The following is a 576,716-nucleotide window of genomic DNA, read 5'->3' on the forward strand; positions in this document are numbered from 1 at the left end:
TCCTCCGCCAAACTGAGCTGTGCCATCCTGTCGTCACCAGGGGAGCGGGCCTTGGCCTCCCTTGCCATGGCAGGCAGTGGGCAGGGGTCTTGCTGGGGAGGAGGCTTGCAGTCAATGGGGATGTGGAGAAGAGGGCTGCTGGCCACTCCTGCGGGGAGGATCCCTTGCAGGCTGGACATTGCCAGCCCCTCCAGCGGTTGCTGCAGTCAGCCTGGTTTTCCAGGGCTCTAGAGCCATCACTCATGTTGACCTATGTGCTCCCCTGCTATAAGCCTACCACCAGCTTTACTATGCGCGTGAGAGCTCCCTATTTTGTTTAATTCAGGACCTGTACACCCCACAGTGCAGAGATATCTGAACTAGGTTGAAACCAGGCTAGCACAATACTGGAAGCAACCTGGCTCTGGCCTCATAGTCCGTGTAGAATAACTTAACCAAGAAGACAAATTAGCCTACACTGAACTTCAATCTGTATTACCCTGTACAGGACCTTTACCTGTAGGCCATTGGCCTGAATCCAAACTAAGCTGATATAGTCTTCCCTGTTATTAGTATGTTGACTGTTTGTGGTAAATGTATAATACAGTAATTTTACTGAACTCACAGTTGCTTGGCAGGCTGTGATTGCTTTTGGCTTGCTTGCTGATGCTCAGGAGAACCACGTATGTCCATATAGTATTCTGAAGGCAGCTGTAAATGAAATCTAGTCACTTGGAGTCAACCAAAAACCTTGTAAGCAGAGTGGGATGAAATCTCTCTTCTTGTTTCTTGGGATGGAGAATGAGACTCCAGACATGGCTATCTGGTCACTCTTCAAAGCCACAAAAAGTGGAGAAAGTATCATCTCTCTGTCTCACATCAAGCAGTATAGAGGTGCAGACTGTCAGCCTTGCCTTTGAGTTGGAATGGATATGGGAAGTGCTTTACACACGCAGCATCATAGGTTGCTATTAAAAATGTCAAGAAAACAATCCTGTACCTTAGATCCATTGCTGTATCTTGATTTTTTTTTAAAAAAAATACTGCTTTGGAAAAAGCTCTTATAATACTTTATTACAGAAAAATAGGAAATGAAGACATGGCTGGATTGATAGGAGGATGTTCTGATCTCAGCCTCTGAATAAAGGAAGTTTAGAGTTAGAGTGGTATCTGGAAGCTGCTACTGATAAAGGTTTTGCTATGGTGGCGTGCAGGGTTGCAGTTCGGGGGGCAGATTCTGAGTGTGCAGAATGCTGTAGCAGTAACTATGGATAATGTATAACACAGAATTGTTTTTTAAAGAAGTACAGCAAATATTATGGAAAAAAAATTGAAACAGTGTTTTCTTTTTCTTTAGACCTTGGTAGAAAAATTGTGGAAAGGGAGATTTCAAATTGTAAATTTTGGCACCAGTAAGAAACTGAACAGGAATGCTCTCCCCCTCACTGTTTTTTTCCCAATTCAAAGGTATTTGGCTTGGCTCTAGCTCATTTCAGAAGTTAGATTTTTAACCGCTGTTTTACCATTCTCTGTGTAGGGGGAAACAGAGCAGACATCTCAGTGCACATACCAAATGGACACAAAATTGAAATGAGTATTCCCTAGAGCGCCTCACATCCTCCAGTGGAAATGTCCCTTCAGACTTCCTCCAAAGCTCCAGGAATTCTGGTCCCATCACTCCTGATGTAGAAATACCTCTTTCATGTATCCTGCCCGGAGAAATAATCTTTAAAACTAGAAGTGGACTTTTGGGACAGGGAGTGAACAGGACTGCTTGCTTTCTGTTGCAGTGTGCCTAAGACTGTAGATTCACACAGATTTTTTTCTGATTTGTTGTTGCTGACCCAGACTCTAGCCAAGCTTTGTTGTTCATCAGTTTTACTCTGCTTCTTTTACCCCTTCTTCCCACCCCTCAAAATCATACTGAAGTGAGATGGAATCAGACTGACACAGATGCTAAGCAGTTAGTACTGCTGTTGGCAGTGGATTGAACACTTCTTTAATTTGAATTGAGTTCTAAATTAGGCCCTTCAAAGTTGAAACCCTCCGATACTGTTTCCTCTAATTAGAGGGAGGAAAGCTCAAAAAGTGGCAAGGTTTTGAGACAAGAACCATGTAGATCAGCAGAAGCCCTCAAGTGATTCTAACTATGAGAGACAGCTGATGATCTTAGAAAATCCTGTCAGAGTAGATAACTTGTATTTTGCTATACCAAGTCTGCTTTTCAGAATGAATTGCATGTGTTTTTTGCATGGTCTGACATTTAAAACTGAATAAATACTTTTGACTTTCCAGCCTAGTCCCTGAATATGCGCTGTATTTGCTGACTGATCTTGACTAGATTTGAACTTTCCCTTTTCCCGCAGCAGAACAGGGAAGGTGCACAACCATTTTGACAAAGAAGTACTGCAAGAGGCTCAGTTAGCTGGAGCTGTTGTTAAAGTGTTCATAAGCAATTCAAGTGAAGAGGGAGTGGGGCGGAAGAATTCACATCTTCGATTTTGCATACTGCAGGGCTAGATGTTTCTTGTATTTTTGTTGGGTTTTCTTGGCCCCCCCCCCCCAGTGATCTGCCAGATGAAGTTTTTCATGTTATAAAATCATCTTTTTGCACGCAAGTAATTCAACAGGTAGGAAGTTTCGTTATTTGTTTATGGAACATACTGGTCAGCAAAGCTTGCCAGGTTTTTATATCATGATGTAGGACACTGTTTGCAATGCTGCATCTGGAGAGGAATGGCTAAAGATTTACAAGCTTGTTCACAGACTTCTGAGGGTGCTTGCTAGAAGACAGTTCTCAAGTAGGTGCTAAGCAGAGAAGCTGCAGAACCTTTGCTACTCGGACATGCACATCTCTCACTAATATTTCCATAAGAAAATTTTGGCCTCGTCCAATTAAACTCCTTTGCTAGATACATATTCTGTAGTTTGTCCTTCCTTCCTGCTTATCTGTGGATGTAGGAGTTACAGGTTGCAGAGGGCCTGACTGGGCAAAATAGTTACTGTTTTTCTCTCCCATCCTTAAATTGACATTAAGGATGCTTAGCCAGGACCAGTTTATTGATTTTAATGTATGTCAAACCAGAGCACTTATGGGATGCTTCTCCTCTTGCATAGAAAAAGGTAAAAGGAATGAATTGTCAATTTACTGCATAGCTCCTAACCCTACTTTTTCCTCTTCCTTCCAAGGTAAAGAATCCCTTTTTTGGAGATGGGTTTATGCTGCCTGCAAACTGTGGACTGGTTCTGTACTCTGACAGCCTTATTACCAGCTTCATTTTCCTTTTTTCTTGGCAGGTAAGTGCAAAGATTTTCTGTGGTTTGCCATTTTAAAAAGTCAATGGAGTCATGTGGTGTTCTGAAAGATGGTCTCAAAACACTTAATGTCAGCGTACTCTAAGCCATCTGTCCGCTGATTCTGCTTTCTGTTAGCCTGGCAGACAGTGCCAAGTCTAGTGTGTATTGCACTAGACACGTCATGTCCCATCAGGAGCTGTATGCGTAATGCAAAAGATCCAACCCTTTTGAAGGGTCAGTCACTACATATATGAGGCTCCTGGTCACTGCAAGCTCTGAGAGGATGCTTCAGTGTGGGGTGGGTGAATTGGTTGATTTGATGTTTTTAGAGCAGGTAAGTATGAGTTTACATCAATGCTAGTGTGGTGGGGAAAAGGGCAAGGTGAGAACTCATCCTGCAGGGACCATGTAGAGTCATGTTGCATTCCCACCAAGGCTCTCTGGGGATTTGGATCCATGCCTAAGGGGAGCAGATGGAAAGCAAACCTTAAGCATGTAGTTGCGGGAAGCTTTTGTCCACAACTTTAGACAGAAAGTAATGAAAGAGAGAAAAGCTGCTGTGCAGCAGTCTCTGGTTTATAGAGGAACTGTATAAGGCATATCTGTTAGTCAGAAATCTCCCCTCTTCCCATCTGCAGATATGGAAGAGAACAACAGCCACTCCCTTACTGAGCAGATGATTGGAGATGCAAACAGTGCACTGCAGCCAGCATAGGACCTGTAGGTCATGCTAGCAAACTCAAGCCCTGAGCCGCTGCTAAAAGTGCTCTGCACCCCCCTCCCTCTCTGGGATGAGAGGTCATTTAATCTCTGCGTAATCCTCTTTGGGCAGAGCTTGAGGGAGTTTTCTTGCAGTTGTCTCCCCTGAGCGGATGGAGGTCTTTCACTCTTGGGATTGCTTGTATGCTCACTGCTGGGAATCTGCCTCTTCCCTTCCCCCTTTTATTCAGCCACGTGCCCACATTACTGCATAAAAGATTTGATATATGGCTGTATCCATTATTGTTACTGCTTTCATTTCTGTTCAAAGTACGTCAACCTTTCCAAAAAGACATAGTTTCCCCATCTGGTAATCAGCTGTGTAGATGCAATAGCAACTCCAGTTAACACTAACTTTGATTTGTGTTTAATGAGAGACTTTTGCATAAAGTTTCAGCTGCCTGTGATTCAAGAGAGGTTGTGGGTTTTGGGGTGTTTTTTCAGTTGTATAAATGAGGCCTAGTGAGGTCAAGCTTTAGTGCAGTTGATTCCAACTTATATATTTGATATGTAAATGGAGTCCTTAGATGCGCTGACAGTAGAATTGACAATGTAAACAAACAAAAAAACCAGTGGGCACATGTCCTGCGGAGTTACAGCACTGGGGGTATTTTTCATCCTGAATCAGAGTTGAAATCAGTTTTCTTGTTGAATTGGAAACATGGGCAAACTAAAAGCACAGGTTTTGAATTGGTGTTCAGCTGGGTCTTTCTGAACAGCTGTGGCACCTCAGGCAAGCTGTCACTTGTGTCCTGCAACCTACTGTCCCCCTCTAGGTAGCACTGCCTGGTGCATGTGTGTTTCCCACTGCGAAGTGCAGTGTGTGAACCAGCAAGGAGGGCAACACGCAGCACAGGAGAGCTCATCCACAAGGATAGACAGGACAGAACTACCATTCGGAGCAAGGGAGTCAACCAGTGTTGAATGTGGCCAAAACAAAATTTCCCAGCTTGGACTGACAGATGAAAAAGTAGCTTTGTGATTTTTTTTTTTTTTTTCCCCTGAAAAAAAATTTTTTTAATTGAGAAGCCAAAGCAAATGGATGAATAGATCCTGACCTTCAGCCTTTTCTCATATGATGTAGAACGTAAGGCTTCTGTTCTCAAACTGGATCAAGTAGTGGAAAGATAAGACAGAAATGCTGCTGGTGTTTTAGTACAGTTCAAGTAAACAGGAAGTGCCATGAACTTGCTGCATGCTCACTACTAATACTTAAATGGTAATAGTTCATATACTATATAAAGTCAGTCTGTGTCTGTCCTTGAGTGTGCTTACAGCTAGATAAGCTGGTATTGGTGAATCTTTTTGCTTTGATTGTTAATAGGATATGACTGTGTCTGTCCCTGCTCTGCTGCTTTAGCACCTTGACCTGCCACCTGCCCCCAAATTCAGTGTGGAGGAATACTCAGAGTCATTTAACACTCCTTTTGCTGCCACTCATAACAAGCACCAATTGCAGCAGATCTGACCAGAAAAGTGAGCAGAATTCTTGAACTTCCATGTATTGTTACAGGTTTGTGAGGTTTTTTGTTTGTTTGTTTTTCCATTTTAGCCATTGATGTATAAGTTCTTAAAATCTAAACTTTTTATCTATGTTTCCCAGTTTTGGAGAGGATGGGGAAGAATAGCAGTTTCTTCTGCTTCTGAGGACCAGAAGAAATCTGCTGGTACTAAGACTAGGACCAACTTGTCATGCAGTGATACCTGAAGTCTGGCATAGCTTAGCCTTTTAAGAGAATACCTAAAAGATATGGAGTAATAGAATATCTTTTTGCTAGGCAAGACTTCAGCCACTTGCTAAATGGCTGTCAAACGAAATGCAAGCACATAGCTGTGAAACACTGGCTGTCTTACAAGGTGACTAGGTGCCTTGAGATGTAGAAGGGAGGCTCTTCAGAGCCCCCAAAATAGACCTATTTGCCTTTTTGTGAATTGGCCAAACCTCTACCCTGTGGTTTTTGCAGTACATGGTGCTCTGGTCCAGAATGTGTTGTCAGATGTTTGAGATCCTCTGTTAAAGTGGCAGCTGATATTCCTTTCCTGTTCAGGGCTTAATTTTCATATCTGTGCTTCAAGCCCCTGAGGGGGAGCAACAGAATTAATGAAACTGTCAATGTTAAGTAAACAAAAACTGCTTTTGTGCCTTTTCTTAAATTAACCACATCATTCAGACCTGGGCTTTTAACTTTTAGCAAGTGAAAAACTTTATTAATTAATAACCAAGTACTGGTAGATTTGTATATAGAGCTGCTACTTTTTTTCTTTTTTTAATTAGGATCCTTAGAGTTCATTCCTTCTGCCTTTGAATGAGAAAGTATCAAATAAAGCTAGCAAACTCATTAAGTCCTTCTTGATATATTGTAAGATGCATCATTGAATAGTTTAGATGGAGAAGTTTGAAGGGGGGTTTTGTTTGCTTGTATTTTTGAGACTTCAGGTTCACCTAAGTAATAACATGTTTTGGTTCTTTGATTAGCACTGTAACAAATATGTGCTTTCCAGCATGGATTTTCAGAATATAACCTTGCAACTGATAATGAAATACATTTGGCACTTTTAACAAATAAGTTTAACAGCTTAATCAGCTCTGTTTAGAAAAGAAAACTCTGATTCTACATGCACAAGTCTTCATGGCTGATACCTACTCTCTCCATTTCAAACTCATAGTCTCTACATCAATTTTATCAAAAAGAGAAACTTTGGAATTTTTTTTATTGCAGTGAAAATAAGATACCATTATATTCATGTGTATACTCCCCCCCACACACACAGTAGTAGTTCACTGTATGTACACTAAAATACCTCATACTCAGTGAGACCAAGACTCTCCTAAGGCTTGTACACAGCAAATACTAAATACATTTATGATATGTAAGAACCCAGCTGACACACACTGTTTTGATTTATATCATACAAAGGGCTGATACAGTTCCAAATTCTCCACCAAACCTAAACCTTAATAACATACAAGTATGCAAATTTCCAGTTTTAACCAAGCTTTTTTTCATGCTGTAAATGGAGCAAATGGGAAGACATGGGTGGAAGGGCATAGCCTTCCTCCCCACACACCGCATTGAAAATGCAGCAGTTCTTAGCAGAAGCAGCGCAGAAGCAAGCTAGCCAAGCTGCACAGAAACAACTCTCAAATACGTTTCTAAACCATACAGTTATGATGATCACAAGGCCTTGGTGTAACAGGACAGCTCATTCTTGCTGTTGCAAGAGCAGGGAGGGACTGGGGTGTGCTGAGGACTTGCGCTGCAGCAACAGTCCTTGCGTCATGGAGCACCCTGACCTCTGTCTCACAACATCTGGTCACAGTGATATTAAGCAGATATTAATTATGATTACTTTCCACAGTCTTGTGTTATTTAGGCTTATTTACAATGGTCCATATATAAGCATTTGTTTGACAGATGGCTCTGATCCCCATTCCCTGCCACTCAAGGCAAGAGGATGCTATGCAAGTGATCCAGTGAGGTCCTCCAGAACATGTAGAAGAACTCAGTGAAGCCTTAACCTGTTTAGATCAGCAGCCTGTGGACAGTAAGTAGTTCTTACTATCACTTAACTTTAAAAAGTATCAGGTGACTGTTGGTACATGCAGGCCAAGGACTGTTGACTACTAATTATCGTTGTAAAAATGAATAACTAAGCCTTGGTTGCTAGTAGAGGCAATGTGAGACTGTTAGCACTCTAACTGTAGCAGCAGTGTTAATGCCTTAAATGAGAGATTTGGTGACTGGCCAAAGCTCCAGCATGCCTTAACATGTAACCCCCACTTTCTTCATAACTTCAAAACAAAATTCAGTTTTTGAACCTCAGGAGGTCTCCATATCAATTCAGCTATTTTAAAATGCTTCAGGCTGGCTTCTGCTGTTTGAAGAATTCTACACTGGCTTCCACTAAGCCAAGAGGAACCTCAAGGTTTTTCCCTTCCCTGTTAAAAACTGCTGCCATCTACTAAATATGCATGCACTTAAATAACACAACCTGATTTTGAAACAGAGCTGATGGCAGGCTATTGCCCAGTTCAATAAAGAAAATTCAGATATTAATTGGCTGAATTGAACATTGAGTAAACAATATATATGTTTTTAAAAAGTTGGCAAATGCCACTGTAGTATTTCATCATTAAATTATGCACCTTTTTATTTCAATAATTAAACCCATTATGAAAAAGAGGGAAATGGACAAGAAATAATTAACTTATATTAACTTATAAAAATCCAACACATTGTCTACATACAAAAAAGTCAATGTTAGTCACTTAATTTTTCCAGAACACTGCTAGAAGAGGCCCTTTTGTGCCCCAGGTTATGTGTCTGTCAGGAACAGTTGGAGAACCAACCATCCTGGTTTTAAAAACTCTGTATTGTAGAAGTACTGCCCCACCTTGCTAAGGTGACAGATGAGGTCACTGAGAGTCAGAGGTGTTGCTTATTTTGGGGGAGAGCATTTAGGAGAGCTGCAGGCTCAATATTATGTTCTATTTTGCTAATGTCAGGTGACAAAAGTTAAATCAGGCAGCTGTGCAAGATAATTTTTCCACTGATGTTATGTTTGTGTTTATAACAGGAACTCTTTAAAATAATACTAGCATTATAGCAGAATAGTTAAATCCTACAAATTTTTCATGTGCAAACCAAATATTTCTTTCCACTAGAACTTTATACTTGTGAAACCATTACAGTAGCTTCCAGTGAGGGGAAAAATGCCAGACAGGGATTTTAAATGTGTATTTTATTTTTAGTTTGTGCATATGTCTTCTCCTTTCCTGAGGAGATATTTTGCCTTGGTATACAAACTTTCACTGTCCATTTCAAAGAAAAATGAACTTTCATAACCTCTGCCACTTCTGATCACCTCTTAGGAATGTCTCTTTATGCAGAAAAGCCAGAGGTAATAGAGATAAACAGACATTCATACATTTTAGCCATTCATTTAGAAAACATCTGTATCCATCTATGCAATGTTAAGACTATAAGTAACTTTGCAGTTACATCTGAGCCCATTGCTATGGCAACAAGGTAGTCTTTATCTCCCACATGCTTTCTACTGATTTTTTTTTTTTTCCTTAAAGCAGCTTCCTGAAATGAAAAACAGAAAAGCAATGATTAAATTAGTCTCTTTCAAACTTTGGATTCAAGGCTTATACTAGGCAGCCCTTACTGCTTTCCAGCTGCAGAAAATTTAGAAGCTGATCCTTTTCAAGATAAAAAAAAAAAAGAACAACTGACACTGAAAAATGCAAGCTGCAGTTATTTTCAATTAAAAAAAAAAGTATAGTTGATGATCTTGGACCATGAGGTTTTTGCTACTGTAGCTATTTTTAATCTGCTCCCAAGGAATTGTACTGCAGTATCTTCCAAACCAACACAGCTATCTCTTAACTTTCTGATTGCTACACTGAGTACAGTTCATAGGAATGTGTACTGCAAATATAGAATTCTATTATAGCCTTTTTGTGGCTAACTTTCAAAGCACACAGCTCAACTTGGTAAATTATTTGGAAATGTAAGCTTTCAATTATAACATGCACCCACAATACCAGACAATATTGTGCTAGTGACCTCCTCGTTTTTAGTTTGCTGGCAAGCCTTGAGAACTCAAATTAGACCAACATGCTTTTAAAACTTCTATTTTAAATACAACAACATGCAACAGTAACTAGCCTGAAGGAGAGGAGAAGGTTCTATTTATGCTTTAAGGACCTAAATTGGTTTCAGTGCTTCTCTGACACCCATTAACTTTAGGATTCCTTTCCACTGCTTTTAACATATCTTTTGTGAGCATCTAGTTTGACACTAGTTATTTTAACTACTTTAGAAGGCTTGAATCTCTTCAGAAATAATGTTGAAATCTTAACCTCTAGGTCTCCCTAGCATTTCAAGACACATCACGTGAAGAGTATAGTAATGTAGCAAAGGTCACCTGAGAAAACATCAAAAGAATTATCCAGACAAGACATTTTACTCACATTTGATGCTGCCTAACAAATTCTGCAAACTGACGGTCTTTAGCATACAGCTCTATAATTTGAATTCTGTCTTGAATTTCCTAAAACACAAGAAACAATTGTAGGTACATAAAAGAAAAGAAATTAAACTACTATGATAACTGGAAAAAAACTTTTATACTTCGATATTTCAAGGAGAAGACCTTGGATTTGGGCACTCCAATACTAGAAATATGTATTTACACTCGTTTTTAAAGTGAAGCATTTCAGTTCTGGAGTCCAGTAATACTTCACTGCTAAAACAAAACCAGAGTTGGGAGAGTGTGACATTTCAACAGGACTTAACAGAACCATTTATCTCTAATAGATACTTTGCCCACAACCCCAGTTACAGGCTGGATTCACACCTCTTGCAATTGTTCAAGGCTTTATCATTAGTTCCTGGATATAAATCCCTTCTCTTCAGCCTTCTAGAGTAAACCCTGGATACTGTGTTTGCAACAGGAAAGGAGAACAATGATGTGATTAACTTGCAGGTTATAAGAAGATCTGAACTTTCAAAAACCTGTATAAAGGCCTGGAGACTCTGTAACTATGCTTGCAGATGCCACTTGGCCTTAAAAACCAAAGGCTATGTCTAGCAATACTGGGGCGGGGGGGAGTTACTTAAGTGGTCAGCTCCTTTATCATAGAGAAAGGACATATAATGACTTTCATATGCCCAAGAGCAAGCAGGGGAAGAAATCCTTTCTCTCTCCTCCTAACTAGTTGCAGCCAGAGTTGCAACTTGTCTAGAGTATAGGCTCAGGGGAAGATTGAGCCCACATCTAGGATAATAATTCCTGAATAAGCTGATTGTTGTTTGATATTTTGCACACCACTATAAAACCAGAAGACACTTACCTCCTTAGTAAGCTCGCTGTTTTCATAAATGTGCCTTATCTCTTCACTGCTGTACTCAGTGGATGTCTCTGCACTGGTCAAACTGTAGGATGTCAGCTGGGGGTATCTCCGATAATAGTGGCTGTAGCTGCCAGTGGTATCGCTTTCATACATGGGGTTGTGTTTAACTGCATTCTCAATGGACGAGAGGCTGTCACCCTGCCTGGAGGAGCAATAAACAAACAGTGAGTTTCTCTGCAGCCTGGAACAGCAGCAGATGGATAAGGAAGCCCACCATTTAGAGGTGTGTACATCCTTTTGCTCGTCAGCTGCGTGATGCAAGACTTAGGACAGAATTGTACTTCTTGTAGCAGATGTGCTTTAAAACATTACATGTGTCTTTTACCCCAGTGAGTCCTCGGTGTCACTCTTTGTGTACTGGTCTCGAAGGGTCCTGGCCAGAAAGAAGATTACAGCAGACGCCACAAGAAGGAATCCTGCCACCAAAGCAATTGCAATACCCACAACGAGTGGTTCAGACACATACTCTTCACAGTGCTCCCCCCTGTACCACCAGTTCTCTCCTACACGACACCTGCAACAAAAAAAAGTGGGAAATAAAACACCAGCAAAAACTGTCACTTTGGTTAACGTAAGCTTATTTAACTTCCTGTTATGACATGCCCTCAGTTAAGTTACCTTAATAAACACCTCTGAATTTTCAAGGACCAACTTTTTCTTTCTTGTTTTTTTATTATGAACAGCCTCTTTAATATTATTCAGTTGAGTGAATATTGGTAGAAGGGTACATGAATAATACATTTGTGATGGTAAAGGCTTGTGACTTTTGCTATTTAGCAAATAATCTTGTGATGGAAGGTGTTTAGACTAAGTAAAAAGGTGTTATGCCTTGATTCAGCCTTGCACAAGATGTATCAAACACTAACAAAACTACATTCTACCTTTAATGGTATTGTGATATAAATGCAAATGAAGGTGTGTTAAATGAGCAGAATGTTTTTAGAGTGTAGCAAGCTCCATAATGTTTAGTTAAATAAATATATAGAATAGATGACTAGAAACAAAGAGGGTGTCCAAGACTGTATTATTGCAACTGTTCCCCAAAACAGAACTCATTATTTTTGCCTTGATGTGGTTTTGAGCATGAGACTTTGTAATGTTAATGCTGACTTTGAATTTGCCAATAAAAATAATTAATCTGCATTTTGTTTGTGTGTTTGGGGCTTTTTACTATAAAAACTTGAACTGTAAGGTATTATGACCATTCACAGGAATGAACCTCATTAAATAAGAAACATCAGTCTTTTAACATAACTATCTGCAATAGTTTCTCAAAGTAGTAACCAGTGCTTAAAATTTTTCATAAAGTTCTTTATAAATATTGCCTAGAGCATGCTTACCTGTTTCTCATAAACACTATTATACAAATATGATAAAATCTGTATTACACCTGTGATATTGATTTTTCATAGCTTTAAAAACACTCTCTTGTTTTTCATGTTAGCTGTTAGAATGCTTAAGACTGACCTGAAAAAAAACAGTAGGCAAGCCTTTTAACAAAAATCACTTGAAGTAACATAAATAACTATTAGTAGTGTCATGCTTTTTTGCAATAATTCTCCCTAACTTTGTTGATAGTTATACTTTTTTTTAAACATAGACTGTTACGTGGAAAAGAGAAAAAAAAAGAATTAAGTGCAGTACCAGAAAGAGCATATATTTAGCTATATCTTTTAGTATGTCTTTTCAACTATTTGCAAAACAGACATCCTGTTCAAATGCATCTGTAGGTTTTTAAAAGCAAAAGCCAGAGTGCCTGCATCTTGATCTTTATGAACCATACATGATTCTTCTCAAGTGGCCAATGATTTATTTTACTAATTTTTCTTAACCAAGAGCACCATTTCTAATATTTCATGCTGTATTAGTATGCCTTTCAAATCTGAATTTTTGTGATGGAATTAATGTCATAAAACATCTATGAGTTTATCTAAAATTTTAGTACTTGAGAAATTTTCTGGAGATAAATTCTGTCCCCAAAGATCAATGAAGTGATTTGAACAACTGAGTATGTTCCATTGCTACCACTTTTCCTAGTTAGTTTTCCTTCCTAACATTTCCATTCTATTGAAGAAACTTGCTACGCTACCTCATTCCTGAGCTTTACGTAAGAAAACTAACACTGGGACCTCCAGTCAGCAGCATTAGGTGGATGTTGGTCATTAACATCTCTCCTATTACACATTATCTTACAGAACTTGCTAGGGGATACGGTAAAGGAGACTATAAGAAGTTTTAATACAGGAAGCACATACTTCAGACAGAAGGATGACCTACCTACATATAGCCCCTTGTCCAGGGCTTATGTCACACTTCCCATCATTCAGGCAGAAGTTGGGTTGCAGATCACAAACACTGTTGCATGGCAGCCCGTCAATGCTTAGGTAGCCAGGATAGCAGACACACTCTGCTTCCCCACTCCAGCGATTTACTAAGCATTCGGAGAACTCATTACAGGCCTGGAATTTGCAAGGATCTGCTTGATCGCCTGAGAACAGACAAGACAGAAAATACTAATGAGAGCTAATAACTTTAATAGAGGCAAAGCACTGTCACTCTCTTGCCCTGGAAAGTAGCATCTCTAATGATCTCTTAGTTATAATATTCAGCAAAAATCCAGCACGTGTCACTTGTGTTGCAAAGGGATTTGAAGAAGCGCTCATCTCTGTGTCTGTAAAATGGGTGTAAGTGGTATGGCCAAGACCACCCAGCAAGACCAAAAAAAAAAAAAAGTATAAAACATTCTTTTTCTTTCTGGAACAGGCAGTGCCTCTCCTGTCACCTGGGATGTTATTTTGTAAATGAGTAAAACACAGCTGACCTCCAGCATTCCTCCTGACAGAAAAACTAGGCAGCAACACAGGGAAGGGCAAGGTGACTTCAGGCAGTCAACACTTAATGAGGTGATTTGTCTTTGCAAAGAACATGAGAAGCTTGTAGCGTTTGAGACTTCTTACTTGTACCAAGCTTAAGAGGGCTAGCATACAATTAAGTGATTACTATCAAAAGATTTTCTACACTACTTAGACCATCTTTGTAACAGAGCTATCTGAGAAGAACAGCTCCCACTTGTCAATGGGTCAGCACTGTTATTTTTCTCTAACGCTATAACAGAAAATACTTTTGGGTTGCCTGCATGGTAAACTGCTGGCTGACTTAGGGGAAAAAGCTTTCCCCCTATATCTCAGAGGAGCAAATTAAGTGGGCATATAACTTTTTACTGCTATCAAGTCCTGAACTCAAGAATGAGGCAACAGCTGCTACCTGTGCAGATACCTTGTTACCTTGCAGCTAAGCTGGCTGCCTCCTGTGGGAATGATTACATGGAAAAAGTTGAAAACATGCATGAATATTATGTATGTTTTGTATGTATTTAGATGCAAAAGAGAAATGGGCACCACTCTACTCACTGACCAACCTTCCCTCTTACTCCACAGTAAAAGTGCAGTGGCATTACACAGAGTATTACATGAGCCAGTTGTGTCCCTGTATTTCTATAAGCACCCCATATAGTTTGCTCAGTCTGGATTCATCTGTTTACTCCCTAAACAGATTTTTTTTTTTTTAAACTCTGTGAAAGACTGTCTTTCTAAACCCCAGCCTCTGAAAAGTGGTGGGCAATCTCTGAGATGCTGGGATTCTAAGTTCTTAAAGCAGAAGTTGCTCCTAAAACCCTTGCTCCAGCAACTGCACTTCCATGCCTCCGTACCCGATTCCACATCCAGGGAGTACTTATCAATGGCCAGGTTCATGGTGTGATATGCAGTGTTGCAGAAGTCTTCCAGGATCATGTACACAGCGTTGGTGACGTTCCGAGGCACGGTTTTGGCAAATTTCATTCGGCTGTTCACCACAATGCTGCCATTTCTGAAGTTCAGGATTTCCAGATTCTGGAAGCCCGTTAGATTTGACTGAAGGTAGGGGACCAGCTGCAACACAGGAAACAATGACAGAAAGGCTGAATCTTTCAATCTTCTACTCAAGTCTGTTATTGCATCAAAAACCGAGGGAGTCTGAATTATTTTATCCAAATCCCATAGCAAGAGTATCAAAACTTTACGCAACTGAGGCCCATAGTGGCAGCTTGCCACGAGCCAGAGTACTCCACACAATTCTTAGAGCAGATCAATTTGCAGCCAGTTTCCTGAGCTATCATACAGAAATATAATTTACGGGATATATATGGTGATCTAAGCACCAGGCATACTCAACATCTCACAGGGTATTACCTTCAAGCATGTCCCCCTTCTCTCCCTCTCCTTTGCTTCCTCCCTCTTTCAAAGTAAAATACTCATTGCAAACAGGAAAGGGCATTTCTAGGTTAAAATTTGATAATTGGTGTTTATTACTTTTACGAGACCTTCCTTGCCATTGGCTATTTAAGAGATCAGCCAGTTTAAGGACAGTTTAATTTCCTAAATTGCCTCTTACTTAGGATGGGCTGAATGTGTGCAGAAAGGTGGCTCCCCACAGTTCCAGTTCACTCACTTCTCTTTCCTCACAGAATAAATAAAGAGCACTCAGGAAGCAAGTGAAGGGAATGTCCCAGTGACTTCAGCTACGCTACATCTACTGACACCCACTGAGCATCTGGCCCATATTGCTGAAAAGTGAAGATAATGATTTCCTCAGATTTTGAGAGACTACTGACTGAATTAAAACTGTTTCCTGACAGAATTTTACCATGGAGGAACCATAATAATAATAACTGTAACACCAATCTGAGTTACACTCTTCAGAACAGAGCAAACAAATTAACTTATTTACCAACAGTTTTTGTCTATCTGGTAATGGATATTTAGCATAGAAGTAATTACCAGTTCCAAGAATCGTTGCTCTAATGCTTTATATTCAGGAGAATTTTTATTAAACAAGTCCTCTGAAAACATCATGTTGGTAACCCGAAGACTGAAGAACACCACCAAAGCTCGCAATGGGACAGGAGTACTATTGTGATTTTCATGAGTGGGCCAAGCCACGCTGGCCATCTCTGTGGACTGGACATTTGTTGTTAGCTCCACGTGACTCTCCGTCATGCTCCTTCCCTCCTCACTCAGCTCAGAAGAAGAGTGGACACTGCTCACATGATCCAGCTCCACTGAAATATCCAAGATTGTTGTCGTTTCATCTTCCAGATTTGTTGAGGTAGCCATAGACAGTGATACCGTGGATTCCGTCGGAGGAAAATGGGATGGAAGCTCAGCAGTATCTGTTGTTACTCTCACTGTTGCATACGAGTTCATAACAGTGCTAATGCTACTGGAAACATGTGTGTCATGGTCCGTATCACCCCGTCCAGTGAAGTCCTCTAAAACAGTGGTCTGATCTATTACAGAAGGAACTACAGTTGAAACTTGAAGTACAGTTAGTATTACTGATTGCACTTTGTGATCTAATGTCTTCTCCAGTGCTCTGTCAGTAGGCCAAATGTCAGCTGGTTTCTTCATCATTGATCCAGTAGCTTCTTGATCTGTCAAGGGTGGGTCTAGGATTTGCTGCTCTTTTGTAGAAGTATCAGTATTTACTGTGAAAGGATCTACAGTCAGAATAGTTTCTGAAGAGTTTATGTCCAGGTGGCCTATTGTAACAGCTTCAGCTACATCCAACTGCCCTGCTGTGGATAATTCTTCTAACGTTGGCCTGTCCTCATTTTGGTGTTCAACTGCTTCAGAAGTGATCTTCCAACCCACACTGAACTCTTCAGGTTGTTCCACACTGAGGGTCCCTGTAGATACAAGAAGATTTTCTTCAACAGTCATATCTGTATCCTGGGGTGAGACAGGGGCCTCTACAGTTGGCAGGTCTACAGAGGAATAATCCACTGAAGGCTCCAAAACAAAGGATGGTTTAACAAAAGAAGAATTATACATGGCCGCTCTTCCCATCTGTGTAGATGATTCCACAAATGATGGCTCTTCTGTTTGTAACAGAGGTACAGGCCAGGTTGTAGTCTCTGAAAAGACAAATATTTCAGACTCATCCAGGAAGCCTTCTCTTATATTGGTATTGGTCATACCTTCATTCTCATCTGCAGAAGGATCATCATCTAATTTCTTCCTAGAGTTAAGAACATAATCCAAGATCAGGCCTTCAGGAATATCCTCAGTTCTGATTAACAGAGACTCGTTGTCATCATCAAGCCAGCTATCAGGACCAGGGTAGAAAACTGGTTTCAGTGTTGCTACTCCCCAGGGCCAAGTATTTGATTCCATTTCTTTTCCCAAACCATCAAAAGCTGAACCAGACCCATCATCATTTATAATTCTATCTCCAAGGTATATATCAATTTCACCTTCCATAGGGTCTACTTCTAAGGGAAAAGGAACTTCTTTCACAGACTCATGCAACACAGAGTCTGCATTGTTACTGTCTGAAGCACTACCCTCAGCTACTTCTTCCTTCTCAGCAGATACTGTTCGTTTAGTATCAGTCTCTGTGACTGATGAAGAGGCCATTGGAGCAGAAAGCAGAGGAACTACATGATCATCTGTGGATAAAGGTTTCTTTGGCACGAGGTGAGAAGGGACACTTGAAGGCAGAAGAAAGTCTTCAGATAGTCCAGTATCTTCAAACCCTAAAAATCAGTTTTCAATTAGTTTTTAATGCAAAAAAGTTTGCCAAATTAATTTCATTTTATTGTCCATAGATCTATATTCAGCATGTATCATGCTCATCAGCATGATTCCCATGCTATATACTGGCCATTTCATACCACAGTCAGAAGAACCCATGGTGATCTCTCTATTTTTGATTCTGATATTCTCTGGGCTAAGTCAAGACTGCAGAACAAACAATACAGCGATAGCTGTGTGGCACATCCTTAGGCTAATTAGTCTGCTTCAGAGATCAGTTATCTCTGCATGGCATCACTCAGACATGCCTCATGTGAAAATATTTCTGTGCAATTAAACAAGTGTTACATATATACAATTTCCTTGGGGGGATAAACAGGCATTATTAGCTGTTACAAACATTTTATCGTAACATCTTGTTCTTGGGTGCATGGCACACAAGAAAGGTAAAAACAATCCTACAGAAATATATCCAATTTTTAGACCTAAGTCGTAATTTTGGTGAATTATACCTTTGGTGAATATCAGGAAATACTGGCATCCAGAATTAAGCATTAGTCAATGGCATTAACTTACCATCTGAAGAATCCAGGACTGAAAGCCATTCCAGAGAGTCCACAGAATCGTGCCCTAATACTGATGGAGTGACCAAATGGAGAGTCTGAGTCCCTTCCTCTAAATTCAGCCCATCAGGCAAAGAAGTGACATCAGCCTCTGGGGAGAGTGGAGCTTCAGGTGTCAAACTGACCTCAGAGTCCAGATTTTCAGGCGTTGGCCAGATTTCATTGTCATTGGACTGTTCACTACCTAAAGTGAAGTCTGGTTTGGTGAACTCGAATGGCAAGGTATTGTTGGCAGTTGATTCATCTGCTGAAGGCCATTCAGCCACAAAGGTGTCATCCTGAAACATAAAACCATAACTTCTATTACAGGGGAAGCATTGGCCATCCGCACTGGGGTGAACATATAAGAGTGTTAACCATAGGCCAGCAGCAAAATTGGGTACTATTTATTGCCTTTGTGAGGACGTAATGCATAGTAGCAAGACATGCCAAACTGGGAGGATTAGCAAACATACTCTTTGTTAATAATGTACCATAATGTACAATGTACATGTAAAATGTATGTCCTGGTGACCTGCATTTCAAGTCCGGCCATGTCCATTAAAAAAGGAAAGAAGCTATACAGATTCTTTGGAGTGCAGCTTCAGTTATGATATTAAGAGGTTTACCGTCTATACTACATCACCTTTCCTTTTCTTTACTGAAAAATGAATCTATCCATTTCTAATTAAATAAAAGTTTTATGCACACAGTAGTATCTTCCTACGGCATGAAGAGGTCATATCAGCCATTATTTATCAACTACATAATTAATGCAGTAATTATGATACTATTATAATTACTATGATAAGTAAAAAAGCTTAGAAACTGAACATGAATGTATGCATGCCCTCTTGTGATTTATTGCTATCTTCTGGTATGTGGGAATTAGAACCCAAGAAGGAAACAAAAAACATAATATAAACAAGAAAGTTTAGAACATAGAACTGAGATTAAAGTCATTCTAAGAGACACATGTATAGAAAGAAAACTATCAGCAGTATTGATGAATAACAAAGAGCGTACATAATGAATCTGTGGATTGCTTGAACTGTGAAAAATGAATTTGTTTTTAAATCCCTCTCCAATTTGCACACCATTTACTTTCTACTATATACACCAATCATTATTTGGTATACAATCAGAATACTTAGCACATTGTATATGTCTTAATGTTAATCTATTTGCAGTGTCTCATGAGGTAAGGATATTGGTAAAAATCAGTGAAGAGATTAAGTTATTTGACTAAGACTGCAAAAGCAAGCTAACTGCTTAAAACTCAGGAGTTCCAGTGCTTTGCACAGACACCTGCCCAGATGTCTATGCTGTGCAATAACCTGGTATGGACAAAAAAACTTGAGGTGTGAAAAACTGCCAAATAACCTAAAGAACCACTTTACTAAAAATTAACCAACTGTTGATGGTGACCAGTAAAGTTAAGTGGGCAGAGGTTCCAATAATACTTATTACAGCTCAAAACTAAATACTGATTTAACCACTCCTGTGGCTCACTATACCTGTCTAAACTATCTGTTTGATTTCACTAGCATGAATAATCAGGACAAGTTTAAATATTTTTCAGTTTTAAATTCTGCTTCTGCCTGAAACACATGGGTGAGTTAAATTTTCAACTCCACTCAAGCTGCATTTGAACAATTTTGAAACAAGCCAATTAAGGTATTTTTCTTCAATTATCTCTCCACCTGTATTGATCATGTTTTTATAGCCAGTCATTATTCCATCACAGTCTTCTCACATTATAGCATTTATATGGTAATGATTAGTTGAAAAGTACATATACCATATATACACATGTGCTCCAGCAATTATCTTTTTGGCAAAATTGACCACTATAAGTAAACCTGTGAAAAAAGCTATTGTGCAAGATTAGAAAGAAACTGCACATATAAATTCCATAAAGAATGAATAAGGACTAGCAGCAATAGCTTCTCAATACAGTTTTTTATGTGAGCATTTAGTTGCCAGGAATTGCACTTCATCATTTATTTTAATGTGGATAGATGTTCCTATGACAACTAACATTATTCAAAGATTCTTGTTACAGTGCAATATATTATATTAACAAGTTTAATATTGTATTGGCAAGTTTAGTTCTTGCTAATGTCTTTTGAAAGACTTACAAATATGACAGATGACTGCAAACACAAAACCCCACAAACTCCCTGATTTTCCATTTTCTGCTGCCAAAAAGACATTGTATTCAATAATCCAATGCATTCTACCTGCTACAACTCAACAGAAAAAAAATACAGATTTCAAATACTAAACTTGATTTTTTCTTTTTTTTTTTTTTTTTTTTTAAGAGAACCGTAAAACTCAAGGAGAAGAATTAATGATTAGTTGATACCATCTCCTAGTGATTACATCGGAAAGTCATGATAGTGCCACATTATGCCATGACCCTGTAAGATAATACAAACCCAACCTCTAAAATCAGGCTAAGAAAAATAACAACAAAACTCTTTCATAGGCAACAGTTCTACTTAACAGTATCTACTTGAACCATAAAAGATAGACCGTGCATCTGTGCAAATAATCATGATTAATCATTTCAGTCTTGTTTATTGTTTGTCTCTAAGCAGTTTATGATTTTCTTAAATGTATCCAAAATTATTTCCCCAAATTATCTGTGTATTGTAGATTGTACATAGTGGCTTTTTGGATATACTCAGTATCTTTAATTTTTATATAATCAGATATTTTGACTGAAGATGTAAATGACATATTATTCATAGTCCATGATTAGAAAAAAGTAAATTCCAGTAATATTTCTTCTACAAACTAGTCCCTAAAACTGACTTAAGATGAACTATCACCTCACCTATAAAATCTTTTTGCCTGCATATCAGTTAAAGCATCCACAGAAAGAATGTAAAGATGGCAGAATCCTTTCTCTTATTAAAATAACTGTTTGCAACATTAGAATCTAGTTATATAGCTCTAGTAAATAGAAAGCCCTACCTGAAAACTAACTCAAACTCATGTTTCTCCACACCATGTTTAACCCATTTATGACAAAACCATGTGAATTTGCATTTTAGACACCATTGGTTAGTTTTAAAAACTCAGGGGACACTGGCATGAACATAAAGGGACTGTTATAACAAGAATCTTTGCCTCTATGAAGTCGCTGAGAATTTTGCTTCTATAAGGATTTTAGGAGTTGGCCTGAAATTTAGTGTCTGTGTTCACAACGTACGTCCATCAAACACAGGTGGGTCTGGATTTTGTGGCATGAACTGATCTCATTTCTTCTTGGAAGGCACACACTTGTGTTACACAACAGAGCGCAGTGCAGACAGTGCTCCACTGTACAGAAACTCTGGCTGTCAGCAGAACTAATTAACTTGATCTCAGCATCGCTGGCTCAGCAGCACCTGCCTTGGTATCTCTGCTTACAGCTCCACTGCATTGCACAGGCATGTTCAGAGGTACTAAGCCTCCTGTCCAATGGGAAACTTCACCTTCGGAGCAATCCAGGACACAGAGAAATCAGATGAGATAATTTATATGTTTTAAAAGAAGAAAAAAAAAAGAAACCACTGGCTAATACTATTCTGCGTTTCCTTTGTTGACACTAAGGGGATGGACACCATTTAAGAAGTGAACTAAGAACTTTCAGTGAAAACAGTAACAAAAGGAGCATAGGAAGCTTACCCTTTTGTCTCATCTCTTCTAACAGCCAACTTTACTGCCTACATCTATTTCTCTGTTTCCAAAGAAAGGTTGTATTGTGGGGACAATCAAGTCTCTTTAGAGCAATTTATGACATAAACATTATGAGAAACACAGTACTGCCACGTAATATAAAATGACCATAGAAAACTGTTGTGCAACAGATACACAAATTATCAAAAGATTTCACCGGAAACCTTTTACTCCACTCTACAATGTGCCTTCATGACTACTCATTCTGTATGATAGAGAACCTCTGGGTAATTCCATCTTGCTGAATTAAGCTGCTTAAATATGTTTGAAGGACACGTGGCAAATTAAAAGACCGCTGCTCTGAACCATACTCACATCAAACTCCGGGCGCTCCAGCACAACGGGATGCTCAGTAACCCAGGATGGGTCTTCTGTTGCAGGCTGTACGATTTCTTTCACTGCGAAAATAAAAATACAAGGAATCTGAAGATTGCACTAGCAGTGTGAAGAAGTTGTAGAAGACTGACTGAAAAAAAATCTTTCCTCATCTCAGATTTGCTAGTAGGTTCTTCTCAGGTTTGCCAGGGAGATTTTGTTTCTGGAAGTCCCCCCGGATCACTCACAGGAAGCGCAAAGGAAAGCTGGAAATGGGGCTGGACAGCACTCGTCCACCAACTGTGCAAGGATGTCTGAGTAGGCAACAAAAAAAACAGGGGGTTCCTTTGTGCTGCTCACAACCAATGCAGAGCTACTAAACTGAAGCTCATCTTGGGTGCTGAGGCAACATGTATCATGCGAACCACATTTCACCATCTATTCCTTTTAATTGTTGAAGTATTACTGAAATTGCATACCCCAGATCACAGTGTGAAAGAAAAAAGGGAGAGGCTAATTTAATGGATTAGGAATGGGATCTTACTGCTAATGACCTGACCTGGTTAACATCAGAGCAAAACAAACTACAATCCATTCATTTTCATCATTTGTTTTTAATTATTCAGAGGGCAGCTGAATAATTCACCTGTCCCTGAGAGTTATCTTATAAGGCCTCAGATGTATGGCCCACTGATGTGTCTTAAGTAATACTCACTATTAATAAGTTGGAGAGAGTTAGGGTCCAAAGTCAAGGAAGTGTTTTCAAGCAAGGCATTTTTCTGGAGGATTTCAGCAATATAATCTTGGAAATCACTGATGGTGTAAACARCTGTTGGATTATCCTCTATGCCCATAAAGGAGTTGTCCTCCACCTTGTTGGAATGAAGGTTAATCAGGTCCCAGGTGGCATTGCTGATGGCTTTTCCATCAAATGTAACAGCATAGTGGACTTCCACCCCACTTCGGTTTTACAAAGAGAAAGAGAACAGAGATTAGAGTACAAGGTCTTCAAGGCATAGCAAACACTGTCTTATTTATTTAAGAACCTGGGTCAGTATCCTTTTTTGAAATAAAAATACAATGCTTTAAAGGAATCAAACACAATTTAAATCAAAACAAAGACAAAGACCCTTTAATTCTTTTTACACTTGTATCTGCTTGTGCTTTCCACCACTGCAAAGATCCATATAACAAAGTTCTCCAAGAAAAGGCTACCAGAACATGACATCTGGTCTGGTCATAGTATTGTATTTCTACTTGTGAGTAGTAGAAAAACCATATGGAGAGCAAAACGTTGGCTTTCTGCCAGCATTACTAATGAGCCCACCAAGATGCAATGGCGCGAATGATGCTTTTAGGATCATGGCAATGATGGGGATAGCTGTGAGGTAAGAAAACAGCATGGAAAACAGATACAAATATATAGTAGCAAGTGGGAACCCTGATCACTGTCAGTGTGCAGTGTCAATCTGCTTGAAATAAAGCTTTTGACAGCACTAAAATGGTACTTAATATAGCTTGTATTCTGGAAAAATATTCCCAGTTACTGTATCATTTGGTCATTTACTCTTTAACAAAATGTGTTTGCTTTATACCTGTGTACAGTTGAGCTTTTTTGTATTAACTCCCCTCTATTTTCTTTATTTTCCTCTCCTGATTATTTCTGAATGTCCTTTCCCACATGACAGCGTAGCAATCAGATTTACCATACACTGGGCATAAGCACAAGGGAGCTTTAGAAAATGTAACATACTTTGGCTGTACACAGAGCACAGCAAGAAAATGAAGTAATCTATGAAGTGTTAGGAAAACCTGCTACAAAGATAGGTTTTCCTCATTCCACAGAGCTGGACTGTATTACTAAAGTAATGGCTCAGTTCAGAGAAGCCTCCAAAGCCCCAGCACCAGATACAACAGAGACATAATCAGCAAACAGAACTGCACTAAAACCATGAGCCTGCTGGAGTTTTGCTGCTGGCTCTGTCATGGAAGTGAGCCCACCACAGGTTCATCATGGGCATTGAGTGTCAGTAGAGGAAATGAAAAAGGAGAGCAATAGTGAAAAGGCACCGCTAAGATGGAATACAGCGGGCTAGTCAAAAATAACATTTAGATTTAATAAAACTGTGCTGTCAGTTGCAGTTAATAATTGCTAACTCATAACTACAACACCATCATCTGTCTGGAAGGGGCTAAAACATCTGGAACAGAACCTCTTTGAACAGTTGGATGCATCCTGCCATGCAGAAGTGCAGTGTGATAGAGGATGGCTTTGAGTCACTGTTGTTTGTAAAGAGAATTGTGTTTTCTAACCTTTCATCTAAAATTAAAGTGCTCAGTCTCTGTAAGACTGGAAACTGGACATTACTTATACCCTTGCTGAGAAGCAGACAAAAGAAAATACTTCTAGCAAGTCTGAGGCTGCAGTTATTTTTTGTCTGTGATATTCTTAAAATATATCAAAGGAGGAAAACTTATGATCCTGAGCCTAAATATGTCTACCCAAAGACAGGCCCATGCTGATCCCATCTTCTGCAAAGGAATGTTTGTAAAACTTCTGCTAAGGTGTGTAGCAACTCTGGCCTTGAAGTAGCTATGCCAACTGTCTTTGCTGGAGACCTATGGTTTTCTTATCTATTTGAATTTCCATAACAATCATCATCCAGACTGCTGCAAATTATAGAGACCTTGAGTCATCATTAAGTAATTTTGTTTTCCTCACCAAGAGACTCCTATACAATACCTAGTTTAGTAGCTGACTTGTGTTTAGAAAGATTTTCCCCAAGCAGTTCTTTATGATTAGCATTTAAATAAGCAAATCAGGTTATCTGTAATCAAAATCTGTAATCAAAAGAGATCATCTACTTGCAGTTTTTGGTACAACCCCCACCTAGCATATTTATGCTGGATAACTATCTCACCCCGGAGCAAAAACCACAAGACCTCAAGACAGTGTCCTACAGCTAATGTGTATTTTTCCATCTGTATTACAGCAATATGTAGAAGGAAGTTGTCTTTACCTGTCCTCCTCAGGAGAGCTAAATATAGAAACAAACAAACAAACAAAAAAACCAACAAAACCTGTTAAAACAATTTTAGCTTTTCCATTAGGTCTTCTAACTTAGTTTTAACCAAAATGGCCATGGTATTCTACAGGACACACAAATTTGAAGATGCACAGAGAAAAATGCTTATAAATTGCATAGTTATTCTGTTAATAACAAACTATGTTCTAGTTTCACTGAACTAAGTGAAATATTTAGTATTGATCACTAGAAATCAGCAGAATAGAGCCATCTCATCTTATTGCAAATAATGCAGTTAAATTACTGTCAGTGCCAAGAGAATCAAAGCTCACTAATTCTACCTAAAGATTAGTTCATAAACACATCTTCCATCAGACAGAACAGAGCGCAGCAAGGAGCTCTGGTATTTTGTCAGGAGTATCAACCTTTTATTTCTCTGTTGAAGCAAAGCTGAGAGCTTGCAAAAGATACTAGACTGCAAATAATGAGATGGAAGGGTTTGCTACCTCCCAGGCAGAGCTTTGGCAGGCTTTTCCATGTCACTACACCAGTTTGCTGTGGTTTTAGCCACAAGTGAAAGTGGGAACTGAAAAGTCAAACCTGCCTCTGTGCTTCTGCAAGGACTGAAGTTTCCCATGCTGAGGCAGGTATAACTATTACGTATCTATGAGCCAAACTACCAGATCAGATAATTATACTGTATTAGCAGGCCCCAAAGTGGAGTTTGTCACTACGTTTGGGCAAACAGCACCAGGAACATTTCTGCCATGTTCTTTTGAACATTTCATAATTTCATTCCTATACCATTCTTTTCTGGTACCTCTGACAACATCGTTTGAACAGTCTCACCCCTCCAGGTATGATATTTCATCCTTGTCACCTGCAAGGAACTGAAGCACGAAGAGGACAAACAGTTTGCCTGCAATAATGAAGTATTTCATGGCTAAGCTAGAAACTGAACCTAGTCTAGAGCTACAAGTATAAAACCTACCTTTCTCCCTATAGCTGCTTTGTTATCTGCATGTATCCTAGCAAGTACACTTATTGCCTGGAACATTCTAAGAAATACAGATTACTAATTCTCATGGAAAACACAGTTCAGGTTCACTCACAAGCAGCCTCACTGGATTCTGAAAGTTATGTCCAATCCATTCAAGAAGAAGAATCACAGTTTTTGATCCATGTATCCCAAACCTCAGACACCAGATATTTGATGCATAATACTCAGGATCCATTACTTTTCCAAATTAATTTACGGCATCATTCTGAATCCCAAAGTAATTTGAGAAAACTAACCTTTTTCAACAATATTCATGAGAATAAAGAGAGTTAAAACATTGTAAATAATTTTCAAAAGCTATCTACCTACATTTGCTTTGATCAAAGGGAGAAAGGCCTCTACATATCTCAAATGATAACCTTTTGAGTCATCCCAAATTAACATTAGAAGTTGGAAAGCAATTTAAGTACACATTTCTCCAAAAGAGTTTTTGTGTTCTTCACTCTTTAATACTATGACATGTCAACAGTATTGAAGAACTAACAGATACTGATCTTACATTACAAAAGAACTCTTTTCATTTTAAGACAGAGTCTTAAATAAGAGTGCCTTGCCTTAAAACCAAGGCAGGCATATCATGCAAGATACTCTGATGGATGCCAGAAGCAGAAAAGAGGAAACACAGTTCTGAATTTCTATTTTAACCTCTGTCTATATATGTATATGTATATATGTAACAGTATGGAAGTATTTGTCCTTTGGTTAGCACATCCTAGAAACTCCTGTGTACATTTGACATTCTATCAAGCACGAGGCTAGCACAATGCACTATCACAAATAATTTTCAATCACTGCATATGCATCCATTCAGAGAACATTATTGCTAGAATGGATACATTTTTAATGCATATTTTATTATCTCTTTTTACCTGTATTCCAGTACATGGATGCTTTTGTACTTAGGTAATCCTTCAAATGCCTTTTGGATCTATTTTGATAAAAAGAAAAAAAAAATTAACACAGATGTCCCCTCCTTTACTCCCTGTAGTGAAAAAAACAGGAAGTATTTTCAACATTTTCTTTAAAATAAATAAATAAATAAATAAATAATCTGCATCTGAGCTGTTATTTCTAACAGGGAAAAATGCTTGGATAGTCTCTTTGTGGAGAAAGTTTTGGTGGCATCTTTTCACTACTATAAAGGTAAAAGAAAAAGCATGAAGTACAACATCCCCCAAGAACTCTATAGAAACATTCAGTGAGGGGGGAATTCAGACAGACTCTGCAGAGATCTGCACTGCCCATACCAGCCACCTTTCTCTCTCTTACTCATGCAGCACAAACCCTTCTCTGACCCAGAGGTTTCCATTACCCCCCAAACCTCTTTGGATTAAATTCAGGAAAAATTATTTGGAATTTAGCAACCTAAACGAGAGGAAGCAGCAAAGGCTGCCTTAGGAACAGAGACCTCCTTGGCTCCAGAAAGGCACCAATGCATTATGCCGTGCAGAACAGCTCATCTGGGCTGCCCTAAATGGCAAAGTAGAAAAGACTCAGGAGTGGTTGGCAGTGCTGCTCAAAGAGGAAACCAGGGGCAGCAACATGGTAGCACATCCAGGCCTAATTCAGTAATCAACTGTGTTGCACGAGACATAAGAAATAAATCCTGCAGGTTCACACTGCTTTTGTTTTTTTTTCCCTCCCAAAAGATTCTTGCCAGTTGAGGATTATTTTTTACTCCTCAAATTCTCTTTTTTCTCCACAATCTCCCTATTTTTAAACTGCCTCTGGTAAGACTTAAACAATCTGAGTGATGCCAACTTTTTTTTTCCTTCTCCTCCAAGAGCTTCTTTATCCAAGCACAGAGGGAACCAGGCAAGGGATCAAAGGAGTGGAACATCCATGTGCCAGGTGGACTCTGTCCCATTTGACATTTCTTACACACACACACACACACACTATGGTATTGCTACTTGGCCACACAGCTAGGAAAATTAAGATGTCTAGCCTATGCTAGCCACTTGTGACAGTTGTAGTGATGCTTTTTGGCTACAGTGAAGAGTACATCTATTTCCCATCTGGCCCAGGATCTGGCACTGGGTTAGCCCCAGTGAAAGAGATTCAGAGTTTGCCAAGGAGAACCCCAAGTAAATGGGACTAAGAAAGGAAGAAAGCTAAAGAAAAGATGACTCCCATGATGTGTTGCTCTATGGCCCCCCCCAGAGATGTAACAGATGCCTCTCCCAAGAAGAAGACAAGCTCTCTGCCCCAAGAAGATTATGGTAAAATACAGAGAAACAACAGGGAGAAAGAAGTTAGGAGACAGCGATTTGATCATACTTTAAGTAGGCATTTATATATTGTTGGGGCAATAATTTTATTTGTAGCGTATAAATTAAAACATATTAAACTTTGATTAAAATTAAATTAACTTTACAATAAAATTCTAATAAATCATGTATGATATATATTTATACATATTTATATATGCACATACGGTTTGGTGTGTTTTATTTGTTTTGTTTTTTACGTTGGTGCCTAACAGTCTAACCAAGCTTCATTCCCACTGACTCCAGTAGGATTCAGGCATGTGTTTAAGAACTTTTCTGAGGTTGGAGGGTTTTAAAACATGCTCATATGCACTGCTGATTCTGGCATAAATGAGGAGCAAGTGTTGTCTTGGCAGTCTTGATTTCAGAGAGTATCTCACTTGAGTGGGCAATGATTCACTCAAAGAATTACCATGCCTGAGGAGAAGTAGTGAACAAATTCTGTTGTTCGTAACTTCTTTTTACTTCCCCCGCTTACCACCTACTCTCTATAGAGTCTCTACTACAATCCAAAATTGGGACACTTCTTGTATTCATTAAGAATTCCCCAAATTTCATTTCAGTGCTCAGCTTTGGTAGGAGATCCAGAGCATGCCCACATGGGCAGACCCAGGTGGACCTGTATGCCTTCTGCCTGTGCTCAATATTAGTGCTGCGGTGTACCATACCTCAGCTACTAGAGCAGCCTCCCATCACTGCCCCAGCACAGGTTGGTGGCTCTGAACCGGAGCTGACTCATATCCTGCCATTTGAGAGCGTGGGCAGGCTGGTCTGCCAAGACCTTCAAATTGTCTTTTTTACTCCTCAGTTTCAAACTGACTACAGTCTATAAGAATTCAAATCTGGACAAACAAGATTAGCAAGCTCTGAAAAACCTTTAGGCAGGCTGGCCACTAAAGAGATGTTAAATATACCTTTAAATATGAGATTTCCAAGATGCAAAACCTTTAAGAGATAATGAAGTTCCATCTAGAGGCAAACAAGATCCCTGTCACTTACTTCTCTGTGACATCTTTAAGCCCTGCCTCTGTAATGCTGGCAGGGAGAACTACTGAAAAATTCAAAAAGGACAGTAAGGCCAAAGTTAGCCCTGGTAAAAATAAGTGCTTAAAAGGACTAAAAGAAGTGCAGTTGTCTTTCATTTACTAATAACATCTGGCTTAGCTTCTTTTGCTAATATGAAGCAAAGTAAAAGAATGAAAGCAGAACAGGAATCAGTGTCCCTCAGAAAGGTCCCCCATTCTGAGTATGTCCCCATGCAGGGCTTCAGCATAATTTTTTGATCTCCCCAAAAGCACGCTTCTACCTCTTTTGCCTGCAAAAATGATAGCATACTATTTCATAATAAACAAAAGGAGGAAACTAGAGTAACGGCTGTTTGGCAACTGGTGTGCTACACACAACGCTACTACTTCAAAAAGGCAGCCTGTCAGACAAAACAGGATATTCTCATAGTGGATGAATATTTTCCAGCCTGCCTTAGGCAACGAAAGCCCTAAGCTGGTTCTGCAGAGCCCCTGAGAAAAAAACCAGTACTAACACAGATGCTGTGAAAGAAAAAGGAAGACAGGGAAGGTAAATCACCTGTGCAATGAATCGTTCTGAGAGCAGCTGATGTTTTGTGGTGGCTGGGTCCCTCAGCTCCTCACTGTACTTCTGTCCAACGATCATGATGCTGAACTCAATGATCTGCTCAGTCACAGGTTTCAGTAGCTGCTCATCCTCCTTCTTTATCTCATTATTGATCTGGAGAAGAAGGGAAAAGGGAGAAAACAAGAGGTGATTTAGTGCCTTTTAGGTTTGTTTTGCGCTTTGACTGTTTCTTTTTTTTCCAGGAAATAAATTGTTACTCATTACAGACCATAATCCTATATATCCTGGGTTTATTCCATGCGAAAGGCATATAAAAAGCATCCCAGATGTCTACATGTACATATGACCTGCTATCTGTCAGCACGCTACATTTGTCAGCATGGGTCCAAACACATTCTTACGTGGGCTAGAAATTTCTCCAGCCCCTGGAGACCTGGAGGTTTCTCTGGCCCACGATGTGCCAGAGAGCCTAAGCCCTCTTGATAAATGCCATATGGATATGAACACATCAGGGCACTACTGGTGGGCCACAAAGATGGTCGTGGATATATCTGATGACATGTGAAAACTGCAGTTCAAAGCACAGTACGTTACCTGAGCCATCAGCCTACCTGTTTGCCTTGCACTATAACGGAGGGCTCACGAAGCCTCAGGGACAGAGACGGCAACTAATGAGGCAGTTTATTAAGACAGCAAACTTCTGACTATTGCTTTGTTACTGGAAATCCTGTTTTCCTTTTGCACATCTTCCATCTAGTGCAAGGCACATCTAGCTGACCACAGCTACAAACAGAAATTCAGCTGCGTGGGGTGTTCATGAGGCAAGTTTAAAGTGCACCACCAACAGCTCACGAGCCCAATTGGCAATATAGGTACCCATTTACCACAAGGCTCCTATTTATTATTCCACTTGGAATGCATTCAGAACAACAAGCTGTGCAGTTCAGCTTGAGTAATTAAGGATCCCAAGGGATACACTGTGGTCATCAGGAGATTTGCTGGGACCTCTGCAAAACTAAACTGCTGGACTGCAATCGATAGGTCTGCAGTCATCTGAGCAACCCTGCAGCAATGGCTGTGCAACTTAGCATAGGAGCTTGCAGGTATCACAGCAGCCTTGGGCAGCAGTGAATTCCGGTCCAATTTTAACCTAAGTTGAGTGAGCAGGACATGAAGAGCACCTTCTGCTTAGCTCCCTACTAATTTACAACCAATTCACTATTTTTTCTGGTATACTGAAAGACATGAGAAAAAAAGATCTAGTTTCATGGCTTTGTTCTTGAACAAAATTTGGGGATATTTGGGGAAGGACAGGTTGGCTTAAGTTAAATAACAAGTCTTTTGTTATTTACCTGTGATTGTTGGTTTTTCCCTATTAAAAAAAAGAGCCAAAACCCCAGACCTTTCTGGCAAAACTGCAACCTGTGCTATGCATGGCGTGGGAAACAGAAAAACCTTTCTCCAAATAGCTTAGCTGCCATCAGTGAGTGACTTAGATACTGTATAGGGCCCCTCTATGTATTTTTAGTTAAATTCTCTTCCTCCCCCACCCCTTTTTGAGGGGATAACTCTGTTGAGGTCTAGAATGAGTGGTACACCACCTAAAGCTAGTTGGCATTTGAGAGCTATATACTTATCAGGTAAATATATGCTGTTACTACATAGCTCTTTGAAGCTCAGTGTAGTTTGAATCACACATCAGTCCCCCCCAAAATAAAGGCACAGTCAGCACGTAAGTGCAAAAGATGAGCTTTGCTGGCTCTTGGTCTTGTAATTCCCAACGCATTTTGGCTGTACAGAGCCATGATGAGGTGTGATGTAACTGTATAAAGAGTGAAAATACTGTTGCAGCAGCAGCAGCAATCTAATTCTAGTTTCTTTCTGATTTACTGAGTGGTCTCTGCTCAGGCAGAAATGCTCCAGGCAGTTCTGTTTCAAAAAAGAATAATGGTGTACATGGGACCAAACCACAAGTGTTCTTGGTCCATAATATAAAATCAGAGACAGGACAAACTCCTGGACTTGAGTCAGAAGTTGTCTGCCTGTTTCATATTGAGTGTTTATTCTTGGAAGCGCAACACCAGAGTTCCACAGTCAGCCCTAGAAGAAAGCACAGAGTTTGGCCCAGCTTTGTTTCATGGCCCTACTAGGTTACAGAACTCTGCAGAGTTAAACCCAGCACCATAAATCAGCTTCTACTCATATGCAGCACAGGCAACTTTGTAAGCGTCTCAATAAATCCAGTGAGAGGTTTGTGTTTATAAGAAAACAAAAGCCAGCTGATTCATACTACTGGTTTGCAAAATTTTCTTCAGTGCTCATGTAGGCCAACATATACTGGAGTTGGAATCTAGAGTTTGGGCTTAATTTTTAATCCAAAGGAGCTCTGTCCTGGAACCAGATATTTCCCTGAAACCTGTGTACCGGTCAGCACTTCTGAAAGCCAGCTCACTTTTACAGTGGCATTTAAGTACTTGTGGTAGGCCTCCCTGTGCGGAGAGTTTTGCTTAGATACCATGGTGAGGGTGATTGTAAGACCATAAATAAAAATCCATACATGTTGGCAGGGGAAAAGGAGAAGAGAACTGGAAGGAACTTTCAGGGCTATCCAGGCCACCTCTCTGCTATCCTCGGCAATTGTACCATGTGGACCCTTGCAACATTACTACGGCAATTTAAAGTGTATTGTGTTTTCACAGGAATAATGCTCCACATTCTTCTCCGAGCTTTCAAAAAGCCCTAGGCTTTCACTGTCTTGTCTTGAATCACTAGCAAAATGTCCACTTGGTAGCTCAACTGATCCATTCTCTCTCTCTGTGGGGGCGGCTGTACTGCAGAGCCACTGCAAATGAAAGAGTATCTATCCAGGCAATTATTTTAAAACTTTCTAAAGGTCATGCCCAGATTTTAAGAAATCCTAATCTGTGTTAATACACTATGCTAGCAACACCTTTAAGTACAAGGAAATGCAAATGTCCATAAATGATATTATTTAGGAAAGGCAACAGAATGCTGAACCAAAGGAAAAAGCCACTCACAGAAGTGTCTGTATATTGGATCTCATGGATGGTACTGCCCAAAGGACTCTCAATGGAGATCCCATGAGGGGGAGGAACGTTGGCAGCTGCATCTGAGTTTGAAAGAGAGCAGTATTTTTTTTTAATCCGCACACATGTTATTTAGATACATAAGTAGTTCAGCAAGTGTAAGCTAACTAACTAACAATAACACTTGATTTCTGGTCCCACCATCAAGACAGAAACAACAAAGGAAGAGCAACTGAAACAGAAACAATACATGAAGAGCCTGAGGAAAAGTATCAAATACGCTAATCAGAACCAAATGCTAATGTTCTGTCTAAGCAGGTGTTGTATTTTTGGGAACATAAAGCAAGTTCAGTAAAAAATGTGCGTAGAACTAATTTCTCTAGTAGGATTTTCCTGATTCATTTGATAACCTAATAACATCAGCCCAAAACCTGATCTCCAAATCACAACTGGGATTACTTGGAGGTGGAAAAAAAATCTCAAAACCACAAGCCATCACATTTCTCAATTTGCTATTAATTCAGAATCAGCCTGCACAGCAGCTGGATGGAAACTGACCTCTCAATGTGGTAACATCAGTAGTTGAAGCTGGAGTTGGAGTCCCAGTACTGTCAAATATAAATAAATAAATAAATAAATAAATCAGAAATTGGACATGGTGATATAGATGTTTTAGTTTGGGGTTTACATGTGGTTCTACTGCCACACCAAAAAACACATTTGCAGAATAAATTTGTCATGGTACTACTTTGCTGATAACTTTATAAAAATTAGGCTTCACAGTATTTCAGTTATCCATGTCAATTTAGATGTGAGGTCACTTGCATCTCCACTAGGCGTCCTGTGCCTCTCTCGGGATGCTAACCTCCTCATACCCAAAGGACATGGAGTCACAAAAGTAATTCTGTTTGGCCTGCCAGCGGTTCTGCAAATGAAGCAAGTGTGAAGACCATAGAGATAAAACACAAAGATACCTGTAATATTCTATAAAATGCTCAGATTTATAAAATACTCTACAGAGCACTAAAAATCATAACTGTACTGAAATCACTGCTACAAGATGGGTCCTTTTTACCACACCTTTTACCCTCCTTATTTGGAGATCTTTAAAAGGCCTCAGTTTCAAAACCCAATTATTGCATTCACACGCACAGACACATACACACACAAAACACCTCTAGGCCAAATGTGAAGAAGAAAAACATTGCAGACAAAATCAGATGAAAATAGTCGATCTGAAGAGAAATCAGCAGCTTTGACATGGCTTTAACAGTAAACCCAAGCTCCTTAGGACCAATTCTGTGAGTCCTGAGCAACTTTAAGTTACCAAGAGTGGGAGACATGCTCTGACAGAACCAATTCCTTTCTGAGAAAAATTGACTTTTCAGGTTTGCCATATTTTTAATACATACAGCCCAATCTGTAAGACTGGAAACTTAAGTGCTGCAGAGAAAATGAACACTAAATTTGAACCTCAGAAAATCATTAAAGTTCATTGCATTAAGATATTTCTCTCATTCCTAAAGAAACTCCTTTTTTATTGGTTGTCATACTTGTACCATAAAATAAACATGGCAGAAAGGAGGCTGCACTACAATATTAACAAGAGCTCGTACCACCTAGCCCATGCTTTGCTAGTCTTGCCAGGTCTGACTTTTGATTGTCATACTCAATTACTGACCCTGCAGTCTGCCCTCAAGCAAAGCTCCCACCAAAGGCAAAGGATACTCTGTCTCCATCAGGATGTATAACCAGACTCAGTGTCACTCCTAAAGCAAAGGGCTCCAATGCCAGGCAGACAAGCACATCCAAACTTATATACTAAGATACCTGGGCACAAGGCTAAGATAAAACATATGATAGTTTCAGTGAGTTAACGTGTCTCAGACTCTCTTTTTCCCTGTGCCTCTCACAGGCTTGCACTCGCCAATGAACACAGACTTGAAGATGAGTCTGCTGAATTTTCTGTTCAACCCAAGAATCATTTCACCCATCTTTCCCAGGAGGCATAGGCTAGTCCTGTGCATAATGTTTAACTAGGCCAAACTGGAGTAAGTTTAGGGAATGTTAAATTGCCAAGGGGAGAGCTATGTAAGTATTACAAAATTTTAATAAAAAATAAAATATATAACATCCATATGAACAAAGCAGAAAATACTGATTCAACAATTTAAACAGTACGTTTGTGTACAACTAAAACCTCTGAGCTCTGTGCAAGCCTTGAAACATACAGTTACTTGTGTCTGCTTCCATCTCGTGGACATTATTACCTGTTTTCAGCCAGCACAAGGCAAGGTAATCACTGTCACTAACTATAAGCACAGCAAATATTATCATGATAATTAATGACTACTGAAATATCATGAACTGTTTAAAGAGATTATCATTTGGGGGGGGGGGGGTGTCACACAGCTTTCAGGCATCAGCCAAAACAGTCCTCCGACAATTAGATGAAATTCACTGAAATCCAAACCCACCAGGGACGATGACAGTCAAGCCAGTCGTTTGTTAAGCCAGTCATTTTAATTCATCTCTAGAGAGGAAGAGTCAGGAGAAAACACAAACTAGAGACATTTCCTGGACCTTAAGGAAAGGAGTCACTAGGAACAGCTCGCTAGTAGCGAAGGTAACGATTATAGTAAACATCAAATGCCCTTGTTCCTAATGTGGACAGAGGCCTGAATCCATCTGTCATAATCCAAGGGTTTTAAAGAACATAATGTCAATAATTTCTAAGTCTCTCTGCTGCATCTTTTGCAATCTCAGTAAGTCTTGGCCAGATTTCCAAGAACTGGAAAACAAGTTACTAGCAAGCAAGTAGAATTCAGACATGATATACCTGTGATGGCAATGGCAGAGGATAGTCACGAATAACTCATTCAAAACCATCCATTTCTTTCTGCTAAAAATATCAGTACAAGGATTTAGATTTTCTTAAGAATGCTGATTATATTTTATAGAGATTTAGTTTCCCTGTTTGTTTCTCACCTTAAAACAGAAGTCAAAGCTCTTTCTTAATTATTAATTGGTCAGATGACATATTTTCCAGTTAAATTTACTTAGCTCTAAAGATGCATTACTCTTACCAGTTTTGATAGGCATTAGATTACATCTGTGCCAGAGTCTTACCAATTTAAGGCATCAGTAACTAAAGCATTTACATGTATTATATTTAATAATGGTATGTTCACAGGAAGCACATATGATACTAACTTTTCAGGAGAGGTGAAACAGAATCTGAGAATTCACTTATCACAAACCGCTAACGTAACCAAGGTCACAGAATAAAAAGCCAACAAAAGCAAGATGATGTGCAGTGAACAGCTTTGTTACAGGATTTGTAATATTCTGTTCATCTGAAGTGCTCAAAGCCCTTACATAAACATTAACTAAGCCTTGTATCAACACCCTTTTATTTAGAAGGGGACAGAGTGAAAAATAACTTACTATGGCAAAATAAATTAGGTTCTGAGCTCAACCTAAGACTCATAGGACTTGATTCAGCTACCCACACATAGATGGCCTCTAGTACAGTTCAAGAGGCCTTCAGGTACTCCTCTGGGCTTCCAGCTGCTGTCCCTGAAGGGACAGATCTCCCACAGATCCTGTGTTGTACTTGCCAGCTCTCTGCAATGTGTTTGGTAACTTAGTCATTTAGATCTTTTTGAGGTGCCCTATCTGTGAGCAACTGAATTGAACATCAGATTTTGTGTTTTGTTTACCAGTGTACCACAAGATCAATTTTAACTAAGCTGCTTGAGTTTTTGAAGAAAATAATCCTCAAAGTAAACAAGAAAAGCAAGAAATGCTATGGTATAAACCACACTTTCAGAAGAGGAGCAGTTTCTAAATGGAGAGGCCTAAAATAAATTTTCCAAGTCAAATTACTGCTTACAGATTAAATTATTGTTTGTACAGGTACCAAAGAAAAAATGTCCAACTTTTAAAGGTCCCAGAGCTCTCTCACTGACTTAAATGACATTTGCTCAGCCCTCCAGAAAAATCAGGCCACTTATAGTACCTATATATGCATTAAAAAGTAAAGGTTGAGAAGGTGACAGCAGCAGCAGCTCTTGAATCTTTGCACTGTTTGGGAAAGTTGGTCTCTGGCAGAATGCTTTGCAGGCCTGTAGATCTTACCGACGTTCTCCAGTTAGTGACATTAACTTCTGTGTACAGGGGTTCCTGCATGGTGGAAACCACAAACAAAACTGGGCCAGTGTCTTGTATTAGACAACTGTCACAGTGCTGAAAAGCAGGGTAAGAATAAGGCCTTTGACATTTAAAGCATACCAGACTGATCACCTTAAGCATTACCTGGACAAATTCTTTATCAAGGTCAGGTAATAGACTCTTACTGGTACAGCGTTTTTAACACAAGCTCCCAAGACCTAACCACTTTTCTTACAAAATTCTGGCTCGTATCTGGCTGAAAATTAAAAGCCAAGGATTTAAACGAAGCCTAGTAAAACCTTAATCAATTTATTCAAGCAATACCAGTGAAGAACTGAGCTTGGTCAAGTTAAGAATTATCACTTTCTTCTTAGGAGGACAAAAATACTGGTTTAAGAAACTGTGTTATAACCATTTTATGCAGCAATTTTTGTTTCTTCATTGCTTCACCAGAATTGGGGCTCAGAACTGTGAGGTTTACTTTCTTTTTGCATCCATAGCCTTCTCCTTCCCCTTATAATTTTAATTTTTCAAACGCCCATTTTATTAATTCCTAGAACAGGAGCAATAATACCAGATATTTCTAAGGAAACCATTCAAAATGCATGTGACAATGCATTGCTGACTTCATCTCATAGTGACTGACTGAACACATTGCTTTTAAGGTAAACACAGATTCAAATTTCACTTTAGTTACTGAGTTGAAAATAGGGGGGCTTATTTATTTATTTTTTAACCCCAGCATTAATCCACAGGCCAGGCTTTACCTTCAGTTATACTCACACAGCTGAGTCACTCCAGGGTGGAGGACAATATTCCAGCAAGAGCTTTTTGTGACGTTGAGACAAGTACATATGACGGAAATGTAATTTCTCTTGTCCTGCCTGCATAAGTGGAGCCCTGGACCACCTTGGCTGAGCAGTAAGCAAAATACAAAAATATACACGTGTATGGAGAGGCAGGAAGCAATGGGTACAAGCAGATGTCTAAGCAGCAGAATGAACAACACTACACTGTGTTTCCTTGGCAGAAAGCATGGGTTTCAGATCACAGAGTCTGTTAGACACCTGAGCCTAGGCAGTGGTAAACAAGACCCATAAGGGTCTCAGAAGTTGATCTGAAGCAAACAGTGCTTACGGACAGCCTATACATATTAGTACAACAAACAGCTCCTGCTATATTCCTCTCTTTCAAGTCCCATATGTACTTTTGTGTGACATCAGTCACATCACGAAGAGATGACTCCAATGACAGAAGAAGAAAAATGACTTCATAGGTTCCAATCCACCAAAGCACTTAAAGAGTCGCATTAAGGACACACAACTAAAGAGCCTAAATAAGTGCTTAACTGCAGTCATGACATGTTATTGAGAAAAAAACACCACTCGACCTGTCAAACAATGCCTCAGTGATACCACTTATTTTTCTTCCATGAAATTTTATAAATGTTTTTCTCTGCATTTTTGTGCAAGATTTAACTACCTCCTCAACTCCATGGTGGAAAAAGGTACCCTTTCCAGACTGTACAGGTTCCAGATGTCCATCAGTTCATTTATCAATTTGAATGTCCTAAAGGCTAATTTGCCATGTCAGGCATTTCTTTTTCTTAAATATTATTATTTCAATGCTCATATTGAAGAACTTTGCTCAAAGAAGGGAAAGTCATTTTTATGGTCTGAACTCACTCTTTTTAAACATCTTAATCATGAGTTATTGAACTAAGTGATATGCAATATCAATAGTACTTTTATACAAGTACAGAAATGCAAGACTGAACCTTGCATTCAGATTCTTTTCTTTTTAAATTGTCCTTACATTTATTTTAATTTTCATGTAGTCACTTCTTGAATATTGACCTCTTTTGTTTTTAATTAAAGCAGGGCAGGACAAACTTGACAGTAGGCAACACAGAAATAAATGCACAGCTAAAAAGAAACAGTGTGAAACTCTTCATTTGGGGTAAAGCTGTGCAGATACTCAAAAATATCTGAAGCCAGAGCAATACTGTTGCCAAGTCCAATGGCAAATAATAAAGGAGCTCAGGTATGTTTCTACTCCACTGCAGGCAGAAGTGACTGAAGTGTTGAGATGATCCCAGCATGGAGGACACAGACTTGTCTTTCATGCAGCACATTTAGATAAGAGATACCAAATTTGAGTTGATACACTAACCACCCAATGCTGATGAAATAGAGATCCTAAATTTGCCAACGCATCTGAGAGTAGAGAAGAGAGGAGCTCCAGACATGGTTTACTGCAACTAATTTCAGTGAGTCCAGAATCAGAAACTATCACTCAGAAAGGACAATTGCTTTCATTTCTTACTTCATCTTATTTGACATTAAGAGCCACTTCAGAAGAAATGCAAAAGCAATGCATAATTATATTCACCCTTCCCAAATATCTTCACTCCTTATGTTTTCCTCAGTATGCTATCATGCATACAGCATTCAAGCAAGGTTATGACATAAAAGCTACAGTTTTCCCCTGCAGCATTTTTGTGCTACTCCTTTTCCTTCAATTGATTCTCAAGATCTGATATTTGACCCTGCCAGAAATTAGAAAGGACACTGCCCCATTGTCATGGGACATACTCCAGTATTAATAGAGCAAACTTCATTATGAAAAATCATAAGGGCCTATTGAATAAAGAAATGAATAAAAGCCTTTAGCTGATATAATACTCACACACTTCTGACCCAGGCAAAACACCACAACTTCTATGAGGCTGCTGTATAGACATCTGCATTACGTCCCATATATTACTTTTCCTTTTGGTGAGCTGCTCTCCTAAGTGGTACTTGTTTAATCCCTCAAGTCCATAAAAGGCCAGGCTGAGCGTTTAACCTGTGTGAATGCAAGCACTGGTCTTACTGGAACAACTTTCATCCTGCTGTTACGTAATTGTCAGTAATGCTGGATCGTGAGTTATTCTGGGATGTAAATTACACAAGCGCAAGCCACCTCTTCACAGGCTACGCTAAAACCATCCTAGTGTTTAACTAGTTGAAACCAGCTTTTTCCAGCTAGGTGGAGACACAGTATTGACATCTAGGTAGGATTATCTGATGTGTCTTAAATGATTTAGGTCACAGCTTCAGTTCTACAGCTGTTTATAGCTTTCAGCACAGTTCTGTTTTATCCTAGAAAGGTACTGTCATTAAAATGACCAACAGACATCAAAGGTCTGTCTTCACTTCCAGATCAGCCCGGAATTAAAAAACTGATACCTCAATTGTTTCATAGGAAAAAAGATTGGTCAAAGATGGTAAAAAGAAAACACTCTTAGTTTCTTGTACTGGCGCTACACTCTAGAAGATAAGAGGAACCAATTGCAAAAATTCCTATGCTCCTAGCAGTGAGAAAACAGCCTGGGAAAGAACCCTAGTGTTAGGCCTCAGAACTGAAGTAACTGCTTCTGCACAGGGGTCAGAGAAACTGGTGTTCACCAGAGCATCCCTGTTAGACCCCTGCTCCGAGGCATCCTCTGGAGAAGCCTCTCCTTCCCCGGCTGTGCAGAAGCCTCTCCAGGGCATCATTCAGACATCTGAAGCTGGTGCCGTCAGGGCTCCAGGCTGAGGGAGAGAAAGGACAGTGCTGCCGCCCCTTGAGAAACAAGGGCAGGTCAGATGCGCAGCTCGGCGGTAGACAGCGTTGTTCACATCACTGCCCTGCCCTGCCCGACATACCCTTCTGTAGGACCAGTCTCTCTCTCAGCACACGTGGGTCAGCCCCTGCCTCAGCAAGAGCTGCTGCAGGAAAGCCAGTGGGCTGGCGATCAGAGCACTGCCCGGGAAAGAGCAGAGCCACATTGCTCCTGTACTGGGGCAGGCAGCTGGATTTCGCACGCTGTGCCTTAAGCGCAGGACAATCCTGGGTCAGGTACCTACTCTGATTTATTACAGCAAATTTTAAAGAGGTCTTCATTTTATTCTGATATGTATTGGCAGGTCTCGTACATTATTGCAGCAAAACCACATTCCATCTAGCTCTGGAGATATTCTTCGTGCCACACAGTATATGTATCTCTCTCCTCATACAAAACTGCAGATTGAAGTCAGAACCCACGCAACTAAAAAGCAAGCCAGAATATATGGTTTCTACCCATGGCAGCCAATCTTGGCTTTATTTTTATATAAGCTTGGCTTACAAACTTCATGTCTTAAACCATGTCCGCCTTGTGGTGCACAGGTGTGCAGAACTGCCCTTAGAATAGAGGTTTTCTTAATATTGCCAGAGCAAATTATGTGTGTTTCTTCCTGATGCTCCATTATCCAGAGCAAATCTGCCTCTTTCTATCTCACTGCTTTAGTCCTGTATCACTCGCTCTATGCTGTAAAACACAATCATTTCCAACCACAAATCAAAAAACAACATATAGCAGAAAAGAAATGATGTAGTAAAGCTAAACTGTAAACAGTAAAGCTGTGATAACAAAGATCCTATTTTAAAGCTATGAACAACCTCAAGTAACATATACTGGAATAAAAGCAGTTTAAGAGAGCATTTTAAGAGAGATGCAATATAGTCATGCAGCAAATTGAGTTAGGTTAAGCTTGCCAATTGTCTACTAGCTTTAGTAGATGCAAGGCCCTTTAATGCCTGTCACAAAGCACTAGGTAAGGTGTTCTTTATATAAGTACATAATTTGTATCCTGCATCTCTACATCTAGCAGTTTTCCTGAACGATCACACTGAGAGATACCTTAGATTTTTCAAACTCAAACTTCTTCAGAAAGATGATTTTTTTCAAAGCTTCCAACATTCAAACTGAAACAAACTGCATCTCTGAATTCACCTTTGCTGATAAATAAGATGTAGTTCCATTCATGTCAAGAGCCAGCCTACAGAACAACTGATGTTAATGAGGAAAAAAAATCAGGCCCATGAAGTTTACAAGGACAAGATTTCTATTTCTGTGATTTTCTCTTTAAAAGCAAGAGCATATAGAACTTTGGCCGATGTTACAGGAAGGAAGCTGAAGAGATTCACCCTCCCCAATTTACCTGTGGGCTTAGAGAGTGCTCACATCAGAGAAAAGTTCAGCTCAATGGCTGAAATATAAACCAATCTCCAAGGGATCAAGTCTGCCATTACCTTCTCATGCTATTAATTTTAAAATATAATATCGTGGTTATGAAATCATTATCAGAATAATTAATTTGTGGTTTGAGCTTGCCTTTTTTTTTTTTTTTCTAAGCTTATTAAGTGACTCCTCCAGTAAGTGATCTACTCATATTTATCATGGCTTTATATGGCCTGTAAAGCAGGGAATTGAATCAGCCAATTTTTCAGATGAGTTCAAGACTAAGTTGTTTGGGTTTGAATTGCTCTAAAAACAGTTTAGATTAATTTCTGTTTGGGAATGGAGTAATAATGACATTAACTGGTTTTGCTTCTAGTTCAACAAAGACATGAAAATACTGATTCAAGTTCAGGTCTGCTTTGGTAAAAGGAATTGCAATTCAGACTAGTTTCAGTTTGATTCCCTTGTTAAAAATGTGAGGAGCCCCTGCAGCTGATCCCCTTGTAACAGTGTTTTTAGAGCACATCTCTCAAAAGTTTTTGAAACAGCATTTTTATAAACATTCCACTTTTCTGCTTTTGGTGATGATGACCAAGCCTGATGACGACCTGAAAGCCTTTGGGAAAGGTTCACAGAATAGCCAGAATACTAACACAAGTCACTGTGGACACATCTCTTTCCCAAAGTAGCTTTCCCCTACTAAACCTCTTCAGGTAAATAGCCCGCATCTATGCTCAACTGAAAACAAGGAAATGATGGACTTAAGCAAAAGAAGCAGTCCTTTACCAATCAGCCGAGATATTTTCAGCATGCCAAGGCTGCTGGGACAACCTGCCAGAGCTTTGCAAACAAGATGCACAAGATTTCTTCATCACATTGAATCTCTTTCTGTAGGCCCCTTTGCACCAAGGTGAATTTTGTTTTTTACTTCTGTTATTAAAAACAAAATCTTCAGTGCAAAAATCAACTCTAGCAGCAGCAAGAGCTAGAGAAAGGACTGATCAAGAGGTTTTAAAAAGTGAAAATGACTTACCCACATGACCAATCGGTGCAAGAGCTGACAAGAGAAAAAAAATAAATAAAGAGAGAGAAGGTGTTACAAAATGTCACAACTCAGCCTTGCTGTTATCATCAGACAGAATAAAACACAAGGCAAATGCAGATACTTACCCATCCCTTGCTTCCTTTGTATAGGACAGTTTCTGGAAAATAAACAAACAAACAAATCCTAAATATATTTGAGAAACATAAGATGGAAGGAACTGAAATGCAGTTTATACCACCTTCTTCCCTCCCCTTTGCCAAAATAATTCTTTTTTCTTTGTTCATATATTTGCTAAGTTCAAAATCTATTAGCAAAGCCCCTGGTGAAAACAGAACACACTCTACATTTCCCAAATACAACTGGTGATTTTAGAAACTCAGCCACAGACACCAAAAAGAACAGTAGGTTTGTCAGAAGATGCTCTACGTTTCTGCATTGACAGCAAATGCTCTGCATTTTCTGAAAATCAAGTCCCTCTAAGTGTCTTCAGCTGAACACCCAACATCACTATATACCTTTGAAAATTTAGGCTTAGAGCTTTTTAACTTTCTTCTTGTACAGATCTGAAGGAAATATACCAAACAGGTCAAAAATGGAGCCAGAAAATAGTGACCAGATTCAACCTCTCTTATCTGAGTGCAGGCTAACAATAAGATCCTTTTCAGTAACAGGTCTTAAGAAATACAGCATTTCTTCTGCTACATGTCCGTAGACTTAAAGCATTTTTTTTAAAAATATAGTTACAGCTTAAATCATGTAGTAGGATTTATTTGATGTCTTTGCTTGGGTTATAAAAGTGACAGGAAAGATATTTTTTCATTTATTAGTGTATCAAGGCTAGGGCAGGGCTACACAGGTCAGTATTTTCCAGATTCTTAATCAAAATCCTCATAATATTAGCGAAATTGGTTCTAGAGAGCAGTTGCAAGAGTTTCTGAGGGGAACTTCAGAAGAAGTGGAGGAAATCTTGAGCAGTTTGTAGCATACTGATAGCTGTTGAGGAATAGCGCTATATCCTGGTGCTACACCAATGTAGGCAGAACATTAATTATTTATGGAAAAGTGTTGTCTAGAAACAAAGTTTGTTTTTCTCCCTCTGTTTTTTTTGGAAAGGGGCTTGGGGGTTCATCTATTGGGTTGGCTTTCTTTGCGCAATCAATGCGGATATATTTTTCAGTAAAAACACAACCCGAAGTGGGTCAACTTAAACGCCTACTCTGAAGTCAAATTACAATGAACTTAACACACAGTATTTCCTCTGTGAAAACTCCTCTGCAAAATATCCACATGTGTTTAATGACCTAAGGACTGACACTCTAAGCATCCCTGCTAATTCTTTTTGTGAAATAGGAGTGAAAAAGGTAAAAGAGACTTTCCAAGCAGGCTAGCCTGCTTATTCTTTTAGCCCATATTTCTAAGGAGGCACAGGGGTTTAGTCTTCTATTGATTAGGAACCACGGCAATGTCTTTAACTTTCTCTTCTTTCCAGGACATCAGGGGGCAGTAGGGGTGATCACAACTGGAGAAGAAGGGCTAGAAGGGCAGCCTGGACATCAGTCTGTTGTAATGCTGACTTTGGTCAGTTCACTTTTCTGTATGTTCTTTGGCCAATCTTAAATGTATGAGTCCATCAAATGAAGTATTTGGAGATACTTTCATATGAAGAACCCAGACACAGCGAGACCAGTTTTAAGTGACAAATGAAGAAACCAGCATGACCAGGTAGTCTAACAGTGGCATGTCTAACTCAGGGTCCATAAAACTGTACTGGAAACTTCAGATATTCATTAAGGGGTTGTTATATTGCTCTATACAGTGCCTGTACTCAGCTTCAAAGCACTGTGATCTGCATTAATTCAGAGGCTGATTCCCCCTCTCTGAGCTTTCAGAAATTTATATTCAATAAGTAACCCTTTTAGTAAGCGGTATTTGCTTAGGAGAAGAGAGGCCTTCTTCAGTGTTTAGTCATAACAGTTTGTAGGTGCTATTAAAAACAAACCTGATTATCAGGAGCTCCATATATCTTTTTAACACGGCTGCTAGTCAGTACCCAGCACCTTTACTCACGAGGCCCCAAAGGCCACTGGCTGCAGCGGCCAGTATAATCACACCCACTTCACCGAGCGAGGAGATGGAGGTGCCTCAGCCAAGGCTGCACCGCATGGCAGCGCTGGAGAGCTGGTGGCACCCAGTTTTCTGAGCCCGAGGCCCAGGACCTACCCACTGCATCTTGCTATGGCCAAATCTTGTATTCCTATAAATTGTAAGGATTAAGAACTGACCAGACCTGAGATGCCATATTATTACTTCAATGGCCAAGGCCTAGAAATACAAACGTGACACACCCTGTCTCCATGTCTACATTTAAGAAAGCCTATCAAATTACTCAGCTCTCATCCAATTTTGTAGTAAACTAACAAAGCCTAATACTGCATGATTGGCTTTGAACGACAGCCTCTGCAAGGGGTAGCTGGATTACTCCTTAATTCACCTAATTCCAGACAGAATATTATCTTCTCATTATAAATCAAGACTTTTGCAAATGAAAGTAATTTTAAAGGAATATGTGCTTTAAATGAATGTTTAAATGACCTGACTTCACCGTTCTTTCTCAGACAAATAATATCCCACTAGATTCAATGGAAGTTTTGTTTGAGAAATAAGGTTTGTATTATAATGCTGAATGTTTGTTTCAGCTGAGGATGTGAAAATGAAGCATCCTCCTATTGCTAAGCTGATACAGTCTGCAATATTTTGTAGTGTGATCGCTCTTCTTTCTCTTAAATGTCTACTTTGCATTCCACTCTGGGGCGAGGACAAGTACTGACATGCTGAATTTCAAGGCAAACAGACACCTTTTTGCCCTAATTAAAAGCCAGGGGCTCTAGAACTCTAATTTTGGCTCTGTTCCTCATTTAGTACAGAATAGCCTTTGCCAAATCATCTCACCCCTCTGACTCAGTTCCTTCATTTGCAAGATGTAGTTATAAACATGTTCCTACCTACCGCACAAGGATCTGCAAGTATTAATTAACATCTCTACCCTTTGAATACTTGAAGTGATCTATAAATAGCTGTGCATAGTAACCTCCCCAAAGCCAGAGGCCATGGCTTTCACTCAGTGAAGCTGCCTCTGCAGATGCTTTGTATAAAATTAGTTTAATCCACTGAAGTGAGACTTTCCTAATATTATTATACCAACTTTTCAAAAGCTGGCACTTGGCACTAGTGTCTCCCCTTTTCAACAGACTGCACTTAGTTTTATATAATACAAAATTATTGCAAATTAATAAAACTCCACAGCATTAAAAAGAAACTACAACAATCACTGAATCACAAATAGTTCTGACTGGATGCATGAGCTTCTGCCAACACACAAACCTGCAGAAAAGCAATCAGGATACTTGTCTGATCCTCAGAGATGATCTTTATGCACAGAAGACAAAATATCTTTCTTGGAGATAATTCCAGACAGGGGAAGAAGGTGGAGGAAATGTCAAGGAGATTTTAAATAATCTCATATTAGTTTAATCCCATGTGTGTAGGACTGTATCAGGTATGTTTGATTTAACACAGCTGTACACATCATTTCCAACAGGAAAATCATATCAAGAAACAATTTCCTCTTTGCCTGCCCTGATCCCCCACCTCAGTGTGCTGCAGCAGCACAGTTCTTACAGAGGCAGGGCCGAGGCCCAGAGTGGGGGGATTCGAGGAGGCAACAGGACAATATCCAGACTCAAAGCTGAAGGTAAAGGCCAGAATGAAGAATGGTGCTCTGAAGGACAGACTGGCAAGTAAGGTGACAGTGTGGTCTACAGGGAGCAAGAGGAGGGTTTAGAGGAAGAGAGATTGTTTTAGCCACATTTGATTTGAACTGAAGGCTAGAGATCCATGGGAAAGTGTCAGAGACAAGCCAAGGGTCCAGTCTGTCCAGATGGAATCAGCTCCACAGCAGCACAGAAATGATTCCTCAGTCTGTGTCCGTAGGCAGTGCTATGTAGAAATGAGGTACACAACAGGGAAAGCAAAGAACAAGATCTGCAAAGAAAAGGAGCTGATCAGACAAGGATGATGAGGATGAAGCATTGTTTCTGAGCTCACTACTGAAAGTTTCTGTGATGTGCCAAGAGTCAGAGACTGAAAAGGAAGATTTAGGCTGGAACTGGAGGAGAGTGAGCAGAAAGAGAATTAACACAGAAAGAACTTAACGGATGAAAGGGAGATAAGGCAAGATTTGGAGAAGCAACAGGGTTTGGTTAATTTACTTGCGTATGTGTGGTGTGGAGACTAAAACACACTTCCAATGCAAAAAGAAAGAGCCAAAGTCAACAGGACAACAGTAAGTGCAGGGATAAGAAATGGGTGAGGGAAATCTGAAAGAATGGTTCAAAGGCGGACAGCTGAGGAAAATTTTTTGTTCCTGTAAGCAAGCAGGGAAAGAGAAAAAGAGAGAGAGTTGAAAGAGAGCAGAAGAGAAGGTGACATTTCTTCAGATTTAGTAGAAGCTGGAGATGTCCTGTGCAAAGAAAAAAAAAATTAAGGTCAGAGTAATCAAAAAAGTACTGGAGACTGTGAATAGGACATTCGATTAAACCAAAGAAAGACACATGCTTAGCAAGGAAGATCACAGAACAGGAGGAGGAAAGACAGTGGCTTTCTGCCTCACAGAAACCTTACAAAGACAAGATCAACTACAGCATGAGGTGGTCAGAAACTACTGCATTGGAAGTTAATGGTTACAAACAACTCCCTTCACTGGGGTGCTAGATCCTCCCTTTGAACACAGCTCAGAATTCAGGCAAAATCATGTTATTTTACATTGCTGAGTGCCCACTTCAGCATGCGAAGGTGGTATTTTGATATGCTATCCATCAAGGCAGCCTAAGGCAGAGCTGCCTACTACTCCTTTTATCTTAGTCTCCCTCACTGAGCAGCTAGGCTGTGCTCTGAACACACCGAAACAAGCAGAGCTTCTGATGGACTGAAAAGTCAACACCAAACAAATGTACTGCTGAGTTAATGCAATTGCAATTTTTGCTCCTTGGTCCAGCTGCTTTTAAAGGTGTCCTTTCGTAGGTAAGTACCTCCTATTACTGTCCTGGTGATTCCTTGTTTTCTTGTCTGTGTTTTATTTCTGAGACAAAGCTGTATTACAAACACCTTTCAATGGCTAACTTAGCTCACACCCCACTAAAAGCACAGCTCACAGATCTCCCTCTTACCAGCATCCAAAAATCACACAGCTCTGCTTCCTTTGGAAGGGATTCATAACCTAACCCATGTTGTCACATGTCTCATGCCCAGCCCCATTCAGATATGCCTTGCTAAATATGAGGCTTTATATGAGCCCTCAGCAGATATAGCTGAATATCTGCTCAGTCATTTAAGTTTCATGAGCTCCCTTAATTCTTCATTTCTTATAACATCCTTTCTCTGTGTGCCTTGTTGTAGATTGTCATTGAATCTACAGGGGAACAGCAACTCATTAAAACTGAAATTTGACTGAAATTTGGAGAAATAGAATTTGGGACATGCAATCTGCCATAAAGGCCTCATTCATTCTATTACACGCCCATGCTGAAAATACAGGATGCAGACAGGACATTATGATGGGACCACTGCAGCACCGTGCTTTGGATGCATTTTACTGTGGACTCGGGAAGGAGATTCTACTTCTATTGGAAAGGCAAAGATCCACCCCAAATTTCCATTAGAATCTCTTGGTAAAACCTAAATTTCCTAAACTTTCCGGGACTTGTAAAACATCAAGTTTCAGAATTACAATCAATTTTAAAATGTTGCAAAATTAACAGATGAAACAAAACAATGACAAAAGTCATGGAAGTCAGGGGGCTTCTTTGCTTGCTTTAAGTGCCCTGCTGAACAGAAAGGTCCCAACAATTACCTTAACCCACCATGACTGAACTGGATGTGCAGGAGTTGAACAGATGATCTACAACTGTCAGTATTTGATGTCCTAGCCACCCCCCAGGAAATACTCTTAGACCTATTTCAAGCTGTCCATTGTACTGGTAAGTCATACAGGCTACTTCCTGTAACTCTCGTCATCCATGGGGGAAAAAGCTCTATGCAGACAAAAGTAAGGTTAAGCCTGAGGCACGGCCCTTTGTGCTACATGGAGGAAGGATGTATGTCTCTTGCTCCAGCAGGAAAGCTCTCTTCGCGATTACATACTTTTCCCACCTTGGCTCAAGTCTTTTCTCTGTCTTTTGAGAATAAGGACTCTGACACCACCACAAACAATAAATGCCCAAAGGGCAAAGTCATGGGGTTACGAGATCCTCTATGTGCTAATGAGACAGGCATTTCTTTTCTTTGGCTTCGCTGCTTCACATGCCAGCAGTAGCTTGGCAGCTATACAACAATGCTGTCACTAACGCAGAATCAGTCTGCCCTGTATTCAACATCCTGACCATCACCCGCCCCTCCCCCCCCCCGGCCTGTATATGCAGCAGTCTATCTATTCGTTTTTCTGGATAAAAATGTATTTTATTTGATAGACATATCAGTGTGGGTTGGGCTCAGAGCACACTGGGAATCAAAAGGATAGTAAATGAGAGGCCGTAAAACCGCTCAAAGTAATCACACCACAAAATCTCCAACTTTTTTTTTTTTTTTTTTTTTTTAAACACAGCCAAAGGCAACCTTCAAAACGTCAGCGTCAGCTGGATGTTATAATGTGACTTCTATTACAACAACAGTAAAAAGTCTTATACCAGGCATGCACGTGTTCTGTTCCCCTGTTTGTTGTGATACAATGTCGGGCTAATGAAACAAATGGGAAGCCAAATAAGTTTATAAACATTACTTGATAAAGGCTGTTTCTTATCCCCATTGTTTCTTATTTTTCCCTCCACTTCTAATCACAGCACATATATGGATTATATTCATAGCGAGACCTGACCTTGTGTCTTGGTTTATGATCACATACGCTACAAGTCACTCACCACATTCCTAATGTGAAACCATCTGCGGCTCCATCAAAAATCTAAGTAATCACGGTATTTGCAAGGTATTTGCTATAAAATAATAGGTACTCACCAGCATCTTTCAACAGATGCTGAGTGTTTACAGTGTATTCTGCACACTGTTTGCTTTTAAAGAACTGCAAACTATGCTTGATTTCACATCTGTTTTTTTAACCTCTCGAAAATATCTTTTTTCCTACCACTCTTCCAGGGCTTTCATCTTCAGTTCTTTTAACTTTCTACCTTCATACTTAAACATTCTGTGCAGCATTTTCTCATACAATTGGTACAAAGTGTTGCAAGCAACTTCCTATATTAATTGCTCTGTATACGCTAGAGGTGGGTGAGCCCCAAGGTGTGCAAATTTCAGCTGAGAACACCACAAAGCCCCGGTTGCCACCAACCTTCTGAACTTTTCACATCTCAAGCGAGTACTTTTGGAAGAGCACCTGGTTGATGTGGTACACCTTCTCCAGGTGCATCCTGCCTGAAACAATAGCAGAGTTTCGTGTGGTTGAAACTAAAGGGATTAATAAAAAGGAAAATAAAACCCTGTTACCTGAGACTTTTATTCCACCTAGCTCAATGTCTTCTTCCTAATCACAGTAAGCACAGAGGCCTCAATGAATGTTGTATGAAGCTCCAAAAAATGGACAGGAGTCACAGCCTTAAAAGATCCTCAGTGTGTTAAGGAGAAAGGGTAGACAACTGGTCTACCAAAAGAAGTTCCTCTGACTCTAGTTACTTGTTTCTCAATTTGCAACAGGTCCATGTCTATACATATTGCAAACAGAAAAGAAAAACGCAAGTTCGATCACCAACAGATTTGCTCAGTCCTAACACCCTGCACAGGAACCAGCTGTTCGTATCGCCCTGTTGAGCATCTTGTGTTAGAGGAGGGGGCGCAGGCAAAGCCTGGCTGGGGAGCTTGCTGCACACCCGTGCCACCTGCTGCCTGCAACCCCGGCAAGCAGGTCCCAGCAGTTAAAAGAAGAAACAAGGGACGTACTGGCAATTAGCTCTCCTTTAATCTTCTTATTACTACAGGAATAGATTGCATATGGACATTCAAACCTCCAGTTTCTTTTCATTATGATTAACAAGTTGCATGGAATTAAAGAAAATTCGTAAGAAAAAATAGGCAAGGAAGTCTTTTTTTTGTAACTAAAAAGCCCACTTTTTGAAGAATCTCCAGAACACACAGAAGAAAAGGAAAAAAAGCGTCTTCTCTAAAGGAGAAAAACAAAGCAGGAGAGCAGGTGTCAAAACAGTCCAACCGGTTATTCCAGAAACGTTGCATTATTTCAGCAATTTATAAAGCCAAAAAATATCTCCAGCAGCTATGTTGGTACCTTACAAAAAACTGTCACCTGGCAGCTGTAAACGTTCATTTGAACAGCACACAGATTGTGCTGGTTTGGCAGCAGTGTTTCAGTCTCGTAGCAGAATGTCCAAGGCTCCTGTGGAAAACTTTAGTCACTTCTGTGTTTCTCCCCTTTTGCACCTTTCAAAAATTATCTATCAAGAGTGTTTTAAACAGCCATAGTCACAGGGCAGAGCAGGGGCAAGTTCTGGCAATACTAGAATTCTAGACATGTATCCAAAAGTGTAAAATGACTGTGTGAACAGGAAAAATTCTACATTAGAGAAACTTATACTCCAGATGAAATACAACTACATAGCAAGGCAAACAAGATGTGTTAATTTATATGAAACAAAGTTTAGAAGAAGAAATATACTGCAAGCAAAAATTCCCTATGGACTAGAAGTATCTTCTCCCTTTCCATTTCTGCCAAGATTTGAAAAGGTGGAGGGATAACAGAATCCCACGCTTGATAAATCTACTTAGTCACCAGAGAAAATAAAATTAGGCTAGTATTCATCCCATGTAAGGTATTTTTATTTAGCATCATCACACAGAACATGAAATGAAAAATGGGGAAAAAAAATACTTAAAATCATTTTTATGGCTGACAGAAATCTGTACAGCTGCTAATCTGCTCCTTCTGAAAATCTGGCAGGTGGTTTGCTTTAAAAACCTGGTGAAAACTTAGTATTATTATATAACATGCATATATACATACACACACACAGATACACTTATAGGCAACCATACAGAGGCAGGCCTCAGCTCTCCAAGACAATATATGGCACATACCTTGCTTAATTAAAGAATAACAAAAGCACTGCCTTCTGAGGCCCACTTCCCTTACAGGTGGGAGCCATCTGATGGCTAAAGAGCCAGTCTAGCTATGCATGCCTTCACCAAATTAGTCAGGTCTCTTTGACGGACTTGTAGAGCCTGAGCAACGTTCTTCCTGAAGAAAAAATGTTACAGTTGGGTACAAAAGGACCAGACCTCCAGCTGACATCCAATACAGAAGTTCATTAACAATGAGAGAAATAGCGTTGTTCTTTATATAAACTAACCCACACTGGAGCAGGCATTACAATATCCGTGGGTGTGTGACAGGGATTACCAGGGATTAGAGGAAAGGGTAAGAAAGAAAACCAGGAAGGAAGGCTAATAAAGTGTCATTTAGTTACATTGCTCAAAACAAACTCCGCACTTCTACAAAATCAGCATGAACAGCAATCATTTTGCTGAACTGTTATTTATTGAGTGCAAACCCCACTGAATAATCTTACCTACTTTTCATATACACTGAACTCATTTTGAGGGAGAGGGAAAATTCATGCCATGAAGCACTTTTGAAAATTGAATTTCATGTTGTCATCCACTGAAAAGTATTACAGAGAGATGCTCTAAATTAAGGCTGCCAGAAACAGCCAACATGCACAATACAGAAGAGGTGGCAAATCAATGCTACAGCAATAATAGCCAGCATATAACAGAAATAAGTAGAAAAACTTTCATCAGCTGCAGGCTCTAAACCCAACTGTTGAAAGTAACCACAGATGATTCACAAAGTCTGGAGAGCAGAGCAAGATTAGAAACAAGTGTTATTTAATGAGACACAGAATGGCCAGACCAGGAATTTACAAACTGAACAACTACCAACCATGTATGCTGCTTTTCTACCGTGCAAGACGGAAGTGATTCTTTCTTTCAGACAACTGGGAGTGTGGATTATTCACATGTGTCATCCTACAAGGTGCCGTGCATGCTGTGAAACGATGGCAGCCTTCACTGTTAGGTGAGAAACGCTCAGCACTTTGCAGAATCAAGCCTAAGGAACCAAAAAATAAATGGCAACGGCTGACCCGGAGCAAATGAATGGACATGTTGTAATGAGAGAAAAAAAAAAATTCCAAGTAAGCCAAACGCTTAGCCATGCAACTTAGAGTAGCTGGTGAAAGCGGCAAAAGCAACAAATTAGTACACTGTGCTTTAGAAAGTGTGCTCAATCCCACGGGCCAAGCTGGTCTTCAACTCATACCATCAAATTAGACATGAGCAAGCAAGTCACAATGTGCCTAAAAGCAGAGTCGTAATACCTGCATCTGGTTGAACTTAACTTGTAGAGCTGCCTTAAAGAGGTTCCACACTCTGAAGACCATCTTGTGCATGTGCACATGTGAGAAAGAGCAATTAAATCCACGCTCTGACCTATGTATTAAAAAATACACCACTAGACCTTTTGAAGCTGGCTGACCAGGGAAGGGATAGAGTGTTCTCACCATCATTTTTTGGTTCAAATTTAAATCAAGTACAAGCTTATGTTTCAAAAAAAGGCACCTGACAGACATAGGACATTCACACATTGGTGACATCAGTCAGTCCCTCTGAAGACAGACTGGTCTGCCATCAAATGAGCCCATACAACTGTCACCTTTTACTAGTTGTGCTGAAAGCAAATAGGATTAACAGTCTCTTCCTGGAGGAAACCTAAATTACACATAATCCATCTGAATAAATCATCAAATATATAGCATTTTATCTGACTCCACTGTAATGGTAAAGGGATATACCCAAAAGGTAAAGCAGGAGTGGGAAGTTAGATGCACCATCCCACATCTCAGAATCCTCCAGATTTTGTTTAATAAATTGCAAAACATGAAATCCCACCATACATCATCTCACTACCAAAATTTTACTTAAGGCAATGATACATTCACTGTGTACATAAAAAGTCCATGTGGATTTTGTTTGTCTCCATCTTTTTGCAAAATCTTCTAAGGACAACAGTACCCTGAGATATCACAGAAGCAGACTTTGGCTAGCATTCACCTGTGAAGACTAACATGCAAGCTCAGAAAAAAACTCTCTCTCCATTATCTTCAACAGTTCATACTTGCATTCTCAGCGCGTACTACTAGCATAGGAGTCCGTAAAAAAGCAGAGAGGAAAAAAGGCAGCACATCCATACTAGCATAACTTTACTGATTCTATGGCATCAAATATTTAAGATTTCTCACAAGTTTCATGAAACTATATCCACAGCTTGCAAAAATACAGACGTTAATAAGTAAGGTGCATATGCCACCAGACATGTTAAGACAGTCTTTTAACAAGAGAAAATTGTTTTGCACTGATGAAAGATCTGTTATACTTTAAATGTGTACAAAGTTAAGTACTTAACTTTGTATTAAAGACTTAATTTTAAAATTGGTACAAACTCCTGAACAGACATCTTCATATTTCATTTGAGATAGGCTTATTTAGTTTAATTTAATGCACATTTTCTTTAAGTTAAAATAAGTTTGTTTCAACTGAAATAACAGAGATCACACCCAGGTCTTCAGCAATTTTTTTTCTCCCCTCGCATTCCCACTCTAGTTTTAAGCCCTATAACTCCTTGTGATGAGAAAGTCACCAGCTGTCCTGATAAGTCATAAAAGCCTTTTATATTTATAGCTCCATTCATTTCAGTAAGGCTACAGTGTGCAGACATGGCAAACGTACGGCAGTGTAAAGCACAGAGTAGGTACTTCTGCCATACATCCTCGAGAGAAGCAGAAGTACAGCTCAGAACTTCCTGCTTCAAAGAGTCATTCGAGCTGAAGGGCTCTCCGTATGCAGTTTGCCGCAGGGAGTCTGTCATGCACCGCAGAGGGCAACACATCACAGCCTGCCTCATGTCAGGCTGCCTTTTCAGACAAGGGGTCTAGACATCCTTTATTCGTCAGGAACGTACCTATTAAAGACAACACTCTCTTCATCATAACTGTGTTTCCTTCCATGAGATTACTTACAACTTTGCTTTCAGAGCCTTTCATCTCAAAATGAGCTGGAATACATCACGTGTGTACACTTTAAAATCCTCACGCATTACCGTCTGCCGCATGCCAAACTATATATTGCTGTGGGAGGTTGTGCCCTTGTTCATGAGAAAACACCGTCCTGGCACTGCACCTACCTTCATGATCAGACTCCGGTGCTCTTCTGATTGACTGAAGTTGGTGCCTATTTCAAGAATACTCATCGTTCCTTCCTCGCACAGGCTCATCCAGGTATGATACTCTTCATGCTCTGGCAGTCTATCCCAGAATGTCTTGAAAACCTCCCAGACTGTTTCCTGACACGCTGAAGGAACAAGAAAGGCCCAGTGTTAACACAGCGAGAGGGCTGCTGTGGCAGGGGTAGCCAGGAGAGCATAGTCCAAACGCTGTATGCTTTTCAGTGCATTAATGTACAGAATACAATGACTATATATATCTACATGCAAATGCGTAGGATATTAAATGGACTGAAAATGAAAATCTCATGGATCTTCCCCACTCATACAACTTCCCTTCCTGAAAATTTTATTGAAGTAATTAATTTCTTCATTAAAGAAAAAAAGAGAGCAAGAGAGGAGCACTTGCTTCCTAATAACCAAGAACAGCAGTATTTTGACTGAATGAAACTGTCCTTGATCAATGGGTCCAACTTTTAGAAAATTCAGAAAACCAAAATGGTATGGCAAATGTCTTCGGGAAAAGGAGAGCTGGCATTCAATTTATAAGAATGATGGTTGCACTGAACAAACTTTTAGAACCCCAATCAGTAACACAATTTCTTGGGATTCAACTTCACAAGGAATTTAAATAAGTTTCAGAAATTATAATTTTATTAATCATTTAAAAAAACAAGGTAGGATAATGACACAACATAATGTGCTAAGAAACAAATCTGTCTCCAACCCTACTGCATATTTGGACTGTTAAAGGACTGGACATGTGTGACTGAACAGAAGGCCTGTGAATTGAGGGTTACATTATCTCCCTCTCCTGTGTGTGCTCTTTGCCAATCAGAGCAGTTGGTCACAAGGCCCAGGCAACAACCTCTCTGTGACCCAGGATAACTGGAGGAGAGGAAGATTTATGGGATTTTCCTTGCCTCCTGGAAGATACCAACCTTATAAAGAGAACAACTTTAAAGATCACTGGCAGCAGATGCTAGCCTAGAGTAGTTGCAGACAAACCTGCTTTTCGGCCTTAATCTGATTTCACTAGCTCTAGACAGCTCGGCAGAGGAAGGCTATGCTTTCAGGGAAAGTCTTAACATCGTAAGCAAAACCCTACAAGGGACTGACTTTGAATCTTTAAGAAAGTTATTTTCTTCAGTTAGCTTAAAAATATGCTCCAGGCTGCCAAAAACAGTTTCTTACTGGTTCTGTTTCTTTTTGTGTCAATTCCAAAATCTTGTATACTCGTGTAAAATTTAACACACAGATCACACATGGAATTGTCTCTTCCTTCAACCAGGAGATGGACATTTTTCTTAGATGCTTAAATGCTTTTCTTAAACGTTACTTTCTAAGTAACAACCTTAAGGAACTATTTCAAGTACACCTTTAACACTTAGCTGATTCTGGTATGCTGATTGGAACCTGAAGAAAAAGCTCTTTCCCCCACCCCACATTTCAGTCTATCAGAGCAGTTGAAACCATTTCTCCACTGTAGATCTCACTACAGATATTTGTTATTTCCACACCACATTCCTGACAGCTTTTCTGCAAGGAAATTAGCCTTGTGGTTCATTTGCTGTGTGTGACTGGAGCAGAATACAGTGCTCAAACTCTGTATAATTAACTGTATGTATTTCTGTGTTCTAGCATCCCTTCAGCTTCCAGGTGGCTAAACTTATCTGTAAAGCACAATAATTTGGTAAGGAGTATGGAGATGCTTCTAATCAGTTTTGCTTATCCACCTTCACTAGAAGTAAATTAGAAATATATTATTAGAATAAATTATTAAGAATAATTAGAAATAAACAGCAAATCTACATATACCCGTGCACCCTCTCACCTTCCCCCACACACACCTGTAGTTCCTTCCTCAGCAACCAAGGAAGCAAGCTCCGAAGCAGGCACCACATCTCCCTATGAGTTTGCACAGATCTCAGGCACTGAAGCCATAATCTTGCCCTGGGGTTTCCAGATCCTGCTGGAGTTTAACAAACTACAGATGTCATTCTGCTTCTGGGAGCATCTCCTTTACCATCCCACTGGTAAGAGCTATGTGGCTGGGGAAAGACTGAAGGCTAGTTTCAAATCCAGAAGCATAAGTAGAGAATACAACTTGCTCTGATTTCTTCAGGTGGCAATTGTATCCTGCATTATGACTGACGGACCCTTCACTCCAGGTGCAACATTATACAGCAGTTATCTTGAAATGAGTTTGGGGCTCGGATGAGTCCTCAGCAGGCTACAAGTGAGAGATGGAGCTATGGCAAGGGTGTGCAAATTTATAGCAGCGGCACTGTCTAATCCTACAGTTTTCAAATGGCAACAGACAAAGGATTGGCCTTCCAGTTGCGAGTAGTAATTAGCAGTAATAATCAAGGCAGTTTTCCTTAATGCTCTTAATTAATTTTAATCTCTTTTTTAAAATGAATTCGATGGGACAGTGTCTTGCCTGATTACAAGCTGCTGCTCTATGAACAGTTGCCCCAGTCACCTGCCGACAGATTAAGGATTTGTTGAGTGCCTTTTCATTTGGGATTAGACACCACCCTGAACTCCAATCCCAAAGGTTTTGTGCCATCTGTGGGCTCCAGTCCCATTAATCAAACCTAAGATGTCAGGACAGGGTCATATGTTCTGTGGAAAGAGGAAAGGGGATGTGGATAAGTAGTCACGTTCTGTCCTCCCCACCCTCTGTTATACCTGGCCATTTCTATGCAAGTTAGAAAACATGATGCAAATTGCTCCCATATTCAGAAACAAAAGGTTGTTCCAAAAAGTTGACAAGAAAGCATTTCTACCTCCTGAATGGTCTGAGAGTTTGTTAATTCTGACATACGGGGAGAGAGTAAAAGCCCCAGACAAACATATGCCATGACTGCCATTTAAACGCTGCTGTTAGCCTTGCCCAGGAAACTGCATCCTCAGCCCTGGTGAGCTGCTTGGGACACACAGCCATCCTGCAACCTTCTTCATACACAGCTCACCCTGCTGTTGTCCTCTTTATGCCAACTGGCCAGTTTGTAAAGCAGGGGACTGCTTTGCAGGACAGCAAATCCAGGCCGTAGGGACTCAACCCAAGACCTATCCCTAGGTGTGCTTAACTACATGGTGTCCAAGAGCAAACCCACAGGCTGGCTAAGAAAACAAACAACTTTGTTCCAGTCTTCCCCATACACCTTTTCAATGTTTTATAACTACATGAGAGTTGCCACTCCAAGCACAAAAAGAAAACAGCACAGTTTTCAGTGTGGCTCAAATCACGCCAATGAAACATGCTTCTGTCTCCCCTCTCTCCTTCAGGCATGCCAAAGAGGGAGCCCGTTCTGATCACGGCATAATTCATGTGGCCACCCAGAGGAATGAATGGACACCACCTTCACACCGCATTCAGTTTCATAAAAAAATGTGATTAACCTTCTCTTAACTTGAAGGTGGAGCCCATCCCTATAATGGGTGTTGGAGCACCTACTGGCCAGGGAGGTTTTTCAAAGTGTTCTTGCCAACAGATTCTTGAAAACTTCCATATAAGAAAAATGTATTTTTCATAAATAGATTCCAGGCATGCTAAGTCCATGTAGACAAAACTTGGAGCCATAAAATTGTAAACAAAAGTTTAACAGGACTTGAAGAGAAGCTTCAGTAAATAACTGCATTTTACAGTATAAAAATAATTCCCTATCTTTCCTTTCTGACCTTCCAGCAACTTCACAGTATCTGTGCCACATACACTATCTACATACTCTGACAATAACTGGAGCAATTTTCAACTAATATTTAAAATAGCAACCCCTTCAAAACAGAAAACAAAAGAAAATTAGAGTCTAGGAAAAAATAAAGATTTGCCAATAAGTCTTTTGACTAGAAATGTAACTTCAGATTTGAAGTGTGAAATTTTTAAAGGCAATAGAGAATGGAAAAAATATCTATATCTATATCTATATAGATATAGATATATAGATATATATATCAGAGCTTAGAATAAATTGACAGGAGCCCAACAATTCGGAATTAAGACTGAAGCTGCCTGCTTAATATGCCACAGTGTGTTGACGTATTGGAACTATTAAATAAAATAAGAGAAAGCTGCTCATAGTACAGTCCTTGCATGATGAACTGTAAAACCCTTAAAAACAAACCAACCAGCCAGCCAGTCCTGCCAGTACCACAAAAGAAATGCTGACCAGACCCAGCACTGCTGCCACTTGCACACCAGGTCAGCCCTCAGCGCATGTGAGAAGAGCTTGTCTTTATGGCTAGATCCTGCAGTCCCCGCTCCAAACTTTCACCGGCCTGCAGTGGGGGCAGCCACAGTCACAGACTATGCGGGACACTATCAGCAACATCGGGCCCCGGAGGAGGCAGGATTTGTGATCAGGCCTCTAATCCCTAGCAAACAATACTGATAAGAAGCATCATAAAATCGAGATCAGTCTTTTAAGGCAACGAGCTAAGAGCCTTGAAATTGTGTGTGGGTGGAAAGGTAAGCTCCTCTAGAAAACGACTTCCTTCATCATATGGCTGTGATAATAAATAACTCTTATTTTAGTGTTAACTAATCTCTCAGCTACTTTGCAACTTGCCTCTGAAGATGTAAAACATAAAAAATTGAGAGATCAAAAAAAAAAAAAAGCTCCCTGCTACAGAGATATGATCATTGCAGCTATTTACAGGTAAGTGAGCAGGCACACACAAGCTATGTAACTAATTGACATGGCAAATCAGAATTCAAATCAAGAATGGAAACCAAACGGCTTGCTCTGCAATTTCTCCCCAACATCATTCTGCATGCACATACTACATTTTGCACATGCTCCATCTCCTGAAAGAGAGCCTCAGAAACCAGAAGTCACTTCACTCATCACAGAGATATAATCACCTTCAAGGTGAGAGAGAGATCCAAGGCACAGGAAAAAAAAGGGGAAGAACAGCACATTTGGCCCATACCCTTGTGTAAACTTCCACTTGACCAAAGTGTCACAGGCCTTTAAAACAGCCAAGGTTTTGATTTTTAAAGGCTGCCTCAGAAAGCCTTACATGCAGTAAAACCATGCGAATCCAAGCACATCTACTCTGGAGGCTGAAAACTCCAGCCTTTGGGAGCTTAACTGCTTCAAGTTTGAGGTTTACCCTCAAATAATACTTACAAATAATAGAGAATGTCCTGAGAAATTTAAGATAATGTTTCATCCAAAAAAATACCCACATAGGCACAAGTGCTTTTGAGTCCCTCTCAATTTTTAGGAAGGGACTAAAAAAAGTTTGTTTAAAGTTTCCTTTCCTAAAGGTTTTACTGTTCTTTTCAAAATCTCCAACCAAGATTTGTGATGAGATCATCCGTCCCTCTCCGAAATATGACCACACGGCTACCTCTCATGCATCTGGATCAGATACGCCATCTCTCCGGCTCTAGCTTTACCATTCAGGATGCATTCATCCTTGAATGAGCGACAATTAGCCTATTACGTCTGAGAGCCTGCTCAGGGATTGCTGAGGTGAACAGGAGGGGCACCACACGACGGTGCTGTGCCCCTAGGAGGGGGTAGGGTGGCCATTTGTGTAAGTGGGCAGTGCTGGAGTTTAATCCCCGTTAAATCCCATTACTGCTTCTTAAGAGCTGAATCATGTAGAGTGGCTAGCAGCACTGAATCAGGCACAATATTCTATTTTGAGGTAACATGAGGCCAACTCCTCCTCCTCTTTCTGCAGAACTGAATGGCTTAACTGCAGTGGGTTTCGATAAAGACTAGGGCAATAGGGAGACTGACAGGCACCTGCTAACAAATCCTTCCTCCAAAGACTTCATTAGCACCTGCCAAACAAATTAATACGCACACATGCATAGGAATTACTTATTACCCTGCATAGACCCTCATTCCCCAAAACACCTTTATTCTTTTCAAAGTACCAAAATGCAGATGTCTTCTTTGTCCCTTATTAACTATCACACCCTACAATACTGTCTAGTTCCTTCTTTGGTCAGTATCTTTAGATGCTATCTTTAGTCTTCAGCTTTATCTGAAACTCTGGCTGATAAAAACAGTTCTGGCAGGGAGACTATCTGCTCTATTCATCTGAAAATAAAATGCACTCACTCAACATGCATACGGTGAGTTGTTTAAGAAAGTGGATCGCATTAGGAAAAAATGCAAACAGAATTTTAAAAACGTGGCCAGAGTGACTACATCTCAGATATCCCAAAGACAGAAGCACTATTTACCCTGGACCACAGTGTGAAAACCCAGCATCCTTTGTTTTACCTGGTTAACAGATACAGAATAGGGACAACACTGCAAGCTTCTCCATGCTACCTTGTAAGCCTTACCTTGTTTCCATTTTACTGGCTAACTCAACTTCCAAAACTATTAAAATCCTCAGCCATCTACCGGCATTTTATACCAAGGGAAGTGGACAGATACACTGAACTGTCAACACAAGGTGACTGGTCAATCCCAATAATAATTTTTATTTAACAGGGGCTTGGGCTATCAATTCCCTGTGTGCAGTACAAAACATCATTCAGAATTAACATTACCTTATACAGTGCACTCACTGTCTGAAATTCACACTTTCACTAAAATTTCACTAAATCTGTTTTGTGAAACCTACAGCTGTCCACTAGACACACCAACTCTGTGCTCATCAAAAAAGCCCAGCTACAAACTAGCACTAGATTTATGAAAATCTCCAGCACCAACAAAAGTGTTGTTACCATTTTAAAAAGACGTGTTAAAATAGTCTACAGGACCCAGTCCACAGGCTTTGAGTACACAAATCTACAACTATCTATGACTGATTTCCATCTTTATGTTCTCTGTCTCTCCCTCGCTCTCTTGCTCGCTCCCTCTCTGCCTCTCTCTCGTGCTCTCTCTCTCTCGCGCTCTCTGTAATGAAATACAAAGTCAGCCAACAGCAGTAATTTCCATATATAGTTACAAAAGATGCAGGCAGTACTGAAGACTGCAGAGATAATCACAATCCCAAATTCGGTTCAGAAGAGACAGAAAATAATGCCTATTGCTTAATGTAAAACTTGATCTGCTCTGCAAAGTGATCGACTGTAGGAATAAATCAGGACTCAAGAAACCTGTCTTCTAGACAACAGATAAAACAGAAACAACTGCAAAAACATCCCTACCCTTGACTGGTACTTCTATCTACTACAATAATCATAATCACCAATGAGCAATCATACCATTACTTAGACTTTGAAATGCTGAATGTTGCTACTGCTACTTTAGGGAATACTGATGTTTCTCTGTACCCCTGTATTCTGCTGCCCTTTTTAAATTGTTTATGATTCACTGTAAATTTTTTCTCTCTCTTAGGATTATCCATTTGAATAACAGATCTCTGGATTTGCAGGTCTGCCAAACAGTACATGTCATGAATGTGATTGCTTTTAGGAGAATTTAGCCTTAAAAAAAAAATCCAGAAGTTGTACTTGGGGGGGGGGGGGCAGGGGGAAGCAGTACACTTAAGTGTACAACTCTAGGACGTGAGCACTTGACTCAAAGCCTACATTAGAAATGCACACCAGTCAATCTCTACCACTAACAGAGGCCTTAGCAAGCTAGCAAAAGTAAATAAAGCTAGGAGCCACAGATAGATAATTACAGTCCTACCTGTTTCCTTCTAAGGTAGATACAGATAGAACAAATGTCACCTGGATAACCAGCACATGCAAGTCTTTTCTTTTTTTCTACCAAACTCTTCTGACAAAACAGCAATCAACCTTTCCTTCCATGGTAGTGGCCACTGTTTTTTATTGATAGTAAAGTAAAAATAAGGAGAGAATAGATTTTATTGAAACCATCTTTTAAAGAGAAAGTATAGGATATTAAAGTCATTTCTTCCTTTAACAGATATAGAATAAGAAGAAGATTCTTAAAATGCATACTAAAAATGAAAGCTATTTTATGAATCCAAAAGTTCTGTGTACTACCATATTTATTCCCTTGCGGGGTCAGTTATTTTTCTAATCTCTAATACTAGCTGGTCTCTGAGAACCAGACTGTGATGACACTCTTTCTTAGGAATATTTTGTTGACAGTGCACAGATAAGAGAGCTCAAGGAACAGTTTTACTGTGAATGAAAAGTAACAGCATCATCAACTCTCACTTACCCCAGGCGCATTTACTCAGGCTGCGATTAAGTAAACCTCAGCAAATACTCTTGATGCAGCACAGGGCTGCCAACCGAATGAAGAAGGCAGGCTGCTTGAACCGGACCTTGCTCTGGCTGCTGCTATTTAAAGTCATTTCTGCTTCTTGCAGAAATCTTTTTCAAAAATTTAACATGCTAAGGGTGGACATACCACCTCTGCTCAAGAAGTCCTTGTGGACTGTGGAGACCAGAACAGTCCAGCAGGGAAGTAGATGGATTCGGGCAGATGGACCTCTAGTCCAACCTAGGATAGCTAAGTTCTGAATATGATTTTACAAGATAATTTACAGATTTTTATTCTTTTTTATCATTCACATTTTTGCTTATGCTGTATTGGCCCACATTACCCTTATCACAGATAAGAGGGGTGACTGCAGTTAAAAGCACATAACATGGATTCATTTGGAGCAAAACAAAGAGCAGTCAAATGTTACCGGTTGGATGTAAGCAAGAAGTTCGCGAAGCCTGCCAAACTGTGTGATCTTTAAAATGTCTGTCTGAAGCTGGGCACAATTTAATATTTGAATGAGGCTCTGATCCTACATAATTCCATTTTTTTCTCTAAATACATTCTTTAAATTTACTTTCACACATACGTTCAGTAACTCCAGGTCCTAACTGTTTTTCACTGCTCTGAAGGAAGTACGAACACAGAGTACATGATCTAGACCCACGCGAAGCCAAACTCACCAACTCCAACAGGCTTTGGAAGTGGACCCTTGTCTGAGAAAAAGCAGAATCCTGACTAAAATACCCTTGCGGGGCTTTGAGAAGCAAGGGAGACTACTGAAATGGTTTCTGAAGTAATATGTATGTAGCAAGTTTCCTAGATGCATACGTTGTGGCTGGAGGGGGAGTTAACTAGACCAAGGTAAAACAAATCACTAGATGGTGGCAATAGAAGGGAGGTATTCTTGGTACAGTGCAAAAAGAAATCGTTTCCAGAAGAGGCCTCCATATGGACGCCTTATCCTGATAGGTGACCAGTCAGCCCAACTGTCATTTTATAAGCAGAATTTCAAGAGGGGGCCCCTACATGATCAGAGGAGTGCAGTATCATTAATATGACTGGAGAGCAAATGTATTTGAGCTGGGGAAATCAGCCTCCCTTTCCTCAAAACCATTTCTTTAAGTCCCTGTATGTTGGTACTCTGCGACAGAATAAGTCCTCAGGAACTTTATTAGGAAAGAGAAATTTCTGCTGAGAGGGCAGCAGTATTACCGCAGCTATTGCTGAAAAGATGAGACTGAAAAAGGGGCTCCCACAGTCCAGAAGTGAGAGAAGGGCCTTCATCTTGTGACTGTTGAGAGAGAGGTATTAACCTAGTGAGCAAACAGAAAGGCTGATCCAGCATCCATGGTGGATGTCTGGGATTTGAGGGGTTACAGGCTCAATACCCTACCTTGTCTCAAGCTTTGCAGGACCTTATGTAAGTTATCTAAGGTAGAATTATTCATCACAGTGATGTAGGAGCCTGCTGTTCAGTTTATTCATGACAGTTTTACCACTTCTATTAGTGCACGATACAAGCATAACTACCATGCRGACAGAAGCCAGTATGGCCTTCTTACTTCTTTTTTTAAATTTAGCCTAAAGTCCTTTCCTAAGCCACATAAATAAATAAATTTTAAATAAAAATGTAATTTTTTAAAGTATTTAATTACATTCTAATAAACTTTAAATAGAAATACAAAAAGGCATTCTTATTCTGGACAAAGATGCTGAAAAGGGAATTATAGTGACTTAATTATTATTTTAAAGTAGGTACCTAAGTGTATCGCTGCAGTTACCAGTGGGACTTGCTTGTATAGGTAATCAAAAAGTCCCATTAAACATGTCTCTGAACATGTTTCCTTCTACTTGATAGCAGCTGTGAGTGATAGCAGCTCTTTTTGTTGTTTCACTGATAGATTATGTGGAAACACAGTAAGACACCATGAAGTGTTTGGATGGTACAGTAAGGAGAGGCACAAATACCAGAGAGAAAAGCTGCTGGACAACCTGTTTTCTATTCCAACCTTTTCACAGACAGAAGTATTAAAATACAACACATTGCCAAAATATTTCATCACACAAAATAAGTTACTACTGAGACTATTTTAGATTTTCAGAGAAGACTCTTTTATACTGACTTATGCCTCTTAAAAGAAAGGCTTCAACTCTTTCTATAGTGTCACAGTCTAATATGAAGAGATCAGCTCTTTTCCTGAAGATCCCTCTGTGAATTCTGCTAGAACTTTAAGAACACTAAACAAAAACTAGATCTGCCGCTTAGCGAACCTGTGCGTAACGTCTATTATTCTGACCAAATTGTTCTATGAGAAAGGATGAATGTGCTTAGCTCAGTTAATACCAACTTTTTAGCTCAGAATAACTTGTCATGAGGAAGGTTATCACAGAAGTTTCTTGCGTAACAACACATTTCCTATTGCATGGTTCCTATTCCTACCTTTAAAAGCTTCATCTATTAATTTCTTTTTAAATAGCTATTCATCAATTACCCATGAACAGCACACTGACTACATTGTTCATGCTCACTTACCTCTGAGTCTGAAGTATTTCAGATGGTTGGCAATCGCCTGCTCAACAGATTCATCAGGGCAGATCTTAACTCCGGGAAACAGAATGGATCGCTTCCTTCGGAGCAACAAACGGCTGTTGGCCTTTTCAGGCTCTGAGATGCCGTTAGGTTTTTTCAAATCAGGAGAGAGAGAAGGGTTTGCTAATTGCCAGCCACCGAGTTGAGGGGCTGGTAAAGCATCTTTAGCCTGTGTTTCTTCCGCAGTTGAATAAGCTTCTGCTGTAAAATTAAAACCACACAAAAATTTCTCAGATGAGATAATGAGACATTCATACGTATCTTAATGCATCTTAATGCCTTTGTTCTGATCTCTGAAGGACACAACTGTGCTTTCTTCTGTTAACAAGCCACTTACCTCTTCCCCAAAACCTGTCTGTATGATAACAGTACTATTTTAAACAACCATAAGCTCTTTACAGCATCCTATCAAATGATAACACAACCCAAAGCCCTAAACCTGTAAATGCTAATGTTTTGTGCTGAACTTCACTTCTGTGATTTAGCTTCTTTAAGCCAATGGGACTACACATGTGAATAAACAGATGTGCTTGACAGCTTGCAGGACCACTAAACTAATCAATTAACAATTCCCCTTAGTCCATACAGTCTTTCAGCAAAAAACATTTAATTTTCATATCCCTTGCTTTAAGCAAGCTGCCTGAATCAACACCTAGCAAGTACACCTTCTATCACCACCAGATGGGTCCCCCCTTGATGGGAGCGGGGGAAGGGGAAAAAAGAAAAAGCTTATCAGCTTTAGCTTTTAGCTTTTTTATTTCCTCTTATGTTAGTTTGTCCACATCACTGCAAATGAAACCTCACAGCTGAGGGAAGAATGCGTCTATTCAGGTTTAGCCTGACAGTCTAATTCTCTGTCCTCCACAGGCAGGTGATTTGAAGTTAGCTAATYCCACTTTTTTCTCTCTTTCTCCCCCTCCTCCCAAAAACATGACTAAAGAAGAATCACAATGAAGTCATTCATTACAGAAATAACAGTAATACATCTATAGCATTTTTCATCTCATAGGTTACGACCTCATTCTGCATCGTCAAAATCAATAGCACCTTTGACTTTAATGACTGAAACATGAGGAACATGGTTATTTTGATGGTATGCTAATAGTCAGCTCTAGAACAGAAGACCACTGCCAGATGGTACATCAGAGGGAGAAGGGAACATCAAACAAGGTCACTACGTCAAAACGCCAATCTTTACCAAAACTGACACATCTTCAGTGCCCATATGCAGAAGCTGGAAAAACTAGCATCCCTTAGCTTCATTCTACTCTGTTAAAACGATACAAACTAACACCGCCTGGAAATCACTGCAAGTTCTCCATGTTAACACTGATACCACAGCACAGATTCAACACAATGTTTTTCTGTATTATTCTACTTCCCTTTGTTCTAACTAATACAAAGACATATTTATACTTCTACACACTATCATGGGTAAAACCTTCAAAATGAGAATATAAAGAAGAAAGAAGAGTTCTGCATTACCTGCAACAATCTGAAGATCTTCAATCATTCTCAAAACCAAGATGCAGAAATAGATTTTCCAAGGGAAGTTGAACATACTTACTGCGTCTAAAATCCAAYATGCAAAGAAAAAAAGGAAAAGAAAATCCCTTTTAGCAAGAGAGCTTTAACGCATCCTTGAACCAACCAAGAGCATCGTCCTTTTTGAAAATGTCTTAACATCACATATTATCTTTGAAAAAAGAAAAAAAAACTTCAGTAGTTTTTTAAAAAGTCAGCCAAGATATCCTAGAATGATCTTCCCTTCAAAGAGAGTATTCCGCTTCAGTGAAAAAAAACAAGGTGATGAAAGAAAGCTCTTGGAGTTAGCAGATGGACTGAGACAATTTTTTAATTTTAATCTGGCCAGCTAAGCTCTTTACCAGTGCTTGTCATACCATTAACAGTCCAAGCAAGGACAGCACCTTTCACACTTAATTAACCATGTTTTTTCATTGACCCTTCAATTTCTACCCTTTTTAAAAACCATGCTGCCCATTAAACATCAGAGGGAGCATGCTAATCCCCAGTAGAAGGTCTCAGTCTGCTTTGTCTTCTTCTGCTTGTACAAATATATGTATCTAAAAATGCACCAACTGGCTTAAACACTGATGTAGGTAGCATGGAAGCAGTCTTTCTTTGGTGTCCTGTTTCTTCTCGTGACAGAGTTAATGAAGTCCTGCTGCCTGAGCCCGCGCTAAAGCAGAAAATCTTGCGTCATTACACCACTGTGCTTCACATCCCAGAACAGCTGCTTCCCCCAAGATAAACCAGGGCAAATCTATTTTTTCATCTCTGTTCAGGTATCATTTGACACGAGCATTAGGAACAGATTTGTCCCGATACCTGAACAAGTGATCTGGTAACAAGAACTGCAGTAAGGCCTGAGTGCAGAAAAGCAGCAGCAGTCTCAGTTCTCCTCCTGCCTGGGGCTGGCTCACGGTGGAAACATGTGTGGAAGCCCTCCTGCAACAGCAGACCCGCATTCAACCTGCTAGAGCAAGCCTGTCAGGGCTGCCTCCTGGCCAGCACTATTCAGGACTTGCTGGTGACTGTGTCCAGATGGATCTGAGCAAACTGCCGGCTCGTCCAAGGTGACTAGCTTTGGTGTAGTGGTTTTGCATAAGTATTTCAAGGCTTTCCAGATGAAGGTCTGCAGAGCATTTGCTGGGGGACTTGCACAGGGCTCGCTGGGTATGCGGTGCTGACTGCTCTGTTACAGCTGCTCTGCTGACCTCTAGCCATACAGATAGTAACAAAGAACTTCCTGGTATCACAAACAGGACATTCACAGGAACCAAAGAAAATCACCCTTACTTTTAGGCTCTGTCTTCTGCCGTCTAACAGACGCTGGCTAGTATTTTCAAAACAATGACAAATTTTCCTCCCTTTTTTCCATAAAATTACTAAATCACAATTTAAGCCACTGAGTTGTTTTGACAACTAACCTAAACAGGTTTCTTAGAATCAGACATTTTCAATCTCTCTGAGGTGCGCAGTTCAGGCACACCTAGCCTAGCTCTATTACACAACTGGCAGCAGCACAAGGTGTAGTACCCCACAGTGAAGCTGTAAACTGAATGGTCCTGATGCAGCAAGGCACAGGAATGATGCTGCACTCATATCCATGTACTGCTTCCCAGTCCCACTGAGCACATCTAGGTCGACAAGCTTCTGAGGCTAGCTTGGGTATCTTTACCACAACGCCGCATTCAGCAACACAGACTAACCCTTTTTTTTTTTTTTCACCCAATCCTCTGCAGAGATGGATGCCTTCAATCTCATGAGCAACTTTGCTTCCATTACCCACCAAGAATGCAACTAAAGCAAGACTAGAATTACCATCCACACTAAGAAAGACCACGGCTCACTTATCTCAAGAACGTACAACAACAAATCCATTTAGAGAAAATTCTCAGAATGCACAAACTTGAATAARAGCTTGAAATCCAATTAAATGTTTTCCTGGACAGTTCTCAAATTTAGAGTGGTGATTAAAAAAAACCCAACAAAGTAGTCCTCAGTGGAACTGAGAATTTGGCTAGTACAAAAAATACCTGTTTTTTATCTCTGTCAAAATTTAATCGTTTTCTATGGCTATATCAGCTTCTGGGTAACAAATTATTCTAAACATTTAAATACAACATTAATAATATTAGTTCAACCTATAAATTTTAAATTCAACAATGATTTCAGCACTGAAATTTAGACTTGCAACAGCTGAAAGTCTCTAAGCATTTATGATAGCAAAACGCCTAACTGAAAAAGCACAAGCATCATTTGAAGTGTTTTAAAACAAGCAGAGCAAGTCTTGTAATAAATTTTCAAAATAACCTTTGAAAACTAATTTCTCCCTTGATTTCACTAAAGCCTTTACAGTAATGTTTTGCACCAGAAAATGTATGATTCCTGATTTCCAAGATACGGACAGATACGATTTCTGTTCAAAAGTGTTTAGGAAAAATGATTTTTGCTGGTGAAAAAGGCAAACATAATCCTAGTGAAGGGACAGGCCAAGGACATATAAGCACCTTTCATAATAAAAAGCCAGTTTTCTGGTATTTTATATTTCTGAAGAGAAAGCATATGCTCTTTCATACAGCAAATGTAAATAACTGAATTAGTTTTCTGTAAGATAATCGCCACTGGAATTCTGCTGTAGTGCAAATACTGTTTTTAAATAACTTTGCCTTTCAACCACAATTTATTCAAAAAGCTAAATCCACTCACATCTGTAGATAAGCAGTGCAAAATAAAGGTATGCCTTAATGAAAGTGCCTCTAATGAACAGTCACATGACGGCAGGCGCTCCTTATTTTCAAACTCACATGACTTAATATTGAGATTATAAACTGTCTCCTGTGAACGGACTACATCAACTGACTTTATGGTATATGCCATGATTCACCAAAAAAATTCCAGATCAGTTTAGCTGAGACAATTAGGTTAGATGAAATCTTTTCACTTGTTTGGTTTTTGTGGTTGCTGATGCCAAACATATTGCCATGGCTGTTTTTCGCTTGTGCTCCCGGCAGTGGGAGTTCTCTGGGGATCTGTCTCCCAAGAATAAGCAAGACCTGAGGCTGTTTAGCCTTCCAAAACAGAAGGAAACCGAGCAAATTCAGCCCAGCATGGCTCAACACATTTATAATTACAATAAAATACCTTGAAAACAAAATTGCACATACTTGGAGTACATAGCTTACAAAGAATGCTTTGAAGGATCATGTCACTCCCTCATTTCAGTTAAACAGGGACTGATACAGGAAATGGAGATGCAGGACAAATGCAAAAAGGTGCCTGATATATGCTAAGAGTTACCATAGGGGAGCTCTAATTTACACCTGTAGCAATAGCCCCCAAAGAGCAACTGATGCAAATGCTAAATGCAAATGGCTGGAATGGGGTGGACRGCATCTGGTAGACTCTTCCAAGCCAGTCATTCAGGCTGTCAGACTGTTAGCCTAACTACAGAAAGCAACTGTAACACTGTGTTACACCCAAAAGCAGCCTTGCTTGTCACAAGAAGCTATAAGCTAGCTGAATGCTTTTTTAATAAATAATTACTTTGATACAAAATTAGGTTAACAGACACATACTTGTGTACGTGACTAACAGCAGAAGGACAGTCTATCTTATGCTTACTCTCCGGTAATTTGTGGCAGCAGGGAAAGGAATGGTAACAATCAAGTTCAGCAATGTTGGGAGATTTTTTTTTTAATATCAAATGTATTGGCATTCTCATAGCACACATCTAGCATTAATCTACAAAGGTAATCCTTTAAAATAATGTTATAAAACCAATTTAGAGAAGTTTACACATGACTTTTGCTTTTAAATATCTACAAACCAGCCAATCTAAAAGAGAACAAATATTACTTTATAATGGAAGCCATTTTTTACAGTAACAAAACCCCAAACAACTTACAATACAAATTTGAGGGAACATCAAAAATATTCATCAATGGAAAAGGTATAGAGAAAGGGCACACATTTCTGAATTCATTCTTTTGTCTATTTTATAATAAATACACAGATTATCCCTGTAGTAGTGCTGATGATGTGGTTTATGTGATGAAAGCCACAAAACACTCTGGGATGATGGGGACAGAAGCTGGGGAGGAGGGTGATGGGGGTAGTGACAAACTACAGAACTGAAGTGGAAATGAAGTCAAACACATGCATTATTTGCACCAGGCTGCCCACAGTTATACAGAAGGTAACTGTGACCAGCAAATAATTTTGTTTTAAAATTATCTCTCTTCTCCGGAAAGAATGCTTCCTGCTTTGAGAAACAATGGTTTTTGGATGACTGCACAGAACCTTAAGAAACAACCGGATTCTGCARCGCCAAGTTTCAGAGTTGCCTTGAGGGAAGGGGCCCTGAGCATTCCAAGACACCAGAAAACTGACCATGTCTTTGGGTTGCCCTCTATTTCCATTTTAACTCTCTAGACTACTTGCAGCTTTAAGAGTTCTGGTTTTGTAGACAGATTTATGACACGTGGTTTTGGTGGTTAGCTGACACATGGTCCTTCTGAAAGCTGCTAGGACGCATGACTTTACTTACCCCAGGAACAGGAGAGCGCCTCCTTCTAAACACAGCCACCTCACATTATGCAGTGACCATAGCAAAAAATGAGCACATACGAAAAGGCTATTAAAGTTTTCTGTGATCAATATCTGAGAAAAACTGTGTCGATACACACTTAGCCAACTTGTGCTAGTTTATCAAATCAAGTCCCAAGTTCAAATACTCACACATGCGGGCATCTTTACTCAATTCTTCTGAGCAAAGTATAAAATCTGTTTGGCTTGCATGTAAATTACATATTCTAAAGACATATTACATATAACAATGACCTTTATGAAGGAAAATAAGGGCTTACTTTTCAGTAAAACATCTCAAATAAACTTGCTAAAGCACAGCCTGCTTGCTTTTTTAATGTAAATGATGCCATAAGATTCAGAGGCATAACTTCCCAAAATAATGTGTGTAGGATTAAAAATCTACTGCCTACATGYATTGTATTGGCACATACTTGGAGAGCATGTTTTTTTCTAAAATCTGGTTAAGAAAAAAAAAATCATTTAAAATATAGGAAAGAGACCACTTTTGAGCTTAAAAGGTTTCAAAATTCACTCTTAAGCAAATGGCTTCAACTCCCATGAAAATAAATTTTTATGATGAAAATGCTAGGGAGGAAAAAAAAAMCCCACAAAATCTAGCAGCCTCAAATCTCAGCAGAATATTCTGACAAATACAGACTATTTCTGTACATAATCAGAAACAAACAAACAAAAAATCTCTGAAGAGAGTCAATATTATATCCTTAAATTAAAACAATACATAGTATTCATTCTATGTGAACTGCAAAGTAGAAAGAGTCACAGCATAGGGTCAAAATCCTGTCTTCGGGCCTGACTCCTACATGCTCATTCAACTCTAAGTTATGTTTATACAGAATTGTAGAGAACAGGCTCCATAAGATCAAAATATTTTTACATCTTTGTGGCACATATCTGAATGTAGCTTCCATATTCCAAGTAAAAGTTCAACAAATATGAACTAGCTTTAACTTACATATTTACACTTTTATCTACAGTCTTTTCCTTTCCCCCCACCACTGCATTCTAGGACCACACAATCCAAATGAAAAAAATCTTTAAATAAAAGATTCAATAAACAAACAAAATACTTCTTGTGGTAATTTTTTTTTCAGCCTTGTTAGGCTGAAAAAGCCCAAATGCTGCTAAGCAGAGTTCCAGTTACTTTACACAGCAATGTCTTTGCCAGGTCTGGCTGAGCAGATTTATTAGCTGCTGCCACCACTATGCTGTTGAAAGTGCAATTGCAAGATCAGGTCTCGAATTTCTTCTCGTTTGCTTCTGATCACCTGACGAGGAAACCACTTCTCCAGATGCATTGGCTGTTCAAAGTTATCTATGGGATTCTGGTAACAGAAAAAGGAATATTTATAGCATGAATTTCCTAAAGCAACCTTCAAAAAAATTTCAACCCCTCCCCCCCCATTATTGCTGAAACCACAGATGTACAAACAAGTCACCAAGAGACACAGTGACAGACTGCAAAGTCAAATCCACTTCCTCCATGGTAATCACATTTACACATACACTTACCATGAGCTACTCATGGTAAACACAAGACAAGTTATCATCATTTCCCTGAGAGATACATCAGTATAAGCATACATTCAAAGCACAGTCCACGTACTCTTTGACACAATTAGACACAATCCTGCTACGTAATGGACAGGTACACTTTGGTCACAAAACACGTAAGTACGCTCACACTGTAAGGAAGGATCAGGCATACAGCAACTAAGCGTAAGAGGTTCTGTGGCCTCAGGCACTGTGGTTTTTTTGTTTGTTTGTTTTTAATGTTACGGGCTGGTGTGTCCAATAGAAGAGAGCAAAGAAGCAAGAACATTCCCACAAAGTTCAGCAGGAAATGAGAGGGGGACAGTTCAGGACAATACAGGACAGCAAATGAAATGGCCAAGACACTCTGCCAACTCTGTCAATAAGACCACACCACATCTCACTTGCCTAAGTCCTTTTTTTTTTTTTTTTTTTCCTCTTTCCCTCTTCATTCTTTTGCAATGCTTACACTTCACCTTCGCCTTGCCATGAATGAAGAAGTATATGGTAAGTGGAAAAAGCAAAGTGAGAAACCACACCATGATCTGTGGTCTATGAGCACTGGGTATGTTTAGAACAAACTACATCTACCTCGTTCAGGCCTCGCTTCTGCAAGCGAAACATGACCATGTCAGAAAATGGTCATTTCAGAAGCATTGGTAAATAATTTCATCTTCCACCTACACAAGAGCTCAACCCTTCTTTTCTACTATAGAAGAAAAATCTGTCGACTGGTCAAGGTCCCACACAACCCTTCCCATGCAAAGGACTCAGAGTGTGGACATGTATGAGCATCAGGCAAACAAAGCCAAGGGCAGTGCAAGAGCACTCATCAGGGTGAGGGAGAATTGGGGAGACGCTAAATGTCTGAAACCCAGCAGCTGCAGATGTTTAAGGCAATGTGCTGGACAGGAAGGAAACAGAGATTCCCCCAGCCCTGCACATTCCCTTTAAAGGATCTCCCCCTCCTTCTCTTTGCAGAGGATGCTGCCTGCACAGACAAAACCACAAAAAGGCCAATGGACAAGCTGAGCTAACTTTTAGCGACCACAAGAAGAGATGACCTGCATGGAAAAAGTCCCTCTGTACCACTTGTAGGCCAGAAATGTGTAAACTACATGGGCTTCAAATACACCCATATAGTTAAGGGCCTTCAATATGTCAATGTAAAAGCATCATTAAACCACAAGGCCAGAAACGTCTGCCCAGGAAATGCAGAGCAGAAACTGCCTGTGCTCCAGGCACAAAGACCCCTGCCACTACATGAAGAAGGGATTTTATCTCCTCTTTCTCAAATGGCTTTGATACTTACAGAGGCTGAGCACYACAGGCTTTTCTGTCTGGATATTTCACTCGGAAATAAGGTTTGGGGTTGTTTTGGGGAGGGGGGGAGATAGTTTCCATYTGTACCTGGAAGAAGCTTTCCACATATTGCAGCAAATATACACCACAATCACTGCTGTTATCCTGTTTAGGCACTCTGGGACAGAAGTCAATCATTGTTGATTTACTGAATTCCCGGTGTGTTTTTCGTTTAGCTTCCCATTCTGCTTCCAGGTACCTATAAAGAAAGCAAACAGAATAAATACTTAAGAAATAACTCCCCAGCTCAGTGCATTTTGGGATATTACTCAATATTGTTCTGGAACTGGTCACAATGCTGTAACAGCCTTAACCAACTTCCTTCACAGAATCTGTCAAAGAAATTCATATAAGGAAATAACACAGTTTCCAATATCCAAAATTTCAAAATGTTATTACATCGAGATGCATCTCTACTATATAATGCACACTGTACACAAAATAGGAAAGATACATGACTTCATTAAAAAAATTAAAAAGTCATTGCACTGAGTTTCTTCAAGCTGTTAGGTCACTTTTTTAAAACTTGAGCTAAAGGAGGAACTGAAGTAATCCTTCATGACTATCACACAGATTTTTTCCTGGGTTCATCCTGAGAAAGCCAGCACTGCTTTTTACCTTAAGCAAACTGTAAAACAATTATTAGAATTCATCTTATGAACAACTTCAGTTACAATCACACAGTATAGCCCTTGCAGTCTACCAGTGTATAGGGTAGGTAAAGACTTACAACCTTAGGGATCACTTCTATGATATGATTATGACTTATCTGGCGTCAGGCTTTTCTACTGTTTTCTTGCTTCAGTGGAACCTCACCGATCCAGCTTTCTAAAGTGGCCACTGATTTTGAACATATGACTGAAGGCGTAAGGGTCTGATTTTCAAAAGCAAAACCTCAGGGCTTGGGGGAAAAGAAACACACACACACACACACACACACACACACACACAATGCCTGACTTTAGAGAATAAAAATACACAAGTCAGACCTTGTGTTTGACTTCCACAGGCCCCAAGTCCTTGCAATTCTGAGAATAAAGATACATACATAACACCCAAAACAGCTTTTGAGAAAAGGGGCACTTCTGAATAGAAGACAAACATGAAATTGAATTCAAGATGAAGACAGATCAGTGAAGCACATTTCCTATATTAATGCTCTTAAACTTGAAAATTAATTTATTTGGGCCTGACCTCTGCCCAAAGACAAAGCAAATTGGTTTAAGGAAAAAAGAGATAATGGAAACCCTGTATCATAGTTTCCTTAGACTTCTACTTTCAGGGTGCAACTGCACGGTGATGTTTCCCTCCCCCAAATCGAAGGAATAACAGGTCTGCTTCCCAAAGTTCACAGGTCTCAGGCTTCCACAAGTCACCTCTTTGTTTTCTGACTTTTCATGGCATCTCTCTGATGAGCTCCAGGAAACCACCCTCTCTGGAATTTCATCCTCTGGAGCAGCTCAAAGTGTAGAGCACTATGCTAATATATCCCATAGAGACATGAAAAAAAAAATTTTTTTTTTTGCTACTTCATTCTTTCTCCCAAGACAGACATGCTAGGAGGCCTCTCTCTCTAGGGAAAAGATAGTGTCACAAAATTTACCAATTATAATACTATATTAGGAGTGGATGATAATGAATTTACTTTTACATGATCTAGATTTTTGTTACTTTCAGTGAAGTGAATACAACAAGGGACAAAAAGAACCATTAATTTTAGCTTCAACTATTTAATATTATCAACTTTAACTTCTATCAAAAACTTTTTACAAATTCATTAGCAGTGTGTTCAAGTACTGAAAGTTTGAAGACATTCTTCTAATACTTAAATACTTATCACATAAAGACTGTAAATATATTCTTATTCCCACTTTTGAAAACACGTAGTAACATTCCCATATAACTATACCGATACATCAAACTTTTAGGTTGCTTCAGTTTAGCTACTACACTTTTGCACATATGTAGGAGCAGATTCAACGCAGAAATTCTGTCAGCTACATCAGGATACTGAAGTCAGCACTTTGGAAAACCAGTCATTTAAATTTCAAAGTATTCTTTTTAAAGAATCAGTTTTTCTGCTCTTAAAAATACTTTCATTACTGAACTGGAGGGGATAAAAAACAAAACAAAAAACTCTAGAAAACCCTCAATCTACTTTTCAATGTTTTTTCAATTTTAAAAAGATATCTACTTTTCAATTTTTACATTACAGTTAGGTTGCAGAACGAAAACAGTATTGTCATCCAAACCTCCATACTGCCATTTTTTTCTGTGGCTGTTTGTAAGTTCTCCTTTAGGAACAGAAATGAACACCTTTACAAGGAAAAGTATTTCGAACATTAAAACCTGACCAAGAGCAACCCTTTCTGGTAAAGGAGAACTGCAGTTACTTACTCTCTCAAAACCTGAACTGTGTTCTGCAAGGAGCCAGCTTTCAAAGAATCTAAGATGAGTATACAAGGCCTGTAAACAACAAAAACAACAAAGAGCAGTTTAAGCTTTCATTGCCAGTACTACCTGAGCAAAGATTTTGTTTGAATCCAGCTTAACAAGAGCATCAATAGCTGAATAAATGTGAAAAAAAATGGACAAGCCCCTACAGTTGTGGCTTTATAACAAGCTGGATGTGACAAATAACCGACTCAATTACTGCAGAATTTCTTAGTATAAACCCTTTAATAATACAATGTTAGTACGAAAACAGAAACTTACCTTTTACAAATTTGCCTTCTTGAATTACTTGGAGAGTTCTGGGAAGAGAGAAAGAAAAAATAACCTTAAAAAAAAACTACAACAAGTAAAAACCCAAATGTCTTTACAGATTTAAAGGCAAAGCAAGTCAGGCTCCTATTCCAGAAAGGGAGAAACTGATAGGAAATTTTTTAAAAACTGTGAAACTATAGCATAGGCAACTTAGGTAAGCAAAGAAAGACTTCAGGTAACTCAAACTGCCTTGCACATGCTGCAAGTTGCACAAACATCAACAGAAAAGCTGCAGAAAAGATAATGCAAAGTAATTTGTTCAAGACTTGGAGCCRTAGGAAGTAAGTTAATACAGGTCTCCTCTGTCAGTACAGAAAAGTACTTACTTTAGAAATATCCAAGTGAAGAACTGCAGCAACATGGTTGCCACCTAGAACAAAAGAAAAAAATATATAGAAAGTCTTAAGAAAAAAATATAGAAAGTGTTAAGAATTTAAGAATTTTCTAACTATTTTCATGATTCCTGATTATTAGTACTCAAAATAAGATAGTCCACACATTGCAATAGGATCTGGGCCACTGATTTTACATGTCCCTTCCATTAATTTCCAAAGAGTTGCAGAAAGCAAGAATGCAGTGCAGTCTTTACTATGCATGGTAAGACAAAAACATGTTACACTAATCTTTCATTTCAGGATATTTTTTAAGACATCACATCTCTCCTTCAAGGATTAAGACACTATCAGAACTGTATATGGCTTGATGTAGTTTCTTCTAAGTTATCTACCTTTTGAGAACAAACTTCTGTTTGCATCCATTTCTTCATCTTTGCAGTTATTAGGAAAGGCCAACACTGAACTGGTTCTAGTGCTCTGACTCTCCTTCTCTGACTGAAGTGGAGATTGTTGAAGCTGGTGATATAATGAAGTCTGATTGGGACATTCCTCATATACAGCTTCTTCTAGCCACGGAAAACAGATAACTGCAATGTACCAATGAGACCTGCCCAGCAGGGGGAAACATCAAAACTGTAACATTTGGTTCTGAAAAGCATATGAAAAGTTTTTATAGCACTGAGAGCTCATGGACAACTGTTTTGTGGTATGTAACCACTGTTGCCATTACCATGCTCCTTCATGGCATCTTATACAAATCCTCCCACTCATTTGTACTTTGCATTTTACTTGGTGTAACTGCAAAAGTAAGTATCAATTCCTTTAAGAAACAAAACAAGCCCACCACAGCAATTTATCACTGTCTCACCACCTACCCCACACTGAAAAAATAATAAAGTAATAAAAYAATTTGTGACAACGATCCCAATTTTGAATATAGCTGAGGGTATATCATGTCTCAAGCCCAATCTCTTTGCATACAYAACTCTCAATGACTATTCAGCTTTGCTGGAGCTTCCATGTGCAGGGCAGCTATTCACCTAGGACCAGGCACAGAGAGTGAAAGTACTACTCCTGCTCTTTTTACCAATAACACTATGCATTGCTGGGATTTCTTCACAGAAACATTACTTAAGTGCACAGGAACCATCACAATGATACATGTAAATTCTTTTGAAATACATAAAAACAATTTTCAGTACAACTAAGGAAAAGAAATGCAAAGCCTGCTGAAGACAACTACACTTACAAAATGCAATTTTTGAAGAGGCTTAAAAATTACTCATTCCACTCCTCACTATCACTTCTTCTTCAAAATCTAGTATGTTCATTTCTAATATATTTATTTATTAAGGTGTACAGCTATAAATCTTCAAATTACTAGAACATTCAAATATTTAAATTTTAAATACCAGAAAATGTGTCTAAAATTGCATAGACTTACTCCTCATTCACAGGCACAAAGATATAATCTTTACTGAAGATGTTTATATGACGAGTCCATGTTCTTACTCTTTTGTGTCTTCTCTGTGCTGCTCTGTGGAAATCAAATGACATTTACTGTTTGGATTTGCTCTTTTTGGTTAAAGTAAGGGATAGGGATTAGTAATCCTATATTTTCCCAGTCCCTCAATGGATTTTTCATTTATTCATGAAATTTCCCAACAGAGAGAAAACAAACCAGCAGAACATTAAGCCCAAGTGACTTACAAGCCAAGTGGACTGATATGAATGTTTGCATTATCTGAATCACCTTGAACTCTTTTGGATGAATTATCCACAGATTTCAAAGTCAGGAAGGATTTGTTACAATTATTTAGCCAGGGTATCAGACTACACTAAAGGCAGAAAAGCCCACCGAAATATCTGTCAGTGTAAACATCAATCTATACCAACTTCCAAACATCCATGTCACAGTACCACTTTTGAACGCCTGCCTAAGCAACCTTATTTTTTGGAAGGAAAAGCCAAATGCCTTGCATAGGGTCATGCAGCACACCTACTGCAAAGCCAGAACTAAACCACAGATTTCCTCCAGTCCTGGGCTTTAACTGCTAGATCACATTCCCTTTCCAGTCCTGCAGACATAAAGCATGAGGACAGGATTATAGGAGACTAAAAAAATCTGAGGAGAAATTTAGATTATCCAGCTTTCTTATTTTACAGAAGATTAAATGGAAACCAATGGTTTATAAAGTTTGCTCCAATGTCAACCAAAAGCAAAATTCACTCTAATCAGGAGACACCCTCTGTTGCCATTCTAATTAAATCCTGATCTGAGATCAAGACATGTAACTTGAATATGGGGGGAATGGGAGAAAAGGGGTAGGGAATGGAAAAGCAAGCTGCTGCAGGGCTCTTCAGGGGCAGTGTGAAGAGAAGACTTGCTGCAAATTTCCTCTATTACATGATTCTAGAAGCACAGAGAACGTAACAGGGGAAGGCACTGTTAAAACCTAGAAAAGTGCCTATGAAAGCACAACAAAACTTAATTCACTAGCTGAGCTGTATGGAGAAAAGGAAGTAAAGGGACTTCAAGTTAAGTAGCCTACATCAGTAGAGATTAATTTCATTTATGACAATAAGGAGCCTATTTTTCCACTATCCACACTTCAAAAAACTGTATTCACCAGGTAAGTATCTAACGTTAAACAAAACTAGAATTGCAGCTGCTACAGTCCTTGAAATATGATGCATTAAGAGTGCCATTCTTCTTCCATGAAAAGGTTAAGGACAGTCCAGCCTTGCAAAAGGAATCAGATCAAGGCACAACAGCATTCTTAAGGATAATGGTGCCTCCACCTCAGAACATTCATGGTCAGGAGACAGGCACAAAAACTGACAGAAGACACATTTGCTCAAGCATAGCTCCTTGATTTTTGAGGATCTTTTAAAAATATCACAGAAGTTGCATTTTTCTCTAACTTTTGCCCAGAAATGTTTGACTGTAACACAGAAACAAGATGGCACACCTGTACGTGCAGGTGGCCCAGTTGGTCCAAAGAATACAAAACCTGGGGACTTCATGAATAACAAAAGAAAAATCACTTCTGACAAACAGAAAAAACTTCAATAAGCTGAGTGATGATAACAGGTTGAAAGCAGCTGGCAGATAACTCTAAGTGAAGTGGTAAGAAAGTTCCACTCAAACATCAGTGTTGAGAAGGAACTGAGTGTGAGACAGGGATGGTCCTACCCTTTATACAGTCTTGGCTGCAAGCATGAAGTAATAGAGGGATCATAAGCTCCTAATGACACTGTCTGTGAAACTTTTCAATTTCTGTGTAATAGAGTGTAAAAAACTCATATGTGTGAGCTTGGTGTACACAAATTTTCTTACTAAAAACCTGGACAATAATTTATTATTAACATATAACATGAAAGATGTGGTAAATCTAAAAATAATTTTTAAAAAGACTTAAAATAAAACATGCCTTAGACGACTCTTGAGTTTGGGGGGGAAAAAAAAAGAGAGAGAGATATCAAAATACATGAATAATTGTTTGAAGTGCAAATTCATATAAAGCTGGAGAAAGGTAATGACACTTTCATTCACAGCCAGGATCAATTACATGTAAGCTTTAATGAAAAAATACCATTATGCTTAAATTGTGAGTTACAACATTGAACCACTCCTTTGGAGAATACCAATTTATTATTTTATGTACCAATTAGGATACAATCTACAGAACTTCTGAATAGCAGCAACAGATTCTCTAGTTCTGGTCATTATGGCATCTGAAGTGAACTTACGTAACTTTGGGATCCCCCTCAGAGTTTTTTTCTGTCCTGGTCAGGCACTTATAGAAGAAACTGCTAAAAATATGTGTACGGTCAGCAAGATGTTTTGGAGCTTTCTCCAACAAGAGGTATCTACCAAAGAAAAAAAACAAAATTAAATTCCCATTCTAGAAACTACCATTCCTAATATAAAAGAAGCATAATTATTTCCTGATTCATCATCCGCAGGTTATGCTTACCATCAGCTACCTTCACAGATGCTAATCATGTCAAGCTTTTCTATCTACTGCATTTTAAATGTGCATGTGTGGATGGACATCACCATAGTATGTAAATGCCAAACAGTTACTAAGAACAGTCACATTACCCTTTATCTCAGATTTTTTGCTTCAGTATTAATGCTTTCATTTATCTTTAGAGTTACGTTTCTAGCCCTTGCAATTAAGATAAGTTTGAAAATCAGGCCAAGTACAAGCTCATGCAGTGTCAYATTACTGAGTATGCAAAAAGCAGAGAACAGGTCAGTAGTATAAATTGCCCCTTTTACTTCTACAGGTTATGTATGTGAAAGCTAAAAGAGACACTCTGGAGGTTTATGATTTTAYTGTTGATCATTTTACCCTAAACATCAGCTTATGTGTTTATTCAACAATCCCAGGCTGCCAAAGCTCTCAAAATTGTAATCACCCTACACAAGGTGCCTCCAGGTTCACCTGATAACTTGTGCAAGTCATACATCACACAGCTTGCAACACAACAAACACTGAGAATGTGGGAAGAAGTCTAACATTTAAAAAGCAAAGGGGTTTCTGTAATGATTACATTAAATTCCTTTATTCAAACCTTCCTGTTAAGATGAAGCTGTAGCTAGAGTGGGAACCACACTGTGTAATTTCTTTCTAGTTTACAGCAGAATAAAAAGGGCTTTGCTGTAAAGCCACACCAAACATTCAGGTACATGTTCTGTTTTCCACTCTTCTAGATAAGCTGTTTTAACCGGCTTGTTATTGCTCACAGTTACTGCATGCTTGATATCAAATGAAATGGAATTCTCACAGCCAACCTTCCCTAGAGCCAGAATCCTGTTTCAGTCTGCACACAGAAAATAAATCTTGACTTTAGAGAACAGTGGCCCACAATGCCAGTTTTGCAAAACTTATTTTTACAAGCAATTCTAGTAGGATGGCATAAAGTAGGTAAGGCAAGCACAACTTCCTCAAAAAGTGTTAGCTGTGTTCTTTTCTGTAGCAGCTGTAGCAGCAGAAGGATCCCCGAACTCTTGCACAGAATAGCTGAGGATGCTCTGTTTCATGCAAACTTAGTAGTGAACTACTCAGTACAGACCCTCTAACTTTGTTCAGCTGTCTGCTTAAAACTACTTTGCACTTTCCATTCTGTGAGGTCCCCAAGAGCTWTTTTTCCTCCCTAAGCTGTAGTGATCCTCAAACAGGAATTAGGCACCTAACAACTACTAAAAATCCATATAATTTGGACTCTTATTGCCTTATGCCTTGGAAAAAAAAAATAATAATCTCTCACTGTCCTAGCTACATTATTTGTACAACACCAAGGATTTCACATTTAGTGCAAAGGCTGTAGCGGACACAATTAAAATACATTTACTTCTTGAGCAGGAACAGCAATTATTCTACTTTGCCTGGAGTACATCAAAGCCTATTAGAGGGGCAATAAAAAAATGGAACTGAAATAAATAAAATGACTGAGAATACTCAAAAGCTTAAAAAAATTCAAACTTACAACTTCATCATATTGTTATTTTTAAAACTGTTGTATCACATTTAATGACCAACATCTACAGTTACATTCAAGATCACATCAAGCCTCTGAAAGAGGACAATTAAATCTCCAAACACTTACTTAAGATAGAAATCAATGATGACATCATTGAGAAATTCTCCATACTCTAAGCACTCTAGATCTTCTCTTGTGACTCCCAGGCCTCCTTTTGCAGGTGGAGGTGGATAAACAATCAAACTAGAAAACACAGATCATGTTATAACAATGGCAAACTGTGTTTTATATATTTTTCTCAGTATATCCGTTCCACATCTAAAAGATTTTCCAGAACACCTGTTGAAGTGGTAGTTCTCAAAACTGTTGAGTAACTCAGAAGTCTGTTACCATTTCTTCCTCCAATAGTAAGAGCGCTTACATAAGAAATATTGTTCTCTCTTGCCCCCAAAACTTTGCGAAAACTTTTGGAAAGGAAATTTTTACCTTCAGCTTTTTTTGATAAAAATAAATGATAAATGGCCATATAAAACAGGAAGAAATACTACAGGACAGATTCTCAATGGGTATGAATGAGCAGTGATTTCCTATCAGTTAGGACTCCAATGACGGCTGTCACATTTCCAAGCAGGAAATTTGGGTTTAKGCACCAGACAGCACATGCACTGTAAGTGGTTTGAAACTGCCCAACTTAAATCTAAAGCTAACACTTACAACGTATTAAAAAAAGCCTAGACTAACATCCATATTACCTAACTGGAACCATGAACTGAGCACTTTTGCTGTTGTAGAAAATTTCTTAAGCAGAACCAAAACCAACTGTTACACTGCCAGCAAAAAGTGACAGCATACTGCAGGAGTTCTTAAGAGCAAGGTATTTCACTACTGTTTGCCATACTAAAAGTATGAAGAACAACAGACTAGTACAGACAGAACCAAGGCACAATGCTAGCTTTCTCCTAGTTTCTTGCTGCGCTACACATTCATGCATTTTCATTTTCTAAAAGGTTTGTTAACCACAGTCTTGTGCTAACTAATAAACTGTATTACAAACTGCAGCTATAAATAGATCAAATGTGACRGAACAGTGAAAGAAAATATTGTTTAGAGAAAAACAATGGCTCAGCTTAAGTTAGCAATAGTTTTGCTTTGATATGCACTTAGGTGGACATTCACTGAGGCTACAAGATCTCTGCCCTCCCATTGATGTGTCCATGATATGAGCACAACTGTAGTCAAAATTCAGGTATTCACCAATTTCTGTGAGATTCTTTGTCATCCTGTGACACATCCATCCTCTCTCAACTATTAGGACTGAAACAGGAATGACCACATTCATATTCAGTGATATTTTATATTTATATAGCATCTTTCACCCAACACTTTCAAATCAACTAGAAAATGGTAATTAAGACAGGACTTTTATTCCAGCAATTTGTTTATTCAGTTTGCTTTATTTTCACCTTCTCATTTAAGTGAAAGATACATACTTCTTAACTGCTCCAGCTTCTCTTACTTCTTTCCATTCTTCATTCAGTGCAGAGGACAGAGAAATGGAATAGCAACCACTGTTCTGCTTATTTGCAAGGGCATAACTAGGCCTGGCCACTTTTGGTTTTGATTCCTACCAATAAAAAACAAATAATAAAAAAGAATCACACAACTAGATATATAAAACAGACCACAAAAAACAAACAAACAAACAAAAAAACCCACAAGCCTGAAGCCTGCATGACTACACTGCATCACTGAAGAATCTTGCTGGAGAGCAGAAGTGTAAACATTCAAACAGCAGCATTTAGACTTATGTGCCACTGCCCAGATTAAAAAAAAAAAGTTATGTCCCTTTTAAAATATTGGTAGGTCTTCATTTGTTTATAGCCTCTCTCTAAAACAGTTTAGAAGCATTATTCAGTGAACTGAGGCAGAATTTCTTTTGGATGAGAAACAGGACCTGAAAGGATGGAGACAGGTATGAGACTGTCTTACTAGGAGCTGGGTAAGCTTGGTAGGTTTGAAAATCTAGCTCTCAAGAATTTCTCTAAAAATAATACAGATTTGATTTGGAAGCAGAGCAACTCAACTTTTAAGTTCCCAGTTTCATACCCAGATTGATCTGTTGTCTCTGTGCTTGTTACTGACTAGAACAAACATATATGCTTTGAAATGACAATAGCATGGGGTTGCGTTCAGACATTTACTCCTCAAATGGTGGTGTACTAACACATTAACATGCACAGTCCCATCTCCTTAGCATCCTTGGGAATCATCTAGGTATTTCAAGCTGCAGAGCCCTCACTAGAAAAATCTAGAAACATGTGGAATGGGTAAGGTGCACTGCTCCTCCTACACACACTACTGCCTCCACTCTGCTGCACCCAGTTCACTTATAGCTCAGGTGAGAAGTGGGTCCATCACYGCCATCACTCCTACATTCATTAACTCTGACCTTGCCATCCTGAAGACACCACAAGGGAGGTGAATTCCTGTGGCTTTAGGCATACACAACTGAGTCAACCAAAAGCTTCATTATTTGCCACTTACCAGCGCTGATGACACCTCTGTACTATCTTTCTGTGGGTATAATCTAGCACTTTACTGGTAAGTCTTGCCCCATTGTGAGGAATAAATCACAAATGTCATTTTTTTTTTTTTTTTTAAGCTATGGATAAAGAAAGAATTTATTCCTGGCAATTGGCTGATCTAAAATTTACTGGAATTTGTGAAAGCCAACAGATGGTGATAAGTCAAGCAACAGCTACTCACTAACCTGAAATTCAGGCTCATGCACATTTGAGGTATTCTCTTTCAGCATACATTGCTTTAGTAGATCCTTACTGTAACTCATAAAAGAACTCTCTTCAGCAGAAAGATCCTTAAAAAAAGGTAAAGCTTGCTTCAAAGACAAAAACTCAGAGAGATCTGGTGCTCTGTTCTTCTTGCTCACATCTGTAATTAATTCAGTCAGTCTAACTTCTTCCCACTCTGTGAGTGGTTGGGACAGTTCAAGAAAAACAAATTCACTAGGTTTGGCTGGAAAAAGGAAAGAAAGGAGAATATTAACACACTAAGAAGGCAGAGCAGAACTGTGGCAACAGTTTCCACACCAAACTGTAAAACTACCACTCTGATTTGTTTCAGCAAGTCTCTACATACAGTTCAAAAGATTTATATTACTATGCATATTCAAAAGGCATAAAACATTCAAGCATAGAAATTTAATAGTAACTCCTGAAGGTTTCTGTTAGAACAAGAATGTTATCAAGGTAAATAAACCTAAGATTAAAGAGTGTCCTGCAGCCTCAGACTCAGTTTCCACTCTTTTCACTGGGAGTTTTGTCTATAAATGCCACTGGTAACTTTGATAAACTTAGATCTAGAAACATAAAGGTAACTCGCTGCCTACACTTAATTCAGTCTCTCACTTTAAACAACTCCTGCTCCTTCGGCAAAGTTAATGTTAACTGTATTTTTTTTCCCCCGTAGAGGTGGTGACTGTACAGGGTAAAAGAACTGTTAAATTTCACAAAGGCAACTTTGACATCGTAACTGCACTAGAGGTCATTTTGTAATCATTTTGCTAATGTAAAAATATTGTGGGATTGTGCCAGTCTTTGAATACTTGAGCAAAAGTTATACTCAGTTCTTACAGAGCTTCACTGCAGAAAAACAAGTAAACCCAGTCCACAAGACCCTACAGACTAAATAGCCCATTTAGCCTCTGGTGGAAATTTTCTCTAATAATAATGCAATGGTCCAATACAGTCTTGTCAAAGATTAAAAATCAGCAATTATCTTCCAAGCCGTTCTTCTAGCACACACACTACTCAGAAGGAAGGAAACTTGAAACATCCTGTTTATTTTTAAAAGAGCGCTATTTACGCATAACCCTAGTTTAAAAAGGCCGCCACATACAGATCACAATGTAACACAGTTCAAAAGGTCTTTTTTACTAAGTAGCAGTGGTTTTGAATCACATTATGCTATGTTTTTCTTCCAAAGACGTATAGAGAGGCATTCTGGAAAAGCAAAACYGATCAACTTTTATCTTTAAAAAGGTACAGACTTTCCTCAATATTCAGAGATGCGAGTGTAAAATAACCCCTTTAAAATAACCCCGTATACTACACTTTTTCATCATGCTTAAGAAGAGTGATTACTTACATGGCTTGCTGAAAACAGACTTTCCTAATTGGGTCTCAATCTTTTCTACATAATCTGTAGACAACCAAAGGAAAATGATTGTCTTTGAAGAACAGCCACCATCACTTCTCCACAAACCAAACCTTCTGAGATCCAGAGTATCCACTGTCAGCTTAATATTCTTATTAAGAGCCACTGTAGAAAACAGGATTTAAAATAACCACACCTTACACAGCCATAGATAATTATAACAGCATACTACGTAATCACTACAGTGTGCAAGTATAATCAAAGTGTATTAAAACTATTCTTGCAGATTTTATTCCTGCCACTATATCGAATGTGTTTMGAGTTCAGTACTTAAATCACTCTTTCCAAACTATATAAAACAAAGTTACCAAACTGTAACACCAAAAGCTAGACATCTAAATGCATAATTCTTCATGAAAAAAAATCATATTTTTGCTCAGAATAATCTCAGTTAATACCTACAAATACACAAAGAATTAATTCCAAGTCACGAACTCCCATTTTCTTCCCATCAATCCATCTGTCAATTCAGAACTACTCCCAAATCTTTTCCTATGACTTATCAAACATCACCTTTGGAAAACTGACTGAATGCAAATCTACAGAGTTACGTTCTTCTTGGCTTAGGCAACTCACACATTTTGTTTAACATACCAGAGAGCCTAAACCTCTGATCTCAAAAGACTGATGTTTCACCTCAAAAACATGAATAGTCATATTTACCACAATTCATCACTTAAATATGCAGAATCGCAAGAGCAAGGCCCTTAAAACAAGTTCACCTTAAAAGTGTAAGAAGCTGCTAAGTTATTAACACTTACATACTAGACACCAAGTTTTATTTATTGATAAATTTATATTTTAAAGAGGCTTCAATGTCTTTGTAAAAGCAAATAAAATAAGGATATAAAATATTCAAAATAGAAACATATACAGAACATTTCCRTATGGTATTTGCAAGATTAAGAGTTAAGAGGAAGATAAAGAAACAAAATTATCTTACCCTGAAATGGGATCATAATATACTTGGTTGTAAACTGAAATAAAATCAAAAACAATTAGTTTGCTTTTTACAAACTGATTAAAACAAAGTAAGAATTCTTAATTATCAGCTTTATAGCTAAATAAATTGCAAAATAAAATGCCTAATTTAAGAACGTAATCAGCATTGTCTATTTCACCTACCACAGTACTCCTAAATCCACACTGAAGAACCTAAACGACAGCAAGCTGACTTGCACAGGGGCTCAGCACTCAGAAAGAAGCAGAAGATTGTATAGAGCTGCCTACAGACTCCTTAAGAAGGAAAAAGATAAATTCTCAGATGGCTAAACAGGACAAAAGGAGCCTGTTCGTGGGCGTCCCAGGATAAAGACTGTCAGTTGCATTACTTGAATTAATTAAGGATACTAGTTAAACAGTCCTACATTGGAATGTTACCTTACTACTTACATTAATCTTTGAATTAAAAACCTTAAAAGTTGCTACTTACACTGCCACTATATTTAAAAAAAAGGCTTAGCTAAATAAAGAATGTTTTATTGTCACTTTGGCTGAAGATTGCCATCTTTATTAAGACAGTTTTCTCTTACCTTATCATACTAAGTACGAAAAATGACGTCATTTTTTCCAAGGTAAAATTCTTGTGTTCCACATAAAAACACTGATTTTAAAAATATTTTAACTCACTCTTCAAATGGTTTTGGCACATTTAGGAGATTTCTATGAAATGTTTTCATTACTGCATGAGAACTGCTCTAAAAACTCATTTTTAAATATTCTCAACATGTCACCATAATAATGCAACTTACCCTAGCATGACCTGTTGATGACCATTTAAATCTCCCGATGTATAGACTAGCAAATGCAATCTCCAATGCTGGGTTCATCTGTTCACTAGGTGTGCTACCAGAAGGTAAGGTGACAGGACATTTATCTTCAACTGACTCCATTAAAAGCTGTAAAATAAAAAAGGTGTATTTATTACAGGAGGGAAATATTTCATTCAAAGCCCTGTAACCTTAGGAATTTTCTCTTTATGCTTGTAAGAATTTACTCCCATATCTAACTTCCATGTAAAATTTCTGTATTAAAAGCTGTAGGTTATTATTACTGACAACCTTCTCAAGGGTTGAATAGTAACTTGCTCCAAGTTTGAACTTCACATTGCCAAGACATAACCTGTGCTCTTGACCAGTCTAAGCCCATGCAAAAACTCAAACAGAGCAACAGAAAAAATCCTCCCTGTTGATATCAAAGGTACAGGATCCAATTCAATGCCTACGTTCAGCGTGATGCATCTGGGAGAAGAGGCAGCAGTGGCTCTTCTGACTTGTTTCAGAATTAGAGATACCTGAAATCCAGGTCAAATATAGCAGCACAAGACTCACAAAGTCCAAAATGGGGCAATGACCTCTACAGTTAGTTTTAGATTCAAATTCCACTGCTAGTCATAAAGGAAAGGGAACAACTTTACCCTGTCCCTTTCTGCTATCCACAAAGATCCTTCAACTTCTGCATGCACTGAATTACAACAGAAGACTGGATGACAAGAAGAAACTACTGACTTGAACTACAATAAATAGCCAAAAATTGTGTGGAAAAAAACTTTTCAGCGAAGTATCTCCATCTCCATCATGTCCACCTCTATTGGCTACTATTTAATCCTTCCTGTTTTGTAATATTAAACATTTCCAAAATGGCTTTTTTTGAAATATGAAACACACAGTATGTTACAGAACCACTCAAACATCACAACCAGAAATTTTCTCTGAAGACTGTCCAGAATTCTATCTGTGAAATAAATTACTACAGCTACTGCTTGTAGCTAGGACTAATCATATCTGCTCTAAGCATTTCTCTCATGTCCTAATATGCATTGAACAAATAAATTAAAGGACTGGCATAACAACACAGAGGCCAAAATTAGACTACCTGCTCTGTGTGACTTTCCATCCTGTCTTCCAATAGCATTTTTGAGAAAGGTAAATCAGACTCTTGGTCTGTTTCTTTATTATCAGTAATATTATCCTGCAGCGGCTCTGTGCATATTGGTTCAGAAGAGCCATCCTCATCATCACTGGAAAGGACAACTAAAGAGGGGAAAAAAAAAGTATACATATACTACAAGATGCAGGTTTAAGAATACTTTGTACATTGTAGATTTCAGATGAGCAAAGAGTGCTCTCTCCTTTAGTATGCAATATCAAAGCACACTGCCCCACCCAGCCAGAGTCTGCATGCACGCAAGTGCATATAACAAGCAGCATGCTTTGTAACTTTATTAGCACTTCTCACCCAAGGTTCTCAAAATTTTATTCAGATGAGAGTTAAGCCACAACACACCTGCTTCAACAAAGAGAGTTTATATTTCCCTCATCATCATTAAAAATACAAACTTACTTTTCCACAGCCACAAAGTCAGCTGTAGAATACGGACTGGAATCGGAAAATCCTTCTGTCCATGCTGTTTCTCAAGTACAGGACCCTCTACACTCCAGTACGTTATAGTGAGCACTGGTCTCTAACTTACACAATGCATTACAAACAATACATTCTCTGTCCTCAACCTTTTGTTCCATATATTTCAACTAGTCAGTCATACACGAGTTCTCCCAAGATCTAAGCATATCAGTGGTAATTGTCAGCAACGCAGGTACAGTACATACTTGGCTCAACTGAAACAAGTGGCCGATTACCCCTGCAGATTCTGTTCCGCAACTTGCTCAGATACTGCGACGTGTCCACCTTTAATTTCCTGATGGTACTGACTCTTGGTGCAATCGTGTCCTCCCTGCTGGCAGGAAGCTGCTTCTCCAACAAGTTTCTGGGAGGAGACTCTGAGCCAATTACCTCTGTGCAGCTGTGAGCAGACCTTAAATGGCTGTGGGTGGAAGCATCTTTATGGCCTGTCTCTAATAGCTGGGGAACACAGTCCTCCACCAGGCTAGACCTGTGACCTTGTTCATCCTCACAGAGGTTTCTGCAGCCGGGAGACTGAGCTGAGCTCAATCTTTGCTCTTTCTAGAAAAGAGAAATCAGAGACTGAGTATATGTTTATTTCTTGACCTTCCTATGATAGTTCAGATCAGTGATCATTGGGACTTTGTAACGTGCTAGATAATTACTGTTTAATGCAGCTGTACTTTAGAGCTCAAGTCAGGGTAATTCCTCCCCCTTTATCTCAAAGGTTATTACATAAAGGTAAGAGGAAGAACCTTTTAAAAGCCTATGTTTCCTGTTCAAACTGAACATGAAACTGTATCTGATCTTTTAGCAGCTCCTTCACAGTCTGACACTGAAAGACCAAGAACCAGCAACGTTCATTACTTTGCAAATGTATGGCTTTGTCCACCAGGAACAGGACTCTGTACCCACTTACATCAGTGGGTTTTTAAAAACAAGCTAACAGACATACCTTTATCATATTCAAATGCTTGAACAGCCTGAACATAAATCACAACTTGTACTTGACTAATTCTCTCAAATTTTTTTCTTCCCCCCAAAAATCTTAGTGACAGATCAGAATAAAACTTTGAGACAGTATGACAGACTGAAGAGGAGGGAGGAAGATACCATCTTCAAGATTTCAATAACCCCACCTATATTTCATAAATTTTGTTTGAACGTCCCAGATCAGTTTTAAACCATCTCTGAAAGAAACCTGGCTTCAGTGGCCTGATGACATATTTCCCAAATAGTTTTGTTCCATGATCCTGACTGAAGGAAACACTGTCATTCATCTCTCTCTGCCTTTCAGCTACAAGAAGCATATTCTGATGTAGTGGAAAGAAGCACGCGCACTCGCACTTCCCGATTCATCACTGTACTCCTTTGCCTCCACAGGTATAAAGGTATCCCTAGACAATCTAGTTACTATTACAATTCTTGTATTTTGGATGTTGCTACTGCTGAAGTAAGAGTGTGTGTRTGTGTCTCTGTGTACACATACATTAAAATTAAGGATAACTTACAGATGGCAGAAGTGATTTTTCTGGAATGTGTGCATTATCATCATCGCTAAGTCTTCTTTTTTTTTTCTCAGAATCAAAGGAGTCTGATCCCTTCCAACTAAGAGAGGTACTGTTCATGTTTTTGTTCCTCTTATCCACTTCAACATAGTTCTTGTTTTCTTTGTCAACATGTAAAAAAAGAAAGAAAAACAAAGAAAATGAACAAAGTGATTTAATGGATTATCCTTAAAAACCTTTGTATTTCTTCGTATGTTATGTCTTAAATAAAATGCATTCAAGCAGACAGCTTCCACAAGAGAGAGTTCTTTCCTTTTTTAAATTGTGTGTGTTTGTCAGAATATAGTCTCTAAAATAATTAGGTAAAGATAACTATTGCAAAAATAATTAATATAAGGGTATAACCAAATTCATAGCTCCCTTTCAAGTAATAACTAGCATTCTATATTCCACAATCCTCCTTGTAGCTTCTGCTGGATGCAAAATTCTCCACRTCCTGTTTTAATCTGCAAATATTGCTAAACAGTGTTAGAAAGATGGTACATTCACCTCTAGAGAGACAGCACAGAGCTCATTATTTTTCAGAAGTGAGTAAAAATGTTGTGGTATAGCATGAACATTTTAGTAGGGTTCCCAAACCATTTGAGCATTCTAATAGATTCCATTCTTGAGCATAAAAGACTTTTTATAAAGTCAGCATTATAATAATGGCACAGTGAGGCTTCTTTCAATCTCCTTTTGTTTGTATATCCGAATCATCATGGCTTTATTACTATTTAAAAACACAGCTTTAGTTATTTGATATATTTTACCATATCTGTAAATACTGCATTTTGCGGAAACATATATCCTATCTGCAACACCTTCTATTACCCTATTTCCTTGCTCTTCTTATAATACTAGAGTTAAATATTTCCAGAATGCTCCAAATATTTATAGCGAAATGCTAGATTATTGCTCACTACAAACCTTTCTTCTGCAGCTCACGTTTTCTAAAAGCGAAGACAAAATTATTGCTTTCTGATTCCTTAGAAGGTTCGGTCAATTTACATGGGCCATCGTCTCTCTTTCTCAGGCAATGCTCACTCCTGTAAAGAATATTAACTATGACTTATCTTTTATTTTGAAAGAATATTGAATGAAAATCCCAACAGAAACAAGAGTCAGACCACAAACTTCTGCCGCTCTCATAGGCATGTGAAGCTTGGCAAATGAAATGCAGACTACTTCAGTTCATATTAYGGAAATACTCAGCTAGATACTCTGACATTATTAACGAAATAGATGCTTCTAAAAGAGGCACAGGATGAAAATCTGGCATGCTWGATATCAGACATTGAAATATTATTATGCTGTAAAGCATAAACGCGACAAGAACATGTAACAAGAAGAAAGAGAGAACAACAGTTAGTTGATTCTATCCTTGCCTTTGTCATGAATGTGGTGGGAATGAGGCAATGTAGTGTACTTTAAATTTAGATTTAAACTGCTAATACAGTCCACTGTGTAAGTTTCTGCAACAAGAAAAGATTTGAAATGAGATTCCCTGTTCAAAGGAGCCTGAAAAAGTAACTTGGGGAGGAGTGGGGGGAAACAAAACAAAAAACCCCAAACAAATAACAACCATGTAAATGGGGATAGAAGAGACAGAAGAGAAAGAGGAAAATAAGGATTACAGTAAGCAAAACTGGGAAAACTACAGGTTCTCAGCTGAGCTGCTAGGTTCATTCTAAAAAGAAAGACATGCTAGAAAATCTTTTTTTTTTCCTATTATTTCTATTTATTCCTATTTTTTATGTAACAGAGAAAAAAAAACAATATTCCAAGATGTACTGACAGACTGAACAGTATGATATCACATTTGAGGTCTGACCTTGTACACATATCCTCTTTCAGTTTCTCTGAAGGTTAGTTACAGCTGACAAAAGTCTACATAACTGTACTTTGGTTTCAAGTGTATGCATTACGATAACATATTTAATTACATGGTCACATGATATTTTCTCACAGGAACTTAATTACAWTCAGTACACAAGACTTCTGAGAATTTATCAGGGTTATATTGACAAAAAACCTAACCTGCGTGATGTCAACTTCATTCACTGCAGGAGTTCGAAGAAGGCAAGAAAATAAAGGAAGATTTCACAGATAAAATAGTTTAACAATGCTCTGGAAAAATCTTTTCCATTCCTCTTTTTGTCACCTCACTTAGGCCAAAGTGATTTTGGTTTCATCATTTTATATGAGGCCTAACTTACAATCTTGCAGTCCAATTTGCAAAGCTCTAGGTAACGACCGCAATGACTTAAATCACTGATGGCTGAGCTTAGACCTGTAAAGAACGCCACCAACCGGGGGAAAGAAGATTCTTGACATCTCTAATTGAATGTCCAAAACTATTGGACACTTTCTAAACAGGTGCCTGTTCTTCAGTGCCATATCTGTAAATTGGAGCATCATTGCTCTTTGGGAATACTGTGAAGATATAAATAGAATAAAGATTTCCAAAGTGCTCAGATACTACAGTAATGAACACTATATAAACACCATGAAGAAATTAATAATTCTCTCGCAGTTCACAATGAATCATGCATGAAGCCATATAAAGAAAAACTGTTCAATAAGCGGTATTATTTACTCTGTACACTGAACAAGATTGGGCCTTCTAGAGATTAGGAAGCTCTAGTTCTGGAATAACCTCACTCCAGGGTTTTGGAAGTTATATACATCTCTTAATTTAAATATATCTGCATGCATAACAACCATATTGATCTGATTAAAAAAACCCAAAACACATACAACCATTAAGTGCTTCTTAGCATTTAACATCAACACCACAATCCAGACATTTCAACAGGAAACAGGAAACTATTTCAATAGGAATGTTTCAGGTCTACTCTGAACATAGTCTATACACAAATTCTACATATTTTTATTTCTAATCTTCATCAGTGCTAACTCAGTTTAAAATGCACCACTTTACAGGCACATGGATAACCTAAGAAACTACACAAGTATATACTGAAGTGTTCTCAAAAAACATGATGAACAAATATGAAGCACACTTAAACAACCCTAAGTTTCTTTATGTTTAAGATGAACCTAATATTCGTCATATTGATAGGTCAGTGGCGATTTAAGTAAATGCATTTTATACTGGGTTACAGTGAACAAGGAATGCAAAACCCATCAATTCTGTAACATCCACAGGAAGAAAGGAGACAGGGAACTCGCAGGAAGTTTTAGCTGATAGAAAAAGGTTAACTTGATACCACCCTGTTCTTATCACTCACAGTTCTTTGACTAACCGGAGATTTCCATAGTACAAAACAGGTATGATTTTCAGTGAAACAGTATGGCCGTGTGTGTGTGTGTACACATATATATGTGTACACACACACACACGCACATATCACAAGGGGGGGAAGCTTTTACTTTGCTCCAAAAGAAGAGGCCCCAAAAGATTCAGTGCCAAGAATATCCTATGCACAGACATTAACTATAGGGAGATGATCAGGATCCAAACAAGTCTTTTTTTTAGAATACTTAAGTTCTCCATTTCCTATGTGACATCTGTCAGAGCTTGCATTAATATGCTGGTCACTATGGGGGCGGGGGGGAGAACCTCCTTATGCTGGTTTCTGCTAATAACTAGCCTTATCAAAATAGTCTAACACTTTTACTTAACACATTAGAAAAGCACATCACGGAAATAGAAAACTAATCCTTCATGCAATGAACAATCCCAAATCTAAAGCAAGCTGAGTACACCAGCTACTGAAACACCAACTCAGACCTTTTTTACCCAGAAAGACAAACGGAACTAGAGAAAATACAGACTTTATTTAACCTCAGTTAATATAGAGCTAGTTCCATACTCATTTAAAGGTGTGGATTTCCCTCTGTGTCCTTAATACTTTTTGTCATTAGGCATTATTCTCTTCAGGAGGGTTACACAGAACAAATCTCTATGTAGCATTAGCTATGTCAGTACTGAAGAGTCTAAACCGCTGTTGCTTAGCATAAAACTCAACAGCTGCCCTTCAAATACTAGACTGAAAATATATGCAAGATGTTTCCTGAGATTTAGAGAGCTACGTACAAAACTCCATGTTGTCTTCTTTATGAATACAGGCATTGCCATCATTCAAAACAATACTGAGTGGAAAACTGGGATACTAAATATTACATATCTTAAAGATTTTGTAGTCAAAAAAGACTTAGTCTACTACTTTAAAACTACTGCATGTATTTTAATAAGTGACTTAAGAGACAACCTAATAAATGGTTCTAAATCCCTCATTTTAAAATGCAGCTTTGTCAGATTAATTTAACCAATAACAGAGACCCCAACAGAAAAATGACAGCAATCAATCTTCAATAATTCAGGATCTCTAAGATGCTCATGTATCAGAATGAGCAATATGACCCACTCTTCTAAAGATTTATGATTTTTTTAACCTGGGAACTGCTATCATTCCTGCCCTCACAAATCATTCTTCTTTTTCTTTCTCATTCTATTTCCTCCCCCAAAATTTCATGCTATTTGTCCCTGTGGATACTTGGCTTTTAGGCAAAGAGAAGGTCACAGAAGACAAGGAAAAAAAGAGCTTACTCTGAATTCAACTGCCATCTTAGACTGAGACAAGTATTATATAATTCTAATCACTCATTTCGACTAGTTTTGCATGTCAAGTATTGCTATGATGCTCAGTCAAGGTAAATACAGGAAGAAAAGAGGAAAAGTAGATTCTAAGCAGTGAGAAAGCGATCTCTCAAACAACAGCACTCTGTTGATGCACTTGCAACCAGCAATGGATTAATGAAAAAGAAATGAGCTATCACATATATGCAATTTGGAGAATTTTTTTAAAGAAAATACTTGAAACCATGTTAGAAAACATAATAGCAACAGGAAAGCAAGATTTTGGTTCTAGACACAAAACCAACTGAAATATTCTTGAAACACAGCCACTTACATAGACCAAAAACATTGTTTTATTGGAAATGGACATTCCTTCTAGGAAAGGATAGTAGTGTAGTAGCATCAGGTACAGCAAAAATCAGAATAAATGCAATGTTAAAACAGCTAGTTGCAGCAGCATGTTAGTTTGCACTCAGGAAATTCAACTTCTGCTTCAAGACAGCGTCTCATAAAAACTGTTCCAGCAAAACTGTTTTCCCTTGTGAAGTCACGTTATTTCAGGAAGACTGGCAAAATCAGGAGTGAATAACATACCTTTTGGACAGAAAAGAACTTTCATGAGGAGGATTTAATATTTGACATGTCTGTAGGCTGGCAACAGATGATGAGGGTGGTTGACCTGATTGTAACTTGTCAGCATCAGATAAATTAGCATCAATTATTACGTGGCTGTTTATGTATTTTCTTCCAATTTTCGTCCTCAGGACATTCGTCAAGATAACTTTGGGTTGCCTGCCATACATATAATGATAAATCATAAATACTGCACTCAAATCTAGAGAAAAAAAACTTCTAATTAAAATCGTGTATCTTAGTGGCTTGATAATCCCCAACATCATTAAATAGTATTAATTTTTTCCCCCTCTTTTAGAGACATAGAACAAAATTCTCCACAAAGGAACTTAAAATCCAAGGCAAGCAGATAAATACAAAAAGTAGCAAGAAACTGGGGAAAAAATTTGTATAAAGCTAGATGCATCATTTCACCATAACCAGATACTATTCACACTGTATTGCCACTAACACACCATCTTAATACTGTTTAGCAACTAGTAAATCCTTATCTTTAAATAATTTTCATGCAATATCTGTATACATTTCTCAGAATTATGGAGCAAGGAAATCTTGATTTTCCTGTGAACAGGAAGCCTCCAGTAAAACATATTGAATTTCCTCAAGCACTTAGTCAACAGGTAGAAAGTAGCATACACAAAAATTTAGCAATAGATTTTGTTTCTTCCCCCCTCCATTTCCAGCTGGCATTCTGCAATACAGCAATTGCAAGGCCCAGAAGAACACCTGCAAGCGTTAGAAAGGACAAGCGTTAAAAATAAACTAAACAAAATATGAAGATGTGACTACTTGAACAGTGATGTATAAGAGCAGCATTGATACAATGCAACTGCAGCCAGCTTGCTGTGTAGCCCTTGACTTACTTCCCTCTTTCTCAAACGGGGATCTAAATTCTACCATTTCCTTTGCAGTTCATTTTGGATTATGATGTATGCCATGGCCTTTCTTGAATCTGTTTGGAACAATGCTGTCTTCTGGATATCTGCTGTATACCTCTCCTGTTGCCTGTATTCATCCATGAAGCACACTCCAGAACAGACTGTGTGATGTCTGGGAGAACCTGGATCTCCTGCTGCACTGAGATGTCAGTTTGCTTTTTATCAAGAGACTACTTTAGGGACAAGCAGTTGCAGAGGTAGGCAGGTGATCAGCAATGAGGCTATGACTTAGGAGACATGCCTGATACAGAAGAACACAGTACTCTGGATACAAACTCCAGTAACGGAAGCCCCTAAGCTTTTTATTGTCAGAAGCTGGGAGGAAACATTAGCGAAAAAAATCATTCACTCTAACCATGCCCTGTTTCTTATACTGTTCCCTAGGTATCTCCAACCGACCATTGCCTGATGGGGAATAGGAGAGGGGAAGATACTGGGCTTGATAGGCCTGACCTTTCTTCTGACCCTTTATGCCTCCTCTCATCTTTTCGTGAGTAGTCAGAGACCATAACAGTGAATATATACTTTGATACCTTGTCAGAGAAAAGTGGGCAGTTAACTGCAAACATACTCTTCTTTTCACAAGAATAGGAAAAAAAAAATGCATTCTGAGAGTCCAACGGCTGAACGAGATCAAATTGGTCTTGTCAACACAGGACCATCTAGACACCAGCTGATCAGAAATCCCGTGCCTGCCACCAGCTCTTTCAATTATTAGCAAAAGGAACCATGTGCAAGGGAATCCAGCAAAGTCAGAAGACATGAGAATAATGTTCATGAATGAGAAAAGATAACTGTGGTACAACAAAGAACAGTTTCTCATGAAAAATAACTGCAAGGAAAACGATTTCTTTTAGTGACATGAAGCAAAGAGCATTGAACAACATACCTTTTGGATAGAAAAAGGCTTTGGAGAGTAGGATTTAAAATTTGCCATATCTTTAGGCTGGCAACAGATGATGAAGGTAGTTGATCTGACTGCAGCTTGTCAGCATCAGAAAAATTAGCATCAGTTTTAGGTTGCACCTGTGCGTATTTTCGTCCTATTTTCGTCCTCAGGACATTCGTCAAGATAACTTTGGGTTGCCTGCCATACATATAATAAATTAATAATAGGGTGCTGAGATCTTGTTAAATCACATGAATTCAACAAAACTTATTGAAACCCTTCTTTAAGGGTTTATTGTTCCTGCCTCATACTTAATAGCTTCAAGAGAATTAAGTTCACTTCCCTGACAATCTACAAAGCAGTTCTCTTTAGAGAAGATGAATCAGAACTGCATCTCTCTCAATCAGGATAGCCTTTCAGGGTTTCTGCCGCCAATAGCTATCACATCCACACATGATTCTGAAGTGGCAAACTTCAGTGCAGAGGCATGGAAATTTTGCTGCATCTTTTTTATTGAAAATATTGGAAGTGGCATTACTATTGCCTGACAAACTATTCTGAAAGTGTACACCAGAGCATTTTCAGGGTATGAAAAAAGTGCTCATATTGTGGCATCTTACTTTAGAACCAGAAATATTCAGTGGTTCCCATATCACAATTTAAAATATGATCTTGTTGGAAAAATCAAGCTAGTACAATCTTACAGTTTTGAAGCCCCACATGATTATTTCTACTCAATTCTGCTAAAAAAAAAAAAAAAGAAAAAAAGACATACAATTATGAATTAGAAGGTTACTAAAAGCTCCCCATCGAGACTCTTTAAACAAATGTCTATACTGCACTGAGTCTGCTAGATAGATACTGAAGTCTTCAACATAAACAATTAATTCTGTAATATGGCCAGTAACTTGGACAGTTTCTTTTAAGCTGCTAACCAGTATATATCATAGATGATTTGTCAGAATTTATCTTAGATGATTCATTTCATTTTCAAAATGGGTGAGATTTGGACTTCTTTTCCTAGAAGGACTGGTCCTAAGAGGACACTGAAGCTCAGGCTCAGACATTGGTTTTAGAAGATTAATAAGGTAAAAATTGCTTTCTCTGTGGCATGTCTAAAATGACAAACCAAGTTGTTCACATTGTACAGCAAGAATCTTTCTTTTATAGTTAGAAAAAAACTTCTACTCACATAGATGTTACGTGCTACAGCCACATTTCTTAAGCAAAAGGCTGCTACTGTTCAGTGGGTTGACAACTGTGCAAAAAACTTCTATGAAATTATAGCTGTCCCACTGACATGCTGCATTCAGCCCAACAGCATGGTTACATAACACCTAGTGGTAAACAGATTTAAGTATGCCAAGAAAACCACTGAAGAAAAGCTATGCTTGAAACAAAAGAAAAGATTGGAAACTGCTTTTCTAATGAAATCTGTTGGACTCGGGGAAGATATTTCAAGAAATCCTGATATTTTGCTGTTGAATCAATGTTGAGATTTCTTTTCCCTAGTTACTTACCATGTTAACAAGACTGCCCCCCGCCCCTCCCAGGAAACTGAAAAGACAGTAAGGTTCCTATGCACAGCTTAGAGAACCTATCTGTAAAGTCACAAATGCTGGTCAGTCTTATCAGATCATCACTGGATGCCACAACATGAGCGCAATGAGCTGCTGTCTCTGAGGGCTCTTCCATCTGTTTCCTAGATCATGGTCAATAAACTTAAATGGTTCCCATTCAAAACCAAGTAACTTAAGCTCGAGTTAAGCCACTTTTCTCCACTCTCTGGGCTTGTCTTAGAAGTTTCCCAGAGAAAAAGTAAGTGATAAAGAGCTAATGCTGAGTCTCAAAAAGAGAGCCTTAAACTCCAAAGGAAAAAATAAATAAATCACAGCACTCTGACACAAAATCTGGACAGAGGAAGAAAAAGTGTTTAGTCTTGTAAGGGAAGGTTCCTGATTAGCTATAGGAAATACAGTCTAGGGTTTCTGAAGCAAGAGACCAACTCTACGATGGCAATGTGAGGTCATATGTACAAGGACAGTCTCTGTCAGCCACATCAGAAGACTGATCTAAACAAAAGGATAGCTCCAGAATGGTGTAGGCAGAGACAGAAAAAAGCAGATACACACTTGTTATTTTATCTACACCTGTATATATTCTATGACTGCTCAAGTAGAGAACGGCTGCTTTCAGGAACTCATTACAAAGTCTGTGCACCTGCTTTAAATATCACAGACCTAAAAAGGTCTATTCTACACTTTGAGGATCCGAAGATTGGAGTTTTAGGAAAGGATATGCTTAAACTACTGAAAAGCTTAGAAAGTCAGTACTGGTCATGAGACACAAAGTAACCAGGCCACATGGTTCTATGGTCCTATTTCCAAGGAGAGAAACAACACAAATGGTATTTGGATATCTCTCTGGAATGGTTAAACATTGGCAGTTTCCTCAGAACAAGGGAAGTTTAATAACATTAGTGTCTAACATGGTAGAGCCCAACTGTAGCAGCTTTATGAGAACATACTGAGAAAACAAAGTATTCTCAATTTATTTTCTACAGACTTCTTCCCCAAGCCAGAAGTTCTAGCTATTCTCTGGGCTTCTCAGACTCCTGGAGTGATATGCTAACCCTGGTTTAACGTGTCAGAAGAACTTACAGAAACCAGATCTAAATGTAAATTACTTGTCCAACTGTAAAGTATACTACAGTCTTTGTATATGCCTGCTTCTTCAAAGTCACTATGAAAGTACGTTAGCAAGCTATGTCATATACAAAAATACTAAATATATTAAAATAAGGAAAATATACATTTTAAAATGCTGAGAAGAAGATTTCAAAATTCAGCTACACGAAGACCCATTAAACTGTTGAGAAAATTTACAATTACTAAGGCAGTTAAAGGCAATTTCAAGGTAACAGTTATCAAATAATTTGTGTAAATTCATCTTAGAAAATTAGAGATTTACTCTTACGCTTGAATTTCCTCCTTAACTTACCTAACCTACTTCAGAGGCCCAGTTACTAAAGGGTTATAGTGGAAAGACATTTCATCTTCTGAGGTCCCAGAAGAGCTCAAGCAACAGAAGACTAGAACAGATACTTTCCCTCTAATATCATCCCCAGAACTGGTAATCTTTGTCCCTCCCTTGACTTAAATGGGCTTTAAACACGTTAAGTAAGTATCTTTGTGAAAATGATCTTACAAGTCAGAGTACACATGCATCCATGCAACTGGTTTTGCACTGGAAACCTGGCTATAGGGAGAGGAACCTTCAACAAGCAACATGGGAGAAAACGGTGTATGTCTGGCTATCCATAAAGCTGTCAGTGCCAGGCTGAGGCATCACTTCTACATGGCACTGTTTTTTGACTGAAGACATTAGCATGAACAACTGGTTATGACCTGATTTTCAGAGTTGTATAGTGCTTGCAGCTTTCAGTGGCTTCCCTTTCTAAAGGAGGAATGGCAAGTGGTGGTATTTCTTGAAAAATCATGTCATGAAGACTGAGCACAAACTGCTACCCTTATGCTAGCCTGTACCTCTGTGTGTCAGTTTCAGGACTGGGGCACAGATCCCTAAATTACCCGTTAAATTGTCCACAGAATCAAGTAAGCAAGTCATACAAAAGAAATTTCAAAAGATAAAAYTGATGTCAAGCAAGGGAAAAAAGCAACAGACAGACACAGCAAACAGCTCACACAACAGCAAGTCTGGAGGCATCTTGGTAAAGGAAAACCAAAGCAGAGTACTTTTGTTTCTAAAGCAACTCCCCTACTCCACCCTACTCCTCCATCCTTCTTCCAAAAGAAAAAAAATATATAAACAAAGGTAATGGAAATATACTTACATATGTAAGGGTGAAACAGAAAAAAAAACAGTAATAAGAAAAATGCTGTCAGCTACTATTCCTGGCTAATCTCAAACCACTTTTCACAGGCAAAAATGTATTACCCTTCCTTACAAAGTGCAGGACTGAAGGGTATTAGTTGCTTGCATGACTTTGGAGAAAATGTCTGATCCCTTGACCTCTACTTCAGTCAATAATCAGAACTGCTAGATCCAGTTCTGTTTTCAATGACTATATTTATGTACACACCAGTGTATAACCACTGGCTCCAATTTGTGTTAGAGAGTATGATCAAATTCAGACCTGGAAGCTACTGACTCCTTTTGGGTGCACTGATAATAACTGCCTACACCATCTTCCTGCCTACATTTTCCTACTTGCAAATCCAAATATTTTAAAATCAGTATTTTAATGGTGGGATAACATACACCATATGAGGGTGGCCCACCAGGCCCCATGAGAACTGATTACGTGTCCTGGGTCTACAGAATAAAGCCACTGACAGACTTATTGTGTATTCATCTATTTGAGCTTCTACAGCACATGCAGAGCCCAAGCAGTCCTTGGCCTTTTGGAGTCCAAAGGAATGAAGTGATGCACTATAGTTAATGGGAAATTCTCAGTCACATTCATTGGCTGCACTACCTTGAAGTAGGAAGAGGGCAGACAGAGGCTTTCTTCTCAAGGCCATGCCCTTTCATCAGTTCAGCAGAACTCTGTTGAAACAGCAGATCTGAAAATCCCTACTAACCTCCTTGCTTTGCTGGACCAGGAAGTTATTATTGCCAAGGTGTGTGCATCAGGGCAAAGGAAACCTGCGTGTAAGTGATTGCCACAAAAACCTGACAACCACATGGTCAGTACTTCATTCAGCCATGACATGTATTTCAATTAAAGTTTACAACGTTGAGTTGGCAAAATTACACACATCTTATTTAAGTACTCCTCCCAACCCAAAGAAAACTCGACAGACCAAAACCAGAAGTCTGATTTTCAAAGTAGTGCTATCCTTCTTGGATGACCCAGGAGTAACACAGCTGAGGTAAGAGAATGCATCTAAGCTGTTTCCAGGTGGCAATAGCTACCTTTGAAATAGTGTTATACCCTTCCTCAACAATAGAAGTTTCATAGATGGCATACAAAACACTAACTGACCAATTACATAAATACTATGCCAAACTTTCTGCAAAGACATTAGTAAGTTGAACTATTCACACTTAATGAGAGTCATAATCTGTTTTATGACACAAATAGAAGAACATGCAAGAGCAGCACTTGACCAGGACTTGGGAAACAACCTGCTCTGAGAGCCCTGTCTGGGATCATAAACAAATCTCCCAAGAGTGGCCATTCACTGGGCCCTGAGCACAGGTGTTCAAGTGAAAGCAGTCTTGGTTTACAACACAGCTTCCAATTCCCATGGTGTCACCTCACAGCAGGACTGATGGAAGTGATCAACTATCACATTTTGTAATCCAGAACCTTAGTTAAAACCACACGTGAAGTTTGGGTTTGTGCTAATACATCCAGTTTGTCCTTTCTGACTAAAATTAAGTGGCAGTAACAATGGTCGAGACAACACTTAAGGTGAAATGTGTCTCCCTAAATATTTGACAGGAAATGTATCTTGGGTAACATCAAAGTTAGGTCCTATCAATAATGAAGGCTACACTTTTAAAACAACAGCTAAGAAAACCAGGGGTTTGTCATTAAGATCATTATTTCCTTTTTATCAGTACAAATGAGAGATTCCCCACTGTGAAGAAGGAACAGAAACTTTTGCCTTCTAAAGATTCTCAGCATGTCACTTCACATTTTCCCTTCTGACTTTTGCCAATTCTCAGACTTTTGCTTAACAAAAGCTGGAAAAATGGGCAGAGGAACCTCATGAAGTTCAACAATGGGAAGCACAAAGTCCTGCACCTGGGGAGGAATAACTTCAGGCACCAGCACATGCTGGAGGCTGACCTGCTGAAAAGCAGCTTTGCAGAGAAGGACCCGGGGATCCTAGTGAAAACCAGTTGACCATAAGCCACCAATGTGCCCTTGTGGCCAAGAAGGCCAATGGTATCCTGGGCTGCATTAGGAAGAGTGTTGCCAGCAGGTCAAGGGAGGTAATCTTCCCCTCTACTCAGCCCTGGTGAGGCCACACCTGGAGTGCTGGGTCCAGTTCTGGGCTCCCCAGTACGAGAGACATGGAGCTACTGGAGAGGGTCCAGCAAAGGGCCACAGAGATGATAAAGGGACTAGAACATCTCTCATATAAGGAGAGGCTGAGAGAGGTGGAATTGTTCAGCCTGGAGAAGAGAAGGCTCGGGGCAGGGATCTTATCAATATATATCTCAAGGGAAGGTGTAAAGAAGATGGAGCCAGACTCTTTTCAGTGGTGCCCAGTGACAGGACAACAGGCAATGGGCACAAACTGAAACACAGGAAGTTCTGTCTGAATATGAGAAAAACACTCTTCACTGGAACTGGTTCCCCAGAGAGGCTGTGGATTCTCCATCCTTGGAGATATTCAAAAGCCACCTGGAAAGGGTCCTGGGCAACCTGCTCTAGCTAACCCTGCTTGAGGGGGTTGGACTAGATGATCTCTAAAGGTCCCTTCCAACCGGAACCATTCCGTGAACAAATACCATCTCCTTTAGAATCCATATGCTCTTTCTACTCATTATGCAATGAAGTCGATGTGTTAATTTCAACTGACTGAGAAATGCTGCGGTACCTAAATGCTATACCTAGAATGAGCTTTTCTGGAGACAGTAAGTAAAGTTTATTTTACAGTGAACCCTCCAGCTTGTCTCTACAGACATCTTTTTTTTTTTTTAAAGAAATTAAAAAAGCACAGATTTAATACCTGAATATTTGCTGTTTCATTACATGCTAAATCATTCCTCACCAGTGTGCTGGCAAGAATTTTGGTAAAAATGTTTTAACACTTACTATTGCAAGTTACTCACATAGCAACAGTAACATCTGTGACAGATCCAGAGGCAGCTGTTTAAGAAAAAAAAAAAAGCTCCCCAACATGATAAGCTCTGTTCAGTCTACTGAAAGAGCCCAGGAGAATGATATCTGATATCAATCATCCCACGGTGCAATCAACACTCAGGAAATTGCAATTACTGTAGCTTCTAAGTTCTAGTAGGTAAAGCCTGCAAACTACTCCCTCAGCTAAAGTTAAAAAGAGATGCATTTTGAGGTAACACAATGTAGGCTGACCATTATGTCTCTGAGGACATATCAAAGGTAAAGTCATAATTTATGAAAAGCTTACATCTTCCCTGCAACAGTTTGGAGCATCCTGTATATAAAGACAGGGCTAAATGATCAGTCTTCATATGTCATAAAAACACTGAATTCACCAGTGTCCAAATCACCCGCTGTCAGTAAGCAGTTTCTTTACCTGTGCACTGTGTTTCTGAAAGCCTCACCTGACAACAAATCACTTCACCATTGAGTTAAATCTCAGTCAGAGTGGGGCAGGGAATGTTTACTCTTACTCTAATTCATGCAAATATAAGCAATTAAGTAATAATGGTTGCTTCATTAATATAAATGTAATTAATTCTATCATGCTTTCATCATGCTTCCTAGCTACTGTCAATGAATCTGATTCTACATTTTCATTTCTATTTGTCAACTACAGTACTTACGACTTCAGAATGTTCTTGGATAAACAATTATCTAGCTGACAGTTTTACATAAGACGATTTTAAACAACTTGCCATTTATCTCAAAGGAACCATGATATTTGCTCTTGGAAAGACAGCATAAAGCAGCAGCATATCAGACAGCATATCAGACAGTATTTACTCACTTAGGTGTTTTGAGTTTAACATACAGGTGAAAAACCTAATTTGTCACTACCTTCCTCTATTAATCATCATATTGTTTTTTAAGATTTGATAAGGCCTATGTGCTACAGAGCAAAAAATGTCATGCATAACAAAGACGATCTGGAAATCTTCCTAAAAAATATAAAGTACCGAAGGCTAGAATGATAATTTGCACTTATGGAATAACGACTTCCTTTCAAGATTCCAAACAGTTCAACAAGCCGTAATTCCTCCAGGCAGTGTTGCATTCCCATTCTGGTGTTGCAGTCTTGCACTAAGAGTTACAACAAAGCAAAAATTATGGTTGCTTCATAACTCACAATGCCATCAGATTACTGAATTGCACCTCACCGAAGGGGCGGGGACCTATCTGACAGCTTGAAAATCATCTCTGCATGACCCAAATAATTAACTGGAGATCATGGATACATGTCTTCAAGAAAGACTATGAAACTCAGACAATACAAACACAAAGAACTAATTTTGAGATGCTTCTTACCCAAATGATTCTTCATCATTACAGCTGCATCTGTCACAGTCCCTTTGCCTTCTTTTTGTAGAAGACACTCTGTTCCTGGCACTTAATCTCCACTGAAATAAATAAATAAAAGAGGAAGGTTCCAACAGACAAAAATATGTCATACTAGACATTATACTAGAAAGATGGAACAATGATAGACCCTGGAACAATGCAATTGCTCAAATAAAGCAGAGCAGCAAAGAGTATACACAATAATTTTGCAAAATATGCTTTGTTTACAGCATCCATATGCTGCCTTTCCCTTGAAGGGAATTTGCTCTTTCTTTCTAACATAGTTGACAATAAAGGCAATTCAACTACTCCCCTACTTAAAGGGGGACCATTCCAAACAGGGACTTAAATATTGGGCTTGTTTTACAATAATCACAAACATGCAAGATATTGCCTACTCTCTTTAACAACTCCCTGTGTATATAACTAAAACTATATAACTCCACTCGAAGACAAACAATTCGTAGCAGGAATACGAATGTGAAAGCTTGATGCTTGGGTGGCATGACAAAACCCACAACATCAAAATGCTTTTTTTTCCCCCAAATTTTCTTACCTTGTCAAAATGTACAGATCTTTCCAAATTAAATTTAATGAAATTCCACCAAAACATACAGTTATTTCTGTAATTCCAGGAATCTATCTCCCCCTGCCATTTCTTCCTCCTATTCTCTCCCCACTTTTTTTTATAGCAAAGCTAATAAACCGTACACAGGTTTGAACATTTTGCTGGTCAGGCTGAAAGCAGACAAACCAACTTATCTTCATTTCTGCTTGAATGTGGGGTGAAAGGCGATCTGAAAAATTCAGGCTCATGCATTATGGCTACTTCAGTGAAGAAGTCTGAGAGGTGTGTCCCAAATCATTGTTTCTCCTATTACAAGGACTGATTCTATGATGGAAAATGCCCTCATTATTAAAACAACTGGCAGCAGGAAATTGCTTTGAAGGTCCTCTTCCCTCCTCCTGCACCCAAACATCATCTAGCTCTCCTCACAGCACTAATCTCCAAGCATGCAAGAGACCTATACACCCAACCACTGAAAGCTGCACAAAATTTCTCATATATTACGGAGCAAAGTCTGACAACACTACATACACTGCCAACATGAACAGATCCTTGCTCCTATGTATGGACAAAACAATAATATGCCTTTTAATTATGACGCTTCATGACCTTTTCTTTTCAAGATGAAACAGAATACGAAAAGGCTAGCCTATATTAAAGCATAAGAAACCCTCTACCACATGGGAAGAATCTGAAATATATAGACATAGGTAAGAAAAATAGTAAGAGATGGAAAATGCAAAAAAAAAATTGGAAATAATCAGAAAAACACATTTTTTAATTCACCCAGTCCAATCACTATTTACATATATATGCATAAATACATATGTATACATGTACACACATACAAATATAGGGAGGGAAGAGGAGAGGAGAGAATTCTATTTTGGTGCTTTCTGGCTGTGCCTAACAGGCTGCTGCTGGCAAGCACAGCAGGCATTACTTCTGATTTCAAAAACCTGACTTTACAGTAATTGCATCCTCTGCTCACTTAAGTACTAACAGTTTAGGACATAATGACACAGTGACCTTGCATTGCAGCAGGGTCAAATGATTGGACCTACCAAGAGAACCGAGTCCCATTACCAGCACTACTCTAACTCAAAAGCATTCCTAACTTGCCTCACTAGGCTTTTACAACTTTTCTGTGGGGAAGCCTGTTTGTCTAGTTCCTTGATTCCAAAAGCACGAAAACCGGCAACAAATTCTCAATGCTGAGTTGAAGGAATCAACAGTAGCACAATGTTTCCAAAACCTGGCATTTTAAAAATGTATTTACTGAATTTCGAGCATGTTTACTCAACAAATTTGCTTTTATATGTGACTGAGATGATCAAGACAGACATTTATGATGCCATCTAAGTACACTTACAGGCTTTCGGTCTTAATACTGACATTTCTGTATTAGCACCTAAAATTTTAATCAAAAGTCATACAGTATTTTACAAATTCTCTTAAATCTTCAGCTCTCAGATACAAATAATGACTAACTGAAAACTTAATTTAAAAAAGACTTCCATCTCATAACAGAAACAGTTTGGATAAATGATCTGAATATAAAGTTTCAGGAACTGAAAAAACAGTGAACTACAAACTTATATATATATTTGCCTTTAAATTTATGATTTTCAAGATAATTTCAGGATTTGAGATTAACTTTAGCAAAATGGAAACTTTCTGTGAAACTACTTTTGAAGTCCAATTCTGCTTTTTCATTATTTAGTTTGGCAATATGGCACTAAGACTTTTATTTCTGTAACTGTATGCTTGCAGGTAGATCTCAAACCTACGCACTGACTCTTTCCAAATCAGTCTGGGTCAGCTATTGGTCATACAGTTACAAGGCAGCATTCAGTATTAAAAAGTCCAGTCTCCAAAACAGAACAAGACATGTAACATGCTCCTAAGCACTTTACACTCTGAAGAACTTCTCTTTACCTCTTTTAAAGGGTAGACCCAATGGTGGGAGCCTGGGAGCCTTGTCAAAGGGGACTGAACTTGGACATCCTCTGACCTGATGTTTGGCTTCTTCTTTGGTATACGAAACTGAAAATAGAGGATGTTATACACATGATAAAACTAAATTATGCACTGATGCCATGAGTTGACATACTGTCATGAACAAAATTGCCTCAGTCATCATGCAAAATAAGGAACTGGCAAAGGAAGCACAGACCCGTGATTTTAAATGTATTCTCACTGAAGCTTGGGCCTAAAAAAACACCTAATACCACTTGAGGCACTGCGGAGCTAGTTTTAACAGATCAACTGTCTTAAAAAGAAACAAACAAATAAAAAAACAAAACAACAAGAAAAGAAAACCTTCCTATTTCATTACCTTCATAACAGCTTCAGATGTGTCCTGGCACCGATGTGAACTGGCATTTACACTTTTCTCAGTTCCCTTTGATTTGCTTACACTCTAGTTTAATCTCCACATCTCAGCTTAGAGAATGATAAAGCAAAAACAGCTGAAAAATCACTGTGTTTCTTCTCTCTCTCAAGAAAGAATTTTGAAGATGAATAGCAATTAAATCTTACAATAGCATCAGGATTTTGGTATATGATAATTAGCATCAAAAGACTGATGTACTCAGAATGGTATCAACTACTGTCACTGACAACCTTTGGCAAAATGCAACCAGGATTTCAAAAGTAATTACTGAAAGACAAAACAATTAGTAATCCATAGTAATTTTCCAAATCAGAAAAAAAATATGTAGGAAATAATGTTCATTTATAGAATTTCAAAACTAAAAACAGTCAAACTAAATTCCCACAGGTCCATCAAGATGAGCAAAGAGGGTGACATTTTGTATTAAGTTAATTAAACCGGTTAAATAATCTCAACTAAACAAATAATGCAAGCTTTGCCATTTGTTCAGACATCTTAAGAAGCAAAACCTTATGCTGCAAATATGACTAGGTTAGACTGAAGTTACCTGTGATGAGATGTAATGGATATAACATTTTTTGGACAATCAAGTCCATCTCAGCCAGGAACAAGCTGAAGCTACTACATGTGATGGCTGATGTAAAGCGTATTATTGAAGTTAATTTGCAAGTTACCAGATGCAACCCTACCTTGTTACATGAAATTAAAAATAAGAACTCTAGAACAGAGAGGCTAAGGACTTAATAAACACAGAAAGGGCATTCATAGCTCTGTAAGTACTGCTTCAGATTGTAACAGAAGCATACTATATCATAAGGAGATACCCCTTCAATTCTGCAGTTTGCATTGCTAGTGCCCTCATTCCTTATTTACATTTCTTTTAAACAAAAATTTTTTGGGGGGGGGGTAGTACATTTTTAGGCAAAAATTTCTGTATAGTACATCAAACTGCTTTTGACAGTCAGTCACTTTCCCTAATAATAAATAAAACTTTAATCACAATTTCTTCAAATTATAAAGGATGTAAACATTATCCACAGGCAACTACTTACAAGTACCTCAACCAATATTTAAGGATTGAAATAAACATTTTCTTAATGAAGAATGTCTGTGATTTTTTTGAGAAGCAGCCTATAAATCTGTTTTATCAGTCAGAATGTATTCTTCCAATCTGCACATTAATGGCCAGACACCAGCTCCTTACTTAGGAACTCAACCTGCTGCCTGACTGGTGATTTCTGTTATGAGCTTTCTGAAAACAGGCAATCAATTCCCTAAAATTTTAATATGCATTTCACGTTACAGCGGTTCAGATATCCTCCAGTAACACTGACAGCAGCTACGGTCAGACTCAAAATAAAGACGACAGTCAGTCAGAAGGGAATAAAAGACAAAAGATATATTCATCAGCAAAATTTCTACCTCACCTTATGATACCTTCCCATTGCTCGCATACATTAACAAAGTGTTGATTTGCAATGCCTACAATTAACTTATGGAGAAAGCACAAAGTCAGGAGATGACCAGTTGAGGTCCCTATTTGCAGTAAGTGCAATGTACACAGTTTCCTCAGCTTTTCACTAATAGAAAGCAACTGAATTAACATATACATATGCACACATACTTAGCAGATTCCTTTTCTAAACCAGCAGTATCTTCCTAAAGGTTCCCACCTGTAGGTGCAAGGGTCAGAGGGAGTGTGTAAACAAGGTTCTGGTAACAGCTTACTTCTAAAATACCAGATGGTTCAGATCTTACCCAATCAAACCAGCTGCTGTGCCTACAATCTTTGTTTTCACCAGTGCTTCCATTGCTAGAAACTACAACTAATAGGGATATTTTAGGAAGAATAAACATTAGCATAAAGAGTCTCTGAACACATTTTTGCAGATAGCCAAATATTCCAGTTATGCAGCTGTCCTACTGAAGCAATAGCTACAGTTACAAGACCTTAAACTATGCCAACAGCTTGAAGACTTTATTACAGAACTGTGCACTAACTACACATAAAACACATACATATTTACTTGAGCATTACTCATAATATTTCAGATTCTAGCTTATGGCTTAATGTACCCTTAACTATGAGCTGCTTGTATGAAATCAAATGTTAAGCCTATCGTGTATTAATATATTCAGCAGCAGACATTACTACTCACTGCACTGCTACTAGAATAAACTGGTTCTCAGGAAAGTGTGCGCCAATAAAGTTTAATTTGGACCACTGGAGAATAAATTCAGTTACACAAAAACACTAGAACACCCTAGGATATCCATACTCTTAGAGCAACGTTGTTGCAAATTTTAACAAAACTTACACTGATGTGACCTGAAGATGCTGAAGTTCTTCCTTCCATGATTTCCACTACTGAAAAAAAGATATGAAATAATCTTAGCAATGTGTTTTATTTGTCTAGAGGGAATTAGGACCGCAGTATTAGGTACTAAGCAAGAACAAGAAGATCCTTTCTGAGCAAGCCAGCACAAAGAAAGCTCATTGACAGCCACAATACAAGAGAAACACATGTATGGGCAGGCTCTGAACTGTCAGTTTGGACAGAACTGTTAAAAAATAAATAATTTTCACTAAAAGGTGTCTTAGTGAAGGCACCTACTGCTTAATTTGACCTTCTGGCAAGCAGGCGACTAATAAGTTACTCAGGCTCTGACAAGAGAAAAAAAAAGGTACCAAGAAGGAAAAACAAAATTAAAATTCATGAGTTCCTGTTAACAGACAAACTTCTTTCTCACTGGAAGAACACAGCTTCAGAGCTTTCTGCATTCACGGGGGCTTATTCCTTTTATAAAAGCTCTGTATGCCTTCCATGTAAGACCTTCAAAATTTACACCTAACACAAACTCTCAGAAGACCGCACTGATGATAGCACATTTAAAGTGTGGGGAGTTTCATTTGTTTCAGCGGGTTTTTTCAGCTCACGGCCTCAGTTCCCTGGTTCGGAGAGGAACAACATCTATGGACTATTACGGAAAGGCCAACCTATTACTGATGAATGTGCCTGCAGAGGGGGAGAGCTGACAAACGGCGGCCTCCTGACAGCTCTCCCGAGAGAGCGGCGGCCCCACCCAGGGGCGGCCCCGGCAGCGCGCCCCCGCCGCGCCGCCCCGGTGACGACCGCGGGGCCGAGCGGGGCGGCGCCGGGCCTCCCACCGCCCCGCTCGGGGAGGAAAGGGCTCCTCGCTCACAAAAGAGCAACCCTCGAGGGTCAGCGGGGGCAACCCGGCATTTCTACGCTCTTTCCTTGGCCTCCCCCCAAAGGACGCCCACTTCCCCGTCCGGCCGTGTTCACCCGCCCTCCCCTACCGGCTTTGCTCCTCTGCGATACCCCCGGTCGTATGGACAGCTCAGCGCGGCCCAGCCCTGGCCGGGGTCACCGGCCACGCAGGACCCCGCCAGGGCACCGTGGCACTGCGTGCCGCGGGCTACCTTTATTTCACTTTTNCCCCAACACACTTCAGCCTCTCCTGACAAGTTAAAAGGCGCAGCGCCGCTCCGTGAGCCCCCTAGGGCACAGGCGGAGGGCAGCGACCCGGCACTGCCGCCGGGGGCCCACGAGACGGAGGACGCCCGGCACGGCAAGGCAGAGCGGTAAGGCAAGCCGCCGTCCCGGCGGGGGACACCGAGGCGGCTGCCTCAGGCGCAGCCCCACCGGCACTTCCCTGCCGCCGACACGTCCCCCAGCCCGGGGGAAGCGGCTGAGACGCCCTCAGCTTGTGGGCGGGGGGGAAGCGGGCAGCAGCAGCACCCCCACAGCCGCCCCGCGGCACTCACCGCCGCTGCGCTTGTCACCGTTGTTTATCCGGGCCCCACCGCCGCCTGCGCAGCTTCCCCGGCTACTTCCGGGCTGGGCACCGCCTCCTGGCTGCCTCGCCCCGCCCCCTCCCGCCCCGCCGGCGTAACGGCCGGGCGCCGGGCGGTGCCGCAAGCGCTGCGCACACCTCGTAGCCGCGCTCTGAGCGCTCGCGCCTGCCCAACCGTCCACCGGTGGGAGGCCGCTGCCTTCGGCTCCCTCAGGCCGCCGCGGCTGCCCGCTCTCCCGAGTGTTTTTCTGCTCCCCTGGTTTTAGTTCGGTATTGGAAAGCCGCTGGGGGGGAAATGTACATGGAGGGGAGCAAGTAATAGCACGGCAGCTGTCACACAAGTTTCCCTGAATCTAACAACGAGTAGTAACAAGATCAGCAAATTTGTAAATTTTGTAAAGCATAGTCGAAGCAGAGGCTAAGAAACAGCAAGGGGACAGGAAAAAAAAAAAAAAAGAAGACTTGTGGAAGGAATCAAAAAAACTATTTTAAAGAATTAATACATAACCAAACAGGAGGATGCTTAAATCATCTTGCCAATCACATTTTGCTAATTCGACTTAAGCCCTGATCTAAATCAGCATGCAGCAGCATAATACCTGCAGCTGTCACAGTAGTCTTCAGCTGATGTCCTCTGTAGAAATCCTTTGAGCATGGAAATGAGATTTTTTTTTTTCAGTGCAGCTTCAGAATTTTTAGTTTTAGGCATAACTTTCTGAAATACTAACAGCTATTTTCTCCTCTTGGTAATGCCTTTATATTAGGTAATGGGAAGCTGTGAAAAACTGTTTTTGACAGCTGTTCGGGTTCACACTGACGAGAAGATTTAGCTTTAACTTAACTTATGGTCAGATGTAAAATACAAACATGAGATTTTAGCTCATAACTTGGAACTATCTGAAGCATTTTAGATGGCCTTCCATGTCAGCAACTGATACATTTTACAGATACACCCCAAAATAAAGTACATAATAAAGCCTGCATTAACTCAGGTTTATTTTCTTTTATAGAGAGAAATTTTCTACAATCCCAGAGGCAAAGATTTGCATCTATGATGATGACAAATTTTACAGGAGAGCATACGGTTAGTTGGGCCTTGCTGGAACAGAGAAAATATTCTTACAAGGCAAATCTCATAGAGAATAATACTTACATTGCAGTACTGTTTCAAACAGTGGCTAGTTTATTCCATGATTCATTCTATAATGTCCATGTGGCAAGTGCTGAGAGGGATGAAGTAATAACTGGAAGGATTTGTATTAATGTATTGGTATTGTAATTTAGCGACTGGAATGTGTGAGAGACTTTACAAACAGCTGGTTTACTACAGACCACCAAAAGACAGTTTTTGTTTATGAATACTTTGTGTGTCACCATTTTAAAATCTGACTTCTAATATATTTTCTTTATGCAGTTGTATAAAGCTCTATCACTTTATTGACATAAATCCTCTTAATTTGTAGTGGTTACAAATAGAGCACGAACTAAGCTTGAGGAAACTAGTAGAGGGTTCAGAGTATCAAGAACAACTGAACTACGACTTCAATATAAAAGGGGAATTGAGGCATCTGGACACCAATGAGTCCTTTGTTTTCAATTATTACAAGAATGCACATGAGAGGAATCATAAACGCTATCAAGTATTGGGACATCTGCTTACCCAATATGTTTATGAGCTCCTGGAAAGAGTTTGCATGCTGCAGAAAGTCTATATTCCTACTGATGCTACAGAGGATGAACCGAGAAGTTTCTTTTTCATGAGTGAGAAAGCACTAACAAATACCTCTAGCCTAACTGTCCTTCTTCAAGACCGTGGAGTCTTTCGTGCTGGACAGTGGGGGCAAAAGACCATTATCAGTGAGGGCTTGGACCACGGAACACAAATACCATTCATCAAAATGGCCCTTCAAAGCCACAGGGGAGTGATTGTACTGAATCCCAATGACAACTTCATGGATCTGAAGACAGAAAAGGAGAGGTTAAGCATTTCTACCAGGGAAGGATCATCRTCTTCTATGCAGTCCCCCTGGTCGATCCCCAAAAGGTGCAGCAGTAGCCCTGAGGAGCATACCCTGTATATATGGGATCATTTTATTTCAAAGAGCGCAGCCAAGAATGTGGCCTTCATTGCCCATGGCTATGGTGGCTTGGTGTTCATTGATCTGCTCATGCAGAGAAAATGGGAGGTAATGAATAAAGTGTACTCTGTGGCATTCATCGACTCCATGCACAATACACAGCACCAGACTAGAAATGATCCACAAATACAAGAATGGATACAAAAATATTGCCGTGAATGGGTATCAAATAATAAGCCTCTAGATAAACCTGTGGGTTCCCTTGTGAAAGTGAATTGTCCTACTGTCTCTGCTGGAACTGAAAAGTATGGCTTAGCACCTTCCTGTTGCTTACATGCCATCTTTAAATACCTGAAGAGCACACTGAAAGCCAAGACCGTAACAGCCTTTACACGTTCACCTATTGCAACCCGAAGTAGCACAAATAAGAAGAAAGATAATAAGTAAAAGCACACTGATGTGTTTTTCATGGTGGTCTCTTCCTTTCATAACCACTCCTGTATCTTTCAAGCTTTCAGTCATCTAAGAACCTTCCCCTTGCTGCAGAGTGATTTATGGTTTTAAGTTTAAAGATGGTTTGCTTTTGAGAAACAAATAGAAGTAAATATTAGCAAAAAGCAGCATAGTTGTAAGCTTTAGAACACAACTCTTAGCTATCTGTGAAATTTAATGTTGTACAAAATAAAGATGTTAAGGTATATCAACTCTTATCTGCATTATTTTTTAAATATGTATTCTGCAATCACGGCTCTACAATCAGATTAAACTGTGGTCAAAAACTCAAATTTCTTAAACGCATAGCTTTCATTAAAAGGACAAATCTGGAATACAGAGAGCATGCAAAGGATCTAGTGTTTTGAATTATCCTTTTTCCTACAGCAAGGTTACTCCTCACTATATACTGTGTAATATTTGAAATCGTTCAAAAGCTGGAATGTCTACCTACCCCTAAGTTGAAAGATACTTCAGGGAATTACATACCAATACCTCCCTCCAGTCAGAGATGGAATGTTGCAAACATGATACAGTGAGCCAACATAATTCCATTTTAAAACCAACTAAGCCATTGCCATTACCATGCATATTTTTTCAGAGTGAGTTGGAAATACTATACCGTAGCAACCTGGGATTACTACACTGATACACAAGAATGACATTGCTGTCTTCTCTCAACTGTTTTTACATAGAAGTGGGAAACAGAGATAGTTTTTATGTGTCCATATACAAGTCCTGCAATTTATGCAAGCAGAAGCTCAAATAACTTTTATAGCAAAGATAAACAGAATAGCTCTTCTGAATTTCTAATTTAATCCTGTGAGAATTAAAATCAGTCACTGTCTGGAAAACAGCTTCGAAAGATGACAGAACCTTGCATTTAACTACAGCTTCAGTTCCCATCTCAGTCAAAAAAATTTGTTGAACAGTAATGTTGGGTACCAGAGGACAGAGAACAACAGCTTCTCTTTTGCGTTTAATTCCATGTCAGATTTTAGTCATCTCTGATATTGTTCAAAAAAGCTTCCATCTGTTTATTCAGTAATGGGTAGAAGTATGAAATTCCGTTAGAAAAGAAGAGTCACTTAAATGTTCTGAATAGAAATTTTAAAATAAAGATTGGTTGACTGTTATTACACTTGAATAAAAAGGGTACTAAATAGACAATTAACAGACTATACAATGATTTCACTTAAGAAGGTTGCATTGGAGATGCTGTCATTGTGGATATATGCAACCTGTCCGTTTTGTGATGGCTGGTCAGTGTGCTGCTCAAAAAATACTCACTTGCATCAATTCTACACATGAACATGTTGCTTTATTTATTAGAGATGTATTAAAGTGACAGAATGTCTGTCTTCAGAAGGAGACCAATATGATCCTTCAATATAAATGCTCAAACTGTCCCACGGTGGCAAAGGTGGCAAAAATGCTTGAAGAAAAACAGGATCTAGAACATCCACCATTTCAGCAATCCTTTACCTCAGTCCAACCCATTAAATTCCTTGGTAGAGAAGGTCATATTTAGGAATATTATTGGGATCAATAGGACTTCTCACAATGAGTTTTCCACGCATTGCACCACGGTAAATCACTTCAATCAGATCTATAAAGTCTTGCTTTGTTTTGAAGCTTCCAACAAATTTAGTATGATCTGGAGACCTAAATATAAGCATAAAATAAAGGTAGAACTATAATTTTAAAATGTTCAAAACAAAAATACTTAAGACAATAAAAGATGCAAAATAAATCGGAGGATTCAGATTAGGTCATTCTGAAGGCATGAACCACACTGGTATGGCATACTTAAGTCAGGGATATACTTTGACCTGACCTCCCAAACCCCGAAAGATGCAGTGTCATGTCTAAGACTAATGTCTAATAACTACAGTATTTTTTTGCAGAGTCAAGCATATTTTGCAGCTGACTCCTACTTATTGTAGGAAACTCAAAGAGTATTTCAAAACACCTGTTAATTTTATGGCCATCTATCCCTCCGTGCAGTTCTCAGAACGAGTGCAGATGCTGGCAACAACATTACCTCCCCCAGACAAGGTACCATAGAGAAAGACTGTATTAATTACTGCGGGCAAAATAGATGATAATTTCTACAGACATCATGGATCATGCCAGGTAGGATGACATACCCATAATCAACCTTCATGTGTTGTCCATTGAAGAAAAAGACAGTAGATGGAATATAACTGATGTCAAAATACTGGGTGTACACTGGCACCTTGTTCACATCCACCAGGTAAATGACTGCCATTTTACTTAGGTCATGAGATGTCTTTGCAAGCTGAAGAGAATGAGAAAGACAGATGACAAATGGATTGAGAAACGAGAGGAGAAAATGTGGCAAGCCTTAAAAACTCAGTTTCCCTTAAGTCTTATCATTTTAAGCAGGCCCAAATTACCACACCATGTTGAGAACTACATCAACCGCTCTGTATGCCTACAATAATGTAGAAGTCTGTTATTTCATTTTACACTTAACTGTCACCATGCAAACACCATATATTTATCATGAGATTCCATGTTATCCAAAAGCAACATAAGACATTCTCTTGTATGCAACAGGTATAACAATAGAGTTTATTTAGGAAAAAAAAAAAGTTTTATTTAAGAAAAAAAAAAAAAGCTCTTACAATATCATCCAGCTGCAGACAAACGGGATCATTATCCCTTCCAAACCGAAGAACCAAAACCTTCTCCGCCACGCTTTTTATTGCCTGATCCACCTCCTTCTTACAGGTCAGCTGGGGCAGCAGAAAACTCATCCTGACAGGGCACGGCTCCTACGACCAACCGTACCTAACGGTTAGGCAGACCCACATCAAAATTAGCATCGCTTCTCCCAACAGGACCCCCCCCGCACCGGGCAGCCGCCGGGCCTCGCCGCAAGCCCCCGCCGGGCCCGCGGGCTCCCCGCTGGGAGGTGCCCGAGGCGCCCCGGCCCCTTGCCCGCCCGGGGGCCCCGGTGAGGCCGCTGCCCCCCGCTTGGCCCTGCCCCCGGGAGCTCCGCACCCCGCGAGGCCCTGGGTGAGGGGAGGGACGCGGGGAGGGCCGGAACCTTCGCTCAGCAGCCGCGGAGCCTCGAAGAGAGCAAGGCACCTGGCCCGGGCCGGAAGGCGCGGCGGACCAGGCCCCTCCGCGCATGCGCGCCCCGCCTCGTTGGGATGGCGACAGCGGAGGGCCTCCYTCTGCAGCGGGGTGGCCGTCAGCCGCGTGCTTCGCCGAAAGGCGTCCGCCCGCCGCGCTTCCGTTCCCCAGCGGAAGGAGGCGGGGAGCGGGGCAGGGCGGAGCGGAACGCCCGGGCCGGAGCGCGGGCAGGTGGGGGCTGCGCCGCGGCGGGGGTGGGGGAGCTGCTCGCTGCCGCGCGTCTCCTGCCGCCGGGGGGCCTCCCCGCGGGCGCGGGGAGCTCGGGGCGCCCAGCTGCCTTCCCGCCGGCGGCGCCCGCTGACCTTGGGAGCGCCCTCTCGCCGCGGGCCCGGCCGGTGCTGGCGGGAGCGCTGTGGGGGCGGGGCGCTGAGCTGGGGGGGTTGTGACGGTCCGGTTCGGCCGTTGGGCGGCTGGAACGTTGTTCGGGAGCCTCCGGCTAAAAGCAAGTGTCGGAGAGGTATCTTCAGTTCTACAGGCCCGGGCGCTGCGAGGAGGTTTTTAAAGTAATTCTTGCAGTGATGACATGGTAGCGTGCGTGCTGCACGTTGGACAATTTGAAAGGTAAACTGGTTTTGTTAGAAAGCTGCCATCAGGTATTCTGACTGCATAAATCTACCTGTTAAATATTGTCCTAATTGGAGCTACACTAATATAAGCTAACTGAGGAAGTGATCCCTTGATTTTCCCGAGCTGGACAATATATACATTTTTTGGTTATAACTTTTGCCAGTACCTTTAACACTTAAATGCAAAATTATGAATGCCTCTGTTGCAAAGTTTTTATTTTGAGTTTTGTCTTAAATTCATGCTATTATGTACTTTGGTTCAGCTATTTTAATAACAGTAGCAAATTAAATGCTGATCACCCATTTGACCAATTACAACATCTTAAAAAGCATGCCAGTTATGCCAATAATATGCTGCTTCTCTTTTTATGGCTCCCTATCTGGGCAGGTATATATAAACAGCAAAAATGGATTTAACTTGGCCTTCTGTAAATCACATTATTTTCAGGTGGTAAATTATTGGGGAGATAATGAGTTTATTTTTTAAAATTCAGAACTAATGTTTATGTTTGATCAAATGTTTTCTTCAGCACTGAAACTTACTTGATTTTACTTAAGTAGATTTCTGTGGGACAAAGAAAATRTTAAACCTTCTTTAGTATTTTTTTTTCTATAAACCACTTACATTTAAATACAAATGCATCACAGTGCAATTAATTGGACTATACAGTTCATGTGCTTAGTTTTTTGTGCTAGTATCAGTTTCATGAACAGTTAGCAAAAAAAGATGGTCTCTTCCTATGCTAGTTGTTTATTTCTCATTTCCTTTTCTTTCTTAGAGGTGTCTAGTGAATCAAAATGGAAACTAATTTGGGTTGGATGATAACTAAGTTTTTTTCCTGAGTCCCAAAGTTCCCCTATCCCAAAGATCAGTTCTCTGATTTGGTTCATCCTGTGACCATGTGAACGCTTGTGCTGCTGGGGGAGCTGGGCTGAAGGGACATGAGTGCCTCCTGGGGCTGTAGTGTTGGCTTAGCAAACTGTGGCATTGCTAGTGCCATTAGTTCCAGTGATCTGCGGTGTGTAAGTGCCAAGGAAGCTTTTCCAGAATATAATGATAAAAGCAAAAATGTGGTCTTCTRTGATGTAAAGATACTCCAGAAAACATATTACAAGATGAAGCATCTTGTGTGTTTTCACAGCATAGGTAAATCAGGTAGGCATCTCTGGATGTATATAAAAATATTTTTGGTCTCCATGTGGTGTTCTGCTTGCTTCTGATGCAAAGGTTCTTATTGGTCATATGACACAGATAAATATTGTCTGAGATCTATTTCAGTTAATGGTTGGGTGACCTTACTTTGAATTGCAGTAAGTACAGCTGTTTTAAGCAGCAGAGCTAACTTTGTCTATTCACAGCAGTGCCACCTATATTGTTTTTATTTATAAACAGTAGGAAAATAACAGTGGAAACACAAACTTCTCATATTCCTGAAGAAGTAACTTACTGTTTGCCAGTGTTACTATGGGTGAAAATCTGTATTTTCTCTATGACCACTGACAGTTTTTTTTTTTCCCCCTCTTATCTTACTGCTGTTTTGCAGATAAGTGTTGGGACACAGCAGATGTCTAAGTATGCAGTCTGCAAATATGCTTCTGAAAAACTTCGTCAGGTGTTCTGCCTTTCCCTTTGCTGTGCAACATGGGATGAAAAAGGATTTTTTTCCACTCTGTAGAACTCTGATTTTATCACCTTGCTTGAAGGAGGGCACTTCACACAATCCCTCTGAAAAGCTAGATTTAGATGAGTGGAAGAAGGTAATGAAATCTGGGTTGCAAGAAGTCAATGAGACAGTCTCTGAGCATAAGGAGCTTTCCACTTTGGCTGCTGCACGTGAGACTGTGCAGATGTGGAGACTGGCTGGCAGATCGGTTCCTGAAAATATCAGTGAAGAACAGCTAAAAACTTTCATGGAATGTCCTTCCAAGTCATCTAAAAAGAAGTATTTAAAGTACTTGCATCTAAAAGAACTTTACAAGAAAAATGACAAAAGAAAGATGGATGAGAAAAGGGAAAGAAGGCTGGAAACCCAGGAGAAAGCTTCAAAAACTGATGAGATCAAAAGGAATTCATTCGCCTGTTTGTGGGCCAATGCTATAGATAAAACACACAATTGGAGGGCCGCTCAGTCTATGGTCTTTGGCCAACCTCTAGTATTTGACATGTCTTTTGAAAATGATATGTCACCCAGAGAAGTAGCAAATACAGTTAGACAGATAGTACTCAGTGAAGGTTGTAATCGAAAATCTGTGGATCCGTTCCACATTCACTTCTGTAACTTCAAAGACAACAGCCAGTATCATAGGGAATTTATCAAGCATTACAGAGAGGCATGGGACAAATTACTTATCACCGTGACAGACCAGTGCTACACAAATGTCTTTCCAAAGGACAAGATTATCTATCTGACAGCTGATTCTCCCAAAGTCATGAAGACATTCGATCATGATAAARTCTATATCATTGGGTCAATGGTTGACAGAAGCATAAAGACAGGAGTTTCTTTAGCACAAGCAAAACGATTGGGGCTGGAAACTGCCAGCCTTCCATTGGAAAAGTACTTGCTTTGGAATGTAGGTGCCAAAAATCTCACATTGGACCAAATGATGCATATTTTATTAACACTGAAAGATACTGGAGACTGGAGGAAGGCTCTGGAATTTGTTCCAAAAAGGAAATATTGTGGCTTTGTAGGCAGGTCTGTGTATGAACTGAAAAAAAGCTTAAATCTGATGAACACACTTAAACTTGCAAAGAGACAGGAAGAAGTACGAAAGCAATTTGCAAAGAACTACTCTAAGAAGCTAACACAGAAGTAGAGTGGTTGGGAAGAGAATGAATTTTGGAGATAAACTATGCTCTTGAATACTCGAGTTTCTCTAGACTTCTGGAGTTGTGTTCACCTGCTTTACTCTTTCAAAAATGCTTTTGTTAGTCAAGTTTGAAAGGACTGCTGTCTATTGTTAGGGATTTTTTTTAAATAACCTTAGTATTACAGCTGTTTGCATATGATCTTATTCTCAGATTTATTGAAACTATGTAAGAAAAAATGAGATAATCTGATCTACAAATTGCACCATTAAAGAGTATAAATATGTTCCATTGATTCATGCTGGGACAAGACTGATTGTAACTGAACTGTAACAAATCTAGCTTTTTTTCAGGGAATATCTTTGTGCTTTGAGTTTGCAAACTGAGGCAATCCATATTCTTATTCTAAAAGGTTAGCTAAAACCAAATAGAAGACCTTTGCCTGTTAGTTCTTGAGTCTTCTTTCGGAGTGTAGATGAACTGACTTTTGATATATTGGCTAAAAACAAATCCATTAAAACTGCTAAGCATGACTTTAGGGAGGTGTGGGAGTTGTATGGTTTGTTTCTGGGTGTTGTCCCATCTGGCACAAATCAAGTTCCTGGTCCTTAGGAAGGAGTTTTCCAAATTTTCTAGATCCTGCCAAAAAATCTTATGTGCTTTTGTGAAAAACTTTTATCCCTGAATGCCTGTGGTTTTAGTTCCTTTATAGTGTAGATATCCCAAAATACCTGAACTTTTGAGATGATAAACAGTCGTCTTAGTAAACACTTACAGGAGCAGAAGGCCTCTTAGTATTTCTCACAGTTGAAAATTTAGTGATCAGTCTCTCTGTAAAAGCCTGTGTTTAGACTGTACAGTTACAAAGGGCATTTTCTTAAATGTGATTCTTTCTGCTCTCAGTAGGGCTAGGAGAAAATTCCTTTCTGGCCTAGACAGCAGTTTTCTCAGTGCCTTTATGGGCAGTTGAGTCTTTTGATTTAATCTAGTTGATTAACATGCTGCTTCAGGTCAGTGTATTTTCTTAAATGGGAAAGAAATACAGTGCTGAGCAAAAGCACGGAACATGTATAGTGCCTCCTGCATCTTTGAAGCATCTAGAATCTGTTCTCTGTGATTGCTAGGCAGCCAGCAGTATCATCTTGAAATGTCAAAAAACTAGGAGCCGCAATATAATTTAGAAGAGTGGACCCCAAATATACTGGGGGTTGACAGTGATCCATTTTCCGTAGGCTATCACATCTCGTATTACAAGCACTTACTTGAAAAGGTTATAAAGACAATATTTGCACAACTTTAATATTAAAAATTTACCTTCTGCAAATCACTTGTTGTGACATTTGGCTATGGAGAACCCCTGATTTGGAATAAGGTTTGCTTCATGTGAGATACATGTTGCTGAGTAGTACTAAAAGCTTCATTCTAGGGTGGCATTTCAAATGTTCTTTTAAGATTTTTTTCAATATCTAGGAAACATCTGTGAACCACTGTTGTCTGTATCTGTAAATATACAGCTACAGAAGTTTAATTTTAAGCAGCAACTTTTATTTTTCCTTATACGATGGGTAGAAGATATGGTGCTATGCACTGTTGGGATGTGCCTCCAGTTATTTTGTCAGATAAACAGCATCTCCTGATACATGAACTAGTTTTCATTAAAAGAACCCTCTAACAAGTCATCTTTTGCACGAGTTGCTGGTAGTGGAATATAAAAGTTAATTTTTGAATCATTAGTGCTTGAGAAATGCACATTGCTGTTCACTAAATGCTGCTTAGTAGGATGCATATGGCTTACAGAACGCACTGCAGCAGCATGAACCACTGTTTAAGAGATGCTCGAAGTGGAAGTGAAATTTAGAAGAATTGCTATCCGTAGTGTAATAGAAGAGACAACACCCATTTTTCTTTTGTCTTCACTGGGTCCGATGTGAATACTGGTACCTATATATAAACAGTTTTAAGCCATTTAAGCCACTAAGAGGAGCCATCCTCCTCTTAATACATGCGACTTATGCAATGCACCTCTCGGATTTTTTTTCATTAATGAAAACGTGAGGTTCCGGGTTGGGGGGGGAATATCGGCCTCAGAGTGACTTTGCGCCCCTGCCCTCCCTGAGGGAGCAACGGCTCCCCGCGGTAAGGCCAACGGCCGCCGCCTCGCGCGCCATTCGCGCTCCGATTGGCCAGGCAGGAGCCGAAGGCGGGGCTCTTCGGGCCTAACCGCCGGAAGTCTGTCGAAGCTCGAGGCGCTGGTGCCCTATCCCCTCCCCGGTCCCGACGCGAGACTTCCGTCTTCGTCATTCCCGCTGCGCCGTAGAAGTCCGGCCAGGCCTGGCCGCTCTGGTCTCCACCGGACGTTCTCTATGGTTGGGGGAGGGGCGGGGGTGTTAGAGCCGCGGCAGGGCCGCGCGCATGCGCGGCGCGGGAGGCGGAGGCGGGGGAAGATGGCGGACGGCAGAGCGGAGGGGCCGAAGGCGAAGCGGCCGCAGCCCGGAGGAGGTGAACTTGCAGCGCCTCTCGCCGCGTAGCCGCGGGGGGGCTGGGACCTGGCCCCCCGGGGGTGGGGGAGCCCCAGGGCGGCCGCCCCCGGCTGGGCTGTGCCGCGCGGTGGCCGCCCCTGAGGGGAGAGGAGCGGCCGGGCCTGAGGGGGCGGCGGGGGTTGCGCTCGAGGAGAGGCCGGGGCCGAGGCCTGGGCCCAGGGCCCTCAGATTAGCCTCGGCCTTGCACGGGCCTTCTTAACCTAGGAGCTTCTTGTCTAAGGAAACGCGTTATTTCTCCTGCTCTAAAATATATATGAAATGAGTACTTCTGTGGTATATCGAGAGGAATTTGAATGCTGCCGCTGGCAGCAGCGTAATAAAAGCATCTTAAAGATTAGCTGTTAACAATTACAGTACCTTTTCCAGTACTGATACAGTGAATATTGCGCATGTGCCATTTTAAGTATCGTGTTCAACGTGCTTGCCAGCAATTTGGAAGTTTTCTGTTTAGTTTAAAACTAGTTTTACATTGTTTATATTATGGTTTAGTCCTAATTGGTCTAGTATTCTTGTGTGCTATTTATCATTAATTCTTCTGAAATTTCTGACGATGTATTTCTCTCTGACCCTCCTCTCTAGGTTTAAATTTGAGGAAAATAGTGTCCTTGCATAGCTAAAACTTCCCATTCCCTTTTTTTATTTAAGTATATCTAGAAATAGAGGATGTTCCTTTGATCTGTTGGAAGATTAAATTAAGCCTCTAAACCAATTAGAGTAGATCTTAACAGTGAGTGTTTATGTTTATTCTGATAATTATTAAAATATGTATAGAAATACCTGATTTGAAGTAGTTCCTCAGCTCTTAGTGCTCTGTTTTTCGTTTGTTTGTTTTTTTGCCCCCTCTTTTGATAATACAGTAATTGGATCATATCAGTATGCCAGTCATCCATAATGTCCTGCATACAGTCTGGTGTGCTGGAACATTATCTTAGTGAATTATGCTACATTGGCCTTCATAAAGGAGTGTTTTTCCTTGATGATTTTTGAAAACAGTTTAGAGTCATTAGCTTTTGCTAAGATCAATTTTTTTTTTTTTAGTAAAGTTAACTTAGAGATATTGTTTTCTCAGCGGTCACAGTCTTATGTTCCAGAGGCAAGACATCCTAGCTAGCTAGCAAGTCTTGCTTGTCACTTACACCACCTAGGTAGTGGGCATTGTCCACTTGCATAGCTTGTTGATATCCACATAAATAATTCTTCTGTGAAGCGACACAGCTTCTTATTACTGTGATTCATGAAAAGAACATTGGATGGATGAGTTTTCAAACCTTCCTTGAGATCTCTAAGATGTAATAAAGAAGCTTAATGCTTAAAAAAAAAAAAATACATACGTGTTGGGCTGCGAGGTTGGAGAGACCTGTTCAATTTTTTTTTTCCCCCTCAAATGGATGATATATGTCTCTATTTCTTACGGTGTTCTGTAGAAATAGAATAACACAAGAGTTGGGGAGTGTTTGTGTTTCTTTTCTCCCCCCCCGCTCAATTGTCCTAAGCCTTTTTAGCTCCTTCAGCATGTAGAGTTTCTGTAAGGAAGGTATTTCTTCTAACAGCCCACATCTTGTCCTAAGTGGAGCCTAGTATAAGTAACACTTGTAGCTCACTGGTGATAGGAGCTAATTTTGAGAGAGAGACTATTTTGTGTTTTGTTGAGAAGGGTGAGAAAACAGGTAGATGTGGGGTTGACACAGCCGCTTCTGGATTGTGATAGACTTCATCTTTTGCTTAGCACTATTCTAAAATTTATAGTCACAGATGTAAACTGTAGTATAGAGTAATTAGAGTTAGTTTCAACTAACATTAGCTTTGGAATCTGCATCAGACTAGTGTGCCCTGAGATCTGGGCTGCCATCTTACTGAGAAGCAGGTTTTTAGACCCATGGTTCCAAAACTTTTTGGACTAGGTAACCACTACCTACCCTCAAATCACCTTCCAGGTTACAGTGTACCTAGATTAAAATTCTGATTGAATATTCTGTATAATGTGGTTTCATGGACTAGCTGTAAACTGCTTCTCATAGCCTTGCAGCCTGCTGTTTAGAAAACTATGCTAAGATAAGAAGCAGTACCCAAGGTCACTTTGTCTGTTTCTTTTTAATCTTTTGTCACTTTTATGTCTATACTTTCTGGGTCAAATTTCTAGGGGTGCAGACTAGTATTAGAGTTTTTATTATCATCATCGTCATGGTCTGCTCTGTTCCCAAAGGTGAATAACACATCGATTTTTGCTGAGATTGCTTGTTGTTATCTTGATAACTAGAAGAGTGAGATAAAAAAGATTATATTTTCTTGCAGAGACAATGCTTCTGATTTGGAATTGGCAGTAAAATATATCTAAATGGTGGACAGGTAGTGAGTGCCCTGTGAATGGATGCTTGAWGAAAAGCAATATGGAGTAGTTATACTTAAATTGAAAATTAAGGCAATTGAGGAAAAACAGCTAAATTGGAACAAACCTTTCTATTTTTCTTTTGCAGATTTCCCCATTTGCCTAGTTTTTCTTTCTCCTGATGTTGTTTGCTTCCCCAAAGCTACCATTGTGGCAACTGCAAGTTCAGACTGGCTTCTCCCTCACTGCTCTCCCTTACTTAAGTGCTTTTTGCTGTTAGAGAGCAGTGTGAAGAATGTCCTTCCCTGGTGGTCTGAATTTGCTGTGGGTGGGGTCCTGTTCTCCACCTCATATAATGAGATACTAGTGCTAGCTATAGTTCTTCTTAGACTTATAGTATGGACTTTTTCCTGTCCGTTCCCCAGTGTGTGCTTTCTTTTTCTTTTTCTTTTTTTTTTTTGCTACTGCAGTAGTTTGCTTATTGCAGCAGCAGAGAAATGTATTTTTGCTGAAATATATTACTATGTTCAGAATAAGTTTTCCAAGGACACCTTTGTCCCTTGGTGTAGCTGAAGAAGCCGTGTGTACAGGAAACAAAAATGTAATTTCAGTATTCTACTGTGTGAATCATTGTTGTTTTCCATGATTATATACAAAACCAGAAAAGATGAAATCTATCTATCTCTATATATGTTTTTCTATTGCTGATTCCTTCCTCAAGCAGAGCTTGGCAGTTTTATTAAAGATGAGATGTGGACAAGCAGTGACTTGAAACATCATTGTGACAGCCGGCCTCACTGTAGTCACTTCTATGGTTTTAGAATTGTGCCAGACAAGCCTAGAGACTGGCATGGACATGTTTGGTTTTGTTTTTTGTAGAAATTTAGTAGAATTAATTTTAAATTAGGTTTATCTACTCTAGGTTTGGAATTGGGATTCCAAGTATGAAAGTTTATTTATTACAACTTAAACCCTAAAAAGATGTAGTCATCTACATTTAATTTACTACATGAACTTTGACTTCTGTGCTAAGTAAAGAGATGGTGCTTCAAGATGCTTTTCCTGGCTCATATACAAGAAGTTCTTTGCAAGTAATGGAATACTTGCAGTTTCTTCTGCTCTTTGTGTTTTGCTGTCCACTAAATGTACACTGATGGAAACTGCTGTCACTAAAAGCACCTTACCTATTGCACCCAAAGTATAATGCTTTATGAGGTTGCTGCTCCCATCAATCTGCTCAGTAAAAATAGCTCATCTTGGTAAGTTGTTTCGACTTCACCAGGACCTGAAGAAGAGGCAGAAAAACCTGTGAAAACTAAGACTGTTTCTTCCAGTAATGGAGGGGAAAGTTCGAGTCGCAGCGCAGAGAAACGAACGGCTAATGAAGAAGCCGAAGACTTCACCACAAAGCCTGCTCCTGCCAAAATGTCCAAGTTTGGATTTTCCATAGGCAGTCAGACAACAAAGAAGGCATCTGCAATATCCATCAAACTAGGAGCAAATGTAAGTTATCTGAGGGCTCTAAATTTTAAGGAAAGTGAGCCAAAGGGGAAGTACTTCGGGGACGCTTCCTTGCAAAAGGAAAGCCTTGAATTAAATATGGGTAACTTGGATCAAGTTTAAGAAGGGATTGCAGGGCCACCTAGTCATGCATGTGTAAGAATTTGAAGGTGATTAATACCAGATGAATTGCCTCAGGATGCATAAGACTGTTGATTGAAATTAACTGTAAATAGTCTTTGAACATACAGGATAATTTTGTAATGAGATTTGATAGACTGGAATAATTTCCTGAGGGAATTAGAAGACCTCTTAAACTGTTCGATTACTTTGAAATGAGTGCTGGGAGCTTTGTGGCTTAGGATACTTAAAGCTACATGAAAGAAAGTACTCCCCTAGATGGTCTAACAGGTCATCTACCACTCCAAAGATCTTATTTTTGCATGGAGAAATGTGTTGTTGTTTTTTTGTTGTTGTTGTTGTTTTTTCCCGTGACTTTGCCTGTTCTTTAATAGGACCAGTGAGAGTCATTTAAGCTATTGCTGTTTGAGCCTTGATTAACGATTTTTTTTGGACAATATTTAAACAATATGCAGGAGATGGGACTTTACCATAGATTTCTAAGGATCCTGATCTCCTGTATTGTCCAGTGCAAGTTATCCTTGTGCTTGTTCTGTGTGAATCTGATACTTCTTTACCAAAATAGACCTCTAATAACTTAGGCAAGGACAAGCAAGGTGCTGCCTCTTCGTTTAATACAGTTCATTTATACCTGCCACATACCACTGTGATGGATACGTTATAAATTCTTGTCTGGATTCATTTCAAACTGTAATCCTGAAAGACTTGCACCTGCAATGCCAGCGGTTTACAGATCTGCAGAAGATGAAAAGAGTGCTCTGTTATTTTCAGATGGGAGGGAGGTGTGGGCTGGCAGCATTTTAGGGTATAAATGCAATCAGGTCAGCTCACACTTTGGAAAAATTGACAAAGCTGCCTTCTGAGCCACTGGCAAGCTCACATTTTTCATGTAGAAAGCTATTTCCAGTGGCAATAAATTTGGCTCAGGATTCCTGGCTCGCTGAATTTGGTGAGTGACTGACAGAGCACCAGATCTTACAGTGATACAGCTCATCCTGTTTCCTTTTGGTCATTTTTACCCCCTTAGTATATTATCCTTTCCTGTGGGGTTGATACTTTAAAAATGGCACAATACTGAGGCATTATATGCTATGGGTCAGCAATAGCTGTAGACAGTCATACAAGGACTCTGCTGCGGTATCAGCATCCAAACTACGGATGTAGGCAAAGTAATTGCCAATTAAGTTAAAAGGGAGGAAGTGCAGTCTATAATTACATGAGATGATTGTTGGTACTGTAGAAGCAAACTGTTATTGAACGCTTTCTTTCTTAGTGGACTGAAAGTTACGTTCAATGTCTTTGCTGTATTACATATAATGTAACAGCTATGAGTTTGATAGCTTGATACACTCTATTTAGAGGAAGGTATTTACTGGGAATCAAAATAATACTTGTTAAAGGAGCTTTATCTTAATCAGGCCTCAGTAGTATGGTGTATGCTGATGCTAGGTGAAAAGTATTGGATTGTTTTAAGCCAGAAAGCTGTTAAGTTCTTAAAAGACGAGAAAATAAACATATTCAGCTTCCTGGAGTTGATAGGTAAGAATAGACTAATGGGAACAGTGAGGCGGTAAAATTTGAATACCACAACTTATTTGGGTTCTGATTTATTTGTTTGTATCATTCACTAGCAGCTCTGTATCCCTGCAGTGTGCTAGAAATTAAGACTTGCCCATGGGGAATTGCAACATGAGAAGGTTTGACTAGCTTTTCAGAGAGTATCTTGCACAAATGGGCGGATGTTTTTCTGTTTCATTAGAGAGAAAYCTCTTTCTGCGTGGTTCAGACAAAAACACTTTTCCCTGTTGTTACCCCCTCAGTTTCAATGAAGATGCTTGACTTCACTTTACCAAGTTATTTAAAATACTAAGTGTAATTTTTTCTTTTTGTTTTTAAGTTAGCAGGCTTACTTCACTTGTGCATTTTGCCTTTTTTTCAGAAGCCTAAAGAGCCTGTTCCAACCCTTGCTCCAAAAACCCTTTCTGTAGCRGCAGCTTTCAATGAAGATGAAGATGTGAGTAATAAGCTGGTGGTTGACACAACTTTAGGTATCATTGGTGCAGGTTAGAGTTAGGCAGAGAGAATGGGCCATTTAAGCTTCTTTACATAAATGGCAGTGACTTTCATGTTAGAAACCTTTCTTGTGGTCTGTTTAAAAAACGTACAATTTTGTAGGTCTGTGATGGTTTGAGAAATCATTAAGTAGGCTGATAGCTTTTCCCTGAAAATGAGATAGGCAATCTCATTTGAATTAATGGTTGCTTTCTCTGAGGTTAATAAAGGTGAGGTGAAGAGAAGTTGTGCTCCTCCTCGTTTGCTAAATATGTTATGGTTGTGTTACTGCAAGTACTGCATAACAATTTAGGCCAACAAGAAAAACTGCTAGATTCCTGCCATATGCCGAGTATATTTCTTGAAGGTTATGAAGTACTCTGCTTCTCTCTTTCAAAGTGTTTACACTTGAGCCAGACTTTGTCAGCTCCTTCTTATACAGAGATGAACAAAGGAACTTATATTTGTTTCTTTTTGTAACCTTTTAGAATCTTTCTCCTAAATCACTTTGCTTTTCTGTAGGGCAGTACTCTGTATTTTTATCTTGTCAGTCCTTTGAAATATTCGTAGGAGTAGTGGTTAGCTGTGCTGTAAACTCTTTTTCTCTCTGTAGAGTGAACCAGAAGAAATGCCTCCAGAAGCTAAGATGCGTATGAAGAACATTGGAAGGTGGGTCAGATTGTAACTATGGTTTGGAGTGGGGTAAGCACATGAGAATATCTTCTCCAGCTCAGGTCATATCTTGCAGAGGAAGAGAAAATAGCTGATTGATTATCTTTCCAAGAAGAAAATTGCAAGTCTTCCTGCTTGTTTCTAAATTTTATATTTTTCTAGTACCCATTTTATAAATTGCCCTGAAATAAGATAGTGTGCTCAGATTTTTAAACTTCTATGCATGATGAAGATTGGAATTACCTCTTTCAGAGAGACATAAATAGCTTGTTTACTTTTGAAACAAATATATGTTACTCTTCTTATTGATATAAACTTGAGACAATGTAGGCCTAAAAAATAAAATAAATAGGGACATTTTTAAAAGAGGCCTCACTTAAGCGAGGGTTGAATTTTGAGCATTTACTTTTTTAAAGATGTTTATCATGACAGACTGCTATTAAAGTCAGTCCCCTGAAGGCTCACTGCTGTTCAGCTTTTTGTTTCGTTTTTCCCAATAACTGATTTAGATCCCCAATTTTTTAGGCTGTACAACAGGTCCTTTATAGGTAGCAGCAGTTCCTGCCACTTCCACCTCTTCTGCTGCCCCATTTTGTTACTCTGTCTTGATGTCCTGCAGAGGGGTCAGTTCGGTGGCCAACTGATAGTTACCAGTAGCGAAGACTCCTGATGTATGTACTTTCTTACTGAAAGAAAGGAAGGTGTGGTAGTTGCTTGTTCCTGATGGCAGGTTTGATTTGAAATTGTCCACTTGAATGAAGCACTACAGTTAAATTGACTTTCTCAAAACAAGATCTTGTTTTACTCTTCACAGGGATACACCAACCTCAGCAGGACCAAATTCCTTCAATAAAGGAAAGCATGGGTTTTCTGACAACCAGAAGCTATGGGAACGGAATATAAAATCTCATCTTGGAAATGTCCATGACCACGAAAATAACTAAATGATGTGGATTGAGATTTGGGTGTTTGGGGGGAGGGGAGGGTGTAACATTAAAGGAACAGTTTCCTTTTTTAAGAATGGTATAAGACTATCTTTGGAGCCGCTTTTTTTAAGATTTGAGTGGTACACTAATAACTGAGTTTGAAATTAGAGGTAATTTATGTTTTGTATACAGATTTCAAGGCATTTGCTAATTTTGTAGTTCCATGTGATTAGTTTCAAAAGGTTACAGATAATAAAGAAATTGGATTAGTACCTTTCCAAGATTTTTTTTTAATATATATTTTTTTTGTCAGTGATTATTAAAGTGGATGAAAAAGGTTACTGTCTCTTTAATCAGGTTAATGTTGAGTGCTTTTGCATTCTCCCTTCTGACTCCCTCTTTGTAACAGGAGAAACAGTTGGCTCCTGAGAATACTGTTAAAGCAAGTGAGCATTGTCTTGTGCTAGAAGTGTTACTGGACTATTAATTTGAATATAAACTTAAACAACAGAAATATTAAAAACCTGGAATTTTTTTCCCTAAAGTCATCTTTTGTTAAGTCTCTGCAAACTAGGAATTATGTTGCTCTGAGTGGCTCTGGTAACTTAGCTCTAGTTTTGTTTAAAACTTCATGTAGCGTGTGTAACATTCTGTGGCCTGTTTCACTGTAAGGAAATGGGTCTTGTCTGTATATTAGATACAGCCTGTAAGGAATATTTCACTACAAAGGTAAACCTAAACAAAGTATTTTCAGTGTGTTTCTCTTAAGTCATTAGCATTGAGTAGTGCTTGTTAGCATTTCCTTGTGAGTTAAATAGAGACTAATACTAAAAGCAGTAATTATTGATATATAAAAGCCACCACCAAAAAGACAAGATGATGTACGTTAAGCTTCCCATTTGATTGAAATATTTTTCTTTACTATGCCACAAGAAATAAACGCCACACCAAAAAAATCAGCAACTCACTGCTTAAGTATAAAAACTCCAAGATGCACTTTCCCTGTCTTGCCATTTAAAACAAAATGCCTTGATACCTGTGGCTTCAATGGACACTATCAGGTTAAAAAAAAAAAAAAAAAAGTATTTGTAGTGCTAATAATTCTAATAAGTGTCAACTTCAGAAATAAAACTTGACCTTTTCCTGCCATTCTGTCTTTTGCAATAATTTTGAACAATGACTTTAGTCTGGTCAGTTGAACTTCCTAACTTTCGTACTGCAGAAGAGTGCTGTAAGATTTCAAACCTAGTAAGGGCTGTCTGAATTTCAGTCTAACTTAGATTTCATATTTGTAAAACATTTCACTAGCAGATCTGGCAAAAATAGTTAACAAAAAAGACGGGGGAGGGAAAAAAGAAACGAAGGTTCTCTTTACATTCAAGTACCTGATAGTGTCTACAGATGAGTTCATTTCAGCCTGGAATTGGTTGTAGAATTTATTATGTTAATTGCTTTCATCCTGCCTTTAAAACCTTTCTTCATGCTAAAGCTGAACCTGTGAGTGCAGAAAGGAAAGTGCATCTTCAAGTGTATTTTTTTTATTTTAAGAAAGCTCTTACCACTTAGACTTTTGAGTTTGTAAGTTCTGAAAAGTATTTTTTGTATTTTTGTATTGTATGTGTAATCTTTTTTCTTTTGAAGTCTGATGCAGTTGAATACCTGTAACTATTTTCTTTAAAAGCCTTGTTATAAACGTAACATAAAAACATATATTTTTTTTTTGCATAGCAGAAATCTTTGATTTATATAAACACTTTCAAAACTGAACTTCAGGACTTCCAAAACTGATTTTGGTGTTACTGGAGCCAGGCAAGGCAAAATGAAGCATCTGCTTTTCACTTATTTTTATCATGTGTGGTTATATTTGTTCAAAGTAATCTCTTTCAGGTAGTGGTAATTCACACTGTGTAACCATTTTATATTGTTTGTTAGTAGTTACCTGATATCTTGTCTGTTGCTTGTATTAGGAAAAAGCAAAAAGACTTCAGAGAAAGAATGATAGGATGACTTTTGAGATTTAGTCTCTTTCAGTTCACCTACTGCTAATCCTGTCTTCCGTATCTCTGGCTGAAATAGGCATTCATTTCAACCAAAATTTCTTGTACTTCAAAATCGTTTAAGAAATTGCTATGCACAGCAGCAGACACGCTAGGAAATGCCTTCCATGCAAGTCAGATAGCAAAAGTTGCATCCCTTTATCTTACTCGCATGGTTAATAAGTGTAATCCTAGACCTTGTGAGAGACTCCAGTAGCTTCTAGATCTCAGTTGAAAGTAAGCAGGGATCCCACATCTCTCAGAGTATGAATTTGTAATTTCTGTGTCAGTGCTGCTTGGAAGAAAATTAAATAGGATTACCTAAACTCACTCAGGGGAATGAGTGCCTAAGAGGCTTGACCTTGTAGCTACAAAGGTGTCTAGAGTTGTTTTAATGACACTTGTAGAAAAGAACTGATCTGAAAAGTATTGTCAGGGCAAGTACTAGCTAGAACTTCACTTAAAGTTGTGGGCTCTTGTTACAGTGGTCATGGTCTTTACATGAAGATTTGTAGCTTTTGCAGGGGAGGCAGTTTTTTTTATTATTTTTTTCCTTTGAATATTCAGGGATTCCAAAACTCATGCTAAACTACCTGTTTTAGCTGTCTTAAGGACCTCTAGGAAATTTGCCAAGACCTCTTTACTGCCTAACATAAGAGCTATACATACCTACCAGTGATTGAAATGTGTATTCATGTATGTTGTGTAGTTTTATCTGAGGTAGGCTTATGCTTGTTTAGCAGTAGAGCTTTACTTTGCACTTGAGCAGCCTGAAAAACATTTAAGACATTAGGTGAAGATAGAAGAAGTTACCCAGTGTGTTCTCTGTGCCACCCTGCAGCTGGACTGTTGCTGAGCCTGCTAACTACATTAAAAAATATAGCAGTGGAAGTTAACTACGGTGGCAGTGTTTCAAACAGTGTTGGTGTAGCCCTTTACACATCTGACCACACAGCCATAATCTAACTTCATCCCTTTAAAAGCATAGGAGGTGCACTGGCCAGATGCTGTGAGTCTATATTTTATTGGCAGAAGGAAGTACCTGACAAGCCTGTCTGTAAGGTAGCTGATGGTGCTATTTTAACTTCATGGGTTTACTCCCATGTGGTAGATTATCTCATTATGGTACTTGGTAAACTTTGACAAAAACAACCATCATGTTGTGATGTGACTACCTTGACAGCAGCCAGCAGGGGCACTCAGGTCTGTTGCGCTTAATCTCTGCAGCTACCAGGTCTGTGATTTGCAGAGCAACTCCAGGCATCACTCACATGACTGTATTGAACTCCATATGCTATTTTATCAAAGTTTTCATTGTGGGGAGACTGTCACCTTCTGAGAAAATAGTAACTACTTCTTCCCGAAACAGCAATGTAAGACTAAACTATTGGAAATCACTAGAGGTGGCATAACTAGAACTCTGTCTAGGCTGCTGTAAGGCAAGAACATAATTCAAATCTGTTTGGAGGAGCCACAGAATTTCAAGAAGGCTTTGTATTTGCTTAGTTCAGTAGCCTTAGAAGGTTTTCTGCAAAAAGAGTGGGGTTTTTTTCTTTTTTTTTCTCCATACCCTAGAAATTGGGAAATGATGAAAAGTTTTGCCCTTCAGCTCCAGAAGAGAAGGTTAAATTCCAAAATGACCATAATTTGTCTAGTTTTTATTCCTGTGCCAAGAGACACTTGAACACCACAAATATTGGACAGTTCATAATTTGCTTTTTACTTTATCCTATCAGCACCTTCCCAGTTTCTCCTGTTTTTGTTAACATATGGATCTCCTGGTGTCGCTGTTTTCTAATTTTGATACTGAAATACAGATCAGCACCTGAAAACTACATAGTGCTTACTGGGGAGGCTGCATGTGTTTAATAATTCTGAGCAATTGCCTCAGGGATGATGCATAGCTATCATCCATATAATTAAAAACATGAAATTATACATAACTTTTAAACTTGTTAATTTTCTGTTCATCAACTTCTATTTAAAAGTCTGGAGTGGTGGAAATCCAAGCAAGAGATTTAGTTACCAAAGTAAACCTTTAATCTCTACAGTGCATGCTTATTGCTRTATAGATACATATATGTGACCTACTCCTTTAGTGTAGGTAAGGTAGGTAACAGTGGCAGTGATTGTCGCAGCTAGCAAACAGCATATGAACTTTTTGAATAGGATACAGTTGCGTATAATGAGGTCTTAAAAAACAAAACGTTTGCTAATCCTGTGATTTAGTTCTTGAATTTGGTTCTTAGGCTTGGATTTCCTGATGAGACAGATGCAGAGATTCTGTGTTTGGGTCTGTAGTAAGAGCTCTACTGAAACTTGAAGTCATGAGCCTGAAGCCTATTTTTTCATAGCAGCAATAAGAACCCTGAAAAATACAAAAAAAAAATTTAAAGACTGTATAAAGAAAAGCTGGTCCATCTACAAGCCACATTAGCTCCCACTCATTAGTTTTTAGGTTTCAAACCAGAAAGCATAGGAAGGTTGTAGTTTAAAAAGAAAAAAAAATGCTATGTTACTGAGGAAAAAAACACCCTAACAAATATTGCATGACACAGTCTAGGCAGAGGTACTTAGTCACTGGGAGTGAGCCTCAGTTAAACTGGAGGGTAATAGTACACTGAAACACAGACAATACTAATGTTCACAAACTCTGTCAAAAGCTTTCCCTAAGCCTCTCACATGAAGTGTAAAGTGAGATTTTTTTTTTCCCCCTATCAGTTAGACATCCACAGAGACAGCTGTTACCAAAAGCAATTGGATATTTCTTAGATGTAATAATTCAGTATTTTTCTTTTTTTTTTCTCTCTCTCCTGACAACATGTAGAAGCTTTGGGCTTGAGAGTTTTGCCCTTCTTCCTCTCAACATTTATAAGTATGTTGACTGATGAGCTGCAGGGATATCTTTGTATTGTATGTTCATACTTTCCTTGAAGTACAAGCAAATTAGTCTAAGGTAATGCAAGTCATAATAAAAACATAGTTAGTTATCTCTGTTCTCCTCAGCTTTCCATACTTTGTAAACATAGTAGTCACATTTGAAGTGTCAGTTGATGCTCAGTAGGTTGTCATAAAATGGTAACTCTGCCCTTGGTTTTGTGAAAGAAGTGCAGCCATGGTAACAGTCTATATCCATACAACCCCCCAACTCTATTATGTAGAATTGCAGACCAATTGCAGCAGGCTACAGCAGTCTGTAGTGTTAAGAGTAATTGTGAAACTAGCATGTAGCTTAGGATATGGTTTTTTTTGTTGTTATTACTCAGATGCTTGTTTAAAACTGTCTTGTTAATGTTTAAAATTTAAGTCTGTGGATGACAGAAGCTTGGGCTACTGCACGTCTAATGGCACTGAATAAGTTAATACTGATGTTACCATGTGTAAGGCAGGGCACTTCAGCTAAGCCAGACAAAATATTACCCTCAGAACAAACCAACTTTGTTACTGGCAGAAGACTAATGGTATTACTGAAGCTTCTGAAAAGTCTCTTAGCTGAAGAATAAACTTTATCTTTAAAATCAAACTAAACCTGTAAGCATATTGCACAACTGCCCTGGGTGTGAGGGTGGCAACAAAGTGACCTGGAGCCTCTTTCTTACCTTCTTGTGTACTAAGAAAGGTAGCAGGAAGTGGCTGTAACTTTTCTGCATGCGGGCAAGTCTCAGTAAAGAATTGTGCGATAGGTGCTAGGTACCACAGCATTGTATCCAGCAGCTGTAAAACTGGCTCCCTAATGGGTATCAACATATTAAATGTACATGTTTTTAATGCTTTAGGTATTTGTGGTTCTTCATTTAACAGCCAGGAAGAACATGGTGCTAGCTCAAGTGAGAACAGAGGGTGGACAAAATTACCCACACATCACTTTGTGCTGTTTTTCAGCTATAGTTGCATTTGTTCAGTGGTAGGCCACATTACTCCTTCAGTACACAGCCTTTCCAAACCACGGTGTGTATTTATATACTTTCCCCTTAGCAGTTAGCTTAGTTACTTGTATGGGTTCACAGAAGAGTTAATATGCTAAAATGCTTGAGATGAACTGCAAAAAGTAATTGGCCTTTTCTGCAATGTTGGTTTGCCTTAAAGTTGCTCAAACACTAAAGGGAAAGGTGCAGGAGTGGGTTCCCAGGGCAGGAGACGTGAGGCTGGAGGACAGCTTCCAAGCAGCAACAAATATTTGTCCCAGAGCAGATGCCAAGACTGAAGTGCTGTACCATGCTTGCTCCTGGGCTGTAGTGTTGTACGTAAACTTCACTTAGGTCTTGACAAACATGATCCAAGGCAGGCTAAAATGGTTACAGCTGGGTGGCAGGAGTTTCAGAGTGGATTATGAGAGGCTCCTCTACCCCTCGGTCTTACAGCCAAAGGAATTTCAGTATAGCTGTATATAATGTATTTTGTTAACAGTGTGCTCTAGTGTATCAGTATTCTGACAACTAATTTAAGACCATGGTGGTTTTCCTTTCCTCATACAAGTTAATTCCTTGTGACTTAAGCAAAAATTTATAAGAAATATGTGTTCTTAGTACTATTCAAACCAACCATCTAGATATATAAAAGGTGGAATGCTGACAAGGAATAAATAGTTCTGTAACATTTTTTCTTCCTGAAAAAAAAGCTGCTCAAGAGTAATTCATGGCAAAGCTCAGTTTATTTAGTGACAGAAATGACCGTAACTTTATACAACTAACACTAAATAAAAACAGCAGAATGTACAGATCAAATTCATTATGTACAGAAGTTCACTAGGAATACTTTATAAATGGACACTTTTCATGAGCTTTATTTAAAAAAAAATCTAATTAAATAACAGCTGCATATTTGCAGTCTGACTTCAAATAGATTGCAGAAGGGTAGTAAGCATCTTAAATTAATAGTTTAAGAAACATGAAGAAAAACTTAAGGCAACTTCATAAATACAGGAACAGCAAAGCTAAGAATGACACTCCCTACTTACCTCATGCCATTCCGTAAAAGTAAGGCACAGTATGTTAGAAAAGGAGCGTCAAAGCCTTCAGCTTTGATATTCCTGCCAGAGTTTTGTTTATGAAACCACCTTTTGTGGGTTTTTTTGAGCAGCAGGCCATAAAGTGAGGTACAGCTTTTTTACAGTAGGTAACAAGGCTCTCAAATTCAGATTCTCTCCTTTTTCTTCCATATGTTGGGCAAATAAATAAATGCACCAAAGATTAAATTAAGGTGCTGATAATATTGTTTTGCAAGGTAACACATTAAATATTACAAATAATGTTCTAACACTATTTACAGCTATTTTTATTAAACATTTCCTCACTTTAGTAATACACAATTATTAGTAAGATACAAACATTGGAGTAAAATTTAAGGTTTACCTAGCAGTCTATTAAATCTTTTCCCATCATAATGGCAGTGAGACCTGTTAATATACCTATGGTTTTTAATCTTAAGCAGGATGGCTATCTCCAGTATGTGTCTATAAAAAAATTCTCAAGAATTACAGCTAGCAGTATTTCTCTTTTTCAAGTATTCATTTTATTTTTACTCCATTTGGTAGTTAGAAAAGAATACAATTGTAAAGAGCTGCAGAATGTATAAATAATGACACTGCTTCTCTGTGAAAAGACCTTTGAAATAGTTGTCCACACATTAAATCAGACCCAAGGCAGGAACTCAGACTATCTATTGCTTAAAAANAAAAAAAAAAAAAAAAAAAAAAAAAAAAATTCAGCAACTGCTTATCTACATACTTACAAAATATAAAGAGAATTGTCCATTTGGTAGCTTAGTAGGCAGATAATCAACTAGTTAAATAAGGTGAAAAGTAGAAATACTAATGCAAATGAGCTGGTTACTTTTGTCACGGATTTCGCTTAATATTTTGTTGGATGGATTTGTTTCACAGGTAGTGCACAGCTATATGCATGTAACTTTATTTACAAAGTTTGCCCTGAAGATAGATTACAGGCCTCTGGCTCCTCGGCTATCTTACTGCAGTCAAAGTTGGAAAGCATTTGATAATACTATAGAGACTAAGAATAACTTAAGGAACACAGTTGTGATTGTTCATGTGGCTAGTGCATTAAATTATCTCCTGGCATGCATGTTTCTTGCTTAAAATAAACCAACCCCCACACCTCTTACAGACTAAAACGTGCACTTTTCATAGTATTAAAGCATAGGTATTTAAACTTGAGCCAAACATGGCATTGATTAACGCTGACCAGGAGGAAAACCTGTAAGAGTTTTTCCATCAGTGAGTGTGGAATGATGTACCAGGTAACTACCTTGCCTTGAAAGTATTGCTACAGCTGCAGTAACAAGGTCTTTTGGAGATTTTGCTAATTTTGAGACAAATATAATTTTTACCTGATATTAAGATTTTCATAGTTCTCAATCCTGATGCTTGTCCTATTTGGGATTTACTAAAGCTCCTCCGCTCCCTTTCAGCAAGATACGATATAATAAATTAGGATTTGATCACAACTAGTTGGATGTCTTCAATATATTTATATTGAAATATATATATATATATATACAAATGCACAATTACCTTTTTAATTTGAAAGCTTCTACATTAAATTTAATGCAAAATTACATGGCATCTACATCCATCATTATGTTGCCTGCTTTGGATATGTACAACAAAGCAGGCTATAGCTTCATTTACACAACTGAACATCATTGAATTAAACGTAATTGTGCRTAGAGGATGAAGTATAAGCTCCTTACAAATAACGAGTAGTTTACTTATGTAAGTAGTTTCCTTATAATGGGCTGTCCTTCAGTGAACTGAAGTTCACAGTCTAGCTCAGAGTACCACTTCCTCAGACTTCAGCAGACCCTCGCCCATAACATCTTACAGGGTTTTGCTGAATTTGCCACCTACTGACCTGGAATTCAAATGAGTTCTGCAAAACCTGGATTCACCAACTGTGTGGTGCATCTACCCAAAGACAAAAGCCTCAGATTTTCTGTATATCACACGAAGTACACACTGCATGAAGCATTCTACCGTTATGTTGACTTGGGGAATAAAAGGACAGAATCCAACACTGATAATTTGCTCACAAATTTGATGAAATGCACATAAAAACAAAAGTAAAAAATGCTACCAATAGCTGTGCATTTCTAGTTTTTAGTGCAGTCTCTTTATACAGGTTTTTTTTTTTAATTTACAGCATGATACTTACTGCATGACACAGGAAACACTATTCTTCAGACATTTTTTTTTCACTAGTCAGTTATGGCCAGTGCAGAAATCCTAGTTTTCAAAGCCTTGGTCCACACTGAAGCATCTTAATTTTTTCCCTGTAATTCATGGTGCAATATTTTGTAACCAAGAAATCCAGTACAGGGGATTAACTGTTTGAAAATTGGTATCACTGTAAGCCTGAGATATCCAGTTAATACTTAGCTCATTACTTGTCATAAGACTTCCACTCATCTTGCTCTCTCATATACTATATTCACTCTGTCTCTGTAACATGGGCCACTTCTACTTCTACAGTTTCAATGGCTTGTGTAACTTCAGCCATCTTCTGTCCTTGCTGTTGTGCCAATACATAATTCACCACCTGCATGATGCTTTGGTCAGAAAGAGTGGACACTGATGTGCATTCCTCAGTAGTTGCAACTGCTTCGATTGCTTCAAGTGTCTCTCCTGTCACTACCACAGTCTCAATCTCCTCACCACCAACGCTAATCTCAGTTTCTTGTTCCTGCACATCTGCTGTTAAGATACTGATGGCATGCTCCACCTGTGTCCCCTGGTTATGAAACTGGAGAGTGTCCTTTTCCAGCATAATTTTGCAGGGTACATAGTCCCTATGAAACTTGGTCATATGCTTCCGTAGTGTCCGGGCATCTATGTAAGCTTCATTGCACACTGGACAGACATATGGCCGTTCTCCAGTATGCGTCCTCACGTGACGCTTCAATGAACGTGCGTCGGCCCAGGCTACCCCACAAGTTAGACATTCAAATGGCTTCACACCTGTTCCCAAAGGGAAAACAAGCAAAAGACAACCATCAGTGTTTCTAGATCTGCATGAACAATGATCCAAAATGTCAGGAAAGACAGCAGTATAAAAGAACAAAAGAAATATTACAGCTTTTTCCATATAAGAGAAGGATCTTGTTTACCATTTTTGTACTACAGTATAATGCAAGTGCAGTACATTAAATGGAAAGATTTTCCACAAGTGCTCTGCCCAGGCTAACTTCTTTCCTTTCAAAGATTTTTCTTTCCAAAATTCCTTTTCATTTCATGCAGTCTCTCACCTACTTTAAGTACATACAAGTTAACAAAATTCATACAACTTTTTGCTTGTTATGCCTTTCTGAAACCATGTTTTGCTTAATAGTATTTGTCATTTACATTCCTAGTCACAGTTTGTTTCTGTAAATCTTTGTATCCACCTCCCATCAAATCAACACTTACTCTATTCTTATAGCTTACGATGCCATCCACAGCTTTTTTTCTTCCTCCTCCATACCACATGTGTTTAAATACTACGTGTTTGTATAATCTTATTCTCCCTTATAATGTTTGAGGAGTTCTGCGGTTTCTAATATTTAATGGGAGGTAGCAGTGGCAACAAGCACTATTTCAATACTGGCTCTTGCTCTGTAACAGTTGCTATAGATGTAGGCTAGGTACCCATTAGAGGAACTTTTTGTTTAAGAAAACAAACACAAAATCTCTCTTTCAGTAGTTAGAAAGCAATTCGATTTACTCCTAACAGGTCTTTAAAATGAGACATGCTTGGGAAAAGTGTTTTTTGCCCCAAGATAGAATTTCTAAAACATTTTCCTATCTTCCCCAAACATCATATAGTTTACTGCTTGTTATAAAGCAAAAAGCTGACAAATTTCCAGGCAGTGATCCTTTTTCTTAGTTTGAGCCAATCATTCTTTTGTTTGAGGAATATTTTGTTAGCCTTCTAAACTGGTGAATGTTTTACTACATGCAATGCTTTGGTAGATACATATCTTTTTATCACTTCTGTGGAAGCTCCTTAAAAAAGTGATTCTTCCACTGAAGTACCAGAAAGGACAGATTGTCACTGTCCCTGTGGGTGCCTGCAGTTTTAGAAAGATCCCAACAGCCATTTCTGGAAATCACTGGAAGCACATTAACACATCAGGACCAGCATAAAACTGTAACTGGAGAATCTGCAAGAACTTCCCTGTGGCTTGCATGACAAGATATACATAGACTCAAAGAAAACCCACAAATCCCCTTCTCTCCCTAGCGCTTTTAAAGGATTATGAGGATGTMATGACTGCTTGCTTTCTACATACCTTCATGATTGTTCATGTGTCTCCTGTATTCCCGGAGCTGTGTGAATTTTCTTCCACAGTGCTCACAAACTCGTTCCAGATTTTGCTTTGCTCTTCCTTTTTTACCGTGTGTGGCTTTCTTTACATGTCTTCTGTACAAAGCTTTCTCATAAAATTCTTTGCCACATATATTACACCTAGAATGTGTTAAATGAGAAACCTATTTGAAACCATTACACTATGCTTACTTTGCCATTTTTTAACCAAAATACATTTTAAGTAAAGGAGATAAAGTTTAATGGAAATGCTGTTTCTTTAAGTAAAGATGTTTAGTACTGACTCATGTGACAAGTAGTTCCATAATTAGAAATAATATTGTTGGGCTGTAAAAGCCACATTCTCTTATTCACAGCTACAAAGCTTCCACTTACCATTCTAGAGAAGTGAGCTCACAAAGTATTTCTAATTTTACCAGTTATATTTATCCTCTTAATGTCTTCATATGCATTACTGCCAGAAATGTGCCAGCAGGCTACCAGTTTGACCACACTGTTTGAAGTCATCCATCCATCATCAAGTAGTCAAGACCTCAGTCAAGGTCACTCAATTGCTACTTTAACCGTACATTGCTCTAGGCAGTTCCTTGTTGGCTAGTTTAGGGCTGTGGATCTGTATCACCACACAATACATTTCAGCTGCTAAGTGAATTTCCTCTTACCTGTAAGGGTCCGTGACAGAATGAGACTTTACATGAGAATACCAGTCTTTCTTCCAACTGTAACATTTCCCACAGAACTGGCACTGAAATGGCTTCACACCTAAATGYTTATTCATATGCTGCCGAAGATCTCGAGCTTCATAGAAACTCTTTTCGCACCTATAAGAGTAAAGGTTGCAGCATTCCACATAAGAAAAGCAAAGATCTTTGTGGTCCCTATTTCAAAGGCACAGAAACCCTCTTCCTTATTGGTAACTAGAAGACTTCAAGAAGGTAAGAACTACAGTGTCATCAATATTAATATAAAGCACAAACTCTCTCTAAAACAGCAGCTTATCTCAAGGCCTGGAATATAACTTGAGGACCTCCAAACATTTTTTGTTTTGTCTTCTATAGATAACTTATATGAACTTACGAAAGCACTAACAGCTGTTTTTTTTCCCATAACCATAGAGGATTAAATACTAATACAAAGATAACAGTGATTTGTAGTTTGTAACGTTTAAGTGTGTTTCCTAGAAATTAAAAAACAAATTAAGGATCCTAAAAGAAAGCACCTGAAAGTAAGGTAACGCTCATTCTTTAGCTTAGGCAAATTCCTAAAGTTTTCCTTTATTTATACCTTGCCATAGTATGATTATATAAAATTACAGATCGCTAACTCTTCATATGAAAACTACAGAGGTCAGTCTGCTCAAGAACATGCTTTCTCTCTTTGAGGGCAAGACATTCTGCTTTTGAGACAGCTTTGCCTGATCATTTGCTTCTCTTCCTCATGTAACACCATATACCACTGTGGATGGGTCACCTTCTCCAGCTGACCAACATCTCGGAATAGGGCAATATCAGAATTCCTAATCCACAGTGAAATCTGAAAAGAAAGAAAAGCTTCCACAAAGCTTTAACATTACATTTCCCAATAAATGGGGATTCTGGAAAGGTAGGAAAAAAGCGTCATCTTCACTTTTGAGAAAGAAAACAGGTGATGGTCCCTGAGCCACCCAAACACTCAACCTTCTTCCTCTAGAGCTGAAAAAAATGACAGCTCCAGCTCACATGGGGCTCCCAGGGATCCCAGGTCTCCAGAACCACATCACAAAGCATCACAAAGACCCCCAAGGGCCTTGAATAGAGTTGGTACTTGGTGCTCTCAAGGACTGCATATTTGGAAACCTCTAAAGAAGTATCTATTTCTGAAGTAAAAAACTCCCCAAACAAACCCCACCACCCTCTGAGATTCTTACGTACTACTGCGATTTAATCTAATACCTACTTCTCTGGAAAATTTTCCAGTTACATTTTAGGAAAAGAACTCATGTTAAGCCTTGCTTAACTGAGTCAGAAGCTCAAAATTAAGTCTGGCTGGGAACTTGACAAACCAAGCCAATGAACTAGAAAACTGAAGTCTGCTGATACCTTAGTGAAGCTTTCTAAACCATTTGTGACAATATGAATTATATTCTTAGTAGACATCTTCACYGTAGAAGAAACAAGCATTGTGTCTGCTCTGAAGGAGTTGGGGAATCAAAATATCTTCTCAGTCAAGGTGATCTGTTGCATCCATGACTGTATTGCCTTGAATAAAAATTGTTTTTTTTATATATATTTCTCCTTCAAAACCAAAATTGCCTTTCCTAATGTTTCATTAACCAGTTCTGGCCCTATCAGACTCTATTAGCTCCATTTTTGTATTTGAGATCTGTATTTTTTATCATTACAAGGCACTAAATAAAAACTGCAGATAAAATTGAAATGAGCTTTCTACAGTTAGAAAATACTGTTTATCCTAACACACAGTAGCACTACTACAGATGCTTTAAAAAATACTTCAGATGTAGTTTTTCATTAATACCATAAGTTGTATACAGGCCATCATATAAATTGTACAACCCCATTTAATACCAGAAAGAGTTTTTCCAGAGACATCATTGGCAGTTTGGAAATTTTTGCTTTTGCAAGTTAATTGAAAGGTTCTCCTTATAATCTGCTTGGTTTTGGGAAAATTATCAGTGATTTGCTAACACCTTAAGAGATGCAGTCTTCCAATTACAGAGTTTCTGTTAAACCACATTCAGTAATGCAAAGATATTTAGGTGATCATAAGTTCTATAATCTAGCAACTGCAACAGTCAACAAGTCTTTATGATGTTCCTGCAGAGCCATTTGCTAAACACAGTGTATGCTGCAGTGCATACAAGTACATTACATTGTACAGGAAATTCTCATATGCAACTGAAATTAGCTATCACAGTAAATGAGGGCAAGAACAGGCTGAAAGCCCTTCCCCTCTGACCAGCTTACCACTCTCTATCTGTCCTACAAAGGAGCTTTAAAGCTGTATGTAGCTATTGATTACAGCTACAAGTGCAAACACACTCATTAGAAAATAACTATATGAAAAGCAGAACTAGATAACAATTAAAATTTAAGCTTTTCCGCTGTAATGCATGAATTAAAAAATGCATTTTTGACTTTAATGCTTTTAAAGTTTTATTCTGGACAAGTGAACAGTCTTGTACTACAGCAACAAGCTATTTTTAAAAGATCATTAATGTTAAAACCAAAAGCAAAACACCAACAACAAACTTACTGAGTACATTGATATCCACGAACTTCAGGCTTTGGCTGATGTTTCTTTATGTGTTTACTGAGTCCTGATGCCCTGTGGAAAGATTTTCCACAGATGGAGCAGAGATACTTGGATTCTCCTGGCAAAACAAAACAAAATGTATTACAAAGCCAGGCCACCATCTCTCTGGAATGCTCTGTAAGAGTATTTTCTTCTCACATAATTTATCTGAAGTAGTCAGAGCAGTGCTACAAAGAAAAGTAAGTTTAATTACACACAGATGGAATTCTGAAGTGTATTTTGTATATACCAATGTAATAATACATGGAGGGTGAAGTAACAATTCTAAATGACTTTATTGAATGTTTCTAAACACAGGGCACAACATCATAGCTACTAATTAGTCATGAAAAAAGTCAATAGGCTAAAAAACTGCCTTCTTGCATAAAAGAAAAAGATTGCCTGCATTCATATAATATGGAGCTCCTCCAGCAATGCAGCATTATTTGTGGACGATTTAGGCCTTGAATCCGTGGAACAGTATGTTAAAAGAAAAGCTTTCAGCTCCAATCCATCAATTTAGGAGTGCTGAGTACTAATATAAATTCCACCATTTCTGGAACAAATTATATTAAGAAAAAGTGTCTCTTATTTTTGATTCTGCCCAACTCAGGAAACAAGAAACACAAACAACTCCTGCATATTACAATATATTTTAAAATGCTGTTCATATTAAATTACTATATTGTCATCTTTCTAAGATGTTTCAAGATATCAACTTTTCAGAATTTCAGTATTCTATTTTCACAAAACAATTTTTATACAAATTTTGTATTTCTCAGTTAAAAGGACAGCCTTCAAAGTGGTGTCTTACCATGAGAGTTTCAAAGAAAAAGATTTACTACTCCTTTGAAATGAAGAGAGCTGTCATCGAAAACTCTTACAGTTTCCAGATCATACAGAGTCCAATGAGAATGGAACACACTCAGAACTTTAAGAGGATATCTTACAATGATACTTAGAAATAGGAATAAAAAATAAAGTATATCTCTTGTCATTAAAAAAAACACTTTAATTCAAGTAATCTAGAACAGCTATGTAGTTATATACTAGTTTTCCTGTTTTACAAAAGCTTTATTAATACAGCAAGTCTTACAAAACATGAGGAGATTCTTAAAGAGATTTAACTTCGCAAGTTTTCTTCTGAAAGGATAAGCTCTAACTCTAGGTGCTCCAAACCATTCCAACCTGTTGCCTATCTTTGGTAGGTTGACAAGATATAGGCATAAATAAGTAAATAAAAACACAAGAACAGACTAACCACATTCCCTCCCTGTTCTTGCACAGAATATTTAAATACTAACTTTAAGCTATGGTAAAATAAGCCCCAAAAGAAATGCAAAATGACTGCTTACACCTTTTTCAAATGTTTGGCCAAGAGGAGAGAAAGGAGAAACTGTTCAGTTCCTTTGAAACTAAAGAACACTGTTGAAGATCACTAGTGTACAAAAGCAGTCCAAGGTAAAAGGTTCTTCTTTCTCATCACGTACCTGTATGAATGCTCATATGTTCCTGAAGACTTCTTTTTGTGACAAAGGACTTTTCACACAAGTCACACTTGAACTGTTTCTGTACTTCATGGAGAGCTAAGTGCATTTTTAATCCGTGCTTATACGTAAAAGTTTTTCCACAAACCTAAAAATTCCAAATCCAGTGGAATAAGACAAACAAAACCCAATATGTAATAGGTTTTCAAAGCAAAAGTGTTAGTTTAACTTGAAACACAAAGAAAACCCCTTGTATTTCCTGGGAACCTGGATGATCAAGCCTGTGATTTCTCACTAGTGGTGAAACTGGTTTGTTAAAAAATAACACTCAAGGCAAGACATTTTATGGATGTAGGAATATTAATTTCATAATCCAACTTCACTCTAGTTCTTTCTCAGTCTTGGACTATAAGAATTTTGATCAGAAATACCACAGTAATTTTTCCCATTCTGAAGTGACCTAAACTAACCTAAAGTTTTGGATAGAGAGCAACTACTAGAATATCAGAATATCAGGAAAACATTAATAATTTTGATTAGAGTAAAAGGACTTTTTCTCTTTACCTTGCATGCATGTGGTTTTACACCTGTATGTTTGAGCATATGTATTCTGAGGGAATAGAGCTTAGGTAGAGTTCTCCCACATATATCACATATAAATTCCCGTTTAATTCGCCCTTTCACTGAAGACACGCCTGTCTCTTCTACACTAGCAGTTGTAGCATTCACCTCAGTCTTCCGTGTGTGTCGGACAAGATGGGCTCGTAGAGAGGCCCCATACTGGAATTCTTTTTTACACAACTAGGAAAGAAAACATAGAACTTTACTTAGTATCTAATGTTTTGAAATTATTTCAAGAAAGGTAATTAAAGGTTTTAAGTATAGTAATATAATTAGCTAAGTCTATAATCTGACTCCAATAGGCATTATCTCATGTTAATTATTAAGTGTTGAATTTTACAGCTACTGACAGAACCACCGATCAGTTCCCAATAAGGCTAACTTCCAGACTAATCTAAATGCAGTTGCAAATTTACCAGTGAGGTTAAGAGCAAAGCCCACTGCTAGCACTGTCTTGAGCAGCATGTGCGCTCCCATGTCACGTGATGCTGTCAGGCCACACGGCCACACCACCTTTTACCCCACCCCATTCAGATCAGCGCTGCATCTGTCTCTGAAAGCCATAAGAAAAATAAATGCACATACTAACAGAAGCAAGAAAATAATTACTAATGCAATTAATGAATCAATTTTCAGAAAGAGAGAGGCTGACAGACAAAAACTTACTGGGCATTTATAATCTTTAGTTCTTTCATGTTTCAGTGTGTGCATTATAAGTGCATAGCGCCGCTGGAATACCATTCCACACTCAGAGCATTTGTGCTGAGCTTCTACTTCATTATTTTCTGTGGTCTCTCTTTTGGGCTGTTTCATTTTTTTCCCTCTTTGTACCAGTTTCATGGCAACCTAAGTTGGAAAAAGTAACACTTGAATCAATTTTATAATGAACTTTATTACGCTGTATTTCCTACCTTCTCTGAAAATTAGTACTAAAAGTCGATGTTTTTGACTAACTACCTAATTTTGCTTAGTTTACTCAGTTGCTAGAAAGTTATGCCCCTTCAGTTCATTGCAAAACTACAGATCTCATGGCAGCGAAAAACTGGTCTTGTTTTAAAACCATAAACTGGATATAATTATAGGACACAACAATGTATCAGTTCAGAGACAGCTAACTCCTCAGGCCAGAGTAACTGGTTAAGAGAGAGCTAAGAGATAGTTACAGAGAAAACCCAAGTTCTTCCAATCACCATTTCTATCAAATGCTTCCAACCGTTTCCTTCATTCCAACTTCCCTTTTCAGGATTTATATTTGCTTCACTTCAAAAGTCATCAGATAAAACAAGTAGCCTAATTCATTCTTATCAGTCATCAAGGACAAACTCAGTTATTAACAATGTGTAAAAAAAATTACAATATTTAAACAAAGTTGTTCTCGGTTAAGATCATTCCAGCTTTACGAATGTTTTTTTGTTAGGCAATATTGGCAGTGATACCTGCGGCTGGTAATCTCATTTTCCTATGCAGAAATTTGCTGTCAAGTTCTTTAAAGGCCAAATTTTAAGTGATCATGCTGAAATTTCCTGTATCAGGTGTTTCTCCTCCATGTTTCTGAGAATAAGGCAAGGGAAAGAGTACATTGCACCCCATTTCTCCTCCCCATTCCCACAACAAGCAAAGCATTTAACAACTTTTGAAAACATGCTAGCCCTTCCACGTCTCATATGACCAAACTGAAATTTGACACAGGGCTGACATTTTCAAGTTTTTTAATTTCGCTGTTGCTCTGAATGTTCATGCAAACTTGGCCAAATTGTAAAGGCACAAAAATCATTTTGTTCAGTAGATGATAAATACAAGCTTGGAAAATATTCCATTCATACAAAGCATGCTTCATCCCCCAACATCTCTATGCCAACTGCAATTACTGTAATTCAAAAGCCAGAAAATTTTTTCATGTTATTTTTCCTTCTTGTTATTCTTCCGGTATCAAAACTGGGAATCCAGGGAGGAGCATCTCCCTGCTCCCAATGCTTATATTAGATCCAGTGCCATGGTGGGTGGGTGTGTAGGAAAGCATGAGGCAAAAATGCAAAAAGCTATGAAGTGAGTGAAGACAAGCTGGGGGAAGCAGAAACCTATTCCTAATTCCAGTTCTGAGCAATTATCTAAACCAACATTTTTTCCATGGGTGGCCACTGTCTGTATTCCTCCCTTATCAAGGAGTCAGATTTACAAACTGCAAAATAAGTTAACAGGAGCTGTTCCTGAAGGTAAGATATCCCCCTGCTCGATGCAGTGAATACCACCTATCCCTAAGCAACAATAGGGGCAAGACTCCTGAAGGGGAAAGAATAAGAAGACAGTTTCATAATACATGTATTAAAACTTGTTCAATTATTACACATTTGCCATTTCTGAGTGCTTGACTTTTAAATATCAGTGCTCTTTGAACATTTTTTTGTTTTTGTTTAAACAAACTGACCCCAACCTGGGTGCAGCAGGACTGGATTATTGTGGTTTATGACTACATCTCAAGAGAGGAACAGTCTCAACAAATGTAGGGCCTCATTTTTGTAATGGACAAATATATAAATATATTTGCCTATTACCGATATAGTCACATACTAGCTAAGAATTAAACTCCCAAATCGTAAGAATTTTAGGGAGCAGATACACCTTCTGTCCTGCCATAAAAAGCTACGAAGAAAATACTCAAACAACTAAGCTAACAATACTGAGCATTCTAAAACCTCCAAGCTGAAAGGAATTTTGTTGTCAATTTATTTTACGCAACAGCCATATCTTAGAATTTACTTTGGTTTTCTGTAATGCTAGTTTCTCACAAAAGAAAACCATCTTTTCAGATTGGTCTGAGAACATGGGACAATTTAACTGACAACAGGCCTAAACAGAGATAGGATACCTGCTGTATTGCAGATTTGGCATTCGTCTTTCTACTTTGCAGTTTTTTTTCAATTCCTTTATGCAACCTGATATATCCACCTTCACTAACAGAACGCTGACGAAGCTTGCTTTTGTAAGTATCATCTTGGCTGGAAGCTACATTTTCCAGCTGTGAAACAGAAATGCTCTGTTCTTTGCTTTGCCTGCCATGATTTTGCTTGACTATTTCTGAGGAGTCTTCAGAAGCAGTCTCTGCATTTGCTGTATTGCTTTCACTCTGATCTGTCTCAGTTTTTGTCTCACTTTGCGTGTCCATGCCTTCCACAACTGACAGCTCAGCCTGTGCAACAGACACGGTGCTATTTGACACGCACTCCACCAGCTGCATTTTGACATGATTTCCAGTTGCGTCACACTGTTCCACAGGCTTTAAAAGATCATCAGCGGTGGCCTCCGCAGGCTCTGGGGGCAGGAGGTCAGCCTGGGGTGCTGCTGCCTCCTCCTCTGGCTCAGCAGAGGAAGGAGCGCCATTCACAGCTGCTGCCACTTCACTGGCTGACACCTCCGCTGGCACAGGCTGCTCAGAACCCTCCACAGGCTGCATTTCAACTTCAGTCTGCTCTGCTAAATTTTGTGTTGACTCCACTGTATGAATATCTCCCTTTTGGTACACTGTAATTTGTTTCTCTTCCATCTGTTTGTGCACATTTTCACAGATTTCTAGGACCTCTGACATGAAAAGATGTCGGGCAAGCATGGCCACTTCTGCCATACTACAAAAGTCAAAAGTTAACTCTGAAGTATAAGCAAATTCCAATAGAGGGAGAAAACTTGACTTGCAAAAGCCTGCCAGGAATAAAACAAGAGATTAGAGCAAATACAGACGACCCCAAACAATACCAAAATATTCCATGCTGGGTACAACAGTTCACCTTTGATATGGTTAAGTCTGAAATTTAGAGTGAAATACACTTGCAAATATCATCGAAGCCCCTGCACTGGCCTCAATTGATTATCATTTATACAAAAGCAACGTCCTGCTGTATTTTTTACATTGAGTCGAACTCTGACMACTTTTTCAGTAAGTAAACACAACTGAAGTATTTTCACACTAGAATTCTCTGGAAGATTGTTTCAAGATGCTAGGAGGGCCACAATATTCTTGAAGTGGGTTAACCCTAATTTAACCAATATCCTTTTGGACTTGCTACATTGCAAAAAGTAGTGATGACTTAAGTAATAACTGATGTGGCAGAGAGCTAACACAATAAAGTGGTTAATGAAAAAAAGACAAATAGATATAATTGCTTAAAAATCAACCCGTGGTGTAATTTTGAGAAGTCCACCAATCATTAATATTTAATTTTGGGGAACTTCTGGAGCATCATGCCAGAAATCCATTGTTTGTGAAAGTCTATTATTCAAGCAAAGACAGACACAGGTAGAGAACTAGTGAGGAAGCAAAGAAAAAGACATGTCTACAATATTCTCCATCACTAAGAAGCTATTTTTGGAACATTTATTTTAAGAGTGTTTCCTATCTTTAAGGTACCAGAAGGGTTGAGAAATAAGCAGAAATATCTGTAGTAATGTTTTACAAACATAGGAAACAATTAGGTATTTGCTCAGCAAAACAGCTCTTGGAGAATCTTCTTGATTTATTTCAGCATTTGATTATGTTCCCTGCTCTTTAATGTCTGTGACTAATACAAGGAAAACACCTAAACAAGCTAAAAATCAATCCAAAGCTTCCCAGGAATTATGAGATGAAATCCCATAATCTGTTCAATATGGGAGATCAGATTATGCAAAACCAGAGTGATCATTTTAGCATTAAAATCAACACAAAATACTTCTAGATTAAAAGAAAAAAAAAAAAAGCAAGATTGAAGTGTTTGATTTTCTTGAACATGCAGAAGAAACCGCATCAAATGCTGTAAACCTTACTTAGGATATTACAATTTCTATCTTTGGAACCCAGAACAATTCACCTGACAGATCCACCACAGCTTCATGACTAGAGACAGCTCCCTTTTCAATGAAGAGCTCTCGGAAGTACTCGCTGTTGGCTGCCAAGACAGATTTGTGAGCTTTGTACTCCTCTCCTTCAATCAGCAGAGTCACATCACAGAACTGATTGGAAAGCCTCTGCTGATTCAGTTGGTTTAAGACTGACAGACAATGTTTGGAAGATGACTGCTTCACAAGGCCCTTACTGTCAACCTGTCATAAACAACATTATGAAAACTTCATTACATTTAGACTGTGCCTTTTTAAGCATTTACACTGAAACACAGAAAAGGATTATTTTCTGCAAACATAAAATCAGTTCAAGTCAATTTAATAAAATGGTTAATTTTACTATTGTTCTCTTTCTTTAAATGTTTCAAGTCTCCCCCAACCTTCTAACACACAGTTAAAGCAGACAACTGGAAAAATGGGAAGACACGGATATTCAAACAATTCTTTGATTGTATTTTTCAGAGCTACAGTCTGAAAAAATTTCTAGATTCAGAAGTCTATACATGCATATGGACTCCCCATTACTACCATCAAGAATTGATTATACAAATATAGGCATTATTTATTAAAGATCAGATACAGATTCCATGAGAATCTTGTATATGATGTATTACTACAAACATTTTAGGAATTCATTTTCCCTTAGGTACTATATGCATAAATAAAGGGAGGTGTAATTTTTGACATGCTATAATTAATTTCACATCATATATACCAACTGCCTGTTTCTACATACCCAGTATATTTGGCAAAATTTATGCCATCTTCTTACTGCAAGATTATCACAAGAATGGAAAATAAGTATGTCACTAAGACTGTGTTAACAAATGTCTTAAATACATTCAGATATAAACAATGTAACTTACAAATACAAGCTCGTGCTTCGCTATTGGCTTCTTCTTCACAGACTTTGGGAATGCAGCTGGGATTGATGTCGTATTACTCAATTCCTCATCTGTTTCATTACTGTCTTCATGAGATTTTGCATCCAATCCTAGTTCCTCTAGCATTTCAGAAGGATCTGACAGAGATCTAGAGCGATCTAGCTTTTCCTGGCACTTACTGCATTCTTTAATGTAATCTTTAACTTGCTTAAGAATACCTAAGAAAAAATGAATGGAGCTTGATTAGGCCTCTAGTTTTCATTCAATTTACTTTAAAGATGTAATTAAGTATGTAATTGATTAGCAAAAACATATTACAAACTTATTAAGAAAAATAAAGTCAGTCATCTACACTTTCATTCTTTGATTTCTTTTTATTAATCCTGCCTCTCTATCATTCTATCGTATGTGAATGCCATTACTGTAATCCACAGTTAATTTGGGATACAAACGTTTAAGATCATTAGACCAAGCAAACCATCCTAGAAAGATTTTAAGGATATTAAAAAAAATTCTTATTTACACGTTTGCCTTAAGAATCCCAATACATCACAAACTGTAACACTGATCTTGCATTTAGCTCCATGGAAGTGGATCTCAGAGCTCATCCTCACTGAAGAGGAAAGGAATTGGAAGGCTCACATAAAGGCAGTTGCAAAATTGTGACTGTGTTATATGCAGTGACACTCATACCCGTCACTAACACTGATTTAAGTCAATTGCTTGTGATTTGGAAAATTAAAGAAACTTCCTTTCCCCCCAGTACTTTAACAGGTGTACCTAAATAATTTCAGGCACTCAACGGTTCCTAAGTCTAGGGTCCTCTTATAGATATGAAGGCATTTTCAGTGTACGACTCAAATTCATTCATTTCACTAGGACACCATAAAAGTATACATACTGACAGCTTTGCCTCGATAGTTCAAAAACCTACCACAGCTCAAAAACTCAGTTGACATGGAGTTAGGGTTGCACTGCTTGCACCTTTCTAGAACATGACATGCTCTATCACTGTATGCATACCTCTGTAAGGACCAGGAAACCACAGACTTCAGACATGTTCCAACCCAAGACATTCATGCCCCTTGGAAACACTTTTACATTTCCTTGATTTCAGTTGCAACCAGGACTAGTTCTGAGGCCATAAGGTATGGACTCCTGTCTGCAGATCTAATACCCTTCTTGACCACTGGGCTACAGTCCAGCCCACTGGTTTCCAGTTACAGAGCAGCCAGATACAACAGCTTGGCACCCATCTAGGGAGGGTGACTAGGCCAGAGCTGCTGTCCACTAGCAGCAGAAGGGGATTGTCATGGCAGGGGAAACCAGAGTTGTCCAGGAGACATAGCAAAGAAATGAAACAGTTGAACTAAAAGCAGAGAATAAATTCTATTATTCTCAGTGCTGGAGAAATATAAGGGAAAAACAAGACATAAGCAGAAGAGAAGATAGGTCATGCAAATAAAGACAACCAATAAGCTTAAAAGATACAGAATAGAGAATGTCTTAGTCTGACAAACAGAAGGCAAACTGAAGTCCACTACTGGGTAAGGAAGTTTCAAGTAAAGGATGACAGTAGATGCTAGAACAGTCTAATATTGAGCAGACAATGAGAGCCCAGGTGGAGGCAGGGAGAACATAATCCAAAATACATGTATCAATCTTGAGCTACCAAACCCTTTTCCACACCAAAGTTCTTCAAATCAATGAGATCTGGCCTGGAAGAATGGGCTGCAGCTAGAGCAAAACCACTAAATTTTAAGATAGGGAAAACTAAAGCTGAAATGGCAAATTTGCTGACTGGTGGCTGAAAAAAGCGGAACGAGAAGCAGTATCAACAGAAACTGGTCCCCAGGCAACTGAAGAGCCAGAAATTTGTTTAATGGATACATAATACTAAAAGTAGAACACCAAATCCAAAGGGAACACAGGTTTCAAGTTATTGGCTCAGCCTAAGGAAGGCCACGACTGGGGAGTATCAATACCTAATTCACTACTTCTAAGTGCTGTTAGAAGTGTTCACTGTTTCTAACTGCTGCGACATCACTCGGGCCCCAACAGAGGATTAGTTCTGTGTTTTCAGCTTCTTACTGGAGGAAAGGGAAAAATGTAAGGATGAGGGCAAAGAACATGAACAATTGGTGACAGATCTGCTATTTGTAAGGGGAGCAAAATCCATGAGTTAGCTGAAAGAAGTATTACCAGGTTAAGGGCTGAAACAGATCACGTGGAAAAGATTACTGCTCCATACAAAATGCAAAAGTTGAGAAATCTCTACCTTAAGTGGTCTATGTTGGATTATTAGGACAGTTAGGCTCTGTGTTTCTATATATTCAAAGCCCTGCTACTGATTTAAGAAGCCCCAAGAAACCCTGCTGACAAATACGCGATGAACACAGCAGGGCCTACCTCTGAATAAATGACCCGCAGATGCAGCACCCAGACCATGAGTTTTGCGGAGGTTTAAAGGCACGCAGCCCTTCGGTCAGCGAGCAGCAGTCCCCTCGGGCTGCAGTCTCTTTTGGCAGGGCCAAAAGGCACAGGTTTGGCGGGCACAGCGCGCACCCCGCCGCCTTCCCCAGGGACCCCCCGTCCGGGGCCACACCTCGGGGGGGCTCGGCTCGGCTCCCCCGCGCGCCGCCCCCGCCGCGCACGCGGCGCCCAACGGCCGCGCGCCCCTCACCTCGCCACCAGTACTTCTGCGAGAGCCCCTGCCAGGTCTGCAGGCGGGTGCGGTGGGCGCCGTCGGGCGCCAGGTGGGCGGCGTGGATGAGGCGGGCGCGGCGCTCGGCCTGCAGCACCACCTCGAGCTCGGCGAAGCGCTGCTGGTCCCGCTGCCGCCGCTGGTAGTAGAGGGTGCCGTCGCGCACCACGTAGCAGGCGGCCGCCTTGCGGATCTTCCGCTTGGCGTTGCCCTCCGTGCCCGGCGCGTAGGGCTCCCGCTCGTTGGTCAGGTAGCGCAGGATAGCCAGGTAGCTCTCCTCGCTGGACATGGCGGGGCGAGGGGCAGGCAGGGAGGAGGGGAAGGGGGGATAGGGGAGCCGGTGGCGGGGGAGGACGGGGGTGCTCTGGGGAAGGGGCTGCCTCCGCCGCGCCCCCCTCCCCCGCGCCTTCGCGTCAAGCCGGACTCTCCCCGCGCCGGGCAAGAGGAAGGTGCTGGGCACGCTGCTCTCTCAGGCCAGGCGGGTGGGGAGGAAGATCAGCCCTCGCCCCCGGGGCAGAGGTGCGTGCGGGCGCTGCCAGGGAGCGTCTCCACGAGCGACGGGGCCCGCCGGGGCCGGTCACATGCGGTGCGCCCGGGAGAGAGGCGCCCCGGCGCTTCCCGGGCTGGGGGGTCTACGGAGGTGCCTGCCAGGGCAGGGAGCGGGGAGAGCATGCGCTGCCAAGAGCAGAAGGATCCCGGCCTCCCGAGTCCCCGCCAGCCCCTCACCCCCGGGGGGGGGGGGGGGGGGGGGCGGAGACCGCGGCCCGCAGGCGGCGGGTCCGGCGGGAGCCAGGCCCGGGGGGGAACTGGAGTTTCGCAGCCAGCGGCGGCAGGAGGGAGGAAGAAGCTCGGGCAGCAGCAGCAACGGAAAGACAAAATGGCTGCTGCACAAGAGGAAATGAGGTCAGAAGCCCGCGCGCATGGGAGGGGAGGGGGAAGGGCGTGGGCAGCGGGAGCCGCGTGTGCGCGGCGAAAGGGAGTGGCGTCGGCCATCTTGGAACCGGGCAAGGGAAAGGCAAGGCGGAAGGCCGGGCGGCGGACATCTTAGAGCCGGGCAAAGCGTGTGAGGGACGGGGCGCCAGAAGGAAGGGGGGCTTCTAAATACATATGTCTATAAAAGTAACTTTGAAACGAGCGTCCTCCCTTCGAAACAGGCTCAGGAGATATAAAGGTGGAGGTAAGAACTAAGAGAAAATTTGAAATAGCGTTTCATGTTGTAATATTAATGTACATATCAGGAAAAGCAAAATTGGTGATGTGTTTGTACCAGCGTGATCCAGGCGTGGTGGCACAGCAACTTGAGCTCAAGAGGGATTGTTAATACATTAAGAGTCCAAGTGTGCATTTTTTTTTTTGTAAAAGGGGAAAAAAACTTTTTTGAATAATGATTTCTGGTTTTCCTTTATCTGTCTTCTGACTTGATTAAATTTTACACATTTAATACAAACGCAAAACATACAGCTGTACAATGGAACAACAGAAGGCCATTGTCAGCTATGGGGATTGGTTTGAGCATAGCCAACAGTGATCCTTCCCCTCTATTTAGCACTTGGAGACTGCATCTGAACTACTGTGTCCAGTTTGCCCCCTCCGCCCCCAAACCAAGGATATTGACATCCTGGATGGACCAAGCCCAGCAGAGTGCCATGAAGATGATCAAGAGGGGGTGCACATTATCAAGGATCATGAGCACATGTCAAGAGTCAGAGCTGGGTTTGTTCAGCTTTAAAAAGAGAAGGCTTTATGGGGATCTTGTTGCTGTCCACAGCTACCTCATTGGAGCATAAAGAAAAGACAGAGAAAGACTCTTCGCAGAGAAGCACAGTAATGGGTCAAGAGGCAACAGACCCAAGTTAGAATACAGGAAATTCCAGTTAGCTGTAAGAATTTTTTTTTTTTAAACCATRATGGTGGTCAAATACTGGAACAGATTGCCCAGAGAGGTTGTGAAATCTCTGTCCTTGTTCAATACTTGACTGGACAGACATAAGCAACATCATCTAGTTAGAGCTGCTTGGGGGGGGGGGGTTGGACTAGATCACCTTTGGAGGTCCTTTTCACCTTGAGTTCTTTTGTGATTCTATGAAAAAGTATTCCATTTTAAAAGATAAATATTTAATAATCAGTTAAACTGCATTGGGCAACCACAAGGACTTTAATTTATGAATTTGTTATATTCATTGCATTAGGGTAAATCTGTGTTCAAGCTGAATAACACAGTGAATTATACCAAGTTAACACCCTGCTCTGAACAGTCTGCCTCACTAACAGCACAGCTTGTGAAAGAAGTAATCTGAGGGGCTGTTAGGTTTTCGCTCAGTCTCACTATCTTGGTTGGAACTCATCAATAAACACCAGGGAAAAGTTATCTTAGAGCATTCTGCATCTGCAGTAAAACCAGGTAGCCAAAGCCTGCAAACTTAAAAGCACATGGACTTATCACTCATATTTGACAATCAATTACTAAATAGCATGCTAATGGTATTTCGAACACTGTAAAAGCTGATCTTCACTTTTTAGCTGAGGAAACTCGTATGCAACAATTAAAACTAAAAGCACACAAACATGCATGCAGTGTACCAGCTGCTCAATACCAATAAAGACTGAAACAATCAGTATTTGACACATTCCTCCTATATTAGTTGTTTTATCAACATAGATGACTTTCAACAGGCTATTAGCCTTTATAGTTTTAGTTGATTAAGAGTTCCCCTCCCTATACCACAAAGCCATTTTCCTTCCCCTCTTCCCCCCCCCCTTTGAGTTCCTGGCTCCTTCACAACAAAGAAAGCATCCAAAGCTCTTCAAAGCAGTTGTAAGATGGCAGATGTGTTAAAAGCCAAACCAGTAATCCATTTTGCTTTTCAAAAGCTGCAACAGCTGAACTCAGTGTAGTGAAAGCCCTGAAGGGGGTATTTGCCATGTGAAATACTATTTTGGATTGTGAGAGATTAAAAGGTGACATCAATACATTGTGAGGAATCTGATCCAGAAAATAGAGAAGTTCATTTCCTCCTATTCTGCCAGCAAGTCAAAGGGCATTGCTTTGCCAAGACTATTATTGCCTGTCGAAACTAAGGGAAAGTTTGGGCACATTGCTTACATAGTAAAACTAAATTAGAAAGAGATGTACTTTACATAAGAATTTAACAAATGGCTGTTCCCTCCCAGATCAGGGAGGTTACTAAAGGAACCCATTCTGGAACCCATTCTATATGAACCTAAACAGGCTTGAAGTAAATGCATGCTGTCAACTCCATATGAAGGTCACTCATGCTATTATCAGTGCTGTAGTAAGTGCTGCTAATTAGACCATACTTCCAGAAAAAAATGGCCCGACTGRGCTGAATAACTCATTTAGCTTAGTAAATGCCTAAGGAAAAAGTGCAAGACAGGATCCATTTAAAGACTTATGAAATGTCTTCTGGTACAGCAGATCCTCTGAGAAACCCCGTGTTTTATGGCAAGAAGCCGTTTTCTTTTTCAGTTTGTGAAAGCAGACATGGTTATTTCTTAGATTAACTCTCTTCAGGATCGCACACATAGCTGAACAGAACATGGCACAAGTTATGAAAGTTAATCGGGTGTTTATTCAGCACAGCTAACAGTTTGGCAAATTAGCGCTTTCCACCAACACGGGGAGCAGAAACCTTCACTGGTTTCACAATCTTCTGCTTAGGTGCTGCCTTTGTGGGAGCCTGTAAAGAAGCATTAAAATATGAGTAAAGGGAAGCARTTTACTGGCATTCCTAGAAGTGTCTCTACTTCACTCTTTAATTATATCACCTAATTTCTGTCAAGAATCTTAAGGTATTCATATCGTATCAGAATCATGTTAGCAGATTGTTACCACACATATCACTGTAAACCTGCAACACCTACAAGGCAAGTAACATACTGTACTAAGTTAGAAGTAATAATAAAGTATACGCTAGCTCTCATCAATGTATCATTACAAAGTTCTTAGCTAGCTGGAGATGTCACATCTGCTTAGACAAGCTTTTAGCCATCAACTATCTCTTAAATGGCCTCTAGTAAGACAGTGTTTTTATAGTAACGCTTATTCTTTTAAAATTTTCAACATGCTTCCAGATAAAAATGGATACAAAAATGCTTCTTCCAAAAGCAAATGAGAATTTCCAATTAAGCACTGCAACAGGTGGTTGTTGTTACAACATGGCATATTCCAAACGCTTTATGATTTCTATTCAACTACTGTATCTTACCTTTGCAGTGGAAACAGCTGTTTTCTTAGTTGCCTGTTTAGCCTTCTTGGCTTCTTTTGCAGCCCTGTTAATTCAGGGCAAAAAGAGTAAGTTATTCATGCCCGCATTCATTGTTTTTTTGTCCCTTAACTGTGAAAGCTCCAGAAAATCATGTAAGGAATGCATCATTTCAGGTCTATCCTCTGCATTCAGTACCTCTGGAAAGACTGCTACAGAGACAACAGAACTAGGTGCAACAAAAGCAGCATTTCCACAAAGGGAGAGGGCAAGAAGAGACCCCTCTGCTGATACCATTTGTTGCTAAGATCATCCCAAATATACTGATCTAAAGAAAACCACCCACCAAAAGCTTTTAAAACATGGGGCTCATCTAGAGTTTAAAGCTCTCCTAGAAAAAGCATTTATAATCTTTGAAATGCCTGGCATGGCTCCAGTTACCTGATTTCTTACCTAATAGCTTGCTCCCTCTGCGCCTTTCGTACTTCAGGCTTCTGATTTCTTTTAGCCATAATCTCAGCTAAAGATGCACCAGTAATAGCCCTTTGAAACTTAACAGCACGGCGCGTGCGCTTCTTCTGTATCTCTTCCTAAAATGGCAGAAGATGAAGACAGGCAATTAGTATCACAAGACAACCAAAAGGCTAGAGACAAATACAGGAACAAATCACCATTAAAATTGAAGCCATTATAAAACTATACAGAAGTAGTATGGTATGTTATAGCTCACTTTGGAGGTAACTCTAATTTCCCGATTTGCCAAAGCAGACTACTAGCTACCAATGGAAAAAAACAAAACAAAACAAAAAAAACTTTAGGAAGAAATGCCAAAATTTGGCCTTGTGTAAACCCCAGAAAAAGGGGAAGGAAGAGAAAGGGAAGAGAAAAAGCCAGGTTTGATGGAATCTTCCAAAGGGAACACAACACTTCCCACCTGTTTTAAGTGGTATCATGGTGCTGGGCAGTAGTATAAACTATCAAGCATGAACCTTTGACTTATACACATATACAAGCCTTTCTAGATGTGTTTTTGTTATGCAAATTCAAGTAAGAGCACTGAAAACACCTCGTGCTATAGCCCATGATAAATTTATCTTTTGCATACAGTGACAGATGCATAGGAAAGATCTCCTACTAAGTTATAGCCCAAAGTTTTCAAGAAGGTATGTGAGCATTTCCCCCACTCTTTACTTCCCAGATCATCTGCTTGCAAGTATGATCTACCAGATAATCAGCACTCTATGCTACCACCACTCTGGAAGTTTACAAGTCCAAACAATTAAGAACTCCACAGGTTAAACAGCATAACTCATCTTTTGCAGATTTTTTTTTTTTTTTAATCATATGCCACTAATACAAGTGTTCAAAGCTACTGAACCTACTATGGTTCTGAATGGGCCCTCAAAAAACTGCTGTAATACAGATGCAGTGCTTTTGCTGAACTGGTTACCTTTCAAATATAAAGCAACATATAAACTCATATAAAGACACTCACATTTGCAGCATTACTGACCAGTGTTCATTCTGGTTATATGGGTCATGCTTCTGCTAACTTTGAAGTTACCTCTATTCCAATCAGACCAGTGACCATATTTTTCAGTGGGAAACTTCAGAGCAGTGTTGGTTGCTGTATACTTACTGACTGTCCTTTCTTGTGTTTACGCCTATACAGAACAGTCCAATTGATTTGACGGGGGTTTCTCTTGGAAAGGAATGCAGATTCACATTTTGCATTCAAGAACTGAAAAACCTGGGAAAGGAAGCATTTTATGTAAGCTTTGTTTTTATGAAAAGCATTTATAAAGTTTATATTAACATATCAAGTAACTCTCTAACTCATTGTTTTTCATCACTTGACTTTTTTATTTCTTTATAGAAAACAGCACCCTTCCCAGACAACTCTGTCTTTTAAAATATGACTTGAAAACTTTAGTGTATGAAATTTTATCAATTAAAATGATCTCTTAAAAGGCATTCCATTAAATCAGGCCTAAAGAATTCCTTTTAATGGAATGTGCAGAAATATTAAGCTGCTTCATTTTGTTATGAAAAGAAAAATTGGCACATCAGGTATTATTTATTCATAGCACAATAAAACAATTTTTTTTTTTGAGAAAAGCTCAAATTACTACTTGCATCCATTTCTGCACAGTAGTCTTGGTGCTGTGAATAGTCATATCCAATATCATGCTTATCAAGTGTCTGTTCTCAAACTGCACTTCTTATATGTGTAGCTGAATAAGGAACACTCAGAGACCAATACTGCATCCAAGTTCTTCTTGGAATACAACTTGTTATTTACTGTTATAGTTTAAGAATAACACTAACCAGACCAATCTATTATTAGTTATGCAGTCCAACTTAAAGTTTAAACAAGTTCCCAGGAAAGCACTTGAAGATTCAGTTAGTCCATTTACTTAGCCCTCAGTTTGCAGGATATTCTCTGCATTAAGACGACTCTATTGGATATCGAAATATCAAATCCTCTTTTTATAGCTATCAATATCATATCTGTTTATAATAGCCCTACCTGCATAGGAGCCAGGAAGGGCTCTCCTCACTGTTTTATCCCAATGATCCACATCCAGTAAACTACAGGCAGTTTATGGTTTACTCTGACAACTCTAAGCACTAGATGCACTATCTCTAAACAGCATTTTCTACTGAGCTCGGATGTACCAGACCGGATGCTTTCAGACACCCTGCAGTCTAAAACCTGCGTCAAAGCCTCAGGCTGGAGCAGAGGCGCGGCCCCCGGCGAGCCGGCTCTGAGGGCAGCCACGACGCCCGCACACCGAGGGAAGCGGAGCGACGTGACTGTCGCTCAGCGCAGAAGCCCGAGCCGACACCGCCTCGGCGCCGCCAGAGCCCGGCGGGCACCGGCCCCAGGCGAGAGGCCTTTCCCCTCCCCTTCCCAAGCCTCCTCACCTTGCCGTCGGTGCGGGCGTAGCGGCGCCCATGGCCCGGGTAGATCTTGTACCCGCTGAAGCTGCACAGTTCGACCCTGCGCGAGAGAGAAGAGTTAGCGGAGACCGCTGGTTAGTCCCGACGAAAGCGCGGCACTTCGGGCCCCTCCCCCGCGGCCGATGGCGGCGGATGGAGCGGCGGTGGCGGTAGGGAGCCGCCATAGCGCTTACTTCATGATGGCGGCAGCTCCGAAGCGGGCGGCGGCCGCCGAGGCGAAGAGGAAAAGAGGATCATGGGAAAACGCCTTCTAGAGGCCGCGCGCTGCATGCCGGGAGGCTTCCGCCGTGCGGGGCGTCACGGGTGGCCGTCTCCGTCCCGCGGGGAGGGGCAGCCCTCTGGGAACGCTTAGTCGTCTCTCCTTTTTTTGTAATATTCGCTTAAAATTAACCTGGACGGTGCTGGGCAGTCCTGTGTGCCGGGTCGTTCATCCTAAAGGAAAAATAAATTTTCACCCGTGGGTCGAGGCAGCCAATCGGCGTCCAGCGCTCGGTTGCCTGGTGTGGTTGGCAAGCGGGAAGTATGGCGGCGACAGGAGCAGCAGCGGCGAGGACTGAGGCTCTCTCGCTAGTTGCGGGGGGTAAGGGAAGCGCTGGAGGCAGCGGCTTTACCGGGGCTGGCCAGCCGCATCGCCGCTGGCGCGGGGAAGGCTGGGCGGTGCGCGGAGGGGCTTTGTTTGGGTGGCAGTTGTGCACCGTTAAGCCACCGGGGCGCGCAGCGCACTCTGGGAGTTGTAGTATGGGGGGAGGCCGGTGGCTCGTGCCGGGTCGTGGGGGGACGCGGGGTTCGAACTACGAGTCCCGAGAGCCCCCGCGGCGCTCGGTGTGGGGGGCGGCGGGGGCTGAGCGGGCTGGCGCCGTCCCCGCCGCGCTCCCCGCCGCCGGCCGCTGGCGGCGGAGGCGATCAGCGCGGCGAGGGGTGAGGCAGCGGGGTGTCGGTACGCCTTCCCGGTGCCGTAGGGGCCCTCGCTGGACATGGAGGACCGGCCGGGCCCTTAGCGAGGGAGCTCGCCCGCGCCTTTGTAGAGGCAGCCAGGAGCTGGACGAGGGCGTCCCTTGTGGGCCCCTTTGCCCTACGGGGGAGGGCAGAGGGGTCCTGGAAGACAGTCCCTGCTCTCAGTGTGGGTAGTAATAATGCGGGGCTTGCTGTGAAGGCTTCAGGGCTCAGTGAGTAAGCAAAGGCCTAAGCGTAAGTTGTGAGCTTCCTGAGCTGGGGCCCTCATTGTGTCTATTTATGTACATATCTGCCGAAGTGGTAATAAGCAATTTTTTTTTTTTTCCTGGATATGAAGAACCCCTTGGAAAATGGGCTTATGCAGAAATTCTTTAATTAAAGAGGCCCAGTGTTTGCAGAGGTGGCTGTTTACATAAGAAACATGCAGTACTTTTTCCCTGGATGTGCAAAGACAAAGAGTGTGTCTGCTTCTGATACTGCTCACTAGGCATTGCTGCCCTTCAAAGCTCTGTGGGTTGCTGTGAATTTGAGAAGCAATGAAATGTAATAGGTCATCAGAGATACTTTTTTTAAAAAAGCTTATTCTCTGGTTGACAAATTGGTACAGCAAAAGTGCATCTCTCCATCCTTAGCAAAACTAAACTCTACATGCATGCAAACTGTAAGAATTTTCATATATAGTACCTGTGTTGGGTACAAGAACACTATTCTAAAATACGCTACTGAAAAAAGGGGGTAGGACTCTACTGAGCAGATAGTAAAGGATAAGCAAGCATTAGAATGGTTTACAGGGATGGTATGCAAAATACATGGCAGAGGATAAACATGTGGAAATGATTTATTTGCAGATACCATTATCACATGTACCCGGTGGTTCAAGTTTCCTATAGATGGCAACTTTTTTCCTTTTAACTCTATGTATTGACAGTTTTTGGCTGGAACTTTTTACTTATCTGTTCCACTAATTAAATGATATGCTAGCATATTTATAATTTGCTCCCACCCAAACATTACCTGTGCTGTAGCACGGCTATATGAATGGATTCTTTGTTCTGACTTCTCACTAGATATGTTGCTGGAGAATGTAGCGTTTAGCCTACCAGTGGAATTTGGAGACAGAAGCACCAAAATCCTGAGGCTAGATGCACTGAAGGATTTGGAGATTGAAGTCTTGGAGTGAAATCATTGGCCCTGGATTAGATGCATTCTCTATCCAATAAAATAGTGACATACATCAGATTACGATTTGCAGCAGCCAAACTGCTAACAGGAGGGATGCTTTAAAATAGTTGGTAGAAAATTTTAAAGAGAGGATGTTTAACCTTAAGTTAAATTCTTCTGTTGAATTTAAGCATCTAAATTGTGATAACAGAGAGGTGTCAGTCTCAGGCGGAAACCTTCTATTTGAGTTTGCCTAGATGGCGCTGTCAAAAATGGAGCAAGGTCTTTTTTTTTTTTGCTGAGACAGAGAAAAAGGAGAGAGGAAACTGTAGGCTTTTATTCAGAATGATATTCTTTATCATTCATGGTATGGAAAGCTGATGTTCAGGTTTTTCTTCAGGCTGAAGGCTGTCACATGRATATTTCACATTTCCAAGTTAAGTGCCCTAATCTTCAAATATTTTAGCAGGGCACTTAATAGAACTCTCTAGGAAGGTGAAATTTGTGGGTGTACATCCTCATCAGGTTTCCCATGTTCTGATTGACCAAAGGGCGGATGCTACTTGCTCCTCTTCCAGACCTCTTTCTCTCTCTCTCTCTCTCTCTCTCTCTCTCTCTCTCTCTCTTTTTTTTTTTTTTTGTAACAGATGTGGTTGCTATTGTGCATGGAGTGTGATCTTACAGATGTGTACTAGGCATGCTCTGAGTTTGCCTGTAGGCAGGAATTAAGGTAGAGAGTGCCTATACACAGATGGGTAGAGGTCAGACTGCTCAAAACCTGAAACCTTTGAGGAATTAAAAAAAAGTTAGGTGCCTGTGAAACTTTTAACTTAGGTGCTTAAATTTCACTCTTCTTCCCACTGCAGAGACTCTGGCTGTTATTGACGTGCCCAGGTTGTACTGGGTTTCTTTAGTGGAACAGGGACTGGAATCCACATCTTCCAGTAATTCCATCAGTTATTCTAATATATTTGGTCTGAAATAATGAATTTGCTTCAGTTTTACTGATACAAATGAACTTTTTCTACATAAATTATCTGTATGCATTCTAAAACAAATCTGTTTATCTTGCTTTGCATTTTCAGTGCATGTTCTCATTTATCAAGTGCTGAGGGTTTTTTTTCTTTTTTTTCTTTCCTTCTAAGGCTTGGTAGTTAACTGGTCAGGTCAAGGACTGCAAAAACTGGGTCCAACCTTACCCTGTGATGCTGATACTCACACTCTGATTCTGGACAAAAACCAGATAATTAAATTGGAACACCTGGAAAAATGCAGGAACCTGATGCAGGTCAGTGTTACTTGACTTGAATTTGTTATGAAATAATGGAACTGTGATGCTAATTAAAATCTTTCYGCTTTAAGGCCGCATTTTGTAATTGAAATTAGTTAGCAGTTACTGTCTTCACAGAAAAGTAAATGATGCTAACTAAAATAGAAAGCTTTGTTTTCTGTGTAGCCCTACGGTTGACAGTGATGTAAGGTGCTTCCCTGTTTACCCAAGTAACTAAAAGTACACTCAGTAAATCCTTATGGAGGGGGAGAAGAGGAACACTTAAAAATGCCACTGACAACCCTAATTTAAACACTTGTTTGCTTTTGAGTTCTTGATTTTTATAAGGTTAGACATAATTTAATCTTTCTTTGTGTAAGTCTAAATATGCAGACATGGATACACGCTCTTCCCCTTTGGGTTCCTGAATCTTCACAGAGGAGGAGGATTAGCAGCTGTAATTTGCAGAAAGACAAAATGCAGGTGTTTAGGTGACTTAAAGTGTTTCATAAAGTGTCGCTCTAGAAAGAGAACTCCCACCTGCGGTGCTGCATCCTCTCACCAGGGTGYGGCTTCCTCCGGTGTTTTGCATGCTTTGCCAATTAATCCTCTTCAATTTCCTCTTTTTTTCCCCATGTAATTTGATTTTGTTGTACTGTTTTTCCAAATAAATTTTTATTGTCTGTTTATTAAAAAAGAAATAAATACCATCAGTTGTGAAAGCTTTCTCATACCACTTTTAGGTTATTTCTAAAATCTTAGATTTAGGATAGATCTGGGCAACGATCAAGTAAGTGATTTGCTGTACGTATGTATCTCTATATATGTATGTGTGTGTATATAAACATAAAGACTTAAAAATACATGCTTACTAGAATGTACCTCTAACTCTTGGAATGTTGTGCACGTTAATTTTAATTGACACAAAGTGGTGGAAAGAAGCTGTGTGGAACAGGATGAAATGCAAATAGCAAATACCAAAATGTGAAATGGGAGGGTTCTATGTTTTCTTGTTAACCTGTCAAATCATATAAGCCCTGATGTTGCTAGTGCTTATACTTAATTATAATACTAGCAACAGTCCATTTAAATTCATGAGGCTGTTAGTGGTAGCAATGTTAAGCATATGCATGATGCTTGCAAAAATCAGAGTATAGTCCCTCAGAGAAAAAGCTGTACAAATCCAAGTAGTTATCACTGAAAGTGCCTCCAGATAGACATGAAGAAGTCACCTAAATAGTTTCTAGAGACAAGCTAAACTGAGGTAGGAAAAGTGAGTTTTGTTGTGATTTCCGCCCAGCCCCTCTTCCTCTCCCTTCAGGCAACCTAGTCATTCCCTTAACATAGGAGCTTGTTAAGTTTTAGCTTATACTTTCATTATCCATCAGAACAGTAATTCTGAGGTTCTATATTCTGCATTTGAAATACACTGTCAATTTTATTAGACTTGCTTGGAACTGCAAATGCACGGTAAGTTCAATAGAATGAATTTGAAATTGTTCTTAAATAACATTAAATAAATGGAAAAGTTAAAACTTGCATAGCTGAAACAAATTGATTGAAACAAAGCAGTTATAATCGTATTATTTTATTGCGTAGTGTTTACATGTTTAATGTCTAGAAGTATATTTCTGTTGCAGACTTCCCCTTCTGAATTTTTGATTGCTAGTGCAAATGTTTGCTAAGTCAGGACTTCCAGGTTTATCCTTAACTAGTTTGTGTTTTACAATTCTTTTAGCACTGAGCAAAAAATTAGTTCTAGTAACTGGTTTTCTGAGATTCATGTAAAATATGTTTTGTCTTCTGCCATGCTGATAGGTTGACAGTAAGTATGACTTCACACCACAAATGGTGCAACAATTTGCGAAATGGCTTGGCAATTCTGATTAAAAACTTATTTTAATATGAAACAATTCCTCGTTAATTTTCTTCCTTTTGTCAGATAGTGCTAAGAGGAGGATTCCTCTAATTTTGCAGTGTGAATTGTGAAGACAGCTTTCTGTGATCAGTAACTCATTTCCTTGCTCTTGCCGTTTCTTGTGCCTGAGTTATTATTTGCTTGAAAATGGAAAATACAGATTGAAATAATTTCTCTTGGAGTGGATTTTTAGCCACTAAAAATAAAAGCTGGACCATTGTGTCTGTAGAGCTTAATATTTGAAACTGTTTCTTTTGTTTGTGTGTCAATCTGCAGCTGTCTGTAGCCAACAATCGTTTGGTACGAATGATGGGTGTATCAAAACTGACTAAGCTCCGGGTGCTAAATTTGCCTCATAACAGTATTGGGTATGTGGAAGGGCTGAAGGATCTGGTGCACCTGGAATGGCTGAACTTGGCAGGAAATAACCTGAAGGTAAAGTATTTAGTTTTTATACATTTTCCAGAATCTATTGTAGCGGAAATCTGTAAAAAATGTTCTTCCCAGCAGTTTCCAAGGTTTTATTCTGTTCCACTTCAAAGAAATCTGAGTTTTTGTTTCTGGTTTTAATGGGAACAAAAGTTAAAGCTTTGTGCCTACTAGTATATGAAATCGAGGAGGACAAATTTTGGACAAGAATGATCTAGGGGAAAGAAAAGTGATTTAACGTCAAAATGTAATGAGAATTGGAAAATTATCCCAAAATAGGAAAGGAATCTTCTCTTTAAAAGCACACTATGTAGAAACATAGTTAAATTCATCAGTTTTTTGGGTTACTTATCCAGTATTTTTAGCTTCCAGGATGATTTCTAATTGTTGATATCTGTTTCTGTTTAATGACTAAACAAGAGTTACTGTAATTGACTCTTTTTTTTTTTTTCAATAGGCCATTGAACAAATCAATTCCTGTCTATCCCTTCAGCATCTTGATTTGTCAGACAACAACATATCTCAGTTAGGAGATCTCTCCAAGCTTATGTCTCTAAAGGTAGATGCTGTTTTATATCTGTTTTTGTGGCATTCTTTGCAAAAAGAAATTTGCTTAGAAAATCGCTGCCTGGTAAAGCATTCATTATTCAAATGCTAGCTCTTAAAGCATTTTTAGTTAATCACCGTAACTTCTGCACAGAAGAATGTAAGAATTCTTTCCTGTGTTTTCAAGATGCAGAAACTGAGAAAGTGATTCTTATGCGATCACTATGATTTTGACCAATATAGATGGTGAGATCTTATTCATAGCTCTCAGTTGTCCTGATCCATGACTTAGGACAAGAGAAAACATATAATGATAACTCTTTCACTGTGAACTCCATATAGAAAATTTTTTTCCAAATATACGTTTTGTAACAGTGAATATACTTTAATTCTGCACGTTATGATGATAAACTTTTGCTTCAAAATGTAAAAATCAGTTTTTCCTCACTGGAATAAGCAAAAAATCATTCTGATGACACCATGATTCTTCTGTTTGATGTGTATTCTGCATATTAATCAAACAAGCATACATTTCATCACCACTTTTTATTTTATAGACTCTATTGCTACATGGAAATACTATAACCTCACTTCGTACTGCCCCTGTTTGCCTACCTCAGAATCTGACTGTTTTTTCTTTGGCAGAAAATGAAATCAGAGACTTAAATGAGGTAAGGCATAGAAGATGTATTATCTTGTCTTTAGGTAGACTGAAGGGAGATAGTTGGATAATTCTTTTAAGGTAAAAGTATCAAGGGTGTAAGTAAAATGAGCTTTCTTCTTTGAAACAACCCATGCTTGTCCTTAAAATAAACCTGGTTTTATTATTATGATTATTATTATTCAGGGATGTCAGAAGTATACTCTGAAAACTAAATTCATAGAATACTTTTCATGATTGCCTAGAGACTGAAAACTGAGCTGATTAGCTGCTGCAGGGGCTGTCTGCTGATTATCTGCTTAGAACGGAGGTTTAAAATGCACTTGTTGCAGCTGAACTTTTGGGGCTCATGTCTTATTTTATCTCTTTATCAAGCACCATGTAAGAGAAACAAATATTCTGTCTCTGGTTTTGGGAGGTGGTGGTGTTTTAAATTAGTAGCCAAAATTGTCAGACTTTCATGTTGGAAGAACACCTTATTTAYATGATAGATTTTCCCCTTTAAAATAGGGCAGTGTTTCTCAGCTTTTTGGTATGCCTTTGTTTTGTCAACATCTCCATGCCTGCTGTAGTGAACTGGAGTAGTAGAAATGTTATAGTTTTCTACACATCAAGCCAACACCTACATTTTAAGAGAAGCAAATACTTTCCAAGGGCTATAGTAGTTACAGGAGAATTAATAGGAAAATGGTAGTAGCTGAGAGACGCTCCTTTGAAAATGTTCATGTTCAACAGGCAAATGTGATTTTCAGTGTATTTGTAATTATATTATTTTGTGTGAGATGTCTAGCCATAACCCGCAGAAATGTTGTATGTTCTGTAAGCATTCAGTCATTCTCTTCAGTTAACAAAGATATCTTATTTTCTGCAGATTTCTTTCCTGGCTTCTCTTCCTCAATTGGAACAGTTGTCGATTATGAACAATCCTTGTGTGATGGCCACACCTTCTATCCCTGGCTTTGACTATAGGCCATATATTGTCAGCTGGTGTCTGAACCTTAAAGTTCTTGATGGATATGTGATTTCTCAGAAGGAAAGGTAACATTATGTTTTTAAATCCTTAAAAGTATCGAATAGAGTTTGGCTAAGCTGAAGTTCCATTTTTATATAATAAAAAACAGAAAAGTGCAAATGATAAGAAGTAGTATTTGTCTTGCTAATGCCCGTATGAGATACAGCCCAATTAAAAATCTCATAAAAGCAACAACGTTCATCTGTTACACTGGAATTATTCTGTAAAACCACAAGTTTATTTAAGCAGAAATATAAAGTTAAAGTATATTTTATTACTAGGCTCAAAGTAACACTTTAACAAATTGGTATCAAATTATCAGCAGTCTGTTTTCCCTTCCAAGCTTACAACCTCTTTGACTTTGCAGATTGAGGAAAATCAGCAGATATTAAAAGTATTTGGGGAAAGCTCAAACATGCTCTTTTACAACTTTCATGCCTATTTTTAGATCTGGGGTATCTTTTATCAGTTAGTTAAATTTCATTTGGCTTACATCACTCTTTACTATATCATTATGTCACTACAGTATATGTATGGCAGTACAGATGTCTTCTTAAAATTCTTGACATCAAAACAGTCCAACTGTATAAATTTTCCCAGAAAATATCCTCATTATCCGGCATAAACACATTCTAGTCCAATACATGAACAGAGTCCAAGACATACTGCCCTATTTTCCCAATTAATAGAAGTTTAATTAAAGACTTAACTTCTTGGTTAAAAACAAACCATTCCTGTTTCTATTTCACCATCTAACAAAGTTCCCAACCACCTGCCTGTAAGAATTCTACAAAAAATTTTTATGACCAATGTTCTCTGATTAATTCAATAAGAAGATATAAAAATAGCTATCTTTCTGGGATTTTCTGTATTAGGTCACATTTTGAACACTTAGGCTATGGATAGATTATATTAAATGTTCCCAGACTGAAGAACATTTCACTTAGAATCAGGTTTTAATTATTGAATACTCTCAATGTAAGATTTGCTCTCTGTGGCTATTCTGCATTTATATATGAACTTTTCCATTTCTGTGAACGTTTTTGCTGATACATTCATTCACAGAAATGTGTGTTCAGTGCTCAGAGACGACACATGTAGATAAAGCAGAGACTGCTCAGTGTTTCTCAGAGGTCTTTTTTTGTATGGAGCGTCTTTGTGTGAAGAATCCTTTACTCACTGTGCTGGTGATGAAAATCACAGACCTTTTGGTACTGTTCATGTTCCAAGTTTAGGTTAGATTTGTAGATTAGCTCTTAGGTGCCAACAAGAAGAAGAGTCATCAAAGGAAGGTCAGGATTTTTGTGACACGCATTAATGATGATCATTTTTCCCCTTGCCAGTTTGAAGGCAGAATGGCTCTACAGTCAAGGTAAAGGAAGATCATATCGACCTGGACAGCATGTTCAGTTAGTCCAGTACTTGGCTACTGTTTGTCCTCTTATATCTACATATGGTCTTCAGACTGAAGAGGATGCCAAACTGGAAAAAATACTGAGTAAGCAAAGGTGAGAACTTTTTGTTTCTCAACTGTTAGAAAGCTTACTTGGGAGCATAATTATGTCTCATTTTGTGTTGGATAAAATAGCATTTCCTGTTAAGTATTTAAAGCAACAGTGAGGGCTGGAGATGGGAAGAACAACAGGGTCACAAGATGTATCCTAGGGGGGACTGAGAAGCAAGACAGCAGCAGGAAGCATTTTGCTGCTTGCTGGGCCATCTAGAGGCAAATTCTTTATTTTTCAATCTGTGCTCTGTAAGACATTGGAAAGGGATTTGTGGTAGGGCTGTGATTAAAATAAAATACATAACATCCTGAGATTTATACCACACAAAAAAGTGAGGAAAACTTGAAAAAAATAGCTTGGATTAACTTATGTTCTTACTGTAAATTAAGACCATTGTGGTATGCTGCATGAATAGCCACTTTTTTGTTGTTAGTGAGTTCTTTTGTTTGTTTTAAGGTTAAGATTGTCCTTTGAGGGACACTGTTCCTGATGATGCGCTTGGCAGGCTCTATGCAAGCACCAAAGGTCTGGCTTCTGTCAGCAGAGGCCATTATGGAGCCTACTGGTTCTGGCAGCAGTGGCTGTTTGGCTAAGATCTGCACAAGTAAATTAGGAGAGTTATAGTGCTGCACTTTCTTCCCATGAAAAGGTGAACTAACTAGGATTAAAAAACAGGTACTTAAGCATACAGGCACCCCTATTCTCCAGGAGCACTACTGACAACCTTTTCTGCAGAAAAATCAGGGCAGGAGACTCGGCTCAAGGGAGCAGGCTAGATAGGTGGCATAGTTTGGGTAGAAAGCTGGGCAACAGAAGTGTTGGGGTTAGGGGCAGAGTGGCATCTCATCCAGGAGGACTGGCCTTGGGAGTGTCTAAAAGAGGAAGTTGCTGTGTGCATTGTCAGTGTGGGTGGATATCTGGGGGGAAGTTAGAGAAACTGTTGGAAGGATTTCAAGGACAAAGCTGGGAATTCCATTGTGTGATTATGTTCTTATTGTACTAAGTGCTCTGACCATCACATCATGCTCCTGGAAAGAATTCAGAAAGTTGGCTTGCAAGATGCGACTTCTTAAAAAAATTACCATTTTTAAGGCAGTTGGGTTTTCTGACATCTACCTCATGACTTTTCAATTTAGCTGGGTTGAAACAGCCTCTGTGTTTTGTCAGATTGTAGAGGATGATTGCATGCTTGCAGTAATATTCTGTTTGTCAATCAGTATTAGGATTTTGTCCCCCTAGTAACAGGGACACCCTTTTCTTGATTCAGTTATTTTCAAATATAGAAGACTCTCCCTCCATTACTCAGACTCCTCTATACATACAAGCATAGTGTATCCTGCAGCAGGCACTTAAAATATCTGCATACCTTGCTCATGCATACAGCTACTTTATGGTTATCAGTCTATAGTCAGAATTGCATGCTGGATTTTTTTTTTTCTTTTCTGATGCATGTACTTGTAAGAAGCAGAAAGGAGCAGGAAGAAGGGGAACAGGAACAACCTAAAATGCCTGAGAACTGTGGCAAGAAGCCAGGTTGTGCAAGTCCCTACTTTGTGAGTGGTCCTGTTAGTATGTCATAGGTGTAGGGATCTCTATAACTAGCCTCTTAGAATAGTTTGATCAAATGTTTTCCTCTAAAGCAGTATCTTTTAGATGCCTTCTGTGCCAAAAAAGTTTAAAAGAAATACAAAATCTGTTGGAACTCTGTGCTTAGGCTCCACCAGAGGCAGCTGATGCATCAAAGCCAAAACGAAGGAGAGCCTACATCTTCCACTCCCAACAAAGCACTGCCAGTTATGTATGAACACAGCAGTCCAGCCCAGCCACCACAGGCAGTTCTTGAAAGTGGTAAGATGCAAATATTCACCTGTTTTCTAACTTGTGGAAATAAACTAAATATTTTTTGAACATAGTTAACCTTGTGGAGAGAATTGCAAAACAAGGCCCTGTTATTTATTAATTTGGGGAGATTTTGAACTGAAGGAATACTTTGTTTTCTAACAATATATTCTGCGCTTATTCATATCTTGAAATGCTAACAAGATTATTCATTAGGCAATAAACGAAAGCCAGTAAGCTAAAATGTTGCTACTTTGTTGCATCTGATTAAAGTGTAATTTCTATGGGGAAGGCAATTTGTGCAGTTTACTGTACCCAGTATTTGTAAGGTTTCTGGATATTACTGTGATAAGTAATAATTACCCCTATTGCTACATAGTAATGACTATAGTTATTAGCATTTTAAATCCTACTACTTAGTAAGAACCTGAGTGCTTATTTAAAACAAAGTATGAATCTCTATGGATTAAAATAGGATACGTTATTGAAATACCATGCGATTTTTGAATATGGCTTTCTGCCTGTCTAGAACCTGTCATCCAGAAGAATTCTTGGGTTGGACCAAGTGCAAATGATGATCATTCCTATGCAGTAAAGAACACTTTTTCTCTCGAAAGAAGTTGTCGCAAGGAGCTATACCTTGAAGATATACAGACTGATGAGGACAAACTAAACAGCAGCCTTCTTTCCTCAGAGTCTACTTTTATGCCGGTTGCTTCAGGACTGCCTCCAGTGTCTCCTACTACAGACCTGAGGCTACATGGAATCAGTTTGGACCTAGAAGAAGAAGGTGATACAGTGATTGAATCTGTGAAAGATGTTAATAGGGAAGAACAAGCTAACAAGCAAGAAGAAACTTCTTGGGTTACACAAGAGCACTCCAACAAAGCAGCGGAAAGTGTGGAAACTCAAGAGACTATTAAAGAGAGTAAGTTGTTGCCATCTCCTGATCCGGTAACAGCTAACCCGACTGCTAATAGCAGCAACAATTCGGCATCCTCTGAAGATCACATTCTGCATAGCCACCCCAGCACATCACTACCTGCTGAATCAGTAGATACAACTCTTTGTCCTGACCAGATGGCAGGAGAAAATTCTGATTTGTTAGCTGCTGTTAATCAAGGTGCAGCTGAACTGCAACGAATGACTAAAGCAGCTACAAAGCTTCAAGCCTGCTGGAGAGGATGCTACACAAGAAACTACCATCCCCGAGCCAAGGAAGTGCGGTATGAAATTCGACTAAGCAGAATGCAGGAGCACATCATTTCCTTAACTGATGAAATACAAAAGTAAGTTGAGGTCTTGCTGTGCATTTTCAAATCTGAATGAGTACAACCAGTGTTTCAGAATAGATATAAACTGATCTTGATATAACTGCACGCAGTAGCTCCTAGTACCAGGAATATAAAAGTGTGATTACAGTAGAGGGTCACTTCCTATAAGATAAGCACGGATATGCACATAACTTCTCATCTTCTCAGAGTGCCCGCTATGAATGGGTTGAGTTAGAAGAAATATTTCTATCCTTCTAGGACCAGGACTTGGATATTTCAGTGCATAATCAAAATAACAATTGTAAAGTGTGACTTTTTAATTTATTTTTTTGACTTGTCTTCTGGAAATTAGAAAGCTTCTAAATTAAATTTCAGTCTTGAGAGTCATTCCACTGTCACTGATGAGAGGGATTCTCTCCGTCTTGCATGATACAATTTTAAAATGTGATTCTGTTCTTGGTTCTTTTTTTTGATCGTATGTATCCATATTTGGAGGTCATTATCAAAGTTTTTCAATTTATAAGATATAAATTGAGGAGTTGGTTAATATTGGATGTTGATGACGAGAAAATTGCAATAGTGGCTAAATGTTTGGCTCTGCACTATCTTTCAAGAGAGCTGTTATGTGAGCAGGTATTTTTTAATGTAGACTTGTTGATCTTGTTTCCCAAATGTTGCTCACTTAAGCTGCCTATCTTTGGATGTGTGTTCTTGTAGACTAAGAAAAGAAAGAGAGGAAGATAAGATTCAAAGACTTGTACAGGAGGAGGCAGTCAGATTTCTTTGGAACCAGGTAAGTGGCTTTAGTCCTCTTATTTTTGTACTTACAGATGAATTCAGAAAACATTATTTCATACTGCAGATATTGAGGTGATAATGAATATGGTTTGTCCTTTCAGTGATGACCTGGGTAGCTTATTAGGATGTAACAGCCATATTGTTTGCTTTACTAGTATTCTGGGGGAAAAGAGCATTTAGAAGTGTTAACACAATAAACTTGTTTGTGTTGCTAAATGCTAAAATATAGCTTGGAATGAGAAGGACAAAATGCAAGGAAATCTAAATAAGCTTAGTAGAAGTGTGAGGAATAATGTGACTGCTAGATGCCCAGGATGAATGAAACAAAGTGCCAAGCTACGTTGCCTGTGGACAACTCAGTTCTAAAGCAGAAAAGTTATTAATACATCTTTTAATGAGCTGTTCTTCCAAAACCCTAGGCAGATTGGTTTCTTAAACATGGATTATTCCATAAACATGCTGCATCTTTTCTTTTTTTAGAGCAGATTCCTTTTTTTTCCAGTACTTGAACTGGGAGATTTGTGTGCTCTGTCATTGTTGGGCACCTAAATTGTTTTAAAACCCATTATTTAACAGTGGGAAGAGTATATTTTCCTTTCTTTAAGGTATTATGAACTTTTTGTTAGTTCAGTTAATCTTAAATTTTATACTAGAGCTTTGTTGCTGATTAAAAGAAATCCTCCAGAAATCAAAGCACTTCTCATATTGTGTTTCATAATGATATCCTCTCTATCCTTTACAGGTTAAATCCCTTCAACAATGGCAGCTTTCAGTGACCCAAAATTTAGGTACTACTTGGCAACCTGGGTTCCCTTCAGCCAATACTTTTTGTTCCTCTGAACCATCTATTCGATCATCCACACTTCAGCAAGAAACCTCACCAGAGGTTAGTTCTGCTTGGTTAATTCCAGTTAGTGATGCTCCTCAGGAAAAATCTTTACTGCAGTTCCCAGATTCTGGTTTTCATTCATCCATGGCTGATCAGACTCATGCTAGTGACTTGTGTAGCTCTGAAAAGAGTTTTACAGAAGGAGCTGAAAGCCCTCTTTCTATGGAAACAGTCAAACAGTGTGGCAATTCTGTTTCAGAGTATCCTTCCGATGCAGAGGATGGCCAGGGGAAACATGGGGAAAGTAAGGAGAGCTCTAATAGTGAACAGGACAACAGTCTTCTACAACAATATTTGAAATCTGTTCAGCAGCTGGAAGAGGCTGATGACGGGACAAATTGTGATGATGGAACAGAGGGTAGTGACCCACAGATTGCTATTTCAGCAGAAAAACAAGATTTTTCATCTGATGCTATCTCTGTAGATGTCCCTCAAGGTACATCTTCCCCTGCACGAGGTGAAATCAGTCAGACACCAGAAAGCTGCAAACTGAATTCGGGAATGGTAGAAGGGAAGCAAGCAGACTGTGATTCTTCGTTTCAGATGCTGCATGTTGGCATAGTTGCATAGTAAACTCAGTTCCATAAAGGACAGGGGATTCCATTTCATTTTACTTTCTTTTTCGTTTCCCCCTTTATACAAAACTTGCATTTCTCGTGTGTGCTGTTGTGGATTTTAGACTTTTGTTACCAATTTATGTTTTAATTAGCATTTTACTAATCTTGCTGAAGACTGGCACTAACTATGCTAACCTCGAATCAGCAAAGTTCTTAGTGGTGGTCATGATGCACTTTATTTTTGCATATCTAAATGATATATTAATAACTGGGTTCCATGAAATAAATTCTGAAGATCGTGGGGATATTTGCTGTAAACTAAGTTCAGTAACAGTTTTAGTAAATCTTTGATATTTTTTTTTCTAAAAAGCAGACTTGAGTTCTTACTCTGCGAAAAGAAGGAAACAATATGTGAAGAAACTGAGCCAATATAGACAGTCTGTGCATATATGGATACAACCTGAGGAGAAGGATGAAAGCAGTTGCCTTTTAGACTTTTTGTTGACTTTAACAAGAGTAATTTTGTCAGTGTTTCAAAGATGGGTTTCCTCAAGGCAGTGTTCCAAATAAGTGACTCTTTTGTTCTTTAGCTGAAGTTGCTGGTAAGGAATTAGGTTAGTTACAGAGGCACTGAAACAGGGACTTAAGGGAGTCAAACTCTAAAGAACTTCAAACAAATTTTGGCCTTTGTTTCCCTGGGATTTAATTTTCCTGTTCTTTCTCAGGTAAGACTCAAAGTGGAACCAGTAGCAGACTTTATTAAATAAACGGTTTCAAAAGGGCATGTGAGCTGGGAACATAGTTTTCAAGACTGCACTGCTGGGTTGTAGTAGCAGACTTGGTGACATGTGTTTGGCCTCAAGGAGGATGCCACTGTCATCTTGGGACTGGGATCTACATGACTTCTAAGACATCAGTGTGTTTGATGGGTCACAACTCCTTCTATCTTCAGGTATAAACATTAAAAGAAAATGTCATGAGTTAAAACTATTCCTTGCCACCTCTGTTGGKTTTTTTTTGTTTTTCTCCTTATGTTCACTATTTGACATTCTCATTAGATGTAGATAAAAAGCTGTGTTTCTTGTCCGTTGGTGAATGTGCTAAGTTAACCAGGCTATGCTTTCCACTTAAACTCTAGGCAAGTAATAGGGTTTGTATTTTGCTTAGTCATTGCTATATTCTTTTAATTAAAAATGATCAGTTATATTAGTATACCACAAAAGTGGCAAGGGAAATCTGTTTTGCCATGTAATTGGTAATGGACATTAGCAAAATAAAAATTAACTGACCCACAGAAGTCACAACCTCAAGTCTGCTAATACTGCATTTTGCAATGTGAAAGACCAGTACCTCAACAGTTTTCTTGTGTTAATTCCTCTGAGGTCAATAGTGTCAATCATAGAAATGCAGATATGAAGGATCATATCATAACTCTCTGAATCCACAGATTTTAACTTTCGGTGCTACTGTGTCATTGAAGTCAACTAGTGCTTTTTTAAAGCAACTCTTCTGACCATGTTACCATATAAAATTGTTTAATTTTTGTAAAAGCCTTGGTTACATGTCTGTTTTAGGTTGTGAGCTGAAATTCACCCCTACTCAAGAGTTTGGCATGAGGCCAGCGTAATGAGTCCTCAGAAATAGCCTTCATTGAGAACATAAGTTTTACCAGCTGTCTGCCCAGCGGTGAAGTTCACCTTGAAAGAACAAAGCTTACCTTTGTAGATACATTTGCCATCCTTTTTTTTTTTTTTTTTTTTTCTGAAAGTTCAAGGAGATTAGCTTCTCAGGAGAGTTGTTACCACAGTCAAGCTGGCATTTGACTGTGGTTAGTGCAGATGAGAGCATTTAAAAAAACTGAGGTGGTAGATTTTTTAATGTGCTGTCTTTTCAACCCAGCCTAGTTTACAGCATATTTGTGGCGTAATAGTATTCCTAATTAGATCTTAGGGCATGGTTGTGAAGTGCTCTGTAGATACCCAAATAAGCCTGGGTATTGGAAGTGGTATGGTTGCATTAAGGTATCACACCATGTAATTAGCTGTGCAGAGAYGTGTGTAGGCTTCATGGATGTGCCCTTGTCCTCTGAAGGAGATTAAAGTTCTCAACTTTCATTTAAATTTGCCACTCTTGGAGATCTCTGCAATTTACAGGATTTGGCTCTTTGACTGTCGATCTGTTACAATAATCTCATGTAACTCCTTAAAGAGCCTTTCTTTGGTTAATTGAGAGAGAAATTATTCCTGTCTGTGAAACAGTTGTTGGATCAGACTCTGGAGGCAGTGGTTGGGTAGAAGGGTCAATGGCAGAGTGCTTCCACTCCAGTGGCAGAGTGCTGGATTAGCATGTGTAAGACCAGGAAAAATTAGACTGCTGTCTGGATAAAAATATCACTGAAGACACTGAGGCACTACAAATATTTTGTTATTTTACATTAGTGCCTCTTTTGCTGCAAAATTAGATAGAGGAGAAACAATTTCAATTCTGGAGATGTCAAAGGGTGATAATTTGATAAAAATAACTTTTTATGGAGGCCCGAGAAGTTTCTTGACATTTTCTCTGTTCATAGGGCTTACAAACACAAACGCATGAAGACTTATTTTAAATAATGCATGGATCAGCTGTTGGCTTTTCTAACTTGTAACCTGGTATATCCAAAATTGATTTTGTGAAGATACGGAAAAAAGTGTGCCAACATATACTCAGCTTTATCTTATCACTTTTTTGGGAAGCTTTGAAATATGAAAGATCATTTTTCTAATGTTGTGAAATGTATTTTGCATGTGTAGAAGATCAGTTGTCTAAATATAGCATATAGAAATCATATAGAAAGGTAAAGTTTTGGATTAGTTTTTACAGGATTAAAGTAATTAGCTTGTACATACACAAAATATTTTTGTCTCAACCATTAGAAATATATACAGGGAAAGAGATAATGAAGTTATGTATTAGAAAAACAAGGAATTAAATTTGATGTGTACTTAAAATATGGCTTCTTTCTGTCCACACTGAGCTCTCAAAGAATCACTTTTAAGGAAGTATCATAGTTAAATTTGTGGTTTAATATTTATTCTTGTTTGTCTGAATAAGGCTTTTCTTTAGGTAGGTAATATTTTTCCTTGGATATGCATACACAACTTCTTTCGGAGTTCATGGAAATTTCATAAAGAAATCAGAAGGCCTAACGTATGAAAATCTATGTCTGTAATTTTCCTGTTATGTCTTCAGTACTTCCCTTTTGTAAAGCTTTATATTCAACAGAAGAACGTGCTTACTGTTAACGGTTATTTGTCAGGCAATGTTGGCAGCTCTGCCACTAGCACAGTTTAAGTGCTTCCTTATTTGCTTCAGTAAAACTAGCCAAATTTACACAGATAGCTCAGACTATCTAAGCTGATATGCCAGCACAACTGTTTTCTGTCCAGAGTGGAGTAGTTGGCACACACGCAGCTTTGTGAGCTAGTTTGTGGCAGAAATGACTCCTTGACCTGGTCTGAAGTTGGGGACAAAGGGGAAGGGAGAAATGCATTTATGATTTTTTTTTTGGGGGGGGGTAGGTTTAGTCTTTATTAATGATAGTAGCAACTCTGTTATGATTGCTATTTTGTTTTTTTTTCCACAGTTGTGTTATGGTTTACAGATGTCTCACTCTTCCATGTATTCAAGCATGCAGTTTTTCTACTGTATGTAATATTTGATAGACACTGTTCAGATAATAGTTTGAAAAAAATAGAAGAATATCATGAAAGAAAGCCTGTTAGCATTTTATATTTCAAAGTTGTTGTTTTTTTTAAGGTAGTAGGAGGGTAATGAGTCCTCCATATGTTAGATAACTTCTTCCTTTCAAAAGAAAAAAAACACAAGAAAATGCCTCATTAATGAGAATAGGTAAATTTCTTTTTCTGCCTTCTTCCGTGAAATGTGTTTAATGGTCACAACTCTCTGTTCTTCATACCTAAAACTGTCATTTAAATGATTGGGAGATTTAGCTGCTCAATGAATGCAGCAATCTTAACATATTACCATGGTGACCATGCTGTGTGGTGCTGTTCTATGAACAAAGTAAGCACGTGTTGCAAGGATGGGATTTATAAAAGGTATAGAACATTGGCCTAAGTCTGCTTTCATTTCCTTAAAGGAAGTAGAGCCCTGGTTGAGTGCTTATGAACTGACTATCTAAATTGGAATTTTATCATATTTACATCTTCAAAAGTGTTCTTATCACAGAGCAAGAAGGCATTAAGACTGCAAATTTGATTTTGTTACTTCTAAAATCAAATAGCTTTCAGCAAATACTTGTGAAAGTCCTTGCTAAACTAAATTGTAGAAGTCTAACAGTTTTATTTATAGTTAAGTTCCTTCAATAAACAACCCCAAACCCTACTGCATGCATGCAACAACTTAATGCACTTAGGAACCAGTCTGTCTGTATGTAAAAAATCAGTTTGTGTTTTTTGTTGTTTCTTTTTTCTGAATAATGTTGTATGTCATTGAGCTTGCAAGTTGTTCCTGATTTTTATGCATTTGTATATACTGTCTGAAGGACTCCAAGTTTTATTTCTAATTATAGCAGGTTGTATGAGGAGCAAAAATGGAAGATACATTCCTCTGACACTACTTGGGTATATTTTACTGGACTTGAAGTTATAGTGTGTCTCACACAGATGACCCTTTTTCCTGAGAGGACAGAATTGTAGCATTTAGTGGAGACTCGCTGAATGATAATAAAATATAAGGTTGGTCAGTTTTCCTGCTTTTAACTAGTGGAAAAGAGACTCCTTTTTCTTGTTATATTAACGTTCCTTTTTTTTTTTCTTTTTTTTTCTTGAGGACTGTGCCACCCAAATAAATGAACATCAAGTTCTGGTGAAATCTTTCAAAAAGTCTTCTTTTGTAGCTACAGTTTACTTTCCCAGTGTGGCTTTCCAGGACAAGTTATTGTAAAAAAAGCACTTGTTTTCTAGAACCTGCCTTGATAGTCAGGACTTCTTGTGTCTATTTTTAAATGCTCTCTTTGTTCTGATAATAGAAAAGCACAGGATCCTTTACTTGGAAAACCATAAAACAGTATTTATCAGGAAAGGTGCTTTAGTTCTTGGAAAGTGCCATGTCAGGTTTTATTGTATAAACTAAGAGCTCTAGATAAGAAACTTCTTTCACAGCTTCATTGCGTTTATAAATACATGGGCCAAATTCACTTGTAGTGTAATTCTGCTGAACTAAATTTTGTTGAGTCTTTCACAATAGTATTCTACCTCTAAACTAAAATCTGAAAAAAGAACAATTAGGCCTTGACTTGTCTTTCTACTTCTGTTTTATTTGAAGAACAGTGAGTGGTTAAACTGGTACAGTTCATATATGTATTATGATTGTTTACACTTCTGAATTTATTGTTTCTTAAATATTTTGTTTGTACCTCTGAGTTTTGAATTTTAAATAAATTATTTGTACATTTATTGCAAATGTTAATTTGTACTTGATCCCGACTCTTAGCTAATAGTCATTGTCTTACAATTGGAAGGCTCTTTTGGAGACGTGCAGTTTATAAATACAAAACGGTGACGAAAGGTGAGGATTAACATTTGTGACTTGGTAGAGCTGAGGCACCTGGTGGCCCATTCTTTCAGTGCTGGAGACAGTTAAAAGTAGGATACTCTAAATTTATGCACCAACTTATTAGTAGAGCCCCTTGGAATTGGGATTCTTGACTCATAGCCCTTTGTTTCAGGCACCGGCCCTCTCTTTCACATTGTTACTTCCCTACTACGTTTAAAATAGATGTGGCAGTATGTTGCGGTGAAGGGAAGGAAGAAAGGCCCTTCCTTATCTTGGTAGTTTACGTTTGCCTGCCAGAGCCCCTTGTTCAAGAACTTTCTCTGAGTCAGTTTCGCAAAGCTGAGCATTTATTTCTGGGAGGGGATGCGTTGGAGCCATTACAGGTAATATTGCATGTGGCGATATTGATAAGCATACACACGTTAAGCCCAAGCATATTTTCCTGACATGGCCTATGTATAACATCAGGTTCATGTTGGCAGTATTTTACAAGCGACAGTGCAAGTGAGGCTTTGATCACAATTTTGGCCTAAAGACAATCATAAGCGTTAAAAATACAATTATCCAGCAACAAAAAATAAGTAATCCTTGGGGGCACTCCAACTCAGTGTAAGGGAGTCCTTGATCCCAGGTGCAATTTTCATGTGAAATACCTGTGGAGGCATAAAGGGAAAAAAAATACTCAGTGGTCGCCCAACTGGCAAAACTTACCTTAGAAGGTGGGTACTATCCATCTAGTGCTAATCCGATGGTTTTTTTCCCCACCTACCAGTATGTCATCAATATATTGATATATTGTGATTCCTGAGAGAACAGGAATGTCCTCACCAGCCACAAGCAGGAGAATTGTAGGGGGAGTGCGTGTACCACCCCGTCAATTCCCACCTGKGCGGCTGCAGAAAGCATCAAGGACCTGTTGCAGAGCTAGCACTCGCCGGGCAGGGTGGCTCACTGCCCTCCCCAGGGAAGCAAGGTGTGGGGGGGTTTTTTGTTGTTTTTATGAGGCGTCTGTTAAGTCAATCAAGTCCTGTGACGGGGCTGAGGGCTTGGACCTACCAGGGGCCGAGTCCAGTGCTCTGCGCCAAAGGTCCTTGTCGAATTTTGGGTTAGGTTCGGGCTGAGCCCATACCTGGCGGACCTGCCAGGGAGGTTCAGTCGGTTCTCTGGGCCTAGTTCCAATCCAGCCCATACGGTGTCAATAATTTATTATTTTTTGCACAAATTCATTCCAGGTGGTCACATGAGCCTGATCTCGTGGGGGCTGTATGGCAGCTGTGCTGGCATTCATGGCATGAGCGGTTTGTATGCGATCCTGAGCATTGGCCACATAAGTTTTCAGACTGTCAGGGAGACCACAAATAAGGGGGGGTTAACCTTGCTGGATCGATTGGAGCTAGCATGGGGGATCTCCTTAACGCCTCCCTCTCAGACATTGCTTGTACGCAGGCTGCCTTCTGCACAGACGCAGCAAGGTCTGAGAAGCCTGTAGTTTTAATAACGAGGGGGTCTCCTCGCTCCTGTGGGTCTATGCCACTGGCCCAATAGGCGTCTTGGGCAGTTAATAAATAGTTGTGGTTGCCCAGAGGGGTGGTTAGAAATACTCCGGGGCCCCAGTAGCCCTCTGCCTCTCCTTCACTCAGCAAGATACGATCTCCCCCCGTGAGGGAGACTCACCATACATATTCGGTCTCAGATTCTTCTGGCCATCTGGAGTACTCTTCTTGCAGTTTGGCCAATTCTGCCAGGGACCAAGGGATTTATCGTACAGTAGTACGAACGTTATCCTCTCCCTCATCCTCAGTTTCAGTTTTAATCAGTGGTCGTACTGGTGCAGGTTCTCGAGGAGTACAGCAATCARAGCTTTCCAGCAAATCGTCATTATCATCATTGTCATACCAGATATCYCCATCCCAGGTCTCAGGGTCAGTGAAGCATACTAGTTTACGAATTTGCTGGGCCGAGACTGTGGATGGCATTTGGTTTAGGAGTAAGTCTAATTTTGCCTGCAGCTGCTTCTCTCGCCTTTCTGCTGCAGCTAGCAGCATTTTCAGCTCCCTATTTTCTGCCTTTAAGTTCTGGTTTTCAATCGTGAGACTCTTTACTTGTGTCCCCAACTTTTCTCGATTCTCCTTTTCGAAGGCTAGTGAGGTTTCCAGCACCTCATTAGCTGATCTTAAAGYAGCATATTCAACGTCTGCAACCTTTTCAGGGGGAGGGGACTCTATATTCTTTCCACGCACAAGATAAGCAAGCCAATACCGCACAAACAATTCCTTTTCCTTTACCCTTCCTGATCTTTTGCTGGCTTCTACATTGCTCTATTTGCTCTATCACTTTATCTTCATCTTTCCAAAATTTCTGGGCCCATTCTTTCCCTGCTAGGGATGGTGCACACTTATATTTATGCAGCAGTTTATCCATGGCAATCCAGCCGACTACGCCAATTTACTATCGCCTGAAGGGAGGGAAGAAAGGCCCTTCCTTATCTTGGTAATTTAGGTTTGCCTGCCAGAGCTCCTTGTTCAAGGATCTTCCCTGAGACAGTTTCACAAAGTAGAAAAGAATAAGCAATTTATTAAAGCGACAGATACAACAGGTTCAGAATTGCCATTGATAAATGCCCTTGCTGCTGCAAATTTCCTTTCTTTGCAAAAGGAGGAAGGGAGAAGGAGGCTCACTCGTCAGCAGTCTCCGGTGAACAGCTGGAGGTTCAGTTTTCTTCCCTTCCAAAAACTTTAGTGGGCTGTCCTCTCCTTTATAGTTGYTGAAGGTGGGATGTGGAAGAGCGGCAGTCATACTTCATTGGCTAGGTTGCCATTTGCGCAGTTGTGGTGGGATATGCCCCCCTTATTTACGTATTGTTATGCAGTGAACGGTGTGTTTTTTATATGGTAATCGGGGATAACAAGGTTAGGGGCACTATAGGTCAACACTTAGTCTGTGATCAGCACATTTTTGGTATGCAACCCTTGGCCATCTGGGCAGACCACAATACCTTCATATCACTCCCTTCTCTGCCGTGCAGCTGGATGAAACTTTCTGACCTTCACCAGCTAGCTTGTTACTCATGTTGTAACAGGGTGGTGTGCTTTGTCTGCCAGGTACCCTTTCTCCTTGGTGACTCCCCTCCTTTCCTCCCGAATGCTCTCCTGACTCCATACAAAGCCTTGTAGAAAGATAATTAAGGCTATGGGATTATCAGGAGAAATAAAATTGCAAACTATGTTTTTCCCTTTTCTAGTATTTAGGTGTGGTCAGATACCTGCTGTGTGCTTAAATAAATAAAGACTACCTGATCTTTCAGGTTTTACCAGATAGACACAGTCCACAGCTCACAGTCCAGGAGCTCAGTCAGGTATCAAAGTCATGTTTTACTGCAAGACAGTCATCCCAAAGGTAAGAACCAAAAATAATCTTTTTCACTCAACTCTTACTTCACACATAGAGATTAGTAGACATTTTAATCCTTTACTTTGTTTTTCCACTTCATGGCAACAAAGAAATTAGCTGGGAGTTTCAAGAAMGATTATGCCAAAAGCTCTTCTACTAAAATATTTTGAAAGATGGCAATGGACAGTCACTTCACTTCAAGATTTAAGAGCATTGCTGCTTTCTCTGGGAGTAGAGTTAACACCTTAAAGCTGCACTATTGAATTTAAATGCCGTGTGTAGCAGGGAGAGAGTATCCTTAATGCTTAAAGTGCTCAAGCTAAAGGTCACTCTTGTCCTTGCTTTTAGATTCATGTTTGGAATAAGATCTGACATTTAAATCTTCAGCTAGAGTTGGAAAATATAAGGTTAAATATCTCTAGTGAGCAGACCCAATTATGATCAAATGGATATAGTTACTCTGAACTTTATGGGCTAAATTCCTTATGCTTGCTAGGGGCTGAATTTTCTTCATTGTTTATGACAGTGTGGTTTGAAAAATTCCTATTAATTCTGTATAAACTTATGACCAGATAGTAGGTATTTTTTTCCCCCCTTAACTCAGGTCTTATGGTGTGAGAACTAATTTCTCTATTGATATGGCTCTAAAAGTGAAAAACACTATGTCTAACTATTATCTTGCTTCAGTACATTTCAAGCCGTAGTACTGCATTTATGAAGGATCTGCAGTGATACAATGCATTCACTTTGGGTGAATGAGTAGAAAGAAGTATTACTTTGGCCTGTGTAGGACAGCACATAAAGATCTTAACAGACTGTGCTATATGGGCTTCCTCAACTTTATCAGTGTCAGTGATGGAAGTCTTATTCTCATTCTCTATCCTCTATCCTTAGCTAGGCACGGTTTTTGCCTATATGCAAGGTATTTTCAGTCATGACCCTGGTGATACTTTGTCATCACTTCCTGCTGGTCTGGCAAGGTGGATGACTCCTGTAACTCTCGCAAGCAATATCTCGCATGTTCCTTGGTCTAGTAGCATCAAGACCAACAGAGTTAACATGCCACCCTGTGTGACTGTGCTTAGTGTTCCAGCTGGGCACTCCTCGAATGTTGCTAGGACCTTTTCAGGTACAGCCTGAGTCACTGCTGGCAGAATGTGTGAGTATGAGGGCTTTGGCACTGCTCAAGTCTATCCCCTTTTGCCTTGCCAAGATCCTGTTTGCCAGCTCTTTTTTCAACATGCAAGATGACAATGACCAAAGAAAGAAATGGCAAAAAACTGTGTACAGGATGCCCAAGTGAAACCAGGGTCACAGCCTTAGACTTTCACAACTCCTTAATTTGTCTGTGAAAGTTGGGAAGTCCAAATGATGAAAGATGCCCTGGAAAAACTAAAATCTCTGTGTGTTGTGTTGAAATTCTTCTCAAATTGGATTGAAATCAATAAACCATTACAAGAACCTAAAGCTATTTACAGATGAACAATTCTGATACAATGTAGGGTTGTGGGGAATGGCAGTCTGTGAGGGATGTTTTATTAGTATTGTGCTAACTGCATTCAAGTAGCGGTCCTTCTGATGTTTCCTCCTGTCCAGTTTTGTTATACTAGCTGAAGTTCCCCAGTCCCTTGAGAAAATACACTGTATTTTCTGGTGTGGGAAGTGTATGGAAAAAGAGCTGAGGATGTTAACTGCTTCTGGAGTGTGAAGAGACTGAGAGACCTAAGGAAAACAGGAGATACTGAGAACCTTCTACAGCCTGAACTGTCTCTTCTTCCATCACTAGTTCCTACAACCTCTTTAGTTTGAAGTTAATGCAAATGTTGTGTGCTATCAAAGCACACAGTATTTTCAAGATCCACTTCACAGCTGTCTTGTAGTGCTGAGTGCTGCAGGGTAAGAGTTTATTCACTTGTCTTCTCATCATTGCAGCCTGCTTGTTCCTGATTTCCACACTTTTTATGGCACATTGGCTGTCCCTTTGGTCCTTGATTCTCTGGCTTTACTCACAGGCACTGACAGTCTTAAGCACCTGAAGAAGCTATTCTTTTGCTAGCAGGACATAAGATATCTTTCTCACTTGCTGTTTAAGATTCATAGTTGCCTGATGGTCTCCCTTCTTTGGTTTAGTAGTGTTGATGCTAAGTTCAGTGTATGTGCTTTGGGCAGCCTTTGGCTGAAATGGCTTTGGCCAAACCCTTGGCTGGTGGAGTAGGGCTGAGAAGGGCTTATGTTAGTCCCAAGGGGGAGCAAAACTGCCTGGGGCAATGGGAAGCTGTGTTTCCGCATGTCTCTGGAATAGGAAATAGGGAGTGGTTGACTGAGGGAGGGTCTGCAGTAGATTTGCTGGTGCAGAAGGGAAGTGCAAAGGTTGCTTGGTGCCAATAGGTAGCTTCTCTGTAGTCTTTTGTGGAAGGACTTGAGGAAGCTGGAAGCTGATTCTCCTGGTAAGAGCTCCATCCCTTTACAGGTATTGGATGATGTGAAAAGGATCCAGGCAGCACTGGATCAGCAAAAGAACTTCTCCATCTGAGCCAAATGCCTCTGAGTCAAATATACCCTAGTTGTTGCTGTGCCTAAAACCTGGAGATGCACTGAATTTTGTGTGCAACGTCAGCGTGAAACTGCTATTCTAGGAACTGCCAAGGGAGTGATTTTACTTCCTTGCCCATAATTAAGGATCAGTTCAATAATTCCTGATGCATTTTCTAAGGTACTATGTATTATTGATGTTCATTTGCAAGTGGAGGACAGAAGGACAATATGGCCAGTGGCCCAGAATAATTTCACTTTACTACATGTAGTTCTGGAAACAGAAATAAGGAAAGATTGATTCTTGGTCAGTATCTGTCTTTCTGCATTCATCTAAAAATTGCTACCAGGTATTTCTGGTGTGATAAACCAGAAGAGATGTATGCTGAAGCAAAGCACAGTGACAGTTGCTGAAGTTGCCATTTTTTGAATTGGAGTGTCGTCTAGGAGTGGCATGTCATGTGGACCTCACCAGAGCCATTGATGTTCAAATAACTTAAAAACAGCCTTTCCCAAGGTCCCTTCACAGAATGTGGGGGACAGATGTTCAATGCTCAATTTATGGATTCTTTATACACAGGAACTTGCCACTTTAGAGATTACAAAAATGTGTTTGATGTGTTAGTAGGTCTTCATCAAGACTATGATAATTTCCTGAGAATTTATGGAGGAAGTGAGTGTGGGGAATATGATTCCCTTCTCATCACTGAAGGATGGTGGAATGTAAAACGTGGCAGAGAATAGCACAGCAGTACCCATTTCCTCTGAAAAAAGCACTAGTTTTGTCATTAATGTTATCTTTCCTCACCCACTCCTCCCAACATAAATCCAGTTCTGTTACAGAAATGGATTTCTGCCTAGCATTTAACACATCAGATTGTTAGTTTTGCCTTGGGTCTGAATTTGAACCAAAGAGTCTGTAGGAGAATTTGACACACTCGCGAAGGAAGGAAGGGTGGACAAGAAGTGGGTCTGCTCTAAAATTGATAATCTAGAGAGAGACAAAAATCAATACAGAGTATCTTTCAATATACAGCACTTTTTTTTAGTGTTTTGCTTATACAGCCAGATGCTTTTAATTTCTTGACTAATAGAATATTAATAGAATAATAATTATATAATATATATTATATATATTTGCACACACATATATAATATAYATAATATATATAGTAAAAATAAAAATAGAATTAATAGAATAATAAAAGCCTGTGCCTGTTGAAACTATTGCTTTCCATCTCTCTACCACATAATCACCATTGTAACGTGGGGAAAAGAAAAGTAGAAGTGGAATCATTTAACTCATTCTAAATAGCTGTGGCTGATTGGGAAAAAAAAGGAGACAAAAATAAGCATTTAATACTTATAAAAGATAAAATGTTATATTTAGAGGAATGCTTAGCAGCCCTGTGCGTGCCTGTTTTTAACCTGTGAAGAAGCTAAGTGAGCTGAGTATTCCTTAGTAAGAATAAAAGATTAAGAAGCACGGGTCTTTAACATGTACTCACATAAATAATTGCTAGTATTTTAATATTTTGGAAAGGGTTATTCCCAAAGTTATGCAATGATTACAAGAGATGGCAAATCTAATTGCCGGTGGCCTGTTAGCAGATCAAAAAATGCCATGTAGCTCTGATGCACAATACTAAGTTCACACTAACTGCTTGCCTCTCCTCAGGCATTTTGGAGTCCTGCCTCTAATCCGATTGATTTTTGCCCATTATGCTGTTCTGTATCTGTGTGTCTAATTCAACCCCTGCAGCTGGCCTGCTCGGCTTTTTGCATCATATTGCTTTGTATTCTTCCTCTTTCCTTCATATTGTTTGTGTTTGAGATGTGGCTTTTCCAGCTGCCTCCCAGATCCGCCTTCAGGCCCAGGCTGGCTATGGCTGCAGCCTGCGTTGTGCTCAAGCCTCATCTTCGCCTTGGAGCCTTGCGCCTGGCTGCGGCGTGGCCCCGGGAGGCTGGATGCCAGCCCGGTCATGCAGCGTGGGCTATAAACCTCGGCGCCATGGACCGTGCGGGCGGTCCACTGGTTTGCTTGGCTTCGCCTAGCGTGCCTCAAAGATTACTTTCTTTAAAAAAAAAAAAAAAAAAAAAACTCGTTCTCAGGCCTTTCTTGGCGAAAGAGATGCCCAGATACGTGTGTATGGTTTTACGATCGTGTCCGGAGCCCTCAGCGGCGGGCAAGGCTCGCCTTCCGAGCGCTGTGGCGCCCCGCGCGAAGCGGCGCGGCCGCGGGGGCGGCCGTTGGGGCGGGGCGAGGCCGGGAGGTGGTGCAATGGCAGCGGCGGTTGGTGCCGAGGGCGGGGGGGAAGGCGGCCTCGGGCGTGTGGGCCGGGGATGGCGGGCGTCGCCGGCGCGTTTTGTGCGTCGCTCAGTTTTTATCTCAGCGTCGGCTGAAGGCGCTTCCTGGCGGTGCAGCCGTTTCCCCGCGGCGCGCGCGCCGCCAGCCCCGTGGGGCTGCCCGGCCGCCAGCGGAGCTATGCGCCAGGTGGGAAGAGGGGCGTAACAAGTACGTTTGCATCGCAGAGTAAATTACCAGCAGCTGTGCTTCCTGCTTGCTTTTCTCCCCGTGCCTAACTTGCGGGCGTAGGCTCTTTAAACGCGGGCTTGGACCGCTTTCACATCATGTGGCGGAAGCAGGCGCRTTTGCCCAGACTAAAACTGGTGCAAGAAGCTGCAGCAAAGGCTCTGCGGTGACCTCTGGGTCCCAGCATACTGGGGGCGGGGGGGGAGTTGTTATCTCCGCTATGCGGGAGGCGACGCTGGGTTAGAAGAAACCGTAGCAAATATGCTGTTGTGTAACTAGAGCCACGCAGACGTCTAGCATGGGYGCGTTGTGCCTCTGCGAAGTGGTTTTGCCCCAGTAAATCACAAGAGTTAGTGGCCCGTCTGCCTTAGGGAATTCACGACAGCTCTCTGAAGCAGTTACACTAATACGTGCTTTTGTAATATTACTGGCTTAGAGAAGTATTAGGATAGAGAGCTGACCATATTTAATGGTTTAAAAATAGCAATCCTGTAACTGGACATCAGAGAACTTGAAGACTGCTCATAAAAATGCCACTGAGCTGTTTTTTTAGCTTTAACCTTGGACAAGATGGATAATAACTTGAAGTGAAACAAAGCTGAGAGGAGTATTACTTCACTTCTGAATTTTCTGCTATGTACTGTTTACGATTGAGGTGAAAAGTTGTTATGTGGTTCCTTCCCCCCCTCCAACCCTGTATTATTATAGAACCATAAAACTAACTTTACAGTTAAGAAATTTTAACTGCCGTATTATTTTGTGGCACTGCAAACAAACCACCAACATATGCGGTGTAATAAATTCTTTTGCTGTATTGTTACCAAGGTTGTTTTCTGCCTTTTATGTGGATGGCTTCAGAGAATGCTCCAAGGATGGGATAAGAATTTAAGGCTTTTTGATATACTTATGTGCTACCATCATATGAAAAATGAACTAGACCTATTATTCATGGATGATGAAACTGAAGTGTGTTAAGGCCTTTAGTGTTTAAAAAAAAAAAAAAGAAAAGAAAAAGCAATTGTGTGTTCTAAAATACATGGGATGTTTACAGAAATACAGAGAATATTGAACAGAAACTATTTTTCAGTAACAGAGCTGTGTTCTCCCATACATGAAACTCTGCTTATGAGGTTTGGTGGTTATAATTGATCTGGACAGCATTTGGAGGAAGTAATGAAAATATGTGGAAATAGTGTAAATGGCTTTTCTAGGTGTACAGAGTGGCTTTATATTAATTTTCAACGTCTTGGGCTTTTCAGTGCTTTGAAGGGAATTCTCAGCTCAGAGAGGATTAAAAAAAAGAAATTTGCTTTTTCTAGAATGTGTTGTTTTTTCTGTTACTCAAATAGTCATATATTGCCCTAAGTTAGCATTTTAATATATTTAGGTATACTCACCATCAGTTATTGTTTCAAACTCTAGTTGGTATTTTTTATGAATTTAATATTTTTAATTAATGCAGAACTGTTCCAACAGTCACATTTTTGTTGCATTCTGTCATTTTAATACTAATTTTAATGGGTGTCTTGCTCTTACAACGCGTGTTCATCAGTCAGAAATACAATTTCTGCAATTCTCTGCAAAGCAGTTGAAGTTCTAATCCATGTAATCCTTATAAAGCAATTCCATGTGCGGTCTATTTTGAGACTGTTCTGGTTATATCTGTAGTAATTTTCAGTTTTCTATTCTATGCACATCTAATGCCTGACTCTTACTAGATAATTTTACTGTTGATATTTAACATATCATGTCTAGTTTAAATTTACACAGTATTCCTCATACAGTCTTAATAAATTGTATAACTTCTCAGTCAAAGTTGATCTCTAAATTTGATTATGTTGATGTACTTGGTAGATGTTTGTATGAGTAATGCTTCATTGAGCATATGAAGTTTGAAGAGACTGCTGTCTTCTGACTCTCTGTCTGTTGTCTATTTCCAAGTTTAGAACGTCTCCTTCTGCAAGAATGGTACCCCTATTGCTTGCAAAAATGACTGCCTCGAAATAGTCCCTTAAAGAAGAGGGAAGATATAAGAGTCAAACTGAAGAAACATCAAGCAGTGAGAACAGTTTTTCAACAGTTTTCGAATCCATGGTTCTGTAGCAGATCATCTATCAAACAACATCAAGGAGACACTATATTTCATGAAAGTTAAGTTTTATAAAATGTGACTATTCTTTTTTTATTAGGCAACCTTGCATCTTTCCCAGCAGTTTTTTCTAACCATTAGAGCTGTGTAAGAATAAGTGATGTGAAAAGAGTGATAGAAAATCAGAGAGGATATAGTTTAATATTAGAGAAGATTTCTGAGGTTTTTGTTCTTACAGTGCATCCAACTCTGGTATACATCTCCTGGTTAACTGGTAGGTATTATAGATATTTCCTTCCCTCTCCCCAGCAGAAAGCTGRAGAAAGCACCTTTTATCTCAGTTATCCAGACTTGCTTCACACCTTATTCCTTACTAGCAACTTCTTGGAATCTCCAATCAGATAAATATAGAGATGCCCAGCACTATTAGTTCTTGTTAAAACTCTTGGGTTTGTGATGGCTAGGTGGTGATAGTGTGGCCCAACTAAAGGATAAATGGGATGTTTTTTCATAGTTGTCAGAAAGAAATCTTGTACGTTTCTTTGGCTTTTTTTATATAAAATATGGGCGTCACTGGCTTTATGATAAGCTTTTGCCATGATCTACCCAAGAAAATTAAGTAACATAACTGATAGTACTTAGTGCTTAATGCCATAAAATTTTATTTTGACTTAACAAGTCTATTGTATCATTTTTGCTGCACTGCAAAGTTCAGCAGCTTACATACTTTTAGTGTCAAACTCAACTTTCTTTCTAATGTGTTTTGAGGACTTCATATAATCTTTGAAAATGCATTTGCAGGCATGAAGTGGAAGTCAACTGAACTCTGTGGTGTGCTACAGAGACACAATGACATTCATGTTTGTGGTGAATGGAAATGGCAATGTCTAACATGGGAGGGAAAGACATGAGTGGACAATGTGGCGGGACTCAATCAGATTGCAAATTTTCTGCCTGCTTCTGGCAGTACTGGCTATTGTGGTGCTGGTCCATAACTTTCTTCAGTTAGAGGTAGGTGAAGCCTCTTTCTTCTGCAAATGGGCTTGAGCAATGTTATTCCTGTTTGACTGTAAGGATAGGATTGTGGTTAACAGTTTTTATCTACAGCTTGGAATCACAGGAAAAATTCAGGCTGGAAGGGATGTCTGGTGGTCTCTAGTCCAACACCCTCTTCAAAGAGCAAACTTCAGAGTTGGCTAGGGTTGCTCAGGGTCTTGCACAGTTGAGTTTTGACAGTCTCCGAGGATGGGAGATTCCACAACCTGTCTGGGCAACTGGCTGCACCACTCTCATAGGGAACAGTATTTTTCTTATGTGCAGTTGGAAATTTCCCTTGATGAGACTTGTGGTCATTGCCTCTTGTCCTTTTGCTGCATGCTTCTGTGAAAAGTCTGGTTCCAATTTCTCTATCATGAAAAACTGCAATTAGATCCCCTCTCAGCCCTCTCCAGGCTAAAGGAGTCTGGTTGCCTTAGCATCTCCTGTTATGTGATGTAATCCAGCCCCCAAATCACTGTAGTGGTCCTCAGCTAGTCTCTCTGGTTTGACTCTCTCTGGTAGTAGTTGGCCCAAATATGGACACAGCCTTCTAGATATGGCCTTACCAGTGCTGACTAGAGGGGAATTACCACTTCACTTGATTTACTGGTTATTCTGGTTTTAATTCATTGCCATAAGCTCCTGACACGTATTCGATTTGCTGCCACCAGAATCCCTAGGTCCTGTTCTGCAGAGCTGTTAGCTAGCTAGTTGGTCTACAGCCTGAACTGATGCAAACTTTTTTTGCCTTTTCCTTTTTTCCTCTACTGTGTCTGACTTGCATATTTATGCATTTTGCTTGTCACTTTAATGTAGACGTGGTTTCAAACTGTATTAGTCAATATACCCTTAAATAACTGTTTCTTTTATTTAACTTACCAGGCCAAACTGAAATAATCTTATGTGTTGTCAAACCTTGCTATGGTGTTGTGCCAGCTCTCCTGGATTTGACCAATTTAATAGAAACTTTCTGTATTTTTAATGCAGAGCTGTTTGCCTCCCTTTTTAGGTGGTATCTAAAAGGTACACTGCTTATTTTTTTGTAAATCTCATTTGGGGTTTGTATGTACATGTTTTCTGTTTTTGTTTTGTTTTTTGTTTTCTAATTTAGCTATCATCTGTCTTTTCCAAAAAGGTCCTATGCAAATTATATTAAGATGATTTTACCAACATTTCCTTTTTTTTTTTTCTTCTTCTTGTTTTAAGACTTTACTCTTAAAGTCAGTGGAGAAAGACAAGTAAAATAGTGGTTTGGCATACTTTTCTGTTAACATACTGTATCTTCACATCACTGTTTTTTGCAGCTCACAAGTTGCATCCAGTAAGTTCAGTTCAGCCTCCAATATTCCATACTCATCAGTAAGATGAACTGTATGATATGAGTACATGTGTGGCAGGACTAGCTGGTATGTTAAATTGTCACTTAACACGTACTCTTATTATCAAACTTCTAACTCCATGGTGGTGTTTTTGCAGACTATCTGTGGAATACTTGCTGCACTCTCACAGATCACAGTTTAGAAGCCACTGTCCTATGGCATCAAATATTGGAAGGGCTCACACAGACTCACATAGAATGCTTGAGGTTGTAAGGGACCTTTGGAGATCATCTAAGTCCAACCCTTGTGCTCAGAGCAGTCAGCTAGAGCAGGTGTGTACCAAAGATCCAAAGCCCAGCTCTGATATGGCCCAGCTGTGTAATCTTGGTTTGGACTTCTAAAAAAATTGCTAAGTTGTGAGGAAGAGCTGTGGAAAAAGTCTGTAAAAAGATAAGAAAAGTAGAATTACAGACTGATGTTGGACTGTTGAGAGGGGATTGTCAGTAGCTCAAGCATTCAAGAGGGAAAATGCCAGCATGAAAAGGGACAAAATCCTAAAAATTTTGTAAAACTTCATGTTGTCATATGCTGTAGCATGCAACTCTAACCCCTCTTGTTGTGTTGATTTTTCTGAATGGGTCTGCTCTGGTATGGGTCTCTGTCTTAGGCGTAGCTTTCCAGGCAGTCTAGTATAGATTCTTGGCTAATTTTCAGACAGAGATCACAGCCAGAAAAAGGTTTAGAAAGCTTTCACAGAATAACTGTAATCAAATCCATTGAGGCTCTGGAAGAAGTCTTATTGTTGAAAATGTATTTGTAAACACATCAGACGCTCCTCTGGTCACCAAACCATCTAGTCCAAGTTCTCTTTAGCTGGCTATCTTGTTTAAAAACAAAAAAAAATCAAGCTAACCACAAAACGTTTGATAGGCTGCTTATTGTGTAATTTGCTTTTTAGTATGGAGTCACTTCACCCTTGAGGTCCAAGGCTGGCCAATGCCTTACAGTACCATTGTTTTTTGTCATTGTTTTTTGCAAATAGAACAGCACAGATAAAAATGTTTAATCACTTTCTACAAAGTGCCAGGTTGTTGCTAAGGAGTAATGTCATGATTTTAGGATACAAGAGTTTGTATGTGTCTTTGGAGCAGCAGAACCACTTCAGGATTGGTTGTGAGCATCCTTTGATTTAAAAGCACTTTGAAAAGAGAGAGTTTGTGGGGAGAGGGAAAGGCTATTGCAAGGATGAAAGAAGAATGATATACGTGAAATCAAACAGCTGAAACTGAACAAAAGAACAAGATAACAAAGTTCTGTTTTTTCATTGTTCCTGCTAAATTGCAGGTGCCCGCCAAGGATAATGGCATCATCTATTCAGTTCATTGATGGAACATTAGTCTGTCAGGTGATGGTTTGTTAGGCTGTCTTTGACTTTTAGAATAACTTAGGACCCTCTTAGTGCTGTGAGACAGTAAAGACAGTGAATTGATTTCATATCTGTCTTAGGCAACAAATTGGGATAAAGTACCTAGAGTGTAAAATTACTGAAAATAAGATGACTGATCTTTCAGTAATTGGTGTTTRCCCAGTTTCATATATTATCTGCTACATAAATTAAGAATTGCTATTGGGGGAACCTGAGTATTTGTTCTTTTCTGCATCTGTCATCTGGATATCTCCTGTGCTGTAATGTTCCAGTGACATATACAAGTTTACAGCAATTGTTCTGAATGTACTAGGCCAAGGTAAGAGTTATAGCTGATGGATGATGTTGTACTTTGTGATATAGATGGAATTCTACCTTTGCAGATGTAATTGAAATATTCAGCATTTTCTGTTTATCAGCCACCTACTTTCTTGTATTTAACTGAGGATGGGTCTTCATTGCATGTCTAATCCAAGTCCCCTGTGGTCCTAGAAAATCTTTGACAGTATGATTGTTTATGTGGGATTACATGTTATATCTTATTTTTGTGTAGTTGGCAGTGAGTATGCAGCTAAAACCAGAATAACTGAGCTGAAGTTTTCATTAGCCCTCCTGAAAATACATCTTCCTTTTCTCCTGCTCATTCCCTGTCTCTCATGAACGGGTAACAACTTGCTGACTTGTTTATGCTTTATTGACCTGTAATCCATTCTGTTCAGCCTACTCTGCTCAGCAAACATCTATTACATTACTTTGTGGTCACATTTGGGTTCTGGTTAGCTGCTGAATGCAGCAAATAAATATTAGGAATTACACTCAAAATCAAGACATCTTGAATGGAATATATCTGGAAATAAAGTAGAGCATATGTTAGCCAGCATAGAGCTTGTATTAAAAACTAAAAGAACATTTATCATAAGATAGAGGGCTCTAATCATGAGAAATGCTATTTATCTGCCCTACTGTAAGAACTTTGGCTTTGTTTTTGCTGCTGTCCAGAGTAGAGAGTCCACATTTCTGCATGGCGGGCTTCTGAATGCATTTCATGTGRCTTCTTAACATAAAGAAGCAAGAGAGATTTGGAGGTGCCAGTTAAAGAGGGGACAGGGAATGGAGTGGGGTACTAATCTGCCCCGGAGCAAGCCATGTATATCTTAGGGATAGGAGAGCTCGAGCACTTGTTTGGAGATGACCCTGGGAAGCACCTCAGAAAGGAAGACAGTTGGGAAAGCTTTCCTGCCCCAGTCGTGGATCTTTGGTGTTGTAATTTACTCTGAAGCTTTCCCTGCCTTAACTGGAAAAGAGAATCTCTGTAATGTTTTCTCCTGTGAATGGTATGCATAAYGTAGTTTACTTTTACAGGTTAGCTTATAATGCTGCAGTAAAAATTAGTCTTGTTTGGGCTTGGAAGAGGGATGTGAAGATGAACAAGCATGTTATAAGAAGAATTGTCCTTCAGGTTGCTGAAGAAACTTTGGTCTTACCTTCATAGAGATTTTTTTTTTTTCCCTTGAAGATTGGCTTGGGTAATACTTGTGGTATGGTCTATTCTGCATAATGGAGCATAACCTGGAGATGTTGGAGCTGAAGTGACAGTGCTGGTCTGGGACTTCAGCTGCATAGCCTTTTTAGCATGGCACTGGGCCTACGCTGTGTAGGGGGACTGCTTTAGAGACTCTGAACTATATTCTCTGCTGTTTTGTGAACAATGGTTTATTGGCTCATTGTTGTCTGCACCCTTTTCCACTGGAAGATACAGATATGACCTTGGAGAGACTTCACAAAGGCTAGCTAGCTCATGAACAACATCTTGTAAATCTTTGATGGAAAGACTAACTTAAAAACCCTAAGGAAATGTAGAGAAGGTTTAAATAGTGATAGGTCTGTTGTAAGGTCTTCTTGCCCATCTGATAAACAAATATTATCTGTGCTTTTTATATGCATGCGCTAGTGAAAGGAAGAGGTTGTGAAGATTGTGTTGAAAACTTTGTATCCAAAAATAGACACATGGCTTAATTTGAGAACACATGGAGGCAAAATTTAGGGTTGAACCATACCAGTGTTTCATTCTCAGCTTTGCCTGAAATTTACTGGATTAATGGAGGTAATGTACAGTCATACGACTGCATTTTTGCCTGCTGTGATGGAAAATGGAAATACTTATGATTAACCTCAATAGACTTCAGGGAAAATTTGTTAAATCCTAGGCGGAAGTGTAAAATAGAGGCAGAAGGTTCTATTATAATAATAAAATTTTGTGTATCTGTGAATACCTATCAATTTGCATTTTATAGTTAAAATGTAACAAGTTACAATTTACATTGTTTGATATCCGTGTTAACTATAAAAAGTAAGAGGATAATCGCCACATTGGGATGTTGGATGGATTTACAGAATCTTCTCTTAAGCTGATCAGAACCGACTTCGTATGTAACAGGCTTCAAAAGCCTGCAAGTTATTAATACTTTGTTAGATTTACCTTTTTTTTTTCTAGAAAATATTTTGAATCTCTTGTTGTTCAAATGACTTTAATATACTGGCAAATTCAAATAAAATATATCAGAAGGGGGAAAGCTACTTAATACATACATGTATGCTATGTGGCATTAAATATGGACTAAGTAAAGTTTAAAACAATAAATGAAGTTTTAATGTTAGAACTGGGAATTTTAGTACATTACTGAACAGTAAATTATGGAGACAGTGAACAGAAAACACTAGGTTATACATAAATTAAACTTTAAAAAGCCCTAAATACTGTATTTTTTAGCAGTTTTTCAAATCTATTGTAGTATAATCTCTGCCCTATAAATGCTATGTTGTATAACTTAATCTTTGCTTGAAAAAAGAGTTGACGTAGTTTGCTTCCGTCTGAAATGTGAGTATAGATAAGTTGTTATATACAGCTGATAATTAAGTGCTCGTTATCTGATGATTTTGTGCATATTTGGGTGTAAGGTTGGATGTGCTGATTAGAAATCTCATAGGTAACTCTGGCGTCTTAGTGACTGCACTGTTATACTTTTTTCCTAAGGCAAACCCACAAAATTGTGYGAGGTCATGAAGAGGATGGTATCTATTTTTTGCATAAAAATGGCTTTGGACACTGTTTTCTGAAGTCACAGCAAAAGTACCCTTCTCTTAGCCTAATGTAGTATTTAACTTTTTTAATTTTTAAACGCTTCTGTGCGCTGTGGGATGCTGCTTTGCCTGTGTTTCATTTAGCTCTAGAAGTGGATGTATACAGATTTAATTTTTTTCCCCCTCCTTTTTTTGGCCTTTATAGTCCTAGTTTGTCCTAGATTATTTTACTCACCCTCCAGATCATGAATTCATTGCCCCTGAAATGTTCCTTTTTTTCATCCCTTTCTTTCAATCTGTGCTTGACAAGGAAGCCCATGCTCCACCTAGTTAATAAGAAGCAATGTGAGAGTGACTGGATAAGTGACCACAGCTGCTACGTGCAGCAGGCTCTTCTAGCAGGACGTGTGAAGGCTGCATCAGATTTATCTGCAGTCTCATGTCTCAAAGGAACCCTATTTCCTTGTATGGTATTGGGGAGATATTTGGCCTTACTGTGCTTTAAGACTAAAGTGTTACTATAGTAAGGAAGTTAAATGTTAATTACCCTTCACTATTTAATCGTAGGATCTTGCTGCCATTTTCACATTACTGGCAGTTACAGAATACACTGGTGTCCGAAATATTACCACAGAAAATATTGGGCCTTCTTCATATAAAAGCCTCTTTGCCACAGCAGGGTAAAATGGCCTTTGGGTAACCACCAGTTGCATACCTGTTTTCTTAGAAAACCCATGGACAAGGTAATGAATTTGTGTGTTTTAGTGTGGTTGCTGCATTTGGTCAGCTTCAAATCTATGTAAAGCAAAACACAGTTCTTAAGATCGTTTCCTTTTATTCATAATGTTTCATATAATAGCACTGTTTCAGGTAATTTTTTTCCTTCCCAGCACCTAGATGATGTCACAGTTTCAGGGTCAAATTGGATAACAGAAAACAATGACCGGCATACTCTGTCACAGACAACTAAAATTGCCAGGAAGCTTTACTGTGGTTATGAGCAGCAGACTTTGTCCAAGAGAGAACAAGCAGAAGAGGAATCGTTGCTTGCTGCTATACAGTGGCCTAAACCTCCTGATGACAAAATCACTTTTGCACAAAGCACTGATCCTGCACATAGTGATTTTGTGATTGTGAAACCCAGTGCGCTCTTCAAGGTGGGCGATCAGTTAGAGGTGCTGGTTCGGATGAAGGATTTCCAAGGAAAACCCAAGCGGTATGGTGGAGACTATCTACAGGCACGAATTCACTCTCCTCTGCTGAAAGCTGGAGCAGTGGGAAGGGTTGTAGATTGCCATAATGGCTTTTACAAGGTCTTTTTTACTTTACTTTGGCCGGGAGAGGTCAAAGTATCTGTGTCGCTTGTCCACCCGAGTGAAGCAATCCAAGTCCTCCTGCGCTTACGAGAAGAAAGGCCAGACAGAGTCTATTTTAAAAGCTCGTTCAAGTCTGGGAGGTTTTCGGAAACCACTGAGTGCAATGTGTGTTTGCCTGGAGATCTCCCAGTCTGTAACTTCACAGATCTCTACACGGGTGAGCCGTGGTTCTGTTACAAGCCGCGGAAACTGTCATGTGCCAGTCGAATCAGCCATGCCAAGGGTGGATATCAAAAAGGTCTTCTGACGCAAGAGGAAAGTCTCTTTTTCCAAAGGTATGTCTGTTCTTGAATTTATACGCGCTCAGTCAAGTAATCTATCCTTTCTAAAAAACAAACAAACTTAAGGTTGTTGGTGAAACATGATAAATTGTCAGCCTTAGAGGAGGCGTAATTGAATTCTGTCTAGTTGTTTGATGCCAGTTGTCAAATATCCCCTTCCCCTCCATACAGCTGTGCAAGAACACAGTAATCTTAAATTAAAGAAACTTGAGTGTAGTTCTATCCCTAGGCTTTGAATTCAGCCCTGGGTGCACCTGCTAAATTTTACAGGAGCATGCTGTCTAAATCTGGTGGTGGTTTTGGTGGGGACCGTTTCCTTTTTTTTGCTTGTTTGTTTTTGTTTTGTTTTGTTTCTATATCTATGCTTACCAACAACTATACTTTGAGATTTTTTTTTTTTTGACAGTCTGAACTACCTATTTAAAAAAAATTTAGTTCTTAAGCTTATTTTTATGCAAACTGTTAATGACTCTTGTCCTCGGCAAAGGCTATTTTAAACGTAATGCAGTGTGTTCCTTGCTGCTCAGTACGACCTTCAAATCTTAGGCATCACTTTGCGTCAGTCATGAAAAAAATACTTAGTAGAACAAACTACTGAGCAGTAGATGCATAAGAGGAAATGGTATGTGAATGCTATACAAAGTATCGAACTAAAGTAGTTTCACAGTCTTTTCTTCTGGATTCTGCTTTTTTCTTTTTTTCTTTTTAATCTTAAGTGTGTAGGTAGATATGACAGGACTGCTTTTTGTCAATACCCTCAGCTGAAATTAAACTGAGTTAGCTACCATGTAGTGTCAGAAATGTAGCCATGGGCTACTGCCTTGCCCTCCAAAAAAGGGACTGTAGGAGAGTTTTGACTTTCAGCAGTGTGTACATTTGACTAGGAAAGATTTTAGAGTAGCTGCTCCAAATAATTTAATTAGAAAAGTGTGTGTGCATGTTTGTAGCTGAAAACCAGAAATCAAAAATAAAGCTCAATGGAATTGTTTTTTTTGGCTCTTACTTACAAAATTTGTAAGCAGGTGTTTCAACTTCCTGTGCCTCAGGTGATTTCACCTGTAAAATATGGCTGATATTGGTGGTGTTCCCAAATGGGAGTGGGAAGTTTTTTTTGTTTGTTCAACTTTAAGATCCTCGAATGAAGTGGTTTATAGATATTCCAAACTGTTTATTTCTTAAAAGGAAAAAAAGTCAGAAGGGGGTTATCTTCAGGAAAAAAGAAAAAAAAAAAAAGAGAGAATTTAGTATTAAACCTCTGTCTGTCACAGCTTCACAGAACTGACATGTATCCAACACAAAATCGTCGGATGTTCTTAAACACTTCCTGGGCCACTTAGTGTTAGGGGGCTGAACTTTGTTTTTGTATGCATTAAATTGCTGTATTTCTGGATGATCTTCCTGCTGGAGATCTCTGAAGTTGGCTGGACACTGACTGGTGCTACGGTTGCCCACAGAGGCAGGTCGCACCACCAGTAGCATAGCCTAGAGCTAGAATTGCAGATCATGTTGGTGCTGGACTGCTGCAAGCTCTGTGTTGTGCTGCTGAGTGAGCTGTGGGATTACGGAGGCTGAAAGCGGTAACTGCCTCGAAAAAAGGTGTTTACTGTGGTAAGCACCTTCAGAGATCTGGCAGAGCTGGGAGCTGCTGCTGCAGTGTAGCCTTTTCAAGTGGTTTGCCTCCTGGCAGTGGTACGCGTACCACAAGCTGGGAATTTCCCGTCTTCGTGGTAAGTCCCCCAAAGCATAGAGCAGACTTCTGATAGCTTGATATACTGCTTTATCTAGGTTTGTGTTAGTAAAAATGTGCGTGAGACTCGTGACCTAGTGCTACTAAATGTTGAATTCTGTCTGAGAACAGTGATAGTGGTCAGAAGGAAATTAATACATAGTGAATTCAGTTATAGGAAGTAGAGTAAACTTAAAAAAAAAAAACCTTATTGTGAGTCCTGTGTGCCTATTTGAAGTCAGTTAAGAAAAAATGAGGTTAGTACTACCTTGAAATTTTACAGCCTTACTACATTATTATTATTTCAATTTTTGTTCAAGTGATGTGAATATCAAAAGGCCAATATTCCCCAGTGGACCTGATTCAGTGATTGTAAAGCCCAAGGCATTTACAGGTAAAGTAAACTTTATAAGATTCTTGTTTGTAATTCATATTTGAAATCATAAAACAACCAACAGGCATGAGTTAATAATCAGTTGATTTGTTTGTTTTTCATAGGATAGAATAGAAATAAATGTTTAAATTCATATTGAGAAAACAGAGGTATTTCAGTGTTACTGTAATGTAAGCTCAGGACTATTAACAGAGTGCATCTAAAATTATGTAGCTAAACAGGATTTTTGGCAAAAAAACAAAACAAAACTGAATTTGCTATTTTCTTGCCAGAGGTGTCTTTTTTTTTTTTTCTAGCATTTACTCAGAGATGTAAAATGGCTTATAATAACTGCTAACCATACTCTCAAGTTAATCTACGAAAACCAGCTTTGAGGTTTTGTTTCATCCTTTTCTCTTGCTAAGAATTTTGTGTAATAGATTTTGATAATTTCCTTATAAGTATTATTATCATTGGTGTTACCACAGGGTCTAGGAACCTACAGTTGTGGACCAGAATCTAGTTGTTTTATACCCCTAAAAGACTGCAAAAAATGTGATACACAGAGAATTCCTACTTAATTGAAAGCTTTTCAAACTGTTTTTCTGTAAGGCTGCAGGAAATGTTAAAGGTATAGTTCCTGACCTGAGCAGTGAAGTCTTAACAGAAAACAGCCTACAGCGTCTCTTGCTTTTAGTTCTGCTATTGCAGACGCTAAAAGATAGAGTGCTGTTATTAGGCCAGCAGCATTTTTCCCTCTTCTTTCTCCAGGCCCTTTAGATGAGATTTTTTTGTTTTTGCAAAATTGCTTAGTTTTTCTTTATTTCCTCTCAGAAACTAATGCAAATTTGAGATTTAATGGTATCACCCTTCTGTTCTGGTGCACAGTTACCAAGGGTGATGCCTGCCTGCATTTCCTGAGGATTAATGATGGATTAGAAAGCCTTGATAAGGGAGGCACAGTATTCYTCAGAGAAATTCCTTCCAACAGAACAGCCTACATGCAATAAACGTAATACCATGGAATAATGATCACGAATGTCTGGATTTCTTAGGATTGATGCGCAGTTAAATTAATTGCTTTGCCATTTGATTTGTTGCAAATACATTTCTGTTTCGGGGGAAATGTAATAAAGCTTATTTTTAAAAGAGAGTCAAAATTATCTTTTCTTCCTCCCTCCTGCTATATCATAGCCTGCTTTTTAACCAGTACCTTTTCTGAAATACAAGCTTCTGCTTTTATTTTTGGATTGCAATTATTCAGATTGGAGCTTTTACCTAAAATCTGAAAGTAACGACTCTCTAACTTCTGGAGCAGAACTGATAAGATACTGAAAACAGAACTGAGATGTTGGTGTTWGKTKKWSYSTWASRSWMMAMCWAACTGTTCTAATTTTATATGCATATACATCTAATCTAAGAATCAAATAATTTTTTTTTAAAAAATACACACTTTTTACATCACAACTTAAAAAACAAAAGAACTGAAGCTGTGAATTCACATTATGAATTAGTCTTTAATTATGTCCTGGGGTTTTTCCTTTCCCTTATAGGATTCCTGTTTCACTCAGATTGGATGACTGAACTTCACTAATTGTTTTTTTTTTTTTTTAATTTTCCTTCATTTGGCCTGGTGCCTTATTTACTTCATACTATTTAAATAACTATCTGGAAATAAAATTACTCATTTTCTAAAGGCTTTTTCTGTGGCACTCATGACTATTCTCTTTGAGCAATGCACACACAGCATTAGTATGCTTTTACAGTGTCCCCGTGAGATGTAAGAAGGCTAAGATCTACTGATGTAGGACACAACGGAAGGTTGCACAGAAACATTAAGTCCAAAAATGCCATTTACTGATGAGTGTTTAAAGATGCTTAAGGTCTGATTTTTTTTTTTTTTATTTTTATTTTTTGAGTGGTTAGAGATTTTTGGCTACATCTATGCTATAATTTAAGCATCTACTAGAGGATGCTTCTAAGCACTGGAACTCTGCTGCCTGTATGCTTACATAGTTAAAATGGTCCCTGGCTTGATTTTTTGGCTATGGCAATCCATACCTTTCCAAACAGTTGCAAGGTAGGACGTGCCAGGGGCTGTTCTTAATAGGTAGTTGCCACGCTAAGGTAGCTAAAAGTTTAAATGGATGGACATGGCTGTACCGTGCAGCTGGATTTGGGGCTGGGGAACAGCTCCACRCTTGTTCCATTTGCTGCTATAGATGTCGCCATTGAGAACTCTTATATTCAGATTGCCCATCCCAGGCAGTGAAGGGGGAAAGGGGTCTGTAGCAGAGAGAAAGTCTGAAATCTATGGAATTAGAGACTACCATAATTCATACATGCAGGGGGCACATATACAATTCTTGGTGATAGCTTTAGCTCTGGCATTTCCTAGTTTTGGAGTCCTCACGATTCAGACTTCATTCTTTCCACATGTGTGGGTGGAAGAGGAGTGTCAGTATGTGTGTTATTCCACAGGTGGATTTTGTTTTTCTTTTTTTCGGCCGCTAGAGGGAAGAAGTGCACTTTGGCAGAGAGGACTGCAGGTACTTGTTGACAACAGAGGAATAGTGAGGCTTGGGGATTCTGGGGCCCTGTCCAGACTGAGAGTGTTATGTTCTCTGCTGATCTTCCAGCCTGTGTTCCCCTGTACCTTTTGCACCCAAGACTGAGCGCTTCTCTCTAAAGTGAAAAAAATGGCAGGTGTTTATTTTTACCTTTCTGTCATCAGAGATAGCAGTTAACTTAAACTGTAAGTGGTCAACCGACTCTGTCAGTAATTGAGTTTTGTTGCAGAAATAGGGGGGAAAAAGTACTTGGGCTGTATAGAAATGTGATACTTTGAGCTTTTTAATAGGTATGGTATACTATATTGATTTGCTTTAAGTTAGGGAAGATGTTCATACATCACTGGCTATGTGCCCATGAAGGTTATGGAGGCTGTTTTTGTTGTTATATGTTAATTTAAAAGAATTTTTCTCCTCCAGATTCAAGTGGTATGGGCAAAGCTGAAGATCCCAATGTTTCCCCTTCTGGTTATTATTATCAAGACCAGTGGAGGCCCAGAACACACAGGATCCATCATTTTAATGAGTCAGATGATATTACCAAGTGCTTACAAGGAAAAGTAATCCACTTGTTTGGAGACTCTACAGTAAGGCAGTGGTTTGAATATCTGACAGCATTTGTTCCAGGTTATTTTTTTTATTTATTTGGTTTTGTCCTTGTAAGGCCTTTGCAAAGCTTTATTTCTCACATCTCAGATACAGAGTTGGTCTTTTTGAATGCTAATGGCAAAATAAAAGGAGAGGAAAGGCAAAACATCATCACGGGTACTGGCAGAAAGACAGTCAGTCATATTTTTGAGCTGACATTTATAAATGTCTGCTCAACTGCATTGGAAAGAGGGCCACAACATACCTGCAAAGTTGTAATTATAATAAGTTCCGTYAGTGAAGGACCCTGCTGTTAGCACTGTGAGTTAGCATATGGCCACCAGGTGGCACATGGTACCTGTGAAAGGCCTTGCAGGAGCCCCAAAACACAGTAACTTTGAAACAAAGTAGTAATTGACTTCTGTTACAGTTGGCTGGTTTTGGACTCTTTCTTCCATTTCCCTTATTTTCAGCTTTTCCTTAAATAACAGAGCTTCAGTAGCCAATTAGACATTACTCTGTCGTTCCCTGCACTCCCCCCCCCCCAGCAATTAAGTTTTGTTGAAATTCAGACTTTGAGAATCATTAATGCCTACAGGTTAAGTATACTTCAAATTTAATGAAGTTCCAAAGTTGCCAGAAGGCTTCCCATTAACACTGGATTCAGAGGGCACCTCCGACTGAAGGTGCTTATTTTGAAAGTTCTTTTTTTACAAGAGAGAAGAAAAAAAAGCAGTCTAGGAAGCTAGAAAAAGGCACTGGCATCCTGGTGAAGCTGAAGTGTGCTGTCTTGCAAACTTCAACACCCATCTGCTCCACTCTGAAATATGTAGCTAGCACATGTACGATGCTCACCTTTTTCATTTTAGGGTGCTGAGTGTTATGTTCAGATTCCCTTGTCTGTTGTTACTGTTGCCCTATGGCTGTAGCCGTAGCATAGTGCAGGGTGGCATAAGAGAGAAAACTAATGCTTGTTCTTGGTTTTTCAGATCTAGTGGAATTTAACCTGGGGAGTCCTAAGAACGTGGGCCCGTTTATGTCTGTGGACCTGAAGCACAATATCCTACTGAAGTTCCGCTGTCATGGGCCGCCCATTCGCTTTACAACAGTCTTCAGTAGCGAGCTGCGCTATATTGCTAATGAGCTGAATGGCATTGTGGGTGGCAGAAACACTGTGATAGCCATAACTGTATGGTCCCACTTCAGCACTTTTCCTGTGGAAGTGTATATCCGGCGGCTGAGGAACATTCGCAGATCAGTTATTCAACTGCTGGATCGCAGCCCCAAGACTGTAATTGTCATCAGAACTGCCAATGTTCAGGAGCTTGGGCCAGAAGTGAGTCTCTTCAACAGTGACTGGTATTCCTTTCAGCTTGACTCTGTCATGAGGAAAATGTTCTCAGGAATTGCTGTGCACTTTGTGGATGCCTGGGAGATGTCTCTGGCTCATTACTTGCCACATAACTTGCACCCAAAAGAAGTTATTGTTAAGAATCAGATAAACACATTTCTATCTTATGTATGCCCTCTACAAACTTAGCACAATTAGGTATCCCTATTATCACATTTTACTGTAGCCGAGGTAAAGTTGCTCCTTGTTAGAGCTAGGGAACTATGCTGGATGGTGTGGAGGAACTCTGGTTATTGCAGTTGTGTGCAGTGTCAGTTGGCTGGCCTTAGCTTTGGGTAGATCTGAAGGACAGTGAAGAGGAGTTGACTGTTCAGGCCATATCTTCCTGCAAGGTTGGTTCCTTTCAACCTTATCATTCATAACTCAGATTATTAGACAGCTCCTTAAATTAAATGAACAAGATTTGATAGGAAAGTATGTGGGTTATTAGCTTCACTGGTTGCCTGCACTGCATGCTTAATCCGTACAACAATGATTCTGTTGCCAGAGGCTCACTGCCCAGAGCTGTGTGGAACCTGGGAAAGAGATTTTTGGGAGCAGTTTTCCTCTCAACATTCTGGGGTTGGAGGAACATCCCCTCCAGTCATACGTCAGTCAGAGGAGCACAGTGTGCAATGCCTGTTCTTGTTTCAAAGCCCTGATTAGAAATCTGAAAGGGGTGTCCTAAAACTACTAATATCAATCAAGGAAGCACAATTAAAATATCTATAATGTTTATCAAGTCATCAAGAGTGTTTGTTGGAATTTAATAGAGCACACTAATTGGGCACCCTTGGTGTTTTCAGATAGCTGCTAAATAATGCAAATAGCCAGCACTTTAGTTTGGGTTCCTGTATTACTGTGTCTCATCTGAGCTTTGGTACACTGTCTACTTCTTGCTTTATCTGTAATGGAGAAATGTGTATATGATTATTTTAGTGAAGACACCATCTCAGGTAGTTTCCGGAAGTTAAAATTAAAATGGCAGGTATGCCTCCTCAAAGCTTAAGGTACTTCCTAATGAAAATGTTTACTTTCTCTGTTAGATGAACCTACTCCGTTATGTTCTGGCAAAGCCGGGCTTTAACGTTTGGTGTGGAGGAGCCAACTGACTTGAATGCACTTGACAATGTTTGGTGAATGAGTAACAGTATGAGTCTGTCACRCACTAGCGTCAAGGTCATATGACAGCTTTCTCCCTCCCTCCCACTGTGTTTGGCAATTTTTTTATCATTTATTCATCAGCTTCACTGCTGCCAATATAGAGGGTGGAAAAAAAAAAAACCACACCCAAAAACCAGACACGTCCAGTGTCATCCCCCATTTGGATGCTTGGTAACTGCTATTTTACTAGTGTTAAAGTTGGAGGCTTTTGGGACTCTTGGAGTGGTGTTTTCTGCTGCTAATTTGATTGAAGGTGTCTATAGTTTTAACTCATTGCACTTTGTTTTAGTGATTTGATTAAATTTAGCCCACCAAAAAAACCARCAGAGAAGCATTCAGTGTTGTCTTGTTTCTGATCCTGCTCAAGCCAAAGGTAGTCTTTGCCAGTGGTTTTACTAAGAAATGTGTCAAGACAGTAATGGAGTGCTTCTGAAGCAGCTCATCATGCTTAAAGAGAATATGAAAATTGATTCTTTTGGGAGCAAACTAAGAAGATGAAAATTAATAAGATAAATTAGTAGGCTGCACAGAGTGGAGTAATTGAAATTTCATCATGTTAGAAATGTTTTACTCTGACAGATTTTGTGCTATGTTTAGGAAGGTTGTGCTCTTATTGCTGGAACCTGAAGAGAACTAATGCTACCAGCTACAGGGACAGTGTCTTATGCTGTTCATTTTAAAGGACAACTGAGAACTGTTCTAAAAACGTAAATGCTTTTAGCATCTCAAAGTCAGTAGCATCTGCTTATAAACTTACTAAGTTTAAAAAGTTTAAAAATGACAAGAGGAGGTGCGTACACGCAGATAGCATTGACTCTTACCTTTCCAGATCACAATTAAGGAAGTTGAATTTGCCAGTTGTCACTGACAACTGCCTCACAAAGTGTCTGTCCATATATTAGCTGTAGGTAAGTTTTTCTTACTTTAATATGTTAATGGAAACTTATCCTCTGCTAAAAAGAGACCACACCAATTCAGGTCTGGGAAGGTAAACCACCACAATGCAAAATGACCTTTCATGTTTTCCAAGTGTGTTTTTTATAATAGGTGGAGTATAAGGCTTTCATCCTGAATAACAAATCTATCCAAATAATGTTAATAAACAGAAGACACTTCAAGCTTAGACTTGGAAGGAAACTACTTAATTTGTGGACTAGCCCTTTGGTTTTCCTCATAAAGCCATATCATGTGTGAATGTGCTGTGGGCTGAATGTTGTAGTGTTCACTACTGTTCCTCAACAGCAACTTTTTATAGCTATTAGCTATCAAGAGTAAATAGGTAGGAACAAATCTCTGAACGTTTTGATAATTGTGGGAGAAAGAATAGGATTGTTATTCGCAACAATGTCTAATCACCTTCTGGTAGAATCTCTCTTTTAGATTAACTAGGTTAATTCTTTTTAATAACAGATTAACTTTTAGGTCATGAACTTGAAGGAAATTGCCAGTTAATTTGGAATGAGGACCAATATTTAATTTCTTTTGGGCCTAGAAATAGGAAGGAGAAGGGGGGAAACTGAAGAGTTATTAATGTTAAAACAAGATGAAGACTGGAGACACTATGCTTTTATATGTCAGTCAGTTGAACTATAAACATGTTTTTGTTTCTGTTCTTCTCATGTTACAAGTTGTACCAGTTGTACCATGTGTAGAAATATAATTACAAGCAATAATATATTTTAAAATCATTTTCTGTCTTTAAGGTTTTAAGCTTCTAAATGGATTTTAATGGGGACTTAGGTTAAGCTGTTGGTTATTTTTCAAGTTTATTAATAYGAAACAGGACTGAAAGGGAATTTCTGGGTTGTCAGGTGTCTTCCTTCACATGTAAAAATTCATCTCTGTCATGAGACTTTTAATGCCTTGTTTTCTATTTCTTTCCATTTTCTTCAGTTGAAGGGAAGAAATTGTATTAGGTACTTGCATTCCCACCCTGAGCCTTTTGATTATTAACCTTTCAGGAGCGAAATCCTCCCTGCCTTTTTTTATTATTATTCAATACCCAGCTCATTTAAATCCCAGTGAAAAGACTTTGTGTTTTTATGGTGTTCATCAGAAGATTTCAGAGCGATTTATAAAATGGTTGATATGAAGCGTAATCTCCGTTTTACAGATGAGACTGCAGAGTGATTTTTCTGCTCCTGATCATTTTGAGAATCTTTGTATTGTGTTGGGCAGGTTTATTAGTGAAAACGTTTGTTTAATTGTTGGTAAAAAGAGAGGCTAAAAATCAGAAGTTGCCATTATTTTTTTTCCAAGTTTTCAACTGTTTCTAATTTCATCCATTAGGCACTATTGCACCTTTGCTTTATGAGATTCAAATTACCATTTTTCAATGTTTTTATTTGTTAAAGGTAAGTGTTTCAAAAATGGGAACTTTAACTTACTAGAAGGGTCTGTATGCCTTCTTATGTACTACAGATGATACACTTATTTGTATGTGTGACAAAACTGAAGATTTGAACTTGTCTCCTGGGAAGGGTGAAGGTATTGGGGTTTTTGCTTTTTGTTGCAGAAGGGTTTCTTAAAATGTCTTTTCACTCATGATAGTTTAAGTAACAGCAAAAAAGTTAAATCACAAATGCATATTTAATTTATAAAGCCCTTACTTGCTAAGTCCAGATCACTTCATGCTTAGTTTTGCACTCTTATGTATATTTAAACTGTTTGGAAGACTCTGTCATCTGTTAGTAGCAGTGAAACACTCTATATCTGTATATTAGAAAAATAACTTATTTTCAAAGGGTTTTTTTTTTCCTAGTATATATCTATATGTTATGGAAGTGCTTACAATACAAAGAGGGCTCTAATGTATTTTCTTTCCTGATGCGTGATCAAAAAAAATTTAAATCGCCAAAATGCTCAAAAAATAAAAAGTTCCTAATGAATTGGGCAAGTTTGTGCTCTCTTATTAAAACTGTTTCCTCTGATTTAGTCTCTGTGTATCTTGTTTATCTAACCCCACCTACTTTCCTTTCTTTTTTTACAGTTGCTTAGAAGTGTGTCATATTTCCCTTAGTTTTACCTAACTGTTAGATCTTGTGCTGTCTGTTGGGTAGAAGTTTTACACAATGGCTCATAGATTAAAATCACTCTGAAATCCTTCCTTCCCCMCCTCCCGATGATGTATGTTTGGAGGGGAGCAATCCTTGCAAGCAGCACAAGCTTGGCAGGAGACCTAGCACTGAAAGGCACTATGTTTCCTGTTGTCCATGTATCAGGCCTGACGCATAAGAAAACCCTGTACATAATACAGCCGCCTTTGTTAAGGGCTTTAGAAACCCAGCTGGCCAATGGAAAATCCTTAAGCCACTTCATTTTAAAAAAGCAGTGTGAAGAACATGGAGCTGAGGCAGTGCAGGCATTGCTTCTCTAGCTTATAACCAAACGGTTTTTACTTCAAGTAATAGAAGAAAAATCACGGGTGGGCTATTAAACGTGAGATCTCCGTTCTGTAAGTAAGTTGCTGTGTTGAAGGGCTGTGGGGTGTCCTGTGTTCCTCGTCCCCACTGCTGCATGAGGCCCCGAGCTGCATTTGTGGGGTTGTGGGGAGGGAGGGAGGGAGCAGCTGCGCAGCACAGCCAGGGAGCCTCTTGGGTGATTTGAGGACTGGGATGGAGGAGGGAGGTGGCCGCTACAGGGCTGTCCCAGAGTTGCGCTGCAGCCGGGATTCACAGCTGGGAAACAGGTAAGCAGGCTGCATTGCCAAGTGCACTGGTTTCCTCAGACGGAAGCACCCAGTAATACCCTGTTTGACTCAGAAAATTCCTGAACCACAAGTTTCTGGAGACTAGCGGAGAGGGTACTGAGCAAGTAACACGAAGGGTTTTCTCTTACTCAGTTCCCCCCTCTTATTTGATGCTGACTGCTGAAGGAGAGAGAGTATGGGGCTTGGGCAGCTGTGTGACTCAGGAGGCTGTTTTTACCCCTTCTGCTAGCACAAAAGGGTCCTGTTCAACCCTCAGCCCGCTCTCAGCGATGCCACCTGGTAGCTGCGAGGAAACAGGGCCAAGGGGATGTACAGCCTCTCTCCTATTTTTCCCTGTCTTTTGCCCTGGAAGCTGAAAGTGCAGTAGTAGTACCATTGTGTCACAGCTGTGTCAGCATTCACTCTAGCAAAAAAAAAAAAGGGGGGAGAAGGGCTACTGAGCAAGAGATCCTTCGCTGTGTGGTGTGAGATGAGGCCCCAGGCATGCTTAGAGGGGGAAATGGGAGTGTGGGAAGGGAAGGAAGGAGGACGGGATGGAGATGCARGGAAGGATGGAGTGGGTGCAAAGGTCTTGGGCCCTTTGGGCATAGGGTTGGGTATTCAGTCATATGCAGGTTTCCAAAGGTGGCAATGGCTGTGTGGGACAGAGTCACTTCTGGGATATAGCACTCCCCCCAAAATATATATATATGTATGTATATATATGCCCACATACATTTCTCCAAATGTGTCCAAAAGGAACAGTTCTTCCCCCCACCCCCCTGGCTGCTCATGCACCTCATTCTCTACTCCCTCCCTGCCAGTAATGCCATAGCAAAGATTTGGTTAGGTACCGCAGCAAAACATAGCGCTTGCAGTCTGTTTGAATCCTTGTGTATTGGGATTTCAGGTGTGTYCTGCATGCTTGAACTTCATTCATGTAGACGTGACGGATAAAACAGGTGGGGAACTTTTTAAAACCAACCCAACATGCTTACAATGAGAATAAGGAGCTGTGTACCGGCAGCCTTTCRGTGTGTGCCATGTGCTGTTTGAAGCTTGTGGTGTGTATCTCACCTAACTGACAAAGGTATTTAGCAGAGAAGGAACTTGAACCTGCATTCCTGAAAGCAAGGCTAGTAAGGCCAGGTAGATAGGGGGCTCACCTGAGCTGGCAAAGAGCCGAGACTGCAGGGTTTCTGATCCAGTTGAAATKGGTCTTCTTGCGTTAATCCCAGGGTTTAGCACTGCATCCCCAGTTCCCAAGGTATTATATAGCTTCTAACGTATTTGCTGTCCTATTAACAATACAGGACCAATGTATTTAAACTTAAGGCAACTTTTTTTTTTTTTTTTTAATCTTCCTGAGTCTGGATCTTTGAGTCTTTCCTGAAATGTTAGTTCAGGTGCTTGTCACACAGATCTGAACTCTGATGTTAACCTAGCTGATACCTGGGCAGCGACTGTCCAAAATCCTGTTCAAATTACTCTATCCTCTTCCACTGTTGGTGTCACTAATTTCTTGTGGAAATATTCCATAGTCCTTGGGGGTGAAATAAGTTGATCTGTTTTGTGATTTTCTTGCCATCAATTGTATAGGAACTTCTCTGCTTGGGACAGAACAGAGGGGTATTGTTGGAAGGTGCTAAAGAATTATGAGTATTTGAGTTATTTTGCATGAGCCCCTGTTGTAGAGTAAGCACATAACTAAACCCAAGTGAAGGTAGAAGCTGGATCCCCTCGCCCCACATCCCAACTGTGCCAGCTGGCATAGGCTTAACAGACCAGTTAACCTCAGGGAAAAGTTAATGAATGTGGCCAGAAGAGAGTTTGGAGGCACTGAAAAAAGAGTCTGGGATGACTCTCAAACGGAAAATATATGCCACGATGTATAATATTCTCATAGCCGCCACTGATGGTTTGTTTTCTCACTCCTGGGTGGTGTGTTTTAGAAATGAATGGCATGAACACCACTGGGTGAACATCTCTTATTGGGAACTCTTTTTAGAATGAAATTTAGTTGATAAAATAGATGTTATAACTTCAAGTAGGCTTAGTACTGTCCTCCTAAGGATGATTACTTTGCCATACGTGTTCTGTTACACCTGATTATTTTTTTCCGAAGTCACAAAGGCTCCAGAGGGCTAGACTTTATCAGGACAGAAAAACCCACCTCAAGTCATTTCTCCTTGGAATGGGGAAAATGTAGCAGGCTGTGTGATCTGACAGCAAATCCACGGTATGGGAGTCGGTATCCCCTGGTTCAGCCACCCATTAAGAATTTTGTCTTGCTCCTCCCCTCCACTTGTTATCCTCTCTCTTCCCTTTCCGGCCCTGAAAATACACAAGCGCTTTTCATCCGCTGCCCTCAGGCTTGGGCCCTCTGCACTTCTGTATGAACCTGCTATTTTTGCTTCAGCTCAGTACCAGGCTGTCCTTTTCATTTTGTCTGAATTTCCACTGCAGGTTGTTTGCAACAACCGGGACTAGTTACATGACCAGCACGAGTGCTCTCCCCCAGCACGGCTCTCGCAAAAGAGCTTCAAAATGGGACATGCCCTTTGGAGCTCAATGTGTGAGAGGCAGGACAAAAGTACCCGAACTAAAGAGTAGAAGAACCCCACAGAATTCACCTTTTTTTTTTTTCCTTGCCATCCTACATTCAGCTCTTTTCGCTCCTTCCCGCCCTCTCATTTTCCCGGGGTCGGGTGAGTCACACTTTCCAGTGCCACCTGACCTTTCTCTCTGCCTGAATCAGCTTCTTGAAGGGAATTGTCCCTTGACACTGGCAAGGCAGCTATTTTGAGCCCGGCTGTTTCTTTCCTTCTAATCTTTTCTTCTGTTTCTTCTTCACCTTAATCATTTGTGTCCTTTGTGCTTGCATTATTATTATTTTTGCTTCTGCCGTGCCTCATTCTTTTACTTGTTTTGTAAAAATAGAAATAAAAAGTTACTTTAAAAAAAGAAGATACTGGCTCAAAAATCTAATGAAAAAATTCAAGAGTTCCAGAAACAAGCAAATATTGCAATTACTTTACATTGTCATAAAATGAGTCCAATACATGACTCTCTCCCACTCCCAACAATTTCTTTATCAACCATTGGAGAGGTAGTAGAGTTGTCCGTGTCAACAGATTTACACCCTCCCTGTCCTGTTGTCCCCATCCCTCTCCTGCCTGACAAACATGACGTAGACATTTGTGCTTTCTGACTGAAGCGATGCCTTTTCTTTCCTGCCCTGCCATGTGTCTGCTGTTTGACCTTGGTTCTGTTGCTTTGCCCTTCTGTGCCTCAGTTTCTCTTTCTCGTCCTGTTTGGGTTTCTCCTGTCCACTGAGCCTTTTGCAAGGGAACCACCTCTGCCTGTACAGGCAAGCGGCTCCTGGGAGGGTGCCGACTGTGGCTGATAGTGAGTTTCCTCGATGGCTTGAGGAGACTGAGCATTTGAGCTATCCTAATTATGGAGGGAGCTACTAGAAGAGGGGGAGGAGAGGTGGGCACCTGCAGGAAGGGGCTGGGCAAGCTGAGCAGCACTCCGACTGCTGCTGTCCCTGATGCCAGGCCCACCTGTGCCCCTCTTGGGCTTTGGGGAGCCCTCGGTGCCTCCTGAAGGTGCTGGGTGGCCGCTGGGGTCCCCGACTGTGTCATGCCCTGCTCAGGAGTTGCCACAAGAGAGAGCAAGGCTGGGAGGTTGTCCGCGGCACTGCCCTTTGGGCACCTTGGGCAGGGCTGAGGGCACCGTGGCCGTTCAGCCTAGCAAACCATCAGATATCAAATCCAGCTGGAACAAAATGCCCTTATTTCGAAGAAAAGCATCCAGCCCATCAAGATTATCGGTTGAATATGTTCCAGCGCTATAATGCAGCTGAGAGCAGGAAGAGGGAGCCCACACAGCGTTTCCTGCCTGCAGGGGGATGGTTTCAAAATGATCACCTTTGGGAAGGAGAAGCGCTCTCCTACATCTCTGAGCTTGCTGAGGCAGGGTGGGGGGGACCAGGGCTGACGGTTTGCCTGGCTTTACATCCACGTCCCAGTGCAGGAGGCACCAGGGATGCGATGGACAGTGGGATAAGCTGCTCTGTGCTTTTACCTGGTGCGGCAGCCACCAGGAGCCGTGTTATAACTGTGCTTGGGTTGATGGAAGGCACCAAAGCCAGGAGATGTTTGAGGGTGTTTGAGGGTGTCCTCTCCTTGCTTGCCACCTTCCATCAGCAAGGTGCATCAGCATCTCCCTTACATCCTACGTAAGTGCTACACAGGCACCCGCTTGTGCGGACTACATGCTCGTGGCAAGGCAGGAAAGGGCTATGAAACGCTTCCTGGTGACTTGTGGATATACCCGCCATACTAAAAGTACAGGGTGGTCGAGGAAGAGAGACGAGCTTGGCATCAGGACAAAAATCCTGCTGAGTTATGCTGCATGTTTCTGCCTACCCCGGGGCTGCGAAGCTCCTTCTCGCTGTTCTTCCTGTGAAACTCTAACGGCGACAACTCAGCATGTTCGAGCTCCTTTCTGGCAGCGTTACACCAGCCCGGGGTTTCCTACCAGCCTCAGTGGCAGGGGAATGTCCCCAAAAGGGCTCACCCTGCCTGGGAAATTCCTCCGCGCTGAAAAAGTCCAAGGAGCCCCTCTGACAGCTTCCGCACGCCTGTCGCAGCCTTCCTCCCCCTCCCCAGCCCTCCCCGTGGGGCTCGGAGATAGGTTGCAGCCGAACCACCCCAATAAAAAGAGCCATGTGAGTACGCAGGCTGGAGGTGTAAGAAACTGGGGGGGGGGGGGTAGGTTTTTTTTTCTGTTTTTTCTTTCTTTCTTTTTTTTTTTTAACCAGAAAGCCAGAGTAAGCAGGACGTTTGGGAGGGAGAAAAAAAAAAAAGTTTCCCTGCTGCTGCTTCTCTGTTTCATACCGTTAAACCTCAGAGGAACTTTTCACTCATTCACACAGATGTGGCCATAAGGGAYGGTTGGGTGCCAGTGGGGCGCAAAGTAGCGGCTTGCTCTCCGCAGAGCTAATTCTCGCTTCACTCTTCCGACATGAAGGTACACTATTATTTTATTTGCTCTATTGTTTAAAAACTGTGATTGATTGGAACAATATTAATTTGTTAAGTTTGTTATTATTATTACTTTTTGCTTCTAATAGCCTTGGAAGTGGCTTGTGCTCTAATTATCCAGTGAGATGTGTCTTGGGGTTGGATACAGAGTAGCAGTTGGCTTTTGGGAAGGATAATGGACAACGATCAAGTGTGAAAAAAAACACATTGAACAGCGGGATTTTTGAAAGGCCCCAGGTGATTTAGGGGCAAAGTACCAGTGGAAATCGCTGGAGTTTTTACCCCTACATCACCTAGCTGTTTCAAGCAATTCTGTCTCAAATAATCTTTTTTTTCAGGGAAGGATATAGTATGATATATATATCATACTATATATATAGCCCTCAAGATTTGGGATGGATGGGAAGCTAAGCTCTTAGAGCGCTGAGCAGAAGAAACATGGTTAGTGGGAGTGTGTGTTTTGTATAATCTTGATTACAGTTTCTTTTTGGGCAGCTCATCAGCAATTTGGGAATAGCAGAGCATCAGTAACATGCAAGCCTGGCAGCTTCTACAGGTCAGGAGTATGAGGTCATGGTGCATTCAGCGTGGCAAAACACATGTAAAAATAGGGATCTATGCCTACTTTCTTGCAATTTAGAGAAATTTTGGAGGAATGGAAAGACGTAAGTTTAACAAACTTAAACTACACTATGAAACTTAATAAACCAAGGAATAAACTTCTTTTCCTCATCTGCTGAGGGTTTCTCTGGCTTACCACGTGAGGTTGGCTGTGCAGCATTCCAGTTCATTACCAGCCTCCCATATGTGACAGGGAGGGAAGGGAGCTCAGCACTAAGCTTCTTGCAGAGGACAAAATGTGGTCTGGATTTTAGACTACTGTATTTTGGGGGCATGGCTGTACCACCACAGAACAGTTGTTTGAGACTTGCATACCGCATGGGCAGGGTAGCTTACAAATACCTTAGATTGCAGCACTGTATTTTCAGCTTGGACATCTTGCCTTGACTGGAGGCATGAACCAAGTTGAGGACGCGTGATGCCCTGGGCTCTCCATCCGCTGGTCCAGGTGACCAGCTGCTGAGGGACAGATGGCCCCTAGGGCATGGGGAACGAAGCCATATTTCTGCTCCTGCTGAAACTCCTCTACCAGTTATGTTCTTGAGGCAAGTGACTTCTTTCTGGTTAGTTAAACCTTTCATTGGCATGGAAAGCCATGTTTTTCCCTTTGCGTTTAGTGGAGCTGACAGGAGGTGAGGGGAATGCCCTCTGCCGTGGGAGCCTGGGGCTGGGGCTGAGCACGGGCAAAGCTCGGGGCACCTGGGGTGGCAGAGCAGCCCTGGCCCGGCAACCTCTTTTGCCTATGCCAGAGCCCTGCTGTGACTAGGGCTGGTAGGGTGAACTGGCTTCCAGCAGTTTTACTTGGCGTGTCCTCCCCATCCCCGGGAATCCCAGAGCAGCGGGCAGCAAGCCCGGCTCCAGCCCTCCTCCCTGCTCTGCCGCTGGCACAGCCAGCCCGGCTTGGCCCTGTGCTTTTGGGGGCAGCACAGCTCAACTCTGCTTCTGCCGCTGCAAAACCCTGTGTGTGCTTTTTGTGTTCCTGCTCACAGTCTCCTGAGACTGAATGGATGAGGCAGGGACTAGAGCTGCCTTTAGTCCTGATCTCTTTTTAAGCGATTGCCAGGAAATTAAAAATCCACGGCCTAGTGTCTGTGAAAAGCAAAAGTCTGTAAGACAGGATGTGTCTGGCTGTAGTCGGTGTGTTTTCCCAGCTGAGAGCTGAAGGAGAAAGCCAATGTGTGGGAACTGAGTTTTGCATGATGTCCCACTAAATCAAAGGCTTTGTTTCCATGTTTCTTGATACTTTATGCTAACTGATAAGCAATTTATATATTGCTGTAATTTGCCATTACTGTCCATTGTCATGGATTTCTTTTTAAATGTGTAGCAATTGCTTGTTAAGGTTGTAGAAGCAAGAACAAACATCATATAATGTCCTTTATGCTGAAATATGATACTTATTGTTGAGACATTTGTGGCAGCAAATTCTGATGCACAGATGGGTGACGTTGTCCCAGTTGAAGATGATTGCACACATTCAACTGAAGGCAAAACCTGCCCTGGTATGCACAGTTCATGACAAGCACCAGAAAACTTTTTACACCACTGCTTGGAAGCACCAAACATTTTCCTTATCATAGTAAAATTTTATTTGGTGGCCCTGGTTTAGGTGCTTTTTAAATGAGAAAATTTCCTGTTTCTTGAATTCTGGTCTGACTAATGGAGGACAACTCTACAGCTGAGTTTCAGGACTTTCCCGAGGTCAGATAGCCGTGTGATTTGAAAACTGGGATTTCTCTAGTAAATGGAAGTCTGAACTAAGGGCATTTAAAATCAATAAAATGAAAATCATACTGAAATAAGGTCAAGACATAAGACGTGAACAGCCAGCGCATTCACTTCAATAAGCTTTGCATCAAGTTTACATGGTACAAGTGTCCTTCTTTTACTGTGGTTGTCTTATTTCTCTCTGGGGTTTCCTGCACACAGATATGCACACTTGGGTCGAGTATATGCTCATAATCTGTGTAGGCTTGTGCAAATCAGTGCTGAGGCTTCCTGCAGGTGTTGAGCCTGCCATACAAGTACCGTACAGTTGATCTGCGCACATGCTGCCAGTACGTCTAGGATTTCTGGAAAGATGTCAACCCAGTTCGAAGTATTGTGCAGTAGATGTGACTGGTTTGCCATGTCCAAGAATTGGGGGACATGTCAAAATCTGCCTGGACAACATTTTTGAGTGGAAGAAGAGACATGTCTGAGAAGCCTGAATATATGGCAACCTTAACCTTAGACAGTCTACCCAGTACTGTACATATGAGCTGAGAGAGTGGAAAAGCGGGGTCCTGGGCAGATTACAGTTTGAAAAATTATATTTTTCTTGGTTAAATTCTCAGTGAGATAAAGCGCTTTTTCCTCTTCCTGTACTAAACAGTTGAACAGTGATGCTGCATTGCAGAGGACAGCTCTGCATTCCCTACCAGATTTTGTTTTACAGGTGGTTAAAATGGTTCTTGTTTGTGGAACGTAAGAAGACTGAAATCAAAGTCCGCTTGAGCCTAACTCACCTGCTGTGGTTACAGCACAGGTTCCTGCAGCTGACAGCACACAAGAAAAATTACTGTGGGCTCAGAATAACGGGTTATGGCCCAGCTTGGTTGCCCGAGTTGGGGGAAAAAGTCCTTCAGCATGAGACGTGAGCAAAGTTCACGCTTAAACCTTTACACCTACAATGAGACTCCCTAACAGCACTGAGGAACTGCACAAATGTGACAAGTTAATGCTTGCTAGTAGGGCATTGCTATTGGGAATCCTAACTCCCTTTCTAAACCAGAATAAAAAAATAGTAAAAATAGTAAGCAAAATATTTCTAGGCAAGAACATGCAGTATTTACCTCATCTAGGTACATAGTTGACATCTGACGTTGCCCTTTGGTATGGGGAAAGAGAGTTCTGCTCCTTATTTATATGCCGTGACATCAGTGGTGCGTGCATTTCCTTAGTGATGAGTGCCTACTGCAAAGTGCTTCTGAACTAATGAGATAGAGAAGCTTATGAGAAATCATGACTAACCACGGCATTGAGTATGCTGAGAGGAATGTCCACAAATATAAGGTGTGTGGGGAAACTGTTTACTTACAAAGAACTCAGATCAACATAGGCAGCTTTGTAACACTTGCTGGGTTTGGTGTTTCTTTTTCTCYGTACTGATTTTAGCTGCTATATAGCCACAGTATGAAAGAATCTACTTAGGAGCAACCAGCTTTCTTTCTTTTTTTTTTGTTTTTTAAATATCAAACACCCTGAGGGGGGGAAAAAAAAAAACAGAACCGATGGCTCTTTTCAGATCAAAGGAGCAAGCCCCAAAAGATATACAGAAATAAATAGTCTGAGTTTTCCTTTAATATGAAGAATTGTACATGCTCGCTTTTGAAGTTTAGGTTAATCCTAGAATGACAGTCTTGGAGACCAACAACTAGGAATAATGTAGCAATACAAGTATAGCAAAGGGGGAAGACTCCTCTGCACTACCTTTTAGAGCAAAAATATGTCACTGACTGCTTCCAGTATGCTGACATGTGGTCTCCTAAATTGGTAAAGCAAATCCACCTATTGATACTAAACAGGCTCTAAAAGTGAAATAGTTACTACGCTCTTATCTCCAGTTGTCTTGATGCTATTTTAAAAGCAAATTCAATGTTATGTTGGATTGTGTGGAATTTGTGTGCTGTGTGGAAATGCTTCTAGCATACAGAGGTGTGGCAGATGTATTCACGCACCTTGACTCAAAGTCTGCAGCAGGAGGCTAATTACACCTATTTGAGAATAAGGAACATCTGACATCCTTACAGCAAATATTCACCTACATGAAGCAACTGATTTGTTAGCTGTAACATTTTTATTTCCAGTTTAAGAAATACCAGAAAGGTTATACAAGAAGAAATGCACTGCAAAACCAAATCCTCGTTACTAGTAGTTTGTGCTCTGCCACTTTAGCTGAAGTGGGGTGCACTGAGGCTCATGGCTCAGGAGAGGCCAAAGAGAGATGTTTATTCCACTCTGATGCCTTCTGACCTGCTGGTGCTCTGAGAGCCAGCACACTTCTCACTTTCAGGGGAGACCACGTGCCCTGCAGAGACATCCACACGCTGCTTTACAGAAAAAGGAAAGTCCCACTTTCTAGTTTTTTTTTTTTTTTTTTTTTTTTTTAAAGTCTACAGCCCTTAGAGCATTCACCCCACTATGTGACTCAGGGACCAAGCAGTGCAGGCACTCTGGCCCTGTAAAGGCTAGCCTGCTCCCTACAGCAGACTGGCCATGTCTGTACAGCTTAACTTGGTCTCCTCTGAACCCCATGTGGTCTCCCTAGGACACATTTTTTATGTTTTTTTTCAACTTCACATGCCTAAAATAGTGTGTCACAGCTCACACTGTGCTGCTTTTAAAACAAGAAGATGTTGCATATGTTGGAGAGTGACTTGAAGCTGTAAGGGGACTTTTTGAGGGGGGAGACCAGGTAGGATACCCTTTTGGAGGGTAATATTACATAGAGGAAGACAACTCTGGCACAGTTTTGCCCATCCTGCCTCTGGGGAGTGGTCCTGGAGTAAACTGTGCCCAGGTTTCTTCCAAAGCGACTAGTTTGCTTTCTTCAAAAGAGATCCAGAATTAAGCTCATGTAAGCGCCCTGTTACCAGTCGGGGACCAGAACATGAGGGTAAACCGTGGGGCCAAGTTATTTGACAAAACAGAGGGAGAAACTAATTACATGTAGGATTAGATTGGCAGTGATCACTTCCATACTAAACTATAGAAGATGGTATTGGGTATTGGGAGGATGTGCTTCCAGCCATGCACAAATCTCTGCCTGTGCTCTGCAGTCACAGTGAGCGAAACAGCTCTCTACTCTTCACAGCAGGGAGTGCTCAGGCGGTCTCCATCTAGCACTTCCTCTATCACCTTATGTTATGGGCTTTGCAAGACTAATTACACCACTTGTGCATCAATTCTGTGTTAATGTAGTTTTCCTGGACATTTCCATTAAGCTTCCTCACTGCCATTTTGCAGTATGGACTAGATCTCCCCTTCTCCTGTGGTGGCGTAGCTCAGACCACAAAGCTTACATCAGAAAGGATAAACCAGAGTCGGTTCAAAACAAAATTTCTCCCTCGATCTGAATTTTTGCTATTATTATTAAAATACTGTTCTCAATATGAGAAAAAAATCTTATAATTAAAAAGGGTGTTGAAAACAATGGAAATGTATTTTAACAACAAATTGAATAGGCTTCATGATTTTGCTTCAAATTAGGGCAGCTGTTTCCTCATAACAAGAAAACAATTATTTGAGGCCTCATGATGAGAAAGCCCGGTACAGCATATTCAGTGCATCCTTCCTCAGTGCTGGCTCTAAATAGGAGAGCAAAATGGAGACCTATAACTGTGACTAACCTAGCTGTTGAGTTGGTAGTGGAAGTCAAAGATCTCATCTTTCAACCTTTCCGATTTTTCCAATGGAGGCAGAGACCCTTAACCACTGAGTGTAAACTTTGAGACAGTTGCATTTTTTTTTCTTATCTGAATTTTCACATCCCTTACAAGTAGCTCATGGGTGTGCACAGGCTGCCCACTCAAAACCAGTGATCAAAGCTGTTTCAGTGATCAAGTATATGGGTAGGTATAACCTAGAACAAGACTGATAAGCTTTAATTCTACGAAACTTATCCAGGCTATATTTTGAAGAGAAGGAAGAAGGATTTTTGATTTGGCAACAAATGCATTTTGTTTCTTATTTTTGCAGTGACCTGAGGTACCAATATAAGCACATCTCACTATTTGTAGATGTGTTTAAGAAAGGTATCTGGGAAAATGTTGCTAATACTGGCCGCTAGTTGGCATTATTGATACATTGTTGTAGATGAAGGTGGTGCAATAAAAACTTGTGATGCCAGCAGTCAGAGACCTGAGGCAGTCTCCTCCACGCTCACCTTCTCCGGCTCTGGATGCCGATGGATTACGTTGCATTACAGCACAGCCAAAGGAAGCTGGAGCTGCCTAGTCGCTGTGCCCCTGCAGCTCCTTCCCAGCCAACCCCCATTTTTTTTGGTTTCTTGTTGCCAATACAGCCTCTGTCAGGCTTCCTGTGAGGAGAGGAGGTGACAGCCACTTTTTGTTGCTACCCTGCCCAGGAGGAACTTTCTTACGCTGAAGTTGTCTGCTAGGGTTTTGGTCGCCACAGATGTTACGTAGCATTTGGACCCCCCCAAATACTCAAGGTCTGCAGCATTAGTAATTTCAATGTATAAATGTAGCAATAATTTGCCAGTAACTTACATTGAAGCACTTTGAGAGTACAGGGCTGTCAAGAGCCAACTCATCTTGTGCAACAGATGGGTGTGTGTATTTTTGAAAGAGCCTTTTGTTACAGAGCTCACTGGAATTAGACTTGTCCTAATCTGCTTTGACTGGGAGTAGTTTTGTGTCAAAAGACCTGATAAATAAGATGTCACTGTTGAAAGAATTATGAATTAAGGTATCAGTGTTGCCTGAAGTAGATTTTACTTGGTAAAATGAGAGCAAGTCAGCAATTCAGCCCCCAGTAGAGTAGGAATGTCAGAACAGAATAGAAAAAAAATCCCAAACCCTCTTCTTTAAACTAAAATAAAAACCTCATTAAAATCATATTTTATAGAATAATTTTCATTCATCTGTGGAGACTAATCTTTAATTAAGTAAATTCCAAGATCATTACTGAATGGCAATGATCAGGACACTGTCTGCCTCTCCCTGCATGTGTTTTATAAGTGAAATCCACTTTTGGTTTGAAATCCACTTTTAATCATGAAATGTTAAAGATAATTACAGACCACTATAATGCTGAATCTAATTCTTTGAATGATATATTTCTGAGATTCACATTATTGTTTGCTTGTTAAAAGACAAGATCCATTTGCCGTAGTAGTGGGAGACCCTAACAACTAGATTAAGCTGCCATTATATTTAAAACTGCTTGCTTTCTTGGTTATGTGGCAATGATGTAAATGTAAAGTTTGATCAGTCAGATCTGTTTCCCCAAAAGCTGTTATGGATCCCTCCATCAGTTACCAAGTGTGCAAAGAGCATTCCAGAGCTAAAGGATCTCTGATCAGCAAATGCTTTTTAACAAAGAAATGATTAAAATAGCTACCTAAGGCTAAGATATCTTAATTGAGATCTAGGGTTTTGAGAACAACAGAGAAGGATCTTTTTGCATGTTTAAAACACATGGCCTGATTTCACAGATTCTTCCTTGCATAAAGAGGTTCACTGAAATCAGTGAGAATGCTCACCTGGGAGGCAGCTCCTGATTAGGGAGCAAATGAATTTTTAAATTTATTAGACTGTGCTATTTCTGGCACTACTTAGTGTCTGCTTTCATTTTTATAGATTACATTGCAAATTTTACTGTGCTTGCATAAATTCAACCTAAAGCTTAAAACAACAGTCTTTGGAAAAGAAAACTGTGTGTATAATTCCAAATGAAACTCTTCCTTCACCTGTCAGGAAAAAAAATATTTGAAAAATACAAAGTAATTCCCTCCTGCGTCCTCGCAATTGATTAATATAATTTTATGTTGCACCTCTCAGTTGTTTTTTAATACCATTAAAACATGTATAATAACCTAAATTATAGACCTCCAATTTACATAATATACTTTGGAAATACTGTGGTGTTTAACTACATACTTTTTGAGGCAGCCAGAGTGCTGAAAACATCCTAATCACATCGTTATGTGGACCAACCCATACTTTTAATGCTTGTATTTTAGAAGATGGAGACGTCAGCGGAAACCAAGAAAGCAAAAACATTTTTTAAAAAGCAGAAATCTGAGGAATCTCCCCTGTGAATATTGCTAATAAATCAGTAATGTTGTTAATAGTAATCACAGGCATATAGTTTCTCCCGCTTTCAGTTTTGGCATGGTATTACTTACTCACTTTTCTCTGCTAGTCTCTGAGGAGGGACGCTACCACCAGAGCAGGGCGCAACCTAAAAACACAGTAGCTTTCGTATCTGCCCCCTGCCTACTACACACTCAGATAAGACATGAAGAGAGGTGACTCATATGTGTCGTGAGTAACCGCTCACGTTTCCCTTCTCTCTGGATGCTGCCCACTTGTCACCTCACGCACACGACCAGGAAAACCCCAGCCCGGCAAGTCAGCGCTGCCTTAACCGAGGCCCCAAAGGAGCAGGAGCGAGGACTCGGTGCAGCCTCCTCTGCGGAGAGTGCTGTGCCTGTGCGCGGGGACAGGGGCGTTGGTGCGCCTCGTGCGCGACGGGGACAGCGAAGCCCGTTCTTTCCATCTCCGCAGCTGCCATGGCCAAGGCGGGGGAAGATGGAGGTTTTCGTTCACTTCAAACGCGGCCACAGGAGCGGGGGAGACCTCCACGTGCAGCCCTGCAGGGGAGGCGGCAGGATTTCCTCCCGTCCCCGTCCCGTTCCCCTTCCCTGCAAGGCTGCAGCGGGGCCGCTTGGTGCTCGGGGCGCAGCAGCACCTCGACGCCTCCCCCAGGCCGGCGGCGGGCACCGGCCCGCATCCGCAGACCCCGGGCCCTGGCTGTGCCCCGGAGGAAGGGGGCCCATGGGGCCTAGCCTGAAGTGCCACGGGGCCTGCACGCACCGCCTGAGGGCCCCGGGCCAGGCCGGCCACCCCCAAAGGCTGCAGGGGCCACACGGGCTCGAGGGGCTCCCCCCAAACCAGGGAAGAGGTGCAGGGCGTGTATGTGTGCGCGTATATAAGTGTGCGTATAAATGCGCCCCGGTTCCCCGCTCCCCCCCGCCCGCCGCAGCCCAACGGGCGTCGCCCGCCCCCGCCCAACGGGCGTCGCCCGCCCCCAACCACCGCCTTTACGGGAAGCGCGACCCCGCCCCGCCGCCCATCCGGCCCCGCCCCCCGCGGCCGCGGCCCCGCCCCTTGCTGGCGGGGCGGAGCCGCTATAAGGGGCCGCGGCGGCCATCACCGCCCCCACTCGTTGCCGCTGCCGCTAGTCCGCCGCTCAGCCCTGGCCGTGCCCGCGCCCCTGCCCGCGCCGCCCGCCACCCTCCTCCGCCGCCGCCCGCCGCCCCGCGGCGCCATGATCGTGGACAGCAGCCGGGACGCGGCGCCCGACGGCGGCGGCGCCCTGAGCAGCCCCATCAACCTCGCCTACTTCTACGGGGCCTCGCCCCGCTCCAGCGAGGGCAGCTGCTCGCCCGCTCACTCGGCCCCGGGCTCGCCGGGCTCCGACTCGGACCTCTCGGTGAGCAGCCGCGGCGGCGGCGGCCGGAGGGACCCCCGGGGCGGCGCCCGCCCCGCGCTGCAAGGTACGGCGTGCCCGGCCGCCCCGCTGGGGCCGCCCGCTCTGCGCTGACAGCCGCCCGCCCCCCGCGCCGGGGGCTCCCGCCTGTGGCGGCGGCGTCGTGGCCGTTGCGCGGGGGCGGCGCGCTGGGGCGGGCGGCCATTGGTCCGGCCGTTGGTTTTGCTGCTGACCCCGCGCTCCTTTCCGGGAGGGGCTTCTCCCCCCTCGCCTGACTTTCGGGCTGCTTTTAGTGGCTCGGTTTGCTGTGAGATTTTTGTTTGCCAACCGCCCCCCCCCCCATCTTAAAAAAAAAAAAGCCAGAAAAGGCTTTCTATGAACGGGTGATCTTTATTTTCACATTTAGAGTCTTCGTAGGCCCTGTGGTGAGGTAGTTATGGTGAGGTGCAAGGAAACCCCTAGAGAGATTATTTACTTCCTTTTTTTATCAGAAGCTTCTGTAATTTGGAACTTGATCTCTAACCTTGCATGTTTTGAAATTTTCTGAGGTTTGTTAGTCTGTTTTTTTTCTTTTCAGGTTTGAATGTGTGTGTATATACATATATTTAGATATGCATATAGTACATATGTTGTGTGTGGTTGTGTGTATAATACTTATCTGCTAAACCTTGTGCTTTCCTTCTTGAGTCATATTATTTCCTGACTCAAGTTGAGTCCATGAAATCATGATTTCCGGTCTTTCACTTCTGTTTTTAAAGCCTCAAAACGGATCTCATTTTAGAGAAGTTATGAAACAGGAGAGGTGACTTGGGGGAGTGTTATGCTTGAGCTTTGAAACAAACGGGATCTGAAAGGACAGGACCATCCAGTATGGACATCAAAACCACGAGTAATTAAAAATTAGTTCCATGTTAGGCAAAAGCACTTCACTAATTCAATATTCTTTAAGCATTAATGTGAATGTAGTGCCTGTGTTTAGCTATTTCCACCTCTTTACCAACAAAAGCCAGGGTGGGGGAGATTCCAGACTCCTTAAACTGGAGGAAGTTGCACACTTCTAAAATGGATGAGAGTTCTTTGAAACATCTTGTTTTGAAGGGGTTCTCTCTCGTTTGAAAGCAAAGTTCTAGGTTATTTTTTGTAAGCGTGTTTTTTTCTTCTAATGAAAATTGAGTTGATGGCTTAAGTGTTGGTTTTGTTTCATGTTTCAGCAGTTGATCAACACATGGGGGGAGGAAAGCAACACAGAGGACCTTTCCAGGGGGTCCGTGTGAAGAACTCGGTGAAAGAACTGCTGTTGCACTTCAGAAGCAGCAAACAGATGTCCTCAGGCTCTGCTACTGATGAATRCAAGGTAATGAACATTTTTCAGCACTGACATAATTGGGTTTAATGGTTCCTGAAGTTGGCAAAAAAGGCATGTGATAAGACTGAAAACAAGTTTACTGGCTTTATCTGATGTGGATGGAGTCAGTATTTTTCCTTTCCAATGCATAATGGAAAAAGAGCCAGGAAGAAATTAGTAAGAGGGTTTGCTATGGGAGAAGGAGATACTTAGCAATGCACTTGCTAAGCTTTATTTTCCAAAGGGAGTTCAGATAGATGTGTTGGTATTGTGAAACAATGAAAACTCCCTGTTAACTCATGTGAGGTCATTCATTACAAGAGTAGGGAACTTTCTCAGAAGAGAACCACTTACTAGCTTGTCATGCTATTGCACTCTTCCATGCTGTACAGGGCATGTAGTGTGATGGCAGAGCCTAGTTTGGAAAGATAAAAGCAGAAGATATGAGGAAAAGCTGGGAAGATCCAGGAGGGAGATTCTTTAGAGTAGTTGTTTTGAGTGAGTTTGGATTTCCTAGACATGTGTTGTTGGGGGGGGGGGGGATTTTCCATACAGAAAAGTTCATGGTACTGAAGCAGGAAAAAATTTGCAGGCTTATTTACATCAAATCCTTAGACCTTACTAAGGAGCAGTGTCTTTTCTCTAGATTTTTAGTTCTGTGGTGTTGTAAGAAATAGCTCAAAGCCTTAAGAAAAAGGCTGGTTTTATTCAAGTTTCATAAAACTTCCTCTTTTCCAACTTTAATGTAATTGCTTTTAATTAAGGCTAAAAAAATCATGTATTAGAATTATTCTAAGGTATATGCTATGTTTATAGAAGTAAAGCTCTGCTTTTGTTTTCTTATCCCTGAAGTAACATTATAATAATGGAATAATTTCTATTTTTTTCAATAGACACAAGGAGGACTGGTGAACTACGAACAGTACACAGGTATAAAACCTTTTTTAAACACCCCACAATAATATTTTAAAAGTAGATTGTAAGAGTAACCTCAAAATGGATACTAAATTCATTTTCTTTTCAGCAGAGCTCAAGAGCATACTCGGCCACAGTGGCAAAAGAAAGGCTCCTGAGCACCTTTCTGATGGACCTTCTTACAAACGCCAAGCTACTGTTCACCCACACCTCCTGGTAAACTTACTAATTTTACTGTGCTTTATTTTTGTTGGCTTTGTATAACCAGAAATTGCCAACTAAATAATACCTAAATTTTGTTTTTTTTTTCTGGCAGACACCACCCCAGACACCAACTTCTATGGACAACATGGAGGAGACTCATAAAAATGAACCAAAGCACGATAGCAGTTCTGATCTGCTTCAGAACATCATAAACATTAAGAACGAGTCAAGCCCTGTCTCTCTGAATACAGTGCAGGTTAGCTGGTTGCACCCTGTCTCTAACCATAACTCACCCAGGGAGCAATACCAAGACAGCCCGGGAACGCAGGCTTTCTCCCCATCCCAGAAGTACCAAGCATTCCAAGAACACACCTCCCAGCATATGCTTGATCCTCCTCAGCATTACCAGTTTCCTGCATCGCAGAACCAGGATTTATCACAGAATTACACTTTGGATCCATCCCTGGAGTACAGGCCCTTTTCTGCCAATGACCAGTCTCCCAGCTACCAGCAGAATACCTTTGAGAGCCATGAACTGCAGTATTGTCCATCACAAAGTTTCTCCTCTCTCTTGAATGATTCTGAAGGCTCAGAGAATATATCCACTCCCTTGCAGCCCCTGACCAGTGCTCACCTGCAGGCTGATGCCAGCACCCATACTGTGAACTTCAGCTTGATTCCCAATAACATCTGTGGTAGCCTTGAACGCAGTGTCTCTTTGGCTACTTTGAATGTCTCTTTATCACACCAAAACACTGCCAGAAGCACAGCACAGCTGGGCAAGTCATTTTTTCAATGGCAAGTGGAGCAGGAGGAAAACAAACTGGCTAATATCTCTCAAGATCAGTTCCTCACAAAAGATGCGGATGGAGACACGTGAGTACTGTTTATCTCAGTGTTTCTGAAGTAGAAGGTCGGAGTATTTCTGTACAGCTTTTGGTGGACCATTGGGTTGTACTGGAAGCTGTTCATTAACATTACTTGTCTTGAGTGCAATAGTTTCTGTAATCAAATGAAACGCACAGCGCTGCTGACAAGCTGCGAAGCATAGAGTTGCAGCACACTTAGGTAAGGTATTTGTACCATTTAATTTCAGGCGCTTACTGTTAGATTTTTATCTAGTGAAAGGAGAGAAAAAGATTCTAATTTAGATGCTTTGAATTGCCCTGGGAAGAATTTGCCTGTTTTCCCATCTTAGTCACCTAAATGAGGTATCTGAAGCTGGCAGTATAACACCCCTTGCATAATGCACACTTGGATCTCTACTGACTTGAGCCCCTGCTTATATGGATGTGTAACTGCTTCCCTTTTTCCCTGCAGCTTCCTTCACATTGCTGTTGCCCAGGGCCGACGAGCTCTCTCCTATGTTCTTGCAAGGAAGATGGCTGCCCTGCACATGCTGGATATTAAAGAGCACAATGGCCAGGTGAGGTTCTCAAAGTTTTTTGCACCTGCTTTGTGCACCCGAGTTCTGCATGTCTGGACTTTGAGGAAGGTGTGGCCAAATGATTATTTAATGTCAACCCTGAGATTTAGCCTACATACTAGTATTATCCTTGAGCTATTAATACTTTTTTGAAATCACTTTAAGCTGGTAAAACTATATGCTCGACTTTTATTTGTCCTGGCTTCCTGGTATTTGTAATCACTGCTTAAATAAGACCAGGCAGCTAGGATTTTTGTTTTAGTTGCTGTTTCCTGTTAGAGATCAGATGACTAATAGCTTGTTTTCTTCTCAATGTTTGCAGAGTGCCTTCCAGGTGGCTGTGGCTGCTAATCAGCATCTCATTGTGCAGGACTTGGTTAGCTTGGGGGCTCAAGTCAACACCACAGACTGCTGGGGTAGAACACCATTGCATGTTTGTGCTGAGAAGGGGCATGCCCAGGTCCTTCAGGTAAGGATCAGACGGATGATGTAGCTGTTCCCTACCCGTGATGCTTAAACTTATATTAGTTGTCTTGGAAAATTCTGAAAATGCAACACCTCCCCCTATCTCTCACTCTGTGTGGCCTTGTAAATATGTTCCAGGGCTCCACAGTAACGGCTTAAAGTGATGCTGAATTTCTGAAGATTCTTGCTAACATTTTGGATTAATTTGGATTAATTTGGTGGAATCCTGCAGTATACTAAAACAATAAGTCTCTTAATGCTATTACCTATTGCAACTTCATTGCAGCAAGACTCTATACAGGCTTGAGGAAATGTGTTTTGCATAGATCTAAATGCATATCTGTTTCCACTTTTGCAGGCAATCCAAAAGGGAGCTGTGGGAAGCAATCAGTATGTGGACCTTGAGGCAACAAACTATGATGGTGAGTAGCTATGAGTTTATAACTTACAGAATTACTGGATGTTATAATATTTTATAGCTGCTCATGAATGTTATCCTCGGTGAGAAGCAATAAAATGGAGTATATCTTTGCCAAGTTGCAATTTGCAGTTACAATTGAAATTACATTACAAATGGCATATCAGATTAAAAAAAAAAAAAAGGTAGTCTCTGCCTGTCAGGGCCTTTTTCCTCCTCCCTGCTTCTGTTAGAGAGTAATTGTCATGTTTGTAATGGGGAGTATAGGTCATAATGGGCCCCTGTTTAAAAAGTCTGAGTACCAAAGAGATATCAGTGGATACAGAATCTCTGGCAACAGAGCTGTTTGAATTGAACCTCTTTTCCCTGTAATGGCTCTTTCTAAAGTACATCTTAGAATCAAACTTTGTTATTTCATTATCTGCTGGCTGAGATCTCATGGTACTTTACTAAACTTCTCCAGTGACTGACAACCCAAATACTGAGGCATTCAGGAGCAGTCACTATCACTTAGAAATGTGGAACCATCTCTGGTCTTGGCAGTGGGAGAAGCTCCTTTAACAGTCCTTTTGAAACAAGCAGCCAGTCAATTAGTTCTGCACTGTTCATTAATGATTGCTTTTAATGTTTAGGTTTGACAGCATTACATTGTGCTGTTCTGGCACATAATGCTGTGCTTCATGAACTGCAAAACAGTCAACCACCTCACTCTCCAGAGGTTCAGGATCTTCTGCTGAGAAACAAAAGCCTGGTAGAAACCATCAAGACTCTAATACAAATGGGAGCCTCTGTTGAAGCAAAAGTAAGTAAGAACACAGCTTTGTGTAAAGAGCCAGCTCCTGAGAGAATATGGAAGCTGACCGTGTCCCTTTCTCCTGCCCCATGTCTCAACCTATTTATTACGAAGGAAACGGACTGATTTGAAAGCTTTCTAAGCGCCTTATAGCTTAATTGTTCATGTCCATTGTTCATTAGCTCTGAGTATTAAAATATATAGTCAGATTGACTTTCAGTGAACTACAGTGCAGATGTGTTCAATAGATGTATTACACACAAGAGCTCTTTATGGTTACTTTGCCTTCTGTTTTATTTGTCTGCATGTTCACCCTGGGTAGGTGAAGCACCTGCAGAAAACACCAAATTTCTTTTTTGATAGGATCGTAAAAGTGGTCGTACAGCTTTACATCTGGCAGCAGAAGAAGCGAACCTGGAGCTCATTCGTCTCTTTGTGGAGCTGCCCAACTGTCTCTCCTTTGTTAATGCAAAGGTATGGTGATTCTCTGGGCTGCAGAAATAATCCAGGATGTGTATATGTATGGCACTGCAAGTGTCCTGAGACTCATGCCCCTACCTCTCCTTCATGGTATTTGTCTTCTCTAGGCTTACAATGGCAACACAGCACTACATGTGGCTGCCAGCCTGCAATATCGGATGAGTCAGTTGGATGCTGTTCGCCTGCTAATGCGAAAGGGAGCTGATCCGAGTGCCAGAAACTTGGAGAATGAGCAGCCAGTTCATCTGGTTCCTGATGGCCCTGTAGGAGAACAGGTAAAAACCAAAAGCAACCCCCCTTCTCTCCCCCCCCCCCAAAAAAAAACCCCAAACCCCAAAGCAGCAAAACAAATCCTCCACTTCTATCCTCCAAATAATAAACAAGTCTTACTGCCCTCAGAGTTCTTCTAGGTTTTGAGTCATAGCTTTTAGAGAGAAGATTTGGAAAATGCTATTTTCTTCAGGATTTTTTGCATCTTGTCTGATCTGATCTTGGCATTAAAAATAAAGACCTGAAATTACAGAATTCATTTACAGCTCTTATTTTTTCAATCCCGGAAGCTTTTTAATGTCAAACTAGCATGTAACCTTGCAGCATGTAGGAGCTGACCGACCTTCTCTAGTTTGTCTCAGTACGGCCTATGATCATGTTCTTGCTGTTTTTGTGATAATTAACAGCAGTTCTTAGGCCTGAATCACAGCCTAAAATCCCTGTTTCCTAGAAGCTATATAAATATATAACAAAGATGGCTCTTGACCGAAGAAGCTAATAAGCTAAGTAACTGAGTAATTCTGATTCCTTTAATTGATTCTAATCATGAAAAATTAGATCAATTCTGGTGCAGCTGAACTCAGAATCTGGCCTTAGATAAATGAGGAATGCAGAATTGGGCCTCTAGGTATTTCATGTCTTTTCAGATATGACACACTTTAGGGTGATGAATACTTAATCTTTTGTCTCTTTCTCTTCTCTAGATAAGACGTATCCTAAAAGGGAAGGCGATTCAGCAGAGAGTGTCGCCGTTTTAAACTCCGTGTTTCTTGGAGTTCAGCTAACTTACACTCACTGTCAGTTAGGCAGTCCTAATATATCTGTAAATAGACCATTTGCCTGGTGTGGGCAAATGTTAGTTGTTTCTGTGAAACAAAAGTATTTTGTTCACTATCATATAGTGGGTTATATAAGAAAAAAAACCCTAATTCCTCCGAGCAAATGGGAATGTTTCATTCCCMAGTATGTGGAACCTTTGCCTGGATACCTGGATTTCGTAGCTACGGCAGGACTGATTTATTTAAACAGCAAGATGAATGACTTCTGGACAAAGACAATGCTACAGGAAACCTTTTTGGAGAGCTATTAGATGACAACATTGTGTAGCTTTTTGTTTTTAATCGCACTTAAATAGTAAGTGTAGGAGAAATCAAATATTTTTGAAGCTGAAAATTTATTTATATACTTTGTAGCTTTCTTCCAATATCTTGTGCAGGATTATAGTCATTGGCATTATTGTACAGCTGTATAGAATTTACTGAGAGCTTGGAGAATGAACTGAAAAAAACAAGTGTTGATCTTGAACTTGTTGTGTATGGAACTTTATACTGGTGCAAATCGTGTGAATTTTGATTTTGAAAGACTGAAGACCAAAAATACAGTCAAGGTCAATTTTTCCCTGGCGGTGATTTGCATCTGCTTTTGGAGTTAATATAACAAAGCCTTGTTTCTTCAGGGGACAATATCAGTTTTTATTGTATGCAGTACAGGGTTTTTCTGTTGACAGGGCAATAGATTGAGGGAGAAATATGACTTAAATAGTGTATAACTGTCATGCTTTGAAGAATATGGTCCTGATTCAGTGAAAGTATTTAGCATGTACTTAACTTTAGATGCATGCTGAAATCTCTTGTTCATTATAATACTTAAATGTGTAAGCCCACTGGTGTCAGTAGGACTTCAGCACATGCATAAGTAATTTGCTGAATTGGGCTCTAGTTAATTCTAGAGGCTTAGTGTTTCTTCACCTCCTAAGCAGTTAGTCCATTTATGGTTTTACCTTATAGGTATAGTGGATAGCCAAGTAATATTTGAAGTTAACTTTTTTCTATTTTTTATTAACTATGGCTGTTAATGCAAGATGTTTACTAGTGATGCTGTACAGTTGTGTTCTGTTCTGTCAGGAAGACTTCCATGGTGAGCTGTAATCCAGTGATGTTCTCAGTATGGTATCTTTGCTCTTAAACTATTTGTGCATCCCATGCAGTTTTCTTCTGTAACCATTTAATTAGTCTGTGCTGTTTTGAAGAAGTATGTCTTGTAGACAAGCTAAGTGGAAAAATTTGATATGCCAAGGCCTAGTTATGATGTATTTCTTGGAAGGTCTCATGTAACTTGTTTGAATAAACATGTTAATTAAAATTTTTTGTGGTTACTGTCTGTGTTATAAATATTGATGAAATCAGGTTTGAAATAAACTGCTTTAGCCTGTTGCTTTGTCCTATAACAACCAGTTACTACCAGCACTGAAGAATTGTGTGGAAAGCAGTTGTTTTGAGGCTGAAGGTTCATTTGCGAAGGATGAAATGAGGTGATCTTTCCTTCCCAGTGTTGGTGCTTATTCCTGTCTGATGCCTCCTTTTTTTGTAGCTGGTGCTTGGGTCTTCTAGGCCGTGCACTTTGCAGTTGGTTTGCCTATGTATTGGATAGCTGTGCCCTAAAGGGGAAGAGTTATCCATTTATTTGTCCAAATTGCTGGTTCTCACATGAACAATTAGTTTCTCTCACAGCAGATCCTCTCTTTTTATTCTGGACTGTTTTCACTGTATGCTTAGAAAAATGGTAGTGCTTTTGACGACCTACTTTCCCCATGACTTCCTTGCTTCTGACCTCCATTCTTACAGCTCAGGTACAAGCAGTCAACTTAGCGCAGATGAAAGTCTGCATAAATAAATGAAGTTGTGCATATGGGGAAAGATTATCCCCATGCCACAAAAAGATGGGCTCTGAACTGATCATGAACTTGCAGGAGCAAGGATTGTCTGCCATGACAGGCATGTCTTACTAGCTCAGTGCTCAGCAACAGTCAAATCACTAAGAAGCCATAGGAAAGGAACTGAGGGGGCGAATGTTTTTATGCTACTGTATAAATGTGTTGTTCACCCCCACCTTACTGCTACTGTATCCCCTTGTGTGAAAGTGTTTTAGAATTGGAACAAGCCTGGAGGTGTGAAAGAGCCTCCCTACAGGGAGCAGCTGAAAGATTAGGACTTCAGCTAGGAAATGTGATGACTGACAGCGGATTTGACAGCTCTGCAAAGTCATGACTGGCCAGAGAAACTGAATAGGAATTAACTGATCACTGTGCCTTTCAGTATAAAACCTAGAGGAATTAAGGTATCAAGTGCAAAGCAGGCAGCAGGATGTGATTCTCTGAGATAGTCAAAGAATGTGGTAGAAGCAAATAGTGTGTTGATTCAAGGAGGGACTGGGCAGGCGCTTGGAAGAAAGACCTTTTTGTGGAGGGTTACTGAACCGCCTAACCAAATGAGGTGGTCACCCGTACTGAAGAGTGCGGGGATGGTATTTGGGGAATACAATCATACAGGCTTGCCCTGCTCTTGCTCGTCCCTGGGGATTTGCTAATGGTCACTGTGGCAGATGTTATACTGGACTAGACTGTACCCTTTATCTGAACCATTGTGGTTTGGTTTTTAATGATTCATGGGTTTGACTTGACTCTGCTGGCTTCTGTTGCGCCTTTCATAAAAAGAAAATGTAGAAAACTCATCTTCAGTCAGCTGAGTGCTTCAGGGGAGTGCTAGTAGATATTCTCATCTGCTCCTGCTCTCTGCAAAAACTGGTCCCTGGAAGTCTCCAAAATGGCTTTTCCTGCTGAGGTAAGGTGACAGAGGAGGCTATAAATATTTTAGCAGACGAAAGAATAAGAAATAATGATAGGGACTGAAAACTAGGTCAAATTTCTAGTTAGGGTATGTGATGATGAAGTGGTAGCTATTTATGTGAACAGCTAATTGGGCCCGGATTGTGTTGAAGGAGGAAGGAGCTGAATATCCTTGTTGCTGGAAGTGAAACTACCTTATGTCTTTGAGGAGTCTGATAGTACTGTTTCCACTCCATTTCCATTTTTTTTATAAAAAAGAAAAAGAATTGCTGATGAGATATTCTTACCTTCAGATCAGGCTGATCTGACTGCCTGGCAGTCCTTTTGGGGTGTTGTTGACAGAGTCCCTTAGGCTCTGCCAACCTTAAGTGTGCACTCAGTCAATGCTTGAGCATAAAAGAGGTGCCAGGGTAAGGGGTGAGAGGCATTTAACTTGCTGTGCTTTGTCAGTGACTTGTGCTGCAGATCCCTCAGCGTCTTAAAGGGCCATTCCTGGCATTCCAACTTAGAAAACTCCTGAGGGAAGGCTGAAGTGTTTGAAACTAATTTAATTGGCCTATAACCTGATTTTGTTGTCTCAAGAGCTCAGTAGGCAATTTCACGCACAAAGAAAGCATCCTTATTCCAAATATAACTGACTTGTTTTTCTCTCCTATATTGGAAAGTTCTGGTGTATCTGACATGTGATATAACTAGTTATTAGATGCAATCCTTTCTTACCGAAGGGCAAGTGACATTAAATATTTAGAAGGCTAATAGCGTTTATCTGAACCTCTGGTGCTAGGAAACTGCTGAATGGCTTTTATTGACGCAGATACAGGCGCATCATTTATCTGCCTGGTTGGAAGGGAGACAGAAGAGACTCTGGCTTTGGTCCAAGGAGGCATATTAAGACTCATGGAGCTTTGTTCCCAGGATGTTTTTGATTTGTTTGTCTAAGTAAGCCAAACCTCAGGAAAGGGTTGCTTTTTGATTTTTGTGGACTACTCATCTGGCCGGAGTTGCAGAAGGTGGCAATTCATGATTTACAAGAAATGCATTCTGCTTCTGGGGATGGAAAAAGCATACTTTCCACATTTATTGCTCATTTTGTATTTTTATCAGAAAAAGAAAACATATGCAGGAAGTGCATTCTTAGAGAGGTTGGGTGTGGTAGAAGCAACTTCAAAGATACAACATGAACTGCTTGTTCTTCTTGCCCTGACAGTTTGCTTATCTGGTTGCCTTTATTTTAAAAATATATATACTCTCCTGTGTAAGGCAAGACCCGAGGAGGATTGAAGTGCAGTGAAAATGGGAAATTAGAGAACAGGTTCAGCTCCTTCAGTTAAATACCTGAGAAACTGATCTAATCTTTCAGTCCGTTCAAGTACTATTGTTATCTCCTGCCTTTCTTCAGTGTTTGGTGGTGACATGGCCTGAGATACAGATGGCTTTTACTGCCGACTCCTTGTTGGGCTGCTGAAGTGTCAGGGACCTGTATCCACAGCCAGCTTCTCATACTACTACCTGCCACTCTTCATGACTAGGGCAAGGACTGGCAAGCCTGGTGCCGGTGCTGAGACTGGCCTTTGCACGGGTTTGGAGGAGAGCAACACCCCCGGGAGTCAGGGACAAGCATCCCTCCTCCTTTCCATGCTGCCTCCTGGGCTGCAGCAAGGGTTAGCTGACTGACTAGCAACCTTTTGAAAGGTCCAGTTTATTTCCTGGCAAAATTCCCCAGGTGGTGTTCCCCATTGGCTAATGGACCAGCATCTAATTCTAGCAAAATTTTTTAGATCATCCCACTCTTACTAAACACTCAAGGCAGCTCTAATGAAACTGGGAACCACACTAGTGCAGAGAGGCTACATGAGAGGTTGGCCCTCTTCAAATAGTTAGACTTCAGGTTTGGTTTATCCTTCAGGTGCCTATCTCAGCCTAGCTGGGGAAAGGTAATATATCTTGAGATGTGTTTGCTTAGTGTGTATTTGTTTTCARCTATCATGACTGATTAAAAGGCTGACTTGATAGCTCTCTCTGTTTTACCTGGTAAACCTTCCCATTGGCTCTCAAAATTTGATCTAGGCTGTTTCAAGAAAGTGCCTGCATGAACTAACCTATACTTCACACGTGGTTTTCCTCTTCATTTCTGGTGAAATTTCTCCCCTCCCCTTTGCTAGGCAGAGAGCCCGAGGGAAGGATGACTAAGGTGGTGCTTTAGATTTCAGAGTGGGAATAGACAATTGCAGGAAGTTGCCCTTTGCTTCTCTAAACTTGTTTGGGCTGTGATTTGGACCTGGGAAGCTATGTGTTCCCATGCATACAATGCAGAGATGCATTCACATGTATTTAATGAAAGTTTGTTCAAATGGCCTCAATCATGTGTTAATCATGTGATGGAGACTGCTCCAGATGCTGCCCAGTGGCTGCCTGTGGTTGGTTTTTCAGCCCCAAGTAAAGGCCTTCTTCAGCAGTGCTGAACTCTTTCTGTTGGCTTGACCTGGTGGAGAAGTCTAATTTGTTTCATCTGAGTCCATGGTTCTTCAGGACTGCATCCAGTCACTGCCTAGGTGGTTCTTGAGGCCCTTTGGAGGGAGGCCCGCAGCTTGCCCAGAGCTGTGCTGTAGCTCCCAGGGTGCTATGCAGCCTAAATGACACAGGAGGATGTTTGTGCTGTGTAAACCTCAAAATCAAGCTTGCCATAAAACTACCAAGAGGACCAGGACTACGTGAACACTGCAGTTTGTGGCCAGCCAATAAACCCTGTAGAGCTGGGCAGGTACAGCTTGTTATTATCCTAAGACAGACCACAGGTCCTTGCCCAAGGACTTTCACTCTACTAAAAGCAGCCCAATAAGTGCTGCCAATAAATTTGGGGTTTCTATAAGAAAATTTGAGGTCACAGCAATGAAAGATCTTGGGAGATGCTTACAGTGCCACCTGTGACCTTGACCTTTGTACTGTGCTGGAGTTTGGTATACTATCCAAGAGTAAGAACTGGATCCAGTGGTAGCCCAGATGCATTTTGAGGGGAAGTAGTTTTTGGAACAATCTGGGCAAAAGCATCAAGAAAGTAGCATGCTGCTATTGTTATTAATCAGTAAATCTCCAGGTGTCTTCAAAGGGCAGTAATAATAGTTAATCCCCTCAGCTAGATTAGAAAACAAAGGTAGAGAAATGGAAGAAGTTTGTCTGAGGATATTTAAGGGACTGCTTTGTATGAGACAGACAGATGGAACTCCATGAACCTTGTCCAAAGGCGGTGCAGAGGGCTTGCAATTATTCCTCCAGTTGCCTGCTCCTTCCAAATTTACTAAACAGTGAGCAACAACTGATCTGTAGGTCATTCATGATCCTTCTGCAAGTCATTCATGTTGTTGAGCTCATCTCTTTTGTGTGCTCACTTTGATTAGAGACCCAGCCTGCTTTTGCTCACTGCTTAGATTGTCAGATCATTCAGATCAGCCATCAGACAAAAACTCAAGAATGAGCAGCAAACTCTTCCCCCTCCCCCTGGAAGGTTTTATCTTTCTAAGCCAAGGTTGCTGGAATAGAAGGTGAAAGAGCAGACCCAGACTAGGAAAAAATACACTGAAGCAAATTCAGTGTGCTGCAGCTGCAGAGCACTCTGAGCTAGACCAAATCTCTACTAGTTGCATTTTGTGAACATTTGAGGCAAAACTATGAGAGGGTTTTTTTATTATGTAAGGTGAAATCATATATTATGACATTTTAAAGAGCTGGTCATAAAACATGCTTGGTTGTTAATGGGTTTCTCAACCTGAAGAGATGGTTCAAACTGAGAAATGAACATTTATTGGTACGGGCTTTTTAAAGGTGCTTAAGACATTGCCATGAATGTTCTGACATAGCTACATAAAATAAGTCTTCCTGTTGGGATGGAGGGGGACAAGGTTCAGCTTAGGACACAAATGACTTGCCAGGAGGAAACTATACTTTGGGTCAGCTGCTCTAGCGCTCAAGATAAACTGAGTTCTCTTTGTTAAAAAAACATGTCTTTAAAAGTTAGCAAATAGGAGAGGATGATTTACTGCCTAAAACGTGCAGCTCTTATCCAGCTCTGTCCTTATTCCTGGCCCTAGTCGCAGGCTGGCATGGTTTTTCATCTTAAACTTTCTCACGTACGTCTGTGAAGAAAACAAATGCATATGTAGAATAAGTTTATAACATGGATCAATTTATTTTTGTATTCTGGAAGAGAACTGTATATATGCATGCAAAATGTAAGTATGTAAAATGTATTGTGTGGGAGTACATAAGGCAGCAAAACTCTTTCAAGAAGATTAAACTTTTAATCCCGGAGCACTTCATTACTTTAGAAGTTTTTACTTTCTTTTGTTAAAAATAGAAACTTTTCCCATACTATTCCCTTGAATTTGTAAATTCAATGTGCTAATAAAAACCTGTAGTGAAAAGAAAAGCTTTCTGAGGAATAGAAATCAAGTTTCTAAGGCTTTTCTGTCCTGAGAATGAACGCCAACATAGGTTATCCCATGCCTAACAAGGCTGAGGCTTGATCTTTAGCCGTTGGACCCTGAGGTTCTCCCTGTTTCTCTCTCAATTGCCTCTCAGTAAATTTGTAAATCTGTGTAAATTAGTAAATTTGTAGTCTTCTCTCTCTACTCCAGTAAAGAGGAGGACTGCAGGAAAGATGTGTTGTGTGCACTTTCTGCCCTGGAGGACTACACCGGAGGGGACGGCTGAGCTAACATTGAGGGGCCGCGCTGCTGTTTGGAAAATGATGTACAGCGTGTTAGCAATTTCTAGCCCTCACCCAGGGCTGAAAACTGTCAGTGTAACCAGTAGTGCAAAGTGTGATATCTTTGTACTTTATTACAGACACAGCAAACAAAGAATTTCTGTTTCTTCTTCTTTAGCTGCCAGAATGAAATTTTATTACTGAAGTGGTTTTATCTGTCTCCCAATGAACATAAATGTTGTTAGCCTCTTTCCCACGCTCCCTGCATTGGTGTCCCAAGACACTTTTCTTGATTTCACGGCAGCCCTCCCTTTCCACACCTCGTGTCCTCAGCCCTAAATTCAGGCTGGGCCGCGATGCCTTTGGAGACTGCCGGGGGCCTCCAGTGAGAGCAGCCATCTCTGTGAGCCTGGGGAGGGCTTGAGGACACGTGACCCCCTGGCAGGCAGCCACTGGGCGCTGACCCACTTTGGAGCAGTCCGAGTTGAGGATTGAGATTTTCAAGCTTGGACACAGGGCACAATGATGCAGGTGCATACCTCCGTGCGTTTGGTTTTGGTCCTTGGGCATGAGTTCCTGGAGTGTATCCTTTGCAAGCAAGGGGTATCCTTACGGCAGGCACGGTGCCAATTGTCCCCTGTTAATCTGGGCTGAAACCAGCAGGAATGCTACTAATAAACTTTTTTTTATTTTGCTTTCTAGGAAGTTGCCAGGAAGAAACAGCAAGAGCTCTAGGGAAAGAAGCCTGGCTCTCCTGCCCTCCCTCTTCCCTGTTGCCTGAGTGAGTGCCTGGACTCCTGTTGCCCCGTGTCCATAGGAGGATAAACCTTTGCTCTCCAGGGAGTTGCCTAGCTGTTGTTCCTTAGCTAAGACTGCTAGGGATATTAAGATATTAGTATATTATGCTAAGATATTAAGGCCTCTTGTCCTTTTCTCATGCTATCTGTGCTCTGCAGGTCCAGTGGTGCCTCGCTCCTTCAGGAAGCTCCTGGTGACTACCGACCCCTGGAAATCGTGCCTGCATGTCTTTTCGACTGTTCCCATGGCACACGATATGGCTCTTGTGACAGCCTGAAGAGCTTGTAGTCTAGGTGCCAGGCGCAGACCCAAGTGCGCTAGGGGCCCTACTTCAGAAAGATGCATCTTCCCTGGTCACTTGCTTGATGTCTCCCAAAAGGCCTCAGGGCACACATGGGTGTTTGGGGAGATGAGATTTGAATAGGGAGGAAGGAGGCCTGGCAGCTCTGTCTGTGCTTCTATCAGCTTCTTGCTTGGTCTGTGTACAGAGTTTATATGCTGCTGCGCTGTTGCCCTTGTTATCATGCTGATGGCTCTGGTTCTTGCTCTGCTTGTTTATTTTTACTCTATTGTTGAATTTATTGCTCCTGGACTCTTTACTCTTGTTGGCTCCTGATAAATTACTGCCTCTTACTAGCCTTAAATTACTGCCTCTTACCAACCTTTAATTACTCGCTGCCATCATATCTGGTGCCACATCCTCTTAATTATTGCTCCCATAGTGGCTTAGACTCCTCCTTGCCTTTAAATCTATTAGCTTTCCTCTTGGCTGGCTTTGGCTGCTCTTGTGACTTTCTGTCCCTTCTTCCCCGTCTCCTCCAGTCTTGCACTGATGCTCTGGAGCCTTGCCTCCATCCTCTCCTGTGCACATTTTGGGTCTCACTGCAACCCTCCTCCCTTGTCCTGTGCCACCAGCTCCCTGCTGCCTCACTCTGCCCCAATCTGCGTCCCCCCTGTCTTTTCGGAGCTGGGGGCTGTTGGTGGGTTTCTTTTGCTCTGCCTTCTCTCTTGCTGCTTTTCTGCATGCTCTGATGTCCTCTGTCCAATTTCCCCCGTCTCTCTTACTTTCCACTTTGCTAGCATTCCCTTTTGCCAGTGTCCCAGTTAGCTTGGTGAGAAATGCTTTGCAACTTTCTCCTCCCTTTTGCAGCCGAGCTTTGTTTTCAGACCTGCTCTTCCACTCAGGACTGGTGCTGGCAGCTCTTTGGTGACTCTTGGGTAGCTCCCAAAAGCCTCTATCCTGTTGTATTCAGTCCACCACATCTAACTCTGGTACTCAGTTTTACCAGTCACTGGCTCAGTGTCTTCCTTGAGCTCCCAGGCCTGTGTTCACATAGCTCAGACCCTGCCTCTCTTGTTGCCTTTGAGTGCCTCACCTCCGCCTCTTATGGTGCCTGTTTCACCTCCTCAGTTGGTTTCCAGCTCGACATGAATGCTAAGCAAATCCATTTCTCCATCCTGGCCCTCTGCTCTGTGTGTTCCCGATCCCTCTCCCTCCGTTTAGCTGCATTCATTACGAGGTTGGGCTTCCTGCATGGATGCAGCATTCAGTTTTCAGCTGCCTCTGACTCACGTTCTCTGTTGCTGTCCCCAAAGTCATATGCTTACTTAGCCATGCCCTTGGAGCTATCTTCTCCCTTGCCTGTTTGCCCATTTGGGCAAATCCTACCGGCTTAAGCTTTCCTTTCTAGCACCACCAATACGTTTCCTTTTGTGCCTTTGCTGCTACTGAAATGTTGGCTGGGGAGAAGACAAATTGAAATTTAGGGAGACTAGAACAGGAGAGAAGTGTTTAAAGCTAGAAACAGCCAAACCTTGCCAATTTGTCTAGAATTAACCTATTCTACAACCTTACTCTCCTCTTAATATTGCTTCAGTTATAACCCATTGCTCCAATGTCAAGTACCTGCTTTTCTCCCCCAGATCCACATCCCGGTGTTTGTGCAGTACTGCAGCCCATGTGTGTTTTGGTGCCCCTACACCATTGGCTAACCCATACCCTACAGCATATCTTCCCTGCCCACCCTTCATGTGGGACTTTGTCATCTAGAATAGCTGCCTTGACTTGTTTTGTGTCCTACTCTTCAACATGGTGTCCAGCAACAGTCTTGACATTTCCATTTCTTCCCTGACACTTGGCTGTGAAAATTTCCAGCTGCTTTCACTATGCACATGAACATATTCTCTTTGCTGTGTCAAGTCTTCATGGCCTAGGCCATGTGTAACTCAGAGGCCACTGCTCTGTGAGCAGCCTCAGGGGGAATGGGAGTTTTGCTGGGAACAGAGAGTCTTGTGTGGTGCGAGCTTCACTCGAGAGCCTTGTTCCCCCCTGCCAGTGCTGTCAGTTCTCAAGAGTTATCTGCTTGCCCTAAACATTGTGAGAGACTGAGGGAAGGATTCTGTCTATGAAAGTCATTAGTTTAACTAATATTGTATCTTTTTATTGTAAAAGTGCTCTTTGAGGTTGATTAATGAGGAGTGGGTGGAGATAAAACAAACTCTGGTTTTGCAGGTGAGACACCATTCCTTCAAAACAAAATACTTGTAATGTTAAGAAAAACAAACCCACTTAAAACAAACCTCTACTTCTTCCTGTGGGGAAATGATATCTCCCACAGTCAGTTATATTTTCTCCTTATGTCTTTTTAAAAAAAAAAAAAAAAAAAAACCTCAACAACATATTCCCTGCATCTCCTTACCTGCCTGTCTCTGGTCTCCCTCTTTCTGGAATGGTAATACCTTGGGTCACCAGGATGTAGCCTGGTGGCTTGTCCCTTCACAATGCATCAGTTGCATGCCATAGAGATATCACAGTGTTTTTATACTTTAAGTAGAACACAGTTTTCTGTTCCTTTTTGTGTAGTGCCCCAGAAGCTGTCAATGGGAGGCCTCCTGCTACATTTCATGCAGCATCTTGCACAATGCGCTGCTGATTCAATGATAAATCTTAGCAAACTCTCCAAACACCAGTTTGGAAATCGCTCCCTCTGTGGAAAAAGGCACCTGAAGGTGCCCAGCTCTCCACAGTGTGCCAGGACCACGCTGTGCCCCCAACCTGCAGCCCAGTGACTGGAGCCTGCCCTCTGCCAAGGGGTGTCCCCACGTGGCCTACGTGGAGCGAAGGGTTTGCTTTGGCTCCCGGCACAGCCGTCCTCTGTCCAGCTGGCATGGTCCTTGGCTGGGGCTGGCAGGGACCTTGCAGACAAGCCCAGAAATAACCTCCCTAGGTGCGGTTCCTGTCATGCCCTTGTCAGAAACCTGTGGGGAAATCTGTGTCAGGCCTCCTATTCTCTTGCTAAATAGAGGCTCATCTGCCAAGTCTGTCGAAGCAGCTGGAAAAGTCTTTTCAAAGGGAGATGCCTTGGGGGAAGCCAGTGCAGAGAAATGCGGCAATTCTCAGCCATCCTTGTATCCAGTTTCTCATACCACCAGCCTCTCTTGGTGTGTTGCCTCTTGGTCAGGCCTCAGCTGTAAGCGGGGCAGTGGGGGGAGAACTTCATGGCTGGCTCTTGCAGAGGGTGTAAGGACAGTGCCCTGTTTTCAAGTGGTGGCAAAGACTGCCTTTGGCCTCACAGAATAGTTTTGGAAATCCCTGATGATTTCAACTGTGTGCTGCACGGCCCTCTTGGAAAAAACTTGTGAAGCTTCAGCACAGGGTGCCCTTTTGGGTGGATCCCTGTGGTGGTGTGGGTGAGGACTGGCCACAATGCTGAGGTTGATGGGTTAATGTGGAGACCCGGCTGTTGAACGAAAGACGGACGAGCCGAGTTATGAAGTCTGCTCCTGGCTTTGCCCCAGCGCGTCTGCCTTGGCGCGGGGAGGTGTGCGTGGGGGATGCACCTTGGCACCACAGTGGTGTGAGCAGCTCGGCCCCAGCCTGTGCCAGCGGAAGCAGGGGGAGGCGATGCAAGCACCGGGAGCTCTCAGCAGCATGGCTCGACTTGCTCTGCCCTGCCGTGCCAGGCTGGGGCCCTGCCTCCCGCTGCTGCTCCACTTTCCTCTTCTTTCGATTGATCTCCTCCACTTCTGGATGAGCTAAACCTTGTCTTGGGGAGGGAAGCAGTGTAAGGGGGGAGAAGTGGTGCAAATGAAAGAGACTTTCAGGGACGGGGAGAGCGGAGGATTATTCTTAAACCCCCCTCTTGCTTCTCCCATTCCTGCTCGTGAGCCAATTGCGTGTGCACAGTGGGTAGAGATCTGTACGGTGGAAACCACCAAGTTTTGCATCAATTGTTGCAATGTCTCCTTAGACTCACGGCATCTCTCTAGCGTGCAGATTTGGGAAGAGCGGCTATCCAGGCGCTATCAGGAGACATGCAAATGCATGCAGGGCCAGCTCATGCATGCGGCAGGGAACAAGCCTTCCCCGGAGGTAGGAGTGGGTGGGCAGACCTCGTAGCTGTCTGGGCCTGAGCTGTAGGAAACACCCCAGCATCAGTCCTGGCTCGAGAAGGAGGTAGCACAAGCGTGTTTGTAATTGCAAGCTGTGCGGGGACTTTTGACAGCCGTATCCCACATCCCTGTCTGGAAGGAAAAGGATGTTTTTCTGCATTGGAGAAAGGGAGAGAGGAATGGGAGCTTACGGTCTCCTCTGCCTTTTAGTCCAGACCCAGTTTGCAGCATGAAAAGTGGTGCCGGCACTGCTAGGGGAGGCTGGGGGGTGAGGTGCCTTAAACTAATTTTGCTCTTGGCATTTCTTAATACATCAGCCATTACCTCAGCTGCACGAAGACAGTAAGGGAGGCCTCTGGAGGGGGAAATAAATCACAGCAAGGTGCCCCACACAGACGCAGTCCCTGGGGCCCTGCTGTCCCTGCCGCCCCTCCGTGGGAAAGGCTGCCGCAGTGCTGGGCGCCGACAGCACCCTCACCCTGGGGTGCTGGCCTCGGGCTCGTCGGCTTCTCCTGGCAGGAGCCCGGGTGACTCCTCTGTGAGTCAGTCGTGCACAGGCTTCCTGGGCAGCCGTGGGGCCCTCGGGTGCTCCTGTGTGCGGGAGGGATCAGTGATGCAGAATTGGGTCATTTTGGGGAATGGGACACTGTGGCAAGCTGCCAGCCACTGGTGGGGAATGAAAGGCTGCTTCTCCGAGCAGAGCATGGACCCTGTCCCTAAAAAGCCTCATCACCACCAAAGCAGAGGTTGGCGCTGACACCTCTGGGGTCTTGAGCACTGGGGCCTCCTTCTGCAGAGAGAGGAGGTAAGAAAGTGGTGCAAACGGACCCCGTGCTGCCTCCTTTGGGGACATGGTCTGGGATGCTGGGTTTGCTCGGTCCTTCCTCAGCCTCATCCTGCCTATCACCACCTCCTCGGCTGTGCCAGGTGTTGCATGGCTGCAGTAACTCTTCCCACGTGCTTTTATTTTTTTTCAAGGGGTTATTTTTAACATGGACCCTTTCCCTGACTGATTTATAGGTCTGGTCCCACAGATGGCTCCTGCCAGCATAAGAGATGAGGCATCGTGCCGCAGCGTGGACAAGTGGCTGTGATGGGGAGGAGAAAGCTGGCTGCAACACAGAGGTCGCCTCCTCCCCAAATTGCATGGCTGGACTGGTGGTACTGTAGCCCACAGAGGCAAAGCAATGCTGCCTTGAGGAGTGCTGCAGCCAGCTGGGTCTGGGAGATGGCCTGAGATTTGCTTCCAACATGGTGCAATCCCAGGGGAGCTATGTGGCTCCTCGCAATGCAGAGGGAGGTGAGGTTTTGGACTGACTTTAGAAAGGTGTGGAGGTCTTTCCCGGTGTTTCTGAGGGGTTACGGCAAGTGCAGTCGATTAATGAGATGAGGCTATAATTAACTCCTTCTGACCTCCCTGCCTTACCTAATTTTTCTTAAATTGAACTGCAGACCTATTTTCTTTACCCTTACCCTAGGATAAATGCAAAGCAACACAATTAGATTCAGTGGAGAAACAAATTGTACAAAACTGATTGGAGATAAGGATCTGGTTTCATCGCCTGTAAAATGGTGGTCTTTCTGCTACCTCCTCACCCTGGCAAAGACTCAGCTGGCAAGGGGACCTTTTCCTTATCTGTCATGCAAAAATATAGATCCTCTTTAACAGCCAAAACTCCAACAAAGCAGGTATTTACAGTGCACAAAACTTGCCCCAGACAAACAAGGACAAACTCCCCACCACTGTAACCCCCCCAGTGATGCTCCTTGCTCTGCAATGCTAGGGACACTCTTGCAGGAGGGCTGCAGCTCCCCGAGCCCCTGATGTTATGCAGGGCTGCTCTGGCCCCATTTCCCATGGCAGCTCTTTCCCTTCACCCCGCAAAACTGCTCCATTTTTCGTGGGAGCATCTGGCTCCCATTTGGCAGCTGTGAGGAGGGGTGAAATGTCACACCTATGTGTGCTAAAAAAATGCAGTGCCCATGCCTCGGCTGCCTGCCCCTGAAACGGGCTGGTTTTTCCCTGGAGTGGTCACGAGGGAGAGGGGAACAGGCCACCAAAGAGTAATCAAGATGAGCTTGATGCCCGTCTCTGTCCTGTGGTGAAATTAGCTTTGTTAGTGGAGATAAGAGCTATTTTATTCCTGGGATTTGTGTGTCTGGTTGTGCAGGGGAGACTCACCAGCATGCCCGGCTGGGAACTTTTGTAGGGAGCAGGAGCAAGAGCTGCTGTGTGCAAGGGCGCAGTGGCTTGTTTGGGAAGCAGTTTTTGGGAAGCTTTCAAAAAGCCCACTTGATTTTTGTTTTTATTTTTCCCATTAAGAAATTGAATTCACTTTCAGAAAACATTCAGCCTGCTGCTTCAATCTTTTAGAAGTAGTGTGGGTAACTATAGTTAGTTCTGGTTAAAGCAGTGCCGCTGGACTCTGTGGATGTACACTGGCTACTAGAAATTGCCTGTCATTTCCAGTGAGGAGGAGGAATAAGTCAGACTTTTTATTGTGATATTTTGTTACAGGTGTGTTGTTCGAAGGACATTAGCTGAACCAGGTTTGTAGGTAGAGGTAATATCTTTTTTTAGACCAACTGTTGTAACTGGAAAAAAAAAAAGACAAGCTTTTGGGAACACAGTCATTCTTCGCTTTGGGGCTGTAGGCATGAAAACCATTTTTTTTCACCTATACCGATTGTTTTAATGAAAGACATAGCCTTGTAATTGTGCACTCATAGCAGGTGACTGCATCTGCACTACTGTGGCACAACAGAGCAAAAACTATAAAAGTAGCACCTGCACAGAAGGAGCTCTGCAGGTACACAGCTAGTGTATAAATCAGGTCAAAGAAATAAACAAATTAACCTGTCAAATTCAATAACTCAACACAGCATGTAATCCAAAGTTCAACTTTGTTTAGGCTTTTATTGTACTCTCGAGACCAATCATTCCGGTAACTTGCTGCTGTTTGTGTTTTTTTAGTGTGTCTGTGTTAGCAATATTACCCCAAAGAAGTCATAAAACTTCAAAAGCTGGACTTTGTGTTACACAGTGTGTGCTTGGGAACTGAAACTTTTTCAAAAGAATTTATCTTCATCACCCGGATTGCATATATATATGTGTGTGTGCAAGTGAGCAAGAGAGAGATCTTTATGTATCTACATCATCTTGAATTTCAAAGGGCTTTACAAATCTCAGTCTTCCAAAATCTACTCAAATGCTGTGCTTTGCATATGATTATATGAAACTCATTAGTAAGGGTACTAATGAGCCTACATACCTGAGGCAGATAAGTGAGGTTCCAGAGTAAAATGATTTGCTTAAGGTTAGACTCCAGTAAGTTGACAGCAGAGCTGGAAATAGAAACCATTGTTTCCCAGTGTCTTGTACTATATTCCCACGGAGAGATTTTTTTTTTTTAAAGATGAAAACACTGCTGTTTGTTCATGCTCTTTCACTTCTTTTACTTTCAATGTAATCTTCACAAATGCTAATGTCCTGACCTAGAGCTATATAAGGACTTCATTAAAAAAAACCTCTCCACAATATCAGTCTTCATGCAATTGTATGAAGCAGGAGGGATAGCACAGCCTAACAATTCCCACGCCTTATAGAATGACTGGCCTAGTTTCTTTAAAGTGGGTTTAAGCCATAGCCCCCAATGTGATTAACGCGGAAGCCACGCTATTAATTGTCTGTCTTCTGCCACATAGGTAGCGAGTTACTGGAAGGTGATGAAAACTGTGTTTGTCTTTCATGTGTTAATTGCCAATTTTGCTGGGGTTTTATCTGTATTTGTAGGCTGAGGGAGCACACTGATCTTCCACCTTCCTTTCAGAGGCTGTTTCCAGGAGCTATAATTAGGACAGGGATGAGTTGTTGGTGCTGTATGGGTGCTGTATGAAAAGAAGTCCCAGTATACGCATTGGAGCTCTGCCCTGGGCACGGGGCAGCCGCTTAAATGCTCTGTGCCCCAGATCTCAGCCAGAAATCGGGGATAGTGTCCCCACCTCGGGGCATGAGGACAAAATGCCTCCGGGGAGATGCCTGGGAATGCCAGGTTATGCTCTCCAGAGGGTATTGCTGCTGTCACCACACCACCGTGACAGTGTCTTTTACCTGTGAATTGGAAAACCTTTTCCACGTTTTTTCTCTTCTCTCCACTATGTTTGCTCCTTTCCCTCTTTAAATACAGTGTGCCGTCTTCTAGTTTCCCTGTTATTTCTGGAATGTAACATGTTGCTCTTGCCAGCTCTTCGGAGCAAGTCCAGTGCAAAGGGTTTTTTTTTTTTTTTTTTTTTTTTTTTTTTTTTTTTTACAATTCTGGGCTTGTAGGGAAGACTTGTGGCCTAGAAAAAAAATATCCGTACACATATATATACATGCATAGATATATACATATATGAAGAGAGATAGTCTGCCCGCAAGCCTAGAATATGAGTGTGTGTGTATTTTTTTTGGGGCAGGGCACTTGTGACTAGGAACCTGCACATTTTATACTTTAAGTGACAGGCCCGATTTCTAGATGCTAGTCGAATCCTGAACCCATTTTCAGCTTGCACATGTGCGGACCCCAAACCGTTCCCCACAGCTGGATGGCAGCACTGGCAGAGGGGGCCATGCCGGCGGTGCTGCTGGTGGCCTGCCTTGGTGGCACGCGTCACGCAAATCATTGCCAGGCAGGGGCCATTTTCTTCACAGCGCGGGTAATGAAAGCAAACAGTTTGCTTGCTTCTTGTGTAAGCCAAACAGATGAGCTCCCACTTATCCGAGCGCTGCCAAATCCAGCGACGGCCACAGAGCCCACGTGCCTCACCTTAATTAAAACCGTTTTTTGCTGGTTATCTGAAAACTGGCTACTTTTCAATATGCTGAAACAATAGCAATAAAAGCTGTAAAACTGTGTTCTTCTTTTGGCACAAGCCCACTGTAAACAACAAGCTACTGGGCTTAATTAGGCAATTCTGTACCATCATTTTTAATAACTGAATGTTTGTCTCCCAGCTATTCAGGTGGGCTATTACTGCTGTTTAATATTACTGGCAATGTTGTTGCATACTCAGTGCCAGCACTGGCGAAGAGCAGTATGTTTCTTCCAGATAACAGAACTGCAATAGCATTTTTTTGGATTTAACTGAGAGGAAAGCCATGCAAGGTGACTGTGCGCTTTTATTTAGCCTTCCATTTTTCTTGCAAACATTATTTGGTCAAACCCCTAAAGAGTTAACTGAAAATATTACAGGAATAAGCATGTTGATTCTTGCTTCTGTTATGGCAAACATACAAATGTGTTGACCTAAAAGGTAAATGTTGACTGAAGCAAAAAACTGACGTCAATATATACTCCAAAGCGCTCCATATCTTGATGTTTGGCACATGAACACCATACTGTATGTATGGTGTGAAATACTTAGGCTTGTTTTAATTAGATGAGTGATAGTCCGGTGATTGTGGTTCTCATTTCAAGTGCAACAATTTACTGCGTGACTAATTGCTCTGAGAAGTGAAATTGTCAGCGACTATCTGGAGGGTTGAGCAAACTGTAAAATGTCCCTATGAATGACATGGATGCATTTTTCAGAGAAAAGGATTTGTGTACTCTTTGTAGCCTGCCCAAATTCTTGGGGTTGGTGTTACGGACTAGTTTATTTTGCACCAATATTTCTTCCCCACCCACAAGTTTCTGCTGGCAGAGGGCCTTTGGGAGCTGTTTGCAGCTGAAAAGTTAAACGTTTGGTCAAAGCAACATGGAAACATCTTTTTCTCCCTGTCGATGTGTTGGTGCATGACTGATGAGACTTAACCCAGGGATGATTTCCAAAATTACTCAAAGCTGTGTGTTATATGAATGTTCGAGTGGGTTCACTGTCACACAGGTGTTCAAGGTATCGCCTTTCTCCAAAAAGCACCGGACTGGTGGCAGGTCAGGTGCAGAGGTGTCCGGGCACAAGAGGTGGCAGGGAGCTGGGACGGGCACTTGGGGGGATGTGGGGGTGGGCAGGGAGGCGACGGTGCCTGCAGCTCCGCTGGTGGCAATGCTTGAGTCAACTGAGATTGGAATTAGACTTGTAAATCTCCTCAGCAGCCCTTGGGAAGGTGCACGATGTGGTGGTTCATGGGGCTTCCCCGTGCTGGAGCTCCACTGCCTGAAATGCTCGACTGAAGGCCTTGCTCCTGCGCGGGTGGGGATGGTTTCTCTAGCTTCTCCTTGCCTGCATAAACTGACTAAAGGCTGTATTCATTTTTGGGTGTCCCCAGTGTGGCCATGGATGTGGATAATGTAATGGTGTATGTGCCCTCCTAAAAAGCACTTGAGAAAAGAAAGGTAAGGTGGAAGATGAAAAAAACCAAGTGTTTCTTGGCTTCTTAAGACAAATCTGACTTTACACGCAGGTTTGTGTTCTTTCCCCCTCTTTCTTCTCACCCCAATATATAAATGGAGGCTGACTGGTTTCATCAGGCTTTTTGCTCACATGGAGAGTGCTGACCTTGCCAACCCAGCATTCAGGCTGACTTGAACTGAGGGGCTTGGAAGAATGACATTATTTGGAGTGCTGCTTTTTTCCTCTGTTTTGGGGGTATTCCTGTGTCCCACTTTCAAGCCTTTTCCCCTTTCAGAAACTCTAAGGGGAAGTTGTTTTAACTAGGATTTTTTTACTTAAATATAAATATGCAATGCCACACGCGCAAGGTGAAGAAAATGGGAGAGCTTGTTACCAAACCTCCCACATCTCTCATTTGGGGCCTGAACAACCATTTCATTAAGAAATCACAGTGATGTACTGTTACAATTTCCTAGTGTTGTGCAAAGTGCAAATTGGGGTCTAACACGTTTTAATGGCATGCTTTTAGCGTTTCACATTGTGAGGTTAAAAAGTATCTGGAGGCCGTAGAAGGAGGCACTTCAAACCTGAGGCAGTTTAAAATGCGTGGCTGCTTACACGAGACGTACCTATTGCTGTGTCAACCAGGTGGTTAGATGCAAGCACTGCCGGTGGTGGTTGGTCTCACGACCTGGTGGCGGGTGTCCGGCCACTGTGTGCAGCTGTTGTCGCTGCCAGGCACTTGGGGACTGGCATCTCCCAGCTCTGGGAGACCTTGCCTGGGGCTGGAACCGCTGCTGGAATATTAACATAATAAGTGGGGAAATTCTCATTTTTTACCTCAAAGAAAGTCTGGCGGGTCCCATTTCCGTGTCTTTTTCTCTGGAAGTGTGTTTTCCAAGGGGCCGGTGGGGAGGATGACCTCACCCCCTCTCCAGCTCTCTGAAGTTCAATACCTGACTATAAGTAGTTAATGCTGGGATGGGGTAAACACCTGGGCTGAGGATGTGGCGTGCGCCTGGCTCGTTTCCAGGGGTATCTTGGTCACTGGAGGCATCTAGTAAACTCTGAGTCACCCCGCAGAGCGCAGAGATGCAGCCCATGGTGAAAAGGTGACTTTCAACGCAGTCGCTCTTTGGCGTAAAACTGCAGTTTGGGGAGCCTGATTCTTCCTGCCAATGAGCTCACAAGCTCCCCACTGGTGCTTCTTTAACCTTGCGAATGATGTCTGAGGAATTTGTCCAAACTGGGGAGCACGTGAAAAGAAGGAACCGCTAAGAACACTTACCACAATTTACCAATAAATCGAGGCATCAAATATTTTGTTTATAAAGGGTGGAAGAGGTGATTCACCCTTCTCCTAGTACGTGGGCGATGTTCCTGCTGCTAGACTGGGTATTTCCCTGCCTCCATCTACTTACACGGTACGAAAATCCCGTCGTTCTCAGGACTGCTGTGCGTCATATCTAGCGCGGCTTTCTAAGGATTAGGGAATATCTCGCTCTGGGTCTCACCCAGAGCCCCGGCGCAGAATTTCTGCTTCATCAACCTGACTTCCTCTTTCAGGAAAAATTTGGCATAGCTGCCACATGTAGGTCAGCTCAAGGCTTTGGGGTGATGGGTCAGTGGTAATGGCTGCCATACCAGCGAAATGGCCGGCTGTTCGACTGTGCTTTGCAGTTGTGTGCGGTGCTTTGGAATGACTGGGGATGGAGACGTAACTCTGCGTCGCCGGGGTGAATCACGGGCTGCTGGTGCTGTGTGTGCTTGTGCCATGTCTTGCAGGTGAACTTGCGTTTTGAGTGATTCAGATGGTATCTCATGCCAGGTTCTTTCCGCCTGTTAAAATCAGTGTTGCTGGATGATCACGCAAATGTCAGAGAGTTGACGGTTTGTTCTTGCTCTCCTGCTTTAAAGCACATCAGTGGTGAGTATTCGGCTGACTTTGGGAGCTGAATTAAACCTGTGCTTTTTAATGATTCTCTCCTTGGCACAGGTTTAGCTAATTTCTGCCTATTCAGAAGAATTCTTGGTTAGCCTTGGGAGTTTATGGACTATTGACTTGCTACACATCCATTTACAAAATTGATATCTACTGTCTGCTCTTACAGCTGGACAGCATATGGGATCCTGCCATCGAAAAAACCGAAACACATGCATTTGTATGAATCATGAATAAACCCTGTCTGCGCTCTATGGCGGATGTTTCTGTCAGTTGTTCAGGTGAAATGACGTGCAATAGTTTCTGTATTGCAGCTGGAATGGCAAAGAAACTGAGAACCAGAAATATTATTGTACCACTATATAAATCCCAGCTATACACATAAGTTGGGTAATGTGAGTGTTTATATACATGTACACATACATATGTATTCACATCTATATAGTTAATTCTCAGAGTTAGACTGCTATTCTGGATGACATATACTGCTTGATAAACGTTTTGGATTGCAGTGGAAGAAACTGCTGGCTTATTTGCTGAATCAAAAAATACTGATTTTTAAACTTAGCTCCTTGTGGAAGATCAAGTGTGCTATTTTTGACTTATGTATGTTGTTTGCTTGATTATTTTTCATGTTTCTGCCTTTTTTCCATAGCAGAATATAACCTTCTGGCATAGCTGTGTTTCTGGTTTCCTTGGAAAATAAGGAGTGTTAGGAAACACACAACTTCAATTCAGCAATGCTGGTAAAGAGCTGGGTGTCTGTGCCATGGGAAGTAGCCCCTTTCCTCGTGCCTGTGCTGCAGACCGCACTCCTGGCAGTAGCTGCTGGAAGCTCTTCCCTCTCCTGCCGCAGGTCTGCAGTGACATTGCCTGCCACTCGGGGATGGCGCTTGAGCTGGTTTGATGCTCCATGGTGCAACTAACTTAAGTCCCCCTGAAGCGATCTCTGCTTTCAACAGCCTTGTCCTCCCAGCTCTGCCTCCCTGGTCGGACCTGGGCTCCCGCTTGGCCCCGTTCCCTGGCTCGCATCCTGCTGGCGCCAGCTCCTAGTGCAGGCTTTAGCTTCTCTGTTGACCTTTGCTGCCACATTTCTGTCCTCAGATGGCTCAGAGAGGTAGCTGACCCCTTCAGTCTTGAGAAACCTGTCGTTGCTTCCGGAAATGGAGGAAAGTGGGTTTCCCCCACATCTCCCTGCTGTTCTCCCAGAGGCGTGTGCAACCCTCGTTGTTTCAACTGTGCCAGCCTTTATCATTTGTGATATTTCCTTTCTGGGGCTGGAAGGCAACACCAGAACGTACCAGAACATGGTCTTGCCTTCAAACAGACCTTCTCTGAAGTGTGCAGCACCCTAAAATGGTTGGGAAATCGTCTTTGCATGGGAAGCTGTTGAGATGTGGGGATCTGCTTCATAGCAGCATCTCTGCCAGCAGTTCAGCTTTTCTGCAGTGGTTGTGGACATGTGTGGTGTCTCCTGGTTTCAGGCAACCCATCGGAGATGTGAAGTTCCCGTATGGGGGAGGCAAAAAGTGCCCAGTGCAAGAGTTCCTGACCCAGCAGATTGTAAGAGGCTGGAGGCAGTACAACGTATTAACAAAAGACCGTTTCATAGAGTTACAGAGCTTCAGAAGAGTTTTCCTTTGCTGGAAACCTGCTGTTATTGAACAACTAGAATTGCCTCTGCGTGCAGGAGAGACCAACCACTCTGGGGAATGGAAAGAGACCCAGATGACACTGATGAAACAAGCTCTCCCTGGGGGCCATGGGTGATTTTATAGTCCCACAGAAGTCAGCACAGAAAAATAAAAAGAAGACAGGCACTGAATGGACTTTGCCTCTGAGGGATTTGACAGTTTTCCTCTGCAGGGGCCATGAAAGCTTTGCGGGATGTTTGCCAAATAGCTTAAGCTGATCCGGGAAGGGGATCTGTTCTGTGGAAAAATGAGTAAGGACTGAACTGTTTTGTTGTGACCTAACACAGAAGTAAAGGCGCTATTTAGATCCATTTATGGACTGTGGAGTTTAAAAGGAACCTTGGATAGCATGGTTGTACCACACCAGCACTGGCAGTTGCCCTGGGAGGATATCTTTGATCTCATATACCAGTTCCTGTGAGTGTGGGACTGCATGAACAACCAGTAATAATAGATACAGCAATGCTGGGAAAAAATTCATGAAGGATTTGGTTATTTCTGCCTAACTCCTGTGCCTGTCATCTGATGCTGGTGAGCTCCTTGCTGGGGCAGAGAGCAGGGCCCGGGCTGGGCTCCTGGATGCACCCCATGCCTGCCAGTGTCGGCAGGGCAAGCTTGCCCTGTATGGCTTTTCGTAGAGCTTGTAAAAAACACATTTGATATATATCTCCTTAAAAATATTAACTAAGTAGTCAATAAAACTGGGATGATGTCAACAGATGTTGCTTCTGCTGTGACCGAAATTGTGCAGCCTGGCAGGGGTGTGCGTGTGTCGGCACCTCTGGCTGCCTTGCTGCACAGGAATAGCTCCTGAGTGCAACACAGCGAGAGTTAGGTACCACCTGAAGGAATTAATGGCAGATGAACGCTTGCCAGGAGCTGAAGTGCAGCCTAGGGACTGGAAGCCACAGGGATGACGATGCTATGGCCATGCTGAGGGAGCTGAAGGGTGGCTGGGGCCCGACACATGAGCTGGCGAAGAGAGGCTGGGTGCAGATGGGCAGGGGCTATGAGACAACACAGCCCGTGGTTCCCAGGCATGTCTCCCTGCTGTTGGCCCCAGCGCATGGTGCAGGGGGCCGGGGCTCACGCAGGAGYGCTGCCTGCAAGCATGTCTCTGTTTTCGGAAAGCTGAGGTTTAGGTCAAACACTCTGTGGTCAGCTTTGAAAGCACAGGCCTAGCTTCAACTAGAGATAGGCTCAAGAAGGTAAGATTTGCTGATCGATGCTGGTAACTCTCTGCCTTCTTTTTGTACCATATTTGGGATGCCAAGGTAAAAAAAAAAACAAACAACCCAAACCTTCTAATTCACACTTACTACAAATTTCTTGTGGCGATGATGAACTTGCAAAATCCACAACTTCATTAGGATTAAAAACCCACATAATCGTATCCCCTGTGACCATCTCCAGCTATGTTAGAGAGGCTTTTGTTACAAGTATTCATGTTTCAGTGCTTAAGACCCCAGCTCACTGGCAGATGTAAGAAAAGTTTCCTGTATAGTGCAATCTCCTCCTCTTTTCTCTGAGACAAGTGATTCGCACTGCTATCTGGGATGTGTGCAGGACCTGTAGATCTGCTTAGGTGTGGCAATGTCTTTAGTGTGACTAATAAAAATAAAACCGGGCACTGACCATTCATAGAGAGTGTTTAACTGCAAATCTTTCTTGGCAAGCATTAGGGCAGCTTGTTGCAAGTGTAACTTCAAACAGCTCTTCGCAGTTGTTTTGGGGGGACTCTGATGTTACCTTTAAAAGTAAAGCCCTCTCACCAGTGTGTCCCCACAGGGGAACAGCCCATGGAAGTAGAAAACTGAAATGAGAAAAGAGAGATTATGGGTATGTCTAAAACTCTGTTTCCCTTTTTCACTTCTACCACCTTCTCTAGGCTAGAAGCTATGAAAATAAAATTGATAAGAAGCAATTTTTAATAGACTATCTCCCTGGTATCAATACACAACCTTATCTAGAGGAAGAGGAAGCACCGAATACTCCACTGATATTTTGGTTAGCTTAAGCTAACCAGTTGCTCAACATTTCCTTTTGTATTTTATTTTGAGAGATTTTCTTCTGATTAGACACTTCCTTTTCCCAGCATTTCATATACTTCTTCATTTCCGCAGGGCTTCATTCCCGACTAAGACATGGTTTGCTAATGACTTATAAACTTAGAGTGGAAAGAAAAAAAAAATTCCTCACATAGAAAAATATTTGCCCAGAATGACCTTAGCTTCAGGCTTAGAGCAAGCAGTGAAAATACACAGAAGCACTAAGAGAGCATGTAGATTATTGGTCTACCTTGATTTGCTTGAACTGAGTAAAAAAGGACTTTGTGTTCATTACAGAAAGCAGACATGCTGGAGACTTCTAAGAGGCAAAGCGTGCATGCTGCTGCTTACCTGACCAAACCATCCTGTGCATAAAAGGACAAGATGCTGAGGATTTCTTGACTTTTAAAACCAAGACAGCTGAACACCTGTTCTGCTGGTATGGGTGCATGCGTGCAGAATGAAAAGTAAAAATACCCATGCTGGTTTGAAAATGCATGTGCAATGTCTGGTTTGTATTTCTTAACAGGGCTTTATGTTTGCATCAAAGGGATTTCATTATATGCTACTGAAGAGGTCTTCCTAATGGGTATCCATTTTCCCCTTATTCTAGGATCACAGAGTGGTTGAGGTTGGAAGGGACCTTTAGAGATCATCTAGTTCAACTCCCCTGCTCAAGTAGGGTCGCCTCAAGCAGGTTGCCCAGAACCATGTCCAGTAGGGTTTTGAATCTCCAGGCAACCTGGTCCAGCACTCAGTTACCCTTGCAGTAAAGAAGTTTTTTGTTATATTCAGACAGAACTTCCTGTGCAGCTCATTTTACATCCTCGCATTAAGTATAGACTTCTCCACACTTCAACAGATACAGTATTCCCTAATTCCTGTAATGCCTTAGTTCATGTCCCCGAGGATGTATATGATGGTCTCCAGTGTAATGACAGGGCTACAGTGGACTTCAGTCCTACCATTTGCTTTGTAATAGATTTTATCATGTTACTTCGGTGCTACTGCAAGGGGTGTAGGGGTGTTTGGGCATGCAGTATCTTGTGAGAATGAGTTGGCAGGTGAGGGCTACCATTAGACTGCACACAGTTTTTCTTCTGGTTGTAGGTTAAGTAGATTTATACTCCAAGTTTCCCAAACACAGGCTTCTGTGACATGAGAAGAACCATAACCGTATAAGGGCCTCTCAAGAAAGGCAATAATGCTGTTGTCCAACAGCTTCTCTGCTCTCTTCCTTTCCTCTCCTCCTGCCAAAACTTCCTTATGTGGCATAGAAATATTTTTACATCCTTATAACACACCATTTCTATCTATTAAAGCACGTATCTACTTGTTTATGCAGCTTATAGATCATTAAGTCTGCTTGGCATAATCTTCCATTCGGGTGATTCGCTATGGTTTTGCTGTCTTTTGGAACTGGATCTGAATGTTATGACAATACAACTGGGAGAYGGCAAAGCAATGCAAACAGTTTGTCTTCACAAATAGTTTTTTTTCTTCTTTTGGTTCTTGAAAGAGGGATATGCATAACAGAGGGAAGGCAACATTTGTCTGAAAACAGGTGGAACCCAAACCACCATAGGTGTAGCTCCATTTAGCTCCAGACTATTACAGCAGCAATGGATTTCATCCACAGAAAACATCTAAGGTTTATATATATGAGGAATCTATAATTAATATGKGCACATTAAAAATAATTACTTTTTTCTGGGGGTGATTACTGGATAATGGCAGTGTTACTAAACAGTCTGTCTCCCTTCCAGCTCTGTAGTATTTGTCTTCCTTTGCACTTCTTACTGTTTTAAGAGGATTTTTTTTTTTTGGTTTTGTTTGTAAACAAGGGAGCAAATGCCAGGGTCTAAAAACTATTAAAGATCTAATCCAAAAGCCATGAAAGTTGGCGAGTATTTTGCCTGTGAGCTCAACTAACAAGCTAACAGTTAGAGATTGTGTTAAGCCCTGAAACAGGAGCTTGACTAGCTCTTCCACCCATTTTTAGCAGTAACTCTGGCCATATCTTATCCATGTGGACTGGGTAGTTGATCCTTTGCTCTTTCCCCATCTTCCTAAGTGTTTTTTAATGGTAACATATATGATTTCTAATGGGAAATCATGGCTTTGGGGTGAGAGAAATTTTTCATGAATTGTAGTTGGTTTCCCATAAGCTTTTGGTTTTTTTTTGTTGTTGAGGAAAAAATCAATACCTGAAAAGTTCTGGTTTGTAAATTCTGCTGCATTCTTCTCACAGAGAGCTGCTGTTCAGCAGCCTCATGTGCTCCCACTCCTCGTGTGTCCTCGAGCCACTATGATGCCTCCATACCTTGTGTGGTAACTCACTGTCCTCCCCAAATTCTCCAGTCCTCTAAACGTCTCTTTGACACCTCTCCTTATTATGTGTCCTGGTGTGCATGGCTGTGGCAATTCTCCAATATTGCAGAGAAGTGCAAAGCTAGTTCAAAACTCAACCCAGTGAGAGCAACAAGCATTTGTTGCTAGTGGAGACGGTGAATTCTGATTTGATTTGTGCAAGGCTATCCAAAAGGAGTATTGGTGGAGATGGCAGAAATATTATCTTTTTCCTTTTTTTTTTTTTTTTTGAAATTGGACAAAACAGTTGCCTATGCACATGATTTTAAAATACTTGCCTCTTTGGTAGGGGTGAAACTGGGAACTGCAGCTTTCTTTGAGAGGGGAATGGACTTTTGTGGTTGTAAGTGTGTCTCCCTGCTGATGGAGAGAGGAAGATCTGAGAGACACTGAGAGGACAGCGGGAGGAATCGTGTCCCACAGATATTACTTGCATTGACCAGTTGGCACCATGTAATAGAAGTGTTTCCCTTTGGATATGGGGCAAGCCATCCTTTCCTATAATGGCATCAGTTTTGCTGTTATTTCTCTTTGTTTTTCAAGAAATGGCTTTTCAACAGGTTTGATTAGCCAAGCACCGAAAATTAGCCTGGCTGCAGGAGCCTCACCTGTGTCACGATTTTTACTGACCAACATGCACACCAGCAAGCTGGGGGCACTTGGTCTATGGCTGCACTTAACTACCTTCATAAGCCTTTAAATGTGGAAAACCCCCCTGTAATGCAAACTTTGCAAGCTGGCGGGAAGTGAGCTGGCAGGACGTCCCCTTCCGTGCAGTCACGAGTCAGTCTTATCATTAACCCGAGCAGCTCCTTATCTGGGAGCTGGTTTTCTCTGCCAGCCTGGTGGCTGGTCAGCTGCCCGTACGTGACAGTGCAGAGTTCGCAGCAGAGCCCACATGTTGACATCAGGGATGTGACAGCCCTCATCCGGCCACAAATGTTTTCAAAAGCATTGGCCTATGGCCGGAGTTACCTGAGGCGGTTACTAATTGTTTAGGGATGACGCAAATCCCAGGGTCCAATTTCAGACTTGCTGCTGGCTCCCTGGCGGCAATGACCTGCTCAACTATTATTGCTCTTAATATCCTGGTGGCAGGTAGGGCTGAAAATTCCCCAGGTGCTTGTGTGCCTGCTGGAGGCAGGTTATAGGGAAAGGTGTACTTCATGTCTTTTTGAGTGAAATGCTCTTTCCTGTGGCCCTTTTCCTGATTTAACCCACGGAATTTTTTCCCCTCCAACCCTATTATATGTAGAAAGTGTGTTCCTGGTGCCTGCCTTACATAGGCTTACTCTACACACTTTCCTTATCCAAAAATCATGCTCACTCACTTAAAAAGTCTCCTTTGCGTTCAGGTGCCTGGCCTTGCTCTCCTATAGCAGGCAGATCCTACAAAATTGTCTGACCGTGAATGGTGCGCTCACATGGTGACCTGGAACTAACCTCTGCACTGCTGGCAACACCTGTGGAAAGCTGCTGTAGCAACTACTTGACAGCAGTCTAGACGTTAAGGCAGTTTTATATGTTTTTATAAGTGTTTTCACCGAGTGCCCTTTGATTTGGGCATTTATAGCAAATGCCACCTGATGTTATTCATGCAACGATCACAGCGTAAGACATGTCCTGGGGATTAATGATGGGGAGGACCAAACCACGGCCTCAGCCTCTTACCCAGCATGATTTTGTGATGCTGAATGAGCCAGTGGCTGTGCCTTAGCCGTCCTGTGGGTAAGACGGGGCAGTAACAGGGGTGACCGGCAGAGCTCACAGGGGCTGTCTACCTGATAGTACTAGCTGGTTAAACCCCATGATCAGCGGGACAGAAATGAGACAGAAACACAGAGCAGAGGTTATTGAGGTCCCCTGGGAGCCTGGCTCCAGGCTGCAGCAGCAGCACCACATCGGCTGCACTTGTGTCGTTGGGGCCGGTGCCAAGAGGCAAGCAGGTGGGCAGCTGGGGAAGGGGACTTAGGGGAAAGCTGCCAGGGGGTTAAGTACCTTGAATGGCTGCAGAAGGCATTTTTTGTGTACAACCCTGAGAAGATTTTCTGCATGGCTTTTTGACCTGCATGGCTATTCAGTCCTCTCTAAGCTTTTTGCACAAGTGAAGTGGAGGGAAAAGAGAGAGAAATCTAAAAAGCTCTTTGTTTTTAATGGTAACATTTAAAAACAATATAAAAGCACCCTCAGTGGCCAAACCGCAGAAATTGCCATGCAGATCCAAGAGCAGGTGTGCCTCCTGGAGCTACTGGAGCAGCATCAGAAACCTGCTGCATCCCTGGTGGAAAGTGTCCTTTTAATTCTGGGTTGAATTCTGCTCCAAATGTGGTTGAAAGCAAAACTCCTATTCACTTTAATGCTCGCTGGCTTTCATCTGTTGTTTCTGGAATAACCCGAGATCAGACATGAGAAGCGCACAGCGCTTTTGTTAGGGCAGGAAATCAGCGGCGCGCCGGGAGAGGTTGGGAACGGATGGAGCAGTATGCCCAGGTCCCTGAGATGAGGCCTTTCAGGAACATAACGTGGCACAGGATATTTCTGGTTTCTCGGCACGAAGCTGAGGTTATGGCTTTCCATTTTTGTTTCCCGTTTTCTTTCCTCTTCCTTGATGTCACCCACAAGACACCCTTGCAAGCTGCAGCCCCCAACGCCTGTGTTGCCCTCAGCAGTGCCCACCACGCCCCAGCTCAGCAGGTTGCTCCTGTAGGGTTTTATCCTGCCAAACTGGGGGCTCTGCAGGAGCCGTCTCTGTGCCCACCGTTGTGAGCATGACCTGGCCAACAAGACACCTCTGTGCCTCGCACCAGGTGTGGGAGCATCCCCCGGCATTAGAGATGGACCACACATGCATGGGTAGGTGTTCCTGCTCAGTTGGCTTCATAGAGCATGACTTTAAGCTCCATGAAAAAAAGTCTACCCTTTTCAGCCTGGGATGCACAGAATTTCAGCCACTTTTAGTGCCATAAAAGTCATCCCGTCTCTTGAAGAACAGGAGATTGGCTCAGTATGTTCTTGCATTGCTATGGAAATAAGAAAGGAAGGCAAGTAAGTTGAATCTTGGTGTGAGGAGGTCCGTTCATTCACACTAATAACTTGTGCGCATAGGTCAATGCAAGATGTATTTCTTAATCCAATTTCATAACCATATATCTAGTCCAGTTTCTGGGTCACTGTGGATATGAGGTGGTAACTTACAGTTAATGCAAATGGCCAGACACATTCAGATCTTCCATCATTCTTCTTTTCTCTATTCATTTCCATCAAAAACTTCTACTGAAATCCACTTATTGTTCAGTGGGAGAACTCCTTTCCCTCCCACTTTCCTCCCCCCTGTTTCCCAAACCATTCACTCTCGCTTAATGCCTTCCAAAATATTTAAGACTTGATCCTCCAGAGTGCCGAGCACCCTGGCCGTGATTCAGCAGAGCACTTAAACACAGGAATAATTTCATTTGAAGTCAATGTAATTATTTGCATGCTTTAGTTGCTTTGGATTGAATCGCTCCATATTCAATAGGGTGGAGAGTCCTTTTGCTGGCTGCTCTGCTCAAATTTGCTAGACAGGGAGGAAAGCTAACGTATTTCTTTCCAGTGCTTGTGCTGCCAGAGAACAAAAGGAAGCGGTGTCTAGAAAGGGTATTTCTGGGCAGGATGGGGTTGTGGTTCACTTCTGCTGTATTGCAAAAGGCTTGTTCTCATTGTATTCTTATCAGAGCCTGGGAGATTATGCTTATCAGACCCTGTAACATTATTTTTATCAGCTTGAAAGATGATTCTTTTATACCAGGGCAGCTGTGAGCCTCTTAAGACCTTTTTCTTTATGTTGCTGCTGCGCTTCCCCACCTCCCTCCCAGCAGCATGTGCCCTTTGACATGAATGAAAACTCAGAACAGACTGACATTTAAACCCGTAATGCTGGGCTTGAAGCACTTTGCAATGTAAAGTACCCAGATGCCTGATTTAAACCAGTGTCTCTCATTTCTCAAATGAAAGGATGGCTCGAGTTAGGCTCCAGTATTTATTTTTATTTTTTTTCCCCAGGAAATTTAGAAAAGTCTTTCCCAAGAGATTTAGCCCAGTGACACTTGTTCCCAACAGCGCAGGCGGGTAGTAAACACAAAGGTAGGTGGCAATGATTTTATCTGCGCCACCTTGGGCTGGCAGTAAGTGCCTGAGGATGAGCCGAGCAGCTGCTTGGGGCAGGAATGTCTTTCTCTGCTGTGTTTGTGGAGCCCAGGATAAAACGGGGCTCCTCAGTCCTCAGCGATGATAACAAGAGGTTATTGGGTGGGTAGCTTTGGTATCGACCTGGGCCAGGACGGTCTGTTGGTGCCGTGACTGGGCTGGCTTTGGCCGTGGGGGGCAGGGGCGTGCGCCGGCGGGGTGTCTCCGAGGCCGGCTGCAGAGCAGCGAGTTGTGCCATGTCCTGGCCAGAAACTGGCACCTGGTCCCTGCTGGTTCCTGATTTAAACATAGTCAAAGAGACCGACCCGGGCATCCCTGTTTGCGCTGTGAATGAGGCTCAAGAAAATGGTGCTAATGCCCACTAGCCTCAGTTTTACCACACTCCTTTTCTGCTCGCTTTCCCCCAAATATTCTGCAAAAAGGGGCTCGGCTGTTGTAGGGGAGCAGCGGGAGTGTGTCTTTCCTAGGCTGGGGCCGGATGCAGCCTTGGCAGCCAGGCCCCACACGTGTTTTTGGGAGGGCTTCGAGGGGCTGCTTCTCCTGAGGGCTGTTGCTGCCTGTGCCCAGTGCAGGCAATAAAATCCCAAAGCAGCAACGCCAGCCTGAACGCAATTGCTCTCCGTTGGCGGCGCAGTGCAGAGGCCTGGGTGTTGCGGGTGCTGGCTGAAGCAGGCCTGCATTTAAGTTGCCTAACCCTCCCCATTTTTTGCCTATTTTCAGCTACTTTTAACTCCACCATAATAGCTGAGACTTATGTAAAATAAGGATGGCTAGTGATCTTCTTCCTTATTTTCAGACAACTCCTCTTCCTCTTCCTCTTCCTCTTCTCTTCCTCTTCTCTTCCCTGCAACTGGCAGCCAGGGATTTGGGCTTTCCCTCCTGCCCCCACTGTACCTGTCAAAAGGGAGCTCTTGGCCCTGGAGGTTGTGGTGAAAAAGTGTGGGGCTGTGGCTGGAAAACTCCCCTCGCTCAGATGCCTGAAGGGAAGCTGTCCAGATGTTTGCGTTTTTCGCTTAAAGACCTGGATTTATAAGCTAAGCTATTTATAAGCTTGCGGGGATTTTTTTCAGCTGGAGTGGGAAAGATCTGTGTGGGGGAGACAGAAGGGGCTACCCCATAATTTTCGAAACTTGAAGCTGGCGGGCCAGTATTTGAAAATTAAGCACTCGCGATAGGACGGTGTCATTCACCGCGACCGCATCCCCCGCACCACCGTGGCGCTCTCCTCCGTGCCGGCACAGGCTGTCACTCAAGTGTCTGGGTGCCTGGGAAGAGGTGAACACATGTTGAAAGCTCATCTGACGTTGACTTCCGTCTGGTCTGGGTCAAGCTTTGCAGGCAGTTGGTATAGATTTTTGACAGAAACTTAAGTCTGATTGAGAAATGATATTGTATATTGATATTATCTGGAAGGAATGGCAAAATACTGCAAACAACCTGTACTTTTACAAGATTAGTCCAGTCTCCAGCCTGAAACTGAAACCCTGCCCCGAGTTTTGCCAGGACTCTGGTGCCAACCGTGCCAGCACAGACATGAGCTGGACGTCACATCCCCTGGCTGACAAAACTTTTCTGGCAAAAGTGTGCGATGTGGGTCTGTCCTCTGCGATACAGTCACAAGGCTGCTTGTTGGCGGTGATTTATATGGATATTTGGATTCTGTGTGATCTTCATAACCTCATGTGAAGTCCTCGGGCCTGCCGGGGTGCTCCCTGGGTGCTGTGAGGGACAGTGGCGCTCAGCAGTTTGCAGGCTGGAGCTCTTCGTCTGCCTTGAAAACAGCTCCAGACCGAGGGAAGAGGGRTGGTGGCGCTTCCCATTGCCTGTACCCAGAGGAATAAAAGGAAGCGGGTCTAGTGGGAGTTTTCAGAAGCCTCTAACTCACTGTAGGAGCATAAATATCTTCAAGGGATTGCCCCGGGGTGCTGCTTAAAAAAGCAGCCAGGTTAAAGTGGCTTTGTTAAGTTTGTTCCCATGAATATGATTTTCCCCAGGCACACTTTTTACATATACCTGTTAGATAAAAGCTACCACGCAGTAAAAAAACAAACAAACAACAAACCAAAAAAACAAACCAAATCTTTCTTAATTAAAGATATCAGGGGAAGGAGGCTCCTCATACAAACAAAAAACAGATGAGATGGTTGTAGTTTAAAGAGCCCTGAGAAATATGGCTGCCCATTTTTGCTATGGTGAACCCCAAGGGTATCATCCATCCAGGTTTCTCCCTGCCCTGTCCCTCCTCTCCACACAGATTGCCAGTATTTTCTTTCCCTGATGAGAGAGGATTGTCAAATTCCCTTTTTTTTCAGAGATATGCCCCTCAGTGTGGAGTGCAGTGATTTTTCCATAGCTTTTCCTAGTGAGCCCATTATGCACTGTGGAAAGGATCCCACAGTGCTTCAGGCCTAGGAGCAATGAATAGATTACTTGCCCACAAAGCTGGGAGCGTAATTCAGAGGAAATGGAAGCAGTGACTTGTACTGATAGAAAAGTCAGCTATTGGACATGCCTATTCGGTGCCAGTTAAGGCAATTATGCTGAAGACTCCCTTTGATGTAAATTCACCCTTGTGAACAACCCTGTAATCTTATATTTGAAAGGAGAGAGAATTCCAGGAAACTTCTGTTGTCGAAGATCTGGAAGCTGTAAGCAGTTGTTTGGTATATTTGGATGGTACAGGCATGTGGGGGTATGCTTTTTAAGAGATATTGGTCTGAGACACTGTGGAGGGAGAGAAAGGGCGGAAGGGAGATGGGGAGCACCTCCACCAGGTAAGGGTTATTGAGCATTTGGTTTGAAAAGCACACTGGGCTCGATGGATGCACGTTTTTCATCTAATGGAAAGAGGTTTCACAGCGCTATCCCGCCTGCTCCACTGCAGCTCATGCTCACACCAGTGTTTCAGGAGCTCAGCGGTGTGCTGGGCCCTGTCCTGGAGGACAGCGCCGAGTTGGGGAGGTTGGGAGAAGCCAGGGCGGCAGGAAACAGGTGGTCCTTGAGTTTTGAGGTAGCAGGGTTGCTGGGTATCGATAGCATCTCTGCCCCCAAAGCCAGGGCCATAACGACGAAGGGAGGAAAGCGAATGGTGCCACACACCGCTGGGCAGTGCTTGCCCTTGTGCCCTGTGGAGGAGCGTGCAGGAGCAGGGACTGGCAGGCAGGGCCCTGTATTATGTACTGGGATGGACAAAAATATTCAGAAGAGGTCTGCTGCCTCGCTAATGAAGTGATGGCCCTGACAAAAGTGATGAACGCTGGTACAAAACAGGGATACTGCATCTGTGCGTGAGATCTGGAAGACAGTCCAGACCCAGCAAACTGCTGTGAGAGCGACAGCAAAGGTTTATCTTGGGCTCCCATCGGGCTGCTCATGAGAACGCATGCAGCCATGTATTTATTCAGAGGGCTAGTCGTGTAGGAGGCCGAGCACGTTATCGCAGGAATGAAACGTTAGTCATGAGCACGTCCTTGACGGGTGTGTGCCTTCTCCCGTGTGCGCCTTCTTGTGTGGCAGCTAGCGTTATCGGCTTGCAGCAGGGACCTTGCCAGCTCGGCATGGTGGTGGGATGGGGCTTGGTGCCAAGCTGGGAAATGACTGCCACTCCACTGACACCCAGCACTGGGGCTCGATTTCCACATCGGATCGCTCTCTCTCACATCTTAATTAATGCACTGGATATGAAGGAGCTCACAGCTAACAAGTGGTTGTGGTTTTGTTTTTTGAATCTTTATCTCACTTTCAGATCAATGAAGCTAACTCCGTGGCCTACAAACAAAGTTAGCCTACTAAGGCTTTCAGACATACATAACTATTAGCACTGGCTCAGTTTTTGGGTGCTTGACTTCAGCAAAACTTTCAGCGACTTTTGGAAATGCAGGTCTTCTCGAGGATGATGAAAGTGGGCCCACCAAAACAAAGGGTTCTAAATTACACATCCCTTGGTTTGAAATCGTTAGATCTGGTCTTTCGTCGAATGTGGAATAAGATAATGTTGATGACGGGTCATAGTTACATCACTGAAAGCATTAATTTTACGCAAGTACAACTGTACTCCAAAACTTACTCCCTTGTGAGAAATAACAACCAATGTTATGCCAATATAGTTGCATTGTTGCTAAGATCATTTTTTCCTCCTTTTGGCCATTCCAGTATAGTTAAAACAATACATCTTTTAGCATAGACTTTTCTCTTGAATTCAAGAAAGTGTAGGGAAACCTATTCTACTTCTAAGCATTTTGTGTTTCGAAAAAGTTTTCTTAAACAATAGAGGTAGCTAGTCTGGTCTTGGGAGACTATTTTCGTAGTTGCCAATTCTTCTATTTTATTTACAATGTGAATCCCTTCTATCTATCAAGAATGCCTTGAATTTTTAAAACAAGATAGAAACATGAATAGAAGAAAGTACAAGGGCATTTTTTCATAAAGAAGTTATTGTACAGTTCAGTCACAGAGAAGGCCTGGCAGCTGACGGGATTTAGGATACTGGATGCAAACAACGCACTTGCAGGGATGCAGGGAACTGCTGGTCTCAGACTGCAGCTTGAGGTCATGCTCAGTAGCCTTACTTCCCAACAAACATCATATCTTTCTTGAAAATTGAATCTTCGGTTTATATCCTCAGGAATCTGATCTGATTGCAGACTTGGCCGCTCTCTGTGGTCCTCATCAAAGGCTTCCTCTTTAGGATGCCATTGAACTTGGGGCCTGTCACTTTATTCTTGCCCAAAGGCTCTTCCCCAGTTTTCTGCTGGGCTGCCTGGAAATGCTGCCAGCCGGGTCATGGCTGCGAGCAGAGGCTTTGAAGGATGTGGCACCCTCCTTCTGGCTGGCTCGGCCAGCTTCCCGGGGCACCCATCAGCACTGCCCGGCTCTGCCAGGGTGCACAAGATGGGTAGGTTTGCACTGCCTTGCCATAAGGAGCGGGGAGGGGGAAGGATGGGTCAGACCTCGCCACGCTGTTGCCTGCTCACGTGCATTTACCTTCCACAGATGCGTTTTCGTGTGTGCTTGTGGACTGAGTTGTCAGTGAGGACTTCATGTGTGTGTATTTGCTAGTGATTCATATTGCCCCAAACATTGCAGCGACTTAATTAATGCCTGACACATACTGCAGCAGTATCAGGTGCTGAAGGGAGAGCTGGAGGAGGGAGGAGGCTGCAGGATCCTGTTGTGGGGAGCTGCAGCGCCATGCTGAAGGAAGCAGAGAAGGCTTTGGCAGGTGACACACATGTGAAGCACAGTTTCAGCTGCAGCCTGATTTGTGAAGCTGTTCCCATCCATCACCACACTGTTAATTTACCCACAGCACAGTTGCCAAGGTTTTTTAACTATCATTTGCTAGGCACATATTGATTTTATTCTGTTGCCTAAAGGTATAGAAATAATTAGCAGAAGAGTCTTCCCATCATATTTGCCATATAGTTAATTAGATGTTTTATCATACAGAGTAGTCATGTGAGAAAAACAGCCTTTTAGTAAATCAAGCATGTTCTTTTAGCAGATGTAAAACAGCATACCTCTGCAGACTCCTACAGGTCCCCATCATTTTACATCAGCAGCAAGAAAATGGTCCCTTCTGACATGGGAAACACCGGTGACTTTTGCTTCATAAGCGCTTGGAGGCCCTGCATGTGCCCTAGGGAAACTCTTGTTGGTTACGTGACTTGTCAGGGAATTAAGCTGGCTTGCTGCAAATCAGGGTGCTGTTCCCCAGCCTTTTCCTTTCTGTTACCATGGGAAAGACCTGGCAGATTGGCATAATTTCCTTGCTCTTCACATCCTCCTAGTGTGTTGACAAAGTCCAAGATAGTTGGGCACAGGAGAGCCTGATCTGTGGTTTGTTGAGGGGAGAGACACTGCGGTCACAGATTTGCACTCCGCGGTTGACAATGGTGATCACGGTAGGATCAACTTGTGCCTGCCATGAGTATTACTTGTTGCGATGCTGTCTATGAAGTAAACTTTCAGGTGCTGCTGGGAATGGTGGAAATGAGCTCTGAGTGTGTGAGTGTGTGCGTGCACATAGTAGAAATGAAAAAGAAATTTGCACATGCCAGTAGGTAATTTGGGCATGGATAATTAACCTTTCCCTTGTAACTGGGGGGTTTAAATCCAGCTCATGGCCTAGAGAGAATAATGTTTATTCCTAGAAAGAAGGCTCTTCAGCCTTTTCTGGCTGCAGTCCAATGTCTGATATCCATTTCTTAAATGAGAATAGGTACATGTGCGTTCTGGAGAGGAAGTGAGACTGGTGGCTGAATGAAGGTTTAGATCAATCTCGCCTCCTCCCAAAAGGCAGAACCCACTGGGAGCTGCTTTTGAGTGGAGGAGCACTGCTTGGTGCAGAGAAGATGGGGTCCCAGGACTTGGAAGAGCAATTGAATGTTCTGGCTGGTGACACATCCTTGGAGGGGTCCCGAACCAGTAGAGCGAGGGCAGGTGGAGGTGCGGAGCAGGACATCTCCCGGTGGCATCCATGGGAGGGTGTCTGAGCAGAGCCTGGGGTTTCAGGAGCTCTGGGATCTGCTTTCTGATCCTCCACTCTGAGCTGCCATAGGCAATGTGCCTCTCATTCCTGCAACCACTTGTCTGCTTGTATGGTAAGCTCTTTGGGTTTGGGTGCTATTGATTTTCCTGCGGCACCCTGCAGCCTTGGTTTGAGCTGAACGTCTTCTAGGGGTGGGAGAGCCTCACTGCAAGTGGCAGGCGCCTTGTGAGGTGCCCGTGCTGGAGGGCAGGCCAGCAGCCCCCAGTGAGGCAGAACCTCACCGTCAGTGCTGGGGGTCTGAATCCCCTTTTGCATACTCTGTTGACCATCTAGGGCTGCTGTAAGCACCCAAGTTAGATGCCTGAAATTAAACTGAGATGGTGTGACTATCTCCCTCATCCCTTCTGCACATGGTCTTTTTTTATGGCTAATATCTAATTCTTGTCCATCCATTTCTGGCCAAAGGCCCTTTTACATATGGTTAGTGCTGTGAAGTGTGAGAATCATGTCCCTTACCTAGATAACGGAAATGCACTGAACACTGTGGGAGCCTGAAATGGAGGCTTATCTATTCCTTCTGTGCCTTGAAATAGCGGTTTGTGATGTGTGTTCAGTTTAGTAGATGTTAGGTGGTATTTAAAAATATTATTTCTCTAAGCCTTTTCTGAATACTTCTGTTGCATCAAAGGAAAAAGAAAAGTTCTGCTTGCTAAAAGCTCCTTCCTCTTAGATATTTATCAATGCCTTGCCTAGCTTAGATAAAATATCTGCATCATAGCTTAAAGCTTTATCATGTCAGAAGGGAACTTCCCATCTGAATTTTCATGAAAGAGTCTATAACCTCAAAATAACTGCAATTGTACAAGCTGCAGCTGGACTATAAACTGGTCTTCAGAGAAGACCTTTTTTTTTTTAATGTTTTGAATATCTGGCTAAGCTATGTTGCTTGCTCAGCTTTAATTTAAAGCAAGTTCACTCTAAAACAGGTGTGCTAAAGGAAGATACTACCTTCGCCTACCTACTTGTTACTGCTTCTGTTCCAGAGAGAGGCAGCTGCAGAAGTTACTGACCTCTGCGGTGCATTGCAGGGGGATCCCTTCGAGCATTTCCCAGGTGCAGGCAGCCTGCCTAGATTAACCAGGGGGGCCTGGTTGTTTGAGGGTTTGCCCTCAGTACAAGGGTACATGGCAAACCACCATGCAGGAAGGCACTGTGAAGTTCTGACTAGATCTGCCAGCAAAACTGTTTGTTATCTATAACCTATGGGAGATGAAAGGAGCCCCATTTAGCTATTTAAGCTGTTTAAATTAGCACATTGTGACGGAAGCAAATTAAGGAGGATATCAGGTTATGGGCATGTAGGGGTGCTAAGCTGTTGAACTAACACAGCAAGATTGGCAAGCCTGTCCATCCACGATCTTGGAGTTACGGAGCCAGCTGGCGCACACCGCAGGGAAATGAACCCCAGTAAGTCATCGGCTGGAAGCAAGAGAGGCTGCTTGTATCTCCAGCAGTGGGAAGGTGCCCGGTGATATTTTTAAATGGTGGAGGAATGAAAGAGTAGCAAAACTGTGAATGTCTACTGTGGTTAAAGTAGGCCCTGAGCTCTCAGATACTTTAAGTTGCAGAATAAAGCTGATGTTGCATATGGTGGGAAACAGCACTAGGGTCTCTGTTTCGATGTCAGTGGGCCCTGTCACAAGGCTATGTTGAAAGATAACAAGATCCACTTTAAATGTTGCCTGTGACCTTTATATGTTAGAGTGACTCCTTGTTTCAGTGTCAGACAAGACATTTCAAAGCTCAGAGAGTTGCTTATCTCTTATATGGTGAAAGCAACAACTTGGTTGCTGGAGAGCAGGGAATCTGTAGTTTCTTATCATCAGATATATCATTTCTGGGGTTGATCTTTGATGTTCTGGGGTCTCTCTTTCTGGGGCTCCTTACTCTAAAGAACTTGGGAGCTGCTACCAATGGTGAAACTAGCAATTTTCACTGAAATTATTTTCTTGGTGAGTCTTCGATGATTAGGCTTTGTCAGAGGGAAAGGAGGGGAAAATATTGGCATTTCCCTCTGCAATTAATTGTGTTCAGGAAACAGTGTTCTCCTTGCACGCCTACAATTAACCTTCAGGTGTGAGGCTCCTGGAGTCCTTCTCAACTGGCAAGGATATATCGTGGTTGGAGTCTGTTGTCTTCTGCTGAAATGTCATGTATCAAGGAATTTCTCCTTCTGCAGCTACCTGGCCTGCAAGCTCCTGAAGCACACTTTGCTGAAAGCTAACCGTTATCACTGCAGAAAAATATCCCACCTCCTAACTGAATTCAGATGAACGCTCTTCAGGCCTGACTGCATCTGACAGAAAGACTGAGCTGGCCAAAGCAGATTGGTATTGTCCAAACTAGCTCAACACTGCCCTGATGAATTTCTGGCTTGAGGATGAACTTTCCTCTCAAAACATGTATATCCCCAAACACGACTGCAAACACAGTGGGCATAGAGGCTTCAATTCAGCAGGCTGCTTCAGATACAGATCGGCCATGAAACAGTGATCAGGGCCTGATTCTCCTCTCGAGCTATTGCAATGGCTTTAATGTGTGTGTAAGGCATGGGGCTGGACACCCACAGCATGCTGGAGGAGGAGGGGAGCCCAGCAGCAGCGGGAGGCAGAAGGAGAAGAGGGGAACTGGTGGGAAACTGTGCTCATCCCACCACCATTTTGGAGAGGGATGGTGCTTGCAGGACTTGAGGGACACCACATCTCTCTCTGGGCATGCGTAATGTGAGTTAGGGGGGCTGCTGTTCACCACAAGATTGGAAGATTTCTTCCTGAGCTGAGGAACTGTTTCTGTAGATGGCATGCTGGCCTCCAAAGGTGGTGAAAGCAGTTCTCATCCAAGTCAGTGGGAATTTTGTCATTGATCTAAATGGAAACAGGATCAGGTCTTGCAAAATATATAGTCATTGTGTCTGATATGTCCAGATAGCTCAGGAGATAATTGCTATTTTCATGATTTAACAAGAGCTTCAGTGATTACATAACTGGAGAGAAAAAGAGAAACACATGGAGCAAAATCTCCGAGATAGCAGCTCCCGGTGGAAGGAATAAATTAACACAAATTGTTGGTGTTCCAGGGAGAGGAGCCAGGCTTCTGAAATGTGAAGTGAAAAGCTAAAACAAACAAAAAAACCCAAAGCATCACTGGCAACTCCCATTTGCTTTTCTTTCTGATTTGCTTTAGTAATAGCCAAGTGAGCCCCTGGCAGCTCCCGGTGTTGCCCAAGTGAGTCCCCGTCCCCCTGCTGCTGGCCTGCCCTTCGCCTGGGGCAGGAAGCACCAGAGGTGCCAGGGATCTCCCTTCGGGTCTCTGTTCCAACCCAGCAGCTTGCCCTGAGCCTTCTTCCTTCATCATTTCTTAGACAGGAAGGTTTCCCCCCCCACCCCCATTTTCTCCTCTTAGAAAGTGCATTGGCAAGGCACGTCATGGCCAGTTTCTGTCTCCCTCACAGTTCTCATGCTTTGCTGTTGCTCACCTCACTGGTGGGTGACTCCGCTCTCAGTGGCTAGGTGTCCCTTCACCAGTAATTAAATTTTTGCCGCTCCACTCAGGGACTGGTTGGGGGGGGGTTGCGATGCCTCATTTGGAAGCTGCTCCTGCTGGTCCTGGCTCTTGCTTGCAGTAAGTAAGATCTTACAGGCTTGATCCAGTGCGGTGAATGATCCCTTGCAGCTTGTGCTGCTGCACTGGGGCTGGGGATGGCTCGCGAAGAGCTTCCTTGTCCGCTCCATGGGCCCGATCTGCAGAGAGTGAGGGGCTGGATTTGGCAACTGATGCCTTCTTGCATGGGCATGCGGAGCATTTCCCATAGATCTGTTGAGTCAGTCCCATTTGTGGTGTTTGAACGTCTGCTGAAGGGCAGGAGATTGGCGTGACACATGGAGGGGTGCAGGGCAGGAGGAGGAGGAAGAGGAAGAGGAAGAGTGGTTGGAGCTGGAGGTCCAGCATGGGCATTGTTTCCAGGTGTTTATTTCAGCTGGTGATGCTCCTATTTTCCTGGCTCTAGCAGACATTTCCAACTCAGTATCCACTGGCAGCTGCTTTGTTTTCAAAAAAAGAAAACATAAATCTGTGTTTTCTCCTTTTTAAATAGGTATTATGTTACATTTTTAAAATAAAGAAATGCCATCAAAAGAGGAAGTGACAAGGGAGAAGGGAAAACCAGTGATTATCAAGATACTTGGCTCAGTTGAATCATCCAACCTGCCTTTCTGAAGTTAGCTTCCTACGCTGCTGAAAAGACTTACAATAAATATGTTTTAAAGAATGAGAATGATCTTCTCAGTTTCTCTTTTCTAAAAATAGAAAGTACTTTTTGACAAAGGGGATTGCTGCATGCTATTACATGATATGGGAGGCCCCGTTGAGCCGTTTTACTGTAAACTAATTTGCAGAAGAATTACTCAGCAGAATCTCCCTTGAAATTGGCTGAGATATGTGCACATTTCAGCTGCCTCCTACAAGTAGAATGAGTCTTCATCACAATTTAAAAAGATCTGGTATGTTAATAAGGGCCTCACTAGAGACGAGTGACTCTGATTTTTGGAAGTTCTGTGGGAAGTTTGCTCCTTTTGCCCAGACATTGCTCTGGCTGAACAAGGTTGAGCTGCTGTGGCTGTAAACTTGCACAGAGGTTGACAAGTGCTTACTGTATAGATGATAATAGCTCTGCCATCATGCGAAGCAACTGATAGTGCTTCAATGCTGGCTACGGAGCAAATGCACTAACGAGGAATCCTTTAATAGAAAAATCCCATGGCACCTGGGCAGGCTGCAGTTGGTGCCGAGGCCACCCTGAGATGGGCGGGGAAGAGGGCTTTCCAGGGACAAGTCCATGGAATTGCGAGCTGGGGGGGCACATCCATCCCCTCCTCCATTCTTCAAAAAGTGAATCTGGACAGAGTTTGTTTTTTGTTTTGTGGATAGAGGCTCACTTGGCTTTTGAGTCCTTTAAGGTTATTTTTCACAGCTCTGTCCCTAACCTGGAGCTCTGGGGAGAGGATCGTGTAGAGCACAAGATGCTGCTGGATATTTGCTTTGAGMTGCAGCTGTCTCCAGTGCAGTGCCAGATCTAGACATGCAAGACCCTGACTTGTGGGACTTTATCAGCAGCGCTTTTGCTTTTGTACACATCCTTTTTGTCTGTCGTCAGTGTGAGTGCTCAGTGCACAGTGGCTATTGAACGGAGATTGAACAGAATCGAGGAATTCAGATTTTCTCTGGTTTATGACAGCATATGTCACAACCTTAGATATCCATGAGGTGCTCGTGTTGGGTACCCCTTGCCTTTCAGTGTTGYGATGGGGTTTTTTAGTGTTGCCATTAAGCGCTAGGGAAGCAAGTTGGTGATGCGTACACTTCCCAGCAGCCGTTGCTCAGCGCAAAATGCAGTGTTGCAGCCAGGAAGGAGCCTGCGTCCCATTCACTGCCCTCCGTCCCCAGGGCCAGATCCTTCCCAGCCAAAGGGCTCTGCTTCATCTCGCAGCCCTTCAGTGGAGCAGGAAGGGCTCACTGAGTCTCTTTTTGCCTCCTTTAGAGGTGTAGAGTAGCAACAGTAACCAGAAATACCTTGCCCTCCCATTAAAATTGAAATGAAAAGAAATGAAAGACACCAAAGTCAGAATCGGAAACTGCAGGAGAGCATCCTAGACTCAAACCAGACATGGAAAAATATCCTTTACCTTTCAGACAGAAGCATTCACAGTTGATCACTAGCAAAAATAGCTCCAGGTTATCCAGACTGCCTTTCCCCTTTCATTTATAAACTTGCAGTGCTAGGATACAAAAATAAATGAGCAATGTATAAACAGATAGCATTAATTTGGCTTGCACCAAAACCTGTTACATTTGATAGGAACCTTCATACAGCAGTCAAAGACTTTTGAAAGGAGCCACCAGGTCCAGAAGTGTAGGAAGTGATCTACATGCATGAAGATAGGGGATGGATGCTTTTTGAATTTTATTCTTGGAGTCGAGCGAGTAATTCACACACACTGGAGCCTGTTACCTTTTTCTATCAGTGAAGCTTTTAGAAGAGGATAACAAACTTTAATTTGAAGTAACCTGTGGTTTTAACCCACACAAATATTTTTCCTGACTGTTGCTGAATAGTTCACAGTGACGTGCTCCAATTTCAAGTACCACTGAAGTGACTTCAGCGAAACTGCAAAGGTAGGAATAGGGCAAAACGTTGCCTTTATGCAAAGGAAAGCAAAGGAAGAACTAAAAATAGGACTTTCCCAGGATTTTTCCATCTCTTCCTTGATGTCATTTCATCCGATGTTTATTTGAAAAATCTAAAGATGAGAGCATGTGTACTTCCTGTGCCTGACACTTTGTTTCTGTTTCTGAAGTAACGGAAATGATTATTTTCCTATTCATTTACTTCTTTTGTACTGATTTAGCCACAAATGTTAGCTGACCTCAGCAGGATAGAGATCTGTCCACGCATTTCTCTTTTGTTCATTCTGAAAGCTTAGATCCACACATTCAAGAATCCTCTCCCACCTTTTTGGTTTTCCAACCTGTATTTTTGTTTATGGTCTGTAGTAGGCAGAATATTGCTGTGTGCCTGGAAACCACAATGAGCATAAGTGTGAAAGAGGAACAGACCACACCATAGATATTCTGATATTTTTATGAAGTTAGGTTGGTCACTTTTAACAGTCTTTGCTGGCACAGGAAGATGACGTCCTGTGTTGTGATAATACCAAAAATCCCCTGTTATTTTTAGCATGAATCAGTTCAGAGCCATTCCTAGCTGAGATGCAAAACCAGATACCAAATGTCCATATCCTGCAATGAGATGACATTGTGTGGGCAACCCCATTCCCCCAAGGAAAGAAGCCAAAAAACTCCAACCTAATAATAAAATCTTATTCTCGCATTCCTGTTAGTATGATATCCTGAACTGCATAAGGCATATATTAGATGTCTAATGGTGACATGCATTTTCTCAATTAATTGCTTGACTTCCTGACTTGATATTTCTAAACACAATACTGCAGTGCCCAGAGATGCATGTATTCTTAACTGTGTATTCTGAAACTTGAGCATTTGTATGACAAATGATTACTCAAATTACTTCCATGAGTCTATTGTTTAGTTCAAGCTAATAGTTTTAGATTTAGGTAATAAATCTTCAAGGCATGTCATAGAGGCATAGATTTGAAACAGGAACCTATCTGGTTGCTTGCTCTGTGCCAAAAGYTAAATTGCAGGCTCATTTCTGCAGGTATCTAGTTGAAGTATATGTTTCTGGCTAAAAAGCTACTAAGGTTATACTGCCTGAAAGTGCACAGATACGTCTTATTTTGTGTGTCTGTGGGAACAATTCCCCCTCTCCACAGAAATCCATGTATTCCTGCTGACTCACACAAGCTAAGGGTCTGTCCCACAATTTTGGTGGAGGGACTGTAGGATTGGGTCCAAAATCAGTAGAAGTACGCTATGTTGTCCTTTAAGGTCCAGCAAGGGCTTTTCCTCTTCTGATCTACTTTGCTGTGGGACAAAGGGGTTGGGAAGGGTTATAGCAGCAGTACCAGTCCCCTCTCCTGCCTTTTACTTTAGGGCTGGGAAGATCATGGTGGTGAAGATCATTTGGTTTCTGGAAGAAAGCTCCTAGGGTTTTTCAGGATTGGTCACAATCCTCTTGGCGATAAGACGTTCTGGGAGGCTAGGATGTCTCTTGCTGTGTGAAGTGTTACAAACCAAAGGCATATCTGTCTGTAGCTCTCCTTCAGCTGAGGCGCCTCAGTGTCATGGAGAGCTGGCACTGGCCCCAGCACAGCTGGCGAGGGCCAGGCCAGCATGCAGTGAGTCTGCCGGGACACCAAGCACTACCCATTCCCACACATGCAGAGTATGCTCGAGATGCAAATAGGGATTACAGCAGGATGCCCAAGGTCACAAAGAAGGTCAGGGCAAAAAAGGGAAGCAAATCTAAATCTCTATGTGGAATACTGGCTCTGTATGTACTAGACCCTCCTTGTTCCTCTCTTTCCTCTGCTTGAGGAAGCTCATGCCTGAGTTTGTATTTTGAAATGTTCTCTCTTGCAGCTGGCTAAGAGCCCTTCATTCTGCACACAGCTTCCAAAATCGTAGGAGATGATACACATCACTAAGTAATGTCTGTCCCCAGCTGAATAAGGTTGCCTGTGAGCTCTCTCTTCCTCCTCGGGGTTGTCCAGAAGCCTGAGAAGCTTCTGAATTTTGCTTCTTGTTCATATTCTGGTGAAGCTAAAGCCAGCTGAATTTTGGCTGCTTCCCCAACTACTTGAAATTTATTTTGCTAAAATGTTTGAATGGGAGAAGTTGCAGCTGAATCTTTTCAGAGGTCTTGATGAGCAAGAGGAGGGCAATGCCATGCTGCCTCCCCACAGCAGATGTCAGAGAAAACACCCAATGTGCCAAAGCAAAATGTGAGCTCAGGGAGGGAGCAGCAGCTTCTTCCCTGAAGGCTGATGGAGGATTAGAAGCACATATGTGCCCCATGGAAAGAGATGCTGCTCGCCCATGTCTGTCTCACCTGCAATGCAAACACAGTGTACTTGCAAGCAGTGGGGCTAGGTCTGCGTGGGGTGAAATTAAGCAGAGAGATATGCACTTGGGCTGCCTCCCCCAACAATAAGAGAGGCACGGGAGGCTGTCCCTGTGGCTTCAAATCTAAATATTCTCTGCAGTGACATGGTTGATCAGGAAAGAGCAATGGGGTGGCTCATGGCCAGCGGGAAGACCTGTCTGCTTTAGTGCGTCCCGAGATGCTCCCGCGGCTGCTCATGCCAGGTCAGCTCTGCTGCAGTCACTGCTGGTGGCAGCAGCACTACGCAGCGCCTGGATGGAGGAAGGCTGCGCCACGCCTGGGGCCTCTAGACATTATTGTCCCACAGATAAATAACAGGGTTTGGGCTGCTGACGTTGCTGGTAATGTTGTGAGTCAGGTTTTCCAAAGAAAGAGCATGGGGCCTGATTTGCTGAGCTGTGGAAAAACTGGCCTGGTGCTCAGGTGCCTGTTGGTGCGCTGAGCTCCCTAGACAGGCTGCCTTTCCTYGAGCGTTGCAGCTCATATCTTCTGCTCGCGCTTGGGCTTGAGCCTGTTTGAGCTGAGCCGGTGCTGCTTCCCAGGATACCCTGTCTTTGCTGCTGTTTGACCACCTCGTCCCAGCTCCCTGCGCAAGGGCAGCGAAAGGCAAGTGTGGTGGCCTGTGGCCCTCACCGGCCCCATGGCCCTTGGGGGTACTTGCAGGAGGGAGGTGGCCGCTCCTGCACCCCGCGAAGCCCTGCAAGGGCTGGGCATTGCAATGGCCTATTTGAAACAAAGAGAAAAAGGTGGCTCTTTGCACCACACTCTATTAACCTGTGGAACACAAAATCCACTGAAGGTCATTTATTACCAAGAAATGACTTCTACCTCCAGAAGTCCTGAGCTGCAACTTGCTGGAGGCCGGGGATGTATTTGGGGGAAGCAGCACTGTACGTTTGTGCTATTTCTACACCCTTCCCACAGCATCTGGCCAGCCTCAGAGAGGAGATATGAAGCAGGATGGATTTCAGTCCCACCCCAAAAAGCTGCTCCTGTGCCCAGCGATGATATGTGGGGCTCCTGAGTGTGAACGCTGTGCCTGCGGGGAGGTGCCTTCCCATACCATTAGGGGAGATGAAGCAGACTCTGTTCCCCTGTGTATCGGGCATTTCTGCTTAGGACTGTGTGTTTCTTTTTAAAAAGGGAAATACAGCTGTCTGCTTTCCTCACTACACCGATACCAAGAAAAACCACAGTGATGAAACTGTCACAGGACAAAGCCCTCTCAAAATGAGTCCAGCTGTGCTTCTTTTTCTGCATAATGTTGAGGGCTTAGTTTTTTCACTGGTTCTCTGTTTGCTTTTTTGGATTTTTTTGCCTTCAGCCACAGACAGGCCAGGGTGCCACAGACAGATTTCAGAGTGAGTCCTCTTTCAGAGTCCCATGGGCCCTTTGAGGTGCTCACCAGGCATACAGCGAGCGAGCCCAGCTCTGCTCCACATATGCCGTTACAGAGTCAGGATCAGTTATCTTTCAGGTGACTCTTTTAGCCTCCTGTGTCTTCCCTTTTCTTGTATTCTGTTTCTTTCCCATTTTTTCCCTTTTTGCTGTGACTTTTAGGCATTGTGGTTGCTGGATGAATAATGCAAGGTTTCTTCTCTGCCTTTCTGTTTGGCTGCCACACATCGGTTGTTCCTTTGAAGTTGACACTTCTTTTGAAAAAAAAGGTGACCATCAAAGGGTCAGCAACCATACAAGGCCCCGAGCTATTCAGGGTGCCACCAGCCAGGGATGGAGAGCTCCGTGTGCCTGCGTCCTGCCCGCTCCTCAGTGCTGGTTTGGGATTGGGCTGGACACTGATCCTGCTTGGAGGCAGGTGCTCAAGTTTTGGTTGTTTTGTTTTTTTTTCTAAGGCTGCTCCCCAAAGGTCAAAGCTGTCTGCAGTACAAGACTTCAGGCAACCCCCCTTCCATCCTTGCCCTCCAAGGAAGAAAATTAGACCCTTTAGTTTAGTTTAGATGGATTAAAATGTTGTGGTTTTGGTTTGTATTTTAAGATTTTATACCTTACTATGACATATTTCTACAAAGTTAAATGAAAACATATCAAAATGTCATAATTTTGAAAGGGGACGAGCCCCAAGCAGTTTGGTTTGCTGGGACAGGGTTTGGGGAACTTTTGCCCCAAAGTCACTTTTACCTCCAACTTGGGGAAGTGGCAAAACTGACGCTGAGATGTCAGATGGAAAAGCAGCCCTACTGCAGGTTTCCAAACACCTCTAGTACTTATCTGTGTGCTGCAGGAGTTTGGGAAGGAGTACTTGTCTGCTGATCTAATAGATAAGGCACAGAGACTGCACGGCCTTGCCTGCCGGACTACTTAAGCAGTCACTTCCCCTTGACTTCAGTGGAGGCGGTGTGACTAAGCACCCTTTGAACGTCTAGGCCTGATCTGAACTAAGAGGATGCTGAAAGCTTTCGGCAGTGCAAGTGCCTGACCGCACATCTCCAGGCCACAGGACTAACCATCCTCCTGGTGGAGGACAGCAGCCAAGACTTGGCTGCAGTTCAGGATAGCGCTTGTGATGGACTCTCAGAGAGAAGACTTGGTTGAGGAGAAGACCTGGTTAAGGAAACAGTCTGTGTTAGGAGGACAGGTTAGACCTAGGGGAAGTCATTTGAATTGCAGAAGATGCTGCTGAAAGGGTGAGGAGAGTAATGGCTTGCAGGTTAAATGAGCATAACACACTGCATGAAAAGAAACCAGTGAGAGCACAAAATCTTGGTGGAAAATGAACTACAGAAGTAAAAATATTAATTTATTCTATTCTGAAAAACTCTGACGTGAACGGATGTTGGAATTGTGTTTTGTTGATCTGCAGTGGTGCTTCATGGGAACTTCAGCAGGGAACATGAAGTCCTTTAGGGTCGGGGAGAAATCACAGCTCCCAAGTGCATAATCCTAGGGCTATAAAATAGCAGTCAAATAGCACTCCAAGTTCATGTGAATTCAAGCTAATGCTGCAGCTATGGGAAACCATTTGATACCCTTTGGCAAGATGTACTGTTGAGCAGATGTGAAATTAAATATCCTGTTGATGGAGAAAAAAAAAAGTGTTTCAGCCAAATTTATATTTTCCTCTGTTTGTATATTTTTTCCAGAAAATGCAGGAAAATGTGGCTGAAAGTTTACTTTGAGGGCTGGTTGTTCAATTTATGCATATTTAAAAGGCAAAGTGCTCTCAAAGCAAAACACTTGTGAGTTTCACAGTTTTTGCTTACGTTATTCCTAACATTTTATACCCACATTATGTTAGTCATGACATGAGGTTATTGTTTTTAAGACATTCAGTTGCTCAGCCAGGAGGCTAAATCTAAATTAATCAATCAGCCCCTATCCAGGAAGTCACCTCCTCTGCATCCTGTCAATGTAAATGATGTTGATGTAAAGAGCATATTTGAATGTAATGTGTAGACTGTTAATGGAAAAAAATGTTAATTTCTCAATTATATTTATTCTAATGTTTGCATCTTTTCAGGTGATCCACTAAATTGACTTGTCACTCTACTGCATTTATTTTTATGGCACAAAAAATGCAATAAGAATAAATAAAGAGCATATGAAATTAAAATAAGTCTTTTAAAAAATAGATCAAAGCCAGAATTTAAAATATTTGATGTTGGGACAGGTTTATAGATGTCAACCAGAGAGCACAAAACCCAAAGATTTTTTTTTTTTTTTTTTGCCTCCCTCCTGTGTGGCTGGTGTACTGTGAGAACGGGCTTACTTAGAAGGTGACAAGACACCCAAGAAAGCAATAGGTTTTGCAGGATTTGTGCTGCTCAAGGTATGCACTATGCAATCCAATGGTGAGGATATTCTGTGTATGGGCAGAAGGGTACGTGGCATTATTATGGCTGGAATTTCCTCCAGGCTGCAGTCTCCCCATTCAGGGCCTGATCCTCAGAAAGAGTTGCTACCTTGTAGTGCCTCCATGTGACCCGTGTCCTTTAATTCCTAAAACTAAGTGTTCAGCGCTCAAAAATCTGGTTTTGGAGATCTTTTTTTTCCCCCGTGGTTTTTGTTCTCATAGCTTCTTAATCATTCCCCTCTGCCTTGGCTTCCTGAAAGGAGCACATCTGTTCTCTTGTGCTGGTTTCAGTCTGCATTAAAACCACGAAACTCAGATTAGACTCTTCAAAAGCTTCACCAGGCTTCAGGAACACCTGAAGCAAATCTGGGCCCGTTTTCATGCAAATCCAAATACCTTTTATGGTTTCGTTTCAACTTGACATTTTGATTTTGAGATTTTGAGTTGCTCAGACCCTACGGCTTTATGTGAAATCCAAAGGGCGTGAACTTACATGAACTGAAATGGAAAAATATTCAGATGAACCCACTGAAGACTGAAACTAAGTTCCCACAACTGTGCTTAATAAACCGCTGTTTTTTTTTTTAATTGGAGAAGTGGCAGCTACTGTTTCACAGTCCACAGCAAGGCCTATTTTTTGTTTTATGTATATTGGATATTACCCAGGCATCCTGGTAAATCATGGATGGTTTGCAGTCTTCTAACTGGAAATTTCCTGGGCGCCCCCATCTGAAGTGGTGCCTGTCTTTGCTGGCATGCGGTGGCTGTGTGGACTGACCCGCGGCAGAACCCTAACCTGCCGGAGCTGCACAGGGAGCCGGAGGTGTCGCACCCCTGTCTGTGCTTGGGGCTGCCCGTGGAGAAGGGAGGAGGAGGAGGAGGAGGATGTTGATATTGATGAGGAGGTACTGCCTGACTCAGGCATAGGCAGGGCAGCTGACTGGAGAGGGAGCAGGGTGTGCTCCAGGCAAGTTTGAACAAAAAAATCAGGGATTTTGGCTGTTATGTTAGTGGCCAGTTTGGCCCAAACCGACCCAAGCCGTCTCCTCCAGAGAGTGAGGCCATGCACAAAGAGCAGTCCCCGTCCCCCTGCATGTGCTTGCTGCCCATTTCTGGCAACAGGCCAGCACCCAGCGTTTCCCAATATGCTCAGGCCTTCCCAAGAGGGCAGCTGCTTCTGCTGTTTCCCAGCTGGAGCGGCTGAGCACAGTGACAGGGAGCTGTGTGGGATGCAGAGCATGGAGGCAACTGTGGCCGTGGGCAGACTGAGCTGGCCCACGGGGCCTGAGGGCTTCCTCCTGTTACTGGGTCTTGCTAGACATGAGAAGTGGCATGAGGACCTGTGAGGCCAATCAGGTGCCACAGGTTGCCAATCCCACTGTCCAAACATTGCAAGGTCCTAATTCAGCGTAAGATTTTACAAATAACATGCTCTTACAGGAATTCTTGTTCCTGAGTCTTTCTCTGCAACCCTGAGTGATAGCAATTTTTTTTTCATCCCCTTTTAATTCAGCTTGTGAGCCCAATACATCCACTGAGGTCTGAGGCGCAGCTCTCTAAGAAACCCCCAAATCAGGATTGCTGCCAGCTCTTGGCACCACAGACGTCTGCTCCGTCCTTCTGCTGGGCTGCTGCGGCACAGCAAAGCCTGCTCGGGCTGCTGTAGCAGACAGCGCTCCTTCCCCATCCACACTGAATGGCAGGGGGCTTTTGAAAGATTTTTTAATGCTCGAAAGAAAGTTGTGAATTTGTGATGAATCTCATTTTCCTGTCGCATCTGTGGTCCAAGCTGCCTTCCCTGCCTGACCGGACAACGCCATGGGCTCTGTCTGCAGGAGAGGCCAAAGCACAGACACATCTGTGGGGAGTGCAAACCACGCCTAGGTGGCTGTCCTCACGTCTGATCCTTGGGCAGCATCTCCCACCTTGCTTTTTTTTTCTGTCCTTGAGGTTTCAAGCACAGGAGAATAAGGTATTTAAATGGAACAACTGCTAGTGGTGGGCTCTAACTTCTAATTCTTGTTTTAATCCCAGAGCCTGTGACACTTCCATATGCAGATGGACAGCAGATCAGTACATGACTTTTTGGCATCATGTTTCCCTTGAGACGTTACTGACTAAAGAGAGTGGAAAAGTCGCTGTGGTGCCATGGCTGTGGATGACCATGCTCAACCTCTTGTTTTCTCTTTCTTTGGAAAGTGCATGTGTGGAAGTAAAGGTCTGCTGTTTCAAAGGCTAACTTTGATTTTGTACGTCTGCGTCTATGGGAGAAGCAAGCCAATCCACACCTAGGAAAATGAAGCCTTTTGAAATTAAGCTTTCAAAACCATCAGTTAAGACTTTTTATGTTAATTAAAAAATTAAGTTAATTGATTTAAAGAGCAGGCACACCGTGGCATCCTATAGAGACATGGTAGCTACAGTTTACATATGCTTTACTCACTGCAAAAACCATATGTACAGTGAAGCAAATAAGGTGAGGTTAGCCATGGGTGGAGAGGAGCAAGCTGTCCTTGTTTAGTTATCTTACGGTAAAAAACACAGCATCCTTATCTCTAGTAGGATTTTGCTATGAGCTTGCTAACGCTCAGTAACTAGCTTGTTTTTGTTTTTCCTTTGAAGCTACCCTCACCAGCTTCTCCTGCACTAAAAGCTTTGTTTCTGTGAGTTTCCTGGCCTCCACAACTGCAATTTCTCCACACTTGATTATTGCCTCAACTTGGTGCTTTAGGGCTCCTACAGCTGGTAATGGATGCAAGGACTAAGTGACCTTCCCAGGGTGATGCAGGAAACCTGAGGCCAAGCTGGAAATCGAACCTAGGCATTCCCAGTTAAGTGTCTTATCTAGAGTTTTCTTTTTGTTTTTAATCTCTCCACATTGCTCTCTGAGGCTGTTTTCCTTGGGCCAAACAGTTAGTTAATCTATTAGCCCCGTTCTTGAGAAATCATCACTCTAACCCAGAGGTTGCACAGAGCTCCCCAGCAAACCAGCAGATTTTTTCAATAAACAGGTTAAAAAAAATCCCTCTTCCATGGTGGGCAGACAAAACTACTGACCAGTGTCTCTCCAGCAGTCTTAAGAGCTTTACTTCGAACAGACCTGAGCAATGATCCTGTCCTGCCTTTCTAAAAGATATACAGAGTCCTCATGGAGGCAGGGGACAGGAAGGGCTCTCTTGTTTCTACTCTCTGGAAGATGTAAAAAACAAAGAGCTTCCTTAAGAATATTTGCCAGTCTTGCACTCCTATCCTTATGTTCAATTCCTATGCTGAAAACTTTCTGCTTCAAGAATTCTTTGTTTATGAGAAAGCAGAAGGAGAGTTTATTGGATGATTGCTGGTTCTTTATTGTTCAAGGTTTCCCCAAGAGAAGAGAGCCATGAACCTTGACTGCCGCTCCCTTTATAAATATCATCCTATTAATCCAAGTGGCGATGCCTACTGGAAGCTCAGTCAAGAACTGAAGCTGCTCTGAACAGTTACGACCTAAAAATAACAGTATAATGAGAAGCCTGCTGGACATCAGAGTGACAGGCCAAGATTGGTTCTGCTGCCAAACGAACCAAGAATCTCCCAGGATGGCGACCAGAGGAGAAAGCTGTGCAGGGGTGTTTCAGGAGGACACATAATGAGCTGATGAACGTGGCTCCAGTGTTCCTTTGGAATTCAAAAATAATGGTGAATAACTGATGAAAAACAAAATCTACGCACCCCACCTTAAAAAAGAATACAGATTTTATACTCTTGGTTTTTTTTAGAGCATCATAACTTTGTTTTGAGAGGAAAGACCTTGTCTTTTGAAGACTTACGTTGTCTCAGAACAAAGCTATGGCTCTGAGTCACATTTATCCATAGAAGAGGCCGACTAATCATACTTCTCAACACTTCTAATTTTTAATGATGGGGGAGCTCAGAGCTGACTACATCTTCACGTTTGCTAGTTGGGATGCTCTCTATCCTTGAATAGCAAGCTGGAAAGTCAGATCCAGTGGTCAGAAAGCTTAGGGGATTTTTAGATTTGAAATCAGATCTTGGCTGTGCACAACAGGCTGGTTTCTGGTTAACATTTCATTGCGATTTAGTTGGTTTTGGGTGCAACAACAGCTCTGAGATGTTTATTTCTTGTGAAGATTTGCACATCCTGTGACAGTTTATTATAACTGGCCTATCTGTATTTTCTGAGCAAATCAGAAGCAACTGGAAAATAACAAACCACTGACACAGTTGCTAGTGTAAGAAATGGAAATCTACAGCCTTCAAAAACGGAAAATGAAAACTTTCAGAAAGCAATGGAAAGCATACATCAGCTGAAACAGAAAAGAACGTTTGGAGTTGCATTGGGTCGACAAAAACTGCTTACTTGAGACACCTACTGAGTCTGGTTCCCCTCCCCCCCCCCCACCTGAGTACTTCAGTTTTCACTAACTGGCTTCCTGCAAAGGAATGGAGCTCCCTTAGCCTTACATGGTAGATGCCCAGGCCTCTATCTACCAAGGGGTGTCCTGCATTACCAGGGAATCCAGTCTCTTATTTCACTACAAATGTTATCACAGGTTTGAAAATTCACTTGGATGGTACAGACTTGCCGTGGACATTAATTTTTCAGGAAAGTTGTTTGTTTTTAAGTTTAAAGGTTCAACATGGGATGATATCTCTTTGACTTGACTTACAGAAATACCTTGGGCTCAAGCTTCCAGCCATTATTAATCTAGAGGGTGGAGGGGGAGGAGAGGAGAGAAAGTGTGTGGTTTTTCCATTGCTCTGAGACAGATCTTTGTGCTGCAGCTGCCAGGCACAGTCTGTGATCATTTTAGTCTAAGGTAGGCTCCTTACACTCAGTTGTATTCCCTCTGGGATTTACAGCATCCACTTGCCCCTCAGCAGCCTCCCAGCAGCAAATTACCTACTCCGAACCAATGTTCTTTAAAGAAAACTGATCTGCAAACACCATCCCTGAAGTCTGACCTTAGTCTACCATTCCCTGCAAGGCAGAAGAACCACCCATGGCTTGAGACGCTACCTGTAGGTTTGATAAGCTCAGGAGCACGTTCAGATCCTTCCACTATCTGGATTTTTAGGTTCTGAGCCCTGTTACAGGCCTGGGAACCTTTACACCTAGGCATGGAGGCAGCTGTGAGAAGCTCAGCCTTTATCACGTTGTAGCCCTCAAACTTCAAGTAAGAAAAATGCTTGTGCAGAACCAGCCTTTTCCCACTTTTCTTTCTCTATAACCCAGTGCAACTCTATAGTAACTACCGCTCTACTGAAGTCTTTCAGAGGATTCATAAAAAATTACTGCGAAATAGCCCCATTGGACACTCTCAGCACTTCATAGGATGGGGTCTTAAACAGTAACCCAGGATTTTGTGCGAATGCCTTGGTGTAGCATGTACTCAGCTTTCTCCAAAACCTTCTCCAGACTAATTTTCCTCTGTGTGGGGTTGTCTTTTCCCAGGAGTGCTAGCCCTGGCCTGCCCTTCTCTGGGGTGAGTCCTTATGTCTGATGGGCCTAAAGAGCAGCAGCCTGAAGTGACTGTTTAATAAGCACTAGGCACTTGCCAACTTTTTTTATGCTTCTTCTCGGTAAGTACTTCTTGTCCTAACCCCTGCGCCTTTTCTTCTCGCCAAAAGGACTCGGCACCAGATGACGTACGTACAGCTGGGCGGCTTCGTTGTCCAAAGCACCTTGGCATCCATCTCGCCCGAGTGTTTAGTCAGCTGGAGCAGGAAGCCAAGCCCATGGCCACGAAGCAAAGCTGCTCTTCATCACAGCGGGGCCTGTGCAAACCTAGGCAGCGCGCCCGCAGCCATTCCCTTTGCCGACCCTACCTATTGCAAGGATATGAATGTAAAGCACTTTTGTAACCAGGTCATGACATGCTTTTCTGTAACCTGGCTCTGCAGTGAGCACCGCCGGGAGCGACAGGGTGAGGGAAACCCGGTTTCCTCCAGCTTTGTGCCTTGTGGTTCACTTCGCCGGGGCCGGGGCTGGCGCAGGGGCTAGCTGCCATGGCTGCCGTGCTTGAGGGAAACACAGCCAAAGTCTCGCCTGTGAATTTCTGCCGGCTGACAAGGGCCAGTCCTGCACGGTCTCCCTTAGTGGCAGGTGCCCAGGGGACCCTGCTCGCTCTCCTTTTGTCTTCTTGAGAAACTGATGGGAAATTGCCATCTTTGAAATCTCTGGATTGGCCAGATTTGGCTGAAATTGGGGATGATGGGGTGGTGAGAAGACAGATGGGAACGGCTGCATAAAGAGGCCCAGAGTGGTTGCATAAACCTCATTTCCTTAGGAAACTAAGTAAAAAAAGGGCCAAACCAAGCTTTTTTTCACCATGTAGGCTGTTTGCAACCCAGTTCTGTCTCCACCAGCACATTTGGTGCCTCCAAACCATTACGTGGGCAAGGATTTAAAACTTCCTTGCAGCCTAGGCTTTAGGATGCTCGTTCAACCACTTTGTGTAATTAAGCAGGGGCGATCTTGCACCTGGGCAGTATTTCGATAGCGAAGCACCTGCTGATTGGAGTGATGACAGGGGAGGCTGAGAAGTGGGATGGTGTTTTTGTGCCCATGGGAGCCATCCTGGCTTGCTGCTGCGCTGCAGGGATGCTGGCGCTGTGGCTGGGACCATGTAGGGATGCAGAAAGGCTGAGCTCATGTGGCAAGGCGGCTGCTCCTAGCAGGGTAGTTTTGGTATAAATGACATAACAGGGGGGAGCTGTCTATTTCCTGTCCTGGCTGTGTGAGTTGGGCTTAGAAAAGAAGCACTTTTTTCCCCCTACAAACAGTCTCTGCTCCGTATCACATATCAGGTGTGCTTCGTGCTGCTTTAGGTTTGGTTTGCCTGGATGCTCAGCAAACTGTCTTCCAGATGAACGCCTGTGTTTGTGTGTGGCTGCAAGTGTTTATTTCTGCAGTCACCATGTGTGATTATTTGTTGATCATTATTCACAGTTTTCCTTTCAAAATGCCTCAGTCAGATATTCCAAAAGCAAAAATAAAACCGGTGTGACAAAACAATTTCAGTGAATTACAAATGGTTGAATAAAACTGTTTGCAAACAACGGCAAAGCTAAAAGCTGTTTTGACACCCCTGCTGTAGCAGCAGCTGAAGGGCAAACCCATTCACGGGAACCAAGGCTGCCTCAGGGCTGAACTGCAGACAGCAACATTTCCTTTTATTCTTTTCAATAATTCATTTCAAAGGTCTCTAAGGCCCTGCTTCATAAACATAGCTGTGAGCCAAACTCCCATAGCGCTTTTTGAGGATCCGGGCCCAAATGACTGGGGAGCCTATGTTTTTAGTTCAGCACAAGAACCATGTGGGTGTATTTCATGTCAGTCAGTCCCTTAGCATGGGTGCCCAGTGCTAATGCAATGATGCTTTTACCACCATAACTGCTTCTACACCAGCCATAGTTTAACTGCATCAGTAAAGCTACAGTGGTACCAAATCCATGTGGCTGCCAGCAGCAGCTATCTCGTTGCGGATGTGAGTTACAAGTTCCTTCACGTGGGGCCGTTATATTAGGGCCATTTGAGCCTACTGACTGTGCAGCACTGTGTGAAGTTTGACATGGTAGATAGAGAAATAGTTCAGCAAAATACTTGCAGTAAGGAAATAGGTCTTTGCATCTTCATTTCCTTGTTTCCAGAATAGTATCTGAAGGGCTAGTTTCATCTCTCAGTCTTAGGAGCTATAAGTTCAGAGAAGACTAAAATGGTACTTTCTGATAGAAAAATACTTTCTTTCATGGCCTAGGTTCATCCATCCTCTTGAGCTTGTGTTTTGAAGGGGATGGTTTACATGCTTTAATTTCAAGCTCTTGCTCAAAGACTTTGCTGAATCACAGATGCTGCACACAACGGGAGGTTAGCCACTTTTCTGTGCTGTGGGTGTCACTGGAGGCCTGCCAGCCACCATATTTCATCTACCAACTTAGGCAAAAGCGTGACGTGACCCCACCTCTCCTGTCACTAAAGCATGTGTCTTACATTAAGGGAGATGCCTAGGGGATGCTGCGGCAGCCCTAGCACGCCTGCTGCAGGCGCAGAGCACCGTCACCAGCTGCAACCTGCCAGTGGTCGGCAGCGGGTAGGACGTGTGTGTATTTTATGTGTCAAGAGTTGCAAGGTATTTTGTAATGCCTTGTATGATTGGAAGTCTTCCTCTTCCCCACTGCAAGGAGGTTATCCAGTATATTGGACAGTGTAACAACAGATCATCTCAGCTAGCTCTTACTACTTTAACTAATGGAATTACGATTGGCACTGGGTGGACAACAATAGAACAGAATAGTCTAGAAAAAGGTTTACAGCTTGCTCTAAATGTGGTTGTTTTTCCTGTAAACTAGAAAAAGGCTGAGAGAGTTGGGATCTCCCGTACTGCCGATCAGACTTGATTCCTTTGAATTACATGGAGCAGTGCTGAGGATCAGACACAGGGATCTTCCTTCAGTGGAACAATAATCCCATTAATTTATGCCGTTGATGCCTATGCTGTGGGCTAAGCTAACCTTCTATGAGACTTCTATGAACAACTAATTGTGGTCTTTCTCCCCTCCTGTTACCTTTTAATGGTGGACTTTTATATGCATTATAATTGTAGGAGATTGCCTGTGTGCACCATTGAGCTTATATAGTGGTTGATTTGTTTTTTTAGCTTTGCGTGATACACATTGTTTTATTTTCCTCATATGAAAACTCAAGTGGATATTGGCTGAAGCACAACTAGAAAAAATATTTGGATAAACAGGAAAATGAATGACATTGAAAAACTCCTTGCACTTATAACTGGAATGAAATGTTTTCAGTTTCCACACTTCTATGCCCGAGTAAAAACCCAGTAACTTCCATTCACATCTCTGTGATTTGTATCAATGAGAACTAGCAGATGTGTTCCTCAACATAAAACTCTCAAATGCTAATCAACATTTTCCACAGAGAGGAATAAAATCAGATTCTTTTGGGAAAACATTCCCTTTCTTTTTCTTGGAAAAGACTCTCAGATCCTCTTTTCTTCTTTCTCCGCTTAGAACGCAGGCAATAAACCAAAAGTACTGTTTGTTCTCTGACTAACTAAAAATCCCCAGAGGGCAAATGGTGGCCCTTATAAACATATACTTGTCTTTATTGCATCCTGGTGGAAAGTACAGTATAAAAGAAATTAATAATACTGGAGTAGGTTTATTGGGGTGAGGTCTGCATTATCAAAAGACACTAGAGTGTGAAAGTTGTAATCAGAAACACAGTCTAGAAAGGATCTTGCCTTGCCCTCTGTGTTTGTGTCTGAAGGGTGAGGCCAGAGGGACAGACACCTCCTTGGGTGCCTCCTGGCTCCCCTTAGTCCCTATGCTGGTTCATGCCATGTGTGGGTTAGCTGCTTTAAAAAAAACACACTTAAACCATTTCAGTTTGAGCTCCTAACCATTATTACGCTCCATTTCTCTGACCCAAATCGGCTAAAAGTCTCTCTTCAACTTCCTGCGCTGTGTTCTGGGAAGGAGATTTATTAGTGTGGTAGCTGCTGGTGGATGTTGTAATGCCTTTAAAGTCACACAGGGGAAGGGACACACTGAAGAGGCTGAGTCATGCTCTGTGCTTTCTGCTTCATTGTTTATCGTGGAGGAGCGAAAGCCTTCTTAAATGTGCAAAATAAACACAGAGCTGTGGCCTATGAGAAAACAATGCTGGCAGTGAGGCTCGTCTTTAACTGTGTGTTTGTTTAACTTATACTAACACATGTTACTTTATCTTTTTTCCTTGGGAAAACCCATGGGAAGGCATGTGGGAAGGCAGTATATGAGGTAACGTCTCTGCCAGCTGTGGTGCCTGGTTGCAAGGAAGGGCTATACGGGCACAGCTAGAGGGCTTGCTGCTTCTCCCCTCACATCCACGGCATCCGCCTCGGGACCAGTGCGGAGACCAGCCCAGCCACCTGTACTCTGCCTGCCTTCCTTTCACAACAGCTATTATTTCAAAGAGAACAGCAGTTCATTTCCAATAACACTGTTTTTGAGGGAGGTGCAGAAACGAGCTCTGCCCCAGCTGTGACTCCCAGTGCCACAGACGGCCAGTGCTCATTGCACGTGCTGGGGTGGGCTCTGCCTGATGGGCAGGTGATGGACACTTGCCACAGTTGCTTCTTCCATAGGGATGAGAAGTGGGCGCAAAGAAAGCAGTGGCCTCCTATTGTACAGTGATGGGCCTGTCACCCGCAGGGGAATAACATCAGGCTAAGTCCATGACTGAGGGTGACACTGCGCAAGAGAGTTGAGTTAGTGCAACAGGTCACTGCTGTGGAAAGCGGGGGCCTTGGTCACCTCCCACCACCTGCCTTTGCTCCTGCTCCCAGCTGCTTCTGCTTGCGTTTGCTGGGCCTCTGCACAGGCTGTTTCACAGCCAAAAAGGGAACAGCTTTGTGCCGGGTCAGCAAGAGGGACTGAGTCAGGGATGGCTCTACTGAGCAACCAGGACAAGGGATGGGATAGAGATGAGCAGAAGGATGAGGTCATAACATGGGGAGAACTGATCAATTGGGACAATAAAAAGAAGACACAATTTAGCAGCACAAAATATGAAGTCAGACAGTTAAAAATGACTAGCCAGAACTTTTACTATCACTGGTAGATGGAGGAAGGAAGAGATTTAGCTTTTATTGGTCAGTCAGAAGATGCCATAAATTATCACTGTAGCAGTGAGCTGGAAAAAATATAATGTTAATCTTGGATTATCAGGTGAGGTTTCTTTGAGTAGATACGGGGAAATATTGGTACATATATGTACAAGCATTGTTACATTAAATAGTTTATATAGATTTGGTCACCCCTGCTTTAGAAGGATTAATTAATTAAATTGGAACAGGTGGTAATCAGGTGAGATGGAGAATGATATATTTTCCTTAGGAAGAATCATGAAGAGAAGTTGGCTTTTGAGCTGGAGAAATTAATGTTGAAATGGGATATGATGATTCTTTATAAATAGATTTTTGGGACCAGGGAGAGAGAAAAAATCATGGAGGCAGAAAGTATCCCATGCTAAAGGATACTATTGGCAAAAACCCAATTGGATAGAAATTGGTTATGAGGAGGTTTAGACTGGAAACTAAAAAAATCATGCAAAGAATGAAGTTCTGGATCAGTCTCTCAAGCATTGAAATGAGGACAGGGACCTAAATCCTTTTTAAAATGGAAAGTGGAGTGTGTGGAAAGATAAGTGTGTGGAGCAATCATACAGCAGAGGAGAAAAATTCTTAACAGGCAATAAGCTATGAGTCCTTGGATAGCCATGACCTAGCATGTTCAAAGGGATCTGAAAGGAGATTAGATCACTGTTTGCATTATCCCATATTAAACCCATGCTTAGGTGCCTCTGGTGGGATGTAGGGAATCAGGAAGAAAACACTTCCTTGCTGCCCACTGTGGCACCCCAGGGGCTGGCTACTGGTAGGTAGTGGCAGGATGGACAGTGAACTCTACTGGTAAGGTTCAACTCTCTGGTGTAGGGATGGTGCACCCTGTCTGCGTCCTTGGGTTAACTAGTCACTGGATTTAGAGCTGAGAAGGAAATTTCCTACAGGGTGTGTGAGAACTGAAGCTTCCTGAGCTCTCGAAGCAGGGAGCGGGAAGACAGGGCACAGGTGAAATCTACCTCAGAGAGACCTGCTGCGTCTCAGGAACAATGAGCTGCGTTGTGGATACTCCATTGCGACTACGGGAATGCTCAATAACATATTGTTTGGCAAAATAGATCTTAAAATATCAGCTTGGTGGCCAAAAAAAAAGGGGGGGAGGCTTAGGAAAAACTATGATTTCAGTACCCATTAATAAGTAAGTCATTTAAAACTGAGCATAGTGCTGAGGAAAAGTGCCAGTGGGCAGCTTTGGAGATGAAAGTTGAAAATCCAAAATATAGTTTTCATTTTAGAAAGACAAACCAGGTAAATTCAAAGTTTGGATAGGAAATCTGTGGTAGCTGTCTGTATCACACCACACTCCAAGTCACCGCTTGGGTTGTCCTCAGCCTTCACACCATCTTCTGTCATTGCTGTAGAGGGACTTTCTCTGCTTGACAATTCGGAAAGAGCTCAGTTGCTGCAGTTCCAGAACATTTATTTGTGACTGCCAGCAAGTGGTGGATTGCTCCGAAAACGGTTCACCTTAATGGCAGTGTTAGTTTTGGGCTGGTTTGGCTCCCTTGCCCGGCTTGTGGTGAGATGGGAGAGTGGGGCCACCGGCAGAGGGACGCATGGAAAGTGGGTGAGGCAGGGGCGTGCGCCACACTCCTTTTTGCAAACAAGTAGCTGCCGGGTGGCTTAGCCCTATCCCCCCTCTGCCTCTCTGTACTGGCAGGCACCAGGCCAAGTGTTGTGGCATCGCAGCTGCTGTAACGTAACACTGCAATAACTACTGCCAGTGGTCCTATGGGAGCAGGAGTGCATGAAAGGCAAAGAGCCCCTTGGACCTGGGTCATCAGGTGTGGGAAATATCAGGTGTGGGGCATATCACTGCATGCATGCCCTGCTCTTATGTCCATCTTCAGGCGGAGAGGATGGGCCACTGCTGGAGGCAGGACCCTGCCTAGGTGGTGTGGCCCAGCATGGTCTCTCACTGTACTGACTGCGTCTATGTCAAATTAGCCTGTGAAGACAGATGTGAAGACAGATATGAAGACATTGAATGAAGTGGTGGTCAAATGACCTAGGAGTCCCTGATGATATCTAATCACCCGACAAGCCACTTTTTGACTCTGCTCAGGTGCATTTCAGGCTGATAGGCAGAGCAAAGGGAAAAGGGAGCGCTCCGCTTTATCTGAGGCATGTCAGATAACCACCTGGTAAACCACCTGCTGCGGTAAAAGTGATGAGGAAAAATAATGTTGTCCCCTGTGGCTGCCAGCCTGGCTGCTCCCATGCTCCCCAGAACTTCCCTCTCGGAGACGTGTGCTGCTGATTGTGACAGAGGCCAAATTACCGATGGATTTTTAAATGGCACATCCCGTTGCAATTTGGGGGTTAGAGGTGCTGTTATGATGGATAGGATAATTCTGTTTGTTTTGTTTGTTTGCGCTTTTGCAAAGCTGTAGTTTCCCATTTGCAATAGTTGGGTGGATAGCAGCTATGGTTTCGACCAACAAAAAAGCTTTATTGCACTTAGATACAAATAACGAAGAGCTTATCCAGGGCGTGATCGGACCTGTGGCTGTGAATAATATAAGTCAGAATGCAATACATAGGTTAGAGAGATAAACAAAGGAAGCCAAAGGAAATCAAGCTGCCTGATAAACTAAATAAACAGAAGGGTAGGACCCAGACAGCATTGCCGAGTCCCAGACGATGCCTTCAGTCCCGGACCCTTTCCTCCTTTTCTCACTCTGCCATTCGCTGCCGGCACGGTGGGACGTGCTTCAGGCGGGGACGGGCAAGAAGGGAAAGCTAATCCCTCCTCCCTTCCCAGCCCTGCGAGCTGCTCAGGGCTGGTGGTCACCTCCAACTCGGGATGTTTGAGAGGACGTGGTGGGCACAAGTCCTTTCTCCTGGCCCTCAGTTCCGGCCTCCACATGCAGTAACCATCTGCTGGGTGCAGCTGCTCCTTTTGAAAAATAACCTGGCTATCTCTAAGCAAACAGTTATGCTAACATGTGTAAGGTATGGTAGCCATGCACTGCTGGCTCACACACCTTGCCCTCTTGCGAAGATATTTCCCTCTGTGCCTACTTGGGTAACTGTCATGTACCAGCGACGGTGCCTCACAGCATGGTTGTGGCCAGCTCCCATGCACATAAGCGGTATTTGATTGGCAAACAGAAGCAATACCGGGCAATTTAGATAATCAAGCCACAGTGTGAATTCTTCATACTCGAGTCAAAAAATTTATAAACAGCACGAAGATTGAAAATACTCTTCATTGGGATTATTTGGTTTAAGTTTCTGAATGATTATACAGCAAGAAATTCATCAGTAGGACCAGGATAGGAAAAATGGAATAATGTGCAATATTCTCATTTGTCTAGGTAAGTGGATGATCTCAAAAAAAAAAATAAATAAAAAAAATCAGGCATCATTTTATGGCAGATATTTTGAGAAATTAAAAGGAATGGGATTAAGGTTATTGGACCAGGAAGACTTTTCTTTGTTTTCTTTGTTAATTTGCCACAGTATAGTGTTTTATATTTGACAGTGTATAGTGTAGCTTACTGCTACCAAGCAATGGAAAGTAATGTATTATTTCATCCATTTAATCCCTTTAGTAGTCTATAAAAACAATCCAGACTACAGTGAAGTCATTTTGGTAACATGATACAGATCTTTATAAACAAGCTGTTGTTATGCTGGTCTCTCTACCATCACTGACCTAGCATGCACTAAAATATTATAAACTATTTATTAACCTCTCATAAATACATAAACTAACTGGAATAGTGAGTACAATGTTTGGGTTATGCTTAGAATCTTTTTTCCATGAATTTACCAAAAGATGTGAAGTTATGGCCAGTACAGTAAGGATGATGTCCTTAACTGTGCACTTCCCAGGCTCTAAGTGCATGGATTTTATCCATGATGTGTGAAGGAAATACACAGCAACACATAGCAACTGCAAGTGGCGTTTATTTATTTGGGGGGGGGGGGGGGGGGTGGGTGGAAAAAAGGGTCTGAGTCATAAAATTTCAAGCCACATTCCAACTTCCTCAAAATCTGGGTGTGTTCAGAGGCAGCGTTTCCATCCCTGGGACTGTACATGCGACCACAGAGGTGCTTTGCTCATTTACTCCTGGAGACATTAAACTGTTCAGGCAGTAGGATGGGTCTGGTGTGGTTTAAGAAACCTTGCACCCTTGCAAAACTGCCCTCACAGCACCTCTTTGGGAGCACTCTGTAAAAGCTGGAAGTATGGCTATGGCCATTACTCCATGGACCTGGATTCACCAAGAATGACGCTCTAGGAAAAATGTTACAGCCAACCTGTCGGCTCAGCCTGGGTTTGGGCTTGCAGCTGTACTGGGAGTGTGGTCCCTTCAGACTGCAGTTCGTGCCAGGGGCCCTAGTTAGCCTGCAAAGACCTGGAATTTCCATTTTGTGTATCCTGAGCAGATGACGCAGCCTGAAATTCCCTCTCCTTCCCCAGATCTTCATTTTTGACAAAGCAATTGCCATCTAGCTCCTTAAACCCTGCCTCCACCCAAGCAGAGTTATAGCCTGCAAAATATTAGTATTGTGAGCCCAGTTTGGCACGGATCAAAATGACTTTCCAAGACTCGAAGCAGTGAAGAGTCAAGTCTAACTATCGATTTATTTATTTATTTATTTTCTCATAAGCACTAGCTTACTTGCATAATCGCCTTCCCTGGGTATCATTCCTTTTATTGCTAAGACACATTGAGAGAGTAATTGCCTCCCATCTCGCTTTCTCTCAGTGGGACTGCGCTGGTGGGATTCTTCAGGCCACGCAAGTAAGCCTGATGCTCACCATTAAGGTCTGCTTGCAGCTGGTATTGCAGAAAGCACAGCCTGCAATTTCCGCAGTGCCTGGGTAGGCACAGGGCGAGCTCGGGCAGGGGTGTCCCCTACCCCTTTGGGGGGTCTCACAGGGAGCTGAGTGCTGCTGGCAGCTGAAATCTGGCTGTGACTTGCACAGCAGGGCTGATCCGATGGTGCTGGCAGATGGAAAAGCATCAGTTGCAACCTTGTGGCCGGGTGACCACCGCTTCCTGCCTGTGACTGAGGAAAGGGCTCAGCACGGTCCCCTTGCAGCATGTCCTTATCCTTGGGGGAAACGAGCTGCAGCCTTGGAAAAAACCCTTGCATTTCTGCAAGATTTTGCCCCCATGCTAGGACTTTTCAGCACTGAGGAGGAATAAAATTAAAACAAACTTCAAACATGACATCACCGTGGCCCAAAATAAACAGGGATGGGGGGTGGTGATGCCTTTTCATTTTTTGCTCCAGCTCCAGCTCACAGGGAGGTATTATTACTGCTCCGGCTGTGTTGCCCTCCCTTGCCATTTCCAGGTGGGAGGTGGGTGCTTTGTGCCCTGTTTGCTGTGAGCTGCAGGCGTAAGGACAGGGGGGTGTCCCTGGGTGCAGGTCCTCGTGCCGCTGCCTGCCCCAGGTGCCCTGTGGTCTTGCAGAGACCCATGTGGCTCTGTGCCACTGCCTGGTCCGCGCGCCTTCCCCTGTGGTGTGCTCGCTCTGGTCCCTCCCCTGTACTGGTGTGATGATGTTCCTTAAATTTGTCTGAACTCCAGACTTTGAGATGCTGCTCCTCTGTTGGATTTGGTTGGAAACAGGCCAGAAAAAAGATTATCAGGGAGGAGGCAATGCACAGATGGATAAAATCTGAAGTCACGTCTTCCTGATTGCCCTAGGACACTGGGTTAAGAAAGCCATCAAGACTGTCTTGGCAGTCTGTCCCTCTCTTCCCAGCAAAAGGAGGCAAATCCTGACACTTCAGCCAAGCAATAACTTTTGGAAACTGGAACTGCCCTGGCAGAAAAGCACCAATGCACTTGCTTAAATCCCACCAAAAATCAGGGAAACCCACACACTGCATCCAGCTGAAGTCCTTGAGGAAGGTACCAGACCGTGGTTTTCCACGGCCTTTCTGGCACGGCCCCAGAGCTGAGGATGCCGAGGTCCTGGGGCCACAGCGGGACAGGACCAGATGTGTTTGCTCCCATTTGGCAGGACCTTCCTGCTCAGCCACATGACTCCAGCGATGTGGTTTCTTGTGCACATGCGAGTGGGGGTATGACAGGCCAAGCTCCTTGGCTGTGTGCGGTAGAGGCTGTAGCAAAAGCTGGTGCAGTTTTAAAGCAGAAGATGCTGATAGCAGTGGGCAGCTGGTGCAGATGTGGTTGTGCATGGCATTGTTTCTGCTGGGATTGGGATGAGGCCATACTTCTCGAATCTTCCACCAAACTGACACCAGAGAGGACTATCATGGGAGCACCTCATCTCATGATATTATTTAAAACTTTGGATATGAGGCAATGCTGCAGTGATGGATGGGAGCCTCTTTCTGCCTTTCCTTGTCTCTAATTCTCCCTGTCTGATCTGCTCCTTTCCTCCTCCTCCTCCTCTTCCTCCCTGCTCTGGTCTCCCTGAAGCTGGGAAGGGGGAAACCCGATCCCTGGGGATACCCCAACCTGCGGTAACAGCTGCAGTGCAAGGCCATGGGGAGTCCTCTTCTCCCGCTGCGTTGCGCCGCCCGCCGGTGCTGTGGCTCCTGCACACCGCATCTCTCCTTCAGCCCTTCTGGGGCTCCGGGGTAGCATGCTACAGGATAAAAGGACTGGGCATGTTGCTTTTGACTCCCCAAAACGTGAGGAGTTTATGTGTCTGCCATGGGTTTCCTGCTACCTGGCAGCTCAGCTGGGTCAAGAGTAGTGGCTGCTCTGTCGGGGCCTCTGGATGTCCAGAAATCCCAGATATGGCCACCTGCCTGGGCAGGGTGGCTTGGTGGGACCAAAATGTCCAGGCCAACCAGGGCTATTGCTCATGCTCTGTCATGCCTGGAATTTCCCAGACAGAAATAGGACTGCTCTGGTTCTGCATCTCCAACTTCTTTTTTTTCTTCTTTCTTTTTTTAAGAATAAATATAACTCTTCTAAATTTAATGGGTTTTGAGCCCCATGCCCATACAAGGTTGCATTATCTGTTGTTCTGCTTTATCTGCGTTATTCCATTTGCACTGGTCCAGATAACCAAAAACTGGTGGTGGTAGCAGCTCTGTGCATTGACACCAATCTCGCTTTGGGAGCCTGCGAGATTATATGTAAAGACAAGTAATCCCCCCCCCCCACAGCAACTAACTAAAATTTTGGCTTAGCAAGGTGCTGAAGACATGGCTTATTGATTAATGATTAATACGGTGAAGCAAATGAGTATGTAATTGGGAATAATGACATCCTTAAAGGAAATCTTAGCATATCAGGCAGCTGCAAGACAGCCTTGGCAGGCTCGGCTGGAAGAGCGAAACCTGGGGGAGAGATCCCTTTATTTGAGATTTTCACAGAAGACAGGGCAAAACATTAGAGAAAGTCTTAACAGTGCCAGCTTTGTGTGGCGTGTCAGTGGATTGATTCTCCTTGAAAGTTTATTTAAAAAAAAAGTAAATAATTTAAATACAATAAATATCTGTGAGCCATACAACAACTGTTGGCAGTGCTCTCCTGCTCTGTCTTGGCTTCCAGGAGAGCAGACAAGATGACTTAATAGGGAGTTTCCACTTCTAGCTTTTTAATGAGTGCATCAGTGTTTGGGTTGAACTGAAGAAGTTCATATTGGAACTGAAATCAAAGTGTCCTTGGCTTTTTGTCAACAGCTTCTGCATGCGACTGTTTCGCTGTTCCTGGACGTTTCTCCCGTCTTGGGGTTTTGAGAGCCTGGCAAAATACTTTCAAAATACTTGAAAACAGCGACTTGTTCCATAGTTAATATGAGAGCTTTTTCTTACTAGGACAAGCACAAGTTCTTAGTAGCAACAAACCTGAGAGGTGAGACTAGATTTAGCTGTCCCGAGCTAGGACTTGTGCTCCTTTGTATGTACTGATTGATACTGGTTTTCATGCTGGCCGACTCACTACTCCAGTATACCGTGGCCTTGGATAGTTTTTCTAGTACCACTCTCCCCACCCCCAGGACATCCCAGCAGTAATGTGGGAGCAGATTTGGCCAGGCAGCATTATGCTTCTTGGGACAGTTTTGTTACAACTGGACAATTCTATGGGGTGGAAAAACAAGTTCCCTATTTGTACTGATTTTAGGCCTCGGTGTATGGCAGCAGCACATGCCCTTTCTCATTCATATCCATGTTTATCTCTCAGCTTTGTTGGTGATGAGTGTATATCCCACAATGCCATCAAATTCCAGTGTTTCTAACATCCAAAACCTTGAGACTGATTCAAGCACATATATTTTTAAATGATCAGTCTTTACTTGCCTTTGATTTAGAAGACACCTACTTTGAAGCACTTCTGAGCTTCAGGAACTTAATTTTGTTTTAATGAGAGTCCAGATTTTCTTAATTGCATGATACTTGGCAGTGTTAAAAAAAATAACAAAAATCATGAGACCTCTGATACTTGCCAGAACTGTACCAGAATCTGCGGGTAATTCTTCTTGTGTCTTACACTCCAACCCAGTTTTCAGGTGTGGCTATTACTGCCTTCCAGTTATTGGACATGAGCTTTAGTCATTAATACCTTTGTTTTCTCCTGATATGACACATACTGCCTGAAAGCTCTGTTTATTTTTTAAGGAAGATATGAAAAACTGCTTTGTCATAGTTGTTGATCTTGGTATTTATTGTTATGATGCTAAGCCTCATCACTTCTTTCACTGTATGTGCACAAGCACATGTATTTGCGGGTACACGTCACCACTAGCTGATTTTTCTTTCCCAATCCACACTAACTACTCTGGCCATTAATTCAAAGCTCCAGAGATGGAGGAAGGCAGAAATGATAGTTAATCATGGACTAGTGAGCTTGTGCTGTTTAGTTATTATAGTAAATATCATGAAACATGCTAATTTTTGGTTATACTTCCTTGGGGTTGGATTCTGTGTCCACTGGGGTTCACGGGCTTGGTTTTATGGACTCCAGCAAAACAGAGTACAGCTTGTAGAGCCTGACCCACCTCCAGCTGAGGTCCAGGGAGAGACCTGCGAATTTTGAGGAAACAGCATCATCTGTAATGCCAAATGGGTTGTTTGGGAAGGGCTGAGCATTTCCTGGCTCTCTTTCCATGTATTCCACTCTTATTCCTACTTGCCAGTAAATCCTACAAGTCCCATAAGCTAACAATTTTCAGTAAAACCTGCTGCTCCTTTAAATGAAATGGGGCTAATAAGACATGGTGGAGCAAGGGCAGCCCAGCTGGACTTCATCAGGAGGGTGAGGGAGCAGTGGGGCTGGCGGGAGTGGGGTGTGGGTGTGGGTGTGGGTGTGGGTGTGGGTGTGGGTGTGGGTGTGGGTGTGGGTGTGGGTGTGGGTGTGGGTGTTTGAATGAGTGTGCTGGAGAAGGGAAAAATCACCTGGGAGGAAGAGTTAACTGGGGTCTGGGGTATGAAAGACCTGGAAAGAGGTAGCTTTGCTTTGGCTTTCTTGCCCTGAGGAGCAGAGTAGTGAGTGAGACTTGTGATGGGACCCTGGCTGTATGACCCTGGCCAAGAGGGGATTTGGATATTGTTTCTTTCATTGGCTCCACAAGACCAAATGGTGACAAAACAACCATCCCAAAGGGTACTGCTGTCCCTAGTTTCTGGAAATGGTCTCTAGAAGCAAGTGCTTTTTCTTGTGCTGTTGTTCTGCTTGTTTGTGTGTAATAATAACAGTGAGACTTTGTTTAATTTTTCCTATATCTTTATGAACTATTTGAGTCAACTTATCTACCGTTTCTTTAATGCTCTTGTTTTTTCTAAACCATCCATGAAGTGGTAAATGAATTTATATCAGAGTGGCTTTTAAAAGAATGTTTGCTAATTAAGTTGAGCTGCCTCTGCTGTTTGCCTGCTCCCCCAGAGCTGGTAGCAGCTATGAACAGAGATAACTGCTGTCGCTGGGTAATTATGGTTTTGTCTCCTGACAAAGTGCCCTCCTTTAAGAGGTGTTTGGAGCTTGGGACTTATCTTGGTATGAAAAAAAGTGAGCTTTTAATTTGACTTAGTTAAGATATGATAGGATCCTAGGGAAGATAAGGCATCTTTGTAGCTTTAATTCAAGATACTGAGCTGAGTTAGTCAACTTGGTAACTTGCAGGGGAGTTGGAAGCCTAATGGATAGGCGCATGCATGGGACTGATTGCAAAAATCCCTTTGCTTTGTAGGTTTGTTAGGGCCATGGATCTGCTAGTACTGTCTTGGCACTGAGTATCTGTGTAAGATAAACCTGTTTGCTGAGTGCTGCTTGGCTACAGTTATGAGGAAGTTCTGTCTCTTGTATCAGCGTGCACAAAAGAGAATTGATTTGGGTTTTTGTTAACCTGTTTCTCGTCAAACATGCACAATCCCACAAGGCAAGATTTGCTTTAGGTTAAGAGAAGATTTTTGGTGCTTGAGCTCACAAACGTGATAATCCCTTCCTTCCGTCCAGGCGCTCTTCCTCCCCTTTCCAGTATGAACTCTCATGCTGCTTTCTTGCCTGAAGATTTTTATATTACCCTATGAATGCAGTCTTGGTCTGAAATCCAAACCAAGATATAAACGTGACTGAAAGCAGCAGAACTGTTTGTTTACCTGCATTGCTGGTTTCTGGAAAAATCACCATTGTGGTGAGCATCTTGTTTAAATGGCTGAGGGGTTCCCATGTCCTTGGAGAGTTACTTTGTGCTTGCCTGTGGCATGCTGCTCCTGATCACCTCTGCTTGCTGCTGACACATGCTTGCCTTGCTTTCCCCATGTGGAGCTGTGGGGAGGAGAAGGCGGCACCTTCTCTCAGCCTGGGACTCTGCTGGTAGCCGTGCAAAGTCCCTGGCCACACATGGGGACCTGTCTAGGTGGGATAATGTTGCGTGAGTAAGGGGAGGAGGAAGGTTTCCAACCACAGCTGTCCTGTGAAAGCCCATCTTGGTAGTAACAGCACGCTGGCAGAATGGTCTGGGTATTCACGCACACCGCTGGGGTAGGATACCCTAATGCCACGTGTAACACAAAGTGCCTAGTGCCAGAGGGGAGGTTTCCCCAGTGCTGGGCTACTGATGGTGGTGCTGGTGTGAGAGGCTCAAATGCAGCCCTTTGGTCCCATCCTCCCTCTTTGTAGAGGCCAAACTGGGCTGAGCGCCTGGTTGCACCACCACAGGCTGATGCTTGCGAAACAGCAGCCATGGTGCAGGCAGGAGCCATTTTGGCGCAAGGGCAAGCCTGGGGCATTGAAATGAGCCTGCTGGTTGTTGCAACACCTTCTTTGCCATAGTTTCAGTTCTTCCGCTCTTCCCCTGCCTATCTGACTAACCCTGCAGGAATGTGACAAGCTGCAGTCTCTGCAGACTTATGTATAAATTTTCACTTTTCTTGACTGTCCGAATAAGAGAAACTAAAAAGAGATGTACAACGCTCTGGGCTTTAAAATAAGGCAGCTTTGTATTGCTGAAGGACTCTTGAAAGTTATTTGTGAATTTAGGGGATTTTCTGTGCCCGCATAGAGGGAGCTCTTTCATTAACTGATAAAATTTTCAGAGAGCTTTCGTTCGACAACTCGCGTCCATCTAAGATACGCTCTTGGCAAAATCATTAGCTGCTTGCCACAGCTTGGACTAAGAGTTTAAATCTTTTTTTTTTTTTTTTTTTTTCCGAGGAGACAGGAAAATTGAAAAGACAACTGTATTGTGGTTCACGAGGTCTGCTAGGCAGAATGAAAATACAAGTAACCTATGATAGTGGAAGCTCTCTTGGAAAAAAGTGCAATTCACATGCTGTGCTCATCTTTCTGGTGATACTTTCCAAAATTATGCTAGTGTTAGCCTGATTCATTACTAAGGCTTCCAAGTGATAGCATAAAATCCTACTGCGCGTCTTTTTCCCTGTCTTACAACTGGCTGCTCAACAATTTAAAGTCAAGCGAAGGTTTTGATTTCAAAATCTGAAAGGTATTCTTGTGCTTTGGAATGTCTTTGGTCATCCCTTCTGACTTAAATACCTGTCTGCTGTAACCTTGCTCTGACATTCTCTTGCTTTACTCAACACTGTCATTGAAACAGTGATGTTAAATTAATCATGATCCTGTAACTTGCAGCAGATCTTGTTCTTAAGTGGGATGCTGTGTCAGCACCACAGATTACTTGTGCGTTGCAAATTGCAGGGCTGGAATCTTATTTTCACTTTTTTTTAATAACAGCACAAGTTAGAATACTTTCTAAAACTAAGAAAAATAGGAAAACAAACATGACTATTTTTAGGCTTCAACTTGCAGGGTAAAGGGCAAAAAAATTTGAAGCCTGCAGTTGAGCAGAGTTATTAATTAACAACTAGTTACAGGATTCTTCCTGACTTATGACTTTATGTATCATAACTCGTTCGGTAAATCATCCTTGCTGATTGTAAACATGCCTACTGATTAATCATACAACATGTACAGCCAAAAAAGCTAAAAGTCCAGCAGCTACAAAGTAATGGAGCCTGTTGCTGACTGGAGCAGGTCAGAAAAATTTACAGAAAAACAGTGGCTGAAAGCCAGACTTCCTTTATTTTTAATAAAACAGCTCAGGTCTCCTTTGGACAGGAGTCAGCCTGTTGGAGTGTGCGGGGTGGACACACAGCTGGGAGCTGGGGGCACAGCTGGCTGTGGCACTGGGGACCTACTGGCTGAAGGGCAGCCCCACATTGGGTCAGAAATCAGCTGCGTCCTTGGAGACACAAACAGCCTCTCCCTGTGAAGCAGCACCCCTGTGACCAGGTTCCAGGTCTGGGCTTGGGCTAGAGTGCCATGGCTAGGCTGAACTATCCACAAAATATTTTGGAGAGGCTGTTATGAGAAATCCCGTGTGACTTAACGATGATGGTGATTTCTCTGTGCTTTTTGAAACAATGCTGTGCAGTTGCAACAGGAGATTAAACCTGAAAATGGCCTGGAGAGCATCTCGCTCCCAACAGTCTTTGGACTTTAATGTCTATCTGCCCTCTATTAATGGGGTCTTATGGATGTTTGTATTTCTCCTAGCAGGAGAGGGAATGAAAAGAGAGAGAGGCAGGTATGAAAAAATAAGCATGGAGTCAGGAGGGTGAAGACTGAGGAGAGCTGGAACAAGGCTGTTCCTCTCCCCAAGAGAAGAACTACTTTTTTCGTGTGGGGAGGAGCCCACAGTCCATCTTATTTTTCACTAACCATATATTAATAAGAACTTCAGTATGAGAGGCTAAAATATCATTAGAAATCAGTGCTAATTAGACAGTGGCTATTTTACTTGTGGGAGGTTTGCTCACAGGCAGTGTCCCAAAGGGATGGGGATCCTGCAGGAGGTGGATCTCCCTGTCTCCCTGATCACCTCTCTGCTGCCCATCATCACAGCGATTTGCAGTCACTAATAACTTCACAACCTGCCTGTAAGGCATCGTCTTCATGTTATGGATTAGAGACTGCAATGTAGCACAGAATAAATGACTTGCCCAAGGTCATGTGGGAAACCAGTGTCTGAGCCAAGAGCTTTGAAACCAGTATTTCTGAATTATGGCTCTGACCTCTCTCTACCTGCTTCGGGCTGGTTGGTATGGCTGGGTCCCAGGTCTGAAGGAAAGAGTTAAAAATCCACGTTGGTATTCTCTGGTGAGAAACAGCGCCTCTGTTTTTAAGTATTTCATTTATACCCTGGCCCTTCGCACCTCCCCAGAGAATCAGTTAAGCTAAACAGCATTTTGCAATGCGTTTATTTTGTCGCATTCCCCATGAGTGGACCTTCAGGATCATACAGTCTTTTCACTTGCTGCTGTTTGGGTGGATTTTTTTTTAATTTTTTTTGTGTGTGTGTTTTTTAATTTTTAAATTTTTTTTATTGAAATGCTGGCAGAGGGAGGTGCTGCTGAACGAGCCCGGCAAGCGCTGCGAGCTGCGGGGTTATGTAATTGCTGTGCAGGCACGGATTCCAGTAACTACTGCAATCCTGCAAGCGCTGCCAGGAACAGCTAATCAGATGACATGTTTTGAATGTCAGAACAGCCCGGGCTAGTAATCTATTGACCTGTGTTGAGCTGGATGGGAGAGTGTGTGTGTATGCATACATTTTTTGGAGGCAACTTATTAATTAAACCTAATAATATTTAATTATCAAAGTAATAAGTGGCTGGGAGCTATGGGAGCTGGGTTAGGCAGGGGCAAGCTCCAGGTGTGAAGGGAGAGGACCTTGTGGGGGGCTTGGTGGCCCCAACAGGAGCATGTCCCGCTTGGGGCGAGAGCTGCCTCCTGCCTGACACAGCTTCATGGGAAAGGGCCTGCTTTTCCCTCCCTGTCTCTTTTTTTATGCGTCCCCAACTCTTGTTCTGCCAGTTTCAGACTCAGCAGAGACGGAGCCCATGGGGAAGTGGGGATTTTGCCTAATGCCCAAGCAGGTTCCTTTACACAGGCTGCAGTTGTAACGCTGTCTGAGCAAATTGAGTGCAACCCATGCAGGTGCCCACAGCATCAGAAACTTTCTCTAATTTTCAGCAGTAACTTAAAAAAAACGAGCATAACTCTAACTACATCTGTCTCTTCTGTCCCCTCCTTGTCTTGCAGCACTGTTTGTTTAAACCCCACCCATCCAAATAGCCTCCTAAATCAGACCTGTTTTTTGTCAGTAGTAGCATTTTTGCATCCCCCCAGATACTCTTGCATAGTTGCCTCTAATGTCTATACGAGGCAAGATGGCCTGACAGCTCATAAGTGTCCTAGAGGATGAATTTTCCCTAAGGCATTTAGCAAGGAACTTGTTCCATCAACTGAGGAAAAAAGTTTTTGTTTTGCTTCATCAGAGGCTTTTTCCCTTTTCCCCCTCAGATTTTATCTGAGAAAGAAGTGAGGCCTCATTTCTCTGTGGGTTATTTTCCTGTTCGCTTTTAGTCCATGTATTTTTTTAGTGCCTCTTTGTCACTGTGCCAGAGAACCAGTTTGAAACCTGGTGCAGGAGGTGCCCTGAAGGTGACTGTTCAAAGTAACTACCTGATGTTCGTGCTGATGTTTAGGTACGTTTTGAAGTCTCCTATCCTAAAACACAGAAGGCTCTGAAGAATCTGGAGAAGGCCCTCCTTGTCTGAGGAGGCCCTGCCTTATCACCTTGCATTACTGTGGCTCATTGCTTCATCTCCTTACAAAGGAACTGCTGTCCTGGAAAGCTGTTCTTCCTGCTAATGATGTGTGATAAAGAGATATAAATGGCAATTAAGGGTCAGAAGGATGATGTAAGAGGGAAGCGCAGGCTATTCAGAATCTGCAGAAGAGAGTAAAGATCTGCCTGACCTACGTCAGGTTGTCTGTCTGCTGCAACCAGGCAATAAAACCATAATTTTAATCCGTTCTTCAGAGGATAGAAAGTATTTATCTTCTTTCTCAACCAAAGCCGAAAGCTGTCTTGACTCTACATGCTGGCTAGAATCAAAATGCTTTCCTGCCTCTTTCTTATTAAACAGGCTAACCTATTTGTATTCTTCTTTGAGTATCACACCTAGGGTGTTATATTGATATAATACTACTGACCTTTTTCCTCCCTTGGTGCAGGTAGGGGAACTCTAGCCTGAATGGGCTCTTTCCTCAATGGCATATTTGTTTAAAACAAAATTAGCCCCCCTCTCCTAATAAAATATTATTTAAAATTCATCTGGACACCAAAGTGTAATTATGGGAAGATTTTTGGAACAAAGTCAAAGCTTGTCTGTAGACCTATTTATTCTGAATAATAGCATCTGTTGTGATTTGTAGCATTTTTATTTGCAATGGAGCTAGAGTGGTTGCTTTCCCTGATTAGTGTGCATTTTAAACAGGGACTCTTTGGTGGTGGGGGGTTTGTTGCCTGCTGAACCTTGGCTTTGGGAAACTTGTGCTCTAAGTTCTTTGGTTGCAAAATGTGAGTGCTTTGCTTGTGCAGTGCTTTTAACCTGTGCTTTGAGAGGATCTTGGAGCTCCTTCATCTGCTTGGGCAGGTGTCAACTGCTGCATCCCTAGGGAAGAGAGGGGTTCGTCCAGGCTGCAGGCTTTTTTGGCTGGACCTGTTGCTGGCCCGTGGATAAAAGAGCTTTGGATTTGCTTTTTTTTTGCCCTCGACAAGGTGGTACTTTGTGCTGTGGGGAACATTTCAGAAAAGGTACCACGATTTTAAACACATTTGGTCTTTCTGTAGACTGCCTGCAAAGGCACCTTGCTGCTTCCTCTTTGTGAATATGTGAAAGCATATGCAAGTTTGCCAGAATCCAGCCTTCTACAAGCACTAAACACAGGCGATGAGCAGTGCTCATAGGGAGTAGCACAAATCTTTATTTTGCAAACTGATGTCAACCAACACATACCAGTGAAGCAGCATGAATTGATTGTTCTTCCTGAGAACTGCTTTTTGGCTAATCAACAACAACAAAACCCCCAAGTCTTCTGTAATGGAGACTTCTGTATTTCTCAGGGCAGATAACAGAAAGGGGAGGAGCAAAATGTGTGCTTAGTATGTAAGAGAAATGAGTTATCCTTTTGCTTCCAACACCAGATGGAGTTTGCTTCAGCTTTAATTACGTAGAAAGAGCTCCACTCTCTGGTAGAGCAAATTTTGAGACTGTTCTTTGCGGTGACTTGGTTCTGGTCTTAAAAGATGCCAAATAGCAGCTATTCTGAAAAATAATTTGACTGCGCTACTGATAAATCCTGTATTCAGTTTAGGACAACTTGTTTCCTTACTAACCCATATCAAAACCATTTTCCTGTGAAAGATGAATAAACCATTAAGTTAGTGTGCATATTGGGTTAGAAAGTGAATTTTATGGATGTGAATGGAGTAGGTCTGGAAGCTCTTCAGAAGAGCTTGCCTGCTGGAATGGGTGATCTGGCTTTCTACACATGAGTGGCTGATACACACAGCATGCTTGGAGGGTATGTGCCTTCAGTCCCTCTATACTTAAAAAAATTGACCAAGTGACCTTGCTGCTTTATTTATTTTTCTCCTGACCCAGTAGGCACTGCTGCTTCATCCTTGCCTGCCAGGCATGGCCCCGTGAAAGCGTCCCAGTGATGTGATAGCCAGCTGCCTCCCTGCTGGCACCTCGGCAGGAGGATCTCGCCTGCGGTGCCAGAGCTGCTGTGCTTGGGAGGCTGCTGTTTTGATAGGCACCAATTAACATTTTTAGCAGAGGGTTTGTCAGCAATGATTTGGAGGCTCTGCTGACAATAAAACGTACTGGCTTGTTGTGGCTGTATCCTTCACAGCTGGATCGTGGTTTGCAAGTTGCTGCCTGTGCCCTACATTTAACGCGGCAGGCCTCATCCTGCATTACGGGCGTGACGGGGCCGTGCGTGCGGAGATGGCTCAGCTTGGCTGTGCATGAGCCAGCGCTGGCACCAGAGGCTGTCTTGCTGCATCAGCAGGCACCACCAGGGTGTGGGCCTCTGCAGCTTTCACATCCCAGCTGGGGTCCTTGCACAAGGCTGGGAAAAGCCGCATGGGTGTTGGGGGCTGACTTAGCTCGGGGTCTCTGCACCCTGCTCCTGAATAATTAGTGACAGCGCTGTTTCTAGCATGAATAAAAACACGTTGCACCCACATAAAATGGTTATAGCTGGATGTGCTGTCCCTTTTATGTAGCCCAGGCTGCTCCACTGCCATTGCCTTATGGATGAGGTTCTCCTCGGTTGTGCCTGTCCCAGAGCTGGCCAGCTGGCCTGCTGCCCCTAGGCAGTAGGGTGTGCAAGTGTCCAGTGTGGAGATGGGGTGCCATGGTGGGATGGCCCTAGGGCATCTTGCTCCTTTTTGGGGTACTTGGGATAGCGACTCTGACCACATGGCCACAACAGCTGGCACGGCCACCAAAATGTGGTTGGTGGAGGTCCATTTTGTAAATGACATAAATTTTTAGCGAAGCCTGAAATATCTTACTTCAGGGTTAGGAAGTCATTATTTGCATGTGATTGGATTTACTGACAGTCATAAGAATCAATTCCTGTTAGAGGTAATCCATACTGCCTCTTAACTGTATCTTGAAGAGGGTCAATACGCTCATGTCTGCACACGTGCATTCCTTGTGTTAGCATGTGCTATGCCAAAGTGCTTCAATATTGGATGAGGATGCTGAGGGACCCAAAAAACAAATCAATGTGTGGTTGCTTGACCACGATTAGAGCATCATCAGGTTTTTGTCTTGAAGAGACCATAAACAAAAACCCTTCCTCAGTGGTGGATGAGCTTGTCAGGCCAGGTATCTAGGCAGAGGCAGCAGCGTGCTGTGCATGGCTTTGCTGTCTGGCTCATGGTGGGCAGAGAACTTGCAGCATTGCACTGGTCTGGATGAACTGGGGGATATGGAGCCCTGTTAAATATGGGGCCTCATGTAACTGTGTTTGTATTTGTTTAAATCTGTCCCCACTGTGCGTGGTGCACAGGTTGGTCACAGGGAGCTCAGTAGCAGGTCAGGATCAGAAGCTTCCCTTTCTGTGCAAGTTGCTCCAGTAAAGGTGAAACCTTTCCTGTGTCCTGTCTCCAGCTGTGGTCATAAATGGGCACCCTGGCAGAGGGAGGAGCAAGACAAGTGTGCGTGATGCTGCTTCCCAATATTCTTGTAAGAAGGTGTCCAAAATATCCTGACTTCTTGAAAGCCATCAGTGAATTTCTGTGTTATGTGCTTATGAAGGGTTTTTACAATCTTACAGTCAAGTGGTTTTATGGTTCTCTCCGCATTCACAGGGAACTCCCCATGAGTCAAGGTCTGAAAACAGCAGACAGCTTCTATGAACAATGCTGTATTTCCCACTTTCCTTCTCCTTGCGAGCCTCTAAACTGAAGAGTGGCCTTGGAGCTGGGACGGGGCTTAGCTCCTGGCTCCAGCATGGGGTGGCTGCAAGCCTTGAGGCTCTGTTGAGCCCCTTGTTGCTTTGCATGTGCCTCAGTTGGTGACCCCAAACAGGTTTTGGGCAGGGTAAAGTAGCGCTCTCTGCTCTTTGATATTACTACTGCTCTGCACTGCAGACCTCACTGTCTTAAGTTCTGTACAAAGACAACTAAAATATGTTCCTGGCTCCTGGCACCTTGCAATCTAAATGAACATTGACATGAAATCACACAGGAATCCAAATACAGATATCTATATTTCTTTGGCCTTATTTGCAAAGATTTGCCAAGAAAAACAAAGTGATCCCTACAACTCTGCAAACCAGCTTTGGCAGATAATATTTTATCAGCCATCTCTGTCAGGAAAGTGAAACAATACCACATGACACGGAAAGGGTCTTAAAATTTTTTTGACTCTCTTCCAGTGGCAATGTAGTCATGTTTTATGAACAAGTAACCAGCTGCTACATAGCTGTGTAAAAACACGTGTTTCATAAATGCTTGTGTGTAGTAGATGATAGATATTTGTCAGCACTTGAAACATTAATGACATATAGCCATCTTGACCAGAATAAATACTAGAAAAAAACATTTCAATTCATTTCAAGTGTTCATAACTTCAGTGCTGTTGAAGATCATGTTGTAATCAAGATATGAATGCTTGAAATTAATTTTATAGATTGGTAAGTATTTCAGCTGTAAAAATATGTTTTTGTTAAAGTTTCCCCAACCCCCTCTTAAAGTAATAGTGAACCCTTTAGTACTGAAGACCAGGACTTATTGGGCTTGTGGAGGATTTTATCCAACATTCAATGAAGACGGTGAAGATTCTGCATTTAGCTCCTTCATGAAGGAATAGATTGGTGAATTAAGAGAGTTGCAGAACTACATCTGCCTCAACAGTTGAGGTTAGTAAATATGGTGAACAAAAAAATTACCTGAAATTTCTTACACTTGCTTTGCATTTTCTTACACTTACTTTCTGGGATTTTTAGAAGAACCAAAGATTCATATCATAGGGTACAACTCAGAATTTCAGTTCCTACATAGAACAGGAGCATTAGGATTTTCTTTGTATTGTGACTTTTAATTAAATCTGCTTTTTTTCCCCCCCTCTGACAGAAAAGCATACAGCTTTTCCAAAACATGTTGTTCAAATCAAGATATGCTCTCTGCTTTCCTTATTGTCTGAATAAAAGACAAACTGGCACTACTTATATATGACATATACTGTAACTTCTGATGTAAAACCCCTTCCTTTTTTCTACTTAACTGGCAGCTTCCTTTATATGGTACAGAGTGCTAGAGGTTGAGTTCAAACTGTCATACTCTTCACATGCTTTAATTATGTCCCTTTTTCAGATCCCTTGTATGGAAAGGGATCCTCTAGCCTGGTTGAGAATACCTATCCTCCTCTTCCTTCCTCCAGCACCCTCTTTAAAATTTGCTTTAAAAAAAAAGAGTTGTTTCAAACACTGTAAATCTTGAACCATGAATATCTGGGTAAATCAAATGCCAAAAATGCTTCATTCATAGCAGAGTGAATAATTGTCATGGTGGATTCTTCTGCACTGTGAACAAACAAACTGTGATCCCAGTATCTCCTGGAAATGCTCCAATTTCACGTTGCCCTAGGGGAGAGGATATTTACTGTTCTGGAGTTCAGTGTTTGTCATGGGTTATACTAAAAACAAAACAAAAAACTCAAACCAAAACAAAAAAACCCCCTGGTGAGTAGATGCTGATGGCTTCACTTTGGTATGAAAGAGTCATGAGAAGCAGCCGCAGACCACAGAGGCCCTGTTCTGGTGCCCTGTTCTCTCATGCTATCGTATATCCTCCTCTGCCAGGATATGGGACTTGCCTCCAGAGCAGACAGAGCTCAGCCAGAAGAAACCACACTCGCCTGTTATAGCAGCATGGAAATTAGCCTTGGGCAGGTACGCTAGCTTGTGGGTTTCTTTAGTGGTGAGAGAAGGTGGGGCTGGAAGGAAATGATGAGGTTTCCCAAAATGCTGGGGGAAGCAGAAGTTGATGGGAAGTCTGGTGCTTTGTCACCCAGAGCCTCTGGCCGAGGACGTGCTTCCCCTGTGCTTGGGTCTGCACCATTGAGAAGTGACCATCAGGATGTGGGCATCGCTCCTTCTTTCCTCCCTCTGGCTGATGGTGAAGAGAGCGGCTGTGCTGCCGTACCCTGCAGGACAACTAGAAGGGCACGTGCTTGGAATAGCCCAAGGAGGCGAATGGCACCCGGATGCAACCTTCTGCCTTGTATCACTCGCCCCAGTGCCTCTATGTTACCATGAGCTCAGCTCACAGAAGCGCTCTGCCGAAAGGGCTCTGACCATCTGTAGAGGTCCTAACTGAATTCAGACTGAATATGTTGTCCTAATACCAACTTATCCCACCATGTAGAAAGAAGGAGGGTTTCCTGAATAGAAGATTTTAAAAAACATCCGAACACCATGTCAAAGTTGGCAAATGTGGGCTGTGGTGTTACAGCAATTGTTAACTGTATTGTTATCGGTGATAACGCTGAATGAGAGCCATCTGGGTCTGGGATCTGCTTTTCCCACGCAGGTAGGTGACTTCTGCATTTGCATGATGAGCTAACGGTTTGGGATTGTCAAAGGCTGCTGGTGGTCAGCTCTCTGAAGGGTTTTCTTCTCCTGAAACAGTCTCTTTCAGTATGGCACTAGGGCACATACTGGGGAGAGGAAAGGCAGGTAGATGTATCCCGTGTGGTAGTATTTTCATTCTGTGAGGGCCTTGTTCTCCCATTGCCCTGACGTGAATACATTTGAAATGCACATTGTTGCACTCCCCCTGAATTTGGGACAACCTGCTTCTGTTGTGTCAGGCTGCGAGGCTCGATCAGTAGGTCTGTGAGCAATTGAAAACATCTTACTCAGTATGAAAAGAGATGAGTGTCAGGGACTGTACAGTAGGTCCAGCTGAATAAGGACTTCCATTTAGCTCTGCTGAAGACTCTCAAGGGAATCATTTCTACTTGTGCGAGATGGGTGGTACTTGATGTGCTTGCCCTGAGTGTTGTGTATTTATCCTCTAAGATATGAGAGCTTTGAAGTGCTGTTGTTCTTTGACTACTGACTTATTAGTACTACTTGCTTCCTGGAGAGAGCAGGTGCAGATGTAATTTTGCTCTGTTTCAGTAAATCATGGTGAGGACCAAAGGCACACACAACAAGGCCCTGCTGCAGGGGAGATGTGTGTTGGTCTGTCCTGAGTTCTCAGGTGACAGCTAAAACCTGGGAGGGAGGTTTTATTGAGTAGGGCAAATTTTACAACTGGTCTGCTGATAATGTGCATCTTAAATGCACTCATACAGAGATGTGAGAAGAATTTTTTTACCTAGAAATTGTGTCGGTGCAAGTGCGGGCATATGCACAGGCAAATAAAACACTTTGGGAAGATTTTTTTAAACTACTGGGTATCATTTTAAAAGACAGATGAGTTTTTAGGACTTTTTTCTTTTTTAAAAAAGAAAAGAAGACCTTTGCAAGCTCTCTAAATATAATGAAACACCCCTGAATTCTTCGGGTCAGGGTCTCAAAGTAGGCAAGACCAAATTGCTGATGCTGGAAGATTTAGCTTTGCTAAATCTGTCAAGACTGCTGTGGCCCAACCAGTGGGCAAGTGAAACAATGCCATACTGCTTAGGTTACATAGGCAACCAACTGATTCCTAAAAACCATACTGTGTATGTAATTACATCTGCTAACTTTTGAATTAAAGGCCTGCAGATCACATTTTCCACTTGGCATTCCTAAATGCTTTGGCCACAGCTGGCTCTTTTCCTGGCATTCCTTGGTCGATATTTCTCCTTTGCTTTCTGAAGGCTTTCCACACTAAAGGAGAAATTACAGAACTGTTTGTACACCTCACAGCTGAATGGAAGATCTCATGGGAAGGGACAAGAATGTATCTGGGACATTTTTGCAAAGATCGCTTTGATGTGAGGAGAAGTACTGGAAGAAGAATATTCTGTGAGGGATTTCTTAAACTTATTTTGGAGGGATAAACATCCCTGTTCTTTTCTTCTCCTTTCCTGCAATCCAGATCAAAATTTGTAACCACCTCCAGTAATATATTTAACATTTAATCAGACTTGCACTAAAAGCAAACTCAACCAGTTAGGTGGCAATGCCACCATCTTGTAGGATTTGTGTGTGTCTGCGTGTGTAAAAGCAGAAAGCTTGATGATGCTTGTCATGCAAATCAGAAAGCAGAAACTAGCTGCGGAGTGGATGGGAGCTGTAAAATGGCTAAGCAGAGACTTGGTGAGACTCCACAGCACTTGAAGCGTGAATGGTGACTTCACACTCTCTTCACGGGGTGAACTAAGCATGCTGTGAAAAGCTAGATGAAAGGGTTGCAATAGAATTGGGGGGGGGGATGTCTGCATGTTAAAGAAAAAAACAAATAAGTCTGAGCTGAATGAAAATGAAATCAACCTTCTCCCTCCCCCCTGCCCTTTGACTGGGATGTGAATGAGACTGAAGAGTCCTCTCATTTCACAGACAATGCTGGCATCATGTGGCCACTTTATTTAGCTTGCTGTGAGTTAAAATATTTCTGAAATGTCTTCTGTGCTTTTTACCAGTGTCTTTCCACGTGGGTTCCTCAAAACAGCTCACAAACACCCTGAACCTGGCTGCTTCACCCATCTGGATGCCCTGGGACACCATCTCCACTTACAGAAGAGATAAGGAGCGTTAATTGACAGCTGGTTTTTTTTTTTTACTTTCCGACCACTGATATTATACATTCAAATGATCAGACCACCTGTTCTAACATCTGAAAGAGGTTTTTAGATGTACTCTGCTTTTGAATATCAATAGGAGGAGGAAATTGCCACCTGAGTGGCAGGCAGGCCGTGGTGGGTGTATTTTTCAGCTATGGGGCTAGGAGAGGTGCTCACATAGAAAAGTGAGCAATGTTAGAGGGGAGCAGGCATCTGGGAGGGAAAAGAAACCCTAAGCCAAAAATTTTTTTTCATGGAGAGGAAGAGTGTGGGCTGCCAGGGGGGAGGCCAAGCTCATTTGGGGAAGAGCTGGAGAAGGTGAGACCTTGCAGTGGCCAGGAAACTGAGGAAGAAGAGTGGGAGGAAGGACGAAAGGGGGCTCAAATGAGGCTTTTCTGGAGGAGCCTGCAAAGGAGCTGCAGGCTTCCAGGGAATACTTCCTGTTGAGACTGCAGAGGGACACCCTGTCTGCAGCAAAACTTTTTGGAAGATGAGCAGTCTTCAGCGACTGCTGGGCTGGAGAAGAAAACTCTGCATGTCTCATTCTGAATTTACCCAGTTAGATTAATAAACTAGGCTATAGAAAGTAATTTTAAAAGAAAGAATAATTTTAAAGCAATCATACTGGTATTGTGGAAGAATGGAAAGCGAGATAGAGCTGGTATGTAATGCTAGCTGTAGTGGGAGTGTGTTACACAGCCCAGGCTTAAAGAATTCAGCAAAAATTCTCCTGAAACTCAGATAAATAAAGCCTAGGTAATGTAGTTTTAATCAATGATTCTACTGGCTTATTAGCTCCATCTGAAATAACCTGCCATGAATAAAAAGCAGAATCTGTTCAGGGAAGCTTCTCTCTGAAGTTTAGTATATCCAAATAAAAAGGAAAACTTGGCAAGAAACACAATAGCTGAGAAAGAGGATACTCCTCCTAGCTATGTTTCAGATTGTGAAACAGATGATACAGCATTCTTAAATATTTAGACAGAGTATGTGTATAATTACACACTTGCACAAACTTACAGATCAACTGTTCATATTTTTTATATTTCTATACATACAAATGTTTGTGCACACATGAATACTTTTCTGCAAAGACAGTTCACAGTAAGAAAAAAAAAAAACTCATACAGATGTGAAAGGAGTGAAACTATGGAACGGAAAACTAATGACAAAACCATTTGAAATCTCCAAACCTTGCAAAGCCAAAAAAGGCTCAAGTCTCTGGATACCTATGGTAGCAAGCACAAAGTCATTTAGCAGGAACTGAATGCCTCATATACAATGCTAGCTGTGTGAATTTAGGCATGTGTTTAAATATTGATTAAAAATTATGGCTCTGATTTTAGAGTCTTTATTAACTTTTATTATGTGCTTAGGTGTCAGGGAATCTTTAACCTGACTCGGTGTCTTGTTCAGGTTGGTTGTTCTTGATTTAAAATGTCTAGCTTAGATCACTTCAAAGCTTAGGTGAGGGTAAGGTACAAAATTCCATAATCAGAGATATGCATGTGCATCTATGTTGCACAGCAGAAATTAGGTAGTTAAATGTGTTTTTTTTTTTCCTACCTAGCTGATCCATGACACAAATCCCTAAATTTCTCCTCAGTTACCACTTAGCTTCCAAGTTCAGTTTTCTGGGAAAACTTCCTAGCTCTAGAACAGACCCAGCATAATCAAACTGATTGAAATTAGTACTGAGATACAAATGCTTTGACTTTCTACGGTATATTTCCTCCAGCTTCTATCCCAAAGAGGGAATCTTATTTCTTCTTTGGCTATATATGAGCGAATATAAAAATAATAATATGCACATACCTACTCTGTCAAAGGTTTGCCAGATCATTATTATTTTTTCTTAAGACTGCTTTTTTCCCCCCTCCAGTGGCTCTTGTAACTGATGCCTTGATAAAAAGGAAGTAAAAGTGCTAGGTCTTGTTTTATGTGTGTTCTCCCAGAGTAACTTTAAACTGAAGAATGCTGCATCATCAAAAGTTGTTGGGCTGGGTTCACATTGCACTAACCACTCTCTAGAGCTCACTGTTGGAGTAGGACTTGGTGCAGAGCAATTAGGTAGATATTTTTCTTCCTGCATGTGTGGAAAGGGGGTGAATGGATGGAAGAGGAAAATGCAAAAGTCGATAATGTGACTGAGGAGAAATGAAAAGGTTCATCTGTTTAATTCTGTCTGTTGGAGCTAGGGAGAAGGTGAGACTTGTGCTAGGTTATTCTTTCTCAGAGCGCTGCAGTCTAGTTTTCCCTAGCCCAAAGAATGGCCCTAGTTTTCCTTAGCGCATACTTTCAGAGGCTTTTGTTTGGCTCTATGGTTGAAGGATGGGACCTTTTACTAGTGATGATCTTAAAATCACTTTGGGCCATGATGGCAGGTAATCTTCCTGATGCCTATATATCTTTACCAGAGCAACGGTGAACAAGTGTTGGCAGCCAGACAGGAGTGAAGCACATCTTTGCAAGGCATGTAGGACCTGCATTTTGCTGCCAAAGGACAAAATTTACTTTGGCTGTGAAAGAAAAATAATGAGCGGGATGAATTTTTCCAGAACTCTGCTTCACCCTTCCGCTCTAGTTTCTCAGTGGAGTCAGCTTTATAGCAAGTAACACTAGTTACTGTTAAACACGCTAGCAAGGCATGCTTTATGCTCTCCAGAATATTTTATATGAAATTGATGCATTGAGGGAGGGATTGGGCTATAAAATAGAATGTAAGAGATTTAAAATGAAGGTGAAGCAATATGTATATGCTGGAAATTCAAGATGCTGAAGTGTTTGCTGTTGTTAAGCAGAGACCTAACTCTTTTTGGTGGGAAAGAAGAAAATGCTTTTAAATAGACTTTTTTTTTTGGGGGGGGGGGAGGAGGGAGAAGAGGAGGCCTTAGATAATTTCAATCTTGGTTTCCTACCTAGTTTATTAAAGATGGAAAGCAGTAGAACATATATATGAATGTTCCATTGGGAGTCCAAAAAATTGCTCTTCACAGTATATCCAAGTATCTTTGTAATCATTTAATGTATCAGAACTCAATATACATGGAAGTCTTAGCCCTGTTTTTTGTGGATGAGAAATTGAAGTACGGGGCAGATTGAGTAATCAACTCAAATGCCCTGGGGGAAACTTATGACTGAACTGGAAATGATACTCAATTCCCCCATTAACTAAATTAGTCTTTCCTCAAACTTCTCTGGGGTCAGTGCCCTAGTGATGGCAGGAGAATGAAGCTGCTCTTGCTATAATAATAAAATAACCCAAAGAAATTAGGACTGGCAGAGACTGCATTGCTGCAGGAATTGATGGGTTTTACTTTCTGGGGAAGACCGAGTTAAGGCATTAGAACTTCAAGATTCAAGACCACGTGGGTCCAGCACAGGAAGAGCAAGGCAAACACTTGGACTTTGCCTGGGTGCTTTCTGGTGGTCAATCCCTGCTCTACTGTAATCTGTCTTGTGAAACTGCATTCCAGTTGGCTGTTGTTGCTCTCTTTCCCCCAAATATTTGAGGTTCATCAAAGCTGGCATAGGCTTTTTAAACTCTACCTTTTGGAAAGGTAATTGTCTTAAGTGAAGACATCAGGGATGAAACAGATTTTCTTTCACCCTTTTTAAAAGAAAGATGGAAATTTTGCATTTCTAACATTTTCCTTGGCATGCTTGATTTCTGTATAATTTATAGATTAATCAATTCAACTGTTCCAATGTTTTTAATGAGAAAACTACCCATATTCTATAGCAATAGCTTCAATATAATATATCTTGCCATGGTAATAAAAAAACATGCTACAAGATTTTAACCTAGTATTGTGGAATACTCTTGGGTATTTTTTTTTAAATTAACATAAGAACTGACTCCTGGAAGATACACTTTATGAAGCCAAATTATATTATTAATCAAGCCAAAGCACAGAATTCTCCACATAGTGCTTTTAAAATGCTCAAGATGCTCTTTAATTGAAATGTTACAGAAAATAACAGGATGAGAAACTGTGCATTTGGTGCTTAATTAACTTACATTGTAAGTTCAGTGACTTATATTAAATGGTTGGATCAAAATACAACTGTGATGTAAGATGTTGCTAACGCACTGAATCCATTTATCTATAGTCTAATATATTTCAGCTTACATTAATAAGCACCCTCTTTTAATTAAGCAGTTGGCGTCATTCATTCGTTGTTGCATGTTGAAATGGCTGATGCTAAACACCTTTTCCATGTGTAGTCTACTCTTCACTTCAGCAGTCACCTTTTTCATGTGAATTATCTGTCATGCGAAGAAACCAAGTTTTAACAATGCTTATTCTCTCAGCATCTGCTATGTAGTTGTTATTGTGTTCCTTTTGAAGTTTTATCTAAGTCCAAGCTGTGTTTTAATCTTTTGTGGCTGTGAAAAGGATGCAGGAGATCTAGCGAGCGTTCCTGTATATTTTGTACAGAAGGCCTTTGTGGTCCTTTACATGGTTGCCGTCTGTGCTGCTGTGATTAGACCCAAGCTGTGGATTGTCACTCTTCCAAGAGCTATGTCTGTGATAGGTCAGCGCTTGGACCCTCTGTCCCCTGCTTCTGTCCTCGTGGGCTGGAAGAGCTGCTCTCCCCTTCCCTCATGTGCACTGTTGTGGCACCCATAGAGCCCCAGCTCTGCCATGATGCATGTTGTTCAGTCTTGCTCTTACCACTTTTTCTGTAATGCTGTCAGGCTGGAGAGGCTCTTCCTGGTCCTACTAACCTTTTCATGCCTGACACAGATGTTCAGGGCAGAGTCCCTTCTGCTTTATCCAGGAGAGGTCTCTTCCCTGTCAGGAAAGACTGCTTTACTTGCAGAACTCAGCTCTCCCAAACTGCCTGCTATGGGGCTGGGTGGCTGGGGAGTCCAGGGCACCCATGGGGTTTGTGGGACTGGAGGATGGGAAGACACCAGTGAGGGCAAGTCATGACTTCTCTCCTCACTCAGATCTCAGCCATCTGAACCAGGTGAGTATTGGTAGTATCTGTGTAATATCCAGAGCTGCCTCTGCTTTGTCTTGTGTTGGTAAATAAATGCTGCCTCCAATGGGTAGGGTCTCCTGTGGCTCACAGGTCTGTGCAAGACTACCAACCAAGCCGCGTGTGACCTCTAGTGGCCTATTTGTATCAGATACAGTGAGTCAGGGCTTGCAGAGTTGCTCATTTGCTTCCTCATCTGTGAGGATCCTCGACTCTCCTTGTTAATCGAGAACTGCAAGTCTATGAAAGAAAAGGAAAGCTGAGATGACTAGGTTGCTTGCTATTGAGCACCTACTCAGGTGAGATCAAGCACCACTGTGGGCATCTGTACTTTGCACTAGAAGAGCTGCAACTGTCAGGGTGGTGTGAGTCTCTCAAACAGTGCTGTAATCAGATCTCATTACTAAAGTGTTGGTACTTTTATTAAATATACAGTAGAATCAGTAAACTAAAAGCTCTAATAGATGATGACATATTTGTCAAAATAGGACAAAGTAAATATTAGATTGTGATAGCTTTACTTTATTGTTTACTTCTCTAATTTGCAAAGCTCAGTTCCAGGGCCTTTGGTCCTCTTTGTGCATCTGCGATGTTCTTCTGTAGCTTGAGAGTTGCAGTTCCTTAGCAGCAGTGCAGTCAGGGTGTCAGAGGACCTGGCTTCAAAAGCTCAAGCCCATCTCACTTGAGTCATAGCACAATCCGCAAGAGAACCGCGGAAGCAGAACTGCCCATCCTGAGTGCATAGGTATGAAAGCAGGCCCTTGTCTGAGTGAGCCCACTAACCCTGAAGAGTGTCCGTTCCCTAAAGTATAGATTCAGTAGTGACAAGCAGTGGCAGTGGTGACAATCAGTTTATCTGCCAAGATCCTTCATTTTAATCCCAAGCAGTATAAGCATCTAGCAGGCAAAGTAAAGCAAGTGGTTTTTTGTCTTGGTTTCTGTGGGGAATATTCCCATCTTCCATAGCATTCTCCTGTAGATGTGTGTGCATTTGTGCTTGTCCACCCTGTGAGGTGTTTATATAACAAAGAAAGTTAGTGCTATTGCTAATCAAGGACAAAACGTTCCTTGCAAATAGAAACTTTCATAGTTCTGTACCCCTGATCTGTGGTGCTGTCTCACAAACATGAGCAAATTGTAAAATTGCACAGTTGCAGAGCTTGCCCTCCAAGCTTGTCCTTCACAGCCCTGATTGTTTCCCTCAGGGGTACCTGGCCCTGCTTCAGCAATAACTCAGCTGCTTGTAACATTGAACACCACAAATGACAGCCTGGCATATTAAGGAGAGCTGAAACTGGCACTGATTTTATATTACCATGCTAGAGCTAAGCAACTGCTTCGTGAGCATCTGAATCATCCTTGCAGTTGGGCCAGAAAGTCCAAGGCAACTGGGGTAAGGATTGCCACAGCCTGTGCTCTTCCAGCCAGAGCCCTATGGCATTTCAGCATCTTGGCAGCTTGGGAAAGACTTCCTTACCCTGAAAAAAAGATAAGCCTGGGAAATTAAACAGGAAACTCTACTCCCCTTCTGCCTGTCTAGCATCAGCCACAGAGACTTAGACTTAAGCATGAGTGGAGCTCCTGGCTTTCTGTTAGCATTGGTTTCTCCCATGTAATCGTGCATGACAATCTGTGCCCGCAGGAGTGTTGTGAGGCTCAGCTAAGACACATTCAGGTTTTCAAAAGTGCATAAAGCACACTCCATGAAGTTTGGTGCTTTTAAAAATTGCCTTTCAGGGATTTCTCTCTTCCAATGCTTTTTTCCCAGGTCAATTGATTTTTTTTTTTCCAAAAACAAAAACATTTTTAACAAAACAAAAACGTTTGATTTTTAATAAGCTTTTGTCTATTAAAATTGTATTTGTCTATTAAAAGGGACATGGATGCAGTCTGTGGCAAGGTTAATCATCCCTGAAGGGAGGTGATGTGTGAATGCTCTGAGGTGGCGGTAAACGTGAAAGAGCGTAACTGTCACTTTCTTTTTTTCTTGGCAAGCACAGGAAGGACTTCAATAGCTACTTTCTCTTCAGACTGAAGTACTCTCTTCCCTGCTCTTAAAATTGTACTGGGATGAAACTAGTACTGGAAAAAAGATAGCTTAATGGGGTTTTGCATGCATAGTATGATAGAAACTATTTTAACATGAACATTTGCACACTGCTATTTTTGTTTGTGATGAGACTGGGAAATGGTGGTGTCTTGGATACCCCTGAAAAGTTGCAGCTGTCAAAAGCTGCTTTGAGTGAAACTACTTTCCCTCTATTTTAGCCACAAAAACCTTTCCCAGCTGATTCCTAGAGAGCCTAGGATGTTGCCTGGAAAGAAGCAGGTCACCTTGATATCTAGAAAATGAGATTGCTTTTGGAACAAAAATAAGTATTCAAATGGTAGACTAAAAAGTGACTTTAACTGGCAAATAGGGAAAACTGCATCCCTGTCTGGGTTTCTTGATGGAAGGCTTACAGCAGCTGCGTTTCGTGGTGAATAGGCAATGTGCTATAACTGCCTTTTCCATGGAGATGGATGTTTGGGGAGTCAGCTTTGCTGGTGCATGTGCATGATAATGCCTAGCAGTCTGGGACTAGGAAAAGGGTCTGTATAAGGGAAAGAGGATATAAGATACAAAAGAAAAGCCTGGTATGAATGAGCAGTATTTTCTAGCATATTTACTCTTGTTCACAGGCATAAACTCATTCTCCCAATTTATTTTATAATGAGAAACTAGTACCCTTGAAGTTCTTTAGCTGAGCAGAGATTTGTTATAGTTGTGTTTTCTCTACTATCTCAGACCTTTTTGTTTATTCTAATCTGGTATTCTGATTTCTGTATTGGTTGATGCTTCAGGGAAAAGGCAAAGAAACAAAATGAACACCTTAACATAGTGCATCTGTATAAAGTGTGTAGAGCTGTGTGCAAGAGGAACATTTCCCTGACTGCAAGACAGATCTGCTTGTGCAGTGAGATGTGAAATTTGATTATCATTATCTTATTCCAACCTTTATTGGAGCCTATGGAGCTGAAAATGTTATTAATGTAAACAAAATGATCCAACTTTTCTAGGCACTGTAATTCTCTAATTTTCGGAGGCAGGGAATCCCACAGGCTGCTTGTGTGCAATGCAAGCTGGAAACTGTGTTCTTTGCCTCACAAGTTGCTTTCACCATAGCTGTGGGATGAGGGATCAATAGAAAGTCTTTGCTATCTGACCCAATGCAATGTAAAACTTTGAGTACTTTGCAAGGACTAAAACTTGTGTTGCATGTTTTCTTGATGGATCGGAAGCACATGAAGTTGGCATACTTTGGCATAAGCCTCTGGTGCGAGCAAGCATTCACACTCGGTAGAGTCTGTTGGATGTGAGCAGGGATAAAAACAAGTGCAGGGCCGTAGCTGAGCCAGTCCCTGCAGATGGCAGCAGAACAGCACTGAATGCAGGGACGGGGCTGTGGCAGTGTTCAAATATACGTTGTTTAGCAGCATCCCTAGCGCTCTGCCTGAGATGGAAACTTTGCAGACATTTTCTGCTGAATGTTTCTATAAAGTTGTAGAAGGAGGATAGCAGTAAATTCATATATATATACATATACTTATTAAAACCATATATGAAACTCCACATACTGGAGTTCAACATTTGGCGTTCAGGCATGGCAAAAAATAACACTTTGGAAGAAAGCGAATCTTAAGAGAAAACACAGAGTATATACTAATAATGTATTGTAATGTGATGTCCACTGTGTGTCATGTTGTTACTGTCCTAGCATGTAAACACTGGAGAAGGAACCTGGATTGGGTGTGTAGTTTCCAGCAAGGGGGGGTGGTGATATCTTAATTACTGTTATGATGAATAGTTCTTGCTCTCAGACTGAGCTGATAAATGTTTTCTGAAAAGGAAAACAGCCTCAGTGATATGAACTGAGAGAAACCTATTCCAGAAGTTGCTCTAATCTCATAATTAGCACTGTATTCTGTGAAGACCTTCAGCCAGCTGCTGAAGCTAGCTATGAGACTGCTTTACATGCCTTGCTTATGTGCCAGAATTTGGTTCTGGGTATCCATTATGATTATTTATTATGGTGAGTGAATGTAATCATTATAGCAGGTTGAAGAGGCCATTTATTGTATATAATAACTGCTGATTTTATTTGTTGGTGTATTCTACTGTTAGTAAAAGCACCCACAGCAACAGATCTGGTGTTGTGATATCAATCAAAATAAGACTGCTATAAGAGAAGGCTATCGCCTATGCAAAATAACCCCCTTTCAGCAGTATTTTTATTATGTCTTTTTAATACACATGCAGGTGGTAGTACATAACCTCTTGAAGATCTGCAATTCAACAGAGCACTTGTGCTGTTTTCAGAACTCATGCCAGTATACCAATTTTACGTCTGCCGTTGTTTCTACTAGTGGTTTCTCACAGTTACCATAAAAGCTCAGCAAAAGGCAGTGTTCTATGTAATGTGGTTTATTAGGCATATTGAACAATAATACACAGATCAATGAACCTATGTGTAGCCAAATACCTCTGTCACGGCTATATTACTTGCCAGCTTGAAAACAAGCTCAAATTGACAGTTTGTTGCTGCTAACGTAAGGGTCAGCAGGATGAGTGCCTTGCTTTGTGCTTACCAAACCTCCTGCTGAACTGTAGAGTGCTAGAAGACCAGCTGAAGGGTTTGTTTTCCCTCATTTTTTGCAAGTGATGTATTTACTTTAAATAAACAAAAAGCTTCACCTGGCTCCTAAAATCTTGCAGTACTGTCAAGTCAAAACAGTTGAGTAACTTCAGCCTAATGGAAAATGGAGGTGAAATCTCAGAAGTGACACTGTTATGAATTTCCTGACCCAAGATGGCTTGATACTTAAGGCCTTCATAGTACTGAGGTCTGGTAATAAAAGGGGTGGATCACAACCCAAAACTTCAGCTGCGGTATAAGGAATGTAGAGTTTAAATATCTAGGTTTGATTCAGGGTAGAGACTGGAAACAAGCACTCTCTGGAGAGTACCTGCTGGTTAAATGATATTGCAAGATGCGTCACCTTCAGTCTATCTAGTTGATCACTTCCTGTTTTGCCTAAAATATTTGTGTTCATTTGGCTGGGAAGAAAATGACTATCTCCAGTGGTGAGGACACTCCTTAGGATGTGGGACATCTGGATTTGAACCTTAGTTCCAATAAAATATTTCAAAATTTTGTATTTAAGGGAACAGGTCAACAGAAAAGAGTTCCACTCCAGGTTCCACTTTAGCACTATACATTAGTTGGGCATTTCTCTTGGAAAGAGATCTGGTTCAAGAGGATTCTTCTGCAGAGGAAGTTTAGCTCTGATTCATGCCCCAGAAATTATCAGAAGCCATCTTAGCCTATGGAAGTGGAATCACTGAAACAGTTGTTCAGTCACAAAAATGTCAAGATTTTAATTCTTTGAGCTTAGCCCTTCACCTTTATTTACAAATGACCATCAGTTTGGGGGGTGGGGAGGAGGTTGAATTGCCTTTGAATGGAGCAGTAAGTGGCCAAACTTTGACAGGTTGTTTTGGAAGCATTTCTGAAGCAATTTTCTCTTCTCTATTCCGCTCATTTATTTTAGTCACTAGACTTGAAATATGTTCCTTGAGTGCTGTCAAAAGTTAGCCAGATTTCATTTTGGAGACCTGGTGCTTATGGAAACCACTTGGGTCATGTCCATGTATGTGTCAGCTGCATGCTTTGTTGCTCATGTGCTGCATTAGCGTGACGGGAGCAATTTCTCATCCAGAAACCATTTTCCATGTTAGCACAGTTCTGAGAGAACAAGCCAATATGGCATCTTGCAAAGACACAGGTGAGCTAGGTGTGCCACAGTATGCATATAACATGTAGATGATATCTCTGTAATTTGGCCCGCAGTGCAAGAATCCTGGCTTATGTGAAGTTTTGTTTGTATGGCACTGTTGTGTGGGTAAACTTGATTGGACACTGGAGATGGGGAAGAAGAATACTAATAATTTCTAGTAAAGTATTGGTCAGATGGGCCACTCGGAGAGGTTGGCAGCAGGGTCAGTGAGGCAAGGAGTGAGGAAAGGGTTAGCGCTATGAAAGTTTCCATGAGGATGACAGGACCTCCCTGAGTATTTGCCGCTTCCAGAAGACATCAGGGTAATTCCCACGCATTGTCTCTTTCTGGGTAATGTCTATGAACAGGAGTATTGTAGGTTATGCAGGATTGCAAAGGACCTTAAGAGATCACTTAGGTATCCTCTCTGAGTCGAGGCAGATTGATTCTGCCTTCTCTGCAAGTCAGAGAAGTGTGTCTGAAATTAGAACAGCGATATGACAGGTGCAGAGCTGGATGGAAACTGAATTCAGAATAGTTGTCAGTGGTTTGTCACTGAAGGCGAATCAGTTCAATTTGTGCAGGGCATATTCTGGAGACAGTGTTGGCTTAAAAAAAAAAGTAGAGATATTAAATTTGCAACTGGATGTTAAACTTTCTGAGCTCAAAAGAACTGGAGGTAGGTTGAAAATGAAAAATAGCTTGAGAATTGGGAAAACTGTGTACATGATGGGGAGACGGCATAGGATGGAAGGAAAGAAGAAAAATGCAATTCAGGAGGACAAGTATGAGGTGCTTCCCCTTGAGCAGGAACAATCAATCACACAAATGCAGGATGGGGGGGTAACTCAATGGGTATAACTCATGGATGGGAATAAATCTAGTTCATCCTACAGAGAGGATGTAGGGGATGATAATGTATCAAAAGCAGCACATGAGTCAGTGCCACTAGAAAGAGTCAAACATGTTACTAAAGTGTACAGTAAAAGGGATTACAGCCTATCAGACATGTGAAGCAATACCTCTGTTCTGCTCAGCATTACTCTGTCCCAGTACTGCTGGAGTAGTGTGATCAGTTCTGCACAGAGCACTCCAGGAAAGACATATATCAACCGGGGAGAGCTCAGAGGAGAGCACTGAGGTCTGGCAAATGTGACCTGTGACAGAAGATGGAAAAAATTGATAGTGTTTAACTTAGAAAATGGCATCTCCCTTAAAGCAGGGGCATGTCTTTAAATCTGCAAATGGCTCTTGTAGAGAGGAGGGAAACAATCTGTTCTGTCTCTGTGGTGAATAAGGCAAGGGCTGATGGACCTGAATTGCAGCAGCAGAGATTTGGGTAAGGTGTTATGAGAAATCTCTGCTGATTAAGATGGAAAAGGATGGGAACAGGGACTCTGTGTGCTCTCTGAGCAATTGTACTCTCTGCAATTGGAGGTCTTTAAGAACAGACTAAACGCTTGTGAAGAATGACACAAGAAACCTATGATCCTACTGCTATAGCGTTTCCATGGGCTGCCTTGATCATTTTTTATTGGCAAATTGTCTCTATCTTTCCTCATTTTAAAACTTTGTGGACTTTCTTCTTTTGATTTGCAAGTACACCTTTGCACTAGCACAATCCATCTCAGCCTGTCAGGGTGCTTCCTGCATAGCTGTCTAATGCTGCTTGCTTAATCTTCCCCAGCTATCCAGCCTGTGAATCCTTCCATGAGGGGGTATTTATTTGCTCTAGGATCCTAGGTAATTTTGCTTTTTTTCCTTGTAACCCTCTCGAATAATGTGCAGATTGAAGATGTGCAAATGGGGGGAGGTGGGGGTAGTCCACATCTTGCTGCAGCTCAGTGGATATTGAGAATGCCTCTAAGGCAGGATTTTTGCAGTGAGAGGGGTTTCCTAAGTAGATACTTTCTGCCGTGTTTCCTCAGGTTTGCTAAACATGCGGGTTGGGATGTGGCTGTGGTTGGGGCCCTGCCGGTAACCGTGCAGGCGCCGTGGCCTGCGGCGGGGCCTGAGGGCTCCCCTCACGGAGGGGGGCACAGCTGAAAGAAGAGGGAGCGGGGCTCTTGCAGCCCCAAACCGACCTCTTTACTCACGCAGCCGACGAGTGTGTGTCTGTGGGGGGGAGTGACGAAAAATAAACGGGGACGAGGCAAGGTTGGGAGCGGGCGGGCCGTGGCCTGCGTCGCCAGGGGGCGCTGCCCGCCAAGGAACGCGGCGCCGCGCCGCCATTTCGGGGCAGGCGGGCGGCGGAGTCACCCTGGGCCCGGAGCGGGCCGCGCAGGCGGGCAGGGTGCGCTCGTGTCAGCGTCGGGGCCGCGGGGCGCTTGGCAAGGCGTTGCCGCAGAGCAGCCCGGCAGCGGTTCTCCCGCTGCGCCCCTTTTGCAGATAGGGAATAATCTGCTTGCTGTGCTTGTGGTTGGACAAGAAGCAGTGGCCGAAGTTGCAGCATGGGAGGTTGAGATGAGGTGTGGTAAAACCGTTGGGGTTTCTGAGAAGAGCGAAGCCCTAGAGAAAGCTTGCCAAGGCAGAGGGTGTGGACACTTTATGAACAGTACTTAATAAGACATATGTACTTGTCAGACTTAGGTCAGGACGTGCACAGGTACTGCTTTACTTGGCCTTGGAAAGAGGATGGACTAAATGGTTTCCTGGTGGTCCCTTCCAGCTATTTTTTTTTTTTCTCTTCTCTGAATACCCAGAGCTTCAGTCCCATTTTCCAATTAGGTGTTCAAACTTTTCAGGAGCTGTTGAAGACTGTAGTTAATACATAGCTGTCATTTTAGGTACTTATGTACCTTTTTATGCCTTTAGGTTATAGACGTTTATATTTTTCTCTTGGAAATGAGATTCAGAGCATCCTTTTGGTGAATTTGAAAACTTGGTCATTGTCAGAGTGAATCTGCTCTGCTTACTCACCAGCTTCCACTCAAATTTTTCCTACTCGGCTTCTCAGTTTCTTGGCATGTGAATTATGACCACCTCAACTGCAAGGTGGCATGGTCATCTGTATCATTCAGCATTAAGAGAAGATGTAAGGGGTTGAAATATTTTCTTGCATGAACCTTTGCAAGTACTGTGACCTCCTCAGGAGCTGTGAGCAAAGCCTCAAGGTTTTTGTTGTTTTGCTTCATTGCTCTGTTATGTTTTGTCTCAGGAAAACTAGTCAGAATGTACTGCATGTCTTCTAAAACAGGGTTCTGCGCTGCAGGAAAGCCTTTCATTTTGTGTGACACCCTTCTGAAAGTGCTGAACTGTTATCCACCAGCAGCAAGGGTTTTCCCTCTCTGGTGCTCTGGAAATGAAAGGAAGCGTTTTGCTATTAATGCATTTTCAACCATATTTAATATGAATAATAATGATCTCATTAAAGGCTGACAAACTTGTCCTTTTTAGAAGTTTTATTTTAACATGGAGTGATTTGAATATGCGTAGATAAATTGAATGTTAGCGTTTGAGTGGGTACAAATTTGTAGGTAATTAAAATCAGGATTAGTGAGAGAGGAGGTGGAAAATGAAGGTCAGATGCAAACCACTGCAGGTCAGGCGCCGTCACTTTTGCTTTCACATTACTTCTGGTCAGAACAAAGTTTCCGATGCTGCTGGTCAGAACAATGTTTCTAATAGCTTGGCTCACTGCAAGTCATTTTTAAGCACAGCCTTATCTAAGCAGCATAATGATAAATTCTCTCACTTTTAGTTAAAAGATTTAAATATTTACTGAATATCTTGCTAACTTTATGAGAATGTCATATGGACACCTAAAATAGATGCAAGGGACTCGATTTATTTTTAGAGAAAATCTTATTTTCTGTATTATGTTGTAAGCAGATTTATGTTCTTCTAGATTCATTTGGGTTTTCCTTATTGATAGTAATTTGTTTTCATGTGTTTCCTGTCTCTTTCTCACAGCCTGTTTAATCTCTTGGCATCCGTTTTGTATGGATGAAGAGAAATGGATTCAACTCAATATGGATTAAAATGGAATGGTTATTCTTGGAATAAAGTAAAATGCTTGAGGAAACATGCTGAATTCATGCAACTTCATTGCTCAAGGAATGAGATCATTGTTCATGAGAAAAGTCCAGGATTTGGAATTTGTTTCGACTGCTTGTTGATCACTGTGATCCCCAACTTGAGACCTTTCTGTAATGTATTCAAAAGTAAATGCAAGGAAATGGAAACTTACTTGCTTCCAGGTTAGGCAATGAGGAGTTTTATTTCTTTCTAGCAACGTGGAACACCATTCATATAAGTTTATTCTTTTTCAATGAACCATTGTAGTACTACTGCCAGCCTAACAGTTTTAAAATTCTGAATAGACCTAATTCTTTTTATGAATATTTTTCCAATTAAATGGACAACTATGTAACTTGTAAACAGGGAACTATTTCCACAGGGAGTTATCTTAATACTGTGCAGAAGTGGCAGAACTTGCAAACTGAGATCTGGTGTTAGGACGCTGAAAATGATGGGACCTTTTCAATTTAAGCAAGGGCTGCTTGTGGGCGGACATCAGGAGAAGTTGGAAGAAACTGTACCTTGTGCTCCAAGTGAAATAATTCCTAAGCATCACCAAAATCATGCCTAGGGTTGTGTCACTCCTAGCTGCTGGGTCAACAGTGATGTGAACTGGCAAAAGTAGCCTTATAATAGAGGCAGTAATGGAAAAATGTAAGGTACAGGTATCAAGGCCCCCCAAAAGGGAAAATGTAGAGTCTGACAAGCTGTTTAGTTGCCTTCTCTGGGAAGGAGTGAAGGACTCCTTAGTTTCTCAGTGATTCATATGGACCAATACAGACTTCAGCCTTTATGGTCAGAGTATGTGTATGGCTTTGAGGCATCCTGGCTCTTGACCAACTTGGTGCTGCTTTGGTTCCCATAATTACGGGGTCTGTCTGCTGCCGGTGGCTGTTCTGGTAACCAAAGATCAATGAAACACAGAGGTCTCCTGGCTGTTGCCCTTTTCCTGAGCTTTACCAAAGGTGTAGAAAGGTGTTTAAGAGCCACAGTTTGGCCTTGTGTCACTGAAGGACTCAACAATTTTGCTGGAATCTCTGGTTGTTCTGTGAGGTTTCTGTGGTCATTTTTAGAAATAGGACATGTATCTCCCAAAGTGCCAAGGGTTCACACTGTAACGTAATGGGGAGGGAGGGAAGTTAGGCTCCAGCAGAGTTTGTGGACTCTTGGGGGATTGAAGAGTAAGAGGCTACTATTTTTTTTCTGTGTTTCTGGTATCTACAGTTCCTGTGGTGACAAGCTAATTCCAGTTCTGTTTGAAGCAGCTGAACCTTGTTTTCTCTTAATTAATTCTTGACAGGAAAAAATAGTAAATGGAAGGTGCATTTTGTCACTGTGGTAGAAGGGAGATAATGGGGGCAGAGAGGTAAAAAGCTGCAGAGCTTCTTCTGAACTACTTGTGATTCCTCAATTTTGTGCTGCAAAGTACATAGTCTTCCAGGCAGGGGCTAGGGGGGATAAACAGCAGTAGGCGCTCCACTGCACACTGTCCAGACGTGTCCGTGACGTTGCCTGCTCCTGCATCACTTCATGGCCTCAGGGTGGGAATTTTCTCTGAAAGGCCTTCAGTCACCAGCCTGTCAGGGTCAGGTCTGTTTGTAGCTGCCAAGTTTCTCACCCTGACCTGTACATGGCTCCTGACCAGTTCAGGAGGGGAGAACGCTAAGCATAACTGGCAGTTGTGTAGCCATGAGATGAATTCCCCTCCTTCCCCAAAGGTCGCGAGCAGGAGTTGGCAGTGTAGGTAGGCATGTGCCGGGGAACTTGAAGCTTGTGAGAAGCCCTTTTGAGAGGTGTCTTGTCAGGGTGGAGCAAGATGGGTGTTTTAAAGTGGGCAGCTGCCATTATCAGGGTGCTAGGTTGTGAATGTAACCAGTCTGCACATCTTAGGCTGCTGAGAGTGAAAAGGCTGCAGGGATGGCAGGAAAATGGAGTGTAAGAATGGCTGTTACGGGAGCGGCGCTTCTGAGGCGATGGGCCCTGCAGGAGGTGCACCAACTCCCGCTGTTCTGGCAGGCTTTTAAACTGCCTCACACTGCTACTTTGTAGAGGTATCCTTCAGAAACTCTGCAGATTCCTTGTGGATTAGCTGTACATTTATGCCTGTTTGATGATTTCCATATGTTCAGCTTTGGAAAATAACTAATTATGGCTAACTGCATTGTTTTTAGATTTATTGATGATTGTCTGTGAATATTGGCCTTTAAGATGTAATTGACATGAAGCCAGAACTTAAACGGTAACAAACGACACTCTTCATAGCTTGTCTGGAGTCTCCATGCATTGTGCTGTTTACAGCAGTGTGCACTTATAACTTATGAGAAAATGAGAGTTAGAAACTAAAGATGTTTCCTTGTGGTCATATAGTTTGCAGTAATTCCAGCCCAGTGAATTTCCCTGCAAATAAAGAAGAGAATGAGTCCTATGACTTTACTTCTTTTATTGTTTTAAAATTGCTACTGCTATTGTTATAAGTGCTTGGAAAGCAAGAGTAGAACATTATTAGAAACTCGTCCCTTGGGGAGTGTCTTTTATAGTATTACCAGTGGGAAAGAGGTGATTGAGGGAGGGAAACATTTGTACTGAAACAGCAAGGATGGATTTTTTTTTTTTGTGTGTGTGTAACACACTACCAAATGTACAACCTTGCACCCCCTTCACTGTCACAGGAAATGAATGGCATTTTGCCTAGCAAAGTCCCCTCTCACCTCCCTATTGGTGCTCTGGCAGTATTTTCTGCCTCTAATAATTCTTACAGCATCAAGCATAATAGCCTGCAGTTGAACCTATTCAAACATGGCAGATATTTATGGATATTGTGGTGAACCGGGAGCTAGTTCTGGCTTTTCAGCATTCTCTCTCCTAGCAGTTCATTGTTGCAGGGCACCTACCGAGAGAACTTTCTCACTGACAGTTCATACAAAACGGACTTCTTGAGCTTTTAGTTTTGAGATCCCACAAAAGTGACTCCCAGCAGCAGTCCAGCTGTAAAGGCTGCCATTAGGTCTCTGTTAGGCTTATGGGACTGACGGTGAAAGCAAGGAGGGAGTAGGCTAGGAGGTGGGGGGAGGAGAAGAAGAAAGAAGGAGAAGGGAGAGACCTGTCCTGTTTCCTTCATGGTTCTTTAACTGATTTCAGTCTTGTAACCTTGAGCTGTTTTCGACTGTTGATGTTACGGTAAACTTATGCAAGAGGTGATCTGCCTTCTGGCCCCAAGCAGTTTCTGTTAGATGCCTGAGTAAAGCCTTCTGAGAGCTTTGTGCAGGCTTGTAGTGGACAGTGCGATCCTCGTTTCCCAGTAAAGCAGTGCTTTCCCAGATGAAAGCCTTTTCTGCCATTCCATTTGTTTGTCAAATTGGTTTCCATGTATTCCCTCTTTTTTTCATGAGGACTGGAAATTCTGATTAAAGAAATATTTGATTATTTTGCTCATTTGGATTACTGAATCTGCAACCCTGGTCTAGGTGCTGTGCAAAAAGGTTTGTTATCAGCTTCTTTCAAGTCTTCAATCTGCAAAGAAGTATTTTTTTGCAAGCCCTTTCCTTTGAAAAGGTGACTTTCCTGGTACCGAGGGTAGAGAAGGCCAGAGCACCCCAGAAATCTGAAAATGAGTACAGAGTGTTTGGGATAGCTTTTTTTTCTTTTTTTCTTTTCTTCCTTCTTCCTCTGTGAAAAGGTTTGCCAGTTTTAAATTTGAGCCCTGGAGGTGCCTCTCAAGGTTTGCAGCATCTGGAGCCCAGTGCAATGATCTGTTCTGCATGAGGCATGCAGATAAGTAGCAGCTTTAGCTTCCTCCCTGTTCCTAATGATATCAGTGTCTCTTCTCTGTGCACACTGTGCCTCATCAGCACAGACAGATATGTGCCTGCTTGCCTCAGTGCGACGCACAGGTTTTCAGACTCCCTTGGCTTTTAAAGCAGAGGAGTGGATTCTCTTAAGAGCAAGCCTTATGTGGCTTCAGTCAGTGGTCAGGAATTTCAGAATTAATATGTTCTAACTGGATAAACCCAAGTGAGTCAAGCAGCTACGTATGGTAGGGGAGAGATGATTGGAGCTGGAATGGTTTGCTTGCTGCTAATATCCACGGATGATGTTCTTCATAGTTCGGTGTTTTCATTCTCACTTCCCAGTCCCCTCCATCACTTTGTGTATTGCTGAAGATAGCTCTCTAAATGGAGCAGCTGTGCCATCTGCCTCCAATATTATTTCAGTCCTCACTGTTTTGGGATAAATTTCATAAAGTGTATTGCACATACATTTAATTGAACAAATGGGAAGCCTCTCCAGTTAAAAAAGCTTTGCAAATGACAAGCAGCGTCCAATTTCCATTCTAATCGTTACTCCAGGGCTTTAAAATACATGTGAATTTGTCTAGCAAAGGCTGATGGTATATTTGGGGCAGATGGCTTGATTCTGCAAAGAAGAAATGGAAGTGGCTTTTACTATAAATCTGATTTTTTTGGCAAAGGGATGACATAATAAAGATGTGAGTATTACTGAGACTGCTCTTTAATAATTATACTACCTTATGCTTTCCCTCAAGAATACGGTTAACTGACTAGAAAAATCTATTCAGAGCTTTTATGTTTGACGATAACAAACAGTTTAGAAACACCCCTTTCATGCTCTAATAAAAGATTAAAGAGTGGGCAGGTTATAAAGCAAAAAGACAAATGTCAGTTTTCGGAGAGATATCACAACCCCTTGTCTCAGATCTCATGAGAAATGCATCTCAAGCACATGATGTGCTTGACTATCAGAGGACAATGAGACCAGGTGTGGACCTAAAACCCTCTGTATTCTCTGTAATTTTTAAGGCACTTAGGGAGTGGGCAATTAAAGACTTTTTGAAGGTTTCTCTTTTTTTAAAAAAAAAAAATTTTTTTTTTCTTTTTTTTGCCTGAACCTTCAGTGTCTTATACATCTTCTTTGTGAAAGCTCAGGTTCGAAGCAAGATGTTTCTTAGTCATTTGACTAAAAGAGCCATTAACACAAATGGTGGGAAAAGAGGCAAATGTTACTGAATGCAGCAGAGGTGCACATACCTGTGGGATGAATAAGGTAGGGAAGTCTACAGAATTTTTATACTGTTTGTATGAATTCCCATTCAGCTAGTGCATGGAAGGAGGATGGTATGTCTAATATAGATTCAGCTGTTGTCCACAGGTTGGAGATATTGTGATATGGGATATCACAATTACTGGAATAAAACATGAACAAGTATAATTTCATGTTAGTATGCTTCATCTGTACAATAAGGACAGATATTGCTAGTGTTAGCAGTAAGGATGGACAGCCCAGATCTATTTAACTGAGATTCTTGTCTAATTGTTTGCTACAAATTCAGTCCAAGCTGCACTCTGCTCACACCTTTCTCTCAAGGTTTACTGAGCTATGCTCCCTCTCTGATGGCTTCCCTCCAAGGTGTATTCATACAACTTAGTTTCCGATTTCCTCCTGCCTCAGGATTTGGATTTCTGGGTGGGTTTTGGATGGACTTCATGGATTCTGGTATTCTTCAAGTTGTAAAGACTTTATGTTGCTACTCTTTTAGGCTCTCTCTAACTGGAAAATCACAAAGAGCTGGGCTCTGGAGCCCTTCCCCTTCCCTCTCCCTGCCCCCCTCCCCCATCATAAAAATAAAGTTAAGTGGGAACAGAGGACCAAATGTCCTGCATCCCTTGGAGATCAGCTCAATACAGAGAGACTTGAATTCAGTCCTGAAAGTTGCAGTAGCTGTTTAAAAAAAAAAAAAAAATCTATTCGTGATCTAATACAAAATCCAGACTTACTCACTTGAATTCATTCCCTTCTGAATACTTGCATATGTCTGTCTAAAATCTTAAAATATGCTTGTCAGAACATGTTTTATAAGAACAAACTTGATTGTGCCTTCAGATGGCATTTTGTTATTTGGGACAAGTTTTAAAAGTGAGTTATAAACCCCTGAAAAAAAAAGAAAGAAAGCTGTAACAAACCTTGACAGACCCCTTAACTACTGCAGCATTGGCAGGCACCAGCCTAATGTTCATAAACCACCTCGGTAATTCTTATTCTAACTGTAATAAGCAGGTATTGACCTCTGTTGTACTCAACATCAAGATTCATTGACCTGAGAGGTAAATATTGGTGAGAGCGAAGCCAGGGCCAGTACGTCCCTCAAGGAACTGTTAATCTTCTGTAGACTGAAAAGGAAGTCAATATTGGCATTATTTCATGATTCTAGTATAAAAGTTTGTTATACGTGCACACAAAGGCAAAGAGAAAAAACTACCGAAAATATTACGTAACTATTTCTCCGAGGCCTATGTGTAGCATTTAAGTCATGAAAGTTAATTATTTTTATAAAAAATATTCTAAAATGTTTTCTGTTGTGATACAGTCTAGGTTTGAACCAACAGCCAAGGAAGGTTGTGAGATCTGGTAAAAGGAAGTGGCAGTTCCCAAGTACTGTTTTCTCACTGTGGAAAACCCTGCCAAGTGCTCAACATCTTGCTCTTAGTGCCTTAGAGCGTGAGAGTCACTGTGGTTATCCACATCAGAGCAACCAAGTGCTTGTTGCTCTGCAGTCTCATGGGCCACAGTGCTCAGAACAAGGCAGGACCCTGCTGTAAGTGTGGCTGGTAAACGGGTTTGTGCACCGTCTCCCTGTCTCCCTTCCTGGACGGTTACCTGAATTTGAATCGAATCTGAGCTTTGAATTGAGTGTGTTCTTTGTATCACCTTGCTCCCTATTTGTCCCTCCAGAGGCTTCTACTCAGTTCTTCTACTCTGTTCCCTCGGTATCTGGACTGAGGTAGAAATCTTAGAAATGAACTTCCTCTTACGAGTATTTCCATCAAGTTCTGTGATTGAAACGCCTTTCGAAAACCATAATGAACTTTCAGAGAATGTGATACGCTTATTTTGCATGGCCTCTTCTGATTTGCTATTTGCACGGTAGAGCAGTAACAACATAGTGTTAGAAGAAAGGTGGATACACAGTGATATCAAATAACTGCTTAATGATGTATGCAAAATATGTGGTCTTGCCATTGCCATATAAAGGTGGTCTGGAAGGTTTCTCTGGGCTTGTGAAACAAGAGAAGAGCCATTTTGAGGGCCTTGCAATTTCTATCCCATTCCTTGGTGCTTCAGCTGCATTTGAAATGGAGAGGTTTTTCACACTAATGCTATAATATAGCATTTTTCCTGCTGTGTGTGTCTTAAATGGCATTTGCCTTTGATGAGCATACTGTAACCCTGTGGTTAGTACTGCTGTGGTTAGTGATTTTTGGTCCCACTCCTTGATGAGCTTTTTGGGAATATTGTCAATTTCTAAACAGCTAGGCAAAGATCAGGTTTCACTAGGAAACAAAATTGGCTTTTCCTGATTCCTGATTTGTTATTCCTCTTCTATTGATATGGCAGCTTAGTTTTGTTCATTCACTCAGGGAGTAGAAATAATGTGTGACTTGGGAACCTGCTGAAACACATTGGATAATAAGTAGAGAACAGTAAAAAAACAAGCTTGGAGACAAACCTGTAGGGTAAATTTCCTTCATATAAATTATTCAGTGAATAATTTGCAAACAAGGAGTACATTGGCAGAAAATGGGTTTGGTTTGTGAATGACTCACAAAGAGGAAATAGATTTGAAATCACCAGACCATTTACTCACAACAAGTAATTGGATTGGCTCATATTCTCCCTTAGGATAATCTGTAACTTTAAAAATTCATGTATTTCAGAGAGCTATGCAAATTTTTTTGCAAATAGTAGCATCTGTTTATCTACCTGTTGATCTATGCATACATATGTACTATGTCATTGCTATTTGCTGAAGAAATTTGAGTTCAGCCAATAAAATGGGAGTTTAACATTTAAATGACAAGAATGTGGATATATTTTACAGGAGCTTATATTCAGAAATATGCATGCATACAACAGTATTAAGAGGTCATGGTCAGTATGAAATACATTATTTTTATATATATATATATATATATATATATATATATATTTAAATGCCCGTTGATGATGAAAAAGAAAGTAATCTCTTATACTGTTGGTGGCTTTTGCAGTTCATCATCTAACAGAAAGTAATGCTTTGAAAAGTCAGCTTATTTTCAACTTTGACTCTTATTTGGTATTATTTCAGGTTTATCATGATATAGCAATGGAATTAGATCAGTGTGTGACTGTTTTAATATGGTGATGATTGGATTTTAGTCATTTTAAGTTTGAGGGGGAGAAAAAATGCCTAGGTCTGTGTTTCTAGATATCTGATTTTCAAGGGATACTTTTGAATAGGAAAAACTTGTTTTTATTGGCTCTTTGTTAAATGTCACACCAATATTTACTATACCTTGTAAACGCTCTGTGTTATATTCCACAAAATGTGAACTAGACTACCAAGAAGTAGTTTTCCTTGATTATCTACCAAGCTGGTAGGTTTGTCCGCTTTTAAAAATTTCCTTATTTGAAATTTTCATTGCCTTTTAGAGTGAGGTTGATTAGCCTCTCTTCAGGAACTGCAAAGTGCCACATGTCAAATATATTCTTCATTACAGCCATACTGCTTCTGGAAAAGAACAGTCTCCTGTTACCAACTGGCTGTTTTCGTCTTTTACATCTTCCATTATGGGGGTGTTCAGCTCCAGACTTCAAGGTAGTTTTCCTCTATGGAAGATTTATCTTCAATTCAGCCTTCTTATCGGAAGAAAAGAGAAGTGGATTGGAGCTCAGACAGACAGTTTTGCCTCCTTAATGCTGTCCCAACCTGGAAAGCTTCCTAGAATGAAATGTTACATACAGCATTCCAAAGTGCAAAGAGTGCTACTATTTTTTCTAGGTGTATTTTAGAAATACCTACAGCTGATCAGAAAATAAACACTTTTTTTTCCATCCAGAATAACTAACGCTGAAAAAAATAGAAATTTCATAAATGTGACTAACTTTAGTTAACCTGGAGTTTCAATAAGTCAATATTTTCCAGCATTTTTCCTCACTATTGCTGTAATGCTTGTAAAATTTAAAATTGAAATGTTTTGTGGAAATTTCAGTGAAATAATATTTCAGTAGAAATATTCTTACCTTGAGTGGTTTTTTTTTTTTGGGGGGGGGGGGGGGGATTGCTTGTTTTTTTCCTAGCTCTTTGAGTAATTTCCTGACACACTGGTCATGAATTCAGATTAGAAAAAATGTAAAAAATAATATGGATATACATGGTTGGTTATTGTGGCAAGGTTGCTACAGTCTGACCCTCCTATTAAACAACAGTAACAATAAGCTTTGTTACAATTTTACAGGATTGGAGCAATTCCTCTTTTCTAAGTTAAAATTACTTGTGTTTTAGGCAGGAAAAATTAGAGCACCATGGTGATCTACTGCAATATCCACTTTTAGATAAATCCTATGTTAAGGAGATAGATGTTATATTAGAGACAAGAAAATATTTAAAGAGGATTTTGTACAAAAGCTTCCCAGGCAGGAGATTTTACCCAAACTGTTTATTGTTATGTATGTATTTGCATGTGTCTTTCAGTTCTGTAAATGGCAAAATGCATGCCCTGTTAATCTGTCATGAGACTATCAGTTTGTCAAAAATTGATCAGCAACCCATTACAGATATTCATTTGCAGATATGCATTTACCTTTCACTGTGGAATGGTAGCACAGTTTTGTTTGAAGGATTGTTGCACAATCTAGGTTTCTTTCCTTTTAAATACAAATGAGACTGAGATAAAAATAACCCAGTAAAAGGGAAGAAATGTTTTTTCTAAAAGCTCAGTATTTCAGTGCGAAGTGTTCATTTGTTGCAGGAGTTACTTGCTAGAAACATTGTTGTTAGCGCTAAATGGATGTTCAATTTCCAGGCTCACAGCACTGGAGCTAAACAATGCTGCAACCAGTATGACCGTGTGAGTCAGACATGCAGCACTGGACTAACAAATTCTTGTGCCGAGCTCTATGTTAATCAGCTTCTACCCTGTGGATCCCTCGAATTTGTTTTTGAAGTGAGTACTGTCTGTTTTGTCTAAAGCACAGATGTGCATTTCCAAAAAACGGTGTAATCAGAAAAGTTCAGAAGACATTAAGAGTAGACATTGCCCATATTTTATCTTGGGTTTGCAGCATACTGACAGCACACACAGCAACTCTCTCCACTTTTCAGTCTATTACTCTGGAATGCCCCATCTTTTTTTTTGTACGTTACAGTGAGCAAGCTGTACAAAGCTGTGCAGTTCCATTTTGCTTCCGTTTGTCAGACTCTTCCCTTCAGTTTTTACCTTCTCATGTTCTTCATGACAGTAACTCAGGATATTTACATATCTCCCCTCCTGTCTCCTGTCCCTTGTTTTATCTTTTGAAAGAGCATAAAGTCTTTTTCTCTTCTTGCGTGAAAACCAGAAATAACTCCCCCCCCCCCCCCCCCCCCCCCCCCCCCCCCCCCCCGCCCCTTTAAGGTCTCTTGCAAGGAGGGACTTTCCTCACTGTCAAGCATGCTTTAGGAAGCGAAGGCAGGTTAAGGGTATTGTCAGTCTCATCAGAGTCCTGTTGTGTGAATTCGATTTACTTCTACTTTGGTAGAGCAGTCAGTTCCAAAGCTGGTAAGACGTGTTGCCAAAGTGGTGGGCTGTGTTTGTATTGTTTATTAAATTTGAGTCTGGATCCTTTGGCCTCGTACAACCTTCTCTTCTGTCTATAGAAGCCGCAGCCTCAGGCTAAAATGCCATCCAGATCTTGGCTTTAGGATTTCTCAAGGGCTCAGAGCAGAGCTTGCCAGAGCAGTGTCAGGCTGAAGAGAAGCTGTGTTGCAGCTGCGTTGTGCTGTTCCCTAATTCTCGTCCTTTGAATGGAAAGCAGAAGGCTTTCCCCCTCTCCCGCCTCCTTCTCCCTTGTGATGCCTGACTCCAGTGCTGGCTTGGAGTGGATGCAGGGAGTAGAAGCAGGTACAGCCTCTGAGGGCTGATCATGCAGTGGGTGATTTCTGAGCATTGTATCTATTGGGAGTGAGGAGAACTGGTAAAGATGGGGTCTGTGAGCTCTGAGCAACCTGATAGATACACCACTGATAAAGCAGACAGTATCTGAGTTGGTTGTGTGTGGATGCTCTGCCTGTGTGTCTTGAGAATGAGATGTAACATGCTGCTTTTTCATGGAAGACAAGCGAAGAGTGATATCTTATCCCCTTGCTCTCATGGAAGTGTCTCATATTTGTGCTGGAAGGAACTTGCTTTCTTACCTTGTTGTGAGGTCTTTTCCTGTGCTTTCCTTAGAGATGTGGAGTTAGGAATGGAAAGCTTGTGAGCTAGGCTTTGCTTTTATTTGCTTAGTGCTTTTGGGGGACCTGAGAGCATGCACTTGAAAATTACCAACCTCATTCATCATAATGCAGTGAGCTTCATGAAGCAAGCAGCATACATTTGTAGGCCTCGAATGAACAAAGCTTTTCCTTGGTTTCCAAAATACTGAGTGCTACTATGCTTGGCAGACTTTGGCTGTCAACCGAAAGTGGGAGAAAGGAAATGAGGTTGCTTTAGCAGACTAACTTTTCCTTCTCCTGTTGGCAAAAGAGGGAACACTTGATTAGCATCAATCTAAGATGACATTACAGGGACATTTCTGTTGGAACTGGGAAATGTCATGTTCCCTACGTGCAAGTGAAATGTTTAAAAAATAAGAACAGTATCCTCATTTCCTCTAGACTCTTGGTCTAGCTTCTACCACCTCAGAGGCTGATTGGGCTTCTGCTCTGGTATGCTGTCTTTGTGACTTCCTCCCATGCACCATCTGTCCTGGACATTAAGTAGCCTAGGTTTCTGTGTGTCTTAACAGCATTTAGCTGGCTACCCTTCCTTCTCCTGATCCAAGATCTTGGAATAAGGTTTAAGAAGTCCTCATTAGGGCCTTGAGGTTGGAGAGAATTTTCATTGCAGAACTTCCTCATTTTTCAGTAAAATGAGTTTAGTTAAACCTGAAAAGTCATTCTTATTTCTGTAGCATTTTGATTATGCCTTGTATCTGATCTTCACATATATCAAGCATTCCAAATACTTTTGGCAAATGTTGTCATTTCTAATGCCCTCTGACCAGGAAGCTCCTCAATAATGAGCCAGTGACACTTGCACACACTGAGCAAAAAGATTATTTCCACAGCCTCACACTTGGACATTGCCAAATGATGGGGTTAAATGGAAATCACTGGCTGCTGCAGGCAGCTCCCTCACAAAGCTATGGACCGAGTTCCCAGAAGAGAGCTGAGCCTGGCAGTGTTTGAGACCACCTTGCTGACTTGAGAAGTAGACCTGGCTAGGGTTAGCTTCTCTGCTTCTCTCCTACGTTGTTCCCATTTGCCTCAGTGTGTTAAGCTGAGGGACCAGAGAATGAAAGCATCCTGACTTCTTGCTCTCTTTGTGTGACTGTAGGAGGTACAGGTCAGACCCTCCAGAGAGCTACTTCTGCAGTGTTTGCTCTGCACACTGCTGTGTGTGCTTCTGCTCTCCCCTCCTGCAAGCAGCCAGCTAGTTGGGACAGACTGAAGAACAACTAGAGAAGGAGCCAGGGGACAGAGCGAGTAATTAAACTCCTACGCCTGGGGCTTCTGCTCGTGGGAGATGGGAGAGGGAAGAGTGAGGGCAGAGACCCTTGGGTTGTAGTGCCTCCCCCCGAGTTTGTGCATCATCTCTGAAACACTGGAAAAGAAATGCCAGGGCCTTGTTTGAAGCATGCTTTTCTCTCCTGCCCATCAACCAGGTACTGCTATTACAGTGTGTATCAAGTTTCTAATTTTTTTTTTTAAACACCCTTTTATCATGGGGCATTTTTGCCTGTCTCATCTTATAGATGTGTGGTGGGAACCAGCTAGCCTTTTGTTCTCTGCAGGCTAGTTTGATGGTATGTGACACCAATGTATTTTCCTGGTTTGTTTCCAAATAACATTTCCATCTTTCTGCATGCCTCTCGCACAGTGTTAGCAAAGTGGTGGGGTGATTTGCCTTGGTTCTTGAAATCTGCAGCAGGAGGCATCAGGGAGAAGTATATAACTAAATGTTTACAGTGGCATAGTGCAGAGAGAAAAGCTTCAAGGGTAATGTTCTGTTCTTAATCTAATAATGTTCCTTGTTCAGTATTAGTAGAAAATGACTCTTTCTGCATTCCTTCATATTGCTATATAATAAACAACAGCATAGTACTCAAAATATGAAGTAATTTAATAAGTTCAGGCTGTGTTATAGATAATGGATAACTATGCACAGGAGTATAGTAAATCTTGAATGACTGTTTTATTTCATTACCGAGTCTGAATGCAATGTTCCACAGCATTGCATTACCGTAACGCAGTATCATGCTGTAGGAAGTGTGATTACTGTCAGATCTGATTAAGCAGTTTTACTTCTGTGGCCTCCTGTCTCATGAGATCTAACAAACTATGCTTGGTCAACACCTGAATGGAAGACCTCCAGTGAAGATTTACGTATAGTAGGAAGAAGTCCTGGTTACTCAACAAACCAGGCATTTCCACACGTAGTCCAGACTAAACCAATGTCTCTGAGGTAGTGTTAAGTGTGCTAAGGCTTGCTGATGGAGCTTCTGCTTTCAGATGTAATGGACTGCTGAGACACAGGCCAAATGTTCAGTCTTCAAAATAGATTCTGTGGTTTCATTTTGTTTTGTTTTTTTGCTCAAGTAAGTTTTTCAGTATGTATTATCCCATTGTCCTGTGGCTGCATTTTAATGACCAGTGAAATGTTCTCTAATGGATTATAAAGATGGTGAAGAACTCTGCTGTCTTACATATATTGTGACTTTCTGTCAGAAAAGCACAATGGTTAAAGGAAATATAAGGAAATCAATTTTTATCAGTCATTGCAGGGCAGATGGAATTGGTTTTGGCTATTTCTTTTCTCCTCTGTGCCCATTTTCCCAGTCTGCCTCTTCCCACCATGTTGTGTTGACAGTGCAAGTTAGAGCAAAACAAGATGATGTTTACTAGTTTTCCAACTAAGCACTGGCACTGTCCTTCAATATTGCCCTGAGAGAACTCATGGCATTTTGCTCTTGCTTGACAGGAGACTGACAAATGGTGTGGCATTTTGTGATGTGCAAGAGCTGGGAATAAGGTTTGGTCCTTAGGCAACTAAATCAGTTAGCTCAGTTATATTTGTTTCATTCCCAATAAAGTTCACTCCTGGTTTACTAAACACCCAGAGTCTCACATTTCTAGTTTGTTTTACTCCTTGCAGGCACATTCTGTGGGTGTGGAAGGAATTGCACTTTAGGCAGTTGGCAGTTTGAGGCAAATGTGGCGGTTGCCAATTTTAACAAAGATCATGCTGTACTCTGTCGCTGTGTCGGATTTGTGCATGTTTTGCCAGTTCTCAATTTATGGAGGTTTCAGTAAACTGTTTTTCTGATTCCTACGTTTCCACATGACTTTAATTGAGGAAGTATAATACCAAGTGTTTTTTGTAAGAATTTTTTCCTTGGCATGCATCTTTAACAGAAGATCCCAGAACAGGAGCTAATTCTCAATGAAAAGAAATTGCTGGGATGTATTAAGCTGAGGAGATTGGAGAGCCAGAGAACTAGCCACGTATTTCTCCAGTGGTGGGACTACGAGGGTGAAGAGCTTGCTCTTTACTAGTGATAGATTTAAGGCTATAGAACTCACTTGGATAGGCCTCTAAAACTAGTTAACTCACAAGACTGCAGTAAGTATTGCGTCAGCACTAAGGCTTTCAAAATGCTATAAATGCTCAAAATAGGAGCTACTCTATATTCCAACGGTGATAATTTATTTTGACTTTCAAAAGAATTTTGACATACTCATTCATAAAAGACTGCTGAGGGTTCTTGGGTAAAGATTGTGCCCTTTGAGAGCGGGAACAAAGGCTGAGAATAAATAGCTAATTCTCAGTGTGGAGGGAGGTTAATGGTGGGGCAGGCTAGGGAGGAACTTGAAAGAAGTGCCGGTAGGAGTGAGGGAGATCAGAGATGCTATTTTAAAGAGTCCATCACCTACTCTTTAACAGCTTATTCACCACTGAAACTAACTTAAAAAACATCTAAGGGAATTTTTTTCTGTCTCCCTAATTAAGACTGAAAGTCAAAAGCAGCTATAACTTGTGCAGCTAAACTGAGGTCAAGGTGATGAATATTGAGGGTCCTATGAAAGGGTGTGATGAGGGCACTTGTAAGACAAACCTCCTGCTTTCTCTTCTTTTAACATTTGCAAAGAGAATGCAAATTTGCAGGATTTGATTCCATGTTGTATAGTCTTGGATAAGGCATTTAAATGGGCAAAATTGGCGAGACTTTTGTATTTCTCTTTAAAACAGGTATTTCTGTACTTGTATTAGTGCTAATAACATCTGTGTTGACCGAGACCAGCAGAATTTCAGACAGCCAGTGTTCCCCACCACTACAGGATGTGTTTTACTAAGCTGATTTCTTTAGGTTATCTCAGTACCTGGGGGAGCCAGTAAGTAAGGGGTCCAGTAATAGGCAGCCTGTGGATATGGAACTCAAAAGTGAACTTTGCTCTAAGGAGCTGTAAGCCAGCCTGAAAGGAAGATATGAGCATCACCTCCCACCCACCCCCCACTTTTGAAGATTTTTCCAGTTTGGCTGTTTTTATATAAAATGTGTCACATTTTCACAAAATGCCAAAATACTTGGATTGTACATGCTGTGTGTATGGGCAAAGGAGGTAAGGACTGCAATGAAGTAGGAACAGAACATCATTCTCTTCTGATTCCATTAGATTTGAGTGATAGCGTCCTTATTAAGTATTTGGCCCCAATTCACTGGCAGAACAAGCCCTTTATACTAACACTCCATCCTGTATATCTCAATTTCCTCATTTACAACCAGCTATTATAACATTAGAGCTGAGTAAATAATTCACAATCTATGATTTATCCTGCAAATAGTTTCTTTGATTTCTTGTAGTGGCTACTCAATAAACACTACTTTATATTAATAGATTGATCATAAGCCCAGTTCTATTGGCATTTATGTGCTGTTTGAGCTGTGGAGATGAGTTGTGAATAACTTTGTACAGACACCTTGGCATTAAGAATTGTAAGAGGAACAATTGTTTTTCGGTGAACGAACACCTTGGAAATTGTCTTTATTTTAAACATTGCCACAGCATGACCTCATTGCCATGGAAAGTAAATGCAGAAGAGCTCCATGTGGTTAAAACAAATCTTGTGCATATTTTCAAGTTAAAAAAATATAGTATTCAGTCACATCTTTGCTTGTCTGCCCTTTACTCGAGAGTTGCAGAAATTATTGTGCATATGTAAGGTGGTTGGTACTAATGCTACCTCAATTAAAGCATGCTTTCAGAGATGGCATATTACTAAAATGGGCTAGGAACCGTATGCAGACTATAGCCAGTTAGTCTGTCCTGATGATGTAAGGATTTTCCTGAGAAGTGACATTGGTTGCCTGGGGAGAAAGTGGGTGGAGGTTTGAGAGCACTCTCTAGCGCACACATTTCATCACAGCTTTTAATCAACTCTTTCCCTTCGCTCACTCACAGCATCAAACTGGTTTTGGAAAGAGGTGTTAAGCCAGCAAGACAGGCCTGTTTATTCTTGAGAGAATGGCAGTGAGCACAGACAGCATAATCTTCTGTGCAAGTACAGGTAGATTTTCTCTAACACAGCCAGATTTGTCTATACATAGTAGGGGTAGTAATACATACGAAGGGGTAAGCCGTGGCTAAATGTTGAACATTTCATTTCAAATAATTGAATTTTGCCCACTGAAACTAACAACACAGCTTTCCCAAGGGAGGCAGGATATGGCCGTTACTGATGGAGTAGCTGCCATATTGCACATGATGGGAATGTCAGAGGGCACCAGAGTTAAAGCACTGATTTTTTTTAATTTTAATTTTATTTAATATTATTATTATTATTTTTACAGCTAGAGCTAAAGAATTAAGTCTTGTGTCTGGGAGCTGTGTAACAGATTTTTTTAATCCTCTGTGGCTGTATAGGAGGAATGTGTGATGTCTACAAACAGCTAGCATTCACACAGAAAGCAAAGATGGCAGGGTTTTATTAGTTCATTAAGTCCATTCTCATGCAAGTGGAAGACATTCCTTGGAGAGAGAACTTACAAGATATTAAACCAGTGCTGACTTTACTCTTAAGCAAAAGGTTGAGTTTTAGATTCATCTCTAAATTTTCTGAAGACCACAGCTTCAAGTCACAGCTCTTCTGGTATTTTCCCTTATATTTTTCTACTTCAGTTGTATACCGATACAGTATTGTATATGAGGATGACTGAGATGATACTACAGTTCTTTAAGACAATCTGATGTGTATAGAGAGCTGAAATGCATCAGAATACTAAGTTGCATCTTCTTTTGGTGCCAGTAATCTACACAACCGAACAGCCTGCGACTGCATTAACTTGCTATGTTTTTTGACAGAAGAGACCTTGTTCGCGTAAATCCCTTGCATACTGATGGGAGTGTGATTACAGCTCTGACAAAAGGACAGGTTGAATACAAATTTGGGAGGGCCAGAAAGTGTTTTAGTATCTCTTATTGTTTTCATCAGAATTCTAAATCTTATTCATGCAGATGACTCTGATCTTTATATCAATGCACAAAAAGAAAAGAACAGAGGAGTAAAAAGACTATTCTCTTTTGACTGAAATGCTGATTTTGTTATCGTGTTACCAGCGAGGATCCATTTGGGTTATTATTCAAGCACAGAGATCAGTGCTGGCTTTTTGTAAGAGCCCTTAAATGTTTGGAATACATTTGTCCTTGAGGGAGATAATCTAATGCAAAAAAAAAAAAAAAAAATCTTTAGAACAGAAGATAGGGAAGGTGGGATTGTGTTTAGCACAGTGAAGCTTGCTGGCAAAGCAGCTCCACCTTAAGCTTAATACTACCCACATTCTTTTATAACCTTTTTACTTAATAGCTGGGTTCTGTTTTCCTGTGTCAGGTTTTGTTTGTGAAACAAATTGGCAATTAGCCACTGGCTGAGGGAACAAAGGGTATTTATTCAAAGTAAATGCAGTGATCATGATGCATCTTGATATTTGGTTTCTTCTGAGATCAGAAACACCAGCTATGTGTTTTTGAACCAAATAAATCAAGCAGGCTGCATATTATAGTTAGAATAGCCATACTTAGAATGCTTATTATACTTAGAATAGTTTTGTTTTATTTTCTGTCATGGAGACCAGTTGCATCTCCCATATTGTCACTTGCTGCTTCAAGGGCTGCTTGCTGCAAATGGACAAAGTCATGTTCACTCCTGCTTGGACTTGCAGGGCAAGGGAAGAAATGATGAAAAGAGCCTCTTCTCTTTATCTTGTGTGTAACTTGGCCAGCCTTCCACTGGGAAGCACAGTTGCTCTTCCCTGCTAGTATCCTGGACATCTGCTTTTTGAAAGGAAGCTCGGGGTTTGAGGCCCAAGCTAAAAGCCATCAAAGTCTCTTAAGACTGGCTGAGCTCCTGTAGGAGCATATGCAGCCCCATAGGATAGACAAAATGAAAACCTGAGCGTTGAGTGCAAAGCTTTGCTCTTATTCCTGCAAAACATGAGAAAAGGTGATCAGACTTTAAAATAGAGAACTGTCTTTCCGGGAATATGACAGTCAAAGCTAGAGTTAGGGTGATCCTTACTCTGAGGAGTTTCGGACCCTCAGACTCAAGCCTGCAATTGGCTGGCCACCACTTTCATTCCTCTGAACTTCTCAGATCATTGTAGTTGTGGATATCAGACTAATTCAGGATTGCTTTGGTTTTAAGCTTATGTCAAAATGTGTCTCCTGTCAGACCTGAACGTGACTGAGAGAAAGGCTATGTGTTATGTTTTACTCTGGGACATGTGAAACCTGAGGTTTGGTCTAGGTTATACACACACATATGGCAAGTTAAGTGAAACTGAATATTCTTCGTGGCTGGGTGTTTGAAAACTAGGCCAAGACACGCTGATGTAGTGATGACCCAGAAGGACTGTATTCTGCTCTTGCTGCCCAGTGACTGGAAGGCTAGCATCCTGTACAGCTCTGACCTTCTGGGGATATCTGTTCCCACTGAAGTTTGAAAGGATTAGGAACTTCATTTTTAGACTTTTCTGAAAATCCCAGCTTTAAGCCTTGTCTACCTACAGAATTTTACTGGTAGAACTGCATCAGTATAGTGTCACTACAGCTGTTCCTGCTATTCCTTTGTAGATACTGATGTTTGGGTTTTAGACTCCTGCTTCTAGTTCTCATTGTTTCTGTTTAAAAGTGATTTTAGAACCTCCCCCTCCTAGAAGCAATCTGAATCTAAATTTGCTCTCCATACAGGCAATTTAATGGTATACTCAATGGTATAATTATACTGAGATAGTTCTTCCCATAGACTTCTACAAATGGACCAGGTCTATTTCTGTCGCTTTCTTTTTTCCCCATTTTCCTCCCCGACCTTTCCAAGGCAGAATAGTTGTGTTAAATATGGGTGTTTCTCCTTCCAGAAGTAGGACCAGAATAATTCAGAAAGCCTTTTAAAACATTAGCATGTGTTATTATATAACATTGTAGAGAAAATCCACTCTAAACTGTATTGTCAGTTTATGCTTCTATCAATACATAATGCCTCAGAAGTGAGCACTTTAGGTCATCAGTTTTGACAATCCCAAAGAAACTGTTGTTAAATAAATGTTCCTCATCAATAATTCAGAGTTTCTAGGAAAGCCTTTTAATTTTAATTATGGCTTTTTTGGTGCCAAGTGGATGTGCCATCATAGGTAGCAGCAAAGGCAGCTAATATACTGCAAAGGAAATTCAAATATTATCTTATTTATCCAGTTCTTCCAGTGAACATGTTCCTGCTTTGTGCTTTCATATTCTCTGGCATGATTATTCCAACCAGGGAATCGCAAGTACAGGAACAATTAATACCTGTGAAGCCAATTAACAGTCTTACTACAAAGTGCAGATATTTGTTATGTAGTCTAATGTTATTTTTGACATAGCATTGACAAAGATGGATCCTTTAGCAGAGCATCTATAGGTGGAAGCTAACATAGATGTGCCTACACAAGTACAGACAGTGTAATGGATTGGAGTGTAGGTGTGCGTGTGTACTGTGATGACTGAAGGCCGTGTGAGTAGGTGAAACTGAGAAGAAAAGCCTATATCTGCCTGTCTTTGCCTTTTCTTAATACCCAGAATCCTGTGGCCTAAAATGCACTCTATGGCTCTGCAAGAAGTGGGGCTGCAGCCTTATGCTGTGACCACTTTTTGTGGTTGTAGAGCTTACATGACAGTTATCTGTTAAGATCTGATACAAGAGCAATTGCTCTCACTGCTTGTACAGAGATGATAGATTGCTGTCTAAATATTTCACTGTACTTATTAGTCCAAATGCACTGCAAAAGTTATGTGATCAATCAAATCTGAACAATACTTAAAACATTTATTTTGCTTCCTTTTTCTTTTGCAAGCAGCTGGACATTCCTAACAAAAGTGTTAGTGATACTCTCAATTATGTTAAAAATGAATAGTTTAAAAGAAAAAAACACGATAGATTAGGAATACTGAAGTAACTCAGTCTGTCCTGCTGCTAGGTTAGTGCTGTCTTTTGTCAGAGCACTTCAGAATTAATAGGTGATGATGTTCCTAAATCATTTTCTGGCTTATCAGTTGGACTCCTTAGTGACACTGAAGCCAAATGCCAGCTCTTTGTAAGTTCCTAGTTGTGATTTTCTTGCTATACAATGATGTGAACAAACCAGAAATGCCTGGGGTTTATTCATATTCCCAAGAGAGTAAACTTATTTTCTGACTTTCTATCATGTATTCATAGCTGAGATTTTGTCTAGGGCGCTCTCTAAGCAATAGAATAGGAACCATTTAGAAGAAACTCATGAGAACTTGCTGTACCTCCTCTAACGCCGTGTAGATAGTCTTGAGTAGCACTCACTTGTTTGCGAAGGGAATCTTCCCCCTCTTCATTACATTTGCTTTCTTTTCTTAAGGATTATAGCCACACTTAGCACATCAAGCCTAGATCCTGGTGCAAAGAAAGAAACGAAGGCCCTATGCACATTGTCCAGTGCTCATCTCCCACCTTCTTCCATCTTTGGAGTTTGGTGATGTTGCACCTTCTGCATATTCGATTTGATACCCTAATTTTAGAGATCTCGAAGCTTTTCCTGGCTCCTGAAATATCAGCCTGTTGTGTGTGTTCTTGATTTTTGCCCCCTGCCCCCAAATAAAACAAATCACAAAATCAACATCAAAGCCTATTCTGTTCTGTGAAAAGAATCAATTCTCAGGATTTTTTAAGGTATTGGCTCTGCTTCTTGTATGGTTGAAAGCAGTTCGTTTGAGGCTTGTCATTCCCCATGCACCTAGGATTCCATTGCTGGTCCAGGTGCACCCATCCTTTTCTGGCTTATTAATTAAACCTTAAGTCTGCTGATGCCTAAGTAGTACAGCTCTTGTTGACTTTAACAGAGGCATGCCTATATGCTCAAGGGCAGAATTTACCCCTTAGTTAGCATGCTCTGGCTTTTTCCATCCCTTTCCCCAGCAGAACAAATTTAGAGCAAACAAAGCATCTAGAAATTCCACAGCATTTCTCTCAGTAGCCAAAAGTGATGAGCATCAATATTTAGCTTTCTAAGGGAGACTGATATCGTCTGTAGGCAGAATGTAATCAGTGATTAATGTAGTTTTCTTCTGTAGAGAGTTTGAGACTGTCTGAACATATGGAAGTTAATCAGGGGAGATGTTCAAATCTGGGCTAGACAAAGAATAGTATGCAATCATCAGAACTGGTTTGGGGAATGGAAGGGATGAATGATGTGCTGGATTCTTTCAAATTCAGAATGGTTGATTATTATTAAGTTTAATGACTTACATGAGAAATGGAATGCCTCCCTTCCCCCCACCTGCCTTGTAACTAGGTTTTACTCGGTTGTACTTTTTAGTGGGGAGTAAATATACAGCAAACATGCTGCAACTTGAATTTGTCCAGGTCTGCTTTGAAGTGTTGCCAGTATAGGCCCTTGCTTGGTCAGGCATGAGGGCAGATGCTTGTTTTTCAAGTATGTTGAAATCAATGGACTTGAGGTACATGCTTCATGCTGAAGCTCAGTCATCACATCCTGAGTGCCCAGCAAGGGTGTGGATTGAAAATCAGATGTGGGGTGAAAAATAAGGTCCTCTCTTTTGTTTTTTTTGTTTTTGTTTTTGCCTGCATGGCTGTTAGTTGCTAGTACATTAATCTTGGAGATACAACATTGCCATTTTGTTTACTCTGTATTATGTGAGAGCTTGCACAGGGGCTCATCTTGCCAGCCTCATTCTTGCCAGGGCATTTACAGAGAGCCTCTGCGGATCTCAGGCTTGCATCTGGCTGAGAGCTCGCTAATGGAAAACTGGGCACGGGGACTGCTGTGGGAGTTGGGCCTGACGATTCAGGGCCTGAGTGTCTTGCTGAGAGGGCGTGAGCCCAGCAATTAATACCAGTTTTGCTTCTCCATTGGGCTAGGATATTCCCATGAAAGCAACACATTATCTGCATCTGTTTTGGCTTGCTCTTATTTTGCACTGAATTGTAGTGAGGCTGGTAGGGCTAGCGGAATAGTCATAAAAATGTCATCCTTTTTTTCTCAAGCATATTTTCTGGAAAATAAGGTCCTAAAGCCTGTGGGAAAGGCCCTGGGAAAGTTGGCTTTTGTTTTCTATGTTTTGGAGTAGGGAAAAGAAGAGGAAGGAAGCTATTTGTTACCCTAGACTGTATTGTAGGGGAAATGCAGCCTATAAATAATGAAACATTGAGCAGCCAGGTGAGGTGTTACATCAACACCTTTTGCTGCCTAACTTGCAGGCAAGTAGCATTGTGGATTTTTGTTCGCTTTTAACTTCTAAGGGAGCAGGAAGGGAGGGGGGGGAAAGCCCTATCAGTGCAAATGTAGTAGTAGCAGCCTTCACACCTTGCAGCAGACAGTTAAGGCTGCAGGCATTTTAGATTACATAAAGGCTGTGTCATTTCTGGCTGGCATGTGGCACTACTGTCATTTCCCTGCTTGTATAGGGCTATCTTGTCAATCTCAGTGGCTGAGCTGCCTGTCCTGGCTGGAAGAAAGGTACCATAATAATAATAGTAATAATAAAAGGCCCATTAGAGGAGTGTGATGGAGCTTCCCGTTGAGAATGCATTGTAAGCATATTGACGTATGGAAATGCACTTCAGCCCATTTAGTGCTTTGTTTCCTTGAATACGTTTTGACGATGATATAGGATTGTCATTTTGCTTGTGGGGTGGGCAGTTGCTTCTTGTTTTGTAGCTGTGTACTGTAATTACTAAGCAGGAATGGAATTTGGAGTTGTTTCTCACCTGGGATATTATGAATCCTCTGCTCAGTGCATCTGAGTGCAGGCATGTTTTCAAAATGCCAACTACTATATTACATTAAAAGAGCGTTAAAGCTGTGAAATAAGTGTGGAGAGGCAGAGATGAGGAGTGAATCTCTAGCCTTGGTGAAGTAGGGCTCCAGAGGAATGTCAGATTAGGACACCACACTCTTCGGCTAGTCAGCAGCAGTTTAATACTTGGGTGTATATTTCCATGCTTATTTCACTATTTTAATGGTCTTTTCCCTGTTCAAGTTACTTAAAGCCCTGTGTCAACTGATGCTGGCAAACTGATGCTTCTCTGGATATCCTGTACATCCTGATCGATTCATTGAAATAACTGAAAGCAATACCCTTATTAAATGGCAAGTGTGTGTGAGCAATGCCTTTCATGTGTGAGATGAACCATGTACTGTGTAAATGTCTTCATGTGGATTTCTACTTGATTGTTGTATATTTAAATAGTGTAATTGAAGCTAACTACATAATTTGGTTAATTGCATATTTACAACTATTTTATTTTTATTTTATTACTGTTAGTCATTAAGAAATACACACTCTTTATTGAGGATAATCTTGCTGATTTTTTTTTTTCTTTCTAAATAATGAAGTATATTGTGCAAGGAACTGACATATACAGGACTTGAATTTCAGACTCTCTCAGCCATCTGAAACTGATGATTCTAGTACAAGGAATTTAAACTTAAAATAATAGTACCTTTCCAGTTAGAACAACAGTTAGGATTCTGCTATACAGAGGTGGTGCTGTTTGTGGTGCATGCAGTATTGTATTTGTGTCAGTAATGGCATTTGGAGATCCTGTTTTTACTAAAGTGGATTAAGTATCTGCATCCTCTTGGGAGGTTTCCAATGTAAATTGCTTTGTTTTCATCATATATGGGTATTTTATACCTGGTTTTACAGGTGGGCAAATGATACAGCATTATAAATTAGACATGTCTGCACAAGTACTTTTAGCTTTGCAAAACTAATTTTGAGGCTTAGAAGAGCTTTATTTTGTTTGTATTTTTTTTAAAGGTATTCTTTTCTTGTAATTTGCCTGACTGGGAGCACAATTGTTGCTTGAAGTTAATGGAGTTTAAACAGGAACAAATGTAGCAAGTTTTTTTTTTTTTTTGTTCATTTTTAAAATGCTTTTCCTAGATAAAGGAAAGTGTATTGGCACTTAGAATATTTGTTCATAGTATATTAATTGGTATATTATAGAATACCAAACTGTTTGGTATTCTATAATGAAGTACAGTTTTGTTTGTTTATTTTATCAGACTTCTTTATCATTCCTTTATACTGGCTCCTTAATTTCTAAGCATCCTGAATTTGTTTTTCTTTTGTATTTGTGTCCTAGCTCTTATCTCTTCTATGGAGCAGAAAGTGTGTTACTTCCTCAACTGAAATGTTCAATAGCTGGTGCTTGGGGGTGTGTGTGGGGGAGGAATTAGTGGGTGTTAGTAGTTCTAGCAGATATTGTGTTTGCTCCCCGTTTTGTTGAAGACCCTCGACTCTAGTGTAAAGACCAATCGGTTTTGTAGTTGCTTCTTAACTGTTGAAAATTCCATGCTGTGGTTTACACAGTAAATTTAAATAAAACTGTCTGTTAAATGCTTTTGTAGTGCTTCTGAATTCTTGTCAGATTCTTGGGGCAAACCCCGAAACTGTAGAGAACGGTTTCTGCTTAAGCCTCTCTGTTTTTTGAAGGAAAGCTAATCAAAACAAGACATGGCATTTTTAGAGTAGTATTTATTGCTAAATTCTGAGCTTTGCACTAACTACTGTAGTCTTGAAATCTAAAAAGGGTCCCACTGCTTTGTATTGTATGTTGCTGTCTCCCTTTTCCTTAATGTCGACTGATTTTTGCTTATTTTTTGGCCAGTGTGATGTTCAGTCTCACCAAAATACAGAGTTTTCCTAAGATCAAATATGCTGTTTTCTACCACTTTATCTTCTCTGCCACCCTCTGCTTCTCAGCTGTTATTCCAGTTGTCTGTTTTTCTGGTAATTGTACTTTAATACCAATAATAATGTATGAATAGGCATTGAGAGTCTGCAGTCAGTGTTTATGTAGCTACAAAAGTTCTGTATTGATCCATTGGAGTGTTTGCATCATTATTATGCTGATTGGGACAGCTATTTTAGGAAATTGTATTTGTCATTTGAAGAAGGTTATGAGAGATTATATGCATATATGAACATCTGCTTTTGTATACATGCCATAAACGTAATGCTAATAAATTCCCAAACGATATAGGAAACACAGATCAATGCCACTTTTGACCATTGCCCCAGGGCTCTGTTCACTAATTCTTTTCCACCAGCACTAACATCCCATCCTAAGAAACTTCTGATTGTTGCTCTTTAAAAACAACCTAATAGTTCTGAAGAAATATTTTTTTCCTCTTTGGTTTTTCACCTGCCTTCTACGTGCACAGTCTCTTCCAACTACAGGCTTAACCAGAGTGGACAATAGTCAGTTACTAACAAGTATGGTCTGGGATGATGGATCAGGGTTAGAAATAACATCATTTATACCTTCCAAATCAACATGAGATATCTTTCTAGAAAAGATATTACTGCTCAGGCAGGAGTTGTGGGCCTGATATGGAAATAGCTGAGGAGGTTTTTTGGCCTGTGTCATACAGGAGGTCAGGCTAGAAGATTAGAAGTCCTTTCTGGCCTTTAATATTGATTTTAAGTTAGAAATAAGAGATTTATGGTGTTTGAGGCTGAATCACAGCCTAGAGATGGAATATACAAATGCTGTCTCTGATTGTGGTAGAGATGCCTGTAATTGAATTTATGCTATGAAATATAAAGAATTTTGAATTTTGTTTATGACATTTGTAAAAACTCATGGTGGTTATTTTCCCCCTCACTTTCCCCTGCCTTTGATACTTTGTAGAGTTTTGAACAATACACATTTTAGTTTAAGAGGGTGTTTTTTTTCCCCTCTCCAGTGCCTTTGCTTCACCTGTGTTGACTCTTTCCTGGAGGTGTTTAGTGATTACTCTAGCAAAAAGATTTCTTGGCAGCAATGCTTGGCAGAGACATAGCACAATGTCCCTTTTTAACAGGTTCCTGTGAGGGCAATTGCACGTCTCTAGCACAAATGCCTAGCAGTTAGAAATGAGTGGGTGATGGGGTGGGGAATTTATTTGAAGGCCAGTAACTGGGATAATTAATCAGTATGACAAGGGATCCCTGGCATTTGACGTGTTTATACCATTCTGTTATGAAATAGTGACAAGTAAAGATATTTGTGATTATTAAACTCTCTGGCTCAAGAGATCAAAACAGTCCAAGTTAAGAGTAGCTAATTCTTTCTTAAGCCAAAATTTTGGATAACTGAAGAAATAAAACATTAATCACAATCTAAAAGCAGTGCATTTTACATATCTGCTTACTGAGAGAATTAAGCAGTTTAATTTTGGGAACATGCCAGCTTCTGTACTATTATCAATCAGTAGGGAGTTGTGCTCATAAATCTTCTATGCATCAGTTGCAGGCTTTACATTTCCAGGTTGTGTGGTAGGCTTCTTTCAATGTAGGATTTTCAGGAGGCATGGGATAACAGCTGTTACGAATGGTATTAGGAAATCAGCTGTTAATTTCTTGGGCACTGCTGGAAATGAGGTCCAGACCTGTGACTGACAGAAGGGAAGCTGATGCCCTTTTCAGCCACTGACATCCGAGTTCCTTCACTGCATGCTCTGCAAGGAGAGCTTTGCACCCTCACTCTACTACTAACCTTTGTGAGTACCATGGCTTCAATGACTGGCTCAAAATAGATTTCCGGAAGAGGACTGATATGACAACGTTTCTTCTGTAACAAATATTAACCTTTTGGTACAATACAAGGTCGAGTGCCATGTGTCAGGGCTTTGAGGGCACTAATAGGTCCCCCTCACCTGGGACCTTCATCCACACCCCTGCCCATGGGCCCAGGAGCCTGTTTAAGCCCTAGGCCCTCAGTCCTTGCCTGAGCTACGTTCTAGGTGTCCCCGTCTCTGGCCTGTCTTCCAGATAGACCTCAGACATGAGCTGTAGGTAGCTTGTCTCCTGAGTTGACCCCTTGGACGTATGCTGGGACTCAGCTCTGGCCCTGTCTCCTGGATGGACTTTGGTCCCCTGTTGTAGCCTTGTCTCTGGTTCCCTCTCTGGCCACATCTCCTTTTGCTCCTGACAGTACTCCCTGGATGGCCCCGGCTTGGGTTCGTCACTTGCCTTGTCTGGGGCTGTTCATGGGCCGTTACCAGCACCCTGTTCTGCCTGCCCCGTTCAGACCCTGTGGAACTGTGCCCTGCTGGTGAGGGCAGTGCTTGTGTCTGGGTTGCCCTTTGCTGCCCATTCACCTTCCCTTGGGGAGCAGCCAGCCCTTGCTGCTCCCTGACACCAAGCTATTCAAATATTTGAAGCTACTATGCATCTTTGTCAGTGTTTTCCTGAGAAATCAGGACTTGAAAGAACAGCAGCTGACTTACTTCTTTGTTTACCTAGGGCTCTAGCTCTACAGTGGAAATAATGTTAGTATTTATGGTAACTTGTGACAGAAAATTGCTCTTTGATATTTTTCCTTTGCAGAGCATAATAAAACAATGCCTTGATGGCATAAGATATTTGGAGAGAAGATAAATGTGTTTTTATGCTTGGTGGGTCTGAAACCTAGGGTGCATCTGTCCTTTCTTTTGACAAGTATGCAGAACTTCTTATGAGACAAGTCCTGCAAGACCAGCAATATGGAAAAAGCTGGGATTTCAATTACTGAACACTTAACCTCAAATGTGCTGATGGTGCAGTAAATTTTGCTACGACTCCTGCTGTGATATGATGAATTCGGGTGTCAGCAAGACCAATCAGAAAGGCATCTAGAACAGTTATAAATGTGAAAAACCCACAAAGCATATGCAATGCATGCCATTGCAATAGAATGAAAGATGGCGTTGTGAACAGTTGAACTGTAGAGGCAATAGAGCAGATAGTTTGGCTTGGATCATCACGAGAGTCTTTCAGAGAACTGAAAGAAGGCTAGGGATGGCTAGGAGTTGTTCAGACATATAAAAGCTTGGAAAAAAATGATCTCTCAAAATATGTTTCAGTTGGTGAAAAGCTTATTTTTTTTCTATGGCAGTTTTATGTTTGTGAAGGAATTGTAGGAATTTTCTTCATACTGCCCATATTAACACAACATTTCAGACTTCAGTGTAGTCTCCTGTATGCATCTCCTGAATGGAGAAGAGAAGGAGTGCTTACGTTAGGTGCGTTACTGAGGAAAAGAAGACTATATTGATGGAAGTCAACTGGCATAAGCTTTTGTGTGCCAGGGAAAGTCAAATGGTGGCATACAGGCTATGGGAGTGTTGTGAACAATTCAACTTGATTTCTAGTTGGATGTTCTTTAGACTCTGTGGATTTTGATTTTGGAGGTTGGGAAATGTTGGAAGAAGCTTGTTGCAGAGGCAGTACAGATAAAGTCAGTCAGCAGCAGCTTGGGCTACTGTCTTATATTTGAGCAGGTTAGTATCTGCCACTGCCCTTTAAGTTCTGCGCGAGACCCTCATGACTTCTCCACTCCAATTTGTGTGTAATCATACCCGTGCATTTAGCTGCTACAGAAGTTCGTGCTTCTGGCTGAGAAGTGGGACAAATTTAAGCACCAAAAAGCAGAGGGCTGAGGATGTGGGGTGTTCAGAGGAAAGGGGTGGGGATAAGAGGACTTAAAATTCAGGTTTTAGGGGTTATGGAACATAGCAGTAGTGACCTGAGCTGGTCTTGGTTTGGTCAGGAGAGCAGAGGGGTTTGTGGCTATTGGTGCATAAAAAGCAAAGGAAGTCAGTCTGTCTGCCTTGGTTTACATATTTAAGTCAAATTGGCTACAAGAGACAGGAACAGCACTGAAAGTTACACAAGTACAGTTGGGTGGCTGTAGCAGAGAGTGACTAGCAAAAAAGGGATAGATGGTGCACATCAGGTGTGAAGGGCTCTGCGTTGATCATAGATTGAAAAGGATTCTGAAAGTTGTCACTATGAGAAAGAACGCATTGATTTTACTTTGTTATATAAATTTAATGCAGTTATTTGTCGGCAGGATGTGTATTCTCCGACTTCCTGGACTTCCATTTATCAGCCAGACTTCTTTGAGACACTTTTTCGAGTTGTTTGTAAAGTCTGTTCCTTCTAAGGGAAGTCTCAGGGTTCAAAACACATGAGCTGCAGAAAGTGTTGAGAAATAGTGATGTATATCTTGAGGAAATAAATTGTGATGCTGTTTAACTCCCTATATCCCCATCCTTCTGTCATGGTCTATGCAAGACTGGCATATAGGCATATCCAATCTACTGTGTGGTTCCTACTCTAGTGCCTAAAAGGCCTTAGGCTGGATCCAAGCAAGGAGAGAATTTTGTCCCAAATAAACAGGTTAAAGGTCAAAGATGATGAAATATATTGTAAATATAAGGTACTCATTTCTAATAGAGCCACTGAATCATCTTCATCAACTAGTTACAGGAAGCGGTGGCCATTAGGAATTCCACTGACTGACTTGCAAGCAAAAAATACTGTTGTGATGGGGTCACCTTTTGGGCATGGACAGTCTTTGTATATGTCTGTTCTTCTCTATTCAGCCCTGGTGAGGCTATGTCTGGAGTGCTGGGTCTGGGTCTGGACTCCGTAGTGCAAGAGAGACATGGAGTTCCTGGAGTGGGCCCAGTGAGAAGAGCATCAAAGATGATTAAGGGTCTGGAGCATCTCTCATATGAGGAAAAGTGAGAGAGCTGGGATTATTCAACCTGCAGAAGAGAAGGCTCAGGTGGATCTTATCAGTGCCTGTAAATATCTGAAGGGAGGGTGTAAAGAAGATGGAGCCAGACTCTTCTCAGTGGTGCCTAGTGACAGGAGAAGAGGCAGTGGGCACACACTAAAAGGTAGGAAGTTCTGCCTGAATATTAGGGAAAAACTTTTTTACTGTGAGGGTGACTGAGTGCTGGACCAGGTTGCCCAGAGAGGTTGTGGATTCTCCATGCTTGGAGATACTAAAAAGCCATCTGGTCATGATCCTAGGCAGCCTGCTCTAGTGGAGGTGGTGGGGGAGCGGTTTGGACTAGATGATGCCCAGAGGCCCCTTCCAACCTCAGCTATTTTGTGATTCTGTGTTGTATGCATGTGATCCAAGTTGAGAGGATTAGGCATCACTGCAGTGGAAATCTATGAATGCTTGCTATCCTAGCACGCTTTTTCTGTGTATGACATGGCAGAACCCAACTCCAAGCTTCCAGCAGCTAAATATGTGGGCTAGCCAAAAAACCTGCAGCTGGGGTTTGAAAAATGAACAAATGGAGCCCCCCACCCCATATGTTTTAGCCAAACAGTGCTTCCCAGCTGGGAGTGCAGCTGCCTGCTCATCTTGGAGATCATGGTTACTGCTGGACTGTAGTCACAGTGCCGTTTAGTTACTGCAGTATTAGCGCTCCATGCGTTGAATCTTAGTATTGCAACAGTGTAAGTCGCTACTGCATGATACCTGTTGTATTGGTTTGAAAAGCAAAGTCCTTACTGAAAGGAGATGTCTGTTGTATCATACTAGAACTGAATGACAGAGCCGACTCTGGGGTGCATTTGTGGTGGTGGTGGGGGCATGGCAGCATACAACCATGTAGAGAGAAGGCCTATATTAGAGGAAGGTCAGTCATTATTAATAGACTTAGTCTATTTCTATGTATGTATGTATATCCCTCATCCTGCAGCCCCTCCTTAGGAGATGCTGTTCTTTTGTAGTGGCATAAATGAAATGGAGTCGCTTACTTCTTATCAGATGATTGGTCTTTTCCCTTGTCTTCTGACCATAAAGGTGAAGATCTTTTATCTGCACATTGTCAGTGTTCTATTTTTCGTTTCAGGGCCTCTGTTCCAAGTCTGAGTGCATCTGACTGGCGATGACATGCTGGAGGGGTTTCCCAAGAGCTGATCTCCATGACTCTGGTAGAATCCAGCCAGCTGCTAAATCAGTGTCGGAGAGTGCATATTTCTGATGCTCATAAAACATTGCTGAAGTGAATTTATATTTGTATTTGGAATGGACAGGATTGTATCAGAAAACAGTTTTTATTTCCTAAAAGTTTCCCTGCAGTGGAAGTCCCAAGATGCTCCTGCAAACTCTTTGAATTCAGTCCATTCCAAGTAGCACAGGCTACTGGCTACTCAGTAGCATGAGGTCCCTGCCTGGTCCCAATTACTTTCTTTGCTTAGTTGCATGTCTTCTAAGCAGATTGTTTTTTTTGTTTGTTTGTTTGTTTTGAGGGCCTGGACCAATGCCTGGGTGTTGCAGTAGTGGGAAAAAGCATACTCTGTGGATCAGGCTAATTGCTTAACGGGACAAATTGCTGAGCTGCTTTTGTGTTCCTTCATGTCAGAATCCTCAGACTGGTTCCCCAGGGTATCCCCTCTGGAAGTCTCTAAAACTCTGAGCTCCTTTTCCACTTTCTGTCCTCCAGCTTCCTAAATAACACTTAAGGCTTGCTGTATTAAAGCATGTATTATGCTGCAACTCAGTATAGATCTGTTGTGGGTGCCTAAGTCCAACAGAACAATGCTCAAAGTTTGCGTTGCCACTTAAATCTTTGTGCTTAAATATTTACACTGATGAAAACTTAGGGAGAGACTCAGGTGGGACATCAGCTAACATATCAGATGAAGTTATTTATCATTGCTGATATCATTGTGTCTGCCTATCATTTATTTTAAAACTTCAGTGAGTTGATAGTAAGTACAATTAATGTTGTTGCTGCTGGGTCAAACAGGACAGACCTGCAGATTTGCTTCAGTGTCATTTTATGTTTTGAAATGCTATATGGTTTGTTATGCATGTTTTTTTAAGGCATGAGAAAATAGTCTGGCCTAATCACTACTCCTGTAAGTGTATTCCAGCTCCAATAGTTCTTAATAAATTACTTAATAAATTTGCTATACTAAAGCTGAGAAATGAGTTCACATGAAACTTATTGAAAGCTAGGTCCTTCTGTATCATTGGTTGCATGTTCTTTTCATATCCTTGAACAAACATCTTTAGTCTGAAAGAATCTGCCCACAAGGCCAGTTTTCCTTCTTGCAAGTAAGTTACAATTTTTAAATCAGATTTGAATATTTAGGCTGAAAGTCAGTTTTGTCCTTCTCTGATTATGCATAGTGCCAAAGACAAGAATCCTGAACTGAATCAGCACTGTAGGTTTCTTCTGAATAACATTATTATGGAACCTTGCCTAAACACGATATGAACAGATGAAGTATTCACTAGTTGAGAGTCCTCTTCTAATACTAATGAATGTAGATTTTTGAGATAACAGTGATAAAACACTTTACCATATGTATAAAAACAGCATGGGTGTATGTAGAGATGAGAGAATATTGGGAGTTACTACTTCCAAACATTTTACGTACATACGCTAGCATATTGATCTCTGTTAACGTGATTTTCTCCAGGTGACAGACGTCAAAGTGTTGCAGATCCTTTTTGTGAAATGTCTCTAAGCCTTTCCTAGCTATGCAAGCAGCTGAGACTGTTCTTGTGATTTCTGTGTCTTGTTCCAGAGGCTGGCACTCCATCATTTTCTGAAGGCTTGCCAAATGCAGTCACGCTCTGCTTGTGGGCATCTAGGATGCTGCAAACATGGTTCAGGTGCCAGGTGGGGAGCAGGGTATTGCCCATTCCTTCAGTGACTCTACCACCTTCTCTTTTGCATTGATTTTTGTCTGTTTTCTTTGCCAAAGTCCTTCACAGCCTTAGTTTTTCTAGCTTCCTTCTTTCTCAATCCCTTCTGAGAATGTTATCTTCTGCCTGTAACCAGTGATGTGTCCTGGTCAAATATTCAAAGTGTATCTTCATCCTTTTGCTTTCTCCCATGCTGACCTCTTATGCCTGGGAAGAAATTCTGGCAAACATCTCTGACATTACTTCACTGTGTTGTCCCCCCCCGCCCAAACCCTTATTAAAACTCCCCTTTGCTTTAAGGCCTGTGCAAATCTTAGCTGAACTGCTCATGGTTTAAGACATTTCTCTTGCCATAATGCTGGTGTAGGCAGTCCATCTATATTCATGGAAAATTGATCGGATTTAAAAATAACCCGGCAGAAAAACCTCCTTGGCTCTATTGCCAAAAAAGGCACATGAGCACAGGAAGGCTGGGAGCAAGGGGCTGGAGCTAGGGCAGGGGAAGAGTTGAAGTCGGCTTTTTTCCCACCGAAGAGAATGGTCCATAGAACTGCAGCTGAAGACCATAACTACTCATTTTGCCTAGTGGGGTCTCCTTGTTTTAGTGGCTGTCCCAAACGTATCCTTGTTCTCATTTGCTTTCAGTATCTAGGTTATAAACTCTTTGGGGCAAATGCTCTCTTCTTTTTGTTTTTTATGTAGTGCATATTACAAATGTGGTATTATTACAATAAGAGCAGTATATAATAATTGATGGGTTTTATATATTGGGCTTTAGCTAGATTCTTTTAGTTGAAAGAAAATATAAGTATGAAACTGAAAGAAAATTTGAAAGATTGATGTCTATTTAAGAAAAAATGAACTTAAGTTTTCTTTCTAAAACTTAGTTGTGCATATTGTTGCATATTCCTTCGATATATTCTTTTTATCCCTGCTTATGGTGTCTGGTATTAAACTAGACAGTAAACTCTTCAATGCACAGTTGTTTTTCCAGCTGTATTTATATTACTAGTAGTATGCCTTGATCTAGAGAGAGAAGCTCTGGCATATAATAATAAAAAGTAGCAATAATTCCTCATGTTTGGAAGTCAAGTTGAAGTTGATTTGGACTACATGGAAAGTGTTGTTTTCTTATATGAAGTATAAAAACAGTAGAGACTGTTTATGATCTTCCTTACTGTGTGCTAGCATAAACTAAAAGTATAGCTGCTGTAATCTGTGGATGTACTAGCTTAAAACAGGCACAAGATCAAAATCTGACACATTTGTTCAGAGATGATAATCATTAGTGATTAGAGTTTTACTGTAGTTGAGCAAGAGATTTTATCTCTCCCCCCCCCCCTTTAGGTTCCCATCTTTTTTTTTAGTATTGGTAATATTGCTACCATGAGCTTACATCTGTTTAGACATCAGAAGAGTGATTCTTTATCACTTATGTGACTGTCTTCAAGAGGTTTTACACAGGTCCTGTTGAGGAAAGAATAATATATTTTTATTTATAAAACAGACTTCTTACGCAAGGCTAAAGTTTCATTTTAGAGAGCTTTTTGTATGTTTGTCCAATGCATTTGTAAAACAATCTTCAGTTTCTGTAGTTCTGGAATCTGATGATATGAGCTCTCTAGCTGTTTCCAGTATTTCTTTTAAGTTCATCGTAGGTCTGTGACTCTCCTGTGTTACAAGGCTGCTCTTGAAACTGTCATTTGTATTTTATTCAACTATAACGTTGCTAAAGTTCTTACTGCTTCTGTTTTGTGACCATTGTTGTTCATGCATTCTCTTTTGTCTCTTGTTCTAATTTTAAATCTTTTTTCTGTATTTCGATTTAGCTGGAGTGTTCAGTGCATTCCTTTTTACATTACTTAAATGTTTCTGTATCTTTTAGTGGCTTGATTTCAGAGAGATAGCTAATAGAGCCATCTGGCTCAGATGGTTGAGAAATGAATTCCTCAATTTCACAGAAAAAAGACTTGTTTCAGAAACGTGATTTCTTTTTTTCTTTTTATTTCTTCTCTAGCTCCCTGATTTGAGACAGAAATAATCTTCAAATCTTTCTATGGACTGCAGATTCTGAAAAGTCTGTTTCAGATGTATCAAGCTAAAACATTATCAGAAAAATTGAAGCAGTTAATGACATTTTAACATTTTATTTATGATATGCTAGCTGACCAACATTTTAATGTTTCAGTTCCTTTTTAATCTCATTTTTGTTTCCATTCAATGTAGTGAAGGGAAAAGAATAGGTATCTTCAGATGTCACAAAGTACAGGAAACTCTTCAAACAAAATGTGAGAACTTGGAGAGAAAGAAATAAAATATTTTTGGGCATGGCTTTACCAAAACTTTTGATTTTTAAATTTCAGTTTTGACCAATGCTTTTGACCATTTTCAATGGTTTGAAAATGCAATAAGAAACACTTAACCTGGCAATATTTCTTTCAACCAAGTAGATTTTAAGGCAATCTTAGTATTTCTTCCACACGAAGGAATAGCCTTTCATTCACATAAAGATTGCATTTCAAACAATGTGTAGCCTAGTACTTCTGACATATTACTGAGTATATAACCTTTGTGCACTTAATGGATAACATGCATAGTTTAACTCAGATTTTATAAGGTATGTAATACTAATCTTCACTTGTAGCATCCAGGCACCTCACAAATCACAGTTTACCTAAAGCCTTGTTTTGGAAAGAATTATATCCTCCTATGTTGGATATGAATATGAGGAAGAGTTTCTGAGGTGAGCCCTACATCACATAGGACATGTCTGCTCTGTACTTGGACGTACGGAAGCAACTTGGGTAGATGTTCCTGGGCTAACTTTAAACTAGATAGACTTAATGTTGCTAGTTGTGTAACCACAGCAGAGTGGTGTTTTGTGCGTATTATTATGCCAAGTATTTGCCCGATTCTGGAACAGGCTTTTCAGAATACTTGGACTCCTCAGCTGCTGTAGCTCTGCTCCCCATGGGTAGGGTGGCACACTTGAAACGCACTGGACTTAAATAGTACCTCAGCTAGCAAAACAGGCCTTCAAACTAAGGTTGGCGGTGCAATATGGCTGGCAGGGGTCCTGGGGTGAGTTGTAAAGGGGGAGCGTCTCACAGCAGGGTTTGCGGTGGTGTTTCACTTGGCTATCAGGCACCTGTACTGTGGTTCGTGGGCCCTAGTGTCTGTGTGTGACCTGAGCTCTCCTTTTCTGTGTCGTTCACAGCAGTGGATGTATTCCCAGTGAATCAGTCTGCAGCTGGGACTTAAAATCCAGCTCTTCTGGTTCCTGGGTGTGTTTTTTATGTATATGTATATATGTGTATGTGTATATACATACATGCACACACACATATATATACATATATATATATACACACACACACACACACACAAATGTAAAGACCTTCCTTAGGACTGTTTCTCAGCTGCAACAAGGTCATGTCTCCTCTATCTTGCTAATTTCCTATGAGGCTGTACATCACTGGACTGTGAATTGCTATGATGTGTTACTGCTACATTTAGCACTGTACCCTTTTAAATGAAATGACTGCTGAGTGGCTATCTTGATTAAAGCACGTGAATGAATAAATAATGCAGTGGACTTAACAGTGAGGGAAGAAATAGATCAAGTGGAGTTGTAATTCTTGAGAGGATATGTTTTTCTCACTCCTTGATTTTATAGATTATTTAAAAGAAGTAGCTCTAATCATAGTGGTTCATAACATTTTCATTTAGTGCAATAGCATTTACTTTGATATGCTGCTATGGTACTTAGCAGGCAATCCTGATATTTAGCCTACAGTATCTTTCCATAATGTACAGACTAATGAAGATTTGCAAGCATTCGTTTCCTGCCCATTTCTTCTAGAAAATGAATGTGAAGTTCAGAACTTCAGCTTTGTTGTAGTTCTTTGATTTTTTATCTTTTCTTTCATGCAAAACTAATGCAAAGACCTTTTTTATTGCTGTAACACCAGTATGTTTTCATGTTCAATCTTGGTGTCCTTTTACAGACACTCGTAACAACAAAGAAAGGTGAGACAATCATTAGTACTTCTGAGTGTGGCAGTTCAAAGGAGGAAGTAGCTGTACTCATCCATGCACACATCTGCTAAGGTCTGGGGATGAGGCTGTTCAGCTAATGAACAAGGAAAGACAGAAGAAAGCAACCACTTCTCCTAGTTTTCTTGATACAGAACTTGAAGTAGGCTCTTTCTTTCAGTGTGTGATGGTGGACTGTGCTATTAAAATACATGTTGAAACAATACAAAAAAGTGAGTAATAGGATTTATTGCAGCCAGTTCTCCTCCTGCCCCTTCATGTGCAGTCCTGCGTATTTGGTCTTATTTTCCCACCTAATAAGATAAGGGAGCCCAGTCTCATGTTCCCCTGGGATGACCAAGTTAGAGTATGTATGACTTCTGCAGAGATATGACAGAATGGATGAAAGAAAAGGAATATTCAAAGAGCAGAATCCCCACCCCTATAAATCTATTTCTTTTGCAAAAAAGTGGGGCTTTTAATGATAATCTAATTCCCAGTACAATGATAAATTTCTGAACTTAAAAAAAGCCTGCTTGTTCAGTGCCTCCTCCCCACCCGTCCACCTATAGCATTTCTTAATTCTACTCTCTAAGAGGAGATAAATAACTCCTAAAGGCAAACAACACTTTTGAGTTTTGCCCGGACAAACGGAATAGTTTGCTGTCTTGGCATGAGGATAACTCTTAAAAAGGAGAGTAGGGAAAATTGTACGTATTGCGCCTAAACAAATGAGATAAAGGAACATCAGACAATTAGTACCAAATCAGCCTAACTCAGATACAAGAACAAAGTACAAACAAATAAAATGAAAACACTACAAGGTGAAACACGTCAGGGTTAATACTAAATTTTTTACAATTCAGTGTTAATTGTAAATAAGATATGTAAAGGAACAAAAAGAGAAAAGCATAGATCTAGATATTAGATGAGAAGACTGTTCCTATCTAATCCCAATCTGTCTTTTGAAAAATCCAGTCTGTGCTTTCAGCATAGGCCACTTGTGGGGTGGTGATACTGGGAAAGAGGAAGGGGGGAGCAAGGCTGACTTGCTGTAGGAAGGATGTAGATATGTATGTGGCTCTTACTTACAGGCTGTAATAAAAGAAGAAATCGAATGTGAACTTGAGTGAAAGGATTTTTTTTTTTAAAATAACTTCAGTGATGTCACTCCTGCAATGTAATGTAGGACAACTTTTAGACCTCATGATAGAATCCTGCTTCTGCAATAATTCCTCCGTATTAATCCAGTGTTTGTGCTACTTGACAAAGATGAAGACCCTGCTTTAATGCTCCTCTAGTCCAAGGGTTTTTTTTTTTTTAACTTTCCCCTCCTACTTCTCAGGATAGTGCTTTAGGCACTGATCTATAGCATACGCTAGGCTGGATTGTTCTCTCTCATTTGTCACAGCTGCTGTGTAGATGGTCTTTGTGTAAATAGTTCAGTATGAGTTGGGGTGGGGACAAAAGCCGTTGTCACTAAACCAAGAGCAATTTTCTTTCTCTGACCTAACAGATATGACAGAGCTGTCTCCATGGGGAGATGCCCTCCCTGAGCCAGTGGAGGGACCTTCAGTCTGCTCTTGCATGTGCTGGGTAAATGCTCTAATGGTTACTGGGTGTGAAGGAGGGTAACTGTGGGGTTGGTAGAGCAAAACAGTGGTGGCAGCATGACTGATTTTGTGTTTAACCATTAAGACTTGCTTTTTGCTGTCTTTGAAGACACCCAAAAGAGGAAGCAAAATGTTTATTGAACAAGAGTTGAAAACACTTTGCTTCTGAGCTCTGACAAGAACCAAGAAATGTTGATCTTGAGTGGCTCCAAATTCCTGATCTCTTTTTCCTCACGGAGCCATTAAATTGGTTACTCCCACATGTGTATGTGGAGTCCGTTCTGGTGTGTGGCTCTGCTTGGTGAGGGCCCTGGGAAGAAAGGTGTTCCCGTGCCATGTGCTCACAGATGATCTAAAGACCAATTAAATTGATGCACCCTTGGCAAATTATGATTTGGGAGCTCATTATCTCTTTGTAAAACTCATTTTCCAACCTACTGCTTAAGCTTATAAAAGCACAGTTTTAATATGCCTCCTGCTCTGTTTTTAATTCCCTGGTTGACAGTAAAGAAAATTCTAACCAACTCTCAGGACAATGAGTATTATTCTTTTATCTTGATGGCATATTGATCCTTGTGAACATCCCTTCTGCAAAATAATGAACGTGCATCTTAAATCCAGTTCATAGAGGTCATACAGTGAGCTTTCTTCTTCCTTTCTTCCAGACTGAGTGCAACTTAGAAGGATCAGGTCAGGATTCTTCTGCGAAAAACTCTCATCTCTCTCTCTCTCTTTCTTTCTTCCTTTCTCACTCTTGTCTTTCTCCTTGATTAGAGTTTCCTGATACCTAATAGTGGTTTTGTTTTGAAGATTTAATTTCACATTAAGTGATAGAAAATTGTAACCAAAACAGGGGCTGCATTAATCTTGGAAAGGCCCTGTGGGAGGTGATCTTAGAAATCTGTCTGCGACTTGAAAAAACATGGGAGACTGCGTGTTGTAGTAGCTCTGCCCTTGCTTGCTCACTTTGTTCTTGCATAAAAGTAGCTCAAAAAAAAAAGAAAACCCCACCTGAAAAGAAGCTTCTAGGGCAATGTAAACCAAGCTTTAAAGAAAAGTCCCCTTACACCAGGGGGTGGGGAATGCAGTTGGCTTGGGGAGCTTTGCTGGTATACTAGAGTACATTAAATTCACATCCTACCTTATGCTGAGATTGCATTGCTCCTTAGAGAAGCCCAAGGGTGCGTGTTTATACACACTGTCTGCAGTGGCACTGACTGAGGCAGGCGGCCCTGTTGTATTCCATCCTATTCAGGCTCTTACTGAATGTGAGCAGCAACTGGGACTATTTGCATGTAATTTTTCACCATTGTGAGCATGGGCTGAGTTTCTGAAAATGAAATGAAGACTTCAGGATTTGTCCCTGAAATAATGGAAAATACAGGCATATTTCTTTGCAATGCAAGCTAAACTACCCATACTTTTCAAACAAATAATTATTGCCTTACTCACCCTATACTCTAGAGGCTAACAGGCTCCTAATCATATGAATGAAGTAATCTTTCAGCAACTTAACACTAAACTTTAGAACAGGTGAAATAAGGAAACCACTTAGAGGAAAATAACCTCTCTGTGATGGCCCTTTCTCAGAAATACAAGATACGCTGTTCAGCACCAGCAAGTGTGTAGGGAACCAGCTGAATGGGAGAATCTGTTCACTCCTCTAAGTACTTAATGGGACATGTATTTCTTTTTGCCAAAGAAAGGCTGATGATATACGCATTTAGTTGAAGAAGCTAATGGCAGAGGGAGACAAGGAAGGGCTCTGCTGTTAAGCAAGAGAACTAGATTAATGTTGCTTTCGGAATGAAAAACTCTTCCCTCTCATCTGATTCTGATTCATCTCATTCTGCAGGCCTTGGTAGAAGAAAAATGCTCAAATTAGTGGAAGATTATAAATATAAACTACGTCTTAAAGGAGAGGAATATGGACTGTGGGTTAGACTAGGAGCTGAATAGGTTCAAAAAGGAGTCTCGCAGTTAAAAATTGGAGACTGTAATGTTTAGAGTTAATCTAACTCTAATTAAAGTGTATGTATATCTGGAAGTGTTGGAACCACCATGGTTTAAAAACAAACTTTTTACAATGTGTGCATGTTGGGACAGTGTAATTTTCTATGTGTAAAGATGAGATGGCAAGTATTTGGTAAGAAAATCTTTTTTTTTGGTTAGATTTGGGGAAAAAGCAAAATTCTGCCTAAGAATATCCCTAATCCAAGAGGAAGTTTAATTCCAGATTTGTTTTCGCAGCTGATTGTCAGCTCTATTATGGTCAACATGAAAGCCCTTTTTCAAAACACCCTTCAGGTGAGCTGAAGCTCACATACGAAGTTGGATGTAAATTCTGTGGCTATGGGCATATAGGTCTAGAAACAAAAAGTAAACAAATTGTGAATGAAGAGGAATTTTAATGCAAGAAACTTACTGTTTTTAATGCTGTTCGAAAGCACTGTGAGAATGTATTCATTGCCTCTGACAGGCAGGTGTTCATAAAGCTGGATAAGCTGGAATTATTCTTGGGTGTTTTGTTTTTGTTTTCTTAAATATGATTCACAATTTGTTACCACAACTGTTCCTCATTCAAGTTTGCTTCTTTTGATGTTGAAACATGTTGGTTCTTTTATGTATATTGTTGTGTGTTAGTGTGACTAGCAGGGATTGTGATGTCAGGATTATTTATAATCCATTTCAGGTCACATTATTGCTTTTGGTAAAACTCTGCATAAGTTGGATTTGGGTTCTGTGTGATATTTCAGTGTGAATATAACTTTGTGATTGTTTTTCTCATGTTCTCCATGTTCTGCTAACAGTTTGCATTAGAGTGAGATTTAAATGACAGTTGTTTTGGCAAGGTAAGTGGTGAACTAGTCGGCTCTGAGGCTGAATGCTGTTCAGTTATTTAAAACTCATACGTACTCTCTCTAGATGTCAATAGTGTAAATATACATTACAGTTTTTAAGCCATGTTTTTGTATGGGTATATCTGATCATAATGGAGAGGTATTTCTCATGCAGTATGTTCATTTTCTTGCAGATACAGTATGCACTAATTGGGTATAGAAAGAATAATATAAGCCACTTGTCTGCATTTACTGGGTTCTAAATAAATCTGATGATTCAGAAAAGAAACCTGGGTAGTAGTGCAAGTTGCCTGTACCAAAGGACTTAATACTGAGAAATGAGTAGAAAAGCAAAAGTGTGTAGATTTTTTTAAATGCAAATAAATACGAATATGAGAGAGACAAAGCAGCTGGAGTCGGAGCATGGAATATTTAGAGGCCTCCAAAATTTCATTATAAGGAGAATTGAAAGTGCAAGTGTAGGCCTGGCTGGAAAAGAAGCAGGCAGGAGGGGACATAATAGCTATATATTGATAATGATAATATCTATAGAGGAAATCCATGAGACCACACCTGCTTAACATCTATTCTAACATAAGAACATTCTGGTAATCTGCCTATTAGTGAGCAGCCCTACAGGGATATTTTACTAATGATATTGAAATAGTTTACTGTGATTTAAAGGAGACAGAATGACAGTGTGTGAAGCTATTGCATTGTGTAGTAAAAGGTGTAAGGTATATCGTTATTCTCCAGTTCTAAATATAAGCCATTTTCTGTCAGTGTTTTTTGTGGGAAATGCTTGTTTGTGTGTTTTTTCAGGTGATGTCATTTCAGCATGTGTTTTTCCTGAACCTTTTCTTTGAAGCATTTGTCATTGGGCTATATTGTAGACAGGACACAGGACCAGATAAACTACTTGTCTAATCAGGTATCAGAATTCCTCTGTTCCTAAGCAATGGAAATACATTTTGGTTGAATAGTTCACTTAAAAGGTTGCTTAGGTTGCAGAATTAATTTTGTGTACCCTCTGGCAATCACTGTGCGCCTTCAGAACCTATTCCAAACAAGGCAGGGTCCTCCTTAAGAATGTTTCACTCTTAAACCGGGCATGGGAATTTCATGCAAGTTGTAGAATTAAAGAATATTTTGTTTTGAAATAGTCTTATTTCTCCTCTGTGCTTAGAAAGCTAGTAGTCTAGCTGAGTTTTATGGAATTTCATATTTCATGGCAATGTTCTAATAGTGGCTTAAACCTAACAAAGGAAAATCTAGGATATTTCCACAGCTTTATAGTAGATGATAATGGTGAAATAGCATAAGGAAAGATTTTCTTTTGATGATTAAAGATTAAAAAACAAAACAAAACACTTTTTTGTCATCTTAAGAGAAATGTAAATGTGGCAAACTCTGAAATTATATCATGGACAAATCAGTGCTAGAATTTAGCATGCATATGGATCACACAAAACTGGGAGGAGTGGCTGATAAACCATATGGTTGTGCTGCCATTCAGAGGGACCTTGACAGGCTGGAGAAAAGGGCAGAGGAATCTCATGAAGTTCAACGGGAAATGTCAAGTCCTGCACCTGGGGAGGAATAACCCCATGCCCCAGTACAGGCTGTGGGCTGATCTGCTGGAAAGCAGCTTTGCAGAGAAGGATCTGTGGGTCCTGGTGGACAAGTTGAATATAAGCCAGAAATGTACCCTTGTGGCGAAGGTGGCCAATGGTATCCTGGGGTGCATTAGGAAGAGCATTGCCAGCAGGTAGAGGGAGATGATCCTCCCCCTCTCCTCAGCCCTGGTGAGGCCATGTCTGGAGTGCTGGGTCCAGATCTGGGCTCTGCAGTACAAGAGAGACGTGGAGTTCCTGGAGTGGGCCCAGTGAGAAGAGCATCAAAGATGATTAAGGGTCTGGAGCATCTCTCATATGAGGAAAAGTGAGAGAGCTGGGATTATTCAACCTGCAGAAGAGAAGGCTCAGGTGGATCTTATCAGTGCCTGTAAATATCTGAAGGGAGGGTGTAAAGAAGATGGAGCCAGACTCTTCTCAGTGGTGCCTAGTGACAGGAGAAGAGGCAGTGGGCACACACTAAAAGGTAGGAAGTTCTGCCTGAATATTAGGGAAAAACTTTTTTACTGTGAGGGTGACTGAGTGCTGGACCAGGTTGCCCAGAGAGGTTGTGGATTCTCCATGCTTGGAGATACTAAAAAGCCATCTGGTCATGATCCTAGGCAGCCTGCTCTAGCTGACCTTGCTTGAGCGAGGGGTTTGGACTAGATGATGCCTGGAGGCCCCTTCCAACTCCAGCTATTTTGTGATTCTGTGGATAAGAATTTTTGCACTTGCCCTCTTACTTGGGATGTGTTCTTTTCCCATTGAGGTTTTTGATTCTTTGGATCATCTTCTTGCGGACAGTCTACCTCCTTACAGATACCTGGGTGTCAGCAGCAAATTGCAGGTGAATGAGGCCTTCCTAAATCCTGGAGGAGAGGGGAGGAGAAGGAGGTTTGCTTATGCATTTGTCTCTTTCTACGTGAAAAAGAGAAAGCTCAGATACTAAAGGCTAAAACTTTTAATCAGACAATGTCCAAAAATCTTCTAAAATTGTTTAGAAGTATCAAATAGTGTACAAAATAGTGAGATGGGCAAAGAAATTTGTGGAATGGAGACAGATTTAGAGTTTGAAACGAGCAAGATGTCTTATAGCCATAATGAAGTACATTCAGAAAGCTGTGTTGAGTAAGCAAATGTTGCTTTTTACCTGATATATTTATAGCATTATGCTCTTATTTGTTCTGGCCAGAACAACTGTTTGAAATCGTGCTGAACAACACTTGCAAAACTATTGAATATTTCACATAGCAAAAATCATTTCTCTACAAATAATTTGTGTAAGATTAGAGAATCAAATATTGGGGGAAGATTCCTCCAAGAATAATGGTGAAGTACTCAGGTTTGTTTTATTCTTCCATGTTAATGAATACAGGGATTTCTTTTCATTTTAAATTTAAAGAGTAGATAAATAACATGTTATATAGCTGTGGAATTACTGAATACCATTATTTATAGAGAACTTGAAACAGAAGCTTGGATTTTATGGGTGCATGCAGCATGTTCTTTAGATCATTTATAGTACAGTAGGGTAGTGGTGAAGTGCCTGTTTCTACGAAGTACGGGGGTTTATTGATTGCTTTCTATAAATAACGAACGCAGTTAACTACTGTTGGAACATGTTGGGGCTGGTTTTCCTCTTTCCTATGAAACTTTAATAGATTGAGGGCTGAACTGCTGCAGTTCCAAACTGTGTGGTCTGTTTGGGGATGGGAACACGCAGCTAATCACACTTACCCTCTCTCAAAATATGCTTCTCGGTAAATATGAGCAATAACTTTCATAGGGGTGTATGATGGACTGCATAGTCTTTGAAGGGACATGGCCTGCCAGGATGAAGGCTGAGCTTGCTGGCTGCAGAAGGCAGTGATGCAGCCATCTTAAGCTGCGCTGACTGCCCAGCCAGCTTTTAACCTGTTTCTACTCACAAGTATGCAGATGGAAGCGCCTTCACCTCAGCCAAGCTGCTCTTAAGCTGCTGCAGCCTGTAGGAAGAACTAGGCCTCCCAGAAGCATGCAGCCACCATTCCTCTGTACATAGCTGCTGAGATGGCCAGCTTCTTGGGTGCGTCTCAGGCCGGGAGCACCTGTCCTGGAGCCTGGAGCACTGTCTCGTTTATGGAACAGCATAGGCTGCAGCAAGAGAAGATGAGGTGATAGCTCTGAAGCTGGCCTAGTATTTCATTGCCTTCACACCCCTGTGAAGGGAAGCAGCCCGAATGTCGCAGAAGCCGGCCTTGCTGTCAGTGACAACGGAAAGAAACTTCACACAGTGTCTTAAGATGATTTGATGTTTTTAATAATCTTGCCAAAAGGCAAGGGATGATTTTTGATGCTAAATGCGTCTTAAAATATATATCAGAAGGTTCATGTTTTGGAAACCTACTCAAGGGTAGACCATACTATAAACGCTCTTGTTTATGGAACTGGTGTTACACTGAGGTACTTCACTGTGGATTTATGTGATGAGATATCAAATCTGTCTGAACACTTAATATAAAGTAAAAGCTTGGAACCTTTCATAGCTGCATTTCCCTTGGTTCATGTTTTTATTAGTCCAAGGCTGCCCTAGAGAAGGCAATATTACATTATTCATATTGTAAGGTCAGGTTTAGTTTTTGAGGCCTTACCCAGCCAAACCAACATGCACATTATAGGGTGTGTGCCTGAATGAAGGGTTAGAAATCTGTGGGGGAAAAGCGCCCTTTGGTGCCAGACTTCTCCATAATGTATTCTGATGGACTGGATCTTCTCTGGAGCAAAACTCCTCCTGGAAACAGCAAAAGCTCTGGCTGTCTGAGTAAGAGGACAGCATTGGGCTTTTCTATGACCTGTCTGAATCTCAAATGCTCAGATGTGACCTGGCATTCCCATGGGTACACAGCATGAAGTTTGTGAAGGGGCTACCTCCTTCAGGACTGGGAGGAAGATGATAGAAATTGTTCCTCCCTCAGGACTGGGAGGAAGATGATAGAAATTGTTCCTCCCCAGCTCCTCTGGAGCTGCATAAAGTGCTGCTGGGAGACAAGGCCACTGCTCTTCTGTGTGTTGATGGGTGGAGGTGATGGGTTGGCAGGGGTTGAAGGAGGGGTAGTTCAGGAAAGGGCATAGAAGCACTACCACAGTGTCTGGAGAAACTGGGAGCAGGCAGGGACACGCAGACTCGTGAGTCTTTGGGGGTTCCTGTAGTTGCTCTTTACCGAGGCTGGTGCCTCTGTGGGACACTCCAATATTAAAGGGGAAATCCGCTTTCTTGCTTCCATTAGTGCCCTGATATAGTAAGTTTATGAGAAGGGGATTAGTGCTTTATGTCACTGTACATTCTGTCATCGTTGCTTTTAAGGACATGCCAGGGTTGTCATGAATGTGCACTGTGCACTCAGTAGTGCTTTGATGTTTAAGAGGACCTGGCCTAAGTGCAGGCATGGCAGAAGCAGGGCTTTTCTGTTCTAAAAAACAGTCTAAGCCCCAACAAATCTGGACACCTCAAAGCTTTCTCTGTGGTGCAAAGGGCTGTGAACTACCATTTTCCCTGGCCAAAGCATAACTATAGATTCCAGGCATAGACAGCTGAAATAAAAACTGAAGGGAGGGGACGAAAGGAGGCAGGAGGAGGAAAAAAAACACCTAATGGAACAAAAGGGAGTTAAACACCTTCCCCTTCCCTCCCTTCCCCCTCCCTTCTCCCCCCCCCCCCCCCCCCCCCCCCCCCCCCCTCCCCCCCCCCCCCCCCCCAAATTCCAGAGATACAGGAGTAGATGTTATGAAGCAGGCTCAGTTTCTAGCAGCTTGATCTTTGCTTTTGTGTGCACTTGGTTTTGTGTGAACTGAAGTCCTGTTAGTAATTATCATTCTGTTGACACCTGTATTCATGATGACACCCTCATATCACATTTTCATCACAGCGTGAAATATCGCTCTCTTTTTGCTTTTGTTTTGTACTATGAATTTAACCCAGAACTGAAAAAGCTAGGCACTTCTCACAGCACACAACGGGACATTGATAACTTTGCAGACTAGTTACTGATCCTATCTGAGTGCTTCTCTCTCTCTCTCCTTCCTCCCGCCCCTCTTTTTAAGCAGACAAGGTTTTCTCTCAACAAGCTGATGACAGAATAATTTTTCCAAGTTGATTGTTTGCCCCATATGGACCTCTGGAGATCTTCATACAGTGGAAAGAAGGAGATCAAAAGGCTAGAAGAAAAAAGAGGCGGAGGACTGAAAAAAGCCAACATAAAGATCCTGCTCAGGTTTCAGTCTGGTGATGAACAGACTTGTAAAGTATTCTGAGACCTGTCAAATTTTCCCATCTAAAATCCAGACCTATTTTAAAAAGATTTTTCATAATGAGTCTCTTCTCCCCCATCCGCAGGCTCAGAGTGTTTTCTGAAAAAGTTCTGCAAGGCAGAGAAGTTGAACACTTGATCACATGCAGGAGCACAGGATAGATGGAGTACAGCTGACTCAACAGCTACAGGGAATTTGGGTAAGTGCCCAGCATGTCAGCCACCTAGAACTTACTAAAATATTGGTAAAAGTCAAATTATTCTTTCCTTCCCCCCCCCCCCCCTCTTTTTATCACTTGTCAGGCAAGGTTAACCTCGCTGGGAATTCTCAGTGGGAGTTGGTCAGGGAAGAAGTTTGCAGGGAACAGCTAATGAAAACAGGAAGGCAAATTAGCATCCAACTGTGAAGAGAGGTGTTATTTCTTTCTCAGCTTAGCTTTTATTTAAAAGTACCCAGACCAGATCAGACCCATGCTGTTAATGTGAGGGGAGGATGGTTACAAACCCCTTGTCCTGCTGAGGTTACCAATGCATGTCAAACCCACTCACAGTGCTTTCAGGAGGGAAACAATTGCTTGAGCGAGACAACGTTATCCAGCTTGTGGTGTCAGTCTGCCTGTTCTCACAATCATTGCATTGATGGAGAAAAATTTTGATAAGCGAGACTTCTTATCTGGCTCCCACTGCAATCGAATGACATGAGTTCGCTTATTGGAAATGACATTGTCTCTGGTCACAAAGGTGACTGGACATGATAATTGCTCCACTTTTTTTTTTTAAGTAATAATAATGACTATATTCTTGAGTGAAGATACTGGGATTTGAAATCAAGTCTCTGGTTAAGCTGATGAACTGATACAGTCCAAATTGACATAGTTACTGCAATTTGTGTGTACTGCAAAAGGAAATTTTATCATGGTCTGTGAGCAGCAAAAGATGGGACTGTTGGCCCTGCTTGTGTGCTCTTGATCAAAGAATACTTTATCAGTGCATGACATATTTTGTTTTCTTTCATCTAGGTCTTGAGCAGTATCCCTCAGGCTTGTTTTAGAGTTCGGCTTTAAAATTACTTCAAACTGTGTTTTGCCTCTTTGAGAGGGACTCAAAACATGGTGAAAGAAATATCCATGAATGAATCTTTTCTATTTCACAGTTGAGTTTTTTGTCTTTTTCTTTTTAAATATAAACCTGGGAACACTGCGTATGCTCTGACTTCAAAGGTAACCCGCAGTATTAGATACTTGTTTAGAGTGAGAGATTAGCAGCATTATTTATCCCAAATTTGTTTAACCTTTAAGGATTAGATAAGGCCATAGTGTTCTGCAGTAGTATTCTACAATTTCATTGCGTAATTTCTGTTCCTAAAGTAGGAAGATTGAAGTCATCCTGATGCCATAAACTGTTGCTACTTTTTTGTCAGGGAAGTCTTATTTTAATGGTAACTTTTCAAGCTGCAAACAGATGGCTGTAGTATAATCTACTTGCTAGTAACATCAAGCATTATTTACTGAAGACTTATATTTATATTGCTCTCTTAAAAAGCATAAAAAGAGTAATTAAGTAGAGTGATACTCATTTAGCTCTTTATCTGCCCATGTGACTGCAAGGCTCCTGGGACAGGCAATAGGATTAAGAATGTCTCATTTCTAGATCAGTGGCTTTGAATCCAGACCATGGTTAGAGGCAGCTGAAGGCTGTTAGCATCTGATGACTCTTTAGTGGCCTATATCAAATGATTTGATGGTCTCTGTAAATTTGCTAGCTAATAGGACCACCATAATGATCAGTGGTCCAAGAAGAAAATTGGTAGACCAAATGTACGTGCTTTGAAAATGTATTTTAAGCTTAGAAGCAACCTGTTCACTCCAGGATCTAGGGACGCTCTTGGTTTGCCTATACAGGGTTGTTTGTTGTGGCTTGTGCATTTCAGTCTAAAGATCCTAGACTTCAGTCTCCTCCTACTGATTTTTAAATTGGAATGTCTCTGCTAAAAGTGGCAAAGGAGCACAATGTAAAACAGGCGCAAGAGAGCAAAGTCAGCTCACTTATATCTCTCAATATTGGATTAATTAACCAAACTTTTAATTAACCAACTTTTAAAAACACTGTAGCCATCTTGTTCATTACAGATACTTCTATATGTAATATCCAGTGTGTAGATGGATGATGTATGACAGGTGGTTACAGGATGGTCCTTGTTTTGTAATCGGTTAATTTTAACTAGTAACTGTAGATCTTTCTTTTCTTGTTTATGATATTCTGTGGCTAACGTGGTTACTGGAAAATCCAAACTGATTTTTTAGTTTAATTTTATGATATATCAGTCAGGTATGCGGTGACTTTAATGGGATATCTGTTTGTTTGCAGTAAGTTTATATTCTTGGCATTTCTTGTTGGATTGAGCAAAGTTATACTAAAGGATCTAGCTTTTAAGACACAAGAGTTTAAAAAAAAAAAAAAAAAAAGTTCAGAGCTAGGGGCAAAAAGTCAATCCATGTAGGTTTTAGTGATTAAAGATGACTTTGCTTTGTCAAGAACCCCCAAGTGTGAGCTAAAATGATCTTTTCAGATCACTGCAACAGTCTCTAAATCTTAAACTGAACTTTCTTTTTTCTTAGGTCTCCTGCTGATGCCTTTTTTTTTTTTTTCCCCCCATGCAGTAGAGAATGTGAAGAGTGCGGAAGTGAGAGGAGAATTTTTTCAGAATTCTGTAATTCGAGTCCAGTGCTTTGACCATAAATCACTTTCTTCAGCCCAGTTTTCCTCTCAGATCTGCTCTCAGTGACAACATTCTGTACTTCATATTTGTGTGAATCTCCTCTGGGAAATAGTGGTTAATTCATGCAGGTTGGAAGAACAGAATAGAAGTCTGCCTTTCCTGTGTGACTGAGGAAATTTGTTTTTTTTGCATTTTTATCTCTGAAACTTTGAAGTTGATCTGTGTTCTCACATCTTATTGAGGCACCTATGAACCATGGAGTGAGAAACACATAGTTTCAAATATAAACTTGAAATTTTTAGCTTATCCATCAGATACATAGTATCACTTATCTACTTTTATTGTAGGATATGACGGGTATGATTTGTAAAAGACTTGCATTTCCAGGGGCCTTAAGCTGTTTAAATGTCTGGATGAGTTTTGGCAATATTTCCTGTGAAATGCAGGGAGAGAGAACCAATCTATTCAAGTAATTTTTGTGGGACAACAAAACAAGTATCCTGGCAATATTCAAAGTAGAATTCAACTGTTTCATTGCTAAGCATAGCTATAGTAAAATAATCTGGAATGGGATGAGGGAAAGGTAGCCGAAACATCATTTGAAGAGTATCAGTATTTCACTAGTGGACGTAGGAAACAGCTAGAATAACTCTATTTAGCACACAGTAGCAGCCAAACGGTTTGTTGCTTCATTTCAAGCATCTTAAATACAGATGTAGTAAGTCAAAATGTCTGGCCTGTTACACAAATAGTTGTGAGGTATTTTCATGCTTTATTTACTGTATTTCACTATTAGCTTGATGTTAATGTCTTCTTGGAAGGTGTTGTACTACTTTGCATAAATTTCTTGGAAATATTTCATATAGTCCTTCATCTGATCACTGTTTCTCTTTTTACCTTGTAAATATGCAGTTAGTCGTTTAATAATTTCTTTTCAGACCAGATTAAAAAACCTCAGTGCATCCAAAGATTTATGGTAGTAATGAACAAACACATGCTGAAGTATAGTATTTGATTTTATTTTGAACCATGTGTGTGTATATTGGCTTCTATTATCCACCCAACATATACATGTAACTCTCATTACCACGGATAGACTTTACGAAAAGACTGAACTGTATCTTTTGCAACCAGATCTAGCTGTTCAGCAAGGTTTAGAATGGATATTTCATTTCGATTTGTAAGAAAATTGTGGATTGCTTGCATATAAATCTGCTTATGGGCTTGAATTTCAGCCTCCTGTGTAGCATTCTGGTCCAGGTTTGAAGCCTTTCTAAACTGACCACCTTTCAGATTAAAATCTAGTAATTTTAGTGTGGCTTCCACTTGCAGGGAATTAAGTCTTTCTCTTTCCCTCTGGGTTTTTATGCTGTACAAAATGGGTTCTTGTAAAGGGGCTGGAATGTAAACCAGAATTTTGTAAACTTTTTGTAAACAAAAAGTCCGTGTATTATTTTAAAAAGAAATTGTCCAAAAATTTGTTTCTCCATCTCCATAAGCACATGCAAAACCTATTGGCATTTGAGATATTAGTTATAATTTAGTCTCTGTTCAGGTAAAGCTTCCATTTGGTTCTAGTGGAGGTTTAATTAAGCAGGGGCTCCAAACTTTGATCCAAGGTTAATTATAAAGCTGAAATAGTATGGAGCTAATCCGGGACTGATGAAATCTCAAGAGTAGAGTAAAAACTGTCGTGTTTAAATAAATTCTCTGTTTACTACCTATTCAGCACACCACCAAAATCGCTGTGTGCTGACCAGGTAGTAAATAGAGATTGGTTTACCTATTAAAAAAACAAAAACAACCTATTTTCCCCTTTTGGGGGGAGGGGAAACATCCAATCTGTTTGCAGGTTTACCTATGTTGCTGGTTAGGTTTTGTAGCCTTCCATTCAGGAAAGTACTGATCTTCAGGTTTTTATCTGTGTGTGTGTGTGTGTGTGTGTGTGTGTGTATACACATACATATGCAAAAAAAAAAATATATTGTTATATATAAATGATATATATATCATAGCTCTATACTATAGTCATATATACATCTGTATATTATATATATTAGATACAGGTATAGGTATGTCTATATAATGCTATATAGAAATAGGTAGGGGTGTGTGTGTGTGTTTTTCTAAGTGTCAGCCCCAAAGATGGCCCTCAAACAGAGGGAAGTTTGTAGTTGAAACATGTCCTAAAAAATTCTTTACATCTCAGGTGCAGGCATGCCCTTATTTCTGTAATAATCCTTTTGAAAAATGAATTGTTTGGTGATGCATTGTTCAAAATGGGTACTGTAAATTTCCAAGTCCTATTTTGTCAGAATCAGAAGAGCCAAGAATGAACAGAGATAAAGGAATGGAAGACAGCAGTGAAAACATGATTTGGATAATCAGTTACAATGGGATATACAAGTTACAAGAGGAGGTTAGCCTGTAATTAAAATGTGTCACCGCTGACGGACTTGAGGTAGACAGTTATTCTTCTTTTTGTGTTCACCAGTTATTTTTAGATGATGGCAAATGATCCAGCGCATGTCTAGAAGAAAAGCAGTTCCGGAAGACCTGACAAAGGTGCAGTTAACATAATTCACACCTAAAGAGTGCAGATGCAGAGACAAGTGTGGCAGTGAGATGGACAGAAACCAAAGACAAACTATTTCGTCATGAGATGACTGTGAGAAATAGTACTCATTGAACAATATAAATTATCATTTGAAAATTTTTTTTATGAGTAATATTTCTATTCTGTTACTTGTCGAGACCTAACATACATATTAGGGAGCATTTAGGCAGTTACTAGATGTGTATGAAAACGCTTATAAACCTTTCACCGAACTCTATCATGAGCTTACCACATCTACGACTTTCTTTCAGTAGGATTTTCATTATTCCTATTAACTATTCTCTTTTAGAAAGTCTTACCCAGTAAGGAGGCATAAATATTACCATGTTATTTTGTAGAATTGCTGCACTCTGTGAATGGAAGATGGAGAACAAGCAATAGATCATATTTTTTTTCCCATAAAATACAGATGAATATGTGAAATAGATAATTTTCGGAAGTCAGGACTGTCTCACAAATGAATTTTGGTAAAAATGTAGGGCTGAATCAGTAGTGAATGTTGTTCATAATGGAAAATTTGTGAAGATCCTTTTGGATCTTAATAAAGATGGGATGGGAGAAGAAGAGAAATGAATGTCAGGTGATACAAGAGGGGGAAGAAGAGCGAGTCTAGGCAGGTAAAACCACTGGTGTTCCACAAAATTCAATTACTAAATTGAATGCAAAACGGCTTTTGTTTAAATCATTAACATCTTTATTATGAAATTTTGTGCAGGTTTTTTGACGTGGCAAAATTTGTGAAAGCAGGAACAAGGCTTTGTAAAATGATAAAAAAATTAAATTGAGGAGAGTATGTTGCACCTGTTACCTCTTTGTACTCTTCAGTGATGTGCAGCACAGAAAAGTGAGACCTGCAGTGTGACTCAGTGCTGAATACATAAATAACTTTGATTCAGTAGAGATTCATAACCTGGCTACTTCAGCATTCTGAAAATTTAGTCATTTTATTGCATTGAAACCTGAATATGTTGGACTGTTATTTTTCTTTTAATCAATTGTATTAGAAATCTAAATGAATCACAGTTCATGAAATTATTTAATTAATCAGGTTTGATAGGTCTTTAAATCCCTGACATTCTTTTTATCTGTACCCTGCCTTTAAAGATCTGTTTTGTCATGAATGCTTGAATTAGTCATCAAGTGAACTTCTGTTGGTCTCAATGGAAGTGCTATGCAAAAATCTCACCTTCATCTCCAAGTCCGTGGGAAGAACAGTTCCCTTCCTGAATAGAAAATGCCAAACCTATTTTGGAAGAGATGTTTAAATGGATGGGTGGATGTGGAAACATCTGGAAGTAAAATGATTTAAGTGGCTATGAAAAGATTAAGTGATTTCAGTGTTCCTAAGCACTATTGTGAGTGTCACAAACAAAATATGGTAGATTATGAAAACATGAAAAGGTCCTTGAAGATTCTTAGCATAGAAGAATGGGAGAAGAGGTCTGAAGAACACAAATGAGAGCTCTGTGTACATCAGTGAAACTTGGAGTGGGGTTGTCTGTTAGGAGTTTCATAGCCTGAAAGGATCAGATTTCCCCTGCAGTGTTGTGTCAGCATCTGTGGAATCATGAAACTGTCTTTTTGGCTGTCTTTTTAACAGCCAAATATATTGCTGCTGGACCAAAGAAGCGCTTTTTTGGGAAGCACCAAGCCTTTTTTCCCCCTCAAAAAAAGGATTAAAGAACATTGCATGTCAAATTAAAGGGGGGTGGGTAGGAAGGCAAATACATATCTTCCACATGACTGTGGTGGCTGCTGAATTGTAAACCACCCTGTTCCTGACACTTGAATATTTACCTTCCCTTTTTTTCTAAGTGGAAGTTTCATTTCATGTTTGTGTACCGGCAATAAGACTTTGGTATCCTGTTACTATTTTGATAAAGCTTTATGTTTTCTTCTTCAATTGGATGAGACAAATATTCAGCATTATCACTATGGTACAAATCTTTTGCTTAGGATGGCTGTATACATCTGGGAGACTGAGGATTTAGCATTTTCAGTTGAGAAATCGTTTGCTGGAGACCTTTAAGAACAGGCTGGACAAACAGGAATGACACAAATATAGCTGATTCTACTTTGGGGTGGAAGGGTAGGTAAGGGTGGCCTTAGGGTACTTTCTGGCCATGCAGTTTTCTCAAGAGAAATAAATAATGCACATTCCTAACTTTTTTTTTTTTTTTAAACTAAAATGAGCAGGAGTCAGCCCAACTTGTGATGTGGATCTGCATGTTGATCCATATGCAGATGAATCAATAGCCAGAAAGCAAGCAGAACATTAATGGTTGTGTTAAAGTCTGACTCGCTCTGGGTATGGCTGGAGAACTAACGCTCTGAATACTTAATGTCTTAATTAAGCTTTGTTCCTTAGCAATGGTCTCTCCTTCCTCTGAAACACATCAGCAAAGGTTAACTTTAATAATTAAAATTTTTGAATTTACTGTAAGTTCTGCTTTTCATCTAAAATAATAATAGCTACAGTTTTGTGAGTGTCATTAAATTCTTTTCAAAGTGGTTTTTTTTTTTTTTTGGTAGCAAGAAAATACTGTGGCAATTTGGAAACTGAAGTCAGATTTATATCTTGGTAAATTGCCCTTGATTTATTACCATTGTAATGGACATTGGAAGCTAGCCTGTATACAACAGAACAATAATAGCCACTTTATCCAGGTAACTGTTGTAAAGCAGAGGTGAGACTCTGGTACACTGGAGAGATGTCAATTTTCCAAAGGAAAAGTATGTTTCTTTTGAAATAGAATACAAATTTTTGTAGCTTAAAAGAAAAAAAAAACCACCAGCAAAACCTACTTTTCCACCTCTGAGTAGTAGAAAGGGTTAGGAGATCATGAAAATGCAGAGGTTTTTTAGCAACCCAGTTAGGAATTTTATTTCTTTGCATGTGTTTTCATAATTCTTTATTAATATTACCTGCAAATGTTGTCAGCCTCCACAGGAATCTAATGGAAAACAGAGTAGAGGGTCAAAGAGGGCTTTCATTTAGTGCTCTGTATCCCTCTGGAAGTTCAGTGAGGTTGCATTGTTGCCATGGATCACGCTTTGATCTGGAAGTTGTACAAATATTGCAAAGCAAAACTGCTTTTGGATAGGATAGCAAGAATTATACCCGACTGATGAAAGCTGCATGCTTAGCAGGAGCCTGGTGTTTTCACTCCATTTTTATTCCATGCACTTCCAAGCAGAATAAACAGGAGTGAATGGCCGGACTCCCCTGGTGATGTCTGGACATCCTTTTGACTTCTTTAGCAGAGTTTGGCTCAGTGCTTTGTTCTAGCTGGGTTGTTTGCTGACAAGGAACATTTAGGAGAGTGTCCCACATGAGTCTCTCCCAACACAAGGCTTTAAATCCCAGGTTTGTATTCTGTGTGATCCTGGTCTGAAATCTAGTGGAAGCCTTTCTATTAATTTCAGTAAGCTTTAGCTCAGACCCCTGTATAGCCACAAATGATCCAGTTACAGACTGGGAGTTTGGCTCAAATACACTCTCCCAGTGCTGTTGCCAGCTCTTCTCAGCAATGATGATAGCCACTTGCCATGCCAGGTATGGCTGCCTTCAGGTGTTCTGTGTCTATTCAGTTTGAGGAGTTTTGATCTCCACTCAGGGAAAGGTGATGATCAACATCTCCATATCTACAGTGTTAGAGCAAGCAAACCTCCTAAATAAAGGTGCTCAGTTTCTGTTCAGGAAAACTGAAAGTTTTGCAACTGCTGTATTTGGGTTCCAGGTCAGCAGGGAGGTTTTCTATGATTATAAAATACACTAAATTAAAAAAAATCAATAACACTTAAATTCATGGACAAAACCCTTAATACTTTGGGATGTTCATGACACACACATGTGAATCAGACTTATTTTCAGTTGTGCCAGGTATTACACCTTGGAGGTTTCTTCCCAAGAGGAGTAATTAGTGAAGACATTAGCAACTCATTTGTTTTGATCTTCTAGTCTGGTTGCCAGATATGATTCAAGATAAAAATTTTTATTCTAGCTCTGTACGTGAGCTCAATGCAATTGCTTGCATGCTTCAAAGACCAGATTTTTTGCTATTAGACATAGACTGATTTACTCTAGGTCCATGAGCCTGAGAATTAAACAACAAACCATTTATCTGTACAGTTTTCAAGCACCTGGATGAATTAACTATTCTGTCTAATTTAGCGTTCTTTCTCAAAAGTTTTTTACACTAAAATATCAAAAAAAAAGCTGTTGATGTGTAAATACTTAAACACTTCCCTAACCTATCAATATGTGTTAAGTTTTTTTTTTTTTTTCATTTTCTTTTTATACCATCCTGGACTACCTCTTTTGCTGCAATTAAAAGTCATAGAAGTTAACAGAAATTATTCATTACTCAGAAGCAGAGAAGTGGGCCCTACTGCCTGTGGCCTCTTTCTCCAAAGTCTGTGAGCTTTGTTCCCAGCTCCTTTGGAGGCCATCATCTCCTGAGTGGTTAAATGTTTGCAGTAAGCATCTTTAATGCAATGAACAGATGTGTGTAATAACTACCTAATGTTTTGCTAGGTTTTGCAATGGAACAGGTATGGTTACTGCTCCTGCTGACAGTTAAAGTGCTTTCAGTGACTGCTCAGTTCAATGGATACAACTGTGATGCTAACCTCCATAGCAGGTTTCCTGGTAAGTGTTTAATAGACTTCTTCATAATGGCTTCTTTATTGTCTTGGTTCAAAGTAGTGATTATTTTTAAATACAGAGCTTTAAATCTGTGTGGTGCCTAGGGATAGGACTTCACATTAAATGAGTGTTAACTCTCTCAGTGACAATGAAACTTCTCTAATGTTGCACTTTACATTCTCCTTAATGCACAGTGGGTCAAATTCAGCCTAATATTAATGAATAGTACTTCCCTGACACCAATGGGGTTTGACCTGCTTTTGCCAGAGCTCTATTCTGTCCAAAAAATTCACCAGAGGTCACATTGCTGGAAGTGTTCATTATGGATTTAAGAGTCTGACACTTATAACTGGGATTTTTTCATGTTTTAACTGGGTAAGGTAATATAATCTATGTCCTTTTTCTGAAATACAGGAATATATATCTAATTTTGAGGAAGATGTAGTTGAAGACAAAATTCAGTGACTCAATTCATCATTAAGCCCATGGTTAGGGACAGGTGAAGCAATGGAATGTGCCCATATATCATGCACACTCATACCTCTGTGATAAAACAGGAGCTAAGTTGTTTGGGGGACATTAGATACCCAGAGCTGTTCATACAATGAGAATTGGAAATGAAATTTCAGTCTTAGCAATATGTATGTCAGAGTTGACTTGGCTAAAGGATGTTTTAGCCTCTGTTACATGGTTTATTCTTCTTCCTTCCTTTGTTTCTTGGACAGAATAATAATACTGTGAATACTGGCTGGTATTCATATGCTGTTTTTCTGAGGTAGCAGTTGAATGGAGTGATTTAGTGGTGACATTATTATGCTGTAATACCTTTCACTGTCGTTGTTTTTCTGAATAATAATAGCTTTGATTTTTCAGGCAGGATCAGTTCTTCTATTAAACCTAAGTCAGCAGAAAGCCTACAGCCTGTATTTACTGTTGCCTGTGTTACCACCACACTGCTAGGTGCTTTGTGGAAATAAAGACCAACGGTGGGTTTGATTATTCTTACATTTAGTTGGTGTGAGTATGAAGAGTAGAGAAATGCAAGACATGCAAAGAAGATCAAATAGGTTGTCTCTGTCCCTGACAAAAATCACTGTCTAAACTGATCTTTCACAAATGTGCCTATAAGTTTCCCTTCTTAGGCAAAGTTTTATGGACTTGCCTAGAAAAGCGTGAGTGAATTGTGCCCATCTGCATCAGATCCATATTTCATGGCTTTTCATGCAATTGTTTTCCTGTTTCAGGCTTCTTGTGAGGATTTCAACAGCTGGAGGGAAGTTCAGATTCCTCTTTGTGTTTTTGTTTTTTTTGTTTTGTTTTTTTTCATTTGCACTAATCATTTTTTGCAGTAGCTCTTTATCAAGGCTTTATATTTGCAATGTGATACCCATGAATTGCAAACAGCCATTATTGCGGGCAGTTAGGGGCTACTTGCAGTTCTTCTGCCTTTAAAAGAAAAAAAAAATCGGATTCCATGTTGGATCTTTCTCCCTTACCCTTTCCCATTCCTCCCCATAGGAGCTGAGAGTTGAGCCATGCTGTTTCCTGTTCGTGATTCTCAAGCAGTAAAGATTCAAAGGCTGGATTTTAGTTAACTGTCTTAGTGCTGATTTTGTGAGCTAGGAAAGAAGGGTAATTCTCCTTATGTTAGGCATGCAGTGTGAAGGCTTAAAAAAAAAAAAAAAAAAAAGGCAGTAAACTTTTGTCCTGAAATTTGACAGGTGGTGTTTTCAGTTTGCAGGAGGGATTGCTATGTATTACAGTGGGACTAGCAGAGCTTTGTGGGGTTGGTGGAGCTCTCTTTTATGGGTTCAAGATCCCCCCAGAAGATGGGTGAGAGAGCCTGTGCTGGTTGGGGGGGCTTTTTTTTCACTATACTTTCACTATACCCAGCACTCAGTTCAGACCTTGAACTCTGACTGCTTTCAGAGCTCAAAAATAAGCCGAGTGAGGAATGAGAGAACAAGAAGGAGAATGCTTCAGAAAAGATCCTTGAGACTGTGATAGTGCTCACAGAGCCTGGTTATGGATATGACTTTTTTTTTCCACATTCTTTATTTGTTCTGCATGAGAAATCTCTGTTGTTGTCCACATGAATTCCAAACATGGAGTGAGAGTGGGCTTTCTAACTGAGGCCTGTGGTGGTGATAGCAGAGATGCTGTTGCTTTTTAAAGTTGTTTTCCTTTTTTTTTTTTTCCTTTAAATTAATTTCATGAAGAACAGAAGTTTGGGAAGCTTGTTTAGAAATTCAGCCTTCTTAAAGGAACCTTGGAGAATGGACAAAGGCTTATCCATTTTTAATTTGATTGTGTTCTTATCATTTATTATTTGGGTGACACCTTGCACAGGGATGGTGCTGCATAAATAAGATGATTACTAATCAGGCAGGACTTTTGTTTCTGCTGTTTGCAGGTTTGTTTTAGAGTGTAGGTGTGAAATAGCTGGGCTGAAGAAAAAACATTGTTTGGTAGATAGAAAATTCTGTAACTTTTTGTACTAGAAGCTAGGCATTATAGAGAGTACGCAGTAAGGTCAAATCTTACCATCGTTTGGAGAGCTGTCTGGAGAAGAACACATTTGTTTCCTGACAGCATTTGACGATTTGTAATTTGGCTTTAGTTCTGCATTGCAGTAAAAACGTGACTATCAGAATGCTTTGGAAGAACGGAGCCACAGCAGCGTGACTGTCCTCAGATGGGGAACCCAGCGGTTTTATTCAGGGGGCTCTTGCTATAAGTGTTGCAGCTTTTTCACATACACCATGTTTTAATTTACTACTAAAGCAGTGGTTTGATCAAAGAGGAGGCTCACACAGAGCAGAAAGCTGGTTTTGAACTATAAATATCTTTGACCAAATGGTTTCACCAAAAGAGGTGCACGATGTTCTGGCCAGTTATTGTGCTTCCGTATGTTTTTCACTGTCTGTTCTGGAGCAATTCTTGGCAATGCGCAGAGGGGTACCAGAACAGAAGTGGGTGATGGACCTGTCTGCGTTTGGCTTATGTTGCCATGAGTCCCTCCTTGATTCATGATGGCCTCTGTTACCCCAGTACCTAGGTAGCTCATGAATTCTACTGTGTTTTGCATGCGACACCCCTGTGAGTGCTGTAGCTGGTGTGATTTGCATCAGAAAGAGGCCAAGTGCTTTGTCCTTACATAAACTCTGTGACAAAGAGACTGTTATATCTAAGGCCCTGTCAAGTCTCAGCTGGGTGACCTAACCTTCAAACCATCTCTCCTCTCTGTTACATAGAAAATAGAAGTGTTTACGGACAGAGTCCAAGCATTTTCATTTAAACTCATATAGGAGTAATTTTTAACAATTCTAGAGAAATGAACAAGACTTTTTTAATATCTGAAGTGACATTATATCTGTTTGCATCTGGTTTCAGACGCACTTTGGAACAAATGCTGTGTATTTTTGAGTTCCAGAATTGACAAATTCGACAACAGTACTCCCTTGTAAAGTAGTGGGGGAAAAGGTACAATCTGGTACAGTGGCTTATCCTCCTGTGTAGTGCAGAGATTGTTTTTATAGTGTGTGTGGTCTCATTCCTCTTAGAGTCAAAGAAGAATTTTGCAAGTGGTAATGGTGCCTTAACAGTAAAGTAATATCCTACTTTTTAAAGGGTTTGAAGCGAGTTATAAAATTAAGTGGGCTACTTTATATTACACTTGCTATTTGCAATTTGTTACTATCTGACTGTTTGTGCATTGGTCCAAATAAGTGTAAGGGCACGTTCCCTTTACCATACACTTTTTCTCTCTTCCACCTTAATATATCCATGAAGTTGTTATGACAGTCCCCGTATAGCGAGTACCAAGGCATGTGGTTTCTTGACCTTTGTACATTAGGTGAATGGCATTACATATATGTACAAACCAGGAGAATTTCATGCCGAATCACTTGAAGTCCTGCTTTGCCTCTAGTACCTTTCTGCCCAAATTTACCTCCAAAGAGTAATGTTTAAGACCACATTAGCTCAGGACAGAGTTTAGCCAGTTATTTCCTGCACTTGATTTGGCTTTAAAGTCACCATTAAAGCTGTCTAAATTCAACTGCTTGTGCTCCTCTATCATGGGGGGAAGAGCCAGTCCATTGTAATGGAGACTTCATTTCCTCTCTGTTGTGGCAATGCAGCAAAACAATTCATTTCAGCAGGCTTAATGGTACAGTATTGACTGAAGTTGTTCTGCCACTTTTAATAGCACTTCATCTTAAGCAGATGCAATAAATGAGTTGTTATATAAAGGAGTAATGCCTATGTTTAACCCGATGAAATATGTCACTAGAGCGCTAGGAAAAATGAAACTTAACAAAAACCAGCCTCATCATCTAAAGGCAAAAAAAGAGTTTGAAGTAAAGCTACTTTATCTTGTTCTATAGCTAAACAAACTATTTGTTCCTATATCCTAATATGATGCTTTCAGTTTTCCATTCAAGTACGTAACAGTCTTCAGAATTTTCAAATAAAAGGCCAACTTCTTCATCCAAGAAGTGTTTACTGTTGTTCAAAATTGACCAGTTGTAATAATTGCTATTTTTTTTAGGTCTTTTGTGCTGTCATAATGTACACTATGAAAGACTGCTAGGCACTTTGTAGTATTGATCATTGTCTTTCAAAAGCCAACTGATTTTTCATTGAAGCTAAAGCTGATGGTTCTTAAAAAGAAAAAAAACCTTTGAAGATACCACAGTAAATTGCTCTGATATGCTGTTGATTGTACTTCAAAGTCTGTATAGCCTGAGACTGTAGTGGACTCTAGACAACCTCAGACAAGCGCACACAGCTTCAATGCCAGGTGTTGGCAGGGGTATGCTGGAAGGCAGAGCTCAGCCTCCTGAGTTTCTCCAAGTCCCTGGGAATTACTGTTTCAGAAGGGGGCTGTTTAGTCAGGCTCCAAATACTTAACCCCTTGCTGTTTTCCACTCTGTTGCATTGCTTCAGTTTATGAGTGTGTACTATTGAACGAGCTGGTGGGGAATTTCGGAGAAATAGTTTTGTTGCATGGTAGACTACGTTACTATATTTTAGTTCTGTTTTTTCTTTAGTGAAGTTGTACAGTCAAGTAAATCTGCTTTTCAGAATAATGCAGTTTTGACCTTTATGTTCTGATATTGCTGTCACTGGGGTCTAAAAATTGATTCGAACACCGGTTACAAAAGCACTGCTACAATAATTCTGTGGTAATTAGCTGAAATACATCTTCTTACAATGTGTTTTCCTGTATTTTTCTTGCAGCTGAACGAGATATCAATGTTTTCTGTGGAGTACAGACAATTACTATGAAGATAAATTTTTGCACAGTTCTTTTTTCTGGTTATGCTGAAACAGATTTGGCACTGAATGGAAAACATGGGGATGCTCACTGCAGGGGATTCATCAATAACAACACCTTTCCAGCAGTGGTCATTTTCATCATCAATCTGAGTACTTTGGAATCCTGCGGAAACACTTTAGTGGTAAGATGAGATCCAAGTGAAATTGTAGCATTGCTATTAATGCACAGGGTTGAGTGTATGCCCTGACAGCATTATATCTTTTACAGGTAGATAATGTTTACATGGTCTTGTTCAGTTAGCAGTATATTGCATATATCAAAGAAAAACAGAAAAAGTTGTTAATGTATAATCTTGGTTACTAATTAGAAGGTATGGTAGGAGACAATTTTGCCCTCTGATTAGAAAGTACGTTTTTCCTTGTAATAAATTTTTAGTAGAAAATGAAATTTTTCCAAAAAAATCCAAACTTTTGCTAAGCATGTTTTAAATGTTGCCAGAATTTTTCAAATAACTATTTAGCAAATGAAAAGAATATTTTTTAAGAGTGGGTTAGTTTAATCGGGTCGGAATAATGGTCTGGGTACCTACTTTCATGCCCTATGAGAGGGCCTTGCTGACAGATCTACATTCTGTGGTAAGGCATTGATTTCAGGGTGAGTGTCACAAGGGACATATTCTGGCCAGATACCCAACCCGACGAGGGAGAAGGCTAACAGTAGGCATCTCTGCTAGTAGTCCTATGAAGTCATGCACCTCCACGGAAGATCTCAGCTCAGTATGGAATTGCAAGGCAAAAAAAATGAAATTTTGAATCAAATCTTGAATATTGTTTGGCAAAAACATTAAATGTGATCTAACCTTTGCACTTGGTTCATGACAAAAACACCAAGATGCAGAGCTGAAGTTCAGATTTGTATGTTCAGCTCTGATCCTTTATTCAGTGCACTGCCACCATCTGTGCTGCGGTCTTTTGCCTGGTGGTGTGACTTCAGTGTCTGCATTTATATTGCTGCTTAGTGTGTTGATACCCAACGTCTTCATACTGCTAATGACCAAATCTGATCTTTAGCTGTAGATGAGTTTTTTAGAACCAGAATCTGATCCAGGAGCTGACTTTTGATGTCCGTTTCATACCATATAATTCCATTTCCTTCAGTGAACTTGTATCACCGTGAATGACAAATGTGAGGTCTCAACCATTCTAAACCAAGGGAGGAAGTGGATTGTACAGTTTGTGCGTACATCACACTGTACAAAGAGTGGTGACTTGTATCAAAGTATCTATGAATAACTTACAAAAACAAGTATAAAAATGTATTATTTTTAAGGCTTATTCTAGCTGGAGTTTGTAGTGACGCTTAAAGATACCTGCCACTTTTCATAAAAAAAACACCTGCTTTAAGGTTCCTAAAACTTTGTCAAACTGGGCTGAAATGTTGCATATTACTCTATGACATATTTGTCTCAGACTGAGTTTTCTTTTAAAATTTCAACAAATAGTTGAAATAGTTCAGGTAATTCAAAATTCTTTTTTCCCAGTTTTCTCTGAAAAGCTGTAGAGCCTCCATGACTTGGAGTAGAAAATTCTGACAAGTAGGAACCTTTTGCTGTCTCTTTGGAGTTGGCCACACTGTAAACCCCTGGAATTTTCTATTTGATTATAATCATAAGAGATTGCTGTTTAAAAAAATAAAAAATAAATAAAAATCTCTGATCAGTCCAAGCAATTGGAGCTCCCCATGAGGCCCCCACAAGACTCCACAGCATACAAGGCAATGTAGCAGCTGCTAAAAATACAACCCCAGATTTCCCTCCTCTTCTCCCTCAGTTTATGCATGCTGTGCCACAAACAGAGAGGATAAAGGATCAGGAAGCCTTTCTCTTCAGTTTGCCCTGACTGGAGTAGTACAAACCCATGCATTTTTGGCTGTGTTTCTCAGCAGAGACCTTTTACCTTTCCTTTACTTTTATTGAAAGAGAGTTAGCATTTCAGACAGAATTGAGGATAAAACCTAGGTCTGTAACATGGCAGACGCAACTTCTTATTTTTTGTGGGGGTGGGGGAAAGCTAAGTAGAGCTGTAGAGCTGTATATTTTACTATATGCTCTAGACTGTGTTCCTTAAGCAAGGAACAGATTCTAGGAATTCTGTTTTTCAGCCTTTTCCTGCCATTTAGCCAATGGTTAAGTATAATTTTGGGAAAGTGCATAAACATATCAGTCTTCTACCAGGTTTTCCTGTAGCCAGAGAAATCCAAATACCTGTCGTGTATCCCCTGCTGCTCAATTCCAAATGTTATGACTYGTGCACACCTCAGAATGATTCTTCCATAAGAGAGTATCTTTCCAAAGTTTAAGAAACCGTATTTGAATTAAAAATGCCAGTTCTGCTTATACAGTTATACAAAAGAAATGCTACAGCTGAAGTTCTGTGCCATCCCAGTTTGGCCCTGTTGCATATGCACCTAATGAAAGTAATTTGTGACATGTTTATCTGCTGATTTCGCACGCCACCACCATGCTGTTTTCAGAGCAGTAGCTGCAGATGAAGTGGGGCTGGCTGCTAGCTGGAGGAAAGGGTGTTCTTCAGTTTTCTGGAAGCACCAGAGACTCTGGTGAGCTGTGTCCTGTTACTGAGTGACATAGAATAGCACAGGTATCCTGAGGTATACTGAATTTGAGTATACTACTGAAACGAGTATACTACTGCTGAATTGAGCACAGGTGTCCTGAGGTATACTGAATACAGGTAACTGAATTAAGGTTTTGCTGGTAACTTCAAATAAGGCATTATCTGACTATATATTAAATACTTGACTTTCAACTCTTGAATTTCTGACAGCAATTCGTTCCAAGTTATTAGACATGTATAAAATAGACACAAACACAGACCTGAAGTTCAACTGTTTGCCTTGTATCTGCTTATAAAATATGGTGGTTTTGATGTGTCAAAAACAAAAATATCAAGATTGATCAAGTATTGTTTCTGTGAATAAAATTGTTAGTGCAACAACAAAGTTGCATATGGAAGCCTGTTTTAAGCTATTATCTTTTAACCATAATAGAAGTATTCATTAAGCTTTTTCTAGTAGGTCTTGGGAATTGGTTGGGAATGCTCAGAAAAAAGGTGCCTACCAAAAAAAAAAAATGGTTCCAGGGTTTATCACAGCTCTTTTCAAATGGTTCTCATGTCTTTGTGTTTAAGAACAGCAGTATCAACTGTGCACTGTGTACTTCTGACCCTGGGGAGGTGAGAAATAGAACACAAGGAATTGGATGTTAACAGATCAAATTAATTTCTGAAGGATTTCCTGAACTTATCTCTGGGTGAATTATGAATTAAAGCATCAGTGTTCTTAGGTAGCTCTTATTCCATGCTTAAACTTCTGGTAATATTTATTTTCTCTCTCCCTCGATAGGTATCCTCAGCTCGAGGTGTCAATGCCTATGGGAATACCTCAGTGGTACAGATAGGTAATGTTTCAGGCTATATAGATACGCCAGACCCACCAACGATTATCAGCTATTTACCTGGCCTTCTGTACAAATTTAGCTGTAGCTATCCACTGGAGTACTTGGTTAACAATACCCAGCTTGCTTCGTAAGTGTGCTTTTCATTCCCATGTGTTTCATTCCCTTATGAACGTAAGCCCATATACGCCTAAATATATGCATGCCATAGCAGTATTATCAACATACTGATATTTAGCCTTGTAACAGTGAGAGGGGGGGAAAGCACTGAAAGAATCTGTTGCCTAAGTTAATGTAAAACTTGCCTTAAAATTCTGGTGTTCTGATGACAGAATGGTAGCAGCAAACAGATGGAAATTCTTCATGAAATAGTTCGTAAACATATGAATATGGAGTGCAAAAGAGAATATTCTTCATGAGTAGTCGCTGTATGTCATGGAAAATGGGTTCCTTTTTGTCACTTTGCCTCTCTGCTAATTATTTTCCTGATTCATGTTTTCAGCAGTATACGTTACTTCCCCCATATTTAAGGTTCTGTCAGCGTTTCCACTATAAATTTCTATTTCTGTGTTTTATAACCCAAACGTACAAATTAACTCTTTGTGATGTGGCTTGTGGAATTTTTAACAATAAAACCTACTGAAGTTTTGTAAACACAAACATAAAATATATTTTTTAATCTTTACAGTAGCTTGTTTTCTAATTCTGTTGTAGGTCATCAGCAGCTATTTCCGTGAGAGAGAACAATGGTACATTTATCAGCACTTTGAATTTGTTGCTTTACAATGTGAGTATAAAACACAGTAATATGGAAATTGGATTAGCAAAACAGAATTTAGACTCTTCATTATGTGCTATCCCCCTCCCACTCCTCCCATGAAGAACCAGGCCTTTCATCTAGGTATCTCTCATTTCTGAGTTCTGTTGTCCTTTTTGCTTGCATGTGCCTGTTGTCTTGTATTCTTATGGCTGGCCTTTGAGGGCACATGCACTGACTTTTTGTTCTGAATTTATACAGTTCCTCAGTTTAAAGCTCTGGCTTTTCATGTTCCAGTGCCATGTAAATAATCAGTTGTAATAATAATATTCATGCTTCAGAGTTCATATTTGTGTTTACATTTATTATATATATATGTGAGTGTGCCTGTGTTCATATTTATGTATGTATGTATAGGTACACTGTACTAATCTAGAGACTACTCTCTGTAGAATTCTGTAAAAATTTTATAGACCTATTCCCTTAGCAATAAACTGTAGCACTTTTGCTGGAGTATTTTTATGCTCAAGCTTCCTGAGAGTGTTTTGATCATCTGTAATTGTAGTGAGGGTATGTGGGATTCATTCCAAATCTATAGCACACTGTACATGCTACCTCATTGCATGATTTTTCACGGTTTTAAGGGTCAAAAATTTTAATAACAGCTTTCAGACGACACTTCTTTCTTACCTTTTTAGATAATTTGAGTATGCATTATTGTATAAACTTTTATTATATGAATATGGATGGTGACAGTAAAACATGAAAGATGCACGGACCTCTACTTAACAGCAACATTAATCCCCGAAATGATATTTTGGTGTTGATTAAAATTTTTATTCATACATTTTAAAAACCTGATTTAAATATCAATTTTTCAATGTCAAGTGACATTTTTGTAAATTATGAATCTGATTTTTTGCATTATTATTCAAGCCGTCATGATGTTGAGTTATAATTCATGCAACTGATTTAAAAGTCAATGCTTTATACTTTGAATATAATAAGCTATAAATATTGTAACAGGACATTTTCCAAAGGCATGTTTTAAAAAAAAAATGTTTGTTCGACAGAGCTGAGCTCTGAATAACAACCTATAATATGTTAAAATGAAGATTATATTTCTCTCATTCTTGAATAAACTTGTAAGCAAAAAGATGGGGGGGGAGGGCTGCCAAACTTCTCTGCAAGTGTGAGAATTGACCACTACTTATTTGTTGGTGCCCTTCAGGACCTAATTCTGCAAACACTGGGTTAAAAATGATGTTAATATTTGTACTGAAAAAGTGCATTTGTTTCTCACATACCAGCTGAAAAGATAAGTTTTCACTCTATCCCAATGAATTTACAAGTTGACCATGAATAATGGTGTTTTATTCTTCTGATTTCAGTCATATTATCTACTCAAGTAGTAAGTACTTTCCTAGTATGAATAATATTGCCAAGGCTGGCAGATTCAAGTGGAGGATGTGCTCTTTTGAAGAGATGACCTGCTCTGATGTGTCACAGAGTTGGTCTGTGTGCAAACATGGCTCCCCAGGCCTCCAGTACTGAGGAGGCTGAATATGGGGCTAGCTGTAAATTTTGGCTTGGTTCCCTTTGAAAAATCACATCTTCTACGTACTTATTCTTTCTTTGTGCTCTCTGCTGCTGCTCTTGGTTTTGCCTGCCACACTGAACCTGGTTTTATTGTGGCACTTTCAAAATCCTGCTCTGCAAATTTTTATTATGTCTTGAGTGCTTTGACCTCTTACAGGAGGCCTTTTTCAACATGCTGATTCCCTATACTTTCTGGAATAGCAACCTATTTAAGTGACATTGCCTCTAAGTGAATTTTGATATGCTGAATTATGTCTGTCGCTCCAGATTTGTTTCATGGCATCTGTAGGTCATTGCTAGGAGTGACATTAGTGATTCAGCCTGTGACCACAAAACTGGCATTCTGTGACAGAGCATAATAAAACAGCAGTATGTATTTGTGTGGGGGAAATCCCCAACTTCTTTTTTTGTTGTGTGTAGTTTTCTTGGAACAGAATTTTTGAAATGTTAAAATATAAATGAAAATGTTTTGTTACTTAAAACCTTCAACAAGCCAACTTCCATGAAAGCTACATTTCAGCTCTCAGAATATGTCTGTTCTCCTGCAGCTTCAGATATATGAAACTCCAAGGGCCTTACAGTCATCAGTAAACCAAAGGACCATAACAGTCTTTCCTGGCAAAGGGCTCAGTGTGTCAGCCCAGTCAAGCTACTCCTTTAGAAAATGTGTCAGCTGCTGTGTTAGGCAATGGGGGATGTACTGAGATGCTACCTTGTGGTGACCTCTACGTGAAGCATACTTTTTCTTAATCAGTGATTAAAAACACTTCATGAAATCATAAATAGACAGATTCTCCAAAATAATTGTGTAGGATAAGGCCAGGCAGGTGATAATGATCTTTACAGACAAACTTGCAGGGAAGTGCTCTCGCACTGTTCTTTGCTTCTTCCCATAAGGAGGACAAAGTAAATGACAGTCCTATAAAGAAAAGTCAAAAAAATCAGATGGGAGTTCAGTTTATAAATAAGGACAGGTACCCTCAGTTGTCACAGTGGGATTTCTGGTACACTGAGGCAATGTTTGTTTTTCAGGATTCAACCTACGGCCAGCAGCTCCTTATCCCAAGTACGGGTTTACCTTTGAAAACCAAAATATATGCAGCTGTGAGAGCAACCAACCTTGATGGCAGGTACCATAAAGGATGTTATTTCTTGCCTTGCCAGTTTTTCAGCTCTTGCGATTGTAAATTTATTCTCTGACTTATAAGCAACTGTCTTTCCTCATAGCTTTTTGTAGGTTAAAAGGGTGGTTTGTGTTTGATAATTGTTCCCCGTGGCTGAAAGAAATCTTGTACTTCAAGCTGAATGCATGTCTTGCTGCTGTCCTCTTTATGAACGTTTTCCTGAATTTTGCTTTAAACCTCATATTCCTGTTCTTTAAGAGAGATTCTCCATGAGATCAAATAAGAAACTCATGAGCTTTTAAAAGCAGGAGGGTTTTGATTTCTGGTCCTACGTGGTCATGACTTCTGTAAGGAGGTGGATAACAAATAAACTGGTAGGAAGTACTGTATGGTGTTTGGCTTGCATGAAACCAGATTATTTGATTTATATCATTCTGCTGCTGTGGTGTACGCTGCTTAGTTTTGTAAGTCAGGGATAAAAACAGATGATGTAGTGGGAATGCAGGATGACTTATTAAATATAATAACTTGGCTTCAGTGTACCAGACTGCATTATCAGTTTGTATACCTGTCTCTACTGTGTTTTAATCTTTTCTCCCTGACTCTCCACCCCTACTCTTACCATTATCTGTTCCCTGATCATTTATCACTTTGCTTCTTGTGCAGGTGGAATGTTTTGATGGACTACTGTTACACCACACCATCTGGTAATCCTAGTGATGATCTTCGATATGATCTTTTTTTCAGGTAGGTCTTGTGCAAACACGCTTTAAAATCATAGTTACAAATCTCTTTGGTGCTCTTCTAAACTATTTGGAAGTCTGAGCAATATTAACTGAGAGGCCCAAAGACTGTGCTTACAGATAACATATCAGAACGTACCCTGTTTGTGAACGTACACATCAGAAACAAGTGCACAGTCATGAAAATTATGAAAATGCTGAAGCATACCTCTAAAATGGATCTAGCAGAGGTCCTAGGAACCTCCCAACTAAATGGCTAAATTAACCTGTATTTTGCTAAAGGCAGGTAGGTAGGTACCCTTGCAGTGAATGACAATGATGTAAAACATCATAGACCCCAGTTCAGGAAAGCATGTAAGCCAGTGATTAAAGATAAATATATGCTCCTGCTGCTACTTTCAGTAATAATATATTTCCTTGAATTGGAATTTTGAAAAACGTAAATAGCATCTTGACAGTATCTCAGTTTAAAGCTCATCAGTGGCGGTTGCTGGAGATACCACTTCATTTGGGGTTGCCTGTCTATACCAGTTAGCATATCTGATTACTTTTTGCTTCAGGTCTCAAATTTCTTTGGGCACTGGAATTAAATGGTTCCTTGGTTATAGCTGTGAATGTTGCAAAGCAAAAACGGACTGTTTTGTAGCAATTCATTTCAGCAAGCATTGTACAGCCTAAACCAAGCGATTTTGGCTGCCCATATAGGGTGTTATGGCTCTGTGTCCTTTTGTGTGGAGCTAAAGCACTGAGTTTGCTATGTAAGTTACCGTACCGTCAGCTACTGACTTCAAAAAGCAGCGATACAAGTGCTCATCCTAGTTCTAATCTTCTCTATAAAAATTTAGCTGTGACAAGGACCCACAGACAACTATAATTGAAAATGGCAAGAGCCAAATGGGACGGTTTTCCTTTGAGGTGTTCCGCTTTGTGAAGCACAAGAACCAGAAGATGTCTACAGTCTTCCTTCACTGTGTGACAAAGCTGTGCAGAGCAGATGACTGTCCCTTTCTTGTGCCAGTAAGTTGGGTGGATGGAAGTTGCTGTGAATTATCTGGATATGAAATAGACACGCTTTGGAATTATTCTTCATCCAAATGCGAAGGCTGCTTGCATGGCACAAAAGGAAGATGACTTTCAGAGTCTGAAGTAGGGATGTCTGTCTTGTGTCTGAAGGAATGTTAAACAACCGATGAAGAACAGGGCAGTGCATATTATCATCCACAGGTAGAATAATATTGGACCTGTAAAGCACAGGTCGTTGAGCATGGGAGAAAAGATTTTTTCACATTTTGGTCCTTAATTTGTTATTAAAAGTAATCACTCTGAGATAGCTTAAGAGCTGATATTCTTAGCATAGCATCTGAAAAACAAGGTATCCACAGTCACAGCAGTTGAATATAAATATCTTAGAATAATGGAAATTACTAATTATGGAAAAATTAAAGGTGTACTAAGTGTTGTGATCCTGACAAGGAAAATTTGAAAGTATTTCTGATGGTGAATAAAATTCTTCACCACCTTCCCTATATTTCGTTGCAACCTTCCTTATAGTTTAGAAATTATTCTTTTGTTGAACTTTAAAGTTCACGAGGATGTGTCAATTCAAAGATTGCTTCATTTTAGGAACATTGGGATCAAAAAATATATTTGGGAAATCAAAACATTTGAATAAACATGGAATATTCAGTGCTGATGTCTTCAGAATGTGGTATCATTTCCTACAGAATGACTTTCCATTTAGAATTTTAAGATGTTACCACTTTGTTATGCTTTTGACATTTTGTACATTATTTTATATTTTTATGTTTAAATAATGTGTTGTTTCTATTGAACCTATGTTCTGAAGGTTTTGAAATTAGATAAGTGCTCTTATTTCAGTGCCCAAGATTAAGATAGATGAAAAAGAAATGTTAATTAAAGATGGGTTCCAGATGATACAGTGCTGGGGATCATTTTAATATGGGTCATTACTTTGTTGCTGTTTAGAACTTCCTGGAAAATGTGTGAACTTTAAATTGAGAAGTTTGTTAGAATAGGGATTATAGCATCTTTTATATCCCTAGTCAAGCAAAAAACATTTACTGGGAAAACTGGCTGTAAACAAAGCTTTGGGAAATTAACTGCTGAAAATTTAATATACTATAAGATGGCTCTTGTACATGACAGCAGTGCAGTTCTGTAAATGAAATGAGGCAAAATACAACTGGAAACCAGACATTTACAAGATGCACTTCTAGGGAATGTTGCAGCTGTTTTTATTGCAAAGTAATTTAATGCATACTAAGAAATAAAATCAAAGTTGTAGTATTGCTTGTAAAAGAGCTTACATTAAAACTGGAAGCACAGAAGGGCAATAATTCCATTCTACTCTGAAACTGACTGTTTTGATTAACTGCTCAGATTTGCAGTAACAGAAGAAGAAGAGATGCTGGCAGGAGAACGACTGGGAGCCCTCAGAACACCTCTGGCAATGCTGTAATCTCTGTTGGCCCCATCATTACAAGGAGCGGTAGGAATGAGCAATTTTTTTCTATATATTGCAGGAATTTCAAAAACCTGGGAAAATGCATGGCAGTTTAATGAGAACTTTCAGTGACTCAGAGGCTGGATTCTCCATGAGTTTGCTGGGTATTTTGCAGGGGAGGGGAGACTTTTTTTTTTTTTTTTTGAAGGGGGGGGTGGGGGCAGGCCTCGGTATTTTTTTTTTTTTTACTACTATCGGAGCCTTTGGTAGAACTTCTGAGCTAATATTTATGTTCAGCTCTCACATTCCTCCCTACTCTCAGTAGAATCACTGTGGGATACAGTTAGGCATATTAGGCCATTATAAAAGTCCGAACTTGGTGAGTTGACTTCCTTTTTGTCAGATTTCACTGAAGATTATGGAATTTAAGGTACCATGTACAGCATCTCAGTTTAAATTCTGAGATCAGATTGGAGATATGGAAAAATAAATGATTTGGCAGGTAAAGAATATTCACTGTCACTTTCTGTTCACCATCTCTTCCAGCCTCATCTTCGGGTTTTTATCAGTGCTGCATAAAACTAATACATGCCATGCTAAGGCTTCAGCTATAGAGAAAGAAACAGGACAAACACATTGTATTTCTAAACAGAGCAGGCCAAAATATAATTTCTTTTAGATTTAGGGTGAAACTTCATGGATTTACATTTTTATTCCCAGAGATTTAAGAAAAGAAACTCTAAATATAGCCTGCAGTCTCTGAAAAATATTTGTGACCACTGTTGACAACATAATGAAGATAAAATATTAAAAGTTTTTTTTTAAAATTCTACTTACAGATATTCATAGTAGTTGCCGTTAAGCAACTGCATTCAGCAGTTTCAGACTGAGAGAGACTAGGACTGAATCCCATGTAGGAAAAATAACTGAAACACCCTGAGAATAAACTCCTTCCTCTTTTACATGCAATGTGGTTGCCCCCACATATACAAAGACAAAGCTGACCTGTCAGAGTAAGGAACCATCTAGTTAGAGACCATTTTTAAAAGCAGAATATGTTGAATAGTAATCAGCATTTCTGCAATTGAAACTAATATTTTTTCCTGCATTATACATGGCCCCAATTGAGTGCCCTTGCTGTTGTCATCTGATTAGTCAACAAAAAAGTAAAAAGAACTTCAAAGTTGCATGTGTGAGTACTTATGGGAAATGAATGACAGATTTGCCCAGGCAAACACTTACGTTAGAGAAATGCTACCTTAGTCAGGGAATAGAAACTAGATAAAGCTTGTTATCTAAGCAATGCCTATTAAGTAATACAACTTATGGTTCAAATGCTGTGAGTTCTTTTTTTACAAATTAAAAAAAAAAAGTCAAAAACCTTTTAATACTGCATAATTTCAAGCAAACCAAGATCTGTCCAGGAATGTGTATTGATCCCAAAGTAAGAGTAGACTATTTTATACATAATTTTTTTGACAACTGTTGTGTGATTTCTAGTGAAAACATGAATAGGGCTGAAAAGGGAAAGTAATCATTTTTGAAGTGTCTCTTAGTTGAGATATGTAGCTAATGGTTTTTGTAGACTAGACAGACTTCTGAATCTCTATAGGATGTTTTTGGAGCATCTCACTCCTGCTGATAGAAGCGTGGCTTGACAGGCAAGGCTTCAAAAAGCTGAGAATCAATTCTGAACTCTGCTGCAAATTTCCTGAGTGGTATTGGGCAAGTCACTTAATTTGACTTGTACTTCACTTTTCCTTCTGAAGCAAAAAGAGGGAATTAGTATTTCCTCCCACTGCCCCTTCACATTGTGAAAATAAGTTTATTAATAGTGTGAGATTCATGTATACTATAGTCGAGCATAGAAAAGGGCGAAGGTTATGAGAACTTCAAGTTGATTGGAGCTAACTGGTTTGTGGATGACGTATGCCATGGGTGCAGTGCTGGCTCACTTTGGGAGGACTCGCCATCTCTGGGCAGTGCTGCACGGAGGTAGTTATGCTATTTTTCAAGGCCAACTGTGGTCCAGTTTCAGTACAGCTACATTTGTACAGAGCTGATAAGGCCTGCTCCACCTGACTGGCCATAGTACATCCTCCAGTACCAAGACATGTGGCTGCATTTGTATGAATGTGCAGCCCTTCACTTTCCTCATTTAGATTGGTGTTGCATCACTCCCAGGGCTGGTCCCATGCATTTCAACGTGTCTGCAGAGGCACCTCGAGTTAGCCAGCTTTTCCCATTATTCTGGTCACCAGTTGTTCTGGTAACAAAACTGTTTATGTAATTATCTTGATAAGAACTGAGTAATGCTACTACAAATGACCAAGTCCTCCTGTGTATTTCTGAGCTCTTGTTTCTAACACTGTTCTTTTCAGAGAAACATTATTCTTGCTTGTTAATCTAAAATAAGTCTTTGCAGGAGAAATACACAGAAGAAAATGTTTTAGTCTCTGGGTATGGAAACAAAGCAGGTACCTGCTTGTGAAGGTGAAATTGTATAGCTTTTAATGGATGCCTCTCTTAAAAATATAAGACAGCTGCTCAAAATAAATGTATATGTGAGCTATGCTTAGGATTTGAACACAAAAAAAAGCAAAAAAAATGACAAGAAGTATAGTTTTGAGATGGAAAATGGTAAGTAAGCAAAAACTGAGGACAAAATAAAAGTGTGTCCCTGAATATAATGTCACTTTATTACTGTCAAGAGAAAGTTGTGCATGGAGAAAGGGCATTTTTGTAATCATTTTTTGTCACTAATGTATTTTTCCTTGAAACCTTGGATTAAAATATTTTGTCCATATAGATCCTCCTGTAATACAGTTATCAGTGAAGGAACTTGCATATAATATCATACTTATGATTGCATTTTTATTAAAAGGGACAGAATAGAATTGGGAACCTTTTCAAGTAAATGGTTCCTGTACTAAGTGTGTGTGTGTGTGTGTGTGTGTGTGTTGGGGTGGGAGGGAGAGTTGCCTCAGAATACTAAGTAGCTTTATATTGGTGTGCTCCCATTAAAAATGAGGAAACTTCTTGTAATTAATGTTGCTGTCCTGATTCTGCCAGACACATTAACAGCTACTAGTCAATGTTGCAAATATAGCTGATACGTTTTGAAAATAAAGCTAGGACTACTGGCTTCTGTGTTCCAGGTGGGGAAGAGATAGGCACAGGTGTTTGTAAAATATAATGCACCCATTTTTATATTTTATACAGATGAGACACCAACCAACAATTCACAGCTTGGTAAGTTAATCAGAATTCCAAGAAATACAAAAGAGAGGGTTTATATGAGTGCAACAGAACTGGGTAGGTAAACCATTCAGACTCAGTATGCACTGAGCTGGAATGTTTTTTCTTTTTGGCTTGTTTTTGTCATTTAAATGAGTACATACTGACATGCTATAAAGAAAGCAATTGGTAAATCTGGAATGCTCAGTTTAATTTGTGTACCTGGCCCCACCAACATAGTGATTTCTAATCCCTACAATGGAATTGAAATGAAAATCCACTACTGTGACATATGAGTGTGAGGGAACATTGCAGCTGCCAGAAGCAAAATCACAGATATAAGCAGTAAAATCTGCTCATGCAACAGAAGAGTTGAACAGCAAAATGGTAATTATGGTGCAGTCCAGCTCATTTCACATCTCAAAATCAAAAGAGCCTGCTTCAGCTCCTGTTTTCTTGGCATTTAACCACATGAACAGCCTATGGAGAACTCACTATCTCTGCTAGGTTGATGAAGGAGATAGGCTGCAAGGGAGATCAGGTCTCTGAAGTTTAGGGTGGTTCTCCATTGGTCACCTGGAGGACTTGGTTTCAGCCTCTCTGTTACTGTTCTCTGCTATTAAAGATCAGTAGCTAATGGCTAGGAAGGGATGTTCAGATTTAGGTAAGCAGGGGTGAGGTCCTTTGGGCCATCTCACCTCTTGCTTGCTCAAAGCGGGACCCACTGGCACAAGCAACCTACCTTGTCCTCAGAGCTCAAGTAGCTATCTGTTCCCTTCTCAGTCAACTGGTTAGACCCAATAGAAGCAGCTACCTCTCCTTTCTGCCATGAAAACAAAGTTCTCCCTGTGATAAACTGTTTCCTGGTGTATTCCCTACCCATGGTATGATTAGGTATCAAAAAAAAAAAAAGTAAAATTCTTCCCCAGTTGCTACACACGTTTTGCTGTGATTATGGCTGCTACCTTTCATTCCCATGAAGTGTGAGCTGCATCCCTCTTCTTCCTTCCCACAGCAACAGCCTGTTGCAGTCCCAGTGGGGAGTGCAGAGGTAGAGCAAAGTAGGACTACTACTGTTGTGGAGAGAAGATTGACAAGTGAGGTCAGAAGGTAGCAGAGAGTGGAGAAGGGGAGGGCCACCTGATTACAGAACTGTTTTTTCTGCTTTGAGAGAGGATGGAGGGATTGGTGGTGTGAAGGCAGGGGGCAGGAGTTTGGTTCTGGGAGCAGTCTTGTTCCTCCGTAGCAGCTGCTTTGTCATTTCATCTCACTCTCTGGCACTGGTAATGGTAAATACAGCTCTTTTAGGCAGAAATACATACTGGTGCATTGGGTGGCGCCTATGGCTTGAATGGGTCTTTGTGTTTTCTACTGAAAAAAATGGTACAGGTTAGATGAATGTGTTCCAGTACTGGGTTTGGCCCACAGACAGCAAGTTGAACCACACTAGACCGTAAATGCATATGTTACTACTTTTTCTGTATAAGACCTGATAAACATGTTAAGGAGCCTTCTGTCAAGTGGCACAGAAAAGCCTAGAGTAGATCAGAAATCTGATGCTGGATATGCCCACTAAGGATTTTTATACCCTTTAGACTGAGATGTGGCTAAGCAGGATATCACGGAAAAAAATCCTTTCTTTAACTTGTAGGCCACAAGTCTTTTTACCTCTGCCTTGATAGTTTTTGGACAGTGATAAGTCTTGCCTTAAACAGCACATGTCAAGATCAGTCACCAAGCATGAGGGATTATGCCTTAGTAGTACCCTTACTGTCTTTATCCCCAGCATGATGGGGTATTGAAAGAACGAATAGCTGTTTTCTCAGTTTACTTAGTATTATCCAAGTATGCAGGTATTCACTTTGCAGTTCAATTTTGTTCCTACTTGTAATTATTCTGTATATACCATATTGTAATGGGCAAACAGACATATTTGGCACTGCTGAAAGATTCTAACCAGACCCTACCTGTGCATTTTTGTTCTCCATGCAGCTCATCCAAATGGACCTCCTTTTCAGCTGAACTCGGTCACCAGCACACTGATTTCAAGTGTGGTCATCCTAGGAATCACAAGCATTTTCTTTTTCATATGTTCCTTAACTCTTCTGCGCAGAAAGTGGCCCAACACCTCAGTTTTGAATGGCATCCAAAATCCAGTTTTCAACTGAAAGTGGTGATTTACTTGCACATTGGGATTGCCTTTCTTGTCCATGAAATATACTTCCATTAAAAAATAACAACAAGGCAACATTCTGGCTATATCCAGCTTCTATTCCAGATATTCTTTATTTGTAGACTTGCTAGACATTATTGTATAGATAAGCAGCAGTGATATTGATAACAATTCTAGGAAATTATGAAAATCTCAATTGTTTGTGATCAGACTATATGACATGATGCCCTTGGGTGTATTGACAATAAAACTTCTGTCTCCAGCTTCTCAGGAGGTATTGAAGCTGAAGATGCTTAAGATGAGAACTTTTCCAAGTATGCCATTCTTATGCAAAACCTGATGCAGTCAGAAGCATTTATAAGTTCATACATGCTTACTAAGATAAAGGCCACTTCTATTTTGTCACATTTTGCACCACAAATTTGAAAAATGGCTGTGGCTCAAGAGGAACTTTTCTCCTCTATATTAGCTAAAAAGAACCACAGAAAAACTCAGAATAATGAGTGACTTTTGCTTATTACTCATTTGGAAATCTTTTCTTATGATATGTCTTCTACTGAATTCTGGTTATAGCCCATAGGGTATAGCAGAATTTGGCTGGCTATCCTTCTGAATCAAGTGGTTTAGGATAAATTGCACTTGGTCCCAGGGAACCATGCTGCAGTTCTTATTGAGGTGGAAAAACTCTTCCACCAAAATCATTGAGTGAGAATATGAATGAGAGCTTTAAACCTAATTAAGGTTCAGCATAAAGTTAGTTCTGCACACAGTCAAAACTACTGTAGCTTCCAGTTAAATTTTAACCCTGCAAATTCTTCTAAGGGGAAGAAAAGAGAAAGTGTCCCTTTTTTCTCCCCTCCTTGAACAAATAATACAAACAAATAATGACAAAACCTTCCTCGTTCAAAATTATTTTTGGAGCCCAATTCAGCAGTTAATTTGAGTAAAACTCACTGACATCCTAATTTGTAAAGGCCAGTTTTCTACATGAGTTTCACAGTTCTCAGATAAGGCTTTCCATTATCTACATGAAGAGTTGTAGATCAACGCTTCAGCAGATATTCCCCATGGAATATCTTCACTGCATGGATGAGGGGAAGAGGGCAGCTAGAAGAATAACAGGCTACAAGCATTACCATACCGTTGACTCTAGCTAATCTGATAAACCTCAGACTTACCTGAATCGAGTGTGAGTGACCATGTGCCTTCAAATAGGAGCAAAGGGTAGTGGTGTAGCTGCTTGGAATAGACAAAGAAGCTGGTACTAGGGAAGCCACAGTAGACGCAACATATATTAAGCTGGACTGGATAGACAGTTGGGATTTTGGTCACAAATTCAGCAGTTGATTCAGAATTCCATTTTCATGTACTGTACATATTGGTCTAGAAACACCTCATTGATATTTATCATTACCCTGTGTTAATCATGTCTGTGTTTTTGTTCATGTGATACAACTGGCTAATGATCAGGGCGCTTTGGCTCTCAAGACTAAAGATGAATACAAACTTGTTCTCAGTTTCCTCTGATCCCGAAAATGCTGTATAAAGGCCTGTTGTTCACAGAACGTCCACTGTGCTATAGTCTGGTACCCCTAACAACCAATACTGTGCCTGTTTTCCTCCAGTCTTAATACCTCAGAAACATTTTTTTGCACTTCAGGGTTTAGGTCTGATAACATGTAAAACCTGATTGTTTAATAAAATTATTTGAAACATTTCAGAATGGATGTTTTGTCTGAATTTTTTTTCCCTTTCAAATTATTGCAGTTTTGTATTTGCTTTCAGTGACCTCATCCTGCAAAGATGAAAACTGGACATGCTTATTTAAGTCACAATTTGGTAAGAGATTTCAATATCCAGGATGAATTAATATAAGTATAGCTTTACTGGTCTGGTCCTCAAAGGGTGGTGAAGAACTCTGGAGACTTGCATCAAGGTCTGGATATACAGAAATTCAGATAATCTGCTGTAACTTACTCATAAGGACAACTGCAGAAATTCCATAAATGTAATTTCCACTTCATAACCACTAACATTAGTTGAACGTTTCCAGTGATGGAGATGCCACTACCATGCTTAGTAAGCTGTCCCAGGAGTTGATTACTGTCTTTAGTACTTCACTAGTCTGTTTCTAACCTTGAAGGTGACCAGCTTAATTTTCCAGCCATTAGAAACTGTCATGCCTTTGTCTGCGAGACTGAAGGAGACCCCTTTTCTGACAGAAATCTCTGATTTGTTTCCACATAAAAGTGCTTAGACTGTGCTAATCCATGTGTTGCCCTTTTGATAATCTAAGTAGCTCATCTTCTCCTGCAAAGCATGTTTTCTCATCTTTTAAGTGGCCTCATATTTTGGTTAAGACCACAGGAAAAGAAAGGCGAATGCTGCTGTTGCAAAAAAAATTGAAAAACAAAAGCTATCATATATCATCATACCTGTCCTACTTCAAGTTCTGCTTATTTTCTGGAACAAGTCTGTTGCCTTTATATAGAGAAGTAATTTACAGTAATTAACAGAGACTTGTCTGTCAAACTTTTAGAGTCTTGGGTAGCCTGTTATTATTGGATAACAACTGAATTTTTATGTCCTATGCAAAATGTTTTTCCTGTGTTAAATTTTCAAAAGTGGTTTGTTGTGTGAAGAGCTAGAATAGATGTTGTTCTATGTCACTTGTGTAACTTTTCCTCAGGTGAAAATTGTATTAGGTACAAAAGAGTGATCCCACACCAATTAAATTAGTGAATAGGGTTCCTACAGTTAGCTGTAGGAGCCATGACTGAGCTTGCTATGGATTGAATATCTTTGTCTTGATCATTTGTTAAATGAGATAAATATTTGTTCCTCCCTGGCAAAGCAAATGTGGAGATCCACAGGGAGAAAGTGATATGTAGAAAATAGGCTTATTCATTCACAGATTTGGCATGGAAATGCTTTAGGAATGCTTTTTAGGGGAAGCGAAAACTTAAGCCTGGATGCCTGAATATTTCTAGCAGAGAGAGGAGTATTTGTGAAAACATCCTTATTCTAGTTTGTTTGAAAGAAGCATACAGATATTTGGGAACTCATGGAGGCCGTAACTCATGACCTCACCCCTATGACCTGTTTCCAGAAATAGGTTAAGTTAGGTGTGGGATGAAAGTGCGTAAAGGCTGCACGCTACTTTTTGAACGGCAGAACCTTAGGTCAGAGGGAAGGGGAGATGGCTTGAAAGCAGAAGTTGCATACAGTGGGAAGAGACTCCTGGAACTTGAGATACCAAGTTTTAAATGGAACAGTGAATTAAAAAGATGCTTTGTACTATGGGCGAAGGAACTCTAGTCAAATACACAATGGGTGTCTCATAGGTTTTAAGTGAAACTAAAGTACTAAAAAAAATACTGGCTTTACTAATAAAACCAATCTATTGAGGTGGCCATTACCTATGTTTAAAAACTATGTTTGCGCATAGTGTGCTTTAAAGTTCTCAGGTCAGTGAACCAAACTGAGGGACAGGCAGAAAAGAAACCAAACATGACTCTAAGCTTAGGTCTAAATCCAAGAGAACTTAACAAATCTATAAAAGAGATGAAAACACTTTGTTGGCTCCTGTCTTTGGAAGAAATAAATAGCATATCCAGCTGGAGCTAAACACACCAGTGTTTCGGATAAATTGAGCTGATACTTGGCAAATAGGTCTTGGCAAGGGGAGCTGAAAGTAAATCACATTTCCCACTTCATTTGGCAGGTAATGTTTCTTACTCTTACCTTTTGATATCTCTTAGGCTCCACAAATATTCAATAAGAAGCAGCCTTGGCTAGTTAAGCTACTCATCTCTTCATCTGGAGGAGGGACAAACAGGAGTATCGTGATAAACTGGGAAATGTTCCAAGGGTGGCAAATAAATCCTTCCTCAGGTTACACCCAATTTTTATTTCAGTGCTATTTGGACCTTTCAGGTGCTTTTCAGGCAGAAACACAAGCTTTTTTTTCTAGTAATGTGATGGATGAGGAAGGGAGAGCAGAGAACAGCTTTACAGATTCATTAGTAGCTGGACTGGCACACTTTTGGGCTTCATGGCATAGTGTGGAAAGTACTTTGTGCTAAACCAGGACCAACACCAGTCCTTGTGACCAAGAAATACCACTTAATAATGGCTCAAATGTTTTGCAAGTTAACTTGCAATCTCCTGATAAAAGGAGAAATCTTCAGTGCTTTGGGTTGACAAGATTGTTGGTGTTCTAGATATACAGTATCCTAGCATGAGCAGACATCAAACTCTGTATACATCCTGAACTGGCATATTTATGTTTAAAACCGAGGTCTCTGAGGTGCATTTATCAAATATGCTTATTTTGCATAAACATGAAAAAGGTTTGCTTCAGCATATTTTCAACCAATTTCCCTGGAATGGAGAATGAATCAGGAGAGGCTGTGTGTTCCTGCCAGCAATGTACTAAATAATCTCCTGTCAACATGAAGAGGCTGAATGATGTCCATTGCAACTACACTTCAGAATGGGTAAGGCAAAATCTGCTTGCTTTTGTGTTTTCCCCTGAGCACTTTTATCCTGTCTCCTAATTCAAGTTGAGGTCTGCCTCCATTTAGTCAGTTTTATTATTTTTAGCAGGTGGTAACATCTGTCTGCTCAGCAGCTGCTTTGAGGGACAGGCATAAGTGGTTTTTTTGCTTGTTTGTTTTTTAAGTTGTTCAGAAAACTAAGAATTTTTACCGTAATGAGGGGAATTCAGTGAACTGTACTCATCAGTGTCATCACAGGTTACTTTATATAGCAGATATTCCTGATTTTTTTTTTTTCTTCTCTCCAAATAGTAGTGAATAAAAATAATGATCCTGTTAATTCAAAAATTAATGGCAAATGAATAGAAAGGCAAAAATTCAGTGTGGGCTTTGGACAGGATGATGTGTTTGGAGCATCAGTGACCATGACTTAGTTAAATTCAGACTTGGAAATATAGCACACTTGGAATTATATTGGGTATTATGGCAAAACGCAAGTGCATACGTTCACCATGTATGTATTGTACATGGGCTTGCATTGTTTCTGGAGGGAGTGACTTGTCTGGAGGTAAGTACTTGCAGTATCTCATTTGCAGAGTCAAACCCTGCTTATGGATGTCAGGGGCTGTGCAGCTGAGTCAATGTCATGTGATGGAGTAATGCCTACAGGGATTCACCTCCCCTCCAAACACGTACCAGTTGGTTGCACATTGCCATCACAACACTGTAACTAATAGGAAGTGAGGCAGAAGTACAGCCAGAAGCACAAAATGGGCGAACAGGAATTAAATGGGCATTCCCTGTTTGGACAACTGCTCCCAAACTCATCTTTGTTTCTTGGGGCTCTTCTAGGACCTTTCCTGAGCCCTACTAGGCTTCTTTCCCTCATAGGGCAAGTGATCCAGCCTCTGACATTCATTGTGGCCCTATGCTGGACTCACTCCAGTTTATCCATGTCTTCCTTGTACTGGGGGGCCCAAAACTGGACACAGTATTCTAGATGTGGTCTAACAAGGGCTGAGTAGAGGGAGATAATCACTTCCCTTGAAATAATGTCTGTGCTCCTTTTAATACAGCCTACGTCACTGGTGACCTTCTTTGTTGTCAGGGCCCACTACTGGCTTCTGTACACCATGCTGTCTACCAAGATGCACAGGTCTTTTTCAGCAGAGTTGCTCCCCAGTCAATCAGTCCGCAGCCTGTATTGTTGCAAGGGGTTATTCCCACCCAGGTGTAGGACTGCAGTTGTTCTTGTTGAATTTCATAAAGTTACTATTGGCCCATTCTGCCAGCCTGTTTAGATCCTTCTAAATAGCAGCCCTTCCACTAAGCGCATTGATTCATCCTACCAGTCTGGTGTCACTTGCAAGCTTGACGAGAGTGCACTCTGTCATAGCCTCCAGGTCAGTGATGATGATGTTAAACAGAACAGGTCTCAGGACAGACCCCTGTGGCACTCCACTTGTTGCCAGCATCCAGGCAGAGTGTGACCCATTAATCACTGCTCTCTAAGCCTGATCATCCAACCAAATTTTTACTGACCTAATTGTCCATCTATCCAGACAATAACATTCTAATTTGTGTAGAAGAATACTGTGGGAAGCAGTGTTGAAAACCTTGTTAAAGTTGAGGTAAATGATGTCTGCTCTGCACTTGACCACAAATCCAGTCATTTCATCATAGAAAACAGGTTAGTCGGGTATGGTTTACCCGTGGTAAATCCATGCTGACTTTTCCCAGTCACCTTCTCCTTCATGTACCCAGAAATGTGTTCCAAGAGGACTTGCTCCATGATTTTACTCCATGATTGCTCCAAGTGCTAAAGAGCCCTTGGGATTTAACCCATGAGGCCTTAGTGTTGCCACCTCCAAGTGGCTGTGAAACTCACTGTTGAAATCTGTTTCCCATCCACCAGTGGCAGTAGTGGCCTGCAGTTGCTACCAATTCCTCTGTTTATTCAACTGGTAGAGATTGTTGCAGTGCACTTCAAAGTCCATGTCTTTCTGATGATCTATGATAGGGACAACAATGATGCCTCACTATGGAGATTTTTATTTGTTTATTTTTTTAATCAGGAAATTTATCACAAATCCGACATTGACAGAATGTTAATGTTGCAAAGTCAAGCACTAAAAAGTTAGGCTCAAGCATGGTGTATTTTCTTGGAAAGGCCTTTCTATTTTCCATGAAACCTCAGTGACTTGTTTTGCCAGGCACAGGATAACAGTGAGCTAGGATAGTTTCAAAGCAATGCATGAAAAGGAGGTTATTGTCTCATGGACCCCTCTTTCTTTTACTGAAGAAGTTATAGTATGTAGTGAATGCGGCAGGGAAGTGCTTTAAGAGAGGATAGTCATATAATTAAGGCAGCTGCTTCTGGTCTGCCAATTTAGACTGTGCTTCTGGGTCAGTCCCTGGTTGGACATAGCAGGGTTGTATTGGCAGATTGAACTGAGCCCAGACTGTGTGCCTTAGTTGTTCACCTTATCCACAAATCCAGTCTACTCAAGCCAAAGCCTTGGCCTCATTCCTGATACAGGTTTCCACCACTTTGCCTAACTGTTTGACCTTATTCTGACCCTACCTGCTGCTTTAGGACTCCCTGGCACTGTCTCTTGGCACTCCTCTATGCTGGCCCTTGACTATATTTCTCGCTGCTCCTTTGGGGGGTGGTGGTGGATGTCTGCCTTGCCTGGTTCCTGACCTAGGCCTGCCTTGACTGCAGCCTTTCTACTTCTAGCAGCCAGCCTGGCTTAACCATTAAGCATGACTGTCATCTAAGCTGCGACAGTGCAGCCCCTACTGAGTTTGTCTGATTCTGAATACAGCTGCCCTCCCTCCTTTGGTAGGGAACAGTTAAGCCAAACTTCTCAGGTGGATGCTGCTTTCTCAATTTCTGTTTACCTGGGATAAAACACAGGGGGCCAGAGTTACAGTAAAGAGAGTATATAGTGAGCAACAGTGTAGAGAATGAGTTCTTGTTTTGGTAAATGTCAAACCTATTGTTCCTCTAGGTAAGTCTTAAGCAAATAAATCTTGATGCTCAATACATTGAGCATGCACTGCTTCTACCATCATATTGGGAAGCAGAAATACTAGCAAGAAATGCTAAACAGCAGCAAAACCTTATGCTAATATGCTTGCATTTACTTCATAATTAAAGACTAAAAAAATCTGTGTCTTCAGTAGCTTTGCTGTTCTGTTCGGGACTGGAGTTGTACAAAAGGTCACTAATCTACTTTGATTTACGTGGACATGAAACCAACATGAAGGCCCTTTACATTTAATAAAATAAGGCAAGCAGGGTGCTTGCTTATGTATTTCCTCAGCTGTTTGTTCATATGATTTGTACAGGTTTGCTCTGATGCTGCAGAGGCTATTTGCTTTTCTTATTATTTTATAAGCTTTGCACAGGAAGAAATCTGAAGGGAGACTCTTACAACCTGTTTCTTGTTTCTGTTTCTGTGTCTGACTTAGTTAATTCTGCTTATAGGTGTGTTGCGGCTGCCAATCATCTCTTTTAAGGTGGGTATGGAGATCGCATGTCTTTGCCTGGCTGCAGACAAAGAAGCTGAGCTTTGCTGTTGTTTATGTTGTCATAAAACAACTTCCCCCTGTGAGAAATGTGACTGTATGATTATAAGGGTGTGAATATACAGCAGAATAGATTATGGTATCTATGTATGCTGATTCAATGCGGTAAAAACAGTCCAGCCTCTCAAGCAGTTGCCTCACAAATGGTTCCCATTTGAATTGCTGAATGAAACGTTGAAGTGGTCTTATTTTATAGAGAGGTGTAAATTCTGTGATGTAAGTTGCATGTTTCCTTTTTTTCCTCTTTCTTTTCATTCTTTTAATGGTTCTGTTTCCTCTGAAATTTTAGTTTCCAATGTCAGAAGCTCTCTGAAGCCTCTTTCCTTCTGTAATATTCACTTTTTCAAGATCTTCCTCAGCATTGCTAAAAGAGTCCTTCACCTTCTAATTTCTGCTATAACTCACTGGTGTCTGTATTATAGATCTAGTGCTTCTGCTGTTTTGAAAATGCTAGGGACAGTAGGAAAGGCATTTAAGGAGGAAAATAATAAACAGCAAGCTGATTTTTCTTCCTTTGATTTTTGCGAGATGTGCTTGGCTCTGTGTTTGCTAAGATGTAGCAATGAAAACCAGGGTCTGCTTATAAAAGCAAGGTAGTCTTTGGAAGGTTTTTCTGTGAAAATTATCTGTATATCCTCCTGTCCTGGCTGAAACATCTCTTATCTTCCTAGACTTTAAGAAATGTTTTAGAACTTAATCTATCTTCATTTCACTGTAATTTGGTGACTTAGCTGGTCATGGTTTGCTTCAATGAAATGTAATTCTAGAGTATTAGCATACAGAGAACACATGAACTATTAAGATTATAAGAAGAGCTTAGAAAGTCATTGTTTGTTGTTCTAATTTTATTCATTCTGTCATTTGAAAATCCGCAATACTTTAAAATCAGCGAGAGAGAAGGATGTTTCACTGGGCATGGACACAGTCTGGGGAGATAGGAAGATAATCTCATTTAAAAAAATGTATTCTTTCTCCTGATAGCTGACCACCTCCCAGACTTTGGGAGGGTCTTGCATGCTGTCTTTCCATAGAAGTGGAGTCATGCTGGGAGTGAGTTCCCTCTAGTGCTGTTATGTGTCTATGAAATAAAACACACTTCTTAAAATTGTGTGTCATTTTAAGGTAATTCTGCCTCATTTTAAGATAAGTGTATTTAGAGGTGGTAGAAGGTGGGAGAAGGTGGTTGGGTTTGATACTGTTTGGGTTTGATTAGTACCTAAAAGTGAAGGTTGGGAAGATGAGTTGTTAGCTAGGACTCGCACGTCTCCTTGATAACACGATAAGGGGACTGGTTACATGCTGTGTCCTACTCCCTTGAAACAAGCCTGTACAATCCTCAGATAAAAGATTATTTATTTATGGTGAAGCATATCACTGCTTGTGTAAGTGACTGTGAGACAAGCTAAGGTACAAAGTTGCAATTTGTGAGCTACACTGTGATAATGCCCACATTCACTAGCTTTCATTGTTGGGTAAGACACTTGATGTGGGGTAACTATCAAAATACTATAAATCCATGCCCTACTTTATAGCCTAACTTGTTCATGGATCATGATGAGGACAACTGCGTGCTTTTTAGAATGCATGCTGCCTGCCTCCTCCTACGCTGGAGCAGTACTAGTGGTACTCCCCCAAAGGGAGTAAATATTCAACAGTGTGAGCCAGATAATGGCATAAAAGCAGGAAGGAGCCAGAAATAAGTCCAATGACCAAGAGTAAAAAGAGGTTTTGCAAGGAAAAGTTGAAAATGGATCAGGCCTAGAATCTTTTTCTTAATCCAGACTGGAATTGCTTTAAGCACGTATTGCAGCACCTTCCTGAATGGACACATCAACAAGCTAGATTATAGATAGGGACAGCAGTGCTCTGAAGGTGTTTTTTTTTTTTTTTTTTTTTAAGTGATTAGGGAGTAAAGTATAACAGCAGTGAACTAGCAAATAGTATGATTGATATACAGCTACAATCATCTTGTTAGCGGTTGTACTATTTTGTTTCTGAACCAGCATGTTTCCAGATCAATATAAATCAGCATGAGGGAATTCTAAGTTGCTGCTATTGTAAGTTAATGTTAGTAAATTTACTGAGGCATCATATAACGGGAATCATTAAGGTTAACATACTTAATGTCCTGGTGTCAGCAATGTAGATTTAAGCTCAGAAGCTGTTCATATTAGCACTGCTTATAGCATTGTTTATATCAGATGGTTGCTTATAATAGTGTTGGGGAAAATACTTGTTTTGCAGTTGTCACACTTCATATCTAGCAGTAGGGAGAAGAAACCATAGTGATATTAAAAATCAGCATAAAAAGATAAAATGTATGACATAGCAGGAATTCGTGTATCTGTGCATAAAAAGATGACCTACAATTCCTGATCTTATCTCTTTCCTTCTGTTGAAAGATGTGAAGCTGTTGTCCTTCAGTTTCTGATGACAGCTCAATACCTCTTTCCTACTGGGACCAGTGCGTCCCACGAATGGTGGGAGGATTCAGAGCCCTGCAGCCAGTATTATCCATCTTGGTATTTCATATCATGTCTGTCAATGATGAGAGTATTGAGCAAGGCCATTTCACATCACCCAGATGAGTTCTGAGAAAATGACTTTGTGCTGCAAAGCAGTATTGTGTTTTACTTTTATAATACTGTACATTGTACTGCAATATGATGAGATTCTTTTTTCTTATGATATGGCCACATTGTTTGTTTTTTCCATGGACAAAGGCCAAGCAAATGCCCTTTGTTACCTGTATAATAAACTCCTTGGTGATGGTGAGGAGGAATAAGTTGCTTTTTCAGGGGTACTAATAGAACATTTAAGAGGCAGCAGGAAGTGCAAAAATAATGTATTTCCTTTTATATTAAGCATTTTTATTCTCTGTAGGAAAAAAGGCAAACAAACTTGGGAAACAATCTGAACTTTTGAAGTAAACAGCACCCTTTTTGACTTAAAAGCTCTTAAGAGTCTATCTACACAGCTCAGGCCTGTCCTTCCAAAATTAGCCCTTGAGTAAACTGCTTCAAGGTGGGGATCCATCTGGCTTGGAGGAAAGGCAGGAAAGCCACTGGTGGAGGTGGAGCCCTTAAGAGCAACTGTCAAAGAAGTACCAAGAAGTGAAAAGGAAAGAAAAAAAAAATTACTCTTGTTTCAGTGATCTCCTTATCTAGGATCCTCAGGTTATGGCTCCCCTCTGCTTGCATGCAAGTATGGGTAATAAATAAATCATACATTGCAGTGAATGCTAATATGGTACTGAGGATGTTACTAGGCAATCAAGCCCAAGCAATCTTCTGCACTGTCATCTGAAAGAATCATATGTTTAAAAGCTGTAATTTTAGACTTTATAATATACCTATCGTAGCCAAGGCAGGTACGTATTCCTTGATAGATGTCAATCAATGAATACAGATTTATGATTAAGTAGACTTCTGGGTTTCTGTTTTGACCATCTGCTACAAATCTGTATGCCAAGTATATGCTTTGTATCTTTATTAATAGGAAAACATGACTTGTTGACATGCTTATGGGCAGAGTGCTCTGTGGTCTGTCTGAGCTGATTTTGTTCTCTTGATGGCAGGCTTTGTCTTGCTTTATTTCCTTCACAGTTAAGCAGTTAGATCTGGAAGTTGCCTTAGATCTGTCTTGCAGAACTCAGGTCTGACCATGTTTTTTCAGGTCAGGTATCCCACTTAAGGGCAAGTGGGATATAGCATCATCATTACATTAGTGTTGTTTTGGAGTTACCACCATACTGTAAGTTAAAAACAAAACTGCCAAAAATCTAGTAGTTCCAGTAGTGTTTGACTGTTTTGTTTCCGACTGGATTCCTATATCTATCCTTCATGTCTGCTGTTTTTTTTTTTTGCTTTAAGCTGTTGTGGGAATGAGACTCAGGACCTGAAGAGTTATCAAAAGAAGCAAAGAAAGCTCCTTCATTCTCAGAAGGCACCTCTGTACCCACTAAAAAGTTCAGTTAACTGTTTATGTATGAGATTTAAACAGCTTTGCTTTGCACTGCCTGATTTTTTTTTCAAATGATTTACTAAGCACCCAGACTCTAACTTCTAAGGAAGCTGAGGGAGATGACACCTCTGAATTGTCAGTTCAGTAATCCCCTAGTACTCAAATTAAAGGAATGGTCACTAAGGGTGACCTTTAGGTGCCTAAACATAGGTAACAGACACTTTAAAAATAAAGTGATGTGTTAGGCATGTTAGAGTATTCTGCCTGGTCTCTGGTTGTCATTCAAAGATGTCTCCTGTAGGTCTTGGTTGCACTAGTGTACTAGATGTCCATACTTAGGTGCCTGAACTGCTCCCCTGCTTTTCATCCCTCTGATTTTGGTTCAGTTGCTAAAGAGCAGCATAAGAAGGTACTGGGAGGACTGAGTTTCAGGTCAGTGGAGGATGCTGACACAATACTTACATTCATCCCTGAAAGGTCAAGAAGGCAGGCTGTATAGGAAAGGCTATTTATAGTGATGTCAGAAGAGACAGAAAACACTCATCATTTCCCTTGGAATAGAGAATGGGAGATAATTCAGTGTCAATAATGAAAAGCATTCCAACACTCCTCTTTTTCTAGCCTATTGTCATATTTATTCATTTCTGTGAGAGTTAGGAGGCTTTTGACCTCTTTATGCTGCCAGTCTACAGCCGTGTTATGGTGCAAATTCAGGAATAAGGAGTTATTTAACAAAGCAGAATGGCAAGGAGTTTTTGGTCAATTAAGAATAGCATTACTGCATATGCTCTAACACTCACAGTGAAATCACAGAATTTTCTGCTGTGTTATCCAGATACAGTTGTAGCAAAAAAGCTCACCAGATTAATCATTGGACTACATAGGGCAAGTAATGGCTAACCACTGAACCCCTTGGAATATAAGCATAGAGCCTCAGTGACTTCAGATAATAACCTGTGGTTTGTTTTTTGTTTCTTATGTAAATCTACCCTACCTACAAAGGCAGTAGATGACACATATGGGAACTTACCGTATTTCACATTTTTCTCATATTCTTGATGTCCTCTGTGAGAATGGCAGAGGGAAAACAGTGCACTCAGAGACCTATTAATATCTTCAGACATACTGTGCAAACCTTGAAACAACCTCTCTCTCTCCATACAAGGAGACAGGGATATTATTTTATTTGTAAGATGGTGGGAGGTGAAGATGTGGGAGAACAAAAAGCATCAGAACGATAGCATAGACTTAATCCATGCTTAGGAATAAAAGTGAGTGTATCATAAAAGGAAAAAGAAAATCATTTTATGGGTTAGTTAAGCCAACTAATCTCCCTAAACATTAAATGACATATGAATAACTCAGAAGTGTTATTTGAAGAAAGGTATCTTCCAAGTTGTGCTCCTTCTATTTCTTATAGCAATTATCTATCAGCAGATACTGGAAAGTCAGTATTGCTTTCGTGAGAAGCCATTGATGTTTCAGGAAGTTGCTGCCTTTTTTTTTTCTTTTTTTTTTTTTCCTCTTCTCTTCTTCCCTGTGCTAGAGAGATTCCTTTTATTAGCCAAGACCTAGTGGTGACTGATTCTTGGAAGGAAGGAGTGACATTTGAATAGTCAGAGCTGCAGTGACCTACTTCTCATAATAGCTTGATAAGAAGCTTCACAATGGACTGTTCTTCCAAACAGCTGTATTTTTCAAAAGCATTTGCTTCATGGGAATTTTAATCTCATCTCTGTCCCTTGGTAGCTAACTAAACATGTGAAAATATAAAGATTACCCAATAAGTGAATTTGCAAAACTGTTTTTGAAATGAGTTAAATGTTGCAGTAAGTGAGTCTTGACTAATATGTCAAAACTTGAAAAGTGCTATAATGTCACAGTACGTAAACTCTCATTTGGAGTGGAGCGTGTAGGGGTGATGGTGTGTGTCTGGGACTTGACGCATTGTTTTTACTCAGATTGCTTGTTTACCTCCATCTTCTGCCTCTTGTTTGGAAAAGTTCCTTAGCTGCCAGCACCACTCTTTCTGCCCTCCATGTTTCTCATTATCTTCTCTTTCATTTTCATATCCTTCTCTCCATTCCCTATTTTCTTCCTTTTCCTTCTCTATTATTTATTATGCCTTTGTGACTTCTGCAAATTTAGCATAAAGATGAATCCGTATACCTCTGCTGCTAACTTTAAATCATGTCTTAATTTTGAGATGAATAATTCATTCTAGCATTTTCTCTGATTAGCAAATAAACACACAACATAAAGTACAATACAACAATGTATTAAATAGTTTAAAAGGAAATTAAAAAAGGAAAACCAATGTGTATAAAATCTTGGCTTTCCCAACTTCATGATTTTGGGGGGGGAGGGTGTTAAATAATGGTAAATAGATCTTCATAAAGTTAACTTTTTAGTAGTTTAATTTTGAGGCTTTTTATGCTGATAACTTACTGCTATGTAACAAATTCACGAAAGGTTTAAGACAATGATCTTTTGGCTGCTTTTCAAATCAATAGGAATAAATGAGGCATTTCTACAGTTATTTTTTCATTGAAATAAAGCTACATTTCTCTTAGGATGATTTCATGAAAATAGGCTACTACAATTAGAAATAACTTAGGTTAGCAATGATCCATGTCACAAAAAAGAAAAACCTTTCCCTCAAACAGACCAGACAAAATCCTTCTCCCCAATAGAAATACCCCCACAGAAAAAGATCTTTCTGTTTGTGCTTTTTCATTTGAATAGAGCAAAAATCGATTTGAAGTTAAAGCTTTTTTGTTTACAAAAAATCCACCCTCAGTGGAATCAAGTTAACTAATGGAAAAGCTATTTTTCTGCCAAGAGGCTGCATCATTAAACTGGGAATTAGACAAATGAGATCCTAATGTGTTTTAATAAAAACAATGTATTTTCCCCCTCATTCTAAAACCATGTGGTCATGCATTTTTTTTGGTACTTTAACCAACATCCACATAGCTGGTAGCCATAATTTCTCACCTTATGACTCCTTATGACACTTATACTTAGAGCAGACTGCATTACAAGAATGTAGATATATTCTGAGTGCATGAAATATTTTGTACAAATTCTAGAACTGTGTTCAGGAAACATGAAAATAATTTTGAATGGTTCTTCAACCATTGAAAATATGTATCTGTTATGCACTTTATGCGTATTATGTGTACCTTGCTGTTCTGCATTTTTCTATTAAAAATGTGCGGTTCTATTTTGAAAAGTAATGGCAATGTGTAAAACAGCATTTCTCTACTTAACTGTTCTGGTCCTTGAGTGTACTTAGCCATGCCTATTTCCTTTCATGAGTAAAACTGAGTTTTATTACTTTCATTTCTTTTACTTGCTGTTAACATTGCAGAAAAAAAACCCCTGAATGCTGAGCCAGTTTCTTTTCTCACTCTTACACCACTGGTTCAAGCAATTTTATTGAATTCAGTTTTCAGAATCCATGCTGACAATGCATTAACTAAAAAAAAACTTGCTCGGCTTTTCAGCATTGAATTGGATTTGTATAGCTACCAGCTGGAAACTGTGAAGGGTAGGGGAGTACTGGTGAAAGGGGATCTCTCCTGTCATGTAAGGTCATATTTAATTTTTGAATCATATTTAAATGTGAATGCTTCCTACCTCACTTTCACAAAAGCCCTTCTCAGTTTTCCTGTCTGCATGAGTGAGGTGACAATCCACACTTCCTAGCTGTGCTAATTCTCTTACATGATCCTTTTTACCTGTTTGAAATTTCCTGCCATTTGATTTCCATTGCTTAATCAAGTCAGTTGTTTTGATGTCCTTGCTGGATTTTTGTTTTTCCTTTTTAACATGCTTTTTTCTAATACACACAGCTCAAATAAACTGCTGGGGATTTGCTTACTTCTATGACTTTACTAGTGTTTCATGCAGGATTTTGAAACTGGAAAGCTTTCAAGTAGAAAAACAGTCTACTCACTGATAGGGCGACACGGGTATTGGCCCCATTAAACACAGTACAAGAAATGACAGTGGATTTTTAATTCCTTTTGCAAATCTGAGTGGAGTTGGTTTTCCACTGAGAGGAAGATTTTTTTTAAAATTTGCTGAATGTAAAGTGAGAAAACATTGTACAATGGGAGTTTTGCCACTATTGTTTCCCATTTCTTGTTCCCTGTTTTCTGGCCTTTGGATAACACTGTAATGTGAGCCTTAGGAGTACTCTGTGCACACTAGATGGAACACACCACAAATTTGTTGTCTGGTAACCTTTCCTTCCCATTCCCGTAATACGCAGCCCCTGAGCAGAAATGGCAACCGTGAGCGCTTGGCTGTCAGCCCACTTCTCTGGGCTATGGCAGGGAGGTACTGGTGTAGCCGGCAGCTCCTTCCTGAGCAGGCTTGTTCTTTGCCGGTAGTTGCTGTGAGGGAAAGCAGTAAGACTGCGCCTTCCAAACCCCCTGCTCGTCTCTGTCAGAAGGGGCTGCTAAAGAAGCCTGAGCTATGACGGCATGCTTCTTGGAGGGCCGTGTCCATGCTCTTCATTGCCAACATGGCTAGGATTTGGGCCGCAAACAAGCAAAGCGCGCTAGTTGAATGGATATGAATTGGTCACGTTGACAGGATTGGTCGTGTAAAGGCAGGTGGTGAATCTAATGCTGGTCTCTCAAATCTTTGTCTCAGCTTCTGTTTTTTTTAATGGGGACAGTTGTGTTACTCTATATGATGATGAGAGGAGGTGATGAATAAAAGCTGAGCAGGATTTTAGGTTTTGGAAGGAAAAAGGAAAAATGCTAATGTTTTGCCTGTAGTCCTACTGTTAATATGTATGGACTTGAGTTCAGGTAGTATTGGTAGGCAAGTGCAGGTATGAACTCCACTGAAGAGAAGTATTTCCCTTTATTTATTGCAAGGCAAAAATCAAAGGTCAAATGTACATTCAAATCACTGCTTGTAAGTGTAATTGAAACACTGAGTATAGCCTTCAGCTGGGCCCAGGGAGTGTATGTGAATAGAGGCAAAACGCAAAGATGAATTTTAAACCTTTTACTCCCCATTTCGTCCTGCTCATGGGGGCCGTGAAGGTCAAAAGCAGCCTGAGACTACGGTAGAGTTGCCTCAGGGCTGCCCACACTTTTCCCACTTGTTGGGACTACCAGTGCTGCAGATTCCATTACATCATCCCTAAAACAGGTAAGGTTTTGCGACTTCTGCGTGTACTGATTTCTTACTCGTGGAGTGTTGATAGGCTGGCGGACTCCTTTGATACTATTTGAAGTTCCTGTGCTTTTTTTAGGATCTTTGCCATCTTATTCCCCCAGTACTGCTGAGTTGTATAAACTCTAATAATATACTTTGCATGTAGAATTCTAGAGCTTTTCCTTTTGTGTCTTTTTGCATAGAGTCAGAAATGAAGTTCTTGGCTTGCTTTGTCTGTCATGCTTCATCTATCACGGAAGGAATAGAAAATGTTTCATGGTCTTAATTCAAACTAAATATAAGTGTGGAAATTGCCAGCTAATTACCATCAATATCAAGTCATTTTCTTCTATACAGTAGTCTTACTTATTATATGTTTACTGTACTCTTCTGGCCAGTGGTCATGATCAATACTCCTAATGGAAGAGGATGGAGAAAAGTCAGTCTGACTAGCAAAGCCCAGTCAGAATTACTGTAGTTAGGTCAGTCTAAGAAATATAATATGATGGTTTTGTCAGCTTTGTTATCCTGTCCTAGGTTCTCAGATACAAAACTGTCTGAGCATCTGAAGGCCTTTAACTTGTGAAATAGTGTAAGTATTTAAAATTGGTATAGTTGTCAAGATAGTGTTGTAATTCCTGTTTGATTTGCTGTCATCTTGTGTAGCCCTGAAGAGGAGGCTCTCTGTTCACTCCTAATCTTTACCTATGAACAGTTTTGCAGCTCGCTCTATGTTGCTATATGTCCATTGATACTTATTACTGTTAAAACCTCATTTCCTGTAGATGTATGATTAGTTGGGAATCTCAGACTTTGTTTAGAAAATTCATAATCTTCTTAGTGATAGAGAGAATTTTGAAAGTGTGATCCCTAAAAGCTTCAAGGCTGAAAGAAAGAATTTCAGAGATATTATTTTCAAAGTTTATGAAGTCTGATATCTGATGTAATTTTTTTTCCTGACTTGAGGCAGACATTACTGCCTTAAAGTGCCTGACCCAATCCCACTATGATGAAAAGATTGTTATTTTGCTGTACTAGCAAAAACTGAATCTGCATTTTTGATGCAACATGGTCGTCTGCTGCTGTCATGGAACTACATGATCGTGTACCATTGTGGTACCCTCTCTGCTGGTTGCTTTTCACTAATTGTGCTGGTTTGGGGAAACAATGCCTTCATAAGGGTAGACCCTGCGACTGAGGCAAGATGTGTTCTGTTCTACTTAAGACTTTACGCTGTAATAAATATTGTGAGATATATCCATTTAATCATTAATTTGGTGAATCTTGACACTTCTGCTTTCTCAATAGTCCAACAAATTCTTTTTTTCACCATGTTTTCTGGCAACATGACTCATGAGCTAGAATAGATTTTGTGAAAAGACAAAGTGAAATTCTGAACTTCGTTCACTGAGTTCATAAGCAGCTTTTGTAGTAATTGGTCCTAGCAGAAATTATTCAGGGTCCTTCTGACTGTTCAGTAGAAGGCTTGATTTGGAAAAGGGGTCAGATGTGGGTTTTCCTTTTGTTTAACCACATGCATAATGGAAACAATGCTCCCCTATATTTTGATACGTGGCTCATACTCTTTTCTGTGAGCTTGGTCTGCTGTGCCCAGAGTCTAGTTCATTTAAGAAGGTTTCATGTGCAAAGCAAACTAAAGCCTGAATTATTTTAACCCAAGATGTTCAGAAGAACTTAGTGAAGTACGTGCCTGGAAACTTAGCTGCATTTCGGTGAGGTCTGGGCACCTACTTAAGGCATGTCCATACAGCTGCTGAGAGCAGCAGGTCGTAGAAGGAGGGCCAGTCCGGGAACCATTTAGTTACAGGAGGATAGCAAATAAATTCTGTTTAAAGATATGTCCCACTCAGGCACAGCCCCATAGCAAATTGTCTAAATGGTTTCCAGAGCATGGCTGCGTCCCACAGCCTTGGAGCCCAGGCAAAGGCATCCCTGAGCACTGTGCAGCTGCCAATACAGTCGCATCCTCCAGCTCCTTTGAAATCCCAAGCTTCAGCTTTATAAATCCCTTGGCAATCCTCGTAAGAAAATGCTTGTGTCAGAGCAAATTATTATTATTACTGACATGGTAATAAAAGGTGAAATCAGACATTGCTTAGAAAATTGAATTCCTGCTATAAAATGCCGCTGTCAGGGCTGCACATTACACAGTACCTGCATTTGCTCATTTGAAGTAATATGTCATCTTCAGCTCTACAGCTGGCTTTCAACTGTTTTTTTTTTTTTTTTTCCCCCTCTAATAATTGGCAAATGACAGGGTGTGATTACATGGCCATTTACAGTACTTATTAGCATTTCATTTATAACATTATCATATAAAACTGACTTAATTGCCCTCTGGGTATAAACTTTTAAATTTCCTAAATGGCAGCTCCATTCACTTCTCTGCCACTGAGGAATACAGTATATTACTTCTCAGAAAAGAAAACACAAATTTGTCACGGACAGCTACATCCACTGTATATGAAGAAGAAAGAGCTTAAAAGATGCTATGGCTTCTTGGGAATATAGACAAGGAGAACAACATAATTTGCATTCAGATATTTGCATATACTGCAGAGTAATTTGGCATAGATTCTTTGATTTTTAACTCATAAGAGTTAACTCATAGGATTGTCATTCTTCTGTCTAGTGTCCTAGAATCACAACGTATAGCACTGAAAAAAGACCTAGTTAGAGCATCCATAACCTCGTTCCCTATAGAGTATTTACTAGTGCTTTGACAAATCGATAGCTTGGCATTCATTTCTGTTGGAGAGTATTCCAGAAGCTAAGCAATTTTATGTTTTGGGATTTTTTTTTCCTGGTGTTTAGTCCTAAATTTCATTCCAGTTGTTCTACCTCTATTCTTACCTTGTCTGTCACCTTTGCTGTTATTTAGCCAAGTGGTATGTATTTTTAGCCACACTGTCCGTTTTTAAGTTTCTTTGCAAGAGACTTTGAAAACACTTCAGGGAGCTGCTGCCTTCTACTTCAAGGTGCTTTTAAAATTCCCACACTCAATCCTTTCCATAGGATTTTGCCCCTGCTCTCAAATGTTTTTGGCTGTTTTCTTCTGAACTCCCTTTTGATAATAGTGTGCTCAAAGCACCAAGCAATTTTCCAGATGCTGTCACACCAGTGCCACACAGGTCTAATCCACAATATATTGAAGCCAAAGGAGAGACTCCATTGATTTTTAATGTGCTTTGGATAATGAAGAACTGGGGAGTAAGATGATGGTTCATAACTTGGAATATAGAAATAATCAAAGCCTACAGATGCGGAGAAATTGAAGGCTAAGTATCTTGCACAGCAATAACCAAGAGGCAACAGCAGTGAGCTAATACTGTAAAAAATGACTGAGTATTTTGCTGTTCTACATGCTGTGGTCCTGAGGAGATTGGGAGCTGCCTGCTTTTTAAGTTACTGCTGCCCAGAGCCTTTTTCACAGAGAGAGGAGGCTCAAGGCTTTTTGGCAGTGTAGGCAGGGCTCAGCTTTGCAATGGTGGCCAAGGGGCTGGGGTCAGCGCAGCAGGCAGTGCGCCCAGGGGTCCTGCATGCGAAGAGAGAGCTGGGACAGTCAGTGGGGCAGGGTGAGGAGGGCTACCTAGGGGCCTGGGAACAGCGTGTGGTGTGACAGCAGTCTGCTTTGCGGAGCTTGGTGGGATCAAGGGGAGAAAAGGCTTGGAGGACCAATTGGGATTTTGGGGACTTTGGAAGGGCTGGGACTGTGCCTGGGAGGTCATTGTCAGGTTTTCTCCTCTCCTGAGCCTAGCCTCCTTCCTTGTCCTGAGTATGGGGAAATGGCAGTGGGGAAAATGCCATGTCTAGAAATGTGAACGGTCAGGGCTAGGCCAAAGCCGGGAGCACACCTGAAAAACAAGGCTTTTTGCTCCTGTGTTGTTGGCGGCAAGGGTCACGGGGATGTGTCACGTATGTGACTGTCCTTTGGCAAAAGGCTGTACAAGTTAGAAATGGGAGGGAGACTGCTGAGGGTAGAGGAGCCATGCACTTTCTCTTCAGGCACAGGTCAGGAGTTGGTCCTGCCTCCCCTTCCCTGTCACTCTGCTGTCTCGAGCAGCTGCCTGCTATGTTGGCTTTTATGTCTGCTGGCTCCCCATCCAGTTGGAGATGGGGTGGTTCCCTTTCCAGAGACTGTGGGCTTCTCTTACGGTCTCACTTCCCCATCTGGACACCCCTTTGCTTTTGCAACGTGTTCATGTACCGTTTCTTCTTGCATTTGTGTCTTGCTTGCTTCAAGCACCTTCCTATTCAGACACAATCCCCCTGATTTCCTCTGTCCTCAGAAGGCTGATCTTTAGCCACACTTGCCCACTGAAATACTTCTCCATCTCACCCCCCCCCCCCCCCCCCCTTGCATCAAGTCACTGGCTTCAGCTCTCAGCTCTCAAGCACTCTGTTCCTGCGCTGCAGCCAGGATGGGGAAGGTGAGGTGACCTAAACCTGAGCAGTGCTCCCTGTATTCAGCAGCTGTTTGGGTATCACTGCAGCCTCTAGTAAGGCAGCAGGGGCTGCATCGGGAGCTGATCTATCCTCTGCTTTCTCACAGCCCTTATGGGTTGAACTGAAAACAGCAAGGGTATATTAGCTCTTTACCCCCTCCCATAACATGCCTTTCAACAGGGTAGGTCTGGCTCTTTCTTAACCCGGTCTCCTCTGCTGGGGTCTGTGAGTGAAGCAGAAAAAGTTCCTGAGAGTCAACAGTGCTGCACCTGCGCAGGAATGGGCCTCTGCTTCAGGAGATGATGCCTGGAGCCCGTTTCATCTTTCCTAAGAACCCGCCTACATTACCAGAAGAGCTAAAACACAGACTATCCTCCTTGTCTCAAGTAAGACAATGTACAAATGGTATCAGCATCGTGTTTCTCCCTTCCCACCATGTATTCAATCTCATATGGGCTTCCTGCAGAAGCCAGATAAGTTTTTACCTTTTTAGCTCTTTGATAAAAGACCAAGAATGTGTATTTGCACGGCAGACTGAGCTCGCTGGCTGATCTGGTTTGCATCAGCAAGCTTGTTAATTCAGATTTCCCTCTCCTTTCAGCTTTTGTCTGAAATAGCTTGCTTCATTTTAGTGTCTCTTTTATCGACTTTGCAGACGAACTTTTTCAAATGACTATGAGGAAAGAGCACCTTTAGGAATCAACCAGAAATGTCACTATACCCAAATATGCAGCGTCAGGCTCTGCAACATGCTTTTTATTGTTTTCCCTTCCCTAACTGAATGAAGAAACATGAAAAAAATTCTTTGGGCATAGGGAGGAAAACACAAGGAAGGAAAATTAACAAAAAGAAAGAAATATGAAAAGAGAGGAAAGAGAAAAGAAACAGGACCACCACCAAGAAGAGATGCATAGCAATAGGGCAGCCAAGTTTTGATCGTTCATTCCTAAGGATACACTGCCACCTGCCAGCTTTTAAGCAAAATGCATCCCACGATTAAGTGGATTTCATTCCTAATTGTAATGTTAACTGCCTGATTCATCTTGTGGCCTATATATACATTTAAAAATAAACTTTCAGTCAAGAATTTACATATGTATTTATACCTTTGCATTTGCACATTATGCAAAGCAGTGGAATACATTTGGTAGGTGAATACATTTCTGACCCCAGTCTAAGATTGCCTTTGCTCAAAAGACAAGGCTCAGTTAGCCTTTAAAGCGTGGCGTGGCTGCAACAGCGAAATCTGAATCAGGGCTCCTGAGACCTGTTCCTCACTCTGCAGTAGGTACTCATTACTTGGAAGCAAGTTATGAACAATTTAGGCAAAAGGCATAAATAATGAAGGTGTGGAGAGGAATCAATTTATATTACTAGAACAGATTAAAACTGCTAAATATTGAAGAATTATTAAATGGGAGCTGGAGGAATGGGTTGCTGAAACTTGAAGGTGACAAATAGCTACAGGGAAAGAAATGCTGATTAGGGTGCCTGCCCAGGGCTACCCAGGAATAATGGGATGAGACTTTCAAAGGGAAACATGAGTGCTGTGTATTAGGAAATGCTTCCTTATACTGAGATCTATCAAGCTATGAATAATATCTCAGGGGAAGCTCCTTCACTCCAGGCATTTTTAAACTAGACTAGAATAAATGATATGAAATTATTATAGAGCAAAATCTTATACTGGTAAGGGAATGAAATGGATAATCTAGTAGGTTTATTTTGTCTCAGATTTCTTACTATCTATTGTTTTTCATTATGCAGCATATACAAGCTGTGCTAGTTCACATATCAATCAAAGTACTATTATAACTGTGTATGCTAGTGTCTGCAAAATGTTAAGCGTCCATCACACAACCCCTGACAAAGTATGTGGGTAATACAGCTTGGTCTTATACTTCATGCAAATGGCAATGTAAATGGCATTTTCCATCTCTCAGGCTTTTAGTCCTGTTTCTTATTTGGTTTTGCTTTAGCACAGTGTAGGGAATTACTTTGAAGAACCTCATATATACTGTGTTTAGTGCCTTTTTTAGGAAAAAGACTCCTGCCATTTGAGGGAATACATCACCTGAAACCTTATGGACTCAAAAGTAATTTAGTAAGCACAATCTAGTTACCTGCTTCTAAAGTGTCATTGTCTTTTCTTGGTAGGCTTGTGTGGGATGTAAAAATTCAAAAATACCTCTGGAAATTAAGCAAGTCTTACATCTCCCTGTTAAACTTTGAATGTTCTTCTCCAGGTTGGGATTGAGATCAAAATAACTGTCTTCTGTTCATGACTGACTGAATATCTGTCATGCTTAATATTAACAGAGACCTCATGACGAATGGCAAACAATTAAATAAGTGATTAATTTCTTGAGAGCTTGATTGTCCTTTTGTATAAAAAGGTGAAAATTAGTGAAGATAATGGAAGCACACAGGTGTAAAAGCATACCAAGAGCAGAACCAACCCCAGGATTTTGAGCATCTGGTGCATTGAGTTCACTCCAAAACATTGGCAAAAAAAGTTGTCTTTTTTTATCCTTGCTCATGTATTCTGAAATACAATTTAAAGAGAACCTCTCCAACTGTTCAGTCAAAAGTGATCCAAGTTTGTTCTTGGTAAGTAGCCATCACTGAGCAGTCTAAATTCATACAATAGGTCATATAACAGCTATTTAGTAATGCCTCCCCTATTTACACTACATCAGCTGAGTGCTGTGTTATAAGCCACATGCATTAGCTGCAATCATTGTTGTGAGTTCAGCTCTTCTTTCCTTGTGAGGTTGACTGTATTTTTTTTTTCTCTCTCTCTGGGAATCATTTCAAAACAAGCTGCAGATGCTAAGAAAGCCTTAGTTTAGGAAGGCAGTTACTATATGCTTAAATCTCGGCATGTACCAAGCCCTGTTTACTTAACAAGAGAATTAAGAACATGGTGACTGTTCTAAAAAGTGATGCTTCTCTGGGATTGAACTTTAGGAACTGAGTTGGTGGATTTATGCTTTGTAAATGTGAATTTCTCCAGCCTTGAGCAGTAAAAAGAAAAATAATTGCTGTTGTCTACATAGCAATGCCCAGGGCTGTGTCACTCTGAAGACCAGTGTTGACCACCTGCATGTGGCAGAGCCTGCACTAAGATGTTGCTTTATCTCTAGCGAGTAAGACCTGCAAAACAGGCAGCACTTTAGCTCTTACTCCACTGGTTAGACCAGAGGGAGAGGTGGGGAGGAGTAGGTGACAGTCTTTTCTACTGGAAATTCTCCTGAGCTTGGGTTTTCTTAAGTACAGTGTGGGCACTCATGCCCGAGGTAGACTCCCCTAAAGAACCCTACAGATGGCTTGAAAGTCGTCTATGAGAGTCAAAAGAGTACCCAGTCCCCAGGGCTCAATGTGTGGAAGTTCATGCTTCACCCTGCAGTTTAGACATAACCAGTGACCAATCCAGAGAACAGCTTAAAGGTACAACAACAGAAGTGTGGTCTTCTGAACTGGTGGATCACAGAAAGAGTAGTGTTGTGGCAGAGCGCATAAAGATTCAAGTTGGGCCTGAGAAGCAATTCCTGACAGTTTACCTTAAAAAGTTGTTTTGAGAATGGGGAAGGGAAACAGTCCTCACTGCAAAAAACAGTTTTCGTTTGCTTCCCTTCAGGATGGAGTAGCTGGACATGGATCGGTTTGGCAGGGGAGGGCCAAATTAGTGTCTTGAGGATGAGGCATAAAAGGTACTGCAACATGGGTGGGGGAGGAGGAGTTGTGTGAAAAGCAAAACAACTTTTAATGAAATCTTAGAAGAAAGAACAAATCTCATGGATTGATTTGTCATCATTATTTTGCCTTCTGGGCAGAGTATGGTATGGATCTGGACACTAGGGTAATGAATGCTTGATGAATATAAAGCATTTGGTAGGACTTTCTCCTGGCTTGGTTATGCTAGTGTCAACTTATGCAGGAGATGATAGGCTTGTTTCTATTCTCCCTAGGAGGGCAGCAAAAACAAATGCCCACCTCATTAATCCCCTTTAAAATAAGCTATGGATGGGTTAAACTTATACTGTTCTATTTCTTAATAAGCTAGGAAACTGTTATGAAAAATTTGAGCTTTACATTGGTTAATCATCTCTATTGTTTCACTCCTATCGAATAGTCTGTAAGAATAAATTAGACTAAATGAGCCTTTATGAAAGTTCTTTTTAACAATGTTTTTGTTTAGAATTTCTCCACCAGCTCTGTAAAACTCTTTAAATTTCCAGGTTTTCAGAATGGTCTTCTAGCATCTATTATGTTTGCCTAAACACAAAAATGAAAAGGAAACCTAGTTCTCTTATAAATGCCCTCCGGGACTAATTACACTGATTTGACTAGACTAGCAGTTAGATCTGAATTATAGTCATGAATAAGTTAGATCTTAATTAAAGTCATGTTTGGGGTGCAAAAAGCAATGTCATACATGCAAAGAAGATGCTTTTTAATATGCGGGAACTAGTGTTAATAATAATTTGTGTATGAGATTTGGTTTTCAATTTATTCTTCGCATTGCTCTCTCTGGCCATTTATCCATATAATAGTACATCCTGCTCCTGTTTCTGTATTTGAGTACCTTCAAGGTAATAAAAAATAAAATATTGCTAAACCAAAAAAATAAAATGATCTATTCAATTCAAATCAATGTTTAAGGAGCTCTTTAAGTGTGAAGGCCTTATCAAGTGTTTGGCAGTGTCTTGCATGTATTTGGAATATGCTGAAACATTAACAATTTTTTAGTGTAATGTAATTACTTTCTTCTAAATTCTGTCAGACTTTCCCATAAAGGCAGCCTAGTCTCACATTTTTTCCTGTTCTAGTCTGCATTGATCTTTCCTATAAACTTAGCAATAATCCATGAATGTATGTATATATGTAAATAATAATACAGTATGCTTTTAAACACTGTGTTAGTATCAGGGAAACCATAAGCTCTTGCTTTGTGGCTGTGAACCTAGCTGTTCTTTGGATGATGGTAAAGTTATTCAAGAGTTCAGTGCAAAGAGATCTGACTGGAGGAAGCTGTGTTTTCCCCAACGAGCTAGTTAGGAACAAATAGTTTTTGATTTCAGTAGCTTGTCCTAAGGCTCTATATTATCATCTGGGAAGAGATAAGATGATGTTACAGCGTGTTTCACAATTTGCATCAGTATAGTACCAAGCTATCATCTTCTACATTTTAGGGAAAGACCTACTCCATGCAGAAGATGAGATTGTAAAGCATAATGCTAGGAAAAGGGCTGGTGTAAGGCCAATTGACTACACAGGGCTGAAAGATCTATGGAAGAAAAAGCCATCTAGACCACAGAATGTCTGTGTGGAGTATCCAAATGTCTCCAGTGTAACAGCTGGTATGGCTGATAAGTCATTTTATTGCTTTGTTGTCTACTGTTCTTGCTGCCTGGTGGTCTAGGACTTGAAAGACAACGTGCCACTCCTGTGCATGCATGTGGCCTGAGCCACAAAATGAAGTTTGGCAAACTTTTTTTAATGTGAAACATTTTCTGCCAGATGCTGTGTCTGAACACATTTGGTGATAAAGAATCTTTTAAATTTTTGCATCTGTTTGTCATTCTTTTTTATGTTTAAAAAAAAAAATCTGAAAAATCTGAAGTACTTTCCTTTGATACTCTCTAAAGAACGTGCTATTTCTTGAAAGAAGATGCTATCTTTTCCTAATCCCAAGGAACTTTATTTTAATACTTTCTTCCATTTATTTAAAAAATAAGGAGGGCTTGAGGAGGAAAAGTTGAAATGGAAACAAGGTTTACTTGCTTTATGCTGAATGAACTGTATTTCTTAATTTAAAATGACTTTTCCCCCCATTTTTGGCTCTTTGCATTAGATGTATGTATTAGATATGTATGATGAAAACAATTCAGGCAGTCGGGATGTACTTGGTCACAGATGAGGATAAGACATATCATGAAATTTGAATCTGATTCACTGCTCAGCTTAATGATTGAGTCTGTCTTTCCTCTGAATGGCATTGAAGCTCTTGGAATGTGACCCTTGGAAATATGGTGACCATAGGGTGGGCGTCTCAAGAGATCATTTTGGAAGGTGATCTGGTGCACAAGTAGCTTCCAGCTCTGGAGCCAGCTTGGAATTTAACTGATGAGGGCTATTTCACAGCCTGGGTTGTTGTTTGTAATACCATCCCAGGTCCAGACAGCTTATGGAATGCTATTTCAGATGTACACTCTATTTTGTTTCTGAGGGAGGTTTTTAAATGGTTTGTGGTTTAACACTCATGTCCGTTTTATTCCTGAGAAAGTTAACACTGAAGCATCATTAAATAGGAGCAGCCAGAACCCTTCAGATATTTACAGCACTTGAAATCCATTTATCAACAATTGTTGACTTAGATGAGGTAATGGAACGTTATTATGTGTAGTCATTGCATCAGGCGTGTACGCTACGCTTACAGACATTGCAACTGTTCCGGGTAGAAATCACTTTGTATTGCTCAGTGCGCTTTTAATGGTCATTTGGAGCCACTTGTTGGCCAAAATATTCAGGGCAAGGGTGTGTAAGACGATCCGTTTTAGGAGTGCAAACTGGAATTTGCACTAACAGTACATGTGAACAGGGCAAAACAAGATGGGTTTTAACTGTAGCAAGGGAAATTTAAGTTAAATGCTAAGACAAACTTTCCAACAGTAAGGACAATTAAGTGCTGGAGTTCTTTATCCATAGACCTTCCGAAATTTTATTTCTTAAAAGTTTTAAGAACAGATAAGACAAGGAATGATTTTGGTTAAGCTGATCTTGTGTTTGCCTAGAAGGTAGATTAGAGAATTTCCTGAGGTCTTGATGCTAAGTTAAATCATTCAAGGAAATTACCCACAAGACATTGATGGTACCTCTTTACACAGGTTTGGATTTAAGAGCAAAGATCCTAAATATTTTAGGAAAGCAGTAGAGAACAACAGGGAGAGACAAGATACCAGGCATAATGGACTTCTTGCCTGATTCAGGCCAGCAATGCTTTGTAGGAATTGTTATCCAGTAAGATGAAGAGCAGAGCTGAGTCCTACTGTTTTTCTTTCCCAAAGAAGCTTTTTCTTAGGCATTGCTTCTTCTAAGAGAAATGTAATGATCGTAAAGGAGAAACTGGATTACAAATACAAGTAACGCTCCTGTAAGTGACTGATTGTCTAAGAACTACTTAAACTTTTAAAATGTCCATAACGTAGAAATTAATTACAGAGTATGTGGTGCTCTAAGGTGTGAAAGAAGTCCTGACGCTAGGAGCATTTGTTTGGGTGCATCATGCTGTGAGGGTAGAACAACTGACCCCATTCGTTATCACTGCACGTGATAAGGTTTACATGAGTTAATCAAATTCATTTCATGTTTTCTTTTTGTCCTTATCTGTGGATTGTCACACATTTCCTTCACACAGTCAGTACCAGTACCATATTTACTCTTACTGAGCTAGATATATCCATATCTGGTGCAAGGTGCTTTGTTCCTATTGGCAAAGGCAGGAGCACTATTATGTGAATAAACCAAAAATACAAATCTGCGGCTGATAATCTGCTCATCTTCCAGCCTTGGTCTGCTAAACAGCAATTAATTTGAAAGATGGGTCCTTTGCCTGATTTTTTTTTTTTTTTTTTTTAATTTCTTTCTTTTCCAGTGTTCTCTTTATTCAGCCATGGGCTTGCAGCAGCAAGTTGGAGGGAGTTGAGAAGTACATAGCACATTGCATATTTCTCAGTGAAATGAAAAAGAAAACAATATACTTGATATAATAATCTTCAAGTATATAGATAGCTGTGAAGAATAAGAGCCTTGGCTGGAAAATTGTCCTTAGAAAATAAGGGTAGAAATAATGGACTTATATTTCAATATGGGAACTTGAGATTAGATGTTAGAAAAACTCATACATTTAGTATAGGATAGCACTTATTTCCTGAGGAAGATGTGGGCTTTCATCACTGAAAGTTAGACTAATTGGTCAGGAAATGCTTATGAGTACTTGATCCTGCTTGGTGCTCAGCACTGGACAAGATGGCCTCTCAAAGTCTCTTCCACTCTTCATTACTTGATGTATACTTTTGTTGTATTGTGTTTCAGATGAACCATATAGCACACTACTCTTAAAATGTAGTTATGGATACAAGGGTAATGGAAACTATGTAAGCATATACCATGACAATACAGTTGTTCCTATAGAAATACCAGATCTTACTAAATTCTGTCAAACAGCAGAGCTTGCAATAAAGTAGAAGATAGTGCTTAACTAATTATAACAGTGATGACTATAGAGTTCATGCAAAAACAAGCATACCACATGCCATCTGCTTCACTGATGAAAGTATAAATGCTTCACACTGATATACAACTTTCTTCCGAGGATCTCAAAGTATTTTACAAAGTGGAAATATACAGTGACATTATCCTAATTGCACAGTGATGTGAGCAGGATTACCACCTTCCTTAATTGCATGCTGATACTGTATCCTGCCATCTTCTTGAAAATGCATTCCTTATTTAGGGCTTGTCCATGCATGAAGGTTATTTTACTTAACCCCTCCTGAGATACTTAGAGGTAGAATTCTTCTGTTATGCCACTGACCATATATGTATGTATGTGTGTAAGCAGATATTTACTTTACTAGCAGAAATTCTTTACATGTGATGTGATACAGTTTTGCTGTTGCAAGGTATCTGTAGAAGAATATGTGTATCCAATATAGCTGTTTTCTTATGGTCACACCACTAACTATGGCACTAAAGCGATGTACTTACATTTATACAAGGTAGTTTTATGCCTTCAAGAATGAATTTTGCTCCCAGCTGATAATACCTGTCCTACAGATACTTGTGCAAATAATTTTGTGAAAAGCACCACCATCTCTGAGCTAGTGTATTTTACACTCATTTTGCATTGAAGCAAATGACTGAAGATGCTAGGAATGAAGAAACAAGCCTTCTCATTTGCATCCTGATTTTTATCTGCACAGATGTTGTATACTTGCGAATATGTGTGTGCACGCTCCTCCCTCATATTTATGGATATAATTTCTTAGTAATATTGCTATGCATTTAGGAGCCTAACTTTGTGTGAAGGTACTATTTTGCCAAACACTGAATAAATAGGTAGCAGAGACATCACAGCTGAATATGTGTTGGCAATGAACTCGTACCCACTCCAGTTCCTTTTCAAAATCTGCTTAAGCCAAAGTGCATATAAGGTGTCAGAGTATTGCATGGAGGCCATATAACTCTGTATTTGGAGCATAATAACATCCTCCAAAACTTCCTTTCAGCAAGGATGAGTCATTCTTTTTCTACTCTCATTTTTAAGATTCACTCTGCAGGTAAGATAAGAGGATTCTTTTTGCCAGTTATGAGTAATCTTTGCTGTCTCTGTACTTATGGGGATTTTTGTTTTTTTGGATTTTTCCCCAAGCAAAGCAAATATTTTGTGCTCATGGAAAAACAGGAGATTAGCTGCACCAGAACATGAGGTACTAGTTAACCTGAGGCAAAGCACAGCTGAACAGCAGCAATACAAACTTCCCCTTGGCTTCAGTGCCAAATGTCTCAAATGATAAACCTTCGGGGGCCATTAAGTAGAAACCAAGTGTCCTTTTTAAGGTTTCTTTTTTCATTAAAAACAGTAAATATAACCGAACATCTGATAGTAAGTAGTCTCCTCCTTACCCCTCCCCGAAAAAGAAAGATTTTGAAGGGCAGCAGGTACTTACTCTCAGAGAAACAATTTCAAGATGGTTTGAGGCAGCAGCTGCACTTGTGATCAGACAGGTCAGTGACATTAATATTGTTTCAATGCATATTTAAAGACTATCTGACCTACATACAAATATTTTCAGGACACACATTATTATTCTAGCTGGCATCTTTTATGTGACTGGAGTGACATATGCCTTTCTCCACAGATAAAGGCACTACCTCCCCTTTTTTGACTGTGAAAAGGATTTGGAAGAAGATTACAGCAAATTATATTGGAGTGAATTTGAACTGGGAAATAACAATTCAGTTGTCTTGAAGCTAGGCACAAATTTGAGTTAAGTTCACCAAATATTTGAAACCGTATAAAACAAAGAGATTATCTTAGACATATGTTACTCAGAAGAGCAAAAAATGGTCGCAGCGTGCACTCTTTCTTTTCCACTTCTGCAGTGTAGGCACAGAGACACTTAGGGGCACAGCAGAGAGATGGTCAAATCATCTCTGTGATTTAGGTCAGAAGCTATAAGGTAGTCCGGGGGAAGTGTTCCTGTTGCAGTTGTTCTGCTTGTACAAATGCCAGAGTAGTGACTTTATATGAGTGGGAATTAAGCTGTTCACTAGGACACCTTTGTTATAGCCCATGTTCTGTATTGAGCAGAGAGTTGCTGAGACATCCCAGGGAAGTGTCAATTACTAAGCTACGTGGGCAGGGCCATATAGCCATTTCCTCAGGGGTGTTGTCAATTAAGTCTCTGTCATGTTAAACAGGCAGGAAAACCATTGTGACTTTGTAAAATACTGGGGAAAAAAAAGTTTCCATGTTCAAGAGGATTACTTTTCTCTCCTTCAGAAGAATGTTCTTTTGGCTGCTGTGGGAGGATTGGGTTTGTGTCCCAAGCTCGTAGGTTGGCAGGGATGGGTAAAGGAGCATGCCTACCTCGAGGGGCTAAGCAGCAGGGCATGTAATGCTCTAAAGACTATCTTTCTCTGGGTACCTGGAAGCTCAGGGATTTATAGCAGGGATGCACAAGCTGGTTCAGATGAAATGGGAAGTTTTGTTTGAAGCTTCTCTCAAAACTGCACCAGTGTCAGTACTTCTCCTGGGTGGGGCTGTGGCAGGGAAATTGTGGTTCTTCTAAAGGATTATTACGGATTTCAAACTTGAACAAGGACTGTTGAAGCTGACATGTCTGAAAAGGTTCCATTTGTGTGTTGATCGTAACAGTCTGAGGAAAAGCAGAGTAGACATTTTGATTGCCTTCCAGGACAGGTAGGTAGGAGGATTTTTAACTTGGCCTAGCAGTTGTCTTGCCAATAATGAGGAAGAGAGGTGACCAGTACAAGAGTTAGGGAGTCTGAAAGCATTGTCCCCTACTGTCAGAGCTAGGTGGGAGAGTGGGTGGTCACAGAATCACTTCAGAAGAAAGCTGGAGACGAGGATGGGAGAACCTGAAGAATGATGAAGGGGGAATAAGGAATGTCTTCAAAAGGTATGGGATAACAGCTTGTCTTAAGCAAAGACGAAGTGGTTTCCTACCTTTAATAGTTTGATATTGGATACACTCAGAGCCCGATGGGATATGGTCCTGGGCAACCTGCTCTAGTTGACCCTGCTTTGAGTAGGGGGATGGGACTAGATGATCTCCAGAGGTCCCTTCTAACCTCAATGATTCTGTGATCCCAGGGAGAATTTTACTTGCCTTCTATTTGTTGGCATGTTGATAGAGACAGGGCAGGAAAAGAGAAGTCTCTGCGTTTCTCCCCTTTGAAGGAAATGAAATACTCTCACAGTCATTCATACTGAAAGCAAAGCAAGAGTTGTGCTTCCGATACCCACATAAGGGATGCTGGCAGTTTAAAAAAAAAAAAGAAAAAAAGGCTGTGTTCCCACATTGCTCAGAAGCAGGTCATCAGATTGCTTTGCAAAATAGTCATGAAAATGTTAATTTTAAAGTATGTGCTGTGTTGTGGGAAAAACAAGTGGGAAATAATGATATATGAGCAGCACTGAGCAAATGTCAGTGTATGCTGTGATTAGTGAGGGTTCAGGAGGATATTTTTACTGCTTAGGGGAAGTTCCTCTGTTTCACACAACCACACAAGAAGTTACCCTGCTTAGGCAAAAATAATACTGCAGGAAGTTGTGAAGTGTTCATTAAGTACAGGAAATGCAGGTGTAAGGCTAAGATGGAACTTTATTAGTGATTGAGTGTCACTTTGATGGATAGACCGCAGTAGATTATATTCAGTGAATCCTCATGATCTATGTTTGCATTGTCACTCAGAATGAATTATTATTCCTAGCTAAAGAGCTACTGAAGGTCTAAGAAATGTCTACACAGTGTATATTGCCATGTTCTGGGTTACTGGGGAAATGTAATTGATGTCATGCGAGTCGGTATGGAGACAGAGAGTTAGCAAGCTTATTGGATACTTGTAGGGCTGGAAATGAGTGAAACTTAGTGGAGGTGCTCTCCCTGTATGCAGGGTCCAGAGAGATAGCCAGACCTCTGGGAGTGGTGTCTGATTTAAGGGTTCCAAAGTTCCCAGAGGATATTTTCTAGGCAAATATTCAGTCATTTTAACATGTGCAAAGGAAAGAGGGAAAAATAGAAAGAACCAACATTTTTTTGAAAAATGAAGGATTGAAAATGACACAAGATTAAAGCAGAGCCTGGTTCATATTTGTAAAATTCACTTGTCTTTCACCATATTAAAGCTTAGGCACAATTAAAAAGGACTTTGAAGAAATGGAAGTGTCTTTAGCAGATACGAAATGGTAGGAGGATAACAAGGCAACGGACTTTCTGCATTCATTTGTGAGTTGAACTGAACTTTGTTAGCTTGGTGATGTCTGACAACAAAACTAACTTTATTCAGCTTTTGACCAAGAAATAGGAAGTCATGTATGATCTCATTTAAACTTCATCAGTAGATTTCAGATCTCGCCAGTACCCAAGGACATGGCTAGGCTACTAGTGGCTTACACATTTTCTAATTGTTTTCATTAGACCATGGATGGAAAGCAAGTAGGACAGACTTGAATATAATGTTCCAGGGCCAGAAAGAGATGTTTGATCGTGCTACTGCATGATATCACAATATTTAAAATCATACAGTACTGCATACTAGTACTTTTTTAGCTGGCTGATTTCCTGGAATCAGTGCTAATTAAAAAGAAAATTGGAATGTGGAGCAGCTGAGTAAAGTCCAACTAATTCTATGATTGTAACTCCTTGCACTAAAGGACAGATGAGTAAATGTTGTGTTTGAATTGGCAAACATTCAGCATACAGCTTCAAGGCTTCTGAGAAACCTGAATTCAACATTTTTTTAATAAAGATGCATTTGTTATTCTTTATGCTATTTAACACACAGTTGCTACAATAATAAGGCTGCTGGATCAGGTCCAAAATAAAGCTACAGCCACTGGCTGCTGTAACTCACATCTCTTAGCATGACACTTAGGCCTGTTGTATTGTCCTCATTACTCCATTTTTGTTTGTAGGCATTGGCCCTGCAAAGTGCCCATGTTCAGATCACAGGCAGCACAGAGTGCGAAAGGAGAGCTTTCAGCTAAGGAGAGGTGCTGGTGGTGCAACAAGTTTGTGGAGGAGTGGAGTGGACATTCTGGATTAGAAGCAATGTGCGGGCATTGGAATAGGTTTTCTGTGAAATCTATGCTTTTCTGACATCACCAGCTGATTTGATAAATGCTAAAACTGTGCAAGAAAAGTATTACCTAGCTCTTAATATATACTCTGTGCTTCAGTGAATGGAACAGTGATGGAAGGTGTATGCTAGAACAGCTATTTAACCTGGATCTTTGACTATGACTCTGCAGAACTGGTTTTATTGTCCTTAATCTGTTTCCTGCTATTTTTAGGTTGTGACTGTGGAAAGCTAGCAGTTTACTGGAGTCAATTTTCAAGAAAGGCCAGTGACAGAGTAAGAATTTCTGCCAGTCTTCTTAACTTGCACTGAAAACCTACAATTTCTCAGGTGGCAAGAGCATGATATTGGCAAAAAACTTGTATCAATTCTTGGTTGTGATGGCAGCCATCCAAGTATGCTGTTAATGAAAACATTCTGCTGGCTTTTGCAACTGCTTGTTGCACACAGAAAAATGCCCTGATTTAGATAGTTCTACATCTTACACTGTCAGTCTAACTTTCTGCCCCTCCCCTTGCCCCTCATCACTTGTCCTAGTCACTGCCTTTGTGAAAAATACTCTTCCGTTGATTAGTGGCTCTCTTGACATAGTTCTTCATCTGGTACTGCTCCTTATTACTGAAGAGGTAGGAAACTGAACTGACTGGTCAACATGTTTGGACTCCTTAGTAAAGAAGGACAATCCTTCTAGCTTTAACAGGCAGGCAGAAGAAATTGAAGGAGGAATGTGTCCCTGCTTTTTTGATAGCTTTATCCACACAGAGGATGAGGGGCTCTAGACTTTCCTGAAAAGCTTGTCTACTCATAACTCTCTTCTTGAGAAGTAAGGAGAAAAGAATGTGAAGGGCATTGGCCCTACATCTGTGGAAAACTTTCCTCGGGAAACACAAGTTTTCTATATTTCCAAATGTACTTTCTCATGTTCTTGCCTCACTAGGGGGTCAGTCTCGCCTTCTCTCTCACTGACAAATCTTGTATTAAATTCAATACAGGCATTAATGTTGGGAATTGGCCTTGGATAGTTATGAGGCTATGGTTACTACCGTGCATTACTACCATGGCATAGATATTCAGCCCTCTGCAGTAGCAGCACATGGTAGTGGGGCTTGTGTTATGAGGATTCCTACTTAGTTGACAGGCTGCTCTTGGAAAAGCTTGCTAGATAACTTTGAACCCTCTGTTCAAGTTGCTATAGCTTGTACAAGAATTCAACTGCAAAGTGCACAGGCTTCATGCTTAAAACATAAAAGTTGTCTGCCATTTTATTTAATTCCATTTCTTTCCCACACTTTGGTAATGAGATGGTTGCAAATAGATAAGCTGGCCATTAGTGCTGTTTTTTCCTCTTGTTTTAATGGCTTGTACTAATTACCTGGGCCCTGTCCTGTTTCACTTGAGTCAGAGTGACACGGACACAAAGACCAGAGGATGTCATTTACATTACTCTGTTTCATTAAACAGAAAAAGATCAGTTTAGCAAGAGACACCTCCAAAGCAAACAATGCCAGAGGAAACAAAACTATTTTTGTGCTCACTGAGAAAAGAGCTTCAATACAGTAGTCTAATTAAGATGGCTATCTGCTGGTAAACAAACATAGCTGACTTCTGTACAGTGGGCAGGGGAATTTAAGGAGAAAATGTATTGATTGAGTCTGGAAGAAGAGCTACAACTGAACAATGCAACAGATAAACACATATGCTTTCTCTCTCTCTCTCTCTCTCTTTCACATTGAGCAGATTTGATTGTGTTAGTAAAACTTTTTTTTTTTTTCCTCAGTTGCATTCTTTGTTTCCTATCATGCTTTTCTGTGAAAGACTTCAGAGTCATGGATTGACTACATGGATCAGCCAATTCAGCTCTTCAGTGAATCACTTTTTGTTTAATTCCTTATCCTTTGATTCTGTTAGCTCTAAAGACACAGTGTTGGTTTCTTCTTGGTTGAAATTAGTCTGTAAATCCCCGCTGTATGAGTTGAAGCTTGTGCAGATGGTGGCAGTGCTGATCAAAATGACACTAAAGACTTTTTTTCTCTTTTCTAAAGCCAAGCAAGAGCATTTAAAAAAGGAAGCGGACAGCTATTATGATTTCAGTGGCTTTTATTGCTGCTTTGTAAGAAGGTATAAAAGCCCTTTGGCTGCCTTTGCCACTCATCTAGTTTGAAAAAACAATAAGTAAAACCTCTCAATAAAGTGGTGGATATAACTATTGCTTCAAAATCTCTTAGAAGCCTAAACTTTCTTTTACAAAGTGACAGAGGTTTTAATTTTGATCTGAAGGCCTATTTGGACCTAAGTCACTCAGTATTTTGAGCGCTGGTGGGACTTCACTGGGCACTGCCAGAGTCTGAACTAGTAGCTTCTAGTCTAGAGTATTGCAGAGGGCATATGTTGAAACTAGCTTGGTGCTGTGTACCAGGAAACTGGCTCTGGTGGCTTAAGTTCTCTTGGGTATGTTGCCTATTCTCTTGTAAGTGAACAAACATCCCACCTTTCTTTTTCTCATTTTTGGAATAAACTGTGGATATATTTATATAATTCATGCAGAGATTTCCAAGCTAGCTCTAAACAGGTGAGCTCAGGCACTAGGCTAGCTGTACAGGCATGAAGGCTGCCTTTTTGGTGGGGTAAATTCAGCTGCAGTGAGCTCTCTACACTGATTACTTCCAGCATAGGAACTATCTGTTCACTATAGTGTTACCTCCGTGACTATAAAGAAAAGGGTAAAAAGGAATAAACCTTTGTTTATTCTGGCTGTCCTTTTTCATAATTTTTGTTCTTGACCTGTAAGTTATGGAATAAATCATCTGAGAAGCTAATGGAAATATCTGTGGTCTGTGAACACAGGTGAGGTAGGGAGTCTTGTTAAGCTGTAGTCATGAAGAGAGGATCATTAACCAGCTCTTTGAAGGAGAGAGAATTGCTGAGATGATTAAAGATGCCTTGTGTATTCTGACTGATTCTGGAAGTCGTGGGACTTTCTCCCCTGCCCCCCCCCCCCGGCCTTTCTACTTTTTTGATTTCCATGAGTTTCTTGCCATTGATACCTCAAACCTGGAACTGATTCAATTAGATGTTTCAGACAGAAAGCTGAATGTATTTCTATGTGAGAAAGGGTCTCATCTGTTTGGCCCAAACATCTGTAATCCAGCCAAGGTGTGGGGAATGCCACGTTATTTAGTTGACCTCTCATAGATCATAAATAACAGGTAGTTAAATATGTAGCTGAAGTGACTAGCCCACAGACAGAATCCATATCCTGAAATATGTCTGCATTAATCTTTGGCTGAAGAGCTTTGAATAATGAACAAATTAGTAAAAAATCAAAAAGTCCTTTGTGGATAATTTATGAACAGAAACAAAATGAGGTAAGTTATGAACTGCAAACAATTCTCTTAGCTGTAGTCATTGGCCTGTGGAATTCAATCAATGCCTAATATTTTAGAGCTTCTTTAAGGAAAAAAAAAAAAGTAATTTAAATGAATTTGGTTTGCCTGGCAAAGTGGAGACACAGTCAAAAAGAACAGGTGATTAAGGAAATGCTGTGCAATAGCTAGACAAATGGATACAGTTGGTAGGCTTAGTGGTCTGTGATTATGCCTGTTTGTGTATATGGTATCTCATTTCTGTAGAGGCTTTTGGACAACAGCCATCAAGCATACTGGAATGCTGTGGGGACCAGAGCTGTCCATAATTTGGACTACAGTGGCAGATCAGATTCTATGATCAAGACGAACATGATCGCAACTGGCAGAGAAACCTAAAGCGCCAAAAGTTTAAAGACAGCTGTTTAAAAACCTGGCTGAGAATTCGTAGTGGGGAGGGAACACAGGACCATCAGCTAGTAAGCACCAGAGCTAAAAAGACGGGATTTTGCGAGCACTTGTCAGATGTGTGCTTTTTCCCAAAGCATCCATTGCAGCAAATTGAAGAAAAGCGACTTGTAAAATAGTGTCCTTTGGTACCTAAAACAGGAAAGGAATTACCATTCTGATTTTCTTTTAGAGCCTTCTCTAGCAGCTTTTTCTCTTTTCAGCTGCTTCAGCTCAGATTGCACATGACTTCAGTCTATGTGGCAAATGACATGCCAGCTTCACTTTGACTTTCATTCTGCTTGTCAGAGCACTTGCATTAAAGAAACCTGTCCTGCAGCTGGTAGGATCATTAGGTTACTTTAAACATGAAGTAGGAACCTTGTGGAGCACAGGGTGATTGGTAAGCATATTACAAATGCAGGGAGTATTCACTCTGAGTTTCTAAGAGCCAGCAGTTTTTAAAAGGCTTGCAAACCAGCTCTTGTTAAGGACTCTAAGCATTTTCTCGGCAGAGATAGTCATCTTTAACATACTTCAATCTACTGTATGAATGAAATGAGCAATTCGCTGATGCTACTTCACAAACTTGTATGAATCTGTCTTTGGTTTCTAGGCTTCACTATGCAGAGCTTTTGCTGAAGTCTCTTTTATTCTCGCTCCAAGGCCTGAGAGTCTGAATTATCCTTCCCAAATTAAGCTATTCCATAAAAGAGTGCTCTCATGCTGGATTCTGCTGGGTCCAGCATGGATGTCAGTAGGCCCTTTGTATAGATGGTGCAACAATGTTTTCAGAAGTGTGTAGCATTTTGTGCAATCATCATCATCAGGCATTTTATTGTTATGGTTCTTGATGATAATTTCAGGTCTGACCTCAACACCACTTAGCCTTTTTTTTTTTTTTTTTAATCAAACAGCAGGCATTCAGTATTTCAGGCCCTGAAACTTCTTGCTCATTTTGGAGTGTGGGGGCCTGGAAAGACCAATTTCCATTAGCATTTAGTCATGCAAGCCCAACCTCCCAGTCCATGTCATGGACAGAGCTGGGCCATGAGTTCACTCTGTGTAATGGCATGTGTGGGTAAACTGGACCAGTCTGATGCCACTCAGTGAAAGCACAGTCAATGAACACATTTTCCGGTCATTGGTAGGCGGTCAGAGCTGTGTACAGGTCACAACACTAACACCTTCTTATTTCAGCTAAAGAATATGATAAGATATGATACAAAAATATGATATGATAAAAGATCTGCTTTCAAGAATAAAATTAGAGGCTTCCTCAACCTCAATTTAAGCAATAACACACAAATCCATGGCTGCTAAATCACAGAGAAAATTTAAGAAAAGCTTGTTTTAAAATGTGAGTATTCCCTTTCAAGTTTTGGAAAAAAATGTATTGTAAATGTTGTTTCTCTTTCGTGTTTCCTCATAGTTTTAGCTTTAACCCATTGTCAGAAGTTGAACTTCCAACACTACCTTTTTATTGACAGTGAACTGCCACCATATTATACTGGTTTGGCTCTTCACTCATCACAGATGAACAGTTCTGTTAATGTACAGTGGCACAGTAACTTCTGCATAGAGAAGACTGCAATCCTGCTCTAAAGCAAATCCTCCAAACTTGATACAGTAAATACTTCTGTGCTCCAGGAGAGCTGCTCTGTCTAGAAGGGCCACAAATTAATGTTTTGCAAACTTCTGTATTGTGTATATATTTCTTTGGGGAAATTGCCTTTTTCATTAAGCCTCCAAGAGAGTAAGACATTTATAAAAGGAAGAGAAGATGCTAAAAACATTCAAGCCTCCTTTTAATATTTCACTAAACAATGCATACATATTCAAGTCTCTTATGCTCCAGGCTGTATTGCTCCAGCACTGTGATGAAAAGCAGTTCCTTTGATTCATTTTCAGCCTTCTTTTCAATAATATCTGAGTAACGCTAATTCATAGTAGAACAAATCAGCATGAATCCATGACCATGTCCTCCTGAATTGCTTCAGTGTGTACTTTCTTAAAAAGCCACCTAAAAATCTAGAGATCTTACCTCTTAATTCAGTGCCAATTATTCTGACAGTGCTTGGCAGAGTTCAGCTGATTTGGGAACAGGCATTGTGAATTTGAAAGCTGTTAATACACTTTGGCCTCCTTCACTGATCTTTTCCCAATGACTCCTCATATCAGGGGCAGACATGCATTCATTGTCCATCTTGGTCTAAAAGAAAAACACACAGACTTTAACACAATGTTGCCCATTTGTGTGCCTGTCTTCACGGCATTATCTTGTTATCCTTAAAAAGGAGGAGAAACAGAGCTGTGACAGAACAGCATTTACACGTGTTTGCTTGCTTAGTAAATATAGATATTGCCTCTTTTCCTGAAGCATACCAGTTTTGGTCTTCCATGAATGGCATGTAGCTGGATGACAGTGTAAAAGGCAGTCTGAAAAAGGAATATAGGAACACATACGAAAAGACTGGAGGAAAAAAAGGTAGTCTTTTCAGTGTTGTGCTCTTGAAGCTGTATTGGTATCATCCACCTTTGAATGCCAGTGCCTGGAGCAGACTGAATGATGCTGAGTGCCTGAAGAGGCAGTTTCATCTGGTCTTGAGCGTGATGGGCAGAACAACGCAGGAGCTGCTGTGTGTCTTGTTCTCAGCTGTGTGCCTGAAATGACTTCAGATTTAATCAAATGGTTGTCCTCCAGTCACAAGCTGCACACACGAAATAAGCTGAAAGGGATTTTACTGTGGCATTGAACAGGGGCTAAATTAGGCTCAGAGCGCCTCCTCTGCTCTATCCCATAGAGTTGTTCTAGTTCAGAGTGGTTCTGCTTTGGCAGCTGCGGGAGCTGGATCTCGGTTTTGGGATTTCCCTGGTCTGGGGTGGAGGCAGAAGAGGGCTCAGGACTCTGCTGGGCTGAACCTGTCCATCCTGCAGTGCGTGAAGAAAAGTGCAGTGTAGGAAACTAAGCACAGCAATGGGTTGAGTGACACCTTGCTGGACTCTTTGACCTGGGACATCACAGGCTATGATAATTGTGGGCTTCAGTAAAAGCCTATACTGCTGGTACTGCAGAAGCTGGTAGAGCACACTATGGAGAGACAGGTAAAGAGAGATAGGATAGGCAGAGATAGGAGTCAGAGATACAGGGCTAATTATAGGCGACTGGAATAACTCCAGACCTTGCTGGAATCTACAGTCTCCATGTGAATGGCACTGGTGAATCAAATTGAAAACAAAGAACTAGTGAATGGATTACTTCCGTCTGAAGATTTGACATCTTAACAGAAAAGAAAGAAAGGAATGGCTGGGATCAGAGGGAATGTCAAGGACAAGGTTTAATTGATCACAGAGACTGTGAATCTCACTAGAGTCCATCACTGCTCTGCCTAAAGGAGGAGAGAGGAGTGAAGTAGATATGTTTAGGAAGAGCTCTTTAGCTGTGCTGGCCAGTCCTTTTTTTTTTTTTTTTTTTTTTTTTCCCCTCCCCTCCTTCCTTGTCCTTGAATGCTTCATGAAAATTTTAGAATCAGTCTGGCTACTATAGTGTGGGAGAGAATATGCTGATCTTTTTTCAGCTACATAAAGACATAGTGTGTATTTGTGAATGTGTGTGTGTTGTCCGGGGAAATGGAAGAAAAAACCCCCATGTGTGCAAGGGGAGAGCTAGATATAACTGTCTGCTTCAGTACATTTTACATGAAATGGTTATTGGTAGCTTTTCTTCTTTGTTTCTGATCTTGTCTCTTCAGTTAGAGGCTTTCTGGGGCTGGCCTGTTTCACTTGTGTTTTTAGTTCTAGTGCAACAAAAATCTGACTTCTGACCAGAGGCTGTACTCATTGGCCTAAAAATACTAAGATTTTCCATGTGAGTGAAGCTAAAGGTCTGCCTGTGCTCTAGGAAATAAAAAGAGAGTGGTAGTGGGCTCACAAGTGCTTTGCTAAGTGTGAACAAGGAATCTGAGTGTTCTCCCATTTACCCACTTCATAAGTGCACATTCATGGATGAATAATTTTATATAATTTCCCCTAGCTTTTTTCTGAGAGCATTGTTTTGCCAAACTGGCCTTAGAAATTAATGGTAGAACCAGCTAAACAATCCATTGTTTTCATTTTCATGGTAGAGTTCTCAGTGAGAAGTCTGATGCTAGGGTCTGCACTGCTATGAGTCATCTTCAAGTCCCTGCAGTCTTCTACCCAGCTCTTTCTCCTAGACATAGGTAACAGGAGCAGCAGCAGTTAAACATATTTGCTCCATTTAACGTCTCCCCTTCCATGTTCTTACCGCCTTGGTAAGGGTTGTGCTGTGGTCCTGAACATGTATTTTAGGGATCAAGACTGCCTCTTGTTTCACAAAGTTGACAACCACTGACTTCATGTCCATAACTGTAAGTTTTTCATTTCCTTAATACTCTGTTTTAATGCTAAAATAAGCTTGGAATAAATCAAAGAATCATAAATGCTTCATTTTTAAGGCCAAAGTGTAATAAAATTGCTGACAGACTGGCTGAACACAATCCTTGATCAGTTATCTCAAGAATAGTTGCTTGAGGTATAGATGCTTTGGAGCGATCCTCCTACATTAGTTAGGAAAAAACAATGGGGAAAGTTAAAATGGGATAGTCTTAACACCAACTTCCATGAGAAAAGGGAAGAAACAAATAAATCTGGACTGGAATGGCAGCCTCTGAGAAGAATAATAATCAAGAACAGAGGAACATCACAGTAACCGCTTAAATTTCCCTGCAGCTCAAATAATGTTCTTTCATCAGCTGCCACTTTCTTTTTTGTGATAAAATCTTTTCTTGTAAAGAACTGAAAAAAAAGGAGACCAGCTTTTCTCGAAATTCTGCTACAACCTGTGGACAAAGATAAATTTCTGCTATTTCAAAGCAGTTTGAACTCTGAAGAAGATGTAATAAACATAAGCAAGAGACAGAAAGGTTTAAGAGATGGTCAGGGATAGGACTGGCCTGAAGTGCAAACTCAGAATGTAGATGAACAGACAAGGGTGCCCTCAATAGCAAGTAGATCTCAACTTAGGTGATGTGGCATTACTGAATGTAGGAGATCTCAACAGAAAGGCTAAACAAGATTCATGCTTAGAATAAGGTTTCTACAACCAAACCAAATACATCAGAGTTCTTAAGTCAAAACACCTAATGTGTCTCAAATAACTCTTGGACATAACCTCTGTTACCATTTTCCTTTCCTTCACCCTATCCACTATGATAGCTGTTTTTGCTTCTAAAATCTAGCATATAAAAGCCCCTATTTTCTTCCCCTTTTTATGCTCCTAAGAAAAGGCTACATCACTATGAGAAAAGGAAACTTTACTGATACCTTATATTGCTGCAGTCTGCCATGAGCAAAAGTCTCTTGTCTGGGTGCCTCAGGGGAACAACTAGCTCGGTCTGAGCCGAGGGACTTCTCTCTGCATCGGTTTCACCTACGTTTCCTTTTTTCCAAACGACAACTAGATTGTTCTAAATTAAACACTGACAAAAAAGCACATACCTTAGTTATAAAAGAAAATCTGTAAATGATGTGAATGTTCTGTTTTTATAATGTGTTCCATTAACATGCTTTATCATAGATAGCTCAGAATAATTTTTGAGTCAGTAAATGAAGGGAGATCTTAGTCTGATAAATGCATTGCACTATTTCTGTGCTACAGCAGACTGTCATGTTACATACAAGAAAAGGATTGACAGCTTCATAGTAAAAGCAAATTGTCTGCAACCATTAGACTCAGTTTATGAAAGACAGAGGAAAAAAAGTGGGGGAAAGCTTCTATTAAGCACAGTATGATCATTAAACTAATGAGAGGAGCATTATTTCTCCATTAGCTTAAAGACTAGAAATTTATAGTAAGCTAATGTTAGAATTACATTGAGTTGTGTTTCCATTTCCCGGTAAAGTAAAACAAAAAAAGCCAAACTGCAGGAGTTGGTATGTTTTTGCATTCTTTGATGTTTGTGTGGGTGCATGTCAGTTTACAGGTAGAATATATACCTTATAGTTGGGAAAGACATTTGAATTTCCTTGCCTGTTCTTAATTATGTAAATGTGACTGAAGGTAGTATTCAGCTGACATAATGCTTAATGTTTACAATGTGGGTGTCTCCATCTAAACTCACTATATCATGTTCCCTCCATATGCGCTGAAAAAAAACAGGGGCTTTTAGGACATGGTCAATTTGATCTAATTTATTCATCTATAGGTTGAAAGGGTTGGACTCTACAAGTACCAATTTCTTCATTACAATTTCTTCATTAACTACAAATAATGTCCAGACTGGCTACCTTAGATATAAATGTAAAATGCGTTTAGTCACGAGTGCTATAGTAGGGCTGGAATTCCGTCCATAGATGAATACACTTAAATGTCAGTATCTGTGTAAGCTAGGTGATGAAGAACCTAGTCAATGCAATCAATGAGTTTAGAGAGCTGTTCAGCTGACTATGTTAGGTGTCTACACAAGCAGAACTGAGGCTGAATATGGAAAGGTTCACTCAGTATAAAAATGTCAGTTGAATTCACTAGACTAAAGGATAATAGCAACAACAATGTGTCTGAAGATGTGAAGATGTGTGTTTGCTTGGGATATTTAGGCTAAAGCAATAACTCTGGGGAGTCAGGAGATGAAGAAGGAAATTCTTGCCTTAGCAAAAAATGAAGTTTCAAACATCAAAAACATGATAATCAAGATGGGCAAGGTTACCCCTTTACATCCCCCCCAAAGTAGTGACCAATTTCCCTGGTGTTGTGTCCCGGCTTCTGACAATCAGTTAGAAATACTGTGTAAATAGTCACTCGAGACTTTCCCTTCTGAATTTGACTAACCTCTGTGAACGTGTTTAGACTTCTAGACACCACGACATCCTACTGTGCTGAGTTCCACCATATAATAATACATTACCCAAAACATTAAGAAATTCCTCTGCTTTGTCTTAAACTGGTAGCTTGATACTCTTGGGAAAACCTGATATTGTGAATAACTGTTCCTTCTCAGTACCACTCATAATGTTTTTTCTAGCCTTCTGTCATATTCCGTTTAACACGTGTGTCTTTTCCAAGCTGAAGTTTAATCTGTGTAGGTTCCTTCCCAGCTGAAACCATTTTACTTCTTAGATCATCTTTGTCATCCTTCACTCTCTACAGTTTTCAGTTCCTCCCAGTTTTTCGTTTGACATGGTCTGATTGCAGCTACATGCTGTATGAGAGGAATGCATTTTGGGCTGGGCAATGGCATAAAGTTTACCTCAAGTCCTTTTACAATGATTGCTTGCATTCTGTTTTCCTATTGACCACCCACAGCACTCTGCTGGCATTTTCTCAAAAGTATCCATGGTGACTCCAAAATTTCTTTCCTATTGCTCATAGCTAATGTAAAATCCATTCATTATGCATGTACAGTTGAGGTAGTATTTTTTCTCATGTACATTACTTTGCTTTTAAGACCATTGAACTTCATCTGCTGTTTTATTTTTGGGTCACTGGCAGTATTGTGAGATCCTTCTGCAACTCTTCACAGACAGTTTTAAATATTCCCACCATGAATTACTTCTTGTTATTGGCAAGTATCAACATTGTTACACTTCTTTTCTGGATGTGTTGAGTGATACAGACCCTGCTCTTGGATTCTGTGGGGTCTCACTTAGTGCCACCTTGGTGAAAACAACACTGGATCTTGCAGTGTTTACTTTTCTGTGGGATCTAATGAAACATGCTCATTTTTGATAAGCATTCCTTTCTGCATTGCTTTTTCCTTCTCTCCCTTCCCCCTGGTGTGTGTTTTCTCTCTCTCTCTCTCTCTCTCTCTCTCTCTCTCTTTTTTTTTTTTTTTAATCTGGGCACATCATCCTACAGCTGTAAAAATGTGGAAAGCTTCTTTCTAACCCTGTACAGCAGGAGTCCTGGCTTGGACTCACCTGCTTTACTAGGAGATATAATTAATATGATAAAAGATTTTAAGAAAAAAACCATAAGCAGAGAAGATATCCAGAATCTTAGCAATGCTTTCCATAAAAAACATTAGTCCCTAGACCTTCAGATAATGTAAGTAAATTTGTATATTCAAGGAGTTCTCATGAGGCTCTTGTTCAGTTATGCTTAAACCAGGCAAAGATCTGCAATAACATTTTAGGTTCTGCCAACCTAAATAGCTCATCAAAATGCTGGATACAAGATCAAATAAAATAAGAGGTGATATTTTCCATCCTAATTAGGCAAAGTTAATAAATAAATGACCAGGCATTGATAATACAAGATTACTGACTGAATTAATGACTGTCTGTCAATACTCAAATAAATCCTTGGCAGTGGTGCCCCCTGATGCAGAAAATGCATTTGACAAATTGCATTTGACAAGATTAGGTTGATTTGGTCCTTTATGTGGGTTTGGCATGTGTGAGCACTTCTCATCTGGATTTTGTTGCTTTATTATAGTCTGCAATCACACTGATTTAAAAAGAGGCTAATCGCTTAATTCTTAAAATGTGTACAGAAGAATGGGACGCTCTCTGTCACTCCTTTTATTTAACACTGCCCTTGAACTGTTGGAAATACAGATTTGGGCTAATCATAAAAAGCAAGGTATGATGTCAGGAACATGTGAGGTTAAACTATTACTTTATGCTGACGATATACTTTTATTTATATCAGATTGATAAAAATCTCTTCCTAATATATTGAACATGGCAGGCAACTTTGGGAAATATTCCTGCTCTAAAATCAATTGGATTAAATCTAGGGTGATGGCAATCTCCCAAAGTATAAGAGCGAGAAAATTGATCAATAGCCCCTTTCAATGGCAATAGACTAGTTTGAAGAATTTGGATGTTTAGTTTCCCAGGAAAAGTAATGAAATTGTTAGAGCTAATCTTAATCCTTTAATTATGAGACTGACTAATCCTCAGCATGAGAATAGATAGAAGAGACTTAATATATTCCCTGTCTTTACAGGGCATTTTGAATTCTGATAACTTGTCTCTTCTGGGACACTCAGCATGGTTGGAGACAGACAGAAACATCCTTTCTGGTAGACACAATCTTCAACTTGGGGAAGCTTCAAAATACATGCCACTGAGCTTCCTCTGCTGTGGAAGAATTGGAGTAGTAGTAGCGTATTAACTCCAAGAAATCTTGTGAAAAATGATGAATGTATGCCTTTTGTAAGTCTCAAGGAGAAACATGCATTAGAACACAGGAGAGAACTGGTATATGAGAGAGAGTGAAACTTAAACATGCGATTACCGAACAATTTGGGATCCAATATTGTCACTGTGTTGAATCCTGCAGAACCCTTTTTCATTAGAATGCTGTGAGCCTTTTGACACGATTAGCAATGCTATCCATGAGCAGAAGGAGCTTATGTAAAAATCTAGTCACTGATATAACTACCACGCACTGGCATCTAATATTATTCAATCTAAAACCATATACTGCATAGCTCTTCTAATTTAGGCATCTGATTGCCTTCATAGAAAATTACTAGGAATATGTATCGGAGCCATATAAATTGTTTTAATCTGGTTCCATATGTAGCACTAATCACTGGTGCTGTCTGCAAAAAGACAGTTCAGTACCTGTGTTTTGTCCTACTATTCAGTTCTCAAGGTCAAAAAAAAAAATTTATTTTAATCTCATTAGCTATTTTGCTTGAAGGATAGCATGTTATCTTTCAAGCAAATACCAGTTGTGTGTTTACTGAGGGAGGATTAAAAGGGTGGCAGCCCGACCATGGTCACCACTGATTATGGTGTGTGTTGTGCTAGTTATGTGTTGCACAAATGCCTGTGCTTTGGCACGGATGCCCGTTGTGTTTTGGAGCTATGCTTCACCATGGGGGATGTTGTATGGACTCTTGCAGAGTCCAAGAAGCAGGGGCTGCACAGAGCCCTGGGGGTGGCCAAGAGGCTTGTTCTGCAGCAGTGACTGAAAAGCAGAATACAGCTATGGCAGTGTTGGTGCTGTAGGGAGAATTAACACAAAAGCGTTACTGTCTATGGGCAACCTTCCCAGGCCTTGGCAGAGCAAGGCTGGTGTCCAGCTTGCCATGTCCAGCTGAAGGCCAGTGCTCCTACTGCTTCTGTCATCTCTGCAGAGTTGTGCTGAGGCCTTTCTGTTGCATGTGATCGTGACAACCAGTGTTAACAGAAATTCTGGAATACCTTGTGGGATTGTGTTCTGAATCCTCTTCTCAGTGCCTCCTCTTCCTCCTTATATCCTGGTTGTTTATCTTTCCCCTCCTTTCCATTTTGATTGCTCTTTCTGCCAGTTAAATTTTATGTGACGTGTTTAAGTTAATATGATTGGTAGTTTCATTCATTGTATGGTAACTTCTGTTATCATATAAAAATGTGATTAAAGCAGAGGAATTAAAAAATAATGTTGGCCTTATTTCTGAAAATGATTGCTTGATGTGGAGAAGAATTTGGGGAAAAAGACACCACTGTCAAGAAACTACCATCACTCAATGACAGTCTACAACAAAGCCCCCTTCATACATGTATTTTTGTCTTCCTGGTTGGAGATTTTGCAGTATCTTTTTATTATAGAGCATATTTTGATAGGCGGTTCTGATAATCTCATTTACAAATTCATCCATTATAAAGGGATATTGATTTTTATATTAGCCAAACTTCCAAAATATTACTGTTGTGTATAAGTACTGTGTATATTCCACAACAATCTATCGGGAAGATCTTGTACTGTAAACTGTTTAGGATTTGTGAAGTGTGTTTGTGCATATTTGCATGGCAGCTGGCCATGCTACTTATAGGAGTAGTGCCCCTATTGCTAATTCATCTTCCCAATGCAGATGCATACAGAAGTGTTTAGTTGGATGGACATAATATTTGGCATGCATCTTATCTCTGGAATGCCTTAGCACCTTGCTTACCATGTTTCTTTGTGTGTGTTTGTTTCTTTTTGAATTAATTTATTGTTAGTTTTGGGAAGTTATCTCTACTCTCTCCTCATGTTATGAGAACTAGGGTGACCCTTTTCTGCCCTAAATCTGATTATACACTGTATGGAAACAGAGATTAAAGAAGAAATATCAAAAGATAAGGAAAGAACTTGTGAGGAGGAAATACTGTTTTTTCTGATGTGCGCTACTGCAGGGGAAATTTTTCAAGAGAGAAGGAAATTCTAGAGTAAGGGAATCTGATAAATAAGATGAGACAGGATGACTATTTGAAATATGCTTGTTTTTTGTAGTTCTGAGCAGATGGACCATTGCAGGCCCACAGAAACCCAGTGATTTCAGCAGTTGTCCTCTGTCAGAGCACTCCTTGCAAAGGGCATTGATGAATGGGTGAAATCCTGGCCCAGCTGAAGTCAGCGGGGCTTTTGCCATGATCTTCAGGGAATTGAGGTTTTATCCTGGTCTGTTTTCCAATATCAATCTGTGCCCTAGAATAATTTTTAAAAATGAAATAAATAATAGTAAAAGTAGATAAGAAGACATTGCCAGGCTGAATGTAAAAACAGACATTTGGGATAGAGTATGTCTTCTAAAGATGGTCCTATACATGTTTTTGTTGAAAAATACACACGGAAAAGCAATAAAGATTCATAGTTCAATGGACAGAGTCACTGAATATTGATAGAACATAGTTTTCTGGCACACTAGGATAAGACTAGCAAAAATACTGTGTGGAAGTCAGGTAGTTATAGATAAAAACTTATACATTACTCTTTTTTAGTGAATTTTTATGGAATGAAGACTACATTGACAATGCAGTCTGGGAGGGGTAAACACTATTTTGCAAGTTCGGGTCATATTCAGGCCATGTGGAAAAGAAGGAGAAGAACTGTTTGAAATAGTTATAACTTTTTGTAATAATTTTCATCTTTTAATGATGGAAGAAATGAGCTCAAGAATTCAGCTGTAAAATATTATTCTTTTTTCTTTTGAGTTAAGCACCCAGATATCTTTCTCCTATGTACCTACATATATATTTTAATTCAGATAAAACCAACAAGTACTGTTATATCTGCAGTGTTACAGTGAATGGATACTAGCTTCAATAGATACAAAGAATAGTAAAACTAGGCATTCTGATAGACTAGCTATCGAGGTCAGATGATCAAGAAAAGGCAGACAAGCTTTAAAACACTTATAAAGGAACATTTTCCCCATATCCAGTGCTCTGTAGAACTCCACAGCCAACATAGAGAAGGCAGTCCTAAATCAGTGGGAAATGCCACCGCTGCTCTGACAGCAGTCAAAATAAAAGGAATTATTGTATGATTTGGATTACTGCTGCTGGATTACCTTGGCCATTTTTTCTCCAAAGAAAGCAGCACAGGTAGGTGGGCTCGACTCTATAATCCTCACAATCTCACACATTCTGAAGAGAAAAATGTGAGGTGCCATCTGTGTTCAGTGCTTGCTTTTTTCCTTCAGGTGTGCAAGCTTTAACTAGAGGAAAAAGGAATTATCCTCTTTTTGGTACCAGATGTTTCAGGATGAGAGGCAAGATCTGGGTACTTATGCAATGACTTGCTGGTAAGAAGAGTTTCTTCCTTTACTAGTTAAGGGATTGTTTATGCTTTGATACCCAAGGGTTTATATCCTTTCCAGACTTCTGCGTTTTCTGGTGTTCATATGTGATGTTTATCCAATGAAGAAAGAATTGGGCCATAAAATTGTAGGTGACAAGACTGAAAGGAACCTCTTAGATTATCATGTACAGCCCTCTTCTCTTTGCTAGATGATATGATGGAGACATATTTCTGAGGTGAATTTGCATTTTCCTTTCTTAACTGAACATGTCTGCCTCCGTCTATCTGAGTCTGTCCTATATATTATAATATATGTTTGTTCTGATAGTCAACTTCCATCTTTTGGAGTTTAGCAATACTTTCAAATGCCTGAATTATTTACCTGAAGTCTATAAAATGTGTATATTTGCAAAGCATTTTATAAATGATGCTAAAACAATGACAGAGATTCTATGAGCTTGGTACAGGTAGATTTATTGTAGGGCAGCATTAATTCAGTGTTCTCAGCCAAGCATCTCTAATTTGTTTTTGCTTACACTTTTCAATTTTAAAATGTATTAGGCAGCATGTTATATTACATGCATATCTCAGGCATAATGGAGAGTTTAGCGTGTGACTAGTCTTCCCTCAAAAGTTTATTTTTGTCACCTGTTCCACCCTTTCAATCAGAACTAAAACCAGCCTCTTGATTTTAGGGCTGTGGGACTATTTTGACTGTTTCCTGTATCCCTAGATGCCAGCAGTCAGCCCCCACTTTGTATTTTGTTCAGATGCTACTCCTAAACCTGTTTATAAGGATGGTGACTGATATTTTTTTCTTCTACAAATTTTTAACAAATATTTCTTTAAAAGATGGAGATATGGGGAACTCTCCTTTCTTGATATCACTGTGTTCTTTTCTGTGTCTCGTATTTAGTCTCTTGAATCTAAAAGTAGAATTTTCGTAACTAAATATATACTTCCCAAAATGTGAAAATAGAGGACTTTATTATGTATCTTTAATAAAACATTGAATAGGACCATCCATGATTATCATTTTTTTTAAGAGGTTAAAACATCAGTGAGAAATGGTGTAAAAACTATGAATGGAAACAAAATGCAGGGACACAGACAGTTATGAACTTTCAGAATTTCAGGGTGAGACGCTCTGAGCTGATAATTTTATAGCTGATTATTGCAAATCTTTTTAATTGTGTTTATCTTGCAGACTAGAAAAGTTCTTATTTGGGGTTGAAAAACCTCAAAGATGGGCCCATAAAAGCTATTCTTGTCAAGGGCATTGGTAATGGCCGCTAAAGGGCTGTTGTGCCACAACAAGAACTGAAAACATTCATTGCGTTCTGTCAAAGGAGGAACAGGGCTGTTGGTCTTTTCATAATCTCCATAAACTACTTTTGCATCTCATTGTCCTTATCCATAGGCTTTCTAAGTCACAGAGAGGATCTTTTTTGCATCAAGAGTTGACTGGAGGTTGTATGCATGGACTGGCATACTCCTTCTCTTTGTGCCCTCAGAAGCATCTTCCAATTTAACAATCCTGGTTAATCCTGGAGGATATTTTTCTGCTCTTCTCAGATTTTCATTATAGGAAGCAGATAGTACTGATAGCATCCCGGAAGAAGCTGGGCTTTTTTCAAGGACAGGTCCTGTTGAGAAACAGGACAGTAAAAACTATTGTTTGGTTTTATGGCATCAAAGGAAATTTCTGCTCTTCCTCCCATTGCACAGTTCTGGGATTACCCTTTTCATAATCTCTTTTCCACTACTGGACACACAGTAACTCATGACAGATTTTATGTTCTTTGTGACCAGGGACCTTATGTCAGGGTCCTTGAATAGCAAGTAGTTGGTATAGTCTACTGGAGAGGACTGGCTCTATGTAGTTAATGTGTATGTCATGGATATGGGATGTGAAGACAGAGACCAGGCAGGACAGGTTAGTAGTTCTGAAGGAATAAGTTTTGAAAATGCACAAGCCACCAGGTACACTGTCCTTGTAATGTAAGTTTTGTTGCTGAGCACTGGGGCCATGATATAGAAAAGCATTTCAGAAAGGCTGAAGGATAACTCCAGCAAAATGCGTTCTGAAGCACTATACAGAATCAGCTAGTCATGCATTTATGTTGTGCGTGTCTATAAAGAGCATCATTATCTTTTCTGAAATAAGAGACAAAGCTTCTCTATATAGAACTGAAATAGAGTTTTAGCCAATACATAGACTAACCGATGCAATGTAAATTAAGAGCACCAGACTTTGGAATGAAGAGTGTTTTTTTTTCATAAGAGCTGAGGCTTGAGCCAAAGGGACAGATTTATATTCTCTCTCAACTTAATTCTCACTTAAGATATTATTTTCGTACCTTTCTCTACTCTACTTTCTGTCTGTGCTGAAGAGAGTTGTACTTGGAAGGCAACATGCTAGAGTGGAAATAGTATTAAGAATTTCAGTATGGGTGCCTGTCTTCCCATTTATGCAACAGTGAACAAAAAAATACTAATAGTAGGGCTCAGAGAAGCAATAGTCTACAGATCTCTTCCTTAAATAGTCACTGTGCCCTCCAAAAGAGGCAATTTTTTGACTTAACTTTGATAATTAAGCAAGTTGCATGTTGAAAACATCTTTAGCTCAAGTTACTGCAGTTTAAATTTATTGGAAAGATGACCAAAACCACGGCTACAGCTAATCAAAGTTTTCTTTTGAAATCTAAAGGCAGTATTAAGCAAATGTGGAAGCATTTTTGAATTTCAAATCAAAGGTGCAAAATCAAATTAGATGGAATTTGTTTCTTAAGCAAGGGGAAAACATTTGTTGGGAAGAGTTCTAGACCTAACTGAATGAGTAAGTACTTCAGTGGAGATACCTGGGATATGCAGAAAGTCTATATGGAATAGAAAAACGCATGAGAAGTGTAGGAATGCCTTGAGAATTGTTTAAAGTCAAGTGGAACTTGCATAGGGTGAAAAACAGGAAGAAAATTATTCTTCAGATGCTTAAAAAAAAAAAAGAAAAAGTGAGTAAAAAGACAGAGGTACCCCTGTGGTGTATCATATGTCCCACATGAAATACTGGGATGAAATAGAGATTAAAGAAAATATTAGAAGGGTTCTTCTCCATCTTTCCTCTCTTCACCCTAAATACACTGCTGCATTTTTTAAGGAGGGTAGTGTTAGAGTATAAGGGCAAAGGACAACAACTCATGGTCTCAAGCAAACTTTCCCCCATAATTCTGAAAGAATAGCATGCAGAATTACAGCTCTGCAGAATGTGTAATGTGTAATACTTCTATTTAAAAGAAGGATTAAGAGAAATCTGAACAACTAGTCACCCTGTAGTGTAACCTCAAATACTGGCAAGATTTTCAGACTGCATTTGGAAAGAAATTAAGTGGAAGAGGGGAGGAAAAAAAAAGGCAGCCTGTGTTGGCCCACTGGTAATTGCACCAGCTGGCGAACCTGGCATCTCAGATAAGATGTCCAGAAAGTGAGTAGAAAGAATGCAGTAGATCCAGTCTTTTTAGACATCAAAAAATTTTGCTACTGTCCAGTTGTGGGGACCCCCCCCCCCTTCTATTTGTATTTATTGATTAGTGCAAGAACTATAGAGCATGAAGGGAGTTAGCTAAAAGAAAAATGACAGTGGTTAGGTTTAAAATTCTTTTAGCCTTCCCTTTCAATGAAGGATCTGTCTTGGAACAGACACATTTTAACATTTTCGTTAGGCTTCTGAAGAAAAAAGGTACCATTAAAGCTGATGACACAAAATTAGGAAAATTAGAAAGATTTGTTTATCTCCCCAGGAAATCTTGATGCCACTATGCAAGGACCTGGTAGTATTTAGGGTCACCTGAAATATTGTTTGCTCATGTTTGAAAGAGTAACTCAGGCTGGAACACATGCAAAGAAAGGCCACCAGCATGATCAGAGGAAAACAAATGGTTCACTAATGCAAAATTTGGTACTGGGGGATCCTGGAACAAGCCTTACAGAAGAAGTAGTAGAGGCAGGATAATCTGCTTGTTTTTTTTAGATGAATCTTGAAACTGACTGACTTGATTTTCAAAGTCCACTTTATCCCTATGTTTCTAAGCAACACAGATAGTAGGGATGGGAGAGGCCATTGTTTATTGTTATTGATGCCCAAGAGAAGACAGTGCCTAAATGCACCCTTATTTCACAGAAAAATGTTCCAAAGGTATTAAAGCCCACAAACTTACAGCAACAGGAAAAGGTCATCACTACACACTACACATCATAGATAGTGAAGCTGTAGGCATCTGACACCGTCTCATTTAATCTGCGGTTGAAGGCTGGAGAGTTGTCAGTGTCGTCTTCTTTTATGTTCCAGTTTCTGATGCTTCAAAATAAAACGTTCAAACAGACTAGTATCTTAGCCAGAAAAAAAAAAACCCTAAGAGCAACCTCCTCTGAGGATGTGTCGGAACTTTAAATGATAAACCAAAGAGGAACAAGTGCATAAATACTTAAAATAAGTTTGAACTTCAGCCAAGTAATGATCTTCTGTAGGGTCAGCACATGCAGTACTGTACTAGGACTTCAGCATCTTGTATTCAGTAAGTGTCAGTATTGTAGAATCTTTTAAATCATAATGATGGTTTCAGAAAGTTACTCTGTGAATGAATATAGTTACAGAATGATAAGAACTGGCATGTCCCTGTGCTCTTAGAGATAAGTTTTTATTGTTAGTGCCCTAGATTATGGGTATTAAAGATCAGGCTTAGTGGAGGTTATGACCATCCAATTGAAAAGTTCTTAGGGATTACTAGTACAAAGGTATGAACTATGAGCCTTTTTACTGCAGGAATCTGACTTCCAGCAGTAATGCAGGTGGCAAACTTTATCTATATCTTTAGGTTACTTCTTTAGATTACCTCTTTTTCCAGACAAGGAAGTAAAGCTGTGACTCTTCTCTCCGACACTCTGGTCTGGGGACTCCAAACTTCATTATGGGGTTGAATGACCACAGAAAGAAGCAGGAATCAGTTCCTGAAGGAATCATAACTAAACCACATGTGAAACTAAAGGGACTGGAATATAAAAGGCAAGGAAAGTGGGCAATCCTTACTCTCTCATTTGGAGATTAGATTTCTTATTGATGACATTGACATCATTCACTTCCTGGTATTCTTCCCTGGGTACAGCAACATCTTTCCTTCTAATAATCCCCTGCCAACAACAGCTATTGACTTGGTTATATTCATTCTTAAATCCCTAGAGTAAGGAAATCTGCAAAAAAAGTTTCTTTACTCTATGGATGATCAGTGTTATATCTTCCTCTCAAGCAAGGTCCTCTTCAAAGCTACTCCTCTTTTGGAGTAGTAAGATGTAAGCTTTTCCTTGGCATGTCTTAACAGCACTCGATAACCTACTTCTTCCTCCCTCAAGTATTACTAGTGCAATTCCAGTTAAACACTGTGTTTTTCCTGGGCTCGCTTTGGGCACTTTTTTCTTTAGCTAGGATGTTAACTCACAGGTCTGCTTCTCTTATGGCTTTTCTACCCTTCCCCACTCCCTTCTCTCCCAGATAAACTTTCCCATATCTTTTTGGGGATATCCTTTCTAGTAGGTCTTGACAGCTACATTGCTTGCTCCTTTGCGCTATCTGAATATTCAGATTTCTAATAGTCCATCTTTGCCAGCATGGTGTTAACCAGACCAATCACAACACACCAAGATACCTGAACAAAGGCTGCCACTCCTCTGTTTACAACTGCTACAGGGTTGGCAGACTCTTAATGAGAAGTGTGTGCCCTTCCCCCCAGCTTTTCTGCTTCTTCATTGTAGTGCTTTTCATCAAAAACAGACCAGCTGGCACTAACTGTTATTCTGCTCCATTATGCCCTCCTGCTTGTCTCTTATCCATGACCACAAATGTGTGTCAGAGGCCAACTCTTTCATTAGGATGTTTTTCAAGTCTACATAATTTCACAGTATGTTTAACAAACACTTCCTGCACGTACACTCCAGATTCCAAAACTGTTTGCTTCCCACATAGTATTGTCTGTAACTCATTCCACATCCTCATTGTGATGCCAGGGAGAGAAACTTAATGTTTGCAATATATTACTTACTTTTGTGGTGGACTATCTTCAAGTAAAGAAGAGACAGAACTCGGCTCATGGACAGAATTCAGTGTTTACTGTGGGCAGTCTTGGGGCCCAGATGAACGAAAAAGCTAACGAATTAATAACAAGCTTGCATGCTGCAGAGTCATAAAATCAGGTGTGTGACTATGTCCTTGCTTGGTCTAAACACTACTAAAAGTGGGATCAAGTATAACACATGAGTTCAATTAGTACACTCTGCACCTGGATTAACAAAGACAAGCAAGTAGACAGCCAAGATTCATTACCAAAATATGTTGAGTATTTATACCTTTGACAGAGTTTTTTCTGAGCATAGCAAGCCTTTCCTGAATCTTTTTCCTTCCCAAAATATTAGATCCAAAGCATTTAAGCCTTTAGGAAGTATGCAAACTTTGCTTTACAAGTCATTCCTGCCCCCCCCCCCCCGAAATCTTTAATTTCCATAAAAGGTCTTCGATAAGAAGATAATTGCTTCCAAAGACTGGGTCAAAATTGATGAAAAGGATAACTGTATAGTACAAGGGCATATGAGATGTGTTAATGTTGAGAAGGTATTTACATATTTTAACTGACACAGCAAAGTTATCTGAAACACAAGTCAGAGATCAGACTCTATAGATCGAAGTCACAAATATTACTCAATAAATGCCAATTAGCATCTTACATTAGACCCCCAGGAGCAGATGTCACCTTTGACATTATGCAGTGCTTGCAGTGACAAAGTCCAAGTATTTTCTTACATTTTCAATAGTGCGTAATGCAACCAGCTCACATTTATGACTATTATTGTCTGATGAGCTCTCATTTCTATTCAGAGAGGCAAAGGGCAAGGTTGTGAGAATAGTTAAAATATGGAGGAGACATAAAAGTCTTTCACTTTCATTTTCAGGGCTGTTTCTTTGATGCCAGGTGGAGAGCCAGGGTTTAATGTCACTACTGAACCCCAGACCTAGCACAGTTTTCAGCAGTTACTTTGTGTGGGCAAGGTCTCTGTGAATGTGTTTGTCCTAGGTCATATTTAAGGAAAAGGGAACAGCTCCAGCAAAGGTAACAGCCTCTGAAAACCAAGCATCATTGTATTGCAAGAAATGTAGCTGATACCCTGGACTGACTACAATAAGATGATGAAATGGGTAGCACCTGATGGATGCCAGGGTAGTGGCTCTAGTTACTGACTGGATCCTAATGCTGTGACTACCAGAGATCGATGGCATCAGGTTCAGTCTTTGCACCTGCAGAACAGGCACAGATTCTGCCTTTTCCTTGCAGGATATAGTTGTTTTTTTAACATGCCTTTCAATCTTTTACATCTTCTGAAAGAACTTGACTGATTCCCTAGGACTTTTCAAGTTAAAATATCTTTCAAGTTTTTTTTTTTTTCTTTTCTCCCCAAGATTAAAAATGAGGTCTCTGATGGCTTGGAAGAATCCAGATAGGAGGGGAATATCTTTTATTGGTTGATGAACTCTGAGCCCTTATAGATGAAGCTGAAAAGGAACCCAGCACTTCTGTCAGCAGTCTCTGATATTCCAAATGAAGGGCACCTTCATGACAGAAACTGAAAAGATATGGTTAGTGTAAAACCTCATGTTCAGAGCTGCAATTTTATTTGCCTATTCTTGTGACTTGTAGTGTCTTAGAGTAGAGGCAAACATCGTTTGTCCTCTGTTTGTTTGACAACAATTTATGTAAAGACAGTTTCCTTCAGTGTTTGTGCAGACCTTTAACTTAACAGTGGGGAAGATAATTTATTGCAAAACAAAAAGGGAACAAAGTAGAAGGTGACCGTAAAATCAAAAATATTGGCAGGGGACAGACTTGCACCTGTAAGTACTCAGGTTTTTTAAGGTATAGAATTTCAGCTAATAGTGTCTGTGTCAGTATCTCTTCAGTCAAACAAAACCATATGATAATTTGCTGTGAAGCAAAATAAACAAAAAGAACTGCCATCCAATACTGTCCTTACAGAATGGAACAAAGATATTTCTGGAGAGCTTTGTACAAAACACAAGTTCTCTGAATGAGCAGGGCATCAGTAAGGTTAGATGGTTCTGAACACAGAGGTTACAGAGCTGCAGAAAATGAACTGTGTCCTGTAGCAAGTGAACTAAGCACATTTTCTCACCCTACAGATCTTCGTTCTGATGATGCAGGAAGACCTCTTAGGTTGCATATAGCCATTAGGCTCACAAAGAATTCTCCTTTGCAGAAGTTGCAAATGCTGCCTTGGGAATGGCTAAAAGTAAGTCTATGCAGTCAATTTAATGTGACCTTAAGATGGCACAAACATCTAAACGTGCTGTGCAACCACATACACGCAACCATTTTGCACCCAAAGAGTGATACCAAGTAAACCCACACATTTAAAAGAGTAGACCAGGGTCCCAATCCCATGCCTGAGCAACCACCTTCAAAACAAGTTTGTGCGAAATAATGGACCAAAGCTCTGCACTGGAGACTTGGGGAGTACAGGTGCTCACGTGCAATCAGTCATTGCATTTGCACGTGGCAACAAGTAGCTAACGGAGGAGAGATGGCAGTTTTCCAAACTTCTTCTGGCCTGTAAGTGCCTCTCTGAACACCTTTAGTCTCTTGCAGTGCAAAGGCAAAGAGCTTAGTTTTTACCTTTCCTGTCTCTCCTGCTCAGTGGTGGTGAGGCATATCCCTGGTGAAGGTGGCTTGCACTATTGTTTGACAGAAACAAACTGAGATTTATAGTGGGGTTGTACTTTAGGAAGCTACCAATTTTTCAGGCTTTTCGCCTCTCAGCTGAAAATTGGTACCTGACTGTTAAGTGTGGACCAATTGTTATGAACTAACCCATCAGATGTAAATGCTCATTAGGTATGTTGGCAGGATCTGTTGTGAATATGCTCAGGGTTCAGAGCTCAGTTGTACAGACGCGTTGTTTCAGAAACGTGGGATGTTGTCAATGAGGATCTAACAAAAACTCCTGGGAGACATGCTTGTAAAACCTTCAAAAGCCTTTGAAGATATGTTGCTGACGGGGAGAATTTTTCATGTGATGTGATAAGTTAAACTTTGAGGAGAAGATTGTAGACTGTCCTTTATTTTCTCTTCAAGAATTGGGATTGACAAAATTTTTCTTTTTTTTTTTTTTATATATATAATTGGTGGCATGGCAAACTGCCATGTGGTGTTTTACCTTGAGCACTGATAACAGAAAGCATGTTACATAGGAGATTAACATTATCTTCTTAGTTCCAGGAAAAAGTAGTAATAGCTTTCTCTTGTATTTAGAGTCTGTACTAATGGCAATATTTATGGGAGACAGGCTGCCAAACATATTGTTCAACAATTTACAGTTTTCATGGCACAGTGGCCAAAAAGACAGAGTCATAAAGATTGCAGGTCTTCTCTCACTTAGGAAACTTTTATCTGCTGCTTCTGGCAACTAAATCACAATTTTATTTCATACAATTGTTTGGTTTTCTACTATGTAGGAGGTTATGGGATGGGACTTGAACTCTCTAACTACTGTAATCCGAACATCAAAGTCTAACTGAAGTCAAAGCACTGCTGTGCACATCTGGTTAGAATAATTTTAAATCCAGAAGCTCCTGATGTTGACTGCTTCACAGATGGAAAACTGTATTAGGTAGACTTTTGACCTGTTCTACCAGTCTAGATATTAGTCAAAATCTTTAATCCAAAAAATGCCTAGTATTTAATAAACCAAATAATGAAAATACCAAATGCTTCATGGTGTCATGACTAAACTGTTCAAGTTTAAGACTGTGGGGCTGCAGCTAGTGCCTTCATGCTTAACAAAATGTCAAGAAAAATAATTACACTGGTAAGCATGGACATCTATACAGAAGCATTTTAGGCTTGATAAGGAACATGCTTCTAAGTAAAGATGTCTGTCCTCACTTATTGTGTTTTGATATGTCTTGTGGGGCAATCTTGGGGTGCACAAAGCAGGCACCTTTCAGATGAATCTAAACTAGACTAAACTAGACGTTCCTGCAGCACTGCAGAAGCTATTGGCATTCGGTCTGTGGGATCAGAGTACAACTAGTTTGAAGTAAACCCTTCAGCCCGCAAATGTATATAGCACTAGCACCAACTGTTTCCCTCTGCAGATCCGCTCCTATTGGTCCTTGGTGTACCTGCTAATGTGGACGCAGCCTATACACCACCTCCATTGTTCTGCATCCAAGTACATTCAAGTCATTACAAGCCTTTTTGATTTCACTAGGGTCTGGATTGAACTTCCTTTGCCCACATTTCTCTAGACCAGCTGGTTTAGGGGGCTTTGAAATACATACAGTGGGCCAAGAAGGTGAGGACAGATTTGCTGAAGCCTGAAAGACTAGATCCACAGATCTTTTGAAAGTTTTCTTTGTCTAAAGATAATCTATCAGCTGAAATAACCTACCTGAAATCTTCTGAATGAGAACAATCAAATCAGATGTCAGAAGGAAATTTCTTCCTGATTGCTGATCTGCTGTGCCTTGGAGCATGCGTATTAAAAGGCCACTAACATGTATCTTTGCCAGTATAACTTGGTGGTCCATACTGAGATGCTTCCAGAGAAAAGACTGCCATTTTAACTACAATCAGTTTAGACTGATACAGAGCAAATAAATGTTTACCTGGCACTACTGGCACAAAGGTAAACTTTTTATTATGTGCATTTGTTATAACTATAAAATGTCATCTAACGTGCAGTATCAATGACATTGAAAATAATCCTAGTTCTATTTTTTCTCCTTAGAAATAGTATATTGTTGTAATTTTAAAGCAAAAGACATCTGGGATGTTCCTTTGTCTGCTGTGCATGTGTGATGAAAATCCTAAGAGCCTCAGAAATTGAATGTTGGCAGCTGTGAGATTTCATTTTACTCATTGAGGATTGGATGCGGGTGTGAGCCAAAGCAACTGACATAGTGTTGCTCATTTCTCACATGCCATTGCTGAAAAAGGGTGTCATAAAAATGAATCACCTCTGCCCTGACATTATTCATGTTGCCTATAACCTCTATGCACACAAAAAATACAATCAAAATATAGAAAAAATAAAACTAAAAGAAAAGGCAACGTTTCGGCTGCTCTGGACTGCTTAGCTCCCACAGTGGTGTGAAAGGAACTCCTAATAAATGTGATGGTGGTTACCTGAGCCCTCGGGAGCTTTTATGAAGACGTTCATTTAGCTGAACCCATGCTAATGTTCCATGTCATTTTCAGCCAGCTCCACAGATGTCTTCAGTGACCTTCATTTCAAACTAACACCTCTATGTTTTGAATTTTACCATATGCCCTTGGCTCCTTCCTTGGCAGGAGTTTTCTAGCACCAGAGAAGGGAAGTAGAGAGGAAAAAGAGCACCTGTGGACAACTGAAAGTTTAAAATATTTCACCTGGACCAAGGTACTGTTCTATCCCACAGTCAGACTGGCATGATTTAAAATACACAGTAGAGCCTGACAAAGAATAATTTTAGGGAGAAGGCTAGGTTTCCTTAGGATCACCTGTTTCTTCTATGCTGGTGAAGAAAGACAGACTCTTCCAGAGGTGACTGTGGTCATTTCTGTTGGGTTCCTACTCCAAATCACACTTAGGAGATGATTTCAAACAGAGTCCTCCATGATTACAGTGGGCACATAAAGAGGTAAGCATCCCTGGACCAAAGCTGCACTTTGTGAACCCTCACAACAGCGTTCATTCCAAAATGATGTGGTATAGAAACTGTGAAGCTCTGAGAAAAGAAAAAGCATATGAGGCAAAAGATGCTTTGGTGATGGACTCACCCAGCCCTTATGCAGTGGCACTGTCATTCTGGATCATGAGAAACTTCTCACAAAAACAGACCTCCAAATATAGATGACCTTGTCTCATTCTTCAGTAAAATTCTTGGCTGATACATTCAGCATGGATACTATGCTTTTTATTCAGGAGATTAGTTCATGTCTAGAGCTTTAATGTTACTCTGTGTGCTTGTTTGAGCCCTCAGAGAAAATACTCCTGAACTGCCAGTTATGCCATGGTTGCAGAGCTGTCTTCCACAGCTGGAGGCAAATCTTTGGGCTGCAGAGGGATGTGATAACAGAGAGACTTGCTTCTGAAACCAGAACCAAATTGTTCAATTATCTTTTTTTCTTTTGTCTTTCTGTGGTTAAATGTGCTCTAGTTTGCTCAGCACTGCTAGGAGCCTGGACATTTTAGGCCTTTGGCCCATGTCATATCTTTCCAAGTTTTGATAAAATCATTTTGCTGTGTCAAACTTTATCTGTCATGGACTTTCCTCAGTTCTAGAGGATACTGCTCAGTGTGCTGAAATAACTGCACAAATCTTACTGTTCTTTTCATTGCTGATAGTTTCAATACATATTTCTTTAATCTTGTTATTTATTATGTCATTCCAAACAAAATCCTCTGCAATGTAACAGGAAATGGCTGACACTTTCTATTTTGAAGATTCATTCATCCTTTCCTCAACTGCATGTACCCTAAATACAAAGGACAACCCATCTGTAGTATCTTTACAATGACAGAACCCCATCTTTTCTTGCATATTATTTCGACTTTTTGAATATGCTGTCAATTTTGCTGTTGCAAATTGAGTTTACTGCAGCTGGTCCACCTGCTATTAGTGCATTATGATATGCAATTTAATGCACCTTCTCTGTAGAAAAACCTCCTGCACCATTATTGATTTCAACCTTTGGCTGCCTAATGGTTTCCTCTACTAAACGATCAGCATTTTCTTTTCAGAGTGATTATGCATTGTTATCCATTCAAATATTACATCAGAGATGTTAAACATTGGTTCCTACACTAAGTGAACAATCTTGTCATGCCCAAACTCTTCTGTGTAACTTGACCTTCCTGAAGTAATCTTCCACTGAATACTGAAAGGTCTATTCAGGCATGCACTGTTAATTCATTAAAGAAATATAACATTTTAAATTATTTAAAATCCTATTTTAAAGCACTGAGTCTGATGTTTCTCTGCAAATAATGTCACACTGGAGTCTTTCTTCTAATGTTTAGGATTTTAATCACAAAATTTCTTCTCTCATTAACAGTCATCAAATTGTAATGGGCTCAAGCTTTTTAAATGCTTAACAGTAATGATAATTGTGGTGAATACAGTCCATCTTCATCTACATTTTTAATGCCAGTAGAGTAGATTTCTTTGCGATAATAGAAATTATTATAACGCTGGCTGAATATGAATGTATTTTCTCTATAGTATATGTGCTAATATGTTCCTAAAATTAAATTGCAAGCATTTCAACCTTTAAAAACTTTTCAAAGACTGAAATGTACTGGATAATACAATATCTCATGCATTACAGTGCACCAAAAGTGCTCAGGCAGTCATATTACTCAATAAACTGAATTTACTAGCCTTGTAGAAAAGCACTATAGAGTTTAATAGAAAATGGTAACCTTTTTGCATGCTTTTGAACCTTTCTATATGATGTAGCAAAGAATGAATGCTTGTGGGAGGAGCATTCATAGCTAGAGATAGGATGGGCTGGTGCTTGCAGTTTTACTCTGCAAAGCATTTAAGCATGTGCTTGTACTGGAGTGAGAGTCATCCTGCTGAGCTTGAACGGGAGACGCTGATGTGTGCATTTCCTATTGATTTTCAGGAGTGCCTGGCCATGATTGGCAGCAGAGCCATGCTACTGCTCTGCACACAGCAGAACTGAAAGAATAAAATATTCTGGCAGTGCTAAAATTCTGATTTCTGTGCTAAAATTGGGACTTCAGAAGTCGTAGATGCTCTGCTGTTCCATTCAGTACACTGTAATTTTCTAGCAGTTTGAAGTTAGGCTGGTCCTTTCCTACTGTCAGCTGCTGAGTGAGAAGGCCTGACTCAGGTCTTCTGTGATTACTTGCGATTCCTCTCCATTTGCATCTCAGAGTTTTGAAACAGTTTAGGTTGGAAGAGATCCTCTTGCTTGAAGTAGGGTCAATTCAAAGCTAGATCAGCTTGCTCAGGACCCTAAAGAATCAATACCAAATGCGAAGTCAAGCAGACAGCTTTTTTAGTTTGCAGTAGTTAGTGCAAATGGAAAGTTGTTCCTGGTACTAATTCTCAGTCAACTGGAAACTTGCATGAGGGCTGAAAATGATGTATCTAACAATCTTCTGGTTACTGAAGTGGGTTGCTGAAGTCTAAGCTTCATAGCCTATCTCAGGCTATTTCAAAAGGAGGTTTTCATTCTGAGGAAAGCTTACAGTTTTGGTCAAATGTGGTATTTGAGGGAAGGCTTTTGCCAAAATCAATTGCTAGTGAAATGTGCTTCAGCAAAGGCCTTCTCCCTCTGAGACAACCGAATCTTTGGTGTAAAATGCTCTGTGTGTGTGTGAAAATCTGTTCTAAGGCTCTCTCTTCAGCCTCTCTGGTCACAGGCCTCTGTCCTAAAAACGTTTTCAAGTGATGGCTGAATGGAAATTAATGTGTTCAAGATGAAGATTGGAGGAGAAGACAAAGTGTCTCTGCTCAGCTGTTTTTCTGACCTCTCACCTTACAGCTCATTGCACTTGCATAACAGCAAAGGATGCACAGCATGTGTGGTACTAGGCATCCATCCTTCCTGAAATTTGGCCTTGGTTACGAGATCCCTTTGAGGGAGCTTCTTAGCTGCTTGGAGCCATGCAGGCTGTACCATAGGAGTGGACTTGCAGGCCCAGTGAAGATATGAAAGCAGCCAAATGTTGTGAATGTAGCATCATGGGATACATCGCACACAAATTGCTTCTAGAGGTCAGCAATTGCTTGTGTGAGTAAAGTGGGAATTGGCCTTACTACTTGATCATGTGATCCAGCCTTGAGAGAAAATATATTTTGTGCAAAAGAAAAATGCATGGAAAGTGCTGGACAAGTTAATTTTTGCGTAAGTATTAAATGTTAGATGTTTACCTTAGATATTTTCTTTCTCCATGGCTGCTCAAGTGTAGAAGACTCTTCACAATTTCTATAGAGGCTGTATTGACAAATTCATTTAAATGTAGGTTTAGCAATACTTATAAAGCACAGGATGTTATTGTTTGCTTTCTGAAAAAATACAAAAACCTTTCGGTTTCCTCTGCAGCTCATTGGAACTCTGAAGTCAGATGGAAAAAAAAAAAAAGTAACTCTAATCTTGTTAATGGGATAGCAACAGGGGAGAGAGGAGCAGCTCAGGAGCAGTAGGAGGATTTTCAAAACAGTCATCAGGAAGGAAATCATGCTCTTTTGTCTCCCTAATTCCATGAATGCTTTTACTTGCTGTTTCTCTTTACAACTTTCTGATTAGATCAGCACTTAAGCAGGTGTCTACCTCTGTCCCCCTGGAATTTAGCCTCAGACTTGAAGTTAAGTGCAGGTGCTTAAGTAATTCCCTGAACTACGTCAATAGAAGGCCTGATCCAAGGTTCGTCCATGTCAACAGAAAGGTGACTGCTCAACCCTGATGAAGTGGAGCAGAGGATATTAGCTGTTTTAATGGGTGCTAATTTCTGAGCATGCAAGGTTTCATCCTTGTACCCTCACTCATAATGCTGAAGATGCATCTCCAAATTTGCAATTATTCCTGATGGAGAAAGAAAGAAATACAAGATTTCTTACTGTATTTTAGATGCTCAGCTTACATTAGTTACTGATAAAGATCATGCATTCTGATATACATTCTTCAGAACTTTTTTTTTTTAAAGACATTAAGTGTGTTCTTATCTGGCTGCATACCATGTGCGCTGAAGTGAAAAGTAATTGTATTGACTCTTTCTGGCTTCCCTTTTGAAACAAAAAGCAGCAGCCCATCATGTGTACTTTCTCAGAAGGCAGTGTGAAAAGTTTTCAAGGTGAGGAACATGGTATATACCAGTACATTGTAACTCATGACAAATAAATGACAGGTTTCTTGCTTTTCAGTTTTAGTTTTGGGAGCAATCACTTTCAGAAGTGCCTTATTTAAATGGCCTCATAGTGATAAATACAGCATAGAAAGCAAGATCTCAGAATCTTTTAGATTTTTCCGACCCTGCAACAGGTAGTGTAGATAATATCCTAGAATCATATGAGTTGCCATTCTAGTGAAGCAAGTGCATCTCTTGGAGTAACTTTATTGTATCATGGTTTCAATTATTTTTAGAGCAAACAGTTTTTTTTTTTCCCCCCAGTTCTCCTTCCTAGCTAGTATCTTTATAGTAAATACTTTAGGAAAACATGCTTCTCTGTCAGAGCCTCTCTAAAATGCCAAATATTTGCAATATTTGTAAATACGCTTACTGTATAAGTATATATGAACATGTGTGTGTGTGAATGGAGATGGCTCTTAAATAGTAGCCAGGCCATGGAGGTACATCAGCACAAAAACCCATTTCTGATTTCCCCACTGGCAAAGAAGGAAGCCCATCAATTAGGCAATGCAATGGAGCTGTGCAAAAATATCCCTGTAAACGTAAGCTGTTGCTAATTGCTGAACTGCCTTCAGAGACAGATTTTTAAATGTTCAGAATCCATAAAGAAAAAGATGTTCCTGCTTTCCAGCTCTCTCCTTATCCTTCTTTCCCATTTCTCTCCTTGAAAAAGGAACCACTTTCATCTTTTATTTATTTGTTAGAGCTTTTCAGTAATGGGTCCTTTAAGTTCCCCAGATGCTGACATCTTTGCTGCACTTCAAAATAGCATGAAAAATGATAGTGTCCTCTTGGTGCTGGAGCGCAGCATAAAATTCCCACCATGGTGTTTGTTGTTGCAGCATTTCATTGAGCTTAGGGACATTGGCTAGCAGGAGATTTCCACTATTAACAGAATTTTTAATCTTGTTTTGATGCAGAGCTATGGAAATGAGGAGCCCCCCTCTGGTGCCTGGGTGAAGAAGAGGCCTGTCTCAAACTTCAGGTCATCTCAGCCCCTACCACATAAAACTTTTCAACAAACATTTGCTTGTTGGAAGAAGGGGGGGTTGGAGGAGGACAAGGAGGAGGAAAGCATACTTGATTTCCGAAATTGCTGCTGCTTCCGCTTAAACCACTAATTGGGCGGTTACTTGTTGACATCTCATGGTTTGTAGGAACTGCTGTGCCTCTGCTTTTGTTTTTTCTACCTTTCATATCAGTGTTAGCTTCCGCTTGTTGTGCTTATCGATATTTCTGAAGAGTTAGCCCAGGGAGCAACATTTAATAGAGAATCCTTTATGCAGTTGGTTTCCAGTGTGCTCAGTAACAGAACCCTACAATAGGCATCTGGGGTTCTCATTTGTTTTTATTACATGGAAGCTTTTCTTCATCATATCAGGCTGTCTTTCAGGAATACATAGGCAAATATAGTTCTTATTCTCCCTCAGTTAAAGGAGTAGCTTTGAAATTGCAGTCAGGCTTTCAGGCTGTGTTTTGTGAATAGTGCTCATGTTTTCACTCATCCTTGGAGACCTCTCCCTCCTTTACCGTGGTGTAACACCAGCTCATTTGATGCAATTCCTAGTCATTTATCCAGCATGGGAGGAGAACGTCCTGGGCTCTGCCTCTCTTCCTGGTCTCCAAATGCCGAGTCAAACAAATGCTTGGAAGCAGAAATGGTAGCCATTTGTTTATTGACAGTTCCTATCAGTTATTTGCAACAATGCACATGGGTGTTACTTTTTTCTTTTTCTTTTTTTCTTCTCTGAACAGCCCCAGATCTTCCCCTACCAATAAACGTGAGTTATATATCCATCTAGGTTTGGGAGAATATCAAAAGTGCCTGGTTCCTTATTTGTTGTATCTGGCTGTGTTCCAGGCTGCTGATTAATTCTGATGATTCAGAATCTTTGGCGTTAGAGCACTGAAAATGTGAAAAAATACACAATAAAATATATTGAAAGCAACTTGAAATGTCAGGTAGAATTCAGTGGAAATAATGTACCCATCAAGGGAGATTAATGACACTTCTACACAACACTTCACTTTCTTATGCAGCATCAGGCATTCTAGATGGGCAAATAAACCATTACTCTCACAATTAATCATGGCTTTAGATGTGCATATTCTTTGCGTCTGACATCCTCTGCTCTGGCACTTCCTGCATCAGGTGTGTGCAACTCTCTTCCCTTTTCAGTATTTCCTGGCGTCTTCCAAACTACCCTCCTATCTTCTGGCATGTTTAAGGTACTGTTGGCAGCTCCAGTTTCCCACCATATCTCTTTAGCAAGTGACCATTCATTTTCTTCAGTCCTTTCTTTTGTGGTGTGGAACTTACTTATTTCTGAAAGGATTTCTTGGTCAGGCAGTGGCCTGTGAGGATAGTTTCTTTGGTTAGGCTATGAAAGAAATAGTTCTCTTTCACAGCTGCAGTTTTCAACAGCCTTTATGTGAGGGACTAAAGGAAAACGCCCTTTGCTGACAGAGGAGGAATCCAAGATTTCTTCTCCCTTGTGTGGGCAGGATATCAGGTATGGGTGTGTCATGTATTCACTTGGTCATTAAATTTTCCAAACTAACAGTAGGAAGACAGGAAATGATCTCCTCCCTGTTTGTGAATTTTGTTAAAGAAACTCCTCATGCCAGACATAGATGTTTCTTCTTTTCATGGCCAAGGAGAGCGGGGAACTGCAGGTTAGTGTTGAAATATACTGTAGGTGAATGTCACTGTGAATATGCTTGAAAAGTGCTAAGGTTGCTGATAGCATGTGGTTGCATTAGAAAATGCTTAAAGAATTTTCCGTTCTCTCCACAGAGATGTGGAAAAGGACCATGAAAGTGTTTCAGGCCTGGCATAATGCAAAGAAAATGATGTTCAGTGTAAGGTAAGATTACATCTGAAATGTCTCTGACATAGATGCTGGTAACAATTTGACCTTATTAGGAAAATGAAAATCATGAGTAACAACTGAGTTTGTAGCCTCAAAAATGAAAAATAGGAGTTTAAGGCAGAAGACAAAACAGCTTTGCCATTTGCTTCATCAGCTCCCAGATGTGATACTTGAGATGATACACTAGAAAGCTCATATGTGACCTAGGCAAAAAGAGACAGATCCAGTGTTGCACTGCAGTGGTACTTGGTATCGTGCCTGCAGACTGTGAGGCTGTGCTCTTCAGCATGTACACACTGTGGACTTCTCCTTTCCAGACTCTTGCAACCTGCCTGGCCCACCAGGGCCCCAAATGAAATGGCAAATCCCAAAGAAGAGATTTTCACCCTTTATACACCACTTTGTGGTGAAATAGACTTCTCCCTTTCATTTGTGTACTGCTATTTGCTGAGATTTAACAGAGCTCTGACCTCCTTATATGTTACCTTTTCTACTGTCTCTTGCCTCAAGCATTTTGGCTCACATTTGCCTCACTCTTCTGCCCCTCTCACTGTAGTCTCCTTCCCTTACCTTAAAGTTATGCCGTTTGCTCATTTTCTTGTCCTTTTCCTTTACTATATATGTTTTGATATATTTGTTTCAGTGTCTTTTTCTTTCATATATGTTATTTCTGACTTGCTCTGAAGCTTTTTTTGGCTTAGCTCTCTTCTGCTCCTTTCTTTCATGCCTTCTTTTACTTGTCCCTTCTGTTATCTGCAACATTCATACTATCTCCTTTACATGTTTTTTGATTTTTCTCTCCTCTCAGTCACCCCAGTTCCCTTCATCCTTCCACCTCCTGCTCTTTCTCTCCCATTTGCTGTTACTGGAAACTTCACGTGAATATTCCAGAGCCTCCTTTAATATTTAATTTCCAGGGGAATTCCAGGATGCTGTAATGTCTTAGGACTTACTGCAGGTCTGAAAATTTTTGAAGAGCAATATTGCTGGATTGTAGCCAAAGCATCAAACCCTTCATTGCATTATGTAGTCCGGATGGATGAGGAGGTGGGCACGATAACCCTCTCCATGTCTCAGTCATGAAGCTTGAGCCTAGACTTTCCAAAAGCCCCTGCAAAAGATTTCTGGCTCAAGCTCAGCCTAAGAGATGCACTAAAGCTAAGTAAAGCTGAGACTATAGGGAACACATCAGTTTTCAGTTCCTCGTCTGTTTCTGCGTGAAATGTTGAGGACAAGCAGCCATGCTGCTGTGACAGGTCACTTCATGGTGTGCTGCTGTTTTGTCTGACTCCCAGGAGCTGGACTGCAGGGCAGATATATCCCAGCAATGAGGTACCTTAGCCAGGCTCTGCTTGCGTCCTGCAGAGGAGTTCCTTTGTGCTCTGTGGGTAGGTGCTGTACCAAGAAGGAACAGGGAACTTCCTTTTCTCTCCTTCCCTGTGTAAGCAGTCTGTAATATTTACGCGTTCATGTGGATGTCTCGCTTGGAGAGTCAAGAAGAGTTCCTATAGGCATTGGTGTGTTTGCAAACAGATTTTGCAAGAGGAGAGCTCTGCCTGCAGGGAGCCAGAGAGGTGACAAGATGAAAGCTGTGAGCTGCCATCCGGTGTGGTGTTTCATTAAATACCTGTTTGCCTGTGCACAGGAATGGAGAAAGGAGGGGTGACCTCTCCCTGATCCCACTGTGGATGCCAGGAAAACAAGGACGGAGAGGACAGAGAGCTACTGAGAGGGATGCTTCTTGCTGAAAGACATGGTATTTTGCACAGGCGGGGGGGAGGGAGCGTTGATGAAAGGAGGGTTATGTTGGTCAGTTGACTGCAAGCATATCTAGCTCCTGAAGGGTTTGTGCAAGGATGCGTGGGGCTGGGGTATGCTACCACACTCTTCAAACACTGGGGACATCCTCCTCTGCTGAGGTGTAAGCTCAGCTCCATGCCAGCAGCCACTGCTAAGACACCAGCCTTGATTTATTTCTGCTGAAGTCCTTTCAAGCAGTGTGGTTTTAATTGAGCGAGGGCTGGGGGAGGTGAAAGGAAATTGTGGTGAGGAGGACAGAGGCACTTATCAACATCAAACCTTTACCTCCCCCCACCTCCCTGGCTGCTTTCCCACCCCCTCCCATAGCCAACACTCTGCCCAGACCTGCGGGGCACCTGCCAGCACCTGAGTCCCCTTCCCCTCCCTGCCCCTCTCACCCTCTTCCCCTTCAGCCCCTCAGCTCTCCCTTGGCACAGCGGGGTGTCTTGTGCTGCCTGTGCCCTGTGCTCCTGGGGAAAGAGGAGCATTTACACCATGGAAAGGTGGTGTATGTGGTGACTGGAAGAGCCTGACTTGGGAGGCATGTCTCCCCAGGCTCGCTCTGCAACGGGTGGTGAGAAAGGAGCTTCCTCTGTGGGTGGTTCAGAGCAGGGGCCTCAGTTAGGAGCTCTCAATTGCCCTCAGCAGGAGAGCGATTCATCTCTTTCCCTGCGTGTGTGGTACTGAGTGCTGTCTCCTCCCCTTCGTCTTTCCCTGATCTCCCAGTTTCTTGCTTTCAGGCCTCTTCTTTCCCTCTCTGGGGTCCTTCCTTCAAATATGCTGCTTCCAGAAATCCTTCTGATAGCTTGTTCTCATTATCTTAATGAACAATTACAGAGTGAATCCATCAGCGTAATTCCTGTGCTCTTTCTCCTTGTCTTCTGAGCGGCATGAGTTATACCTCTGCTCTGTGACAAACTGGACCAATATCCTGTAACGCTGGCCCTGGGTTTCTATGGGCTAGGGAAATAACTAAAGGCACAGAAAAACCTCTGTGAAAAGAGGATTTGAGACTGTTTAGTTTTTTACATTAGTAAGACATTGTTAAGACTGGCTGGGGTAGAGGCGTAAAGTAACAAATGCAAGAAAAAAGAACTGTGAGCTATTGTTTTGCTTGTAAGAGAAAAGCAAGCAGGAGCCAATGAAAATGAAACCATTTCAGAATTTCCACTTGGTATATGGAGCTCACTGGGGCAGGAGATCACTGATGTCTCATTCCCCCCCAACAAGAAAAGCAGTGGCCATCTCCTAAGGTCCATCTCCAACAGAGCTCTGCTTACCTGAGGCACCAAAGGGAGACCTGCGGTGGTGTTGTGCATTGTACAAATCTTTAAAAGGGGGTAATGCAGGCTCTGCTACTACCCATTGAGATTCTGGTTGGGCTTTCTTTAGGTGAGGCTGAAAAAAATCCTACCTTGCACAAACAACAGAAGACAAATATTTGCATGCAGAGTCCTGGATAGTTCTGTGATGACATTTGAATTTAAGCATTCATTAAAACTGATATTACCTCAAATCAGTGGCTGAGATGGGGGAAAAAAGGCAAATGATGCTATTGTGTATGGGGCTGCAGCGATGCTTTGGTCCCAGCACATTATGCAGATCCCCATAATGTTTTGTCTTTATGCATTTCTTCCTGTCTTTACTTTCTGAAGGAATGGGGAAATAACTAAACACTGTGCTGACTTTTTAAGTTGTTGCAAATAGCCACAAGAGACAGTATTCCAGGGTAATAAAGTGAATTTCTTGCCACTTTTAGAGCTACTGATTCAGGCTCTCAGCAGGCTCAAGGACACAGCACCAGGAGTCCCATGTCTTGTTGCCTTTGACCCCTCTTTCCCTATTGAAGGTTAAGATCCTGGGGGATCAAGAACACCCCAAAGCAATGTGGCTCCATTCAAGCCCCACTACAGCAGGAGCTAAGTCAGGTTTCTAGAAGGATTCTTGTAGTTTCCTAATAGGCAACTGGTACCTGCCACTGTCAGAATATACTACATTTAAATGGATCAGTATGGTGATTCCTATGTTCATGCTGGTGGGCCACACTAGAAATAGCACTAAAATAGCACACTAAATAAAGTAGCATTTATATTAACAAAAATGGAGATTTTTATTCAATTACTTACAATAATTACTCAAATTAGAACCTCTTTGCATTTTATATTTTTATACTGAATTGATTTCATTCTGTACCAGCTCCACTCCATTTTTCACTGTATTTTTTTTTCTCCATGGAGATCACCTATGAAAATTGCTGCAGGTGGTACAATAAGATGGTAGTTTTGGTATTTGAAACTGAAACAACAAAGATAATTCTGTATCTGAAAAGGAGTAAAAGGAGCATTTTGGAATTGTGTGATGACCACAGTATTCAGATATTCCTGTTAAATACAAATACTGAAGAGTGGAAAAACTTTAAGAAGAAACGAGAACATAACTTTGTAGATTCTTAAACCTATGAAAAACCCATTTAGAAGACTGCAGAGTTTGCAATTCAGAGCTACTTTTTTCATTTTTTTCTAGGATAGAAGTAGAATACCGTGCATTAGTTGACATTTCATTTATATTTGTAACATTTTTTTTACAGCCAGGAATGGTAAAGCAATTAATTAAAAATGATGAGTAACTGGATGACTGGATTCCATGGCAAACTGTGCATCTAAAAAAAGTCACAAAATATGCAGTCTTCATTAAGCTGGGGAAAAAAGACCTATAAAAGTTGTTTAAAGTGTCAATATTTTGGAAAAATTCTGTTTGGAATGACTTTAAAAAAATACATTTTTCAGCAAGTTGGCAATGTGAGAAATGGCTGATTTGTCACATTGATTGCAAAAATATCAAAAGATTTCAGTGCTGAGGTTTTCCATTTTAAAAAGGAAATTTCATTTCAAAACTGAAATATTCCATGAAAAATGTCATTGTTTTTATATATTTTTAATGAAAATTTTAAAGCTCGTGTCTTCACAGAATTTTTCACTGTTTCATTCTCCATTCTTCTGCAAGGAAAGTTAATGGTGAAAATTTTTGCAGAACTCTGTAACAGAGCAGTATCCTAACCAAAATCATAAGTAACCCATAATGACAGCCACTGTTTTTGTGATAATTTTCAACAAAGGTCCCTCATCCCTCATATTCTTTGCACACTTGTCAAGTTTCTTGTTTAGCACGAGAGGTTTTCCTTCTGCTAGGCATTTCTGTGTAAACTGTAGAGTAATCCTGGGTTATACAGTTTTGTATCTGGAGAAGAGGCAGACACACTTTTGTGTTTCCAGGGTATGTGGGTTGTGTTTTTCCTTCATTTCTTGGCAGAAAGAGTGAGCATTCCTTGCTCCCCAGGTCGGGAAGGCAGGAGTGTTCCTCATCTGTTTGAATCAGTAGGAAATTAGGTTGCTTTCTGTGGACTTTTTTTTTCCTGATATTCTTTTTTTTCCTGATATTCTTAGCTTATAAAAAAAAAGAAAAAAATCTCCCGTGTGTTTCCCATGGAAATTGCACTGTGTCTCTTCCAGCTGACCCTCCTGAAACTCTCATGATAAAGCAACCTCTGCGTGTCTATGGCAGCCTGTAAAGTAAAACATCGTTTTTCTCCTCAGTTCCACTCCCTGGGGGAAGTGGCAGGGCCACCGCAGGGAGCAATGGGAGTTACTGCATCCGCACCTAGCAGCCTCCTCTTCAGAAGGGCCCCTTCCTGCCCCCAGCTCTCTCGTAGCTTCCTCTCCGTTTTCAGGCACTTGCTGCTCTTCCCTGTTAGGCAGCGCGGGTCCCTCAAGGCAATCCCGCAGCCTTCTCCCGCGGGGCTGCCTGCCTGCCCCAGCGAGCTCGCTGCTTGCAGGGCTTTGATCTCAAAGACAGTATTTCTAGCATCTCTGATCCTGGACTCCCTCTGGCTGCCCGAGGTCTCCCAAGGGGGCCACCTTTTAGCTTAAGTCTGGTGCTTCTAAACTCTGGCAAAGGACAGCTGCCCAAGGCAAATATCCGTTATGTGCCTCCAACTTCTGCAGGAGAGAGAAGGTCATGGGTAATGGAGTGTGTACCAGGCTAATGTGACCTCAGAGCACTTTAAAGGGCCATATTCTTTTCTTCCACGCAGAAGGAAGAACTATTGCAGGCAATTTGGCAGGAACTAGCTGGCAATTAATTGAGCAACAATTTCAACCATTGTAAGACTCTATTGTGAGTGTATTGATGGCTAAGTGAGTGATGCCTCCCAGGCTGCAGGTAAGTGTGATTCCCAGAGCCAGAGTCAGTCTGACTGAAGGGAGGTCAGTAACGACAGAGACTTTTGCTAGAGAAATAGGCTTCTGTAGAAATAAACAACAGCAATATATACCATATTATATATAATATCACAAATCTGTGTGTGTATCTTGATTTTAATAAGAAAAAATCCAATTCAAACCTAGGCAAGCACAAGCAGTGGAGCTGATTTACAGCTCCCATTTGCTGAGTCCTTGGCAGCCCTGGTTGTTGATTTCAGTACCTAATGTTGATAAAGGAAGCCTAGGTTGGAAATGTCTGATGTCCAACCTTTTGTACCTTGGTCACCATATCTGGAAATGGCTATTAATGTGGATGTTGTAAGGATTAATACTTGTGTGTTGGACAAAGGAGGGGAGCATCCCCTCTTGCCTCACTGGGTATGCCTGCACCTCAGGTGTCTTTGCTGCCTTGTTTCTGAAATAGGTCTGGGTTCCCCGTGGCCAGTAGTGGGGGAGAAAGAGCCTGCTAACAGGGACGAGCAGACTGCAGCGTCTGTGAAAGCTGGCAGGGCATGCTGCTGTGCTTGCCCTCTGCAGCAGCGTGGGATTTGCTCAGCTGTCAGTTCTTGTGCCTCTCCAGGCATGCTGGAAGCCTGAGGGGGGGAAATGGATACACCAAAGCAGACGATGAACATTATTCATTATCCTGATTTTGTGGGAGAGCTCAGCAGTTTAAGTGCTATGAAGGAGTAATTGAAGTACTAAAAACAAAGAGCTTGCTTGTCACGGTGCTAGAGAGAGGAAATAAAAAAATGGGGGGAGGGAATTTAAATGTGTGGGAGAATGGCGGTGGCTGAAATTTCAACCTGTTTGAGAAATCATCTCTCTTCTTGTATTAACATCTCATCCAGAGATGTTGTGGGGGTGCTGCTAACTTTGAAGCTGGATGAAGTTGGCAGAAGCAGAAGGGGGAGTTTTCCTTGCACCTACGCCAAGATCTGAGAGGAGGGAGTGCAGGAGGAAGCATTGCTCTCACAAGACACAGGATGTTTCATGCTGCCTCCAGGGACATTTCTGCTCCTTAGCCGTCCCTCCCTTAGCATGCAGTGGTGGAGAGTGTTCTTAGTGTAGTCTCCCAAAGTCTGGGTTCACCTCAGTCTTATGTTCACCAGACCTAGGTCCAGTGATTTTGGGATCAAGTGATAAAATCTACTTGTTCTCCAGTCCTGTTTTCGATTAAAGGAGTTCACAGGGCAGTGTAGTGCGCAGCACTTTGCTTATTTTTCCTACTGGTAGAAGACATGAAGTGGTAAGTTATTCATCTTTCAAATGAGATGCAAGTCCTAAATCCTTGCTAATCCTTGTATCCATACCACAGAACCCTACAAATGACAAGATGTGCAGAGCAGCTTCAGTTCATTAGGAAGAGGCAATTATGTAGCCAGCTGCAGCACTGGGCAGTGGTGGGTAAAACTCAGATGTTTAATTTGGTGTGGAAAAAAAAAAAGGTTCAGAACTCATATTGTCTAATTCCCAAATTCACAAGCCTGCCAAATTTATGAGGGTATCGCTAGAATGAATGTGTTCTGTTTTTTAGCCAGAACAGATCTTCACTGTGTTATTATAGCACTTCCATTTCCAGTCCTGGGTGGGTTTCAGGTGAGACAAAAGAATATCTTAAGGTAAGTTGGAAAAGTGATAGGAAGAAGGTGAGGAAAGTATATATGATCTCTTCTGACTTCATAAGATAGCTAATTCCAGATGGATTTGAGCTATGGGTATGATCTAATTCCTATATTCTTGCATGTAATTTCTCCCTATCACAAAACACTTCTGTAAGGCAAATGGCCATACTGGGTTGGATGGAAAAGAGTAAGCACGGTAGAAAGGGAAAGAAAAGCTTGATACTTTCAAAGCATCTTCCATGATTTCAGAAGCTTTCCCCATCCCTTCCCTCGGTATTATTGATGACTGCAGCCTATCTGGAAAATTGACACACTTATATTACCACATAGTGTGTACTTTGAGTGAGTCCTGAAGGATTTTAACTCATCCATCAATTGATTATATTGTCATTGCTGCATAAGATTATTCAGCATAGAGCATCTATTACTGGGGCTCTGGTTGAAACATAGCCCTTGTTGTGCAGAACTACTTAACTTTGTCTCTTTGAAGTGAAATGTGTCTTATATTGCAAAAAAGGCAGATTTATTCTCAGCCTCTTAAAAAAAAAAAAAAAAAAACCCAAAACAGTTACGTGAATCTGAAAACATTTGTTTTAGCAGATATGCCTACAGGTGCAGAATTTTCACCAGCAAGGCTTGGTTTCTTCAGCTCCACTGAAAATATCACAGTATGAAGTCTGATGCAATATAGAGAGGGAAATGCATGTGTCCTTCTCCCAGAAACTTCCCATTTTTGTCCATGAAGTGGCTTGCGCAAGCATTCTTGAGAACTATTTGGAATAAGGCTAAGTTTTTTTTTCCAAAGGGTCTTTAGAAACTCATGGCTCCCCTAGTGTTTTGGAAGGGACTCCCATGACTTTCAGCCCTTTTGGCTGGACACCCCTAAAGTCCTCTGTCTACCTGCTGGTGATAACTGTGGACGGAGTAAACCCAGCGGGCAGCAGCAGCCCATCCACCCATGAGCTGCCCGCTGGTGTTCACATTGCCACCGCTGGATGACAGTGTAGTCCCAGTATACGCAGGTCTGCTCTTTCTTTCCCGTGCTCTCTGCAGTTTCTCTCTACTTGTCTCTTTCCCCCTTTCCTACTTTTTTCTTCTCCCATTTCTTCTTCTTTCTTTTTTTCCCCCTCCCCTTTTCCATTTAAATGTCGGGAAAGTCACTCCTCCTGGGCAAGCCTTGTGGCTCCCTTCCCAGGCTTCATGGCAGAGACTGCAGGCTGTCATGGCAGTGGCTGTGTGGGTGTTTGGGTTAAAGTGGAGATGAAGCAGAGCAAACAGTAAGGATATTGAGTCTGTGCTTCCTCTGCTGAATGGTTTGGCAGTCTCTGTGTCTGGCTCTTCGATGTGTCTTTGACCTGAAAATCAACAGTGGGAAGGGGAAGCAGCACTGGCATCAAGAAGGGAAGACCGTACTCCTGTGGGGCTCAGCAAACTAGCTGTTCTTTTCCACATTAGGGTCCATTTGTTTCACCCTTGCAAAATACAGTGATGACAGCCTGTGATGAGCGCTCGCTGGATATGCTCTGCCCAAGGGCTCCTCGCCTCCGAGTGCAACTGGCCTCAGCTGTCCTTCAGCGCAAAGCTTTTGGGGTTGGAAAACAGGGGAGGCTGGGGACATCGTTGAGCATGAGAAGAAGAGGATTTAAGCTTTTTAAGTAACCTGAGCTGTGGCTGTGGGACTACACTGCTCCCCTTTGTTAGTACTGAACCTTTGTGACTGATTTTTTCCAACACTTTGGTTTCAGCAGAGGGAGGAACGGGAAGTGCCTTTTTCTGAAAACCAGCTCCCTTTAGGGTTGTTTCAAGTTTGACAGTTCAGAAATCAATTGTATATATCAAAAGAAAAAATTAGTCTTGGCAGCTGTAGATAAGGATTCCTAGAGAGTTTGAATCTGGCAATGGTAGTTTAATTTTACTTCTGTAACACTTTACACCCAATGACTTCACAGCTGCTGCATCAGTGTCCGTGAGGTAGAAAAGTACTATCTTCACCTCCAGAATAAAAGTCAATGAGCTCCATGCAAATAAACTGACATCCTCAAGTAGTACAGGGAATTGATAACAGAATAGGGAAGAAAAAACAGGACCCCCAAATCCTGCATGCTACTGTCTATGTAGAGCAATATATAAATGTAATTTAGCACAGCTGTGTGAAGACATTTAGTCTAGGGTCTAACACTAGGTGGTGTTTAGAAAGTTATTGTCTCTAGCCAGTGCTCTGATACCCCAGAAGCTTGGGATCATGAAATTGCCATTCCAGAGCACCTCTACACTTGTAGAAGATTTTCCTTCATCAGATACTGTTTTTATTTTTATTTTATTTTTATTTTATTTTATTTTATTTTTAAACCAAATCGCACAGCCAGAAGAGAGGACAGTGTTGAATGAAAAGTTGTGTTACCTGTGCAGACCCAAAGCCTGAAGCCCGTTGTCCCTGAACCAGCTATACACAGCTCCTAATAGTGTTAAGGATCATAGATGGGCATTAGGAGGAGCCCAGGCATTTTAAGGAACTCTGTCACTGCAGCATCATTGCTCCAGGAGCTGTCAGGAGCCCTGTGTCCTTTGAAAAGTTCAAGTTCACAAAAGTAAAAAAAAACTCATTATTTTGTATCCCCATAGAGCCAAAAGGAGGCAGTGCACCCCAGGTTGCCTTCACACGTGAAGATACTGCTATCAGCAGAGGCAGCGATCTGAGAGCTGAAGTGAGATTTGAGGGAGAAAGCAAAGAACTGGGAATGATGGGCACCATTCAGGTCCGGGATTTAAAACATGCTAGTGGTAGGTTCTTCTTGGCGGTGTTTGTATGACAGAAGTGGGTGAAATCAGGCACATGCCTGACAGCATGAAGTCATCACTCCTGTCTCATGGAGATGCTGCTCTGAATGGCAAAGACAAGAGGAGAAAGACAGGGTAAATGGTAGAAAACGAGGCTTAGGCCCAGCTCACCGGACTGGTGTCCTTTCTGCTGGGCCACAAGGGAGGGTATGTGGGAAGGAAGGAGGCCGTTGCAAACCTAGTCTGTCACGCCTTGAGTTTCAGCCCTTCTCTGGAATAAACAAACAAAACTCAGTCATTCGGGTCTGCTGAGATGCTTTCCATTATCCTCTTTTCTCCCTGAAGGCAAATCCCTTGTGCAGAAAGCAACGCTCTCTTTGCCCATATTTTCCCCTCCGGTGCCTGAGCCTCTTTTCAGCTCTCATTTTTCTTGGTTTGTGCAGCCTGTCCCTAGCGTATCAGCGTGGAATACCTTTTTCCAGGAAAGAGCGCGCTTGCTTGGGGTGTAAAAGCATCCCGTTTCTTCTGGCTAGCTCCCAAATAATGGCCTAGCTCTCCTGTCCCGCATTGCCGTTCCCAGCCCAGATGGTTATGAAGACATTTATGTGTAAGTACAGGCGTTCTTCCCCCTTTATCATCCTGATTCTCATAGTGATGCCACAATCTAGTGCTGTGACATCACAATCCATCACTGGCAAAGGGACGACAGGCGCTGGCAGCGCGAGGCAGCCTTTCTGTCGGGCCGTGCTAGCGGCAGGCGGCTGATAACAAAGCAGCCTGCTGGTACGTAGGCAGTGTTTCTATTCCTTCTCCCGCCCTCATTTCCTGCTTTATTTCCTGAATTGGTATGTGTATGGTATGCATATGTACATACCTTTATTGGTACGTATATGTATTTTTCCAACCCCCTTGCCATAGGTGAGCCTAAATGGCTGCAATGAAGTGAAAGAATATTTTCGGGGAGGGGGGAGGGGAAGTAGGGAGAAAGACCCTATGTAAATCACTGAGCTAACAGTGGCAACCTCAGTTTAAACTTGTAGGTTGTCACAATCAGATGATGGTTACTGCTTCAGGCATGATCTTTCAGAGCATTTTCCTGGATGGAGGAGACTGGAAGTGAGGTGGGTGTTGTTCCTCAATCAGGCTAGTGGAGGAAGTGTTGCTGCTGACCACCCAGGACTGTGTACCAGAACTTGTGCTGGCAAAGCCTGCCAGTGTTGTTATGATGATGATATTGAGAAGCCTGTCCCACTGTGGTGCCTCAAAACTCCCCGTCTTGTCCTGGGACTCATGTGCTAACAGGAACTTGGTCAATGGGGCTATCTAGCCTGTCTTTTGCAAGATATCCTAAAGCAGGCTTCAAAACCAGGTTTAATGAACCTGCAAGTTACAGGTGCACCTGGCTACTGACTAAAGTATGTGCAAGTTTATATATCTAAATGTGCTGTCTAAACATGCCGGTTGCTTAGTCTGGACAGACTGTCTGTGAAGCAGCCTCAAGGTGGCAACAGCAATTGCTGTGATAACCGGCATTGTCAGACCTGACTGGCACAAACCCCCATGCTTATCTGAAGGAAGGGGATTTAGCTGTCAGTTCTTTGAAGCACAAACTGTTTGCTCCTCTGTTTGTACTGTGCCCTTGTCTCTGTTTGCCCCCCAGCACTAATCAGTTTAATTACAAGGCTCTGATTATTTTTGGCATTGCATTCCTTCATGATTTCTGACCCAAAGCATTCGGAAATTGCAAGCCAGCTTCCCCAAATCATTGAGTTATTTATTTTCTAGAACAACTGGGCTTCCTTTTCCATGTTGCTGTCTGGTTCTCAACTTGTTGGGAAGCTGCTTCCTTGGACACCAGTGCAACTCTCAGCTCACTTTTCAGAAGTGAAAAATGAGGTTAAATGGTTTAACCGTACATGCCAGGCGCTCTGAAGGAGAAGTAAAAGAAGATGAAAACACTGAAACTTGTGGGAGTTGTGTCTCCACAATATGCTTCCCCTGGTTTCCTTATTGAGAGCAAGGATGGCCTGGAGGTCAGTACCACCCCGGGACTCGGATCCTTCAGCTCTTTTTCCAGGTCTGTCTGTGGTGAGGGAGGTGTCTTTGGGCAAAAGAAATCACCACGCCTTCACGGCCTTTGTTTCTCCACCTGTATGTTATGGACGCAGCTGCTGTTCTCCATGTGAAGTATGTCGCCAGATCCAGCTGACAAGCGGTGTGAAAGTTATGGGCACTGCCATTCCCCTTGCCACTGCAGGGACCTCCTGCCACTGGTGAGAGGAAGGGGAGACAGTGGGAGGCCTCTGGTGCCTTCCCTTGCGGCCAGAGCTTTGCCAGTGGTGTTTTGCAAGTAAAAAGCAGAGCTGGCTGTCAGTCTGGAGCCATGTGTCTTCTGTGCTCTTGAGGCACAGGGAACTGCCAACGTGGTGAGAAGTCCCAGGGGCTGTGATGAGACACAGGAATGTGCTAATTCCTTACAGCAAAGGCGCTCTGCTTTAGTTTTGGTAAAGGTAAATAAAAAGTAAAGGCAGAAGAGATCACCATGAGTGTGTGCGTCCCCTGCTATCCTATCTCTCTGTGTATCTTTAATATTTCATCCTTCCACATCCTAGGAGTGCTACAGTGCCAAAAAATGAGCTAAGCTCGCTTCTCCATTCTTCCCTTTCTTCCCTCCCTCCAAAAAGTAAATAGTCATTTAAAATTAATGAGATTTCATTTAATCTTTTTATTTTGCCTCTGAGAATTTGAGTGGTACTTGGGCCTTGTTTTCCCAGATTTGTCTGCAGCTATCATTTTACGTCTTCATTGTAAATTGAAGCTGTGCTTTCTGCTTCTGGCTGTATGGTCTGGGCTATTGAGAATAGCATCATGTCTTGCCACAGAAGAGAATGGCAGCACTGTGATTTTGAGCCCACTAGCCAAAACAGAGGCTTCACCTCAAAACGTTCAACTGGTAGAGAGTTGAAGTTTCCCTGGGTATGTCAGATAAACATGGATCTGGGCATCTCTTTCAAGGTCAGACTTGCACACCACCAAAGTTGTTTAATGCACAGTGGGCCCAGATTTATTTTGTTTCAGTCTGGATAGATTAAGCAGGGCTGGGAATGTGCCATGAGTTCAGCTTTTCCGTAGCGATGTGGTGAAAGAGCACGGGGCTCATGGAGTGCTCTGTGCTGGAGCCTGCCCCCAGTCATACTCTTCAGCTTGAAGAACAGATACATCTTCTGAAAGAGTTTGATATCATTCTCTCTCTCTCTCTCTTTTTTTTTTTTTTGTACAGGGGTAAACCTAATGCTCAACTAAAGTCAATGCTGTTACATCACTGTAAAATGAAAAAAAAATTGCAAGAAAAACGAGGCAACAGTTTTGGTATTTCTCTTCCTGGAAGTTAAAACTCCAACTTTTTTAATCTTTGAAAATGAAAATAGTTAACTTCACAGGCATTAACCCCAGGAGTGCTCAGCACCGTTTAGTAAGACTTAGAGTTAAATGCTAACCTTTTTTTATTGGTGGTTTCTAGTAAAACACCCTGCAGGCCATGTGAAAAGGGAATGGCTGAAAATGTTTCTTAGCTGGTGACTGCTGTAGGTCACACTGTGGTTCTTTCCTTATTTACCGTGCCAGGACACGCACACCACTTCTTAAAATAGTGCGGCAGGGACAGACAAACAGTCACAGTAAGGGCATTAGTGCAATGTTAGTTTTCCAGTAGAAATGTGAAGATATTAGCTATATCTGTGGATATGAAATACATTATCGCCTGGTGCCTCTTAAAACGAGCCAATTTATTTATATTCTTCATGGGTTAGATGTCTATTGCTGGGATTTAGGGCAAACATCTGATCTAAAGGTAGTTGTAGGCTTGACAACAAAAGTGATAAAGAAGCTGTAGAGGGCAATGAAAATTGATGGGGAAAGAGAGTGATGAACAGCAAAAGTGCCATTATGGTCAAGTGATGGGGTAGAAGGTGGAGGAGAGAGAGAAGTGGGCTGTTAGCAGTAATCTGGGTACCTTTAAACCAGACTTGTTCAGCAGACCTGCAAACATCTGCTTACTTTATTTACTGTTGCGCTTGTTGGTAATGTCACTGCAGATGAGCAAAACATCCCAAGTGCCTATACTTGTGCCTTTTCATTTGGGAGATGAAATTTTTATTTTCTTTATCACATTTTCAAGAATAAAAAAGAAATCTCCAATGTAAACAAAGCACAGTAATGGCTAGGATAAAGAGCTGAAAAGCAATGCCAGCTTTTAATTGAAAAAATACTCTTGCTTTAGTGAGCAGGGCCAATCTACAAAGAGAGACCTGGTCTTTGTGGACAGAGGGGGGAACCGGAGCTTCTTGAAGGTAGGAGGATTGTTCAATGGATGTAGTCTTTCCAACCGAAACAAAGCTCATGGGGAGGGCTTGCAGGGCAATCGTTTTCACACCAGAAAGGTGCAGGTGAATCGTTTTCTCCTGAGTTTATGAAAAGACTGCAGCACATGTTGACCCCCCCACATCTGTAGCACTTTTACTTGTGGCTGCCCCTGATGTTAACACAGTTACTTGTGAAGGAAGCTCGTTGTTGTCACGTGTAGTGATATCAAAATTCAGCTGTTAATGAAAATGAAAAAAGGGGAAGAGAGAAAAAATTAGCAGCATCTCATATCAGTGGTGATGTTTTGACAACTTAAAATGTCAAGAATAGTGAATGGAAGGTTTACAGGGGTTTAATTTTTTTTCCCGTAGTTTCTGCAACCCTAGCACTGCTGCCTAGTGCTAATAGTTATAATAAAACTGTGAACTGTGTTTTCTTTATCTGGAGAAAAATATGGAGAAAAAGCAAAAACACATGATGTTGGAAAGTAAATTAGAGAAAATGCAAAACAGGATAAAAATTAAAATGTACAAATACTGGTCATTGGTAAATTCTATTAGCTCAGATTCTGGTAAGCTCAAAGCACTGATTAGTACCACAAGAAGAGTCTCCTTTTTGCTTGCTTCCTGTTTTATCTGTCTTGATTTAAAATTTGCCAGAGAGGTAGAACGTGGACAGATGCACTCTGTCAGACGTAGCTGCAGCGGGTTATGAAACTCATGTGAGTGCTCCTTGTCTGCTTCAGCATAAAGTCAGCCAGCAAATGGAAATCTCCTCTGACAAAGATTTGAATTAAATTGACTGCCTTTTTATTGGGGCAAACCAGGAGCATTCACGTAATCAATAATGTAGCTCAGCTTTGGGGATGGCAACCTCCAGCTGAGACAATAACGAACAGATGGGGCTCATAGCTTATTAAATTACTACCTCTGTGACATCTGTGCCATGGACTAGAATGCAGGTGGGGTCACATTTTTCATAAATGTATTGTCACCTTGGGGAAGTCTTTCAATTGTTTTCTGCCTCAGTTTCCCTTCTTTGAGAAAGTATTTAAGGCATGCACTTTTTGATGCATATTTAGAAAGATATTTCTTTCCTGGTGGCTCAGACCTACATCTGAAGTTAATGCCAGTAAAATAACGTTGGCTAGATGTGCTATTTTAATAATATTTTCCTGCTTACATACAGCCTTAGTTTAGAGGAAGCTATACTGGCAAAAAAAAAATGCAGCTTTCTGCTGGTCATCTTGCATCTTCTTAAATCTTTTGGGGAACTGTCCCCCCTCACCTCAGTATGAAGCAGGGTATTGCCTGCATGAAGTGCCAAAAGCAAATATCAGTTTGCTCTGATTCAAGCTCGAAAAAGACTAAAAGTGATGTAGATATGAGTGCCTCACTAAACTGGAGGCAACAGATACTGCTGAGAGGAAGGGTATGTTAGGTGGGTTTGGCTCTGTGGCCATTCAGCTTATAGATGGACGTCTGGCAGAGTGAGTTCAAATCTATGCCATACACCAAGGGAAGATATATCTTAGGACTCAGCTAGAAGGGTTTGCCCTTATAATCACACTTGAAAGCATTTTCTAGCACAGACTAGGCCTGAACGGATCTCTAACCCTGGTTGCTGTATTTTCGCAATCTCACTTGTGTCTTCTAACTGCTATAATGTAATTGATACTATTAATAATAAACTGACAGGCTCTCTTTAAATAACTGTAAGGCTGATAGACTGGTATTGGTTGGATGCTTCGGAGTTTGACTAACAGCAGGAAAAAGGAGAAAAGCTACATTCTCAGCTTTTCATGCAGAGAAGGGTTGGCATCGGGAGCTGGCAAGGCAGCCGGGGCAGCGGAGGGTTGACAAGTGGCAGTGCGATGCCTCAGGGACTTGCTCAGCAGATTCTCTACAGCAACTTGTCTGGTTTCTTGCGGAAAAGACACAGTTGCACATTGAAAAGTGAAATTTGGGGGTCTGCTAGGGGATTCCTCTTGGCTCCAACAAGGCCAGAATTTCGGTTGGTGAAAGTGTCTGCTCCAGCCTGGCCATCTGTCACTCCTCCTTGGAGAGTCAGGCTGGCGCAGGGGGCAAGGCAATAACCTGCAGCCCCGGGGATGGGGAAGACTGCCTGCGCAGGAGGGCTTGGAGGTTAGAGAGATGCTGTAGCCCCCCTGGGGTGTCCCTTTCCATTTCTAGGTTATTTGGATGCTTGGGAGGGAGAGGGAAGGCTCACTGTCTGGCATGCAGTTGAGAAGGTAATTTCAAAGGGGCCCCGATGTGGCAACCTGGATGGTCCTGTCAGAGGGCTTCGGGGCTGTTTTCGTGATCCGTTGCGCTGGCCTTGCCTGCGTTATCCCTAACCGGAGCAGCTTGAAAGGAGGCTCAGGCAGAGGGTTAGTACCCAAGGCGGGGAGAAGTCAGTGATCAGAGTATGGATGTAGGCACAAGCAGAGCGGTAGGAGGCTGGGGGGAGGTGAAGGCACCTGTGTTTTAATGCAGTGCAAGTTTTTGACAGGTGAATTCCACCCACCTGAGAAGATTTTTTTCATTATGGGGGAAAAAAAAAAGATCTAAACCTGACACTGTCTCCAAGGCTGGGACCTGATGTCTCACCTGCAAGGCTTCAGCAGGGAATAGCTGTCCTCCCCCCAAGCCCTACCAGTTAAAATGTGCTTCTGAAAATAGGGTTTTGTAATAGAAAGCATGGCAGTGGCAGTGCGCAAATGCAGTTTTCTAATATTCGATAGGCTCTATCAATGACAGGGTGAACAGGATAATGAGCAAAGGAGAGAGTAGCCTAGTTAGGATCTAAGCCATAAAAGAGCTAAAGTGTTATCTGTGTGTTTTGAGCCAAGCATTTGAATTATTTTTTGGATGATCTGGCATGTTTATACCAGAACAAAATGAGTTTCTAGCCAGCATGGACATTTAGAGTCATTTCTAAATCCCTTTCAAAGCTTCATTAATATCTGCAATTACAGACAGCTACAGTGCAGTTGACCCTGCATGCAAGTGTCACTAGGCTAGGCTACCATGGACTTTGACCCTGTTTTGGTTACAGACAGAGGACATGAGTAGAAAAATAACCCACCTGCGCCAGGCAACCAGATCCACACAGTAATGTTGCATGTGTTTTTCTTTACACTGTTTGTGTTTGCTTATAGATGTCTTTAATATTTAAATGTGATTATGGCATTTCTGCCTTATTTAAACTGTTAAATAAAATGACGGTTTCCAGTGATGAAGACAATTAAGTGCGCTGGATATAATGAAACTTGATAGAATCTCTGCTGCCTTCCTTCTTATTAGTGTGCACAGCTGCGCATGTGTGTCAGCATTCGCAGATTAAAGAAGCAATTAATCTGAGCAGGGCGAATGTGAAACTGTTGCTTAAGCAAGCCGACAGACTTTGAGCCTTGGTCCCCCACTTTTTTTTGCTAAGGTCACAACTCGAATTGCAACCAGCTATGTAAGTCTGTTCTCTCAAATCCCATAATTCTAATCAAATTTTAAGAGCTGATACTGGTGAATTACATCCCGGTGTCATAAATTCACATTACCAGAGATTTATGCACCTAGTGTTAACTGACATAGTGATTCATATCAGCTATGATTAAGAGCTGAATGGCTTTATAGATCTTGATATGGTTTCCAAGGGGTTAGATTACTAAAACAACAAAATGTCAAGGAGTAGCATTTAATATTTCTGTTCATGAACAAACCTAGTGCATTTGGACAAGCTTATGAACGACCAGCTCTAGGATGTTTGGCACAAACAGTGCTAATAGCTACAGTAATTGGTGCCAGTTGCACTATCACAGACACAGATTTATAGACTGTATTAGCAAGAATTGCGCCTCTTACAATGCAGCCTGGGATGGAAAGATCCTCTAAACACCCTTGTGCTCTGTGTGAGGTGGGAAGGAAGTGGGACATGAGCTGCGCGTTTAATTTTTTTTGAAAATCATGTTAAAGATAGTGCTATTGATGATCTAGCGAATGTACTGACATTCAGAAAGAATGGAGAAAGGCAGTTTATAAATCACCCAATATCCACTTTAGCCTGCTTTTCAATTTTCATTTCTCAGAAACACAAATTGCAGCTGTTCCTTAAGGTGTCTGATCTATCCTCTCAAGAAGGCAATTTCTTTTTTAATTTCCTCTGATGAGACTCAGAAGATGATGGATAAAATATGAGGTGAGTTCTTTTATTTATATATTTTCGAGGCAGTCTTCTGTGTGAAACACATTATCTTTTGTTTCTTTGCTGCCATGGAAAGTGCTCATTTCTTAAAGTATTCTTGATGGAAGTGTTGTCACTAAGCAGGGTAAAGCAATGAAGGCCTCAGCTCTAGGTAGGCTAAAGAAAATTGTACCAGTAAAACAGGAGTAATCAGAGCAGGTGGAAGACTTGATATTAACCAAAAATATTTTGAAAGGAAAAGAAATAGTTAAAAAAAAATAATAAAATCCACAGCTGCAAGGATTCTTACTGGTATATTTATTACACCATGCTAACTAACAGTTAGAGATGTTGCATGTCTAATTCCCAGTGCACTCCATGCTAATAAAGGTATTTTATTAAAATATTAATAACTGGGAAGGAAGTTTGCAAAATGCTGTAAGAAAAGTCTTTCTGCATAAATAGGATTATGTGGAAGTTTTCAGCAAGGTAATTTAGTTGTTTTTTTATTATTTTTTCCGTTGCTATGGGAGTTTAAAGCCAAGGATGTTAACAGAGAAATCAAATTTTTGGAACCAGCTACTGTATCGTACATCACTAGTCATTGCTGTCATGCAAAGCTGTCCTGTGCACAGTAATGACAAGGAACTAGAAACCAGAAATGCAAAATGAGAATTCCTTTACACAACCAACAGGACATTATTTCCTACTAGTGTACTAGACAAAGTGAGAAGCAGAGAGGACTCTGATGACAACCTATATTATTTCCCCGTTTTGGGGCAGAACTTTAATATATGGTGCAGGGTGTTGATGTTATTATATAAATTCTGAATTTAACTGAATTTACAGGAAGCATGTGTTTGACGTGTGTGTAGTTTTTTAATTATCTGTACAAATGCTCCTACAACTGTGTTTGTTTCAAATTCTCTGAATGTTTTTTTTTTTGGGGGGGACGCATTTCTATTAATGGATTATACCTGAACTATTTGGCTAGACTATGTGCTCTCGAGGCATCACTCTACTTTTGGCCTGATGCTCATCTGTAAAGCAACCTGCCTCTGTTTCATCTCTGCGATGGGAGGTCTGACTTTCCTTTAACTAGAAGGGTTTCTAAAATAGCCACCCAGATACTTCCAGGGCAGACCTCCTAAAATACATTCTTGGACAAGTTTGTTGTATTTTACTTTCCAGGGACAGTCTGGTGAGTAGAGTGTATCTTATCTCTCTTTGCGTGGAAAGGAGGTATAAAGGGTTATGTCTGACATTGTAGGAAGTTTGGTTTTGTATTTGGCTGAGCATTGCTGAAGGGTCTAAACTTTGTTTATACCAAGTGCTTTATCCTCTCCCAGGTCCACATAGTGGGAGAGCCCATTACAGCCCGGGAAGCAAATTGGTTTCAGTGACCCTGTATAATTTGCTCTCTGAGAGTTCTTGCTATTGTTCTGTATTATGCTTCTTTTCATATACAGGGTGGTTTTGGCAGCGAGACCAAAGTTTCAAACTCGTTTTCAGAGGAGATGAGAGTGACCAATCCTGTTGCCCTCAGGATGGAACATAAAATTCACTGTTTTGACTTAGTTTCCCCACAGACTGCAACTGAATACAGAGGAGGAGATGAAAGGGAGGACAAAAATAAAGAGAGGGAAAAAAATAAAGAGGACAAGAAAAGAAAGAGGAGCGGAAAGAGGGATGAGAAAATAAACTCAAACTGCACAGGCCAGCAGAAATACGTCTCTGAATGCCTTGGGAGGAAAATTAGTGAGGAAAATGAGCCTGTTGTGATTTTTGTTACTACTTCTTGGAAGGCTTCAGAAACCTTATAATGATGGATGCTGTAATATAAGCTATTCCTTCCTGTAAGCTCTGGGAGGGAAGTACGCACTACTTGTTTTAGCACAGATATACATTTTGCAGAGCAGTATACATTCACAGAGAGCTATAGATAACCACTGGAAATACAGTAATACTTTGCCTAGCTGGTGGCGGTACCTAAACATCCTCCCTCATCACYGAGCACCTCTTTTTAAAAGATTTGCCCTCCTAAGTGCCTGGATTGGAGGAATCCTGCAAATGAGGGCTAGAGAGAAAGGGAGAAAAGTGAGCATTGTAATCAATGGGACTTGCCCATGTCCCAGAGGAAGTCTGTGGGTTAGCAGTTATCCAAAACCAGATTTCCTAAGCTGGCAACTTGACTATGGGACTACCTATAACAATGCTTACCCATGCCTTTTGGATCAGCTTGACATGAAGTTCTTCTGTGTTACTTGTGTTCACACAATGGTCCTGAGCAAGCCTATGTTAGACCGAATAATCTGATTTTAAGGACATAATTATCCAGCCAGTCTTCTAGGGCTTTGGTTTGTTTTATTTGTTTCTTTTATTGTGTGACTGGGAGTGACTGGGCAGCGATTTGTCTGGAGGCGAGGCTTCAGTTTCAGAATTGATGAAGTTTGACCCTGTAAGTCTGTGCTCAGTTGAACCATATGCTTCTGTATATAATGAAAAGGATAAATATACTGAAATGCAGCCATGACAGGCTTGAGGCCAGAATGGCCATGAGTCTGGCATGGAGTCAAGCATCTAAAGTTGTGTATAATCAGCCAAGAATATGCATCCGTGGTGTGACTTTTGCTACAGCAGCAATACTTCACTGGCAGCAAAAGAGGGGCAGAACATTTCAGTGAAGCGTCTGGTTAACCATATCACGGAGCATGAGTTTCTGATGAGGGTGGGAGGCAAATGAAATTCAGTGCCCCAAAAGTTGGAGCCACTGTTGCAGACAGTTTTGTAATAAGTATCACAAGAGACAGGGTATTGCATCTCCACCTCTTTCTACTTCCTAGCTTCCCTACTAGGACTGCCAATTAGAGCCAGCTCTGGTGGCTTTTGACACTTTTGCTCACTGGGAAATGGACTCAGACTGGTATTTCATTGCATTTAGACTTTTAAACAACGTCAGAGAGAAATGACTTTCAGCTACTCTGTCTGAACTGGATGTGAGCCAGCACTCCACACAGAAATGGAGAGAAGGCTCCTATTTGACATGACTATTCCCTAGTGTTTGACAGGCTTTCTGCAAATGTATTGGGCACCTTCATTTACCCATATCTAGTGGGAGTGTGTGCACCTCAAATTATTTTAGAAACTGTCTGCACCATATTCAGCATTCAAAGACAAAATCTATTTGAGGAAAAAAGGACAATGAGAGAGGGGGAAAGGAGGGGAGATTTTTAAAAGTGCAAGGATAGTCTGGCATCCAATTCCCATTGAAAATCAATCTGCTCAGCTGAATGCCCTTTGCACCTTGTAAATTTAACCTCTGGTCCTCACAAAGGTAATGCTGCAATTAAGAGTGTGGGCTAAGTGCCTTTTGCAGACACCAGGTGATGCTTTAGGTGCATATGCATTCACATATCTATTTGTATATGCTGTGTGTATACATGTATGTATGTTTTCTGTTGTCTATGCTTTCTGAATGTTATCATTGCTGAAATATACAGTAGGGCTATTACCCAGCCCTAGGATGGGATGTGCCTTGGGGGTATTTGTTTTAAAACCTTCCTGTCAGAGTTTTCCTGCTGCCTGTCTAGCTCTTTTCCTTGCACAGCTTAAATCCATTTCTTCTTGTCTGATCTCCTGTGGGCATAGACAACAGATTATACCCCTTCTCTTTGCTGCCTTTGTGTACTTGAAGACTGCTGTCACCCCTCATTCCTCTGCCATCAAGTGTTTTCTTCTTCAGGGAAAACAGCTCCAGTACATTCAGCCTTCAATCAGAGAATGTGTTTTCAAGGCCACTGGCAGTGCTCTGCTGTGTTGTGCCCAGTTGGTCCTTGCTTGCCTCAAGGCAAGCAGTCCACAGCAGTGCGTGCAGGAAGCTGAAGAAGAGAAAAATTATGTCACGGTGCTTATATACTTCAGCAAAATGTTTACCTTTTTCACATCAGCCGGCTGTTGTGGACCTCTGTTGTGCTTGTGAACAGTGTGAGCCCCAGTCCCTTTGCTGCTGAACTGCTACCTGGCAGCTCTTCCCCAGCCTGCATCTGTGTACACTGCCTGTGCACAGTGCTTTGCACGTTTGTCCCTACTGACCTGGATCGTTCTCTATTTTGGGACTCTTTCTTCAGTTTGTCAAAATTGTTCTCAATTCTAGGTTCTCCTCTGAAGTACTGGCAGCCTTATCAGAAAGTGTTAAATGGTGCCCGTGCACTGGGGGCCAGCTCTTCTTGGATCACAGAGAGGCAAAAGGCTCATTTTTTGAGCTGATGTGTACCCGTGCGCACTTACGCTGGACAAGGCTCAAAACTGTTGGGTTTATATGGAATCTCACTAACCAGATTTCTGCCAAATTAGGCATCTCTTCTGTTGAAGTTTTTAGGAGGAGTGTGTGTGTGTGCGCGAGTTTCCCTCATTGCTGGACCTTTTTCAGTGACTGAGGATAGTATATTAGCGATAATTTTTTATTTCAGCATTTTTCAAGCTTCCCATTTTAAAATTTCCAGCAGGTAAAATGGAGCAGTTGTAAAACAAGTGATTCCAAGAGCAGGAGAGAGGAGTTGAGCGTATGTGTGAGGAGACAGGACTTGGATATAGCTGTCTGTGTGCTGATTGCCAGGGTATTTGGGACACGGTGAGTGATACTGTTATTTGTTCAGCTTATAAACAAACACGGTTTAAATTTTAATTCCAGGATCTTTTCTCAGCCTGTTATATAATCTTTTTAGTCATTCGTCTGTAGCAAATGAGCTAAAATGATGCCTTTCATTGAATGGACTTAGTTCTAGTTTAAGCTGAGGTTGGTATGAGCTCATCCTGCTGATGCACTGCAGTTTTTATTTTGATGTATATACAATTTTCCAAAATTTCAGTCTAGATCTGTGTTTCACTGAAGAAATGAAGAACAGGGGCTCTAGAAAATGGCTAGGAGGAGTCACGAGCTTACTGCTGTCTTACACCCCTGGATGTGTACCTGCAAGCAATGCAAGTGAAGGGTAGCTAAACTGGTGTGCCAAATGCAATGGAGAAACACCTTTTAAAGTGAGCTGAGAGCTGTCCTTGCATGTCTTGCTAATGGTTGTTGTGTTTACTGCCACCACTACCCCTGGGGGAGATATAAAAATAAAAAAGGTAAAAAGGTCTGCATATGGGTTTACATGGTATCCTCTCAAATAGCCTGTGAGACCTCCAGAGGCCATGGCTCCTCAGAAGCCATGACAGCCTAGCAATATCAGCTGTGAGTGAAAATAGAACTGGGTTGCAAAGAAGAGCAGAGCTATTTGGATCCCACTTCCTTCTTTCATATTATTAAGTTGTCTAATGGGAAAAGGCACATGGATTGCCCATGACTTTGGGAACATTTTTTATACTCCATGCTTGCTAAATCCCTGGCTGCTCTGAAATTGCTTGCACTGGAGTCAGCATAGGAGGTGGTATATTCTGATAAGTCAGTAACCATCCTCAGACGTATGACAGTCAAACCGTTACCACGACGTTGTGGTTCTGGACTTGAGTTGGACATTCAGCCTTTCCAGTCTGGTCTGGTAAAGAAGGTGAAGGCATTATGTATGCATCATCGCTAGGGCAATGCTTCAGGCTCCTGAGTCTCTTGATGGAGACAAAGTGTGAAAATTAGACCTAAACTTTCTTAAAACTTGTTTGGCACTCATGAAGGCTGAAATAGAACGAAGAACAACATGTCACTTCTTTATTGTTTCAGTTCAAGGGCTGTCTACAAAGAGTGAGAGCCTTGTGCTTAGCATTTATACAAAATTATTCATTTCCCAGCTATACAGGAAAGTGATTGAATTGCAGATGACTAACATATGTTGTATTTTCTTTTCTGATGCCTTCCTGTCCTTTCATGGCACACCTTGGTAAGTGGCATCAGAACGCTTTGCTTTCCAAGGGATGCCTCCCTTGGAGGCCTATTATCAAGGCTATTTCAGAAAAGTTGCTCTTGCTTTGGTACATCTGGCAGACTGTCTCTAGAAGCCAAACACATCATTGCTGCAGTGTGCTTGACCTCCACTAGTCAATTTATTCCAGCTCCTAGCTATATTGAAAGAAATTTTTTAGAAGAATCCTCTCCAGAGTAAATGCAAACCTCTTCACTCTTGAGCAGTTGTGCTAGGATAAAGAACCCCATAACATTTTTCCCTTAGAGACGCTTCAGTTTCTTATAATCAAATCTGGCTGTCACACTTGATGTGCGGTAGTATAGAGATTTCATCAGCCTGTGTTTGGGATACATGGAGTACTGCTGATTAGCACATGAGTGAGGTAGGCTGGACACACCAAACTGTCATTTAAGTTACCAAGTTCTGCTTCCTCTTGTTTCTGGCTTGTTTTAGAGACAGGCATGGTGGCGATTTTGTATTCGGAGAGTTCTGAGGCTGAGGCAACGACTAACTCAAGGCAGTCAGCGCTGCTGAATTTTAGGAATTTTCTGGTATTTTGCAAGTGTTAATTGACTAATCACCACAGCAACAAATGTCATCTCGTATAAAAGATTAGATGATAGAGCCAGAACGGACCCTTGTGATCTTTTTATCTGACTTACTGCATGACACAGGCCCTAGGACTTTTTGTATGAACCAAAGCAGGACTTCAAAGAAGAAGAGAAGTCCAGTCTTGATTTAATCACCAGCTACAAAGAATCAACCAGAACACTTGGTAAATTTTTCCAGTAGCTAATTGCTGCCACTATTAAATAAACAATTGCTTTGCGCTTCATTTCTGTTCTGGCCCCTTGCAAATTGGGTCATTGGGTCTGGTTACACTTTTGTCTGATGAATTGACAAGCACTTTAATAATGTTGTGTTCCCTATCTAGGTACCTAAAAATTGTGATCTGGCTTTCCCTTAACTTTCTCTGTGGTAGGCTGAACAGACTAGACTCCTGAAGTCACTAACTCTGAGGTAGGTTATTTAGTCTTTTATAATTATTATGGCTTTTTTTCCTCAGCTACTTGTAGACTTTCAGTCTTACATTGTAGACGGTAAGATTTGGCACAGTTTTCTGGTAGGAGGTACTCCAGGGCTAAATACCAAATGCACAGTGAACACCACACCAACCAGAGGTAGGAAATGAAGGCAAAGAGGGCTGAGCTGAGCCACAGATGAAGTTGGTGTCAGAGTCTGGGCAGGACCTGCTGCACTACCCCTTGCTCTGAGTCCTGTTGCATATGCACAAGATCACATTTCTTCCTAAAAGAATAAGACCCAGCTCTTACAAGGTTTTTGACCAGAGAATTTCAAAGTGTTTTGGTCAGTTGATTTCCAAGCAGATGGGACTCTGAAGCACAGAAAGATGGAATGACTTTTTTTAAGGTCACCCAGCAGCCCAGACACAGACTTGAGTACAGAAATGCAGTTTTCCTGTGTTTCAGTTCAAAGCTCTATCCATTTGGGCACCTGTGCTAATCCATAAGAGGGCTAGCAGCAAATTGATCTGATGCTATTCTGAAAGGTGAAAAAGCAGTGGCTTTTCATTGTGGGGCTTCAAAGTTCAGCTGTAGCTGATGGTTGTAGTGTTGTCCATGGACTACCCTATGAAAAATGAGGGGAAAAATATCACTCTCAGATATGCCTGTCTATTCTTGTTAGTGGCATTTTTCAAGAGTACCACAAGAAGAAAAATGGGCTTTTAGAAAAACAAAAGCCAAGATTCATTCATTGCCCAGAAGAGCATGCAGAAGCAGGCTTTCTGAGTAGCAAACTTTATTTGGGCAAATATTTTTGTGCTGGGTTGAATCCAAACTGGATGTGGAAAATTTCCTCCAAACTCCATGGGCAATGATGGGGAAGGAGAGGAAAAGAACCTTAAAGACATTTAGGGTTCACAGCTAATTGAGATATTTTTCTGTGCCTGACATTTTATCGTGCTACAGGTTACTTCTTAGCTAGGTCAGGGATTTGTGGGTGTCTAGCCAAATGTATGGCAAATGTTGCTCTGAATGCAATGCTTCATCATAGCTCCATAGAATTACATCTGTTATAAACCTCTTGTAAGTTGTATTTTCTCTGCAGACCTAACAGAGGTTATGAACAGTACTTCTGAAATCAGCATTTAAATAACATTTCAAAACCACTAGAATCCTCATTATCCCGAATATATAGTTTTAGCAGTCATATGAGCAGTGAAAATACTGTGAAACAAATGTGCAACTTGTAACTGGGGAATAAACAACAGTATGGCCTGAATACTATGCTGATAAACATCCAATTAGCTACAGGGTACCTTGACACATCAGTGCATTTGCTGAAACTTCATAAGGTAAGAGCAATTCAGAGGTCAGTATCCTTCTTACTGTATGAGGATTTGCTTTTGAACTTGCCACATATGATGAATACAGTCTTTCCAATACAAGTGAAGTCTTCTTGCAGTTACCCACATTTATCTGTGAATGAAGAGCAACACTGGTGACCATCATTAAATGTAGTCACACTCTATATTTTTCCATTTTAATTCTGGAAATGTAACTCTCAGTCCATATAAGACTGGCATGTCTGTACTCATGCATGTGTGCATATATTGCTTTCCTAAAACCCATCCCACCACAGATGTGCCAATGTACTGGAAAAGCAATTTTTTGTATCCATGGGCTTAGAATCACTGCTGTCTAATGCCTATTCCTCATGAAGAAAAGTAAACTGCGAGGGGCTGTAGCCTCACCTGGGGCAGGGAGAGGAGTTGTAGCCTCTCTTCCCTGTTGACCCCTTCCATGCCCAATATGAGACATCCTGAGCCATATGATGGGGATGTGGCCATGTTCCTGCATAGCCTCCACACCTGATGACTGCGTTAGGCCTGTGCTACCCCTGAAACCTGCTCCTGAAAACACAGTGGATGCGCTCTGGAGGACCTCACAGTGGTGCCTAATATAGTAGCACTACCTGTGTCTTGGTGCAGCTGTTTTTGAATGTTGCAGAGGTTTGGCACGGTGCAGGTAGCCACATAGATGGGGTGGAGAGTGGGCCTCTGCCCCTCCTATGTGCAGCCCAATCTATTTCCTTGAAAAAAGGAAAGAAACTTGAGCTAAGGTATGAGGTGGGTTGGGGTTTGCACTGAGGTTGCTGAAGCATGGGCACAGTTTCCCTTTTCCCGTCATGTCCTGGAAGGGTACTGAGCAGCTGGGAGAGGCAGTGCTTTTTGCAGAGTTCTTGGTTGCTGAAGCGCTTTTGCTCAGTACTTCAGCTTGCTCCCAGCGAGGCAGGACTCCTTGCCGGGGTGGAAGCACTCCAGGTGGTGTGCGTTCACAGACCTTATGTTTCTGTGAGGCTTCCCCCTACCCCTGAACCCCACCTCTTTGAAAAGACTTTTGCTTCTTTTGTAACTGACATTTTCTGTGCTGTTTTCTTCTTTTTCAGGGCCAGACAGCGACCCACAGCATGTCACCTCCTACTTATCTCAGTGGCTCTCCGGCATGAGGGAAAGCAGCTACTGCAAGAAGCCATTTTCTAAAGCCAATGAGCTCCCACAAAGTCGGCAACAATTTTGAGATCTTCTTTGTTGTCATTTACTTCTTTACCATCCCTCCTAGGCATTTTACTAATTCTTTGTTTTCCCCATCTCCTTTACCAGCAGTTTCAGTAGGCTGTATTTTTTTGCCTTCCATGTAAAGCAGTGTGATTCACAGGAAATTGCTTTGTGGCTCCTGTTTTGTGACCTCTCCTGGTTCCTCACCTCATGTTCTCCACTGATCAGAGCCAATGGTGATTAGATGCTCAGCAGAGGTGATTGCGCAGCCTTTGGCACCCTGCATCCCCTGCTGCTTGGATTTCAAAGAAGTAATCATTCCCAGAGACCTGCCACTGACCCTTTGCTCAAGCTTTTGTCATTCACCTTTTACTGTCTCTTTTCTTAGAGAGCTTGAAGTATCTGGATTCTTCTGCTAGGCAAAAAAGGACACATGCACTGAAATCTTAATGATTTTACCATTCTTCCAGAGCAGTTTCATCTGAAATGATATCAGATAGTACCTCTGTAGCAAATCTTTATTACCCTTTGAAGTGAAATCTTTGGCTCCCATTCAGAGATTCCCTTTTTGTTCACTCAAAACCAAGGGGACATTCTGTGAGATGGAAAAGTGTTTAAGTTCAAAACCTGTCCTTTTTGACTCAGTACATAGTCAGAGTGTGGGCCTCATTGCTAGGAGATAGTGCTCAGGCCAAAAGTTTAGCAGAATTTCAAAAGGACTTAGGTGAAAGTGAGACAGCAAAACTATTTGCAGTTTTAGTTGTGACTATTTGAAATAAAAGAGAAACTGAGAAGGAGATCTAAGCCCTCAGTCAGTCTCTGTCTTGGAGGAAACTTTTCTTCCAGGGCTTAATATATGGTTTCCTCCTTGGAAATATCTGATGGTAACCATGAACGCTAGGCTAGTGTTTCAGTGAGCCTAGCAGTTCTTTTTATTCTTTTTTTAATTGCAGGTAACATTCAGTGCCATAAAAACTGAGAAAATATTTTGCACATTTTTCTTGTCTTCTGGTATTTCTATACTTATGAAGAAAGAAGCTAAGACTAAGGAAACATATTAGTCCTATTTAGATTATTTAAGTAGCCATGCTTCCTCCAGAGAGTTAAAATTGTGCATTAAAAATCCTAAAGGCTACGTTAAATCAATTGCAAACACAGAAAAATTCGACTTTTAATAGTATAAAAGCAAAAAGTCCTGTAAGTCCCCTCAAAGTCCCTTGATATGTCTGTGATGAATCCATCTCAGAAAAGAGCTGAAAGTTGATTTCCAAAAGCATAATGTGCTTTTTTTTATTATTTTTGCTTCAATAAATGATACATTTGAAATATTTCCTTTGGGTTTCACAGTAAATTGATGAAGTAATGATTTTTTTTTTAAAATGTCTTGGAGTAAAATAACTTCTGGATTATCTCAAATGCACTGGCAACATAGATAGCAACAGTTTTCCAGATGCAGAAACCAATGTGGAATATGTTAAATGGCAAGAAAAACTTTGGTTCTGAGCCTCATGAAATGTGTAAGTAAAGGAAATTCTGCTGCTTTGGTGACAACATGGGTGCTTATACTTTAAGTCCAAGGCTGGCTGCACTACTTTTAATGAATTAAACTGCTGTTCGTTCTTCTCTTCAGAATGCTTCACGAATTGCGGCATTTGTGCCTTCATTTATTATTTGTAATTGTGCTGGGAATCATTTGTCTAAAAAAACTGCAGCTGTTGGGTTTGTTACAAATTGAACACTGCAACTTGTTTTTTCTGCCTGGTCACTTGAGTTATGTGGTACTATTCCTCTTTAGTTGGATGAAAAACTTTATAAACTCATGACTAACTAACTGTAAGTTGAAGATAAACTCTGGAGTTTGAAGTACAAAAGTAGATAGGTTAGAGACCCAGACAATGTCCCTAAGACAGCTGTAGAAGTGCAGCAGTCTTTGTGTCTGCTGAATGAACTGGGAGTGAGAGCTGACTTACAGCTTTATGTAGACATGGTATTATGTTAAGAATCCTTTATCTGTATTACGAGCTTCTTGCAACAGGAAGCCTTTTCTGATCTATAGTAAAAGTTTATCAAATGTGTATATATAGAGAGAGTTTTACATGGTATGTGCTGCTAATGTCTATATACCTATTTATTAACCACATTTCTCCCTAACCATGTTTGCTTGTAAAAACTGCCCCCAAAAAGGGCTTTTCCTTCTCTAGCAATTTTCAGAAATTTAGAATGGAGGAAGCCCAGATTTTGTTGCTCAAAAATCAACAGACCAATGCTTCCACCTTGCCTTGCAGGGAACCACAGGACAGACTGACAGTATGCCTTATGAAGGCTTCAGGCCAACCTGCTGTTATAGGCTCATCTGTGTTCTGGGTTTGACTGGGTCAATGACTTTAAAATCAGTTGGTTGAGCTAGGATAAATCTACGCACAGCCTTAGAAGAAACACTGCAGTAAAATTTCTCTCTTGTAATATTTTGGCACCACTGATGCTTGCTGAAAAATCCAGTGGCTTATGTTCAAGTCTAATAATGGGCAAGAAAGGCTGGTAATCTTGGTGCATGTACACCAGAGATGTATGCATCCATCTCTTTGCAAGTCAGACAGCGTTTTGCCTGGGGATTCTGCTTCAATGTATCCCCCTTGGGGGGATTTTCAGGGAAGTTTACGGGAAAGAGGCATCTGTGCCGACTGAAGTCCCACCTGGCAGGGACAGTTATGCTTGTATAGCTGGTATGAACACAGCTGCAGGTGAGAGGAAGACCAGTGCCACAGGCTAGCAATCTAGATACCTAAACCCAGTATCTTGTTCTACCACGAACACTTTGTGTGGCTTTTAGCAGGTTGTTCAATCTCTCCACCTGTAGACTGAGTCTATTAGTGTTTATGTTCTTTGCAGGGGTGTTGTGAAGAAGAGGTTCATTGAAAACCAAGTAGAGGCTTTGAAACAGTGCAAATGTGGAGATGGTGAGACTGCAGCCAAGAACAGCAGTGGGATGTAGGAGAAATTAAGGACTTTAATTCTGAGCTGTTGTGTAATCATGCGTAATGGGAAGCTGTAAAATGGGAAGAATAGTTTTTGCTTCTTGTGACGTGGGCTTCATGCCATTCTGAAGTCACATCGCATGTCTTGACAGAGAGGGTGTAAAGACATCTTTGGTTTTGGGGGAAGACATATAATATTTTCTTCTTTTTGGATTCATCAGTATTTATTTACACACACACAGTATGCTATATTATATTTTTATATAAACACTTCATTGGTGCAACACTTCATTGGTGCAATGGACTAATGGCCTCAAGGTGCACCAGGCTTTTGTAGTTAATGGCACATAGAGCACTGAAATTGCTAACCAGCCATGAGTTTCCAAGAAGGGCAGTAAACTAGATTTCTCTGGTCCTGTAGCAGCAATATGGTACGCACACAGCTGGGGTCATAGGATGTGATGGCGGCTGCACAGCTTCCCCCTTCACTCTGTAGCAGAAGCTGGGCATTGTAGACATCTCGTTCATCTGACAGCTAGCCTCAAAGGATGAAAAAGCCACTTAAGCCAGGACGGAGTGGCAGCAAATTTTGGCACAACAGCAGAGCAGATACTCAAACCCTCACCTCTGAAGCCATAGAGAGGTACCCTCATTGCTTTGTCTCACATTATTAAATCTAATTTGTATTCTTTCAAGCATGTGGCATACAAATGAAGAGGCAGGAGAATATAAAATAATCACTTTTATACTGAGGTGTTTCTCAAGTGATTTAAAGACCTGTGAAGGGATGTGAAATACCATGCCTGTGTGCTTGCAAACAGGCACAAATCCTGGTGTTGCCCCAGGCTGAGTAGGAGGTGCAAATGAAGCTGTGTAAAGCTGTGAAGCTGTGTGAACCTGTGTGCTGCCCTATGCAGAAAGCTGCTAAGCACTGGATGTTTCAGAAACACACATACAAGAACGTGTTGTAATGTAAACAGGATAATAAAATAATTTGAACTCGACAAAGTATAGATTGAAAGGAAGAGGAAATTCAGAGAATCATTTACACCTTTCCTCTTGCAAAGCTTGACTGAAGATAGATTTGGCAGGGCCCCTCTAGCCAGCTTCAATTAATGGTTTCTGGACAGCCCCTCACTTCCAAGTCGTGTAATGTTATAATAACTGTCTGCTATTTCAAGTCACTGGCTCACAGAAAGAATATAAAACTATTGCTGTCCTTGAAGTTCACAGCCAGGGAATCATGGTTACTAAAGACTCTTAATTATCTCAGCAGTCAAAGTATGCTAAGCAAAACTCCAGTATAAATGGCAGACAACAAGACTGATCTTATATTGCCACATTTCTTCAGAATAATGTCTACAAACCAAGAACAAAAATGGTGGGCAGACCCTAATCTCATTGAAACAGGATGCAGAGGTACATGTATAAATCAAGGGTTAAGCAGGAATGCATTTTCCTGAAGAAAGGAACTTTTGATTGTTAATTAACAGAATGCTAATTGGGTAAATGAGGGGGAACTAAAAAGGAAACACAGTGTGTGTGTAAGGGATTTGTTGTGAATATGAAACAGCTCAATATTTGACCTATGAATAGAAATTAGGAGGCAAGAGCAAACCCTGAATTTGAGAGTTGCGGTAAGGAAGATAAAGATAGTCAGAAAATCTAGAATTCCTGAGAGTGAAAATTCTCAGAAAGAGGGCTATTTTAGCCAAGAGTATGTGCCTGCTTTATACTGACTGGCTACTTTGCACTGACTGCAGTTTCACACCTCAGGATCTTGTAAGCAGTTTTTGTTTTTGTTTTTGTTTTTTTGCATGTGGCTCTGATACATCAGAGCTGGGGACAGGGACGGAGGGCAAGGAAGTTAAAGAATACATTTTTGCTTATGGGCAAAACTGTAAGAATTACATTATAAGACATTTTGTTAAGAGGTTTATTCATAAGAAGTGGGAAACATTTCATAAGAAGTATTCATAAGAAGTTTCACCATGGTTACAAGGAGTGTAATTCATAAGTGTGTGACCCTTGAGCACCACAGCCAGAGGTGTGATAATGCTCAGAGTCCAACCTGAAGAGAAGGAAACATCAAAATCTCTGGGTCTGTGTTCACATTTGGTACACAGTTTATAAGGTGATGCTCTTCAGTGGTTTAGGGCAATGATGAAAGCACTTCACACCTCAGCACAGTACTGGGCTCTGGAAGTTGTGTGTGTGTGCACTCTGTGCCTGCTCTGAGCAGACCTCATTTGACGTTGTTAGAGCTGTGCTGCCGGGAGGTTTTGCAGACTGAGAAGTGTGTCCCGTGGTGGTGTATTGACAATACCGTTGCTCGATGGCCATAAAACCCAGAAGACCACATCCCTTTTTGTGATTACTTGGACACAAACTGCCTGAGGCAGTCAAAGAAGCAGCCACGCAGGGAAAAACAAAGTCGGTGTTACAAGAGGTCTTCCAAAGCACTTGCAAAGTTAAATAAGCAGTAAATAATTCCACTCATGTGCAAAACTCATTTAGGTTATATCTGGGAACAAAGCTTGGTGAAGCTCTTCATTCAGTCTCCTCTTTTTACCTTGTACATTATTTTAAAGATGGAAAGAGGTCAGTCTGCTAAAAACTGAATAGTGGTCCTCAGTTCTTTAGAAGGGGAAAACCAACCATACATCCTAGTAGTGCTTCATCCTAAGATATTGACAGCAAGCTTCAGGTGTGTTTATAGCAGCATTCTGTGTTTGATATATGCATATATATTTATAAATATCTTGGTCAAAAGTAAATTCTTCAAAATTAATCTCTCAGCCTATAATTTAGTTTTGGACTGCACGTATTTTATTTCTTGGTGTATTCCAGAAACTTCTCTGGCATGCTGTGATTCAGTGGGCCTCCAGAATCAGCTCTGAGAAACCTAGGGACTGAGCCAATGCCTCTGAAATTAGTAAGGCTTATTCCATTGGGTGGAATGGTGAGCTTGTGCCAGGTGGCCCTGGCAGCAATGTGCGTGTTGTGAAAACCAGCAGGGTGAGAAGCACTGCTCTGTGGCCCGTATTTAGCCATCTGAGCTTCACTGCTTCAGTCAGTCCCATGGCAAAATCAGGTTGGACTGTTCTGTGTAATATTATATTGTTTCTTCTCCTACCCCTAATGGCAGCATTTTTTTTCTTTGTCAAAGTCATGACTTTTGGACTAAAACTGTAGCTTGAGGAACATGCTGAATAAGTGGTCAGAGCTGATTAATTGCATTGGACCCAGCACATTTGATGAGTCTCAGGGACTTGAATTCACACATTGTTTTTCAGAGGCTGAAATTGATGTTTAGCATATTATTGACCAAATCTTCTCTGGTGTGACTTGGGACAAATTAATGTTATCCATTTTGCTTAGAAGCTTCAAGGACATGAATAAATACCAGTTTTTTCATGAGGAAACTAGACAGGGTGTAAAATCTCTTTTGTGCTTGTGAGTGACTAATTGTGTCTTAGATTTGGATATGATTGACTGTATAGCTCATGCATCTGTGCATATCTTAAAAATTCACTTAAATTTTATTCCGGAGTATATATGTTCTTTTTGGTAGAAAGAACAGGACTGGATATGGGATTTCATTTTACAAGGTGAATTAGGATTATGAATTGGTTGAGTGTAGAGTTGGCATATTACTGTTTTCACTCTAGAGATTACTATGATTTTCTTTAATTGCAGAGGGGGAGAAAAAATAAACCAAAGACAAATACAGTTGCACTTCCCTTAGATGTTGCATGATGTTTTAAGGATGTGTACAACCAACCAGTGTTGTCCTGCCTCCTGCAGCTGGCAGTATGCCAGAGGGGTGTTTGTGCCTGCAGAGAGCTGTGTTTTCAAGGGCCATATGTACAATAGTATCTGAAGGCTCTTCAGTGGGCTCCTTGACCCTTCGGGTGAAAGGCATCTAAGCTGACCATGGCTGAACCCCAGCTTGCTCTGTGTGTGTTGTAGTGTGCCATAGCAAAGAAGATTGTCCAAAGTCTTGTGAACCATTGCATAGAGTCATCCAAGATGGTCTGCAGGAGCCAGTCTGGAGCCAGAGGTAACAAGCCTGGCTGGGCATAAACTGACTCCAAGGGAAGCGAATGAGATATCTGTGTGCTTCGCTCCCCATCATTTCTCATTCCAGTTCAGCACTTAGCAAATCGACACTTGGGCTGGCTTTCCCTGGAGCAGCTCCAATCAGGCAAAGCTTCCTGAAACCTTTTCTGTGCTTTATGAGAGTGGGCAGACTGTTCCCAGGGCTGGAGCTGGTCCTCATAAGCAGGGTATTGAGTATAAGCTGATTGGCCCTGCTGGGCTCACACTGCCTTGCATAATTCAGTCTCTTTGCAGAGATAGCACGGTCCATTCCCAAACAGAGATAAGTGGGAGGACTGTTTTAGTTCCATTTGTTTTAGCTCCAGTTTACAAGAGGGGAACTGAGGTACATGGATATATAGAAGACAGGTCTACACTGAATGGGGGTATGGATGGCTGTACATTCGAAAAGCTCTCACCAAGTTGAGCATCAAGAGGAAATGTATTTTGTGTGCTGTCTGGATTGAACTCAAAACCATGAACCTTTTCATTTTAAAGGCAGACCCCTTTCTGCTTGGCAAGAGTCCTTGGCTCTGAATGCTCAGTGAGACCCAGAGGAAGAGCAATCACACAACTCAGCTGCAATGTGCCTGGTCAAGCACTGATGGCAGCAAAGCCCAGAGTCCAGGCTCAACCATGCACAAACTCAACCTAGACTGTGGCTACGCTGACATCTGTTTTCATGAAGCTTCACTGGATTAAAGCTGATTTCTGCTTGCCTACATGTATTGCTGTCATGTTTCTGACAGCAGCATAGGAGCACCCTGTGTACCATGTCCAGGTTCACACAGGAAATCTGTCCCAGAGTAGAGAACTTCTCTCTCGCTTTCAAAGTATATAGCTCATCCTTTGTCTCTGCAATAAACTCTGTGTACAAACATACATACATAACTGTCAGATACGTACATACAGACAGAGACCTGGTATTCCTTGAATGAGAATATAGTACGTAAAAAAATATTTGCTTCCTGAGGTCTCATTTTCTTGTAGGATTGGAACTGGAGGACAATTGTCCTTTTCTGTTAAACACTCTTGTTGACTGCTTCAATATTAACATTAATTATTCAGGACAGTAATTGATAGTTCAGTTTATAGTTTTCCTTTAGAGAATATGGCAGGCCTCTAGCCATTGAGGAGTCCCATGAGGTCCTCAGGAACTGCTATTCTGGGTTCCTTTCTCAATGTCAGGAGCCCTGACAGTACAGTGCTAATCATGGCCTTTAAAAAAAGTGCTAGGAGGAATGTTTTAAAGCAGCTATAAAAACCTTGCTGGCAAGAGCTTTGGCAAGACTTTATGTTGGCTTCAGTTCTTGGTTTCTTGTCATTTTCCCCAAGGTCTTGATTTTCTCTCTGTTTCCAACACATGACAAGCAACTCCTTGCAGACAAAACCAGTGCATTTTGAGAAATTTCCTGTGACCAAAACCAGGCCATCCAGTTTGAGAACACACCCTTGCCTGATATACTGTGGATCTGAGGGAGCAATGGCCCTGAGGTGAAGTACCAGCCCCATTGATGTTGGCAGGGTCTAGATCCAATGCTGAGTGAAAGACACATTCAAAATTTTGTGACTCGGAGAGATCTGATCTCTTAGAGATTTGACTCTGCTAGAGCCTAGATGCAGTGGAGAAGCTCACATGGTTCTAATTTAAAATCAAACCAAATCTAAAGCAGCAGCAGGAGGAATCCAAGGCTGAGTCAGGCTACCAAGGCATTCTTCAGCTCCCTGCAGTTTTTCCTTTGGGACTAGAATACTTTTCAACTGACAGCCCTGGAACTTGTTTAATGTGAAATGTTCCAGGAAAATCATTAGAAAATGGGTCAAAACAAAATTCAAAAAATCTGAGACATTTAATGAAAAATGCTGAATTTCCTGCAATTCCCTTCTTGAGTTTTTCAGACCTGTGAAAGCAGGTTATTTGAGATAAGAAGGCAGTATTAGACCACTTTAATATGCATTTTGTCAGCATGCTGGTTTACCAAAGTTAACAGAAATCCTCCAGTATTTTTCTTGACGGTGCTGAGGAAGATTCTGAAATCCAGTGACTTCATTAGTACTCCTCTCCCTTCTCTTGACTCTGAAGGTGAAGCTTCACCTGCATACAGGCACACTCAGTTAATGAGATGTGACACTTGGCATGCTGCTAATAAGAAAGAGAGATCGGAAGAAATGCATGCCTCACTTCTGAAATGTTGCTGCAGGCCCCTTTTCTGTACATCTGGTACATATTTCTAATCTTTTGGTTTGCAGAATAAGGTGCCGGAAATGTGGGAGCCATCAGCAGTTATTTCTTTTCATAAAGGAGAAGATGCTGAAAATCTATGTAATTACAGACCCATTTCAATTTTATTCTCTGCAGTTAAATTATTTCAATGTCTTTTTTTATAGTCAAAATGAACAAATTTAGTTTACAAATATTTTATTACCATTAGGGTAACTTGATTTCCAATATCATCATTTTACAACTGTAGTATTATTAAAAGTGACAAATGACTCTGTAGTCAATTGCTCTTCTGAATAAATGCCGTTTTGTGTGTTTGTGTGGTGGTTTATCTCTGCTGCCAACCTTTGATCTAACGAGAGTCAGCAGATTTTATTTGGCTTTTTTTTGGGGCATGTGACAGCTTTGCCTTAGTGACAGGAAACAATTCATTTTCAAACGAAGCAGCTGGAAATTTTTCTGCAATGAAAGATTTAGCATTTGACATGGCACCATTCAGGGATCCTGCAGCAGACTTTGACACTGTCCTTATCTGAGTACATTTCTGCGTTTATGGCAGTCTTCTAGGGGCACTTTAACGACGGCAGAGTTGCAACAACTTTTGCCCATTTTCTTCTTTATGTCTGCTAAGGGCTGGTCTGAATATCTGGGGATTTCTTCAGTTCAAGTTTTTATTGACTCCTGACCGAACTCAGTCTACGACTATGGCTTTTATAGCTGCACAGTCCAGTAAGAGGATCTACATTGACTTCAGTTTTATGTACTAACTCCCTAGCGTGCTCTCCAAATGCTGCCCCTGCCGCAGCCTGTCCTCTGTCCCCCGAGGGCTGTGAGGGTCACTGCCTCCGTCATGGTTCAGGCAGCTGTAGATGCTAAACATGTGCACCCACTGCTTTCCTCCTTGGGAAGATCACCGGACTCGTGGGCAGGGGGACATGGCCATCCCCGCTCGTCTTGCCCCAAGCTGACCATGTTGGTGCAAGTCCACTGGGAACATCCCCCCGCAGGCAGAAATATCTTGCTGTCATCTTACGTGTCAGAAGCAGAGAAAGCTGTTGACATTGGCGTTTCTGGCATTTCAGCATTAGCATTTTTACTCCGTAAACTGAACTCTGCTAAGATTGTTATCGAGATCCCTGCTCTGAACATGGCGGGAGCTTCCTGAGTCAGAGCTCAAGCAGGTGAACAGAAACTTGGTGTTTTTTACTTTTTAAACTTAATTGATGCCCTAATTGAGCTGAAGCTTGACTTAAAGAGGTGTCGGAGGTTATTTGTTTGCAAGGAACGTTTTTCTCAGGCTGACTGCTTGCACATGCTGGGGACAGCTGGAGTTTCCCACTCGAAGCCAGTGGGAGCGAGCCCAGCCCTGAAGTAGCTCCCAGGAGGGTGACATGGCTTGATTGTCCCCAGTAGACAGATTGCTGCATTAGCTCCAGGCAGCCAAATTGGTGAGATTCTAGTTACAAGCCATACTTGTCATTTTTCTTTCTTATGTGAGTGGAATAACAGCAAAACCCTGGGATAGCTGTTGGCATATCAGTCAATGTCAGACAGCACTTACACTTTAAGATCATAAGGCCAATATAGATTTGAAATACCAAAATTTTTGTGTGGGAGAGAAGAGGTAAGTCTTTTCAATTTGCTGCTCCAAATAGCTAGAATCAATTACTAGCCAGGCTGAAAGATGTATTCTAATTTTTGACAATTTAACAGTTGACGCTCTTTGATTATTTGTTCCTGCAGACATACAGCTGTGTTTACTCATTTCTCCCTCTTTAAAACATTAAGTAAAATTGGTTGGAGATTTTTTTAGTGAAAACCATTGGCATTAATTTTCTGAAAATGAAAGTAATTACAAAAACATTGGATTCCTTTTTTAAATTTGCATTTCTTTAAAGTATACTGTGAAGGCTATTCAGTGGAAATACTAGGAGTTGGTGACTATGTATTTTTTTTCCCAGCAACTTAGTCTCTCAGCTTAATTTATTTTTGAATCAGTTTATTTAGCTTGGGATTATGTATTTTTTTTTCCAGTTTTGACTGTGTGACAATTATGGTGAAAAAAAAGCAGAAACAGAATCACAAGTGGAGAGGGAAAATAGTGAGGTTTGATGAAATATTCCCAGGCATCTTGCCCCCATGTAGCTATCATGGATCAGGCTGGAGGCTCTGCTCTCGTGGTGTGCTTGCAGTGAGGACAGGGGAGGATATGTCAGACCTCCTGCACCTTCACCATGTTGTACCATCCGCCCTCGGTGAGCATTTGCGTGGGAATTACGGGGATCGGCAGATCTGGAGATGTCTGAAACCCAGACCAATACTTGTCACCAAGTGGTGATATGTGGAGGAGCGAAGGTGATCCGTGGCCCTGCCTGCCGGGAGCAGTGGGAGCAGGTGACAGTGAGCCCGACGGGGGCGGTGCGCCACCGACATCCTGCGGCCCCGAGCAGCAGCGTGCCAGAGCCAGCTCACCCCAGACCAGACTGCAGTGATGAGGCAGGTCCAGGTCAAGCCTGGAAGTCACGTCCCTAGTCGGGGTCCAGATCAGTATGGCACCTGGCCAGGCACAGTGTAGCGGGGACAAGCTGAGCTTAAACAAGATATATGAGCAATCGCAGGATAGGGGCTTAAGTGTGAGGTATCGCACTTTGACTGTAGCATGGGTTACATTTGTATTTCCCTGTTCAATTAAGGACAACAATGTGGAAGTTTAGGACATGATATTATTGTATTTTTTTTTTTAGTATTTTTTTAATGAATTACAATTTTTCCTCTTGTTCTCCTGAAATCCTGTGAAAAAAATGCTTTATAACAAAGGATAATTCCTTTGTCTCTGTCTCCCTTCTGCAGACCAAAATCTAGTTTTCTGATTTCCACATGGAAATGTAACCATTACTGTTTGTTTTATGCTGACAATTTTATTCAGTTCCTGGAGTTGAAGATCATCTGCTCTGATCCAGTCTGTGAATTCCTTTGCTATTACAGACATATCCCTGATGTAGATTTTCTGGAAGAGCTAAAGAGGCTTTGCCCTGCTATTTCAGCAGCACGGGCTCCAGTGTTATATGATGTGGTCACATGGCTGCACAGCCACCCGCTAGGTCGGGCCTCCACTTGCCCATCTGCGCATAGTGCTCAAGCAATAGACTGCTCTGAACGAATCAGCATGAAAATATTCCCTGATAGTTGGGGCAGCTTACGTGCTGGGAGGGTGATTTGTGAGTCTAACCATCTCTGTGCCATTCACTCCTGACCCTGTAAACATGACTCACCTACGTGTTCCTGCCGAGCTCAGCAGGTGCCAAGGCTCTGAAAGCGATCATGCTTTTGCAAGGTTTGGGCTTCGGAACTGGTTAATTGTATTCTGCTTAAGTGTTAAAATTTTGGCAGCAGGATTTTTTTTTTCCTGCCACCAAACAATTGCTCGCAAACATTTCCATTATTCAGCCATCTGTAATGTGTGCCTATCAAAAGAAGAGCAGTCCTATTAACAATTACTGTCAACCTTGTGCAGTGAGGCAGTCACTCTGCAGCATTCACTCTGGGTGTAATTCTAATCAAATGGTGTATTTCAAATGTCAGCTTGATGCGCTTGCTGTAAAGAGGAATGTTCTACAAGAAAAGAAAAATTGCTTGCAATCCAGATCTACAGTGTGACGTAATATGGGATGCCTGAGATTTGCAATTCTGTCCTAAAAGTTGCTAGACTTGTTAGCATTGTGCTTGAGACACTGATTTCTCCTTCTCTTAGCAGGTAGAAGGAAAAAAAGATGACCAACCTTTATTTTGGGTTCCCTCCCCAGACAGGGGAGGTTTCTCTATATCTGGGAAACAGCTGCATGATGTAAAGCCATGTGAGTAGAGGCAGGGTTTGGCTGGCAGGTTGTTTGCCATGCCAGCTGCTCTTCCTCTTGCTGTTAGACCATGAAGATTTATGTGGCCTTTTTCCTGCTTCTTATGGTCTTAGTTGAAGCTGGTCCCCCAAGAGGTCCGGGAAAGGCAGGTTCTTGGGGCCTCACTTGCCCAGGGTAAGTTATCTATGCAAGTACCTAACTGCCTGGCAGTGCTTTGATCTTCTCTGGGATTTTTTTTCCACATTGGCAGCTCCTGTGCCCTGGGGGGTTGTGAAGCTGAGGGGCCTGTAAGCGCCTTGCTGCCAGGTCCGGCAGGGAAAGTCCAGCACCTGGAGTGGCCTATGGAAGTGACAGCCACGGTTTTCACGCAAATGAAAACCTTTGTCATCCTTGTGACAGCAAATAGAAGCTGGCAAACATGACACCTAAAGGTTAAAAAAAAGAACTTCCTCTGGCAGTAGTTATTCTGTAACACATTGCAATAAGCTGACCAACCTCCTAGATTCTTGGGGCTTATTCCTGAATATTTAACAGTACTGAATTCAGGACAAACTTGGATTTTAGGGGCAGCAATGTTCAATATTTATGAAAGGCTTTCTTTTACTTTATTGAGTCTCACAGAGCCCCTAGGATAGATGTTACAAGCTCAGGGAAGGAAACCTGCTGGAAAAAGATTAAACACCATTCTTTGCACTCCAGAGGGGGCCTTGTTCGGAGCTGGGATTAGCTTGTACAAATTGCGGAGTCACTTGTCCTGTAGTTGGGCTTTCTGTGTTATAAAATTAATGGCATATTTGGGGTAGCACCTGCCGACACCTGTACTGTCGGTAGAAGCAGATACAAGGCCCATTGTGTGCTGCCATAATGTTATTCACAGCTTGGATGTTGCAATGCCAGAAAGCGCTGCTATGGTGGCTTTTAGTTAGAGCCCTCCTGAATAATATGGGCCATAAAGCCTCACCAAAGGTTTTGGTTCCAATCCCAAATAGCAGTAAAACCTGTTGCTGCTAAAATTTAGTTATAATCATGTATACATGAAGAATGGCATATTGAATATTGTGTTTTATTTGGGCTGAATGATTCTAAATGTTTCTCTCAGCGGTAGGAATGTCGTTTCTGTGTTTGGGATCTCTTTTTGTGTTTTTTGTCTGTTGGTTTGTTTGCCTAATAAACACCTTCTTATCCAGCAGTATTTCACATTACCAGTTCTGTGGACCAGATACCAAAATTAACCTATTGTATTTTTTTCCATAATGTGCCTTGGTAAAACTCCACGGCAAAGGGTGTCCAGGCTGCTCTAAAATGAGTCTGAATAACTTTGACAGACCTTGAAATGCATCTGTATAGATTAGATTACCTCAGAAGTAAGAGGAAATTTATATTTATTGGAAGGTATTGGCCCTTTCTTAGTACTTCTGCTAGCATAGAATAAAATCTTAAGGATAGCATTTCAGAAAGTATATAATTAATATTGCAAGGACAATCTCAGGGCTGAGAGATCACAAAACTGGCATGCTGTAACTTACAGTAAAATCCTACCTCAAGAAGTCACCATTTAAAAAAATGCTCTTACTCAACAGATCTGCTTCTTCCGTGCATTCAGAGCCGTATCTGCTGACTTCAGTCACAAAAATAAGTTCTTAACTACTTTTTATTCCCATCAGTCCTGCTGAGCTGACACGGCTATGGGACCACAGATTGGCTCTGGAGGACTGACAGCTGAACTGAATTCCATGCGCAGTTGCTCTGATGCAAACTCACCAAAGAAGCAGGAGTTACACAGGCATACAGTAGCTGAGAGCAGCCCTCATCTGCAGAAGAAAAGGGGAGATTAAAGCAGCCACTTCAGGTCAGAGGTTTCAGACTAAGACCCCCCCCCCCCCCGAGCTGTAGGGAAAAAAAGGGGCAGGGGATTTTTGCTTCCAGGGCAAGAGCATTTGTATTTTGAAGTGTAGTTACGGGTAGTTTTTTACTTGATATTTAAATGCAGTGTGGGGTGTACTATGGAGGCAGAGATAATGCTAAGTGATGTTAAGGCTGGTGTTTCTTTGCACCAAGCTATGTGATAAGTCTAATCTTAGTAGATTTTGATGCCTACAATGTTTAAGCTCCAATATTCCTCTAGCTTTCCCATTCTTGAAGCTAAAACATTATTCTTTCCTTTTTATTTCTCTTTCAAGAATGTTTGTGAAATTTAGACATCAGTGTTGAGGTGTTAGGTAATATTGTCAAACTGAGATACTCAGAAATCATGGACCAGACCTTAACTTTCCCTACCCCCCCCATCCTGCTGAGACTTGCTTAAAAATCTTTTTGTTCTTTTATCTTGGTTTCTGAACTTTTAGGGCATACTTGTTTCAGGTTTTCAAGCCTTTTCTCTATCACTAGGATAGTTAGAGCTTTTTTTTCCTTTTTTTTCTTTTTTTTTTTCTTTTTGATGGGGACCACATTGATACTTGCATCACTAGTTTTCATGACTTTAAGCTGAAGATTCAAGTTAAAAAAGAAAAAGAGCAAAGCCCCCGGATAGCAACCCATTGACTAAAGTCAGTGAAGTTTTTCTGCTGACTTCAATAACCCAGGATTTCATCTGTGCTGTTTGGCGGTTTCCCTCCCAGGCAGCATTTGGGGTCTGAGCATTAGTTACATGAGCTTACAGCTGCCTGGGGTGTGGTATCTCATGAGGCATGGCTATTCATTCCCAAAGGAGGGGGAAATAAGAGATGTGAGCTGGCCAGAAACCAAGACAGAAGTTTTCAAAGAAAAGTAACAGATTTTTGAAATCATTCTTGTGCTCTTTCCCCTCACTTTTTTTTTTTTCTTCTCATTCACAAAACACCTCAGAAAGAATGCAGTTTGAGAGGCTTATCAGGCTCCTTTCAAACTGAGCTGGAACAGCACTTCTAAAAAGAGGGGAGGAAAAAAACCCTCTTCCTGGAGGAGAGGAATTCCTATATTCTACCTTGAGTCTCCCCTGAACTCCACCTCCACTCTCCTGGCTCTGCTGGAGGGGCTCTCTGACTAGAGGAGTTTCCCATAGGACAACGCATAATATTCTGGTGAGGATGATAGTAACCCAGGACTCAAGCCATGCGGATGCAAATCTCTGCTGTGACAGGGTCTGGTGGGTCCAGGCTTTGTCCTTCTGTGCTCAGATGGTGTGCAACCCTTCCTTGGGGAGTATGTTGCGGGTTCAGAAGCTTGTGTGTGCGTGATCAGGTGGTGATCAGAAAAGCATCTTGAATTCCTGAATCTGTAGATACATATATATAGTATGCATGTATATTAATATGTGTATATTTTATTTCAAGTGTGTTTGTTTTCAAAACCTCACAGTGGGTTTCTGAAAATTGCTGCAGGCGAGGTCAGATGTACTGCTACTAGCACCACCTGGCACAGCGTGCCTGGCTCTTCTGCCGCCGTTCCCAGCACTGCTGTGGCTGCAATCACTCCTAAAGGCATGCACTTTTGGAAGCTGGCTGATAAAAATGCAAACACACTGAGTTTTAATGCAGAGCAATTCCAAGATATGATGAGCCTATTATATGTATATGCATAGACCTCTAAGGGATGCGTGAAAGAAACCTTTTTTGATCTCCTGTCTCTCCAGAACACTTCATTTCATTGCCTCTGTCTCTTCACTCAAATTCTGCTATTTTTTTTATTCACCTGCCACATGCATGGCATATTAAAAAAAAAAAAAAAGTTTAAGGACCAGTCTTCCAGAGTAGATTAGTGATGGAGAGAGAGAGATGAAGGAAGAAACTATTGTCAAAGGCATGCGTGTGTTTGTGAGGTAATGGTTTTATAGCAGGTCACATAGTACCTAATTTTTTGCCTAAAGCTGCAGATGTTGGAGACAAGCGCAAAGGTGAGACTCCCAGTGTTGTTGCAGAGAAAGTGTGGTCAAATCACACTCCAAAAACAGAAGGCAAATGAAAAAAAGAGATTCCCCAATGCATTATTTAGAAAATGAGCCAGTCAAAATTTTTGATAGCACAGACCACCACCAGCTTAGTTTTCTTGGGGTCCTTTTTTCCTCTCTTTGTTTTTAAATATTCTATGACAGTGAGGTTAGCAAGAGTGGGAATTCCTCCCTGGCACAGCAGTAAATTTCTATCTTGATCCTGCAGGTGATTCCAGTCAGAAATCAGAAGCTACCCAAGGGGTGCTCGGCAGGATGACATCTCTGAAATGACTTTATGGGGCTCTCACTTCCATTTTTCTTCTAACTGGGATGATGCTCTTTGTCCTGTAATATGCACCAGTTGCAAAGCTGTGGGGCTTCTCTGCATCTCACCACCCTTGGACGTCACTGTGAAGTTATACAGTCATAACCTGTTGTTCGGTAGAACTAGGAAAAGACAATCGCATTTCAGGAGAGTCCTATTTTGATGAGCTCACATGGAGGGAGACTGAGGTTGCTTTGATGTTTTTACTGTAGAGAGCAAAAGTTAAGGTATGCACAAAAAATAACCAACAATATCCAATCATCATTGTCTCTCCTTGATATTTTATTATAAATAAGCTATTAAATAAAGTGTGGCATTACAGGGACCCCTAAGGTAAAAGCAGGAAAACTTGATATTACTGAGGAGAAATTGCAAAAGCTAGAAGCACTTCTGGTTTTGGCACTATACAGAGCAATAGGACTGTAAGCATGGGAACTAGTGAAGCCTGGCTCCCTATGGATGTGCTTCTCATGGCTGACAGACTTTTTAATTGAATTTTATCCTAAAGCAGCAGTATGAGGTCACCCCTTTTGGACACCAGAGAGTCTACCGAGGAGAACACTGTGATGTGAGGGATGTTCAGATAGAGAGACGCTCCTTTGGGAGAAAAGCTGTGGCTGCGCAGTCGGGTCTCTGGTGCCCAGTAAGGCACAAACTGGCTGAAGCTGCTTGCAGAGTTGGGGTGTCTGCAGCAATTCTCCTCTCAGTGGATTATCTGGCATGAAATGCAGGACTGAGGTCACACTTCAGCTTTCCCCTCAGGGGGGACAGTAATTGTGGTGCTGCTTGCCTATTTTCACAAAACTTGGAGGACTTAATATCTTTGAGACTTTGACTCTGTTGAGTTTGATAGCCATCAACCTCTGGGTTCAAAAGATCTTCATAATGGGACATCAGGTTCATATGCTAAAAATTGGCTGAAACCCAGGAGAGTTTGTTTCATGGGTTCTTTGCTGGTTTATACTGTCTGCGGGTCTTGCGATGCTGTCTCCCTTGTCTGCAGCTTGTTGCCAATAGGCAATGGTAGTAACAAATGCCCCAAAGTGCTGGAGCGAAGTATTTAGGACTGGGGAACACCATGAAGAAGGTAACTATTAAAATTATTAGCACTGGTGCTCAAATTATTCCTGGCCAGTGCATGTGATCTGTGGTGCTGGGGGCAAGAGATGGGTGCTCAAGATGCCAGGGGGTTGTGATCAACCACAAGGCATGAGACAGTCACTAGTTGCTGCAGAGCCTGTGGCCCAACAGGCAACTGTGTGTGTGCCACATGCACAGTGTCAGACATCCCGTGCTTGAAAGCTGTGAACAGAAGAAAGTGCTGGGAAGTGGTGCTGTGCTCGAGCTGCTCAAGAAGGCAGTGTGGTCCCATTTGGTCTCTGTGAAACTACGTGTTTTGGAAGCCTTTTCTGGCCACTTGGATTGCTGTTCTTGCCCTCACTGTTAGAGAGTCTTGTCAGCCTGCAACACTTCCTTTAAGTTATTTTTTTGTCATCTTTATATACTTTATTATTAGCAGTAGTGTTCAGTTTAATATAGGGTGACTAGATGCCCCAGCTTGGCTTGGTCTTGATTCTTAATCAAATGTCCTCCATGCATCCCTTTTTCTTGCTGGCTTCTTAAGCCCCACGAATTTAATACAGTTTTCACTTTCCTGTTATTAGCAAACACTGGTTCATATCTGACTTTATAGTTTTATTATACAGTCAACTGTAGAGCTTAAAATGGCATTATAAGGCTCCCTTGAATACTCTGACTTTCAATATAGACTCCCTTCTGTAGCACTGTGTTTCTAAGGCTTGTGTTATTACACTGTGATAATGCACAATTTTATATTTTACAATCATCAACTGTAAAAATAAGACAGTAAAAGTTTGTAATTTACAAGGCTATAAATGACATCTGCAGATCTTATGGGTTTTGCATATATATCAGCTTGAGACGGAATCTATTAGGTTTTGTGTATATACAGCATATTGGTTCCATTTACACATGATGCTGTCATGTTTTTGAGTGAGAACATAAAAAAAGAAAGAGGGGAAAAATAGAAGTATGGACTCTGTTAACTACAGCAGATGTTTCCTAAATATGCCAAGTTATAGGGGCTCAATAGACATGAAATGGCAGTAGAAAGAGGCCAAAATCCTGCAAGCACATATGGATGTGCTTTAAATTTGTGCATTTGAATAGTTGATTTTAACGGAAGTTTTCATGGATTTCGTGCTCAGGATGTGCACGAGAGTTTGCAGGACTGGATGATAAAGAACATTTTACTGTAGGGCCAGAAATTAATTGCATATATACATATATATATGTACATATATATGTAGGCAACCATGAGCTGGTCTGTGAATTGCTTGCAAGACCATTTAGGAAATCTTGCAAATTAGGTGTGTGACCAGAAGAGCTGGCTACCCTCAAAAACTCACTTTTAACCAGTTGCAGGGAGGGTAGAAAGTGGGGAGAAAGGAAAATATGGCAGATCCTGTACCTGCTGCTGTGTGCGGCTGGTCCATCCTCTAGATGCAGTTGTGCCAACAGAGAAGGTCATTGCTCCCACACAGTTAGCTGAGGCCACTCATTTAAATCATTTATATACAGCCAGCTGGTGTGGCCAAAGTGACCAGGGAAGACCAGGGCTGCGTTGCCGAGAGTGGGGGGCTGCAGCCACCGGTGCGGGCAGGGCTCAGGGCAGCGAAGGCTTCTCCCAGACAGCATGCCTGCCCCAAGCCACCGTGCCGCTCACCTGCCCCCAGGCTGCCAGGGGTGAGCAGTGCCTCACGTACACTGGGCTGCACCCAGCATAGAATAGGTGAGGAAGTACAGTATTCGCTCAGAGAGTGATATTTGGAGAAAGATGATCTCAAGGCCGCTACTTAGCAATAGCTTGAGGGGAATGACATGCTCTTCATCCCACAGAGATGGGTTTTCTGAGATGGAGGAAAGGAGTTATCCTGCGGTGTAGATACCAGGGCTGGTATCTCTTGAATCTCCAGCAGTAAAGCAGTTCTAAGCCATTCAGGGATAATAGTGTATGTAGGTATAACTGTATGTTTCCATGCTAAAGAAAATTATTTTTGAGAAGATGAGTATTTTTAATATTTCTTTAGTCATGACAAGAAGAATGAAGAAAAAGTTTATTATACATGTGACATTAACATTTTCAAGTGAAAAAAAATGACCACCTCATGAGTTCAGATCAACATTACTGCAGATAAACTGTAATCTGAAAGGAAAAAATCCACTTCTTGTTTTAAACCAGAGGTGGAGATGCTTTTTAAAAAGTGAGTCTTGCTATATGACTGCAAAATACTGCTGTATTGGTGGTAGCATGCTTGGGGCAATGGACAGGGAAGTCTTGGGGTGTAAAAGCAATGAAGAATTGTGATTTCTCTCAGATTGGTTTTTCACTCAGTCCTGGGCACACGTTTCCACTCTGAAAAAAGGTCTGACATCTGACCAGCAGAGGTTGGGCAGTATTATTGATCTTCAAACATTCTCGGAAGAAATACCTTTTTACAAATACCTATGGTAGTTCAAATCGAAATATGCTGGACAGAGCAAGCCTGTAATCATTTCATTAAAAACGCATCAATTTTTCATTATTCTAGTTTTTGGAAATCGCCACGTTTCCCCTAGCAAGTAGCTCTGTATATGAGGACAGTGTAATTGATTGGACACATGTTCATCTAAGCCAGGGTGGTTCATTTCAAACCTATTTATCGTCCTGCAAAGCAACTGCACTGTAGCACATTTTTTTCCCCTCACATGCTCTCCCAGACTGTGGGACATAGTGCTGTTCAAACAATAAACCCATTCATTTAACGGAGTAGGTGCTTGCAACTAAATGTATGGCATCATTATCATTAGCTTCAGCTCCATCAATGTGGTGTCATTATTGCATTTAACTTAATTAGTATGGGAGCTCTCTCAAAAGAATGCTTCATAAAGAGGGATGCTGTAAATGCATTCTTGACTTCTAATAAATAAACCAATAGGCTAATGCATAGCGAAGAATTTATAAAATAGCTGCGGGAGTGGAAGACAGGCAAAAAGTAACACGTACTTGTTCCTGCTTAGGGCAAGAAGCCAGCAGGAGAGTGACAGAGACAAGCTCACCTAACAGCTGCTTATCATGAATGTATTATGGCATGACATTATCTCTTCAGGAGTGCTCTGGAGGAGACACATAGCTTCAGGAGGATGGGTGGGCCAGGTGGTTGTGCATGCAGCTATGAAATCTGGGTGCCTCGGCTTGGGAGTGCACTTGTCCTTTTACGCTTTACAGGATGCAAAGGTAGTAGCCATTTCTGAATTGCTGCAGCGCGTGCGGAGGAGTTGCTTGCGCTATTTATTCTTGTTGGGCCTTTGCAATCTAAACAGCTCATCTCTAGCTATGGAAAACACAAAAGGATCTATTTCAGCATATTGGCCTCCCTGGTTGATCAATACCCCTCCCTCCTTCCCAGCTCCGCTTCTGAGATCATTTCTCCAAGCTCCACGAGGAGTTGCTGCTGCACGGCACGCACATCTGCTTGTGACATACTTTGGATGTTTTTTCCATTGCAAGTATACACAGATGAGTTGTCTAATGAGCAATTAAAAAGATAGCCGAAGACTAGAAGTTAATTGTTTCACTTACACAGCTGAACAGGCATGCATCCCCTTTCACCCAATATCCTCTTTTCTTACTCAGAGACAATAGGAGAGCCTTTGAATTTTTCCTTGCTGTTTTTTGAAAATGCCGCATTTGAATGCCAGCCTCATCCACTCTGGAATCATGAGCTAGGCACAAGCATAATGCTTAAAAACAAATGGAGCAGCTCCCTTTTTTAGCTTAGTTTTCAAAGAAGGTGAGATAGTGTGATCATGCTGTGGGTGAATATGAATGTGTGTGGCTGTTTGTCCATTCCTCACTAATAACATATGGAGCAAGTTTCGCAGAGGTGCTGGAGTGTTTAACTTCCTACAGTTTTCGAGGCAGTAAGTTGATGGCGAAGGAAAAGGTCCCTGGATGGAAAGGCTTAGTTTGAGCTCAGCCCTAATTAGACTCCAGGGAACACAGGGACAAGGGGAAGAGGCAGGGAGAAAGATTACAGATGTCATAAATGTGGGAAAAACTTAAACTGCAGCTGGTATGGGAATGGATCTGTAAGTAACCAGGCTTTGTTAATTCTGCCAATCACAAAGCCAGCTAACTCTATTGCCTTCGGGGTTTTTTGGGTGCTCACAGTGCACGTGGGTACCAGCTTTCCAGCTTTTCCTCATAACAGTCCAGTCCAGAGTTGTCTTTTTTTGTCAGAAATGAGCTATTCTCTTCTAATCATATAAGGCTTAAAGAAAACAATTGAGAGCCGTGATAAAAATATGTGAGCTGACATCTCTGAATATGAAAGGTAATGAAATGAAAAATTCCCCTGCAGGCCTCCTCAGCTATAGGGCCCCTTCAAATTTCCAGTGCCCTCAAACAGGGCCCTTCCCTCATGCTGTTGTGTATCAACAACAGTAAAACATCTCCTAACAGGGCCTTGAAATGACTTTGAAAGCATAAAAGGACAGCAATCTATCTTTTCTTTCAACAGAGGCAGTTTTGTCATGTGTATTTGATCTTGCAATTTAAAGGAGGTCCAGCAAGATGGCTGTGAACAGTTGCTGTTGGTGGGGTCCTCGCGGTGGGCTCCAGCCCTTAGCGCTGGCTTTGGGTGTGTGAGGTGGGCAGAGCAACTGTGGATGGTCCTTGAGAGGGGGGCAGCAGCTCCAGGGATGACAAGGCAATTGCCTACCTGGAATGCGTTAAAGATTTTCTGAAGGAGGTGAGCTCAAAGACAATTGGAGCTGGAAGAAAAGTAGTCAAAATGAATCTGGATCCATTAAAGATTATTATTATTGTTAGTGCATTTTTATTATTGTTAGTGCATTATTATTATTAGATTATTATTATTATTATTAGTGCATTTCATGTCTTCCAGATGGCAGAAGATAACTTGTTGGCTTTCACAGCAGCAGGAGGTCCAGGATTCACTGGATTTAACAGCAAAGTACAGGCAAGCATCAGACACAGCTCATGTTTAAATGACTGTAATGGACAATACGTCAGAACACTTCTGTTTGAGCTTGTGAGAAACTGGGAGAAAAATTGAGGACATGAAGTGAAACTATTGGCAGAATAAAAGTCCAACAAGAAATAGAAGGAACAGCAGAAGCATTTGAAACTAATTATCTTTTAAACTTTAAGACAGATGGGGAAATATGTCAGAGGATGCTGAAATTTTGCTTCATCATTTCGATCAGAAATTACAAAAGGGAATGTTTTGCTTCACCATCATCATAGCTGGCCAAACTCGCTAAAAAAAAAATAAAAAAAAAAATGTTCACTTCCTACTAAAAGAATCACTTTCTACAGTTCCTAGGATAAATCTTTTTTATTGTTAAGATATATTTTACAGATCACATGCTAATGGAAAGCAAATAGCCAAAGTTTACAGGTGGATATTCACCAAAAAACATAAGTGATAAATCCCAAGTAAAAATATTAATATTGGAACTGTGTGCACATGGGCTAATCAGGGAACACAATCAATACCACAGGCTTATTTGATCATTCTTGACTAAAAGACACTGTTTGGAATTCAGATATTTGTGATTATTCCACAGATCAGAAAATTCAAGCACATTTCTCAAATAAATGTGAAAAATCAAAAACTAGCAGACTATTTCAGTTTGCTTTTGGACACTATGGAGACAGATTAAAACCATTTCATCTGCTGGTGCTTTTTTGAGGGAGAAAGCATTTATTTGAGGGTTTTTTTTTTTGCAAATGTATTCATTTTCAGTAAGTGATGCTTTTGAAATGGGCTTTGAGGTCTGATTTTTAAGAGAAAAGAGATAGGTACAATTTAAAAGAAAATGCTATTTCAAGAGCATGCAGACAGTGGGAATGTGGGAAGAAGGTGGAAGTGGTCCCAAGCTGGAATTTCTTGACAGGATTTTGCAGAAGGGTAAGCACAGGCAGCATCAAAAATGATGGGCAAAAGGAGCTTGCCTCTGCTGGTGTTTCTAACTGCCAGTGAAGTTGAATTAACCTGGTTTCATCAATACCCAAGAGTGAGCGTATGGCACAGATATAGCCCTGGAACTGTTTCAGTGTCACCTGAGTAACAGTGACTCTGGAAAAAAAAAAAATCATAATTCTCACTGTTTCAGCATCTGTGCACTGGTGGCTGGAATAGCTGCAACTGTACTAGGGCCCAAGATGTAGGGGTCCCAGCAGGGCAGACTTGGCAGCTGTGTTTTGGTTAGGTATAATGCGGTGAACTTGAGGAGAGGGGCTAGGATTAAGCAAAATGAGAGATGGTCAGACTGTGCAGTCATAATTTAGCAATGTGAGTGAAGAGAGTGAGAGGTCAACTTATCAAGATATCATTGAGAAAGAAATAGCCTGGGGTTATGCATAGCATGAGTGAGAGGTCAATGACACAGATAGGAGGGGGAAAAGTTGAAGACAAATGAGGTTGCCAGCTGGCATGAGAAGGACAGGAGAGATGTGTTGGTTGGACGGTAGGAAGGTAGAAAGGTTTAAAATGAAAGATCAAAAAGGTCTCTTTGGCCATATTCAATTTTGGATCGTGGGTCGCCCCATCCAAGAAGAAACACTAGAACAACACTAAGATTTGGGAGGTAAAACAAAAGGCAGCTCCATGGGTGAATAGATTTGAACCCTTGGCATGGAGAAATAGTTATAGCTCAAATATTTGAGGTACTAATCCACTGATGAGGCACAGATGGACTACAAAAGGATAAACAACTGGTGAACTTCAACAGGGGACTGATGCTTAAAGTGGCTGAGGCTAGGCTGCGTTGATCACAAGTAAATGGTAAGGATTCTGTGAAATCGGTATGGATTTACTTTAAGTGGGACTGATCCTGAATTCTTAAACCTAAATTATTTGCCCAAAGCTCTTACATCCACTGAAATCAGGGGGAGATAGGTTGAGCCAACCCGAGAAAGAAGGTACGTGCTGTTTCTGATACAAAATTAATGAAATTATTCTGAACAATTATTATGAACAATTCTCACAATTCTAAATTTTTCTGCTTTAGGAATCATGAATGAACATGCAATCAGAATGCCAGGGGAATAAACAATGAATGTATGTTTTTTGAACTTGTATCCAGATGTACTACTGGAACTTGAAGGAGTTATTTTATCCATTGTGCAGAACTATGCTGCAAGCCTTGAAGTTTACAGGAGTAAAATTAGCTGTGGTAGGCCCCCCACTGTGTTTCTTCTTTTCAAAAGAAGCACATTGAATATGATGGGGAGAAATAGTTTGTTTCAAAACTGTGTATTTTTTTTTTTTTTAAAAAAGGCCACAGAGTTTGAAGAAATTCTCCCCCGTTTCCTGTTGATATCTGCAGGCATGCTGAACTCCTGGCAAACCAGACTTAATCTGCTGTTTATTTTGCTGCTTTGAGAAGGAGAATCAGCCTGTGTGCTAGCTCCTGGTCACCCCTGAGGGCAGACCCTGGTTAGGAGTAAGTCTGTGTGGATCTGTGTGTGTGTGCACGTGTGTACGATGCAAACTGAGATAAGGCTGTAACCGTGGATCTTGTCAGGACATCTTTGGTCTAAATGTGCTCCCCTGTGGAAAGTGACCATTCCTTGTCTCTTGACGTAAGTGTCTGTTTATACAAATGTGCAACCTGTAAATGAGCAACAGTGTTTTCTAGCTCTGCTGCCATTGTATTTATGGTACGTGCAAGGCACCTCGCTATGCTTGTAAGAGTAAATAACTGCAGAATGACGCAGTTTGGTAAGGGTTTATTGCTCATTTTTCCCTTCATTTCTACAAAAGCTAAGGACTTCTCTGGGTCTTCTTACTATGCCAAAAAGTACACCTTGCTAGGTCAGCTGGCATGCCTCTGAACCAGACTGCATTCAAGCTGCTCTTCTCTTCTCATTATCTGAGCTCGTTCGTTCACAGCTCGGTACTCTAAGTGCTGCTCTGAACACCACAGACACATTTCTGGGGTCATCTTCCCATCAGTCCTCCCAGGTAAGGAGGGAAGAGTTTTTTTAGATTCACCATTTATCATTGGATTTACCATTTTACCTAGTCAGAAATCAAATAAAAGGGAGAGTAAATGACTGACTTGGTGCCACACACAAACACAAAGGAAGAAACAAATAAACCCCTTTGTCTGGGGAAGGAATTATTAGCAGTTCTTCCTTTCCAGTGTACGGAGCTCCATGTATTTTATCCTGCCTCTCTGTCAGAGTCCAATACTCTCTGACCATTTTTTTTTTCCCCACACATGAAGGGTTTAATGTTTAATACCAAATTTACTTATGTGAAGATATTTGACATTACATAGGATTTTGATTTAACAGAGTGATAGAGCAATGTACTTAAATCACAATACAAGTGACACTGAGCAAAGTGTGGTGACTGCAAATATACAGTTGAATCACAATACAAATGTGATTCTCATTACTGATCTCTATAACAAGGTCACTGTCACGACACTGGGCATCCCCAGTTGCTGGAAAGGAGTAGGAAACCAGCTCAAGGCTTTTGGTCACTTGTTGGTTATTCAGTTTTTATACTCTGTGGTGAGCCAAGCCACGTTTACCCACCCTTCTCCCCTGCTCATGCTAGTCTGGCTGACTCAAGAAGGCATTTGCATCCTTTAAACAGAGTTAATCAATTCTGTACAAATGTTTCCAAAACCAGTTGATCCCTACCTTCCTCCCTGAGATCTCTCCTGGATGCGTGGCCCTTGCCCATCTCCTCTGAGCCTTTTTTTGCTTGTAGGGGTTTGTTTATGTATTTATTGGTCATGGTCTCTCCTTTTCACTGGCAAAGGAGAAAATGTCTTTTGTCTCCACACTCTAATAGGGAAGGTCCTCAAACGTGTTTACACTGATGTGGGCAATCGCTACAATGGTTAGTTTTATAGGAATAGCAAGTGCAGCACCGACCAAAATTATGCATGCTGTGTGTGACATCCATAGCTTCATTGTCAGTGAACTAATCAAATATCTAAGTTAAATCCACAGTGTGTCCATTTTACAAATGCACAAGTCAGAGACATACCAAACTGTATAATAATAAATCAGGGCCTTGCACACTTTGCGGGGAGGTGGCACAGGAGGTTCAAAATATAATCAATTTCAAAAACTAATTCAATCAAGGGAATGTGCAGGCCCCAAGGAAAAATGTATTAGCAAATTAATTCATCGTGATAAAGTAATATTCCTTATTAAAAGAAAAAATTAAATGGGCAAAATATTATTCCTTACACATGTAATATTTCTTGGTTTGGTTTTGCAGAATGTGTGCAGATTATGAAGAGACATATACACGGCAGCAGTGGGCAAATCACCCACCTTCACTGAAAGGCACATGCCCCCCCAACCGGGCAAAAATGGAGGGTATGCTCCTCAATAGCCTTTTGGCGCCTATGAGCTTGTTCAACAGCTGAAAGTTTTGCAAGAGAAAACCCCAAACCGAGCTCTGCCAGGAAGACCCCCACCAGGACCTGCAAGGCTCTTGAGGCTGATGACTGTCTCTGGTGTGATGGAGGGCTCGCAGGTAAATGGCTGAGAGCTTTGCAGAGCAGAGTCTGCCTCCTGAGATGAATACAGAGCTAATAAAGTTTTTGGAGGACGGATGGAGTGTGCTCTCTGCAGCTCCTCTCTCTTGGGAAGTTGGTGTGTGCTGCACCTGCCTGAGCCTCAGAGCGGTCCGTAAGCATTGCTGTGTGTGAGCCCTGCTGCAGCACTGCTCCTGACAGTGATTGCATGAATAACTACCCCTGAGTGTGCCAAACTCCGCTAAGCATAAACAGCTCTTCTCTGGCTACCCATCTTGATGCTGTATGGAGGAAATGAGGTAATGTGGGCAGGCAAGGATACCAGTGGCGGTCTCCTCTAGTCAGCCTAGGAGCAGAGACCTTTTCACTGCTCTCTGCAGCTGTGGTGTCACAGGAAAATACAACCTTCCTATATTGTGCACTATGTTTGGTGCAGAAATCACAGCTGGTTCTTTTGTTGTTTAATTTCTTCTTCTCTTGCTCTGCTCTTTCTATCAAACTCCCTCCCCCTCCCCTGTGTGTTCCAGCAGGACAGTCACAAGCATGGTGAAAGCCTGTTTTGTCCATTGGGTAAGTGCCTCATTTGTCCCCTGACACCTGCAAGAGATGCTAAGAGACTTTCTATCGTGGTGTTGGAGAGAGCATAGTCAGCTGAAACTGTAGTAAAAGCGTGGCCTTGGTACAAGTTTTCATGTCTGTAATTTCCCTTTGTTCCTATTGCAGGACCCTGATGAAACATTAGCTGGTTCTATCCAATGAAAATGGTCTTGCTTCAGCCAGAAGACCCTTGCAGTTAGTTTGTGTTTGCTTTTCTGCAGGGGGAAAATCATTCGCAGCTAGGAATGAGTAATACTGATTACCACAGAAACATATGGACACTTGTTATAGCTATATTTGTTATTAACTTTTATGAAGTGACAAAGAGGTGACTTACTGAATTATTTCAAAACAGTAATAAAGCTTTGAACAGCAAGACTTAAGATTAGCTGATCAGCTCAGTTAGAGATTAGTATGTGGTCAATTTTAAGAACCAGTGTGTTTAAAGTACAGAAGGGCAACAACCACTCTTACTGTGCTACTACTAGAGATGAGTTTTCTTGTTTCTAGGTGCCTCGGAGCAAGGAGATATAGTGACCCACTGCAGGTCAAGAATTCAATTCTCAGACCTGCCTATGAAATTTAGCAGGGTGCTGTCCCCTGAAATATTGTTGTAGCCCATGTTTTTCCACAGATAGCCAGGGGTGTGGAAAATACAGACAGAACATTTGTGGAAGTCTTGATCAAAGGGTGAAAAATTCACATCTTTTAGTTTGTCTTTGGGTTAAGTTCAAAATTGTTTGCTCTTGAATTATTCAATGAGCAAGGGCTGTTCCTTGTTTAACTTGAGCTCAGAGCTATAGCTTTACTGGAAATTAATCATTGTGGGTGTTCACTGCAATTGCTAGGCCACAGGTTGCAGGCGATGGTATTGGAAGGGTCCCCATTGTCACCATGCCCTAAATCAGAAGGTGCCGTCACTCACCAGCACAGCCCCAGTGCAGGTGAGGCTGGAAGCTGCCCCTCTTCGCTCAGTTGTGCAGGGCCACCAGCTTGCTTAGCCCTAACACTGCTATGTCTCATCGCCGTGGGCTGAAGGCTTGGGGCATGGACTGGGGCTTTGTCTTTTCCCTCCTCCTCTACTTCTTTTTGCCAGTTGCCCCATATCCTAAACCCAGGTGGACTCAGGCCATCCCTCTACCTCTTCTTTTTCTCCAGAAGGACTCTGGTGTGACTGATGTTTTGGACATCTCAGCTGCACTTTAACATGTCTGTCACCAGGTCAGGGGTAAGATGATGGTATTTCACAGCAAAGTGGCCACTGGTGCCTGGCTGCTTAGAGCCGTCACTTGGCATGGACTGTTTCACTAGCAACCTGCTTCTCTCTCCTTTGTGACCACTGCGAAGGAGAAGATGATGGCAACTCAGCACTCACAGTTGTTATGACTCCTAAGATGTCCTTGATGCCACCCAGGAGAGCATGGTGACCAAACTGTCCTTGGGTGCCTGAGCTACAGGTGATGTCTGCCCCTTTTGGAGCTAGGAGCAGCCTGGCATATCATTGAGGAAGATATTCTGTCAATCTGATGGTGGGCCTCTTTTTTTTTTTTTTTTTGTCCTGTCAAAGAAATTTGCTGGAGGATGAAGTTGGACTTAGTGCTCATCTTTCCCTGAAGGACGTCTCTCATCTCACCACGGGTTTTAATCCTCTTTCCAACAACTAGCGGAAGTCACTGTAGGATGTAGTGAGGGAATATGGCAAGGAAGCCTGTGGCCCACAAAGGAGCTTGTGTTGAGCAGGAGAACAATCTAATAGCAAGGTGCTATTGTACTTGACRCAATACCACTTTGTAACTGAAAATATGCACCAGAAAACTGGTCCAGCAGAAAGAATATTAATTCTACCAGGTCACTGTGCTCTCTTTGACTTAAATATTATGCTCACCTGCTTCATAAATACCTCTGTTCCTTAGCACCCTGAGGAAAGTTAAGGGAACCTGTAAAAAGCAGAGAGCAATCAAAGTTCTCATTTTTTACTGCAAAGTGGGTAAAAAAATCCTCTCTAATGTTATCTGTGTTCTTATGAGCTTGACAGTAACTTTTCTGTTCTGTACAACTTTGTCCTATTTCCATCAGGATATCAGCCCTCACCCCCTGCCTTGCTGTGCTTTATTATGGAGTACAAAGCAACGTGGCTCCTTTTGTTTTTGTATCAACAGCACTCTTGCTATAAACCTAAGCAGTGAAGTAACAGGCTTTAACTGACTAGTGCTGGATTTTCATGGCTGACCCCCTGGGGTACCCCAGCTCTGCTCCCGATGGCAGCCTTTTGTGCCATTGATTTTAAATGTAAGATGGTAGCACAGCATGCATGATACTGGAACAGCATTGACAGAGTTAATTTAAACACCAGTTGGTCTTGATCTCTTGCAACTGAAGGGCAAAATCATCACGAGGCCCTGGATGAGTGGTAATATTTTTTTGTTAGGGGGGATCTAAATTATTTGAGCCAGTAGCATTCCAGTGGACTTTCAAATGAACATATGGGCTTCACTTTCCAATTAAGCAATTTCAGGCTGATAAAATCACTTGATAAATAAAATTTCAGTAAGAAAGGTAAAACTTTTCCTCTCATCCATGCTTGCGTAAATCTGGAATATCTCCTGTGACTGCAATGGATTTACCCTTGTGTTATAATTCAGACTGAAAACTGATTCTGATTCTGTACGAGCATCTTAGCTTTAAGGAACAAATAGAAAAGTGGGGCAAACTAGCTGTTTTGGAGTATTGAGGATGGGTGCAAAGAGACAGAATTGATGTCTAGAGGTGTTTCCAGGCTAGTTATGTATAACTTGGTTACATTGACACTGTGGGACCTGGTTTGCGCCAGATTTTATGTGCGATGTGATCAGGCTCTAGCATTTTAGTGGTGGCTTAGCTGGCCCTGTGCTAACAGTGCTTTGGGTGTTTCTGGGCACCCATCCTTGTACCAGGTGGCCTTATGTCCCCACTGTGATCTCAGTCCCATCGTCTCTGTTCCCGCCCTGTGTAAGGTCTTAATCAGCTGGTTAATGTGCATAGCTTCACACCTCTGTCCAGAGCCTTGTCCTGAGATGTGGCTCCTCACTGTGCTTTGCACAAGCTGCACCAGCATCCTTACGGTGTCTCTTGGCAGCAAGGAGAGGGCACGAGGCTTGACCGCTTGTGGCGCAGATCTCCCAGCATGGCCAGACCCTTTACCGTCTCACCCCATTGAATATAGCCCTTGGAGAAGCTGCCTTTCAGGCATTTGCCACTCTAAATAGCAGTGTGAGAGAAAGGCAACCAAGAAGTGTAGCAGGGAAAAGCAGATGAAAAAAGAAAATAGTCGCCCTGAGACAGTATGATATGGGGGGCAAGATTAACTTCTGTAAAGGGACTGACTGATGTGACATGAGCAGGAGCCATGCAAGATGTTTTTAATGAGGTGCAAAAACCCATTAATCAGACTAAGATATTATTTGTGTAACGTCCTGGACCCTACGCAGAACACAAGGCCTTTAAATCTATCTGACCCCATATGGAAAATTTGTGGGATAGTATAAGCAGAGAATGCAGCATCAAAGAAGAAAAAACAACTGCAGGTAAAATTGGTGATTAAGAAACATTGAAACAAACATCCAAAGACTAGTGGAAATGATAGTTTTGAAAAGCTCACGATGTAGACCTCTGTTTGAGGTACACATCTGTAAAATAAAAGGTTTCCTTATCAAAACCTTATGGTTGAACAGCCTTGCTGAGTGTGGATTACAAGTTATTGTCATTTTCTCAAGCTGCCTCTTCTGTTAGTTATAGAAGACCCCTTGTTAGAGGATAATTAAATGAAAGGACCATTTCGAGGAATTATCTGGATAATTAGTTGTGATAAATATGATTTGGCTTTAGAGCACTCAAGAAATAGAAGTCACTGAGTTGAGACAGAAAATCATATGGGATGCCTTTCATATGAACATATTTATTATCTGTTTTAATTAGCAAACTAAGTCAAAAATGTGTAATGTAGAAGTACTTGTCTGGGGTTTCTTTTTGTTAAATGGCTTAATTTCTCCGAGTCCATTATGCTGCACTTCATATATACCTCTTTTTATGGCTACAGCAGTGGCAAAGTTTTACAGAAGGACAGCAAAGTGAATTATGGAGAGGTATTAACATTTTGAACTGGAGTTGGATTATTTGGTCTGTTGAGTTCCGGATTTGAAAGTTTTTGTGCGTATTTGACCTACTTTTAGTGACTAGAGCCCTTAGGCTATTAAATACACAAAAGCTACTACAAACAACACTAATTCTGTGATTGAAACTCACCAAAGCAAGGAAATTTTGACTGAGGTTGCAACGCTTTGCTTAACTTTCTCTCTTATGCTTGTCCCTGAATGCATGTGCAGAATGTAAGATCACACAGTATGCTGTGGCACCAAAAAAACTGTATAATAGGAAATTCAGAAGACCTTCAACGGACAAGAATAACCACAGAAGTCCATCAGTGTTGGCCTTTCTCACTAGAAGCTGACATGTTTTGCATTTCCTTCATAGGAAACTTGCTGTTTATGGTTGTATCCTGTGTTTATTAAACAAGCAATCTTTGCTACCATTGGACAGGATTTTTGAAGGCATAGAATTGGAGAGATTGCCTGATCTGTTCAAGATTATATGGGGAATCAGGATCCAATTCTGATCCAAGATCAGAACTGTGGAGTTTCTCAGTAATGCTGGTTCTAAGCAGTGCAGGTAGTAACAGTTTCAAAAGGATTGGTTGTAATTTTCAACAGTGAGATACAAGGGAAAATTTAAAGCACCATAAGCAATTACACAATGTTTTTTTAGTCAAGTTGCCCTGTACTGAGTGCCCATTCCCTGTGCTAGCAAAATGGGGTAATAGCAAAGAGAGAATTCCTAACTGTTATCTTCAAACTGTATTAGCAGTATTCATAAATCCTAACTGAGATTGGCAGCCTAGTCTGCTAGGCACTGACAGTTAATGGTAGGAGACTGTATTTGATTTCAAAAACTTACTGGCTGGGTAGACAAGACAAGGAATGGACAGAAGATGAAGAAAAACCTTAGAGATAAAGTGATATGCCTGAAGTTTCCTGGCAAATCAGAGGCAAAGGGCTATACCAAATCTGACCAAAGGCTCAGTAACCAGCCATGGTGCTTACAAGCTTACAAAAAATTCATTATGAACTAGGTAAATTCAGGGTGAATTATCAAGTGGAAATCCTGGTATATCCTCATAGCTTCACAGATTATTAAAACTTCAGGCTGGATGTTTCATCATAGCAACTGAAGAACTGATTCTCCATGAATTTGCACAATCCCTATTTAAACATATTCAGATCTTTGGCCTTGTAACTGTAGTGTGGCCAAAAGGTCTCCAATTTAACTGTGTTGAGTGAAAAAATACACCTCTTTTCTTTTGCACCTTCTGTCTGATTATTCCCACAGTTGCCTCCTAGCCCTGTTAATGTGAGATTGGTCTCCTTTCCTCCTTCTCCAAAGCATCTGTGGTTTCAAAGATGACCTCAGAGATCCTCCTCCTTTGCAGTGAGAACAGGATTAGCGTTTAAGTGTCCTGACTTGTAGTCTTATTTGCAATCTATCTGTACAATGTTTATCTGTGTGTAAGTATGGACATCTGTGAGTAGAAGTGTCCATACTGCCATTGGTTTGTTTGCTTATGGTGAAACCTTAGGGTCATAAAGCACTTCATTAACTTAACATTCCTCCTTGCTTTTAGTGGTATCCTAATTGGTGGAAAACATGACCTGGTCTCAGAAAGCCATGCTGGCCCTTCCGGGGCTTTTAAACTCAGGCCTGTTGTGGCACTAACACAGCTGCAGTTCATGCACTGAAGGTAGCTTCCTTTAGTGCATCAGTAGTGGGAGCATTAGTAGTTGACTCCATCTGACCCCTTCTATTGAAGACATGCTCAGATCTCCAGACTCCTGCTTCAGCCCCTTAAATTCAAGGTTTTCCTTCCTTGTGCAGTGGCTGTAACACACTGGAGAATGGCTGTTTGATGGCTTAATTTGCTTTCCTTTTTTATGACAGCATTTGAAGGAAACAACATGCTGTTGACAAGTGCTATAGCATCTAAAGCTCCCTTAAATCCAGGATCTACCACTGGCCTGTTGAGATTTATCTTTTTGCTGTGTGGGTGGCAATAAAGAAACCATGCTAAATAAATATTAGGACTTTCATGAGCTGTGGATTTAAGTTTAATTATAAACCACAAATTCAGACTAGGCTTTCTGATACTCTAGGATCTTTTAGCAGGCCAGAAGGAAGTTTCAAAGAAATCTCAGCTTATTTAAGCTTATTCAAGCTGAGAACAGTGTGCTGTGTGCTTTGTGCTGACTCCTATCTGAAACCAAGCAAAACTTGTCTGAATTTCATGTTCATCTCGCCCCAGGGTAGAGGGCCCACCCAGCATCATATTGAGTACCTTGTGCAAGCCTTTACAGTAACAGTCCCCCCCGGCAGGCAGCCCAAACTAATCTTTCTCACCACTTAAGTCTTACTTAAGTCGTATTTTGAGAACTTAAGTGATTCATTGACCTTGTGTCATCATTCTGCCCAGTAGTAAATGTTACCTTTCAATGCATGATTGGACTAGGATTCTTGTAATTCCTAAAACATTGTACAAATCTACTGGGCAGAGATGATTTTCATCATGAATTTTGAGTTTGTGTGAGCCCTAAACTCCAAGTCAAACTTCATTTCACAGTGTTTCTCACACTCTTAACAATGCCTGTGTCACTCCTTGGAAAATGGAGTTTATCCTTCAATAAAGAAAACTTTCATAAGCTATATAATTTTGCCTGATATATCATATAAAGTACTTTTTTGCACAGCTAGAAAATCATTTTACTCTTTTTCATGTATTTGCCTAGTACTTCTGGGAATAAATTGTTCTCTGCTAATAAGAGATGGGGCTTGGAGTCTAGAAGCCTGAGGTCCTTGTTAATGCATTGTTTTCTCTTTGGGCAAATCATGTATCCTCTCTTTCCCCACATCCCCATTTGTAATGTAGTAAAGGACTTATAATTATCCTCCTTGGCAAAGTGTTGTGAGATAGCACTGTTGAGTAGAAAACGTGTGTCAGGTATTGTTGTATTCTAACTAAAATATAATTTTTGTCAAAAAGATCATTTGACAACTAATAAACTGTCAACTTTTACAAAATTTATCACTTCCAATGAATTCTATTGCAATCCTTTTAATGCAATTGTAATGGAACATTTCATTTAGCGTCATCCAAACTATTATTCAAATAAAAAAATAATTTATAAAAAGACACTCTTTTAGTAGAAAAAAAATTATGTTTCATAGATATTTAGCCAGAAAAAATTGATAACATTTTATTTCATTAAAAGAAGTGCTTTTTAATGAAGTAGTGTTGGAAATAAAGATGGGTCCAAAACACACCTTAAGAGACAAAAAAAAAAAAAGGTCTGTAGAACTATTTCCTAATGGGTTTGGTTTTTAAATGAAACCAGTTCTACTTGTTGCAAAGTGCATTTGTGTATGTAGCGGCTTCCAGTGGAAGCATTACATGTTTTAAGACACTATATTGCAGGAGATCACACTCTGCAGATTTTACTTCAGTAGTAATCACAGAATAGGAATGGTAGGATTTAACCTGAGGAGATTAGCAAAATCTTGTCTTCTCTCTCTCTCTCTTTTTTTTTTTTTGATAAATTTGCCTAGCTATTTTCTTGATGTAGTTTGATAACTTACTGCTGCATCAGACTGTATGTACAGGGTAACGATGTATGTGTTCCTAGTTTTTTGGAAAGAGCATAATGTAAGAGTCTTGACAATTATTAAAGTGCCTTGTTACACTTTTCTCATATATACATATATATATATATCTATATATGTCTTACTATCACAGCAGATTCCTGAAGGCCTACCTCGGGATCGTTATTTGTGCCCTGCACTGTGCAAGTTAGAAGGGATCCTTTTGTGATAAGCACAGCTGACATATATATGCATGTTCAACCTATTCTAGAGAGACCTCTGTATTTTTTGTGAGATATGGGACTGAAAGGATTTCAGTGTCTTGCTGAATTAAGTCCCCCTGCAGTCGCAGGCAGCCACCTTATAAGTTATCTTCACAAACGTATAGGACCACACTGTGAAATAGTTAGATTTCCTATTCCTTAGTGCTTCTCCAGAATTTCATTCCTCTGATGGTTAGAAATCTCACTCCTAGTCTAACCTTATTTATGTCCAGCTTCTACCTGTTTGTTCTTGTGCCAGTGCTGGCCTTCAGCTTCAATAGCTCTTTTCCTTCTCTGGTGTTTCTCTCTCTGATATGTTTATAGAGAACAATTATATTCCCTCACAGCCTTCATTTGTTAAACAGTTTCTCTTCTTTTCAGATAAGCTCTCTGTTTCCCTGATCATCCTAGAAGCCATTTTGTGCACCTGCTTCAGTTTAAATAGCTTAAATTAATCATTTTTGGGAATGTGGATCATCAGAGTTGCACAAGGGGTTCCGAGGGAAATTTCAGCAGTGCCTCATGGCATGTTATTAGCGATTTCCAGTGTCTGCTGGAATTACATTTGCTCATTTTCACTTGTGATCAGACAGCACACTCGCCTCCTCCTCCTTTTCAAAACGATGAACTCCCATCTTCTGCCTGTATTTCCCATCCACCGCTAGCTATTACTGCCTTCTACTGCAGTATTTCATTCCTTTTCTTCTACCTAAGTCTTTGTAATCATGAGTGTTTTCCTGCATGGCAATGCTCACAAACTTTGTCTTATCAACATATTACTTAACTACCTTCATACTTGTTGTGCTGAGCCTATAGCAGAAATACTACTGGCTACAAAATCAATCTTTGAGAAACACCCATATTTGCTTCCTTTCAGTCCCATTGCTAAGTAGTCAGCACTAATTCTTATTGTCTAGGTCATTTCCCAAGCAGTACTATAACAGATGTTCTTCTAAAGCCCAAATATACTGTAGAGAAAATAAGTTGTTAGGTTAGGCCAACCTATTCCAGATTAATCTATTTTGCATTTTATCTTACCATTTTTTCCTTGCTTCTGTATCTTCGATTCTTGATTTTTTCAAAACGGATTCAGGTATGTCACTGGAATTTATCATTATTATTATTTTTTACTCTTTCTTAAGCGCATGTAGTGTATTTACTATCACAGTATATTTCATATGACAGTTCCTCTAGAGTTTTGGGATAGATGTGATTTGGACCCATCAGTTGTGTGAGTTAAGGTCTTTTGAGTTTTTGTTCCACCTCACTTCAGTTTCTGTCTGAAACTACCTGTAGCTACTCTGTATTTTGTGCCTTTGTTCTACATCATCTGAGTTCTGCACCATCATCTTTACTGAAAATATGCTACAGTGTTTATTTAGTTTCTGGGCCCTACCAAGATTATGTTTAATATTGATCCTATCTTCACTGTGTAATGACCTTGCTCTTTTCTTTAGTACTAATGCATCAAGCGTTTTAAAAAAAAAAGTTTACTATGCATTTACTGTTTCTTTGAACTCTCTCCGCTTGAGTTATGACAGGTCTTGATTTATCCTTTATATATCCTCCAATAACTGTCATCATGTCTTCTCTCCATCTTTCTTTCTTGGTTCATTTAATCTTTCCTGGTAGGTCATGTATTTTAGACCTTTTGCCATTCCGGTTGTTTCTCCTTGGAGTCTAGTCCACTTGTCCCCTAAAGTATCAAAAGTAGATGCAATACTAAAGCAAAGACTTTACATAGCACTGAGAGAGAAAGTATGACTCCACTTATTTCACAGACTATCCTCCTGCTTATACATCATGGTACAGAGTGTGTTTGCATCTTTTGTTTTAGCCCCACACTGTTGAAGTGCATTTAGCTTATAATCCCCTATATCCTTCAAATCCTTTTATGACGAATTGCTACTTAACCAGTTGTTCCCCATCATGTATCTGTGCAAACTGATTATTCCTGCCTAAGTGTAGTACCTCATATTTGTCCTCCTGGTTGAACTGAATCCTTTTTTTGCAAGCTATTTATCCAATTTGCCAATGTCATTTGAATTTCAGTCCTGTCCTCCATTGTCCTCGCAGCTTTAGTGGTTGTCTATAAACTTAATAAGCATATGCTGTAATCCATCATCCACATCATTAATGAAAATATTGAATGGTCTTGGATTGAGGACAGAGATGTAGAAATGGACTCAATACATTCTTCCATTTTGATAGCAAACTATTGATTACTGTTGGCTTAGTATAAAGTTAAGAGGCAGTTTTCTTTGCTGGCCAGTCTTTCCTCTCTTTCTTGTAGAGATCTTCACTATGTTTTTTAATGTGGATGTCTGTCCAGTAGAGTTTCTGTAATCTTTCCTTTCTCCTTGTTTGAAATGCAGATACCAAATTGGATTTTGTCCATTTGGCTTGGAGTCTTTTTATACCTTCTCATGTAGGTCCTTGAGTCCTTCAGTTCAACTGACTTTAATAAGCAGGTCTCAAAGCTGACCTGCTCAAAATGACAGACTAGTTATGAGCCAGTATTGTCCCACCTTTAATTTAACCTGATTCGAATCATATAGTCATTTTCTACTATTTCCTGTGTGATAACACCCTCATCGTTTAGCAGTCTAAATTGCATTGTCTTTTGTTGGTTTAGTAAATATGAGTGAAGAGGTTTGTTTGCTGCCAGTCTGGTAGGTCCTGGTCCTCCTGCTGTTAACAGCATTTGTTTTTTGACCTTATCTGGGATTTTCTTGGCTAGGCTCAAATGAGAGTCTGCTGCTACGATACCTGTTTGGTTAATCACTGACTTGTAGCATATTCCCTGGCATTTCCCAGTCAGACTGGTAACATGCAGTAGATGCAGTCATTGCCTTGGCATTGGGTTGCTTTTTTCTGTGCTTGGGGGTAAGGGAGTCTTGGTCAGCTAGTTCAGGTCTGGTTGCAGGGCCTGAGTTGGGTGCACTGGGGTCCTCCAGTGTCCAGGGAACAAAGCAGGCAGAGAGCCCCCCATTTTGGCTGTGTGTTTGCTCCGCATGCCCAGATAGATTTGAAAGCAATTATCATATTCTATCCTTAATCAGTCAGTTTTGGGTGCACCTGCAATCACTGGTTTTCATTGCCCTTATGGGGCTCAGGAAGAGATGCAATACTACTTACTGCCATGGTCTTGTTTTACAGTTTTGAAGATTGCTGCTGGCAGTGGTAGCTGGAACTATTGCTGCAACCTGAGAGCAGCTGTGGTTGCTGAGCATGTTGCATTATTGCCTACCTCTTAAATCTCAAGGGAGACAGTAATCTACCCGGTTTTCTTTGCCTTTAAAACTATGTTATAATTTATATTAAGTAGATTGTATCTTTTCCAATTTAGTGCCCTTCTCTCCCCTCCCCCACCACCTTTCATCACTGGAAAAAAATGAAGGAGAAAGCATTAATATATCTACAATAAAACATTAATATACCTTCAGTAATGATGGCCAGCTTTTGGTTGAATAGCCAAGTTTTTGTGCAGTTTCTCACTAGTTGTAGGGAGGTAACGAAACTTGCCTATTGGAAATCATCTGGAGTGGAAATGGGACTTTGTTAGGAGATAAATGCTTATCCATTGATTTAATTTGTCTTTGTTTTTTTAATCAGATACGAGGATACCCAGATATTTGAAATTCCCTTTTACCGAGCAATTGATGTCTAGCACTTTGATTTTGCTTGGACTCTTATTGAATGAAAGCTTGCTGGGTTGTATTTACATGAACTGGATAACTTTTGAAAAGGAAAGTTTTGTCTTTTGTGTGTATAAGATCTGATTCCTTGCTTTCTTTTTTCAGCACTTTGAGCACCAAAGATTTACGTGTGCCCTGCTATGTATCTGAAAACTAGCCAAAGATCCTGCTAGCTTTTCCTGTAGGCTTTATGCTGTTTGTGAGATTTTTCTTAGAAGCGTCAAACAAATCTCTTTTTTTCCTTGCAGTATCTTGAGTTTCATTCTTCAGGTTTTGGAGATATTAAGCCATTATCATCTCATTTAAAAATCTCTAAGCATGAGATCTACCAACATTTTCAGAACAAAGCATGTACAGCTGTGACCCTTGGATTGGCAAGCAACAGTGCAGCCATAACACTGAAATATCACACAAAAAAGAGCGCATATTCTTAGTTTTTCTTTTCTGTGTTACCAGAAAATTTAATGACATTGTTGCTATGAAAATATCACTTCTTTGATATATCAGATTATGGACTATTATGAAACATCTGTTTTTAGGAGAAGGAGAGAAATGATATAAAGCAAAACCAAGCTGCAACAGACATCATTGGTCCAAGCTGTTTTCTGGGATGGTATTTGGTGCTTGTAAATTCTGACTGTTCTCCTGGCTGTACTGTGATGCCTTTCTATAGTGTGATGGCTTCAGCTTTCTGCCTGAATAATCTCATCACACACACAAAAAGCCAAAAATCAAAAAATAAAACTCTCATACTACTTATCTGCCTATCTTCTTGGTGAGGAGAAACTCATAATGTCTGTACAGAGCTTCAGACATTAAAAAAAAAAAAGCTATATAAATGCTTAGCATTATTATGACGATCAGAGAGAAGGCTGAGAATGGGATATGATTGCTATCTATAAATACATTAGGGAGGTAAACACTACAGAGAAGAAGAGATATTTAAGGTAGAGGACAACGCTGGTGCAAAAGGAAACAGATGTAAGAGGGCCATGAATAAATATAGGCTGGAAATGGGAAGGTTTCTATCACAGCAGTGGAGCAGCTCTCCAGGCAGAGTAGCAATGTCAAAATCCTTCCTGGTTTTAAGATGGTGTTTGAGCCATTTAGGAGAGAGTCGTATGCTGCAGTTGCATGCCCAGAAGGGGATCTGAAGGTTTGGGAATATTTTTTTGTGTGAAATTTTTTTCCATCTTTCATTAGGAAGAGTCTTGAACATGCTCTGCTACAAACTGCACAGGTAAGCCCCCTTCTGGTCAGTTGGACCAGGGAGGTAGGAGGTGTGTTATATGTGCACAGAAAGGAACCAGAACTGCTATCTGTGGAAACATAAACTTGCTGATAATTGCACTCACTCTATGCTATTAATTAGAGGCTAAACAATGACATTGCTGTTGCCATTGACAACTCAGTCTATAACCTTGTTTTTTTGGATACTAGCATTAGGAACAGAAGTCTGTTCTCCATTTGCCATGGTATAGCAATGACAGAAAGGCTGGCAGCTCAAGAGGAAAAAAAAAATGTGGAAAGGGCTATATGTTCAAATTGGCCTTGCTTTTCTGGTAATGGTTGAAGCCTGGGGAAGTGGCGTCTCTGCTGGTGTGCCTGGCAGTGCTCCTGCTGCCACCAGTGGGGCCACCACTTTGCTCCAGCTCTCCACTTGCTTCACCAGTAGCTCAGGTTTGACAAGAGTTTCCCACCTGCTTTGTGCCTCTCAGGTGGCAAACCCAGCCTGACACTCTGTGTTGCTAAAGCAGAGCAACGCAGCTGCAATGGTCCCTCTGGATTTGGGCTAGTGCTTCTTCATATGAATGGGGCCACCTGGGAGGCCTGGGCCCTCACAGATCATTTAAAAGGCAGATAGCAGATGTCTGTTATCTAAAAAGGGTAGATTTTTGGTAATATATGAGGAACTTAATGATAAGAAGCTAGAAAACCATGGGTTTTTGTCTTCCTAAATGATACTGACTTCTGTCAAACAGAGCCTTCTCCAACAAAATCATTTCATTCTGCAAAAGAAGTGATGCCGCATTGGTTCTAGTATTCTGTCCTGATCCTGAAAGCTTAACCATTTTCATTTATGGCCCTTCTATTCCATGTGGTTTTTGTTCAGATCTCAAATCACAGCTGAGTTACTGCTGTCTACATCAATAACAGTGATGATTTTTGTGGAACAATACTTCCTAGATCTGTTAAACCTCCCTAAAGTGCGTTTGCTCAGTTTTCTATGTTTATATAACTGGTTGGGTCATTAAAGAATTGAGAGAAGATTAAAAAAGAGATAGGAAGAACCACAATTGTGCTTTGACTGGGAAGCACTTGAGCATTGTCTCAACTGGGCAATCTCCTCTCAGTGCAGCATAAACAATCTTTGGCTAATATATTGCTCCTACAGGTTTCATGAACATGAATAACGGAGACCATCAGTGGACTGAGAAAGAGCCGATAAGTTGGGTAAAAGTAATGAAATGTGTCTGTATTAGGATGCACAAACCCAGAGAGGCTAGCACTCAGCTCCCTGCTTGTTTTCATACGGTATCGAGTACAAATTAAACTGCACTGTATTTCTGGATATAGAATCCTCCAGATAGTAAGGATTATTAGCTTTGCAGAATATCTCTACGTAAAAAAAACGCAGCGTGGGAAGCATACTTTGGTAGTGTTGATTAAACATGAGTACGTGTACCCCAGCTCCCTGGCAGGGTTGTTGCAGCCCCGCTGGGGTCTGCGCTGCCACGTCGTCACACTTCCCATGACTTACACTAGCTAGATTAGATCTAGCATGGGACATGTTGCCTGTGTCTCAAGCCTGCCTTTAACAGCTGCATCCAGATGCTGTGAATGTAAAACAGGAGGAAACCTATTACCTGAAGCAAATGCGTGCTCCATCCGCATTGCTGTGCTCATCAGCTTTTTCCTTCCTGGCAGGCTTAGGAGTTTGTGTGCCCACGTGGGTGATGGCAACAGGTCACAGTCATCCCTGTACCTCTGCGGGCTGGCACTGTCACCCCTCTGCTACACTGCTCGCACAGCCTGCTGCCATTGTAAAGAAACAGTCATTGGCCTCTCCTGACTGTCAGGATTGTCAGTCTGGTTAAATTTTGGTGGATAAAAAAAAAAAAACAAAAAAAACCCAAACCCAAAAAACCAAAACCTTCAGGGCATAAGCTTCTGCTCTGCAGGAGTCTGTCCTCTAACAATTTGAGTGGTAAATTTGGACTACTGCTTGTCTTAAAGGTAACATGCAGGGCCAGAAAAGAGATTTCATAGTTAACCAAGGGCCATCCGTAGCTAGTGCAAGCACCATGTTACATAATCTCCTTCACCATCTACCTGTATATTAAAAAAAGTTTTCTTGTTCCCCTTATCCCCTCTGAAAAACTTATCTAACACTTGAGTCAATATTTTCCAGGCTAAGTGTCCCAATTTAAAGCTTGTACCCATTTGTTCTTGTGTAAACTCTGATTTTAGCCTAAATAATTCTTTCAGCTATGTTAGTATTTATCCCCATTCTGGTTTATAATATGTAAAGATCGTGTTGTTTTCAGTACTCCTATTTCAAGGATAACCAAGTCTCTTCTACACTTCTCACCAAAATAAGGCTCTTCATTCCCCTGATCATCCCTGTAACTCTTCCTTGTACCAATTCCATTTGAATTTCCCTGTCTCTGAATAGACTGAATCCTTTACTGTCTGTACAGAAATAGGTCTCATTGATAGATACCAGTATGGCATTTGCCTTTTCACAGCAGCTTCATATTAGTGGCTTATAGTCCTCCTGAAAACCAATAAGTGGAAACACGTCCTTCTTCTCTTGAGCCGTTTCCAAGGGAGGAACAATCAGTCTGTAAGAAAATTTCTTGCTGTTAGTCTCAAAGATTGTAATCTTCCAGTTTTTTACTTTCACATTTCTTTCCATTTTATTATGCACAGCTTCAATGTTATCCATTTCTTTGTGTACTGTAGTCCAGTTTTTTTCTGCACTGAAAACATTTTCCGTTTCTGAGGTTTTTATTCTTTCATCAGTGTTTTCCTAATATTTCTTCCCTAATCATTAGTGACCTTTATAAAGTTATATAAAATAGGGCCAAGGCTGATTCTTGAGGAACCTTATTTATAGTTGCCTTTCAGCCACACACCTTCCCTTTCAACAAGTAGATGTTGTATCTGCACTTGAGACAGCTTCTCATCCTCCTTACTATTTCTCTACTAATCCCCATCTCTTCCTGTTTTACTAATAATTCCCTCTGTGTTATCATAGACTTCACTAAAGTTAAGACAGATGAGATCAATCATGTCCTTTGTCTAGAATGTAGGTTATCTTGTCAAAGAAATGTATGAGGTTAATCTGGTACAATCTACTTTTGGTAAACTCACGCCGTATTTCATGCCATTTTCATCTGACCTCCATGTCTTTAATTATCTTTTCCGTTAAAAGCTGTTCTGAAGCTCTGCATACCACTAAAGTCAGAATTCAAGGACTCTAGTTATCCACACTCTTTCTCTCCTTCTGGCTAACCCCTTAAATACAGACACTATATTTTCTAGTCATCCATCTTATGGCACTTGATAGATTTATTAAAAATTCCTGATAGATGACCAAAAAGTTGCAAGTCCTTGGTACTTTTCTGACTCAAGCCCTTTCTACTATTGGCCTTATATGTTGATATTAAATGGGAGTTCTTGCACAAATAAAACAACTCACAGGAGTAGAGCTTGCATAGGCATAAGCATAGTGAACAGAGGACCACAAATAAGATAGTTATCATGGCAAACTTTCAGTAACTCACCAAATATGAAGCTCGTGGAGCGGCAGAAGTCCAGCTGCAGAGTGGGCGCTGCCCCATGTGCAGCACAGGGGCCGCACCAGCGATTGCCCCCCAGTGCAGGTCCACTGGTGCCTGTGGTGAGGTTGAGGGTGGCTGAATGGGAATGGCCAAGGGACGCTCACAGATGAGGCCTTATGGGGACATTGYGGTGTCATCCCAGCCTCGCTAGTGAAGGCCCTCATGTTGCTGAGGAGGATGCAAGTCTTGGGCAAGGAGCTGGGAAGGGGGGCCTCATCTTTTAGCTGAGACTCATCCCCCCCCCACCCCAGTGTCACCATGGAAGATGCCCTTCAGCAAAGGGGATCACCAGGCTGCTGGCACTGTAAATTGAAAGGCACAGAACAATATTTGAAGTGGAAACTGGAGAAGATCCTGCAGTTGTGGGATTAATACACCCCCTAGTGCATCTCTGGAAAGGCTGGCAACATTGCAATTGATAGGTAAGGCAAATCGGACTGCTCAGACCTCAGTTGATTGACAAGGGAATGAGCAGTGAAATCTCCGAATATGCAGACAATGCTAAGCTTTTTTTGGTAGTCAAATGCTGTGCTGATGGTGAGGAACTTGAGAAAGTGTTTCCCCCTAAAATGAGTGGGTAAAAAAGTGGCAGATGAGCTTTACTGTAGATAAATGTAGGGTGATGCATCTAGAGAAAAATAACCTAAACTGTGCTTAAATGATGCTGAGTGTGGAACTGGCAGATACAGCTCGGAAAGGGATCCTGGAGTTGTCACTGACAGTCCTCTAAAACCATTGCCTGAAGTGTGGTAAAAGCCAAAAAGTCAGCACAATGTTGGGCATCACTAGGAAGTATTGAGAATGAAATGGAAGCACAATTTTGCCCCTGTATAAAACCTTGATCTATCTTTTGAGTACTTTAAACAATTCTGGTCTCCGCAGTTTAGAAGGACATGGTGGATATAGAAAAGGTACAGGGAAGGGCAACCAAGCTGGTTAAGAGGATGAAAAAACTGCTGTATGAAGAGAAACTAAAAAGGCTGGCATTTTGGGAGTTGAAGAGAAGGCTAAGAGGAATATGTTGGGTGTTCATGAAATCATGAATGTGTGGATAAGACAATACAAAACTGTTAGTCACCAAGACTAGACTTAGGGGGTCTACTCGGAGATCTAGGTCTCTTGAATGCCTACTCAGATTTGACATTGCCTAGTGCAAGGGATGTGCAATGAAACTGTCAGAAACCGGTTTAAAACAGATGCAAGAAAGTACTTCTTTACACAGCAAAGAATGAGGCTAGATCTTGCAACAGGCAGTTGTGGAGAGACACTGCATCAGCAGGCCTAAAGGGAGGTTGGACAAATTCATGGGCATTTGGTTAGGTCCATAACCAGATGCTAAAGGTAATAGGTGGAGATGAACCCCTTAATACCTTCACTCCAAGAGCTCTGGATGCTGCAGGAGAATAAATAACTAAACAGCTTCTTCTCTGGCCACTAGTGGAGAGAACTGGGCTAGGAGGTCTGACCCAGCAGGGCACCCCCTATGCATTTTGTGTTGCTGTTGCCCCCCGGCAATTCTGGATTTAGTGCTGCAAGCAGACTGCTGAACAGGAAAGGACTCTCTTAAAAGGGTCCAAAGTCATCTTGCAGAGGAGCCATTTCTATCCCTGTGGGAAGCCCCAGGAGTTGCTCAGTCCCCCCAAGCGTGTCTCCCTTGAAGTGTCCCTGACTAACATTGCGTATTTGATTCTGGCTGGTGATCAGGGCTACTCCTCACCCAGCTTTTCAGCCTCCATGGGCTATACCTCTACAGTAAGAAAAAAAAAAAGCTCACATGTAAAAAAGGCTAGGAGTGTGTTTATTCAAACTAAGTATTTCTAAGGTGAGTTTGATAGAGGCTATGTATGAATGCAGCCATTTATTTGATTGAAATACTCATTAACTTCTTATAAGCCCTCCCTCTTAGTAAGTCCCTCACCTTATAAACTCCATTAACTTGGTGTGTTTTGGATAGTGTGGAATGTATATGGGGATAGAGAAATTGTAAGTTATTTTCCATCTCCTTTCAACTTGCTTTTAYCTGAGGGGGAATCTACCAATATGCAGCCAAATAAGAACGGATGCAAACCTACCATTCAAGCCCTTTTCAAGATAACAACATATTTTGCTTCCTGTGTTTGTGTGACCTTATTACTGACCTTTCCCAATTTTACCTTTTAAAATATCTATGCACGTGAGTGCAGAGGGCTGAAGCACTGTCAGTTATGAGATGGCACGCTGTAGGGCTCTCTGGAGATTTCCACTTTGCACACAAAGGCATTGTCCTCGAAAAAGGCGGGTGCGGGGAGGGAGGTTGAGAGAAATTGTGCATGCTGACGCATGGAGACTGCGAGATTTTGGGATTAGCGGCCACATTGGTACACTTGTGTTTGTAAAAATGTTAGCAAGTATTTGGTCCTGGGAAGAGATGGAGCCTTTAAAGGAAAAAGAAATACAAACCAAACCAAACAAGGAGGGAGAAAGATATCTTCGAAATTTTAACTCAGTGAAAATGTAAAAACAGAATTGGAATTCTAATAGACTGAGATCAGATAAGATTTAGATCCAATTTAAAGAACCCAAAACATTAAACACCAGCTAAGACATTCCCAGTGATAAGAAACATGGGAATGCAAATGGGCTAAATTGAGCAAGGCTGTGAGGGACATTATACTGTTCTCATATGGAATGATTCGATACATGTTTTTCCGGGAAGAAGGCAGCTTCCAGTGGAACTCGCTGCTGTGACTTTTGTGTCTGTCTAGATGGGAGATGGAGTGGTCCCTTGGCCCCCTCCAGGCTTCACTGGCCGCCCAAAGGGCTGAGAGAGTCGAGGTAAGAGGCATCAGACCCCACTGTAAGACAGCAGTAAGGAATATTTGTCTTTTTAAAGCCATTTGACTCATGAGCCTCAGAATGTGGGAAACTTGCAAAGAGAATTGGGAAAGAAAAAGCTTGTTTTTAGCTCAACTGATGATTGAATCCTGCCTTTGCCATGGCAAACACATAAGAAAGGGGCCCTGCTCTGTGTTGCAGCCAGTGACCTAGAAGCAGCTGGCTCTGAATCCATTATTCTCCATTATTCAGTCTGGAAGCTAACATAGGCTGCAAAGCACAAAACACTTCAAATTCAGGGGTGAGCTGCTTAAGGCTGCTGACCCTTATCCCTTAAAGTGCAGAATACAGCATTACACGCATTCATAAATGTATTTGTGGGTTACATAAAGTGTCTCTCTCTAACTAAAGCTCTGAATAAAAAGAACAACCTTGCATTTCATTATAATGTAAAAAGCTGCCCTGAGATAAGTGGCAAGGAAGCACACAGCAAAACTTGGCCTTCCAGAGGTAGCAATTATCAGCAAAAATAGTTCATGTGGACCATTTTGAGTATTTGTAGGACTCTGAAATAAGTGGACATCAGTGCTCAGAAAGATCTCTGTTTTCTCATTTATGAGATGGAAAAGCTTTTGCATTCATTCTATGAACCTTTCTTGTGTATATGTATATACAACCTTTTACAACCTCAAAACTGCTGCCTCAGTGACTTATGTGCAGCAAGCAGTTGCATATATAGAAAAGTGTAGAGGGCAGCAACCGACCAACTCACACCTGTGGCAAAGGGTAATTTTGGCCAAACGTTTTAAGTCAACCCTTGCGGTTACAAAATGTCTGTAACATCTTTAATACAAAGTAAGCAGAACCTCTTGTAATTTAAGATCAAATCTTATATATAAACAAAGAAGATGAGTATTTTACAAAAACAACTCCAAGTAATCCAGCTTCACTATATTGTAAATTGCAGTATTTGGCACCATTATTTCAACACTGTGTTAAAATGATGAAAGGTCTAGAAGATCACAATATAGTGATTGATATAGAATTCAGTTTATCTGCCTTAGAAGATGTGATGAAATGAAGATTTGTATGCATAAAACTTATGATTTATATTTGAAATTAATGGCTCTTCTATGTGTATCAGGGTTATGCCACAGACTGCTTTGAATACAGCATTCTTATTTTCACTATTGGTCCAGCTGACCTCTACCTTTATGTTGAATTAGATTGTAAAAGTTGGTGTGTGTGCATAAGTCTGCCAGCAAAAGGGATTTTCTCTTTTAAGCAGGCTTCCCATTGCCTCTACTTTCCCCTTGAGAAATAACTTAGCAGATTACTAACAATATTGCTGAATAATAAAGTCTCCTAGCAAGGATCCGTGATACCACTGTACCCAAACAGTACATCTTTGAGGAAGGGCCTGGAAGACATTAAAAAAAGATGGGACTGATGTCATTCTGGGGACTTTTCCTCTTTCCTTTTATACCAGGGCAAGATGGAAGCATTACACTTTGTGGATGTAGAGAGGCAGACAGGAGTATGAATACACATGTGTGTACCCCAAAAGGAGAAGTGGGCTGGAGAGAAGGACTAATGAGTTTCTCAGTGATCTATAGTCCTGTGTAAAGCACAGTGGTGCAGTGGTCTTTTTAAACCCCTTGCACCCCGTTCACATTCTCCTTACACTACAGCTTTGATACGCCTTGGAAGGATTAAATTCTAATTCAGACTATCCATACAGCCACAAATTTGGGAAAGATGGTACTTTGCAGGTTAGTGCTGGCTCAGGGGAAGGGAAGGGGACTTAGGCAGTGAGTAACATTTTGCTCAGAAAATGTGCCAGTCTATGTTGTTCCCTGCTGAAGCTGTAACGCTCACTGTCACGGCACCCTCTCCATCCACAAGAGCTCAGACAGATCTGTGACACAAAGCTTTGCTTGACCCCTCAGGATTTGAAGGTGGTTTTCCAGGGTTTTATGACTTTGCATCTGCAGTTTAAACCATAGAATCAGTTGGGCCCTGATGATTAAATTTCCCTATATTATCAAAATGCAGCAAAGGGGATACATGTCTACAAAGGGATACATCTAGACTGGTATTTTCCCCCTCTTAGGAGTCTGGAATGAACTCTCCCAAATATTAGGATTTCTGACTGGTGCATGACTCCCTCAGCCATCTTTAAAAGGGGTCAAAATAGAAATGCAGTATTTTGTACGTATAACAAAATCTTTCTCCAGCAGCTGATTCACTGATAGGAACAGTTTATTGCTTAGTTACAGTTGAAAGAAAAATATTCTGAGCTTGCAAGGAAACCTGTGTTTTTGGTGCTTGAAGACCCTGAGTTTGACTCTTGATATTTATAGCACTGCAAGAGCTCAAGCTATGAAGCCAGATTTTCTGCTGTAGAAGCTGGAGCAACTGTACCGATCGACACCAGTTGAGAAGATGGGTCATATCACGTTTTTGCAGCTGTTAGGCTACAGGGCTAACCTCTGTGGTGAAACTGGGGAGCAGTCGTTGTTGCTCATCGAGCTGTGCTGCCATTTGACTGTTGCAGGTCTCTGTTTGAGGCAGAAACCCGCTGTAAGTAGGGATTTTGGTCCATCAGGTGGCAGAGCCTTCAGTTGCTTGTTGCATCCACCTTATAGCAGCTTTTTGGAAGCACCTTTGACCATGGGCAGTGGTTAGAGAATAGAGGAAGCACAGGGAATTGGCTTTGGAGACCTGAGAATGCGCAGTCTGTTTCTCAGCACAGCAGGCAAACTGCATGGCAGGAGACTAATACTCAGTACTGGTTTGCTTCCAAAACCAAGAAGTTCAAGAATTTTAGGGGTTTAGACTAATGCTTGTAATCGAAACTTTTTTAAAGGTACAACACATTTGAAGGCTGATCTTTGATGACAAATCTTTGATGGGTACACATGGATGAAGTGCCACTGAATTAAACAGAAAAATCTCTGAGTGTCGTTCTTTGCATCAGCTTCAAATATGGCTGGGAATGCACCACTTTTTACATAAAATCATTCTCTAGCTGTTTATACTTTGCTTTACACTATAGTCTTTTACACAATATTCTAAAGCCCCCAAATAGATTTAAGCGTCTTCCAGAAATTGGAGCTTCTGAATTTTTGCCATAGATAACCAAGATGCCTTTTCTTCTCTCATCCTCAGATGCCAGGATTTCCTCCCTCCTGTCTCTCTTTTCTTTTTTGAGTCATCTTAGCACCTTAGGCAGAGCCTCTGTCCTTTGCAGCCCCTTCAGCACAGTTAGGTAACTTGTCTCTCAGTACAAACTCCTTTTCACCAAGTTTAAGATTGACAAGGTCACATCTTTGATTTAATAAGGGCTCTATAGTGCACCTGGGAGACTAGGAGCTAGTATCAATCCTACCTTGCCTTCAAAATTAATTGAAAAAGCACTTTACCAGGAGCTCAATGACTACCTCAGAACATAAACACACTAAATTAAAATAGCCTGGTTTCACTCAGGATATTCTCTGCCCATAGTTCTGATAAAATTTATGATGGTAGTCTCAAACAAAAAGCCAGTCTTCCTGAACCAACATTCTTCTGTCCCTTGACATAATTTTAGCACATTTCTCTCTCAAAGTGTATTTACATTCGGATGTTTGCCTATACACAGATGACAATTTTTCCATATGCGCATAGACCAGTAATAGCTTTTGAGAAACTATTATTGAAGGGTATGTTAAAAATTGCTCAGTGGCAAGAAAGCAGTCCCCTTACTTAAGCTTCAGTGAAACAAACAGCCAGTTAGAGACTTCTGGAGATGATGAATAGTCTGTTTGGGCCATTTTAAAAGATTCACTAAGCAATGGCCTCTTCTTATAAATGCTAACTGTGCTAAAATCCAAAATGTCATCTGAATAAAATATTGTATATGGCCATCTAATTAGGTTAACTATTGCCTTTAAGGAAGCACTATACCTAATGGATCTAACTGCTCAAGAAGTATTAGAAAATTCCACTTTTTTTTCTAGACTGTTAGATCATGTTCAAGCAACAATAGTTTAGTGATTAATACTCTCTCTTTCTAACTACAGAGATGAAATCTGAAGTGAGCATTCAAATGGTCCACTGAAATTGTAAATAGTGTGCATGTGGGGAAAAGATAGCAGGTTTGTGCTAAATGGTACTTCTAAAATATTACAAAAATAATGTTCTGGGCATAATTGTATTCCATTAGAGTGGATAGGTGCTGGCAACAATGCTGAACAACTGTATATATATATTGGAAAGAGTATCTTGATGGAAAAAGCTCGTCATTTAGCTCAATCTGCGTATGCACAGATTTTTCTGGTGAACACAAAGGGAAATTCTGAGGCTGAAACAAATTAAACTAATTTGCAAGGGAGGCATTAACAAGAATTGGGAGGTGGGGCGGGTTGGGCAACATGTTCTCTTTGGTTTTCTGGAAAGTCCTGAGATGTTCCTTCAGCAACAACGGCTGAACACATGTTCACAAGAGAGTGTTACTCAAAAGCCACTGAACGAAAGGATGATGTTTTGATATTTTGATGCCAGCTGGAAACATATTAAGCTGGGGTTGGTTGTTTTTTTTGTTTTTTTTTGACTTTTCTGAGGTATTACTCTCCCCCTCCTCCAAAGCATGAACTAAGTCAGATGGTGTTCAACGTGCCTGAAAAAACAGCCAGGAGATGTTACATTTCGGGGTCCGAAAAGTGGAGGCAGTCCTAAAACAGTGGTGACTTGGCAAAAYGTCCCCCGCTGTAGCACGGGGCTGTGGCAGCTGGGTGTCAGTTGCCATGCTCTCCTGTCTTGGGTCTAGCCGACCTGCCAACGGTTTTAGTGTTGATGGGGGATAAGGCTGCACCAAAGTGCTCCCTGTGAAGTGTAGGGACTTCACACTGCCATAAAGTGCTCAGGCAGGAAACAAAATAAATAAGCTATTAAATATGTCATGGGCATGTGAGCACGCGAGCTATGAAGCATTTGTGACCTCTGGGGATGACATGGTGAGGCTGCACTTCCTGGCCACCTGCAGCCTGGGCTTTGCTGTGGGGTCTAGTGCCTGGACCTCCTTCCAGGGGGCCCAGATGTGCAGAGCGGCTGGAGAAGCAGCAGTGCTTCAGGGAGGGCCTCCCACAGGGACAGCACCATGTCCTTCAGCAGTTGCTGTGCTTTAAACAGATGAGTAATGCTGTTCCTTTCAATGCTTACAAGTTTAAAGCTAAGTATGTGCTTAATACTGTGTTTAATTGGGGACTTAAAAGCACAGCTGTCTGCCTGGTATGTATTTGTGCACATGGAAAAATCTTTCTTAGCTGTTTAACTTGCAGAGTCAGTGACATACTTGCTTGAGCAGTTTGGTGTTACTTTTTGGGGCTACTGGAGGGATGTGCCAGGGCTTGCATGTGTGCTCCTGTGGGCACACAAATATGTGCTCACATGGAGAACTGTGTTGCTGCTTTCCAGGCACCAGTTCTTGGTAACTCCCTTCACATTCCTATGTGAGGAACCGGCATGTTCCAAAACACTGGTTCTGCTTCCTTTGAGAGGGGGCTTCGTGCGGAGCAGAGAAACAATTTCATTGATAAAACTTGCTCAATGCCTTGCTGTATTTCCTCTCACATTTATACGGTATCTTTCTTCCTCTGGGGCTTTTCTGCATTTGTTTGAAAAATCACTTTACCTACCACTGACATGAGTTACCCCAGGATCAAAAGGCAATGGGCAACTGAAGTACAGCTTGCTGCTGAACATTAACCTCTCTTAATTTAATTAAATTTTTGCTATCATGGAATAGTAAAAGATGCGGAGGATCAATTCTGTGAATTCCCTACCTACTTTTTCTGAAGTAGACTATGGGAAGAAGGAAGAAAATCCCCAAGCCCAGTCTTCTGGCAGCAGAAAGCCAGCAGAGCTTTGGCTAAATTGAGTGTTACAACAGCAAATACCATTGACAGAATATTTTAGCATCCAGCATAAAACTTACCATATCATACAGCATTTTTCAACTATGGGCTGTGGCTCCGTGACCTCCAGCAATATTTCCCTTTTTTTTCTTCATGAGACAACACAGATGTCCCTTATCAGCTTCATCACTATAGGTTGTTTCTTATATTTCTAGCCAAGAACTTCAGGCAAACAGGTAAAAGTGAGACCAAATGCTTTCCAAAGCAATGCTGCAGTTGTGCCCAGCACAGAGCCCTGATACTTCAGTAACATAGGAGTCCATCAAATGGTAGGGGTCTATGAGATACAGCAGAGGTCTTAGTACTTCTTACTAGACTAGATAGTAGGAGGGCCAAGTCTTATGTAGTACAAGAGGAGAGGTCAGGTATAAGGTATTTTGTGGAAAATTCCAAAGAACTGCTTTTTTTTTTCCTACACATTTTTGACTGTCCGCCTAGGTTTTGTTGTACACAGATGCATGTGGAATTGCTGTTCTTTCCAGAAAAGTTATTTCTGAAGTGATTTAGAGTTTGTCCTCTCACATCTGTCATAATGTGACCAGTTGCACATCAAGATGACCAAAAAACGCATACTCAAAGCAAAGATGTTGCAAATGTTTCAAAGACTGGAATAAGTTTGTGGAAATGCTTGTAAATAAGAAATACAGTCACAGAATTTGGATTGGTTCACAAATGATTTGCAAGCAGGGGGAAAAAAAGGATGAATATCATCACATAATTTATTTGCAAAATAAACAAAAGAAATCATTTGGCCAGCTCTGTTTCCCAACATAAGAGCTCAAGTGAAATGAAAGAGGACTCTAGTTCTCATTGCTGAATTACAACAATTTTTTGAGCTTGACTGCAAAAGGAAAAAGCAAATGCTTAGATATTATTTGACCAGTAACTGATGAATGCACTCTTTAGAATGCTAATAGGTTTTTCGAACAAACAGAACTATGTAAAATGTGAATAGACTTTATTTGCAAATTGATTAGACTACTGCTTGATCTCATAGGGTGTGGAGAGTAACAATTAAACTAATGTAGCAACTGGATTTCCCCTACATCCCACAGCTCACATAAGACCTAGTTCATACTTTTGAAACCTTTGATACCTTTTGAAACTACAAAGACAAGAGAGAAATCACATTTTCTCACTAAGTAGCTGATGATGATTTGAAGGACCAGACGGGCAGCAATATGAAGTCCCACAGGCCTACACGAAAAATCCAATCAGTGAGTTTTTCTACTTCCCTGGGAATGTAAATTTTTTAAAAAATAATTTCTTAAAAAAAATCTTTTTATCACAAATATAATCTGGAGAAAAGGTCAACTACAGACTAAATCTCCTGGAAAGTTGTAGACACTTGACAGCTCTCTAGCATGCCTTGTCAAGCAGTCATTGATTGTGAGCATTAGCCAGAGGTATATAAACACTTATAAATATTGTATGCAGAAGACTAGCTGCACTTAGATTGATGATTAATAGGTCTGCTGTTGGTAATCTATGGCATCTCTTTTGCATGAAGAAAGCAATTAGAAACACATTTCCGAATATCCCAGACAGACCTCAGATGCTACACAGCATAAAACTGAAATCTTGAACTACCTACTTGCAAGACTCTAAATTAAATATACAGATACAACCCCATTGCCATAACATTCCCTGTTGTAGCTAATAGGAAACTATCAAAGTTGTTAGCAGAAAATGCAATTATTTTTTTACTCTTATCTTTCTACACAAACCCTAAACTTTTTCTTTTCTTTTTTTTTTGTTTCCTTTTAATATATTATCCTGCATTTAAAAATTAGAAAAAAATCTATGGCACTTGCTTAGCATTTGTAAGCAACAATACAATAATAAAGTAGTTTTTAAGTGGAACTAACGAGAACGGCATCAGTTAGGAAATGAACAGAGAATAAAGAAGCACTCTTGAAAGGGTTCAAGCTCTATTTCCATCACTCAGAGTTGCGTTTTCCCTAGGTCTCCACCGGCTTGGTCTGTGGTACCAGCCAGCTTTTCCTCTAGCTTGCCCCAAGGGGATGACTTGGGAAGCAAACTTTGGCGGGGGGGGGTGAAGTTTATTTCACACATGAGTGTGGGGAATGAAAGAACTCTGAACATGAATATACTTCAGGAGAGAAGATTAAACATGAAGAGGGCTCACGTGGTTTGAGTAAAGTTGCATTTAATGGCTTGGGAAGTAACATGGTGTTATGTAATGCAGAGTTACGTAGTGTGGAGCTCATGTTTGGGGATTATTTCATTTTTTAGAAGCCTTTTTAAACATCCGGTTTCCTAAGGAAGTGAAGATCAGGGGATCACTGTCCATGTGCAAGTCAGTCAGCCATCCTCCCCTGCCGAATCTGTCACCTCTTGCTTAATTTCAGTCAAATTTGTCAGAGGGGTAGAGGCCACAAAGAYCCGCATGATACACGGTGGGACGCTTGGTTTGCTCTGCCAACAGGCAGCCCACGAAGCTCACGTGAGACACGTGTGCGCTTGTCCTGCCATGTGCTCTCCCTTGGCCTGCCAGGGAGACACGTGGCAAAAGGAGGGCACAGGGGGAGCTGAGGCAGCCCTGAAGGAATGAAAGAAATGGAGGTGCCTGTGGAGGAAGGGAAGGGGCGGATAAGGAACATGCTGTTTTGGGGAGTACGGAGCCATAAGAAATGTGGTTTTGTTATCTTCCCATGCACAGAACTTCCTGTCTACCTAAGAGAATTATTTGCTATTCTGTGTCACTCTGCATTGCTTTTTATTTTAGGAAATAGGTGTTCTTTTTTTATATATATTTTTTAAATTTTTGTTAGCATATCCGTAATTTTGCAAAAGGAATTATGAACATGCCATAACAGCTTACTCAGAGAAAGCACTTGGTGTTGTAGTTTTACCCAAGGGAAAATTATTATTAATGCATTTTAAACATTTTTTTTGTAAATTAGAGAATTAACCCTTTCATAACTCCTCCAAATGAAGTTTTGGGAAGCAAAACATATCTAATTATGAGTTTCTCCATTTAGTTCAGTAGAGAATAATGGAGAGCATGATTAAACCTTAATTTTATATTAAACCCCAGTTTTGGACTCCTTTTTAGCTGAAGAAGGAAAAATCCTTTCTTGTGTCCTGAAATTTCTCCTGCTGATTCTCAGGCAAGAAGAGACTTTTTCAATCTTCATACAGTTTGGTTATAAAGACCTTGTATTTCTACATTAACCGCCACAGCATGCTGTCGATCAGGGGTCTTTCTCTGCTTTGTCTTGATACCTTTAAAACACAGGAATATTTGAACTCAAAAGGTCTCCAAACTTGGCTAAAGATCTGAATTCAACCTTAAAGCACAAGATAATTCATGTCCAGTTTAAAGCCATATCCTTAATCTATTGTGTCTACAAATTGAAAAGGTCACCAAAGCACCAGGAGATCTTTTGTAGCTATAGCAGGTGCCATAAGCCCTCAGTGCAAACAGTAGGCATAAGTCTGATGTTAGATACAGAGAGAGGTTCAGACTTTCCTCTGAATTTCCTTACTTTTGTGCATTCAAGGTCAGAACCTTAATGTTATCTGAATATAATGTGTTTTGTGATTTACTAAAGCAATGTTAGAAACTGAAAGTCTGCCTACTGCGTGGGTTATTTTTAAAATGTCCTTCAACTTTACAAGACTCCTGAGGATAGAATAACTTTTTTTTCTATACGTAAAATTATCAGTTGAGAGAGCTGGTCAGGGGATGTTAAAACTTATGGTAACAAATATCTTCCCCTTTCCACTTTGCCAGTGTTCTCAACTGATGGCCTTCCTGCACCACTGTATGTAAATTAAGCCTTGTATGTGGTGTTCAGCAGCCACGTAGAGCCAAAGCATCTACAGAGCCCTGCCTCACTCAAACCTGTCTGATCAGCAAAGCCTGGTGGAAACTTCTGCGTGACATGGCAGCTGGCTCTTTCTAGAGCCTCCAAGAGGTTGTGTTCTCTCCTTTCCCATTTCCCTTTCCTCTTACTCTTTTCTCTTTCTACAGCTAGCATTAAAAGCAACATTAAGTGACAATTTCCCTTAATTTAATATAGAATTTCTAACACACCTGCTAATTAATGCCATCCAGATGGGCTATTAAAGACCAGGGCTACAACATGGATCTAGAAATCTCTCCTGAGACATTGCATCACCTTTTGTGAGGTTGCAAGACCATTTATTCCAGTTCTGTCCTATCCTGGGGCTCAACTTTCGCTTGTAGGCGTCCCTTCATATAAGATGACTGACTGTATTCTCTCTATCTCCGTTCTTTATTGCACTCGGTGCCAGTTTCACTGTTTCATGTGGGTCTAGCTGCAGTGCCAACCTCCTTTAACTGCAGAGCTGTCACCTGTGCTTGGTTGTGACCACACCGGCCTCTTTGTATGTTTGCTAGTTCTCCCTAGAGACTCAGCTATAAGTTTATCATAGTGTTGGCCCTCCTGTTTTCAGGTTTTTTTTGAACAGAAGCTCAGTCGATAGGTGCTCTTTGGTACCATCCTGCAATTTAATGGTGCTAAATAGAGATCAGAATCTGAATCTGCATTTTCTATTTCATGCATGCTTCACCATTTTGATGTTATTTTCCATCCACTTGAGGATAATAGGAGCGATAAAGGGAAAGAGACAAAGGTGGTATGCTTAAACCTACACTGCACTGAAAACTGCTCAAAGTCATGCCCATTAAACTGTGGCCTATGATCACAGATTACTTTTTGAGGCATAACTAGTGGGAGCTTTCCCATCTAATTTTAGCCATCAAAAAATGAAGCATCTCATCAAAGGTAAATGTTTAGACTCCCCCTGTAGTCAATGGAGATAAAATGAAGATTAATTGCTCCAGAGAGCAATTAATTCTACTATCTTAGACAACTATTCTAGAGTGAGGTGAAAAAGATGAATCCTCTGAAAGTACCTCATTTTCTTCACTGACTGTAGGGAGAACCTGAATAACTAGCTTAGGCCAGATACTCACTTATAGATAGTAAGAATTAAATTATATGAATCCCACTACTATGTCTAATGAAAATAGGATTTGACAAGCAACTCTTTATTTGTAGGATCTTTTAGAAGGGATGAATTGGAAATGAGGATTATTATCTAGGACAGCTGTTTTCCTATTTTTCAAGCATCCACATATCCATGTCTGCTTTGTTCCAAGACATAAATTATTCCTCTGCCACCATGAAGGACTCTGTTGGTTCTTCTTGCAAAATACCTTTCTCCATGTCTCTGTTCATTCAAGATCAGCATCTCTATTCTTTCAGTTTGATTTTTTGATCAGAATATGGTGTTAATGCTGGTAAGTTTTCCTGTAGGTATTTTCAGCTTTGGAAGATGTTCTGGTGGTTGTAGTCCACACTCCTTTTGAGACTGAACCGAAACAAAAAAATTGCAGAGCAACTTGTATGAACTGCAGGTCTAAACTCAGCTCCTTAGATTTTTGTCAAAAGGGAAGTGCACATGTGCCTGTAACTATTAAATCTTTTTCAAATTTGCATGACTTTTATAACTCATCCATTGTACATGGAAAAAAACCCCACCTTCCTACTTTAGGGAAGTAGACTGTTTGCCAAGGCCATTTTGGCAAAGACATAAAATGGTTTATAGTTGTTCCAGCTAGTCTGGGCTTCCTATAATGACCTGAAATTTTACACATGTGGACTAAGTCCAAGCTACCTTCTATTCTTCAGTGTAGTTCTAATGTTCAGCCTGTGAAAAGCGAATCATTGCTCTCTAGGTTTGACTTAGTCATTATAGGAGGACTGTGACACTTCTTTGCTTGCAGGCATTTATGGAAAACTTAGTTATGTCTTCCCAGCCTTATGGGACTAAAGGCTTATTACCTTATGATGGCAGTGCATGTGGCTCTTTGTGCTAGGTTTTTGGATCCTTACTTTGAGCTGTGCATGCTGGTCTGCTTTTGCCTATTTTACATTCTGTGTAGTGTCTTTAGCATCAAATACTTCAGACATTCCCTAGCATCAACCTGAAGTAGATTCATTCCTTTATTAGATAAATTTTCTTTCTTTGTTTTTCTTCCCCCCTTCCCCCTTTTAAGTTAAGAGTTAATCCCAGGCTTCCAGTAATCAGTCTCTTTAGGTGTTTTCTCCAAGTCATAATCACCATCTGGTCTCTTATCACAAGCTCAGTTACCATGATTGCTAACTGCAATTGCAAGATTAGCTCTTTAACCTTAAATCAGTCACAAACTCTTTTGGATTTTCACCTTCTGTTTGTTTAAAACTTCTCTCTCAACTGTATGACATCTTTTATGAATAGTACCATCCTCCTCAAATTAGCCTCATTTGCCTGAGTTAACTGAAAACTGTTACAATTTTTTTTTTAGAACCAACTATTACTGGGAAAAGCTCATGGGAAAAGCTCTAGCTAGGAGTGGCTGCTGCTAACGAGCTCTCTGGGTTGCCCCTGACCAGAGGGGGTTGGGGCCCTTGATCCCAGTGGCCCTTGACTAGGGCGGTC

At 41.0% G+C, this 576,716-nt stretch overlaps 12 protein-coding genes and 1 long non-coding RNA gene across 60 annotated transcripts; 8 read left to right on the forward strand and 5 right to left on the reverse strand.

Annotated features, from left to right (window-relative positions):
- Positions 1-6,730: 6,730 nt before the first annotated feature.
- On the reverse strand, positions 6,731-71,621 carry IMPG2 (interphotoreceptor matrix proteoglycan 2). 9 transcript variants are annotated; one of them, XM_026080503.1, is made up of 21 exons: positions 68,875-71,621; positions 68,011-68,097; positions 66,469-66,726; positions 55,729-55,895; positions 43,541-43,572; positions 43,404-43,427; positions 33,730-33,779; positions 33,163-33,254; positions 30,116-30,277; positions 27,131-27,189; positions 25,196-25,213; positions 22,891-23,135; positions 22,176-22,258; positions 18,106-18,430; positions 15,775-17,531; positions 14,667-14,886; positions 13,235-13,445; positions 11,283-11,471; positions 10,898-11,099; positions 10,016-10,095; positions 6,731-9,125 (listed from the first exon to the last, which is right to left on the reverse strand). In XM_026080503.1, the coding sequence occupies exons 2-21, from the start codon at positions 68,084-68,086 to the stop codon at positions 9,113-9,115; spliced, it is 4,263 nt and encodes a 1,420-aa protein (XP_025936288.1). In that variant the 5' UTR covers positions 68,087-68,097; positions 68,875-71,621; the 3' UTR covers positions 6,731-9,112. The 9 variants fall into 9 exon arrangements, with proteins under 9 accessions (XP_025936288.1, XP_025936290.1, XP_025936287.1 ...); XM_026080505.1 differs by having other exon boundaries at positions 11,424-11,471; positions 68,011-71,621; XM_026080502.1 differs by having other exon boundaries at positions 68,011-71,621.
- A 108-nt stretch (positions 71,622-71,729) lies between these two features.
- Positions 71,730-115,442, reverse strand: SENP7 (SUMO specific peptidase 7). Of its 9 annotated transcripts, none has more exons than XM_026080513.1 (24): positions 115,372-115,442; positions 113,900-113,949; positions 111,125-111,232; positions 108,586-108,677; positions 100,395-100,592; positions 98,529-98,726; positions 94,259-94,377; positions 93,293-93,450; positions 92,018-92,342; positions 91,254-91,411; positions 90,131-90,277; positions 89,323-89,356; positions 88,311-88,484; positions 86,917-87,179; positions 85,637-85,770; positions 84,273-84,389; positions 82,407-82,526; positions 80,098-80,190; positions 79,046-79,260; positions 78,645-78,688; positions 78,268-78,305; positions 77,950-78,018; positions 75,601-75,751; positions 71,730-73,982 (listed from the first exon to the last, which is right to left on the reverse strand). In XM_026080513.1, exons 2-24 carry the CDS (start codon positions 113,936-113,938, stop codon positions 73,845-73,847), a joined length of 3,132 nt encoding a protein of 1,043 aa, XP_025936298.1. In that variant the 5' UTR covers positions 113,939-113,949; positions 115,372-115,442; the 3' UTR covers positions 71,730-73,844. The 9 variants fall into 9 exon arrangements, with proteins under 9 accessions (XP_025936298.1, XP_025936297.1, XP_025936299.1 ...); XM_026080512.1 differs by having other exon boundaries at positions 91,988-92,342; XM_026080514.1 differs by lacking the exon at positions 115,372-115,442 and adding an exon at positions 111,525-111,631 and having other exon boundaries at positions 91,988-92,342.
- A 973-nt stretch (positions 115,443-116,415) lies between these two features.
- Positions 116,416-118,182, forward strand: LOC112973099 (putative protein FAM172B). Its single transcript, XM_026080525.1, has 2 exons — positions 116,416-116,484; positions 116,864-118,182. The coding sequence occupies exons 1-2, from the start codon at positions 116,452-116,454 to the stop codon at positions 117,923-117,925; spliced, it is 1,095 nt and encodes a 364-aa protein (XP_025936310.1). The 5' UTR covers positions 116,416-116,451; the 3' UTR covers positions 117,926-118,182.
- Positions 118,183-118,981: 799 nt separating this feature from the next.
- On the reverse strand, positions 118,982-121,205 carry TXNL4B (thioredoxin like 4B). 3 transcript variants are annotated; one of them, XM_026080527.1, is made up of 4 exons: positions 121,001-121,205; positions 120,622-120,771; positions 120,121-120,272; positions 118,982-119,635 (listed from the first exon to the last, which is right to left on the reverse strand). In XM_026080527.1, the coding sequence occupies exons 1-4, from the start codon at positions 121,130-121,132 to the stop codon at positions 119,470-119,472; spliced, it is 600 nt and encodes a 199-aa protein (XP_025936312.1). In that variant the 5' UTR covers positions 121,133-121,205; the 3' UTR covers positions 118,982-119,469. The 3 variants fall into 3 exon arrangements, with proteins under 3 accessions (XP_025936312.1, XP_025936313.1, XP_025936314.1); XM_026080528.1 differs by having other exon boundaries at positions 121,047-121,149; XM_026080529.1 differs by having other exon boundaries at positions 120,622-120,787; positions 121,047-121,144.
- A 15-nt stretch (positions 121,206-121,220) lies between these two features.
- On the forward strand, positions 121,221-125,046 carry TRMT10C (tRNA methyltransferase 10C, mitochondrial RNase P subunit). 3 transcript variants are annotated; one of them, XM_026080523.1, is made up of 3 exons: positions 121,453-121,696; positions 122,481-122,857; positions 123,246-125,046. In XM_026080523.1, exon 3 carries the CDS (start codon positions 123,277-123,279, stop codon positions 124,519-124,521), a length of 1,245 nt encoding a protein of 414 aa, XP_025936308.1. In that variant the 5' UTR covers positions 121,453-121,696; positions 122,481-122,857; positions 123,246-123,276; the 3' UTR covers positions 124,522-125,046. The 3 variants fall into 3 exon arrangements, with proteins under 3 accessions (XP_025936309.1, XP_025936308.1, XP_025936307.1); XM_026080524.1 differs by lacking the exons at positions 121,453-121,696; positions 122,481-122,857 and adding an exon at positions 121,221-121,306; XM_026080522.1 differs by lacking the exon at positions 122,481-122,857 and having other exon boundaries at positions 121,454-121,696.
- Positions 125,047-126,894: 1,848 nt separating this feature from the next.
- PCNP (PEST proteolytic signal containing nuclear protein) lies at positions 126,895-136,437 on the forward strand. 3 transcript variants are annotated; one of them, XR_003255884.1, is made up of 5 exons: positions 126,895-127,012; positions 130,714-130,882; positions 132,960-133,034; positions 133,686-133,741; positions 134,559-136,437. XR_003255884.1 is itself a non-coding variant. In XM_026080548.1 (5 exons), exons 1-5 carry the CDS (start codon positions 126,958-126,960, stop codon positions 134,686-134,688), a joined length of 537 nt encoding a protein of 178 aa, XP_025936333.1. In that variant the 5' UTR covers positions 126,903-126,957; the 3' UTR covers positions 134,689-136,437. The 3 variants fall into 3 exon arrangements, 2 of the variants coding, with proteins under 2 accessions (XP_025936333.1, XP_025936334.1); XM_026080548.1 differs by having other exon boundaries at positions 126,903-127,012; positions 130,662-130,882; XM_026080549.1 differs by lacking the exon at positions 126,895-127,012 and adding an exon at positions 130,483-130,638.
- On the reverse strand, positions 135,843-160,757 carry ZBTB11 (zinc finger and BTB domain containing 11). 4 transcript variants are annotated; one of them, XR_003255883.1, is made up of 12 exons: positions 159,859-160,754; positions 157,158-157,393; positions 156,261-156,492; positions 154,289-155,115; positions 152,089-152,268; positions 151,366-151,602; positions 150,805-150,949; positions 149,276-149,393; positions 146,686-146,844; positions 145,989-146,164; positions 143,876-144,678; positions 135,843-139,074 (listed from the first exon to the last, which is right to left on the reverse strand). XR_003255883.1 is itself a non-coding variant. In XM_026080531.1 (11 exons), the coding sequence occupies exons 1-11, from the start codon at positions 160,166-160,168 to the stop codon at positions 139,055-139,057; spliced, it is 2,640 nt and encodes an 879-aa protein (XP_025936316.1). In that variant the 5' UTR covers positions 160,169-160,757; the 3' UTR covers positions 135,843-139,054. The 4 variants fall into 4 exon arrangements, 2 of the variants coding, with proteins under 2 accessions (XP_025936316.1, XP_025936315.1); XR_003255882.1 differs by lacking the exon at positions 135,843-139,074 and adding an exon at positions 141,339-142,370; XM_026080531.1 differs by lacking the exon at positions 143,876-144,678 and having other exon boundaries at positions 159,859-160,757.
- Positions 160,758-160,851: 94 nt separating this feature from the next.
- On the forward strand, positions 160,852-162,447 carry LOC112973106. The gene is made up of 2 exons (XR_003255885.1): positions 160,852-161,056; positions 161,426-162,447. It is a non-coding gene; the product is annotated as an uncharacterized LOC112973106 (long non-coding RNA).
- Positions 162,448-163,446: 999 nt separating this feature from the next.
- On the reverse strand, positions 163,447-167,332 carry RPL24 (ribosomal protein L24). The gene is made up of 6 exons (XM_026080550.1): positions 167,240-167,332; positions 167,031-167,106; positions 165,742-165,852; positions 164,556-164,692; positions 164,106-164,169; positions 163,447-163,577 (listed from the first exon to the last, which is right to left on the reverse strand). Exons 1-6 carry the CDS (start codon positions 167,242-167,244, stop codon positions 163,497-163,499), a joined length of 474 nt encoding a protein of 157 aa, XP_025936335.1. The 5' UTR covers positions 167,245-167,332; the 3' UTR covers positions 163,447-163,496.
- A 114-nt stretch (positions 167,333-167,446) lies between these two features.
- On the forward strand, positions 167,447-198,044 carry CEP97 (centrosomal protein 97). 12 transcript variants are annotated; one of them, XM_026080533.1, is made up of 13 exons: positions 167,447-167,646; positions 170,327-170,469; positions 172,646-172,804; positions 173,256-173,357; positions 173,902-174,015; positions 174,877-175,043; positions 176,361-176,525; positions 178,240-178,373; positions 178,894-179,653; positions 180,326-180,431; positions 181,179-182,834; positions 183,457-186,618; positions 186,713-187,339. In XM_026080533.1, the coding sequence occupies exons 1-11, from the start codon at positions 167,589-167,591 to the stop codon at positions 181,893-181,895; spliced, it is 2,625 nt and encodes an 874-aa protein (XP_025936318.1). In that variant the 5' UTR covers positions 167,447-167,588; the 3' UTR covers positions 181,896-182,834; positions 183,457-186,618; positions 186,713-187,339. The 12 variants fall into 12 exon arrangements, with proteins under 12 accessions (XP_025936318.1, XP_025936324.1, XP_025936329.1 ...); XM_026080539.1 differs by having other exon boundaries at positions 181,179-181,761; positions 182,608-182,834; positions 183,457-187,339; XM_026080544.1 differs by having other exon boundaries at positions 181,179-181,322; positions 182,608-182,834; positions 183,457-187,339.
- Positions 198,045-198,786: 742 nt separating this feature from the next.
- On the forward strand, positions 198,787-217,244 carry NXPE3 (neurexophilin and PC-esterase domain family member 3). Of its 2 annotated transcripts, XM_026080547.1 has the most exons (6): positions 198,906-198,993; positions 205,414-205,589; positions 205,737-206,497; positions 208,550-208,623; positions 211,593-211,799; positions 212,750-217,244. In XM_026080547.1, exons 2-6 carry the CDS (start codon positions 205,581-205,583, stop codon positions 213,298-213,300), a joined length of 1,602 nt encoding a protein of 533 aa, XP_025936332.1. In that variant the 5' UTR covers positions 198,906-198,993; positions 205,414-205,580; the 3' UTR covers positions 213,301-217,244. The 2 variants fall into 2 exon arrangements, with proteins under 2 accessions (XP_025936331.1, XP_025936332.1); XM_026080546.1 differs by lacking the exon at positions 205,414-205,589 and having other exon boundaries at positions 198,787-198,993.
- Positions 217,245-232,706: 15,462 nt separating this feature from the next.
- NFKBIZ (NFKB inhibitor zeta) lies at positions 232,707-241,354 on the forward strand. 6 transcript variants are annotated; one of them, XM_026080551.1, is made up of 12 exons: positions 232,707-232,960; positions 234,105-234,247; positions 235,132-235,168; positions 235,263-235,369; positions 235,470-236,233; positions 236,678-236,783; positions 237,106-237,252; positions 237,607-237,670; positions 238,299-238,468; positions 238,823-238,933; positions 239,047-239,214; positions 239,914-241,354. In XM_026080551.1, the coding sequence occupies exons 1-12, from the start codon at positions 232,732-232,734 to the stop codon at positions 239,965-239,967; spliced, it is 2,100 nt and encodes a 699-aa protein (XP_025936336.1). In that variant the 5' UTR covers positions 232,707-232,731; the 3' UTR covers positions 239,968-241,354. The 6 variants fall into 6 exon arrangements, with proteins under 6 accessions (XP_025936336.1, XP_025936337.1, XP_025936339.1 ...); XM_026080552.1 differs by having other exon boundaries at positions 235,266-235,369; XM_026080554.1 differs by having other exon boundaries at positions 234,108-234,247.
- A 98,094-nt stretch (positions 241,355-339,448) lies between these two features.
- ZPLD1 (zona pellucida like domain containing 1) lies at positions 339,449-419,287 on the forward strand. Of its 6 annotated transcripts, XM_026080559.1 has the most exons (14): positions 339,449-339,469; positions 381,693-381,801; positions 386,570-386,762; positions 386,859-386,972; positions 396,646-396,759; positions 402,001-402,221; positions 405,461-405,642; positions 406,227-406,299; positions 408,901-408,998; positions 409,659-409,739; positions 410,581-410,752; positions 412,136-412,244; positions 415,422-415,451; positions 417,429-419,287. In XM_026080559.1, the coding sequence occupies exons 5-14, from the start codon at positions 396,654-396,656 to the stop codon at positions 417,602-417,604; spliced, it is 1,248 nt and encodes a 415-aa protein (XP_025936344.1). In that variant the 5' UTR covers positions 339,449-339,469; positions 381,693-381,801; positions 386,570-386,762; positions 386,859-386,972; positions 396,646-396,653; the 3' UTR covers positions 417,605-419,287. The 6 variants fall into 6 exon arrangements, with proteins under 6 accessions (XP_025936344.1, XP_025936346.1, XP_025936343.1 ...); XM_026080561.1 differs by lacking the exons at positions 339,449-339,469; positions 381,693-381,801 and adding an exon at positions 377,952-378,013; XM_026080558.1 differs by lacking the exon at positions 339,449-339,469 and having other exon boundaries at positions 381,622-381,801.
- The last annotated feature ends 157,429 nt before the right edge of the window (positions 419,288-576,716 follow it).

The sequence above is a fragment of the Apteryx rowi genome, unplaced genomic scaffold (genome assembly GCF_003343035.1).
Source record: "Apteryx rowi isolate R43461 unplaced genomic scaffold, aptRow1 scaffold_524, whole genome shotgun sequence".
Taxonomy (NCBI): domain Eukaryota; kingdom Metazoa; phylum Chordata; class Aves; order Apterygiformes; family Apterygidae; genus Apteryx; species Apteryx rowi.

What these genes read in the sequence shown, in the direction of transcription:
- SENP7 (XM_026080512.1), bottom strand. Translation starts at nt 113,938, where the DNA reads ATGGAAGGAAGAACTTCAGCATCTTCAGGTCACATCAGT. An exon ending in CATCTTCAGGTCACATCAGT is followed by an intron (nt 111,233 to 113,899) that starts GTAAGTTTTGTT and finishes CTCTATTTTCAG; the next exon opens with TTTCGTATACCAAAGAAGAA. An exon ending in GAGGGGGATCCCAAAGTTAC is followed by an intron (nt 80,191 to 82,406) that starts GTAAGTTCACTT and finishes TGATTTCCACAG; the next exon opens with AGCAGCACAGAGAAGACACA.
- TXNL4B (XM_026080527.1), bottom strand. Translation starts at nt 121,132, where the DNA reads ATGCGCGGAGGGGCCTGGTCCGCCGCGCCTTCCGGCCCGGGCCAGGTG. An exon ending in CTCACCCAGGGCCTCGCGGG is followed by an intron (nt 120,772 to 121,000) that starts GTGCGGAGCTCC and finishes GGTTGGTCGTAG; the next exon opens with GAGCCGTGCCCTGTCAGGAT. An exon ending in GTCTGCAGCTGGATGATATT is followed by an intron (nt 120,273 to 120,621) that starts GTAAGAGCTTTT and finishes CATTCTCTTCAG; the next exon opens with CTTGCAAAGACATCTCATGA.
- RPL24 (XM_026080550.1), bottom strand. An exon ending in ACGCCCGCACCGACGGCAAG is followed by an intron (nt 165,853 to 167,030) that starts GTGAGGAGGCTT and finishes TTCCTTTCCCAG; the next exon opens with GTTTTTCAGTTCTTGAATGC. An exon ending in CAGCTGTTTCCACTGCAAAG is followed by an intron (nt 163,578 to 164,105) that starts GTAAGATACAGT and finishes GCTTCTTTACAG; the next exon opens with GCTCCCACAAAGGCAGCACC.
- CEP97 (XM_026080536.1), top strand. Translation starts at nt 167,589, where the DNA reads ATGGCGGCGACAGGAGCAGCAGCGGCGAGGACTGAGGCTCTCTCGCTA. An exon ending in AATGCAGGAACCTGATGCAG is followed by an intron (nt 170,470 to 172,645) that starts GTCAGTGTTACT and finishes GTCAATCTGCAG; the next exon opens with CTGTCTGTAGCCAACAATCG. An exon ending in TTAACTGATGAAATACAAAA is followed by an intron (nt 179,654 to 180,325) that starts GTAAGTTGAGGT and finishes TGCTCACTTAAG; the next exon opens with CTGCCTATCTTTGGATGTGT.
- NXPE3 (XM_026080546.1), top strand. Translation starts at nt 198,901, where the DNA reads ATGTGGCGGGACTCAATCAGATTGCAAATTTTCTGCCTGCTTCTGGCA. An exon ending in ATAACTTTCTTCAGTTAGAG is followed by an intron (nt 198,994 to 205,736) that starts GTAGGTGAAGCC and finishes TTTCCTTCCCAG; the next exon opens with CACCTAGATGATGTCACAGT. An exon ending in GAAAGTCTCTTTTTCCAAAG is followed by an intron (nt 206,498 to 208,549) that starts GTATGTCTGTTC and finishes TTTTTGTTCAAG; the next exon opens with TGATGTGAATATCAAAAGGC.
- ZPLD1 (XM_026080559.1), top strand. Translation starts at nt 396,654, where the DNA reads ATGGAACAGGTATGGTTACTGCTCCTGCTGACAGTTAAAGTGCTTTCA. An exon ending in AACAATACCCAGCTTGCTTC is followed by an intron (nt 405,643 to 406,226) that starts GTAAGTGTGCTT and finishes ATTCTGTTGTAG; the next exon opens with GTCATCAGCAGCTATTTCCG. An exon ending in AACCAACAATTCACAGCTTG is followed by an intron (nt 415,452 to 417,428) that starts GTAAGTTAATCA and finishes TTCTCCATGCAG; the next exon opens with CTCATCCAAATGGACCTCCT.